The sequence below is a fragment of the Emys orbicularis genome, chromosome 3 (assembly GCF_028017835.1).
Source record: "Emys orbicularis isolate rEmyOrb1 chromosome 3, rEmyOrb1.hap1, whole genome shotgun sequence".
Lineage (NCBI taxonomy): Eukaryota > Metazoa > Chordata > Testudines > Emydidae > Emys > Emys orbicularis.
Window position 1 is genome coordinate 96,753,770 of NC_088685.1, and position 576,716 is coordinate 97,330,485.

General features: G+C 41.4%; 1 protein-coding gene across 1 annotated transcript; it reads right to left on the reverse strand.

Annotated features, from left to right (window-relative positions):
* Positions 1 to 42,281: 42,281 nt before the first annotated feature.
* On the reverse strand, positions 42,282 to 303,312 carry TRDN (triadin). Its single transcript, XM_065401998.1, has 48 exons — positions 303,108 to 303,312; positions 287,500 to 287,637; positions 285,591 to 285,620; positions 278,305 to 278,334; positions 261,301 to 261,357; positions 251,550 to 251,609; positions 246,102 to 246,161; positions 240,468 to 240,524; positions 236,035 to 236,094; positions 233,011 to 233,205; positions 227,874 to 227,933; positions 201,747 to 201,824; positions 190,059 to 190,094; positions 188,593 to 188,655; positions 187,814 to 187,873; positions 163,501 to 163,545; positions 156,715 to 156,768; positions 155,034 to 155,069; positions 148,311 to 148,343; positions 148,160 to 148,207; positions 147,009 to 147,035; positions 138,737 to 138,784; positions 136,115 to 136,162; positions 133,582 to 133,605; positions 128,413 to 128,463; positions 127,860 to 127,910; positions 121,992 to 122,042; positions 120,326 to 120,376; positions 119,618 to 119,668; positions 118,708 to 118,758; positions 106,372 to 106,410; positions 105,258 to 105,287; positions 93,720 to 93,758; positions 89,503 to 89,562; positions 86,683 to 86,709; positions 84,852 to 84,878; positions 84,497 to 84,544; positions 79,356 to 79,400; positions 78,315 to 78,332; positions 75,041 to 75,088; positions 74,132 to 74,152; positions 69,291 to 69,317; positions 68,167 to 68,205; positions 67,908 to 67,949; positions 66,831 to 66,878; positions 57,244 to 57,273; positions 43,671 to 43,709; positions 42,282 to 42,427 (listed from the first exon to the last, which is right to left on the reverse strand). Exons 1-48 carry the CDS (start codon positions 303,310 to 303,312, stop codon positions 42,282 to 42,284), a joined length of 2,631 nt encoding a protein of 876 aa, XP_065258070.1.
* Between the last annotated feature and the right edge of the window lie 273,404 nt (positions 303,313 to 576,716).

Genomic DNA, 576,716 nt, shown 5'->3' on the forward strand with positions numbered 1-576,716 from the left:
AGACATGGGTGCTCCTGGCAGACCTTGGTGAGGTCTGTCGGGGCGCCTGGACATAAATGGGAGTGACTTCAGGTCATTCTCTTTTTAAGTTTAGTCTCCTGGAGATTCAGTCCTGCCTGCAATCATACTGCACCATCTTCTGGCAAGCAGCCAGGAGACGGCGATGGCTAGCAGTCGTACTGCACTGTCTGCTGCCAGCCTAAGATGTATAAGAGAGATGGAGTGGATCAAAACAAGAAAGAGACCAGATTTGTTTTGTATTCATTTGTATTCATTTGCTCCCCCCTCCCTCCCTCCCTCCGTGAAATCAATGGCCGACAATCGTTTCGGTGATGTCTGTCAGGGGCACCTTGAAAAGTTTAAGGGAGATTCAGTCCTGTCTGGAATAGCGGGGGGAGGGATAGCTCAGTGGTTTGAGCATTGGCCTGCTAAACCCAGGGTTTTGAGTTCAATCCTTGAGGGGGCCATTCTGTGTGACAGTTGTGTGTGTTTCTCCTTGATGCAAACCCACCCCCTTTGTTGATTTTAATGCCCTGTAAGCCATGTCGTCAGTCGCCCCTCCCTCCGTCAGAGCAACGACAGACAATCGTTTTGCATCTTTTTTCAGCGAAGACGCCATAGCACGGCAAGCATGGAGCCCGCTCAGATCTTCCCGGCAATTATGAGCACTGTAAACAGCACGCGCATTATCCTGCAGTATATGCAGAACCAGAACCTGCAAAAGCAAAACCAGGCGAGGAGGCGACGGCAGGGCGGTGACAAGAGTGATGAGGACATGGACACAGGCTTCTCTCAAAGTACGGAGAATGTGGACATCATGGTGTTAATGGGGCAAGTTCAAGCCGTGGAATGCCGATTCTGGGCCCGGGAAACAAGCACAGACTGGTGGGACCGCATAGTGTTGCATGTCTGGGATGATTCCCAGTGGCTGCGAAACTTTCGCATACGTAAGGGCACTTTCTTGGAACTTTGTGACTTGCTTTCCCTTGCCCTGAAGCGCAAGAATACCAAGATGAGAGCAGCGCTCACAGTTCACAAATGAGTGGTGATAGCCCTGTGGAAGCTTGCAACGCCAGACAGCTACCAGTCAGTCGGGCATCAATTTGGAGTGGGCAAATCTACTGTGGGGGCTGCTGTGATCCAAGTAGCCAACGCAATCAAAGAGCTGCTGATATCAAGGGTAGTGACTCTGGGAAATGTGCAGGTCATAGTGGATGGCTTTGCTGCAATGGGATTCCCTAAGTGGTGGGGCGATAGATGGAACCCATATCCCTATCTTGGCACAGGAGCACGAAGGCAGAGAGTACATAAACCGCAAGGGGTACTTTTCAATGGTGCTGCAAGCACTGGTGGATCACAAGGGATGGTTCACCAACACCAACGTGGGATGGCCGGGAAAGGTACATGACGCTTGCATCTTCAGGAACTCTGGTCTGTTTCAAAAGCTGCAGCAAGGGACTTTCTTCCCAGACCCGAAAATAACCGTTGGGGATGTTGAAATGCCTATAGTTATCCTTGGGGACCCAGCCTACCCTTAATGCCATAGCTCATGAAGCCCTATACAGGCAGCCTGGACAGTAGTCAGGAGCTGTTCAGCTATAGGCTGAGCAAGTGCAGAATGGTGGTAGAATGTGCATTTGGATGTTTAAAAGTGCGCTGGCACAGTTTACTGACTCGTATAGACCTCAGCGAAACCAATATTCCCATTGTTATTACTGCTTGCTGTGTGCTCCACAATATCTGTGAGAGTAAGGGGGAGATGTTTATGGCAGGTTGGGAGGTTGAGGCAAATCGCCTGGCCTCTGATTATGCGCAGCCAAACACCAGGGCAGTTAGAAGAGTACAGGAGGGTGTGGTGCACATCAGAGAAGCTTTGAAAACCGGTTTCATGACTGGCCAGGCTACGGTGTGAAAGTTCTGTTTGTTTCTCCTTGATGAACCCCACCCCCCGCTTGGTTCATTCTACTTCCCTGTAAGCTAACCACCCTCCCCTCCCCCCTTCGCTCACCGCTTGCAGAGGCAATAAAGTCATTGTTGCTTCACATTCATGCATTCTTTATTAATTCATCACACAAATAGGGGGATAACTGCCAATGTAGCCTGGGAGGGGGGGGGGAGGAGGGAAGCACTGGGCGGGGTGGGGTGGGGAAGGAGGGAAGGACAAGGCCACACTGCACTTTAAAACTTATTGAATGCCAGCTTTCTGTTGCTTGGGCAGTCCTCTAGGGTGGAGTGGTTGGGTGCCCGGAGCCCCCCCCACCACGTTCTTGGGCGTCTGGGTGAGGAGGCTATGGAACTTGGGGAGGAGGGCGGTTGGTTACACAGGGGTTGTAGCGGCGGTCTGTCCTCATGCTACCTTTCCTGAACCTCAACCATACGCCAGAGCATATCAGTTTGTTCCTCCAGTAGCCTCACCATTGCCTCTTGCCTTCTGTTAGCAAGCTGACGCCACCTATCATCTTCAGCCCGCCACTTATTATCTTCAGCCCGCCACCTGTCCTTGCGTTCATATTGTGCTTTCCTGCACTCTGACATTGTCTGCCGCCACGCATTCTGCTGTGCTCTTTCAGTGTGGGAGGATTGCATGAGCTCAGAGAACATTTCATCGCAAATGTGGTTTTTTTTGCCTTCTAATCTTTGCTAGCCTCTGGGAAGGAGAAGATAGTGTGAGCGTTGAAACGTTTGCAGCTGGTGAAGGAAAAAAAGGGAGAGTGGTAGTTAAAAAGACACATTTTAGAGAACAATGAGTAGACTCTTTCACGGTAAACTTTGCTGTTAACATTACATAGCACATGTGCTTTCGATACAAGGTCGCATTTTGCCTCTTATTGAGGGTATGCCGGTTTGGTGTGAGAGATCACTCACGCAGGGCCGGGCAACAGAATTCGGCTTGCAGGCAGCCATGGTAAGACACAGTCTTTTGGCTTCTTTAACCTTCATAACATGTGGGAATGGTTTCAAACAGTAGCGCTCTCATTTCCCATACCAAGCAGCCGTTGGGTTGGCCATTTAAAATGGGTTGGCAATTTAAAAGGAGGGGCTGCGGTTTTCGAGTTAACATGCAGCACAAACCCAACTAACCCCCCCCACACACACACCCAATTCTCTGGGATGATCGCTTCACCCCTTCCCCCACTGCGTGGCTAACAGCGGGGAACATTTCTGTTCAGCCACAAGCAAACAGCCGAGCAGGAACGGGCACCTCTGAATGTCCCCTTAATAAAATCACCCTATTTCAACCAGGTGACCATGAATGATATCACTCTCCTGAGGATAACACAGAGCGATAAAGAATGGATGTTGTTTGAATGCCAGCAAACACCAGGACCATATGCTGTGTTATGCAATGATTCCAGACTATGTGCTACTGGCCTGGTGTGGTAAAATGTCCTACCATGGAGGACGGAATAAGGCTGCCCTCCCCAGAAACCTTTTGCAAAGGCTTTGGGAGTACATCCAGGAGAGCTTTATGGAGATGTCCCTGGAGGATTCCCGCTCCATCCCCAGACACATTAACAGACTTTTCCAGTAGCTGTACTGGCCGCGAATGCCAGGACAAATTAATCATTAAACACGCTTGTTTTTAAACCATGTATAATATTTACAAAGGTACACTCACCAGAGGTCCCTTCTCTGCCTGGCGGGTCCGGGAGGCAGCCTTGGGTGGGTTTGGGGAGTACTGGCTCCAGGTCCAGGGTGAGAAACAGTTCCTGGCTGTCGGGGAAAATGGTTTCTCCACTTGCTTGCTGTGAGCTATCTTCAACCTCTTCCTTGTCATCTTCCTCGTCCCCCAAACCCATATCCCTGTTGCATGCTACTCCATTGACGGAGTCAAAGCACAGGGTGGCTGCACCTCCTAGAATGACATGCAGCTCATCATAGAATTGGCATGTCTGGGGGTCTGACCCGGAGCAGCCATTTGCCTCTCTGGTTTTTTTGGTAGGCTTGCCTGAGCTCCTTAAGTTTCATGTGGCACTGCTGCGGGTCCCTGTTATAGCCTCTGTCCTTCATGCCCTTGGAGATTTTTTCAAATGTTTGGGCATTTCGTCTTTTGGAACGGAGTTCTGATAGCATGGATTCATCTCCCCATACAGCGATCAGATCCCATACCTCCCGTTCGGTCCAAGCTGGGGCTCTTTTGTGATTCTGGGACTCCATCAGGGTCACCTCTGCTGATGAGATCTGCACTCACCTGCAGATTGCCACTCTGGCCAAACAGGAAATGAGATTCAAAAGTTTACAGGCCTTTTCCTGTCTACCTGGCCAGTGCATCTGAGTTGAGAGTGCTGTCCAGAGCGGTCACAATGGAGCACTCTGGGATAGCTCCCGGAGGCCAATACCATCGAATTGTGACCACACTACCCCCACACTACCCCAAATTCAACCCGGCAAGGTTGATTTCAGCGCTAATCTCCTTGTTGGGGGAAGAATACAGAAATTGATTTTAAGAGCCCTTTAAGTTGAAAAAACCCGGCTTCGTCGTGTGGACGGGTGCAGGGTTAAATCAATGTAACGCTGCTAAATTCGACCTAAACTCGTAGTGTAGACCAGGGCTCTGTCAGTTTTTAACTTTCATTCATCTAGGAAGTAAGAGTTTAAATTAAGACATTAGGCAATAGGAAAAAGGAAAATTTAAATGTACTTCTATATGGGTCCAATCCTACTCCTGTTGAAGTCAATATTAAAACTTCTATTGATTTCAGTAATGTGGGATCAGATGCTATAACAACAAATCAGCAACAGCATAGTACAAGGATCTAACACCATTGTGTAAACTGGTGACAAACCACAAAAGCAGAACTTGTGTCTTCAGACCATCAAAATAGCATTTGCTTGTAATAGCATTGTTAGATATTTGTTATATCTTTATAATAAACAATTATATAAAGGGACAGAGGAATGCATGCATCGAGACCTATACCTTTCATCCGAGAGAGATTAAAATGTTTGTTAGAAATGTCTCCATTCCATACTCCAAGAAAATCGTGTCGGTTTTTAACAAGAGTTTATTATAACAATACTAATACAGTACAGCCTTTAATGTTGTTGTTTCTTCTAGGAGAATTTTAAGAAGCTCTAATACAATGTAAATGTCCAGAAAACTTCCCAATGGAAGCAGGTTGAGGGGCCCTAAGCCTGTTGTAATAGACTAGCTGTACAAACCCTGAAACCAATGGCTTTACATGGCTTTGATACGAAACCAAGCAAAACCTTTGCACTAGTGTTTCACTTTGAATTTTTAAACCTAGAATCTGAATAAAGCTGGAAAACCAGTGTTAATCCTGCACAAATTGAAAAACAAACCAAAACACATGTTCATACTACCTTGTGAACTGAAACTGCTGCCTTATGCAGCACTCTGCTTGCTATCTTTAAGACCTTGCTGCTTGAACTAAGTTATTTTATGATTATAGTATGATTTTTGTGTAATGATATTTTGTCATTATGATATATTGGCCCAGAATATTTCTGGGTCTGTTTTAATGTCCTGCAAGGTAATGGACAGTAAAATTCAAGACTGTACCTTGTGGGAAAAAAGTGATAATGGAGAAAGTGAGTCCTGGACCTTAATTTTATTTCATGAACCATATTTATTTGTATTGTCCGGTGCATAGTATATCTGTCTATCAAGCTATGAGATTCTGCATATTGTTTAACTGCTGCTTCTGCCCACCTTTCACCTTTATGTTGCAAACTTCTCTCCCAGATCTCCAACTCCCAGATCTATTCAGTTCAGGCCTTTATGGAACAGCTAAAATTTTGAAAGGATAGCCATAGTTATCCCACAGGCTTGTACTAAATGTACACAATGGAACCTTAGGCAATAGGACCCTGATTCAAAGTCCCCTGTTTGTCACAGCTAATGAGGAGCAAACTGATCTGTAGGTAATGGTGAGACATTTTTCAGAGCTGCACTGAGTGAGCGCCTACAAAATATTATACAGTCAAAGAAGATTATAGTTAGAATGTCAAATTCTGCTATACTACATGTGTACTACTCTATTAACCTCAGGGGGCTGTACATATATAATTCATGGAAGAAACTAATCCATGGCATTTATTTTACAATAAAAGAGGTCAAAACCCAATAGAGGAAAATGCAAATAGAAGTGAATTATACAGAAAAAAATCTTACTAAAAACTAACTAAAGACTTTTAGTAAGGCAGGCAGAAAACCTAGAAAGAGTCTGTACCTAGTAAAGCTAACATTCTGTATACCAAAGCATTTCTCCTAAAATGTCCCACCATTGCCACTAGTTCAGTTCCAATCATGGTATCAATGGCAGAATCCCAAAAGGCTGGAGGATCTTTTGTGATGGGAGGGGAAAGAGTATTTTACCCAGGGAATGTCACATGTATCACACACTGCACTGGAAAAAAGTTTTGAGGAGGTCCTTTGTCCAGTGCATCACTGGACAAAATTATTTCCCCCCTCTCAGTAGAAAACAGAATAAGATACTATATCTGAGGCTACATCTACACTACGGGGGGGGTCGATTTAAGATACGCAAATTCAGCTACGCGAATAGCGTAGCTGAATTCGACGTATCAGATCCGACTTACCCTGTTGTGAGGACGGCGGCAAAATCGACTGCCGCGGCTCCCAGTCGACGGCGCTTACTCCCACCTCCGCTGGTGGAGTAAGCGCGTCGATTCGGGGATCGATTGTCGCGTCCTGACGAGACGCGATAAGTCGATCCCCAAGAGATCGATTTCTACCCGCCGATTCAGGCGGGTAGTGTAGACCTAGCCTCAGTAGATCTCTTCCTTTTCCCCCTGCAGTTTGAATTACTCCTCATTATGTAGTATCTGGGCTTTCTTTCTTTTTTTTCTTTTCACAGGTAAGGTTGGAACAAAGGGCTTGAAGAAACAGTGACACCAATTTTCAACTGAGATAGGCTTTGCACTAAGAACCTTTATAGCAACCTGTGAAGTGCACGGGTGAGACTAGATAATATTATAACATAATATATAATATAATGACTTAAATTAATCTACCTACCTTCCTTTCTGAATAGATTTAGCAATTTTTACTGGATCACTTAAATGAAATAGATTTTACTATCAGGTATCTCACTCTCTTTTCATTCTCTAAGTGTATTTTCAGTAAGATATGTATTCCTTCTCTTTTAAAATGTTCCTCTGGTTCTGGAAAGCAGAGAGAGAGACAGGTTCATATTTCACAGAAAATGTAACCGGTTTGGATTCCATTATGGTTAATCATGGAGTAATAGATGTTAGGAAAGGTGTCCTACATATCCTCTCCTGGGAAATGGACTTGAATGATGTGACATAGGTGAAATAAAGTCTTTGCCAGCAATTTATCTCTGTGATCGAATTGCCTTGCCCCTAGGAGCCGAAACCATAATCCCAGACACATCTTTTGGGGTAATTTTCCAAAAAACAATAGATGGGGATTGACCAAGAACTGTTTTTAAGGTACAGGATCTGGGAGAAATTTTAGCTGCTATTATCATTTTTGACCCAAAGCAAGAAAGTGTTCCAGTGAGACTGCTAAATATTTCAGGAAAAAACACACATTTTAGGGAAAGGAACTGCAGTGTCACAATAGGAATCTAGTAGCGGAACCTTTCTTTTCCATGAGAGGAGCAGGGTGTGGTTAAGGAAATTATTTTAGTGTTTGTTTTCCATTTTGCTTCCTTGTCTGGTGGGAGATGCAAGGGCTGGAGAGGGAGGGACGGGTGCTTGGATTCCAGGGAGGAAATCACCTCATCTATCCAATATACAGAACAGCATTAATGGGGCTTTAGCCATCAGGGGAGTGAAGTTCTGGAACACCTTCAAAGGGGAGCAGTGGGAGCAAAAAAACAAATTTGTTTTAAGAGTGAACTTGATAAATTTATGGAGGGGATGGTATGATGAGATTGCCTACTATGGCGTATGGCACATCGGTGACTGCTAGTAGCAAATATCTACAATGGCCAGAGGTGCAACACTAGACAAGCGGGGCTCTGAGTTACTGCATAGAATTCTTTCTCAGTTGTCTGGCAGGTGGGTCTCGCCCACATATTCAGCGTGTAACTGATTGCCATATATGGTTTCGGGAAGGAATTTTCACCCAGGTCAGATTGGCAGAGACCCTGGGTTTCTTTGCCTTCCTCTGTAGCATGGGTCATGGGTCACTTGCTGATTTGAACTAGAGTAAATGGTGGAGTCTCTGTAACTTGAAGTCTTTAAATCAAGAGTGGGTCAGTGATGTTCTGTGGCCCATGATATGCAGGAAGTCAGACTAGATGATGATGATGGTCCCTTCTGGCTGAAAAGCCTATGAGTTTATGAGATGGGTCCTTCTTCATTGAAGCAAAGTTCACCATAGATAGCAGTAATGGGCAGAAAAATGGAGGATTCCAAAGGACACTTCCTAATGCTGCTTCAAGTTAAAAATCCACTTCAGAGAAACTAAATGTGACCAATGACTGCTCATTTGAGTTTGACATCTCTCCCCCTCTCTCCAACTCCATCTGCTTTCACAGATCTCCTCTTGGATGCCTGTCTACCATTTCAAATGCAATCCCTAAAAAACAAAACTTGATATCTTTCACTCCTGATCCCTCTCCACCACTTCTGTTATCTACTGCTGTGAACAAATGTGTGATACTTCCTTTCTCCCAGACTTGAAACCTTGCCTAATTTCAACTCTTCTTCTTCTTCCCAATATTAAATTAATTCATTAACACTGATTTACAAAAAGTGCACCTCTCCAATACTCTTTATCAGAGGCTATCACCCTGACAGGGTCACAAATATATCTTGAGGGTGTGACTGCCATCTCTTTCTTTTTTAGTTAAAAAAATCCTGAAACTTTTTGCAACATGGGATCATGGTATAGAAAAAGTTGAGAGCCACTGATCTAGGAGAAAACAATCCAATTAGTGAATGACACATATGAACAAATATAGATTGACCAAATGTTAACATCTTCCCCTTTCACTGTTTTGTGACATTCCCCACCTACTCAAATTAAATGTGTTCATTAGTTTCCTATCTCTCATTGCAACAAATTCAAGTTCCCCATTTTCATCATCAAGACCCAAATAATCTTTCCTACACCTTCATCTCTGCTCCCATTTCCTCTTTTTCCATCCCTCGGTTTCTACTCTGTTTGACTGCTCCCTTTGACTGTTGGCTTCACACATTCTATCATACTTTCCTCTTTTTGTTTGGCAACGATCTTTTTTTCTCCCTCATCTCCCTTCTTAAAACTGATTCTTTCAGACAATTCTTCCTACTTTGCTTTTCATCAGCAAATGTTCTCCATGAATTCCCTTTCTTGGCCTACATGTCTGTGTCCTATTTTGAATTTATCTTCAAATATGAACTCTTCCAAGCAGGGAACAGGTCTTACTATATGTTGAGTGCTGTGCACTCCAAAGAGTGCGATTTAGCAGCTGCAAAGTTAGAATACACATTTGTGACTGCTCTCGTTTTAGTTCACTCCATGCTTCATGGGTATTTTATTATTTTGGTTTGTTTGAGGGTTTTCTGAGGTTGAGGGGGCTGCTAAAAACTCTATTTTAGGCAGATCCCATGGTTTTTGAAGATTTCCCACTCTGAACATGGAGAACATGCAGACTGATTGTACCAGAAAATTAGGAGTTTTTGTTGCTTAACTTACCACACATCTTGTAGATTTGGGTCCTAATTCCTCTCTTGCTCGCAGTGGTATGAGTAGGGAATAAGGCAATGGAATAACACCAATATGAAATTGTGGTACAATGAAGGTGATTCTCCTCCCCCTTGCAGTAAGTCAGTGGGGCACTGATTCCCCATTGACTTGAATGGAGTCACACCATTACCAAACCGGTATAATGGAGTGGAGAATCAGGCCCCAAATTTGGCATCTATAATCACGATAACTGATTATTCTGATATGGAGAATTAAATCTGATATCTACAGGTTATTATATGAATGATGGTTTGTGCTATTGAACAACCTAACAGTACTGAAAATTATGTGTTTTGATTAGTCCATTAAAATAATTTGACAATTGAGATCACAGTAATCCCATGTCCTTTACATTTCCCCAAGCCTATGTTTTCCCATTCTCTTAATTCAATAAAAACATAGTTTCTTTATTCAGGAGTAATTTTCTAGGGAACTTACATAAGGAGAGCCATACTGGTTCAGACCAAAGGTCCATCTAGCTCAGTATCCTGTCTCTGATAGTGACCAATGCCAGATGCTTCAGAGGGAATTAACAGAACAGAGATCGAGTGCTCCATCCCATTGCCCAGTCCCAACTTCTGAAAATTCAGGTACACCTGGAGCAGGTGGTTGTGCCCTGACCATCTTGGCTCAGAGCCACTAATGGTCCCATCCCCCATTAACTTATCTAATTCTTTTTTGAACTCTGTTCTACTTTTGGCTTCCACAACATCCCCTGGCAATGAGTTCCACAGGTTGACTGTGCTTTGTGGGAAGAAGTATTTCCTTTTGTTTATTTTAAACTTGCTGCCTATTAATTTCATCAGGTGGCTCCTACATCTTCTGTTATGCAAAGGGGTAAATAACAATTCCTTATTCACTTTCTCCACACCATTCCTGATTTTACAGATCTCTATCATATCCCCTTAATTAGTCATCTCTTTTCTAAGCTGAACAGTCTCAGTATTTTTAATCTCTCCTTCTATGGAAGCTATTCCATACCCCTACTCTTTTTCATTTCCTTTTCCTATTCTAATATATCTTTGTTGAGGTGGGTCGACCAGAACTTCAGTCAGTATTCAATGTGTGGGCATACTATGGATTTATGTAGTGGCATTATGATATTTTCTGACTTATCTCTCCCTTTCTTGATGGTTCCTAACATTCTGTAAGCTTTTTTGCCTTCCGCTGCACATTGAGCAAATGTTTTCAGAGAACTATCCATGATGACACCAAGATCCCTTTCTTGAGCTAAATTTAGATCCCATCACAGACCCCTTGACAGTTCAATATATATTTCTGTTGCGGGTTTTTTTTTTTTTTTTGCTTGTTGACATCCTCATTTTGTGATATGTTGAATCCAGAAGGATTCTTTTGTATTGGATTTTAATTTCAATCTTGGAGTCACTTTAAAATGGAAAGCCACGGTGTGTGTGTGTGTGAGAGAGAGAGAGAGAGAGAGAAGGAGGCTACCATCAACTGAAAGAAAGTGTTACGAGAGAACTGGATTTGACATAACCTGCAGCTATCTTGTGCACTTAGCCACCATAAGCTGAAAGCGAGACACAACATAGCGAGGAAGAATTTGGTCTTGTTTAGACAGACAAAAACAGCTGCACAGCTGCAGTGTTACAAACAAGGATAAGTATCAGAGGGGTAGCCGTGTTAGTCTGAATCTGTAAAAAGCAACAGAGGGTCCTGTGGCACCTTTAAGACTAACAGAAGTATTGGGAGCATAAGCTTTCGTGGGTAAGAACCTCACTTCTTCAGATGCAAGTAATGGAAATTTCCATTACTTGCATCTGAAGAAGTGAGGTTCTTACCCACGAAAGCTTATGCTCCCAATACTTCTGTTAGTCTTAAAGGTGCCACAGGACCCTCTGTTGCTTTTAACAAGGATAGTTGACCTTGAGTCTGGGTGTCTGTAATTATAAGTTTCTTACTTGAGTTGCTTTACTGGTAAGTAGAAATTATGAGTTCTTTACTGTTGCTAGGGAAATGATCAGTTTATTAGAAGTTACTTTGAGTTATTATTTGTTTTGAGTTACTTATTAAAAGATTAATTAGAAAGAGTTTGGATTTTCTATGAGCAAGATGACGTGACAATCTCCCCAGCAGCTCAGAGGAAGGCTCACCACCAGAAATCTGCTGCCGCCACTTGACACCACCTCAGACTTTCGGTATCTATATTCTGTGGTTCTCTAGACTATTGCTATTTTAGATGTGTGCTTTGAACTCAATAAAAACAAGAATTTTGGGGTGGAAGCACTCTTGTGTGTACCAATCATTTATCAGATAGAGGTGCTGTGTCCCCCACTGATTTATTTTCTGACACAACCTGGAAAACAGAGACTAGTTACCAGATAACCCTGGGTAACAAAGGAATCTTCTGAATATAATGAAAGCATCAACTCTCAGTTAGGACTGAAGACAATAAGATGAGGAAGGGGAAGACCATAGGAACTAATACTTATTCCGCACTTGGCTTAAGGCTGCCATCAGTAATTTACTGAAGAATACAACTCACCACTTAGGTCTGGTTTACACTAGGAAATTAGGTTGTTATAACTATATCTCTTGAGGTGTGAAAAATCCACACCCCTGAATGATGTAGTTAAGTTGACCTATCCCCCAGCGTAGACAGAATTCTCGCATTGACCTAACTACTGCCTCTTGGGGAGGTGGAGTACGGACGCTGAGGGAGACCTCCCTTTGGTGTAGGTCATGTCTTCACTGAAGTGCTACAGCAGCACAGCTGCAGCGGTGCAGTGTTTTAAGTGTAGACAAGCCATTAGTTATGAATCACATGAAGTCCACTTTGGGCCATTTTACCATAAGTGTTTCAATAGACGTGTCACATCTTGGCTCATAAATAATTTTGTTTCTCTTGTTCTTAGGCTGCTAGAACTGCAAAGCCTGGCAGTTCAGTTGTAAATTAAACAAATCCCAACTATTGGAGAGAACATACTGGATGGCAAAGAAAAGTCTGCCTCATGGCCCACACAGAACGAATGCTCATTAGTTAGCTCTATTAGAATGATTTATAAAGCTTCTGAGAGTGAAGGTGGCCTCGCTTAAGACTTTTTGGCTGCTTTGTCAATTTAGGTCAACAGCTCTGCTAGTAAGGCTAATAGCAGTATGTCTCCAGGCGTTGTCAGTCTGGCACTTTGATCTTGCCAGAGCAGCTGAACAATATTCAAGAAAAAAGGGGTGTTGGGAGGGTGATGGGAAATCTCTGTTGAAAGGCAGCAGTCAAAAGACATTGTCTCAAGAAAATTTCTCAGTTGCAAGAAACCTAGCACAGCTTGCACCTTTTTTCCTGAATGATTTAACTGGTGAAAAATACATTGAAAAACCCCTTTAATAGAAAAGTTAGAGTGTAGGTGATGTGTATGTTCAACAGAATTAGGTAATTGGAGGTTTATTTGCCAAATGCCCTAAATAATAAGCAGGAAACCAAAGAAGAAGGAGGTTACAGTGTAATAGCTTAAGGGAAAGATTAAAGGGATCTGGATGGCCCCACATTGAAGAGTGGAAAAAATAAACCATTTTGATGAAAAACTGATGCCATGTCATGGCTCAGACTGAGTGAGTAGATTTGAACCTACCAAATAATGACTTCATTACAGATCATGATAATCAGACTCTAACCAAGTGCTGTGCCCATGAGACCCATAACATTAAAATAATTGAATGATTGACGGTATCATGTTATGTCTGCAAAACTATCCAGATTTACAAAGGATCATTACTGAACCACTATGCTGGAATAGATTTAGTGGTGCGGGCTGGGAAACCTACTTTAGCTGTCTAACAGATATCTATTGTCTGGACTGAGAAACAGAGTGATCCAGTGGACAGGGTATTTCACTGGGAGTCAGGATACCCGTTTTTTTTAAATTCTTGATTCTGCCACTGCCCTGCTGTATGACCTCAGGCAAATCACTTCATCTTTCTGTGCCTTAATTTCCCACCTGTGAAATCATGCTTTCTTTTGAAAAGCACTGAGTTCTACAGATAAAAATTGTTCTCAATGAATTATGAACTCCTTGGAAATATGATCAAGGGAAGAATAATTAAAGATATTTACAAGTGTGTAAAGGTGACATTGGCACAGTTTAGGATTGGAAATCTTATATGAAACCTAAATCATTTGTATGTCACTGGGCTATTTTTAAAAGAGTATGCTTGTAAGAATCTTATGAAACAATCCACTTTGCGATAATGTATATTCTTAAAGCTTTCATGCATACAGAAAATGATGGCTATTGCAGAGCAACCTGAATTGTTCAAGTACTTGAAAGAACATAAGCAGCTGATGAAAGAACTGAATGTAGGGATAGAAGGTGGGTGACGTAATAGCTTTTATTGGACGAACTTCTGTTGGAGAGAGAGAGAGAGAAGCCTTCAAGACACAAAATGCTCTTCTTCAGGTCTGTATAGGGGTATCAGGCATCAGATGTAGGTATAAAACTCAAAGGAAACCAGCCTTGAATAACAGTATTCAATTAACCATACTGGTGAATGCATCATTGTTACTGTTTTTACAAAACTTGTGACAGGTTTGCTTTATTCTCCCTGCCCCTCACGGGCCACCTTTTAAAATTAGACACAGAGAGCTAGGTTGCAACTGGCTTTAATGAAGTTGTACAGGTGGGAAAAGAGGTACAGGTGCCCGCCAACCTCCCTGCAAAGCCTATCCAGATTGCTATTGTGTGGTTGGAGTGGGAAACAGGCTCAACAGGGCTGCTTCTTCCCCACTCTCCCTGTAGGTGGGTGGGAAACAGGAGAGGAAGGGAGTGCCTTAGCTCCACTCACCAATACATTTAACAGCGGAGCTGGTTCAGAGTGGAGGGAAGTGAGCATGTTGCCCCCTGTGAAAAGGCAACAGGAACTCCCTCCCGCAGAACAGGGAAGCTAGGGAAGGAATGGTAACTCTGAAAGTCACGTTCTTTCTTCGGGCTATTCCTGGGGCAGTGCAGCTACATACTAGTCCTCAGACAGGGTGAGATGTGGGATGTTAAGTCTCAGACAAGCCCAGTGAGAGGTGGAAACATCATTAGGTCATCTCATCCATCCCTCAAGGGCCAATGCAGGAGTGTCTCCTACAATTATTCTATCCATCCTTACATGTGTCAAGCAATGAGGCTTCTATTACTTTGGGGGAGACTGTTGCATTGTCTGATAAATCTCACCATTAGGTATTTTCCCTTCATACTCACTTTACACTTTTACTATATTCTAACAGTGAACCAGAGAAGGGATATGGCATGTGTAAACAAAAGTGAGTGATTGCAGTCTGATATGCCCTTGGGTGCTGGAACTCAAGATCTCCCAATAGCAAGGTCAAATGCAAAATGTTTTAGTTCTTCATTTAAAGACATCCCAACTGCTGCATAAGGGGATAAATATGAAGACTTTCCACTCTGTCTGAGAACATCAAGATGAATCAGAAGCCAGACTCGTTTGACCTTGGAGGCTGCTCAAGAAGGTACATCCTTCATACAAATGAGCAATCTTTTCCTGGCAGTATGACATCGTTGTCTGTTTCACATGATATGCTGGTTTCCTATGTCATGTTTAAGTGCCTTCAAAAAGTTATAGTAGTGCTAGTGTGGCTTTGATATTTGTACAGTAACTGGCTGTGTCACTTCTGTTAATACTCTCTCATGAAGCCAAATAAATGGTGCCAAAGAATAGTCAGAATTTGCTATAGTATATTTCATTATATGTTTGTAAAATAATGTAATAAATAAAACAAAAGTGTCAATGTCAACACAAGGAATGGATAAGAGGAAATATACCTATGACTATTCAAATATCTTCTCTATCTGTACAGGATTCTTGCTAATAAATACTCCAAAAGAGATGAGTTACCTGTTACTATGACAGTTACCTGCCTGTAGATCAGAAATGGCCCTGAATTAACCCTCTGGATCTGAACATCCCCAGACTTTAGAAAAATATGAATCTGTACCCCGGGTCAAATTTTGCAAGAGAGCCATAGCTTTATAATACGATAAATCAACCAGCTAATTCAAACAATCTAATCCAAATCCAGATAGGTATATGTATTTTTTCACTTGAGCCTGTCTCTAATCTGGAGGTGTGACTTCCTGCTTCAAGAGTAAAAAGAGTAGTGGTGCATCAAAAGAAGCACTACCATTACAGTGGTGCAGCAGTGCCACTCTAGCTAAGATTATAATAATAGAATTGTAGGACTGAAAAGGACCTCGAGAGTCTTCTAGGCCAGTCCCCTGCACTCATGGCAGGACTAAGTATTATCTAGACCATCTCTGACAGGTTTTTCTAACCTGCTCTTAAAAATCTCCAATGATGGCTATTCCACAACCTCCCTAGGCAATTTATTCCAGTGCTTAACCACCCTGACAGGAAGTTTTTCCTAATGTCCAACCTAAATTGCCCTTGCTGCAATTTAAGCCCATTGCTTCTTGTCCTATCCTCAGAGGTTAAAGAGAACAATTTTTCTCCTCCTTGTAATACACTTTTATATACTTGAAAACTGTTACCATGCCTCATCTACTCTTCTCCCCCCTAAAGAAACCCATTTTTTTCAATCTTCCTGCATAGGTCATGTTTTCTAGACCATTAATCATTTGTGTTGCTCTTCTCTGGACTTTCATCCACATCTTTCCTGAAATGTGGTGCCCAGAACTAGACACAATATTCCAGTTGAGGCCTAATCGGCGTGGAGAAGAGTGGAAGAATTACTTCTTGTGTCTTGTGTACAACACTCCTTCAAATACATCCCAGAATTATGTTTGCTTTTTTTTGCATCAGTGTTACACTATTGACTTATATTTAGCTTGTGATCCACTATGACCCCCAGATCCCTTTCTGCAGTGCTCCTTCCTAGGCAGTCATTTCCCGTTTTGTACATGTGCAACTGATTGTTCCTTCCTAAGTGGAGTACTTCTATTTAAAGATTGACCATTCTAAATTCTCTAAAATCAACATGTTTAGTTGACTTCCTTTGAAATTTGGTGTGCCTCAGGAGAATGCAGGGTAGGGATAGTGACCCAGATTTTGGATCCTTTGAGCTGGAGGTTGCAGAGATATAAGCCCTGAAAAAAAAAGAAGCCATTTTTCAAAATGTTTCAAAGTGGGTTTCTTTTTGCCCAGAGCTAGAGACTATTGCAGGTCAAAGTGGTCTCACTCAATCTGTCAAGTTTTATCCAAAGTAGTGCATGGCACCCACTAAATCTTTGGGGTACTCAAACTGAGAATGGTATTTAAGAAAATGTACATTTATTTACAGTGAGCATGGGCCAATAAGGAAAATGGCTAGAGGGTTTCAAATCCCTCCAGTTTATATGCTTTAAATAAGTGGTTCTTAACCTATTTATCATTGTGGGCTCTCCACAGACCCCTATGCCCAATACCCCTCCACAGAGTGGGGCCAGGAGTGGAGCCTTGGATGAGGGAACAGATGGCGGGGACCTGGGACCCCGCTGGGCGGGGCTGGGCGGGAGCCCCGACGCTGGATCTGGCTGCATGTGGCCTGGTGGCAGCCCAGACCCTGACCCCACAGGGCTGGCTGGCAGACCCGACCCTAGATCCTGCAGGGCCGGTCCGCAGCTGTGTGCTAATTGGACCACAGGCGGCCCATGGGCCGCGAGTTCAGAACCATTGCTTTAAACCTTGACTCTTGTAAGTGCTCTAAAAACTGAATGCTTACTCAGATTGCTTTGAAATTTGGTGTCTGCTTCTGCCTCCTCGCTGTTGTAAAAATCACAGTATTTGGCTAATTTAACAATATCTATTCGATCCATGAAATTATGATTCATACGAGTCCTCACTCATGGATGGCAATTTTATTTTGGGGGAAATATAAGCAAAGTATTGGGGAGAAATGGACAGGTGAATGCTTTCTGAGAGGGGAGCAGAGGAGCAGTGGAAGAGGGGTTAGGGGCTGCAGTGAGTGGAAGGGGTTATCAGGAGGGGAGAGGAGGGGAGAGAGGCTGTGTGTGCTCTGATGACAGAGGCAAGGGGGTTAGGGGAGTAGAGAGGTGGGAAACAGGGAAGGAGGACATGGGGTTGAGAGGCAGGGGAACTGAGGGAGAACAGAGGCAGAGGCACCTGTCAGACGCACATTCTCCCCTCTGATGTGTGTGCCCAGCTCTTGGGGCCCCTTGCTCCCCTGGGTGTGTCTGAGACTCTCTTGCTGCCCCGAATGTGTGTCCCAGGATCTGGGGAACCTGTGCCCATTTACAGGAGTTGGTCCCCCTCCTTACTCCTCTCATGTGAGCTGGGGTATGGGAGAGACATGCCCTTTTGGGAGAGTCTGAGGCTCCCCTACCAGCCCTTCATATGAGTCAAGATATCACGAAGTCCTGCCCCCTGGGTGGGGGAGCTGAGAATGGGCATACTTCATGCTTGTCACAGGCTCTAAAGCACTCAGGAGGGGGATGGGAACACCCACTGAGATGAATGGAGCAGTTCTCACATCTCAGAGCTATTGTTTCATGCAGTATTCATCCCCATGGGTGTTCTTCCCCATGGGGTTGTTAGGAAAAACTATTTCACTAGGAGGGTGGTGAAGCACTGGAATGGGTTACCTAGGGAGGTGGTGGAATCTCCATCCTTAGAGGTTTTTGACCCGGCTTGACAAAGGGCATGGCTACACTTGCAGATGTAGAGCGCTGTGAGTTAAAGCAGCCCTTGGAGTCCGCAGTACGGAAAGAGCTGCAGTTTGTCCACACTGTCAGATTCAAGCACACTGGCGTGGCCACATTAGCAGCTCTTGGCCACAGAGAGCAGTGCATTGTGGTAGCTATCCCAGCATGCAAGTGGCTGCAACGTGCTTTTGAAATGGGGAGGGGGTGTAGTGTGACAGGGAGTGTGTATGTGGGGGGAGAAAGAGTGGGTTTTGGGGGGGCTGAAAGCATGTCAGCATGCTGTCTTGTAAGTTCAGACAGCAGCAGACTCCCCCTCCCCCCTCTTCTCTCTCTCCCATACAACATACCACAGTAACGGTTTGCTTTGTCCCAGAGCAGATAAGCATGCCGGCTGTCAGAAACGGAGTTTTGAAAAGGCATATCCACATTCCTGCAGCAATTCCAAAACAATGACAAGAGTGACCACTTGACATAAGGGGAATATGGGACGACCAGAGCGCAGTAATGCAACACCTCGTTCACACTGACGCCCGGGCGTTTTGGCCAAGGCGCAGCAAGCGTTATACTTCTTGTGGAGGTGGATTACCAGGAGCACTCCAGCTGCAGAGTCCACGCGCTCTAAGTGCCTTGCCAGTGTGGACGGGTCGTGAGTTAGGGCGCTGCTTTAATGCGCTCTAACTCGCAATTGTAGCCAAGCCCAAAGCCCTGGCTGGGATGATTTACTTGGGGTTGGTAATGTTTTCCGCAGGGGGTTAGACTAGTTGACTTCCTGAGGTCTCTTCCAATTCTAATCTTCTATGATTCTCATTCAGCTGAGAACTTCTCATTGAGATGAATGGGCCACTTCACACCTTTCAGGGCCTCTGATGCTGCAGATGGATGGATAGAGGAGCCCTTTCCCTCCATCGTCCCGCTATCCTTCCTATTTAAAGGATGACGCATCCAAGCATAGATGACTGGTGCCTCCTGATACTGGGGGGACACAATGTAAAGAGGGGGACATGTGAACCACCCACCTCACCTCTGGGAGGAACTTCCAGCCTCACCTTCCTGGGCCAGGACAGCCAATCCCGCTGGCTCCTGGCATGTTTCCCTCTCCCTCCCAGCACATTTATGGCTTGTTCAGCCCCTCTTCCCAGCAGCCAGGTCCAGGTGGGGAGCAGAGGGGGCAGGCCGCTGCCACCTCCCCAGCCGGGTTCTTGCCGGTAACCACCGCACTGCACAGAGCAGCAACCCAGAGCAGCCACCTTCAGCCAGCATGAGAAGCAGCTGGTCCCACCCTTTCCCCTCCCCATCCCAGACCTGTTTGCCAGGGACAGGGGCTGAACATGCCGGGGGGTGCAGGCATGGCAGGAGAAGGACAGAGCCCCTCTCCCTGCCCCCACCCCGCAGGCCGAGCAGAAATCTGGAGGGTCACTTAACCCTGCATGCCCCCCCTACACTTCACTTATGCTGCCAAGGGCTCTAAAATCCACATGCTTACACAGGGCTTTAGTTCAAATTTGCTATCCTCATGGGAATGCAGAGTAGGATTAGTGAGGTCATTTGAGCCAGAGGTTCCAGAGACATAAGCCACAAGGTCCCCGTTCCCCTACAGAGATAGAGATCAAATTGTTGCTGGTCAAAATTATTTCAATTAGTCAGTTTTTATCCAAGGTATCGCATGACACCCGCTAAGTCTTTGGGGGACCCAAACTGTGAACAGTATTTAAGAACACGTTCACTTCTTCACTGGCATATATGTGCAGTCTGGAAAGATGACAGTGCGCATGTGCTAATAAAGAAAAAAAACATGAGAGGGGTCCTACGCAGCTAATTTATGCTTGCCTGCGTAATTCAAGGAAATGTGCCAATGCCATTGCCCTGGTGACACCCTGCCACTGACATGTCTAGTCTGAACCTTCCTACACCTATGCAAAAAAAAAAGTTGCTTACTACAAATTGTCTCTGTTATAACGTGTTGTTATTTTTATGGGGATGTTATTGTGAGCTGAATAGTCAGCAGCTGGTCTAACCAACATTTTTGTTATATTGGGTGGGAAGGAGAAAGAGGACTTTGTGTGTGAGGGTGGGATTGGGACAGAGAGATAGGGCAGCAGCCAAGGAGGAGGTAGGAAATGAGAACAGGTTGTTCAAGAAAAATCTGTATTTTACTAGACCGAGGGTGGGAGGAGGGCAAAGAGTCCACTTCCTGATCTTTGGGCACATTACTGTGGTGTTTCCAAAGACACATAGCCTGGAGGTTTGGAAGTGACAGTGCAGGTACCTGGACCACTGAGGGAAAAGAAATACGTGGGGTTTCTGGGTGACTCCTGGATCACAAGGTTGCAGGAGTTTTTGGGAGAGCATGGAGTATACTATGACATGGGGACTGGTTTTTGCCCACTCTTCGGTGTCTAACTGGTGACTTAAGAGGCTGTGATCTACTGGACATTGTGGTGATTCATTTGGGGGGAAATGATCTCGGCCTTATTCCTGATGTACACCTCATATAATGTATGACATCAGATTTGGATTACATCAGAGATCTGTGTTCAGGCTGTGATAGTTTTCACTGATTTGGTTGAGCATCTGACTAATCACTACAGCGGCAATATGAAAACTAATAATAAGTATTGAAAGTACATTAATTGGGAAATTGGAGGGTTCCTGGATGACTGGAAAAAGTGTACCATGTGGCATTCCCTCCTCCTCTCCCCTCCCCGCCCCCTGCTTTTTTTTTTTCCCTTTAATTGTATTAGGTGGAATTCTGTGGGTGAGTGTGAATTAGTTGTAAAAGGAGGTGAAGTGCTTGTACATTTAAGCAACTATGGGGTTGGCAGAGTATGTGTGTATTAATGGGGCATATAGGGGCATTGCTGAAAGAGGGCAGAGTTAAGGTTGCATGGGCAACATTAGCTGTGCATTACCTGGTTTTCAGAAGTTTGCGTTTTGCTTGACTTCATATTCTGCAAGGGGACAACATACCACCAAGCAACTTAATTCTGCATTAGTGTAGTTTTTGCCAATGAATATAAACAAGCACAAGTCACTGAGACAAGCTGCAAGCCAAAGTAGGCACTGAGATGACAAATTTAGAAATGAAATAATAGAGGAAGCAACAATGCACCAATTGGATTTTGAGGTTGCCTAACAAAAGCTAAGGAATAGTGTTACCAGTGATCTCAGGATAGTTATACCAGGATAACCTCCCATGTGGACACTCTCATTCTGATATAAAAGTGGCTTGTTTTAGCTCTGCTTAAACCCCTTCCCAAACGACATATGCTAAACTGATTAAAGTCCCTTTTATACCGGAATAAGAGTGTTACGTGGAGGGGGGCTAAATAGCAGTATAATTATCTCAGTTTAAATCACAGCTTATATTGGGAGGGGATGGGAAGTGTTAAAAGAAAAAAAACCAACGACCTAGAGAACATGGAGCTCATCCTTGAGGCTGAAAAACACCAACATAGGGAAATAAAATGAAGCCAAGCATCAGATCTATATGAGCCAAGGCAGGCGCTGAAGCACCAACAAAAACTAGACACTGAAGCACTAGCTGAAAACAGGTATCAAAGAGGCTTTTAGGAGCACTTAAAGCTAAAACTTCAGGGATTTCGGACTCTGGCCCATACCTGACTGGAAGGCATGGTGGGAACCAAGCTAGGACACCTGATCAGTGTCATTAGAATGCTGAGAAAACCTTCTAGAGCAGTAGCCACTGTATTGCATCTGCTGCCAGGGAGCTTCTTCACCAACTGTGGTCAAGAAATAACTGACTGGGAGCGGGAGCATAGATGACTGGTGCCTCCTGATACTGGGGGGACACAATGTAAAGAGGGGGACATGTGAACCACCCACCTCACCTCTGGGAGGAACTTCCAGCCTCACCTTCCTGGGCCAGGACAGCCAATCCCGCTGGCTCCTGGCATGTTTCCCTCCCCTTTATCAGCAGGAGTGGTGCCTGATAATCCGTACAAGGCTTGGTGTGTGCTGTACCCTTCTCCACCCCACTTAGGGTGCCAGATGTCCTGATTTTATAGGGACAGTCCCGATTTTTGGGTCTCTTTCTTATATGGGCCCCTATTATCCCCCACCCCCTTGTCCCGATTTTTCACACTTGCTGTCTGGTCGCCCTATCCCCACTGCCCCCACCATTGCTTTCCAAGATCAAAATGCCTTGAGAACTAGGGAAGTTCCACCAATCTTGCAGTTAGAACCCAGGAGTCAGAATCCTGCACAAATGATATCCTTAGGGAAAGAAACACTCAGTAGAGGGAGGAAAAAATGTGTGTGTTTTTTGTGTGCAATGAGCAGAAGAATTCATTTCAATACTTCACCTGTGGCATGGTCATCAATCCTGTTACTCAGTGAAGTATAGGAGCGCGAGCTACATTTAAAAGAACTTTGATCAAGCTTAAACATCTTCAACCCAGTCATTAACAGCATGGACGATGTTGTGGCTAATTACAAATTGACGGGGTAATTAAAATGAATCATTCGGGGATGCAAAGGTCTGCCTAAACATGATGAAACTATGATGATAAATTAAAATGAGGGCTGTCGATTAATTGCAGTTAACTCATGCGATTAACTCAAAAAATTAATTGCGATTAAAAAAATTAATCACGATTAATTCTGGTTTTAATCGCACTGTTAAACAATAGAATACCAATTGAAATTTATTAAATACTTTGTATTCTGTGTTTTAATTGAAATCAATATATTTGAAAATGTAGGAAAACATCCAAAGTGTACAGTAATCACTTTATGTTACTTTTGATTACAAATATTTGTACTGTAAAAATGACAATCAAAAGAAATAGTATTTTTCAATTCACCTCATACTAATACTGTAGTGCAATCTCTTTATCATTGAAGTGCAACTTACAAATGTAGATTTTTGTTGTTGTTACATAACTGCACTCAAAAACAAAACAATGCAAAACTTTAGAGCCTACTCAGTGCTACTTCGCTAAGAGAAACAAGTTTGTTTACATTTACGGGAGATAATGCTGCCCGCTTCTTATTTACAATGTCACCTGAAAGTGAGAACAGGCATTCGCATGGCACTTTTGTAGCCAGCATTGCAAGGTATTTATGTGCTAGATATGCTAAACATTCATATGCCTCTTCATGCTTCGGCCACCGTTCCAGAGGACATGCTTCCATGCTGATGATCTTGATAAAAAAATATGTTAATTAAATTAGCGACCGAACTCCTTGGAGGAGAATTGTATATCTCCTGTTCCATGGTTTTACCCGCATTCTGCCATATATTTTGTGTTATGGTTGTCTCGGATGACGACACAGCATATGTTGTTTGATTTAAGAACACTTTTGCTGCAGATTTGACAAAACACAAAGAAGGTTCCAATATCAGATTTCTAAAAATAGCTACAGCACTCGACCCAAGGTTTAAGAATCTGAAGTGCCTTCCCAAATCTGGGGTGGGCAAGGTGTGGAGCATGCTTTCAGAAGTCTTAAAAGAGCAACACTCGGATGTGGAAACTACAGAACCTGAACCACCAAAAAAGAAAATTAACCTTCTGCTGGTGCCATCTGAGTCAGATAATGAAAATGAACATGCATTGGACCACACTGCTTTGGATCGTTATCTGAGCAGAATACGTCATTAGCATGGACACATGTCCTCTGGAATAGTGGTTAAAGCATGAAGGGACATATGAATCTTTAGCACATCTGGCACGTAAATATCTTGCAACGCTGGTGTGACCTTGTGCAGTCTATATGGTTTTATAAAAACTTGATAATAAGTCAATATAATGTAACTGGGATAGTTTTAGAGAAAATACGGTAATAAGTGAATGTAACGTAACTGGGATATGCTTCATGCAAAAGGTCTCTTGTAAGGTATCATTACAAAGCTTATAATCTACTGAGTATGATCAGCTGATTTGTATAAATGTACCACTCTTGTATCTAAAACTAGAAATATAAAATGTAACTCTGAGGGCCTATTGTAATTATGTAAAGTGTGGGCCATTAATGATGGTTTGGAATCTTGATGACTCCCATTGTCTGCAGATGGCTGTTTACCTGTGAGTCTCCCTGTATATGTGTGTGCTGGCAAGTGAGTAATGAAGTCTTGCAGTGACATGTGATCATGTCACCTGAACTGGAATCCATCTTTAACCTGGCGCTTTTCCAGTGGGGGGGGGTGGAAACCCAGAGGGACAATGGGTTCCTGCCTTATGCAAAAGATATATAAAGGGGTGGAACAGAACAAAGGGGAGAGAGGAGCCATCATGAGGAATCCCCTAGCTACCACCTGAGCTGGAACAAGAGCTGTACCAGGGGAAAGAATTGTGCCCAGGCCTGGAAGGTGTCCAGTCTGAGAAAAACTTACTGAAGCATCTCTGAGGGTGAGATTATCTGTATTCAGTTTGATTAGGCATAGATTTGCGCATTTTATTTTATTTTGCTTGGTGACTTACTTTGTTCTGTCTGTTACTACTTGGAACCACTTAAATCCTACTGTCTGTATTTAATAAAATCACTTTTTATTTAGTAATTTACTCAGAGTATGTATTAATACCTGGGGGAGCAAACAACTGTGCATATCTCTCTATCAGTGTTATAGAGGGCGAACAATTTATGAGTTTACTCTGCATAAGCTTTATGCAGGGTAAAACGGATTTATCTGGGTTTAGACCCCATTGGGAGTTGGGCATCTGAGTGCTAAAGACAAGCACACTACTGTGAGCTGTTTTCAGGTAAACTTGCAGCTTTGGGACAAGTGATTCAGACCCTGGGTCTTTGTTGGAGCAGATGGGCATGATGTCTGGCTCAGCAAGACAGGGTGCTGGAGTCCTGAGCTGGCAGGGAAAACAGGAGCAGAAGTAGTCTTGGTACATTGGGTGGCAGCTCCCAAGGGGGTTTCTGTGATCCAACCCGTCACAGCTGGCTAAAACAGTGCCATGCAAATGCCTGCTTTCACTTTCAGGTGACATTGTAAATAAGAAGCAGGCAGCATTATCTCCGGCAAATGTAAACAAACTTGTTTGTCTGAGCGATTGGCTGAACAAGAAGTAGGACTGAGAAGACTTGTAGGCTCTAAAGTTTTACATTGTTTTATTTTTGAATGCAGCTTTTTTGTACATAATTCTACATTTGTAAGTTCAACTTTCATGATAAAGAGATTGCACTACAGTACTTGTATTAGGTGAATTGAAAAATACTATTTATTTTGTTTTTTACAGTGCAGATACTTGTAATCAAAAATAAATATAAAGTGAGCACTGTGAACTTTGTATTCTGTGTTGTAATTGAAATCAATATATTTGAAAATGTAGAAAACATCCAAAAATATTTAAATGAATGGTATTCTATTATTGTTTAACAGCGTGATTAATCACGATTAATTTTTTTAATCGCTTGACAGCCCTAATTAAAACCAAATAGGAGTGTTCTTTACTCTCTCAGCTCTTCATTAACAATTTAAACAATTTTAAGATAAAATAAAGTTCAACCAGGGTGCTGTGGGGTTTTTTTGAGTTTAAAATTCTCGTATGGGAAAGACATATGAAGAGAATATTAATGTTACTTTAGTCTTTAAAAATGAATCACAACAATCTTTTTAAGCTCTGGAGATCATTAAAGCAGTGCACATACACATAAAGGGCTCTGCTCTGTAGCTTTTCTATGCCCAGTATTCCTATTCAAATCAACAGGACTTCCATCTGTGGAGCGGCTACAGAACTGGAGCCAAGTGATGTTAGATTTAGCCATGCTTTAATTAAATATCATATGCCTAACACAACACTGTTCCTATAAATTCAGTCTTATCTCTCTAGCAAGAACAGTCTGGTGTTCTTTTCAATGGTACCAGTTTGATAGCTCTTGAGATACTACAAAACAAGTATAATTTGAGTCAGGGCTTTTCTTGAAGCAATTCAAGGGAAGCATCAATAGTGGTACAAAAACATACTACAATGACAATGCAAGTTTCCCATATTAGCTCACCAGTGCAATTCATGCCAGATCCCAGAGGAATCACTGACAGGATAGTTCAGCCTCTTTGCCTGTTTAGTCTTTGGCTTTGCTGCTGAGACTGTGGTAATGTGATGTTGGACTTCATTCCACCGAAGCCAAACTGAGAAAACAATTCATTTCACACTGGCCACTAAGCAGCAGCCAGATGGAACTAATGTTCAGTCACTGTCAGCCAGACCTGGATTTAAACCAGTGACCTGAAAGTCATTACCACTCCTCTGAAACCTACAGGCTGTTCAACTACAAGGTCCTAAATAAGATCCCTACTCAACTAACAATATTTGTTCTGGCTTCCATGGTGTGGAAGCTCAATAATTTGAATCTTAACCAGCCAATTGATTCATAAATACATCCACTGGCCCGGGGAAAACAATAATGCATTGTTTAAATTGTTCTTCTATACTTGTTACAGGTTACTTTGCCTGTGTACTTAGCTGTTAGTGAGTTACTTCAGCATCCACTGGCGTGTCTCTGTGCTGCCACACAGTGGGCCCTTTCTACCTCATCTCTCAAACGTTCACTGGCTTAGCAGGGAAAATTCTCCATATATTGAAGGGCCTAATGGAAGCTAGAGCTCTCAATCTTTATAAAAATGTATAATTGTTATCACTAACTCCCCAGGCTAACGGACAGCTACCTTCCATGGACATCTGGAGGTCCAATTCTGAAGATATAAGAATGGCCCTACTGGATCAGACCAATGGTCCATCTAGCCCAGTATCCTGTCTTCCGACAGTGGCCATTGCCAGGTGCTTCAGTGGAAGAAGAATATAGATCAATTTCTTCCTGTATCAAAGAAGTAGTGGGTTATATCTAAGGTATGCAGCACTACCAGGGGGATCTCAGTGGTAGTCATGTCATCTGGACAGAGACGAGACAACGCTTCCATGTTAAATCCTCATAGGGTTTTTAATGACCAGTAGTTGTTCAATACTATTCAGGTAAGATAGGAACACAAGGTAATATAAAATGTTTAATGCATAAACACAGAGGAGGGTAATATTATGATACCTTAACAGATATTTCTTCTGAAACATGTTTTGGTTTCATGGATGTTAAATGGCCTATTAGCTGTTTATTTTTATTCTTTTTCCCTATATATCCCACAGGGAGTTGCTTCACCAGAGGCTGCTGGGGCATCTTTTCAGGTGAGACCTCTTTGCCGGTGTTGCTTCAGCGAGCTTCTGGGGAAGCATAAATGAGGCCAGTGCAGGTCTGGAGTATTGTGCCGAATATTAAATGGTGAGGAGGGCTGGGTACTCATGGAATTTGATCCTGCATTAATAAGAGTTCTGCTTAACAGGCACCTTGTAGCAACAATAAGGTCTCAGAGGGAAACATAGCTAAGTGTTTTATTCTCCTGATTGTGTGGACCACTATTGCACCATTGTGCGGACCACTATTGCACCTTATAGTACTTAGTTATAATCAAATGCCAGCATTGAACATTGTAATGGTTATGTACTTTAATAGAGAAGTAACTACATTTTAGTGTTTATGCCATGGTACGTATGCCCATTTCAGTGCCATCCTCATGGCGATGTGCAAATACATGCTGGATGTTAATTAGCATCTAGTAGGAAAACAACTGTAAAATGACAGAGTCCGTTCATGTAATAACACTCAAATGACTGCTGTAGGCTCCTTTTCAATTTTTAAACCAGTTCCTGTATGCCAGTCCAATTACTCACAAACATATTAGCTCAGAGACAATGTTATTAGAGTACTTTTCATATTCAGTTTCCAAGGAAAGAATTTCCTAGGTGGATGGGTCAGCATGGAAGTAGGCAAGAAGATGAGACTGGTAGAGAACATGAAGTGAATGTTAATTAAATGGCTGCGCTAGAGTGAATGGAGGCGTGAAAACAATGGGAGTGGAATTGTGCAGAGCCTGAAAAAGGTAGATAAGGATCTTAAATGTGATGCATTAAGCTAGGTGACTCCAATGGCGGGATCTAAAGAGGGACTAGATGTGGTCAGAGCAGCAAGCAGGGTGGATGATATTGCTTCAGCATTTTGGATGGCTGGGACACAGGGGGGTGAGGTGAGTGTCCAGGAGGCAGGGGAGAAAAAGGTTGCACCTCAAGGTTAGAAATGATTAAGTGATGACAAGAGATTTTGTGGTAGAAATGTAGAGGAACCCATGGATTTTGAAGACACAGAGATAAAATGCTGTGGTGACAACATAGATATTGCAGTGGAAGGAGACAGAAGAGTCAAAGATGACACCAAGACCCTCATTCAACAAATACATATAATTTTAAGCATGTGTTTTTCTGAATATGGATGGACAGAAGCACAAGCTTGAGGGCTTTACTGAACTGAGCCCAAATTTGCAAGTCTAGGAGAAGTAATGCAGATATAGGTTTTCAAAGGGACAAATGGGTGCCTAACTCCCACTGAAATGCAGTGGGTGGCAATGTGTTTAATGGGCAGGTGTCTACTGTTGTTGTTTTCCCAGTCTCAGAAAGGATGTCCATCATTTAAATTTCCTTACATTTCCTGTGTCCCCTCTCTGTTCCCCTTTCTTTAATGATGAATTTGGACATGGCCTTGGAGACTTCCTGACTAATTCTATATAAAAATTCACACAAAATGAACAAAATAAATAAAACTGGGGAGACAGAATGATGAAAAATTCTAGTCCTGAACATCCTCGCCTGAGGGCCAGAAGCTTGCATGTGTCACATCAATACTCTTAGCAATGCTTAAATTGACTTTGTTGCAACACAAATCACATAACACCTCCTCACATATATGTTCCTCAGAACCCTCTCTCCCCCTTTTTATATGTAAAATGGATGATCATAGCCAGTCTACAAGCTAATAGATCTCTTTTACTTTCTTCATGATAAATGCAGAGGCCCAAAAAACATTACAGTCTGCTTTACAGTTTTCTGTTCATCGGTGAGTCACTGACTGAAAGATAATTTCATCACACATTCCTTATTTTCATTGCATAAATCCTAGCCTTTGCTAAATCGCCAATACAAAATGTCTTCTTATTTATTAGAGAGAATATTCTTGGCAGCATGATTTTGACTATAGGTTTTTGTTTAAATAATCATTTCATTAGATTTATCAACAAGTTCAAACCCTTAAAAATCACTTAGTAATGGAAATCTTTTCCCAGATGTCATTAAAGAGATCGTCACTGTGTTTTAAACATTTGGAAAAGGTGCATTCAAAAAACACATTAAAACCACAAATGCATTAAATTAACTACTATAGTGACACTGTGTTCTGTATTTTCAATATAAGTCTCTATTTTAAGAGGTTTTTGACTGCCATAAAATTGGTTCCATGTTGAAAACTTACAGGCACACAGGAAATCGAGTTAGCTCAGTCAGAGGAAATCAAATATTTGTATGTTAAACCACTCTGGTTTGTAGAACCACATCTTTTTCCATTTCTGAAGCTGGATAAGTCCATCACTGGCCTTTCTACCTGTGCCAAAGTATACAAAACTCCAATTTGACACACACATGCTAAAGAAATTTCCATTTTAATCACTAATAGTTAAGGGCCAGATCTTGGTACCCTTGGATTTAGTTCATTTATATTGTGGGAGCACCTAGCGACCAATCATATCAGGGACCAATTGTGCAACAAATACATAGCACATATATATAGTAAACAACAGTCCCTGCCCCAAAGAGCTCACAATCTAAAAGGAAGAGGCACATGGTGTTCCTTATGTTCATGGCAATCTAAAAGCCTGATCCTGTGAGATGCTGACCATGAGGGAAGGGGACAACTTCAGTTCCCAATGGAAGGAACAGTCCTTCAGCACCGCATAGAATCATGTACTCTCTGTCTAGTAGCTACGGCATCAGCATTTATCAGGTTTCTTCTTCTTCTTTGCTTTCCTAAAATGCATTGGGAACAGCCAGCACAGAGAGAGAGAGAGAGAGAGAGAGAGCTCATCTTTTTCTGGAGAAAATAAAAGTCCTAGGAAAAACGTGTAAATGGGACTCAGCACTTGAGTTGCCAACTGAATTAATTAACAACTATCTCAGTAGGACATCTTTTTTTTTTTTTTACTAGCTTCCACTTTAAGGAGGCTGATTTTAATCAATAACCAAGTTTAACCAATCCTCACACTGAACATAGAAAATCGTTTCCTTTAAAGTGGTTGGAAGCATGGATGAATGTTTTCTGAGTTGGTATCAATTTTGTCTACTAAGTACACAGTGGCTGGAGTGTAATTGAATGCGCTTGCTAATTTAATTTTAGGAAACTTTTCATCTGCCTTATCATTAACATAATAGTTCCCTCTTTGCTCTATAGTGATTAGACCAAACTGAAAGAAACTCTTTTCCCCTAGTTAGCGGGGCATCTGAGACAATGGATTCTTGGAAGGGTTTAGGGATTACAAGTGAATTGAAATGACCTTTAAAAAAAACGTATGTAATAGCCGGTCTGAGCCAGCCAATTGATGCAGTACTTTGTGGAAAAGTCTGTCTATCAGTATGACAGCAGTGCAGAGTGGAGGGAGCAGGAAAGAAAAAGAGAATGTTAATTTTTAAGAAGAGCAGCAGCCTCTAGTACCATACCGGCAGATTTATTCTGGGCTCGTCAATGGATTTGGTGAAGGGCTGATGTCCATCAAAGCTATTTTACTTAAAAACAAAAAACAAGAAAACAAAAGTAGATTCCGGTCTGACAGCTGCTTCCAAGAGTAGTGGAGTGGATACCCAAATAGAAGCCTTGGACAGCAGCACTGTGAGTCCAGCAGCAGCCACTGGGCTGAACTTTCTGAGGGGAATCAGGAGGAAGAGTTTTGGAAGATGTGACCCAGGGACTTCTTGATGCCAACTGGCAGAGGGCACAGGGGATGCATAGAGTTTTACAGGGGTCCCCTGGATCATATATATGCACAATAATTCACCAAAGGGTGGCATGTAAGATCTCTACTGAGAGCCAGTAGCCCACTGGCCATCATAATCAAGGTGAAATGTATGTATGGATAATATTTAAGAAGTTATGTATCTATGCTGGAATTTATGTTCTTAAAACCTTGACGTTAATTGCACATTATGAGGAGGTGTGGTGCCTTGGACTGGTTCCTTTCAGGCGGCGGGGGGCGGGGGGAGGAGGTGGGTAGTAGATGCTTCTCTCTGTGTCTGGTCATTGTGTAATGTAAGTCTTTTAGGGTACTGAGCCACTAGTTAATCAAGATTCTGAAACTGACGAGATTGTGAAATCTACACAAAGGAACACACAGCAGGAGCGTGTCCAGTTTATGAATAAAGAGCAAAGGACTGTTTTAATATATCTGGGGTTGCAGAGAGACACCCAGGATCCTTTACCTAGGGGGCAAGCTAGTAGAGTGTTTTATCTCATGAAAAAAGGATCACAGTCAGGCCTGGCTGAAAAACGCTGGAAGGACTTCGGGGTGAGCTTTGCTGTATGTGACATGAAAGTATCTAGTTAAATAAGTCTAGCTTCTAGAATGTGTGTTCTGATTTTATTTTATGTATAACCATTTGTTTCCAATACTTCTACTTGCTATCACATGAATCTTTTCTGTTTGTTAAATAATTTTTGCTTGTTTTCCCTACAATCATATCTAAGTGCTGTGTGTTAAGTGGAGTGGTGATCTGAGGCGAAGCTGGGGTGTACTGCTTCTTGGGAAGCAGCACATCTGTGAATGTCCAGCGGAACAGGGTCTGTACAGGAAGACACCTGGAGGGCTTGGGGGTTGGAACGTGCCTATCGCTATCTTGAAGAGGGACAGTGGAGCCTGCATGGGCAGAGAAGGGAGTGCTGGTGTTGCTTGTGGCTAGTGGAGTTGGGGAGCTGACCCACAGCAGGTACAGACAAGGGTTCCTCATGCTAAGGGCAGGTGGTAGCAAGGTGCCTCACTATCCCCAAGAAGCATCACAGAAAACTTTATTTTAAAGGACTGTCCAATCCCTTGACCAGCGCACACAGGCCAAAGCTGAGATCTGGTAATGGAGCCTATATCTCATTATTCTAAAATTAAACACTTCTGCAGCCATCCCACTTTCCTTTCCCCTAAAAGAGCTCACACGAATGAGCCACCTTCTGTTCTTTATCTCTCCAGAGCCATCACATAAGGTGAAATCCAGATTTGGGAACGTATACACATAGCTGGGATTCTTGGCCTGGAGCCTCAGCCGGTGTAAACTGGTATAACTCCACTAAAATCAATGGAAATACGCTATTTACACCAGCTGAGGATCTGGCCCACTAGCAGATGTACTGAGCTCTGGAGATTGACATCCCTCATTTAGCCAGAAAATATGGACAGCAAGGCAGGAGAAAAGCAGACGACTCTAAAAATATCTCACAGGCTGGCCCTACAGGCACTTCTGCAAGTTATTCTTTAGCCACACACAAGATATTGGGCTCAGTCTAGATGTAACTGGCTGAAATTTAATGGCTTGTGATATATAGGAGATCATGCTAGTTCATCTAATGGTCCCTTCTGGCCTTATTCACTATGACTATATGAATGAAGTGAGAGAGTAATTTGTTCTCTATGCAAATGCCCCTGGGACTGCATACAAAGTAGCTAGTCAGGACAAATCAGACCCAAAATGTCTGTTTTTTGTTTTTTGTCTTTTTTAAACTCACTTTGCATGGACAGCCTTGTTTTTCTAACAAAATAACATTTTCAATTCCTCCAAAATACTCCAGGTCTCTGGCCCACATTCTTCTTATAGAAGAAAAGAATCAAATGAAAATGAAGAGGTTTCATAGAATCAGAGGGTTAGAAGGGACCACAAGGGTCACCTAGTCTAACCACCCTGCTAAGATTCAGGATTTGTTGTGTCTAACGATCCAAGACAGATGGCTCTATCCAGCCTCCTTTTGAAAACCTCCAGTGAAAGAGCTTCCACAACCTCCTCAGGAAGTTTGTTCCATTGTCCTACTGTTCTTATGGTCAGGAAGTTTTTCCTGAGATTTAATCTAAATCTGCTGTGCTCTCTTATATGCATTGTCTCTTATCCTGCCCTCTGTGACAAAAGAGAACAACTTTTCTCCATATTGTTGATGGCAGCTTTTCAAGTAGCTGAAGACTGCTATCATATCCCCCCTTAATCTCCTCTTTTCCAAACTAAACATACCCTGTTCCTTCAGCCTTTTCTCATAGAGCTGGCATTCCATCCCTTTGCTCACCTCTGGATCCTTTCCAGTTACTCTATATCCTTTCTAGACATCGGTGACCAAAATTGGACACAGTACTCCAGCTGAGGCCTAACCAGCGCTGAGTAGAGCAGTACTAGCACTTCCTGTGACTTACCTGCTATGCTTCTGTTCATGCCACCTAAAATTGCATTTGCTTTTTTTGCAACAGCATCACATTGCTGACTCATTGTTCACAACTGCCAGATCCATCTCACCAGTGCTGCTGTCAAGCAAGTTTCCCCCCATTTTGCATTTGGTTTTTCTTTCCTAAGTGTAGCACCTTACATTTGTCTTTGTTGAATTTCATTTTGTTGTCTATAGCCCAATTCTCCAAGTTATCAAGATCCCGTTGAATTTTAGTTCTATCCTCCAAAGTATTCACACCATCCCCAGTTTTGTGTCATCTGCAAACTTGATCAGTATGTTTTCTATACCGACATCTAGGTCATTAATAAGGATGTTAAACAACACCAGCCCCAGAACAGATCCCTGTGGAACCCCACTTGAGACCTCCCTCCAATCTGACAGTATTTCATTAATAGTTACTCTTTGTGGTTGTTTAACCAATGATGTAGCCACTTAATGGTAATTCTGCCAAGCCCACATTTCTCCAGCTTACTTATCAGAATGTCATGTGGGACTGTGTCAAAAGCCTTGCTGAAGTCCAGGTATATTATGTCCACCGCATTCCCCCTACCCAAACCAGTTACCCTGTCAAAGAAGGAAATCAAGCTGGTTTGGCATGATTTGTTCTTGGGAAATCCATGTTGCTGCTAATGATTTACCTCTTCATCCTCCAGGTATTCGCAAATTGAATGTTTTATACATTGCTCTAGTAGCTTCCCACATATTGAAATCAGGCTGACTGGTCTATAGATCCCTGGCTCCTCCTTTCCACCCTTTTTAAAAATGGGCACTACATTAGCCCTTCTCCAGTTGTATAGGACCTCTCCATTTTGAATTTTGAATTACAATGACTTAGCATTATTATCACATCTCTCCAATTGAGGCTACAGGATACCAACAGCCTGCTCTAAACCTGCTTTAACTAGCTGGTCTTAAATCACGGTTTTACAGCATTTCCAAGCAGAATTAAATGTACCCAAGAGGCATTGTTTGCTGAGGTCTAAAGCACACTAGCATTTAATTTTCTGTGACATTTAGCATTTGGTAACTTCATTGTCGATGTTCACTAATTTGCGGAGTGCTTTTTATTTTAACTTTGAGAACAAAGTTGTTAAAAAAACAAAACAAAAAACCCAGAATTCCTCTCAGGTGCTCTGGCACCCCCTCCTTTTTATAGCAGCTTCCCAAAATTATTAGTGAAATAATTTAATAATAATTATAATAATTTAAAAAAGAAAAGTGCATCTAGGACATGAGCCAAATGCATAGGTGCTGGATGTAGGGGTGCTGCTGCACCCCTGGTTTGAAGTGGTTCCCATCATATCCAGAGTTTACAGTTTGGTTCAATGGTTCAGCAACCCCAGTGTACAAATTGTTCCAGCACCCCTGACCCAATGCCCCCTTGAAGTCAATAGAAGTCCCCTGACTCCAATGGACCCTGGATTGGACCCAGGAGATTATACCCACACCTCTTCTGTGGTATAGTCTGAAAAAACAGGCTTGACAATTACAAGGAAGAGGATTTGTTAGTACTAATCAAGAAGCTATAATATTTTTAACATTACAAACAAACCCAGACATTTTCTTAGAGTTTTTCTAATTCTGCTGCCTTAAAATCATTTCTATATTTTGCTACTTTGTTTAAAAGAACGACTCTGCTAAATTAATTTGAATGACAATTTTACAGTTTCCTTGCTCTGCTTTACAAACTTCCTGGATATCTCATTATGCCAAGGTGGGTACCATCATTCTCACTGGCTGACCTTTGGTTATATATGTGTGTATGGCATCAGAACATACTGTTAACAACCACATGCTTTAAAATCTCTCATGCAGCAATGGCTCATTCAGACCTTCTCATTGGAAATCGAGACTCATCACAGTGGCCAAAGAAAGACACATCCATCACTCATCATTCCCTCCTCTGCCCCCAAAAAACAATCCATTGGTTTAAGAAAGGGTGACTATATCAACTCTGACAAGACAAGCTAGTTAGAGAGAGAGAGAGAAAGCTCTCATAATTTTGGCTTGATGATGGGTTGTTTTTTTGTTTTTGTTGGTTTGCTTCTTGTTTGAATGCTACAGCCTGGCTCTAATATAACAGCATGGAGTACTGGGCTTCTACCGTGCCTTGTTCCTCTTCTGAAAGGAAAAGCATGGAAGATGGCTGCTATAATTAATGTGCAGTTCCATCTCCATAGGCCCATCACCCTGTATAAATATTTTAAAATAGAGGTGTGTAAAGATCTCTACTTTGTTCTCCTTTTAATTGGCCTGATTAATGCTACAGGCCATCACTGTGTGGTGCCTCTCCATTAAAAAAGCAAGAAACAAATGGGATTGTTTCATTTTATCCTCCACACCAGCTGCAATTATTCAATTTGGGGGTTTGATTTCAAAAGGATTTTTCTTTTTCTTTTTCTTGTCCTGTTGCATGTCACTTTGCTTACAATAGCTGGAACAAATGTACTTCCAATTAGGAACAAACTGTGAGATAGTTTTAGGATTGCAACAATGAGCTATATCACACATCAGGAAAGGTCACTCTCTTTGTTGCTAATCCTGTCCAATAATTTGTCAGTCCAGATTGAAGGTAATACAACCTCCTGTCACTAGCTGGATACATGCTATAGAAATATCTAGTGCAATAACCAACATACGGCAGGCACTGCGACATGAGCAGGGATGTGGATGTGGCTCTCCAGGAAGAGACCTTCACAGGCCTCCACACACCAAGCCAGTTGTTAAGGCAGGAAGTGTACAAGGATAGTCATATATTTGCCTTATCTAATTCACGGTATGAGGCGTCTCTTGAGTGAACTCTGATGGCTAAGGGAGGCTTTTTGCCCATAGCTGAATAATCTGCTTCTTCGCCTATGTGACTGTAGAAAGGTTTTCCAGCTCTTTTGGAGCCCTCCATGCAGGATGAACAGATGGTCTGATCCCCTGATGTCTTGTGTCCTTGTCAGGTATATGGATAACACTTGCCTCATATTTAGGAATCTTTTCTCTTTTTTGCCTCTGGAAAATGGATAAAAAGACAGACCACCTCCTGAGCTGGGTTGAAGTTGGAAGGCCCCTTTGGAAGGATGTAAAGGGCTCTTTTGCTCACTGCTTTGTCCTAGTGACAAACAGCTGCCATATCAGAAGCTTGTAGGATGGGATTTTTCAAATGTAGCTAAGTGATTAGGAGCACCAGTTCCATTGACTTTCAATGGGACTTATGCTCTGAAGTGAGTTTGGCACTTTTGCAATTCCCCCACCCCTTTGGCAAAAGGGGCCTGTAACTCCGTCATGATCCTGGCTGAGATTTCACCAGGAACATTTTCTTTAAAATGAGAAACTTATTTGATGCTTTATTCCAGGGTTTGGAGGGATAACAAGTAAGGGTCCTATGGACTGTTTACCTGAATGTATAGGGCTAGTTTATTACGGATCGCCAGTGATCTGACCAGAAAATATAGCAAGCTAGCAGGCTAGCCTCATGACAAGGTTACAGTTTGGGTTGCCTACTGAAGTCTGGAACCTCAACTTAATTTTGTTAACTGCTGAAGGACTCTGGCTACTTCCAGGTTATCGGTGCTAAGACATACAGTGACTGTTCAGCCTTTCCTTGCCTAACGCTAACAACTAAATCTGGTACCATAACAAATTTGCAGTCAGTCCTTGTCCAGGAGAAAGTGCAAAAAGTCAGTAAAGAAGCCAAGGGGACTCACCTGTCTTTCTCTGGATAGGCCCTGAAATCAAGAATGCTCTTGTAGCAGAGAATATAGACTTCTGCATGTACACAGTGTTGTGGTTACCACCTGCTCCAAGGGACCAGTTTCTCTTCCCAGCCACTCAAGAGTCAAGCTGGCAAATACAGGTGACCAGGGTGGGTATTCATGGAGAACTGCTTGTTGAGAAAAGAGATGAGTTTTGGAGTTCCAGGAGCCAAGGCCCAGGGCTACCAAATTGACCATGGATTTGGACAGCACTATTACCTTGAGAACTTTGCTCTTCAGGCAGAAGGTCATGGAAGGCAGGTGTCAGGTCTAACCACTATAGGTGAAGGTAGAGCAGCTCCTGCTGCTAGATAGTCTTAGACCTAGCAGAAGGATGGAATTTTCTATATGTAAATTAGGGATAGTGATATTTGTACAGTGCTTTGAGATCCTTGAATAAATGGTTCTATGAAAACCATTTTTATTCTTGTTCACTGTAGTGATCATTTGCGGCATCCCCCACTTCTGAAATATTAGGATGAACTCTAAATGTGGCATCTTCATTGTTTTGGTGGAGCTGATCAGAATTCAGCCACTATGCACTGTAGTTCAGTGCTCACACACTACTGATGGGGTGACCATAGTGCTTTTGGCTTAGAAGACTACACAGGAGGCCTCACTGACTATGCCTCTGCCCGTTGTGTTCCCTTGGTTATATACAAATGACTGTGGTCACACTGTTAATCTCAGTTCTCCCCACCCTGCCCGTCAGGTCACAACTAAAAAGTAAGAGGGTATTATTGGCTCTGGTGTCTAGGTAATTGATTAGCATCATACTCTCTGCTTGACAATAACATTTTTTTGTGCCACCATCTAACCAAGCTGAGTTTCTCAGACAAAAAGGCCAGCCTACATGGTGATATTTTTGGACAAAAATACTTCATTAGCAATAGGGTAAACTAACCCCAGTGGAACTTGCATGGCCCCCACCAAAGCAATTGTTCATTCCAGGTCCTAATGAGGCAAGAGGTCAGTGGCAGTGGGAGAATCCTGCTCAGCAGGAAGAGGTGATGACCTATGGCACACCTCCCCCGCCCCCCCAAAAGCAAAATCTCATGCCTGAGAAAGGGGTGCCCAAAGGTAATCCCATCATTTTGCAACTTCTAGTTTCAGGTCTGGTGGAGGAGACAGAAAGGCTGAGTGCAGCCCTAGTTGGGATAAGGGTACCTGTGCAAGTGAGCATAGGGGATCACCAATGGTACAGGCTGCACAGAGCCCACCACTTGGAGTATAGCTAGCCTGTAATTATGGCCAGTGGCACAAGCTGAGCTTTCAAACTCCAGGACATATGGCTCTGCCAATAAGACGGACTTGCCTGCCCAGTCCTGAACTGAACATTCAGATAAACCAGCTCTTGAAGAGCAGACAACAAGCTTTAAGTATTGGTGATTATCTAGTTTTGAGCTGTCAATAGGGACTCAATCTGCTGGATGGAGACAAAGACTCATAGACCCTGGAGAAGACTAGTGTATAACCATGAACACCACCTGTATCTAATCTGTTCTTCTGCAGAGGTGCCTGCTTTAAAAGTTCTCTAAACCAGTTTGAAAGTGGACTAATTTTTGTGGCCTGTTTGTTGAGGATAATAACCACGCCTGAGGAGCAGGAGACTCAGATCAGCAGCCCACTCTGTATGGAGCTCTCACAGAGATCCCTCATGGCCTGATTTCAGAAATGCTGTGCACCAATAGCTCCAACTAACCTCAGCAGGCGCTCTGGGGACTGAGACCTCTCAAAATAAAGGTCTAATCTTATCAACAAGAAAAAGAGAGTAGCAGAAAATATATATTATATCTGGTCAATAACAATATTGCCAAGCTAGAAAATAATAGACAAAATCCTCCTCAGTGGAAGCTTCTACCTAGTCAACTGGATTGCTGCATTGATACAGTTCCCTTCATAAGGGCAGATGTCACAAAGTTTTGTTATCCTTGTCTCTCTCTCTCTGTCTGCTAGTAAGAGGCCATACTGCCCATTGTGTGGACTACTGACTAGTCACTGGAAAGAACATGTGGTTTAATATGTTTTATATAAACATTTTAATAATACTTTTAATTTATTTGTATGATTCTTATGTAGACCTAGGAATCTAGGAGTGATGTATGGTAGAATGGATTCATCTTGCTATGCCTTGTGATGCTGATTTAGTTGGTGTTGGTCCTGCTTTGAGCAGGGGCTTGGACTAGATGACCTCCTGAGGTCGCTTCCAACTCTAATCTTCTATGATTCTAAAAGGAAAATCCCCCTCAAGCACATCCCCCATGCAGAAAGATACTCTCTCCTGAATTCAGAAGGCTTGTGTGTACCCACAACATGGGTGAACCAAGTTACCTTTACAAATCACTTTTCCCCATTCTTGGATTCATAAAAAAACATCCAATAGCCAGAGGCAGATATGTTTTATTTTCCAAAACTGATGAGAATAAGCATACATTTTAATAACATTTCAGTCTGATTTAAGTAAAGCCATGCAATTCAAGTAATGCATTGTTAAGGTTTCAGATAAATTCAGTTTATGAAGGCCCAAGGAAAAGGACTGCCATTTTGACCGAGGAGTGTCCAGTAGTTTTCATATCAGTGGCCAAGATTAGGAAGTGACTGTCTATGGTCAGATTTACATCACTTGTCCATTGAAGCAAAGATCAAATGTTTTACTTCTTCAGAGCCAATCTGATATCTAATTGAAATGCTAGAGGAACGGGCTCTTAAAAAACATTCTTGTCCTTTCCCAAATCAAATCGCAATGGGAGAAACAGCCAAGTCATCATGAGCAAAAAGAGAAATTAAGTGTCAAAAAAAGCTAAAAAACCACAACAGCTTGTGAATATATAAAAAATTAAATGTCGTGCTGATCATTTGAATTGGATAAAGCTATGAATTAAATGAGCTGACCTTCTGAAAGTTATAATCCCTTCATTAAGACAGCCTTAGTAGGAAAATCATAGGACAGCAACCTGTGTAACGACACACTGAAATACAGACAATTTGTGTTGAGACACAAAAGACACATTGAGGGGATGGGGACCCCTATGGGGGAGGGGGAAGTCCTGCTGAAAACCCCCCGGGAGTTCCAGGTTTACAGCTCAGTTTACTGCAGAGTCAGAGCACTCTACAACCACATCCCCAATGTGTCCCCTTCCTGATTGGGAAGAACAAGCCCTAGACACAAGATGGTAATTGAGTTTCTAAATGGCTGTCAAGGCCGTCTAGTGGGATGGTAGATTTTGAGAGGCAGGTACATGCATAACACAGAGTGTGCTAAGACCAAGAACTCATTTCATATAGGCCACTGAACATCAATCAGAAAGTAACAACTTTCAGCCATTACCAATCTGACCCAGTGACCTAGAGGTAAAAAACTCCACATCCCATTATAAATTGCCTGAGTCCTTCTGGGACATAGTTATCTGAAACCTATGTAAGTCAATCTTCCTATCGAGATAAGCATCAGTGTTATGGTGATGTTATCTTGAGCTATACTAAAAAAAAAAAGCTATATATGATTTACAGGTGTGAGCAGATTTATTTCATGAATTATCATGTTAAAATTCATGGTATTTCAAATGGTAACTATGAAACTGGGATCACAGCTGTGTGGTTCACAGATTAAATTCATAAATATAGTAAGGAAGAAAAATAGCAGCTTGCAAAAATGCATTATTATTTACATTGCTAGACATGTACAGACAATCACAACACTGATTTACAATCAGACACCTTCACATAGGTCAAGTACCAGCGCATCCCTTTTCTTTAACATAGCTAATCCACACTATCTGAAGAAATAAACAAGATGGTTGAGGACTGGCATGTTTACTTGCTGCACCCATCCTAAAAGTAACTGACAATACAGTGCACTTTGATAGAGGCCCAGCTAATAGCTTATGAGGCCTTCCATCTTATCTAGCAAAATTAACTATCAAGATTTCTTGCACATACCCTGTTTTTGCTGATTGCTCCAAGATTGTATCATGTTGGCATTTTTACTTGCAAATTTGGTTTTGTTTCACAAGTAGTGTCTGAAGATATAGCTTCCTGTCTGACTTTTTCTAACAAATGATTGGCCAGCATGATCTATCTGCAGTCTGTGCTGACTTGATAATGACTTTGTCCAAGAAGAGACAGAGGAAGTAAAAGAATTTCTTTCCCACTCATGAGATCTTCACAGTATACCTCCTTGCTTCACCTCTCTTTTGGCAGGCCCACCTTGGCTCACTTCCCCAGATCTCAAAATGAAAGGGAAAATGAGGTGTTATGATTTTACATATACTTAAGGGGCAAATATAGCAAGTTTTTATTACTTGCCTTCAACTTAAATGTAAATACTCATCATTAACTGTTTGGATAGTGAACCTTTCTATAGTATACTGAGCAGCTTAAAGGTAAGATGTGAGCTTCATTCTAAACTGGTCAATTATACATAAAAATAGCACCAGTCATGGAGCACATTTTCAGATTTACTGAGGTTTTTTCCATATCAGAGATCTGATTGAACATTGACAGGATATGATTTAGGATTCCAGGTAATCTTGCAAAATAATCTTATTGAAATAATCCTTGCATTTATATTTTTTGCTCTTTAAAAATTACTACATGGAAAATAGACGTACTTGAATTCAGAACAGGTAGGGGAAAAATAAGAAGAGCAGAAGAGGCAGGAAAATGCACATGCACAAACAAACTGCACAATCTGACAAACACTATTTCAACACCACAGCCTTTCCTCAAGAACAATATTAGTATTGTTTGGATGAACAGTGTTCATCCACCACCTCTTTTCCCTCAGCACCAGACAGTAAAAAACGTTTCCAGGTGCATGAGATCTACTGGATCACATTTCTACAGTAACAAGTACCACTGTAGTTACTGTGGACCTCAGTAGAAGGGATAAAGTGCGAAGTCTCAAAAATACACAGATAACATGTCTCTCTACTGTCCTGGTGTCTTTGACTTCCGCCCTGAAGTCTTTGAATGACCAGGTCTCTTTTCATGGCTGGGAGCTGGAGTAATGGGGAATTGTAATCCATATCCATTGTATCCATCTAGGAAGACACATTGGAAGAAGCGGACTGGAGCTAGGGAAACACAGAAGACAAACAATTTGTTAATATGTACAGTTTCCAGATGGTGAGCCTGACTCACCACTGTATTACTCCAGTTTAATTCTCGTGTAACTCCATTAACTTTAACTGTGTTAACGGTGGCATAAAATTGGAGTAATATGGTAAGAAACTAGACTCTAAGTCATCAAGAGGAAAAGCTGAATGGGATTTTTAGCTAAAGTCAATATGTTCTGAACACTCTGAGACCTTTATAGCATAACTGAGAGTGGTCCATATTATATTCAACATTCCCACATAAATCTATTATTTCCCTTAGATATACTCTGTCTAGCTGTCCTAATATTTGTTCCCTGGAATGGCTTCACTGTATGTGTTTAAAGGCCCTTCAACCCAAGCATCCATTTCATGACTCTGTATTTCAATGACCCATTCTGAATGCTCTGAAGAATTCTATCAACTGTTCATGGTTGGAGATACGCAAATAATTGTTCCAAATGACCAGTCCTATCATTCCTTCAGAACTTTAGCATCATACATGGAAGTATCTTTTTCCCAGGGTTTTAATATGTAGGGAATTTTTGCTACCTTTGTGCCACTTGAAACTCAGCCTTTTATAGTCATACTTTTTTTCCATTACCCTCTCAGCTCTTTTAAAGGATCAGAAGAATATGGTCTTTCAGCTCAAAGTCAAAAGATAAAATGCCTAATTTGTCAGGAAGGTTGAATTTTGTAACTGCATTTGAATGTTAATTACACTCTGGAATTAAAGTTTTTCATGGAATGACTATTACATGTTTGGGGAAATGAAAGGAGAAATGCTGGCACTAGATAGAAATTAGTTCTCATGCAATTGGTTTTCTGATGCCTATATCTTATTCTTTCCTGTTCATTCAATATAAGAAAGTTTAGCTCTTCAGTCTAACATGAAACAGACTGCAGGGCTTCCCGGTAATAGAAACTCAGATGCAAGGTCTGTTTATTGACTGCCAAATCCCATCAAATGGAGGAGCACTGCACGGTTTGTCACAAATGCCAGTGTATTCACTCGAGCAATTTCTCCCTCTCTGGTCTTTTTGCCTGATGCACAGGAAGGTTAGTTCTTTGTCCAGCTCAATATCACACTTCATAACTGTGCTAGATACATTTGATGCTTCTGAAAATGACTAGATGGCCTATCTAACAAAATATCCAGTTGACACTCATTGTTATAAAGAAAAATAATTTACAGCAAGGAAGTCACCAATTACAAACTCACCTTTGTCTTTTTTAATGGCAATTATTTCTGCATATTCTTCTAATGGATATAAAAATAAGAAAGTAAGTCAATAGCTGGTTCTTTTTGTTTTACCAAGCAGGCAACAAGGGTGGCATGTACTTGCTAGTTGCAAATAAATATTATATTTAAAGCTATTTAAAGGGACAAAGTACCCAACATGCTATAAATACTGGAATTTTAACTCTCTTGCATTGTGCATGTTTCCAGGTGCAAGCCTGGTCTATCCCAGGGTTGGCCAAACAGTGGCTCGTGAGTCGAATGCGGCTCTTTTACAGGTAAACAGTTAAAGTGCAGCTCAGAGTCTCTCATGCTCCCCGCCCCATTCTCCATCTATCACACTTGGTGGGTAGCTCAGGACTTCTGTCTTGCAGCAGGGTGGTGGGGTAGGGGCTTCTGCCAGCAGGAAAGGGGGTCTCAGGGCTTCAGCAGGCGTGGGACTGAAGCCCTGAGCTCCAGCAGGTGCCTCTCACGGGGCAGAAGCCCCAGACCCCACCAGGCGTGTCCCGGCTCTCGAACTTCTGAATATTGTCCTACGTGGCTCAGAGGGTCAGGACGTTTGGCCACCCCGGTCTATGATAAGAGTAATTTTAAACAAAGCTCTTGTAGGAGCAGAGAAAATACGACAGAATTTTCTGGTAAAATTATACTAAACCTGATCATTCTACAATCATCAGCTCTTCTGATTTATAAGATCATTTCACTTAAAAGTCTGATTTACAAGCTACTGTTAGTAGCCACAAAATTATTGGGGAGTGGGGGGGACATTTAGATAATTTGGCCTTTAGGAAGAGGTTATATAGGGTGTGCCTTGGTGCTAAACATGGAAAGTAGCAGCTGAAAAAAAAAGTGGTAAAAATCTCAAATTGCTTGGAAGAACTGTCACATATTTAGAATCATTCTGAATCAAATAGTATCATACAGCATGACAATGGCCTAGATTCTGTTATTCCTGAGTTCCTTGTTAAGTTGGTTTCTTCTGTTTAGTAGTTTATGCTACTCAACTTCAAAATGTTGTATATTTTGACCAGAGGTCAGGTGATCTGTTATTTATTGTGTTTAAAAAGCTTCAACAAATTTTAGTCTAGTTAAGGAACACATTGCATATAAAGGACCAGTTCTTGTTCCTCTAAGTCAGGTATGGCTAGAGTGCCCTCCTCCCTAGCTGTGCAGAAGATTAGGTGGGTTAAGATCCTTCTTCTGTGACTGTAAAAAGCACCAGATTGTGCCTCTGCATGTGGAAGGGAGAGCAGAAGTTTCTATGCCTGACACTCCCTTCACAAGAAAATGGTTGGAGCCAGGGCTCCCTTTCTTTCTCCACATGCCAGACAGACAGCAGAAGTGGCTGGCTATAATAGGAGGAGGAGCATGCTGCACCCTGTGAAGTGCTCTGCAGACTACTCTCTTCCCCACTAGTATGAGAGGTTCTCTGGAGGAATTGTGCTTCTGAGTGGCTGGCACAATGCTTTGTGGGGCTTCCCCTTGAGCAGCACACTGCCTCTTGCTCAGAGGGTAAAGTCAGCAGGAGTAAATTAAGCAGATTTGACCCCTAGAAGAAAATACATACATTCTGGTGCAAATACAGTAAGCCGTTTCACACCTTAAAGGAGACTTAGTAGATATTTTTATCAGTGTACATGGTTTAATAAACCAGTAAGCTATACAAATGAATTAATATACTGCAATATGAGGATATTTCCATTGGAACTTCCAGAGGAACTTTTTTCCCCTCCAACATGCCTTTCTGGGGCTGGCCCTTTAAACTTGACCAAGCCAATCAGCAGCAGCCCTAAAGTAGTCATTTTGCAAATGACTGCTATCTCTCTTCCTCTCCCTCCTTGCTGGTAAGTATCTGGAATGACTTCTGTTTTGTTTTCCTTTTTCCATTGCTGAGAAAATGGCAAATTCTCTCGGTTTTCAATCAATGAAAAATTGAGTTATCTGCCTTTGCACACAGCGCCATCTTTCATATTTGTTAGGCAAGCAAAGCAAGCATGGATAAGCTTTAAGGCTCAGATTCTCAAAGGTATTTAGGTGCTTAATCCTCACTGAATTCAGCTGGAGTTAGGCCCCTAAATACCTTTAAGGATCTGGGCCTTATAGTAGGAACAGTACTCCTGAAAACAGGATGGGGGGGGGAAGTGGTTTTCAGAATTATCCTTTTTGCTGGGTGTATTGTTTTACTGTTTCTTTTTTTTTTTCTAGACAATATTATAAGCTACAGAATATGTATTACCTATTATACTAGAAATGAGATCATGGCAACAGTCTACATTTGTGCCAGGTGCTGCTGTATCCATGATATTGCTACTAACTCCTAATATCCTGGTGTGCTCTGCTCACAGGAGCAGCACATCCATTTTCCATTTCTATATTAGTATTCGTACTCCAGTACATGAGCCCGGGTGCTCCATCCACATGTGATATTCTGTTCCTGACCCTCCATGTTAGCTTTTGATTTTTTATTGGTAGTCAGAAATAACTAAAACTAAACCTACCATTAAGAAAACAAAAGCAATCAACACCGTAACAAATTAAATGAATACATGGAGGCTAGAATCACAGAGAGACTTAGGTGTCTAACTGCCACTTTAGACACCTAAATGCCAAATCAGACCGCTGTGTTTACCAAGAGATCTAGATTGCTCTGTATCAGAGAACCTCCCCTCTTCATTATTTACCATTCCCCCGATTTTTGTGTAATCTACAAACTTTACCAGTGGGGAATTAATGTTTTCTAGATTCCCTAGGCACCTTTGTTTCCACCTCCAGGCATGTGCACTGCTGCCTTCAGAAGAAGAGCTCTACGTAAGATCAAAAGCTTGTCTCTCCCACCAACACAAGTTATATATAAATGATATTACTTCATCCAACTGTCTCTCTAATGTCTGGGACTAACACAGTTACAACAACACTGCATACTAGATATAAGGTCTCAGTTCTGGATCCTCAAAAGTATCTAGGCTCCTAATTCCCACTGGACCAATGGGTATTAGGGGCCTAAATACCTTTAAGGATCTGGGCCATCCTGCTAATTCATTGTAATTTTAAAGAACATCAATTTAACTCTATACTTTTATCCTTCTGGGACATACTAAATTTGCAAAATAAAAGATGCCTAGTGTAGCGGGGTGATCACCCCGCTCCGGTCCTGGAAGGATAAAAGCAGCCCTGGAGAGGGCTGCAGCTCTGAAAGCTGGGCTGATTGGGAAAGCAGACACAGCTGTAGCTGGCTTAATAAGGGCCCAGTTGGACCTTATAAGAGGGCAGTGGGCCAGGAGCTGGCAGAGACTCTCTCTAGCTTTGAGAGGGAGGGACCTGGCTGCAGGGAGCTGAGAGAAGGTACCTGGACTGAAGCAGGGCTGGGGGAAGGCCAAGGGAGCTGGGGAGCTCCGGCCTGGAAACCCCCCAGGCTGCGGCCTAGTGGAAGGTCAATTAGGTACTAGGGTTGCAGGGGGCAGCCCACGGGTAGGCAGAGGCAGCAGATCCAAACCCCCCTTGCCTATGATGAGTGACTGTTACACTGCAGTCTGCCCTAGTGAGCGAGGGCTAGATGGTGACTGGCAGTAGCCTACGACTGAGGCAAGGCGGGGATAGAGGGTTGGGGGGTTCCCCTGGATGGGGAGACCCTGAGACTGTGGGGGTATTGCCAGGGGGCAGCACCCCAAAGACAAGGGGCACTGGGTCCTGGAAGGGACATGGGGGCCAGCGGCAGCAGGACACCGGCCTGCAGAGGGCGCTCCTGAGGCTGGACGAGCTAATTCCCTGAGACGACCAGCAGGAGGCGCTGCAGGGTCTCGCACCATCACACCTAGATAATACTTAGTCCTGCCATGAGTGCACGGGACAGGACTAGATGACCTCTCGAGGTGCCTTCCAGTCCTATGATTCCATGAACTTTAATTCTACAGCTCTACCATTGAAGTCCTTACTCAGGTAAGGAATGAGAGCTTTGTCTGTGTAAGGGCTACAGGAGAGGTGCTGTGTAATTACAGTGGAATAAAACAACCTGATTTTTTCTTCATGGTCTGTTCAGTTTTCGGTTGATTCAGGAAGAAAAGACAAGCATCCCTAATCCTAAACTGAAGAAATGTTTGTTGCTTTGATACAAAGACTAGACCTCTCGAGGTCCCTTCCAGGCCTACTTTTCTATGATTCCAGTCCCGTTTCTTTACAAATAAGAACACTGCGTGAGAATGAGAAGCAGGTCATGTAGGAGATATATTCTATTAAAGAGAAGTAGCTTTGTTCAGAGGAAATGGTGGTAGGCTTGTCAGAAAAAAAAATTAGACTGTGTGACGGAAACAATCATTAGTAGTTTTTGTTACTAGAGCCTTGACGTTTGAACCAAATTATTTCATTAAGTGGTTTCCCTAATAACATTAAACAATTCAACAAAGCACAAATGCATGGCATTATAGAAATCATAGCATTAGAAGCAACTAATTAGTAAGCAATTAGGAATATGAGGGAAGAAGAGACAATTTCACTGGTTTCTTACTGATCATTTTCCATTTATTATGAATACAAATACTGTATTTTGATTAAACAATCAAAACTGAAACATGCAGAGAAAATAATTACGGCATGTTCAAATTAATGGTTCTTCTAAGGTACTGATTTGGCTACCCAGTGGAGGGGGGAGGATGGGGGGAGATTTGCCTCCGTTTTGCTACTTTGCCTATTTGGGCTCTCTCTAACACCTCAATGAAAATATACGACAGGCTGATCACAGAAAACATTGTAGGAGGTGGATACCTAAAGTGGTCAGGAATCCTCTTTGAACAGCATGAACTTCACCACCTGCTTTCTCATATATCTGCCAAAGTGTGTACACGTGCGTATTAACCGTAAAGGATAGCTTTATAACTGTCAATTAAATTTGATCTTGAATGCCAAAAGCTAAATGTTAAGGGCTCCTGCAGTAGCAGAAATGTTGTTCCCTTCAAATCAGCATACGGTGGATATTTAGACACTGGCTTCTCAATTTAACAAAATGGAATTTTTTAAATAACATTTGACATATGAGTTCACCATTTTCTTCAATAACAAGAGTGCTCTTCTTAGAGCATTCACCCCCTTAGTTCTTATTGCTCAATGATACCATAAAAAACAATCTCAGTCTGGCCTCCAGGAAACAACCAACATGCTTTAATGGGGGTGGGGGAACATCACACACATCAGCAGGAAAGGTCAGAAGCTTTCCAAATCAGTTCATGCATCCACTCTAAAATGACATTTTTCATCACTATAATGTTGTATCAGAGACAGCAGCAGAAAAACTATCCCTCATGAGGATATTTCTTCCACATCTCATTTTCTGTCTTGGCTACACAATAAAAGAAAATGCAGGCTGTACCTGAATGCACATCCTGAAAATAAACTGATGCCTTGTAACAGACTGTATGACAATTAATGCTGGAACTTTCCCTATATGCTCTCTCTCTTGGCAAACACTGTACTATAGTTCACATATCCCATTTAGTAGATGCTATTAAAATTGGTATTTGGGCTGGCCTAGTGATCGAATAGGGGCAATGTTATCACATGGAGTATGAGAGCTCACATCATATGTTCATGTTCAGTGACTCTCTCCTCCAAACCGCATGGGCTGAAGCACCGCAGAAGCAGTACATTCTCTTCTGAGGGGGGGAAGCAACTTGTGTCAGTGTTTGGTACCCACTCTGGTCAATTCCAAGACAACAATAATGGTCTGTAGAGGGAACTAGAGTCTAAGACCCTCTACTCAAGGGAATTTCACTGTGACATGAGAATTTGAAGGTAGCAACGGAAGAAAAATGGAATGGAACCAAGACGACAACTACAAGCCTTATTCATCAATATAGGAGGTGAGAGATGAGCAGGTGGGCGGGACCCATAAAATTACCATTCACTGAAGCTCTCTCAAATCTTCACAGAACCTCACTATCAGGTGCAGTGTTTTTATGCCTATGACTCCAAGAACCAATTACCAAGTCCCACAATTCTGAGCTAGCTCTCTGTTGCATAATTCTGTTGGACCACATGTAACATAGCAGCCTACAGATTGTATTTTAGCTTTCACATCTTGTGTTCTTTTTCAACTTAGCAATTTACAGCTATGAAGACCAGGCAACTCTCTGGAGAGCACCATACAGAGAAAATCCACACCCAAAATAAAAATGATAAATAGAAGAGTGAGACAAAGTGGGTGAGGTTATATATTTTATTGGACCAACTTCTGCGGGTGAAAGAGTTTTTAACTTATACAGACACCTGAAGAAGATATGTGTAAACTGAAAACTTTCACCCACTGAAGTTGGTCCAATAAAAGACATTACCTCACCCACCTTGTCCCTCTAATATCCTGGGATCCATGTGGCTACATCAACACTGAAAATAAAACAAAATTGTAGGCTAGAAAAGTGTCTAATGGAATACATGGCAAAAGTACAGCACTGTCCTTCAAGCTATACAAGAAAAGGAAGGAAAGTCTCAAAGCAGGTCACATTTGGAATCTTTACACATGTGAGGTTTATGCAATAGGGTTTGATTAGCATATGTAAAAAAAACCCTGAATGCTTGCCCTATAAATGTTGAGGCTTATAACTATATACATCTCGAGGCTGGCAACAAACACTGTTCAAAGTCACCACTGAAAGAAGGAAGTAATATGAGCATTTTGCAAAAAAAATAATCATGGTGGAGACAACCATTTCAATAAAGTCTTCTCAAATATCATGTTCTGGTAGCAAAAGACACAAGTTTTAGCATTCTTAAGAATTTAAAGGGTTTGCAGTCCTAGCTCACCTCATATAGTTTCTAGACTGAGCTGAAGAAATAAACTTTGGAGTTTGAGTAAGGTTGGGACAACAAAATACTAGCAATACAGTTATCAATAAAGTACACCTGGGCCAGGAATTTAAAGGGGACGACCACTTTTTTAATCTCCAAAAAATGATGTAAAGCAGATCAATCAGCAAAGCCTGAAGGCAGATTTACCAGCGCATACACATACACTCATATACATGTAACTCCCAGTAATACTGTACTTGAGTTTACAAGAAACAAGTGCTTCAAAAGGGGCTGTCAGTTTAATTAGGACAAAGGCAATGTTCTTTGCAAACAGCTGCTTTGTTTAAAGAGCAAAGGAGATGTTCAATGGGATATTAATTCTAACAGCACCGATGGCTGGAGACTGCAAAAATCAACTAATTACTCTTTACTAAAGCTGCACTGCAGCAAGTGCTAAGTGGACATCAAAGAAAGTGATATGAGAATCCAGCTCAGCCAATAAGATTACGAGCCAGATCCACCAATGAGATGTAGAAGTTCTGTGATGCACTGGCTGGAAGATTCTAGTTGTAAAGCTGCTTTAGCCAATCATGGTGGGATTACCCTGGTATTGTCCCAGTAGGAAAAAGCTCCTTCATCACCCCCTATTGCTGTTGGCATAGGTAGTGTAGCCACAAGAGAGGAGACAGACAGGATGCCCCTATACTGCATCAATCCACAGATGCAGTTTGGGCCCCATGGAGCCTTTAGTAGGTGCTGTAATTTAGAGCAGCCCTCATGCTGCTCTAAATTGGTCCTCAGACCCAGCCTGGTACTTTGTGGCATGAGAATCAGGGAGCCTTAATGGAGGCTTACAGTCCCCTTTCCCCCTGGTTCCCACAGAGTTCACCATGTCCAGATAAAAAGAGGGCTAGGATCTGGCCCAAGATGTCTGTCTACAAATCACATCCACAAATTTGGTAATTAAAATCTAAATTCTACCACAGGTACCTCTAGTTGATTGAGGGAGCAAAATTGAAGGCTTGGTTTGAGAATGCTTTCATAATGTATTTATAACTATTGTAATTTAAAAATATATAACAGTTATTTATAATTAATACTGTATTATTATGAACTGTAGAAAGCAATTCAAACTGAGAGCAAATACATTTTTTACATCTGCAGATCTTATGTCACCACAGAGAGGGGAATCCCTAATTGATTAACAGCCATAATGCTGAACATGACATGTAGTATCTAAAATGTTGTGCTGGGGACTAAAAAATTCTACAGCTTGCTAACTGGCTCTGGAACCATTTCATATGAAGGTTTAACTCAGAGGATGCATGTGTAGAGAAATGTATTTCATCCTACAATTTCTTATAATCAGCCAGACAGCTACCATGTGTGTGAATGAACCAAAAGTGCAACACTCCCCCCAAACTAATTAAACATTTCTTCCTGTTAGATAATAAACCATGCAAGACATAATAATGCAACACCTAACTTATGAAAATAGACACCTTTCAACAAAGCATACAAATTATCAGAGTACACAGTCTGAAACTGAGTGCTACAGTACGATTGCTAACATCAAACTTGCAAAAAGCTTCTTCAAGAGTGGCAACACACTGCCATCAGACACGTTTCATTTGTGAAACCAAAGAATAAATTAGTTAACTCATTCATGGAATTATTTCCCCACAGAACAGAAGTAAATTTAGGTCCCAAACAAAACCCTTGGAAGTCAGTGGGAGTTTTTCCATTAACTGTGGCAGTCTTGCAGTGCTGTTGATTTCATTAGTATTCGTTCCCCACAAGAAGAGCTATAGTGATTTGATAGCACAAGCTGTGCACTGATCATGTACTTTAGACATGTTGATGTGACAGGTCTCTGCAGACTGATTCCTAGGGCCAGCATGATCAGCTAATGTTTTATATTAACATCATCTTTTCTGAAAAGCTACACTGAACGATTAAATATTTTTTTTTTTGCAACATGAAAATCAAACAGTAAATATCCCATCAAGGTGACAGTAATAGATATCAACTAAATGGAAGTTAATACTATATATATTGTTGACCAGTGTAAAACAAAACCCTACACTTTTAACTTTCTAATGCAGGTGAATTACTCCTCCCACAATAACACCACTTCTCTTTGAAGGTATAGGTAAGTTTAAGAAACAGTGCTGGAATTATGCCAAGGATAAGACCTGGTAGTTTCAAAAAGGAACTTCTTATAAGGAAAGAAGAGACTGAATTAAAATGCCCTCCTCACCCTCAGTTCTCACTGTAGAATTCTAACAATAGGAATAGTAGGATAAGTACTGTGAAGTCTAATTTAAATAATTTAAAAATAGTCTACACTACCTCCAATACCGTTTGTGGTCATTACTGGAACAGAGCTGGTCCCATTGACTTGGGTTGCATGGTGTAACTGAAATGGCTCCAATTGGTTCAACTTCCACTAATCAGAACTTTGGAAACATAAGATCGGTCCTGCTTCACTAGGTCTATGTAATTTTTTATGAATTTTTAGAGACACAAGATTTATGATAAGAAATTTTTCAGATTGTCATTCTGGCCTCCAAACAAGTTATGTTATTAGACGAGATGGAATAAAACACTGGAAGAGTTACATTTCAGAGATGGCAGAGGGATTGTTCTCATGGACATTCACCCGAAGGAAAGATAAGTAATCTCTGGCATTAGTTTATGTGCCTAGAAATCTGTTGGAGGAGAACAACATTTTATACACAGTGTCTTTTCCAGTAGGTGCATCATAGCAATGTCACAATGCATGCATTCATACTTTTCTTCCCTTCTATTTAGCAATGTGATTTAAGAAGATTAATCAGCCAAACAAAGGGGTAAGAACTAACTGTGTAATAAAGAACATGAAGACACTTGTTATTGTTTGCTTTTGTAGCAGAAGCATTCAACTCTAGAGATATTTTTAAATAGTTACTTTGATTTTTATCTTCTGATCTCCCACAAATTCTGCATATTTATTAAATACATACAGCCAATCAGTTTTGTTTCTGAGAAATGTTTTTGACCTAGTTATAGAGGGGGGAAATTAATTCACTGTCCAATAGGCATAAATAACACAACTATTCAAATTCTTTCTGCAAAATTAAGCAAATCAGAATCTCATTATTGGATCTAAAACTGCATGTTAAATAAGTCTATTCAGGTTCTCTGTGCAGCATTAAATCTATGACTTGCATACAATGTTTAGTTATAAAACTGATCAGTTTATCCCTAGAGTTATAGTAAATGTGGAGAGACATTCATTTTTATATTTAACATTCTAAGTAATGCTTAGTATCACTACTAGTATGAATAAATCATTGAAAACAACCTTTGTCCCCATCTCAACTTTACTTTTTCTCATGCTGTGCTATATGCGTGGAAAACCCTCTTCTTCCAAACGACCTCTCTTTCTCCTCCTTCAGATCTCTACCCATGGGCCTGATTTTCTATTGCATTCACTCTCATTCACTAGCATTTTATACCCATTTCACATTCATTTTGCAGTAGTGTAAATGACTATACAAGATTCAGGACTTCGGATTATCAGGCCATATGCCTTTAACACAGGCTTCCACTGCTGATAAACTTCAAATGCCTGCTCCCCTCCTTATGATTTATCTTGAATTAAACACTGTGGAGCAGGGTCTAACCACGTGCTTTGTAAAGCACATTCGCAGCAGTGGTACTGTGTAGGTATTGCAAAATAATCTGAATAAACTAATAATTAAAGGAAGTAACTAATATGTACTTTCATGACTGGAGGATTGAACAAGTAAGGTGTAAGAGCTATTACAGAATAGCAGACTCTGAGATCCTGTAGAGGAGTACAGTAAGTCTTCTGTTGACTCACCCTAGGCTATGCTAAAACCCTAGGTTAAAATTCCAAGTGGTCACTACAGAGTTGTGCTGACAGACTGGTTCAATTAACTCCAACCATGATATAAAGCAGGGTGGGAGTACCTTTTTGGGACAGAAGGAACTATGGAGCTAGGAGAGAGAAGATCCTTAAGAGAACTCTAGGAACAACCAAGCTGAGGGTGTGGTTGATGCTGTGTTATTGCTTTTGTTTTACCAGTAGATCAGAGTGAAAATCTTTAGCTGATTTTTTTGTTTGTTTGTTTTTGGCTGAAAAATGTTGATTAGGTTGATGGAAACATTTAGTGAATTTGTCAATTTCAGTGAATTGTTTTGGGTAAAATGAAAAAGGGAAAAAACCTTCAGAAATATCAGACAATCATTTGGACATTATCAAAATGAAATATTTCAATTGTTCTGGCTAGAGTCACAAGGGGATTCAGGAGCTATTCACAAGACAGAGGAAGATGAGGACTTTCTGCCTAGTAGCTCCATGGTAAGGACACTCACCTAGGATGTAGGAGACCCAGGTTTGAATACCTACCCTATATCAGGGACTTGAAGTCAGGCTGCCCCTACCCCCGATGAATGCCATAACCACAAGACAATTGGCTATTCTATAGTGAGTCTCAATGAATCTCTCCTGTTGAGGCAAAATACTTGAATAGTCATTGGGCTTGAGGGAAAGAGTGGAAATGACTAATAGTTACGGCACACCCCTGGGAAGGGGAACACCTGTGTTTCATCTTGGCTTCAATTACAATTTAAAGATTTATGCAAAGTGTAAAAGCATTAGCACAAGAGTTTGAGAGAGCCCTACCTTAGAATAGCCAATAGCCTAGTGGTTAGAGCACTCACCTGGAAAATGGGAGACTTGGGTTCAAGACCCTGTTTCCAAAGGGGGGATTCAAACCTGGGCCTCATTGCAGTTGGAGCTAATTACACTATAACAAGGTTCAAAAAAGAACTAGATAAATTCATGGAGGATAGGTCCATCAATGGCTATTAGCCAGGATGGGCAGGGATAGTGTCCCTGGCCTCTGTTTGCCAGAAGCTGGGAATGGGCAACGGGATGGATCACTGGATTACCTGTTCTGTTCATTCCCTCTGGGGCACTTGGCATTGGCCACTGTCGGAAGACAGGATACTGGGCTAGATGGACCTTTGGTCTGACCTAGTATGGCCATTCTTATGTTCTTACACCAATCGGCCTGCACAACTCTGCAGTGACCACCCTGAAGTTTAACATAGGGGTTTAGCACAGTCTAGGGTGAGTCAACAGAAGAGCTCTGCATTTATATACTGGCTCACAGAGTATGTCTAGACTTCAACTGAAAATCTGTGACTGGCTGGCTGATTTGGGCTCGCATGGCTCAGGCTAAAGAGCTATTTAACTGTAGTGTAGATATTTGGGTTGCAGTGGGTTTTTAATTGCAGTGTAGACATACCCTTAGAGTCTGCTATTCCAGAATAGATCTTAACCTGGGCAGCTCATGGGGAATGCCCTAATCGTTGGGCTATTTGGTATAATAAGGACTCCTCAGTTTTGTGAATCTAGCCTTTCATTCCTCTTGCTTTTATTAAAAAAGGTCAAAATACCCAACACAAAACATTTCATTTCAGGTTGAACAAAGCATTTAGTTCATCCTGAAACAATTTTTTCCCAACTTTTTTCAGTTCACCAAAACGTCAAAAAGAACTCGTTTCAGTTCAAATCAAACCAGTCCTCCCCACCTCACCCCCTATATTTTGGCTGCCTTCCAAAATTTATTAAGGTCCTAAGGCTATCAATTTCCTTATAATTAAACCAGGCATTGACCTTTTGTTTTTAATCTTTGGTATGTGTGTTCATTTTGAGTCTAATCCAAAACTCACTGAAGTGGGAGACTTTCTAGTGGCTTCAATGAGCTTTGAATCTGGCCCTAAATCTTTCATTTTATCTACATATCTCACAGAGATTGTTAGTTTCTCAAGATGGTTTCATAGAGGATAATCTCAGAAAAATGGAATTACTAACACAAAGTTACTGGTATTCACAGGTCAGATGAAGTACTAAATATTAAAACAGCCAAAGATTCAGTCAGATAAGATCTGTACCACCCATATAACATAAGTATAAAACCCATGACATACTCAGAGTATGAGCTCATTCCATTACTTTTTAGGAAATGGTGTGAACTCTCAAGGTCCAAGAAGTGAAAAATAATATTAGTGATTAAATGATGAATTTTGGTGAGAAAAAAAACAACAACTAGGGAATCTTTAATATACATTTTTTTGAGTTTATCATTTCTCTGAGTCTCAACTATTACTGATAATGTTCCTTTTCGTTATCCTCATTTCCTTTTTTTGAGGCGGTCTCGTTTTTTCTCCTCAATATTTTTGCTAACCTTCAATGAACTATAATCAAGTCGCAGTCAAGTTACCAAATTCAGACGTTTGACCCCAACAACTGATATTTTTAAATTAAAAAAGGGGTGGAGCTGTGAGAAGAAACTATTGCCAAGATACAAAATTCACCACAAATTTGCAATATACAAACAGTCTGACATACAATAGGTAAGAAAGAGAGTGGAAGATGTAACACTGAATTTTCAGTAGTTGAACTTTCACAGTTGAGAACTATTTATCCTGGGGTTTGTGTCCCTCTCTCAGCTAGTTTAAGTTTCCTTTTATGGCAGTTACCTCTTCTCTGTTGTAGAAATGTACAATCTTAAATTTAATGAAGTATGTAACATCCCTCCCAATCCTCTAATGGTTTCAGGGGAGGAAAAAAGACTCATTCCTTGCCAGTGTGTCAGAATAAATAACTTTTGAAAAATCTTATCTGCTCCAGCATTAACAAGTATATGTCACCTGAACATCAAAGACGGTCTCACAAATGGCTATAACACTAAATAGAACGTACTTGCTGTTTTTGCAGCTTTAGAAATCTTCTCTGTAAGGGAAAAATATATGACATGTAGACACTAAATGCAAGACAATAAAATAACTTAATAGTAACTGTCAATCTCTACATGTTAATACAGACTCATAATGAATTCATCTGCTGGAATTGCTGAGTTTTTCAAGTGGTGATTGCAATGTGCCCTCTAATATCTTCTGGTGATAATGTGATTGGATAATCCTTTTTATACAGGAAAACATCTGAGAAATTACTGCAATCTACCACTGTAGGAGCAAAGAATAAATCTATTTGAAAAATGCTTCCTTCGATAGAGATGGTAGTATAATTTGTTTGTATAAAGGATTTTTCTATCATGCTTAGTGATAATTTAAGTTTTCTCTGAGATGCGACTTCGACTGGGCAGCAAGCATAAATTTCTTTGACATGAGGACCTTTAAGACCTCACAAAATTGTAAAACACAGATACAAGACTTGTTATTCTACTCCTGAAATTAAGGCTGCTTGTGAAGCTACCTTTCTATTGCTAAATATATTTGTTTACCTAGAAAAGAATCACTCTGCCCATTAGTCTGAACATTGTACCAGCTTAACAAAAACATATGTTATATGTAGCTATTATCATAGTTTATGGTCTTATTGTTGTAATCTCACCCTCCGCTTCTCCCTCACTGTATTGTTGCATTATTTGTAAATAATTAGAGTAAAATAATTATAATATAACAACGACCTATACAGTTGTTTAGCTTTTCAAACTCAATTGTAAATGTTAACACCTACAGGACAGTCTTATAAAATAAATGAAATAGTCCCAGTGACAAACTGGGACTTGGACAGTCCTGAGTTTTGGGTAGTATTTGGCTCTAGATGTGTGTCTGAACTTCCCTGCTTGTGCCTATTTCTGTTTTAGACTGAGCAAAAACTACAGAGCCAAATATTCCTGAACTTTATGGAAGGGTCATCTTTGACATTTAGACAGGTCCATATCTAGTGATATAATTTTTTAAAAAATAATTGGTGGACAGTTTTACTAAGGAATACAAGTTATTGTCTACTGCGAGTATCAATATTGCTTTTGCTTGGTAGGGTTCTGCTTAAATCCTTGTATATGTGAATGTTCTAAAATTCAAGATATATACAGATTTTAAAATTGCTTATTGCTCTTTATCTGATTGCTTTATAATATCAAGAAACAGATGAAGGTTCAAATCCAAATCTAAGAACATGAAACTACTCTATTCAAGCTTTAGAAGCCAAGAGAAGATTTTTTATTTAATATTTTAGATGATATCAGAATTCTTAAATACTTTTCAGCTTTGATTATTCCAGTACAAAGTATTAGTATTTAATACACTGTGCTTAATGTATCAGCCTGAAATGGAAATACATAGGAAGCAGAACGGAAGCTCAAACTCATTATAGTATCTTAGATTTGGCCTCAGATTTTAAATTCTTAGAGTTCAGCTAATACTGAAATATAGAATTGACTATAATTCACTTTGATGTTATTTATAAAACCTTTATTTGTTGCCTACAAATACGCCAACAAATATTTTTGTTCATAAAAACACTGGAAAGAGACAACGTAAAATACGTTTGTGATTATCTGTTTGCATTTATGGAAATATATTTGCACAGCCATCCTGAGACCTCTTTAAGGGCTAGGATTATCGAATCAGGGAGCAACAATATCATGCGACTAAACTGACCTATCACGTAATGTAAAGAAAGTGGTTACTAGAAGAAATAATCAGGGTAAATCATGGTAAGCTGAATTAACATTGCACAGTCAATTTTAATTGTAGCCTAAGTTCCCTCTAAACTGTGTGGCTGCGCAGCAGCCTATTAAGTGCCACACAGGCACCCAGGGCTGCAGCAGGGAGAGATGCCTCTCCCCCAGCCCCAGACTTGCCACGGTGGGGAGAGGTGCCCCTTCCCTGGCCCCAACCCAGCCCAGCCCCGGAGCTGCAGCAACGGGGAGAGGCGCCTCTCCCTCCCAGCCCAGTTGCTGCTGCAGGGAGAGAGAGCTGGGGGGAGAGTCCTCTCTCCCCACCGCAGCCCCGGGGCAGCCTGCACTCCAAACCCCTCATCCTCAGCCCCACCCCAGAGCCCGCAGCCTCAGCCAGAGCCCGCACCCCCCACACCCAAGCCTCTGCCCCAGCCCTGAGCCCCCTCCCACACTCTGAACCCCTTGGTCCCACCCCCACCACATTAATTTTGTTATGTGCACCAATATGCATAATATGCACACATCACCTCCATATTGGTGCACATAAAATTAATTCCACACACGCATGGGAAAAATTAGAGGGAACACTGATTCTAGCATTTCCTATCTTTTACATACTCCACATTGCAGCCTTAATAATGTTCTTGTAACCGATTTTTGGGGGGGAGGTGTAATTTCCTAGGTTTTTAAAAAAGCATACTGAAGAAAAATCCTACCACGTGACACCCACAGGAGTCATCGTCAGTGTTGGAACCTTTATATCCACCAAACAGACCTCTGCCATTTGAGCTAACAGAGTAAGTGATAGCAGTAATAGGGTGTCATACTCTGTGTGATCCAGCACTATAGGGGGAGGAGACTCATACTTTGCCAGTGGCTTTCACAGATATTTGTTGGCAGCAGAAGAATGGGGAGACTCGGGAATCTCGGCTCCATTCCAGGCTGTGGAAGGGATTGCACTCTACTGGTCATGAACCCTTCTCAGGGCCGGCTCCAGGCACCAGCATTCCAAGCAGGTGCTTGGGGCGGCAAACTGCAAGGGGCGGCAGTCCGTGTGTTTTTGCCGCCCCAAGCAGCGCGCCGAATTGCCACCGTGGACGGTGGGGGCAGTCTGTGTGCCGTTAGGGCGGCACGCGCGTTTCCGCGGCGGCGGCAATTCGGCGGCAGCTTCTATGTTCAGCTGCCCGCGGCGGCAATTCGGCAGCTTCTGTCTTCCGGCTGAAGACAGAAGCTGCTGCTGCATTGCTGCCGCCGCGGAAACGCGTGTGCCACCCTAACGGCACACGGACTGCCCCCGCCATCCGCGCCAGCAATTCAGCGCGCTGCTTGGGGCGGCAAAAACAGTAGAGCCGGCCCTGACCCTTCTGCCCCATTCCTTCCAACTTGTTCCAGTCTCAGTCCTAGCTCTTTTCCAACAATGGCTCCTCTTCCCACTGACATTCTCCTTCACCTGTCTGGTCCCAGTCTCTGCTCCTCAGACTTCTCAACCCAGTCCTTGCACAGGGAGTCCTATTTATACTCCTCTGGACTCTCCATCCCAGTTCCCCACCTGTCCCAGTCTCCCAGCTTCGCCAGTGTCAGTTTCTCCACCTATCTCCTCATCCCATCTGTCTCAGCTCCCCCCTACCCCAGCCATTTCATCATCTTCATTGGCTCCCTGGTCCCAATCTCTCTCCCTGGGATCCTTGTCTACACTGTGCCGCAGTGCGGACTACAGGGGTGTGAATTGCAGAATGAACTGAACGGCTGTGTTTTAATTGCCCTGTGTGGACACTGCTAGTGCCAGCTAAAAGATACCTAGTTCATGTTAATGTAGTCTTCTTTCAAACGGGACTACAATGTGTACTAGGTACCTTTTAGTTTGGGACCGTCACCTTGTTGTGGTGAAGGGGTTTGCGTGTTCCAATGATCCTCAGAGCTAAGTTGTCGGGAGCTTCATGTTCCTGGTAGGGTCTCCCAAGGTGAACAGGTCTGAGGGAAGGTGCCAGACAAAGCACGGTCCAATCTCCCAGGTGGGCAGGTGGAAGAGGGTCCTCGGATCTCAACAACTGTGAAAGTGGATGAAGGCTGCAGCAAGTGGAGATCTCCAGTCATCTGGGACTTTCCCTGCCACTGGGTCCCAGACCTTCAACGTGTCATGATCGTGTGGTTGCTGTAAGCGCACCAGCTTCCCCACATTAAAAGAAATCATGCGCAGGCTTCTACCATGGGAAACAACATCTTTCCAACCTTCCAAGCCCTGTGGTGATGGACTAGTGGTGACGGGGACAGGATTAGTGAATCTGGCAGTCCCTAGCCACGAATCTGCACATAGGCAGTGGTAGTTAGATGGTTGTCTGGCACCTGGACTGATACAGGGGTGCAATTCAGCAGCTACTATTGTGACTGAGCAGTCCTCTTTAGGATCCCCTCTGCTCACCCCACATGGGGAGAGGGCTATAAAAGGTGCCCTAAACCTAGGCTGTCTCATACACTCTGGGCAGGATTACTGCATCCAGTGGGATCATTCTGCCTGCGCTCGAAGCTATAAAAAGAAGGTTCGCACCCTGATGGATAACAAAGATAATATACGGCCGGAAAGAAGAATTGCTATCGTTGCCAGGGATCTTGCAAGATATAACATCGATGTCGCTTCCCTAAGTGAGACAAGGTGCCCAAGTGAAGGTCAACTGAGAGGACAAGGTGGAGGCTACACCTTTTTCTGGAAAGGAAAATCTGCAGAGGACAGGCGCATTCATGGTGTCAGTTTTGCAATTAGGAATAAGTTTGTCAGTCAGCTTACAGAATTTCCTGTAGGAATCAATGAACGTTATGACTCTTCATCTTGTGCTCAGCAACAACCAGTCTACTACAGTCATCAGTACGTATGCCCCAATGCTTGATTCTATTGAGGATACCAAGGAACAATTCTATACAGATCTTAACCAACATTCCCAAGGAGGACAAGATCATTCTCTTTGGAGATTTTAATGCTAGAGTCAGGTGGGAGTCAGATCTCTGGAAAAGAAGGAGTAGGAAAGGCTAACTCCAACGGCATCCTCCTCCTGAGTAAATGCGTAGAACATAGCGTGATCATAATGAAACCACCCCCTTTAGACAAAGTGAGAAGTATAAAGCAACAAGGAGTCCTGTGGCACCTTATAGACTAACAGATGTATTGGAGCATAAGCTTTCGTGGGTGAAGTGGGTATTCACCCACGAAAGCTTATACTCCAATACATCTGTTAGTCTATAAGGTGCCACAGGACTCCTTGTTGCTTTATATAGATCCAGACTAACACGGCTACCCCTCTGATACTTGAGAAGTATAAGATCACCTGGAGACACCCTCACTCCAGGCATTGGCACGCACCCTTTTGACTATGTTATTTTTAGAGCTCAAGATTGGAAGGATGTCCGCATCACGAGGGCCATGCATGGAACTGATGACCGTTGGACAGACCATCGCCTTGTTAGATCGATCATGAATTTCCAGATCACCTCAACGCATCACAATCAGGAAAAATAGTATGAAAGAAATTCAACATCAAGTCCCTTGAAGATATAGTGTTCAGGAGAAACTTCAGCAGTATCTCCAAGAGAAGTTTGCCACTGTGCCTACAGCTGATGATGATAATGAAAATTTCTGGAAGGGATTAAACACTGCCATTCTCTCGGCATATGCGGAGTCCATTGGCTATGTCACCTGCCATCACCAAGATTGGTTTGATGAGAACAATGCTGAGATTCAGGGCCTGCTTGACCAGAAAAGAAAAGCTCATCACATGTGGCAAAATGACATATAACACCAGCAGAAGAAAGAGTCATACAAGCAACTCAAGACTGAAGCCCAAAGAAAAATCAGTGACATCAAAAGATAAGTGGTGGAGAGAAAAGGCCAAGGAGATTGAGCTTTATGCTGATAAACATGACATGAGGAGTTTCTTTCAGGCAATAAGGGCCATTTATGGCCCATGTTCCCATGGACCCACACCACTCCGAGTCCAAGATGGGTCAATGTATTTTAAGGACATCAAAGCCATCAAAACCAGATGGAAGGAGCATTTTGAGTTACTCCTAAGCCGTAAGTCAACAGTCTCGGATACCACTATCAAATCTATACCTCAACAACATGAAAGAGAATCTCTTGCTGACCCCCCCACCCTCGAAGAAGTAACACGAGCCGTTATGGAAAGTAAGAACAAGGCAGCAGCAGGGCCAGATGGCATACCAGCTGAAGTCTACAAGTTTGGAGATGGAGAACTGTTAGGGAAGCTCCAAAAACTTTTTCTTCATATCTGATACAACGAGAAGATACCAGAGGACTTGAGAAATGCTAACATTGTTACAATCTTTAAGAAAGGAGATAAGTCGGAGTGTGGAAACTATCGTGGCATTCCCTTGCTATCTACATCAGGGAAAATTCTTGCCCATATCCTCTTAAACCGATTACTTCCCCTTGCTGAGGAAATATTGCCGGAATTTCAGTGTGGTTTTAGACCATCACACAGGACAACCAACATGATCTTCATTGCCTGCCAAATGCAGGAAAAGTCTTGGGAGCAAAATCAGGACCTGTACGTGGGTTTCATCAATTTGACAAAGGCCTTTGACTCTATCAATCACAAAGCCCTGTTGAAGGTGCTGGCCAGATTTGGCTGCCTTCCAAAATTTATTAAGGTCCTAAGGCTTCTTCATGATCAGATGACTGCCATGGTTCTCTGTAATGGCCTTGAGATGGAACCTTTCATCATCAAAACTGGGGTTAAGGAAGGATGTGTTATTGCCCCAACCCTGTTTTCCATCTATTTAGCAGTCATTTTGGTCCTAGTTAAAGATCACCTCCCCAATGGAGCTGACATTCAATATAGAGCGGTTCTTTAATCTTTGACGTCTCCGCTAGAAATCTAAAGTCTTCAGGGCGTCCATTACTGATCTTCAGTATGCTGATGATTGTGTCATCCTTGTGCACACTGAGAAGGACCTTCAGTCCAGACTGGATTTTCTTGCACAAGCTTACCGAAGCCTAGGACTCTCATTCAATATTGAGAAGACTAAAGTGCTCTATCAACCTGCTTCAGGCCTTGCACATGACCCACAACAAATCACCATAGAGGGACAGACTTTGGAGATAGTCGAGCACTTTTGCTACCTCAGTAGTCAACTTTCTTAAAATGAAAAAATCAACAGTGAGATCCAGCACAAGTGCTTCCTTTGGGAAATTTCTCTGACACATTTTCACAGACCATGACCTACAGCAGGACACCAAGATCCAGGTCTATAAGACAATTGTTGTTCCTATGGATGCGAAGCCTGGATGACCTATCGACAGCACCGCAAATGTTTGGAGAGATATCACCGATGCCTCCAGAAGATCCTTCGCATCAAGTGGCAAGATCGCCGCACTAATGTCAGCATCCTCGCTGAAGCCAATGTCACCAGCATTGAAGCTATGATCCTCATGCATCAACTTTGCTGGGCTGGACCTGGTGTGCGGATGTCAGACTTTCGCCTCCCATAACAAGCCCTCTACTCTCAGATCACACATGGTCAGAGATCATGTGGTGATCAGAGGAAATGCTACAAAAACACACTGAAAGCATATCTTAAGAAAACTGATGTGAACATCACAAGCTGGGAAGAGCAAGCCACCAACCAACCCCATATCCTCCATCAGGCAGTGGCCCGCTTTGAGGAGAAGCACCTTGCCCTCAAAGCTGAAAAGAGAGAGAGGAGCAAGGAGAAAAAAAAAAAACAAAAAAACAAAAACAAAAAAAAACTTTCTCCCAGTAGGCCGCTGGCCTGCCACAAAATGTCTGTACCTACTGCAGGTGGATTTGCAGTTCCAGGATCAGACCCCTGAGGCATCTCAGGACCCATATGTAAATCTGTGGTAGAGATCATCCTCAAATTGAGGGATTGCCAATCAGTCAGTTTACACCAGCAGTTTCCATATGGGGCAGCTAGAATGCAGCACGTTAGTGTGCTCGCAATTCATACACTCGTAGTCTGAACTGCGGGGCCCTGTAGACAAGCCATCATTGTTTTTCACCACCCCTTCCTTGGCTCCTTCTCCTAGTCTTTGCCTAGTTAATCCCAGTTCTTCATCAAATCTCAGTATTCCCTCTCTCCCACCAACTGGCTCCCAGGCCCTCTTGTCCAACTCCCACTCCCAGTTTCCTTGCCAAGGGTCCGAGTCTCCCCCATCCCAATTCCTAGTCTCAGTTTCTGGATCCAGCACAGCCCACAGCAGAGCCCAGAGCTGCAATTGTAAGGAAGTCCTTCTGAGCTCCAAGCGAAAGAATGCCCAGTGTGGACAGAATCTTCAGGGAATTTAGTTTCTAACATTCAAGAAGTTTCTGTTGAGCTGTGTGAACAGCTTATAACTTGGCCAAATTTGGGTGGATGTTCACATAGATAGCAAAAGACATCCCTGACAAGAAACTAACTCCCTGCTAAATTTCAAGTCCCTGCTTGAAAGTGTGGGGATACAAGTGCTTTTCAAAGAATTCAACATGGGCAAAACAGTGTATTTCCCTAGCCACATTCTCAGAAATGGCTGAACCATTTTGGCTGAAGTTTTCCAGAAAAATTTAGCCTGAATCAGGCATAGGGCATTAAAATTTTAAACCCAAATGGTTAAAGTTTGGCAAAGTTCTAAGCAACTGAAAACAGGGTCTTATAATGGGAAGTGTCAGGCAATGTTAATACCTGGCAGCACTATGAGCACTCCCTATCTTTACGTGTTGAGCTCCAAAAGTTAGCATAAAATAATGAGGCCTGTTTTGCAACACAGATTCTATCTCCTGAATTTCTGCATCTCTTATTCGACTACAGAATTAGCAGGAGTTACAATCTATTTGCTGAGCCCAGGACTCACCATTCCCAGTGAAAGAAGAGCAGATATCTTCTTATGTGAAAGCCGATCAGTCCTGATACAGCAAAGCATTTATACATGTGCTTAATTTTAAGCGTGTGAGTAGTCACCTGGAAGTGGGCCAACTTTCTGTGTCCCTGCTTTAGTTTGTTTTGTTTTTCCTTATTGTTCATTTTGTGTATACTTGTCTTGCACATTTTGTTATAATTAAAAATATTTGAGCTCAATTAGACACACCATAGGGTGTTTTAAACAGCTTGGGCCAAACGCTGTTGGCAGTTATAGTGGAGCAACCTCTTTGAAGTCCACAAAGCACAACTCAAAGTGGATTTGACTCCATAGTCTCTACTACAGACAGCTATTACTCTCTAGTGAGATTAAAGGCTTATATCCTCAACTGACATGAATCAGTGTAACTCCACTAAACTCACATGCACTGATTTACAGCAGTCAAGGATCTGGCCATAAGTAGAACCAGTTTGATGATTTGTATTATCATAGCACTTGTGAACCACAGCCATGGTCCAGGTTTGTACTAGGTGCTGTACAAACTAAGAATAAAAAGCTGGTCCCTGCCCCAAAGAGCTTATGTGACAAGACACTGTAGGCAGACTTCGTACTGAAATATCCCACCCTCCTTTATGCTGTTTGTTTTACAGGGATAGCTCCCCGTCCTGAGAGACAAGGTGAATTGGAGAGATTTTTGCTCATTTATTTGTGCTATCGAACAGATTTCCCAGGAGGAACGTATGTTTGTTCTAAATCAGACATCTCCAACGCCATGACAGACCACTTGGTCTAAAAGGTAACTGGCTGAAAATATGTTTGGGTTTAGGACAGAGATACAGTCCAAATACAACAGTCTACAAATACATAAATATGGGCCTGATTCTGTCAGCTCTCCCCTTGTGAAGCTCCCATTGACTTTAATGAGAGTTGTGCACATAAAGAGCTTGCAGGCTAGGGCTCTCTTTAAAAATATAAGACTGAGGAAATATTGATTACCTGTTGTCAGGTTGTGCTGTCTTAGAATTTCTTTTACTGTTGGCACTGCTAAAGAAACACATTAGATACCAAGTAATGAAATTTTAGCATTTAAGTAAAAACACACAATTGATAGGTTTTGAACTGGTTAACACTTTACAGTTCATAGAAACAAAACAGATCAAAGTGGATTTTGCAAACAAACTTTTTAAAAAGGGAAATTTCAGAACAAGGAAAACTGTGCCTAACAAACCTGCTTTATTAAAATATTACTAATAGCTGTCTTCAGACTGACCATTAGAATCCTCAAAAAAGTATGCCTGATCATTTTGTGTGGACAGATGTCTCTGATTTTTGTGGATCGGTGTGTGAAGGTCTGGCTCTAGATGGGCCTTCCAGATCTGCACTTCTATGAAAAATGATCTCTGTTTAACTAGCACGAATATCCATAAATTGGTCTCCATATATGTGGTTTCATGCCTTTCAGTACCTTAGTCTGTCTGTCCAATGCTACTAATTATTTTACTGGGCATTACATAAACCATCATAGCAACTGCAAAGGACTGTAGTGTTTGGCTGAACAAAGCAGTGTTTGGTTGAAACTGTGGAGCCCAAACAGCTTAGCCAGCATGTATGTGACCAGGAAATGTTTTACACAAATGATAATTATCTCGAATTGTGAATGCAGTCATCACAAAATATACAGGTCAGCAATTCAAAATATCCCACACACTGGGGAGATGGAACCCACGCTAGCTCCAAATATGCTGTCCCAGCACACAGCATTATGGCAGACCAGGAAGGGGCCACTACACTCCTATGTAGATACAGTGGCTGGGAATCCTGCAGACAGGCTAATGTACCAGCTGTGGAAGGGGCCACATTGCAGCCTACCTCCAGGTTCGAGGTGTTGATTTCATCCCTCCACCTCATACACAGAGAGCTCTATATGCTGAATTACTTTGGCTTCATGTGCAACTCCAGGGTTTCCCCCTACACACATTAGAAAGACTAATAAAGCTCTCCATTCTAATCCCTGTAAAACCTGATGTTCTCATTTTAAATTACTGCTTGCAGAGCTTCTCTTCCCTTTATTACCTTTGGCTTTTCCCTCTTTGGGATGTTTCTTCTCTGTTTTTGCTACAAAGGAGAAAGGAATATAACAGTTTAGGGAAGGGACAATTTAACTTTGTAACAATCAGATTATCAAGGTCAGTCTTCAGTTGAAACTGGGGCAAACCATTCCGAGATTGTTTCAAACAACAATAATAAGAGTTGTAATGTTCACAGCAAGGACAATGAGATTACTACTATGGTGATCTTACACACACAGACTTCTCAAATAGTCGGCTTTTACCTTCTCTTTCCTTTGCAGCCTTTTCTGTTTTTTTCTTCGCTAGAAAGATTTGCAAGGAAATATCATTAACTAAGAGGCCTTTATTGGGAATTCTATTTTGGACACCTAGAGCAAATTGATCCCTGGTGTAACTATTAATGTTCCTAAATTTACAGCAGGGATAAATCTTGCCCATTTCAACGGACTGTAGGTCTACAGCACTATATTCTTTTTATTAAGCTTTACACCAAACAAACATACTTGTCTTAGCATGACATATGTGTATGCCCTTTTTCAGCCTTCCTTTTCCAACCCCCCAGAATACAGCTAGTCAGCTAAGGCTATTCTCAGCTAAGCACACTGAAATTAACTAAGGTGGATAACTGCAGGCGTCTGCACCATTCCAATATTCCCTGTTGAGTACAGCAGAGATCTGGCAGTATGCCTTAGAACTGTTCATTTTCACTCCATATGATACAACCAGCTGTAATAAGGATTCAGTGTCTCTTGGTGCATTTGCTATCTGATTAGCGTTAAGCCAGCTTGCGTTAATCACCTCTGTCTAGCTCACACACACACTTAAAAATAAATAAATACAGTGACTACAAAAGAATCAGTTCATCAGGCCAGATTCTCAACAGCTGTAAATTGGCGTAGCACTCATGATTTCAGTGGAGCTATGCCAGATTACACCAGCCAAGGATTTGGTTAATCGTGTTTAGAGAGGTTGTGTTTCACTGCTTTACTTAGCTAGATGCTAAAAAAACATGCCCTTAATGAAGACACTGGATTTATGGCTTATTATAACAATCTGTAACACACTAACCCCCTTATTTCCCTATGACTACAGAGGAGTTAATGGGCCACTTCACCTTGAAGGGTCCCTTAGAATCTGTGCTAACTACTTATGCTAAACTATCTGTTCAATATTGTATTTGGCTGTGACATGCTTAGTACCTTTCCCAGACCTGAAGAAGAGCTCTGTGTGGCTTGAAAGCTTGTCTCTCCCACCAACAGAAGTTGGTCCAATAAAAGATATTACCTCACCCACCTTGTCTCTAATATCCTGGGATGAACAAGGCTACAACAACACTGTATACAACTGGTCCTTTCTGTTAGACATTTAAGAGAAGTATAAAATTTACCTGCTACTGTCATTTCAGATGCTGGTTCTTCAGGAAAACAATCAGAAATAAATAAATAAATAAAAATGAAGACATTCAGGCTTGATGTTATTTTATTTTTAGAAGTTGACAGTTTTGATAGATCTTAACTTTCAACTGCAGCTATCCCCACAGGATATTAATTTGGAAATAAATGAGTCCATGCAATGGACATGTAAACAGAAATTAAACAGTGAAAGCTGCGAATCCTACCCTTTGAAGTGCTGTAATCCAACATGCAGCTACTGTGCCAATGAAAGCTTTTCAGATCAGTAAGTATTTAAATAGGGTTCTTTTCAGATAAGCACTCAAGGTTATAGCTACCTAACATATTTTTTTCTGTAAAGCGGGTTTAAGTTTAAGTTTTCACCTCTGCTGTCCTACCAGCCATGTACCCTAATTAAGGGCTCTGACACTGACTTGCTGTCTGACCTAGGACAAGTGACTCCACCTCTCTGTACCTTTTGTTCCCCCAAACCATCTGCCTTGTCTTTTTAGACTGTAAGCTATTTGGAGCAGGAACAGTCTCTTGCTATGTGTTTGTACAGCACCTTGCACAATCATTTGTGGTCCCTAGGAACTGATGCAAAAAATACACAACAGATACAACAGGCCAGCTCCTTAGCTGGTGTAATTTTAACATAGCTCCAGTGAAGGATCTGCATCAATTTACACAGGGCCAGATTAATTTGTTGTGAGTCTCCCGTAGGGTGACCAGATAGCAAGTGTGAAAAATCAGGTCCGAGGGTGGGAGGTAATAGGTGCCTATATAAGAAAAAGCTCCAAATATTAGGACTGTCCCTATAAAATCGGGACATCTGGTCACCCTAGCCCCCCACCCTCTGCTCCACCCCAAGACTCTGCCCCTGCTCAGCCTCTTCCCCATAAGGCCCCATCCATGCTTCACCCCAAAACCCCACTCCCTATCAGCCTCTTCCCCCCTGAGGCCCCACCTGCTGCTCACACGGGGGGGAGGGGCGCGGAGAGGAGTGAACAGGGGGAGGGGGAAGAGAGGAGCGAGTGGCGGGGTGGGGAAGGGGCCGCGGTCCAGGCGCTGGGGCCCCTTCTGAGGGAGGACCCGACACCATGGCACCATTGTAAACCCAGTACTGAATTTACATGGTTTGAGACCTGGTGACTGGAAAATGAAACCGTCTCTTTCCCCCTGTTTCATTAATGTTCGTTTTATCCTATGGATTTTAAGATAAGAAAAGACAGAAACCCTGCATGCCAGACAGAAATGTAATCCCTTTTAACTAGAACAGTACAGAATTGGATGGGTTCAGTTTGCAGGGATATATATAAACTTTTCTTGACTTTGGGTGGACTATCACCTTTCGCTTCAGCTGAAAATGGTGCGTTTCATCTGGTGGCTTCTCTATCAAACAGGGTTGGCCAAAAGTTTTCCATCAAAACTTTTTTTTTTTGGATGGAAAGTTGCATCTTCAACTAAACAAACTTTTTACAAAAGATGTCCATTTTCTTTGGAAAATGTAGACTTTGTTTAAAAACTGAACATCCAATAATAATAATTATTATAATAATAAATTTGAAAATGCTGCATGGTGCCCCATGGGAGTTGTAGTTTGGGCACCTCATGCCCCAATTATAATCTATTGTCCATTTTCTGCCACCAGACTACCTCTCCCCTTTGGCTGTTGAACAGGAAACTGTCTGACTCCATGGTTGGCCTAGGTTGGTGGGTGAGGGGAGGCATAAAGAAGACTTAGAGTCACCTTTGTCTTCTCCCCCCTCATCTGCACCAAGACCAAAAAGCTGGGGATTAAAACCAGTGTTAAAATGTTGAGAGAAATTGTACCCCAAGGTTGGGAATTTTACTACTGAATTCTGCAGAGGCAGTGAAGGGCCAATGTTGAGATCTTCTGAAAATTCCACACTAAATGTTTCTCCCACTATATGTTAGCATTTCATATAATTAAACAATTACTTCTTATTTAAGAAAAAAATACCACAAGCTTTGTCCTCTGTTCAAGGTAACCAGTCATAATTTGATAGCCTTTAAAGTAATCAGTATGCAGGAACTGTGTTTTTGATTTAATTAAAGCCTCTGATTTGATAAATGACCAATTGCCAACACAGACACTGTTTCACACTAAACTGGAGATAATGAAAATAGGATGGTTTACTAATTATTTTAATGAAGAAATGCTAATTAATGTTGGTGATTACTATTAAAATTTACAGAGATAATTTGGGAGTACTTCAGACTTAGATTTTTATTTCTGTTTATGACCTGCCTTTCACATAATGAGCCAAATTCTTCGCTGATTTATGCCCAATCCATTGATTCTAATGGGAGAGCATAGGGTACAAATTGGAAAGAAATTTGACTCAAAATATCCGTATACATTTAGCATATAGCTGTGCTACACAAACCCTTAAGACCATTGATTACTCAGTATCCATGGCTTTACAGTGCTACAATGTACATATAAATTAATTAGAAATATTTGCAGTGAAGCCACAGTTAGTACTAGGATTGGGCAGCCCCTAATCAGAATAGATGCTCTTCCTTGAGTGAAAAGATCAGTTAAAACCAAGAGATATTCATGTAAATGAGGATGCTCTATAAAGCTGATCCAGAAAGTCTTTTAACTAGAGCTACACAGGGATGACTGGATCAGGGTATAAACTGTAGATAAAAATATTTAGGTACACAGTTGGCTGTTTGCTGACATTAAATAATGTAAATATCCTATCTCTTAGAACTGGAAGGGAAAGGTCATTGAGTCCAGCCCCCTGCCTTCACTAGCAGGACCAAGTACTGTTTTTGCCCCAGATCCCTAAGTGGCCCCCTCAAGGATTGAGCTCACAACCCTGGGTTTAGCAGACGAATACTCAAACCACTGAGCTATCCCTCCCTCTTTCCCTCCCATGTTCTTAATGTCCTGAACTGGAGAGAGTCCAGAGGAACTCTTTTTCAATTACTGAAGAAGAAAGTTAAAACAAAAACTACTCACAGAAGAGAACAGAGTTATCAGCTACCCAAACTACAAGTCCCCCAGGACACCGTAGTAGCTCAGAAGGATGTGGTCTACTGTCAAACTGAGCAAAAATGAAACATTTTGATTCAGTTCCACACACCAAAATTAAAGGCTTGCATTTCTGAATTGAAATTTGTCTGTTTTCTGCTAAAACTTCTAGGCTTTGGGTGATTTTTTAAAATTAAAAGTTGTAATTTTTCCACAGAAAGCAGATCCTTTCCCCTAAGAGTTCTGTTTTGTTGACACCATTTTTTGTTACAAAACAGTTTCAAAGGTACATTTTCTACCAGCCCTAGTGCTGAGGGGTTGCTGCCACCTGCTGACTTCACTGGGAGTTGAAGGTGGTCAAGACCTCTCAGGATTTGGCTTTATAATTTTCATTCATACATATTTGTATCACACTAGCACCAAGAGGCCAGGGCCCCATTGTGCTAGGCACTGTACAAACACATAACAACTGCCTCAAAGACCTTTCTGATCATTTATATGCCAAGGTATGTACTTTAGTTATTTTCTCAGTACCCAAGCACTCATCTTTTTACAGGTTTTCCTTCTCTTCTGCTGACAGACACGTCCCTGCAAACAAACTATATTATTGTAGTTCACAAGTTGTACCACAAGCTTTTTCTCTTAGAAAGACATGAACAAAGTTGTATTAATGGTGGTTTATTTATTTATTTTACATGAAAACTTGTTTCAGAATCACTCCTAAGGTGGTAACTAGTTTTTCCATGTTCTCTGTCCTCAGTCTGTTTTAATTAAGTTCAAATATTACTTTATCTGAATATTTCTTTAAAGTATTGCTAAATTATTTCATTAGTGCAGCTTTCTGTAAAGAATATATATCTGTATTGCCTACGTTAGAAAATAATGGACATTAGTGCATGTGATCTGAAATGACTCTCAGATTCCAAGAGATATCATACAATAATGTCAATAGATTATTTTAGTTTGAAGGATTAACCTCCACATATTGTATGGGCCAAATCCTCCCTTTGACCTCAATGGGCTTTGGCTTTCAATTGACTTAAATGGGCTTTGAATCAGACCTTCTATGAACTACATCTATGTATTAATTCTATTAATTAATTAGCACATTTCATTAGGATAAACACTGATCTTTATTAAAAGTATTATAGTCGTTAACACAATGTGCAGTATGTAACATCTAATTTCACAATGTAATTGACACTAATCCAATCCTTCTTTACATAACCAAAACTCCCATAGTTCTCAACAAGGGGAATTTCTGGAATGCAAGGAAGACTCATTCTGTGTGTGTTGTCTAATTTCTCTTCTAACTCACTTAAACATCATGATCTTTCATTCTCTTCTTCATTTTAATTGGGTATTTTATTCTGTTAGATGTAAAAAATACAGGCTATTGAAAAAGCTAGCAAACATGCCTGGTTAATTCTCTATTTCCCAAACAGTACAAATACATTATATAACATTTTCTTCTAATTCTGTTATGTTTTAATTATTCAAATTAATCTATAATTTATCAAAAATTGATCTGACCACACCTACCTAAAACCACACTAATCTAAATTATCCTACTAGGATCATTTACTTTACTTATATAAAAAGTAATCACAAACTAGCTTATATGACTATTGCAGCTTCACAATATTAGATCACCAGTAGCTTTGGCTCACTTGCTTTTTAAGCAGAATGAATAAAATCCACAATACATCACTTTTAGAAAAGAAAATAGCATTCTCTAGCATGACAAAGTTGCAAAAATAAATCCCAATCCAAGGCATCATGCATCTAAAGGCAGGTTTATATTCAGTAGAAAATGTTTATGGCACATACTTGCAGTTACTTTTGATCTGGCTGAGATGTAAAAGAGGGAAGAATAATATTCAGAATAGAGATGTATGGAGAAGGCTGGCATAATATTTTTCCAGCCCAGGCTTACTTGATTTATTAATAGTCACATATAATTAGGCATTGTTTTTAGTGAAGTTACTATTGTAACTAACATTATAACTAAAACAATAATGGTAATCACTTTGAGCTAGATAAAATGTGCTATATAAGAATGAAATATAAATTATTAACAATAGCCACGTTACATCTACACAGCTTCTTTCACTCTGGAGTCCAGAGCAGAATCTCTCTTTTATAGGGGTGGTCATCACTTTATAGTGAAATTGAACTGTACTGCTTCATACTGCTGCAGTAACTACATTGCACAGAGATACTTCATACTAATGATAATATCCAAAAGTCATTTAACAAAATGAAAATGGATAGTCCAATGTGATGGATTGAAGAAGCTAGTATATAAAATGCTAGTATAGGGAGATAACTATCCTTGAGGAAAATGGCAACTGTACCTGGTCCTGAGAATTTGAACCATGAAGGAGTTCAATGAAATCCAAATGAACAGCAGAATGATACCAAAATTATTTTGTAGGTGAGAGTATTCAAAACAAACACTTTTCAGACAATGGGTCAAACTCTGCTGACATAACTCTCTTGACAGAGTGGAGTCAAGGAAGCAGGAAATTGTCTTTATATAGCTGAAGAAACGGACATAAGAATTCTAGTGACATGTAATGGCTATTTGCCACACTTCAAGGCCACAGTATGCTGCAAAAAGTTCAACAGTGTCATGCACTTGTACATTTTGGCATTTGTCATATCCAGTTCTATTGTGACTTTTATCTACACAGCAGTTTCAAATGTAGGGATAACTGAACATACAGTAAAGCCTACCTGATTTTGTTTGTGGAACTTCTTTTTCGTGTCTGACAGCTTCATTCTCTATACAAAAGCAGCACCATGAAAAAGCTAAGTCAGTCATACCTTTTTTTAAAGTAAGTAAGAGCCACGTGCATGTATTCTTCAAGAGTAAACATTGATCTTATATTGTGCATGCTGTTATTGTGGAAGAAAGCCAAATGACTAGCCTCTAGCAGTCTATTCATTATGAAGTCTGCAGCAAAGTAGCAATAAGTAATATTGCATCTAGGTGTCAAGTCTCCTTGTGATGCACATGTGTAAGTGCTATTAATGTTACCAGGAGTTATGCACGTACATCAAGGGATGAAAAACTCTGCAAGATGGAGATTCAAAGCATATGCCGCAAAACCAACAAGGGGGTAATTTTTTAATAGTATAAATTCAGTACTTATGGATATAGTCTACCCTCAAATCAGTAGCACAGATCACAAATAGGTGGATCATTGAAGTATTTTGGGGACTAATACCCATCACTGGGGATCAATGGGAACTCACCTTCCAAACAGTGCTTCCTATCAGCTCTGTAATTATTCTATTGAAAGTTCTGAATTCTCAAAAAAGGGAAGTGCTGTGCAAATTTACCACCCTTTCACCAAGCATTTATGTTTGCAAGTCAGATACTTAAGCTGAACTCCAAAAGTCCAGAATACATCCCAGTTAGGGTTGACAACCTTCCCGGTTTGGCAGGGAGTCTCCCAGAATCAGGCTTTATCTCCCAGAGCTACTGAAGCTAAACCAGAGGATTTTAGGCACTAAAAGTCAGGCGGGCTAAGGCAGGCTCCCTACCTGCCCTGGCCCCACACCACTCCTGGAAGTGGCCAGAACATCCCTGTGGCCCCTGGGGGAGTGAGAGGGTCTCCGCGTGCTGCCCTCACCCTGAGCAGTGCCTCTGCAGCTCCCATTGGCCAGGAACTGGGAGCTGCGGGGGTGGGCCCTGCCCCCCGAGGGGCCGCAGGGATATGCTGACCACTTCCAGGAGTGACGTGTGGAGAGGGCAGCGCATGGTGACCCCTAGCCCCCCCAGAGGCCACAGGGTCATGCCAGCCACTTCCAGGAGTTGTGCAGGGCTAGGGCAGGCAGGGAGCCTGCCTTAGCCCCGCTGCATCGCCAACTGGGAGCCGCCAGAGATAAGCACCACCTGACCGGAGCCCGCACCCCTCATCCTCACCCCACTGCAACCCCCTTCCCCAGTCCTGAGCCCCTCCCGCACCCAAACTCCCTCCCAGAGCTCACACCCCCTTCTACACCCCAACCCCCTGCCCCAGCCCGGAGCCCCCTCCTGCACCCACAGTCCCTCCAGGAGCCTGCACCCCATATCCCCACCTGCACTACAACCCTCTGCCCCAGCCCTGAGCCCCCTCCAGCACCCAAGCTCCCTCCCAGAGCTTGCACCCCGCACCCTCTCCTGCACCCCAACCCCCTGCTCCAGGCTCATCCCAGAGCCCCCTCCCACACTCTGAACCCCTCGGCTCCAGCCCAGAGCCTGCACCCCCTCCCGAACCCCAACCCCCTGCCCCAGCCAAGTGAAAGTGAGTGAGGGTTGGGGGAGAGCAAGAGATGGAGGGAGGGGGGATGAAGTGAGCGGGGCGGGGCCTCGGAGAAGGTGCAGAGTAGGGGGTGAGGCAAGGTTTTGGGTTTATGTGATTAGACAGTTGGCAACCCTAATCCCACTGCATATGAGTAGAATATATGTCACTATGGAAAAATAAATGGAAAAAATCTGCTTCAGCAGCAACGCATGTTTCAATTTTTTTGTTCACTTTCACAATAATTTCTAACAATTTGAAAGTTGCATGGCATTTTGAAGGCAAAAGAAGAGAAGACTGAAGAGAAACACTCATTTAAGAACAGAAGACTAGCACTGCATAATTTATAGGAAATGAACACACCTGCTTAAATGAAAACTGCAGCAACCCTAAACTCTCATAGCACAATAGTAGCTAGGTCAACTGCACGCAACTAGGGGCCAGAGCAATTTTTAGAGCAGAAGGATCAGGTGAGTGCTATGTTCAGGGGCGGCTCCAGGCACCAGTGCAGCAAGCGCGTGCCTGGGGCGGCAAGCTTGGGGGGCAGCCTGCCGGTCTCTGTGAGGGCGGCAGTCAGGCAGCCTTCGGCAGCATGCCTGCGGGAGGTCTGCCAGTCCCGCGGTTTCAGCAGCAATTCGGCGGCGGGTACGCCGAAGCAGTGGGACCGGCAAATCACCCACAGAAATGCCGCTGAATCTGCGTAACTGCGGACCGCCACCAAAGGCCGCCTGACTGCCGTGCTTGGGGCGGCAAAAAACATAGAGCCGCCCCTGGCTATGTTGGCCATTGTTTCCTTCTCTGATGCCCCTGACATTGTCAGAAAACAGATAGTAGCAAGACATACTTAAAGGTGAACTGCAAAGCTAAAAAAAAATTAATTAATCCTAGAAATCACTGCTAAATGCCTCTATCGCATCCCCGTTAAGATTATCAGGAGTTCCATGATTAACTGTGATTCCACAGAATGAGGCACTCTGGGAAATGTCTAGAAAACCAGGAAGTGCCAGGGATTTCACAAAGGAGACGATGAATATAAAACAATGAGTTAAAACTTAATTTTGTGCTGACTGACCCCTCCTTCCACATACACAGGGCCTTTTGGGTTGGGAGTACTTTTGTGCTCAATTCAAATTTTCACTTCACCTTTGCAGTCCACCTGTACGTCTTGAAGAAAAGAAGGGCATAGAAAGTCAACAAACTTACCATACTTTAAGCCCATTTATTCAGACACTGGCTAAGTGTTCTGACATTTTTTTAAAATTCATCTTACAGTTACTGGGACACATTCCATACTCAGTTACACCCTCCCAATCCCATTTGAGGGTGAGCTGAATTTTGCATAATGTGTTTTTTCCCATTGTTGTTTACTTGAACAGCAGTGGTCATTCAGCCCCAAGTGATGGTTAACAATGACTCTTTAAAAGTCTGCTACTCCTTTATTCATTTCTTTATTGAAAAATGTGATATGGGAGGGAACATGATGAATACTGTGCTAATGCAGTTGGTTATGGAAAACTGAATGGGCTGCCAATTAGGAATGATAAACAAGTATGTTAAATCAAAGCAATAGCCGAGATTAGGATTGCTGGGATAGAGAGAATGTAGCTTTAAGCAAAAAACTAATAAATTACCAATACAAAGTTTTTATTTGTTAAAAGTAAAATAGCCACACATCCAACTATATTAAAGGATTTATCCTTATCAAGGTATATACCACATACTTGCTGGCTTTGACTTGACTACAGAGGATAAAAGAAGGTAAAAATGTCATATTTAGGGATAAAGAACAAAGAAATACATTGTAAACATTTTGCCTACTTACTTTGTTCCCTCCCTTTTGTATATTCCCTCCTCACTCATTCTTAGCTGAACCCTCTCATTCCCTTCACATGTAAAGATGTATAAGTAACGTTACTATGGGCCAGATTTACAAAGGTATTTAAAAAAAGTTTGAATTTAGTTGTAGAAAAGGCTGAAGATACACGGATGCTATTGTTTTCCTTCCCTAAGTTAGTTTTCTCAACCTTGATAGCTAACTCATTTAACAGTACTTGTAGATATGATTTGAGGGTCCCAATATTCCATATAAAAATACCGCAATATAGTATTTTGTATTTTCCCCAAAGCTATTAATACACCGATATAAAAGTTAAACTGTTTTGGACTTTACTATGGAAATCTGCAGTAGTATATTTGTATAATGAATATCAAAACAATATTTTTATTAGCTAGGCAGGCCTGATGTTATGTATCATCACTTTGTGTTAAAATACCATTGTTGTGCAAATTCCTAGACAGTGCAACATAAAGACAAACAATATAATTAACAATTACTCTTTAAATAAAGCAACTGTTTTCAAATATGCACTATATCAATGGGTATCTAATTTGCAAGATAGGTCATGCACCAAATAAGAAGTATATTCAAAGTAACACACAGGAATTATGCAATAAAAATACCCACAAAACACTTTATTTGGATAATTTATTTTTACTACTATTATTTGACTAGAAGCCCCAATCATGGACCAGTACCCTAAAGAGCTTACAATCTAAATTACTATTATACTTGATCAACTCTGAGGTACATAGCATCTTCCTAAAGAAGTATGCTCATGGGGACTGTCTGGATCTAAATGCCATCAGTTACATATTTCAAAATTATTCTGAGTAATAACTACAATGTAAGTTTAGTACATAAGTGTGAATTCTGAACAGTATTGAAAAAAGCATAAATCTAGAAAGGATGACACCTCCCTTACCTGATTTTTCAGTGGGAGCTGTCTTTTCTTGTTTGATTTTTTCCTCTGTATTAAGAAAAGGGTATAAAAGATAGAAATTCATGTGATGTTAACACAGGTGCATAACTAGCAATAGATTTATAAATCCAGCATATTTTACACAAATCACCATGACAAAATAAACACATTCTTTTAGCATCACGTTTATTGTAGCACTGTAAAATATGTATTCTGACTGCCTGGTGAGATATTTCATTGCAGGACAAATGATTAGGCCCCAAGCTTTAGCAATGGGAAAATCAATAACACTCTTGATCGTGTCTTCCAATTAGCCACTCAAAATGAAATTGTTTTTCCACCTAGCTCGTGATAACAATTTTGGGAACCCCACTCCCAAATCTGTGGTGAGCATTTGCTTCCAAAGAACTAAATTCTCAGGTGCTCTGGGCATGTTCATCCCTAGCATTGGCTTGCCAAATCCTCTTTGTTTCATCAGTTTCTTTTTGGATAGCCCTTAGAGGCCACAAAGAAGTGAGCAAGATTTGCCCCTAAATATATACAATAAAATAACTGGTTTATTTCAAAGGGAATTAACACTGATGGAATAAAATCTAGCTAAGAAAAATCTTTATTGTATACTGAAAACAAAGAAGATACAGAACTGAATGGTGAAACCTTTCAGCTGTCACAAAGTAGTTGGTAATTTCTGTTCATTTACATGCAATTTAGTTTTTATTACTGAACTATATTTTTTTCTTTGCAATGTGATTGTCAGGTGAATATGAGCGCTGTGCACTGAAACTGACTCGGCTCCATCTCACAGCTACCTCTGAAACTGACAGGACCATTTGGGCACAGCCAGAAATTTGAAGCAGCAGCTATTTTAGATAAAGCAGCTCTTTTCCACATCTCAGCTAAATTTTAACTCCAATGCATTTCCATTCATCTAGGGTTTGTATATTAACAGTTTCATATACTGATACAGTAGGGAAAGGTCTAGATGACTTTAAAGTGGGCACTATACCATCCAAATGGATTAGTGATGACTGAACCTCAGAAGGTTTGGAGTTTCCATTGCTTTGGTTAAGCACCAAAGTCTCAGTGCTTATGTGAGCCTTAAACTGACTGGTTTTTGCTTTCCCTAGTTATGATGGAAGTCTCACAAGAACATTTTCTCCATGAATCTTTCACTATATCCTGCCTCTTAAAGTAAGAATACAGGGAGGACAGCTTTTTTAATAAATTTGCATGTTGGGATTTTCTGAGGTTAGCGCAGCATTCGATTATAGTAAGACTATGGCTGTGACAATGCTGTGTATTCAGGTGCTTTTGCAATATGTGCAATGAAGTCAGTTTAAGCCAAAGGGCACAAATATGTAAATTTCCAGCTTTCTCTCCTAATACAGGAGAGCAGAACACCATGTCTGAACCCTGTTTGGCATATTGACATCAAATACTCCTGCTGAATTAAGCGTTCATTAGACAGGCATGTGAAATAAAACCTTAGTGTAAACTATTCTTGCAAAAACAACAATTGAGTATCCACAAATCAAACCATTATTATTTGTATTACTGTAGTGCCTAAGAAACCCAGTCATGGACAAGGACCCCATTTTGCTAGGCACTGTACAAACAGAACAAAACAACAGTCCTTGCCCCAAATAGTTTACACTATAAGTATAAGACAAGAGACAACCGATATAGATAAACAAGCAAACAATGAGACAACAGACAAATCTTTGTGTAGGTTTGAACATGATTTGTTAAGAGTAAGGACCCCTCTCCTATATTCAATCAACTACCAGATGTCCTTAACCTAGTCTTCCTCAGCTTATGGATTTGCTCATACTCCTGGTGGCAGATCTCCCTGTTATGGATGCAGCCCTCCTTCTCACGTCCAGTCAGATCTTCAAAAGGTGGCTGGATAACCCTTTTACCTGCCTCTCTAAGCACTGAGTGAAACCAGGTAGGAAGATAGAGGGACTGGGTTAGGGAAGTCTTTGAATATCTGGTCCTTACCTAAACCCAATACATCCCCCAAACTTTTGAGTAGAGATAGTTGGAAAAACTTTGATGGAACCACTTTCTATCAGGGAATGTAATACCATTGAAATCAAAACACTTCATGAAGTCCTGCTGAGTTAGTAAAAATTCCATTTTGGGGAAATAGTTCTGAGTTTCAAAGTGTCCCGTTTTAACATTTTTTGGAAGGAAACATTTTGATTTTTCATTTTGAAATTACTTTTTCCCCACTTTTTCAACATTCTGTATTGTATTGATATACAGTATAACAACACATTAAAAAAGATTGTCAAAACAAAACATTTTGATTGATAAATAAAAGAACCTTTCACAGAATGATTTTCAAATGTTCACATTTCATTCTGCTTAGGAATGAAGTCAAATTTCAAAGTGTTGAAATTCGACATGAAACAGAATTTCCTTCCTTCAAACATTACTTGTTTTGATGTTTCCCATCATTAATATTCTTTCTTGTACTGATATAGTTTTAAATGTGAAAACAAAGTCACAAATTGATTCTTGTATGTTTCCCCTGATTCCAACAGAGTTTCACCAGGGATGAATTTGGTTCTCTTGCTTTGGCTGGTCACAAATATATCTGAATTTAAATTTTTCCCTTTTTGGGTCAATATGTTTTCGTACATCTGTTGATTTCTCAGTCTTGTAATACCTCTGAATTTGGTGGCACGAATGATAGGAATTACATTATGAAGCTGCTGTGAATCAAAGTGAAAAAAGAGGCAGCTCCCCTTGAGGTTTTTTTTATCATTCAGTCCGCAAGAGCACTCACTGGCACCAGGCCCCCTGATGGGGGGGGCAAAGGGGGCAATTGCCCAGGGGCCCAAGTGATTTAAAAGGGCCCAGGGGCCCCTGGCTGCTGCCACCGGGAGCCCTGGCCCCTTTAAAGTTGCCCAGGCAGGCCACAGGGATCCTAGGTGCGTGTGTGGGGTGGTGACCGCTCCGGGGCTTGCGCTTTCGGGGGCCCCACTGCCCGGCATGATTGGCCAGTGCGGTCAGTCCCGAAAGTGATGGATTCGTCACTTCCACACCAGGCCCCGCAGCTCCCTAAGGATGGCCCCGGGGCCCAGAATTGCTGTCAGTGGGTCTGACTGGCACACAGCAGGAAGAAGAACAACTAATGCTTTAAAATAATATCTTCCAGTCACCAGCAAACTGCCACTCTTCTCCAAAGCAACCATGAATCACCCGAGAAAAAATCTCTTATACAAAAACAAATTAAACAATCCAATGTTCTCATTAAGGGTTTAAATTCCAGGGGCTCTAGTCTAGTTTGTAGTTGTGCAAGCTTCTGACCACCCCAACGCAACAGCTTTGCAACTAGATGGTTGTATTGGCTGCGTGATATTCAAGAACCATCGCATTCAGAAATTGAACTATATACTGATATCTGGAGGAGATATGGCTAACCATTCAGTCAGTGCTGACTTCACTGTGCTCACAGGGCAAGTATTAGTGCTGACTGGATGTGTTACATGCAACTAAGCAGCCAAGAAAAAGCCTCCAACCCTCCATCAGTGTGCGGTGAACTGGAACTGGATGGTTTTCATTGCCAAGGGCAGAAGACTGCCTCAGCAGGGGCCACTTATGCTGACATGCTAATTCAACTATCCCAAATTGTTGCTGTCTTCTTAGGACAGACTCAGCTCAGGATCTATGCTGGAGTCCAACCATATAGACCCTGATGGAGGCCCCTACAGGTGAAAATTCTGTCAAAGGGGAAGGTTGCAACAGCGGAATGTGGCAGCAACCACCTCACTTCCAGGAGGCCTGCAGGGGTCAGCACTACTTACCAAGTGAGTGGCTGGTTAATTCAAGAGGGAATCTTAAAGCTGCCCATCCATGAGAGGATGGTGGTACCATTGCATGTCCTCTCTTGGGATAAATCCTCCCATAGGATTCAGGACCAGACTGGTGAAGGAAAAGGTCTTTTACACCTCCTTAAACCAGCTTCACTAAATGTGGCCCATTGTATCCAGTATCAGTAAACAAATAATGGACAATGAGGCAAAAAACAGATTCTGGATGTTCAAAGACTGGGATGAAGAGCATTGCCTGCCTGCCCCTCCCTCCAAGAAGGCAGCAATAGAAGACCTCTAAATATCACCAGTTGCTCTATGCAGTGGAATGTTGCAGGGAGATCCTACACATATCTATGACATTCTACGTCTACTAGCATGCGCCACTGTTATACAAAGGAGATGGGGAAACTAACATACAAAGAATGAGGATTCCCAATGAAACTATCACAATCACAACAAAAATGTTTGTTCAGACAAATAGGTGAGAAAGAAAGACCTGTCTGCCTGATACTGAAGGAATGCATGTTTGTAAGAAGTATATTAGTGAGCTGATTCAAGAAGAGTTTATTTTTATGCAAAGCTAGTCCCCATGATAACAGCAGCGCTGTCAAACAAGATCAATGAGACTCAAATATCTGCTGTTTCAGTGCCTATTACATATAATAAGGCTATTCAGGAGCAGCTTAAACTGAGCACCAAATAGCTGAGTTTTCTATCAGTCATTTTACCATGGGTTTCTCCTATTGGGCCAGATTGTGAATCCCCTTGCTGTCTCAGTGGGAATATTCATGCAAGTAACTGCAGTCAGAGGGAAGGGATTCACAATCTGGCCCATGGTGGTCCTCACAATGGGTGAAATTCACCCCTGTGCACAGGATCAACACAAGGCCTACTAATCGCTGAACTCCCTGTCCGTAAGTGATTCATAGACTGTATGCTGGTGTTATCTCCCATCCTCTTTTGGACTTTGACCATTTTAGGTAACAAAAGATTGTGTTAGGGAAAAGCTTAAATGGGGAATTCCAAATATTTACCTTGGCTCATTGAGGGCCAGGTTATAAACACCTTACTCCCACTGGTGAGGAGATTCCTATAAATTGTTCCATTGAAGCCAATTGTTCCTACTTGTGTGAACAGCAGCTCACCATCAGGACAAAGATATTCACAATCTGGCCCCATGGGATATACATTTTCCGCTCCCCTGAAGCAAAACAAACCCCTTTCCTGAACCAACAGAAAATCCCCCAGTTCTGTATAGTACATAAAACCTATTAGAACAGGCCCCTTATATGAACCTTGAAACTGAACACAAAAGACTACCTGGTTTGGCATGGGAAACAGCTTTTTCTTGTTTAATAGATTCATGCTCTGCAAATAAGAAAAACCATAGGATAGAGATTACATGTTAGCCGAGATTACAGTATTTCAATTTAAAACTGAAATGCTCCTTCCATGAACAGACATACCAGTCCAAAAATCAGATGAAAATGTGTAACTGATGGTGCCATAATTGCCATGCTAGATTCTGACTGCAGTTACACGAATATAAATCTAGAAGAACTCCTTAGGCTTCCATCCCACTCATTTCCTACACTTATAACCCTGCTCTGACAAGGAACATGTGAAGATGCCTTCCTCATTCAAATGTAACTTTCTCCATCGATATTATACTTACTGTGTTCATGAGGTTTCACTACTGTAGCTAGAAAAAAAGAGAAAGAAAAGTATATTTTTAATATGTCTGTCACTACAGTGTATGTTTTAGTGAGTTTGTTCTATTTGGGTCAATAACACAAAGCTTTGATAATCTATAAAACAGCCAGCATACTGTGTACAAATATGATGAACATTTGCAAAAACAGAACAGGAGAGCACTGTCATAACCAAATAGCTCCTGACAACTCATTTTAGGCCAAATATGAAGTGATGTGTAAGGCAGTCTAAATTAGGCTCCTGTAAAATTTCCCTAGAACTAATTACACCCACTCTAGCAGCCCATGAACAATTCTAAATTGGTGGCATTTTAGAATGGGGCAAATTTTTTCACACAAACCTTTCTTTGTGGGGGGGGAGGGGAGGGGGAGGAAATGCAGATTTGGCAAAACCAAAACATTTCATGAATTCACGTCAATTTTGCCTGAATGAAACCAAAACCAAAATTCTGAAAAAATCAAAATGTTTTGACTCAGGATTTTCAAAATGGATAATTTCAGGGTTTTTTAAATTTTGAAATGACTTTTCATTTTGAAATGTCCTTTCATTTGGTTTTTAAAAAAAAACAAAACACTTTAAAATGGTCAAAATCTAAACAAAAAAATTTCAACTCTTTGATTTGCCAAAAATTTCAAAATTATTTGTTTTTGCTTCAACTCTTTTTTTTTTTTTTTTTGAATTGCCAATGAATCCAAAAATCCATTATTCACCCAGCTCTATGCCAATTACACTGCTGGCTAGCTATGTGTGGGGGTGGGGTGTGTGTGCGTGGGAGGGGGAGTAAATTTCTTTCCACAAAGGGGTGTAGCAATGGCTGCAGGGGATTCATTCTGCCTCCTTGTGTTCACTCTGAATCACTGAGACTCTGCACTCCCCATCACTAAATTGCAAAAATGTTTCCCTAAGTGCTGTACTGCTCCAGTTCATTAGAGAAGAACAAGGTCATAGGGTCATCAGATGTCTGCCTATGGTTCAAGAGAGCTCTAGGAAAGGTTGCTGGTGAATACATTGGTCCACACATCACATCCTAATGGGGACATAGTCAACCATGTAAGGTTTTAGCCTCCCCGCTGGTTAGGCTATATGCTGCAGTGCACAGCAACAAGTAGGCAGGGGGGAAACAGTGTTCCTCTTAAGTAGCTCTGCAGCTTGCTTTGCTGGTCAAGTCTTAACCAGGAGTCTAATGTAACATGCTCCTTAGCTGGTGTGAATGGAGCTACTTCAATTTAAACTAACTGAGGACGTGGCCCCTTATCATGATTGGTAGGATACCAGGCAGGACTCAGCGTAGTTTTTCCACATGGGGGGAGAAATACATGTTTTCAGTGTGAAAAATTCTCTGCAGTTCTTTTGCACCTTCAGAGTGAAATACTAAAAGAAATCCAAGATGGCTGGGCTTATTTCACAGTGAAGCAGAAATGTGTCTTCCTTCACAGAGCAGCTATGCTACAATCACCCATTCCCCACTTGTGCCTGCTCTTGTTACCCCAGATTAAAAGAGACAGCAACGGGAGCCAACACTCAGATCACAACAGAAATAATGGAGCATTTTGTGCTAAGAGGGAATGTAGGATAAGAACTCTAAGTGGTGGCAAGCATGGAATCAGCAATGTGAAGGAACTTAACATGGTGATAGAAGCTATCAGTACTCCTAGGGCCCCATTTGTCATGGCTGTGGAATTCACATACCAAAACATTGGACCCCTGCCGTGTTAAGCTACAGTCTTTTTACAACAATCTTTGAAGATGCTTGCTGCACATCTCTTATTCTGTTATGTACATTAGCAACATACTTGGTAGTTTGGCCTCGACTTTTTTGCCTAAAAATACAAAAAGAATCAGTTTTCAGTTCAAAATACACTTTAGATAAATTCTACTGTATTACAAGATTATAGATGACACATTTGAACTCTGAAGGTGGAACTCAGACTGTATGATGCAAAAAACCTCAAACTAACAGAAAATAAATTCCTTCTCAGCTATGAATTTTAACTGAGCAAATTAAATTCAGAGCAAGTGTCAGTTTAGAATATTAATTTATGGAGCTGAAATAATGGCTGGTGCAACCATAACACGATAGCATTTATAACACTAAGTACTATAATTAACAAATAATAAAAAAATGTTACAGCTAGGCAAATGAAACACAAATATTGATTTAAAAACTCTTGAAATTCATCAAATAATTTGATGGACATTATTTGACCATGTCTATAATCTCAATAATAATGGTTTATTACAGCACAGTCTATCCAAGGTTCTCAAATTATTTTCAGACATTAAGAATTCAGCCTTAACATTCCTGTGAAGAAAATATTATTTCCATTTTACATGATGGAGGATGGAGCTAGGCTGTGCTCAGTGGTGGCAGATGACAGAACAAGAAGCAACGGTCTCAAGTTGCAGTGGGGAGGTCTAGGTTGGATACTAGGAAAAACTATTTCACTAGCAGGGTGGTGAAGCACTAGAATGGGTTACCTAGGGAAGTGGTAGAATCTCCATCCTTAGAGGTTTTTAAGGCCCGGACTGACAAAGCCCTGGCTGGAATGATTTAGTTGGGGTTGGTCCTGCTTTGAGCAGGGGGTTGGACTAGATGACCTCCTGAGGTCTCTTCCAACCCTGATATTCTATGATTCTATGTGGAAAAACTGAGACACAGAGAGGTTAAGTGACTTGCCTTAATTCACATAGGATTTGCATGTCAGGATCAGGAATAGAACTTGTGTCTCCTGAGTGAGGTAGGTAACTGTGTCCTAATCCACATTTTACAGATGGATTTGTTTACATTGCAAGTGAAGAATAAATTAAGGTTTTTTGTTGTGAAGTCACTTTCCCTAAAAAGGCAATGCCACTTGCCCAAAGCCAGAGGGAGTCAGTGAGAGCATGGAAGTTGAATTTTTAAATTCCTGATTCCCGGACTTATGCTTTAACCTTTGGTTCATGCCTTTCTCTAATCAAATACACCAAATAATAATTAGATTGGTCAGGAATTTTCCATCTAAATGTTATTTGACAGAAAATGCAGTTTCTGCAAAGTTGAAATTGTACACAAGAAAATTCTGATTTTGCTGAAGTGTTTCAATTTTCTGTTGGGAAAAATAAAAACAAAATATTTAGTTTTGGGTCAAGTTTACCTGACTCAAAACAGTTTGGTTTGTCAAACCTAATCAAAATGACATGGGCCAGTTGGACATTAGCCTATGTCTGCCAAAGCTGCCATGGTGACTCAAGGAAGTTGTAATTCAGATACCTCACACCGACATTCTCCTCTATAGGCCATCCTCTTTGGCCAGACGACACTACCATGATGCACTATAGTTTTCTGTCTGGCTGAACTGCCATTGTGCATCATAGGAGTCTCATGGCCAAGGTGCATCATGGGAGATGTAGTCCAACTGTGCAACCTGGCCTACAGTGAGGCCTGGGGGCAATGAAGCAACTGTACTACACTCATGATGCACTTCAGCAGCTCAGGTGGTCACTGATTAATGTCAAACCAAACTGAAATGAAGCATTTTGACATCTCTGAATTGAAAATGTTCAAAACTTTCCATTCCATAAAAACATTTATATTTTGACTTTTCCTCCTGATTTTGGCAGATTATACCTCTCTAGTGATCCCTTAGAGAAAGGCTGGGCACTGCTTCTGTCCCAGAGTCTAGGCCACAACCCTCCAACTGTGCTGTTCAGGCCATCTGCCCTTTGCAGGGTGAAGTTAAATCAGTCCAAACAAAAAGTCAGTATGCTTCTGCAGGCCACAAAATTAATCTTAGTAACCAGACTTGGTAGTTTCACCCGTTACTATTTTTACATTCAGTTCGAATTATGTTTGAATCTTGCCTGCTCTTCTGAGTGCCAGAAAGGTATTAATTATATACGGAATATTCCTGTAAATTAGCTTCAGATAAGGATTGAGAAGAAAAATCCTTCAGTTTATTGAACCATAAATTGGTAAGGCTAAAAGCAGAACATGCTTACTGATTACTGTCATCTAGATGGAAAACTTGACATGTTGTTTACTATTCAGATAGCGAACATATTTTTGTGTTTGTGTGTGAGCAAGTGAGAACGTGAACATGCATTTTAAGAAAAGAATTCATTATTAAGTGAAATGGATGTAATTCTAGAACCATTTATTGTACTAAGTGATAACAAAATAATATTGATGTTTTATAGCTAGAGAAATGTATTCTTTGATTGCACAGTTAAATGCATATTATAAACAAAAAAGTTACCCAACAAAGACTTTACTGGGATTTGGACTGGACCCTAAATTCACACTACCATGACATTTATCTGTAACTACATTACAAGTAAAGGACCAAAAGGGAAACTGAGATCAACAGAAGTCTCTTTGGATGTCACAAAGGCAGAACTTGTTCCCTAGAATTTGCACCTCATGCCTCGACACACAAAAGGACCAAATTATGACACTCTTACACATGTTATGTAGCACTTACTCCACAAGAAGTCCTGTCGACTTCAGTGGGGCTATTTAGAGAGTAAGGTACTATTCAGCATGAGTAAGAATGTCAGAAGCTGTCCTCAAGTGTTTAAATAGATTCGCTCTTTAAAATGTGACCGAAACTTTAAAACAAAAAATGAAGATATACCTTCAGCAGCAGGATGAAGGACTACTTTAGCATCTTTCACCTTTTTGGCTTCTAAAAACACTGTAAACGAATAAATAATATCAAATGAAGATGTAATACAAAGAAAAATCCCTCTCCAAATAAAATATGATGTTTGAGACTATGCAGAATCCCAAAATAAAGTGAGAAAAGTAAAAAGACGTGGAATTTTTAATGCCTTTCTCTCTGATGTCCCTATTAGGAAAACATGTAAGCATTTGCTTAAATCCATCCCTCTCCACAAAAGCACATGCCTAGAGTTAATCATGTATTCAAGTCTCAGTGCCTTGAAAGGAATTTAAGCACCTACTTAAGGGCTTTCTTGAATTAGGGTCTAAAAGCTTCTCTCCCATATGAATGCGCTTTGCTCCTTTTAAAATTCCCAAGGAACATACTTCAGGGAACAGTATGAGTTAACATGTGTCACATGATTCTGCGTAATCTTCAATGCAGTTTTAATTTAAGGTTCAATGAAACAGCTTTATCCTTGTTGGTACAAGGTGCTTCAGATTGTGAAATACATGTGTAATCAACAAACCGGCAGAAAAATTAGATTAATTATATTTGGACAGTTTCAATATATCTCAGACTAAATAGATTTGAAAAAAAGCTTTAGAATGGAATTCATCAGGATTTATCACCCTATCCTAGAGCAGTTTACCCACTCTTGTAAAGTTATTGCCTCCTGATTCCAGGGGGGCAGCACAATGTGCCATTTTCCCCCTGTTTTCAACGTTAGTGGACCTGATCCATCACAATAAATTGTTCTCTTCTGAGCCCTGGCAGGCCTTAGAAAAGTAGATGCCGGTTACTCAGCAGGGTGACTGATTCTGCAGAAAGGCCTGCCTGCTGTGCAAGCAGCTAAATTATAATCCTCCAAAGTAGATCAAAAGCAGCAAGTTGATTTGAAAGAAAAGAGGTTGTGCCCTCCTTGCCCTGCTCTTCACTATACTAGTAGAGGGCAGGTCTACACTTACTTCCTGGTCCGGCCGTAAGCAATCGATCTTCTGGGATCGATCCCGGAAGTGCTCGCCGTCGACGCCGGTACTCCAGCTCGGCGAGAGGAGTACGCGGCATTGACAGGGGAGCCTGCCTGCCGCGTCTGGACCCGCGGTAAGTTCGAACTAAGGTACTTCGAATTCAGCTACGTTATTAACGTAGCTGAATTTGCGTACCTTAGTTCGAAGTGGGGGGTTAGTGTGGACCAGGCCTAAGATTGCTCCAATAACCCTCGGGCAATAGTAACTCAACTGAAGGGACCCAGGTAAGAGAGAAAGGGAGTGGTGGTTGGTAGGGTAGACAAAATAAAACCTGTGGACTGAATTTAAAAAAAACAAGATTAGCCAATAAAACAGCTCTCCTGAACACAGAATGGCCTTTCAACCTTCCTCACAACTCTTATCTATTTTAGGTACTCATATGGTTCCCATTAATACAGTATCTCAACACTTCACAGTTTTCAAGGTAACAATCGTCACAGCATCCCTGTGAGTGAAGGAATTATTTATCTTGTATTAAAATGGGGAATGCAGGCACATGCCTAAAGTCACTTAGAGTCTGTGGTGAAGCAGGAAATTGAACCTAGATCTCCCAAGTCCCAGGCTAGCCTTGTAACCACTAGGCCATTCCTCCTCTTACTTCCTGTTTATTCTGGTAGGCCTGTGTGAAGCTAGAAAGCTCCATGGAGCAGAATTTCACCACTGTTCTTCTGATGAACCATGATGACATGGTGCAGTGATAAAGGCAAATCTCCTTAAAGAAGATCTGCTTTACCATTATAATTAATAATTGGCCAATGCTATTAGGTTCTACAGGGCATTAAATTACAATAAATCCATCCTTATACTGTAGCTCTCCATCAAAAAACAGAGTGCTCAAATGAAAGCCATAGTTTTTTCTATCCTACAACTAGAGTAGAGGAGCAGCAAAGCCAATTCTGATATATCTGACTTCATATAATTTCTATTTCTGTGCCATCTCCATTTGGATTGCCTTACATATACACTCCAAATAGCCTACGCATTTGAGATTAAAGAATGAATTGACCTTCGTTTTTTGGTGGGGGTTAGGCTGTATTCTCAAGTTTCAGCTCAGGAGCACTTTGTAGCACAGGAATACGAAGGAAAACAGGTTTCAGAGTAGCAGCCGTGTTAGTCTGTATCCGCAAAAATAACAGGAGTACTTGTGGCACCTTAGAGACTAACAAATTTATTAGAGCATAAGCTTTCGTGGGCTACAACCCACTTCTACGAAGGAAAACAGAAACTTTCTGCTACTTCTTGGTATGAGTGTAACAATAGGGGTAGAGAAGAGGTATAGGCTACTTAGGGATATTTTATGATAGGACCCACTTCAGTCTGAATCTGAGCTGCATGCCTATGGGGAACGGCAATAATGGCCCAAATCTTCCCTTGTTTCCTATACTCAAGTTTGTCAGATGAACAATAGAAGTGCACTGGGAAATGCAGATCTTGTTGAAACAGAATAATCTCATATGAAGGCATTAAAAGTTAATGGCTTTAAAGTACTGTAAATCTCAAACTCCCAGGAGGACAAATCTTCCATAGAAGGAACTGGAGAGAATGAAATTACAGCTAAAGGCAGATTAAGTATGTGCACTGTATTCGCTACTTAGGCACGTGTGTTGAAATGCCTGAAGAACACTCTTTCAATACAATTATTAAAGCCTGACCTTTATGCAATTTTCCTGATGTTATATAACAGGCAACATACAACCCACATAGAACATACCTAAAGTATATTAAAAACAGTTTTCAGGGAAATCATGTAAATCATTGGGGTCAAAGGCATCATTCTTCTACAGGGTGCCCATGCATGTGTGCAAGCACTGTTATTGTTTAGAGATGAGCTCAAACCAAACCCCCCAAATTAAATATATTTTTCAAGGCACATTTCACAGCTGACAGTTATCTCTATAATGCACCAAATCAAAATCTGACACCCAAGCCCCATGGGAAAAGTTTAGATCTGGTTCTGAATTTCACTGTTCAGACTAACTCTCTATTACTGACTAATTTCAATTAAGTGTAAAAAAACCCACCTTTGTGCATATGCTTCAATATGCTATTTAATTAGTGTGGAATAGAGGCTTTTAAAATGTGGAGAATGCATAAATTTATGGAAATTAAGAACATACTGATGGACTTCAGGGGAAAAATATATGCATATGATATCATTTGAAACACTGACATTTAGTTAACTTTTGACAATGCTCATGGGATTTTTTTCCATATTGCTAGCCAAATTAATTGTGAGGTAAGATACAGGGATAATGACTGGTCTATAATGCCACTGACTATTTTTTTCAGCATTAGTTACAAGCTTTCAAAAGCACATTTCAGAAAATTATGATCACACAGTTAAAGTAGGGATTTTTTTAAAGTGTCAAACCCAAGACTCATTAATTTTGGAATGGTATTTGAATATTCAGTCCTCCTCAAAGCATTTACTTGCAGTATTCTCTGCATGTTGGAATATGGTAATAGTTTCCCCGGTGCGGGAATTTGTTTGGCCAACTAACCATGTGTTGTAAGCACATCAAAGTCTTTCAATATGTTGTGCTGATTGACAGTTAAGCAGAATAATGATGAAAATGCTGACATTATGCCAGTGCACATACATTACAGCTACCAAACAGTAAAAATATAGTTCTATATAGTTGGTGGCCTCTTATTTTAGCAATCACAGCTATTGCATCATCATTGAAACACAAGCTTACCTATGTCTGTAACTAGGACTGAATAAATTACTACATATTGTAATAATAATAGTAACTAAAATGATGTACATATAAAATAGATGTAAAATACTTTAAAGAGGGGTTACTAAATAAATACATTTTTTCTTTAATTTAAAAGTATGCCCTCAATTTTCATTTGAGTGGGGTTACAAAAACGTAACCAATGGCAAGGTTTGGGCTAAGTCCCGGTGAAAGTCATTTTGAATAAAAATTTCAAAAGCTCCTAAGTAACTTAAAAACATAAACCCCATTGAAAGTGGGTCCTGTGCTCCTCAATCACTAAGGCAATTTTGAACATTCACCTTGATGCTTAAATATGGATTTAGGAGCCTAACTTTAGGCACACAGGACTGAAAATTTTGGCTTTGGCCCCTAATTTAGGATCTGGTGAGAGTAGATATTCTGTATCTATCACCCATTGAAGTGTATAAACTATTACCTGGTTTTGCTGGCTTTTCTTCTTTTTTGACTTCAGGTTCTGAGAAAAATATTAATACAAATATTTTTAGAAGTTAAAATTACAAAAACAAAAAATAATTCATTTCAATTTGTGTTCTATTCTTATTACTCAGTTTTTATACCATCTCTCAGCTAAAAAAGTCTGTTAGAACTGACAGTCCTGCAGTACTTCGAGTAAGATAATTATAATTAATAGTAATACATACTCCATTGTAATAATTTTATGTACTTAACAATTGACTTATCTGAGGATATCAACAGTACTTTACAGTTATTAATTCATTACGTCTCTCACAATTCTGGAAAATGGGTATTTATTTGTACCCATATTACAGATAGAGTAAAGTACAGAAAGATTAATTAGAACTTGCTACTGAGGGCTATAAAGTATTCAGTAAATTTCCCATATTCATTGCAAATTCTACATATATACAACTAGAACTAGGCAGGAAATGGTTTTTCTGTCCTGCAATATTTGTTTGTTTGTTTGTTTGTTTTGCTATTATGAAAGTTTTCCACTTTTGCACTGGGATGAAATTGAAACCTGTCAACAACAAAAATCCAGGGAGAGACCTTCCCATGGAATATCCACTCTCCTGGGAGAATCACACAGAGCAGAATGAGATGAGTTACCTCAGAACCTGCCTAAACTGGAGTTACCTTTGAGCCTTTGACTGCTTAAGCCTGATCAGTCGTGCCTAAACCAGACAGTGTGAGGAGTCATCAGAGGCAATTACCTGCAGGTCTTGTGATAAGCCCCACACCATTCTGCCAGGGGTCAGCCAATCCACAGGCAAGGTCCCACCCAGGTGATCCACAGCAGGTATCTAGGCTCCTAAGGGAAGCAGTTTCTCCACTCTACTCACAGTCACTACCTGGCTGGGAACTCTCCCCTATTGCCAATAGTTCCAACAGACTGCTCTTGCTGCTGCTCAAGCCCATGCCTGTTTCCATGCTGACCAGCTGCTGCTCCAGCCTGCATCTGTTCCTGAGTCAGCTGGCACCTGGGATTTTGACACTTTTTGTGTTTCTCAGGTCCCTCTGAACATTTGGTAGAAACTAACCCTTTCGCAGGAAAAGTTTCAGTTTCAATGAACTGGCACTTCCTGGTGAAAAACTTCTCAGAAAACTTCCTAATCCAAGTGCGGTAGCTGACAGGATCAGGGAGAGCAGGGTCAGACAGGGTCTCAGTAGCAACTAGAAAGCAATGGCTTATTACTCAAACAAGGCTAGAAAGGAAGCAGGAAGTTTATATATGGTCACCAGTCAATGAGGGTCAAGATCATGTGGCCAATCAGGATACAGGGTGCAGAACCCAGGTAGCTGGCCCACCCACTGTGAATTCCTAGATAACTGCCTGAGTCAGTTTGGTGTGACGGCCTAGACTGCTTCCCAAGAATCCAATGGAGTTAGGTTCAAGACTGGGCTTTCAGACCTGCTCTCCATACAACATTTATTGAAAACAGCTGTTACACTAATAAAATAATACCAACAGGATCTTATAAGAGGGATAAGGCAAAAATGACACGTTTATTGTAAATACAGAGAGCAGTTTGGCCTTGCATGTTTCTCACAGAGAGGGAGAGACACAGAAATGAAAAAGCAAGAGGCCTGTTCTGTTACCAATATCTTGAATTTTAAGCTGTGGGGAATTCAATCTTACCCCTTGTCTCTCTTGGCCTCGGACTTGTTATACACATACACTTTATGGTTCTAATACAGAAATTCCCTGATATGGTCCAACACAGCTATGTTTTGATCTTTCAGCATGGAAAAGCACTGATTTTTGCATTTTCTGAGTACATAAGAAATGGTTCTAATACAGAAATTCCCTGATATGGTCCAACACAGCTATGTTTTGATCTTTCAGCATGGAAAAGCACTGATTTTTGCATTTTCTGAGTACATAAGAAAAGCCACCTATTAAATGAAATAACTCTTTTGGCATGAGTAGATTTGTAGAAAGAGAAATAATCCTGTTCCAGTAACTGGAATTTCCTTGCCAATAGTCTAGATTTCCTGGAAAATGTCCTCTTATAGAACAGACATAGAGTTACTGTGCTTTTTCTCTGACTTAGCTAGAATGACTACCTTAACATTCAGTTCATGTAACCATACGAGTTCCATCTGGTGGCTAATTTAATGCCTGTTTTTTATTTTTTATATTTAAACAAAGTAATATGCTGTGTATATTTTAAGAGAGGAATCCCAGAAAGTTTAATTTGATGTTTAAAAGAATACACATTTTCTCTTAAGAGCATGTGTAATACATGTCTCGGTAGTATATTTAGGTATTCCACTTTGTAGCCCAGTGGGCTAGCTTGCCTTTATTATATTTGCTGCTTTGCAGTAATGTAAGGAACCTACAGGCCTGTATCCTGTAAGACATTAGCTTCAGCAAGTTAGCGTAAGGCTTGAGGCCTATGACTTTTGAACAGATAAACTTTGACAGATAAACGGCCAATGGAAACAAGTATTGGGGAGCCAAAAATAGAGTGTTTAAGGGGAAGTTCTGATGACAGGTACATGATCCAACCACAAGAATGTCATGGCAATGAGTTGATGTATATACCAGGTACATGAGCTACCTAACCACAAGAGGGCCATGGTAACGAATCAACGTATATGATAATAAGTTGAGATCACTGAGATACTAACCTAAAGAAGAAAGACACGCCAACATTAATAAGGTGAGGAAATACAAATAAAGAAAAGGGGCAAATCCCTTACTAAATATGCATCAAATATGGTGGCATCAGCGTATTATATTATAAAAGAGGTATCCCAGCCTAGGGGCAGTAGGAGAAGGAGATGTAGTCCTTGAGAGATGCCAGAATGATGGCCACTGGTGATGAGAACATAAGAACTTAAGAACAGCCATACTGGGTCAGACCAAAGGTCCATCTAGCCCAGTATCCTGTCTTCTGACAGTGGCCAATGCAGAGTGCCCCAGAGGGAATGAACAGAACAGGTAATCATCAAGTGATCCATCCCCCGTTGCCCATTCCCAGCTTCTGGCAAACAGAGGCTAGGGGCACCATCCCAGTTCATCCTAGCTAATAGCTATCCTCCATGAATTTATCAAGATCTTTTTTGAACCCTGTTATAGCCTTGGCCTTCACAACATCCTCTGGCAAGGAGTTCCACAGGTTGACTGTATGTTGTATGAAAAAATACTTCCTTTTGTTTGTTTTAAACCTGCTGCCTATTAATTTCATTTGGTGACCCCTAGTTCTTGTGTTATGAGAAGGAGTAAATAACACGTCCTTATTTACTTTCTCCACACCACTCATGATTTTATAGACCTCTATCATATCCCTCCTTAGTCTCCTCTTTTCCAAGCTGAAAAGTCTCTGTCTTATTAATCTTTCCTCATATGGCAGCCGTTCCATAACCCTAAACATTTTTGTTGCCCTTTTCTAAACCTTTTCCAATTCCAATATATCTTTTTTGCAATGGGGCAACCACATCTGCACGCAGTATTCAAGGTGTGGGTGTACCATGGATTTATATAGAGACAATATGATATTTTCTGTCTTATTATCTGTCCCTTTCTTGATGATTCCCAACATTCTATTCGCTTTTTTTGACTGCCAAGAGACTAAACTAGTATGTGCATATTGAGTGGATAGTTTCAGAGAACTATCCACAGTGACTCCAAGATCTATCTCTTGAGTGGCAACAGCCTATTTAGACCCCATCATTGTATATGTATAGTTGGGATTATGTTTTCCAATGTGCATTACTTGGCATTTATCAACATTGAATTTAATCTGCCATTTTGTTGTCCAGTCACCCCGTTTTGAGAGATCCTTTTGTAGCTCTTTGCAGACTGCCTGGGACTTAACTATGTAGAGCAATTTTGTATCATCTGCAAATTTTGCCACCTCACTCTTTACCCCTTTTCCAGATCATTTATGAATATATTGAATAGACTGGTCCCAGGACAGACCCCTGGGGGACACCACTATTTAACTCTCTCCATTCTGAAAACTGACCATTTATTCCTACCCTTTGTTTCCTAACTTTTAACCAGTTACCAATCCATGAGAGGACCTTCCCTCTTATCCCATGACTGCTTACTTTGCTTAAGAGCCTTTGGTGAGGGACCTTGTCAAAGGCTTTCTGAAAATCTAAGTACACTATATCCACTGGATCCCCCTTGTCCACATGTTTGTTGACCCCCTCAAAGAATTCTAGTAGATTGGTGAGACATGATTTCCCTTTACAAAAAACATGTTGACTCTTCCCCAACAAATTACGTTCATCTATGTATCTGACAATTTTGTTCTTTACTATAGTTTCAACCACTTTGCCCAGTACTGAAGTCAGGCTTATTGGCCTGTAATTGCTGGGGTCACCTGTGGAGCCTTTTTGAAAAATTGGCGTCACATTAGCTATCCTCCAGTTATTTGGTACAGAAGCTGAGGGAGAAGGTAATGGTGATGAGGAAGATGATGGGCTAGCATTTCAGGTTGTTCTGCAAGGGATGGTGTATATGGATGTGCAGATGTACGTTCTATAGTATCTTTATCTACTTTACTGAGTTGGGGTATTTGTGGCTGCGCTAAAATTAGGCTTGAATAAAGACTGGGAGTGGATGGGTCATTACACAAAGTAGAATTATTCCCCCTACTGTTACTCACACCTTCTTGTCAATTGTTGGAAATGGGCCATCCTCATTATCACTACAAAAGTTTTTTTTTTTCTAGCTGACAATAGCCCACCTTAACTGATTACACTAGTTATAGCTGGTATGACAACACCCATTTTTTCATGTTCTCTCTGTGTGTATATATATATCTTCCTACTGTATTTTCCACTGCATGCATCCGATGAAGTGGGTTTTAGCCCACAAAAGCTTATGCTTAAATAAATTTGTTAGTCTCTAAGGTGCCACAAGTACTCCTTGTTCTTTTTGCTGATACAGACTAACACAGCTACCACTGAAACCTGTAAATACAGAGGAGTTCCTGTAGTGTAAGTAGTGCAACTGTGCACATCGGGGTTCCCAACTATATAATAATTTTAATAATACTGTGCCTGATCTTAGGATAAGAACCTGTCAACTCTCAAAGTGATTACTGAGGATTCTTAAGTAATCAATATATACATAATCTATAGATCGGGCTACAACTTCCTACCTATCACTTTTTTAGAGCAGTATGGCATGTTAGGTAAATACAGATATAGTAATCTATATACAATGGAGACTTAAGTCATATTACTAAACTGGCATGTTCAACTATACTGTATCCATACTGTCATGGCCAGCTGCTTCAATAACAGGAAGACTTCCTTTCAATTTATCTAGTCAGCATGGGACCTAAGCAGTCCTAAATCCATTACTGTCTGGGTCGTCTTCAGTTTGTGGAATATCTTGATTTTTCCACATAAGTAGAGGGGATGGTGTCTAACCAATATATATTTGGTGTCTAACCAATATATATTTATCAGTGTGCACCACTAATCTTGAGTAATTGCCAAAGGATAAAAGCCACTAGTAGTAATTGGTAGAGATTGTCTTTTAGCTCATGTGGCAGAGGCTTGCATTTTGGAGCTGGAGTGTCTGTGTTCTATTCCCCATACTTCACTTGTGTGATATTGGCTAACACATTTCTGCAGATTTACTATGCCATCACATATTCATTATAACAGGATCATAGAATCATAGAATATCAGGGTTGGAAGGGACCTCAGGAGATCATCTAGTCCAACCCCCTGCTCAAAGCAGGACCAATTCCCAACTAAATCATCCCAGCCAGGGCTTTGTCAAGCCGGGCCTTAAAAACCTCCAAGGAAGGAGATTCCACCACCTCCCTAGGTAACCCATTCCAGTGCTTCACCACCCTCCTAGTGAAATAGTGTTTCCTAATATCCAACCTAGACCTCCCCCACTGCAACTTGAGACCATTGCTCCTTGTTCTGTCATCTGCCACCACTGAGAACAGTCTAGATCCATCCTCTTTGGAACCTCCCTTCAGGGAGTTGAAAGCAGCTATCAAATCCCCCCTCATTCTTCTCTTCTGCAGACTAAACAATCCCAGTTCTCTCAGCCTCTCCTCATAAGTCATGTGCTCCAGTCCCCTAATCATTTTTGTTGCCCTCCGCTGGACTCTTTCCAATTTTTCCACATCCTTCTTGTAGTGTGGGGCCCAAAACTGGACACAGTACTCCAGATGAGGCCTCACCAATCTCGAATAAAGGGGAACGATCACGTTCCTCGATCTGCTGGCAATGTCCCTACTTATACAGCCCAAAATGCCGTTAGCCTTCTTGGCAACAAGAGCACACTGTTGACTCATATCCAGCTTCATATCCACTATGACCCCTAGGTCCTTTTCTGCAGAACTGCTACCTAGCCATTCGGTCCCTAGTCTGTAGCAGTGCATAGGATTCTTCCGTCCTAAGTGCAGGACTCTGCACTTGTCCTTGTTGAACCTCATCAGGTTTTTTTTGGCACAATCCTCTAATTTGTCTAGGTCTCTCTGTATCCGATCCCTACCCTCCAGTGTATCTACCACACCTCCCAGTTTAGTGTCATCTGCAAACTTGCTGAGAGTGCAGTCCACACCATCCTCCAGATCATTAATAAAGATATTAAACAAAACCGGTCCCAGGACCGACCCTTGGGGCACTCCGCTTGAAACCAGCTGCCAACTAGACATGGAGCCATTGATCACTACCCGTTGAGCCCGACGATCTAGACAGCTTTCTATCCATCAAAATTACATCCCACATATTTTCCTATTGCTTCATCTTCTGTGTTACGTATAAGCTGGGCTTATTTATTAATTCTCTTAACTATTTTTAAATGAATTTAGTGTTGGTGGAAGATGCTAGACCAATAGCACTGAAGAGTGAAGTCCTCTTTTTGTTCACAAGGGGCTAGATTCTGCAACCATTACTCATGTTGTTTTGCATTTACACAGTTAAATTCCTCCTTACAAGGCCTGTGCACCACTTGTGTCCTATTTAGGTGTTCCAATATGGCTCCACTGGGGATCACAGGGCTTGTGCAAGCCCTGTGTACACTGGGATACATTTCACTTACAAGTCGTCCTATTGACTTTAATGGGACTACTCATGTAAGCGCTCACCAACAATGTGTATATGGGTTACACAATCTAGCCCCAGTGCAGCGCAGACTGTCAATGCCAGACTTCCTAAAATGCCCTGATATTGTGCCCTAACAAAGACCCGGAAAGACAACATTGTGAATGTGTCACGGTGATTCAGCTGCCATTCCTATTCAGTCCTGAATACTGTCAACAAATGTATGAGTGATGGGGGTGATATAAAATGGACTGAGATTAGAGCTGTGCGAAGGTTGGAAGGTCTGTTGTGTGAAGGATTAAAAATTTGGATTAGTTCTGAATGGGAATGAAAACTGAAAATTTGGAAATTCTCCATGAAGGACATTTTTTGAAATTGTCTGAATTTCAGATCATTTGAAACCATTTGTTTGGATTTCAGTTTTCTTTAAAGAAATTGTATATTATAATATGTAATAGTAATAATTCAATATGTTCAGAATGAAACATTTTGATTTTTTGTTTTGAAAGAACTTCACATTTTTGTAATAATATATATAATTTAATACAAAATTTAAAACAAAGTCACTTAAAAAGAAAAATCAAAACCTTTCATTCTGAACGTTTTTGACGTTGTTGGAATATTTTCTCTTTGGTTTTCTTCCAAAACTAAATGTTGGCCAAACGGACCCAATTTCATGAAGCATTTCAGTTCTGATGGAACTGCATATTCCAGGGGTAGGCAACCTATGGCACGCGTGCCAAAGGCGGCACGCGAGCTGATTTTCAGTGACACTCACACTGCCCGGGTCCTGGCCACCGGTCCGGGGGCTCTGCATTTTAATTTAATTTTAAATGAAGCTTCTTAAACATTTTATAAACCTTATTTACTTTACATACAACAATAGTTTCGTTATATATTATAGACTTATAGAAAGAGACCTTCTAAAAACGTTAATGTATTACTGGCACGCAAAACCTTATATTAGAGTGAATAAATGAAGACTCGGCACACCACTCCTGAAAGGTTGCCAACCACTGGCATATTGCAACAAAATATTGTTCTATCAAAGTTTCTCCAGTCAGATCTAACAGAGATTGGTGGTCTGTGTGAAGTGAGTTGCTAAAGACTTGCTGTATTTGGAGAGGTGCCCAAAAGAGGAAGGGCTCTATATCCCATCACCAATCTACTGGACTGTCCCAGTTCCCCTGAACTGCAACTTCCAATGCACTGAGATTTGAATGTTGGGCTTGTCTTCACTCCTGCATCAATGTAGTGGCATTGAATTAGCGTGTCTGGTGAAGACGCACTATGCTGACAGGAGAGCACTCCCCCATCGCATAATTACTCCACCTTAATGAGAGGCAGAAGCTATGTCAACAGGAGAGCATCTCCCGCTGACATAGCGCGGTGTAGACAGCACTTTAAGTTGATGTAAGTTACATTGCTTGTGAGGGGAGTAGGGTGTTCACACCTCAGAGGAAAGTAAATTACTTTGACTTAATTTCTCCACTTTGTCCATGCTATGGCTTAAGAAATTCTTTCATATGAAGGGTTTGAATGATGTATTCCCTCATTCCCTTTAGAAACTGACACATTTAAACTCTCATCTCACTGATCCAGGAACTCTCTTTCACTAAAATAAGTCACAAAGTGCACAGCTGAAGCTGAGTCTATTTTCCAGGGCTCAGGTCACACAGGTCTAAGATAGCCCTTCTTTTTGAACTGAAGAGGCTAGAACATCATTCACATGCAAAAACTGTGCCTCAGAATTCCATGTAAGTATTACTCACACTTGGAAGCACAGATTAATTACGTTAGCTTTCACCTGCCTAATTCTGCTCTTTTTTTATCTTTCATATTCCTTCATATTTGATATATGCTATACACATTATGTACCATCATTAGAAAGTGTCACTCCATCTTCACCCCTTCATTTTTTATGACTACTTGTCTCTCTGTATGTCTCATTATTCTTGCTTTCCTAGATGAAGAGTGTATATTTAAATAAGAAAGGAATAATTGGAGAAGGCTGCATATACAGTATGGTTTATGTTTGCAATGTGACGTGCATGCAAGATGATATAGTCCTAATTGAACTCAAGTGTGTAGGTAGCCAGATACATTTTAGGTAATGAGCCAGTCAATTTTAGATCAGATGCTACGCACATCTATTATTTTTACAGCTGTGGAAAAAAAATATTCTTAAGCAAAACTAGCAAAATGTTCCTGAATGTTATTGCTAGTCAGAGAAACACATTTTTAGCCTTGGGCAAATTTTGGAGAATGATAGAATAAGCAAAAAGGTGGTAATAGGTGGGAGGTTGCCACTAAAACACAATGTTCTCCATGTATGCATCACAGAGCAGTTGAAATTAAAGTATGACAAGAGCCAGGTTGTTTCTTTCAAGCCACACAGATAAGTAGATACCTGTTGGAGGTAACATCTCCCGCTTCCTTAGGTTGCAAATTTTGTTTGGTACTGGCAGTTGTATCAACAGCCTGTCTGTACTCCCTACTGCTGTTTCTCCCCCAGCTGCCCTAGGTGTTTGACATTCTAAAACTGAGGAGAGACTTAATGGTGGGGTCCAAAAATATCTAAAGCAAAAACAATATTTAAAAGACAAAGGTGAGCCTTTCCTTCAACTTGACCCTCCATACTGGTGAAAGGTAGGTCAGTGGAAAGAGCTGTGCATTAAATACAGCTTGCTCTTGCTCAGATACCTATCTGAGAGTTTCTCCATGTGCCCTTGCTGCAAAAATTATCTCAGTGAAGGAGAAGATATGAGGACAGAGTAGAAGAGAAAATAATCAACAGAAACAGTATATAAAAATTACAAAGGTAAATGAAATGTGAAAGCATTTTATTTGACTTAAGAATAGTCTGTAAAAAATGCATATTTTCTTATTTCTGTGGGGAGAGACCATGGCAGGGGAGAGAAAAATAATTATGGAAAAAGAGGGGAAAATATTAATCTCTTTGAAATGGGATCCTAAATAGCAAATTCCCCTAACATTTCTTTCTAAATGATAGATCCATAACCAGGGGCAAGTCTTACAGCATTAGCATCCTACCTCACAAGGCAATTACCTTATTCCTTCCTGTCTTTCAGTTCAGGATCTAGCAATGAATGTGATAAGTTCAAGAGTGTGATCACAGCAAGTGGTCTGATGGCTTAAAACCAAGTGCTGTAAGTGCTTCTGCCACTGCTCTGACTCTCCCTCCCTTGAGCTACTTTCCGTGCCTCGATTGTTGCAAATTAGTCCATGGATAAACCACTGCACTGGATACTTATTTAGCACTGTTATTTTGCATAACCAGAAGGAACAACAGCATTCAGTTAAACTCATGGAGTGAAATCCTGGCCCCACTGAAGTTAATGGGAGTTTTGCCATCAACTTCAATGGAGCCAAGATTTCACCCGTGAGCCATTAAAGCTGATGAGAACTACATTTTTTTCATTTAATTTATAACTGTATATACATATAACATAAAAATAAATAGCAAGATTAAAAATCACTTGCTGAATAGTAGAAACTGATTCCATTTTTCAGCAATATGACTGAGTGCCAAGCCCTTTCTTTTGAAAGCATCATTTAAAAATTTGCCAAAGTGTTTCAGAAATAATAATAGTGCAGCACCAAATTCTGCTGTCCGTTACACATGTTTAAATCCCAAATTACTCAGTTAAAATCAACAGAATTATTCCAGGTTTACCCTAGGGTAACAAAGCAAAATCAGATCCAAAAGGGTTATTTTATTTTTAATATATATCTCCCCAATAAGATTATCACTGAAATTTTATATAGCCAAATATTTTAAATAAAATACTAATTTAAATGTCCAAAGTACTTTTTCCGCCAAAGGCTCTGTTTGTAACTGAAATAAGGTAGTTTGGGTGCAGTCTAGTACACTTTATGTTGTTACATAAAGGTTCATTTGAGAGATGACATTAAAGAGAGCACTTAGAGTCACATGATGTTTTAAGGTCTGATCCAATGGGAGTCTTTCCATTGATTTCAATGTGCTTTGGATCAGGCCCTTACAGCTCAAATATCAAATGTAATGCCAACAGTGGCATGCATTCATGTTACATATAGATCCAAAAGGGGGAAATGAAACAAACATAGGAGAGCACATTTTGTGAAGAAGAAACAATCAAACCAGTATACACAGTGCATAGAAAGTTTTTTTCTCTCTCATGTATTATAACATGATAACAAGAGCCTTTCATTTTCTTCCTAGTCAGAAAAATTGAAGTGTCTGATATTGGGTTGTGGGCTGTCTTGGCCTGTAGTAAAAATGAACCAACAGAACTGGAAATGACAATTGTGTTATCACAGTAGGACTGAATAAAGCTGTTTTATGGTAGCACATGAGGTGATGTGCATCATCTCAAATGTGTCATTGTATGAAAGAAACATTTCTTACTGCAATCAAAAGCTGAAATGAACTTCAGTAAAGAGAAAATAATTGATTTACCTTTCTTCTCACCTTCACTTTTCACTGGAGCTGAAATAGGGGGAAAAATGCCATTCTTCATGTCTAAAATTAATGATAAATAATACCAACAGCATTTTTAACCTAAGTTATACAGAATGCCTGCCATGGATGGATCGCAAAACTCTTTACAAAGATTCACCCTCAGGGGAGGTATGTCTAATATTATATAAATACACCTCTACCCCGATATAACGCGACCCGATATAACACGAATTTGGATATAATGCGGTAAAGCAGCGCTCTGGGGGGGCGGGGCTGCGCGTTTCGGCAGATCAAAGCAAGTTCAATATAACGCGGTAAGATTTTTTGGCTCCTGAGAACAGCGTTATATCAGGGTAGAGGTGTATTAATATTTACAGATGCGGAAATTGAGATTCAGATTAAATGACTTGTCCAAAGGCATACAGCAGATCAGTGACAAGGATGGGAATAAAACTCAGGCCTACAGACTCTGACTGTAGAGGTTTAACCACAAGACAATCTTTCCTCCCTCTCATTTATATGCTGAGATAGACACACAGGATGAAGCCTTCAGAATAATCACTTCAGAAGGAAGATAAAATGGGGAAAGAAGATGGGGAAGTCTTTGAAGCATAGTCTGTGTTCCCTGTTTTACGAAATTCTGTGGTCTGTACTGTTATATTTTAACACTAGCAAAAAGTGCTTAACATATTGTAATAATAGTAACTAAAGTGATGTACAAGTAACAAAGTAAATACTTTAAAGTGGTGTTACTAAATAAATATATATATTTTCTTTAATTTAAAAGTATGCCCTCAATTTTCATTTTTGAGTGGGGTTACAAAACCGTAACCAATGGCAAGGTTTGGGCTAAGTCCCGGGGAAAGTCATTTTGGGTAAAAATTTCAAAAGCTCCTAAGTAACTTAAAAACATAAGCCCCATTGAAAGTGGGTCCTGTGCTCCTCAATCCCTAAGGCAGTTTTGAACATTCAGCCTAGGTGCTTAAATATGGATTTAGTAGCCTAACTTTAGGCACACAGGGCTGAAAATATTGGCTTTGGCTCCTAATTTACGATCTGGTGCGAGTAGCTATTCTGTATCTATCACCCATTGAAGTGTATAAACTGTTACCTGGTTTTGCTGGTTTTTCTTCTTTTTTGACTTCAGGTTCTGAGAAAAATATTAAGAAAAATATTTTTAGAAGTTAAAATTACAAAAACAAAAATTCATCCATTTCAATTTGTGTCTTATTTTTGTTACTCAGTTTTTATACCATCTCTCAGCTAAAAAAGTCTGTTAGAATTGACAGTCCTGCAGTACTTCGAGTAAGATAATTAATAGTAATACATACTCCACTGTAATAATTTTATGTACTTATCAGTTGACTTATCTGAGGATGTCAACAATGCTTTACAGTAATTAATTCATTAAATCTCACACAATTCTGTAAAATGGATATTATTTATTTGTACCCATATTACAGATAGATAAAGTACACAGAAGTTAATTAGAACTTGCTACTGAGGGTTTTCAGTAAATTTCCCATATTCATTGCAAATTCTATGTACCTACAACTAGAATTAGGGAAGAAATGGTTTTTCTGTCCTGCAATGTTATTCACTATTTTTAAAGTTTTCCAATTCTGAATTGGGATGAAATTGAAACCTGTCAACAAAAAAATAAATGGAGAGCCCTTCCCACAGAATAACCATTCTTCCCCTCCCCCCCCCCCTTTTTTTTTTTTTTTTTTTGGTTGGCAAATATTTTTGTGATTTTTGACTTTTCATTCTGATTCAAGATGGGAAAACATTTCAAAATCTCAAAACGATTTATAGGACGGAAAACCATTTTCTATGCAGCTCTAAATTAAAGTTCTCTTAAGAATCTGGTAGGATCCTCTCATCAATCTAACTACCTTAATCTTCAGGGGGAGTTATTCTTCCACAGACATTAGTTCATATATTTAGAGTATTACATTTGGTATTACCTATCATCCATTTTACCCACTGTTTTTAACCAGAAACTGTTTACTCTCTTGAGGCATGAACCTATAAAGCAGATCCTCAGCACAGCTACGCAGAAGGCAATGGAGTAATGCTAATTTACAGCAGCTGGGAATCTGTCCTATAGTGCAGATGGGTGAATCAGATCAGAGAAGGAAGGGAGGAAGAGAAAAAGCAAACACCACTGTCCAAAGACTGAAGTGAACTAAATAACACACTTTTAAGCTCAACACCAGTGCAGATAAATACCCTCTAACCAATCTTCAACATCCAACAACCTATGCTGAGACCCTGAAGTCTACTTTGGGTTTCCAAGCAGGCATTAATGTCTCTGCTAGGCTGGCAGCTACCTTCAAATCTCTTTGGGCTGGACTTAGGTGGCTAGAGAAGCATGATGTATCTTGTAATGCCACTGATCAGCTGAAACTCCATAATATATGATATATGAAAAGAGCAGCCAGCCCTAGATTATTAGATATGCCAAGACCCTGGAGCAGACTGTGTGGTATATCTGAAAAAATATCCTGTTAATCTGTTGGCTACTGGGTGGGAAGCTGGGCAAAAACTGAGAAACAGCAGGAGTTACTAGGCCAGGCTGGAGGATTAGCCAGTGATCACTATGTTTGGAGGTGGAATGGTGGCAAGGGTTCTTGAAGCTGAGGTCACTACCAAGTCAGAATAAACTTATTGACCAGGTTCAAGGCTGGGGAGAGTCAGACGACTGAGAGCTTTGGTTCAATCTGTGAGCACAATGACCTTTGTAGATATGTGATCTTATATCCATTCCTATTGTGTATTATACTCACCTACTTTGTTTTAAGATTATAATTCCTTTAGGAGTAAGACCAGCCTAGCAGACTCTGGTCCTGATTCTGATTTGGGCCTCTAGTAATACAAATAAGTGCTAATGAATTAATGGAGAACATGGTTGAATTGAAGTGGAAGCGAGAAGAATGGAAGGAGGAGGGATGGATGTGTTGAGGTAGAAGAGAAATGACCTCTAAATGTTTGCATAAATTCAAATTAATTTCAGATAAACATCTGAAGTTTGGAGGATATTTCTGAATTGAATCTCTGAATCTTCTGAGTTGGGGTCTGGCTGGCTATGCATTTAATGTATTGCATGCATTCACACCAGTGCAAAACTAATGCAAAATTGGTGTACAATCTTTTACTTCCACTAGACCAGGCCCATGAGTCTGGCTGAGCAGCACTCAGGACAGGGCTAGAGGGGAAGGGACAGAATTGGCTATATGCCACTTTTGCACTCCATTCCCAATATCTGTGGCTGGGAGATGATTCAAAACTCAATCAGTCTTTGGCCCAATTTAGTGCAGCCTTAGGGTGTCTCTAAGCTATGTCACCAGGTAATGTCCCTCTGTCCCAAGGGGCCATTATTACAGCCAGACACATCCCAAACTTAGAAGATATAAGCTACCTGAATATTCCTCTGTACCAGACGAATCTTTGTGTAGCAGGGAAAGCTGGTTATAGGGCTGCTTAGTGCTGCTTGTGTTGTGTAAAGTAGCCTTATGGAGGGTGGCAGGGTGTGGTCCATTTTCTACTCACTTTGCTTGAATGTAACTGACTGCACAAATTTTGAAGCACCGGAGAATCAGGCTCTTGCCTTTCAGAAAATAGTCATTACAGTTGATTTTATTCCCTCTCCCCCACCCCCGCAAAGATGGGGTATCATATAGTAAAAACCTTGTTTGTTATCACAATTACCACAGATATTTCCTATTCAAAATATATAGTGAAAAATTGTTGTACTATCACTATATGGTATCTATTTGCAAATCCTGTATTTTACCAGTGACCAGTATATAAGGGAATCAACTTTTTTTTTTTCCTGATGACACGTACTGTAAATGCTCTACAAATCTCATGAGGCAGAAGAGACATCATGCTGACTACCATTGCCAATAGCATTTCTCTGATCAAATGCTCTGACTTAAACTTATAATGACAAGGAATAATGACCGAGTGCACAAAGACCATAATTCCAGGAGCTGAGCAATGAGTTTGTATCTTTTAAAAATGGATGGCTTATCTAGGGAATTTGGTCTACACTGGATAAAAGCCAGCTTAATTTCTGAGAGCAAATGTGGGGTAATACATCTTTGCTGGACATGAAATTAGGGCAGGGGAGGGCATTAAATAAAGCAGAATGATGAATTGGGCAATACAAAACCTTTACCAGAAATGCTGTTGCCTGTTTTTATTCTTCCTTGATAAGACCATTTTGAGGGAAAAAATCCTGAGTTTAACTATCTAGCAAGCCCCATATTATATGTCAGACAGGAGTAAGTAGAGATGGGGTAAGTAATCTTTTAATCCTAGCATCTCCAGCTGATCACCAGTCATTCAGTCCTCTTCCAAAACCATACAACTTGCTTATCATTCCTCCATTGATGGAAATACAAACATTACCAGTTAATTTAGACTGGATACAAAAGAAGGTAAACTTTAAATAAGAGCACACCTTCCATTCTCAAGGCTCCCTAATCTAAGTTTGCATGTCTAGTAGGTACCACTCAGGAGCAAAAAACATAGGAATCCCCTCCTGTAGTTCTTAGGAACATGGGAATTTTCATAGTGGATCAGATTCAAGGTCTATCTAGTCCTGTATCCTGTCAGTACCAGAGATTTCAGAGGAAAGTATAAGAAATCCACAGTAGGTAGATGTGGGATAATTTACCTCTACCTCTAACATAAATCCCATCTTGATCTCTGATATTTAGAGATTGGCTTAAGCCGTGAAGCATAAAGTTCAATAATCTTCCAAAAATTTGTTTTAATTAATTATGGAAATTTTTGATATTCTTGATATCTGCGTAAGTATCCAATCCCTTTGTGAATATTTTTAAGTTCTTGGTTTCCTGTAGTAATGAGTTCTAAGGTTTACTTACATGTTTCGTAAAAAAGTATCAGTTTTGAATTTCCCAACTTTTACTTTCATTGAATATCCCCTTGTTCTCATGTTATGAGACATGAAGAACAGAAGTTCCTGATCTCAATTCTCTATAATATTCATTATTTTATATACTTTGACCATGCTCCCTCTTATTCATTTCCTTTCTAAGGTAAACAATATCAATCATTTCATTCTGTCTTCACAGGAAGGTTTCTTCCTCTCACTCTCTCTGAACCCTATTTAGGTCAGCACTATCCTTTATGAGATGCAGTAATGAGTACTGCATACAGTATTCCAGATGAGGCTGCACTATTGGATTTATTCAAAGACATTATTATACACATTATAGTATTTGCCATTCCATCCCCTATTCATCCTAACATCTTGTTAGCCTTTTGACTGCCTTTTCACCAGGCTGTCTACAATGACGCATGGGTCCCTTTCTTCAATTGATAGAGTTAGAACCCTGCATATGAATAGTTTAATATAGCATGCTGTAGTATGGCCTAGAGGATAGTGCCTAGGACTAGGGATCTGGGTTCTGTCAAAGGCCTGCTGAGTGATCTTGGGCAAGTCACTTTTCCCACTGTTTTCAGTGGTAGCCATGTTAGTTTGTATCAGCAAAAAAAAAAAAAAAAAAAAACAAGGAATCTTTGTGGCACCTTAGAGACTAACAAATTTATTTGGGCATAAGCTTTTGTGGGCGAAAACCAGTAGGAGAACACTTCAATCTCTCTAGTCACTCAATAACAGACCTCAAGGTGGCAATTCTTCAACAACAAAAAATCTTCAAAAACAGACTCCAACCTGAAGCTGCAGAACTGGAATTAATTTGCAAACTAGATACCATCAGATTAGGCCTGAATAAAGACTTTAAGTGGTTGGGTCATTACAAAACCTAATTTCCCCTATACTAATTTCTCCCTACTGTTACTCACATCTTCTTGTCAACTGTCTGTAATAGGCCACTCTCTTACCACTTCAAAAGTTATTTTTTCTCTCTTGGTATCCTACTGTTAATTGATTTATCTCGTTAGATTGACCTAACACTTGGTGAAGCACCCCCATCCTTTCATGTATTTATACCTGCTCCTGTATTTTTTACTTCATACATCCGATGAAGTGGGCTGTAGCCCACAAAAGCTTATGCCCAAATAAATTTGTTAATCTCTAAGGTGCCACAAGGACTCCTCGTTTTTTTCCCCACTGTGTGTTTCAGCTTCCCTATCTGTAAAATAGGGATGATGAGACCTCTTTTTGGAAAGCACTTTGAAATCTACTGCTGAAAAGTGCTGTGTAAGAGCCAGTTATTACTCCAATGTGCATTAGGATGAATTTCATTTGCCATCATGTTGCCCATTCATGTAGCTTGTTTACATCTCTCTGAAGTTCCCCAAAGTCCGTTCTGGTGCTGACTAACCTAAATAACTTTCATCAGCTACATTATTACTCATGCCCATTTCAGATCATTAATATTAATCAACATGGGATTTAGTACAGAATCAAGGAGCACCCTGCAGTTAACCTTTGGCTATGATAAAAACTGACCATTTACTCCTACTCTTTGCTTTCTGTCTCTGAACCTGGTTTTGATCTATGACAATGCATTTTATGGCTAAGGAAGACATTGTGGTGCATTACATAACCTGACTGTCCTATTTTGATAATTTATAAGATCCAGCTGCCACTGCCAGATATACAGAGCTAAACACCGGAGTAGAACATGAAAAGAAATGAGCCTGTACACCTGCAAAACACTAATGATAAATGATAATTGCATGGGCATTAGATTTATAATCAGTAACACCTAATACAAATGCACTGCAGATCCAAATGAAAAAGCTAAGGTAAGTATGTGACCCTGGAGCTGTAAGCATCTAGATAATAATGGAAGTGTGCCAATAATTCTTCAATTTAGGAAACACATTTTGCTCCCAAATTGATGGTTACATTAGGGGCATTAAAGTCAACTGAAAGAATTTGACTGACTTCAGTGAGCTCTAGATCAAGCTTTAGAAGACGGAGAGGTCACTGGGAACTTTTCTTTTCATTGCTTCTGCAGAGCAGCCAGCCATAGTGGTCAGCATTCCTTGAGCACTGGCAAGTGGCACTAACACCACTTGCTGCATTCACTACATCAGAGGTGGCATATCTGTAAAGTGGAGGCCTGGCCAAGGCACCGACGCCCAATCTTCACACTGGACACCACCTGGAACGCTGTGCTGGAGGACCACATGCCGCAATTTTTCAAAAGATTTAGCAAGGGCTACTAATGAGCACCTTTGCTCCAGAGCTCCTGGAGGCATGATGCTTGCATCTACTCTGTGCAGATATGAAGTCTCCAGCTGTGCACCTCAAACAAATGTTTAGACAATGTTTTTACAGTATCTACCCTGTTCTACAGAGAATTTTAATGCTCTCTCTCTCAAGTTCCTATCTGATAAGCCAAAACTTCACAGGTCTCATATAATGTGAATCTATCACAATCTTATAATTCTGAGTGCTTTTTTCCCTATTCTAGTATTATTACATACTGTCACCACAGTAAGTTCTATGTCATGCTAACAATAATGTGGGAACACACATTATTTAACAAGAGTTAAGAGTGAGTGAGTGTATACATATACTATATGCACACAAACACATGAGTTTTTGTTTGTTTTGAATCCTTTTTTTTTTTTTTTTTTTTGCAGAGGAGAGTAAGAGAAGATCAAATGACATGTACTAATATACAATTTGTAGTTCACATATTCTTTGCCTTTCTTTTTTTACTTGTGTGAGCCAACACTTTTTTGGAACTTAAAAATTCAATATGCTCCCTTTTTTCTTTTTCCAGATTATTATATTCTCCAGCTATATAAAGGGATGTTTTCTATTCTTGTTCTTTTTCTTTCCTTCTTTAAAGATATATTCAAAGTTTCTCACAGCTGGATGTTGACTGCAATAATGGGAATTTTACACCTTTGAATATATTTCTCTCTATCTAGGTACTTATATGGACCTCATCACTTTAATATCTGAGCACTGAAGCAGCTGCTGTTTCCGCAAAGCATCTGGTATGGGCAGCTGTCAGACAGGCTGCTGGATTTGATGGACCAATGGTCTGATCTGGTGTGGCAATTTCTGTGTACCAAACACATCTGTCTTACTGTAATATCTGGTAATGTTTTATTATTCTGGATTACATAATGCAGTTTAATATGATATTTGAATTCAACCACCATATTGCAAACATTAGTTTAATTTAGCAAAGGTATGCGTATTGCAGTCACTTACATCTAATGTGATTAACACTGAACTAGATATCTTCTATATAATGTGACATAATGCTACACAAACCATGATGTTCCTTTGGTTGTAATTACATTATCTATTAAAGAAGCTCCCTGTTTATTGTATACTGTCATTTTGGCGGAAAGAACATCAGTAGGAGTAAATGGAAACTTCTCTTCCTGGTTTCCCACAGGGCAATGGAACAATTTTGTCTTACGAAGACACTGGAACAATTTTGTCTTACGAAGACTTTTCTCAAACCCTGTTTGTATGTTCTATGTGACATGTCACTTTTCATTGTGAAGAAAGAAAGAGCTAATGATGCACAGCATTGCACATGGATGCTTAAAGCCACTTTACACATTGAGGTTACACTTTTCTGACAAAATGTCAATGTCCTGCCATACACATTCAGCATCACTGGGTTAGTTCCATTTGCTTTTGAAAGCACTGTTTATATGTGAATTCCAGAGGATAAAAATGATTTATGAAGATCTGTCACATAGAACAGCAAAAACAGAAGCAACTTTTAAGAACCTGAAGCAATTGAACTGAATCCCAATCTTTAAAGACATTGTGAATAAGATTTACCTTGTCATAAACTTGGGTGGCTGGAACATAACTGATTTTCATCTCATCTGTTAGGGTTGCTTCACTGCATAACATATACGACCTGAGCCTGTTCCCAATGAAGTCAAATGGGAGGTGTGCAATTGCCTTCAACAGCAGAAGGACTAGCCCCAAAGAGAGGGTTTATACATATGCAGCTCTGCCCTACTTTTTTTTAAAAGTTGCTTTTATTTTATTTTTTTAAATGCAGCGCTCTATAGTAATGATCCAAAACACGCATGCTTCTGCAATGGTAAATGGGAATCTTTCTGGCCCAAGTGTACAGAATGTTATTGCACTTCATTTGTTTCTGTTAAAGATGATGTTTGGTTTGCAAGTCTGGCAGACTTGAAATGTGGCTATTCCTTTTTTGGTACATTGTGTCAAATTCACTATTCAGCATTCACTAACAAGACTTAAGTTGGTGTAAGACAAAGGAAGTTTCTGTTAAAATAACAAAAGCAGCTAATAACTCCCAGCAAATCAGTAAAAGACAAGTAACATATTGCCCTATAATAAAGAGAACAAAAACAAGAGTGAAAGTGTTACTTTTTGTGAAATTGAGTCTACTGTTGCTTAATTACTGCTTTTCCAATAGAAAAAAGGGGGACAGTTTTAAAAAAGGGGAGGAGCCATAAATATTTTAAATTCCAAACTTTGTGATTAAAAATGGCATTTGAAGTCAAAATTAAAATGAAAATGTTTATTTCACTTAGGAAATTCTAATTTTTCATTCAATAAATTTCAAAATGATTTTTTACAGCAGGAATTTCCCTAATTCCCTTTTCCAACTAGCTCTTATTATATAGTTTATTATATATAAATATAGTATTAACACATAGCTGTAGGGGAAATGCTGTATTTATTATATTAGCATAAGCAAATAATCACTAACATACCAAATCAGACCAGCAGTGCACCTTGTCATGTATGTCTAACAGTGACCAGCAGTAGATGCTTCAGAGGATGGTGCAAGAAAGCCCATAATTGGCAATCATAGATTAATCTTCCCATAGAGGAAGTTTCTCCCTATTCTTAGGCCAGGTCTACACTAAGAAACATTTGTTAGTACACTAATGTCTGGTAGAGTATGTGATTACTTTGATGACTATTTTTCACACTGGCAAAAGCCCTAACGTAGAAGCAGTTATACCGGCATACGTACTCTTGCCAGCATAGCTTATTTCACTCAGAGAATTGGTATAAGCAACACTAGCAAAAGCATACTCTTGCCAGTATAAACTGCATCTGTACTAGGATGGTTTGGCGGTTCAGCAATACTGGTACAGCTATATTGACATATTTTCTAGTTTAGACCTTGCCTAAGGCAGTTAGTGGTTGAGCTGTGTCCTGAAACATGAGGATTTGTATGTTCCATTTTTTCATCTTTTCTAATGCAACTATAAATGTGCTTATTGACAATGTATTTCATGCTTTTTTTTTTTTTTTTTTTTTTTTTTGGAATCCTACTAAGATCGTAACCCTTCTCTCTTGTGGAAGAGGAGTTTCAGAGATTAAAGATAATACTTTTGATGTAATGCATAAATAATCAGTTTCATAAGCTGCCTTTCAATTTAATTATAGGTGTTCTCTTGTTCTTGTATTATAGGAAAGGGTTAGTAACAGCACCCAATTTATTTTTACTGTACCACTGATTTCATGTTTCTCATTTCTCCACTTACTTGTCTTCTTTTTAAATAATCTTGCACTTCCACATGGCAGTCTTTACAAGCCTCTGATCATTAGTTGACCACCTTTGTGCCCTTTTAAATCTGCTATATCGTCTTCTAGGACATATGGTGATCAGAACTGAACACATTAATCAAGGGAATACTTATACTATGATATTTTAATAATATGTAACATTTTCAGCAATATTTTCTGTCCTATTGTGGTAACATTTTGTTTTCAATGTTGCTTGCCATTGCACATTGAACAGGTGTTTTGAAATAGGTGTTTCCTTCATTTTCAGATTTTGCATCCACCAAACTGTAAGTCTCGCATTCATGACTCTTGACTGATTGAAAAATTTGATTTAACAAAAATAGTTCCTCTTTCACCTATCTACTGTGGGGGGGGGGGGGGGGGAGAGAAATCGGAGATTCCAAGGCCATAAGGGATGACTGTGATCTCCTATATAACACTGACCCAGGTAGTAACTAGATCTAGGTTCTGTGAGGGTTCATTGAAGACATAACTGATACTTTCCAATGATATATATTATGGGTGAAATTCTAGCAAAAATTCTATTGACTTCAATGGGGCAAAGATTTTATCCTATGGGTGTAATAGTGTAACCAAATACCTCTGGCTGCTGTGAACTGTGTAGCATGCCATGGATCTGATTTTCAAAGGTGATGAACATAAACAATCCCAGGGAAAGTCAGTGAGATCTGGAGTTTTCAAATGCCCCTTAGTCTGACTTTGAAATAGGCCAAGTAGGCCATGGGTGGTTTGAAGGATCTTTGTTTTGTAAGTGATTCACTGCTAGCTGATGAAATGGAGTTAGTTTATTCCTACTTGAACGTTTGGGATGTTTTACAATGTTAGATTAATTGTCAGGACACCTACAGCTCTGGTATAGGCATTTCCTTTACTATTACTTAAATAGAAAAAAACAAATAAATACCGAAAGATCAGACCCGAAGTACTTATGGAGAGCTGATCACTTGAAGGCAAACATTCTGGGCATGTCAAACACTGCTAGATCCATATAATGGATTCCCACAGCATTCACAGCCTTACAAGAGCAGAAGCAGAAAGTAACAAATTTCTTAGGCACAATATGCTACACCAGACTTGCCTTTTTTTAAAAAAAACAATACATTTTTTAATTCTAACTCACTTCTGTCAAGAGTAGACCAATGGACAGGTGCAATGAAGAACATCCTCCTTTGTTCTTTTCTTGTCATGTATCTGGGGGATGATCATTCAAGACTCTCTCTCTTTGCTAGGTTTTAATTCTGTGTAAAATAGTTTGAGACTATTTAAGCCCTGGTGCCTTTTGTCATTACACATCACTAGGGCCCTACCAAATTCACAGCGATGAAAAACACATCACGGACCATGAAATCTGGTCTTTTGTGTGCTTTTACCATATACTATACAGATTTCACGGGGGAGACCAGCGTTTCTCAAATTCGGAACCCTGAGCCAAAAGGGAGTTGCAAGGGGGTTGGAAGGTTATTTTAGGGGGGTACAGTATTGCCACCCTTACTTCTGCGCTGCCTTCAGAGCTGGGTGGCTACAGAGCAGCACCTGTTGGCCGGATGCCCAGCTCTGAAGGTGGTGCCCCACCAGCAGCAGCGCAGAAGTAAGGGTGGCAATACCATACTATGCAACCCTTATTTCTGCGCTGCTGGTGGTGGTGTCTCTGCCTTGAGAGCTGGGCGCTCAACCAGCAGCCACTGCTCTCCAGTTGCCCAGCTCTGAAGGGAGCACTGCTGCCAGCAGCAGCGCAGAAGTAATGGTATCAGTACTGCAACCCCCTACAATAACCTTGTAACCCCCCCTTTCCCCGCACTCCTTTATTGGGTCAGAACCACTACAATTACAACACCGTAAAATTTCATATTTAAATAGCTGAAATAATGAAATTTACCATTTTTTAAATCCTATGACTTTTAAATTGACCAAAATGGACCATGAATTTGGTAGGCCCTACTCATCACCTAACTTTCATGTTGTTTTTTAATGACATCGGAATCAGTGTGTGCAGTAATAGCTTGCTCTACTATTATTCTAAGTATTACCTACACATATTATGTAGAACGGTTGCCCTTAAAAATGTACATATCTTGCCTTTCATAAACTTTGCCAGAGAAAACATTACCTCATAATTTGCAGTATCCCCTAGAGAGTACCCAGTGATTAGGAGGGAATGCTATTTAGTTTTCTGAAGCAGCGTTAAGGCAATTGGCAGTTTCAAAGAATGACCTCTGTATCTTTGTTTCAATTGACTGTTATTGCATTGCTAAGCTATTACTTATTATCTGCTCTAAAAGTATTTACCCATTTAATCTGAGATACTGCTTCTTTAATAAGTGATGTTTAATCAACATGTACCTAGTGTCTAAATGTAAATCTACTTCTTGCCTGAACTAGTTTAATATGAATACATAAACTTGAGAATACTCAATTAGTTATAATTACTATTATCACTGCCTACCAAATCCCTTTTATTTATTTTTTTATTTAGAGGATGTGTATACCTTAAGTACTCTTTATTTGAAGGTAAATCCTGATCATTATATGTAAGGCACAGTACATGACAGTGGCATGGTGCTTATATTGGGTAAGTTATATGTAATATGAAATGGCAAATGCAACTAGGAACATGGGATAAAATGAAGAAAGGGGAAATGATGAGCAATAACAACTTTCTGGCTGCGAGATCTACTTAGTAGTAGTAGGTACCCCATGAAAGTGCATGTCACTTAATAGACAAATAAGAAACAGCATCCTTGCACCAAAGAGCACACAACTTAAGGGTCCGTGGCCCAGATCCATAAAGGTATTGAGATGCTTAGCGCCCATTGATTTCAATGGGAGATAGGAACCTAAATACCTTTGAAGGTCGGGGCTCTTGTGTCTTCACAGAGGGAGGAGGATCTGATTTCAGGATCAGGGCCTCAGTTATGGCATAACTTGACAAATAATTTTTACCTTTTTCTTTGACGACAACTGGAGGCTTCACTGCTTGTTTTCTTGTGGCCCCTGAAAAAGTTACAATTTTGTATACATTCATGGGAAGAGAAGGCATGGAGGACCAGGTACAGCAATAATTTCATGCAGTAGCTTTGGTTGATGTTTCATGTATCAAAAGCTCATAGGCTTTTGTGGGCTTTTTAAAATCTTTTATTCTATGTGACACTGTTCTTTAAAGGGAAACACTAGGGTTTATAGGGTTTGTGGAAGGAGGATTTTTTTAAAGAGGGATTTGAAGGAGAAGCTGCACAGGTGGAAATATGATTAAAGGGGATCAAGGCATAGAGGAGTGTAGGATCTCCAATCACAGGTAAGGAGGCACAGACAATAGTGGGAAAAGGAAATAAAGGGAGTATCGAAATGTGCACATTACATGATGTAGTAAAGGGAACAGGAGGGAAGAGAAAAAACAAAACAAGAGTAGACTGTTAGGCCTTCTTTAAGATACTGGCAAACATGCCGGGGGGGGGGGGGGAGTAAGAATTTTAAAGGAAAAAGTCCGCTGTAAACAAGATCTTTTACTGTGGAATAATCTCAGAAGGGAAGCAGTGGAAGCTTCATTGCCCGAGACATTTAAACTGAACAAAACTCGAACTAAGATGACTTCATGGATCTTTTCCATCTAGGACTCCGTGATTATTATTTCTGCCCTTTAAAGCAGACTGCAGGTTATATGGCAATCACTTTAGGACCAACTAAGTATCATTTCCAGAAGCATGTGATTAATTAATCTAGGGTGAGATTTTGAAAAGCCCAGAATGAGTTGAGCACCAAATTCTCCAGGTGCTTTAGAAAATCCCATCTCTAAATATGGACTCTTAGTAATTTAGAACTTCTATTTTTCTATTACCTATTATTCTATTTTTACCTCTTTCTTTGACAAGAACTGGAGGCTTCACTTCTTTTTCTTTTGTAGGCTCTGAAAAAATTATCAGCAAAAATTGAAGCAGGGAGGTATTTATATTATCATGCCTTTATACAGTATCTAGAGCTGTGCAACAGTTTCACAAAAAATATACCAAACTAGACAAGAGTTGATTAGCATGGGGTTTTGTTAAGAATCCAAAACTCAGTTTAGTTCAGCAAGGGTTCAGTCTGGGATCTGAAAGGCAAACTATGCGCTTTCCTACCAGACATTTTAACCATGAAAAGATTCTATAGGCCAAACTATGCCCTTAATACAACTGAGCTCCCCCATTGTCTTCCATGGGCTTGCACAGGAGTCAATTAATTTAGCCAATAACTGGAATGTAGTTAACAATCTGTTAGTGACTGATGCATAAGAAGCAGCAGACACCAGCTCTCTCTCCAATAGGTGCACTGGCTCTGCAGATCAGACAAGAGTCAAAAATAGAAAACCTTATTTTTATTTCTTAATTACATGTGACTTCAGAAACACAAAGGGATCAGATCTAATGAATAAGACGGTGCCGGTTTTTGTAACTTTTCACAGAAGATCTGTAATTTAAGGTTAACAGGAATTGTGTGCACTAAGGCAACGATGCACTCGTTAGTGTGAACAACTGTATATTTAATAAGGGAATAGGTGTTTTTACATGTGACTATGAGCCATTACCCTTTTCCTTTAAGGCTGCTGGAGGCTTCACTTCTTTTCTTTTAACAGGCTCTGGAAAGAAACATTTAACATTTATCAGAAGTCAGGTTAGAGAAAAAAGATGACACATGAGAAGGAAGTGAGTCATATATTTTGATATGGAAAGAGAAAAGAAGACAGATGTGATAATCAAGTGGCTTTAATAGCATGGAAGTAAGCAGGACAATACAAAGATGTAATTAACTGAGCCTTTTAGACTTAGTTTGATAAGTAAAATAACAAACCTATAATATGCCATTAGTTCTTTTGTATTCAGAGAACTTGTTAGGTTGTCTCTCAAATAGAAAATGAATAATGATTTATGAAGAGGAAAGTAATTTTATACATTGGTTGGCATCAGCAATGGATTTTTCCATGACTGAACTGAAATACAAAATGAGCACACACTGATACAGTTAGTGTTAGAATTAAAAGCCAGAAGATGCCAAAGAAGGCTAAGGAGAGGTTCTTTTTATCTGGGACTGACAAAAGATATGGAACTAGAGCTGGGCAATTTTTTTTTCAACAAATAGTTTATTCATCAAAAAAAGCCATTTCTGTCAACCCAAAACTATTCTCAACTTCATACTGAGTTCACCAAATAGTTTTGACTAAAACCAAAAAATTGAAGTGTTTTGGGAATGTTGAAACTAAACTGTTTGTTTTGACATTACTGAAACATGTAGATTTTTTGGGCTAGTCTGACATGACGAGAGGAGGAAGTGATAGTGCCACCCTCCTTATCACTTTAGCCCAGTGGTTAGGCCACTCACCTCAGATGAGGAGACCCACGTTGAGTTCTCCCCTCTGCCTGATATAGAGAGAGGATTAGACCTCGGATCTCCCACATTGCAGGAGAGTGTCCAAATCACAGGGCAATGGAATATTCTGGTGCCAGGCTCCCTCAGTCTCTCCCATTAAAGCCGTTTTATGTTTGTATAAATAGATAGTCATTGGAACAAGGACTTGGACTTGAATCTCACACATCCGAAGTGAGGGCCCTAACTAGCAGGCTTTACAGCCATTCTCACTTTTTTTTGCATGGCCCAATAACTATTCATTATCATTCACAGTGGCAATTCAGAGTTTTTCAATTTCAACCAGAGGGAAAGGTGACAGGAATTGTAGCCTGGCCAAGGAGCCTGGTCCCGAGAAAAAAATGAGGACTGAACTACTACTCCCCTGAGCCAGCAGCTCAGGTGGATGCAATTCAACTGTGAACCAAAATGAAATGTCGTAACATTTTGATTCAAAATTTTTCAGAACTTTACATGCTGTGAGAAATTTTGATATTTCAATTTTTCCATCCCAATTTGAGACTAAACACATTTTGAAATATCAGAATTTCACACAGCATGCAGATTCCAATTTTCGACCAGCTATGCCTTCTAATTTCAGTTTTGATGACCCTGTTGGTAGGAGAAGTCTGTTTGGGCATTTAATTTTGTTATTTGACACTGAACCTACAGTATATCTTGTATGTGTGCTTTAAGATAACCTGAGTGTTATCAAGTAGTGAATTTAGATCTCAAGAGAGATTACTAATAATACCCACGTATCTCCATTTGAGACTCTTTTCCAATATTGCATAGCTGTTCAGATATTTAGTTATTAAATCTATGAATTTATATTTAACTTGTGCCATTACCTTTGTCCTTTGGAACTTCTGGAGTCTTCACAGTTTTTTCTTTTACATGCTCTATAGGAAAGTACAGTGGATTTCAGTTTTAATGACTAAAAATAATAGATGTACACATGATGCATTTAAAAAGAACTATCAAGTAACATATGGTAAAAGCTAAACCGATATAACCCTTGATCTCTCTTTACACTTTCTGGCATTTTGTCTGCAATCACCTCTCACATTCTGTCAAATTAAGTCCCTGATTCTTTAGCACAGACTGCTGGCCCCACACAGAGCCCTACTGAAGTACATAAGAACATAAGAATGACCCTACTGGGTCAGACCAAAGGTCCATCTAGCCCAGTATCCTGTCTTCCAATGGTAGCCAGTGTCAGGTGCCCCAGAGGGAATGAACAGAACAGGTAATCATCAAGTGATCCATCGCCAGTTGCTCATTCCCAGTTTCTGGCAAACAGAGGCTAGGGACACCTAGAACTTTGCATGGATGCAGAGATCCATGTAAGTGGATCTGAATACAGGACCAGATTCTTAGGGCCTCAGCCAAAGCCTGTTGGAGGTTAGCAGGAATCTTTCCATTGACTCTAAGTGGGCTTTCAGTCAGGCCCTTCAATTCAATACCTTAGGCGGGGAATATGTATTTTATCTCAGTAAGAGTACTGAGCACCCTTATTACATCGTATCATTAATATTATATGGAACACATCTTATTAATAGCCATTTCCTACTGGTGCTAATCTGTTGGCCTCTGAAGTGTACAGGTCAGTGAGCATTTGCAGGGATTAGATAGGAAATGATGTTTTCAAAGGGAGGAAACAATTTTGGACCTTTTTGAATGTCACTTGGTTGAAGTGAAAGAATGTTACCATTTGTAGGAATGCTAATTAGAGTCAGTCATAATCCTTCTGAGCTGATATGGCACTTAAATGCCTAGCAGAACTACATCTCCTTGCAAGGATTACTGTAGGCTCTGTATAAACCAATGTTAGCTAAATTCACTGTAATAACAGTGTTGAGCCAACAGAAGATTCTCTCTAAACTAGATTTAAAACTAGTTTCCAACTCTCAACAGCTGCAGGCCCTCCACACTACCAGGACTGGATCCCAAGAATCTGTCTTAATCTACCACTAAACTCAACCTGACTTTAGACATGGGCTTTGCTAATACAAGTTCATTTCCAGTGGGGACAGAGCCTTAAATTACCTGCATGCATCTGATCTGGGAGACTTAGCAGACACTATCAGCAACACCAGAGGTTAGAGGGAGGGTGCTAGATGATCCTTCTCCCAACATGGAGTGGGGGGACACAGCCCAACAGTCCATCCCTCCCTGCTGCAGGGGACCTCCATGAAATTTCCTAGGTGGAGTGGCCCTTGAAAAAGCTCCCAGCATTGTCTAGCAATTAGGGACTAAGCAGCAGAAGCAACAACTAACAGCAGCACCAGGGGGGTATCCAAGGTGTTCTTATCCCCTATGTTCGTGAGCCAGAGCTTTAGAGACACATGGCCCCAAGAGCTCCCCTCTCTTTCCATCAGCCACAGGGAGCAGTGATTTTATATCATCAAACGGTCTGAATGATGTCAACCTTCAAGCTGCTCTGACTTGTCAGGGACTGACCTGGTCCATGATGGCCCCAGGATTAGGGGAACATAAAAATAGCTTAAAACCACCTGTCCCCTCTTTGCCCCACACTGCTCCTTTATCAAGCACAGATTAATTGCAGATGAGAAGCTGTGACCATATGATTTTAGGATAGGAACAAGCAGCAGGAGTAAATAAATTAATCAGAACAAAGATCTTGTTGTTACACAAATATTCATACTCTAGCAATAAAACAGAAGAAGAAAAGAAATAGGACATATAGTCTGAAAAAGTCATCACTTTCTGATTCATTTTATTAGGCATCAGAGGACATTTAAATTTACACACCATAAGTTTCCATTTTGAAAGGAAAATACTTGCTATAAAAGAAAATACTCCACTGAATGCTACAAACAGGATTTTTTTAAAACTTCAAATGAACTACACACAATGCATAGCAAGTGCGATAAAGGACCAAAGAGCAGCAAACAATACACATTTGTTTCTTTAAATAACATGTAGTATAAGTACTGTGCAAGGGATACAAACCGCTGACTTTTTTCCTTGTGTAGAAACATAAAAATAAATAGAGCACATAACTGGATAACAATAAAATATATGCACAGGAACCTATGCATCCCGAGTTTCTTTGGCCTCAGACTAAATCCAGCAAATCAAAATTAAACCAACCTGAAATTGTTGAAGGGGCTTTCTTATTTCAGCAAAGAGCTGAAGATTTAGTGTTATATTTATAAATAAGTCTCAGATTTTACCCCTAATAGGACGATATTTCTTCCGTAGAAGAAAGTAAGTTTCTTTAGTATTCTCCTTAACTGGAATTTATTAAACTAGAAGTGGACCTGACCATAAGGTTCAGGGACATTTGATTCAGCCTTTTAACTAGACAGAGAGCCACTGTTACGTTCAGACTGGCAGAATATCCACATCTGAAATTCCTCCACCTTAAACAAAAAAATGCTTAATGCTAAAGCTGGCCTGAGTCAATGCTCCTCTTCACTCTTTCCTGCCTTTCTACTGGCAGTAGTAATAATTCACACATACTGACTCAGTTTCATAGCAAGAGCTTTGATTCAGAGAATCTTCATCTTTCTCTTGTTATCCCAAAACTCACCCTGTTGCCCAAAAGAGTCTGAATTAGATACCATGATCCCTCTTTTCTTGCAGGGATTGTATTGATCACAAAAATGTTTAAATAGCTCATCCAAAACTAAAATCAATACCTTTATTCCATTTTCCAAGAACACCAACATTGAGCTCACAAGCTCCATAACAGGGATTAGTAGTACTTGGCCTGAAGTCCCCAAATCCAGCCATTTGGGTACATATGATTGAAACCGGGATTTTGTGCAGTAGTTTCCTTTTTTGAAATCATGGCCTTCAAATGCTGATTTGATAAGAGCTATATCGGTTCTCTCCTTTGCTTTCTCTTAAGTTGATTTTCATTAGCATGCCAAATCCCTACATAGCATCTGCCTTTTTCTTTCCAAAAGAGATTCAACAAACTTTTCACTATCCCATCAAAGACTGGTTGGATGGAAAGTACAGGGATATTTTTGGTTCATAATGTTTAAACTTATATATACAAGCTAGTATTTACATAAAATGAATGTTTATCTATTAATTGAGATTTTTTTCACAATTTTACCTTGTATTTCTTTTACTTGTTAATTTATATAATAAAAAATAAAACACGTAGGTGTTTATCCTGCAAACATTTACGCACATACTTAACTTCAAGTAGGTATGTGGCCTGACTGACTGGAAAGAACAGTTACTTATCCTATTGAATGCACCTACTGAATGCATCTCATGCACATAAACTCTGATTCAGAGCTGGTGCAACACACACAGCAAGAACACACACGCAGCCAACAACCGACAGCACTGAATAGGAAAAAAGAGAATACAGTGGGGAAGCAAAATGTTATCCCTGAAGGGCTGCTGTGCTCCAGTGAAACTGAGTGGGTATGGGACTTGTGCATGCTGCATGCATTTGGTTTTTTGGATAGTAAGTTTAATAAAGCCCCAGTTTTAAAATCATCCCTAGTCTGGGAGTGTAACATGGCCTTTTGGAGAAAGGAGCAACAGATAGATGCTCTGTCAGGGACATGCCTATCTCCAAGGCAAAAAAGGCACCTCCCATCATTAGGCAAAATAGCTGCATTACAACATGGGCACGTTTTAAATGCTGGGGAGTTTGTTTCAGGCACAGCAGTTAAATCCCAGTACCTGACAAGTCCCTAAACACACACGTCCCTAAACACACACACACACACGCACACACACACACACACAAACACACACAAATCTAATGTCAATGGACATGAAAAAAACCCTACATTAATTATATGATCTAATATATTTACAAGTCTAAGAGAAAAATACAGCGTACAGAGAAGCAGATTTCTGTCTTGCTGTTAGGGATGAGGAGAAGAAACTGAAGGACAATTGGACCCCGCTGTGCCCTTTGTGCCCTTGGATGGGAGGGAATGAGGGATCCAGGGAGCAGGTGTGGCCCCAATGGACACTGCTTGCTGAAATAATCCAATCTCATCCAATGGGGTGCATGCACACTAGAAGTGGAATTCACGTGGACAATCACTTGAAGAGCGGGACTATTCATGTGTGAATGTGTTTGTCGGATAGGGGCCCTTATCATAAAGAAGTGGTAAATCAGCATGATTACCAGGGCTTGGGTATATATCTAGCAATTCAATTGCTGTCTCTTTCTCTACAGGTCACTAATTTACATGGGGTGTTATTCTACATAAAGAAAATAAACTAATTTCCTCAGTTACTCCGGTTTGAAATAATACAAAATAATTACTGTTATCTAATATAAGATATTATTATATTTACAAATGTGGTGATACTTCTTATCCTGAAGAACAAAGCACTTTTTAAACTATGTACATACACATATTGCTTCACCCTTGAAATGCAAGTAACTCTGGAGTGGAGGATAGCAATAAGGGGGATGAAGGGGGCACAGCATGCTGAAAAACAGTGACTCAAGGGAAATTTTAGTTGAGTTAACCATCTATACATGCAAAAAATGCCATAAGAAATTTTAAACTTACATGAGAAAGAAAGGGAGAGAAGAAATAGACAGACTTGCACTTCTAAAGACTCAGGTGGTTGAATGGTTGAAGCAGTGAGCTTTTAACCTCAGCCTTTACAAAGCCCTGAAGGCATGTCACTATCTATCACACTTTCATACCATTTCATATGCTACTGTTTTACTTTATTCATGTTACATCCACAGGTTTATACAAGCAGTTCAATTCAGAACTTTCCAACTGCCTCTAGAAGACACTAACAGTTCTTTATCTTGATGAGGTTATAGATCTTAATCACTGATGAAGATAGTTTTCATAATGAACTAGCATTTGTATTGTGACAGACCCAGACCAGTGGGGTACAGGAGTCTGGTAGAGGGCAAATATACTGGTCACTGGATGAGTAGTTTTCTGTTCCCTGAGTGACCAGAGTAGGGGCTGCACTAGAGTAATCAGGAACCTGCTAGAACCAGTTAAGGCAGGCAGGCTAATTAGGACACCTGGAGCCAATTAAGAAGAAGCTGCTAGAATCAATTAAGGCAGGCTAATCAGGTCACCTGGGTTTTAAACAGGAGCTCACTTCAGGTTGTGGTGTGAGTGTGAGGAGCTGGGAGCAAGAGTTGCAAGGAGCTGAGAGGGTATGCTGCTGGAGGACTGAGGAGCACAAGCGTTATCAGACATCCGGAGGAAGGTCCTGTTGTGAGAATAAGGAAGGTGTTTGGAGGAGGCCATGGGGAAGTAGCCCAGGTAGTTGTAGCTGTCATGCAGCTGTTACAGGAGGCACTATAGACAGCTGCAGTCTACAGGGCCCTGGGCTGGAACCTGGAGTAGAGGGTGGGCCTGGGTTCCCCCCAAACCTCCCAATTGACCTGGACTGTGGGTTCTCCCAGAGGGGAAGGTCTCTGGGCTGTTCCCCAACCCACATGGTAAATCTCTGAGGCAAGAAAATCTGCCAATAATCGCAGGACCCACCAAGATAGAGGAGGAACTTTGTCACAGTATATTAATAGTTCTGTGGCTTCTACACACTAGTTAGATAACACTGTTTGACTCTCCTTTCATCACATATATGGTAAACAAGATTTTGACAATTTTAATATTCAGATTATTTTTAAAGATAGAGGAAAGCCCCTCCTAGATTTAGTTATAATTATAATAAAGTTAGTTATGATAATTTTAAACCAACAAACATTCTATAATGTGTATAATTACCTTTATCTTTTAAAGCTGCAGGATGCTTTACTTCCTTTTCTTTGACATGCTCTGTAAAAATATGTATTAGTTTAATTATCAAACCAAAGGGCTAAAGGCTAAAATCTGATGACTCCGTGACAATGCTTGATCAGACAACTGATTGTTTGAAACAGTCCCCAAAACCATTTCAAAATTCAGTCAAAAACACTGATTTTGACCATATTTAATATGCTTACAAAATAAAACAACATATTTTATGTAATTACAACGTGAGAACAAAGATCACTTAAAACTTGTGCCATATTTTCTGAAATCCTTTGCAAACTTTATCAAATGCTTCGAGATTCTGAGGCTGTAATTCTGAGTTTCACTGCAAAAATTTTGCATTGCCTCAGCTTTGTTCTTCACCTACAATTCAGGCAGTCTGAATATTTCTTAAACTCTGAAAATGTATTTTCCTCACCAATCCAAAACTATGTTGTATGTTACAAATAAAGACATCCATATATAATGGGGATTAAAAAAAAATCAAATCCTCTGGCACTTGTAGTATTTTATGCTGCTATATTACCTTTATCCTTTGTTGCAGCTGGAGGTTTCACTTCTTTCTCTTTTACAGGTTCTGTAAAGAAATATTTAGCACAGATACAGTGACATTCACAAGCAAAAGCCTGGTTTGTGAAATACAGAGACTGAATCGTATGAGATAAAGAACCAGTTAGACAGTATGAGAGACTCTAGCTATACAATGGCACAAATGGCAAGAGATGAACTGATTAGAAGAGTTGTGTGAAACCTGCCTGTTTCAGTTCACAGTATGTGTTTTGTTGATTTCATTATGAAACTTGCAAGATTTACTAAAGTTTAAACAAGCAGCCTCCCACAGGTCCAGGATACTCTTTTAATTTTAGTTGCCATCTGAAGGGAGCAAACTGACCCATTTCCAACTCTCCTCTCCTCAGATAATGTTTCGGTGACCCACTTTCGCCATCTTCATTTTTCAAGGAGTCAGCAAAATAAGCTGGATGCTTTTTAATCCTTCCAGTATCTCCTTGGGGATAGATAGTCTGTCCACCCTCCTCCATTCTTTTTTAACAGGTCAGGAAAGATGCCTCTGCTCCTACTAGTCATTTAATGCTTTGAGGTGCCTCAACCCCTTAGTGAAAGTGCATTACATGGCCAGCAGAAATAAGAGACGGGCTAACAATCAAAAAAGAACCCTACAAAAAGTGGAAACGGACGAATTGATCAGGAGGCGAACAAAAGAATAGCACAAGCATGTAGGAACAAATATGAAAGGTTAAGGGACAAAATGAGTTACCCTAGCAATGAACATAAAAGGCAATAAAAAAAGATTCTTTGAAAACATTGTAAACTAGAGAAAGATGAAGAAATGTAGGCCCTCTATTTAGTGGGGAAGGAGAGGTAATAACTGAAAGAAAGCAGAGATGTTTAATGCCTATTTTGCTTCAGTCTTCACTAAAAAAGTTAATGGTGACCAGATACTCAACGCAAGTAATATTAACAACAGGAAAGAAGGAATGCCAGCCAAAATAGGGAAAGAACAGGTTGGAGAATATTTAGATGTTAGTTGTATTCAAGTGGGCAGGGGCAGATGAAATTCATCGTAGGGTACTTAAGGAAGCAGCTGAAGCAAACTCAGAACTATTAGTAACTATCTTTGAGAATACCTGGACTATCCGTGAAGTTCCAGAACACTGGAGAAGAGCAAACATAGTGCCTTTCTTTAAAAAGGGGAACAAAGAGGATCCAGGGACTTAAAGACCAATCAGCTTAACTTTGATACCTGGAAAGATACTGGAACGAATTATTAATCAACTTGTAAGCAGCTGGAGGATAATAGGTTCATAAGGAATAGCCAGTATGGATTTGTCAAGAACAAATCATGGCAAACCAACCTAATTTCCTTCTCTGTCAGGTTTATTGGCCTGGTGGATAGATAGGAAGCAGTAAATATGATATATCTTGATTATAGTAAGGCTTTTAACACAGGCCCTCATGACATTCTCATAAGCAAATTAAGGAAATATGTTCTAGATGGAATTACTATAAAGTGGGTACACAGCTTGTTGAAAGATGGTACTCAAAGAATAATTATCAATGATTCTCTATCAAACTGCAATAGAATATCTAGTGGGGTTCTTCACCGGTCAGTCTTGGGTCCTGTATTATTCAATATTTTCATTTGTGACTTGGATAATGGAGTAAAGAATATGCTTATGACATTTGACGATGACACCAAGCTGGGAGGGGCTGCAAGCACTTTGGAAGACAGGATTAGAAATAAAAAAAACTTGACAAATCAGAGAATTGGTCTCAAATCAACAAGATTAAAGCAATAAAGAAAAGCACAAAGTACTTGACTTAGCAAAGAAAAATCAAAAGTACAACTACAAAATAGAGAGTAATGGGCTAGGTGGTAGTACTCCTGAAAAGGGGGTGGGAGGGTTGAATGGATCACAAATTGAACTGGAGTTAACAATGATGCAGCTGTGAAGCAGGCTAAGAATATCCTGGCATGCATTAATTGGAGTGTTATATATAAGACATTGTAAGTAATTGTCCCACTCTGCTTGGCACTGGTCAGGCCTCAGATGATGTACTGTGCCCAATTCTGGGTGCCACACTTTAGGCAGGATGTGGACAAACTGGAGAGAGTACAGAGGAGAGCAACAAAAATGATAAAAGGTTTAGAAAACCTGACCTATGAGGAAAGGTTTAAAAACTGGGCACGTTTAGTCTTGAGAAAAGAAGACTGAGGGAGAACCCGATAACAGTGTTCAAATATATTCAGGACTGTTATTAAGACGATGGTGATCACTTGTTCTCCATGTGTACTGAAAGTAGGCCATGAAGTAATAAGCCTGTGAAAGGGCGCTACCAGCAGCACCCTGATCACTGACATTGCTGCAGCCTGAGGAAGGCTGAGGGCAATTATACAATTTCTGATGGGGGATTGTGAGCACCTGGGTGACAATCATTGGGCTAACAAGGTAACAGGGGATAATAAAAGGGGAGGAAACAGGAAGCAAGGGAAGTTCAGGAGATGGCTCTGGGGGTGAGAGCTACAGAAAAGCCTATCCTTGCTGTAAGCCTATATTGCATGGTATTATTATGTAAGAGAGGAATAAACACACACCTTGGTGAAAAACAACCAGTCCAGTGTGTTTGTGATCGTGAAACCATCTGAACTGCCCAGGCAATGCAGTTCACTGGGTAGGAACAAAGGTGCCCTGTGACAGGCCTTAACCTGCAGCAAGGGAGATTTAGGTTAGATATTAGGGAAAAAAACTTTCTAACTCTAATGTTAGCTAAGCTCTGGAATAAGCTTCCAAGAGAAGTTGTGGAGTACCCATTATTGGAGGTTTTTTAAAACAGGTTGGACAAACACCTGGTCTATGTTTATTTGGTCCCACCTCAGTGTAGGGAGATGGAATTGATGACTTCCTGAGGTTCCTGCCAACCCTACACTTCTATGATTCTATGACTTTTTTTGTTATGTGTTTTGTACAGCACCTAGACTAATGTGGTTCTGGTCCATGACTGCGGCTTCTTGCTGCTATAATAATTTGCAGACAAATAGTGGTGGCGGAAGGTAGGCAGGCCACCAACAGAAGACAAAATATTTAGGAAAAGCAGGCCTACCTTTCTCTCTGCCACCTTTCCCCTCCCCAGCTCTCCTAGGAAAGTGTGAGAAAGATCAGGTCATCTGGCCTTCCTCTAAAGAGCTAGGAGTGGGCCAAGAGTCCAGTGCTTGAAGATGCTGGAGAGCATTGTGGTAGAAGACAGCCTAGCTTTCCCTGCAGAAAATAACAGGCCTGGGCCTAAATTCTGCTGGGAATAGGAGTGCAGGTCTGAAACTTGCCAAAGTTTGCTGAAAGGCATAAATAACCTCAGTGACTTTTATTGGCAGACTGAAATCACACTCCACTTTTTCTCATCATAGCTTTCTAAAATGTGGCATACATCCAATGTTTAGAGATTTATCAGTGCAACAATGAAGCTTTTTGTTTCTGTTTTAGTACCGTGCTCTTTGTAGAACAAGTCTAGTACCTGGAAATCTGCATATAGGGAATTCGGTTATAATGAGACTTCGCTTATAGCAAAGTTGACCAAAAGCTGATAAAACCTCATTTCTGGTTATAGTAAAGCTCTAATCTGTAGAATAAATTAGTTCAATGGAAGTGTGTTACATTGTATTCATGATCATACAGAGAAAGAGCCTTTTTCTTTCAAATAGTTACATTTACAAAAGAAAAGGTCAGAAGAAAGTTTGTTAAATGAGGGTTGGCGGGGGGGGGGGGGAGGAATCATTTTGTTGGGATAGATTTTTTTTTTTTTTTAATCCTTAAAAAGATACAAATTGTCTGTCTCCCTTCTATTTTCAAATGGAGTCAGTGTTTCAGCCATCTGATGCTCAAAATATAGAAAAGAAACAATTCAATGCCAATGTTGTGAAACAGTGTTACCCATCTAATATTACTATCAAAAAGTCAAATACTAAATAGACTCAATATTAAATATTCATATATAATATAAATGTTACCATGAATGAAATGTAGAGCTAAGGCTGAAAATTATTAACTACACCTTTGTGCCTCTATATTGTAGGAGTCACCCAACGGCAGTCCTGTATACCATGCCACATCCTGCAACACCCCAAAGCAACAAATGAGTGGGCAAAAGATGGAGTTTCTGTCTTCAGAATCAGTGTCCTTATTTCTGAACGCTTATGTCCAGACCCCTTATGTGATTTGAATGCAGCTTTTGTGGTCAATTCCAGCAATGACAATACATTTAATTATATTAGCAAAATAAGCCAGCCAGCATCACACACTGCTAAACCCATTAAGTTCAGAAGCCTGCTTATAAGAACTCAGGCAATGTGCATCTCCATTACTAACAGCACCATTATTGCATTATTTCAAAAGATGTCACACCAATGATTTGATTTCAAGAGATCAAACACTTGTGAACTCAAAGCCTGAATCATTACTGACTAGGCCTTATGTTCCAAGTGATCCAAAAAACCAGAAAGTCATTCAGAAAATGCTGCCAAGATTAATGCCATCTCCAGGAAAAGCTTAGCTTTTGGGATGGTGCTGGATCTGATACAGATGTCATTCAAGAATTAAAAGAAAGCTTGGAAATATTAGCTTAAATTATAAATAGATATAGGACATATTGTGACTAGATGAGCAGTCTGAGATCTATCATATAGTTGCCATTGAAATACTATATTATAATTATGGCAAAATTATAGTCTAGTATGCAGGATAGCACCACTAATTCACACCAAGGCCCTCTGTTATTTATTCTGCACTGGTTCTCAGCATTAAACTTCTACTGACATGAGAATATGCAGCTGAGATACTTACTGAGGCTAACGGAGTCTCAGTGACAATCGGAGAGAAGAATTTTGTCCATAAAATAATTTTTTTGTAATCTAGGTTTTTCTCAGCAGTGTTACAAAGAGGTGAGAAATCTCCTCATGGCCAAAAGAAGTAGAGCGGAAACAGTAAAGAGACCCTAATCCTCTGCTCTAAACTAGAAAAGAATTTCTTAGCATTTCCATATGAATACCTTTTTTACTTGATCCTATTCTATCTAATCAACCATTCATCCATTCACCCGTCCCATAATAATAAATAATCATACTTGGCTCTCATATACTTCTTTTCATCTGTAGAGTTTAGGGAAAATGTATGATAAAACTTACTTGTTTCTTTCGGCTTTGGTTTATCTAAACAAAAAACAAAAAACCTCTTTAGAGTAACCGTTGTTTCTTGTGGGAGCAAAAATGTAATGCTAACAAAAAATGGGTTGTAATAGAAGAAACCCATAAAAACATCTTTAGTCAACAAACAAGAGAAATTAATCTTAACTGCTAAGGATTAGAATGAAAGTCATTACCATTTTATGGCTGCTTGACAGCATATGTGAAATGAGTTCATGGACTCAGTCCAATTTGTAGTGGACATGTAACCAGACCACACACAAAAAATATCAAAACAACCTGTACAATTTTCTACTAATTAGCAACCTTTGTAGCAGTGTCCAGTAACCCAGGGAGTATTGTGACTTAGGGGTACATCTACACATCCAACTGCAGGGCTAATTTCCAGCTTGAGTAGATGTACACACACTAGCTCTAATCTAGCTAGCATGCTAAAAATAGTACTGTAGCCCTGGCAGTGCGAGCAGCCAGACGGGCTAGTTGCCCAAGTACATACCTAGGGTCCTGAACAGGATTTTATTTGGGATGGCCAACCCATCCTGCTGTGCTCGCTCCACTTCTATTTTTAGCATGCTAGCTCCATCAAAACTAGAATGCACATATGTACTCAAGATGTAAATTACCCCTCCAGCTCAAAGTGCAGACCGACCAGGAGCAAAGAGGAAATAGAGTAAGTAGTAATTCACTGCTAGCCTCTACTAATAACTTAATATCCTGCCCCTCTCCCCTGCTCCCCATTTGCTCAGCTACTTTTGGCCGCTCAATAGGGGGATGGAGTTAAAGCTCTGCCTGTTCCCTGAAGCTCTCCAACCACCCTGCTCTTCCTACTCTCCTTTAAACATTTTGCAAAGGTTGCACCAATCTCTACATTTCTACTAATATAAAAGCTGGTAAATATTATCAATAATAATTTTCCTACCACTATTTTGCCCAGTTCTATATATGAGCGATTTAAAATCAAAGGCAAAACAGTTTTAATACCTGAACATTTTATTTTGAAACACTAGAATTCTTGCTAGGGTTGTTAAATTAGCAATACTGCTAACTCATGATTTTATTATAACTTTCAGTATTTTGTGTTGCTCTTAAAGCCCCAGCCCCTAGAATCAGACAAGTAGGTGAGAATTTTAAAATTAAAACTGTATTTTTAACCCTCATGTTTGTGGAGAAAAGCTTGAATACATGACCTAAGTAAACTCTTTAGGCTCAAAAACCAGAAGGCAAATAAACAGAACCCCAAATGATGATTTAAAAAAAAAAATCTCATGATTTTTAACTCATCTCATGATTTTGGGGCCCCAATTCCTGAATGTTTGGGGTTGGCAATACTGAACTAGCATTACAGTAGGATGGAGATTCTTCCTTTCCTTGGCTTACTGAACAGTGGACTCTGACAACTAATCTCACAAGTGCTGTCACTGCTCAGTTTTAGAGGCATGTCCATGTGTGGGATGGTGCAGTGAGTGAGCTGCTAGATCTACTACATCATAGTCCAGTGTAGGATGCCTGCAGCAGGCCTCAAGCAGACTGCTCAAGAGGTCTTTGGCCCATCTCTAGGGTGAGAGGTAAAAGGATATCTCCTAGCACCCAATGCAAAGCCCTTTTACTGAAGTTTTTCAAAAAAAGACCAGAATTTTACTCAATGGGTTTACACGCGTGTAAGGCTACATCTACCGTTGGAGCTGGGGGTGTGATTCCCAGCATGCACGGATGTACTCACAATAGCTCTCATCAAGCGAACACTAAAAATAGTAGTGTAGCCAGGGTAGCATGGGCAGAGGCAAGTGGCAACACAGGCAAGCCACCCCTAGTACAAACTGCCTGGACCCCACGCGGGTACTCAGGGTGGCTAACCCATGCTGCTGCTTGCGTTGCCCATGCTACCTTGGCTACACTACTAATTTTAGCATGCTAGCTCAATGAGAGCTAGTACAAGTATGTCTACGTGAGCTGGTAGCCCCCTCCCCCAGTTCCACTTGTAGACGTAGCCTAAGACGGGCCATCAGCCTTCCAGTTTTTCTTAGGATGCAATGCAATCTCCAGATCTTTGTAGAGACATAGCGCTAGATCCTCAGTGGTGTAAGCTGGCACAGCTCTGTTGATTTCACTGGAGCTACGTTCATTTATCCCAACTGAGAATCTGATCCACACATGGCTGAAGCTCCACTTGTCCAACCACATGATTGTCTCTCTTTTTTTTAAACGGGGACCCCATGTTGCTGAATGAAAGTCACCCTGCAGGACAGGAAATCCCCTATGGGACAGGTGAAATGTTAAGACTCCAGAATGGTTTGTTCACTTGAAGCGTCTGTGTGTGTTTTGTATTACGTAAGCGAGAGACCGAGCCAGAATCCTATCTGAAATTCTCTCTTCTCTGGCAAACTGAACAGATCAATGGCACAGACTGATAGAGTAATGAATTTAAAGGTTATTGTCATGAAGCTGACTGTTTTTTCCCTTGTGCCATTGTCTTTCTAAAGCAGATAATGTCAAAATATTTCAAGTTTCTCTTTACCTTGCTCCACAGCCTTCGCTGTTTTTTCTTCCTTCTTTTCAGGTACCGCTGCAAAACAAAGATAAGGTTTAAGTAAGACTTCCAGTCAGAAATGCTGCCCCCCACACAAAGCCTTTCTGAAGTAATTAAATGTCTACAGATTTCTTTGAAGGAAATGATTTCAAAGTCTTGTGACCACAAGATAACCTCCCTTCCTCACAATAAACTGGTAACATATTTTTTGACCTGTCTTATAAAGAAAAGGAATAAAGTGAAAGGGGATACTTCATTTCTTTCAAAAATGAATAATACAACATTTCCTTCTTTGTCTTGAAAGAAACCTCAGGCCAGGTTGTGATGAGCCTGGCATGACTGCACAGAGAGCCACACCAGACGCTTTGCTTTGCACAGTCATGCAAGGGCCTCCCTCAATAGCAGTCCCTATACTGCATACTAATGATGAGTGCCTGTACAAAACCCTAAGACAAGTGGCTTGCTGAATCAGGGCCTACGCACATGCTTCACTTGAAGTATGTGAATAGTCCTACTGACATCAGTGGGACTAGATCACTGAAATACTTATTTAATTCCTTTGCAGGAATGGTGTGATAGAGAGAGATTATTTGGTCCCTGTGGTTATTCAGCAAATTAGCTAACAGGTGGATGTCCAGGAAGTGGGGCCACACAAGAAGGTCACAGTCCCTCCTGGCACACGCCCAAATAGAGGCCTTCATATTTTCTGACATTTAACATGACACAATTGGGAATATGTAAGATCCCCAGGAGATCAGTAAGTGTATTTAATAGAATGTGTAAGTTCTTGTTATTTAGGGAAGAAAAATTTGCAAACATCTGTGTTTAGTGATAAAGTGTAGTGCCAGCTTAAATCTGGTCCAACATTTAACATCTATAAAATGCAGTTCTTACAAATCCTTAGGCCAAATGAAATTTCCTGCAGTGTTTGAAACACAAAATCTGTGGCACTAAGAAACTGAAAGGAAAAAATGTCTCAATTGAATTTCATTGAACAAGTTGAGAGAAATGCAAAAAGTAAACAAAGGATAAATTGCAAGAGGTAAACTGTGTTCAGAAAATTATTTTACTTTCAACAATCTAAGTCATTTTTGATAACATAGGTAGGGCCCAACCAAATTCATAATCCATTTTGGTCAATTTCATAGTCATGGGATTTAAAAAATCATAAATTTAATGATTTCAGCTATTTAAATCTGAAATGTCATGGTGTTGTAATTGTAGGGGTCCTGAGCCAGAAAGGAGTTGTGGGGGGGGGGTGGAGGGGGGTGGCAAGGTTACTGTAGGGCTGCTGCGGTACTGCTACCTTTACTTCTGCACTGCTGTTGGTGGCAGCGCTGCCTTCAGAGCTGAGCAACTGGAGAGCGGCAGCTGCTGGCAAGGAGCCCAGCTCTGAAGGCAGAGCCACCGCCAGCAGCAGCGCAGAAGTAAGGATGGCATGGTACGGTATTGTCACCCTTACTTCTGCGTTGCTGCTGGCAGGGTGCTGCCTTCAAAGCTGGGCGCCCAGCCAACAGCCACCACTCTCTGGCTGCCCCGCTCTGAAGTCAGCAAAGAAGCAAGGGTGGCAATACCATGACCCCCCTGCAACTCCCCTTTGGGTCAGGACCCCCAATTTGAGAAATGCCAGTCTCCCCCCTGAAATCTGTATAGTATAGGGTAAAAGTACACAAAAGACCAGATTTCATGGTGGGAGACCAGATTTCATAGTCCGTGGCACGTTTTTCATGGCTGTGAATTTCGTAGGGCCCTAAACATAGGGAAATAAATTTCTTTGTTTGTATTGATAGAGTTTTCATTGATAGCAGCATCCTTTTCATTTGTTTTTTTCAACCTGGCACAAGAAAACATTCAGTATAAAACTTTATGCTACAGTCCATTGCAAAAAAAATACATTCAAGGATTTTGCTTTTAAAACTAATGTAAATACTAATGGCTACAGTCTGCCATGTTTACTCACATTGAGTAGTCCCTGTTGAAATCAATGGGGCTATTTACAAGGGTCTTGATCCAGCAACATGCTGAGGACTCTGACCCCGCTTCACCAAAACATGCCAGCAAATGCTCAACTTTAAGGGCTTGTCTACACTACAGAGAATATAATGTCGTAGCTACGGCATTGTAGCTATGCTGGCACAGGAGTAGTGTAGATTCACCCTACAGCATTGGAAAGGTTTTTTTCCTGTTAATGTAGGAAAACCACTTCCCTTGAGCGATGGTAGCTAGGGCAACAGAAGCATTCTTCCATCATCCTAACTGCATCTACACTTGAGGTTAGATCAGCAAAGCTACAGGGCAGGTTGTAGATTTTTCACACCCATGAGCACCGTAGCTATGTTGATTTAAATTCTAAATGTAGGCCAGGCCTAAGAATGTGAGTAGTCACATTGACTTCTATGGAACTTAAGCACTTAGCAAAAATTAAGCACGTGCTTATGTGCTTTATTGGTTTAGTAGGATTGAGCCCATTGTAAGGTGCCACTCACTGTGAACAAGAGCAATGGAATCTGGTACTAAATGCATTTCAAAATGTACATATAGCCACAAAACTACTATGATAAGGACCAAATGAATTTTTAAGCATGCTTGTTTTCTCCAAACTACATTTACCTTTCTTAGCTGAAACCGCAACAACTTGCTCTTTGGCTTGTCCGGTTTCTGAAAATTCAGAACATTGATGGAATGAAAAACAGTCTGCAGAAATACTTCAAAGATACCAGATAGCAATCCAAAACAGCATTTGCTATGAGCAAGATTAAAAGAGCAAAGGACAGCAAAGCTAGCCGTAGAACATACTGCAATATAAAGTGCTTGTCTGTTAATGAAAACAATTTTTCTGATGATCTTGTATTTATTGAATCAGGGGAAAGACATGGCAAAGAGAAAAAAATGATGAGAAAGCATAAAAATGAAAAAAATATAGGTGAGGTCATTCTAATATATATAATCTGCACATGAAGGCCAGAGAACCAAGAAGCTGATAGTAAAATAAATCTACTGAAAATAAATGGACTTGACTAACTCAATTCACTCAGCAGGCATATAACAGGCTAGACACAGGGTTAAGTTTCCTCAAAAACATTCTAAATCTATGAAGAAGAAACTTTTGACACTTTGATACTTTGTCAGAGAAATCCTAAAGGAGCTGGATAGCAAGTGCCAGAACTTTTCAAGTGTTAAGAAAAAGATGAGCCTGACTTACAAAATTCAGATCCAGATTTCCAGGCTCCAAACATTCGAGGGCATTTGGATTCAAGGTTTTGGCTAAATCCATTAAAATGATAGAGGCCAATCATGAAATTTGATCCAGATGCCAAACCTTACTTCCCCACATTCTGTCCCCACCATGCAAAAAAGATTTGGTGGTATCTAGACTCAGGGGGTTTGGTTTGGTCCTTTCTTGGTTTAAGAGATTAGCTTTTCTCCATCACTGAACAACAAAGCTTAAAATTAAAAACAGTAATAAACTTCCCTACTAGGTCATAATTTTCACTTTAAGATTCTTTGCCCACAGGGAAATCTCTTCAAGATTACCACATACCACTCAGAGCTAATGAATTTTCAAAGCTGCTGCATTGTCATTTCTATACTAAATGGGTATAAAACAGTTTTTATTCCAGAACATAGATAAAGTTCATGCTGAAATTAAAAGTGTCCCACTGAATGTAGATCAAAGTAAGAAATCCTTGTAAACATTCTACTAAAGGTATGGAGATATTTTGATCTATGAAACACCAACATGGCTGCACTCCTCAGGGACATTGCAGATCAAAAAGCCCAAGTCAAATCATGTGACATCTGGAAATAAAGTATTCTCAGTCACCTCCTGCCTCATAACCGCCTCCCCCCCATCTCACCCCAAACAAAATCAATTTTTAAAAAGTAAACTAAAAATGTTAAAAGTCAAAACACCCCTCTATTCCAAGTAGAGTTTTGACCACAAAAAGGGAGGGTGGCAGAGACTCCATGAAACCTACTAGAGATGTTGCCATTCCTATAGATTTTATTTGGAAGATGCCCAGATACTACAGTGGTGGGAAGCTGTATAAAACTCTAAGATAGGTAAATGACTTGACAGACACAGACATTACTGATGCTCAGAGAGTAGTGTTGCATAAAATTCCCTGGGTTTGCTGCATTCATTTTGGTTTGGTTATAACAGAATTTTTATAAAAATGTGTTACATTCAGGCCAAGATCATACATGTCTAGAATAATAGCAATGTAGGGCTGGAAGGGACATCCTGGTCTGAGGCAGGACCAAGTAAATCTAGACCAGGGGTCAGCAACCTCTGGCACGTGGCTCGCCAGGGTAAGCACCCTGGCGGGCCGGGCCAGTTTATTTACCTGCTGACATGGCAGGTTCGGCTGATCGCGGTCCCCACTGGCCGCGGTTCACTGTCCCAGGCCAATGGGGGCGGCGGGAACCCGCGGCCAGCACATCCCTCGCCAGCGCCGCTTCTCGCTGCCCCTATTGGCCTGGGACGGCAAATCGCGGCCAGTGGGGGCCGCGATTGGCCGAACCTGCCATGTCAGCAGTAAATAAATTGGCCTGGCCCGCCAGGGTGCTTACCCTGGCGAGCCGTGTGCCAGAGGTTGCCGTCCCCTGATCTAGACCATCCCTGACAGGTGTTTGTCCAGCCTGTTCTTGAAAACCTCCAATGACAGGAATCCCACCTCTCTTGGAAGCAAAGCTGAACTACCCTAATAATTAGAAAGCTTTTCTTAATATCTAACCTAAATCTCCCTTGCTGCAGATTAAGCTCATTACTTCTTGTCCTACCTTCACTAGACATGGAGAACAACTGATCACCATCCTCTTTATAACAGTATTTGAAGACCATTATCAGCCTCCCCCTCCTCCCCCAGTCTTATGATATCAAAACAAAACGTGCCCAGTTCCTCATTGGTGAAGTTTTCTAAACCTTTATAATATGTGTTGCTCTCCTCTGGACTCTCCAATTTGTCCACGTCTTTCCTAAAGTATGGTGCCCAGAACTGAATTCAGTACTCCAGCTGAGGCCTCACCAGTGCTGAGTAGAGTGGGACAATTACCTCCCGTGTCTTACATAGGACACTCCTGTTAATATACCTCAAAATGATATTAGCCTTTTTTGCAACCGAATCACATTGTTGTCTTATATTCAATTTGTGATCCATTCTAACCCCCAGACTGTTTTCAGCAGTACTACCACCAATATTCCCTATTTTTTAGTTACGCATTTGGTTTTTCTCCCTCCTAACTACAGTACTTTGCACTTGTCTTTATTGTATTCCATCTTGTTGATTTCAGACCAATTCTCTGATTTGTCAAGGGCATTTTGAATCCTAATTCTGTCCTCTCCTCACAGATTGGTCTCATCTCCAAATTTGATGAGCATACTCTCCACCCCATTATCAAAGTCATTAATGAAAATATTGACTAGTACTGGTCCCAGGACTGACTTTAGTGTGACCCCTCTGGATACACCCTCCCAGTCTGAGAGCAAACCATCAATAACTACTCTTTGAGTTGTGCACCTACCTCACAGTAATTTCATCTGGACTACATTTCCCTAGTTTGCTTATGAGAATGTCATGTGGGCCTGTGTCAAAAGCCTTACTAAAAATCAAGATATATCATCCCTACTGCCTCCCTGCTATCCTCTAGGCCAGTAACCCTGTCAAAGAAGGAAATTAGGTTGGTTTGGCATGATTTGTGCATGACAAATCCATGCTGGCTATTCCTTATACCCTATTATCCTCCAGGTACTTACAAACCAATTATTTATTAATTTGTTTCAGTATCCTTCCAGGTATCAAAGTTAGGTAGACTGGTCTCCCTCTGATAACTCATCAGAAAGATACTAAAATAGTAAAGACTAAACATGCCCAGGTTTTTGAACCTTTCTTCATAGGTCAAGTTTTCTATTCCTTTTATCATTTGTGTTGCTCCCATCTTAGAAAAGAGACAACTAAGGGGCAATATGATAGAAGTCTATAAAATCATGAACGATATGAAAAAAGGGAATAAGGAAGTGTTATTTACCCCTTCACATAATACAAGAACTGTGAGTCACTCAATGAAGTTAATAGGCAGCAGGTTTACTACAACCATAAGGAAGAAGTTCTTCACACAACGCACAGTTAACCTGTGGATCTCATTGCTGGGTGATGTTGTGAAGGCCAAAAATGTAACTGGTTCAACAAAGAATTAGATAAGTTCATGGAGGATAAGTCCATCAATGGCTACTTGCCAAAATGGTCGGGGACACAACCCCAGCTCCGTAAGTCACAAAACCTCTGACGTCCAGAAGCTGGGACTGGACAACAGGGAATGGATCACTCGATAATTCTCCTGTTCTATTAATTCCATCCCAAGCATTTGGCTCCAGCCACATGCTGAACAGGATACTGGGCTAGATTGACATTGGTCTGACCCAGTATGGCTGTTCTTAATGTCCTGAACTGGAGAGAGTCCAGAGGAACTGGAGAAGAAAGTTAAAACAAAAACTCCGCTTGTAATCACACCATGATTGTTCCCCTCACTGAACATGCTTCAGAATGTTCAGGCTTCAGCAGCAGTTACTGAGTTTGGTAGCCAAACTGCATCCTGACAGAAGCTAAGCCTGAACTGTTTTCACAATGGGAAGATGCTAAGTAAGCGGATGAAGAGCAGCAATGGGCAAATAAATAGATATAAAAGACAAGGGCCCTATTTAGTCCTAGTTTAAGGTGTAACTACTTCAGCCTACAATACAAAGATTTGGTCCATACAGTACAAAAGAATTCCACCTTTGAGTCTTGCTGAGCAGTGTAGGAAACAGTAGCAATATTTTAATCATTACAGTCTTTTCATTATGAAACAAACCATGTGGGAGTTTCAAAATTAGGATTAAATTCATACTAGGTGTTAATAAGTGAAACTCCACTGAAATGTATAGTTATCCCAGGGTGGATTTTTGCTAATTTAATCTAATATAGATTGTTTACTGACTACAACAAAGAAAATGTAAAAGGGAACTTTTCTACCTTCTCTATGTGTCTTGTAAGAAATTAGAAGGTTCATTTGTGTCTTATCAACTGGGTGGGTTCTTGCTCTGTATAGATAACAGGGCAAAACAAACCAGACTCATGTGTAACTTATTACCCAGGTGAAGACCTCCCTAGTAAAACTGAATAGGGAGGATAGAAATTTATTAACAGAATTAGCCAACCAGCAATTCCAAGGCCAGAAGACGCGGATAAGTAAGAACATAAGAATGGCTCGACTGGGTCAGACCAAAGGTCCATCCAGCCCAGCATCCCGTCTTCCAACAATGGCCAGTGCCAGGTGCCCCAGAGGGAATGAAGAGAACAGGTAATCAGCAAGTGATCCATCCCCTGTTGCTCATTCCCAGCTTCTGGCAAACAGAGGCTAGGGACACCATTCCTGCCCATCCTGGCTAATAGCCATTGATGGACCCATCCTCCATGAATTTATCTAGTTCTTTTTTGAACCCTGTTATGGTTTTGGCCTTCACAACATCCTCTGGCAAGGAGTTCCACAGATTGACTGTGCGTTGTGTGAAGAAATACTTCCTTTTATTTGTCTTAAACCTGCTGCCTATTAATTTTATTTGGTGACCCCTAGTTCTTGTGTTATGAGAAGTAGTAAATAACACTTCCTTATCTACTTTCTCTACACCAGTCATGATTTTATAGACCTCAATCATATCTCCCCTTAGCCATCTCTTTTCCAAGTTGAAAAGTCCCAGTTTTATTAATCTCTCCTCATAGGGAAGCCTTTCCATACCCCTAATCATTTTTGTTGCCCTTTTCTGAACCTTTTCCAATTACAATATATCTTTTTTGAGATGGGCGACCACATCTGCACACAGTATTCAAGATGTGGGCGTACCATGGATTTATATAGCAGCAACATGATATTTTCTGTCCTATTATTTATCCCTTTCTTAATTATTCCCAGCATTCTGTTCACTTTTTTGACTGCCGCTGCACATTGAGAGGATGTTTTCAGAGAACTACCCACAATGACTCCAAGATCTGTTTTTTGAGTGGTAACAACTACTTTAGACCACATCATTTTATATGTATAGTTGGGATTATGCTTTCCAATGTGCATTACTTTGCATTTATCAACATTAAATTTCATCTGCCATTTTGGTGCCCAGTCACCCAGTTTTGGGAGATCCTTTTGCTCTTCACAGTCTGCCTGGGTCTTAACTATCTTTAGTAATTTTGTATCATCTGCAAATTTTGCCACTTCACTGTTTACCCCTTTTTCCAGATCATTTATGAATATGTTGAATAGTACTGGTCCCAGAACAGACCCCTGGGGGACACCACTGTTTACCTCTCTCCATTCTGAAAACTGACCATTTATTCCTACCCTTTGTTTCCTATCTTTTAACCAGTTACCAATCCATGAGACCACCTTCCCTCTTATCCCGTGGCAGCTTACTTTGCTTAAGAGCCTTTGGTGAGGGACCTTTTTTGGTGTGACAATTGTTGTAAGAAATAATGGAATACATGAAAGCAATGAAAATACAGCTGGATTGAATAAGAAGGAGGATAGTAATGGCTAAAAAAAATAGTTAAGGAGGTATGAATTAGAGTTTTAACATGATATGTAAAAATGTATCAGTTAAGAGGATTTCGGATTAGTATATATGAAAATATGCTTAGAATAGAATGTTTATAGATGAGGTAGTTTTAATAATCTTCACCTGTGTAATGTTATGAAACAAGGTATAGAGGATGTGTTTAATAAAGGGGGATGGAGCAAGGTAGCATTTACACCAGCTCGGACCAGCATGGATCTGCTGATGACAAAAACAGCCTACCTGCACCCCGGACTCGGTAACTGATGATTATGCTATCCTCATATTTGCTTTACTTAAGATTTATGCTTGATCAAGATGGTAATATATTGTCCTAAAATGTTCCTACTAAAGCTTTAAATTAGTTAAGCTTAATAATTGGTATGGACTGCACTTTTTCACCCAACAATGTAGATGCACATCTCAAGCTAGATGTTAATTTTTCAGACCTACTTAAAAGTGCAATGGCTGGAATCAAACTAATGTATGAGTCACTAAATTGTTTGATTGCTGGATTTCTCTTTTCATAGCAGAAATGACACAAATATTGGTGACCGACATAATACAAAAAAATCAGGCAATAATATTTTCTACACCGAGCCATGAATCTGCTGTAGAAAGTGTCTTCCGCTACAATTTATAGATGCATAGATTTTTAAAGCCAGAAATGACGACTGTGATCATCTAGTTTCAGTGACACTCATACATTAGACCTCCTCTCCAAAGTCAATGTTAAAAGCAGTTTTCGTGAACAGACCAACGGTTATTATCTATACTTGCAGCACAGAGTTCACTGGAGGATTTTGTACCCAGACTTGGAACACTCTTCAGAACAGTAAAGTACTGCACCAAGAGCTCTGCTATTTCAAAAGCTGTGCTCTTTCTGGATGCCAACTGATCAGCTTTCCATATAACCCAAATTAAGAAACCAGTAAGAAAAGGAAAGACATATGCAGGGGTCTGAACTCGATGACCTCTTGAAGTCCCTTCCAGTCCTAGGATTCTAAGATTCTATATGATATGATTCTATGAGCTGTGATTACAGCACTTCATAAAGAGTCCAAGAGAACATTTTCTGAAAGTCGTCAGAAGAAAACCTCATGTCCAATCCTAAAAGGTGCAGATGCTGCACTCTTTCAACTCCCATTGACGCTGATGGGTGCTGAAGACGTTCAGAACCTGGCAGGTCTGGGCCCAAAGATTTTGGCATGATTCACATAAAAATGACCTCCCAAAGATGACATATAGTACAGCATCACAGGAGCAATAATCATGTATAAAAAAGGATTCGCTCAACAGCTCCTATCAAGGAGGAAAACAGCTTTTTCGATTGCCCATAGTTACAAAATGATATTTATTTCTCACTTCAACTTTCTAGAATTTGCCAGAATGCAAAGGCTTTATTTAACATACTTGTTTTCATTAGGTTCTCTAGTTTGGCTGTTGGAGGCATAAAGAGAGTAACATCTAAATTAGTCTAGTTTCTGTTTTGTTTAACTGCAAAATGATAGTAGTATTATGAATTTACCCTTTGAACCAGAAACCTTAAATATGCCTGATACAGAGAATTCGGTCAGCTTTGATTTTCTTTACACTCCTGACAGAGGGTCTGATTCTGCAACACGTCCTCACAGTGGAGAGCACTCAAGTGGAGGAGCAAAGCCACAGAGAAAGCTCCAGTGGATCTAAGCCTTTTTACCCACCTACCTACAGTATTTATGCAGAGTTAATAGCAATAATAATTGGAAGACAAAGCTGCTAAATAGGATGCCCCCTTTCTCGCTCTGTACAAAACCTTGTCCTGCTCTGTAAAGAAAACAACCATATAGTCAATAGGTCATGAAAAAAGTAGGCAGGAAAATTAGAGACGTGTTTCCCTTTTCACAATATCCTATGTCTATGTAAGGAGTTGGGTGGAGCCACTTCCTGCCCTCCTTAAGATCCTTGGCCCAGATCCACAAAGGGACTTGGGCATTGGGCTTTAGGCACTTAAGTCCCTTTGTGGATCTAGCCCTTTATGGATTTAAGCTGGGTAGGCAATAGCTCCTGAATCTGAAAGACTGAGGAATCTGCCACCAGGAACTCTACGGAGTCTTCAGGGAAAAGACAACTGGCTCTCGGAGCAGCTTGTTAGGTGGAGAAAGTCGAGACATTGCTATTCTTTCAAAAAAAATCCATATGGCTCTAATCAAGTCAAATCTTTATATATCTCTAATGACAGTGATGCAGTACTTTTGTATTAATAACAATATAAATATACATTTTTTCATTTTTATTTTAAAAACACATGCAGTTACTTACCTTTTACCTTATGACTTTCCACAGATACTGTAAAATAAATGAATATATTCTAAGAAACAAATTTACAATGTGTACAAACAACATTTGTCCCTTGCTAAGATATTCTCGTTGTACATGGTTAAAATCTACAGAAAGCCAGGCTAGCCAGTAAGGTATATATGGAGCTTGAAAAGTTCCACTTATTTCAGCAAGCATGTACAGTACGCATGGAAAACTGGCTTACTCTAACTGGCGGTTAGTAGCATTTCTCAGTTCAGCTGAAAAATTTATGTGCAGCAGATGAAAAATAGCATTCTAATACTGACAAACACAATGAAGTCTAGATACAAAAGTAGTATTGAAAATATCACGTATTCAGTCTAATTTACGTACCAGTGTTTGATATTTAATTATTGGATGATATTTCTTTCTAAAGCATCATTGATCAAAAAATCAGAATTCTCATTTCCTCATTATTAAGTTCTTCATATTTATTGACGACTGGGATGGGTTTACATGCCTCACCCTATGGTAGGGAGAAGGTAATATTTCCCTAAGTAGGCTAGCTAGCACAGGTGTTAGTGCTAATTGGAAAGATTGCCAGGAAACCTCATCTAGAGACACTGGATTCACCTAGAAAATGGGCCATCAAGCAGGTCTATAAGAAGAGTTAAGGCAGTGTTTTGGTGGATCTGAGAAATGGATCTAGCCTGAAATCAGAGGAGAGTCTGGCTGCAAGAAGCCTTTTTGTCTTCTCTATTTAAATGAAGTCTGGTTGGAGGAAATAATTTGGTATGGATGTTTGAAGGAAGAAGGGGAAAAAACCCTGATACACTGTATCTTCTTCTTCCAGTCTCAATGTATTTGAATCCCAGAGCCAGACTTCCTTCCTCCCTTGGAGAAAAAAAAGTGAGGAAGCTGAAATCAAAATCTAACATTCAAAAGAATAATGGTGTCCTGCTTAGCTTCACATAGTTGGCTCTCAAGTACAACAGAATGGCTAGGTTATCATGCTCCATAGCCATTCTAATAAATTTGAGTAAATTGGCAAATTTGTTCTCTTCTAGTACAGTGCAGTTCCCATCCTTTCCCCTAATGGTGACTTGAGTTAAATTAGGTTTAAGTTTAAATTAAGGAAATGAGACTCTAAAATAGACTTTTACAGGTTTTACCAGGTACTTTTAGAGCTACTGCAGGTATTTCCTTCTTCAGTGGTTTGGCTGGAACAAATAAGAAAAGGTTGGTGATTACAATGTGGGAGTTGTCACTAAAACATTCAGTAGCTCAGATGAAAAATAAAACTAAAAAATGGGAGCTATTTACCAGTTTCCACCAGCTTTTCCTTCTTGGGTGATTCTGAAAATTAAAAAAGAAAAATATTTTGGCTCTACTTTTGGTAATGCTGTTAAGTACACTCCTCCTAAAACATATTTTTCAGCAGTGATCAGACACTGCTGAGCTAATGGAGTTAGATTAAATGCTAATACCGGATAGCTAAAAGATAATTCCACAGTCATATTGTTAGGTGATGAAAGGAAATGTTAATAGCAATTAAACAGCAAACATGTTTAGACTTACTCTGGATCATCTGACAATCTAAGACCATGGTTCCCAACCTTTTCCACACTAAGATTCTCCCAGAACACCACTCCGACAACCTCCTCCTCAGAACCACTTATAGCCACTCTGCAAAGATTCAAGGCAGTGGGGCATAGCCAACCAGGGAGAGGGGAAAGAGATGGAAATGTCTAATTGAAATGGTAAATTCCCTATTATCATTGGCTAAAATTCATAATAAATAAGAAAAGGGATGAGTTAATGCTGATTGCAAATAAAGTAAATATTTCACAAGACAAGCAAACCAAACTCTCTCTTTCTTTCTTTCTTTTTTTGGAAGGGGGGCTGGAGGGGATGAAGGAAAAAGGAAGAATGGAGACTGGAAGACAGTTACTTTGGCTGATTTAACCACTCATCTCAGTAACATCTGCAACATTGCAGCACGTTCATGTTTTATATAGCATAAGTGCTCCTCCAGAGTTCATTTATATATATATAAACACATTTTGTAAACCTTTTTTTTCCCGCTTATGCTTGCTTCTCTGAAACTGAAGAATATCTAATAATGGTTTCTTTGACTCCAGGGGCATCTGACTGCTTCCTGTTTTTCCACAGTCTCCCAACCCTTAGACAAGGGATGCAGGGGTAGAACTTGTGTGACACTACCAACTTTCACTTTAAGCACTTTTGTACGACCTAAAATTAAATTTTCATTAAGCAAATTCAACAAGGTTCTTCCAGAAACATATGAAATCCAATTTACAACTATCTTCAACTTTCCACAGGGAAGTTTTTATTCAATAATTAACAGAAATAGTTAGGAAATTTGGATCAGAATCTGAATTTATGGCTGACTTACATCTACTCTGTTATCATAATGGGGTACACCAAAACCTTAGATCCCAACAACCACAAGCTTTGAGAAAATTCAGATCTGGATCTTGCCTTTATGGCTCAGGCCACTTCCACTAATTTAGAAGAATTATCTTCTATTAATTAATGGTCAATCTGACACAACAGAGGATTTTGTCCTACTGTACAATATACATGTTAGACACTTGCCATAGCCTTTGTAAGACTTTTAACAGTAAGAGTTGTGCATGTATTCATAAGAATTTATTAATTTATTAGCCAGGCCAAAAATATCTTTATCCAGGGCACAGCCTGTGGCTGAGAACAAATAAATATTCTATCATATGTGCAATTGAGATTTTTTTCAAGTCTGAAATTTCACCATATGCTACACACTCTGAAGTTTTCACAAAAACATTTTTTGCCTTTGTGAAAACTAGTAAAATATTTATTAATTGTTCATGAAACCACCTAAATGCAATTTTTGTTTTGCTGATAGTGATGCTGATTGTGATGCAATCACTGAGGAGATGGGAGACAGAAGAGAATCTCTGAGGTTATTTTTTATGCCACTCCATTTCTTAATCTGCAAGTGGTGCTGAAAAGCATTGAAGCTGGCATATTCCTACAGTGTACCTTAGATCTTCCCCAGCAGCAAGGTAATTCTCAAACCGTGACCTTCTCTCACCTGCTATCTTTGGAACAGTCACATGTTTCCATTTTGATTCTCTGTCTCTCTCTCATGACATATAGGACTTTCAATTAATTCAGATGAAGTATTCTAATCTTAAAGCAGTAGTGTGAGTAAGTGAAATTCATGTGAAACCAGTGAGAAAGTTGAACTTCCATTAAATTGCCTATCGTTTCCACTGTGTTCACTGTTCTATAATATAAACTATAGTATAATCAATGTCATTAGGTTATATTCATTACAGTTAAGGGAAATAGATTTCTGTACTAGAATCCTCAATTTCTGATACAAGGATTTTAATAAATCCTATTTTACATTCACTAAAACACAGAACTGCCAAATCCTGTGCAGTATGTCGAACACTGCAAATCCTTAGGTTGGGAAGCTAATAGTGTTGCATCTTTTTGTTTGTTTGCCTGCAATCTTCCTATTGGCTTGTTCAAGTTATAGAGAGGTTCATTACAAGAATTTGTTACCCCATATTTCTTCAATTTCTAAAGATCATGAATATAGGATGCTGATTCCTTTGTTTTCTGAAATAAGAAACTCAGGGTGGGGAAAAATCTCCTCCCCTACTAAGGTTTTGGCACCAACTTTATAGCTTCCTGTTTGTAAATGAAAGCTGACTTTCATTCGTAGCAGTTTCTCTTCAGAACGATCACTGAAAAGAGATGGAGAAGGAAGAATGGGTTTTGGCATATCCTAAGACTGGAAACACATGCCTATGATTAGCAATCTCCAGGATTCATTAATCTGAAGAGATTTCCTGCCATGCCTGAAATAATTGCGGCACAGATTCTTCAGAGGAATACAGATGCTAACAAAACTGTTTCAAGGTCCTTTGGCAAGCTTACAAAACTCCTGCTTTGCCTGGCCTGCAGGAAATGATGGCCACACATCTGGTCTGGTCTACATGATAGAATCATAGAATCATAGAATATTAGGGCTGGAAGAGACCTCAGGAGGTCATCTAGTCCAAACCCCTGCTCAAAGCTGCTGCCCTGCTCATCACTGTAAGGTTTATCAGGATGACTGGATTTGAATCCCTCAATGAAATGGAACCGACCCCCCCAGCCCGCACTGCCCCAAGAAAAAAGCTAATACTGACCCGTCTGATATCAAAAGCACGAATGCTTCTGCTAAAAAAAAAAGGGGACGGCTTAAACCTAGAGAAGAAGTGGTGATCTGGGCACCTTCAACTTCTCTGAGGTCTCATCAGTTCTTGAGTGGACAAGGTCAGTTACCTCAAATGGCAGGCCAAGTACCTATGCCTTCTGATTCTTCCCATATAGCTCTATGTCAACTCTAAGACAGAATTTCATAAGGAAAAGTGTCCATTTACCAAAGACTGGGATGCTGCAAAATCCATGTCATAACAGGCACTTGAGGAGCATTTTGCAACCCCTTCATTTTCTTTTTAGGAGGAGCTGCAGAGGGATCTGTGGTGTATTTCCAGCCCTTTGAGGCCCTGACTTAGAACTCTTCAGATGCAATCATTTCTATTGCTGCCTTGATGGGCTTGGGGACAATTTATTGGATTTAGAAAAATCTTCCAGCGCTGTAGCCACCTGTTTTGAACCCACAATGTCTTCTGGAAGACAGCTTTGCTTAGGTCCATGTGGCTTATAAAACCTTTCATATAGGATTTATTACAAGGAAGGCTTAGATTCTACAGAATCTTTCAGGTCATGGTGTAAACGCTGCGCAAGCAGCACACCTCTTTGACATGTGAGTAGTGACCTTTACCTCAGGAACTTTAAACACTGGTCTGAAAAAGAGATTTCTGTGGGACGAGGAAGTCCCTCTTAAACCCTGGTTTCTGCACATCATCTGCCATGTGAAGACACGATGAGCAGATTAACTATCAATTCTACAGGAAAAACAATCATAAAAAGTAATGATTAAAGCTGCTTCAGAAAAAAATACATTTGAAAATTAACAAATGTAACAAGAAACCTAGCATTAAACCCTCACAGAGGAGGGCTTACCACTCAGGCCAGCAGAAAGAGAAGGAATGAGGAACAGTAAGGGTTAGAGACTGTTATTAGAGCTGGATGGGAAATCATTTTCCTGTCCCATGAGAATTTTCAAGATATTAATTTTTTTCTCCAATCTGATTCAAGCTGAAAAGTCAAAATCTCAAAAATTTGAGAGCCAATCATCCAATTTTTATTTTCAGATTTTGATGATTTCAAAACATTATGTTTCAATTTCAACCTTTAATTAAAAAATAGAGTTATTGAATCAGAGAAAAGTTGGGCTGGAAGAGACCTCAATAGGTCATCTAGTCCATCCCTCTGCACAGAGGCAGGACTATCCTTGATAGAGGTTTGTCTAATCTGTTCTTAAAAACAATTATGATGATTCCACAACCCGCCTAGATAACCTGTTCCCGTGCTTAATGGTCATCAAAACTCACCCTCTCTCATGAACAGGTTTGGTTACAATGAATCTGCATTTTCTGATGAAAAAAGGTTTTGTTGGAAAATTCCTGATCAGTTCTAGTTTTTTAATACTTTGGTTCATTGGCTCCAGACCACTAGATTCAAAGGGCATGTACATGATCTCCTAATGGTTAAATACGCAGAGAGGGTTCTGTAGCTGCATAGCAGGGCACACAACTCCTACAGAATTTCTTAGCAAGGGCAAAGACATGAAGGACACTATCAAACCAACAAAAAGCATCAGGAGAAGTGTGTAGCTCTGACAGTCAAAAAAATGCTGGAAGCATTCTAGTATGTGCAACAAAATACAGCATGTCAGCAACAGCTATTTCTGAATATTTAAAGCTCTCAACTTGGGCATTCAAAAATTATGCAGGAACTGTTATGTAAGAGCAAAATGCTGTGCATTATTTGTGGGCACCTTGAAAGAGAAGAAGATAGATTTTGCACAGTATATTTCAAAGAACTTGTTTGGTACATATGTCATTGGGCTCAACTTTAAAACCAAAAGTTAAACTCTTAATATATAAAAGTAAGGGATTTGACATTAAAAGAGCACTGAAGTATGATGAACTGATGAAAGTAAAGTTTAAATAATGTCACAAAGCAAGGGAAACACACAAACACACAAAATGAGATTTGCTACAAACTGGCTCAAAAAAATCTATCAGCTACTAGAAATCATAATAAATTCAACATGTGCATTCTGTAATTTCTTATAGAAAAATCTACTGCATCCCCGCCACTTTTGACCCCATTTCTGCTCCTGCTCCCATTTAAGTCAAATGAAATTTTGCTAGTGATCTTAACAGTGCATGATTGGACCCATTTATTCCTCTGCAAACTGCTTATTCAATTTAATACAAGCTCAGCACAGGTAGCATTAACAGCAGATGCACTGCCTGAGACGTCAGTCACACAGTAGGTATGCCTTATGGCCCCGATTCAGCAAAATACTTAACACATCCTTAAATGCTTTGCCGAAGAGGGATGCACTTAAACATGTTCCTAAGTGTTTTGCTGAACTGGCCCCCAAAACATTACAAATCAACAATTAATTGTGAATATTTGCAGTGCTTTTATAGTTTGTCAGCTACTAGGCAAGCCCCTTAAAAAGCCTCTCACATAAAGAGCAGACATTTTTAAAAGTCATTTAAATCAAACTCCCAATTAACTATCATTTAGCTTAGATATAGTTCTCTCATCACTGTGGCTAGCAAAGATAAAAGCCCGACTTCTCTGTTTAACAGTTAGCATGCTCCCCCTGCCTTGTTCTTGAAGGAATGTCATAATCCAGTATTAGTAACACAACAATACTTCCAATGTATTGAATAGTTATGTCAAATGCTAGACTAGGACAGGCATGCAAGAATCAGTGGTATTTATAAAGGGGTAAGATTCTATTTTAGTATAGATATCTTCACAATCAGAAATAGCGCAATAGGAATTATTGAAAATTAATTTTAAAAATGAATTTTGTTGAAATATATTTTAAAGTATGGGTGAATATGGTGGTACCTTGCTTCAGAATAAGCCATAACATGCTAAGTGGATGAGTGTTTCAGAATCCTAGCAAAAGTGATTAAATGTCTTGAATTATATTTTTTTAAAGAAGTCTATCATAAGTTAGAAGAATAAGAATTGTATGTCACATTAGCGAACTAAATTGCTCTGAGAAAAATCATTTTACATGTCATTAAAAAACCCTATGTTTAAAGATTTTAAGGTTCTAAAGTGAAGCATTCAAAACTTGGAAGATGAAAAAAAATTGCCTTTGCAACCTTAATTCTGCCCCCTTGTGTGTATACATTATGATACAGATCACACACTAATTTTTCCTTTCCTATTCAGAGTCAGATCATGGCCCACCATACATCAGCCCACAGAGGCATAAGGGGATTGAGAGCTAAGCTTCTGCAGAGCCTTCCAGACCTACTCCTCCTCCCAAGAGCAGTTAGGTAGGGACTGGGCAGAGCCTTGACTCCACCCCCCAATATGTCAGTCAGCACAGTTTCTTCCATGTGCTGCTTCAAGCGTGCTGTAGCTACACAAGAAGGCGATAAGGTCCTGCACAAGAGATGTAGCGATGTTGACTGAGTAAAAAAAAAAAAAAAAAAAGACAGCTCTTGGAAGTGTTATGGTAAGAAATGGTAAGATTAGAATACAGTCTTAACAGGTGGCTCTATAGCGCCACCTGCTGATGGTTGACCTGAAAAATCACTGAAATATTTGTACCTCTCATACATACACTTACATTATTCCTGTGATTTAAAAAAGAAATAGATCTTAACATTTAATGGTAGTCATGTTTTATCAATGCTTTTAAGCATTTCCCATACCTCTTAATAATTTCCTACAGCAGAACATATTTGTTAGCGCTCAGATATTTAAAGAACATTTTTTCCCTTCAAAGCATATTTTGTAGTCCCATAAACTTTGTTTATTTGTTACATTTCTTCCCTTTTACAGGTGAAAATGACTTGCAAAGATATCTTTTCTTACCTTCTGCTGTTTTAGCTGCTGCTGGTGTCTTGGAAACTAAAAAGAAAATAATTATGTAGCTATAATCAGTCAACAGTTGAGCTTTGGACAACAATCACTTCTACAACTGCTAGAAGAGGGCCTCACCCTCCCTGATTGAACTAACCTCGTTATCTCCAGACTGATTCTTGCCTGCATATTTATACCTGCCTCTGGAAATTTCCATTACATGCATCTGATGAAGTGGGTATTCACTCACAAATTGGGTGAGATAATTAAAGTGAAGTAGTTAAAATTCAAAGGAATATTTTGGTTTTCATACTTCTTGCAGTTTTCACTTGAAAATCCCCATGTCGTTGTTGTTATAATGTAACTCAAAAAAGTGAATACTGAAAAAATACCTGGTTTGGTGGTAGTTTTATTAGGTTTTAATAATTTAAACTGAAACCCCAAACTCCAGGTGTAGTATTTAGAAATGGGCATGAAATAAAACCTAAGCATTCAAAATGTGTGGGTTTTTAACATCCAGCCTGGATTCTGTGGAAGCAGAGAAAGAACTGACAGGAAGGGGATTGCAATGCATGACAGTTTGTTAGCTAGAGTCAGGCTAACTGTAACCCTAATAATGCGAGATTTGTAGAAGCGAGGATGTGTGAGGCGAGTGGGAAAGAACTGTGTGAGAAGTTGTTTCAACCTCGTGGAGATAATGTGTAGATAATGTGTAAACAATATGGAATGCAGACTGAGAGTCTACATTAGTGAGAAAAACAAGATATCATCAGAATGACCTATGTATAAACAAAATGCTGCGGTTGCTTTTCATTGTCTGTATCAAAAGGTATAAATGCTTGCTGTAATTGTTTACCTGAGAAGAGACCTGCCTAGGAGGGGGAGACCCTGTGTCTTAGTGCACTCTCTTCCCTTACACAGCTGTTAAAGAGAATAAAGTATCTGACTTTGCTGTACCCAAAGAGTGAGAACTGTGTTATTCTCCGACAATTCAGATATGAATTTTGTCCAAAATTTTAAAAGCTGGGTGCCTAACTTTGGGTTCCTAAATTCATATTTAGGCACCTAAATAAATGAATTGGTTTTCAACAAGTTCTGAGCACCCAGCAGCTCCTGTTGCTGTTTGTGGCAACTGTTGGTGATGAGCACTTTTTAAAAATTAGACTACACTTTTAGGTGCTTAAACATGGATTCAGGAGCCCAACTTTTTGAGCCTATTGTTCAAAGTAGCTTTTCAAGTAGCCTTTATTTTATGATGAATTGCTCCAAAAACCTGAATTCACTATCTCTGGTCTTTGGCTTTTCACATCCTATATTCTGATCCAGATCTACTTTCTAGGCTTCTGCCCATTTCTCTAATGCTGCTAAAAATACATCCTTGCAATTTTGTAGCTGCCATGAGAAACTCAAGATATTCTTGCAAGTTTCAGAGCACTGCTGAAGTAGGTATCAAAGGCCATTAGATCTTAGTGTCTTAGGGAACCTGACCTATGCAAAATACCCTGTTCTCTTTAGAGAATTCACATACATAGTGTCACAGCAACAACATACGGTAATATCTTTTAGATAAAACAGACTACATCAGTGACCTTTTGTATAATCCAGTAGATGGTGCTATGATGCAATAAACAAGCTTTACAAATATGTGAAATACACTGAAAATAGAGAGAGAAGGTTATTCTTTATCCTTTACCTGGTGCTGCTACTCTTATAGTGGCTGGTTTGACTGCAGGAGCTTTTGCTGTCTCTTAAAGAGAGCAAATTAAATAAATTACTGTGAAGTGTTATAGCATGAAAATACAGAAGTATAAAGGAAGTCTACAAATGAAAAATATAGCCCTGGGTATATTTCTTAGTGAAGAATGAAGAAAAGAGATTATCAGAACAATAGAAGTGCCCAGACACACTCCACCAATTCAAAGGCATGAAAACAATCATCAAAAATGTTTTTTTAGAGTAACCTGTCAATTACTATCATGAGCCAGTGGCTTCTTTCTTCCCACGCTGAAGAGTGATCCTGGAGCCACTGCTTGGTTGCTACTGCATTAGACTCTGCAGCTGCTGAGTCTCTCTACACAGAGGAGCAAGGCCAGTCAATCCATGTAACTGCAGTTCCCCTGGTCTTGTTCCTCTCATAGCATACGGACAAACTCTCTCTGGGCTGGGGCAAAGGAACCCCCCATGGAGCATAGTTCAAAGTTGTGAAAGGAAAGGGAACCTCTAGAGGAGTTCCAATAATCTTGTCCAAACTCTGCATAAAAGAACCATACTGAGTCCACTGGGTTCATCCACTGTGTACTAGAGTTTAGCTAATCCTTTGCATCCTTAGCAGCTGCTAGAACAGACTGTGCTAAACCAAGATAATTTAACAAATAGTCATAAGCCAAAGTGTACTGGTTTTCCTAACAGAATTTGGTTTGTCAACTAAAACAATATATATATATTCTCTGATTTGCAATTCACATTTTCATATTGCAAAAGGAAATAATTAATTTTAATCATAATCTGAATTACAGAATGCCAACAAAATGTTAGTTAATCCTTCACATCTGTCACAATGTTATTAAAAAGAAAAAAAAACTACTGCTAAATCAGAAATTTAATTTCCAGTTCTTCCCCTCTAGTATATTGAGAAGTTCATGAAAGATGCATCAGAATGTCTTGTAAAACATAATGAAAACAAAATATAAAGTTTAACATGTGTGGGATTGGTTTGTTTGTATCCATTTGAAACTATGCAGTAAATTAGTACTAGAAGAGCACTATAATTACTCTGGGGGACTCATTCCTCCTTTATTAAGAATTATAGGAGGAGACCTTGTAATACGGTTTTCTTAGCATTTCTACCTGGGTCCCCACCCCTGCAAAAGAAGAGGAGGTTCAATCCACAAACCCTACAGATCTCCGGGATTCACTAGAATTATAGGGCCTCCCCATGGGCTCTGATGACGTCTTTGCTCTCCCTCCAATTCTCAGGCAATACAGCTCCATTGGTGCCTGGCTGCCAAGACATCCCATACCGGCAGCTGCCTCTGGAACGACTCGTTAAGTTGATTCCCAAGTCAGAGGGACTATGTGCTGTAGCAAGGCACCTCCTCCATCTCACCAGGCTCAGCGCTTCCCCCTCTGGCAGCGAGGGCCTCCCATGCCAGATGGTGTTTATTTTTCCACTTGGGGTTTATTTCCCAATATTTTATAGGAAGGCCTTGGAGCCAGCCCAGGAGCACTCCTCCGCCAAACAAAAAGAAGCAAATTCACAACATAAAACAAAGGGAGATACTTTTTCCTACCTCTTCCCTGGGGGCATGTGCAAAGGTGCTGGAACTAGGGCTGCTGGGGACACCGCAGCATCCCATGGCTTGAAGTGGTTTCCATCATATACAGGGTTTACAGTTTTGTTCAATGGCTCTCAGCCCCCCCACCATAGAAATTGTTCCAACGTCAGTAGGCATGTGGCCTGGTTATTGGCCTCAGGGTGCCAGTCCTCCCCCTAAACAGGCAGTGAGTTATGTAACTTCCCCTATAGGGAGGAGAGCAGCCTTCCACCCTGGAGAAGCCTTTCTTCCAGCTGACACTAGCCCTGCATAGTAGCGTAGCTGGGGGGGAACAGGGAGAGCGCCTGCTCCCCCGAGCCCAGAATTCCCCAAGTGGTGCCTTTTCCAGCGCCGCTCCGTCTTTCGGTGGCCCTGCACATGCACCGCTCCATCTTTCGGCGGCATTTCAGCCTTTTTTCTCCGCCGCTCCTCCTCGGCAGCCTTTTTTCTCTGCCGCTCCTCCTTGGCAGCAACCCTGGCTACGCCACTGGCCCTGCAGCAACTTGTCTCTTCTCCGCCACCTCTCTCACTGGAGTTGGGGTTTTAAAGGTATCAGGCAGCCCTTAATTGGACTCAGGTGTCCCTAGTTGACCTGAGGTAACCTCTTTTCAGCTTATAGGGAAAAGAACCTTTATCGTTCTAGAGCTAATATACCTCCCTTCCACCACTGTCTTACAGCTGTCCAGCCTGATTTCGTTACAGTGAAAAAAGTAATACAGCAAATAGGCACATGAGTAGTTTTACTCCTGTGAGTCATCTCATTGATTCAATAGGATAATTCGTATGAGTAACGTTACCCACATGCCTTGCTATTTGTAGGATTGGACTCTTGGTTTATATTATCTGATCAGTTTTCATGCCAGGCTTGGGCGGGATGATGATGCATAGGCCCTTCTCAAAGCATGGATCTTGAATCCCAATGGAGATACTTCCATAAGGTGCTGGGAAGATGGGAGAATCTTGCTGCAGAGATGGTTGAAACCCCTTCAAAATAGCCCAGAAAAGATCAGGCATGGATCTGAGAGACTGGTCAGCATCCCCAAAACCGTGGGTATCCATGAAATTTTTACTCATAGGTAGCATTTGAGCCAAGGGTGATCCTTCAGAGATTAACATATTCCATAATCTTTAAAAATATACCACACATTCAACACAAAGAATTTGATCACTTGAAGTCTGACCTCTATAATGATGTATGGTAAGTGTGTTAACTATGGGGGAGCACTACTGGTTACAAGCATGTAGAAATAAAGGTTCCCGGGCTACTGAGTTGACCATGCTGTTTTCTTGAAAATATTGTTTTGAGATCATTGCGCACTCAGAAATCCTTCTGTGGGACTTTTAGGTACACAAGGAATGCAAGGTTATGATCTATGGGGTTGTGAACAGGCACCATTTACTTGGCAATTTGAGAGTACTTGGGCATTTCTCCGGAAACCTATCAGCACATAAGCCTTCTCAGCCCTTCTACCAAGCTCACAGCCACTGAGAACACATTACAAATGAGATTATTTTTTACATTTCCTTCAATGTGAAAACCTGTACTATTTTAGACATGTGATTTAAAAAAATGGGGGAGGCCAAACTGTCAGTCGCAAGGAAGAGCGTGGAATTAGAAATAGTGTGTGACTGGGTTTAGAAGGGAGGAGGCAGCTAAAGTTTAAACATGTAATTTTTCAATTATAAATGGTGAAGCTACTTTCTTCTTTGCATCTTCAACAATTTTAATAACCATTAATTGGGGACACTGAAACATGTTTAAAACAGCTTTATATGGGAAAAAAATATCAAATCATGTAAGAGATTCTTACTTTTAGATTCTTTGGACATGACAGGTTCTTTCTTACCTTTAAAGTATTTTTTTTAAATTATAGTATATGCACACAAATAGACAGACAGACAGACAGATAATTACAATAGAAGTGGCTGCCGTGGGGTTGAGTTGTTTGGATGTGCATTGAGTTGAGTTACTTAGGGCCCTTTTCACAAGGAAGTTGCACTGGTTTAACGTCAGATGTAAATTTAAACTAAACCAGTGCAAAAAGTGGTGTGAACACAGTTATTTTTGGTTTAATTTAAGAACATGAATCTATTTAAGAGTAGGTAAAACCTGTTACTGATTTACTTAAACGAAATCAAAATAAGCCTGACCATGCAGTTTTTTGCACTAGTTTAACTAAACCTTAAGTTTGTCATACCTTTAGTTAAACTGGTGTAACTCTGCACATAGATAAGATTTTATTCATGATGAGTGAGTAAAGGGAAGGTGTTGTGGGTTGATCTTTATGGTGTGTGAGAGAGCTGGGCAGAGAGGTATTTGGTGATAGGTGGACTGATGGTTATAATTAACTTAACTACCTGCTTTCAGGATTTTTATTTGGGCACCCAGCTGTGGCAGTTACGTCCCATTGGCCACCTTATTGGTAACACTTAAATACCCTCTCTGCTACTTTAATTGGCACGGGCATCAAGCTGTGACATATGAAACATGAAGAAACTGCTAGAGTGACAATGGGAAAATAGAGTGAACTAGTATTTAGATTCTTAACATAAATAAATTATATAATATTAATTGCTTCCTTAAACACTAACACTAGAAATATTATTCCAGCATGAAAGCCATCAAAATAGAGTGAACTTCAAGCTGCAAAACAGGACTAGACCATTACTAACAACAATACAGAGTTGCTTGAGTTTAAATTGATGTCTCAATTGTCATCAGAAGGTTGATATGAGATAAGCTAACATCAATGACTGCCAAGCATTCTAATAAAATGTCTGAAAAATTCCAGGAGAAACACATTTATATTTGGGTGATATGCTGCTCTGAACCAAAATGTTTCTGGGTTAATCCTCTGCTTCCACTAACTTTCTTTGAAAATGTGTTTTGCAGGCATTACTTCAAAGCATGATAATTACCACATTTAGTTGAAATTAATCATGAAGCAGCTTACAGCCATGTTATCTAGCTAAGGGGTCTACTGAAGCCTTTCAGAAGTGCCTAGTAGTTGCCAGATATGGAAATTTTAAAAGGTGTATATTGCAGTGATATGAATCATTTATCATAATAATCTGCCATTGCTATAGGTTATAAAAAAATAAACAAACTGGAAGCATCATTTACAACAACAGACGCGATCTAAATAAACCTCCAAGCTCTCTCTTTCATTTTTTCCATATAAGTCGTCATTTACTAGGCCAACATTCCTTAATATATTTTAGAGCAGCAAGTTACAGTTAAAGGCATTAATGTGTTTTTCCCCTCATCTTAAGTATGTAACAAATAGTAAAATTTAAGCTAATATCTAAATTGTTTTTCCATTCAGAAAATGTCACAATTTGTTCTTATTTTTAAGAGCAGAAAAATTCACGATGGCTGATTTTAACAACATATAGCAATATAGAAACAATACTGAAGCCAAGATTTTCAAACCAGGTAGCTTGAAGTTACACTCCTAAATCCATATTCAGGCACTTGGGTTGGGATTTTGAAAGTTAACGTGAGTTGGAGGCAAAATTCTCAAAAGGGATTTAGGCTCCTAAATCACATAGCTGCTTTTGAAAATTTTACTCTAGGAACCTAACTCCTGAAAATCCCAGTCCTAACTAAGTGGCCTAATTTTGCAAAGTGCTGAACACCCTACAGTTCCCACAGAAGTTTCTGAAAGTGCTCAGCAGTTTTGAAAATCAGGTCACTTATTCAGGTGCCTAAATATGTATTTTTTGGCCTCGCTTTAGAAATCCATTTTTTGGAAAGCTTGTCTCAATTGTTTCTTAAGCAAGTATAATTCTCCTATATGACCGCAAATGTCAGGATGAATGGACTCTGAAACTCTTAAGGAGAATGGAAAACAGATGACTAATAAATCAGGTAAAATCCTGGTGCAATTGAAGTAAATGAGAGTTTTCTCACTCTCTTTAACGTGTCCAGGAGTTAGCTTTTAGAGTATTGTAATATTCACTTATAGAAATCAAAACATTTATTGGGACGCAGCAAGTAACAATTCCAGCACACAGGAGCAGGACTTAACTTCCTCCTAACCCTTCCATCCCTGTATCCAGACAACACGCAATATCAAAACAGGACAACAGTATAACACTAAAATAAAGATACAGCACAACCTATTGATGGAGATGTTGTCAGCCCTGATCATGACAGTATTTTGTTGCAGGGGGAAAATAGCCTTTCATTATTTCTGGCCCTCACAAACCTAATTGCCATTTTTTCCTAATAGATTTTTTTGCTGATCTTCCCTGGCTGACTGATTCTCTTTCAGGTGTGCATAGAAAAAATTAGCTTATCCTTCTCCCCATCAATACTAGGTGATGTATAGGTGTTATTCTATATTCCTCTCCTTTACTGGATCTCTTTGCCTATCATCCCAGAAAGAGCTATTTAGAGAACTTTCACATTTGGTTCCTTTAAATCTTTCCTTATAAATGTGTTTTCCTTACATCAGAAGGAAAGGCATGCACATATCATAAAATGGTTGAGTATGCTTCCTGGAAGCCATATAATAGGATCAGGAACCATGGCCATCAGGCTGCCACAGAGTAGGAATACTGTTCTAGATGCCTATTGGACATTCCTTGACCAGCAGAGAGACTTAGCAATAAGCAAACTGTCTTTGATGTTAGCTGTAGAGACTTATTGATCTCCAGCAATAATGAAAATAGTTTTTGTTTCTTTTAAAAATGATTATTTTCAAAAAAGATGGTCCACTGATACTTTACCTTAAGCAATAAAGTGGAAATCGTGGTAGAATTTTGTGCAGCAGTTAAAATATAGAGCAAGATTTTCAAAAGTAATTGGTGCTTTTTCATTTTTTGTTGCCCAACTTGAGATACCTTAAAAGGGCCTTTATCAGAAAGTGCTGAGGACACCTTTGGTAACCCGGCCCCTTCTTTTCAGCCACCCAAATACTAATGCACCCAAAATCCCTAGTTACTTCCAACAATCTTGGCCATAGCCTTTCCTATAAAGACCCCTTAAAACTTTTACAATCAATAAACCACTGCTAACAGAATCGCTTGTCAGCTTTGGAGGCTTGTGAAACATCTCCACTGTAATTTTACGGTAGTTATTAGTGAATATTTAAAGGCAGACATATTCCAGTATGGGTTACCAATATACCAGCATATTGTAGAGTAAGGCGACAATTTACCTTCTTTCTTTATAGGTGGAAGTGAAGGCTTTTCTTTCACTGACTCTTGAAAAGAATTAAAGTACAATTAAACACATTTTTATTTAAAAAAAAACAAATATTTTAACAAATATGATCTGGCTTTATTCTTATCTGTACTGGCTAAAGGGATCAATTTTGAATTCAAACTAGAAATAAGCATCTGGCAGCTAGCATATGTGTATCTCAGTGAAACAGCTAAGCAGTGCTTTATTCTTTTACCCCTTTCTAGTATGGGTAGCTCGAGCTTTTCCTAAGGCCTCGATCAACATTCTTTTGAAGTAAACTAGAAGTACACAATAGCTGCAAATAACAGCTAAACTTCACACAGTGTGATAAAAAACCTTAAGCTTATATAATGCCTTTCATGCAACTGTATCCCTAGGAGGTTTATAATAAACCAGTATACAAGAATGTCCCAATATTCTCTTTCAGAGTATGGTAAGTTTGAGCTTAAGTTAATTGACTAAATATTTCAAACCTTGGTCTGGAATGAATTCTACATTCAGAGTTCATGATAACGTTGCACAGCTTCTCCATAGATTTTTAGCATAATGTATATTTTAGAATAGCTTACAGGTCGACTTCAGATATGCTGAACAATCTGTAAATTTATACACAGGCAGCAATTCAGGTAAATACATAGGTTTCAAATTGTTGATTATTTTCTCCCAGGAGGATGCTCTATGAAATTAACAGACTTATAGATTCAAACTGCAATGGGAACTAGGCATGTATATCAAGGAGTAAAAAGATCCCCAAAGCAAAGCGGCTTTCAACTCAACTCAGTGGAAAGGTAATATACTGCAGTTCTAATGCTAATGCTGCACTGACATGTCAAGTCCACCTGGAGTCAATTCTATTTCTGGAGGCATCATTTTATAAACTGGAGATAATGCAACCTTTTCTTGGGAAGGCCATAAAACAAAAAATTACTATAATTTAACCTAGAGGTTACAAACATAGACTATAGTCTCAGCATCTGTGGGTAACCATGTTGTCTGAATTCTACCTCTATATGATAGATGATATGCTGACCACATATCACGTCAATCCAATGACAGAGTTTAAGGACGCCAAAGTATAGGACATATATTGTGATCCGCTAACTAGGTTGGACTTAAACCAGCAGGACCCACTATAATCTTTAGATGCTTCAACAGGACTCTTGATTCACATTGCCAAAAATTTAAGATAAAAAGTTACCGAAGTAGATGCTTCCCACTGTAAACTCAGATGAACACTAATCATATATCTTATCTCTCACTTAGCTGGTGGCCAGATGCTAGCGTGGACTTAACCAGTTCCCATGGCTGTACTATGCTGTGTATGGGTCTTGTACAGAAACACAGCAGAACCAAAGGTCTCATACAACATGAGCAGAAGCTCTAACAGGTAAGCCAAATAAGAACCCTTCCTTCTGTCCAAGCCACACAGAAATTTGCAAACCTTGCCTCAGATGGAAGTTGCTGTTTGTATATCTTATAATTTCTTCTTACTTTAGCTTCCAATTAGCTTTTTTAATAAAGAGCAAGAGTGAGAGAAAAGATGAACAGAAATGTCAGATATCAGAAAGCTGCATACTGAAAGTGGTCATTAGATGTTTTTTTCAGTATTTTACATTCAGAATGGTTCTTGATCAGCAGAAGAGGAACTACTGACCATGCTATTATTGACCAAAATGAAATTGAGAACAGCATTTGGCTGCTTGACTTGGGCCTTGCACATTTGACACAGCAACAGGACTTTTAAGCCAATGTGTCTTGTATGGATGGCAATTAAAGTCCCACTTGCTGCCCATCGCAAGGGTTCAAAGGAGTGGAAATAGAGGAGGTGGCAGGTGGCATCTGATGTGTGAGAATTTCCATCATCAGAACAAAAAACATAATTAAAGTCACTGAGAGACCAATCTCCGTATAGTCTGCTGTCACGCTAGCAGATGTACCAGATTTTAAAAACAATTAGTTGAGTGGGGATATTTGCTTGCTAATGTGAATTAGTATGGTAGAAGAGTAAGACACCATAGACAGTTGAGCAATATGAAGTTATGAATGAGTGTATATTTCATTGTGATTAAACAAACATTCCCTGTCTTCTTCCAGCACAAACAATTTTTAAGTAAAACAATTAGGTTTCCAGTATATTTCACAGATTAATTTTGCAAACCCTCCCCCAATCGTCTGTATAATCATGTGCCAATCACGGGCAGAGATTTGGAGAGGAAGCAGCAAAATATTGTTTTACTAAGGCCGGAGCTGCCTGTTCACTTCTTTCTCATGGAGCAGCAAGGGAAACAGCCTCCTTACAAGTGCCTCTAGGTGTGCATAAGGAATGTACCAGATAGTCCTAGCAGTCCCCTCCCACCCCATTAGTCACTCTAACAACACACAAGGAGAAGGCAAGGACCAAGCTGCTGCTTCACTGAGTTAAGTCCCAAAGACACTGGAACCTGCCTTTCTCCCTGTCAGTGACTGCCTACATAGCCCTAGCCCAGAGTTTAAAGAGCTTCAATTTGGAGTATGTCTGCACTTCTTTTCCTTCACCTACCAATCCAGGCCACCATCATTGCTCCCTCGTTCCAGCCAATCAACGAGGGGAACCTCCAGCACTCAGGGAGACCTGATCGCCACATAAACTAAAGGGGATCTAAGTGACCAACCACCCACCGCCTAGAATTCCTGGATAACTTACTTGGACCAGTGCTACTGCTGTGATGAAACTGATAGAGGAGGGCTCTAGAGGGGCTTCAGTGAGGTTACACCATGACTGGTCAGGAAGTATTAGACTGAGTGGCACGGGAAAGACTTGCTAGCGTGGGGATGTATGGAGCTGATAGGATTTCTGGGAAAGAAAGAGAATATAATGAATGTGGGGGGGGTGGTTTAGGATTGTGGGGTAGTACGTTAACCAGGGAATATCACATGCATCATTGACGAAGGCGGAATTTTTTTGATGGAGCCTTGATAACATTTTGAGAGCACATCACTGATCTAAACATTTCGATTGCAAGTTGTTGGGGCAGGGAGCATATCTGTCTGAGATGTCTCAATATATCACCAACAATAATAATTCCCTGACTCGAAACAACTGCAAATAGCTCTCCAATCTTACTGGCTGTTCTTGTTGATTAAGAATGGCAACACATTCTCTTAGGGTATGTCTACACTACGAGAGTAGTTCGATTTTACTTAAATCGAATATGTGGAATCGATATTGCAAAGTCGAACGTGTATGTCCACACTAAGGACAGTAATTCGACTTTGTGAGTCCACACTAACGGGGCAAGCGTCGACATTGGAAGCGGTGCACTGTGGGCAGCTATCCCACAGTTCCCGCAGTCCCTGCTGCCCATTGGAATTCTGGGTCGAGCCCCCAATGCCTTCTGGGGAAAAAAATGTGTCGAGGGTGGTTTTGGGTAACTGTCGTCATCCAACCATCACTCCCGCCCTCCCTCCCTGAAAGCGCCGGCGGGAAATCAGTTCGCGCACTTTTCTGGTCAGTGACAGCGCGGACGCCACAGCACTGCGAGCATGGAGCCCGCTGCGACCATCGCTGCAGTTGTGGCCGTTGTCAACGCCTCGCAGCTTATCATCCACCTTTCCCAGAGGCAGATGCAGAGAAATCAGGCGAGGAGGCTACGGCACCGCGGTGAGGGCCTGAAGTCTGAGAGTAGCACAGACCTGTCAGAAAGCACGGGACCCAGCGCCGAGGACATCACGGTGGCAATGGGTCATGTGGATGTTGTGGAACGGCGATTCTGGGCCCGGGAAACAAGCACGGACTGGTGGGACCGCATAGTGCTGCAGGTCTGGGATGAATCCCAGTGGCTGCGAAACTTTCGCATGCGGAAGGGGACTTTCCTTGAACTTTGTGAGTTGCTGTCCCCTGCCCTGAAGCGCAAGGACACCCGGATGCGAGCAGCCCTGACTGTCCAGAAGCAAGTGGCCATAGCCCTCTGGAAGCTTGCAACGCCAGACAGCTACCGGTCAGTCGCGAACCACTTTGGCGTGGGCAAATCTACCGTGGGGGTTGTTGTGATGCAAGTAGCCAACGCAATCGTTGAGGTACTGCTCTCAAAGGTAGTGACCCTGGGAAACACGCAGGCCATCATAGATGGCTTCGCCGCGATGGGATTCCCAAACTGCGGTGGGGCTATAGATGGAACTCACATCCCTATCCTGGGACCGGACCACCAGGCCAGCCAGTACATCAACCGAAAGGGCTACTTTTCAATGGTGCTGCAAGCACTGGTGGACCATAGGGGACGTTTTACAAACATCAACGTCGGATGGCCGGGCAAGGTTCATGACGCTCGTGTTTTCAGGAACTCTGGTCTGTTTAGACGGCTGCAGGAAGGTATTTACTTCCCGGACCACAAAATAACTCTTGGGGATGTGGAGATGCCTATAGTCATCCTCGGGGACCCAGCCTACCCGCTAATGCCCTGGCTCATGAAGCCCTATACTGGCGCCCTGGACACTGAAAAAGAACTCTTCAACTACCGGCTGAGCAAGTGCAGAATGGTGGTGGAGTGTGCTTTTGGCCGTCTCAAGGGGAGATGGAGAAGCTTACTGACTCGCTGTGATCTCAGCGAAACCAATATCCCCATTGTTATTGCAGCTTGCTGTGTGCTCCACAATCTCTGTGAGAACAAGGGGGAGACCTTTATGGCGGGGTGGGAGGTTGAGGCAAGTAGCCTGGCTTCTGATTACGCCCAGCCAGACAGCCGGGCGATTAGAAGAGCCCAGCGGGACGCGCTGTGCATCCGGGAGGCTTTGAAAGCTAGGTTCCTGAGTGAGCAGGGTAACCAGTGACTTTTCAGTTTGTGTACAGAGAAGCTGAACCTGCCCCCGTTTCTTTACCCACTAAATGTTCAGTATCCTCTCCAGTTACATACCCCGTTCCCCCCCTTCCAACACACGTTTAAAAATAAAATCACTTGAATTTTGTTAATGAACACCGTTTTCTTTATTACTGTTTTCGTGGGAAAGTGTTGAACCTGGGACGCAGACTGTGGTGGGGAGCGGGTGTAGTGTAGTGATGCAAATGACGCTTCCAAACTCCAGGAATGACAGGCTCCGCAGTGGTGGACTGGTGGTTTCAACGTACCCTGCCACCCCTCCTGTTCGGGACTCTGTGTGTGGGGGGGCTATGTGACTTTGTGGCAGGGGGAGGACGGTTACAGATCCCCTGCTGCGTGGCTCTGTGATCCAGGATAAGGACTGCTGCATAAGATCTGTAACTGCCCTCCCCCGCCACAAAGTCACAGAGCACCCCCGCCCCCCACAGAACACTAAAACCACCTCCCAGAATGACCAGGGTAACTAGTGACTGCAATGTGTGTGTGCCCTGCTGCTGAACCTGCCCCCGCCTCTGTACCCTGGTAAAGGTGACTGTTCTGTCCAATTACCAACCCCCTTCCCCCCCTTCAGACAGACTCTCCTCTAAAGAACATGATGGAAACAGTAATTAACAGAAACGTATTTTTTATTAGCAACTACACATGAAACTGGGGGGTGAAACTTGGACAGGGGCTTGGGTGAGGCGGGAAGGAAAGGACTTGTCAAATTTTGGGGAATGAGAGCCTTCTAGTAGTAGAGCAGTCTGCAGGGGTGGAGTGAGAGTTTTCATGGACTCTGCCGCCCCTCCTTCTTTGGACTTTGGGTGAGGGGGGTATGGGACTTGGTGGCGGGGGAGGGCAGTTACGGATAGACTGCAGCGGGGCTCTGTCCTCCTGCCTCCGGTCCTGCAGAACATCCACAAGGCGCCGGAGCGTGTCCGTTTGCTCCCTCATTAGTCCAAGCAGCGTTTGAGTCGCCTGCTGGTGTTCCTGCCGCCACCTCTCCTCCCGTTCCATGTGTGAACGGTGCATTTGGGACAAGTTCTCCCTCCACTGGGTCTGCTGTGCTGCCTGGGCTCGGGAGCAGCCCATAAGTTCCGAGAACACGTCCTCCCGTGTCCTCTTCTTCCTACGCCTAATCTGCGCTAGCCTCTGGGAGTGTGATGCCAGGCTGGGTTGGGAGACAGTCGCAGCTGTGGGAATGGGAAAAAGGGAGTGAATTCCTCAGAAAGATAAATTTAGTTGTGAACAAAGAACATAGTCTTTCTCTGTAAAGAAGACCATGCACAGCACCTATCACATGCGCACTCAGGACAAGGTCGAATTTTCGGCCTTCGCATTCAGTGCCTGGGGTCTTGCAGTGCAGATCAGAGAAGCGGGGCAGGACACCGGAATTTGTGTAGCAGGCCGACATGGTAAGCCGTAGACTTGTGGCTGCTTAAAACTTTAATAGTTGCACTGGCCTCCTTTCACATTGAAAGCAATGCCAGTCCCTGCTGCCAGCAATCCGGCAAGCATGAGCTCTGCCCCTGTCCCACCCCCTCGCGGCTGTCCCAGGGAAAGATCCCTGTATGCTGCCCCTCTCCTGCCTCCACCGCGTGGCTGTAAACCGCCGGTTACAGTTCTGTAAAGGAACGGGCAAGCAGTCCCAATACTAACATTCCCCTACCTAATTCAAAGCAGGTCACCATAAGCGACATCACCCTGATGAGGATCTCAGACACGGAAAAAGAAAGAATGCTTCGGGAAAGCCTGCAAAGACCAGGGCCGTAGGCCGCCATGCTCTGCAGGGCAATGATCCCGGAGTACTTGCTTGTCTCCTGGCGTGGAAATGTCTGCTATTACAGAGGACCCAATAAGGCCGCTCTCCCCAGGAACCTGATGCAAAGGCTTTCCAATTACCTCCAGGAGAGCTTCGTGGAGATGTCCATTGAGGATTTCAGCTCTATCCCCGGACATATAGACCGCATTTTACTGTAGCTGCACTGGCAGGGACTAAACAGTAGAGCGGCTTGGGCAGAACAATCATGCAAAACCGGACATTGTTAGATTTTTTTTCAATAGTTGCACTGCCCAGGACTGAAACGTTAAGCGCCTAGGGCACACTAATCATGAGAAACCCATTGTTGTTATTGTTAATATTCCTGTTCTGTGAAAAATAAATGTTTAGATGTTTAAAACACTTACTGACTGATCCTTCCCCTGATTCTGTGTCCGGGTTAACGGCTGGGGACGGTTGGTAGGGGATCTCTGTAAGGGTGATGAAGAGATCCTGGCTGTCGGGGAAATCAGCATTGTAAGCGCTGTCGACTGCCTTGTCCTCCTCATCTCCTTCCTCATCTTCCCCGTCCGCTAACATGTCCGAGGAACCGGCCGTTGACAATATCCCATCCTCAGAGTCCACGGTCAGTGGTGGGGTAGTGGTGGCGGCCGCACCTAGGATGGAATGCAGAGCCTCGTAGAAACGGGATGTCTGTGGCTGGGATCCGGAGCGTCCGTTTGCCACTTTGGTCTTCTGGTAGCCTTGTCTCAGCTCCTTGATTTTCACGCGGCACTGCGTTGCATCCCGGCTGTATCCTCTCTCTGCCATGGCTTTAGAGATCTTCTCGTAGATCTTTGCATTCCGTCTTTTGGAGCGCAGCTCGGAAAGCACGGACTCATCGCCCCACACAGCGATCAGATCCAAGACTTCCCGATCAGTCCATGCTGGGGCCCTCTTTCTATTCTGAGATTGCACGGCCATCTCTGCTGGAGAGCTCTGCATCGTTGCCAGTGCTGCTGAGCTCGCCACGATGTCCAAACAGGAAATGAGATTCAAACTGCCCAGACAGGAAAAGGAATTCAAATTTTCCCGGGGCTTTTCCTGTGTGGCTGGTCAGAGCATCCGAGCTCGGACTGCTGTCCAGAGCGTCAAGAGAGTGGTGCACTGTGGGATAGCTCCCGGAGCTATTAGCGTCGATTTCCATCCACACCTAGCCTAATTCGACATGGCCATGTCGAATTTAGCGCTACTCCCCTTGTTGGGGAGGAGTACAGAAGTCGAATTTAAGAGACCTCTATGTCGAACTAAATAGCTTCGTGGTGTGGACGGGTGCAGGGTTAATTCGATGTAACGGCGCTAAATTCGACATAAACACCTAGTGTAGACCAGGCCTTAGGGCCTGAATTTCAGGTCTATATCAGTGCCCACCATGGGGTCAATCCACTGGGAACAAAGGGAAATGGACTAAATAACCTAATGGGGATGAGCTAGATAACTGTATAGTTTTTTCTGTCTTTAGCTACTACAATAATTATCAGCTGAGCAGCATTCAACAGGAGTTTTAAATACAATAAATAAAGACTTCAATGAATCAGAGGATTTGAGTGGCTGAAATTCTAAGCCATCTTGAACCATCTTTTCAGTTTCCACTTGTAAATGAGCTCTACATTTTAGTGAACAAGCATGAAGCCTGTCTGTCCTGATCAGCACCATGCCAGAGGAGGATAATAGCCTTAAGCCTGTAGAACACTTCAAACGGAAGCAGAGTGAAATGTTTATGAATGCATCCAATCTACAGTAAATGCTACTTCAAAGAAAGCAGATGCCCCGTGAGAATTCAAAAAAGTTCCACCGTACGAGTCAAGTGTAAAACAAGTAAGAGAGAGAAATGATCAGGCAGGTGATTCACCTACATGTATAGGTGAACTTTGGGAATGTCCAGTTGAAAATATACCAGTGACTCATGTTTTCATTTTCTTTAATGCTTAATTCTTTTCCACTTAGGAATTATTAAAATGAAATCAGCTTCTCCCACTAACAGCATGTTCCACGGCCATTTGTGGCCATTAGGGATGTTAACAAATAGATTAAGGGTTTCATTATGAGATTATAATCATACAGGCATCAGAACAACATATATTTACACAGGCTATAGTCAGTTGGGGGAAGGAAGAAAAGGTATTTTGTAAGATGTGTGATCAGGGGTTCCCAAATGTACTACCGGTGTTACGTGAGCTATATGGTCTAGCCATTCATTTTGCAACAATTTTTTTAAGGTGATGGTATGTGAACCAATGAAGTTTGGGAGCTACTGGTGTAGATAACAACACTACTCCTTAAAATAAACCACCACAGGCCAGATCATCTATGCTATAAATTGTTCCACTGATGTCAATAGACTTCAATTGAGATATTTACAACAGGCCCTATATTTTCAAACATTGGAGAATTTGTGAATTCTCCTAAGAAGGGGGGAATCCATATTTCTTTTGAGCAAGCTGAGCACAAATACATTCCAAATTATATATTTGCAATGGGTTCAGCAGTTTTGTGGTGAAACTTTGGCTGTAAAAACTTATGGGGAATGAATAAAGTCTGGTGCAAACTTAAAAATGGCTGAAGCCATTACAGAAAAGGGGCCTGAGATAAAAATTATATTCCAAACTGCCTCATGAAACTGACATAAATGCTTTGAGCATGAAAAATCAGACTGTTTACTCTGTGCTGCAAGTTGTGCATGATGTCCCTTTAAATACTCCTTACTACATTTCCCTTACTTCCCTTTGCTGTAGGGTCAGATATATATAGATATATAAAGACTTTAAACTGAAGTTTGCTCAGATGTACATTTTAGTTGTATTTCTGAACATGTACATAGTCAGCATTCTCACTCTGTGTGAAAAGGGAAATCTGAATAATGCAATGTCCATCCACTCATCTTTATAGGTGACATACAGTACTCTAATTACACCCTAAAAAGTGCAGCAAAAATCTATGAGGAAGCAACTCACACAGAACCTAGTGCAATCAAGATAAAAATCAATGCATTTGTAACCATGACTATGTATGGCTGTTCCTCTCAAGAACATCTGCCCATTCTATTATCCTAATCATTTAACCATATTTCTCTCTGAGTTATGTATAACAAAGCCACAAAGCTGACACTGCATATTAAAAACCAGAGCAAGAATGGCCATTAGGTATATTTTATTAAAAAGTTAAACAATCATAACTAAGAGGTCTAGATTATGTCCAATTTGTTTCCAACAGCAACCGTGACCTCTATGAACCTCTCGAGGAGAAAGACAGCCAGGAAATTCTGCAGTGTAGCTGGATGCATGATAAACAGGACTAGACTGAGGAAGTGCTCGTTATGGACTAATAAAAGATTTAAGGCCGTTTTCTGAGGTCAAGGGCCTAGAAAATGAGCCTACCCTACTCATGTAAGTGGACTCTTACCAGCATTTTGTGCAAGGTCTCAAAAAGTAACAGAGCTTCAAATCAACTCAGACCTATGGGATTTACCAATACTAGGCTCACCTTACCTTTTTGCCTGTGAAGAAGGTAAAAGGAGCTATGTTGAGTATGGATGTTTCATATATTGTGTATCTATCAGTGACTTGAAAAATTATTACAGGTACTGAATGGGTCTATACCAAGAGATATGTGAAGTGATTGTACTGTATGTGCTCATGCTAGTAATTACACTTTAAAATGTTAAACCTTTAATAAAAACACAATGTAATTACTTCTGGCATTGTATGGATTTTAATAATGATCATTTCTTTTATGTATTCTTACCTGATTTTTTTTTAAATATCGATTTAAATGTAGTTGAGTTAAGAATGGCAATTGTAGCAGGTCCTGAAATCTATGGAAATTCTTAGTCTGCCTTAAGAGTGATTTTAATATACATACATACACACCTATACATACAAACACATATATTCACCTATAGAAACACACACACACACACATGCATATATATACATACACACACACAAACATATTCTTCAGTGTTGTATTGTGTAATGGAATATTGTTAATGCCATTTGTTGAACAGTAAAAGCTGTGTTATCCAACACTTTACCAACTGGAAAGCTCAAGAAACTGGCATTTTGGGGTGCTGGATCCAGGCGGCTCCCTGCAAGCAGCAACATATCCCTGCTGCTCCTAGGTGGAGGAATGGACACGGGGGCTCCGTGCGCTGCTCCCACCCCACCCCACCCTGAGCACTGGCTACACAGCTCCCATTGGCTGGGGACTGTGGCCAATGGGAGCTGCGGGGGCAGTGCCTATGGGCAGAGGCAGCATGCAGAGCCACCTGGCCATGCCTCTGCCTAGGAGCAGCAGGGACATGTCGCCATTTGCGGAGAGCCACCCGAGGTGAGCGCCACCCGGATCTGGCACCCCGAAACCCCTCTTGCATCCCAACCCCCTGCCTGAGCCCACTCCTGCACCCAAACTCCCTCCCAGAGCCCATGCTCTGCACCCCCTCAACCCCAGCCTTGAGCCCCCTCCCGCACCCAAACTCCCTCCCTCCATTGGTTAACTAACTCTTAGTTAACCAGAATTTTTGACTGACCGGCAACCCCCATCCCCCCAACATTCTGGATAACAAAGCTTTTACTGTACAATGTATCAAATTTGAAATTCAATAAAAAAAAACCTAGAACCCAGAAGTAATTCAATGTGTCACTTATGGTACAGTATTCTAAAATAATCAGGAACTGCTGAATGATCATCTTTGCATTGTCATAGGAACTTTCAGGGAAAATGACATAGTCAAGGACAAATTTTAGGAATGAGAAAAAATTTTCATGGAACAAGTTAAGGATTTCATATGGAGTCTGATCCAAAGACCTCTGAAGTCAATGGAAATACTCCCACTGTCTTCAATTGGGTCAGGTCTGCAGTTTGTCCATACAATGGCAGCAGAAAATATATAACACTGACTAATGTACCATTTTAACTTGGCTGATATGCATTGATGTTTAGCATATAGTAATTATTTTAAATATCAGTCCTGGTGATTCAGAAGTGCATATTATTTTGAGGGAACAATATTGTTTCCCTTCATAAAAATATCAACTTTGCATTGCTTGAGTCATAGGCATATACAACTAATCCTGTTATTTCTGAATGTGACTAGACAAATAAGCATTGCATTAATCTACAGACCAACACAAACAGTGTAGAAGCAATCAGATTAGAATAATTAATTAAAGATAGGCCAACCAGCTGGTAAGAAAGTGCCGGTAAGTCACTCAACACTTTTGAAGGGCAAGAGGCAAAGTGAGTATATAGTTACCTGCATAGTCATTACATTCAGTTTGTACTAACTCCAGGCTTGTTCATTCCCAGTTTGCCATTCCCCAAAGGGGTTTTTAAAAGAATGATAATGTAGCTTCAAAACAGACTGACTATCAGACACTGTCATGTCATTCTAAAACAACTGTACTATGCTCTGTTTGGGCAGATTCCCCAATTATCAAATAGTGCCTGGGTATTTCAAATCCAGCCCATCTCAATCTTCCATTTATTCTTAAAACCTTGGCATTCCTGGTTCTTGTCTGAAATGATGAACACTGAGCCCAAGAGCACTTGTTTTGTTTTGAATTTGACTTGATGGGAACCAAATCATCCCACAAGAGATTCAGCTGTGGAAACAAAAGCGCTATGTGCATCACCCTGTTTGTCCTCTCCCCTCCCTCCCACCTCTGCATGTTCAGGGATTAATTTACAAGAAAGGATTAAAGAAATTAACTATACATAGCTAAAATAGGCAATGCTTAAAAGGTAACAGAACAATACTGTCATCTTGATAAAAAGTTCAGTTGCTCTTGAAAGGTTCAACAACAGGTAGGCCACTGCTCCATTAGGAGAGCAGATTAAAAGTTCTTCCTCTGCTGAACTGACTAAAACCAGCCAATCAATCAGTCACTGAGAGGCTGCTCACGCTGCCAGAGAGCAACCGCCTTCCTTTTTTAGAGAAGCTTTATTTCCACAATACCAACTGCAATGGAGAAGCAGCCATATGCTGAGCCAATTGTTACTGCAAAGTGAGTAAGTGAGCTAGGGGGTGGAGGGGAAAAGGCAGAGGCCCTTGAATTGAGTAGCTTCTCACATAAATGATATCACCATTTCTACCCTCAGAACCTATTATTATTATATAGAGATATACCTATCTCATAGAACTGGAAGGGACCTTGAAAGGTCATTGAGTTGAGTCCAGTCCCCTGCCTTCACAGCAGGACCAAGTACCATCCCTGACAGATTTTTTGCCCCAGAACCCTAAATGGCCCCCTCCAGGATTGAACTCACAACCCTGGGTTTAGCAGGCCAATGCTCAAACCAGTGAGCTATCCCTCCCACCCATTCATTAGACAGTCGGGATAAAATTTTCAACAGTGACTTAGGAGCCTACGTGCTCATGTCAAAAGTTACATAGGCACTTTGGAGATAAGTCTCATTGAAAATCAATGGGAGTCATATGCATAACCATTTTAGATGCTTTTGCACAGAGGCGTAGCGAGTGCCCTCCGTACCCTCCAACCGGAGGGGGCCCCGCAAGGAAGGGGGCCCCTAAAAGTGGCAAAATAAATACCACATTCCAGTTTCTGCATTGTAAGGGGCCCCGCCCGGACATATGTTCGGAGGGGGCCACCGTTCGGAGGGGGCCACGTTCTTTGTTGCTACGGCCCTGCTTTTGCAAATCCCAATCTGCATCTGTAGATGCCTAAAAACCTTTGAAATTTGGGCCTAAGATACTTTTGAAACACCAGAAGGAACCATTTTGATAATCTAGTCTGACCCCCTGTATAATACAGGCCATAGAACTTCCCCAAAATAATTCCTAAAGAAAACCTTGTAGGAAAAACATTGAATCGTGATATACAAATTGCCAGTGATGGGGAATCTACCACAACCTTTGGTAAATTGTTCCATTGGCTAATTACTATCAATGTTAAAAATGTACACCTTATTTCTGGTCTGAATTTGTCTAACTTTAACTTCCATCAACTGGATCATGTTATACCTTTCTCTGTTAGATTGAAGAGCCAATTATCAAATATTTTTCTCCACATAGGTACTTGTACTTATGGACTGTAATCAAGTCATTCAACCTTCTCTTTGTTAAGCTAAATAGATTGAGCTCCTTGAGTCTATCTCTATAATGCATGCTTTCTAACCCTTTAATCATTCTCGTCTCTGAACCTCGCCAATTTATCAACATCCTTTTTGCATTGTGGACACCAGAATTGGACACAGTATTCCAGCTGCAATAGTTACCCCAGTGCCAAATGCTATTTGCATCTGCTCAGATACGTATAACCTTATTTTTACTATAAGACCAAATTTGACTATGTTTGTCTCTTGCTGAGTTGGGAAGCATCAGTAAGGTGAGTAGGCTTGTTTTTCATTTTCTTAGAGTATAGGAAGCAAGTATCTAGGTAGGGGCCTACAGTATTTAGTTTGCAAACGTATGTGCAAAGTAAAACCAAAAAGAATATTCTTATATCCCATAAATCCACTATTTATTACAGTCCAAGACACCTAGCACCAAGAGCCTGATTCTCCATTGCCTTCTGCTGTACATTGTCATATAGACACCTGTACAAAGTGAGTATGAAATGCTACCAAATCAAATTCTCCATTCACCTACCCCAGTTTTACATCTACTTTGCACAAATAAGTATAAATGGCAATACGAGGAGCAAGGCAATAGGGAACTGGGCTCAGGGGGTAAATTGGGATGTCACATGGGGCTATAACTGTAAGTAACAGGGAAAATTAAGCAAAGGAAAATTTAGGTGGAATTTAATAAAAATGTTCTTAACTTTGAAATCTATTAAGACTGAGAATAATCTTCTAAAGAGGTTCAGACATTTAAAACTAAGCTAGATAAAGAACTTGGAGAGATACTGTATGGAATCATTGCATTGTGAGAAGGATGAATTAGATGACCTAATAGGTCATCTCCATCTCCACTTTCTATGATTTTATTATACAAAACCCCACAAACAGGAAATCGTTAGCAACGTTGAAAGATAGAGGAAAACCAGCACATAACATCACCAGCTGGCAACAATGTAAATCTTAACTCAGACTTTCTATGGGTTAATAAACATAGCCCAGTCCTCACAGTAGCCTGCATAGCTTGTGTCTGAAGTGAAAAGTAGCTATTAGTGGAGAATGCCAGGAAACAGCAGGTGAGTCATAAACAGAACCCAGGGGAGGATAGAAAAAGAAGTAAGGATGGGTCTGAGATGCTAATAATGCCAGGAGCAAGTTATTAGCTAGGAATGAATCAGTCTGCAACACAGGCGATGAAGCCTAGAGCTCCAGTAAACCAGACAGGGAACCCAGATGTTCAAAATGAAAATGGTGGGTTTTGCTCCATGGATAATAAAATAATAATAATGATGATGATGATGATGATGATATAAGACCACAAGCAGAAGCAGAGCCCTTTTTTGCTGAGGGCTGTACAAACACACAGGACATCCTGGCCCTGCTCCAATATGCATAGGGTATAGAGACAAGACACAAGTGAGTGTAACAAACAATCGGAGGCAAGCTGTTGAGGGAGTACCAGGGTAAAAGCAATAAGCAACTGCAAGTGCATACTCTTACAATCCGTACAACTCAATGTTTCTGACTCACATTTTTTTTTGGTTTTAAAATTATAATTTTAAAAATTCCCTATCAATTCATAGTCTTCTGTCCTCCCTTAACTTTTGCCCTACACATATAAATCTCTGAATAAGGCAACCCTAGGCAGCTCACTGCCGATTCTCTTTTTGTTATTTTATTTATATATTTGTTTCCCCCATTTCTCTCTCTCCTAAGCTATCCCGAATGAGCCCAGCTCCTCCAGCATTATTAGTTTACTCCTGTAGTGGGGCGGCTGCCCCACTCCATGAGAAAAAGGGCTGGAACAGGCCAGAGAGGCGGCACAGACCAGCAGCCAATCAGCAAAGGCCCGTGGAGAGCCAATCAGGGCAAAGAAAGAGGCAGCCAATCAGGGCCAGGCTGGGCCCTATATAAAGGCTGCCTAGCAAAGGAGAGGGAGTCTCTCCCTGACTAGCAAGGGAGGAGGACTGGCACCTGAGGTAAGGAGGTAGCACCTTGGACAGAGCAGTGCTGGGCAGGCTCGGGGAGCAGAGGAGAGCTCCGGCCCAGTTACCTGCCAGGCTGCAGTCCCTGCTAAAAAGGGTCAAGAAGGTGCATGAGGCCAAAGGGGAAGTGGCCCAGGGAAGATAGGCGGACAAGAGGGGAGAGAAGGAGGGCAGAGAGAGGCTGCCGCTAGAGGGTCCTTGGGTTGGGACCCAGAGTAGCGGGTGGGCCTGGGTCTCCCCCCTTGCACTGCAACTGGCCACAGAGGAGTGTGGCTGAGACAGACTGAAACTTGCCCTGAGGTGAGGGGCTAGACTTTGGGGTTGTGGTTGGCCACAGAGGCAGGTGCAAGCCGAAGGACTGTCGTTACCCCACCCCCCCGAAAGGGGGTGAGAATGGAGTCGTGGACACTGCCAAGTGGGGAGCAACGCAGTTCCCAAATCAGCAGAGCAGACAACGGGTGAGACACCACGTGCATAGGGCGCTCTACAGCTGACAAGAGCTAATTCCCGGAGCAACCAACAGGAGGTACCAGTGGTAGTGAGTCCTGACCCCGTTAAGCCTCCATATACAACTACCACCCACCTCCTGGGGAAGACTCACTCATAAAAACCCTATAAAGCCAAATTTGAGGAAATGCCCAATTAAGCTATCCTTCTTTAACACACCTTCACCTCCACAATCATATTTCATCAATTTCACAGATAGAGTTTGCTGCTCTACAAATAGGTCCCATGCACCTTCAAAATGTACAGTAACACATGTACACCCCACATTCTTCACAGTCCCACTATCACAAAAAACAGCCTAACTCTGGCCTCAGTACTATCAATATACAGGCCTGTTAAGCATACAGGGATCAGTGAATGGTCTGAGGTGTTGTTTTCTGGTGGGACAGTATGACATTGGCATTTAGTGGCATCTCTCCTTTCAACTGTGCACAAGGTTTTTTCTGCTTATTTTCTTTTCAGTTGATCTGGGACCAAAAGCCCCTGCCCCCCATTCAAGCCTCTTGTCATAGTGTGCTGTGTCTTGGCTACATTGATGGGTATGCCAAGAGTGTTTCTATCAAGTACAATATTATGCCATTCAAACCATGGTTAGTTCGCTGCTATTTGCTGGCTCTACTGGAAGTACTGCCCAGGAAGGTGATACTTCCGAGAAGGGTTTCATGTTTGGCTGGCATTTTAGCATTGTTCCAGGGTGTACCACCTTGCAGGAGTGACCATTGCAGCATGGTTGGCTGGGAGAGGAACAGACATAAATAAGAGCTACAAATCTCTAATTCATTCTTTTAAGAAGGAACACTTACATATGGTAATCAAGTATCAGAGGGGTAGCCGTGTTAGTCTGAATCTGTAAAAAGCAACAGAGGGTCCTGTGGCACCTTTAAGATTAACAGAAGTATTGGGAGCATAAGCTTTCGTGGGTAAGAACCTCACTTCTTCAGATGCAAGTGAGGTTTACTTGCATCTGAAGAAGTGAGGTTCTTACCCACGAAAGCTTATGCTCCCAATACTTCTGTTAGTCTTAAAGGTGCCACAGGACCCTCTGTTGCTTTTTACATATGGTAATGTTCAGTAGCAGAAAAAGCAGGCAGAGAAAAGAAAAGAATAGATAATTGGCCACCAGATGTCACCACTATTTCTCTTATCGGTAGAAAACAACTATATAACACGAGGAATGCACCAGGTAAATGTGGGCAGGGAAGCCATACAAATGAAGGGTTTTGTGCAGATCAGGAATTTAAAAACTGGTCATAGGGATTTCTTTGTCTGCCTCTATAAAGCAGAGTAGCAAAGGCCAAACTGTGGGAGAATAGAATGGCCTTTTCTCCTCATTTCCCATGTATCTGTGCCCTTTTGCAAGTTGCGAAGACTGGCATTAAACAGCACAGAGTGAAGAACAATATGCCTGCCATCAGACCATGCAAAAAAAGCAACAGAGAGGCCCTGTCCCCTCATCCCTGAGCACCTCAGTTCTGCTCCCTGCAAGGCTATTATAACATCCCTCCTCCAAACACAGAGGACACAGCCATTCCTCCCAGTAGAGTGCCTCACTGAACCCGCATAGGTGAATATTCCAGATACATGACAGTATCAAGGTAATAATTTTAATCTTTACATTTGAGGGCAAATGCAGCCTCATTGTTTAAATGTCCCCAAAGAAGGTTCACTTGAATACAACAAAGGCAGGGTTAAAAGACATTGGTATTCTGAGAGCAGGCAGCGCACCGGATTATCCCTGTCCAGCACAGGAATAATCTCCATGGTGGGAGTGCAGAGGGGCCGCTGCCTTGTCAGGGCTGTCCGAGTACAAATAGGCACATCACACACACTGATCTATGATAAGCAGCTTGTTGCACTGAGGACCTCCCTTGTTCCATTCTGGGTTGTTGTTTTTTTGGTGGGCACCTGTGCATGACACTCACAAAGGATTTGTCTGCACAGGCCAGATTCTGAGAGATTCTAAGCCTCTTCCTGAGCAGATCAGTCCCTATATTTGTAAGCAGTAGCTGTTTTTGCTAAATGCCATTTGTACGTTCTGTGTAACAGGCTCTCTTCCAAGAGGATGGATTTTCACGAAGTACTGAACACCTACCTTCCAAAGGATAAAAATAAACAAGCAGGCTCCTTTCTCAATCACATTTCAAGTTGGACACCCCAAAATTGAGGGACTTAAAATCACAGCTCACTTTTGAAAATCTTGGCCATTGTTCTTGTTACCCCATCCAGACTGCTTCTCAGCAAGACTCCTTCATGAATGTGCACAGATATGGCTCTATATTTGTCCAGTCTAGCGGAGAAGGGGTTTTTAAATAGGATTGTGCCAGGGCCTTATTTCTGCCAATTATGTTTGTTTAAGCGAGACCTCTGAGTTTATAACAACAGAATTATCTGTTTTTCAGAACAATTAGCACAATGTTTTTGTACTAACGGAAGGTCAGAGGATTAATGTGTTTTATCTCCAATACACTTTTAAAAGCTAATTAAGAATCCTCCAATTCATTTTGTACTGAGCACATTCAATATTAGTCTACTCTGCAGCAGAGAGAGAGAAAGAGAGATGACACGAGGGGATTAAGAAAGGGAGAGAATTTGCCTGCAAACAAACAAATACACCTTAGCGCAGGGTTCGGCAACCTGTGGCACACGTCCCATCAGGGAAATCCGCTGGCAGTCCGGGACGATTTGTTTACCTGCAGCAACCGCAGGTTCAGCCGATCGCGGCTCCCACTGGCTGCGGTTCACCGCTCCAGGCCAATGGGGGCTGTGGGAAGCGGTGCGGGCTGAGGGATGTGCTGGCCACCACTTCCCGCAGCCCCCATTGGCCTCGAACGGCAAACCATGGCCAGTGGGAGCTGCGATCGGTCAAACCTGCGGACGCTGCAGGTAAACAAACCATCCCGGCCCACCAGCAGATTTCCCTGATGGGCCACGTACCAAAGGTTAACGATCCCTGCCTTAGAGAGACAGTTAGCTGGGGTGCTTCAATTAGGGGTGCTGGGGATGCAGCAGGGTTTAAGGTTTTGTTCACTGGCCTTTCAGCATCCCTGCTAAAAAATTGTTCCAACGCCACTGGCAGTTAGTACAGAGATGTGCAAAAGTACATTCATGTAATGCAAGGGGTAAAATTGCAACATGGACAAAATAACAACAACCCTGTCGTTTTCTAATTTGCACTAATTTAAAACATTAATCAGAAAATATAAAGGATATGCTGTGAAGTGTAAAATGTTGCCCTTTAGCTGGGGAAAAGGTGGGTGGCAGGGGCAGAGTTGCCCTCAAAGCATTATTTTGAGGCTCTTATTATTTATATAGAATCTCTCTCTGCCTCTCAGTCTCAACCACACACACAGTCCATCATTTCACTGTAGGAAGAGACTGCGTTAACAGGCCTTGTGGAAGCTGTGAGTTTTATGGAGGGATTTGAATGACAGGATGAAGCCCATTTGGGGGGATAGGGTTTCAGGAAGTACGTTCCAGGTATAAACGGGCCATGCAGCACAGACAGTGCAGAAACAAGCATGAAAGGCACAAACGGAAATGAAAGAGTTGATGGGAAGCAGAGAGAGACAAAAGCAGAGAAGTAGACAGTAGAGAGGTAAAGCAGGGCTTTGAAGGCCTGGGCAAGGAGCTTGTTTTTAATGCAATAGACACTGCCTGTCCTTTTAATTGGAAAAGGTAAAAATAATAAAATAGGAAACCATCCCCATCATCCTGCTTTTGGTTTGCTTATTCAGACTGAAAGTTCAAGCCTTCCAAGGTTCACCATTCAGCAAACTCTGTTGTATCTGCCCAAAGCATGTAAATAGAACCACACGCTGAGATTGCTCATTTTTAAACTTTGGGCTATACGTACTATCCTGTTGATCAAATGTGGCAATTATTGCAGGTTTAAAACCTTCTGGGGATAACAATAGATGCTGCCACTCAATGCTGAAAAAGAGAACATGAATTCAAAGAGCAAGTCCAATGACAAATAACAGCGACATGTGTAACTAGAATATATTATGGATTACCATCTTCTAACACAAAGGCTAGAAAAGTCTTCAAAAATGCAGCAAATTAGGGAGCTAAAAAAAGGGACAGAAATGTGGGACTGTCTTGCATTGTTTAATTTCTCTCTCTCCAGCATCGTTAAGATGACTCACAAGGTTCAGTAACGGCTTCTGAAGATGAACATGTTAATAACTTTATACTGCAGTTTGACGATAAAATGTAATCTTTTAAAATTCAATAATCTCACATGAAAAGCAAGTTTGGAGCCAGAATAAAGTTATAAGGGTCATTTTGAATTGCCATCTCAAGTTATGATATTTTATTTTTAATTCTATATTTATACATTTAAAGATACAATTTAACTTTATACTTCAGCAAACTATGGAATATATATCCTCCCAGTTTATGATTTAATTTAACATGAGATCTGAATAATTAGAAAGCATAGCTCATGCCAGGAATACCTGAGTTGTAGGCCTGGCTCTGATAATGCTTCCTCTGATCCTGGTTTTAACCCTTTCATTGTGGTGTTAGGCTCTGTTCCATTCTATTCTTATACTGTGATCATCACCATGGCATCTAAGTGCCCATTAACTGTTATTACAATTGTGAGTACTCAACACCTCTCAAAAAAAATAATCAAACCTTGGTATCACAAGATGGGCATTCATAAATGCTTTTTTTCTGAGCTACTCTTCATAAGGTTTTTCATGAATAGATCAGCCCTATTTGTATACATGACTAATAGAGATGTTATTGTAAGTTCTACTATTGTCTTTTGAGTGGATATATCTTCTTTAAGAATTAGTATAAAAGTCCCTGTCTTTGTTACTTTAATCCTTTGCATTTTGGAGTTCAGCAGCCTTATCAGTAACCTCCTTCCTATTGTATCACATGAGCTTACATCCACAAACTGCAAAGCATTAAAGATCCTTATGTGTACACTAGAACAATACTGCTAGAGTTAGTTGCCCCAGGTGTTAAAAAATCATAAGGCAGACCCCAAAAAGTCATGAGATTAGCTCGAAAATTACAATAATGTTAAAACAATAAATTGTGGGTTCTTTTTATTTGCCTTCTGTGGTTGTGGGCCTTTAGGGTTTCTGTTTTCAAGCCTTTCTCCCTAATCATGAGAGTAGACAAGTACTTTTTTTTTTAAATAAAAAGCTGAGATACTCCCTTAATCACACGACTCCAGCAGATGGGGCTTTAAGAAAAACACCAAATAATGCATGATGTGTGATAAAAATAATGAGAGTTGGCAACACTGTAAATTGTAATTTGTCTCCTCCATTATGATTTCCTGCTTTTAGGGGTTCAAAAGGAGATAGCATCAAAACCAGATGTTTCACTTCTGAATTACATGGCATGTAATGTAGTTTCCTTCTCCGTGGACTATGCCTTGATATGGTGGGACAGCTTGCATGGTCCCATGACCCTGAGAGCTATGCTAGTGGTAATATAACTGGTAAGGCCACCCAGGCCAGGTTGAAGACTAGAAACCAGACCAAAGGCAGTCCACCAATCTACCTGGTAGGGCCTGGCTGGGAGTGGGCTAACAACTGCTCCCATAAAAAACCAAAGCTGTTATGGAAACCTACACTACTGCTCAGCTCAACAAACTGAGCCTAATTCAACTCAACTCAGTTAGACCTAGAAGAAAGATGATGATGCAAAGTGACCAAACCTAAAAGGAAGCTACTCCTCTGACGAATCTGCTCCATCCTAAATCCGTACCAAAATCGGTATGTGGAACATGCAGACACTATATAAGTCTAGTAAAACAGCCCAAGTAACAAAAGAAATGGACAAATATAAACTAGATATAGTAGGCCTAAGTGAAGTGAGATGGGTAACATCATGACAAATAACTGTCACCTGGACACATTCTACTATATTCTGGGCTACTGAATGCCAATGTCCTGAACCGGGATGTGGGTGGTCAGGCCTAGCACAGACATGGTCAGAGCTGGAGTTCCAAGCCAAGAACCAGGAATCAGGGACCAAGCAAGGCTGGAGCAGACTGGAAGGACAGTAGCAAGGTTGGGAACAAGCCAGGATCAGGGCTGGAGTAAGGTTAGGAACAGGCGAGACAAGGAGAGGTTGCAGCTGTGGGTGTGTGTATTGAGAAGCCACAGATCAGTTGTTGCTGTTAGGCTTAAGAGCAGGCTTGCTGACTTTCTCAACCAATGAGGCGGAGTAGTCAATCAGGCAGTCCTGGTGTGGCTCAGCTGTGCTCATAGGCTCCCGAGAGACTGGGCAGGTACAGCGGCAAGTCCTCATTCCTGGCAGCGGGTAATGTACATAGAGATGGCATAATATGATACTGTAAAGGAGGGGAGCTAAAAGCCTGACAGGATTATAACAGCACAATTTACATCAAAGTTTCAGAAAGTAGCATTCAGTGCTACTCTCTAACAAATCAAGTTAGCCAACGGGAACAAGAAAACTTCTGTGAACAGAAGTAGCCAAGGTCCTGAAAAGGGATGTCCTCCTGGTAATTGGAGACATGAACACTAAAGGGGGGGAGCAACAATACAGGCAGGGAAGTAATTATGGGGAAACAAGGCCTTTGTTAAATGAACAAAAATGGGGAAATATTTGCTGATTTTTGTGGAATGAATGATCTGATCATTGGAGGAACTATTTCCCCTCACTATACTAGTGAGATAACTGGCAGGTAGCCAGACCACAGAACAGGGAACAAAATTGATCACATTGCAATTCAGCGCAAATGGATAAGAACTTTAGAGGTTGTACGTAACAAGAATGGAGCAGAGACAGTAACACATCATCAACCTGATGACCCACGGAGAAAAGTAAGCTAATACAAATTATCTGGAGACCTATGCACAATTAGTAGGGCTGAAAATCAACACAGAGAAAATGAAAACCATGAGAATCAACACCCAACAAGAAACACCAATAACACTTTATGAGATTGGCATAGAAGAGGTCCGACACTTCACAATTCTTGACAGCGCTATGAGCAAAAAAGATGGAACCGACAGAAAACCAGACATGCCTCTGCAACCCCAAAGCCAATCTAGGGAAACAGAATCTTTGCCCTCCTAACTAAGCTTTGACTATTTAACACCATTGTAAAGTCTATCTTAGTGAATGGTACTGAAATCTGGAGACTTATCAAGACCTTATTATCTAAACTTCAAGTTTCTCTAAACAGCTGCCTTAGACAAATCCTCAACATTAGATGGCCAGAAAAAAAATGACAAATGAAGAGCTTTGGAGAAGGAAGAAATAGAAATTGATAGGACAGGAAATTATGAAACAAAAATAAAGATGGCTAGAACATACATGAAGGAAAGAATCAAACAACGTAAGACAAGCACTGGACAGGAATTCCCAGGGCACGATGGGGTGAGATAGACCAAGGAAAACTTGGAAATGCACAATAAAAGCAGAAATGAAAGATATTAAAATGACATGGGAAGAAGCTTCATTTGAATTTTAAACATGCTTGAATATGTGTCAACACTAAATCATTACAACAATGATTGCAAATTCTAGTGTAGACAGGACATAAACATTTGTTCCTAGTTATCACTTTAAAAAAAAACAACTCTGCTTTTGTCTACACTAAGTAGTATTTAACATGTTAAAGCACGTTTGTTAATATTATTTTTAACACAACTCATTTCTCCCAGCATAAAGCCTCTTAGACAACTAACTGCCTATTTTCTCTGCTACTTGTTACCATTTGCACCTACAATTATTTGAATATGAAAAAACTATCCCTGAAAAATTTAAGGCCATAGCTGAATCCCCCTTTACATATACTACTTTTTTTTTAAATCAAGCATCCATTAGCTATACCAAACATTGACTACATTGAGTGGTGTTACTTATGCCACAGCTTAATTTGGTGTTAGAAGTGGGGAGAGGATGACTTATTTCTGTCCAAATCTCAAATCCACAGAATAAGAGGGAACCCTGCAGTCTTAAGTAATGGGAATTTACATATTAACCTATTTTAAATGTTTAAAAACTGAAAATACATATATTAAATAATCAAATGTCTATTGAAAAACCTGACAAATTTCAATTTCTTACCTGCTTTTTTTATTTCAGGGACAGCCTTCTCAGGGGATTTCTTTTTTTCCTCTTCTTTTTCTAACATTTAATTAGAGAAAGTCATTTGATATGCTAGAACTATGAATCACACATTCAAATATGCAGTCACCCAAGCCCTGGTGGGCACATGCTGAAAAAATGTGACTTATTTTTGAGTTTAGATCAGATGATTCCCATCTAGACATTGCACACACCTAGTTACAAAGCAATCAGATAAAAAATGAAAATTAATCGGTAAGCATCAACTTTGGATATTCTGGACCCTTAATAATTCATGAAAGGCCAGGCGAGACTCATCAGTGCAGGAATGTCGTACCTTTTAATTTAAGTTACCAGTGGTAGCTGCAAATCTTATTCATTACTATCAAAACAACATGGTACTGATGTCATTGGAACTGGCATGCAGAGTACAAAGCTACATGTCCCACCATTTTCACATATGGCAATATAGCCATGTCCTGTTATATCAGGGACAACCATTAAAATTGCCATGGACAGCCTCACAACCGGGGGGCTAAACCACCATGTTTGCCATTGGTTCTCTGGCTTGTCAACCAGGAAAAGCTTTAAAATATTGATACAAACTGAAAAAGTAGTAAAACATGGGATGGTGATGTTAAGGTATGGGAAAATCATCCAATAGGAGAGCATTGTGGTACTGCAAGTTTAGAGTTTGATCTGCCGCAATTGAAGTTAATGGGAATTTAGCCGTTGATTTCAATGGGATCAGTCTCTCAACAAACTTTCCAATTCCATACCTTTCTTTTTAGTTTCAGGAATAGCTCTCTTCTCTTGGGTTATCCTCTTTTCCTCTTCTGTTCCTAAGAAAAGATTTAAAAGAAATTCAGTTGATTTTTTTTATATCTTACTAAAGAACGATGATCCACATTTTATAAAACAATAAGGTAAGAGACCCGAACAAGGCCCGATACTTAAACAGAGAGTAAGGCAAAAGACAGCATAGCTGTGGGAGGACTTATCTACCCAGATGTGTCTTATCTCTATGGCCTCCACGTTGGTAAACCATGACGACTTGTGACAGATGACTACACTTGTATTGGGCCAAACTGTGCCATTGGGTAGATCAACCTGTTTCAGATGGTACACATTCCCTCTGTGCTGTGTTTTATTAAATCTGCCTGGTTTTGGCCAACTGAAGTATGCTTTGGAAGATTTGCCATCACAATGCGGAAAACGTACATCTGCATGCAATGTCCATGCAATGGAGAAGACATGCAAATCTAGACCAATTAGTCGCTTATTAAAAACGCTACTGTCATCCCCTCAAATATATAAACATACTCTATATTCCAGTGAGTCCACACAAAGCTGAGGATAGAATTGGAGCCAGTGTGTGCACCAGTAATTATTTAAGAAATAGGCACTTATTCAATCAATTATACCCATTGACCTACTATAAATACAATTTTTGAAGCGATACAGTAACCCTGCATTTGTTCTGACTTAGTGCTTCCCTTATAAAACCTGAATGACAATAGAAAAACTTGCAAGAGATACTCAGCAATAAGTGCAGAATCCCATCAAAAGCCTATATAAATAATATACCCTCATAACATTTTTATGAATAGGACCTTTAAAACTGTCATTACAAGATATCTGCTATTCATGGTGAATTGCAGTTAAACCATTGTCTACTAAAGAACATGATAATCTTTTAAATTCATTTCTCTCTATTTTATGGATTCACTGGGCAACAGTGGAAATTAGCTTTTTGCTCTATGAAGGCCACAACAATTTAATTACTTATTGCGTGCGTGTTATTAATCGGTAGAATAGAATTAGGTATGAGACATCAGGAAACTCATTTCCTATCGTCTTTCTCTCTCTTTGTTAGGGAATGAATTCCCACTAAATGCTAGTAAATAACAGCAAACATATGCCCTTTGTACTGCCCACCCCATAGCCATCCAGGTTTGCCTCTTCAAGTTGTGTATTATGGGTATCAGCTGAGTTAGCAGAGCTATAGTTTTTTATTTTGTGATGCTTTGCTATTATGAATATGTACAAGAAGCCAGCCTATATTGTTATATAGAATAGCACATACAAAATATCATGAGTCCATAAAGTCAGAGCTCTTTCTTTCCTTGAAAATTGTTCCGGGGTAGAAGAAGCTTTTCTGAAGCTAGCAGATCCAAGAAACAAATATACTATTAGCCCTTGCATAAATTAACATCAAGAGAAAGAAAAAAATTAAGTTACTTACTTTTCACTTCCTTAGCTATCGCAAGAGGCTTTTCTTCTGCATGAAAATATATAAAAAAGAACATTCTTAAAACAGGGAATGCAAAAAAGTCCATTACAAATACTGCACTGCATACTTTCAGAAATTAAAGAAGCAAAGAAAAATATGTGACTGATACAAAAATAGACATTTTCTTAGAAGTTATAAACCCCTTGGTCTTTGTCAACTGGTTTCACAAATAAGAGAACATTGCATAAAATAGGGGGACTTGTTTATCAACATGAAGGAATCTTACTGAACCAAATTGGTTCTGACTTTCTAGCAGACATGATAAATCCCTGGTTAAATGTTGAGCACTTTCTCAAGATTTAATCCATTTTAAATATATTTGGTCATTTTCACCCTTTTTTATTGACTTGGGAAAACCAAAGATGAGTCCCTTGTGATTCTTCTACAAACTGTTTCACCCAGCTGCTTGTGTGTGTCTCATGTTCCCCCATTTAGTCCCCAGTTAATCATGATCAAGTTTAAACTGACCATTGGTTAGAAATGAAGTAATGATTTGCTTATACGTACGCATATGGTTAACAAGGGCACTGATCAAGCAATGCAAAGTTCAAAAATTTTGTGCAATAAGCAATATGGGCATTATTAGAGGTAAAGAAAATATACATAACAACATAAAAAATGTGAGCATATGACTTTTGATGTTGAGCCACGTTCTCATCTATTCCCAGCTTCCACTGATCCTGGGACTGGTTCTCTACTAGTCCCTTTCCCTCTGCTCTAAAACAGGGGCAAGTGGGAACCTTGGCTAGGGAAACTCAGTTGCTTTCTGTCTAATTTCAGCCACCAGAATGATCCAATGGGGATCAGGCTGCTTCTCAGGATCTGACCCATTATCGAAACCACTGATGTTCAATTTGGAAGAACTAGAAAGTGACTTAGCACTACATGAAGTGAGAAAATACTAAAAAAAAAATAATGTTCAGCCATTGTGTTAATGTTTCCTTTGTGAGATGACAGTGTGGCTGCAACTCAGGTTCACCACATATCAATGCATCAGACAGCACAAAATCCCGTCATTGGTGCTCTGTTCACTGTTCCTGAGGGCAGGAAGAGTAAGCGGAGCACCAATCAGATCTGCCATGTTCAGAGATTCCTGTAGTGCTCTGAAAAGGCAACCTGTGCCTTGACAGACAGGAAACACAATCTAGCTCTAACTGCAGATCCCAATTCTAGAATTCTTACCAAATCAAACCTAAATGCAAATGTGTTCCTGTGACAGGGTGCAGGGTACCTGCTCCACAATGAAAAAGGAGTTAACTCCAGCTCAGCTTTCCTTTCCCCTTGCACAGGTGCTCAGAGGAAGGGCCCTTAGAATATCTGCATTAAAAAGGGAGGGAAATGCCTTTGGGAAGTCCGATTTCACAAGGGGGGCCTGTAGGACTGGGAGAAATCCCATACTGAACACAACTGTTTTCTTTCAAAGTCATTCAACAAATGTATTCTACTAGAATAAATTGCCACTGCCACCCTTCTCCAGTGTACCACATGCTGAGGGATGTCATTCATTGTAGCCCCAAAATTATCTAGGGTTTTACACACATTCGATGTCCCTTACTATTATTGTTGCAAATTATAAGGAATCATTAAACTGAGGTTATAGAAAGAGTTATTTACAGTAAAAGAAGGAATCCCACCTAATTTTAAGTGTCCTGCATGAATACATTTTCTGTATCCTTCATACTGGGTCTTTTTTGTGCACCACGTTCCACATTTGGACCATGACAAGTTAAGAGGTACGTCTAATGCCAACAGAAAACTTGCTACATCTGAAGCATAGAATGTGGTGAGCTTCTTCCAAGCATAAACATAACTAAATGGAACATGAAGAGCTAAATGCCAAGCGAGGGTATATGAATCAACAGGTAGCTTTTGGTACATGGGCCAGAAAATAGAGATATAGGGAATTGTGAGAATGGCAATGGAGGACTAACTAAACTTGAGCCCAGGTACCTGCACCTTTACTACCTCCACACTGTGAAGTGGGGGGTAAGGGATGGGTCACAGCACAGCTCAGTGTGCACTCTGACCCATTCCTCCAGTATGCCAGCTTGGGTTCGCTGTGTGTCTAAGGGCTTTGAGTGTGGATAATAAGGGATGTTGGGCAAAAACACATGGTAAGACATGTGGAAAGTCTTCCATGTAGACATACCCTAACATAGCAGGCAGAGGAAATAAATGAAACTAGCCAACCCTGTTCAAGCTGCATGCAGGGTTTGAACTCATGGCCTTTAGCACTAAAATAATGAATCCCTTCTGTTAATCTAAAGGATTAATTCCTATAACTAGAAGCTATAGCAGATTTATAAACCTCTGTGGACCAACCACTTATATGGGGATATGTAATACACACTGAACAGCGAGTTACACAACCAAATTCAGAAGGATTTTGATCATTCAGAAGCTTACTCTAGCTGCCCTCAAATATAATTCAATACAGACAAATAAAAATAATTAGTTGGAAAATCAGGAGTCCACCTAGGGAATTTATGCTATAAGAAACAATCATCCAGGAGATTGATCAAGAAAAATGACTTATGCATTATCATTTTCTAAACAGTAGTTCAGCACTACTCTACCGAAGACAGACAATAGATTTTCTCAGAGAGATGAAGTTCAGAATTTATTTTATAGAGTATTTTTTAGACCCCATCTGGAATGTCATCTGCAGCACTAGCCACCATACCACTAAATGGGAAACACAGGCAAAACTATTACACATGAAGGATAAACAACATGCGGAATAGGTTACTGGAAAATTGCTTGACAAAAATTGCTTGACACAAAGAAAAATTCAGTACTAGTTTCGATTTATTTCTGAAGGAGGAAGGGGATTGAAAGATTTGCTGAAAAAGCAAGAAGGTGGATTTAATACAAACAAAACAAGATATAATAGTTTGAATTTCCTTCATCTGCTTCTACAGCTTCTCTTGTTCTCTACCTGTGATGTCAAGTACCTCTTGAAAGGCAGGGGGAGGAGAGGTTACAGTATTATTAACATGCAAAAAATGTACCACTTCAAACTAGGTTTGGGTGTAACAACAGCCTGTTGCTGTGCCAATGCTAGGGAGATCTAAATTTAGGAATGCACTTGAGTTACAAGGCATGGTGTTACACAAGTGATACAGCCTGTCTGGAGGAGGAAGACATTGTGAGAGTCTCTTATCCACACAGACCTTCCCAGATGCTGCAAACAGTCACATTAGTGCTGACTCTGAAAGAACTTGTCTGCTCATCCATCACCTCTAAGAAGAGGAGGTAAGGAAAGTGCCAAAATACTGCCATCAATATTGTGTGTTGTGGAGAGGAATACACAGAAGTAAAAATAACTAGTGGGGGTGAATGTCAAAAGGTTTGGAAATGGTTTGGTTCAGATAATGTGCCTAAAGTTCGGATGATTATACAAAGCTTATCTGCACTTATCAAAACCCCTGCTGTCTGGAAATCCCAGGAAAAGAGCTTTCATGGGAGACTTGATATTGTCTGGTTTTGTGAAATATTACAGCAGCCTTTCTTACCTAATGATTCTGGTCTTGGCAGAGACAAGGAAGTACACAGAGATGTACAGAAAAAAAAAAAAAAAGGAAAGCCAACCTGACTAAAACAAAAGTTAATTTAGTTATCAGAACCTCAGAGAAAATTTCATTCAGGTTCAGCATAAGTTTTGGGTAAAAGTCTGTACTTAATTTTATGCAAACCAACTTGCACCCCTTAAACTCACATAATTTATATTTTTCAAGAGATATGATAAACCAAAAATTATATTTAAAAATAAAGCTAATTTCCTTATCTGTTAAGAACTCTTTTCTTTAAACCAGAGTGAAATCCTGGCCCTCGTAAAGTCAATCAGAATTTTGCAATTGACTTTAGTGTGGGCCAAGATTTCACTCTAAATGTTAAGACTAATTATATTTTTGCTCTTTATGCTGTTCCATTCCTTTTTTGCATTTCTCTTAGCATGGAGAATAAAATTAGACTGGTCAGTTGAACTTTGGGTTCTAGTCATTTTCATATGCATTAGCAAAATGCTGCAGTGTTGGGTTGAAACACTGAAGGGGAATTAAAAGAATCTTCATGGTAACATTGCTATTGATATTAAGTTTCATGGACACTTAGAGGTTTTTTAAATGAAATCTAAATTTGGGGTCAAATTTGACTTGAAAAGCCCCTTTAAAAAGCCATTTCTTAAATGAGTTTGTCTTTTTTGATCCAATTATTTTTTTCTGAGGGAAGTAACACTGTCTGTGTTGATCAAGTTACTGAAAAGTCCATAAAGATCATGAAAATCCAAATCAAATTGATCTGATGTTTGCAGAACTGCTACTTTTCACATGTAAGCCTTTTTGTTTGGCTTACCTGGGCATGTCTGGGGCAAAATTAAGTACAGTAACCACTGCAAATCTTTTTTACACTGTACTTTTTCATTTCAGTCGACCAGTACAATATAATGTTTTCTTAGACTAAGCAAGTGAAGGAATAATGAGGCACAGAGGTCACTGGTGACACAGTAAAACTTGAGCTCCTGGTGAATCTGTACTGCCTGATTTTGTCTTTGAAGCTATTTTACTGTGTTCAAACCTGAATCTCAAATATTATTTGGAAGCTTTGAAGATTGCTACATGTAGACATTTGCTAGAGCTGTGGAAAGTATGCAAGTAGCACTATCACATCTGAAATTCCTGGTGCTTTCATGTGACCCACACAAGAGTTCATGATTTCCCCGTGGAGTGATTACAGACTTTCCATTTCATGGCTGTGTTGAATTAAGCACAAAAACTGTTTGTTAATAACATGGGGCCATATGCTCCCCTCACTAAACAACACAGAGGGGAGCAAAAGAACACAAATACCAGTTTAATGAAGCCAGGAAGTACACGCAGGGGAAAAAGATAGGTGGCATGCTAGCCTCTGCTATGTAGCCAAGAACAGCCCCTTTTCTTGGACAATGGGAAATCAGGGTGTGTGGCTGGTGGGGACAAGAGCCAGAGAGGAGCCACTGTGTGTGGCATGATCACCTGAAAAAGGGTCATAAAGTACACAGAAAATTGCTGCAGTGGCTAATGCTGATTGGGTTTGCATTCACCCGTTTGTGGCTACAACTCCTACTCAGGAGGGGTAGGAGCGCACAGCCAAGTAGGTGAGGCAACATCAACACTGGCGGTGCTGTCTGCATTCGGGCAGCACAGGGGACAGGCTGGGAAGGGTATGGAATGACACCTTGGAGGGTGTAAACATCTGACCAGGAATCTCTGTGGTTTGGGAAAAGGAGATGCCTAGCCAATAGAAGAATTGTAGGTCTTGACGCCTGCTCCTTCTGAAGCAGTGCTATCCTTGCCTCTGTAAGGGAATATGGCATAATTGTATCTCAAAGAGCAACACATCTTTATCCAAGTAAGTTTTCCCAGTCATGGTGTTTTTACATGGAAGGGGCTGCTAATTACATGTGTCGATTTGGAAAACTAAAAAAATAAAAAAAAACCCACTTATTTGAAATACTTGGTTTGGTTTTGTTAGGTAAATTTTGGTGAATGCTTATTTTTAATGTAGTTTCTCTGTTGTGCTAATTTGAACAAAAATAATGTTAAATGATTAAAATCTGCATAATGAAACCCTATGCAAATATATATGTATTTAAATCCAGTGTTCTAAAATTTAGTAGGTTCTTTCCAATGACTGGTTAATTTTTTCCTCTCATCATTAAAATAATAGAATTGCAGAAGTGCCTCATTTCATTAGATAAAATGTCAAGGGCTTTCTGAAACAGTGAAGAGTTAGACTTTTCCTCATCATAGCTAAATCATTAGTGTTTATAGCTAAAACTTGTAATCTAAACCAACCAGTTTATTGCTTTGAAACCTTGTTCATATCATCTCAAATTTTTTGCTATCTTTAAAGTGGATTCAGGGAGTTACTAAAATAACTTGTTTTACATACTCTAAAAACCCCAAATGTACTTTTTAAAAAATCACATTTATTTAATAAAAGATATTTCTACAGGATATCTAGTTAAAGATTTCTAGATTATACCCAACAGATTCCTTGTGAAAGGTGGGTTAAAGCATAACACACTGCATTATGGTATTTCCAACAGAGACATTGGTCTATTTTCCTTTCACACTATCTCTTGGCCTGGAACATTTAAGATAGAGGTTAGACTCATTTGCTGTCTTCTGTGCCACATAATAGAGAGGAAAATATGAACCACAACAAAAACTAGCTGATATGAGCACACATTGCATACAGTATATTGATTTGGAATGCTTTCTGTTGTATTTAAACTGTTGGTTCACTTGCATTAGAATTCACTTGTTTTAAACTTAAATGATTTCATTGTACAAAAGGGAAAAAAATGATGTACTGTATTATGAAATACCATGTGTCTGAAGGAAAAAAAGGTCACTGATAAATGGTGCCCAGATACCAGCACAGTGACTTATACAAGAGAATCACACTTCCATATATCAGGGAAGATTTATCAAAGTTTGTATTGGCTTTACTAATTTAGATACCGTTGGTTATTTCCGCCAGTGTTATATTCATGAACTGAGGCTGTAAACTGGAATTTCTCCTTGAGCCAGTCAGATGCCATATGTCATATACAGCATGTTAGCTAGATGCACATTTCTAACAAAAGCCAATTTAGCCTCCACCATGAGTTTCAGCATGAGAATCTGATGAGATTCAACAAGGATAAGTGCACAGTCCTGCACTTAGGATGGAAGAATCCCATGCACTGCTACAGGCTGGGGAGCGACTGGCTAAGTGGCAGTTCTGCCAAAAAGGACCTGGGGATTACAGTGGATGAGAAACTGGATATGAGTCAACAGTGTGTCTTTGTTGCCAAGAAGGTTAACGGCATATTGGGCTGCATTAGTAGGAGTGTTGCCAGCAGATCAATGGAAGTGATCATTCCCCTCTATTCGGCGTTGGTGAGGCCACATCTGGAGTTTTGGGCCCCCCACTACAAAAATGATGTGGACAAATTGTAGAGAGTCCAGTTTGGGGCCCCCCACTACAGAAATGATGTGGACAAATTGTAGAGAGTCCAGCGGAGGGCAACAAAAATGATTTGGGGGCTGGGGCACATGACTTACGAGGAGAGCTGAGGGAACTGGGCTTATTTAGTCTGCAGAAGAGAAGAGTGAGAGGGGATTTGATAGCAGCCTTCGACTACCTGAAGGGGGATTCCAAAGAGGATGGAGCTAGGCTGTTCTCTGTGGTGGCAGATGACAGAACAAGGAGCAATGGTCTCAAGTTGCAGTGGGGGAGGCCTAGGTTGGATATTAGGAAAAACTATTTCACTAGGAGGGTGGTGAAGCACTGGAATGGGTTACCTAGGTTGAATCTCCATCCTTAGAGGTTTTTAAGGTCAAGTTTGACAAAGCCCTGGCTGGGATGATTTAGTTGGTGTTGGTCCGGCTTTGAGCAGTGAGTTGGACTAGATGTCCTCCTGAGGTCTCTTCCAACCCTAATGATTCTATGAAATGTGATTTGTGGGAAGAAAACAAAGCAAACTGGTGAGCAGAAACAAGAAAACCACACACAGAACAGCAGGGAACTGAACACACGTGGCAGAACTTCTAGTTCTAATGAGGAAAGTAATGCAACAGAGTTAGAGGAAGTGGGCGAGAACACAGAGACAAGAGCATATTAAGGTCAGAGCGAACAGGGCCAGGGAAATTGGGCCTGTTCAAAGCACAACCAGTGCCCCTACTTTCCCTAGATGGCAATACATGGAGATGAGAGCAATGCTTCCAAATCCATATGAAAATTCCAAAGGCAGATAAAATACAGGATTTAAAAGGGGCTATGTCCCTTCATGCCATGGCTGAGGAAGCTCTTGAAGTACATAACACTTGTTGAACTATGTACCTACCAAGACCTTCATATTTACTGATTTTTTTTTTAAACTCAGTGTTGTTGTTTTTTGCTCCTCAGTCCTTGTTGCGCCACTGCCTTTGTAAAACTGGCCTGAAACTGGCAATTTCAAAATCCCCCATTGCACTTTGGGGAGTATAATCCAGAATAGAATTAATTTTTTTAAAAGAGCCAGCCAAATCAGCAGAGTAATTATTTGGTCTTTCCCTTCCAGATTGGGTGAGCAGCCTGGTCAGTTGCACCCAGAAGTTAATATCAGAGGGGATTGCAAAGCCCACCCTTGAAGAACATATAAGGGTTTGCAATGCCTAGCCTTATTTCCCCCACATCTGAGACTTGCAACAACAGGTTAGATTAGAGGTGGCAGTGACAGGTGGGGATGGATGGAATTTAATACATAATGATACTTAGTAATTATCCAAGGTCCACTGAAGAAAGTGGTCAGTCTTTTCTAATGGACACTGGATCTGGCTGAGACAGAGATTTTCATCTGAAAATATCAAAATACTTCACAAAGAGGTGTAGCTACGTCCATTTTTTCCGATGAGGTACCTGAAGTACAGAGGTTGAGACCGGGGCGAGATCACATACTATTGTCAGTGGCAGAACTGGGGACAGTACATAGATATATATACTGACCACCCCAATCTAGGGAATTCATAAACCATATTCCTTTCCATCAACTGTTGGATTGCCCCATGCCCCTCTTCTGGTGCTGTCCTTATCCTAACAATGACATTTCAAGCTTCTTTTTATGGACACCCAGCCAGACAGAGAGCTATAAAATTCCTCTTAGTAGCTATTCTCTACTTGCTTTACCTGTAAAGGGTTAACAAGCCCACAGGTAAAAGGAAAGGAGTGGGCACCTGACCAAAAGAGCCAATGGGAGGGCTGGAACTCCGGTGTGGGTCTCCAGGAAAGAGGGGAAAAGGGAGCAGTTATGCTAGTGAGAAGCTGAAGGCCAGATATGAAAATCATCAGATCATATCTAGAACTACCTATTTAGATATGTAAGTAGATTAGGAATGTTTAGAAAGATGTGATTAGGTTTATTTCTATTTATTTCTTATTGGCTTGTGGAGTCCTCTGTGCTAACCCCAAATGCTTTGGTTTTGCTTGTAACCTTTAAGCTGGACCTCAAGAAGGTTATTATTGATGTTTAAAGTTTGTAAGTGTTTTTTTAAATCTAGCAAAAGCATAAGTTCGAGATGTATTTTCTTTCTTTTTGATTTTAATAAAATTTACCTTTTTTAAGAACAGGATTGGATTTTTGGTGTCCTAAGAGATTTGTGCATATGTTGTTTAATTAGCTGGTGGCAACAGCTGGTTTCCTTTCTTTCCTTTCTTAGCTCTTCCCCGCGGGGGGGGGGGGAGGGGTGAAATGGCTTAAGGGTACCCCACAGGGAGGAATTCCCAAGTGCTCCTTCCTGGGTCCAAAGGGGTTTTTTGCACTTGGAAGGTGGCAGCATCTATCCATCCAAGGTCAGAGAGAAGCTGTAACCTTGGGAGTTTAATACAAGCCTGGAGTGGCCAGTATTAATTTTTAAAATCCTTGCAGGTCCCCACCTTCTGCACTCGAAGTGCCAGAGGGGGAATCAGCCTTGACAGAAGTATTCCTCTACTTCTACTCTTTTTCTTTGTTGTCAACCAGTTTTTAATCCATAGAAGGGCTGTATTCCTGCTAACTGGCTAACAAATTTCCTAATCTGCTTCCTGTGTGTGATTTTATCAGAAGTCCTACATTAAATAAATGATGCACTAATTCTTGTTTATGCCAACAATTTAGTTAACACTTGATTTCAAAGAATTAATTATCATTTGCAAAGGCCTCTCTGGTCTTTCCTTATCATATAACACTCATTAATTGGTTAGTGCTTGTTCAAGTGCTTTGTGCTAGTGATTCTTACTTTCACCTAGGTCAGTGGTTTATTACTCAACTATTTCCGCCCAGTTCTGGAATAAGACTTCATGGACTACAGTCCCTCTGAGCACCAATGAGCTCCTTTCTCAAACATACATATCATACTGGTGGCAAAATATCAGCTATTTATATCAGACTTTTGTTAGTAGCTCTTCCTTCTTCATTTCCTTCAAAATTCTTGAATGAATACCATTCAGTCCTGGTGACCAGACCCTGAGCCTTAAAAAGAAATTAGTTGTGCAATTCTGTGCATACAATATGTCCCCAATTTGTGTTTGCCAAATGGGTGCCTAATTTGCACTCACAGTTACTGTAATTGCATGCATAAATGATCTAATGACACACACAAATGACCAGTGAGACACATAAATGATCATTTCCATGTACAATCTCAGTAATTGCTCATAATTTTGAAAATCAGGAACTTAATATTAATTTGATACTAGTTCGTATTGTACAACAGTTATATTTAAAGATTTCCCTTATCACACAACAAATGGCGCAGTCTTTTTCCATTATGTCTTTTTTCCATTATGGTTAATTGGTGGATAACAGCATTTAGTGCTTAACACAGTAGGAACCTCTTTTTGCTGATAAGCAGGGTTCAAATGTTTTGCCTCAAGTAGGCAGGACTGCAATCTATTTATAGACTATAATGTGTCTCACAATAACCACAGATTTATACTCTTGTCAAACAAGGGAACAGTGTATTTATAGAGAAATATTCATCCAACTTCATTTGGGGCAATGAGATAACAAGTCACCTGACTATTTTTGGCCAATTATTTTGACTGTGACTAATCATAAGATTACACATATCTGTCTAATCAAGTTTAACTCTTTGTTCTAGCCATAAATTCCACAGAAACCATTCCCTAGCTTTCTATTTACTAAATTTAGGTAAATTTTAATATGATGTTGTAGTTGTTTTAAGTCATGAGGCTTCAGTCCCATCTATTTTTCTCTTACACTGTGAAACTTCTAGATAGTATAAAAGTAAATCCCCTATGAGAGATTATCAGGAAGTGCCATGGTGTGACTGAATGACTGCACAGTATTTTTGAATGCTGTTATGGTCTTGCTGCCTTGTCCATTCTCGCATGCTATTTCAGGCAACAGAAGAGAATGACATGGAGTTTACTGGTTTCAGAGGCTTTAGACAATAATTAGAAGGGGAGACAGAGAAATGGTATAGAACCAGAAATGCAAGCTACAGTAATATTTTCAAAGTGATTGAATATAGTCCTATTTTAATAACAGAATTAGTATTACATCAATTTTACTAACATTATTATTAGGTGAGTAAATTACAAAATGCCATGACAGAACAATTAAATATGATCTTTTTTAGGGGGGGTGACTGTTTATCTTTTACTTACTTAGCTGATGTCTAAGTCTGTAAATTTAATAAACATAGAGCAAGATATATTGTTCACAACTACAATGAATTATATAGTAACATTCCTAAATAGCAATTGCTGAAATAGTAATCCATCATTGTCATTTAATAATAATTATGCTCGTTTACATTTATGTAGCACCTTACATCCTGAAACACCCCAATGCACTTTAGAAATTTAGTCCTAATCCTGCAATCTGATTCAGGCAGGAAGACCCTGGTGCCCTCCCGTAGACCCATTGAAGTCAATGATCCTCCACACAGGTCCCTGGGCCAGTCCATGCAGCTCTGATTACACACAGTCAGAGTCTTAGGTCTCGATCCTGAAAACACTTAATCCCTGGAGTGATTTTGGTATATATGCTTGATCCTGCTCCATCAAAGTCAATGGGAAAGTAGAATCAAGACCAGTGAATGAATTGATGAAGAAAAGAATCAAACTTGCCTTCAATAGCTAGTGCTGCAGGCTTCTTCCTTGGATTTTGTTCTACAAGTAGATGAGGAGGCACTGTTTCCTTTTGTCCTGCGCATGAAGGGGTACGAGTTAAACAGTGTAGAAAATGAATCAAAACATTATTTTATATTATTTAGCATCTGGGTCTTTAATCACCGTGTTTCCCCTCACAACGTGTATTATTCATAACTTGGGGTACAAGCTGACATTTTAACAGAGTCACTAGCAGACTAATTTCTCTTCAGAACTGTTCCTATCTAAAATATTGCATTTTGCATAAAAACTGTGCATACCCAACAGACATAATTGAAGGAAAAAGCATATCTTAACAAACACAATCTATTGAAAGAGACATTCTAAGTGTCTGAGGATGATGTCATTCTAGCTGAGTGCAATCCTATATTTTGCAATATTTACAGTTCAATTCTTCTTCATTAGACTAAAAAAACCCAAAAGATTAATACTTTAATGAAAAGGTCACATATTCAGAACCTTGTGTCTATAGTAAAAGCATATTTTCTTATACAAAACAAATGATCCTCAGTTGTTCCCTCACGTCCACTTGTTATGAAAACTGTTTGAAACACTGTTCAAAATATTGTGTATTTTATTCTCAAGGAGTCGCCTTAATTAACCAACATCAGGTGGGTCATGCAGTGTAAACATTATCTAGCTTTTGATCCTTACTGCCTACTGAAAAGCCTTCGCTAGCTGGTAGGCATAGGACTAAGAGTAAGTCTACTTTATTGTGTGCAGATAGTGTTCTTTCAAAGCTTTCCTCAAACCTAACTTATTTTCAACAAGCATTAGCAACCAAACACAATTTTCCTCCCCTTATTATTACTTATATTGTATCTTTTGTTTTGCAATGTTTGTTTGCAAAATGCTTTTTACCCCATTGTTGCTTTTTCCAGGTAAGTATTTCTATAACTGTTTTTATTGTACTGGTTTATAATAATTGTGAAAACCCCTTTGGTTTTGTGTTGTGCAAAATAAATAAATATATTATAATACTTATATGGGCACATCCGCCTTCAACTAGCACACCAGGAGCCATTCATTAATAAGATGCCCAGCCTTATAGAGCTGTAACCTTAGCACTTCCTTTTGGACAGGGTGTCTCAGGGCATTGCTAATGAGCTATAAAGTATGAATCCAGTCCAGCTCAGTAGGGATTAAAAGTTGTTTCTTCTATTGGATACTTGTTGGCCCCTTAGGAAAGATGAGTTGGGTGGGTCTCCATTCCAGCTCCCACATGACAAACTCACAGCCACTCGTTGCACTAATTGATAAACTCAGAAGAGAAGCCAAGAACTGCATAGGACGTGGAGACTTTGGGCTTATTTGCACAGTGCATTAGTGCATGCCAGCTGAGGTGTAAATTCTAGTGTGCACCAGAGTGTTACGCACTAAAAGTTCCCTAACGCATGTTGATGTAGTACCATTTCAAAGGCCTGGTCCCCACTAAGCCCCCACTTCGGACTAAGGTACGCAAATTCAGCTACGTTAATAACGTAGCTGAATTCGAAGTACCTTAGTCCGAACTTACCGCGGGTCCAGACGCGGCAGGCAGGCTCCCCTGTCGATGCCGCGTACTCCTCTCGCCGAGCTGGAGTACCGGCGTCGACGGCGAGCACTTCCGGGATCGATCCGGGATCGATTTATCGCGTCTAAACCAGATGCGATAAATCGATCCCAGAACATCGATTGCCTGCCGCCGGACCCTCCGGTAAGTGTAGACGTACCCAAAGAGTACTACGTCAACGTTCACCAGGGAACTTTTAGTGTATGCTAGCAGTCAGTGCACAATATGCTGGTGCACACTAGAATTTACACCCCCAGCTGGTGTGCATTGATGCACCAGGTAGAGACGCCCTGAACTACTGCTGCTCAAGATGAAGTCCCCTCCACTGATCAAAGTTGTGGCATACGGGGAGTGTAGTGTGTGTGAGAAACTTGCCCTGCTGCTGACCTAAAGGTAAACAGTGGGATTTTTGCCCTAGAGTTTTCAAGTCAATGCCTTGCATCAGCACTAAATCCACACTATTCTTTAAAAAGATGAAGTTTACAATGATATGCAAATTATCTGTAAACATGCAGTTTAGCTCAGGGGTTCCAAAACTGTGGTACATGTAACATTGATGGTACACATGAATTTAATCACTTCACATCAATTTTTTTAAAAAGGTGGTATATGAACCAATAAGTTTTGGGAACCTCTAATAGCACATCAAATAGCATAAAATGTCACACACAGAGCTGCCCAAAATTTGGCAGTAATGCCTGAACCATTAAAACAAATGCTGAAATCTCAGGTTTCATCAAGAATGCTGTAATTTTAGCAAAAAAACAACAAGAGGATTATTAAAGCTCATACATAGAATCACTTTAGTTTCATGTCAGTGAATTAAGGAAGGGCAAATTTTAGGAATTCAGATGTTCTCAACAGTTTTCCAAACCTCTTCGGTCTAATAATCAGGCTTGAAATCAGCAGGAAGAAATCTAATAAGATGCCTAGTACATCCTGTTTCCAGCCAGGTCAGAAATACCATGAGACTAGCCTCTCTTAGTACAGGATTTCATTGCTTCATGTCTAGTTCAAGGTGAAAGCAGAAAGTGTAGAGCAGTGTGAAAATTAACAAAGAATAGAGGAGGGAGGAGGAGAATCCAAATTTTTTCTACTTTCAAAAAAGTTTTGGTGCCAGTTTTGGGCTAAAGTTCAAGTTAGCATTTTTTTTTAATTCTAACTAGTTTGCCCATCTCTAAGCGGAAAAAAAGACAAATTATACAATTAGAACTAACTGCTTTTTGTGAGGGATGATAAAGGGCAGCCACTCAGAATGTTGAGTAGGTTAGTAATTAAGAAGGATAGCTGGTCATTTGGACTGCACTGTGCACTTTCTGCACTCTAATGGAAAGTACCGCTTGGGAGAGAGTTTTAGCTCCTATCGGTCGATGTACAGGACAGCAGTGGCGGATTTAGAGTTAGTGGGGCCCTGTGCGCAGCTTCATTTTCGCCCTCCTCCCCCTGCACAGGAACCAGCCAAGAAAAAGAACATTCTCTCTTATCTCCCCCCCCCCCCCCCCCGCGTTTTTCATTCTTTTTTTCTTCATTCTTCTCCCATATTATAAGTAATAGGAAGTAAATGAAAATAAAGTGAGGTACCTTGATTGGGGGTTGGGGTGCAGGAGAGGGTGCGGGGGTCAGGCTCTGGGAGGGAGTTTGGGTGCTGGGTGCAGGTTCTGGGCTGGGGCAGGGGGTTGGGGTGCAGGGGTCGGGCACTGGGAGGGAGTTTGCATGCAGGCTCTGGGCTCAGGTGTGCAGGCTCTGGGAGGAAATTTGGGTGTGGGCTCTGGGCTGGGGCAGGGGGTTGGGAGGGGGAAAGGGGGAGGAGTGCAGGCTCTGGGAGGAAGTTTGGCTGCAGTTCCTGGCCAATGGGAACTGCAGAGTTGGAGCTTAGGGCGGGGGCAATGCGCAGACACACCCACCCAGGGGCCGCAGGGATATGCCGGCCACTTCCGGGAGCAGCATGGAGGGAGGGAGGCAGCACGGGCAGGGAACCTCCTTAGCCATGCTGTGCTGCTGCTGGCATGTCTCTGCACGCCCCTTGGGGGGATGGGGCAGCGGGTCTCCGTGTGCTGCCTGGGGCGGGGTAGTGCATGGAGCCGCCTCCCCCCCACCAGGGGCAAGCAGAGACGTGCCAGCAGCCAGCTGCTTTTGGGAGCGGCGTGGGGCCACTGGCCACGGAATGCAGGCAGCCTGCTGGCCTGAGCCCTGCTGCGCCGCTGGCCGGGACTCAGGGGCAGGTTGTCAGATGAGATTTGTCCTGCATTTTCAGGGGCCCCCTTTCATTGGGGGCCCCGTGCCACCGCACTTTTTGTTTCATGGTAAATCCACCTCTGTGGGACAGTCCTATTACTTCACTGTTCCTTGTTTTACCAAAAGTTCTAATGACTGCACCAATGTTAGTTAGTATAATCCCAATGTTATACCATTTACCACTAATGACTTGTCAAGTTCTTTTTTATAGTTTTACACAAGTTTTAAGCAAATCAATTATTAAAATTGACCACCTGACCTACGTATGAGGATGTTTAAAACACCAAAGCTTCAACTCCACAGATCAAAAAGTCTCCCTTAGGCCAGAATGTTTGTTCTGAGCAGGTTTCCATATATCCTGATAAAAAGCTACTTTAATGTTTCCATGTGATATTAAATGTCTATTCACTTTGATGGGAAGGCAAACGACAGTAGCCAAATAAATATTTCATCCATTCTTTTGATGAAATATGTTAAAGAGAAATCTAAGTCAAATTCCTTCTTTTCTCTCTCTCTGTGGCAAGTCATAAAACAGAAAGTATTTTGCTACGGCACAGAGAACTCAGAAACAGCAATGCAGAATTGGTCATATCTGATTAGACCATCCAGCCTCCTGATTTCAGCAGTGGCTAGAACTGGACAACAATTCATGCTGTAAATGAGGGGAAGGCAGGTTTTGTTTTTTTTAACTGACCACTGGAGGTGATCAGAATAGCTCATGAAGTAGCAGAATTTATCAAATCTTTAACAACCATTGCTATTGGTTATACAATTATCTAACCCCTTTTTCAAATGCAGCCACAGCCCTGAATTTGAACTTGTATGGCAGTGAATTTTAAAAGCTGATTAGAAGTGTAAGAACATTTTATTTTAAATATGTTAACTACTATATTCATTTCAAGGGAGCCCTTTTTATTCTACTAGGGGAGAGGGCAAAATGGAAGGACTGTCTAATTTATTTTTTGTATTCAGGGCCTGCTTTTCCTAAGAGTCAGACATGCAATTACATGCACAAAAATGTGTGCACATTTGCATGCCCAATTTGCAAATGTGCTTATCATGATCATATCCACAACTGGCTAGTTAGATGGGGAGCTAGCCATTTGTACTCAAATATCTGACTTGTACATAAAATCACAGCTATTGAACTTATTTTTCTGCATTTAACTTTTTTTTTTAAATCATTTTCTCAAGGACCAGTTAAAGTTGGTGGAAACCAGAGTAGGGTGAAGGGTTCTAACTTTCTGCATGCAGCGGAGTTCCTGTAAACTCACATAAAACTCACCTATCAGAAACATTGTTATTTAGCAAGAACATCAAGACATTAGAATAGCCTTCTCCACTGACTGAAAGGAAGAAATACTGCTGCAAATGTAATTAGAGATATCAAGATGCTAACATGGGTGGATCAGTCAGATTAAGCCGAGTCCTGTATTCTGCAGCTCAAGCACCCACTTTATCAACGTTTATAAAGACTTTTAAGGTAAAAAAAAAAAAGGATAAAAAAAGATATCTGGTGATTGGATTTATGACTATTTCTAATTTTAAATAATGAATACAAGACATACTTTAATTATACTAATTTCCTTAATCTAGAGAACAGCTTTCTAGATGTGTGAAACATTTCATGTCCAGAGCAATGATGCTGAACTTTACCTCTTATGATAGTAGCAAAATTTGTTTTTTGCCTACCCCTATTCTTGTGTGAAGCCAGTCCCTTTCCATCACAGGGACCCTAGCTGGCACAGAATGCAGCCTCCAGAAGTACTACCTAATTCAAAATATAATTAACCAAAGAAACCATTCTCCTACGTTCAGGCAACAACAGACAGCATTGCTAGAGAATCCATCACTCCCAAAAGCTGATACTGGCACCAATAATGCCACAAGTAAAGCAGCATTGAAAAACACCTCTCCTACTCCTGCCCTGCCATCTCTCTCTCACACTCAGACAAATGCTTGGCTGAACAGATGCAACCTTGCAGTGTGCCCCTACAGGTCACCAAATCAGGGCTTTGGCACAAAATCACTTTAAAAGCCTGGTAAAAAGTTTTTAAATATATCTGTGTTTTGCCCACTGGGGACATTTTACATTTAACACTGTGGAAACAGGTGATTCAGTTTAACTAACATAAGCATTCACCTCATACCATCATGCATTATTGGAGCAAAACTCACAACAAATGTTTGCCGATGGTTGAAATTAGACATGCTATAACACACATTCTTTGAGAGCAATGAAATCTTGATGGAATCCTGCTGTTCTCACTGGATTTCTAGTTTTGACACACAAGTTTCTTAAATGTAAAGTCAGCCTCTCTTCATAAGGCTAGTATTTTCTCCTTGAACATTAGAAGTGTCACTGTTCTGAAGAATGGTTTCTCTGTTCAGCACATGTGTGCATTGGGAAAAGTGGCTGGGGCAATCTGGATCAGCCTTAGGAAAGTACAAGCAAGTAGGAGTCTCTAAAAGTATGTAATTACTTAGAAAATCTATAGATTTGGGGGGAGGAGGGGACAGGAGGGAGGGGAGCCAATGAAACAAAATAAGAGGTCCACCGAATAGCCACACTTCTGTTAACAGGCAAGGCTTTAACTGGCACTAAAATTACACTAAAAAGAAAATGCAACAGTTTACATCACATTTTTAATGAGTGACCATAATACACCATGAGCTTGATTTTGCACAATGTTGCATGGAATGACAACACTGTAAAACTGGAGTGATGGGTTAGAGAATGAAATCCCGTATTTATGGCTGACTCCTCAGAGATGCTGAGCACATATGACCCCCTCTTGCAGCCATTAGGAGTCCAATTTTTCAATACCACTCAGGATCAGGCTCTTAATTAAATAGGTAATTGCCCAACAGCCAGTGAGCCTCTAATGTAGTATGAGGTCAATGTTTCTGGAGGATAAACACTGTCATAGGCTCAGCAATTATCAGCAGTAATATAATTAATACTTTAAATTTCATAATGTTTCATTGGCTATCTACCAAACAGAACTATTATGATGTGTCAAAAGAGTGATTATACGTTCAATATCAAATCTAAATGTTCAGTATATTCCACTTTAGTTTAAAATTCTTTAAAACACCACACTCAGCTTTGGGACTCTGGATAGAGTCCAGCAGATATCTTTTACTTAAAGCATGCTACCAAGATTTAAAAAAAAAATGCAAATATAAATAATATAACAGCCTTGGGAGGTCATCCATCTATTAAGCTAAAAACAAAGGGCAGTGGGTTAACAGTGATGGTATGGAAAAGACGTGTGCAGTTTTGGAAATGTGATATGCTGAATGCTTTTTAGGGGAGGGGAAAACCTCAGTGATCATCTCCTTTATAGTCACTTCACAATATGCTGGGAGTAGAAAGGAGTAGCAATACGGCCAGCTTCTAGTTTTGATATTGTACAATTTTTGTTTTCAAATATGTTTTTAATGCAAGCATACTGAATTCTGTTAAACAGAAATACTTCCTTGGAAAACCCCCGCCCACCACCACCACCATGCTGCAATCAGTCAACTGGAATCTGAATGGGCATAAGTTTCCACCCTCCCAGAGATCTCACTTGGCCTTTATGTGCACAATAGATGGTCCAGGTCAATGCACTATCCTTTCACCTAGCCACAAATACTGATTAAAGTTACAATTGGGAATTAGTTTGGTGGTTTCATCCTACTCTCCAATGGACATTTATCCCACACAGTTTGGCAGACTCTGCAAACGCAAGGTTCAGGGTATTTAAGCAAGACAGACTTAAGATGCATTGGCAGAGCTTCAGATGAACCTTTCACCAGGCCTGCCTTTAGCTAGTGCCATCAGTCATGACCATAAAAATATCTAATCAGTACAGCATTGTGCAGCTAAATCTCCTTAGGTCAGTATATTCTTAGAGCTATTTTTTTCCTGAGGTTTTTACCACCGAGCTTCCAAAGTGCTTCCTTGGCTCAAATCAAATTTTGTGAAAGCTGTAGGAGGTTTTGTTGTTCAAAAGAGTGCAGAATTCTGAGGAGGGCTTTTGTCAAGATATCTGAGTATCAAATTATACGTCCTTCCTTGACCTTAAAAAAAAATAAGGCCAAACTGCTGAGAGACGTACACATTTTAGCATCTTGTGGGCCCAGTTCTGTCTCCATTACTCAAGCTGAATATGACTGTTCCACAAATAATTCTTTTGTACTGATTTCAACCTAGCTACTTACCAAGTAAGGTATTACTCAGCATGAGTCAGGGTGACAGAACTGGTCCTATATGAGGATTTTGATACAGACATCCGGAAAAAGGTTCTCAGAAATTGACTAACAAGGTCAAGGTATCACTTTTAAAGGAAAAGTACACGTTTCTGTGACAGGTGTTGCATTGGGTTAGCATCTCTCTTGTTGAGATATTGTATTCCAATCTTCATTCATAGCACACAAGTTACAATTAATTTGGTTGTCTTATCCCAGTTACCATATCACAAAACCATTGCACAATTTAGCAGATCTTAGGAGAGAGTCTTACAAATTATGTTTAGCAATGCATTTGCAGTTAGATCTTGGAGAAATGAAAAACATGGAAAATGAAAACTCTGTGCTTGTACAATTACAGTCATTATGATGTGTTGGACCGAGGGGAGGAACACACAAAAACTCCCACAGTGATTGGTAAATGGAAAGTTACCTTTGCCCAGTGCAGGACGTTTGAGGATTTGGCATCATACAATAAGCCATTGTATAAAACACAAGAAATTCAACATTTTGCACATATACATACTTTTCATTATATGACATCTAGCACTCACTATCAGCAGTCAAATAAGTAAAGCAGAAATAACAGACAGACTTGAAATACTTGCTAGTAAAAAATAAACAGAATAGAGGAGACCCAAGCCTTGCTATCATGAGGTACAACATACATCAACTGATGTCATGCAAAATCACCTCCCTAACAATTAATGGGTTGTTTGCATTTGAGTTTGCCTTCCACATATTGTTAGTTAATAACATAGTTCATTAGTCCAGTCACAACTCAGAAACAGCTTAATGCTAAACAGATGCACCAAATCCAGTATTACCCCAGGAACTCTTAAGCCTTACCTCACCCCGAAGAAAGAGTTTGTCTACAAATTCCTGATGGACAATGACAGCTTGGCACTATCAAAGCCAAGTGATGCACACCAAATCCTGACTGGTACCGCCAAACAATGGAGAAATATTTAGTGGTAATAAGCAACATTTGCTCAAATCACAAGAAGTTAATTTGAATCCATATGATTCTGATTATGTCAAGAATTTCTATTTTTAAAACTGTTCACATGGTTTATACATCTCTGACCAAGTTTAGTTGCCAGAAGCAAGAGAGGAATCAAAAGACAATGGCAATTATGTCACCTAGTCTGTCCATATTTTAAAACTACCTGAGAGACTGAATCTATAATCTGAATAATTTCCTGAAATTAGCATTTCAAAAATGTCAGTTTTGAGTTAAATAGCAATGATCTGATTCAGTAAGCATTCTTTTGCTTCTGAAAGAGCTGGGGTTGTAGTATTATTGGAAATCATCAGGTGGCAGTGTTACAGACAATCCTACAAGTTCTGTTTAAGTACAGTGTGGGAGTTAGCTTATGGAAAAAATGCTGCGGTGCTAGTTGTGACGCAGTTCTTTTTAGAAGCGATTGCAGAAGTAGAATGTGTTCTCCCTGAATCTTTCAGGCTGGAATAATTTCATACATGCATTGCTGCTGCCTACAGGATATATACCCACCCATAAAAAAGCAAAAGTTGTACTCTGAATGGTAGGGATGGTAAGGAGAAATATAAAGGCACAGAAATAGCTGTTTGAGGATATAAATGGTACTTGATTGCAACAGAGTTTATAGTAATTTCTCCATGTGCTCCTAAACTTCCCCAGAAGATCTCTCCTTTTTACAAGGGCCCATCTCTAGGGAGGATGGTTCAGTGGTTAGGGCACAGCATGGGATTCAGGAGATTGGAATTCAGTTCCTTGCTCAGCCAAACACTGACGATGTGACCTTAAGAAACTCAGTTAGCCTCTCTGTGCTTCAGTTTCCCATTGGTTAAAAGCAGCACTTTCCTAACTCACAGCCTTGTTGCAAGGATAATGCATTAAAGATTGTGATGAGCTCAAATAATATAAAGATGGGGGCCATGTAAGTTCCCAAGATGGAAGAAACCATTCTGAATCTTGATTTGCTTTGAACCTCTTTAATTTGGGCATGACTACCCAATAAAGTGGGAAAGTCCTCTAGATGTATTAAAGGACCTTATCTCACCACACACCTGCTACATCCTCTCACCATTTTAACATTTTCCTTTGGCTGAACATGATTTTAAACATACTTCTTGGGTGTGACCATTACTACACTTCATCTAAATAAATGAATACCAGTACTGGAAATATGGCCTCATTCTTTGGCCCTACCCAAAAACATTATGTGGTGTCAAAATATTACAGGAGTAAACTCTGAGGGGCATGGATCATTTTTGCACAGTATAACTGCTGCCTAGCACCACAGTGCATATAAAAATCCCTAGCAACTACATGAATGAAAAGCATTTGGAAGGACACAGAAGGACTCTGCTGTCAAGCATAAGTCAAACAGACAAGCATTGTGTAGGTCTAATGTGATGTGTGGGTGTAAGGAACTTTTGAACTGTGCATGATGCTAACTGTGTGTAGTAATATTGAGTGTTTTACAGGAAGAGGAAGGACACTGAAGTACTGAGGAGGAGGACAGCATTTGGTGAAGAAGATGAAATTAAACTTGACATTTTTTGGATAGGTATCAAGCTGTAGTGACTTTCATTTCAAGAGGCTGATGTAAGTATGTGTGCTAGAGAGTAGCTGGGCATCTCTTAAAACGTGAATGGAAGAGGGAGTGGGCGACAGATAGCAAACAATAATAAAGCCTGCAGGACAGATGTAGGAGGAAAAGACCTTTACAACAAAGACAAAGGCGACAGAAGACAAGGCAGTGAAAGAATGTGTTACTTGGGCAGAGTAATTTTTCTAACTCATTTTCTTTGGCTAGCATGTGACCACAGGATAAGAGGGGAGGAATTTCTGTACAAAGAGAAAATGTTTTAAGAAGCACAAAAGATGATATTTGGTTTGGCAAAACCATATGTCAGATTCTTTTTTCAGGATTTCCCCCCTTCAATGAACCCCTTGGGTTAACCACATGTACTATACCTCTCCCTTTTTGTGTGTGTGTGTGTGAACAGAGACCATATTCTGTGCTGTTCCTTCTGGGCCTGATCCTACACCACCAAGGAAAATGTAAGCCTTGCCATTGACTTAAACAGGTAAAGAATCAGGCTCTTTATGCAGTAATGAAAATATAGGATGTGCCTGTGTAAACTGAGGTTATGAACAAGGCCAAAGGGAAATTATAAGCAGGTAGCTGTGCAGTCTACATTTTTCATGCTGCCCCACAATATTCTGGCTTTGGAAGACATGCTATAAAGGTAAATTTGCCTAGATCCTAGCAATCTTCCTCCTTATTCAACTTGAGGGAGACCTTGTGTCATCAGGAAGCTGAACTTCCTTAAGTCAATTTCAGCATGAAGTCGCACAGTTTATGGATTGGATTTGTCATGACTCACCTACATTTTGAGGCAAGATTTGCCTGTATTTTCTTCTCAGTTTCTGGATACATTTCTTCTCTCTGCATTATTCTTCTAGAGAACGATCTAAATTCTGTAATTTTCCATACACTTTTTTCCCCACAAATTCCTAATGACTAATATTCTTCAGAGAATACTGTATGGATATACATGTATGTAACCCACTGGTGAGTGTGTCTTATGTGCCTCTCTATATTGATCCACAGAGGATATGAGTTGAAAATGTTTTAAGAAACACAAAAGATGATATTTGGTTTGGGAAAACCATATATCAGATTCTTTTTTCAGGATTTCCCCCCTTCAATGAACCCCTTGGTTCACCTATGGAGCTTTAGCAGCTCATAGAAGTCCCCAGTTCAATTTCTAGTGCACTGGCCAAGATGGCAGCTGTCACAAACATACACAAAACGTAGTTGTGAAATGGTGTAGGTTGTTACACGCTAACATACCTACCACAAAACAAGGACATAAAAAGTTAACCTTCCTGAATGTACATATGTCCTCTGCCCACAAGCACATACCTTATAACTATCAAAATTGATTTAACAACCTGCGGGCAGATGCTTCCAATGGGTGGGATTTTTATGGATGAGTTCTCCAAAACACTTCCTACTTCTTACCAGCATCATCTCAACTTCAGTTAGCTGCTCTTAATTTAATTATTGACCTCAGAAAGCCATTCAGAAAGCATGAATATGATCTAAAGTCCACAGAGCCAGAGCCAGGAAGATCACTTCTTTCAGCAATCCTAGATGCCACTGTGGGCCTTTGAGACCAATGGCAGTTGGTGTAAATTAAAGCAACCCTCAGGCTGCTCTCATTCACACAAAGTGACCAGCCTGGTATACAGCCATTTCAGAATTGCTTATATGAGCACAGCCACTATCTAGACCACTCACTATAAAGCCAATACATTAGAGAGAATCCAAAATAGCTGAAAAATTAAAAGGGTTAGAAATAGCAAGAAAAATTAAAAGGTTTAGAAACAAAGGTGGACTACTCTAAGATGTACATTGGTGTTTCAGTTAAAGACAATATGTTCCTTCATAGAAAAGTTGAATTATTAAGATTTTTTTCTAAGATAAATAACATGCAGTTGCTGGGTTTTCCTGACGATTTCTGAGGGGGAAGTTTGGTATAAATATATTACATTCAAAGAACTGTGTTAAAAGAATATGGTTATGGTTGCAAAGTCAATAATTCAAAAGTTAGTAAATGTCAGAATTAAGGTTGCCTGTGCAACTTTACTTCAGCCCCCTTGGGGGGTATACATTATGATACAGTCTTTCATGTTCACAAATTATTTTTTCCACAAAACCCTTGCTTCGTTTAGTGCATAGGACATACAGTGTTCAGTTCCTGAGCAGCTAGTTAATATTTTGTTTTATCCTCATATTTCAATGTGTGGCCCCAAGCCTTACTGAACACTATTCAAACCCTGCTATGAACACAGAATTATTAATTTCCTCGTGGGCTTTTCCCTGGCGCTCATCACTTTAGTATCTGAATGCTTCACAAACATAAATTTATTTATTTTCACAACACCCCAGTGAGATGAGAGGATGGGATTATCCTCAATTTACAGATAAGGAGCCGACACACAGAGAGAGAATAAGGTCAAAAGTATCCACTAATTTCGGGGCAGGGGAGGCAATTTGGGACACCTAAGACCTGTTTTTTCAGAGTACAGTAACTCCTCACTTAACGTTGTAGTTATGTTCCTGAAAAATGCGACTTTAAGCGAAACAATGTTAAGCAAATCCAATTTCCCCATAAGAATTAATGTAAATGGGGGGGTTAGCTTCCAGGGAAATTTTTTTCACCAGACAAAAAACTATATATTATATAGATATACACATAGTATACGTTTTAAACAAACAATTTAATACTGTTCACAGCTATGATGATTGTGAAGCTTGGTTGAGGTGGTGAAGTTAGAGGATGGAAGAAGGAGGGATATTTCCCAGGGAATGTCTTGCTGCTAAATGATGAACTAGCACTTGGCTGAACCCTCAAGGGTTAACACATTGTTGTTAATGTAGCCTCTCACACAAGGCAGCATGAACACGAGGGAGGGGAAACAGCATAGCAGACAGAGACAGACACACACCGTGTGTGGGAGAGAGAGAGAGAGAGAGAGATGCACACTGCCCCTTTAAGTAAGCTGACCCACTCTTAAATGCATTGCCTTTTTAAGTGGATCAGGAAGTTGAGACAGCAGCTGCTGCCCCAAGTTCTCTCAGTCTCTCTCCCTCCGTGTCCCCTCCCTGCTCTATATGGAGAAGGGGTAAGTGGGGTGCAGGAGCAGGGGGGAAGGGGACACCCTGACATTATCCCCACTCCTTCCCCCCCTACACAGCAAGTAGGAGTCTCTGGGAGCAGCTCCAAGGCAGAGGGCAGGAGCGGCACATGACAGTGGGGGGAGGGACAGCTGAACTGCCGATTGCTAGCCTGCTGGGTGGCTGCAGCACAGGGAACGTAGGGGAGCGGGGAGCTGATAGGGGGAGCCGATGGGGGGCTGCTGGTCCACCCTGGTTACAAGCCCCCACCAGCTAGCTCCAACGGGCTGCTCTTCTTGCAAGCAGTGGACAAAGCAGGCGGCTGCCAAATGACGTTAGAAGGGAGCATTGCACAACTTTAAACGAGCATGTTCCCTAATTGATCAGCAACGTAACAATTAAAAAAACATTAACCGGGACGCCTTTAAGTGAGGAGTTACTGTACTTAGCATTATATAGCAGTGTATATAATGAAGCAGAGCTCCCATTGACTTCAGTTGCAATTGTGAGTGCTTAACACTTCTGCAAATCAGATCCCAGGGAGGTCTCAAGTCAGCCACCCAAAAAACGAGGAGCAGACAATTAGTGATCATCTGTGAAAAGAATGGCTTAAGTGACTTGCTTAGCATTACATAGAAACTCTGTGGCAGAGGCAAAGACAGAATTGAGTTTTCCAGGGTAGTATTCAGCTGTCTTAATCATCCATTCTCTTCCTGCAATTCTCTGCCTCATTCATCACACACCTTCCAACCCTTTAGTTATGGGCAGGCCTAGACCCACCTGTCCTGGTACTCCTAATAGTACACACCTTCCAATTTCCAACAAATGAAGCAGGAATCGACAGGCAACAGCCTCCTTTACTACATTACTACATCCCCAGAGTAGATGAATCCAGTGCACAGAATGAGGCAGGGCTCCTATGGAAATATTAGTATGTGAGCATGTAATTACAGACTATCATAATGCATACACATAAGGGGTCAAATTAAAGTATTACAGACAACCATAATTCTGGCATTTTCTAATATTCGACTGTTTGACTTAATAAACTTAATGCTCTTCTAATTTTTTTGTATGTAATTTCCGAGGTTTTAAAAAAAGCATCCACCTCCCTCCCCCCGAAATTCCATCATGTAGCTTCGTATTGACATCCATAAGGTTCATTGGCCGGTTTGGAACCTTTAGCTCCATCACATGGACCTCTGCCGGTTGAGTTAACAGAGTACCTGATAACAGTAGTAGGCTGTCATCCTCTAAGTAGTCCAGTACTAGAGGAGGACAATACACATACTTTCACAGGCATTTGCTGTGAAGAGGCATGGTGAGACTCAGAAATTGTGGGTTCCATTCCAGGGTCTAGAAGGGAGTGTGCATAGTGGATGCAGATTCTTTTACCAGTTTTCCCTAAACTGGATCTCTTTGGCCCATCCCATCCAACTTGTCCCAGTCCTGTCTCTTTCCCACCTCTGGCTCCTTGTTCCAGTCCCATTCTCCTTGTCTACCCATTCCTAGTCTCCATGACTTAGGCTACACCTCCCAGTCCCCATCTTCTTGCCCAGCCAGTTTCCCCTCTCTGGGCTTGTTGTCTGAGTCCCAATCTCCCACCCAACTCCTAGTCTCACCCTCTCTACACCTGGCCCCAATCTCCTTGCCCAGCCATACCCAATTCTTTCTACTCCCTACTGAACTCCTTGTCCCCAGTCTTCCTGCCCACCCAGGCCCAGTTCCCACTTCCCATTCAATCTGCCTCTCCCCCCACCCCACTTTGTCTCCCAGTCCCAATCTCCTTTCCCAGTTTCCTCACCCAATTTCAATCTCCCTCCACCTGTTCCCTGGCCCAATCTCCTTGCCCAGCTAGTCCCAGTTTGCCCTCCATAGCCTTACATTTTATCAAATCTCTCTCTCCTTCCCCCACCCCACCCCACCCCTTCACTGGTTCCCTGTCCTAGTCTCCTTCCTCAACCGATCTGAGTTTGCCCGTCTTTGTCCCCAGTCTTAGTCTTGTCCAACCAGTCTTAGTCTCCCCCTCCAATGTCATCAGTTTCTGCTCTGCCGTACAGTTTCACTCAACTCCTTGTCCCATCTCATTCATATCAGATGGCTTCCTCCTCCATATTGCCTGGGCACCTAGGTAGGGAGTCATTGAGAGCACAGGAAAGACAGGATCCCTACTGTGAATCTTGTGCTTGGCTTCACCCTGACCTGGAACAGCTGGGAGGAGCCCTTCTGAGCCCCCGGTTGGAATTGTGCTTAGTTGCTCTGAAAATATATATATATAGAGAGAGATACCTATCTCATAGAACTGGAAGGGATCTTGAAACGTCATCAAGTCCAGTCCCCTGCCGTCACTAGCAGGACCAAGTACTGTTCCTGATAGTGTGTGTGTGTGTGTGTGCGCGCGCGCGCGCGCGCCCCAGATCCCTAAATGACCCCCTCAAGGATTGAACTCACAACCCTGGGTTTAGCAGGCCAATGCTCAAACCACTGAGCTATCCCTCCCCCCAACTTGGCTCAGTGGGAATGGTACTTGCACAGTCTGGTCAGCACTAGGAGCTGTGAGCAGATTGATCATGCTCAACGAGGACAGACTCTTCAGAGATTTTAGCTGCTTCTCAAGCAAGTCTCTACTGAGCATGTGCAACTGTGATTTTTCAAAGGCTTATAGCTTGGCCAGATTTGTGTGGGTTTTAACATGAATGGCAAAGGACACATCCCCGACACAAAGGCCTGCCAAATTGCAAGTCCTACCACCATGCTTGGGAGCACTACAACATTTCAAAGAAAAGGCCTCAAGAATTTTTGTAACACAGGAAAAAGTAAAAAAAAATTTTCATTAGCCTTATTCTCAGAACTAGCTGGACCATTTTGACTGAAACTTTAAAAAAAAAAAATCAGCCTGAAGCAAATACTTGGCATGGAAAATTTCAGCCCAACTTGCTAAAGTTTGGTACAGTTATAAGTAACTAAAAATAGGACCTTATACTGGAACATATCTGGCAACTTTAATAATAGATGGTGATACCAGCCCAGCCAATAATGCCCAATTTAAATTCTATTGGTGACCGTGCTCCATTCCTACAAATATCAAAACTTTTGTGTTCCAAATAAGGATACTGGCAGCAAAATGCATCACAACACAACTATTGATGTTGGGTTTTTTTGGCAATCTACTAATCCTGAAATATTACCAGATTTGGGATAGAAAAAGAGGTAATATTTCTTTTGAAGGGTCGTATGTTTCCTATGACCGTTCTTATGTTCCTAAATTATCTACTTTAAAGACCACTCAGGTTTGTGAAAGAAATGTATGATCTTAAGTGAAATTTCTATTTTATGGTTTTACGGCCTCAATTTTGTTTCTTTGAAAACTCTGCCTGAGTGAATATGGAGAAAAATAACTTTTTAAAAAATCTGATGAAGCTACAGCTATTTTCGGTAGTCAATTAATCTGTCAAGATAATACTGAGTCAGGTATTGAAGCCAAGCAATTTAGCTCATTGGTGCCCCCATTTGATTGATTTTTTAATCCATTTGAAATACTATTATTATTGGTATTAATATTTCTTGCCAGAAAGCAGTACTTAGAATGAATAACTATTTAAATTTAACAGTGACTTCACATGGCTATTGTTAAGGATTATTTAATCTCTTTAATGTAAACATAGAAATTGTTTATTTCTGGGGTTTTATGGTTTCTTTGGTTTTGGTTTATATATATATTTTATTATATATTTATATATATATATATGCTTGTTCTCCTTTTACCCTCCTCCTCCTCCTCCCCTTCTTTCTAAAGAAGCTGGGACTGGATGACACGATGGATCATCACTTGACAATTGCCCTGTTCTGTTCATTCCCTCTGAAGCATCAGGCACTGACCACTGTCAGAAGACAGGATACTGGGCTAGATGCACCATTGGTCTGATCCAGTATGACCGTTCTTATGTTCCTAAATTATCTACTTTAAAGACCAAGATTTTTGAGGGCTTTCATATTTTGTTCACAATGTTTTGTTATCTATGCCATTGTTAATTAATCTTACCTGAAATGTGACCCTGGATTTCAATATTCCTTATTGGGTGATTTATCATATCATATATATACATATATGATTTATTTAATAAGTTATGCTTATTTTGGTATGTATCCCACACTTACGTAAATTGTTGTAGGTCCATTGACTTCAATAGAGCTGCAACAATTTATACCAACAAGGACTTTCTCTCTCTGACTGCTAACTCATAAACAGAAAGCTCTGAACTTCTCAGAGTGAAGTATTAAAGCAAGAGATCAGTTCTCATCTATGGAAGCAGGATGTGAAAGATTCCCTGGGTAGTTGCTTCTGAAACAGTGAAAGTAATTTGGAGAATTTTGGCATCGTTACACAGCAGTGCCATGGGAGTGTTGATAGTTATGGCCTAGCGTGCTAGCATCTGGCTTGGATTCAAGATGGAATGACATAAGCAGGGAATAATGGGTGTCTGTTTTGTCTCTGTGGGATGGTGTGGGGATCATGCACTGATAATGTTCCATTAAGAGATCTATGTCATAGGAGAGCCCTCCCAAGCAGACACAGCCTTTGCAGGGCGTCAGAGAGAAGAACCCAGTTTAAATAGCTTCTCTAGGTTTTTGCATAATTAAAACAGAAATTTAAAGAGAGAATATTTGGTTCTGACAGCTGAAATTATTGCAAGAATGGCTCATTAATAAATAACACCTAATTAGCCAGAAATTATTCAATGATTAAGCCTTAATTTTCCGTGCTTCTCATGTAGGTATTTAAATTACTCTTTATTATTTCTTCCCTTTCAGACTATTTTAGAATGTGTTCAGAATTATCCCAGCAGGTTCCTAGAGGAGTAAAAGACAGCTTTGTGTCATCAAATCATCCCCAATTATGCCATCAGCAAGAGCAAATACATCAACAAGTGCTCCATCAATCCAGCGTTCTTTGGAAATTGATTTACAGCTACCTACTTATTCAAAGAGATGAGTCTAGTGAGGCCTTTGCAAATTAGGGGCACACTATTGTTCCCTGCAAGACAAGATTTGGAAGTTCTTAATGATCATTCACATTTTCAAAATAAAAATGTGGGGAGGAAGTTTGCTGTACATTGTATAGGTCTTAGCCTCCCTCATTAACTCCTGCTCCCGGTCAGCCATCTGCCAGGCCCCACATCTGCTTTAGTCACTGTCTAATATGATGCATGGGGGAAGTGGATAGGAAACAATATAGTGTACATTTGAATAGAAGAAAAATATTGTCTCTGGCGTTCTCAATGAAACATGAAAGCCACGTAAAACTGGAGGTAGTTTCATCATGCTCAATTTCACTGACCAAGAATCACAATAATATGGAAGTTGTAGGATTTTGGTTTATTGCATGGCATCAAGTATCCCCCAGAGTAACTGCTCTGGTATCAAAGATGTTATCCCAGTAAAAACCCAATTTAATTAGGTGGTGAATCAGGCCCACTGCTTCTGGGCAATCACAACACACAGTAATCTTTAATTAAGTACAATCAGCACATATCAAAAAAGTTCAAAGGCTGTTAGAAGAGTCTGTTATCTGGACATCAGGCAGCAAGAGCAGAACTGGAACTCTGTAGGCCCTACAGATGGAAGTTAGGAAGCTGCCCTTATACCAGGAGCGGGCAAACTTTTTGGCCTGAGGGCCGCATTGGGTTTCGTAAATTGTATGTAGGGCCAGTTGGGGAGGTGTCGTGGCCTGGCCTCCACCTCCTATCTGCCCCCCCTCAGGACTCCTGCCCCATCCAACCCCCCCTTTTCCCTGACAGCCCCCCCCCGGGACCCCTGACCAGCCCCAGACCCCTGCCGCCCCATCCAACCCCTCCTTTCATTCCTGATGGCCCCCCCGGGACCTCTGCCCCATCCAACCACCCTTTCTTCCTGTCCCTGACTGCCCCAGGAACCCCTGCCCCTGACTGCCCCCCGCTGCCCCATCCAACCCCCCCTCCTTCCTGACTGCCCCCCCCAGGACCCCTGCCCCCATTCAACCCCCTGTTCCCCCCACGACCACCCTGACTCCTATCCACACCCCCACCCCCTGACCACCCCCCGAATTCCCCTGCCCTCTATCCAACCCCTCTGCTCCGTGCCCCCTTATCGCACTGCCTGGAGCACCGGTGGCTGGCGGCGCTACAGCCACGCCACCCGGCTGGAGCCGGGCCACGCTGCCGCCGCTGCCATCACGCAGCACAGAGACCGGGTCAGGCCGGGCTCTGCAGCTGCGCTGCCTCAGGAGCTCACAGCCCCGCCGCCCAGAGCATTGTGCCGGCGGAGAAGCGAGCGAGCTGAGGCTGCGGCGGAGGAGGGACAGCAGGGGAGGGGCCAGGGGCTAGCCTGATGTGGCCCACGGGCCATAGTTTGCCCGCCTCTGCCTTATACCCACAATTCTTAAACTTATACACAGTTCCTTAAATATCTAAGTATCTAACATGCCAATACAACATGCACCTGAACTTGACATTACTGACCCATTTTCTAGCAGGTTCCACCATTTTGGAACCTGCTAGTAGATAAAATATTATGGGACATACATAATATGCCACAGCCAGCCAGTCATTTTGGCACCACAGATTATAGTTATACAATGACAGTAACCTCCGCTGTCCCACTGCACTTGAAAACATAGCCAAGCTGGGAGTTATGTGAGATATGGTGATGGTGGAAAAGGAAACAATTCTTATCACATAGTGGTCAGTCAAGGCACTTGACCTGGCACTCCTTCCTGGGAGGGAACTGCTGGCACAGTGCTCTCTATGGAGCCCGCTGGTCTAGAATTTTTTTTCCGTCCTTTTTCTGACCAATCCTGGATCTCTTAATATTCCAGACATCTTTCCACATAAGCATTTGGGGAGTGGCTGGATTGAGGGATGGAGAGAGTCTATGGAGGGATTTTTACAATGTCTTACCTCTAATTCTGAAGTGTGCTCTGACCCCTTTATGCCACTCTTGCACTGTAACGATGCTGGAAATTGCCTGGCAATTCTCCCAGTGCAAGGCAATTTTCTGGCAGCATAAGGCTAGAAAGATGGATCTACACAAGGCTAGCTTTTAGCCCCTGGTGCAGGGACATGCAAAAGACAGGAGGGGGCGTGTTGGTGGACGAAAAGGGTGTGGCCCGAATCTACTGCCCTTCAGTGATCCTTGGAGATCATTGCAACTCCTGGGATTGTGCCAGTTTACACCAAGAGCCAAACAGGACCTTGCAGCCTGAAGCTGCAAAAGGTGGCAAAAAGGCACATTTGCTCTCTCCCCCTGCCTCCCCTTCCAGGCTCTGCCTACTGAGAGGTGCAGCTCAGAATCAGAACCACTGTATTTATTAGTAGGTAATTATCTAAATGTGAAGACCAGTCCCTTACATAGGCCCATGCTACTGTGATATGGAAGTTCTGTAAAGCATGGCGAGGGCACATAATGGAAATATACACAAGTAACTGGAATAATTTTAGGACTGGGAGAAGTGGGGAAGCCTGGTTGAGACTGAACAGCCAATTGAGAAATACCACTTTCACCTCAGCAGTGCACAACTTAGACAGCTCTATTTCAAACAGGAATTAATTCAGGGAAATTCTATGACCTCTGCTAAACAGGAGGTCAGAATAGATAACCACAGTGATCCCTGGTGGCCCTAGAATCTATGACATACATTGCCATGGGCATGCAGAGCCAGAGGGGTGTACAATAAGCCCCTCCCCTTGGGTGACTGCACAAAGGCATTTCATTATAGCAAACCTTGTTCTCCTTGCACTCTGCAGAGCACATGACATGTCCATTGGTGCATCCCCATGGGGAACAAGCTGTCAAAAAAGAGGTGAGGATGAAGTGAGGACATGGCACCAGACAGAGCAGAGCAGAAGGGGAGCAATCCGCTCCTTTTTAAATAGAGTAATCTATTAGACTACATGTGTGCGCAAGTGCCCATCCACATGAGTGAGGATTTCACCCTCCGTAAGGACATAAAAGTAAAAGGGAATCAAATCCAAGTGAAGCTACTAACCCTGAACCGATGTGATATAAAACTCTGAGTAAGTAATAGCAAAGGTGTTATTCAGAACAAAACTTCATTAATATAAAAGTAATTTCAAGTGCATCAGATGTCCTGTAGGTAACCCACACTTTGACAGTCAGTGGGACCCCGATCCCATGAGGACTACATTGTGCCTGATAGGCACTGGCCTGAATGGAATCTGGTACAGAGAGAAACAATAAGAACTGATGTTGCTCAGCATCTCTGAAAATACAACCACATATTTAGCTACCTAGCTTCAGACGCACCTGAGTTTGAAACTTTTGGCCTTAATTGTCACGTGCTACTCACGTTTAGACATCTACTATAAGTAAATAGTTATCCACTCTACACTAGCAATTTATTGAAGACCAACTGATGGACCTGTATTTATGCTAAATAACACCTTATTCTACAATAGTCCAACCAGGATCAATGGGATATTCTTGGAGGAAAAGGCTACTCAGTATGAATAAATTCAGTTAAATCCAGTCCAGTAGTAAACAGTGACCCACTATACACATATGACATTGACAATGACAAGGACTCACACGTTTCATGGAGTAAGCTCATCAACTAAGGTCAGGAAGGAATTTCCCCCTGTGATACAGTAGCGCACAATGGGATAGATGTGTAGATCTCAAATTTTCTCAGAAATATTTAGTCTAGACCATTTTTGGATACAAGGTACTGCATAAGATGGACCATTGGTCTCATCCAATGTAGCTACTATATAGATCTGATCCAGCTCCAATTTAAATTAATGGCTAAACTCCCATAGATTTCAGCTGTGCTGGACTGAGTGCTATGTTCCTATCTATGGCATTTTTTTTTAATTCAGCACAAACTAAAAACTGGTTAGAGCAGCTATACATGAAAGCCTCAGTTACTAACTGACAGCAGTGCAATTCTTGAAGTAGAATCAGAATTAGGACCTAACTCAGTGACTGACTAGGGCAACAACTGACCACTTTCGGGGTATAACCATACTACAATAGAAACACAGGGAAGCCAGCTAAGGCACAGGGGGAGCAGCCAGGGGGGGTGGGGGTGTGGAATGTATCTTGGCAAAATATTTTAGTTTCACCAAAAACAGAAGTGTCAGTTTCACACACTTTCTAAGCCTCCAATTGCAAAGTCTACAGGAAATTGACAAAAGGGACCATACACCTCTACCCCGATATAACGCTGTCCTCGGGAGCCAAAAAATCTTGCCATGTTATAGATGAAACCACGTTATATCGAACTTGCTTTGATCTGCCAGAGTGTGCAGCCCTGCCCCCCCCCCCCGGAGCGCTGCTTTACCGCGTTATATCCGAATTCGTGTTATATCGGGTCACGTTATATAGGGGTAGAGGTGTATTTCTTTCTCATTACAAAAATGCCACCTTACAAACTTCAGGGAGATTGCACAGATGTAAAAAAGGGCATAATTTTGTCCAATATATCTTCAGATACCCAGTCAGGAGGTTAAATTCAAGACTTAGTATTATTTAATTTTTATTTATTTGTCACACTGTCAAACTATGTTGAAGGGTACATTTTTTGCTGTTCACTCTAGTATAAAACTTTAAGAAAACAGAAATCATTTTATATTGCCAGTACCTAACATATTTGCCACCTAACCAGGTATATTAAATAAACTATATATTTTTCCTGTACATAAAAATGTTCCATTATAATAAAAATAGACCATTTTGGGAACACCATTGGTATGAATGAAGTCCTCTAAAGCAGCAACAAATATTATTAAACAATAATAATGTTTACTATTATTATGAATCCATGTAGTCCCCATAATATCTAAGGATAGTACTCTGCTCACACTAAACCTAAGTAGATGGAAGTTCACATTCAGCAGCCATGGAACTTCCATCATATAAATACTCAACACATTATTTTTCTCTTCTATAAACATAAATATTGGATTTGACAGAAATTAGTTTGGGGCTGAGAGGGCTGCTATGCTGGGTGGAGTTGCAGTTGAACTCCTTAGTCTAACTGTGCTGAGATCTCCTGGTTAGGATAACACATCTGCTATTCAGTGTTCTAAAACATGAGCTCATGTGGAGATTAATTAAAATAGGTTTTAAGGTTAATTAGATAAGAAGGACATTAAAGTTACTGATAATGTGATGCTGTTATCATTCTATATTTGTATACAAGAAAAGGAGTGTAAAAGACGGGTACAGCTAAGGATCATTGTGAACTGAACATGTTGGCTTAGGAAGAGACTATTTGAGCTGCAGCTGGGAATGCCACTCTGAATGCTTTTTATGAAGAGTACAGAACTGAGCATATCTGACCTTTACCTGGCATCACCTCATTAGAAAGAAGTGAAGTATGTGCTGGATGTTTCAGTGTTTTTCTTCACTGGGAATGGAATATGGCTTATTTTATGGGAAATGCTTTATTTTACTATTCACAGATATAATTCAAGTTACTTAATAACTACAATTCACTGGGTTGTACTTGAGGTGGTAAATAGATTTAGCAGGACTAAAAGTAATTGCCACACAACCAGTTGTGAGGGATAGAGTACAGAACGAATCCCCTTTTAGACACCCTTTAATAAGGCAATAGTCAACCTTAAAGAGATGTAGAATAACTTCATGAATAAGAGTCACAGAGAAGCTCTAAGTGTATAGCTACCTGACTCCCCGCCCCATGTGTTTACACTGTGATGCTGCATCAACATGACTGTATCATGATATTTTGAGACAATGCCATGAGGCAAACATGGCATAGTAACATCATGCCACATTCTGGGGATTTTCAAAAATTCTTTTTGATGCAGCCTCCCTCTCCTCTGCCCCCATCCCTAACCCTTCCAACTTCCTGGCTGTTGGGAAGGTCAAAACAAATTTACCTCAACAACCCTGGTTCCTTTAAAGGGCAACCCTGCTCTACCTCAGGGGTGTGTCAAACAACCTGGGGAGAGCTTCTGTGAAGGATGCTTGGCTTGAAGAGGAGCAGGCAAAGCAAAAGGCGCTGCAATCATCCTTGCAAATGCCAGGAGAGCCACTAGTGAGATTTTGAAGAACCCCATGAAGCTATCTTAACCCTCATCATGGTCTCTGAAAGGATGATCAAGTTTTGCTAACCTTTTTGTCAATCTGATCGCAGTTCCAGACCAATGCCCTCACTTGGATTTGCTTTCCCTGACAGGACCTGGGTCAATGTAATATTTTCCTGTCTTCTAATGGGAACAGGCTCTCTTTCCAGCTAGCCTTCTCCCCTATCTTCATTTTTTTTTTGGAGAGGGGGAGGGAGCCACAGGGAAAGGAGGAATGGGAAATAACAAAACAGACCCTCTCCCCATTTCTCCAAAATCCTATGATCTTTGCAGGGAAGTGAACAACCTGCCCCTTCTCTTTCCCTAGTATGAGGCAGGGCAACCTGCACATATTCCTCCAATTCTGCTGCTGCCCCATCACTGCCAGTTGCCTCCTTCTGGGGCAGCTCAGGAGAGCACCTGTGTCAGGAAGATTCCTCAGAGCAAATAACAAAACAACAGGGACAATGCATAAAACACTAACTGATAAATCTAGGTCCAAAATGGATGTGTAACCTCTTGAGCAAATAAGTTGTTACACAAGGCTTGACTGAATTCATATCCCTGGATATTCAAACTTTGACTGTTCCCATAAAAACTTCAGCAAATTTTGTTTCTTTTAAAGTGTATGTGTTCTCTCTCGGAGATTATGTCCGCTCTGAAATAGTGTCACTTCTATTGTACACTTGGCACCATGATTCTAGAAAAAAAATATCAGTTAAATAAGATTAGGACAGTTGAACTGACTTAATATCATGGGACCAACTCAGTTCTCAGTCATCAACAATGGTTCTCACTTCATTTTGCTACGTGTTTGAAGAAATGTGTGTGTGTGTCAGAGGGGAGATAAAGCAAAAAGCAAAAAAAAAATGATAGATCAGATGAGAGATTTCATACATTAAAAGCAATGAAGGTTTTCAATGCAGTTTCAGTTCTTGTTAAAATTAAGTATCCTGGAGTTATTGTTTGTGGAAAAACATATTAAGATATTACTCCATTCTCCTGCACCTTTCTTGGCACAAAGGGATTATGATATATTTTAGCATTTTCTATACTTTCCCATTGACTTCACTTTTAAATTACCCTTAATTTTAATTCATGCAATTGCAGAAAGAAAAGTTAAAAGCTCTAATAGTACAGCCATTAGTTCTCATGCTTTATTTAAAAATTCTATTTGCACACTTTTGCCATTTTGCTGCCTTTTAAAAATACAAAACAAACTTTAGTGCATAAAAAAGCAGAACTTCTCAGAAAAACAAAGACTAGTAGAACAGACTTCAACGATGTATGAAAGTACCTGTATAAAAATCCCCTTGCGCAAACATGTCAATCACATAGCGACAGAACGCATATTGATCTAACAGAGCAGAAAGGAAAAAGAGCAATGAGGGAACCAGGTTTAAAGGCCTTTTTTTCCATGCAGCAGTGAAGATAAAGCTTAGCAGTGACAAAACACATTTTTGGCTATTTTTGTGATGTTTTCTCTTGGTATATTTTTCCAGCCTTAAAGTAATTCTCTCTCTCTCTCTCTCTCTCTCTCTCTCTCTCTCTCACACACACACACACACACACACACACACAAACTGTTCAGTTAAAGTTCAGGGTCTTATTTCAGGCCACCATGTCATAGACTTCAGAGTTAGAGCTGGAACTCAGTCTTTAACTCCTCATTCTGTGTTCAGGTATTGAAGTACAGTTAGGGGTGATATTCACCTGCATAAAGTTTGCGTATGAAGGTTCTAAGTGGGGGAGGTTAGGGAAGTGGAATTCACCACTAACCCAGCACCAGCTGAACATCTCCCCATGCTGCTATTCCTGCCTTTGAACTGGAACAGCAGTCATAACCCTTCAGTGCTGGTTGCATGCGGTACTGAGGCCAAATGGATTTGTATGAACCTGGAATTGTGGGTCCTTTGCTGGCCTACCACTAAGTCATTCCCAGCCCACCCACAACGTGACCTACACTGAGTACATGCAGGGAGCAGTTCTGCAGAGTGCAAGACATGAACTGGCACTCCTGCTTAGCCTTCTGACCCCCCAACATAACCCCTATGCAGGACATAAGCAATAAAGAGTGACATGCATATGCCCGCTTCACTAGGGGTGAACTTCACCCAAAATTCATAAAATCACCCACTGTTCGGCAACATACAGCCAGGTGAACGAGGATCAAGTTTCAACTTTAGGGCCCAATCCTGCAAACACTACCAAGTGTTATGCTTGTGAACCAGAGTTGTGCTTATGAACCAGAGTTGTTCCATTAAAGTCAACGAGACTACTCACAGTAAAAAGGTAATGGCAGGACCACACTCTTAGTTCTGAATTTCCTCACTTCAGTGGATTTAAGACAGAACCTTTATATCAGGTCAATTTCAATTTCTGAACATGGCTTAGTGAGTCATTTAAATTTTTTAGTCACTGGTTACTTTTAAACAGAAGAATCCAAAGTTCTCTCTCACAGAGAGAAAATGTGTATGAAAGTTCAATCCACCTATAAACTGAGGAGCTGATTTTGCCGATAGACCCAATGGCTTCCTTAGACCCCCATAATATTCCATGCTAAATTTTCTCAGTCAATAACATTTTATAACAGAGTATTTTGATAATATGATTTTAGGAGCTTTTCAAAGTCCAATGAGAGAGAGAGTTTACTAAACAGGAATATAAACAGGGCCCTGCAATTCAGCAACTGTGGAAGTTGCCACAGAATCATGTTCCAGATGCTAAGATTTAATTTTTTTTAAATGACAGCTAAGAAGTTCAGGATACCTGGCATTAGGCTTCTCAGGGTATATCTCAGGGTGGTGAAGCACTGGAATGGGTTACCTAGAGAGGTGGTGGAATCTCCATCCTGAGAGGTTTTTAAGGCCCGGCTTGACAAAGCCCTGTCTGGGATGATTTAATTGGTGTTGGTCCTGCTTTGACCAGGGGGTTGGACTAGATGACCTCCTGAGGTCTCTTCCAACCCTAATATTCTATGATTCTATGATCCACAAATTAAGGAGTGATTGCAGTGCAGATTGGCATACCCACGTTAGCCTTAAGCTAGCTGGTGTGGGTAATAGCGGTAGTAAGGCCGTGGTGGCATATGCTTTAGTGAGGGTTAGCTATCCTAGTATGAGTCCACCAGGGGCTCTGGGTACATATGTGTTTGCTGGCCTGTGCCAGGTTCCATGCCACTGTTTCTTCACTCATACTGTCTAGTGCTTGCTAGATTAAATGTATCATACCTTCATTTGTGGTGTAGATGTACGTTAAGTCTAAAAAGTGACCAAGAAATGCTGGGCACCAATTCATTTCAACTTTAGGCACCCATTGTGAAAAACCTTGGTCAAAGTTTCGAACATTTTCAGTTGTGAAGAAAATCGTTCAGTTGTGGACTGAGTGCAAACCAATTGTAGGGATGTTTGCGTAAGTATGCAGTTAGCTAGAAACAATATCTCTAATGGAAAGGTAAACTGCCCCATTCATCTCAAAGATATATTAATTTTGAAAGCTAATGATGACCATTTAAATGTCAACATTGTTTAACCATTGATCATTTTAGGATTAACATCCAGTTAGCGTACTTCTCCAATAATCCCAAAAACTGCCTCCAAACCTTCCTAGCCTAGGAGACAAAACAAAACAAAAAAAGCCCATTTATCCCCTACTCACCTACCAAAGCAAGCAGCTTTGACAACTTCTGTGATGTAATTATGTGTTTTCCAAAAAAAAATAAAGATTATGCAGGCTATTGAAAATTAAAAATGTAGAACCAACATAAATTCAATTAGAAAATTACATAACAGAAATTATACAGTGCTGATTGTATTGTTCATGTTCATACTTAATTCCCCAAAATCTCAATATTTAATTTATCTGAAGCTGCTGAAGGATTTCCCTACACTGCCCTGGAGTACTGCAGAATCCCAGTCCCTTCCTGTAGAATTCAGGTCAAGCTTCCCATGGAGTACAAAGATCCTTGACTATAAAGAGTTCTTGTGAAGCCTTTAAAGTCTATTGTATCACTCTGTAAAGGACCGCAAAAAATAAACATTTATCTGATAAATCCAAAAGTGGCTAGAAAAACTATTTTCTTAAAAAAATTCTAAATATGAATTTATAAAGCTATAGTTTTGATTGAAAACACTAATAATCCATTCAGATTGGGTACAGTCTATCAGTCACCAAACAGTTAGGGACTTTAAGATATTTGGCACTAAAATAAAAATATTCTCTGAAACAAGAAAAGGACACGTATAAGAAAAATGAATCCTCTCAAAGGGCCCATCCAAAGCCCACTGAAGGCAATGGACGGGCTCCCATTGACTTCAATGGGTTTGAGATCAGGGCCTAAAGGCATTAGTCCATTATTGACTAGAAGCCTGAAACATTTCATGTATATGAAAGACCATTTTTTAATCTTAGGAATGCAAAAACAGATCTGAACTAGTTTCTTTCCCATTTATGTTACTGTAATTTTAAAACAGTCAAAAAAATTTAATTATTCCTGTGTAGAGATATTTGATGCTAAATTTCAGCCCTTGGAATTTTTTCTGAGTTACCTAAGCCCTGAAAATAATGCTTTGTAATGGAAATGCAGTCCTGATATTGAATTGCCATAGCACAAATAACACTACTGTTGTATACGAAACAGTAAGATGATCATGTTCCCATTTATGTCAATGGGAAATTTTTGTCAATGATATCAATGCAAGAAACATGCCCTCAGGATTTCAAATAAAGATGCAATTTTCCAGTTGATTCTTGATAGTTCAGAGCTAAAGATTCATTTTAAGTGAAGGTTTCCTTTTGAAAGAAGAATTTACTTCAGGGTTTCCACCTTGTAACAACATCGCACTGGAGGTGAATTGATTTGGAAACATCTGATATTCACCAGTGTTCTTAGAGATGCTTCAGTCACTTTGAATCTGAACCATTTTCTCAGAGCCTGATCCTGAAACAGTGTTAAGTGCATCCTGCAACGTGCCGAGCTCCTAACACAGTGAATAGGAGCTGAGGTGACTGACGCCTTGCAGGAAGGGCACAGCACCTTCGTGGATCAGCCCACTGGTCAAAACAAGCAGAGTGCAGGAAGCTGCTTTAATCTCCTAATGTTCCATTATGCCTAAAAGGCTCCAGTGTTTCATGTGAAAACTAAATTTATCTGGAATGTAAATAAATGTAAAGAACACTAACTCAACAGATAATAAGTGTCAGGAAAGGAGCCATATTTTTCCTAGGCCTCCAAATCTTCTAATAATTATTTTCAGATGTCTAAAAATTTATATTTTAGGTAAAATGGCACAACCCTTCAGAGAGTGCATGATCATGGCCCAGAAATTATAGGTGGATCTGCTTGGGCAGATTCCTGCACCCAAGCAGTGTCCCACTGACTTCAAAGGGGCTCTGCACAGGCACAAGGGTATGTCCACAGGTATCAGTTGTAGGCTCAAGCAATTTTGCCTCATGATGTACCTCTGCCTCTGGTTATATCATAATAAACCCCAGCCTGTAGCGTGGCTGGATTATAGCAGGCCAGATTCTGCCAACCTTATTCAAGATGAGTTGTACCTTATTCCATAAGTAGTCCCAGTGTAATCAACGTACAGATCAATGTGAACAGAGAGTGGCAGAATCCCACCTCACTGTTGCAGAGATGCGCCTGTACTGAATACCCACACGTTATGCATGTCCTCATTTTTGGATGTAATTCATTTGCTTCCTCTTATGAGAATGACATTTCTTTCACTTTCAATTGAAATCTGGAACCTAGTCATGTGTCAGGACTGCATCAAGTCATGTGAGGCATTGCCATGTCATTGTGTTATACAAAGCATGGCAGGGTCTCACGTAGCCTGATGTAATACAAATCATACATTCCATTCTATCAACCATCATTTTTGTAATTGTTAAGCAGAAAATATGCACAGTTAAAGAAGGAAAGTATACTTCCTGATAGGTCACTGGGTAACTCATATTTAACCAAATTAATGTCACTATTAATTCAACACGTCACATTCTCTTTTTTTTTTAATTCATTAAAACTTAGAACTATCTGATGATATCAGTTAAAGGGCAATTTAAAATACTTTTTTTAAAAATCCATCTGAAGTTAAAGATCTGAAAACCTTATTATTCAAATCTTCTGCTCCAAAATATTCAGTAATTGTGAACACTGGTCCTTGTTTTCTCAATGAAACATTCACATGCAAAATGAATCTTTTGCTGTGTCAGTACCAGTTGTCATGTTGGTGGCTTAGCTTAAGCATCTTTGTTTGTTTCATTTCCATTTAATGATCTGAGACCCAATGGGGATTGGAAGATACTACTATTTTTTTTTCCATGTGTGGCATTTGAGTTTGGTCTCTGCCAGCTTTAACTTCACTGTCTCTGTTTCTTTCCCACTAGTCTTTTAGGATCTTCAGCTGTTTCCTCCTGGTTTTGTTTACCTTTCTTTTCTGATTTTGTTTCAGCCTTCACTGCTTTCTCCTCCTTCACTTTCGGTTTGGCCTTTATTAACCCAATGTCCTCTACTTTTGCTTCTGTCTGCTTGCCTTTTTCGGCTGTCTTTGATTCAGCTTTTCCATCTTTCACTTCCTTTTTAACTTTTTCTTCAACTTTGGTGCTCTTCGCTTTCTTCTCTTCTGCACGAAATAAAGAAATGTGTCAAAATCAGTCTTTCCTGAATAAATAACATCAAGCACTTTTAAATTCAAATTATCATAATGTATTATTTCTTTAGTGCTAACAATTTACACAACAACAACAAGATGCAGGTAGTCCCTGCCCTGAACGGCTTACAATCTAATCAAGATGGACACAGAGAACAAGATAGAATGGGAAGCCCAAAGGAACAAAGGCATATAAATCACTCTAATCAAACGAGTGGATAAAATACTCAACAATTCTATTCCTTTTATAAAGTGTAGTAATGTCATACAGTGCCTTTAATTATGAGGAGGGGAAGAATGTTCTTCCTGCCATAGCATAGAGCTGGGAGTCAAGTGACTCATTCCTGGTGATGCTGTGAGCTTGTTCTGTTAAAATGGGCAACTCACAACCAGTTTCTGCCTCAGTTGCCCTACATGTAACATTGGAGATTATGACAGTGCTCTGCCTTGCTGGTATATTACATGGCTTTGTTCATTAAGGTTTTTTAAGTTCTTTGAGATCATCAGATGCAAGACGCTACACAAGTGAAATGTTTTCACTGTATCTGGTAGCACTTAGAGCTGAGCAGGAAATGACTTTCCCATCTCATGAGAATTTTTGAGATATTGAAAATTTGTTACATTCTGAATTGGGACAAAAAGACAAAAATCTCAAAAAAAATTGCAAACTGAAAAGCTGAAAAAAATTTCAGCTAGGTTAATCGACACATTTCATTTTGATAATTTTAATATTCATTTTGACTGACTTTTTTCAACTTTTTAATTTTTTTTTTAACTATCAATTAGTTTACATTTCAACATGAAAAGTCAATTTTTCAAACTTTTTCCCCAAATCAACCCTTTCCCACAGAAAGTTTCATTTTTGATGAATCAGCGTTTTCTGATTTAAAAAATTTCCATGGAAAATTTTCTGACCAAGTAATGAATTAAGCTTCACAACACCTGCCTGGTTGGGAATTAGAAAATTATTATACTTCTTTCAAATATGTGTAAAAGGGGGAACACACAATGATTAAAGACCCTATCAATCACCCATTAAAGTCAATGGAGAGATTCCCATTATTTTCAGTGGAGCCGGATCAGGATCTCCATGACTTGCCCATGGTCAGAGTAGCCAGTCAGTGACACAGTCAGAAATATAACGTAGCAGTCCCGACTGTTCGTTCACTGTACTTTCCACTGGGCACACTGGCCCTGATTCAGCCCTGCAAAACTGGAGTAATGTCATGGTGGATCAGGTCTACTGGATCCAAGCTTTGCAATCCAAGCATATATGTAGCCAGTCATTAATAGGAAAGCATCTCTAAGAACTGCAATATGGTACAATTTCTAGTTTAGTTGCATCACGCTGGGTAACACCTACAATACAAAAGCTGCAGTTTTCTACAACATCTTCTCTTAATAAAATCATTGTGATTATTAATAATATCTAGCCTGATCTGGTGAAGAACAGATTTTCAGAGTCCTTTTTTATTCTTACATGGCTCCCTCTAATTAAGAGCACCTGTAGTACACTTCTGCCAGTCCATAAGTAACCTTGCCAACCTATGATACCTTGAATCTGGAGAGTGAGCCCAAGTTTGGTAATAATGAATCATCCATGATTTTGTCTGGCAATGTTGTGATGGCTTGAATTTTGTATCATAGCCTCACTAACTAGCATCATCAACTGATATTCCCACTGCAGACTGTATCAGATTGGCCTCTAGGCAATTACACATTAAAGATTGTGGAAGCTATTGAAAACAGTTTTCAGATGTAGTCATTCAGGGGTCAATCTGATACACAGTCTGCAGTGGGAATGTCAGGCACTTTACAGGATGGGGCACCAAATAGGGAACATGTCTAATCAAGACACATGCAGTTGTAGCCGGGTCAGTCCCAGGATATTAGAGAGATGAGGTAGGTGAGATAATATCTTTTATTAGAGCAACTTCTGTTGGTGAGAGAGAAGAGCTTTCGAACTACACAGAGCTCTTCTTCAGGTCTGGAAAACTAATCAAGCCATAAGCAGACACTTCAAGCTACATCAGGAGCATTATAAGTAGTGTGCACTAAGTAACTTGGTTTTTCAGAATCCAAGCTCCAAATTCTGTTTATGTGAAGTTGATGGGAGCTGAGGGCATGTGCCTGAGGGTAGAACTTAGCCCTCTCCAAGTGTGCTACTTCTGAAACTCTCAAGTTTATTTAACCTTGAGGCAGAACTCTGGAAGTTGCTGCAAAACTCATGTCTCCCATAATGTGGTGGCACAGAAATTCCCGCTAAACCACTGGGCCTATTAAACTGATTTTAACAATATGGAAACTGAAATTACCGATGACACCAGAAAACTACTGTTTATACAACAGCCAATTCCTAACTCCAAACAAAGTCACAACACTATTAAAATTCATAGGTGCTGGAACCGGGATACTGGCAGTGCTGCCACACCCCTTGGCTTGAAGTGGTTTCCAATATATACAGGGCTTACAGTTTGGTTCAATAGCTCTCAGTACCCACACTATAAAAATTGTTCCAACACCCCTGCTAAAATTCCTGGTTGATCTTGTAAGTGACACTTAATAAGTCTGCTCTCGACTTTCTCTGTGATACAGTAGCACATGGTTTTATTTTGATTATCTTAAACAATCTATTTTTTGTGCTATCTTAAAGAAGATACAACAAGTATATTTTATTTAATCAAAATTGCCAGTATATAGCCTACTTTCAGATACATTAACTCTCTGCTTACTCAAAATAAAGGTTAAACTTTTCAGCATAAACTGTTTTAAAATCAAAATGTAATGAAAAGGAATAGTTACCTTTAGGAGGAGCTTTCTTTTCAACTTTTTCCTCTCTTTCAGGTTTGTCTTTTTGAATCACTAAAAATCAATAAAAATTATACTTTTCTTTACAAAAATTGCTGTGAAAACTGAAGAAAAAGAGTTGCCAAAACACAGCATCACAGGATCATGACACATCTCACGAACCTGTGTCTATTTCATGTATTTACAGTTTACTTCATATTTCCCTCTTTTAAAAAAAGGCTCTGGGTTGTATGAGTCAGTTACACACATATAAATTGGTGACGTTTTAGCAGCTATCAAACAGAACTCCAAGGTGGCATGCAGATTTAAATCACTTTTCCATGAGGTTTCATTCTGCAGCACAGAAGCAGATCAATATTCTACTCTGATACTTCTCTCCTTCCTCTCCCTGATTACCATTAAGCCATATTTTACAGGAACAAAACGGCCCTGAAAGTTATCTTCACTTCATTCAAGTGGCAGCTAAATAACAGCAACATTCTCTTTTAACACATTCCACTCTGGAATGGACATTCAATATTATGGTCTTTTGGGTGTATGCTTCTTAGCTGACGTGTTTAGATGGTGTTCTTGCCAATATAAGTTCTTGGGCCCCTTTATCTGGGGAAAAAAGCTACCCTGAAGTCTGCTTACTCAGCCTTCAGAGGATCTCCTATGAGTAGGGGGAAATTTAAATGGTTTAGAACCATCATAATGGCTCCTACACCACAATCTCTCCCTGCAGCTGGCATTACATGCATTGCCTGGGCATTCCCATGCCCCTGTGATCCCCAGCTGCTGGAATGACCCTTAGCACTACTGGCAACTGACATGACATAGAACAAACCTCAGATAAGATGAGAAGTGGCCTGACACACACTGATGCAGGAAATGTGTTTGAGGGAGGGGCAGCTCAAATTAATGAGATGTGCACTAAGCAGATCCACAGGAACTGTTGATGCACAGAATCCTCCCCCAGAATTTAGACCTGGTCTATACTAGAAAATTAGGTTGATTTAATTAAGTTGGTGAGGGGTGTGAAAAATCCACACCCGAGTGGCGTAGCTAAACCAACCTAAGTCCCCATGTAGACAGCGCTAGGTGGACGGAAGAATCCTTCCATGAACCTAGCTACCACCCCTCGGGGAGGTGAATTACCTATGCTGACGGAAGAATCCCTCCCATCAATGTAGATCATGTCTACATTGCTACAGCTGAAGTGGCACAGCTGTGCCGCTGCAGCGTTTTAAGTGTAGGCAAGCTCTTAGAGAGAAATGGAATGGAATGTCTCCCTAGCTACTAATACAGCCAAAGTGCCAACAGTTAACCAAGCAGAACTCTTCACAAAATATGTTGGCCAGTCACGGGCACATTTAATACATCAAAAAATAGATGGATAGACAGGCAGAGCATACATTAGGGATGTCTGAACCTCATGGAGTTTGGGGTGGAGAGAGTTGGGTTTTTTTGCATTCTCAAGACTAAATTGAATTTGTGAATTTTTATTTTCTATGAAGACCACCCCTGGTTTACTTCAGGGTGATTCAATTTTAAAAAACATACTTTTCTAGCTAAGGAAAGTTTGTGCTACACATTTAAGATAGAAGAACCGCTGCATCCCCTCCTTCAAAGAGATACTGGATAGTGGCTGCCTTTTATTATTATATTCATGTTTTCATTCCAATTTTTCCGCACTCCCACTTCCTTTTTCCACAACTTTCCTTAGCAGAATGCGAACCCAATAAAGTCTGATTCAAACATTCCAATCCACTGTGTCACTGTCTTTGAACAGCTTCAAAATCAAGCAAAATTAATTCCTGAGAGCCTATTTTCACTCCACTAGCATATAAATGGTTCCAGATCTAATCCTAGTCTGACTAAAAAATAAGGAAGAGACAAAGATTAGAGACTAAGGTTACATCTTCATTACAGAGTCAACCTGGGTGATCAGCACCCAAGTCTAAGCACCTAGGTTAACTTAGCATGGGTGTGAGCATCTGCACTAAAAAGCCCTACCCACGTTATCATGTCCTCACTCATTCTGCACTCACTTGTGTGTGTCTGGGGCATATCCCATGGTTCTTTGGATACACTCTAGGATTCATTTCCACTCAGTTGTGCCAACTGCAGGAGACGATGTCTGTCCTTTGGGGGGAATTTTGGGAAGGACATTGCAGGACAATCAGCACTTGACTGATTTTGCCTGAGTCATCACAGCGAAATAAGTGGGTACCAGCCAGAGTTAAATCAGAGCCCAGGCTCAGTCTAACTGATATTCCCAGCCAAGTCATATAGCCCTGGATTAATGCACGTCCAACCCAAATCAGCTGTTTTTCTGTGTGGGTGGAAAGGGGGAGGAGTTGTGGCTAAAACCCAGTTATGAGCCCAGCTTGTCTAGGCAGTGAAGATGTACCCTAACCCAACCCAGTAAAGCAGAATCTGATCCCCCAAAAAGCAAAGTCTTTAAGACAAAAGTAAATATGTAAAAAGCAACAGAGGGTCCTGTGGCACCTTTAAGACTAACAGAAGTATTGGGAGCATAAGCTTTCGTGGGTAAGAACCTCACTTCTTCAGATGCAAGACAAATAAATATGTAGGAACCCACAGTCAATCAAAGAATTATAAATGCTATGGTGAACAAAATGAATTGGTGGAGCAGGCTAAATTGATTAGGAAAGTCTCCTCTCCGAAATATATTTAAAGATAGGATTTTCAGTTGAAAGAATACTAGAAACCCACCCCCTCATGCCATGTTGCCCCAGAATATGTGTGGTAATTGGAAGATTCATACATTTTTATCCAAGGCATATTTGCCTTGCTAGAGAGGAAAAGTGCAATTTCTATCAGTGAAAAACTGCACAGATCACATGCTAGAACAAAAAGGTTGTTGCAATAAATAAAAGCAAGAAAATTAACAGCTATTTTTGGATATAAGAGAAGACACAAAGCAAGAGATGGTAAACACCATCTCAGAAAAGTCCCCACTAAATTGAAAACTGATACAAGAGAGAAAGCCTTTGTTATAGTCAAATCCCTGAATCCAATTTTGGAGAAGTGGACAACAAGAAACAAAAACACAATACTCAGTTGCTCATTACTCTAGCTATGCAAGAATGGTTCATGGAATGGTTTGTTACAAAACAAGAGAACTAAGCAAGAAATATGTTGTACAAAACTTAAGACAGGAACTGCTCAAGGCCTTTAGCCAAATATAGGGTTGCCAAATTTCTAATCACACAAAACCGAACATCCTAGCTCTGCCCCTTCTCCAAGGCCCCGTCCCCTTTCCCATCCCTTCCCCAAGGCCCCGCCCCTGCTCACTACATTCCCCCTCCCTCAGTGGCTCGCTCTCCCCCATCCTCACTCACTTTCAATGGGCTGGGACAGGGGGTTGGGGTGTGGGCAGGGGTGAGAGCTCCGACTGGGGGTGCAGGCTCTGGGGTGAGGCTGGGGATGAAGGATTTGGGTGCAAGAGGGGGCTCCAGGCTGAGGGATTCGGAATGTGGGAGAGGGCTGCGGGTTGAGGCAGGGGGTTGGAGTGCAGGAAGGGGTACGGGCTCTGGGCTGGGGGTGTAGGCTCTGGGGTGGGGCTGGAGATGAGGGGTTTGGGTATGGGAGGGGGCTCCAGGCTGGGGGGTGGGGATGAGGGATTCAGAGTGCAGGAGGGGGCTGCAGATTGAGGCAGGGGGTTGGGGTGCAGGAGTGGGTATGGGCTCTGGGCTCAGGGTGCGGGCTTTGGGGTGGGGCCGGGGATGAGAGGTTCAGGGTGTGGGAGGGGTCTCTGGACTGGGACAGGGGGTTGGGGTGCGAGGGGGGGGTGAGGGCCATGGCTGGGGATGCAGGCATCTGGAGTGGGGCCGGGGATGAGGGGTTACCTCGGGCGGCTCCTGGCCAGTGGTGCTGCAGGTCTAAAGCAGGCTCCCTGCCTGTCCTGGCTCCACGCTGCGCCCCGGAAGCGTCCAGCAGGTCCGGCTCCTAGGCAGGGGAGGGGGGGGGCAGGAGGCTCTGCACGCTGCTCTCGCCCGCAGGCACCATCCCCACATCTCCCATTTGCTGCGGTTCCCAGCCAATGGGAGTGCAGAGCCAGTGCTGGGGGTGAGGGGCAGTGGGCGGAGCCCTGTGGCCTACCTGCCTAGGAGCCAGACCTGCTGGCCGCTTCTGGGGCGCAGCACGGTGCCAGGACAGATAGAGACTAGCCTGCTTTAGACCCGCATCACTGCCGACTAGACTTTTAACGGCCCGGTCGGTGGTGCTGACCGGAGCCACCAGGGTCCATTTTCGACCCGGCGTTCCGGTCAAAAACTGGACACCTGGCAACCCTAGCCAAATAGGGAAAGATTAGTTTATCATCAGAGAAGTCATGCTGAAACAACTACACACTCTAAACAGACCTCCATACCCAAAAAAGAAAAAAACAAAACCCAAATCTAAAACTAATCAATAATTACCTTTTGGAGGTGCTTTTTCAGCTTTCTCCTGTTTTTCAGGTTTGGTTTTGTGAGCAACTAGAAATAAACAGACACGATATTGTACTTATTTAAAAAGACAAAGAGTTCAGATGAAATGAGTAAGGAAAAAACTATTTCAATTGACACCTGGATGCTAGGGCCTGATTGTATGAAGGAGGAACTGGGCACATTCAGCTATAATTCACTTCAACTCACAAGACAGTTCCCAAATTACAGATCTCACATTTTGTGACATTTATGGATGTAGTTCATCAGAGTTCTCATTTAAAGCTCTAGTCAGGAGGAAAATTATGTTTCACTGACATTGCATGATCCTTTGCAAGAGGGCACACTGAAGGCAGCCTTGGAATAGAGTTCCACAGCCTGAAACACCTCACAACTGAGAGTTACATTCAGGGCTTGTCTTCACTACCGGGGTAAGTCGACTTAAGTTATGCTACTTCAGCTATGTGAATAACATGGCTGGAGTCGACATAGCTTAGGTTGACTTACCCCAGTGTCTTCACTGTGCTGCGTCAATGGGAGACGCTCTCTGGTCGATTTACCCTACTCTTTTTGGGGAGCTAGAGTACCGGGGTCGACCAGAGAGCACTCTGCCATTGATTTAGAGCAGGGGTGGGCAAACTTTTTGGCCCGAGGGCCACACTGAGGTTGCATAACTGTATGGAGGGCCAGGTAGGGAAGGCTGTGCCTCCCCAAACAGTCTGGACCCCGCCCCCTATCTGCCCCCTCCCACTTCCCACCCCCTGACTGCCCCCCTCAGAACCCCCAACCCATCCAATCCCCCCTGCTCCTTGTCCCCTGACCGCCCCCTCCCGGGACCCCCGCCCCCATCCAACCCCCCTGCTCCCTGTCCCCGACTGCCCTGACCCTTATCCACACCCCCACCCCCTGACAGGCCCCCCGGGACTCCCACTCCCAACCCTCCCTGTTCCCCATCCCCTGACCGCCCCCCCAGAACCTCCACCTCATCCAACCGCCCCCTCCTCCCTGACTGCTCCCCAGGAGCCCCCCCTCCCTTACCCAACCCTCCCACTCCCTGCTCCCTTACCAGCAGCAGGAGCTCACAGCCGCGACACCCAGCCAGAGCCAGCTGTGCTCCCCATGCTGCCCAGCGGGAGCAGCGGGCCAGAGCGCGGCCTGCGCGGCGGTGTGGCTGCGGGGGAGGTGGAACAGCGAGGGAGGGGCCCGACCGGGAGCTCAGGGGCCGGGCAGAACAGCCCCGTGGGCCGGATGTGGCCCACGGGCCGCAGTTTGCCCACGTCTGATTTAGCGGGTCTTCACTAGACTCACTAAATCGACACCCGCTATAGGTGTGTAAGTTAAGACAAGCCCTCATTTTGGTTGGAAGTAGTGTAAAGTAACAACAGTCATATAATCCATCATTAATATATGGAGATGGAGAGAAAACTAGCCAGGAAGAGGCCAGGCACTACATGGACTTCTCTTTTTTTTTTTTTTTTTTTAAGCCAGTAGCCCAAGTCACATTCTGTAGCCCAAAGGTGGTTGTAGAGTTAGAAATTCCAGTGTGGTTCCTCTCTCTACCAGCAGCCAAAAAAACAGTGGCAGTTTTAGAGACTTTCACTTTAATGTCCATTTACATTATAAGGTTCTTAGGGAAGGACTGAGTTTTCTCCCAGTATTGAACAGCACTGATCACACCAATGGCTTAACAAAAAAAATAAAAAGTAAAAGGATTTACTAAGGAAAAGGATTTATTGATATCATTGTAAGTGATACATTGGACCAGTAAAAATAACAGGAGTACTTGTGGCACCTTAGAGACTAACAAATTTATTAGAGCATAAGCTTTCGTGGGCTACAACCCACTTCTTCGGATGCATATAGAGTGAACCATATATTGAGGAGATATATATACACACACATACAGAGAGCATGAACAGGTGGGAGTTGTCTTACCAACTCTGAGAGGCCAATTAAGTAAGAGAAAAAAAAAAAAAAAAAAAAACTTTTGAAGTGATAATCAAGATGGTTCAGTACAGACAGTTTGATAAGAAGCAAGTGTGAAAATACTTACAAGGGGAGATAGATTCAATGTTTGTAATGGCTCAGCCATTCCCAATCCCTATTTAGCCCTGAGTTGATTGTGTCTAGTTTGCATATCAATTCCAGCTCAGCAGTCTCTCGTTGGAGTCTGTTTTTGAAGTTTGACAGAGCCAGACGAGTACCCAGAAGTCACCTCCTACAAGACAGGGCCAACAAAGAAAATAACAGAACACCACTAGCTGTCACCTTCAGCCCCCAACTAAAACCTCTCCAGCGCATCATCAGAGATCTACAACCTATCCTGAAAGATGATCCTTTACTCTCACAGATCTTGGGAGACAGACCTGTCCTCGCTTACAGACAACCCCCCAACCTAAAGCAAATACTCACCAGCAACCACACATCACTGAACAAAAACACTGACCCAGGAACCTATCCTTGTAACAAAGCCCGATGCCAACTCTGTCCACATATCTATTCAAGTGACACCATCATAGGGCCTAATCACATCAGCTATACCATCAGTGGCTCGTTCACCTGCACATCTACCAATGTGATATATGCCATCATGTGCCAGCAATGCCCCTCTGCCATGTACATTGGCCAAACCGGACAGTCTCTACGCAAAAGAATTAATGGACACAAATCTGACATCAGGAATCATAATACTCAAAAACCAGTGGGAGAACACTTTAACCTGTCTGGCCATTCTTTGACAGACCTGCGGGTGGCTATCTTAAAACAGAAAAACTTCAAAAACAGACTCCAACGAGAGACTGCTGAGCTGGAATTGATATGCAAACTAGACACAATCAACTCAGGGCTAAATAGGGATTGGGAATGGCTGAGCCATTACAAACATTGAATCTATCTCCCCTTGTAAGTATTTTCACACTTGCTTCTTATCAAACTGTCTGTACTGAACCATCTTGATTATCACTTCAAAAGTTTTTTTTTTTTTTTTTTTTTCTCTTACTTAATTGGCCTCTCAGAGTTGGTAAGACAACTCCCACCTGTTCATGCTCTCTGTATGTGTGTGTATATATATCTCCTCAATATATGGTTCACTCTATATGCATCCGAAGAAGTGGGTTGTAGCCCACGAAAGCTTATGCTCTAATAAATTTGTTAGTCTCTAAGGTGCCACAAGTACTCCTGTTATTTTTGCGGATACAGACTAACACGGCTGCTACTCTGAAATTGGACCAGTAGATGTTTGTAGGACAGAACCATTAGACTGTAAGCTCTCTACAGACACACAATACAGGCCCCTGCCCTAAAAGCACCAAGCACAGTTTGGAGCACAAAATAAATGAGTAGTTCTACCTCAACTAGAAGTTATGGGCCTGATGCAGGAAATTCTGAGTGAAATTCTATGCCCTATCTTATGCAGGAGGCCAGACTAGATAATCATAATGGTCCCTTCCGGCCTTAAAATATATTACAATCTTAGATCTGCTCCAATAGTAATAATAGTAAGAATGCAAACACTGAAGTTCCTGCAAAGTTTGACAAATTCACAAATTGTGCCCAGATTGCAATTTTGCCGGTCTTACCACTGCATAGATACTTTCGCAATAAAAATATTGGGGAAATTAACACATTCACCTCATGACAGCATTTTGCTATTTTCAATATGTAAACCCATGTTAAATGAAGATAATAGCAAAGCTCTGTCTCAGGCTGACTTGTTTTTAGAGGGTGAAAAAAACAAAAAGTGGAGGTGAAATAAAAGAGTGTTTAGTTTTCACAAGTCACGCCAAAACCAAAGATGTGATTCTACTAAATGCCAGCTTCACTGCTGGTGAGACTTGTTGACTCTCGCTAAGCTTTGTTTATGTGTTCAAATTATTTCAGCCAAAAGCTGTTTTGTCAATAGCACATCCATAGCTGGTTAACCTCCAGGTTAAGACCTTTAAGAACTGAAGGTCCATGAAATCACTGAAATCTAATTATACTGGAAGGTATCTATAAATTTTTATATGGAAAAAACAGAATAATCCAGACATACAAATATTACCTTCCCACTCACCTCAGGCAAGTTCTTTTTTTTTTTTTTTTTGATTGTCAGGTATAATAATGATAGGGGTTTTATTATTATAACTCATCAACATAAAGGGCATGTGAGTAGATTTTGTGCTTTGGATGTATTTTAATGGCATTTTCATAGAACAGTCATCTACTGGAGTTAAAAGGTACCAATGAAGTAGTTCATATGAAAGTGGGCATTTGGAGAGGTCACTGAGCACTCAAGATGTCAAAACGTATGCAACATGAGATTAGAGTCTGTAAACAGATGTACGCACCATCTCTAAGGTTTCCCATGTCTGTTTTCATTTCCCAACCCTACCGAAATACAATGTGCCTTGATGACACAACAGTGGTACCATGAGAGTAGCTAATCAAGAAGAGTCAAGCTAACAGAGTTGACAAGTTGAACAACTGCCCTAAGAATGCTGCAATCAGGTAATTTTGTTGTTGTTTGTTTTTTTTAATTATGCAGTTGCTTCTGAAGCCTGGATAAAAAAAAACAACAACAATTTTTATTGGCTACTAATGATAAAACCACCCTCTGTTTAATTACACATGTAATTGTGAGGGCATATTAACTACCGCACTTTATTTTATTTTAAGCTTCCATTTCACAAATAAAAATAAAGCACATTCTTGTGAATGGGTTTCTGTCTCTCACTTCTTAACGCACCCAGATCAGGCAATAATCCCTCCACAATGCACCCACTGGAATATTTTACAGTGTGGGTTCCAATGTTTCGAAGTTAGGTATGCGCAATTGCACCCATGCATTTGTGCATGCTTACTTGACACATACAAATACCCAACATGTACATGCAAATCTGACATCTGTAGGTGCACATGACTAATTGCATACCAAACTGGGTATGTGTATGTGAAAACACTTGTACACATCTGGTATGGGGGGCATATCATTATTCAGGCATACAGAAATGTATGCATGCACTTGTGTGCCTACAAGACAGTACACACACACCTGTATTTTCAAAACCTGTTATTTTTTACTGATGTTCAAAAGAATATAATGGTTTACATTTATTTAGCACTGATCCATCTTCAAAGTGTTTTTCAAACTAATTAATTAGTCCTATTCTCTAATACTTATGTTGCAGATCTGCTTATTCCTTATCTAATCTTAAACATTTTTTCATGTTTCCCACCTCACTAACTTTATTTAAATTTTATCTTTGAAAATAATCAGAGAATATGCCATGTTTTACCTGAATACCCATATTTAATATACTTTATACTTGCAGGTTAGTGTGTCATTCAAACATACTGGACCTGATTCTCCACTCCCTTGCATCTGATGCAGGCATCGTCACCTGTGCAACATGCATGTAAAATGCAACCAAATTAGAATACTTGGGCCAGATATTCAGCTAGTGTAAACTGGCATAGCTCCACTGATTTCGATGGAAATACACTGCTTCACACCAGCTGAGGATCTGGCCCACAGTGTTTATGCTGACTTTTCACAGGTTTAAAGGACTATATGATATGCAAAGCAGTGGAGAATCAGGCCTGGTGTACCCTGAAAAGTATTGAGAGATCATGAAGAGAAATAATTACCTATGGGTTTTTCTTTCTTTTCAGGTTTTTCTGGTCTTTCAGATTTGTCTTTGTACATCACTATGAAGAAATAAACATTTATATTTTTAATAACAGATTTCACAAACTCAGAAATTAAAATAATTCTACAGTAAGACACAAAACCAAACAGTGACTCTGAGCTGCTAATTTGTACTATACCTGTCTGAATACTCACCATAACACATCCTCAGAAAACTGACAAGTGCAGGACTCAAACTCACAGTAAAGGGGTGCTGTGTGGCTCCAATGACCACAACATATCACCTTCAGCCCCCTTCTTATTCTGAGGGCAGGCTGCCTACGCATGTGCAGATGACTTTCTATGATTTACCAGCTCAGCTCGAGCCACATGGTAGATCCAACTTTTTCTTGGAGTACCTTTTAAAATATTCCTCCCTCAAAGGGGCAGTGGGTTCTGGAAACTAGTTGAGATCAATTCTGAGCAGATGATATCAGTTTGAGGAAGATCAGAGAAATAGTTACACACACACACACAATGTGCGCAAAATAAGCACTGTAACATTTTGGCATTGCATGATTTTTTAAGATGGCTGTATCCCAGAAACCCCTTGCTCAGATGACCTCAGACTAGGACCACAAACCTTACCTAGGACCTCTGTGCAGCAAAGTAATTTTCAAGACAATCTGAGTAAGCATATAGATTTTGGAGCACTTAGAAAAGTCAGTTGTAAACCAGTAACCTAGTCTCAAGCTTAACTCTAGTGGAGCTACCGCCTGAATATGGTAAAGCTCCTTTGTCAAACAAGAGGAAACAGACGAGATCTGTTATGGAATGTTAATTCCATATATAACTGGAAACAAAAATAAGAAAGCAGGGAGTATTGAGCCTCTTGCTTCCTTCAACAATAGGCTGATTGCTGCAGAATACGGGAGAATGCGAACTCCTGCTCTAACTAAATGACAAAACATTTATGTGGGTGGCTAATTATTTCCCACATCTATTCTATCTTTCCCCCACCCCCTCATTAAACATTTTCTTGATCTTCATAATGGAAGATAATTAGAAATTAGAATACAATATTGTGTATTTGCCACAGATTCAAATCTCGCAAATGAAATATATTTAAATATATAATCATGGACACAGTGGAACTCACAGGGATCTCAGATATGCCACAGTGAAACTGTGTTTAGAGTGAAGTATACTAGCAGTCCAGAATTGTTTGAATGTATTGCAATGTGAAAACAGCTATTTTAAAAACAGTGAACCTCCATTTACAGAGAAGTTGTTCATTAAAAAACAAACAACAGAATGACTTCACAGTAAATATGTGGCATAGCTACCGCTATAGCTCCCTAGCTAGACTATTTATTTGGGGCTAAACTGTAATTTGGACTACAGGTGCAGGGAAGTAAGGAGTCAGAATCCCCATTGTACTGCTGTGTGAGCTACCTAGCCCTTGGCTCCAGCTGCACAGCACCCACTTACTTCCCGCCCAGCAGTAGATGGAGCTTTGGTTCTGATTCCCAACATACTAGAGACCACGGGAAGTTCTGTAATTTGCTGTTGGCACAGACCACATAGGTGCTGAAACTAGGGGAATGGGGGTGCTGCCACACCCCTTGGCTTGAAGTGGATTCCATCATAACCTATCCTCCATGAATTTATCTAGTTCTTTTTTGAATCCTGTTATAGGCTTGGCTTTCACAACAGACTGGCAAAGAGTTCCACAGGTTGACTGTGCATTGCGTCAAAAAATACTTCCTTTTGTTTGTTTTAAACCTGCTGCCTATTATTTTCATTGGGTGATGCTTAGTTCTTGTGTTATGAGAAGGAGTAAATAACACTTCCTTATTTACTTTCTCCACACCAGCCATGATTTTATATACCTCTCTCATATCCCTCCTTAGTCATCTCTTTTTCAAGCCGAAAAGTCCCAGTCTTATTATTCTCTCCTGATATGGAAGTTGTTCTATGCCCCCAATAATTTTTGTTGCCCTTTTCTGAACCTTTTCCAATTCCAATATATCTTTTTTGAGATGGGGCAACCACATCTGCATGCATTATTCAAGATGTGGGCATACCATGGATGTATATAGAGGCAATATGATATTTTCTGTCTTATTATCTATCCCTCTCTTAATGATGCTCAACATTCTGTTTGCTTTTTTGACTGCTGCTGCACATTCAGTGATGTTTTCAAAGAACTATCCACAATGACTCTAAGATCTCTTTCTTGAGTGGTAACAGCTAATTTAGACCCCATAATTGTATATGTATACTTGGGATTATGTTTTCCAGTGTGCATTACTTTGAATGTATCAACACTGAATTTCATCTGCCATTGTGTTGTCCAGTCATCCAGTTTTTTAGAGATCCCTTTGTAACTCTTCACAGTCTGCTTTGGACTTCACTATCTTGAGTAGTTTTGTATCATCTGCAAATTTTTCTACCACATTGTTTACCCCTTTTTCCAGACCATTTATGAATATGTTGAATAGTACCGGTCCCAGTACAGACCCCTGGGGTACACCACTATTTACTTCTCTCCATTCTGAAAACTGACCATTTATTCCCACCCTTTTAACCAGTTACTGATCCATGAGAGGACCTTCCCTCTTATCCCATGACTGCTTACTTTGCTTAAGAGCCTTTGGTGAGGGACCTTGTCAAAGGCTTTCTGAAAATCTAAGTACACTATATCCACTGGATCCCCCTTGTCCACATGCTTGTTGACCCCTCAAAGAATTCTAATAGATTGGTGAGGCATAATTTCCCTTTACAAAAACCATGTTGACTCTTCCCCAACAAATCATGTTCATCTATGTGTCTGATAATTCTGTTCTTAAGCCCGATACCGAAGTTAGGCTTACTGGCCTGTAATTGCCAGGATCACCTCTGGAGCCTTTTTTTTTTTTTTAAATTGGCATCACATTGGCTATCCTCCAGTCATCTGGTACAGAAGCTGATTTAAATGATAGGTTACATACCACAGTTAGTAGTTCTGCAATTTTGCATTTGAGTTCCTTCAGAACTCTTGGGCAGGAGCGGCAGGTTTATAGAAATTTTGGTGGTGCCAGAACGCCCAGAGCCTGCCCCCCAAAACTCCGCCCCCCAACTCCACCCCCTACCTGCCTAAGGCTCTGGGAGGGAGTTTGGGTGGGGGGAGGGGATTGGGGTGCAGGAGGGGTGCAGGGTGCAGGCTCAAGGAGGGAGTTTGGGTGCAGAAGGGGTGAGAGGTTGGGCTCTGGGAGGGAGTTTGGGTGGGGGAGGGGGTCTGGGGTGCAGGCTCTGGGATGGAGTTTGGGTGCTGGGTGCAGGCTCCGGGCTGGGGCAGGGGTTGGGAGTGCAGGAAGGGGTGAGGGGTGCAGACTCTGGGAGGGAGTTTGGGGATGGGAGGGTTGTGGAGGGCTGGGGTGCAGGCTCTGGGAGGGAGTTTGGGGGCAGGAGGGTGTGTGTGGGAAGGGAGTGGTGGTGCAGGCTCCGGGAGGGAGTTTGGGGGCGGGAGGGGCTGCGGAGGGAGGGAGTGCAGGCTCTGGAGGGAGTTTGGGGACAGGAAGGGGTGTGTGGGAAGGGGGAGGGGGTGCAGGCTTTGGGAGGGGGGTGGGTGGTGCGGTGCTTACCTGGGGCTTCTAGGCAGGGCAGGCCGGGGAGCATCCGCGCGCTGCTACCCCCAGGCACCGCCCCCGCAGCTTCCTATTGGCTGCAGGGGTACTTGGGGCAGGAGCAGCACACGTAGACACAGACCCACGCCGCCCAGGGGCCGCAAGAAGGGGCCGGCAGCTATGTGGAGTGAGCAGGCAGGAAGCTGCTCAGCTCCGCTGCACTGCCGGTGGTGGATGGGGGCCCCGGGCCATTTTAAATCGCCCGGGAGACGCGCGGGGAGGGAGCGCCCGGGGCGGAAGGCAGGGCCGAGGGAGAGACACAGCCTCAAACATTGCTGGAGCCGGGCCAGGAATATTCCTGGTGCTCAGTCACCACGGGCCCATAAAAATCGCCGTCTATCCTCTTGGGTGAATACCATCTGATCCTGGTGACTTATTACTGTTTAAGTTATCAATTTATTTCAAAACCTCCTCTAATGACACCTCAGTCTAGGACAGTGCCTCAGATTTGCCACCTAAAAAGAATGGCTCAGGTTTGGGAATCTCCCTCACATCCTCAGCCATGAAGACCGATGCAAAGAATTCATTTAGTTTCTCCACAATGGCTTTATCATCCTTCAGTGCTCCTTTAGCACCTCGATCGTCTGGTGGCCCCACTGGTTGTTTAGCAGGCTTTCTGCTTTTGCTGTACTTAAAAAAAAATTTGCTATTACTTTTTTGAGTCTTTGGCTAGCTGTTCTTCAAATTCTTTTTTGGCCTTCCTAATTATATTTTTACACTTCATTTGCCAGAGTTAATGCTCCTTTCTATTTTCCTCACTAGGATTTAATTTCCACTTTTTAAAGGATGCCTTTTTGCCTCTCACTGCTTCTTTTACTTTGTTGTTTAGCCACAGTGGCACTTTTTTGGTTCTCTTACTATGTTTTTTTAATTTGGGGTATACATTTAAGTTGAGCCTCTATTGTGGTGTCTTTAAAAAGTTTCCATGCAGGTTGCAGGGATTTCACTTTTGGCACTGTACCTTTTAATTTCTGTTTCACTAACTTCCTCATTTCCACATAGTTCCCCTTTCTGAAATTAAATGCTACTGTGGTGGGCTGCAGTGGTGTTTTCCCCACCGCAGGGATGTTAAATTTAATTATATTATGGTCACTATTATCAAGTGGTTCAGCTACATTCACTCTTGAACCAGATCCTGTGCTCCACTTAGGACTAAATTAAGAATTGCCTCTCCCCTTGTGGGTTCCAGGACAAGCTGCTTCAAGAAACAGTTATTTAAGGTGTCAAGAAACTTTATCTCTACATCCCGTCCTGAGGTGACATGTACCCAACCAATATGGAGACAGTTGAAATCCCCCATTATTATTCAGTTTTTTATTTTTATAGCCTCTCTAATCTCCCTGAGCATTTCACAGTCACTATCACCATCCTGGTCAGGTGGTCGGTAGTATATCCCTACTGCTATATTCTATAAGGTTAAAAAAACAACATAAAGCATCCAGCAATCCATCAGCGTTCATGTTGCACTCCCCATCAGTACCCAGTCTGGGCTGGGGAAGCTAATGATCCAACCAGTGGACCAAATTCAGTGATGAGTCCTGGTCACGTGCCACCTGAGAAATGTTGCACATATGCTAAGAAGAAGATCTTAGCCTTTATGTTCAATAAAGCCATACAGATAGTTGATGTATCCAAAAGTCCTTTAAAATCTCCCCTCTCCATACAGTCATCCTTCATTATACTTCCTCCCTCCATGAAAATAAATGGACTTTGCAGCATGCCCTGAACATCAACAGATGAGGCTATTTTGGACCAAAGAGGAGTCAGAATGAATGCCAATCTCAAGCACTGGACACTTACCTTTTGGTTGTTCTTTCCGTTCAATCTTTTCTTGTTTTTCAGGTTTCTCTTTGTGAATTACTAGAAATACATAATAGTGACATAGTCATCTCTGTTACATACTCCACAAATCTAACTATTCCTTCAAAATGATAAAGGGGAAGTATTTGCAAGATACAGTAATGGATTTCAGCTTTGAATCACAGATGCCAGTTTCTCATATATAACAGCAATCTTTCTTAAATTTTTCTATTTGATTACATGTACAACAGAAATATGGACCATTTTTTCTAACAAATGAGTCTGTTTATGCTTGTGAAAACTGTTGGATCGTGTATCTGCACTGTAGCTAACTACTCAGCCACCTTAATCTCATTTGCAGGATTTGTTTTTGGCCCATCGCATAAGCATGTTGCTCTTGGATCCCAATGTGGGAAACTATTTTGACAGCAGCACTTTCTATTCTTAACAGAAAATAGCTCACACATTGCCTTCCAAGCTGTTTTTTATTTTTGGATGTTACTTCAACCAAAAAGACGGATTAGCAAGGGTACATGTCTGTAATAAGAACATAACATCAGAAGAATAGCTGTTTAAAACACAGATAGCTGCACATCCTGCCTTTAGCAGAGAGACTTGATGCCTGTAGATAGCCAGCTGCTGACCCACATTCCTGCATAAGAGTTTGGAATCACAGTATCCCAGCTCATAAAGAACTGCATGTAAAAATGCCTACCACCACTACAAGACACCCCAATGAAGGACTAAGTTGGTGGTGTTTCATGGAATAAGGAAGAGACATTTTCTCTCCTCACCTCAATTTTCTGGCAAAAACTAAAATACAATTATGCCAAGTGGGTGACTTGTCACTTTTGCACGCATATACAGAACATTCCTGCCCTGCTCTACTCACAATTATTTTTTTAGCAAATTTTACTTTATCAAAAGAAGCACAAATGACGTGATTTTCTTGTTTAAATATTTCTTCCTAAAATCATGACTTGGTGCGTATTTCATTAAACCAAATGTTTGTTGCAAATGTTCCCTAATTTCATCATTTCCTCACAAGTGAAAATGTTAGCAAATAAAATTTCAGTAACAACAAGCAAACAATTTTTATTACTACTCACTAGTGTAATGGGAAGAGGTAGAGAGGCTGGGACTTTTCAAAGCCACCTAAAGGATTTGGATACCCAATTTACACTGTAATGAATGGGAACTGAGGATGGGATTCAACTTTTAGGTGCCCAGAAAAATCACAGGAACAATATCACGATCCACAAAACGAAGTTAGGCACCTAGGCTCCCTACACAATGAATGGGGAAAGATAAGTGCCTTAGAATGAATCCACAAAAGCCCACACACTAGATGGGGAGCCTTCTAAGCTAACGAATGGGAGCAGCTGTCAATAAGGGTGTGTCCTAAATCCTACTCCTCTTTGGGAGACAGCCCCTAAATTTGGGCTGCAGACAAGTGTCTATCTCTGCTTAGTGACAGGAACCTCCTGGACTCAGGCAGCTTAGGAGCCTCTTGCAGGAATGAGGAGAAGTGGTGGTGATGATGCAGCTGCTGCCATCCACCTTATAACTTTTAGCCCAGTGACTAGAGCACTTGCTTGGGATGTGGAAGCTCCAGGTTCAACTCCTCCCTCTGCCAGAGGTGGGAGATCACTGTTTAAATCTTAAGGAGAGTTCTCTAACCACTGAGCTACAAGGAGGCCCCACAGCAGACTGTCCCAATCTTTTGTGCTGAAGCTGTTCCACTGTGGATGTGTATAAATAATGAAAGTGATTGCAGCAGGGAGACTGGACCCTAGGTCTTCCACCTCCCAGGTGGATGCCTAACCCCTGAGTCATTCTCACTCTCTCTCCAGCCCAATAACTATTTAAGTATTTATCCATAGTGAAACAGTCATTTGGCCCAGAGAGAGAGAACAAGTGAAAGAATGACTCTGTAGTCCAATGGTTAGGGGAAAAGCTTTCACAAGGGAGATGGAGGGATTCCCCACATCAGACTATCCAATAGTTCACTGTTAGAGCACTCTTCTGAGATGTGGGAATTAAACCCAAGTCTATCACATCCCAATGGGACCCAATCAGTAGGCAGCCTCTGAGCACAGCTACCAGATTGGGCCCTGTATGTGACTTAGGCAGACTATTGTCCATCTTCCTCCAGAGGGGGAATCACTCTGAGGCTTAGTGAGGAGATATACATCCAGACACATAGAGGGAGGCAGCAGGGCACATGCCTAGAGGCAAAAACATAGGTGTCTAGGGAACTTTTATCCTAAAAACTTAGGTGCCAATCGAGTTTAGGTGCCTATTGGGTTTGGCAAGAGTTTTGTGGAAGGCAGTGGAGCCAAAACTGGGACTTAGATGCCTAAGTCTGGGGTTTAGGTGCTAAAGTTTTTTGATGGATCTGGGCCGGGGTGTCCAAATCTCTTACGTGGCTTTGAAAACCACAGAAGTAATGTACTCTTGCAGGCTTTGGGGATTCAGTGTCTGTTTTAGGATGCTTAGTCATGTAACAAGGAAAAGTAAGGGGGTGTCACCTGTCCTTACTCCTTTTGGCAGGGTAAGGATGTTAAAGCAGTAACAGGACTACATGCTCTTGCATGATGGTTGCATGTAAAAAAGCAGCAAATTCAATTAGGGTGCACAACTTTTCATAGAGCTGTGCTGCCAGCTTTTGAGAGAAAGTCAGCACAATTCTGCAACTGACAGCTTTCCTATTGGTTGTTCATCCTCTGTGATGCATGAGCTTTTTTACATTTGATGACAGTCCTTGTAAATGCTAGAAAGAATAGCTGAACTATGCAGAACAGGGTGATGACCATTCATGTGCTTTTTTAGCCATCAATTAAATGGCTGCACATGACGTATTAAGACTACTTAAGGTGTCATACATGTATATAGGAGACAAATCTTCCTTCACAAAGGCCCCTTTCACTCCACTTCCCTACGGCATCTCCCTATTTCATGTTTTGGCATCAGAGACCAAAATGAACCTTGAAAGAGACATGCTGAGTACAAAGACACAAATTATGCAGAGAGGGCCTGATTCTCATTTACACTAAGGTCCATGTACACCCTCATGATAGGCTGCATGAAGGGTCCTTAAAGTAGTTATGAATGTAATTTATGCCCATTTTAAGGTCCTTTTGCATTACCAGAGTTATATAAAGTGACCTTAGCATAAATGAAATATATGTATGCTTCTATAGGCCGCAAGGTAAATGCAGGGAGCGCAGACAAATTGTCTCCTTCGTAAGGGATTAAAAGTAGTTTGATGAAGCTGGGCACGTAGCCTGGAATGTGGATAAGTATTGTGGAAGGCTGGCATAAGCATAAAATATATATTTTTTACAATAGGCTGAAGGAGTGCTCTAATTAGTCTGAGAACCCTATCCTGCATGTTGGTATCACAGTAGCCTCAGAATATGCTAATCTCAGATTGTAGAGTTTAGCACTACCTCATATGGAGATGGTCAGAGCTATGACTTCAGGCAACAAATTTATCTGGGAAGGGCAGGTGTTGCCAAAATTAAAGTGATCACATTCCAGGGCTGAGGTGATGAGGCACTTTTGATTCCTCAATCACAATGAAGGTCTGCAGCAGTCAGGCCACCTGACTCCACTGAGGCCTTTTGATCTAATAAATTTAAATGTCACATTTTCATAAATTAAACTAATTAAAATAAACTCATTGCTTTTTCTGGAATCTCTCCATGTTCAACTTTAGAAGGGAGCCTCAAAGCCATATCACCAGGGCCGGCTCCAGGCACCAGCCCATCAAGCATGTGCTTGGGGCGGCACCTGGAGGGGGGCGGCGCGGCACGGCGCTCCGGCCCGAGAGCGGGGCCGCGACTGGGCTCGCCGCCCTCCCCCGGGCGCTCTGGCCGCCGGGGAGAGCGGAGCCCCGGCCGGGCTCTCCGCCCTCCCCCCAGCGCTTTGGCCGCCGGGGAGAGCAGAGCCCCGGCCGGGCTCTCCGCCCTCCCCCCGGCGCTCTGGCCACCGGGGAGAGCGGAGCCCCGGCCGGGCTCTCCGCCCTCCTCCCGGGGCTCTGGCCGCCGGGGAGAGCGGGGCCCCGGCCAGGCTCGCCGCCCTCCCCCCAGCGCTCCGGCCGGTCGGGGATAGCGGGGCCGCGGCCGGGCTCGGCGCCCTCCCCTGCCGCGCTCCGGGGGGAGGGGGGGAGTGGAGGTGGGCGGCGGGAGGCTTTTTTGCCTGGGGCGGCAAAAAAGCCAGAGCCGGCCCTGCATATCACATACAATACCTCAATTTCTACGAACCTGGAGGCCTGGATGGGTAGGCCCCACATTTTTTCCACCACTAGCAGGAGTCAGACTAGAATAATATGAGTATCCTTCTCTTCCGAGAGTGCGTAAATCATTCACTTAACAAAGCTCTCAGTCTCAGTCTGACCAGGGCCGGACAGGTCCTAAAATAAAGATGGAGTCTTTGCATAGCAATGCTGTTATGCTACTGGGAGACACATCTGGATTTATATACAGCACATCTGTATATAAAATTGGGAAATGCCAGGTTTAAGGTTGTCGGTGCAACCTTAATTTGGCCCGCTTGGGTTTAGGCATTATGATATAGCCCTGCATCTAAAAAGGGACTTAGGTATTGTGTGACATGTAGCACCTAGAAAAATGACTGGACTTCACAAAGCTTGAGTTAAGTGCCCAGGCTCCATATAGAACGCATTGGGAGATCTAGGCATTTAAGAATGGGATCCACAAAGACCAGTGTGCTAGGCAGCTTCCTGCCTATGCTATCCAATAGAAGATGCCGATGAGAGGGGTGTGTCCTAAACTCTGCCCTCTCTGGGAGTAAGGCACCAAAATCCAAACTGCAAGGAGGTGCCTAACTATGCTTGGGATCCACAACTAGGACCCCCCTCCTAGATTTACACAGCTATGCCATTTTTTGCAAGAAAGACCAGAGGAAGAGGTGGTGATGGTACTACAGCTTCCCTCATAGCTTTTAGTCCAGTGGTTAGAGCACTCAACTGAGATGTGTGAGATCCAGGTTTAATTCTCCTTACGTCTGACAGGGAGAAAAGATTTAAAGAGGGTTCTCCCACTTGTCAGGGACATGCTCTAACCACTGGGCTATGGGATAGTCTCGTATAAGTAAAAAGAACAGGAGTACTTGTGGCACCTTAGAGACTAACAAATTTATTTGAGCATAAGCTTTCGTGGGCTACGAATTTGTTAGTCTCTAAGGTGCCACAAGTACTCCTGTTCTTTTTGCAGATACAGACTAACACGGCTGCTACTCTGAATCTTGTATAAGTGTCTCTCAATCTCTCGTGTTGAATCTGTTCCACTTTTGATAAATAATTAAACAGTCCAAAGAGAGAGACTGACTCTGTAGCCTGGGGGTTTGGGCACCCACATAGAAGAGCCAGGGTCCAATTCCTCTGCTCCAATGACTATTTAAGTTTTTATCCAGACTGGATCAACTTCAACTTGAGAAAGAGAGAGTTTACTAAGCTCTGTGAGATTCAACACCATTGTTTTTCTTCTTGCTGTTTCCTGACTCTCTCGCCTTCCAACTTCTGCCACAAAGGAGGTCCTACAGACAGTCTCCTTCACTACACATCCCTGATTCATTCCCTGAGCACCATCTGTCCTGTATACTGAATTCTTGACTTTGTGATCTTAACATTCCTTTAATGTAGTGTTTGGGTGACCAGGGTGACCAGACAGCAAGTGTGAAAAATCGGGACGGGGGTGGGGGGGTAATAGGAGCCTATATAAGAAAAAGTCCCAAAAATCGGAACTGTCCCTATAAAATCGGGACATCTGGTCATCCTATATGTAATAGCCTATAAACATTAGATATGGGCCCAAAACAGAAACACTGAGCAGGTCCCACAAAACTTTGGGAAGATACTGATCCAGATATGAAAGTCAGCATTCAGGATCATCTCTATAATAAACTCATATTAGAACCCCCAAATCTAAACACTTCTGCCAAGGAATGTGCTGCCTCACTGGGGAAGTAGGTGGGCTGCCACAGAGCTGTGGAACCTGGAAGCCCAGGGAGCCCTGTTTCTCAAGCTCCCCACCAGCCTGGCTGCTGAGAAGTTGCAGAGCTCAGGGAGCAGGGCCGGCTCTAGGCACCAGCTTAACAAGCAGGTGCTTGGGGCGGCCAAGGGAGAGGGGCGGCACCTGCGGCAATTCGGGGGCGGCAGGTCCCTCACTCCCTCTAGGAGCGAAGGACCTGCCGCTGAACTGCCGCCGCTGATCGCGGCTTTTTTTTTTTTTTTTGCTGGGGGCGGCAGAAATGCTGGAGCTGGCCCTGTCAGGGAGGCAAGTGGATGAGCTGCGAGGAAACCAGGCTGTCTGGCCAGCCGGCCTGTCTGGTTTCCATGAAATGTTTTTCAAAAGATTTTCGATCAACGCTAACATTAAGGTAGCAAAGTCAAACCCTCAAAAGTTAAGAAAAGGCAGCATTAAGGCTTACTGTACAACCTTAATTCAACTCCTTTGTACATGTGCATTACGATATGGTCTTCAATTATATGATCACATCCTTTTGGGGGGATAGGGGGAGGAGGAGAGGACAAGATCCCTAACTCATCCAGTGCACAATACATTCAGAAAATTAAGAAGCAAAAGCAAAACTAGTTCTGCTGCATTTGCACAAATTGTGATTTCCCATAGTTTGGGCAAATCTGGCTGATTTCCATGTGAATAGAAAAAAGCACTTATTTTAGTTTCCTCCTGCCAAATTTCAACTCCCAAACCATGAAGATGCTAGAACTGTTGAGAAAAACGCTGGAATGTGTTTTAAATAATACTGACAAAATTTCCTCTGTCACTAGCCTCATTTTTTGAAATTGCTTAACCATTTTTGATTAAACTTTAAAAGAAAATTTAGACTGGAGCAGAAAGCAAGCATGGAAAATTTCATCCAGAGTGTGGCAAACTTATAAGAAATTGAACACAGCGGCTTATAATGGAAAGTGTTAAGACTCCTTAACTATATACTATTCTAGGCGTTGCTACCCACTTTACCTACAATAAAAAACAGATGTGAGGGGCACATTTCTGATATTTTCCAAAACACTAGTCGTCTGATAGTATATTTAATCTGCACCAAATGAAAAAAAAAGTGCAGGGGAGTCAAATTTAGTCTGCTCAGTTAAAAAGTTGGAGAGAGTGTTGGGTAACATTTCTGTGCCCAGAATGAGCAAGGGCAAAAAGAGATTAAGGAGGCATTAATTCCATACCTTAGCGAAGTAAAAATAGTTCTCAGCTCAGTAAGACTTACGGTGATGAGTGTCGTACAGATGAAGAAGAGAATGTTTGCTCCAATTAACTGAATAAGGGCTTGTCTACACAGGGACATCAAGGAAATGCTGAATTAACTAAAGCTGTGAAATTAAAACACATTAAACGTCTGTGTGGACACTCCCATTCAGAAGTAAAGCAGCCTTAGTTCATTATAGCTTCCTTCTTCAAGGAAGATTACAATATAGTGAACTAAGGCCACTATACTTCTGAATGAGAAGGTGCACACAAGGGTTTAATGTGCTTTAATTTACATGCTTTAACTTCAACACCTTTGGTTAATTCATTTTAACATTCCTGAGTGTGTCCGTGTTGACAAGCCCTCCAATGAAGCTTAAAATTAGATTTGTGTGAAGGTCACATTGAATGTGAAATCCACTTCAACTGAGTTTTGGGCTTGAGGACAGATTCATTTATGAACCTCAGTGTATTCTTAACAAAAGTTTATGAATTTACATAGTTTTGAATATTGTAGCTGTGCATACAACTTCAGAACTCCATCTCGCCTCCCTTTTTAAATTAAAGTGAGACCCCTCTTGCTCCTTTCCCTTGGGATACCTCCAACAGGTGTTCAAGTGGAGCTGGTTGCCAACTCCTAGCATGTTATTATTCAGAGGGTTGCCAAGTTATGGCTGATGTCTTCCCCTCACCCTCAGTCCTAACATATCATCTTATGAGGAGGGTAAAAATTCCACTGTCATTATAGGAAGTGAGAATAAAGATAGACCCCCTTCTCGCAATTGGCTTTACTTGAGGTAGCCCCATAATCCTTAGCATAATTTCTAGGTAACAAGCAAACATGACCAATGCCTAATATTGTGGCTATGAGCTTCCATGCTAAGGATTATTGAGGTTCTTTCAATCCCACCCAAGTAGAGCCTGCTGGCAGTGAGAGCAGGAGTGGTCACTGTGCTCCAGCTTCTCTGCTTTGGGAGGGAAATGGCAACAGCCCATTCTGGTGGCTCCTCAAAAAAGCTGATGAGGGAGAGAAAAGCCCTGGGTCCCTTAAAGTTCTTAGGAGATGGGAATGGGACATCAAGTCCCAGGAAGAAGGTACGGGAGGGTGAGAAATAAGAACATAGAGGGTCCTTTAAGACTAACAGAAGTATCGGGAGCATAAGCTTTCGTGGGTAAGAACCTCACTTCTTCAGATGCAAGTAATGGAAATCTCCAGAGGCAGGTATAAATCAGTATGGAGATAACGAGGTTAGTTCAGTCAGGGAGGGTGAGGTGCTCTGCTAGCAGTTGAGGTGTGAACACCAAGGGAGGAGAAACTGCTTCTGTAGTTGGATAGCCATTCACAGTCTTTGTTTAATCCTGATCTGATGGTGTCAAATTTGCATAGAATCATAGGACTGGAAGGGACCTCAAGAGATCATCTAGTCCAGTCCCCTGCACTCATGGCAGGACTAAGTATTAGCTAGACCATTCCTGACAGGTGTTTGTCTAACCTGCTCTTAAAAATCGCCAATGATGGAGATTCCACAACCTCCCTAGGCAATTTATTCCAGTGCTTAACCACCCTGACAGTTAGGAAGTTTTTCCTAATGTCCAACCTAAACCTCCCTTGCTGTAATTTAAGCAGATAAGAACATAAAAACATTTGTTTCCTAAAATAAGGACAGGTTTAGCCTGTGATGTTATCTGACCTATCTGCATTTGCTATAAAAGCATACTACTACTCTGTGTTCTGCAAAAGAATTCCTCGCTATGAGCCAGGTGTTACCAGGGCACTTATCCGGCTTCTGAGTTTGATGAATTTGAAATTTAGTGAGTTTCCTGTCCATGTCATATAATAAGATCTTCAGTTTTTATACACCCATTATTTCATCACAACTCCAAATCAGAATTGGATTGAATTATTTTAGTAAAGTCAGAATGGTCTTGTAAAGGAAAGCTCTATATGGATGCTCTGAGCCTTCTGATTACACAGGCTATCTCTGACCTATCCACAATCTCTGATATTTTGAGTTATACCATTCCTAGGGAGTTTGTCCCAAAACCTGGGTATATTCCATAGGACAACACAAGCTAATGCTAATTAATAAATACTATGACATCATTTTTAAATCACTGTGTTTTTACGGCATTATTGTCAGAATAAGTGCTTTGTTAGATCTGTTCTCAGATTATTTCCTTTCCTTAAAATACATTTTTCTAACAAGTACAGTAACTGTATTTTACTTTGCAATTAGTAGTTTGATTGGGACCTATTGGGGTCAAGACAATGTCTTTATATGTGGCCATACAATGCATAGTTCAGTAAGGCCCTGTTCCTGATTAGAAACTTCCTGAATGCTACGCACTCCGGTGGATCAAAGCAAGTTCGATATAACGCGGTTTCACCTATAACATGGTAAGATTTTTTGGCTCCCGAGGACAGCGTTATATTGAGGTAGAGGTGTAATATAATTTGAATAAATATATTATTTATTGCACACACATATATAAATAGTAATAATTACCTTTTGGTGCTGTTTTTTCAAGTTTTTCTTGTCTATCAGGCTTGCCTTTATGAATTTCTGGAAAGAACACAATTAATAGTTTATTTATTGGGAGGGGAAAAAACTCAAATAGCAATAAAGGAAATAAATTATAAAGATATATTAAAGGTTCATGGATCTTTAAGCTGTATATACGTGACAAAATTCTGGCCATATACAAAGCATTATTCTCGATGTGTGTTATTGTTTCTATAATTCATAGCTTTTTATTCATTCCTAAGTGTAGGAAAAAAAGTATATCCTTGTTTTAATAAAGATGTACCTGTCATTAACTATTAACTATTATGGATTCTACACATCAATTGTTTTGTTTATGTGTAAACCTATATAAAAATACATAAAGAGTTATTGAATTTCATTAAAAATGTTCTTACTAAGCATTTGTGATTATATTTACTAAACATCAAATAATTACTGATACTAAATGCACCTCTTGGATTTATCAAGGCGGATATTTCATGTTAAATATGAATTCCATTCACTTAGGTGTATATTTAAAATTCAAGTTTCTTTGGGGAGAGAATTTTTTTTTCTATATTTTTGATAGGCCCTGCACACCGTTAACATTGGAACAATAGGTAATAATGCTTAGATTTTATAACATATAATAGATATAAGTTTCCAGAATTAAGGGTCAGAGCCCGTAGCAATGACTCCTCCTATAATATTATACCATAATTGGTAAGCTTTACTAATGAATTTAATTAACTGATTGCTTGAGAATTTTTTTGATAGAAAGAGTGAAATGAAGTGATAGGAAATTCGAAGAGTGCAGATGTATCAACATTTTCAACTGGCCTGTCTTCAAGTAACTTTTAAAAACTGCAATTAATGCTGAATGTTTGGTTATGGTATTCTAATTTATACATCCCAATCAGGACAGGCTACATTACATTTTTTACATCACTTTTCTATAATAATTCAATGTACAGCTCCTACAACTATTCAAACACTATCAAAACTTAAAAATTATGGGCATCTTGTTATTGTACTTGTATTGCCCACAGGAAAATAAACACAAATTCAGATATACCACATAACATTACCTTTTATGTGCTTTCCAGTATTTACACTAGAATATCTTCTTCCCAAAAATTGGCATCTTCCACTTTTTTGGAGGACTTGTATTTGAAACGGGCATATTTCTACATGAACTCAAATATCAAAGCACAGCCCTGTTCCACAGTCTATATCATAGGTGCTGGACTCTGTATGTGCTCCAGGGCTCAAGCACCCACAGAAAAAAATAGGGCATGCTCAGCAACCACCAGCCACAGGTGTTCAGCAGGGCCCTGGGGCTGGCCGCCAATCAGCTGTTCAGTGGCCAAAGGGAGGCATTTTGGGGAGGGCGGAGAGGAACCAGTGGGGGGGGGGGCTTGTGGGAGGGGGCTGAGAGAGCAAGCAAAGGGCGGGCAGGGGGAGTCTGGGGGAGGGGGCAGAGCAGGGCGAGAAGAGGCGGAGAGAGGGCGGAGCCACCGGGAAGGGGTGGAGTGGAGCGGGGCCTCGGGGCAGAGCCAAGATAGAGCACCCATCAGGAAAAATAAGAGTCAGCGCCTATGGTCTACATCAGGGATCGGCAACCTTTGGCACGCGGCCATAAGGGAAATCCGCTGGTGGGCCGGGATGGTTTGTTTACCTGCAGCATCTGCAGGTTCGGCTGATCACAGCTTCCACTGGCCGCAGTTTGCCGTTCCAGGCCAATGGGGGCTGCGGGAAACGGTGGCCAGCGCATCTCTTGGCCCGCGCCACTTCCTGCAGCCCCCATTGGCCTGGAACAGCGAACTGCAGCCAGTGGGAGCTGCAATCAGCCAAACCTGCAGACATTGCAGGTAAACAAACCGTCCCGGCCCGCCAGTGGAGTTCCCTGACGGGCTGTGCCAATCCCTGGTCTACATCATTTAGAAGTTAACTTATTTAAGAACTGGACTGGAGAATGCTTGTGTAACACCGACAGACCCTGGTAGTCGGCAGGCGGGATTGAACCTGGAACCTCAGTGCATGAGCCTCTACTGCATGAGCTAAAAGCCATTTGGCTCTTAGCAAAGGCTGTAGAGCAGACTCATTAATCGTTCTCTCTCTCAATGCCACTAGCTGGGACAGAACACCACACCCAGGAGGTGTGTGGATTACACTTGCTTGTTTTAATGTTTTAGCAATTGTCTGCTCTCCTTTCAGCCCACAAAATACTGTGCCATCTCTTCTGTTGAAAATTTCATCGGTGACTTTGGCACTATTACCAGTGCCATAGGCCTTATACTTGATTTCATCTCATGTATCAAAAATACAGTAATGGCAAACAAAGAAAATTTATATTATATAGACTTTAAAAAACCCCGTCCCCACAAAAATCAAGGTTCCGGTTGCTAACACTTGGGGGAAAATAACAAGTGATATCATAGTGGACATCTGGTAAACCCATTAAGACTATGTAGAGTGTCTGCATTAGTGTAATATGAGCACACCTCCTGGAATGTGAAACTGATATCGGACACTAGACCAAATTAATCCCTGATGTGAGCAGGTGCAGCTCCTACTTAAGTCAATGGGAGGTGCATCCCCTTACTTAAGAGCTAGGTCTGGCTTTCCTGTTTCCAATTACAAGATCACTCACCACCAAATTAATCCAATAGAGATAGAGGAAAACATACTGCATCTACTGGACAGTAAGGGCCCAACCTACGGCTCTCTGAAGTCAGTGGGAGTCTTCCCAATGACTTCAATAGACACTGGTTCAGGACATAAAAGCATGTGCATTGCTTAATAGGGTAAATGGGAAAGATAAATTTCTATATTCCATTAACAGATTGATTGACTTCACAGATTTGTCCACAGACTGCTGAGAATCAATACCTATCAGTCAATTTCAAGCAGTATTTGCCATCTAAAATACACGTTTAGAAGAAAAGCATCATCATGATATATCACCAGTCTCTACTGCATTCAAATCAGCACTCATTCTTTCAGCAAAGAGGTAAAAATACCTATTAAAGAGTAGCAGAGGCCTAGATATGTATCATTACCAGTCATCTATGCAGAGTAAGAAGATAAACTGGCCATAAGATCCCAATGAGCCATTTCTGACCCTGTACTTCCCGTCTTCATATGTATAGCATTTTTGTTGTTCTATAGGCCTCCAAATTCAGACTACAAAGAAATCACCCAATTTAAAGACTCCTGTTACAACTGAGTTTGGTTTGTTTTCTTCCTGTGACTATATCAGTATTTTTCTCCCAGTCACTGCTAGTGTCCACAAATTTTACACATGGCTTCTAGTGCATTCTAACATATGCTTTTTTTGCTCCGTTTTTACAGTTCTTTTGATAATTTAATGTACATGTAAGATGTTAATGGACACCATTAGAGACATTAAATCTTTGGATCTATCCACAAATTAAGGACAACAGGGACAGAAGATATTTAAATCTCTCCACACAGTCTCATCACTGTCCCTCAGTCCTCACATGGAGGGACTATCTCTAGTCATGAGAGGATACAAAGGATGAACTACCCCATCATGTTTACAGAAGAAAAAAATTATAAGTTAAAGTAACATCCACCCTAATTTAACTTACATCTTCTTGCTTTTGTGATTGCTCCTCAGCATGTTAGACCAAGTGAGACTTCCTTACGCGTACAGGATTGTCTACACTGGACATTTTTTCATCAAGTTAACAAGAAGTAGGTAACACACTGATAAAAGCTAGTGCGGACAATTCCCCAAAAGTTTATTCCAAGTCTAGTGTAGATATACTAAGGGAGAGCAATCTGGATCCACACAGAGACTTAGGCATTGCAGTGCTTAGAAAATTGCTGGAACACCACTGGGATCGACAAACCTGACTTAGGTGCCTAGTCTCCCTATAAAATCCACCTACACCAGCCAGGAGCAGAGGTAATGACACCCTTATAACTGTTAGCCTAATGGTTAGGGTATTCAATCTGGACATGGAAGACCCCAGTTTAAGTCCCTTCTCTGGCTGATAAAGAGAAGGAATGTGAACAGAAACCTCCCACCTTTCAGGTGAGTGCTCTAACCACTAGACCAGTGTTTCTCAGCCTGGGGGATCACAAAAGGGCTTTGCAAGTGCATGGCCGGCATGACCCCATGCCACAGAGGGCCCCATGAAGCTAATTTACATGTTTGAGCCCCCCTCAGTGGGGCTTGGGACTGTCAGTCCCAGATAGCCTGGCTATGAGCCCCTCAGTGGCCGAGCTCTGGGCTGTGAACTCTGGTCAGCAGGGCTCAGGCTCGAGCTGTCAGCCCTGCAGTGGGGTTCAGGCTGTCAGCCCCCATGAGGCGAGGCGAGGCTTGAGCTACAGCTCAAACCCCCCATGGTAGGGCTCAGGCTTCAGTCCCAGGTGGTCGGGCTCAGGCTTCAGTCCCGGCAGCAGGACTTTGGCTTCAGGCAGCAGGGGCTTAGGGAGGAAGCACCACCTCCACCCCGACTCACCTCAGGATGCCACCCAGCCTGTGGGTCAATACACCTCGGCGCCCAATGTTGGGTCCGTCTCCGAAGATCTTCACATGTGCCTTCTGTGAGGCCTTCAGAGAGTTGAAGGCTGGCCTTGCTTTAGGCAAGCATGTGACTTCACAGAACCACGTGAGCTCACTGCTGCTTCCTGTCCAGACAACGTTGTTGTTCTTCACGGCTAGCAAGTAGTACTATATGCACACTTTTCAAAGAGGCCTTCTTGTGCAATGGATACATTTTTAAAGAGAGCTCAACCAAGTACTGCACAGAATGAAGGAGTGAAGAAGATGAAGTGCAGAAAATCCGATTCCAGCTATTCAATGTACGGTTTTACAGCAATCAAAAATAAACCTTATTGTGTTGTGGGTGGTGAAGTGCTAAGTGCCGAAAGCATGAAACCTTCTAAATTAATTCGGTATTTGGAAAGTAAACATCCATAATTAAAGAACAAGCCTCTTGAGTCCTTTAAGGGAAAACTGAACATCTTGAAAAGACAGCAAACACTGATTTGGAATACAAGTAATGTCAGTAAGAATGCTCTTGAAGCTTCATATCTCGTGTCACTTCTTGTATTACCCAAACATGTAAGGCACATACAATAGCTGAGAATCTCATACTTCCTGTGGCATTAGACATGCTTACCAGCATGCTTGGCCATGAAGAGGAAAATAAGCTTAAAGCTATTCCTTTATCAAAGATACTGTTTCGAGGCATGTTAATGAAATGGCTGATGACATTCATGAGCAGTTGAAAGAAAAGTTAAAATGGTGTTCAGTTTGGTGAATCAACAGGTGTTTCAGCCTTAGCACGGTTCTTAGCTTTCTTTTGATATAATTCAGATGCTACCGTTGAGGAAAACATACTCTTCTGTAAAGCGCTGCCTAGCCACACAACTGGTAAATGTCTATTTAACCTGTTTGTTGAAGCTACAGAATATATTGAAATAGATTGGGAAAAACATATTGCTCTATGCAGTGATGGTGCCAAATCAATGACTGGCAAGAACAGTGGGCTTGTTGCAAGATGAAAAACCATTATGCCTCATGCCATTTTGACCCATTGCTTCTTACATTGGCAAGCACTCACTGCACAAAGAATGCCTTCTGAGTTGTGTCAGGTGCTCGATGAGTCTGTAAAAGTTGTGAATTTCATAAAAAGCCGGCCTCTATCAGCTCGCCTGTTTGCAGTTTTATGTGTGAAATAGGTGCACTTCATAAAATTCTTCTCTTGCACACTGAAGGGAGAGGGCTTTCATGGGGGAAAGTGTTAAACAGCCTTTTTGAATTGCGAGCTGAAGTACTTGGGTTCCTACAGGATCACAGGTCTCCTTTTGCTAAATTGTTCAGTGACCCACCATGGCTTCTTCAGTCGACTTACTTAGCAGATGTCTGCAGTCATGTGAATGAGTTGAATAGGAGTGTTCCAGGCCCACACAAACACATCATTGGGTTGGGAGACAAGGAAAGACGCTTCTTTGGAAAGAAATTTGGAGCCTGGTCTGCTCAGCTTCAGAGTGAAAACTTCAAGTCATTTCCGCTGAGGTGCGAGTACATGAAACTGATTCCTGATGACAAGAGTGTGGACATTAAACAATTAAAAACATTATGATTGAACATATATTTAAACTTAATAAGCAGCTCCAGGATTACTTCCCGCCTGATGACGAAGAACTTGGCAGGAGGTGCATAATTAATCCGTTCAACAGAAGAGTAGTTGAGTCGGTCGAACTCACATGGAGCCTGCAAGATAACTGAGCTTTCATCTGATAAAATGCTTCAGTGTTCATTTCCTCCAAAAGACATGTGCATGTTTTGAATGGCACAGAAGCATGAGTTTCCCAAACTTGTAACTGAAGCTTTGAACGTTTTAATCCTGTTCACAACATCATATTTATGTGAATTGGGATTCCCATCGACAGTTGCGATAAAGCCAAAGCAACTAAATAAATAATCTGTGGAGAATGACCTGCTGCTGAGTGTGTCTTCAATTCAACCCACCATAAAGCTGGTACAAAACAAGCACAAGTGTTTCATTGAAGGACTCTGTAAGTCTTGTAATTTGTAAAAAGTGAACTTATAGTTTCTTTCTATGTAAAAATAAACTTTGATCTGGCACATAAATTTGTTTTCTTACCTTCAATTATTTGCATAGGTTTTAAATATTAGTTTATTAACACTAGTGCCCCAGTATTATTCATAATTTACTTAATGATATTTAAGGTATGGGGTCACAATTTTTTCAAGTCTTAGTATGGGGGGCGTCCCAATTTTTTTTTAAGTCCAAAGGGGATCGCCAGCACAAAAAAGTTGAGAAACACTGCACTACACTATGGGATACTCTGATGTGGACCTCTGTCTCTCTTCTTGAAGCTTCTCCACTTGAATTAAATATTAATTGGGCCACAGAAAGTGTGAGAACACTTTGTAGCCCACTGGCTAAGGCACTCACCTGAGAGGCGGTAGACCCTATCCAAATCCTTTCTTCTCATCACGAAAAAGGAGGAATTGAACCAGGTCTCCACATCCCAGGTGAGTACCCTAACCCAGTGTTTCCCAAAGGTCAGGCCCGAACCTACCAATGGGTCACAGGAAAGTTCTAGAAGGGTTGCTGGATTAACCCATAATTGTTCAAACATACACGTCTCCCAGCCCAGTGCAGAGGGGAGGCCCTGGGGCAAGGGGAGGCAGTTGGAGAGCAAACCCACCCTGCTGTGGCAGTAGGGTTGCCAACCTTCCTGGTTTCACCGGGAGTCTCCCAGAATCAGGCTCTATCTCCCGGAAGCTGCTGAAGCCAAACCGGGAGATTTTAGGCGCCAAAATTCCGGCGGTGCAGCGGAGCTAAGGCAGGCTCCCTGCTTGTTCTGGCTCCATGCCACTCCTGGAAGCGGCTGGCACATTCCTGCAGCCCCTAGCAGAGGCCAGGAGGCTCCACACACTACCCCCACCCCGAACGCCAACTCTACAGCTCCCATTGGCCGGGAACTGTGGATTATGGAAGCTGCGGGGGCGGTGCCTGCAGGCAGGGGCAGTGCTGGGACATGCCAGCTGTTTCCGGGAGCGGCACGGGCCTGCCTTAGCCCCACTGCGCTGCCAGCTGGGAGCCGCCCGAGGTAAGCGTCACACATCTGGAGCCCGCACCCCTTCCCCCCCTCCCACACCCCAACCCCATGCCCCAGCCTAGAACTCCCTCCTGCACCCAAACTTCCTCCCAGAGCCCACATCCCCTCTTGCACTCCAACCCCCTGCCCCAGCCCGGAGCCCCCTCCTGCATCCAAACTCCCTCCCACAGCCTGCACCCCTCACCCTCTCCTGCACCCCAATCCCCTGCCCCAGCCCTGAGCCTCCTCCCGGAGCCCGCACCCCCTCCCACACCCCAATCCTCTGCCCCAGGCTCAGCCCGGAGCCCCCTCCCACACTCCAAACCCCTCAGCCCCAGCCCAGAGCCCGTACCCACTCCTACATCCCACCCCCCTGCCCCAGCCCGGTGAAAGTGAGTGAGGGTGAGGGAGAGCAAGCAATGGAGGGAGGGGGAATGGAATGAGCAGGGCAGGGCCTCAGAGAAGGGGAAGGGCAGGGGGCAGGGCAGGGGTGTTTGTGTGATTAGACAGTTGGCAACCCTAAGCGGTGGCTTCTGAACTACAGGGGTGGGCCCAGCTCCACACACTAAGAATTGTGACCTGGTGCACAAGGCCGCAGTACCACTCAGGTTTAGCCCAGCCAATCCCTCTATCGTGAGGAAGAGGTGGCCAAGCCAAATCTGAGTGCCACTGTAACCCTGTATGCCAGGTCTCAATGCCTGGAATGGGGAGCCAGGCCCAGTCGTGCAGGACAGGAAGCACCACTGTGGGGTAAGTGCTAGTCAGGCTCGCTCTCCAACTCCTCCCTCTCGCCCCTCCACTCAGGGCCTCCCCTCCACACCAGGATAGGATTAGGGTTGTAAAGGATGCATATATGTAATGGTGGTTCACAAAAAGAGATGAAACCCAGTTGGCGGGTCAGCCTTAGTAAAAAGTTTATGAACCACTGCCCTAACCACTAGGCTAGAAGTTAAGGGAGGTCCCCTCCTCTCCCTGGTCATTTTGTGTGGAGTGAGGCAACCTCTGAGCATGACTACCCAACGGGGCCCTGAAGGGAAGATAGGCATTCCTCCACCTATCTCCCCCCAGTTTGTGGTTGCTCTGGGGTTTAGGCTTGAGATTGGAATTTGGATCCCTAGAGTGAGGCACCAGTGCACACGCCCAGAGTCAGGAAGTTATATGCCCAGGGCAGATTTACAGCACAAATTTAGGTGCCAATGACCACATCGCACCTTTAAGTGGGGGGTAGGGGGATTTGGCTGGCTGGCCGAATGAAGGGAACAGTGCTTTATGGCTGGGTGCGGGAGAGTGGTCAAACTGATTCAAAAGGGGACAAGAGGCCAGCGTAGCAACACTGACTCATCTCCTGGAAACTGGATGGGCAGAAGGGTTTAAAAGGGCAGCCCTGTGCAGAGAAGCCCCGTTTTACACAGAGCAGGCGGAGGCAGCACTCACCCTCCCTCCCCTTTAGGTGGTAAAATATCAGGTTTAGTCAAGACCTACTGTGGGCATTGCGCTAGCCATCCCTTTTTTAGGGGGGCTGGGAAGGGATTTTTCCCTTACCACCAGATTGACCAGATTGACCTTCTCCATAGTGGGTTAGGGAGGGCTTTGTTGACATGAGGCATGAAGGGTGGTAGACTGCATGTTGCAACTCATGATGTAAGTGTAGGGCAGATGTCCAGTGCAGGTACTCCATAGGGAAGGGATACAGTGACCAGATAAATGGCTTGGTTAAGGACTTAAAAAGGAGCTGTTGGTTAAAGGAACGGAACTGAGGAGCAATGGGGCTCTCCCCTTTCTTAACCCTTAACCCTTAGCCCACCTTAACCCTCCTACAAGGGGGGTGGATGGTAAGGTCCCAACAATGGGTTGGCTGGGGGACCTGGATGGAAAAAGTGGGCGGTGGTGGAAGTGGTTATTGAATGAACTTGGAGTTACCTGTACAGTGCACTTTTATCTGCCAGGTAGTCCCATCTAATGATAAAGTCACAACCTGATTAAAGCCACATCAAAAGTGAGTTTAGACACCTACAGAGTTAGGTGGCAGCTGAGTGGGGCAGTTGTGGATTACAGTGGTGCCTAAAACTGGGCCATACAAGCCTAAATCCCTTTGTAGATCTGAGCCAGCATGTGTATGTAGCTCTAGAGGAGTGTAAGAAGAGCATATCTTACGTAGCTTCACATATCATTTCTGAATCTGGCCCATAGACTGATAAATTGTATGCTATTAGCAGAATCATGCACACAGGTTCAAACATTTGGGGACTGTTAGGAGATCCTCAGTTGGTGTAAACTATCATAGCTCCACTGACTTCAAATTATTCAAATACACAGCTTGCCTCTCCACTCTGACCCTGTCAAAATCCAAGGAAATCCTTGTGTTCAGATACAGTCTATGTTTGTTTGCTTGTTTGTTTGTTTTTCCCCTTGTAATGGTTTTAGTGGATCACATAGTAATTTAGTTCAAAAATGTTCATATACCCAATGGAAGGCTGGTAAATACAGCAGATAACCTAAACTGACCCCATGACATATCGGGGCAGATCCAATTTGACATGAGTATTTCTGAACAAACTATATAACTCAGAAATAACAGGACTAACAAATTTATTAGAGCATAAGCTTTCGTGGGCTACAACCCACTTCTTCGGATGCATATAGAGTGAAACATATATGTTTATTAGAGCATAAGCTTTCGTGGGCTACAACCCACTTCTTCGGATGCATATAGAGTGAAACATATATGTTTTATAACATATATGTTTCACTCTATATGCATCCGAAGAAGTGAGTTGTAGCCCACGAAAGCTTATGCTCTAATAAATTTGTTAGTCTCTAAGGTGCCACAAGTACTCCTGTTATTTTTGCGGATACAGACTAACACGGCTGCTACTCTGAAACCTGTCATTATATAACTCAGATAACTCCCCACCAGAAAGATTCAAGATTTCTGAGTGGTTTATTTAACCTACAGCAACACTTATGACACAACACATCATGCAAAGTCCTTAAAGAAATTGAATATATAAAATACACTCTGAACTTGCAAACTTTGCCTTCACTAGGATTTTTTCCCAAATCTCTGTAAGCAGTTGGAGCCAGCAGAAAATACGACACTCTAGAATACATTATTTCTGCACATTACAAGTTAAATGTTACCAGCAGAAACAAGTATACATTTCTATGTTGATTGAATTTGATTAATTTACAAGCCATAAAATGGTAACAACTAACTAACCCCAAATATTTAAAATAGGGAAACATCAGATTTTTCTATTGAGGATTTTTCCTCTGCAGTTTTGATACTCTGTGTCTTACGCTTTATGACAAATAGCTTTAATTTTCTAGTAATCACATCATATCTTATTTCTGAGTTGACAAAGCAGCTGTAATATCATAGAAGACTTACATGGCCAGTTTAAAGCACACAATTTATCTCTATCAATGTGACATACTGTTAATAAATCCTCAATATTATGAATTCATGTTTAGAAAAATGACAGAATCAAGCAGCAGCAAGGATAATCTTTGTCACCAAGGCAACCATCCTGATTCTTGATGAGATGGCAGCACAGTTTATTAAATTATTGCAAAGGAATATGTATTTTAAAAGATGTATTTCATTGTTAGGGTTTTCTAGTTATCAAGCAGGCTTTAAAAATTATCATTTTCACCAGTGTTGCTGGTTTTTAGAAGGGACAAAGAGTTTATTTCCTAAAATGTGGGCACTGCTTGACTTATCTAGTGTTCTGAGAATATACAGAACATGCAGTATAATTGTTTTAAATGCCTCCAAGAAGAAAAGCTAGCAGCCTGCTCACCAACCATTTTCAAACTCTGACAGGAGATATATTCACTGACTATATTGTTAGCAGGTCTGCACAGCTGTATGTTGTTGACCCAAAAAAAAGCTGATAGTCTGATGACAGTCAGATTTACATGAGCTAAATCTGCAGCTTGATTGAAAATCCCTGCTGAACAAGCAGTTTTGGAAGCTCTTCTTCTATCCCCTCTTCTCTCCCTCCCCCACCCCCCCCACCCCCCAGCCTTTACCATGTTAATTTTCTTTATCAAGAGTTTACAGTGTCTGCTAACAGCCCTGCTCTCCCTGTGCACTACAAAGACCAAGCATTAGTAAGAGGAGGGATGGGGAAAGAGAAGTAAATTATAGTTTCCTGAAGCACTTTATACTACAGGTGCCCTCTCAGCACAGTTCAGCCTCACATTAGCATGAATAAAGACCCATAGCCCCTTCATGATGAGGCAGGAGGAGGTTTTTACTCTTTCATCAACAAATACAGTGGTTAATTTCCAGTCTATTTATATTACTGTGCTCTTGTTTGGCTGCTCACTGTTAATAAGTACTCAGTTGTAATAACATGCATTATGGTAGCTAAAGGAGCAAACTGAGGACACCGTGTTAGGCACTGTACATGCACATAGTGAGAGACTGTCCCTTCTCCAAAGAGTTTACAAAGTAAACCAAAAAAACAAAAACAAAGAAGAAGAATATGGTAGAAAGGAAATATTATTGTTCCCATTTCCTAAATAGGGAGCTTTATGATTAAATGACTTACCTGTGGTCACACAGGAAACCAACATCAGAGCTGGTGACTGAACCCTGATCCTCTGAAGCCTAGTCTGGTCCCTTAATCACCATCTCTCTGCTTTAGTATTAGCCAGTCACTCTGAGGGTGAATTGGGGTTTTAATATCAACAATTGTTTTAAATTTCATCAGTTGTGATTGGATTGATTTTGAAGGGGTTATATTTTTATGTATCTTTTGCTGAGTAAACCATACCAACTGATCCTAGTTTCAGGCTGTGTTTGTTCTTCACTCTTCCTCCCTCCCTCCCTCCCTCCTTCTCCCCCCCCCCCCCTTTTGCTATACAAACCAAATATGACTTCGACAGGCAGTGAGGCTAAACATTTTGGCCCAGAACTACAAAGGTGTTTAGGCTCCTAACTTCCACCGAAATAAATGGAAGTTAGGAGCCTAAACATCTTTGTGGATCTGGACCTTTGAGTGTTTAAAACCTTCACTTTCTCAAAAATGTCATATGTGTAAAAGGGAATGGACCCGACCCAAAGGGCCTGCCAAGATTAGGGTTAATAACTCTGCTTCCAGTGGCCGGAAGCCCTATAGCTGCTGCCCACAACTAAGCTGGACTATATCCCTGCTGGTTTATCCAGCCTACCTAGCAACAGGTGCATGATTATCCTGGAAAGTTGGTGGGGGTGTAAACAAACCACAAAGTGAGAGCTGGAATAAGCTGGGTTAGGAGCTTCAGAGGGCTCATTTTTAACTTGCTCTTAGACATTGTCTTTATAGAGAATTTTAGTCAATTCTCCCCTTGTTAGTCTCCTTAGCAGACATTCGAAACTGTACAGCTGTGGTCTAGCTCTACTGTAGGTGGAAGAGGTGGTTAGGATGATAGCTATTTTAATTGGGGTGGGAGGGGTAGTGGGAAAGGAATCTGTACAAAAGACCCATTCCCAACAAAATGTTAACATTTCATGGAGCCACAGTCTATGCAGTTTTTATAGCAGCCACAATACGAACAAATAAATGGCAAATATTTCTGACTGTGAGAATTAACTCTGGGGTTGCGTCTACCCTATGGGCCTAGCCTTTGGAACTGGCCAAAGAGTTGATGGTGTAGACTTTAAAAGAAGCTATATCTTCTATGCTCCCCTGATCCTTGGAGCTGCCAGGATTAAGTTGAAGTTGCCTCACACATGCTCTAATTTATGGCCAAAGACAATAACTCCTGGAGGGCTTTTATGGCAGCTGGAGATAGCCAGAATGCAGTAGTGATCGAGCTATGCCTCCTTTCCTTGATATAGTCCCCTCCACTGAATGGTGTAAGGCCAGACAGAGAGGCTTTGTGCTATTCTACACCTTAAGCGATTCTTCAGATGGCCACTGAAACCAGAATTAGGCCTGCTTTGTGCTGCAGAAACAGTGCAAAACAAATTAAGCATGGATTAGGAGCTGACCCCATAAATTTTAAGTAATCTCTTAGCATTGGTGGAGCTCCAGCCAAGCTATGAATGGTAAAAACATTAGCATAGACTGACCAGCAGCATCCCCATCACCAACCCCATAAATGTTTTGATCATGGGGTGATATTTTGATAATAGCCAAATTGTCCAGCTTCTGGAAAGAGAAACATAATGTATCCCCATTCCCCCACAACCTCCTCCTCACCTACACAGAAACTAAAGCTAAATTTTATATAACCATCTCTGTTTATATGCTACTACTTTGGGATCAATGAAATATATGCCTTTTTCCATCTGCCATGATTCAAATCATATTCTTTCTGCTACAAAATAAAATGCTTTTGTTCTTGGGTCTCAAGAAGAGATGGGGCAATAAAGCAATACATTTGCTGTTTTTATTCATTAAAGGAGAATTTTATTATTAAGTCATAGAACATTGGCATTGATCTTTTACCATGGTAACAATGTGCCTGGGCATTTTAATATATATAGTAGGTCAGTCAAAAATGTTCCACTGTAAACGGTTTCCATGAAACATATGGGTTTTGAGTATATACAATTTTTCTAAGTGTCTACTTTCCATGGAAAATATTAGATTCAGCTATACCGCTCCGGTGTCTCATGGAAATTGTGGTTCATCATGATGCACCGCCTCCCCGCATCAAGAAGTGAGACCGTGGTGCATCATTGGATATTTAGGCCAACTAGGGAGCCTGGCCTAGAGAGGGGATGCAGCTTGAGGCACCACCGTAGCATTTCCAAAGCTATTTTGTTTTTTGGCCAAAATATTTCAATTTTTGATTTTTCAACAGGAAAAAAACTCTTTTGATCAGCTCTAATATACAGGCCAAGTTTTCATCTAAGGGAAGGCAGCATTTTACATTGTCTCTGAATTGAGTAATCCCTTCTGGCACCTGTTATTTTTATGGAAAGCAAGACATTTCTTCATGTCTTCTCTTAACTCTCACCCACCAAGTCTGATTTTCAGGCTCTCTTCATTCCAGCTGTGGCACAATGGACCCTCAACCAGAAAAGAGATCAGACTCACATCCTTCTCTTCCCTCTTTAACAGCAACAAGCTTCTACTATAGCAGGAGCACAAATTAAAAGAGCTCAGTAGCGTCATACACCCTACGCTGGAGGGAAGCTAAACTCTCTGAAACCCCAAGTGCTACTACACTTCTATCCAAAGGATCTTTAATGACACATGGAGTCAGGAACTCTTTTTTTGCATCTTTCACAAGAAAGCAGTACATTTTGGATTGGAATGCCCTGTGACATCAACCCAAATTAAAAACCTCTCTTCCCACAGCCACAAAAACAAAAAAGAAAAAAACAAAAAAACAAAAAAGAAAGAAAAGAAAACCCTGGAATTGAAAATTCACTCTTGCCTAAGGGTAGGTAGTTGTGTTTTCTTTAGATAATCTGAAAAATATTTTCTTCATATTCTAAAGTGTTCCCCTTATAGTGGATATGCTATTGCTGTTTTGATCAGTATAAAAAGCAAGATGGGATTGTCAAGAGAACATTAATAATAGAAATTGATGGTAACAAAAATCAAATAAAAACTATCTGGGGAAGTAGTTTTGTGTGTGTTTTTGGCATTCTCTCAGTTCTGAAGATATTTTTTAAACACATTGCTCCTTACACAAAAATTCACAAAACACTTTATAGTGAGAAGAAGCTTAAAGAGAAATAGAGAACACTTTACAGAGCTGGGAAACAAGAACTCTTATGCAGAAAAAAGGAATATTGCCATATGGAGATATAAAAGAAAAGTCAGCTGATCTCTGAAAACACTAAAGATGCAAATAAGTATATACTCTAGGGATGAGTGCATAGAATAATTAATTTCCCAAATCACAAACATCAGCCATATAGGCAAATTCAATAAGGGGCCATGCTTTTCAGGTTGCATTCATGCTACTCAAATATTTGCTTTCCCAGCCTATTTGCAGCTTGAAGGAAGAAATTTGGGTTTAGAAATATTTTTATTTTCTGGTCTAAATATTTATGAAACATGAATATCATCCAAAGGAGTCTTGCCCATCCTCAATATTCTTCAAGATGAGCTATTGGATAACATTTTTAAAAGTGACTATATGACTTAAGAGCGTAGGGTCCTAATCTCAAAAGTCTATACTAGAAAAGTTATACCATGATAAGTAAGTTGGTTAGCAGTGTGAATTTTTACCAATATAAACTCTGATGTGAATGAACTTATATTGGCATAAAGGTACCTTATAGTGGTCTACATTGTTTTGCTTCCTGAACTGGAATAAGCTATATTGATATATATTGATTGCATATAAATGAGTCTACAATGCGGGAGGGGATTGCCACTTTAAGCATTATAGTTAAAGCAGCAAATCTTTTTTTTTTTTTTTTTTTTTTACGTTGATAAGCTCTTAGAAGAGGGAAAGACAAAAGAGCATGGTTAACTATCAGTTATAGCTATGTGAAAATTTTGGGGAAAAAATTGAAATATGCAAAATGTCTGCTTTCAAATCTTGATATGAAAACTAACTGGTCACAACAATCTAATGACGTAATGGTTTCACTCACCTACTGGTATTTATACATTGAACTTTTGGCCCTGATCTTGCAATTCATAGTGTGTGGGCAGGCAGACTGTACCCATATAGCACATCATTACTAGGAGAGTTCTCTAGTATGTTTTTAGTCTCCTTTAGTCCTTCTGTCCCACCCCCCAAAAAAGCATATTATTTCATTAACTCATTTGAATTTGGAGAATTCCGACTAAGCTGGTTGTCAAAGAGCTTTATTTATCTGTATAATTAGGCTAGTTTCTCCCAATTTGCAGTAGAAAGTTCTGATGTTTCTTGCTTCACTACTGTGAAAAAGCAACACGTCTAGGAAACAGGGAGGGTGGAAATCCCTATACAATATCTTTTCTTCTTCTCCAGATAAATCACTGCCTAGAATTTGTGGTTCTACTAACTGGGAAATCACATGATTATCACATCCCGAAGACTAATATGAAACAGAAAGGTACTGCCATTTTCCTCTATTTGTTATCTACAATTTCTACTTTGTAATGTATAGGTGGAATGTGATTTAATTTTAAAAAGACAGAGTTAATGTTTGTGTCTGCATAAAAACAATAGGATCAGGCCCTTGCATTCATGTATCTGCCTAGGTATATATGTAGCCTCCATCACCACGGTATGCCTGAGTGCTTCTGTGTGTTTCAGAAATCTCAAGTTTCTTCTGTTTTTATGTATATCAACATCTGATACACCAATAAAAGTCTACTAAATAATATTCAGCCAGTGTCCAGCATCTACTGCCATGTCAATGCTTTACTTGCATAGTTATTTCTAACTTAACTTATTATTAAGCTCCTTCTTTTTGATTAAACTAAGATTGCTTTAAAATTCACTCACCTTTTTTTTTGGTCACAGGATGAATTTCAACTAAAACAAAGGAAGAATGTTAAGTTAAAAAACAAAGTTTGAACAAGCCTGAACTGTGAAATATAAAATAAACCCTGATCTAAGACCTATTGATTTCAATGACCTTTGGTCATATCCTAAATTCAAAAGATTGAGAATAACTTCCATATATACAAATATTAATTTGTACATAATATCACTAATCTATATATTAGAAAATTAACTTTAAATTAGCCTTATGTAAACTATTGTTCTATTCTACAGTTCCAAAATGCTGTAGAGTAATAACATTGCTAGTAGTAAGTTTTGATTACTGCCATAGGCCTGGCGCTAAAACTTCTGCGCTTTTAATTTGGAGTCATTTCTAATAAAATGTTACTTCTAATTTTTGGGACGTTTTCTCCCCCATCCCAAAGATTCAAAAAGATTATCAGTCTCATTTTGCTTCTATCAATAAATATCCTCATAGAAACAGACATCGGGCTTAGACTGCAGAGGCAAAAGCATATAAGATGTGATGAATAAAACTCTCCTATTATAACAAGAAATTTTAATAAAAGAATCATACAAAAAACTAAACATACAGTTGTCAAATAAATTGATTTGTCCATAAATGTTTTACTAACCCTGAAACATAAATCAACATTATCAATTCTAACCACTGATTTAGAAAAATGAAAGCTAAAACATATTAAGTCTGTTAGAAACCATTATTAGATTTTTGAATAGTTTTCATGGAAACGCTGAGCAATTTTAGCATGCACTGAGTACACATTGTTAAACATTGCAAAGCTCTTTACAGAATACTTTTTCACCATGTCCCCTGATAGTTATAATTTTTTTTTCTGCACAATATAAAATGTTCAGTCTTTTCCAGTGACTAAATATAAATATCGGTGATAATGCTGGGGATGAAGAAATTAATTTTGGTAAAGAATGTACTATGATAAGCATTTTCATCCTTTCTAGAGGCTACTGACACCAATATTAGCCCTGTTACATGTACCACCTTCATTGTCATTATTTGTATCCCTATTATCTTTGCCTGCAATTTGCATCTGTGTCAAGGTTATCTTTGCTTTCTTCAGGCTCATAATTATCATTATTATTCTTCCTTTCTTCTTCTTTCCTTATCATTACTGTGATGTCCTTACTATTCCCTTGAACATTTTCTCAGTAAATAACTTTACTGTGGTATCAACTAACTTTTAGTGTGTTTGCAATTATGGTACTTCCAAGATACTGAGAATTTTGTGCAGACTGTTAGTGCACAGAAAATATGTTCTGATTGATAGACCTGAGAACTGAAGAATATTCAAGGAGCTCACTGAGGAGATATGTGAGCCGTTAGAGAGTATCTTTGAAAACTCATGGAAGACGGGAGAGATTCCAGAGGAGTGGAAGAGGGCAAACATAGTTCCAATCTATTAAAAAGGGTAATAAGGACAACCCCTGGAATTACAGATCAGTCAGCTTAACTTCAGTACCCAGAAAGATAATGGAGCAAATAATCAAGCAAGAATTTCCAAACACCTAGAAGATAATGTGATAAGTAAAAGTGAACATGGATTTGTCATGAACAAATCATGTCAAATGACCCTAATAGCTTTCTTTGACAGGGTAACAAGCTTTGCGGATGTGGGGAAGTGGTATATGTGGTATGTCTTGACTTTAGTAAGGCTTTTGATACGGTCTCGCATGACCTTTCCATAAACAAACTAGGGAAATATAACCTAGATGGAGTTACTATAAGAAGGGAGCATAACTGGTTGGAAAATGGTTCCCAGAGAGTAGTTATCAGTGGTTCACGGTCAAGCTGGAAGGGCATATCGAGTGGGTTCCCATAGGGTTCGGTTCTGGATCTGGTTCTGTTTAATATCTTCATAAATGATTTAGATAATGGCATAGAGAGTACACTTATAAAGTTTGTGGATGATACCAAGCTGAGAGGAGCTGCAAGTGCTTTGTAGAATAGATTTAAAATTCAAAAGGATCTGGAGAAACTGGAAAAATGGTCTGAACTAAATAAGATGAAATTCAATAACGACAAATGCAAAGTACTTCACTTAGGAAGGAACAATAAATTGCACACATACAAAATGGGACATAAGTAGGAAGGAGTACTCCGGAAAGGGATCTGGATTATAGTGGATCACAAATTTGTAAGTGTAACACTGTTGCAAAAAAAGCAAACATCATTCTGGGATGTATCAGCAGGAGTGGTGTAAGCAAGTCACGAGAAGTAATTCTTCCACTCTACTCCATGCTGATAAGGCTTCAGCTGGAGTATTGTATCAGAAAAGATGTGGACAAATTGGAGAGAGTCCAGAGGAGAGCAACAAAAATGATTAAAGGTTTAGAAAACAGGACCTATGAGGAAAGATTGAAAAAATTGGGTTTGTTTAGTCTGGAGAAGAGAAGACTGAGGGGGGACATGTGTGTGCTGGGCAGTGTTTTGTTTTGGTAGAGTTTGGGGATTTTGTACATGCTATTATGTGTTTATGTTAGAGAAAGCAGGTCAAAGAAGCGCATCTTGCACTTGCAGCAGATGGCAAGTAGGTTTCTGATGGTCCTTAGTTCCTGGGGGATTTCATTTCATAGTCTCGGACCAGCCCCCAAGAATGTTTTGTCTCCTGTTCAGATGAGCTTTATAGCTATGATAAAAAGTTCTATTATGCCCAAGGAGCAGAGTTGTCTGCCATTGTCTTCATCCCAGAGCTTTCCGGCAAATCTTTCAGAAATGCTGGGCCCAGGTAATTGAGCAACTTGAAGATAAGGATCAAAACCTTTAACTTGACTCCATATTACATGAGAAGGCAGTGTAGACACCAGAGACAGGTATAATGTACTGTTAGTAGACTATGTTGCTGAGGAGATGTGCTGCAGCATTCTGCACTGGTTGGAGTTTAAGGGCTTGTGGCTTTGGGCCAGGTATATTATATTGCTGTAGTCCACACGGGAAGTGACAAAGGGGTATGTAATGAAGGCCAGGTCAACATCCACCTGGGACAAAGTCTCCTAGCCAGCTGGAGATGGTAGAAAATATTGTTTGTGGATGCTGCTAGCTGAAAGCTTAGTGTCAGTGAAAACAACAAGGAGTCTGGTGGCACCTTAAAGACTAACGGATTTATTTGGGCATAAGCTTTCGTGGGTAAAAACCTCACTTCTTCAGATGGTTTTTACACACGAAAGCTTAGGCCCAAATAAATCTGTTAGTCTTTAAGGTGCCACCAGACTCCTTGTTGTTTTTGTAGATACAGACTAACACGGCTACCCCCTGATAGTGTCAGTGAGCAATTCAGGAGCACTCCTAAACTATGGACTGAATTAACTAATTGTGAATATGTCCCCTTCAGCCAAAGCAGACTGCATGATGGGGTGCTAATGCTTCACAATGCTTTTCTGCACCCACCAGCATTACCTCTGTCTTGCTGGGGTTCAGCTTCAATTAGCTGTTCTTCATCAAAGGCAACGGCAGTAGTGCTATAGTCATATCAGTTGAAGGATAAGTAGTGCTGTGCGTCAGTGGCCTAACTGCTTCAACTGAAATCAATGGAATACTTCCCACTGGTTTCAATGGGAACTGAGTTAGTCCAATGCTGAAAAATCCCACCCATAAATCATAGATAACAGGAGAGCAAGTTTTCCCACACTGTCTACCAGTTTGCCACAATTTTGACATGAAGGGATCAGGGCCGGCTCTAGGTTTTTTGCCGCCCCAAGCAAAAAAAATGTTGGCTGCCCCCCACCCCAGCCCTGGGCTCCCACCTCCCACCCGCACCCTCTGCCACCCCAGCACTGGGCTCCCCCCACCAAACGTGACCTCCTCGTTCACCACAGCAATCCCCGTTTACACTTGCAGTGGGGATCAAACCGTTTCTCCTATTTTTATTTCACTTTCGTATAAATCTCGCCCCCGCTCCCCGCAACCCCATCTTTAGTGCTCCAAATGCACATGGAAGGCATAGGGACTAACCCTCAAACCTTGTACCCAGCAAGGGATGGGGATCAAGTAAAGAGGGTTCAGGCAGAGGAGCGGGTGTGGGGGTGCTTGGGGGCTCTACACTGGCAGAGAAGCGGGATGTGATGTACTCGCGGAGGAGGATGGAGGAGGAGAGGGGGTATCAGGAGGGTTGCGGGGGAAAGGGGAGGTGCGGGAGGAGAGGGCTGGGGGAGGGTACAAGGGGAGAGATGCGGGTGAAGGGAGAGTACAAGGGGAAGGGGTTCCGTGAAGGAGCAATGGGGGGAGGTACAAGTGGAGGGGCTGCGAGCGGGATGGGGGGTGCAAGGGCTGAGAGGGGCAGGCGCTGCCAGCTGCTTCCCCAGCCCCGTGCAGGCAGAGCCGAGAGGACAGACACTGACCCCCAGGTGCCCGAGCCATGGGGGTCGCCCGGCAGGGCAATAACCCCTGCTGCCCCGCTTGGAGCTTACCAGAGCTCCAAGCGGGGAGCTCTTTGGTAATACATGCCTCTCCCCGCCCGGGGCAGGCAGCGCGGGGCTGAGGCGGGAGAGGTGTGCGGCGGGCTGGGTCCGGGGGCAGGAGGGGGCAGTTCCCTGGCAGCTCGGGCTGCCCAGCCACTCGCCCTATCAGCGCGCGAGCCGGGATCCGTGCCCCCTGCCCAGCCCGGTGGGGAAGAGACCGATTGAGATCTGTGGGTGGAGCGGGGAATCCAGGGAGATACTCTGAGTCGCCGCTATTCCAGCGGCAGCTCTGGCTCCATCCGATCCACCGCCATCAAGGCTACTTTGGGAACAGATCTCCGCTTGCTCTGGCGTACCTGGCTCGGTCCTTCCCTGATTTATTCCCGATTGCGGAGGCGGCAGGCGCGGGGGTATTGGAGTGGGGTGAGTTGTGGGAAGCAGCAGAGACTGGGAGATTTCTCCTTTGCTTCTCTGCTAGGAGCAAGAAGAAAAGGGAGCTGGGGAAAGTCACAGCGGGGGATGGTGTTAGATGAGTCTCGGCGAGCCCTATGGGGAGCCGCTTTCGATACAAGGAATAGGAGGAACTCCCAAAGTCAGCATCTGATCTCCCGAGCTTGGGGGGTGGCGGAGGGGGAGATGGTGCCTAGCCCCTGCCCCCAGCCAGCCACATACTAGAAAGCCCTGCACAAGGCAGCCTCACAGGCCAGGCTCCGAACCGGCCCAGGTTTGCACTTTGTGTTTTGTTTTATTGACTGGCCCTGTGCTGGAGCCGAGGCAGCCTGCGAACTGGAGCACAGAATCAAGCGAGATTCTGGCTCGCCGCCTGGTTCAAAAGCCTCTCCGGGCTTGTCGCTAGCGGCCCCCGGGCATGAGCATCTGGGTCTCTGCACCTCCCGGGCAGCCCCCCGGCATGAGCGTCTGGGTCTCTGCACCTCCCAGGCAGCCCCCGGGCATGAGCGGCTGGGTCTCTGCATCTCCCGGGCGGCCCCCTGGGCATGAGCGTCAAGGTCTCTGCACCTCCCGGGCAGCCCCCCAGCATGAGCGTCTGGGTCTCTGCACCTCCCGGGCAGCCCCCGGGCATGAGCGGCTGGGTCTCTGCACCTCCCGGGCAGCCCCCCGGCATGAGCGTCTGGGTCTCTGCACCTCCCGGGCAGGCCCCCGAGCATGAGCGGCTGGGATTTCTGCACCTCCCGGGCGGCCCCCTGGCATGAGCGTCTGGGTCTCTGCACCTCCCGGGCGGCCCCCGGGCATGAGCGGCTGGGTCTCTGCACCTCCCGGGCAGCCCCCCGGCATGAGCGGCTTGGTCTCTGCACCTCCCAGGCAGGCCCCCGAGCATGAGCGTCTGGGTCTCTGCACCTCCCAGGCGGCCCCCCGAGCATGAGCGGCTGGGTCTCTGCACCTCCCGGGCGGCCCCCCGGGCATGAGCGGCTGGGTCTCTGCACCTCCTGGGCGGCCCCCTGGGCATGTGTGGCTGGGTCTCTGCACCTCCCAGGCAGCCCCCTGGGTCTGATTCTCTCCAGGCAGCCCCTGGAGCCGAGCCCGGGCTGCAGAAGCGAGAGGGGCTCCCTGAGTGTGTGAGGAGCCGGGGAGGGAGGGAAGTGGGGCCTGGGATGCAGGGAGGAAGGAGGGGTCCTGCTGCTGCTCCGAGTCTCCCCAGGGTGGCGAGGCATCTCCCTGCCCGAGTGGGCTGTGCAGGGCGCCGCCAGGCTGGGCAGGGGGCGCGGATCCCGCTTGCGCGCTGACAGGGTGAGGGGCTCTGGCCAGGGCTGGCTCCGGCTTTTTGCCGCCCCAACCAAAAAAAAAAGGGGGGGGGCCGGAGTGCTGCCCCTTGGAAAGTGCTGCCCCAAGCACATGCTTGGAGGGCTGGTGCCTAGAGCCGGCCCTGGAAGGGATCGCTCATAAGGAAGAGTAGATGGTACTGTTCTCCATGCCCATTCAGTTCTTGACCTTTCTGCTGAGACTGCCAAAAAAGGTGCTATTAAGAGCTCAATACAACTCGGGGTAATTCAGAGAAAGCTGGATTGCGCCCTTAATGTGACAGTGATAGTTTCTGTGATATGGACATTTATCTATTGGAAATTTGATAGATGTTAAACTCTTATCATGTAGATCACTGAAACGTCAACAGGTGGTAACGACTTTTGTTATTATTACCAGACTGTGCTCAGTTTGAACAGTAAACTAGAAATGAGGGACTCTATATCCTATTAACAATATCCTGGGTCTTCCAGTACATTTTCCTTTTGAGTTAACAGAAGCTGAACTTAAGTTTTGTGTTTCTGCATGGCAATATTTAGAAAGATTTGTATCACAATTCTACTTGCTTAATCTTTGTTTTCTATAAAAATCCAATGGTAACTATGTAAGTTATTTTCAGAAGTATACAGATAGTCCTTACTTTAAGCTTTTACTATAAACCTGGGCAAGAGGTGAATACTTTTATATTCCACAGCTGCTTCCTGACAGGTGTCTATTCTTTCCCAGGCATGTATTTAACACAAATTGACATTAATATAAGTCAATAGGTAGATAATACATATAAAATAATACTGTAGTAGTGCTGCTGGTTTTTTATGATATTTTTTAGATGCACAGCATAATGAAACAATTAAGACTTCTCCTAAACACACTGCACAGCAACAAACAACACTTCAAACCTTATTATTATTTGACATTCCTAACAATTTCAATTTACATACAGCATACACAGTTAGTAGAATAACAAAAGCAATTAGTGACAGAACCAGTGGCATAGAGACAGTAGGGTTCTTACTAATTTAATAATTTAATAACAAAAGTATCTAAAAACATTTAATACATCAAAGCATGTGTTATTTATAACAATGAAAACCAACCTTTTTTTTTCAACGGAGGTTCCACTTCACCTAAGCCAAGATGGAAAAAACACAACAATCAGATAACTGGTAGCAATGCCACTATTTTTTTCCATGCAAGTTTATTTTCATTTTTAAATGCATTCAAACTTTATGCCGAACATGTTGAGTATCAAGAACTCTATTCTGAGATTTTAGACTTACACCCACACTTCTGCTTCCATGTAGGCTTTCTAAGAGGAAGGACAGATATGTTAAATGTATTGTAGGCACCAAAAAAAGTTCTAGAACTTATAGTTAAATATGTGACCAGATACTGGCATGTGAGTGGAATTTGTTTAGTTATAAACCTGAATCCATATTTTAAAAATGGGCACAGGGATTCCATTTTCATTGGCTACAAAGAAAGCATTCCAGATGACATTTCTTGCAAAGTTCAGAACAAAAGAAACCTAATAATGCTTTCAATGATGTCAATGGCAAAAGTCCCATTGACTTCAGTGGGAGCAGGAACAGTCAGTTGCCAAAGTCTGATGCTGTGCCTCCACTTCTGACATGGCTTTAAGCATTACAAAGAAGCGGACCCATACACTAGACTCTTAGGGCCTAATACTGTGAGATGCTGAGTCCCTCCTGTGATTCTTGGGAGGTGCTGACTGTTCTCCACTCTGAGTACAGTCAATGCAGTTGGGGTTGCTGAGGACCTCCCAGGAGGCATTCAGAACCTTGCAATTTAAATGATTTAATTTTCTATATAGGAATTGGTATAGGCTAGCTCATTTTATGATCCTTTCAAACCCTCATGTAGGTTTGTCCACTCTGCCTCCATCCATTCTTGTACTCAAAAATGTTCCTCATTGCATGGTTTTTGACCACCAGCATAATTTCAAAAATTTAGACAAGGAAACCACATTGCACCCTTTTTATTTCTAAACAACACCAAGAACTGGCCTTACGGTGGTTGTAAATCACATCTTAGACTAGGGTCCCCAAGTCATAAAGCTACATATAATAGCATATCTGTTAGTATTAGTACACAAAACTAATATGAAAGCCCATGCAGACATCTTGCAGTGGCAGAAGTTAGGTGATACTTCTAGTTTATGAATACAGTAGGTGAAAGATTCAGTTTAAGTTCCTGTTGGGTTTTAATCAGTTTTGTTATAATGGAATGCTACACAAAGCAATAGGAATATGGTATGACACTGCTATGATCCTCATGCCTAACTGCATATACGCGTACAGGACGATAAACATAACATGTAGTACTTGTGCATCTATTATCACACCACATGCTACTGAACTGATTATCTATTAATAAAAAGATGGTTCTTTCAAAAACTATAAAAATAGATTAACTGTTGGCTGTTTGGTTTAACGTATCTGACAGCTCCATGAGATGATGCATATTAATAGCAGTTCCATGGCCATACTGTTAAATTATTGATGTTTGTTATCCAATCTTCCCTTCAGTCCAGTTACAGTGTTTTTCCACCAATACTACCCCCTACTGTTCAAATATCAAATAAAAGTGTTGTCTTAGATTTTTCAAGTTTTGACTGTACATTTAATTCTTTCATTTTCTAGACCCTTCCATTCTTATAGGGTAGAGAGAAACAATGTAGAATAGCTGCTGCCATTCTCTGAAACATCAACTCATCCTAAATTAGCCCTCTTTACTTGGAAACACCACTAGTAACATTTAATTCTGACATATTTTCTGTAATTGCCTATGAAATGGAAGATGAAAGCTAACAAAGACATCAGTTTTCTAACGCTAGTAGCCAGCTGATTCATTATTAGCAAAGGTGTTCACTTCTATTCGCTTTCCCTGACTTCTTTGACAGTGAGGTTAAAAATTAAGTAAGTCAACATAATGCATGTAAAACATGAGTTAGCGCAGTTACACAAGTCTGTATATCGCAAATACCTTCATCACTGTCATCATCATCAGTCGATACGATGTCAGACAGTAAAGAAATAAAACCATAAAGCCAATCAGTGGATTCTTCCATGGTCTGATGTATGATTCTCAGTGGCTCCTTGCTGAGCTTGTTAACAGAGCTTCCTGAGTGCATAGGTTAAAACAGAAAACATTTGAAAAGATATTTTTCTGGGGGTTAAGGTTATTCTGCTTTATTTCTTCACATACAGTACTAATTATGCCAATTTATTCACCAAAAACAAAGCTTGTGAATGTTAATTTTGTATTGCTCAAGAGCTTAAAGCATAGCTCTCTTTCCTCTGAAGAATTATGTTCTAAACACTTTCAGACCAATACTTGCAATTATCGAGTGGCTCAGAGCCAGGAGGATAAGTCAAATTTCATATGTCCTTCTCGTGCTTGTGTGGATTAGATTACATTTAGATCCGGATCTACCAAATGTTTGCCCCTCAGACTGTATCTTCCAATGCCTCACCCCGACAAAGACATCCCTCCATACCATACAAGATTTTTGTTTCCTTCTCATTCCCAAGTCCATAACCTGCCTCTACAGTGTGGAAATGCATCACTAATTAGCAGTCTGCTAATCAACAGCAATCAGTTGTGTGCTGTGCTTCCACCTGCTACTCTGCCTGACTCAATTCTCCATCTGTCTCCACTTCTTCCTCCATACATCACCACAAGGATCCTGCACTACTGGCCCAGGAAATTGCTGTGCCTTGGTGGCAGTGCAGACTGGTTACATCATTCTTGTGGAGTACACGGAGAGGACTCAAAGAAGAAAGGATGTACATAACTGGGATGAAAAAATGGAGATCACAATGAAGAGGAGAGTGAAAGCCCCAAATGCCTCTGGCACATACATACATACACATACACACACTCTTAATGTCACTTTATGAAGATGTAAAGTACTCCCCTTTGCCATATGCACTAGTATGCAGGGAATCACACATGGATAATAAGAATATTTTAAAAATGTTCATCCAATTAAGCTTTCACCAGCTTTCTTTTTCTTTACCCACAATTGTCCTTTTGATCTATTTCAGGAGAACTTTTCAACCTCTTATAGATCATTCCACCTTCTTAGTCTCTCCAGCAAACCTGCATTATCCTCAGATCTATATCAAAGTATTGTTTAAGAAAGAGAAAGAAAGAAGTGTTTTATGCTAAAACATACTTTTCCATTAGGAGTGTGACAACAGTTCAATTAAGATGAACAGAAATCCAGTCCAAGCTATTGTCCTCTTTACTTCAAATTAACTGATAGACTGAAAGATTCCCCTTATCTGCCTGGCACTAGTGGAGACTATGTAATATATTTTACCTAAGACAGTCAAAGTTAAATCATGAACAGGATTGTTATGCACATTTAAAATGGATTTGTATAATAGGATCCTGCTCCTATTGAGTTCAACAGAAGTATTGCAATTGACTCCTATTGTAAAAAGACTAGGCACCATAGCCTTGGTTACCATCACCTGTTTTTTTAACAGAATTATAATGTTATTACGTAAATATTTTCGTAAGTCAAATTAAATTTAATACAACTCTGTTTACCACCATTTCTAACTACAGTGTTTGTTTTTCAAGCACAAACCTTACCAGCAATCAGAAGCAGACTTACATGAAAATTTCAGTTACAAACGGTAGGCAAAGTGCAGGCTTTAAGCAACCTCATTGTTGGCAACAATCTGAACAATGTTCTATAAGTGCTACAAATAAAATGTACGAGGAAAATAATTATTTGATGTATAAATAAGATAGCTTTTTCCTCCTTATTATATTTATCTTATTACCAATGAATTAATCTAAAAACACGCTATACCACATAAAAGACCAGGATAGATTTCTATAATTTTGAGTTTGCCTGTGAACAATGTGTAAAAAAGGCTTTTGGGTTTAAGCAGTATTTAGATTAAGATATATCTAAGTTCCATTATATCACTCACATCATACTATAAATTCAACATGTCACATTGGCATGGTATCATTGCACAGAAATGTGCAACATTTTTTCACTTTTGCCCTATACTGATTTATACCGTGGGGCAATATAAAAGATTTAAGAAAGAATTTTAGGGGTATAAAGTACCACAAAGTATTTACTTTGCTTACAAAAATTTCTTGCAACTGTCCCATCCACCAAGGTCCAGAGATTTTTCAAATGAATCATCACACACATCCCTCCCAATAGTTTAACACTTCTATTAGACAATCAAAAAATAAACACCAACCTGCCTCCAAATAAAGTAGCCACTGAAATGTAATTAAACTTCTGGGGCTTATTGTCATTTACATTGAGACTACTTTGTACCAGCCTGGCAGTATACAAGAGACTTCAAGTAAGTAAACAATTTACACTGCCAGAGTGGTGTAAAGAGGTTAGAGCATAACTGAGAATCAGAATTAAGCACATTTTCATAGAAAACCTTTGTATAATGCTGTGAAAATGGATTAAAAATTTTTAAAAAACAGGAGTACTTGTGGCACCTTAGAGACTAACAAATTTATTAGAGCATAAGCTTTCATGGGCTACAACCCACTTCTTCGTGGGTTGTAGCCCACGAAAGCTTATGCTCTAATAAATTTGTTAGTCTCTAAGGTGCCACAAGTACTCCTGTTCTTTTTGCGGATACAGACTAACACGGCTGCTACTCTGAAACCTAAAAATTTTAAGAGACCAAAGGCAAAATTCCCCATTCTCATCTCCACTAGGAGGCACATGTTGCAAATCCTCCTTACATTAAGTGTGCAAAAAAAAAAAATCAATTTGGGTTTGCAAAGATGTTCCTTCAGTGACATTTGCAAAAACCTGAAATTGGGGTGGGGGGGGCGGGGGGGGACGAACCACTGCAAGTTTCGCTAATATCCCTTGCAGTGTGATGCTCTTTACACAATTGTGCCAACTAGCCTCCTCTACACCTTTTGTTATGCTCTCTGTAATTTAAAAAAACAGTTTTAGAGGTAATTTTGGATCTTAATATGCTTAAAATCCCATGCCAGATATGCATGAAGTGTAAAGAAATTACTGATCAAATCCTTGCTCTCAGCTTTCCCCAGTACTTTGCCAATATCAGGTTGGTGTTTTCCTATTAGAATAAAATACATATGAAATAAGGAAAGGAAGAGCAATCCAGGGTGAATTAAACAGAGCGGGAGATGCTGTTTGCCTCAAGAACATACAAAGAATTATGTCTGTTTTCAGTGGATTAGTGTGTTCCTTGCATTCCTGAGCGTGACTGACAAAATGCAAGCTCGCAAAACAGCTTAAGCTTGTTATTTTGATATTATTTAGAATAGTCTATCTTTTTTAGGTCTAGCGAGAGAGAATATGTTGATAGTTTATTAGAATGCATCTGAAACCAAGTACACTCAAACTGGAATAATTACCCCCTGCATATCACTTGGGGACTTTTCTCTCTTTGGCCACACACAGAATATACTCGTGCTTTAAACCTATGCTACACAGCACACTACATAATACATAATGTCCAGTGACCTCAATGGGAGCTGCTAGGTGCTCAGCACTTTTGAAAAATCGGGCCATGTATTTAAATGGCTAACTAGGGCTTTAGAAGCTTAACTTCAGGCATCCAGGTTGTTTTTTTTAAAAAAAAACTGGCCAATATCATTAGGCAGCTTGAACATTTCTCCATTCTATTTCACATGGTCACACTCTTGGTTATCTCAGATAGGGACCAAATCATGGGCCTCTCTTATCCCCTAAAGGAAGCCAATTTAATAGCTGAGTGGGTGGCAGAGTGAATTTGAAGGTGTCATCCTCTAGATTCAGGTCAGTTGCTAGACTTACCATGATTTGAGTACTGAGAATAGCCAGTGTGAGTGCCCTGAATTTAATCTGCATGGTGTCTTTACAGGATTGGAAGGTTGCTCAGGGAGAGGCATACTTTGAAATGTGGCATTTTGTTGAGCTGATGAACACTTTACAAACTGAGCCAAAAAAAATCTAACTTTTTTCTCTAAGACAATTTAATACTGGAACAACTTTTTTCCAACTGTTTTGCTGAGCGGAAAACAAACCCTGTACTGTAGCTGAACTTCGTCTGAAAAGCACATGCAATTAGTTGTGTAGAGGCTTGTTTTTATTGATATCTGCTGCTGTTTTAATAAGTAAAACACACACACACACATACCTTAGTGACTTTTGTTTTACATTAAATTATCTTTTAGTCCTTGTCCTGTTAGGTCCTGATCCTGCAACACTTACACCTTTGAGTAACTTTACACATGAGTAATCAGAGCTCAATATGACTATTCACATGTGTAAATTACTCTCATACATTAGTGGCTGTTAAGATTGGGACCTCAAATAGAAGCAAACCACAGCATTTGTCCATTTATTGTTTGCTACTGTATAAAGGCTCTTTCAGTTCATTGAAAGCTTAGTGCTGCTGGTATCTGCATCTCCATTGCTATGAGAATAATAGCCCATTTCACCTAGCTTCTCTCAATCTGATCCTAATCAGGCAGTTTCTCACTTGCAAAATTGTTTTGCAGATGTTTAAAGCTGGATGACTTCCAGATGACTGAAGCTAAATCCCAGTCAAATGGGAGGATTTTATACATTACTTAGCAGTAAAACCTTATCTAACCAAAACCCAACTGAATTCTCTAGGAGGGTCTTTGATACCCGTTTTATACATCTACAAGAAATTTGGGAACTTGCTTGGATTTTCTTTGATAAACACATTTAAAATGTGGTTAAAATAGCTTGTTTTATCCTCTAAGAAGTGTTGCAAGGATTAAATCCTGCTGAGTCCCCCATAGATTTGGAAACTGGTTTTCATGCTTATTGCATCCAAACTGGATTACTATAATTCTTTGTTTGTAGCCTTCCAGCATCAGTGTTGCTGGAATTGCAATTTGGTCCAAAACGCAAGAACAAGAATTATCGCTTTTACCCATAGGAATCAACAGCTTTACCTAAGTCTGAATTCTCTTTGGCTTACAATTTCTGCTCCCATTGATTTGAAAATTGTGCTTGTGTCTTTTAAGGTAATTAATAGCTCATGCCTGAACTATATGACAAAACTTCCATGATGATACTTTTAAGTTGATGAAAAATCTTTTGCTCTCTGAAATCAACCCGATGCTGGACTTTTACAAGTTCCTCAAAATCTTTTCTTTGGTCATAAAATGCTGTACCTGAAAGTGTTGAAGTAATTTCAACTGTGTCAAAAATTTTAGACAAGCTTTTGAGAATAGATAAAACCTTATTTCTTATCTGAACTAATACTAAGCTCTGTAATAGTGATTTTTCAGTATACGAATGAAGTGTATGATATGATTTGCAGTAGTGATTTGAGCATATTTGTTTAGATTTTATGGTTGGTGTTACTATTTATTGCTGTAATGCACACAAAAGGTACTAATTGACTTGTCTGTGCAGGTTGCTAAACTACTTCCTACTTCAGTTGTTTGTCTAGTTCAGGGGTCGGCAACCTCTGAGGCTTTTATATATTATCAAACATGACAGAAATTCTAAGTTTTCACATCCTGTACCTTGTCATTATCAATGAATTGGATATCTCATAAATAAATAAATCTTTACACCAGATAATTACCCTTATTTGTACAGTGATTTCAAATTATATTCAGTATATTGTTGTCATCACATGTAATTGAATTAAATACACAATTGGTAAACAAATCCATTAAATAGGTTAAAATATGACTGGTACAACTACTTGATAGCAAAAGGACTGACGACAGGCCTTGTTATTAGCATTGTTATTAAAACTAGACCAGGGGTCGGCAACCTCTGGCATGCGGCTCGCCAGGGTAAGCACCCTGGCGGGCCGGGCCAGTTTGTTTACCTGCCGCGTTGGCAGGTTCGGCCGATCGCAGCTCCCACTGGCCGCGGTTCACCGTCCCAGGCCAATGGGGACTGCGGGAAGCCGCGGCCAGCACATCCCTCGCCCGCGCCGCTTCCCGCAGCCCCCATTGGCCAGAAGCGGCGAACCGTGGCCAGTGGGAGCCGCAATTGGCCAAACCTGCCGACGCGGCAGGTAAACAAACTGGCCCGGCCCGCCAGGGTGCTTACTCTGGCGAGCCGCATGCCAGAGGTTGCCGACCCCTGGTCTAGTTTTAATAACAATGCTAATAACAAGGCCTGTCGTCAGTCCTTTTGCTATCAAGTAGTTGTACCAGTCATATTTTAACCTATTTAATGGATTTGTTTACCAATTGTGTATTTAATTCAATTACATGTGATGACAACAATATACTGAATATAATTTGAAATCACTGTACAAATAAGGGTAATTATCTGGTGTAAAGATTTATTTATTTATGAGATATCCAATTCATTGATAATGACAAGGTACAGGATGTGAAAACTTAGAATTTCTGTCATGTTTGATAATATATAAAAGCCTCACACTAGTTTAAATGCTCATAAAACATATCCTAGTTTGAATAAAACATATGTACATGTCAGAAAGTACTGTACTTTGACTTCAGAGTTTGCATATTGCCTAAGGATCTCCAGACTGCTAGTTGTCTTTGAAGGGAACTTTAACTTCAGTTGCTACTACACACTTCTATTGCTTCTGAAGACTAAAAGAAAATATATCAAATAAACTCTTTTCATATAGCAGATTAGACATACACCTTGTCTCCCAACACTAACACCAGAATCCGTTCAACTCAGGATTCTTTATGGATCACCTTGGTATTTGAAAGCCCTGATTTTCCTCACACTTACTCAAGTGTGAGTCAGGATAAACTCTGGTATGTATCAATGATTTACACTGATATAAAGCTGCTGGGAGAGAAAACTCAGACCCTCCATTTCCCTTACATGCCAATTTATAGATATTTAAAATGTAAATATGCAGTTAACAGTCTACAGTATAAAACCTTCTCTGCTTAAATGATTTGCCTTTCCTACCACCCAGTAATAATAAACAGGTTCAGCTCAAGTATAAAGCTAAAACCTCAACTGAATGTAGAAAGAGGTATTTTCATCCAAAATGAACTGTGGGCAAAAAATAGTTATATTACAGTAAAATACACTTAATTTCCCTACTAAATAGTATGTCTGCTTAATTGGGATACTTGCCAGAAATTGAAAATAGAGTAAAAATAATCCTACAAAGTGCTACGCAACTTCAACTACCACAGGCTTGGCTCACACTGGAACAACTATAGATATATGTATAGCCTTGACTCTACAAACATAGTTAAATGACTCTAGGGGACTTAGACTTCCATTGACTTCACTTGGATTGAGTCGGGTTCTAATTGTACAAAGTTTGCTTGAATGTCATGTCATGTATTAGCCACATTGTAGTGAATCAGAGTGGCATCCCTCCAAGCCTGAGACAGAGGGACCACTACACTCTTTTTGGTGGGTGGAGCCAAGCTGACCCCCCTCCCCTGCACCAGAAGCAGAGGGGAGGGACAGGAAGTATAAGAGGCAGGCCCTTCAGCTCAGTTGGGCCGGAGCTAGCAAAGGAGGCACATGTCTCTAGCCCACTGCAGAACTCTGGATCAGACCCTGAGCCATGCAGTGCCCTGCCCCTGGAGGAGACTGAGACTGAGAGGAACTGCTGGAGCTGCTGTCCACCACTTACCCTGAGGACCAGCAGATTATGGAGCCACACCAATGGACTGGAGTAGGAAATAGCCCAGGGGAACCAGGCATTAGTCAGGTTGTGCTATCACCTTACCAGACAATGTGTTTTGGCAGGATCCTCATTGACCCATAGGCGGGATCCCCTAGCACTGTTAGCACCCTGGGCTGGGACCCAGTGAAGTAGGGTGAGTCCAGGTCCTCCTATTGCCAACCCCAACCCTCGGGTGGCAGCCTATTTACCCTAGGTCAAAAGGCTTAGTTTGTGGCTTGCCCCCTGCCAGAAGACTGCAAGCACATAGTCTGTGTGTGCTGTCTGCCTTAGCCAGGAGGCTAGGCTACAGACTACTTAATTGCTTATTGCTCTGCCCTGCCCACAGGGTTAGAGCCACTGACTGTGTTTACTGCCTGCCTTAGCCAGGAGGCTTGAGCCCAAAGATTGCTTATTGCTGTGCCCCGCCCAGGAGGTCATAGCCCAGACTGTGATTACTGTCTGCCCTAGCCAGGAGGCTTGTGCCCGAAACCGCTAATTAACTTCTATTTATTGCCTGACACAGCGAGTCAGACAATGGACAAGCCTGATATGGAGGGACCAATACACACGTGTTTTTGCATAATACTTTAAAGTTATCCGCTGATCATAAAGTTCTTCCTATATGGACTTTCTTGTTCAACTTCATGTTTTCCATGTCTGCAGTGGCTGATATGGACATTGATCTTACCTTAGTATTAAAATGCTTTAAAATGCTGCTAATGATATGTACAAAGCTTCTTTTTTGAAGCCATTCATGAAGCAAAAGTGAAGATTTCCCAGCATATCAGAGCCTCCTGAGAATCTGTTGATTGGGACAATATCTTAAACTGACAAATCTGCTTTGACCGGATGCTACTGTAATTAACTTTACTCATTATAGTCGGCTAGATTTAGATGTTAGCAAGCAAGTGGCGTTAGCGCTTGCTGGCGGTCAGCGATTGCCCATGCTTTGTTATCTTAGTTAAGCAGGCCACACACAGACACACACATTTATTTAGAATACTGCAGGCAAATGTCTTTACCAGGTGGTAAACAGGGATCATCACAATGTTGTGAATAGGTGGCTATAGGGGATGACAACAAGATAAACCAAGGAATGGTCAATAAAAAAAAAAGGGAAGAAACATTATTAGCAATAATGAACATTATAGGATGGCACTTGACTAAATAAAGCAGCTATGGTGTGAAGTGAGGATTGATTTCATCCCTGCGTTATGAAGTAGAAACTGGATTTCAGTAAACAGAAAAAAAATACACTGTAAGGTAATACAGCAAGAACCAACCAGTGTAAAGCTACAATTAAATAATGCTGTACAGAATTATTCACAAAGGTTACAAAAATGTAAACATTCTTTTGCTCAAAAGAAACAATTACTTTTGATTAATCCTACTGAATTATTCTTCGTTCCCTCACCATCAAAAGACCAAAAAAATTATATCACTGATGATACCTTGTGCAGTTGTTACCAGTGTGACTTATCATTATTTGTTTAAAATTAGAAAGTTCATAAGCATCATCAAGGGCCTGAAATTTGGTTGGCATTTCATATTAATCTGAAACACTTAAGCATGCAAGACTCGCTTCTCTTCTTAGAGCCTTCTCTATTAATCCAAGTCAGTTTCTGAAATTTCATGTTTTCAACTTCATGAGGTCTGTCACAATTTATCATATTGTACACCAGACCCACTGAGATTATAGCAATACTAGCTAGCACCACAGTACTTCATGGTCTTGTCATTGTTTCCAATATAAACTCCATTTTACAGGGGCTTATAACTCAGCTGTAAAATTTGCTGCAGGGTGAAACATGGCAAATAACACATCAGCTGGGCAGCCCTTTTTTAAACCTGAATTTGGTTTAAATCCGTTTGACTGATTTAAGATTTATAGAAGGGGGGGTGTATTTTTGTGGATTTAGGGGACATTTGTTGAGTTCCAATATAACTCAAAACTGTTTCAGTTTAGAACTTGGATATTTGTAGGCTGTTCATTCATGATGTGGACTGGTGACATTGGGTACAGTAAAAATGGTCTTTCAATAGGCCATGATACTGAGATTTAAAGTTACTACACACAAATAAGGCCAAACCCTACTGTTCTAACTCAATCCTCACTCAGGAAAATTTGTCCAAGGCCTTCTCTACATGGCAAAGTTTTTTTTTTTTTTTTTTTTTTTTAAACAGTTTTTCCAGTGTAGTTATAACAGTGTAACTCCCTGTGTGAACCCTCTTATTGCAGTATAAATGTGACTTTTTCCAGTTTCCTATGTTACTTGGGAAGAGGTTTAATCTAAACCAAAAAAAAAAAAGTCATTTCTACCAGAATAAGAGTGTGTACAAGCAGTGTTATATCAGTATAACTATAAATTCACATCTTAGTTTATACAAGTAAAACCTTCTCATGTAGACAAGCCCAATGCAATGATTGCAGGCTTTGCCCCCAAAGGAAGCCCATTCCATGCACATAAAAATGCACAATTTGACAATCATACTTACCAAAGAAAAATACTCATTTTATTTACTGCTGAATTCAACATATCTTGATATTAAAGGACACTTTATGGAAAGCAGCTCCTACATGTTGTCCTGTTATAAGCACATGCAAACTGAGGATTCCACAATTCTTAGTCTTTCGGCAATTTTTGTTGTTTTTTTGCGGAATATATGCTTTGGTTAGAAAAAGCTAGATTTGTTTCTTTTTTTCTCCCCTCATTGCCTCATCCACTGTCTTGATTAAGCCAAGCCTGCAGAAAACTGTCTATGGCTAAACAGCAGCACCAGAGGCGATTGTGAACTAATTTAGGAAGTTAACTGCAAAGTGGTTAGAGTCAGCAGCTGACAGCTGCTATCCTATAGCAGCACAGCCAGGATTCAGCTGTTTTGCCATTGTACCGTGGGAAGCACAAAAGAGTCCCCTCTATGACTGGCTGGGACGCTGGGTGTTTCCCATGGTTCCCCGACATTCTGATGCCCTTTCCTGGCTCCACCCACAGCCCACTCTTCACCCATGCCAGTCACACAGACACAGGAGGACTGGAGAGAATGAACCTGTGCTACAGTAGCTGTAGTTTTCTTAAGAGCCTCTTCATGCATTTGTACCAGAAAAGAATGAATAATTCACTGTGAATAATTTATTAAACAAATATAGGCTATTTTTCTGGTCATGAAACAACCAAAAGAAGATTGAAACCTCTTCACATTTTTTGCTTCTTGAAATTACTCAGATTATTTTGTGAGGTTTTTTTTTTCCAGTTATTTGTTTTCTTTATGGATGGCTGAATCACTACCAATTCACTGTGAATATGACACTCAGGAGTTGAAATCAGAGCTGTGTTGGTTAGCCGTGATTGGTCACATACATTGTTATTGTTATTATTAGGAATGTTGAAAATATTCAAACATGTTGTAAGTAGTCCATTTATAAATTTGGATCCTTGGCCAATTCATCTTTGTGAAGGTTAAAACAAACTTAAATTATCTGGTCAACTGGACCAATAAAAACCATAACCAATTATTTTGTTTCATAATGTGTAATACACATTAATGACTTGTAAAGCAAGTCAGCAAACTGCACTTAAAAAGACTGCAAAAATCAAGCAGGACAATGCTGCAAGGCTCAGATCAAACCAAAAATGAATAATCTTTTTTACATTTTTGAAGATACAAGTATGAAAGGCGATTCCTAATACAGTATGCTATTCACTTATTCATATCATAGTCACACACTACATAATGCATGAAATTTGCAGTGTCTTATCTCAGACTCTTGTAGCACGTCAGCTTCATATTGCATTAGAAATTTTTCAGTCATGTTTATAACTGTACGATAAAATGTAATAGGAATACAAGCTTTCTTTTTTTTCCCCTTCACATGAATCAGTGTAAGAAATGAATCAGAAAGACTGAAAAAATTGAATTCCATACCTTTGGAAAGAAGTACTTGGAAGAAAGAATTCACCATTGATCTAAATTCTTGGGTCATCACGGGATTCTCAAATCACATAGCCAAACATAGCTGACTAGAAGGTGGCTCTTATTTTCCAGCCCCTCCGCAAGCCCACTGGTACACATGCACTAAAAGGGTAAGCAATTCCATTCATACATATTGCAATATTGGCCCCCATTAAGGCTATGTCTACACTACGAACGAAGGGTGTGATTCCTCTGTTTGTGTACACTTTTGTACTAGCTCTCATTCAGCTAGCGCAAATATCAATAGCAGTGTAGCCTCAGGAGCATGGGTAGCCAGGCTCACCGGTTTCAGGTGGGTTTATACTCGGCACAGCTAAGCTGTGCCTTTGCTGCAGCTACCCAAGATACCGTGGTGACACTATTTATACTCATGCTAGCTCTCATTCAGCTAGCGCAGGTATGTGTACACAAGCAGGGGACCCATACCCTTACCTCGTAATGTAGATGTAGCCTAAAATAGTTTTCATCCAAACCACCGGGTTCAGACTTTGTAGAATTTACAACAAAATTGGTCTTTCTGGATAGATATACAATTACAATATACACATATATATACACACACCCCTGATCCTCTCCATGCGATATGTGTTGGACTTATGTAATGAGTTTCAAAAAAGCAAAAACTTGCTAGTTTGTTCCTGAAATCAAGGATCCGAGACCATGTTAACCATGAACAGAGATCTATGGGTGGGCACTCTCTCTGGAGAGTTGCAACAAAGATTTTGTTAGAAAAGTGAATGAAAACAATGTTATTAAAATGAATGCACTGACATTTTCAGAATCTCACTGTTATTTTTCTTCCAGGTACTAAAAAATATCATGAAAGCAAAATTCAAGTTAATCTTTCAAATAAGAAGTCATATTAGTTCAAATTTAAACTGCCTGCTACTCCTTTGAGGCTAGATTCTCTTATGCTTCTGTTAGTCCCATTAAAGCAAATATATCATCCCACTGAAACTAACAGAACTGCTCATAATGTACTACACAATGGGTGAAATCCTGGCCTCATTAAAATCAACAATAAAACTCCCATTGACTTCAATGGGGCCAGTTTTTTCACTCAGTGATGTTTAATGGTGGGAGAATCTGGCCCTTAATGATTTTTGTGCTTCTACTGAGACCTCTGGACGAGAGACTCATAAAGACATTATAAGGGCTTTGATAGGGCTTTTGCTTCAAAGAGATAGTTTAAACCATCTTTTGGGATACATGCTGTATATTTGTAAGCTGTGCACAACTCCCAAAGGCAATCTTCAAGTGGATAAGGAAATAAATTGGAGGGAAAAATCTATAAAACACAAAAGGTACTAAGGAAAAGAGACAGGCAATAGTAGAATTAACTCAATTTTCTACTCGACATTTCATATGTAAGAGGTAGCAAATTAATGTAGGTCATGTTTGCAAAGGTAAAGCAACAATACTGAAAATAACAATTCCCATTTTATACCCATGCCTGGATGCTTCAGGCAGAGCCTCAAACTAAAGGGAAAATATCAGTGATTTTCACTTATTCTGAACACAAGCACTATAGTGCGTGTTCCTTAAGAAGTCTGTCAATGGTGCCAAATTATGAGCCATATCACAGTAAATAATCCCACTGAAGTCAAGGGGCCAGATCCTCAGTGGGGTAAGTCATTTCAGCTCTGTTAAGGCAAGCAGGCTGGACTATGTGACACCCTTTTTACTATTACGCACAGAACTCAGATCAAGCAGCATGATTCACTTAGAAAACCAGGCTAAATAGGAGTCTAGTAGTTGAAAGCCCCAGCTCCTGCTAAGGAGAAATATGTACTCATTGTTACATTTGTGTAAATAAAGAAACCTGGTTAATAAATCCATGAGAAGAAGCAAAGGAAGGAGAGGATTCCTCTTCCTAATAGTGCACCATCTGACATCCAGTTTAAAAACTTGTGTTGCTAATGAGACACCAAGTCTCTTCTGGGGAAAGAAAATGACTCATCAACTGGAAACACTAAGGTACCATTTTTCACAGAATTGCACAAAATATACGCAGTCACCTTTCAAATAAAATTTTACATTATTTTATTCCAACTGCCTGAAAATGTCATTTTCCATTAATCCATTGGGAGCAGCTCACTTAACCAGTGCAGCAGGAGTGTCAGATTTCCATCTGACTGTTTCAGCTTCCAGTATGAACACAGTTATCCATGTCTCAATGTTTCTTCAACCAATCTCCCTCCCTGCCCTCACCCACTCCACCCCCAGTAGGCACAAGCTGACAGCTAAATCCTTCAGTTCAGTCCTTCGACCTTACTCGAGAGCCTTGCCTGAGACATGCCCAAGGACTGCAGGATCGGGACTGCTAACTGCTAACAACTAGGTATATTTGATTGATGGTTTATGCAAAAGAAAATAAAACATTTTAAAATACTGCTTTATGGAAAATACTGGTTTATAGGTTTAGATTAAATTAAATATAGAGACAATCAAATTGTTATGTATCCTTTAGAGAAATCACTCAAAAAAGGTAACAATACTTGTTGGGACTGAGGTTGCCATTGTTTCCATCTGGAAACCAAGGAGGCCAGATCACAGTCAAGGGATTCCAAAGAGCAAATTACAGTTTCTCTACATTCTAAGCTTATTTGCCATCCATTAATCCAACATTGGAAGGTTTGTGTCAGGCTCAATCTATGGCACAAAACCTTTAGGTCAGTACATCAATATTGATATTTAGCAGGGCAACATCTATATATCTGTCAGTAAACCAATAAGCTCTGGGAAGTTAACGTTGAATCCTAACTCAATTTGTTCTGAATAAAAAGGCTCAAGTTTGAATTTTAACTCCTAGTTAAAGAGAGATGTTGTAACATTAGAACTGGAGTTATCACTGAAGAAAAATAATTCTTTCACCTTTATTGTTTTTTCTTTATTTACTCTTATGTTTCCCAACCACACCAGTGTATTTACCCCTAAATGGCTTATTTCTGTAGTAGCTTACTTATCCCGGGGACTCTTTAGAACATAAAAAAATTGTACTTTGTTAACAACATATTACAGGAGTTGTCTGTATAACTTTAATGCATTAAATTGCTAAGCTCAAACCATAAACAGCAGGAAGTAATGAGTTCAGTAATTCAATATCTCTTCTAGACTTCACTTCCTCTTCTCAACCTCAATTACCATTCTTCCCTCAGAGGTCATGTATCCCCACCCTCATCTTGTACAACCAGCTGGTACTCTTGAGCTTGGACCATATTTACTGCTTATTGGCCAGATCCTGAACTGGTGTAAATCAATGTTGCTACATAGAAAACCATGTAGCTACTCCAATTTATGCCAACCAAGGATCTGGTTCTATATGTTAAAGTATTACAGTTTACATGGCTTGCATAAATTATACTTCATATGTGTGTTTTTTATTGGTGTCCATAAGTGTCAGATTGCATGTGATTGCTATATTATGTTTTCTGTAATATTTAGGAAAATGTATGTGAATGAATGATCTGTTAGTGATTGTTCTATGTTTAGTAGTAATCTTTATGTAGACATTCGCGGAACTGTAATCTGAATGTGTTGCATTTATGCTCAGAGTTAAGGCTACACACTGTTTCATAGTTCAGATATATCCATGCTCATCCTGAAGAACCAGAGAGGTCTGGGTCCTGCTTTAAATGCAAATATCAATGCAGATTTAACACTAGCATCGCTACCGAAGCCTCCATAAAAACAAGGTTTACAAATGCCCATATGATGAGCACTTTAGCATAAATTAGATGGCTAATAGAATGACAAGACTTCTAAAGAGTACAATTATTTTTTAAAATTTAAAAATGCAAAGCTGTATGAATATAAACTGATATATTCTAGTATTTCTTGCATGATCAGGACTTTCTCTTTTCACCTGACTGGTTCAAAGAAGCTGGGGTGCATCCAAGTGTATATAATATACAATGTACATAAAATATAACAACACATTTTGGTCATAAATATATGAGACGTTAAACAGAATTTGAGGGGCCTTACCTGCAAAGGTTTTGTAATCCACCAGGTCAAACATTATAATAGCTACTGCTGACCAGGTAACAATCAGAGCAACAACAAGAAGCCATGCTGCTGGCGAGCTGAATGTTGTCATTATGTCCTCTGTAACTGACTTCTTTCCCACTTTCACTGGTGGCGTGAGAACTGATCCATTGTTGTTGTCCATCACTGTGGTGGTGGTTGACATATGTCCTAGTCAAACATTAAAAAAAAAAGAGAGCAAATACATATATTAAGCTAGGTACCTATCAGTCTAAGATAAAGAACATATATGTAGCGTCTGGTCTGTTACAGTCGTTATAGCTGTCAAGTTTTCTAACAACATAGGCCCTGATTCAGGAATGCACCTCTATTCAGAACAGTACTTAAACATGTACTTTAGTTTGCTTACATGCTAACCTGAACAGGGATGGAGTTAAATACATTGAATCCAAAAATAGGGCTTGTTTACACAAACATTTAGTTCGCAACAAGCTGAGGGGGTGAATCCAACCTGCACTAGCCTGCCAGACTGTTTGTGTGGATCCTGATGAGCTCATCCTCTTTGAAACAGGACAACATCAAAGCACATTAACTGTTAATGCACATTAGCAGGGCCCACAGGGACAGCTGGTCCATGGCAGGATAGTGCAGGGTAGATTCACACCCAAGCATGCCTCAACCGATTGTTTAAACAAGCCCCTATATTGCTTTCCTTTTTATAATTAATCACTTAAACATATTCTTAAATCCATACTTATTCAGTACAATATTTAAGCAAGTGGTTAACACTGACTTCAATGGGACTTAAGTCTGTTCTTTCATTTAAGCACTTGCTTTTAACTGGATAAAAATGCCTTCCTGAACTGAGGCCACAATCAAAATAAGTTAGGAGAAAACATATAATAACCACAGAAAAAAAACAATGTATAGCTTCATTGCTCACCACAGGCCACTTGCTGTGACTAGCTACACACCTAAAACAGTGGCTGATGGAAGCATAAAATATTATAATAACCCTCTAAAAGACTGACTTGTTATGGACTGTGATGGGGTGTCTGTCCCACACTGGTGGAGAAAGGGTTAAAAGCAGCCCTGGGGAGACTGTGCAGCAATCAGAGAGGGGCTGCAATGAGCAGCCAATCAGGGCAGAGCAGGCCCATATATAAAGAGAGCTGCGGGGAAAAGAAGGTAGTGCCCTCTTGGGAGCCCAGGGAGAAAGGACTGGGTCCCTGAAGGGCTGAGGGAACCACCAGTACCCTGGATAGAGCAGTGCTGGGCTGGGTCAGGGGAGTGAGAGGGAGCTCCAGCCTGACTGGCTGAAAGACTGAAGCCCTGATACAGGGGTGGAGAAGGTGCTAGGGCTACGGGGAAGTGGCCCAGGGAAAATAGATGGCAGTGGTTGAAGGAGATGCAACACGTGGCTACCGCCTAGAGGGTCCCTGTGTTGGGACCTGGAGTAGTGGGCAGGCCTGGGTTTCCCCCATCCCTCACCCGCACTTGCCACTGAGGGGAGTGGCCAGTGAAGGGCTGCAGTTTGCCATTGAGGGGAGTGGCTAGAACTTTGGGCTGCAGTCGGCCACGGAGGCGAGTGGCTGGACAGAGGACTACTGTTCCCCTGGAAAGGGGGGAGAACAGAATGGGGCATGGCTGGAGGGCTGTGTCTTGAAGAGGATGCCACGATCTTTGAGACAATGTGGATCCAGAACAGAAGTGACAGCAGTCAGACACCACTGGAGGAGGGCTCCCTGTGAAAAGACTGAACTAATTCCCAGAACGACCAGCAGGAGGCACCACAGTGGTGAGTCCCACCCTGTTACATGGACACTGTGCCAGATCCACAGTAAAACAGCCTACATCCATGGAGCTATGTCAGTTTACACCAGCTGAGTATTAGCTTTGAATTCTGCTGTCAAGGACACATGACAATGAGTGTGTTTATACTCTATTCCATCTCACCAGTCAATAGCAGTAGAAATGTTCTATAGCTGTGCCATGTCTTTTCTATACAATGTCATTACAATTTGTGAAGAGTCATATTTTTGTAAACAAATTTGTTTTGAGCATTTTCACTTTCATGAGATGGCCTACTAAAAGCCAGTCTTTTCTCCCAAGAGTTGCAGTGTCAAATGGGCTTAACACTGAAAGCTAAAGACTCTTTAGTAGAAAACAGAGAGCAAGATGAACGCCTATGTCAATTCCCATTCAGCAGATATCACCTGTTTACTGGTGAATAACTGCATTTTTAAATACAAACTATTTAACTTACTTCCCTGTGGCTGTTAAAGAACATCTTACACTGCACACAGCTCAAAACAGCTTTTAGAAGCTTACAGTTTCATTATATCATGTTTCAAATTGCTGAAATTTAAAACTTGAAAATTTCTGAGAAATTCTTGAACTCAAACAAGTAATAAATGCAATAATTGCTTTCATTTGATATCCAGATATGAAGCTGCAAAAAATCAAATAATTCACTCCTCCCTCGTCAGCAAGAGTCAAATGGCACTGTTACACACTGAGCTCGCTCTTTTGGGAGACACTAGGCTGCAGTATTGGAACTAACCCTTGCATCCCACATACTTTTAATCCTACGGGGACTCAGTTTGTATCCAGACACTGTTTCAAAGTCGAGCCTTTCTGACACATTCCTGAGGTACCGTCCTCCTGTCTAGCATCACTTTCTTGGGAAGTGGGACCCTATGTTCTCCCCTATACTGAAGTCCACCAGAGCTCCACCCTTGTGGGAACTTTGGTTTATTGTTTAACCACTCAAGAAACTCGTGACAGTTAAACCAGGGGAACACACAGACTTTGCCAAGGAACCTCTACACCAGACACTACTCAGACCAAGAGTTACAGATCTAGGCAAAAATAACAAACAGCTGCATGGAAAACCCCTCCCTTCAGTGTCTTCACTGCTCCAAGATCCTTTTGGGTTTTGATTAGTGACCTTTCGGGGTCCCAGGACCCCACCTGCACTCCACTCTTCCTATTGTAAGCTGATGGATGGCTGGTGAGAGAATCCCGGCTCAAGAAAATCTGGGACTTAAATAGATTCTGGCCTTCTCTGTCAGGTGCCCCCTGCCAGAGCAGCTTCAACCCTCTCCCCCTCACCCCATCAGATCAGTTGCTCGGCTCCTGCTCTCCCACCCAGCCATGTTCCCAACTGGGAAAACTAGTTTTCCTGGACTACAGCCAGCCTGTTCTAGGGTGTACTCATTTGAACGATGGACCATCAAGCCTGAGGCATGTTGATGGTTTTGCCATTGTTAGCTCCTCTGCTAGGTGTCAGGATTTCATCTAACACCTCCTAGGTGTCCAGCTCAAGATGGAGGCCACAGTGCAAAAGTGAAGGGCACAAGACAGTTCAGAAAAGTGTTTCAGATTGATATAGATGTACACAGATGTATACTAATCTGTACCTGTGACATCATGTTTGAGGTAACTTCTCTAGCAGCTAAACTGATGCATTATTTATAGTGGTCACCAAAAAAAAAAAAAAAAAAAATCTAAACACATGTTACATATTTACATAGTTTGGTTAAATTCATCCTGATCCAATTCTTATTAAAGGCTCCCCATTGAGTTCAGGGGGGCATTGGATCAGGCCTTGTATGAGTCTGAATTTCCAAAGAATCCCTTTTATTGCTAAAAGAATTAAAGAGCAATATGAGTGTGAACTTGTACTCACTCCTTATTTATCACCAAAGCAAGAGCAAGGTGAATTTTATAGCAGAGTGCAGTAGTGCTGCCTCTGTCTGGGTCTTCTCATGCTGATGCTCATGATAGCCACTTCTGATGCTATAAAATTGCTGCCTTTCCGTTTGGGTCACTGAACATTCAGGTAAGAGAGAAAGGGTCATGTGATGAAGCTTTAACTAAACTGAGGCTACGTCCTCACTACGGGGGGGGGGGAGTCGATTTAAGATACGCAAATTCAGCTATGCGAATAGCATAGCTGAATTCGACGTACCCGAGCCGACTTACTGTGAGGACAGCGGCAAATTGACCTCCGCGGCTCCCCCGTCGACGGCGCTTACTCCTACCTGCACTGGTGGAGTACAAGTGTCGATTCGGGGATCGATTGTCGCGTCCCGACGAGACGCGATAATTCGATCCCCGAGAGATCGATTTCTACCCGCCGATTCAGGCGGGTAGTGAAGACGTAGCCAAAGATAAGCAAACTCAGTCTGTTTCTCATATCCAAAATGACAAATATTGATCTGGACCCTCTACCATTAGATACAGGTTACAAGAATCTTGAAGAGAGAGTTTAAGAACCCCAGACGTTAGTGCACACTGTGTGTAGCTCTTATTTCAGAGTCTATCTTGAGATACCTACAGAAATGATAAATACGTAGGCTGTGGTGAACGAGACCCTTTGTTTTGTCCATCAATGTATATCTTTTTAAAATTAGAAAAACGAGATGGAGCACAAACTCTCACAAGCCTGAGACTGATAAAAACTCTTTTGTTCCCTGTATAATGGAAAATCAGTCCAAGAGTGATGTGATAATGAAATCATCATTACATGTCTTGCAATAATTTGTAATGTGAACAAGGTCAGTGTCAGCTTCAGCGGTGATATGATTTACACTCAAACACCATACATTAGAACAGAAACTAATATAATTCACACCCTTGACTGTTCTACATTTTTCATTCATTGTGATTATATATAATTTTCCTTATTTTTGTCCCCTTTTTAGATTGCATTCACTCCAAACATCCCTATACTGATCAAGTGTCTCGTTTCAAGCCCTAGAAACCTGCATTGTTAAATAGTAATGTTGTATAAGCAGCACAAAATTGGCATGTTACATGATTTTTGTAACTTACATGAAATTTGGTTTAATTTATGGATAATGTATTCACTTAATGAACAATGTCTTATCTGTTAAGATGCAAGTTACACACTTTTCTATTTTAAAAACATCACTGCTTCCATTTCCCTGAACATAAATATTGGATCAAACATCACACTGCAGGAGAGAAAAATCAAGTGACAAAGATCAGCTTCCTAAAGTCAAATTCCAAATCAATAGCATTATTTTATGTAACATTCAAATTCATTCATACAAAAATAAACTAACATGTGCATGCAACAGGTCATAAATGACACATTATACATTTTCTTTCCTCTGAGGAGACCAGTAGAGTTTATGATGTAAGGGAGAGAACAGAAAGGTACTATCTTATCTTGATAAGTCTGATTGGCATCATAACATATATCTCAAATGACATACTAATGAAAGACATTTGCACAGTAAAAGCAAAGGCAATTAAAACTACATTGTAATACCAGCCCTGAAAAGATTAAGGAAGCTGAGAAAAAGTGAGTTAGGCCACACATGAGGGGACTAGGCTGGAGAAGCAACCCCTGATTGGAAGATGAAGCTCTGCTGAGCAGGTATGGGCTGGTCTAGTATAAAGCCAGGAAGCTTGCAACAGAAAGTGTGGCAGTGATGAAGTCTGCAGTCATCCTCCGCCTTGGAGAGGGAATTAGAGAATCCAGAGAAAGAGTAGAACGCTGGGAGCCTGGCCCCGAGGGAAGGGTGTACCCAGAAGGGTGGATAAGAAAGGCCATGGGAGATGGAGTAGGAAGTACTCCAAAAAGCACTCAGGGAGATGGAGTAGGAAGTACTCCAGGGAAAAAGCACTCAGGTTTGGGACTGCGCAGACCTTGGCTGTGTGTTGTAAGATCCCGGGGCTGGACCCTGGAAGAGTGGGTGGGCCTGGGTTCCTCAACCAGCTACTGACAACAGGTCCAGTGAGACACTACCCTGGAAGGGGAAACCACATAGTGACCTGGCCAGAGGCCTGAGTCACGGAGAGGAAGCTGCAGCTCCTGGAGTGAGAGGAGCCCTGGAGTAAGAGAGAGAACAATGGGTTAAGATATTGCAAGGAGAGGTTTCTGACCTGGAAAAGAGCTAATCCCCAGAATAGCGCACAATATTATTCTATACATATAGTATATAATTACTATTTAATGCGCTGTTTTACTGGGGAAATTGACCATGTAAAAATAGCACCTTTTAAATTCAATAAATCTACACCTTTTGTATCTGAATCATATCTGTTTACTTTAATGACAAAATAGGTTCCCAAAACTTATCAGTCTAGTGGGCCTTCCAGAGCTAGTACAGCTACAGTTGTTATTACAAAAGGGCCTAATGGTTACATTAAGTCTCACTGGTCATTGTTTCTACCCACTGTAAGAACCCACATAGAAAGCAGAGATGTCATACCTCATCTGGGTTTACCTCACAGCCATGCACTGCAAGCTAAGGTACATGGGTTTCCCAGAAGATTCCAGACACAGGCACTAGTTGTTAGAAGCTTCTTCTTGGATACATGGCTGGCTGGGAGGGGGCGCTTGGGATTTCTGAGTCAGGAAACTGCCTGTGTGGTTTTTGCCCCCGTGGGGGTTCACCTAGAATCCATCCTAGGAATGTGAGAACAGTGCTGCTGGGAATAGTGGCAATAAATCAATTTTCCTACTATATATAGGAAGGTGCCTGAAAGTGGTGAAAATCTCATGGAAGCAAGTGGGGTTGGCTGACAGCTGGAGGACACGATGGAGGACATTGAAGAAGCTTGAGCCTCTCTGGACAAGCCTTGAACTTCCACTAAAAATATCTAATAGCAAGATGATAGGTAACACTATCTAAAATAGTCAAGTACTATATTATCTGTATTGTGTGGGCCCTAAATGAACATTGGGCAAGATGTATTGATTGCTTTAATTCGTATATTATCTTAACACATCTTAAAATGATTAATCTATCCATATTTTAAAGTTAAAGTTATTTGAATATGGTGTATATACTTGAACCTCTTTCTTGCATTAAAAAGCATATATAGCATTCTCTTGACTGGTACTTTGCTTTACAAGCTATCAGTGCAACCTCGCGATTGCAATTTCTTCGGCAATCTGTGCACGTCGCCACCCACAACACAGCTTCTCCACAAAGACTTGTGCTTCTCTCTGACTTCTGCCATAGCCACCTCTACAGCTGCAGTTCTCAAAAGCTTGACAGCTTCTAATTTCCACAAACACTGTCTGCTCAGTTAGGTCAGTTATGGGCCCCAATCAATATTAAGCTTTCCTAGAGTCAGCATAACCAATAACTGGTAGATTTTTCCCCAGTATAGCTGAATCCTTACGTGGTACAAAGCCACCCTCACTCCTGGCCTCCATCTTAGGAGGTTTGGTGAGAGCTTCCTTAGTCCAGGCTGATTTCCCCAACTTGCTGGTATGGCTTTTTGAGGCTGTTGTCAGCTGGAGAAAATTAGAAAGTAGGTACAGCTCACATAGTGATTAAAAATTACATGGGGATAAAAAGACTGGCAGTTGCCAATGCCTTGTCTTCATTAGTGCTCCCACTGATACTACCACCAGTGGAGCTGCACAAGGATGGGAAATCTTAGGGGGAAATACCTAGTATAGACAAGGAACAGGGAAGAGAAATGACTAGTGTATTGAGAGTGCTGACCAGATCTCCTCCCTAGGCTAAAACATTGTGACTTCTTTTCCCTTGTGTGTCAGAGGTGCATATATCACATTTGGATCTCACTACCTATGCTGTACATAGCACATAGGCTGAAAATGAAGGAAAGGGAACAATCTAGGATGGAAAGGCTCAAAGTATATTGGAAATTTCAGGCCTGTTCTGGAACTGTCAAAAAATATAGCAATACTGGGGTGTTCTACTCACAGTTTAACAAAAGCTCCAAGAGAAAAATCCCCCAACACCTGAAATGTTTATTAGCAGAGAAAGTGACATAAAAACAGCTACATAAATATTAAAATAATAGAAAGAGGTGATGGGATTGCTTGTGAGGGAATGGATTACAGACTTATCAGTGACTGACAGTTATAAACATGTAAAATTCATTATGAAGAGACCATTTCTAAATAACAAAAGAAATAGAATCAAGATTATAGAACATGGAAGAAGATGATGCATGAAAATTAAATGAACTGAATACCAAAAGAGCAGTGACAACTGTGTAGTGTATTGTATACTCAATTTCCTATTTTTTTATTATTCCCGCACTGGTTTTATTTTTGATCAATATAAAGTATATAATGGTCTAAAAACTGTATTGTTTATCTTGTCCATTCAGACTCAGAGATAATGTACATTAGTTTTTAAAAACATCACATTGATTTCAATGGGAGTTTGTGGAATAAAAGTGACATCTTTCCTAAACATTCCATTAAGATGTTATCCAGTTCAAAGGAAATGGGGAACCAGGTACAATGTCAATAGCAGAGCTACATGTACTGTATGTTATGAATTGGTACAGTTATTAATGCAAGTTCCTTTAAAGATGTGTATTTAAGGATCCCAACAATGGTGATGCTTCCCACAAAGTAGCAATGACTATTCCTGCAAAGTCATTACATAATCAATCACTTAATGTGGGGCACAGGGGAAGAAACAAAAAAATTCTCTCAAAAATAATTGTTTATACTATTATTAATTAAAAACCCATACAAAAACGTAGGTTAAAAAAAAGCATTTCACTGACCCAAAAAGCACTTCCTAATAGTTTATGGTCCGATTGTGACACCTTTCCTTACATTGAGTAAGTACATTATTACACAAGTAACCCCATTGATTTCAACAGGACAGCTCATGGTTTAAGACACTGTTCAGTGTGATTAATGATATCACAATTTGACCCATAGCAAAAATTCTGAAAGTTTTTTTACATACTTTATATTCAGTATTGCTTCTCTCTTATACTTTATTTTTAAACACATTTGCATGGAAACAGTGTCTTTCTTCTTTAAGAGTTCATCAACTCCTGCTGTTTATACCCCACCTGGAGTCATAATCCTTCTTTTGTGATATCACAATGATTTCCACATCAATCTATTGTGAAGATTATGATGACTTCAAATGAGGAAGAAGCAGCAAGAGAAGATGAACTCTTAAGAAACAAATATACTATTTTCATGCAAATGGTCTTCATAATAAAAAGAAAAATAAAATATATGGGTGGCATTTTTCTAAAAAGAATATTTTTCAAAGACTTCATTGAAATGTCAGGTGCTGTTTAAAATAAAAGCAATAAAATTCAGGGAGAAGGCTCACAACTTTTTTTTTTTTTCACTCAGACTCACATTCTAGCCAGCGAGTTCTTATGTAAATTAATTTTATCATTGATATGAACTTTCTGAATTATTTAAACACAAGAAAAGCAGTTGTTATTGGCCTCCATTCACAGACTGTCAAGACAAATAAAATACAACTCAAACTTGAATATTCCATCTGTCTGCATCTCCATATGGGTTTTTTGGGGGGGGAGGGGGTCATTGTTCAGGGCAACTGCACCTGTATTTCCCTCTCATGGTCCAGCAAGATCACTCTCGCTCAGGCTTTCAGCTCCCCAGCTGTTGCCTCTCTTGGTCATAGCCATGTGAGTCTCCCTCCTGACTGGGGTATTTCCAGGCTGCAAAGTTCCCTGCTTACCCCATGAATCCCGCTGCAAAGTCAGACTGCCTAAGCAGGGCTGCTTTACTTTTCTCCTCAGAGATATTAAATGGAGCAATTGCCATAGTTAAGTTGCCACCCAGCTCTTTCTTAGTAAGTCCATTTATTAAGGTAAAATGATTACAAAGAAAACATAAAACAATCAAAGAACCTTCATGCTTGCTAATAAGCTTACCAGAGATCTCCTCAACTCCAGCAAGGGCTCTGGCATATGAACAGTCCTTCAGACCCTACCAAGGAGTTTTTCTATGGTTCCAAGTTCAACACAGCTGTTAGCTCAGCACCAGCACCCAAGTCCTGGCCAACTCCTTCCAGCCATTCCCATGAAGAATTGGGGGGCCCTGATTGAACAGAAGGTCCTGTCCACTGGTTGCAGCAGAAAAGGCCTGGAGCCAGTTTTAACTAAAGCTATTTAACCAAAAGTCCTTTTTTTTCCGTCTGTTGGTTTCTGGAGAATCCAGTTTGAATAAGTGTATGCAAGTTTCTCTCCAGGTGCACGTGTTACAGCCTGAGTTAATTTGCCTAACCACTGCCCACTGTTCTGAGTTCCTGGAGCACTGTGGTCCCTCTTCCCCATGGAATTACACACAGTCCCTGGCCACAATGATACATACATTTAATTCAATAAGGTTTGCTCAGAATATTGCATAAAAATGTCATATCTGTCACAGGGGCATATACAGAATGGGTGAGTGTCACAGAGTGGACTAGCCCTTTAAGGCATTTGGCTTCAGCCCCACTTGTGCTTTGGCATGTTGTCCCAGGCCATTGGTTTGCACCAGTGGCTGAGGTCAAGTAATCTGGAAGCATATAATGGTAGCCCAGATAGGAGACTTCGAGCCAGCTCCATCACAAAGGAGAAAACAAAGAGCTAGAATGTTGTTAGGGGGAAGGTTTCTCCAGAGAAGTCCAAAGTGGATCTGGCTGAGATCCCCTGCTTAAAACCAGACCTTGTATTTTTGGAAAAATATGTTACCAGAATAGGTGCTGGAACTAGCGTTGCTGGGGGTGCTGCCACACCCCTGGCTTGAAGTCGTTTCCATCATATCAGGGTTTACAGGTTGGTTCAATGGCTCTCAGCACTCGCACTACACAAATTGTTCCAGCACCCCAGTTACCAGCCAGAAGCTGAAGAAACTGTGAAGCTGGGGAAAGACTAGTTTTGGTTTAAAACAAAACTTAAACTGTGTTATCTAATAGACCAGACCCAAAGAAGAGTCTTGGGGCAGTTTGAGAAACCCAAATTGGCATCAGTTTCCCATGGGAAGATGTCTCTACAGAGAGATTTTTCAAGAGTACTCAGCATGAACTAACTCAGGTCCCACTGAATTAACAGGAGTTTTAGAATTTATTTAAATGAAAGCAGAGTTAAATCAATGCTGAGTAGTTTTGAAAATCCCATCCTACATCTACATTGTGGCTTCACAGCTGATCAAGTACAGATTAAAGTTTCAAACGTGTGTGTGATTTAGGAAATCCCCCTGAAAGTCAATTCTTGAAAATTGGACAGGTTTCTAACATTTTGAAAATTCTGCCCTATATCACCACTCCTTCTTGCCTAGTAGCATCTTATATTCCCAATAGATCACCAATCCAGCGTATATTTATAATTCCTTAAAACCCTGATATGTTTATTTGTTGGAAATTAGGGCATACATATTAACATAGAGAAATGATTTACGAGGCTGTCTCAACTTAAACTACGGGAAAAGAAGCCTTGTGTATCTTGCAAGTGACCGTTAAAAAAAAAAAAAAAAAAAACTACCCTCACTTTATTCTGAATTTGTTTGTAAAGACCATTACGCCTTCAAGACATTTAGCCTTCTCCTTGTGTGGTTGTTTCTATTGTGCATAATTTTTAAAAAAGCTTTTATGTGATTCAGCTTATTCAAGCATTATAACTAAGGAAAGGATTACCATTGAAAAGTCTTCAGGCGATATTGTTGATCCTGTCAAAATAAGTCGTGTGTGATTGAGATTGCATTGTAATATCCTACACAGTAATTTATACCTTAAGTCACTGCAGAAAGAAGGAAACTGGGGAAAGTTGTAAAGGTCAGCTTTCAAATTCTTACAGAAAAAGGTAGTGGGTTTTAATGGGATATTTTATATAGCATATTAAATCAACAGCCATATCCCTTTGTGCAATAATTTTCTGAGAATTCAAAAGACGAGCAATATTAACAATGAGAACATAAGAATGGTCATACTGGGTCAGACCAATGGTCCGTTTAGGCCAGCATTCAGTCTTCTGATAGTGGCTGATGCCAGATGGTTCAGTGAGAATGAACAGAAGAGCACAATTTATCATGTAATCCAATCCCAACTTCTGGCAGTCATAGGTTTAGGGACACTCAGAGCATGGGATTGCATCCCTGACCACCTTGGCTAATAGCCATTGATGGACCTATCCTCCATGAATTTATCAAATTCTTTTTTGAACCCAATTATACTTTTGGCCTTCACAATATCCCCTGGCAATGAGTTCCATAGGTTGACTATGCATTGTGTGAAGTAGTATTTTCGGATGTTTATTTCAAATGTATTACCTATAAATTTCAGTGGGTGACCGCTGGTTCTTGTGTTATGTTGTAGTTATAAGCATGACAATGTGAGAGATAAATAACACTTTCTCCACACTTTCATGATTTTATAGATCTCTATCGTATCTCCTTAGTCATCTCTTTTACAAGCTGAACAGTCCCAATCTTTTTAATCTTTCCTCATATGGAGGTTGTTCCATGCCCCTATTTATTTTTGTTCCCCTTCTTTGTGCTTTTTCCAATTCTAGTATCTTTTTTGAGATGAGGTGACCAGAACTGCATGCAGTATTCAAGGTGTAGGCATATCATGGATTTAGAGAGGGACATTAAGATATTTTCTGTCTTATCTTTCCCTTTCTGACTGGTTCTAAGATTGGTAGCTCTTTTGACTGTTGCTGCATATTGAGCAGATGTCTTCAGAGAACTATCCACAATGATTCCAAGATCTCTTTCTTGAGTGATAAAGCTAATTTAGACCACATGATATTCTATATATAGTTGGGATTATGTTTTCCAATGTGCATTACTTTGCATTTATCAACACTGAATTTTATCTACCATTTTCTTGCCCAGTCACCCAGTTTTGTGAGATCCCTTTGCAAATCTTCACAGTCTGCTTTGGACTTAACTATCTTGCCTAATTTTGTATTGTCTGCAAAGTTGCCACCTCACTGTTAACCATTTTTTCCAGATCATTTATGAATATGTTGAACAGCACTGGTCCCAGTACAGATCCTTGGGGAACCCTGCTATTTACCTCTCTCCACTGTAAAAACTGACCATATATTCCTACCCTCTAACCAGTTACTGATCCATGAGAGGACCTTGCCTCTTATCCAATGCCTGCTTACTTTCCTTAAGAGCCTTTGGTGAAGGACCTTGTCAAATACTTTCTGAAAGTCCAAGTACTCTATATCCACTAGATCACCCTTGTCCACTTGTTTGTTTGACCACCTCAGAGAATTCTAATAGATTAGTGAGGCGTGATTTCAGTTTACAAAAGCTGTGTTGACTCCTCCCCAACATAGCATGTTCATCTGTGTGTCTGATAATTTTGTTCTTTACTATAGTTTCAACCAATTTACCTGGTACTGAAGTTAGACTTACCAGCCTGTAATTGCCAGGATCACCTCCAAGCTTATTTAAGCAATATGTTACATACACCAGCGAGTAGTTCTACAATTTCATATTTTAGTTCCCTCCGAACTCTTGGTTGACCAATATAGAATATGAGACCTCCAAAGAATATCAATATTAGAACTGCGTGAAGTTTTTAAGCCAAAACTCTTCCAACAAAAAAGTGCAGATTCAGGTTGCCCAAAACATTTTGCAAATTTATGTTGAATGCACCACCAATATTGTGGTAGGAAAAAATTCCAGAAAAGTCAAAGTTTCATTTTTACATTTTCTAAATGAAACACTGATTTAAAATGACTTTTCCTTTTGAAAATTGCTTCAATTTTATTTTAAGTTAAAACTCAAAAACAAAACATTTAGTTTGACCCAAACCACATTTTTGCATTTGTTTGGATCAGCTAGTGAACTAAAAAAAAATATAAATCAGTTATTCACACTGCTCCAGTCAAAACAAAAGAAGTAGTCAATACATAAGGAGAGACTTCCTAAGAAAAGGCCAGGTGTTGCAGGAAGTGAGGTTGATTATACTGAGTAAGAAGGGTGCCACTTGCTGCAAGTACTGAACTGCCCAAGTATGGTGCTAGGTGGCACTGTGCTGCTGGAGGTGTTCTTCCTGTTAAGTTAGCAAACTCCAGCCTTGACCAATTTTTTTTTTTTTCATTTAAGATCTCAAGAATGGAGTTTATAGCTTCCATATCCTGGACAAATTCCAATGTGCATTATTGCATTGTCTGTCTAAATTCCCTCTATAGCTAAACTATATTAAACAGCTTTTCATACCAGGCCAGACATGGCTGCACTTCACCGATGGATGAAGTGATCCCTGCATATGTTCTGTAAAGCAGTTTGAGCTGATCAAAATGAGAAGTGCTATGTACCTGTTAGATGCAAATGGATGAGCACTTTGCGGCAGGAAATATGTATGTGACCTTTGATCATTGTACTTTATTTCATTTTTGTGCACCTGCATTCTTTATATTTTCTATACCGATACTTTACCTTCTTTCGTGTTTTGAAATAGTAACAGGAATACTCTCTCCTAATGCAGATCTTAGATATCTGACATTTCTGAAGAAGCCAAAGGGATATTCAGATGTATTTGTGAGATGATACAAAGTCAGATACATCTTATCTTTTGAAATGTCAAACTGAATGTTGGAGGAAAGTGGATTTCATTCATCTTTAAATAGCATGAAATCTTTTGCAACAGGGTACTGTATTTATTCCCAATGTTACTAATGTGTGTTTGGAAACTAAACTCTATATAACTCCTAAAGTCTATATAATGGTTTGGAGTGCAAATATTTACTTAAAATGAGTCAGAATAAATAGTAGTTAAAAATATCACTCTCCACATTTCAGCAACAGTCTGGACAAGTAGATAGGGCATAATACAAAGCCAAAGGGTAAAAAAACATTGAGATTTTCAAAGACAAGGATCCTCTGCTGGAACTATTCTGCCACCAATCCCCAGACATACAAATGTAGGGACTGACAACAGGGTCCGGTCACTTGATTTCCACTATTCAGGAAGCAAATGGGGAGAGATGCGGCCTTCCAAGAAACTAGGATCCAAACTACTGTATATGTCTTTAAAGATCAATAGTGACACCTTGAATTACATCCAAAAGTAATTGAGTGCAGTGTAACGTCTGCTGATGTAATAGACTCTCCATATCAGATACCACTAAGCAGTTGGGCTAACATACTATGTACCTGCTGAGGCTTCCATATGGAGTTTTCATGCGAAGCCCCATGTAAAATGTGTTATAGCACTTAATTTTGGAGGTCACAGATGTATGGATAACTGTGGAAACTACATATTTGAGAGAAATGGTAATAAATTATTACACTAGGTACAGATGAAAAAAGCCCTTCTGACCCAGTGTGATGCTGTATGATTGCAACAAATCTTGTACAAATGGTCATGTAAGGTGTCCCTGGAAAAGTTATGCTTTGCTAAGTGTGTTTATATGCATGTATCATCTTTGTGTCTAATCTTATGAATATTGGCCCTGGACCTGTATCTTATACATGTGTTGTATTTTTGGGTAACACCCACCAGTTAAGATTTGCATCAAGGCCAGACAGTTATGTGTTGATGGCCCATTAAGGACACTTCACTCTAAATATGGCCATAGAGGAAACTTATCCCACCTGCTAAGCCTTCCTGTGGATGCCTCAGCAAGAATATGGGCAATGGTTGCCCCTGTGACTCATTAAAGCATGTAAGGACATGTGATATATTCATGTGACCCTAGAGTCCATCTTGGGCCAGTATCTTGTTAACCAGTGTGGTGAGAACAAGTTCATTTTTGTTACTGGCTTGGTATAATCTAATGACAGAATAACCACCAGTCTGGGGTAAGTCTGCCCTATGTCTCAGCAGTTTGTATTGAATTTGGCATTTTCAGCTGTGACCCACTGAGGCACGGTGACACTCAGGGAGACATTAGTGCCAACAGACAGAGTACCCAGGGGTGCCCAGAGTTTTACAGGGATCCTCTGGGTCAGATAGCTGCATAATAGTTAAAAGAGTGGTTTTTACTGAGTCAGTAGAACCACTGGTCATCAATCATTGCAAAAGGTATGTACAGCTAATATTTAAGGAGTTATGTGTATATATATATTGAAAAATATGGTTGTAAGGTCTTGGAGTTAATGCAAGTTGCCTTAACATTTAAGGAGTTATATGTGTATATATATTGAAAATTATGGTTGTAAATTCTTGGAGTTAAGGCAAGTTGCCAGGAAGTGGCATACCTCAAAGATTTTCCCTTCAGGCAGGAGGTAACTGACACCCATCTCCCTGTCTGGCCATTTGTGTATTGCATGCCTTATTGCATACTGACCCAGGTGTGAATGGAATGGCTGAGAAATCTAAAAGAGTGGAAATCTGCAGGAAGAAATAAACAGTGGGGCTGTCTTGTTTATGAATAAACACAAAGGATTGGGTTGGTATATCCTGGAGTGCAATGGGTCACTGAATTCTTCACCTAGGAGGCAAACTGACAGCATGCTTGCCTCATGAAAGGAGGGTCGCAGCCAGCCTGGCTGTAAAGCACTGCAAGGATTTGGGGTGAGCAATATTCTACAAGATATGAGTATCTTGTTAAGTCTAGGCTCTAGAATGGCTGTTATGATTTTATTTTATATGTAACCATTTGTTTCCAGTACTGCTGCTTGCTACTACTTGAATCTCTAGGCTTTGTTAACTAAACTTATACTTGATTTCACTATAAGCATCTAAGTGTTGTGTGTTTAATCGGAGTGGTGATCTGAGGTTGAACTGGTAAGCTGGTGTGTACTACTTCTTTGGAAGCAGTGACTCCGTGAATACTGAGTGTGTCCACTGGACCAGGAGTGCTCAAGGGTTGGGTTGTGCCAATTGCTAACCTGTAAGTGACAGTGGGGCCTGAGAGGCTTAACAAAAAGTGCTCGAGTTGCTGTAGATGGAGGAGTTGGGGATTTGACCCATGGCAGGCACAGACCAAAGCTACCTAACGCTAAAGGCAGGTGGTAGTGAAGTGCCTCACAACCCTGGGTATCCCTGGGAAGTGTAATAGAACTCTTGGGCAACAAAACTATATGAGACGGCAGCAACAATCAAGGATAACATACTAACTATATTACAAACCAAGGATGTCAAAACCTCTCAGCAGTAGGGGCACAGCCACCACCCCACTACTCTCCCTAGAACCATCCCTGAATCAATCAGTATCAATTCAGTCTTCCCTACACTGTGCCTCAGCACATCTCACTCAAGACTTGATCTGGGCCACACACTGGAAAAAGAGAAACACTGGACAATCCAGGTTTGATGGGGAAAAAAGACCATTGCATACCACGCAGGTACAGTGCCACACAGTCCAAAACATCTCACTTTCTTCCCCAGATACCTAGATTCACCTGCACATTGAAAAGAAAGGATAATAAATAAATGCTTCAGAATGCCAAACAAGAACACCTTTAAGTGAGATGAGCAATTGCGAGCAGGACCCTATGGGATCCCTCTGATGGGGGAAATAAAGCATAATCATTCAAAAAAAATAACATCCACCCCGGGTAACAGTCCAAATCAACAAAACCTCATCAGCAATAGAGGGCTGTGAACAGATTTAAGGAATCACCATGGACATCTGACCTTTGTCCGTTGCTAAGAGATCATCAGCAAATGAGACTACCAGGCCATGTGTGTCCTATTCAAGCCTGAAACCTAAGGATTTCAGATATTGCGAGAGTTGCATCACGTTCTCAATAAACTTATCCAAAGGATCTGTTAGTGCAATAGTTACCAAAAACCAATGGCCTCAAGAACCCTCATTTCAGGGTTGCTGTTACCTGTGTCCCACCCCCAAATATTTCCTCGCTTGATTTTACTGGGGCATAGGTCCTGCTCCGTTAGCAATCTGAAGTTCCTCCAACACATTTAACATCCCAGTAAATTCAATTGGAGAAAACAAAAAGATGCCCTAGTGCGGTGATACTCAGATTGCAGCTCATGAGCCACAAGGGGCTCTTTAATGTGTCTCCAGCAGCTCTTTGCAGCTCATAATATTAAAACACTGTGATTTAACCAATTTCCTAAAATGTGGTGCTCAGAATTGGACACAGTACTACAACTGAGGCCTCACCAGTGGGACAATTACCTCTTGTGTCTTACATATGAGACTCCTGTTAATAAACCCCAGGGTGGTATTAGCCTTTTTCTCAACTGCATCACATCATTGATTCATTCAGTTTGTGATCCACTATAACCCCCAGATCCTTTTTAGCAATACTGCCACCAAACCAGTTATTTCCCATTTTGTAGTTGTCCATTTGATTTTTCCTTTCTAAGTGAAATACTTTGCATTTCTCTATGTTAAATTTAGACCAATTCTCCAATTTGCCAAGGTTATTTTGAATTCTAATTTTGAACTCCAAAAGTGCTTGCAACCCCTCCCAGCTTGGTGTCATCCACAAATGTAACTCATGGCACCAGCACTGCCTCTCAAAGCAGTAGGAACTTTGGATTAGCAGATGTACAAGTGCAAATATGTAACTCTGCACATCTACTTCATGGACTACCCGTTAGAAGTAACTGTAAAAGCCATATTACTCCTTTCAGGTTCAGCTGCATCATGTGCATGCAAAAAAAAAAAAAAAAAAGGGCATGAAGGGTCATAATTTGATAGATGACATTTGGAGAAGTCCAACTTTTTTCCTGGTTTTAGTTCTGAAACTACTGATTTAGAAGGGTTACACAAATGGAGTTTTATAGTGAGGCCAACTTGATTGAGAACATGTGAAATATAACCTGTGAAAATATGTGTGGGAGATGCCATTTTATGAGGAATCATTAGAAATCAGCTTCTTGCCTGAGATTCACAGTAGAATTTGGTCCATAATACATACATAAAAAGGCACAGAGATGTTTCATCTGACTCTTTCATGTTGTACAGTAATTTTAATGTAGAACATGTTTTGAGCTACACTACACCAAGTCCTTTGGATCTATAGAGAACATGACTAAGGTCCTAGACACAGAGCCATATTCATGCCTGGTGTAACTCAGTGGAGTTACACCAGGCATGAATTTGACCCAATTTATATTGCCGCTTGCTGTTTCATAGCTCTGTCAGAGTACATTCAAATTTAAAAATAATGTGTTTTTCTTTACAAGTCTCTGTCACGAGACATTATATGCACATATTCTACTCAAGAAATAATAGAATGCCAAAGTTATAAAGCAACACTTCTGAACTACCAATGGATTACTAAGAACTATAATTTTTTTCACTAACATCTTCACTTTCTCAAAAAGTCTTGACTCATTGAATCATAGAAAGTAAACAATGTATGTTTTTTTCTCCAAAATATAGTTAAACATTTATCTATTTAAAAGGTGTGTTACCTTAGGAAGAAGTTTTCATTACAGGACTCAGTGCTTTGAAAGGAAAGAAAGATTATGATCCAGTTTAATTGTAGGGGTGATTCAGAAAAGAGTGACATTTTAATCTTGAAAGAGATTAATCTGGAAGATGTATTGGTAGGATAACAAAGCTTTAAACACATTCAGTGAAAGGTAAGATAAAAATCCTTTGAATTCAAATATGTCTAAAATAGAAGATGGTTTATTTTGAATATCTTAATGATTATATCATATCTAAAATACCACTTTCTAATACAGTACTTGCATTAAGATTTATACCCCAATCTAAGAAAGTTCTCAACATACATGGTATAGTAAATAATGCCAAATATATGGCATCCTCACGTAATAGTGTTCATATGGTAAGAGTAACTGATTTACTTAAAAATTTGAAAACATCCAAACCTTACATAATTATGCAGAGCACAGAGCTTACCAAATAATTATTATTTTATTATTTCACTTCATCATGTGTGTATCTAACATGCCCTAGCATGCATATGAGACTATCCTGCTTAAAACAACTCCTGGCTGTAATTGCCCTATTCACAAATGGGGGCATCCACCTACTTACACTTTAGTTACATTCATTTTTCTGAAATCCGTAGCCTCCCTAGATTCCATTACCTGAATAAAAAAATACGACTCTGGACAAAATAGATTGGCATTCTACATGAGCCCAAAAGACTGAATAGCTACTGAATGGACTTCAGCAAAGTGGTTTGCAAACCTAACTCAGATAAAAAAAAATAATGCTTGATTGCCTTCTAAATTTAAGAAACTCAGTCAGTCTGAAAGGCAGTTGCAATGTTAGGTCTTGTCTACTGTGATATACCCAGGGTACAATCTAGACCAGGGATTGGCAACCTTTGGCACGCAGCCCATCAGGGAAATCTGCCTGCGGGCAGGGACAGTTTGTTTACCTGCAGCGTCCGCAGGTTCGGCCGATCGCAGCACCCACTGGCCGCGATTCGCCATTCCTGGCCAATGGGGGCTGCGGGAAATGGCGCGGGCTGAGGGATGTGCTGGCCGCCACTTCCTGCAGCCCCCATTGGCCTGGAACCGCAAATCGTGGCCAGTGGGAGTTGCGATCGGCCGAACCTGCGGACAGTGGCATAGCCAGGTGGAGGGAACAGGGGGAGCAATAAAAAAAAAAGGCTCCACCCGCTGCGGCGCTTTTACTCACCCGGCGGCGCTCCGGGTTTTCGGCGATGGGCCTTTCACTCGCTCCGGGTGTCTTCGGCGGCACTGAAGGTCCCGCCATCAAAATGCCGCCGAAGACCCGGAGTGAGTGAAGGTCCCGTCGCCGAAGTGCTGCCGAAGACCCGGAGTGAGTGAAGGTCCCGTCGCCAAAGTGTCGCCGAAGACCCGGAGTGCGTGAAGATCCCGTCGCCGAAGTGTCGCCGAAGACCCGGAGTGAGTGAAGGTCCCGTCGCCGAAGTGCTGCCGAAGACCCGGAGTGAGTGAAGGTCCCGTCGCCGAAGTGCTGCCGAAGACCCGGAGTGAGTGAAGGTCCCGTCGCCGAAGTGTCGCCGAAGACCCAGAGTGAGTGAAGGTCCCGTCGCCGAAGTGTCGCCGAAGACCCAGAGTGAGTGAAGGTCCCGTCGCCAAAGTGTCGCCGAAGACCCGGAGTGCGTGAAGATCCCGTCGCCGAAGTGTCGCCGAAGACCCGGAGTGAGTGAAGGTCCCGTCGCCGAAGTGTCGCCGAAGACCCGGAGTGAGTGAAGGTCCCGTCGCCAAAGTGTCGCCGAAGACCCAGAGTGAGTGAAGGTCCCGTCGCCGAAGTGCTGCCGAAGACCCGGAGTGAGTGAAGGTCCCGTCGCCAAAGTGTCGCCGAAGACCCAGAGTGAGTGAAGGTCCCGTCGCCGAAGTGCTGCCGAAGACCCGGAGTGAGTGAAGGTCCCGTCACCGAAGTGTCGCCGAAGACCCGGAGTGAGTGAAGGTCCCGTCGCCGAAGTGTCACCGAAGACCCGGAGTGAGTGAAGGTCCCGTCACCGAAGTGTCGCCGAAGACCCGGAGTGCCACCGACTGAGTAAAATAAAAGCGCCGCAGCAGGTGGCGCCTTTTTTTTTTAATCGCTCCCCTGGATGAGTAAAAAGGCGCCAAGAAATTGACAAGGCACCTCTTGTGCTCAGTAGGGGAGCGGCCACTCCCCTGCTCCGCCCCTAGCTACGCTACTGCCTGCGGACGCTGCAGGTAAACAAATTGTCCCGGCCCGCCAGCAGATTTCCCTGATGGGCCACGTGCCAAAGGTTGCCGATCCCTGATCTTGACTAATGAGTAAGGCTACGTTTTAGTCACAGGTATTGTTAGTAGAAATCATAAACAGGTTACGGGCAGTAAACAAAAATTCACAGCCCATGACCTGTCCATGACTTTTACTATATATCCCTAACTAAAACTAGGGCCAGGAGGACCGCAGGTGCTTGCGTGAGGGTGTTGGTCTCAGGGCACCACGGGTGCTGGGGATGGTGGTGGGCAGCAGCGCACGGCCTGGGACACCCGCTGGTGCTGGGGGGGAGGGTTGGCAGGGCTCCCAGGCTCCCTACCCAGCTCCGCATGTCCCTGTAGTTCCTAGGGGGAGGGGCGGCCAGGGTGGGCTCCGTGTGCTGCTCCTGCCACAAGCAGCTCCCATTGGCTGGGAACTGCAGCCAATGGGAGCTTTAGGGGCGTCGCCTGTGGGCGCCGGCAGCGTGCGGAGCCCCCTGGCCCCTCCGCCTATGAGCTGCAGGGACATGCCTGTGGGAGCCCCCCCTCAGGTAAGCACCGCCCCGCACCTCAACACCTTGCCTCTGCCCTGAGCCCCCTCCCACATCCAAACTGATGCTGGTGGCCTAGGGGATGCCCCTGAGCCAGCACTGGCCACTGCAGAAGTCACGGAGGTCACAAAAAGTCACAGAATCCATGACCTCCGTGACAGACATACAGACTTACTAATGAATAGCTCTGCCATCCCTGCCATCCGATCTGGGACTGGGTGTGACCTGCATGCTGGAGGTTGTTTTGAGAGCAGTCCTGACTGGAGGCTACAGCAGCAAAGCAGTATAAAGGGCACCCCAGATTAGAGGGAGGGGGTGGCACAGCTACTCACTAGTCTAGATTGTACCCTTGGTATGTCACATCTACACCTCCACCGAAGTGCTACAGCAGTGCAGCTGCAAAGACGCTACCTATGCTGACAGGAGGGCATCTCCTGTCCACTTCCTTAAGAGGCAATAGCTGGATTGATGGGAGAATTTTCCTCTCGACCTAGCGCTGGCTACACCAAGCTCAGGTCAGTTTAACTGCATCACTCCCTGGTGTGGATTTTTCACACCCCTGAGCAATGTAGTTATACCAATCTATGTTCCTAGTGTAGGCCAAGACTTAAAGTCTTGTAAGAGTAGCTAGTTTGAAGATGGTTTATCTTGATGAAAAGGCCTGTTCCTCCATCTTCCTCATATCACTGACTACAGGACAAATCTTAGCCTCAGAGCTGTGAAAACGACAATGCCATGGGGGATGGAAAATAAATCCTCTCCTTCAGGCCAAAAATTAGCTGCTGCAGAGCCACTCTGCTGCTACTGATGTAGCCTCAAGGATGCAGTATCTTGTGTGTGCTGTAATGGTGGATCTGTGCACTGGCAGATCGACTAATCTCAGATCCACACCAACAAGCCCTTCTAAGTGCTTTCCAGGCTTGAGAGCTCTTGTCAGTGATGCAGAAGGGGAACCCCACTATGAGCCCTCTGGCATGCAGCACCCCTGTTTTGAATGACAACACCAATTCTGCTGTGTTCAAGACCACTGGTTTCCAACGAGGAAAGGAAAGAGGGCAGGATATGCATATGTATATTTGTACTATAAGGCTACTTTTCCTACCCTTCTTCAAACATGCTGATTTTGTAAAAGATCTTTTGCAAAATTGTCTTAATTCCCTCAACCCCCGTCCCCTCAATTTTTCCCTCATTCCTTAATTCACTTTGTACCACATCGGTGGAATACAAATGACACGAAATGAAAGAAGCAGTTTTCAGTCTAAATACTAATCTCAGAGCCCTACATGCCACATTATGCAAATCTTCTGGTGATCCTCAAGCATACCACATACAGACAATGTGTTCTATTTAATGACCTCCCATATAATCTCAAATTCATATTCAAACTGTGCAATTCTGTTTCTATTTTAGGTTCTTATATGTCTCCCATTATCATAGTATTGGAGTGCCCTATAATTTTTAATATATTTATCCTCACAACACCTAGGTGAGGTAAGGAACTACTATTACCCCCACGTTATAGATGGGGAACCAAGGCACAAAAAGGCTAAGATTTTGTCTACGCAGGGACACTTTGGAAAGTTTATCCAAACTAACTACAGGCATGAACTAAAAGTGGATTAAACTGCATTAAACCTTTGTATGCGCATACTCATTCAGAATTAAAATGAACTGAATTAAGGCTATTTTAAAATTAAGCTAAACAGAATGAAGGCCGCTTTAATTCTAAATAAGAGTCCACACAGGAGTTTAATGCAGTTTAACTAATCTGCTTTTAATTCACACCTTTAGATAATTAACTTACCAGAGTGTCCCCATGTGGACAAGCCCTAAGTCAGTGGCTCTCAACCTTTCCAGACTACTGTACCCCTTTCAGGAGTCTGATTTGTCTTGTGTACCCCAAGTTTCACCTCACTTAAAAACTACTTGCTAACAAAATCACACATAAAAATACACAAGTGTTACAGCACTTTATTACTGAAAAAATGCTTACTTTCTCATTTTTACCATTTTCAGTGTAGCAGTATTTCAGTGTAGCAGTATAAGCCAGTCACTGACTGTATGAAATTTTAGTTTGTATTGACTTTGCTAGTGTTTTTTTGTGAAACCTTTTGTAAAAGTAGGCAAATATCTAGATAAGTTGATGTACCCCCTGTAAGTACTCCTGGTTGAGAACCACTGCCCTAATTGACTTGCCCAAGGTCACAAAGGAAGGTTATCATTATCCCCCCGCATCTCAAACCATTTGTACCTCCCCCATTTTCTTTACTAATATACATAGAAGCAATCCTTAAACTTTCTATCTTTAGAATTTTAAAATATCAAAGATACTGGCATGTATTCTTCATTGTTTCAGCAAAGTTTGAAGCAGTTCTCTGAAGTTTCCTTAATATTCATATAGCAGTCTCAGGCTCATAACTTTGCCAGTGTAATGAAAACAGATAGATATGTCCTCTGCAGATTTAGAAGTTGATAGTCCTTTCTGAATTTTCAAGAAAGCTTCAGAGAGATACTAAGTTATTCGATGTACATCTCTAAAAGATTTCACAGCCTGTTATATTCTGGTCAAGGGACTATTCATCATCTGACCTTTCTGTATTCATTTCCTTTTCTATTATATAAACAGAGTGCAGTTTCAATGGTAATTAGGTAAGTGCTAATAACAAATAAAAATGCATGCTTCCACATTTGTTGAAGCGGAGCATTTACACTACAGTTGTTATTGCAGCTTTTCTTACATTGACTATAACCATACAGTTACATCACTGACAATTTCTCTCACTAATACAATTCTTCACCACTGCTCCTAAAAAGATAAACAATTGGGAACTAACAAACATACCAGATACATGAGTCTTACAGTGTCTGCATGGAATATACAAGTGTGAAGCAAAAGTACTGAGTGACTAAAGATCTGTAATAGGTTCAGTGTAAAATAACTAAAGAGGTGGGGATTTATTTCCCAAGCCATTGTGTTATATTTTATCAATTAATCCTAGCACAATTACAATCAAAATAAAAACACAAATAACAACTAGCATGCAGGGAAGATTTTGATATAGAAGTAATCAAGAGATCTGAGTATAGCAAACCGTAATAGAGTGATCTGTATATCTGCCACCATTTGTAATTTATATTTACATATTTTAAGAAAGTCTGGGGATATCAACATTAATAAAGATGTAGGGCTTTGGCAAGTATATTTTAGATGATTTTTAATTAACTGATTTGCTGAGTTCTGCACAGAAAGCAGTAGCACATAATTATTCAACGCCTTTAAAGAACTATTCCTAGATTCTTTATAGTAGTAGAATATTACCTGCTGAATGCTGGCTACTGCAGACTCATTCAGCACAATTGCATTGGATCAGTTTACTCTGATAGCTGTGCCTTTTTAAGGTCTTTGTTCTGTCTGGCCCATTGGATTTTTCTCTCTCATTTTCAAGGGTGTTACATCTATTTTCCCTCCTTCAAAGTCTTGTTCTGTGGTTGTTTATTACAATGAGGTCTGCAAGCACATGTGAGCTAGCTGTGAATCTGTAACTTCTCTTATCCCACGACTTAGCAGGGTATTTCTGTTGTTTTGTTTGTTTGTTTTTTTAATTTGATCATATCGTATCTTAACACCCAGATAAGAATAAGTTATTGATTAAAGTCTTTAAAATGTTTAAGATATATTCTAATATCTGTCCATTTTTAGAACTTAGGTGTAAATTAAGAGTACATAAAAATGTACTAGTATTTTATTTAAACTGAATTCAGAATGAAAGGTACAAAATTGAAAGCACATTAGACTGAAGTCTTCTGTGTCAGTGACAGTCCAACCTTCCCTATGCTTCCTCTTAAATGTGCTTAACTGTGACTACAGAAGCAGTGTTTCCAAGGATGAGAGGATAAATTCAGTTTCTACATCCATTTGGCCCTTGTTCTCTCCGCTGAGATTGCAGACAAGATAGCCAATTCATGGTTTGAGATGTGGAAACCTGTCCATAGGAATGTGAATGAGAATCAATACATTTCACAAAGTGATTTTCAAACATCTAGATGGATACAATTTACTATCAAAGAAATTTGAGCCACATACAAACCAGTTCCCAACAGCTAAAAGCTGTTACATTCTCTATCAATGTCTTCACATGTATTTTTACTACAATGGGAGAAAAATGATATTTGTTCATCTGACTTACTATACAATATTATGGGGGGAAAAACATAATTTGGTGGCCTCTTCTTATCAATGTGTTTGCAAAAACACATCTTAGGTTTATGTTCCACACAGTGGTCATCAAAGAAACAGGAACACTTGTTCTAACTATCATTGAAGAACTGCCAATCAGTCCAAATCCAACTTCTTAGTAGTCAAAGCCAAGACATTAAAAACAATTAATTGTAATATTTTTGAACAAAAAAGCCACCTAATGGCTCAGAAAGGAATAATTTTTTTTATTAAACCTTCCAAAAATATCTTTGCTGGAGAGGATAAGCTTTTCTTGTGCTTTTACACTGCCATTACTGAAATACATGTGACGTGAACACTGGTTTTTTAATGCCCCAAAGATCTTAGTGCAAGATATACCTCCACTGACTAATCACAAACTCTCAGCATTAAGACTACTGCTAGTAGTAACCAGCAGCATATCTGTAGAACTGGAAACAGGGTGCATGCTAAAAAGGTTAAACTCAACACAAAATGTATAGGTGCCACATTTCTTATAAGTTAGTAGGCAGTGGCTCCCATCCTGTTTACTCTCAGGGCTTGTCTACATTACCCGCTGGATCAACGGGCAGCGGGTAATGCTGTAAATCGATACATCAACCGCCAAGCGCTCTCCCATCAACTCCGGTACTCCACCAGGGCGAAAGGGGCAAGCGGAGTCAACGGGAGAGCGTGAGCCATCAACTTACCACAGTGAAGACACCACGGTAAGTAGATCTAAGTACATCAACTTCAGCTACGTTATTCACATAGCTGAAGTTGCGTAACTTTAGGGTTACCATCCGTCCGTATTTCCCCGGACATGTCCAGCTTTTGTGTCTCTAAATAGCCGTCCGGGAGGAATTGGTAACAAGGTTAAAATGTCCGGGGTTTTTTTCTCCCTCCCTCCCTTCCATGCAGAGTGCAGCTGCTGATTGGGCGGCTGGGCTGATTGAGCCGCTCCCTTTGGCCTCCAGAAGCCAGAGCCCTCCCCGCTCCCCCCTCCCTCTGTCTGCAGCCCTGTGTAACACACAAACCGACCCACCAGGCAGCGTGTTTTGCAAACACGTGGAGCCAGAATGGTAAGGGGAGTCCCGGGGGGCAGTCAGGGAGCGGGGGACTGTTGGATGGGTCCCCGGCCTCCACCTGCCACTCCCCCTCTGCGTGTGTCCCCCCGTATTCCCCCCCTCCCTGCCTGCCTCTCCCTTGCCTGCTTGTGCTGCCAGAGCCAGCAGCAACTGCTGTCTGCTGCCCCCGGGTCCTAGTGCCCCCCATCCACTAATGGGAAGACAGGCTGCCCTTACCCTGCCCTTCCACCCTAGCCCTGAGCCTCTCCAACGCCCCAAACCCCTCAGCCCCAGCCCTCATCCCCCCGCACCCTAATCCTCTGCCCCAGCCCTGAGCCCCCTCCTGTATCATGAACCCCTCATCCCCAACCCTCATCCCCCTGCACCCTAATCCTCTGCCCCAGCCCTGAGCCTCCTCCTGCATCATGAACCCCTCATCCCCAGCCCCAATCCTCATCCCCGCGCACCCTAATCCTCTGCCCCAGCCCTGAGCCCCCTCCTGTATCATGAACCCCTCATCCCCAACCCTCATCCCCCCGCACCCTAATCCTCTGCCCCAGCCCTGAGCCCCCTCCTGCATCATGAACCCCTCATCCCCAACCCTCATCCCCCAGCACCTTAATCCTCTGCCCCAGCCCTGAGCCTCCTCCTGCATCATGAACCCCTCATCCCCAGCCCCAGCCAGAGCCCTCATCCCCCCACACCCTAATCCTCTGCTCCATCCCTGAGCCCCCTCCTGCATCATGAACCCCTCATCCTCAGACCCACAGCCCTCACCGCTGCATCCCCTCCTATCCCCAAACTCCCTCCCAAACCCCCTCCCCCCTTCCCACACACCCCCTCCTGCCCTCAAACTCCCTCCCAAAGCCTGCACCCCCTCCCTTTGCACCGCCTCCCACCCCCAAACTCCATCCCAGAGCCTGCACCCCTCACCCCCTCCTGCACACCCACCCCCTGCCCCAGCCCGGAGCCTGCACCCAGCACCCAAACTCTATCCCAGAGCCTGCACCCTGCACCCCTCCTGCACCCTAATCCCCAGCCCAGGACCTGCACCCCAGACCTCCTCCCCCCACCCAACCTCCGTCTCAAAGCCTTAGGCAGGTGTGTGGGGGGGTTCTGGGCACCACCAAAATTTCTACAACCCTGCCACCCATGCGAGTGGATAAGGGTCGGGGCAGTCAGGGGACAAGAAGCAGGGGGGATTGGGGTTCTGAGGGGGGCAGTCAGGGAGTGGGAAGTGGGAGGGAGTGGATGGGGGCGGGGGCGGGGCTAGGGGGGGCTTCCCCCCCCAAGTGTCCTCTTTTTTGATTGTGGAAATATGGTAACCCTACGTAACTTAGATCGATCTGTCCCCCACCCCCAGTGTAGACCAGACCTCAGTTTCATTCATGTACAGACAAGGGCCAATTGCAGAGGCTGAGAATTAAAACCAACCACACTCAATTGCAGTAATCAGTACTGTTTACACTTTATTAAGTTACTTCTTGTTAGCTAAACAAATAAATTCTCCTGGATCATGCCATAGAAAATCAGGGTTGGAAGGGACCTCAGGGGTCATTTAGTCCAACCCCCTGCTCAAAGAAGGGCCAAGCCCCAGACAGATTTTTGATCCAGATCCCTAAATGTCCCCTTTGAGGATTGAACTCACAACCCTGGGTTTAGGAGGCTAATGCTCAAACCACTGAGCTCTCCCTCTGTCCCCAGACATCACTGAAATTGCACAGGATTTTTTTTCCCACTGAAATATATGTGACTCTGGAATTACTTAGTGAAACCCAAGTACGTCTATCTTCAGGGCAAGCTGCAAGTCCTATCTGCCTGTCTCCGGCTTTTTTAAGGGAGAGAAAGAGCACTTGGGATAAGGAAATATTACATTGTTTGCATTTATTAATAAGCAAACTTGTATTTTCATTGTGAACTTGCCTAGATACTGAGAAAAGCAAATTAAAATAATATGATGAAAATGTAAAGAGCAGATTTAAGTGGCTAAGGCCAAATATGGAATAACTGGAAAACAGATGATGACTCAGTCCCGGGAAAATTTGCTATTAAAGCTGAAATTATGCCTTTCATATACCCTATGGTGGTTCTATTTTACAGGGCAACACGGGTTACCTTAGATTGCAGATGTCATACAAAACTGTTATGTCTATGAACAACAGGGCACAGCATGAAAGAAGTTTTAGGCCTTAATCCTGTAAAAATGTATGCATATCCTTAACTATAAGCACATGAGTAATCCCACTGGTTAATTATTTGCAGGATCAGGGCCAAAGTTTCTAAATTCTAATTAAAGACGAACAAAAGAGCATTTCAGGAAGATCTTGGTGCAGCAGGAAGAACAAAGTGATTGCATTAGGATATGGAGATTTTTGAAATTTAAGATTGGCGTAAAAATGACATTAACTACTGGAATTGAAGCACCTGGTGATAACCATACGTGCACACTTTTCCTCTGCAAGAAGGATTGACTTCCCAATGGCAGGACTGACAAATACATGAAATTATTATTTTTATTGTTAGTGGCAGGTTTTTTATTAATAGGATCTGATGCAGCAGACGTTACCTGCAGCTTTCTAGGTTATTTAACCATTACAAGATTAATAATTTTGGGTTGATTTACAGTTAGCATAAATCCTCAGGAACTGAAACCACGTCCCCGTTCTTGAATTGACATGCCACCTCTTCTCATTATATTTCCAGGTCTGCTGAAATCAGGGAGCAGTAGAAACGGATAAAAGTCTGATCTCCTGTGGTTTACACACTGAGGGCCAGTTTATGCTCCCATTGAAATAAAACAAAACTCCCTTTGATTTCAATGAGAACAGGAGCTAGACCCAGGAAGTTGATAGGACACATGTCTGAATCTTTTGAAGTTCATAAGTAATAAAGCGGTTATTAACAGCAGTTCTGCCAAGTCATGTCATTTTATCAGGACTAACAAATATTGTTATATATTATTATTTTTGTTAAAGACTCAGACCCTAGAGTTCTGTGATTATATGAGCATCTCAGCTTTCACAATAAGTTTCTAGGCCTCACTGTTGCATAAAAATTGAAAATGTGAACTTTATAGGCTCAAACACCTGGTAGGGGGAGAGGGCAGAGAAGAGACACAGAATTTATTATTTGTTAAAATATCACAATTTTTAAGCTAATTTCATTATTTGGGGGAAGGGAGGGCTGCCCCATGATATCTGAACACTTGGGTGGGCAATACGATGATTAAAAACAAAAAAATCACAATGGAATTTGAGTGAGCCTGACACTACATCTTTGAGAACTCTGATGTACCCCAACATAGCAGCATTTTGATTACATCTGAGGAAACCATTAATAAAAATTTGAGGAATTTTGCCTCTGTTCAAAAATAGCAAAATTCTCAAATTTAATCACTACTAAAAGCTGTATGTAGGATCTTTTGCTTGCCTCATCATCCAAAACAGTTCATTATGAACATTTAAAAATTGTGCATTACTAGTTAGTTCTATGTCACATGATATTGTCTTTGTTTGGATGATATATGCAAAATCATCTAATCAGCAGACAGTAAGAGTAACACAACATATATAAAACTAGCAACAGCTCAAATCACAAATATCAGATTCAATTATAAAATTTACAATTTACAATTTGCACTGTGGGCTAGTTCTGCAATTCAGAGTTTGCTGTCACAGAATATTCAGGCTTAAAATTCACCTTTCCCAAGAGTATGCACGTACAGAGTTTATTCATTGGGATACCGAGGGAAAAAATTAAATACAAGAGGGATGCAAACACAGTTAAAGTAAATTTGTGCAAAATTTTGAATGAATACTCATAGTGAAGTTTGGTTTTGTTAGTACTACCATAGTTATTAATTATGATGCCCTATATGGCCATGGCCTGTTTTAGGATCTCTGAAGTGTGGTATTTATTAACAAGTTGAATACATTTTAAGCTCTTTAGGGCAGAGCCTGTCTTTGTTATATATCTGTGCAGTGCCCACCACAACAGAGTTCTGGACTCTAGGCACCAACATAAAGACAAATAATATATACTAATAATTTTGAAATAGATCAAGTAGTTTTTGTACTCTTGGCAATTTCTGCCAGGCAATGTTATTTCTACTTATTTTTTTAAATTGAATATAGAATACGGATGAGTGGGTGGAAATGGAGAAGTGCAATTAACTGAATCAGTTAGACTGTTTATATCTTTATATGCACATGCCTTCAGCACTTCTCAGTGTGAGATGCATTAACCTACACAAGATGATAAATACAGTATAGCAAATGTAATTTACGAGGAAAGTTTTTTTCCAATTTAATGAGAAAAAAACTAATCCACATCACTTCTTTGTTCATTAAAATTAAAATTATCTTTAAAAATATCATCAGAAGAAAATCATATATTTTCTTAGCCTGAATTTAGTTCAGCTAAAAATCTGGTGCTCATTTGGGCCAGAGTAAGGAAAGCACTTAAAAACTTAGTCCCTATTGGCAGCATGTGCTTAAAGTTAAGCATATTTTAAGTGCCCTTCCAAAATACAGATGTTTTCCTGAAGTAAGGTCTGATTTATTGGTGGTTCTTTTCTTACAGGGATTTTCAAAGTCAATACGGTCCCTATTTGACTGAATTGTTTTTTGTTTTTTAAATAGTTGTTTGCAAAATCTTCCTAGTCCTATATTTATAAACTTATCCTTTTTAGCAAACTTCTCTGCTCTTTAAAAGAAAACAAAAATAATCACACCAGCTGCCTAGGTTTCCTGAGCAATTCAACAACAAAATAATGTATGGAGGGGGAAAAAAGGAATCTTTTTCACTTCAAGCACAGAAAAGGTTATGAAATAACAAAAGAAAATATGAAAATCCTTTTGCTTTATGCCCTTTTACATGTTTACTCAGGTAGGAAATGATATGTTGAAAAAATATGCTTGTCATTTATTACATCTTTGGCCCTAGCACAGTATATTGCCACCTTTGCAGTATAGATGAGTGGCATACAATGTCTATAGCAATCAGTTAGCCAGTAGCTCTCACATTTAGGATTAAAATCATACCACCTCATCCCCATAAATCCTTGCTGAAAGAGATGGTCAAGTGGAGTATAATGTGGTGTCCAATTTCAGGCTGCTTAAAAGTCTATGTATTTCATACTGCAGCTAACACTCTGAAAGGTGTAAAGGGTCTGGTGAGATCTGGTGTAAAAGGTACATTTTAGCATATATGCTTATGGACCTTGAGCCAGCAAGCACCTATCTCACATGGATTGTGTCTGTTTTGGGATCTGGTTGCAGGGTCACAGTAGCCAGGACATGAGTCCATAAAAATAATGCTTTTGTGGTGTTAGTATATTCCACGTAGGCTACAAAACAAAGAATTCCTGAATTTGGTTCATGAATACCTTTTGCTACAAAAACCTATACTAGGTTTACAAAAATTCTATATTAAGATTACTCTCTCCTTACAAGACAATCTCTACCAACAAAAGGGTACTTCTCCATTGGCCCTCAGCAGGTAGCGTAAACTGTGGCATAGTGGTCTATCAATACATCACATTAGGAAATTTCCACTGGGATTAGGATTACAATACTGTTTAGAAGACAAAACAACAACATAAACAGTAAAATGCATGAGTGATGTTCTGTAGGTGTGGCTTTGCTTTTGCACTGTAGAAATCCATAGTTATACATATTTTTGGCTGCTATTGTGAAGTACACAAAATCTCTAAGAAGAGCATGATTTTTTTACTTTCACTTTTTTCTTAAAAACAGATACATTAATATGTATGTTAATGTAGCACTATGGTTGCAGTTTTAAACATTCCATTTGACTTACCAAAGGTGTGTAACCTATGCTCACATTGTATCATATATGTGGTCTTTTAAATTACTAGTTATACTGTTAAATCTACAGCTTTAAGTCCCATTCTGCCTTCAGATATGCTTGCATAGCAGCTGTAGCAGGAATTGACAGGTGAGTCTAAAGGCGAAACTGAGTCCTATATGTAAAACAAGTTACAGGCCATATGAGCACTGTAACTTGATATATAGATATAAAATTAAATCTAGAAAACAAGAATGGAATATTTATGAGAAAACATTATGATAGATTTCTCACAATCAACGTAACTATTAGCAAGGATTGCAACCAGACTCAGCTGTTCTGAAGTGCATAGAAAACCACAGCTTAAGCCTACCTAGTGGAATATAGGAAAGATATTTCATTTACATACCAAAGGATCCAACAAAGGCATAGATTCATTGTGCCTTTGACAATTTGACTCCAGGCAAAGGTATGGGGATACTTTTGATGTTGAGAGAACACACGCATGTACAGGGAGTAGCCAGTCTTCATTCATTACACATATGCAAAGGATTTCTTTAAACTATCCTTGAAGATAGAAAGCAGAGGCTTCTCCGGATAGAGGGTTTGTCTACATTTCCATTACTTTATATTCTCTCTCTTTTTTTTTTTTTTTTTTTTGGAAAATGGGTTCGAGTAGCAGTAAATGGAACTTTAAATCTAGAGACAAACTCATACTGAGCTCTCGAGCTGACTTCACGAAGGCAAACCACAGGACTGAACTAGGGCTAATTCTTTCATTGCCAGGCCCAGTTGGGGTTTAAACCAAGAGTACAAGAGACTTCCTGTAACCTAGTTTCTAAGGGCCAAATCCAGCACTAGTTGTAAACCCAAGCAACTCCACTTGAATGGAGCTGTGCCGAGGCTGAATTTGGCCCTAAATGGGTTTTACCAGATTAGATAGTTTGATGTAGACAAAGGCTATGTAATTGCCAGTGTGGGTAGACATACATGTGCCAGCTCCGCTTAAGCCAGCATGCTAAAAATAGCCCTCCCAACTGCTGTGTAGATATACCCAATGAATGAGTATATCAGCCGTCCCTCACCCCACAGAGAAGGGTCTCACTCCTTGTGTTAGCTCACCTCTATTCCTCAGAATTTTTAATGAGTTTGAAGAATTATTCAATTGACTAGCACTTGCCCAACCATATTTCCCTGATAATCCCTGTACTTACACATGCAGCTGTGGTCTTTCCTCTGTTTAGGGAGTTGCGCTTCTCCCTGTCAAATCCTGGTTGGCGGCTCTAGATTACAGAGCAAAAAATGGGAGAATCTTCTATAAAAGAGATCAGAGGAAAAGGAAAAATATAGGGCCAGACCCTCCACTGGTGTAAATCTTTCTACCTCCACCAACTACCATGAAGCTATACTGATTGGCTGAGGATTTGTCTCAGTGTCCAGAAGAAATTTAGGACATAATCGGACATTATGTTCTAGTTCTGCTGATGCTTGCATGTAACTTCTGTTACGTCCTTAGATCAAATTCCACCCTTAGAAGCACATGTGCATAAAAGGGGGGGTGTTAAACCCGCACAAATGTGAATGAATGCACTGAGGCAAGTTACTGGGTGCAAACATTTACTGATTCATCCTCTTGCCTAATGGGTGAATACATAATATTGAAATAATCATGATCCCTAATACAAATATTTAGAGCAGGTCAAGGACCATGAATATGGGATAAAACAAAGGAAGAATATAACTGACTGATGATAGTTTCCAGCTAAGTCTTTAGATGCACATGACTCCACAGTTCATATATGCTTACTCACTTCATGTTCTCTGCTACCAGTTTGATGGGTCAATGTAAAGCCAACAACAACAACTAAAAAAGGATAAAGAACATTAGGCTTGTTCTCCTCTGTTAGATTTCGTTGACCAGACTTTTTAATTGATTTCAAATTAGTAAAATACCAAAGAGCTCATCATTCTAAAGTCTTTAGGGCATGGAACCACTGATGCTGTTGCTCATCCATCTCTGCATCCGCCTCAATTTTAAAAGACTGCTGAAGACACCTCTGAATCACAGATCTGGCCCACCTTCATACACTTCTCTAATGGTGCTACTTTTTGGTTTTACCATTTGATCATGTATTTTATGCTATTTGAACTTATCAAACCACGAAATCCTCAGAACAACTCAACCGGGATGTTGGCAGGGTGAAGGGTTTCTAAATAAAAGTTATCACTATGACTATTTCCTAGCAATTAACTTTCTGTATTTAGACCATGAGTTTTAATCATAGAACAACAATGAATAAACAACAAAATATAAAGGAGGAGTGAAATTCTGGTCCTACTGAGGTCCATGGAAGCTTACCTTTACTTTCACTGGGGCCAGGACTTAACCTGGAGTGCTTAAAAAGCATTTAGCTGATAAAGTTAACATTGTCCACTTGTTCAATCTGCTTAAATAGAGCAGAAACTAGGCAACATGAGCCTCAAAAAGAAAGAGACAGCTTCTTTCCCACTGTAAGCAGCTGACCTGCCTCAGCTAGAGCAACTCTGGTTTCTCTGACTTTGATGCAACCTGGACTGAAGCCAGCCCTGTGTTATGAAACCTGCTTTAAAACAGAACTGATTTTTTTACTTTCCCAGAGTGAAGTTCAGGTTTTAGCTCTCAACGTTGTCACTAAAGCAGCATGGGTCAGCTTCAATCTCAAACCAGTTTATGCTAGGGGCAATAGGTAATCATTTTCAAAAAATTCCTAACGGACAAATGCTTAAAGGTATTTAAGCACCAAGAGATTCCGGTAGGCACCTAGTGGGGTTTCCAAAAGAGCCCATGCACTATGTTCCACTGACTTTCAGTTAGTCTCCTCAGCTCCTAAGGTAAAATGTTCAAAATCACCTAAGTTACTTATCGGGGGTAGCTGTGTTAGTCTGTATCCACAAAAACAGCAAGGAGTCCAGTGGCACCTTAAAGACTAACAGATTTATTTGGGCATAAGATTTCATGGGTAAAAAACCCACTTCTTCAGATGCAAATAAAAAGTGTGATCCCTAACTGATATAGCCATGCCAGCAGGCGACCCCACTTTTACCAGTATTATTTCACTAAGGGAGACAGGAGGAGTTTTACTACACCAGTACAAAATACAACTTTGCTGGTAAAGCTGCATCCACAGTAGAAGCATTTTGTAGCAGGGCTTTGGAGCGGAGCCCGGAGCTGGAGCACGGAGCAGCTCCGGAGCAGTAGAGCTGCAGGTTTTTGCCTGGAGCTGGAGCGGTGCCAGAGCACAGCTCCAAAGCCCTGTTTTGTAGGGACAGTATATTGGTATTTCTATACCAGTAAAGCGCTCCTAGTGTAGACATGGTTTCAGGTTCTGGAGTCACTTAGGTGCTTTTGAACATATTCACCCACTGTGTTTAAAGTAATACTGGCACCTGGGAGTATTACAGCCAGTTGGTGGTGGAACTTTTTTTTAGTGTCCTTAGTGTAAGGCAATGCCTTAAAAAACAAGCTGGATACATCCTCAGTATGTTTCTACCCAGAAAGGGTAGATGTAGGGTTGGATAAAGTTTTTAGCTTTTAACATTTGGGGAAAGGAATTTTTTTTAAAAGCTAGTTATTTTTGATTACAGTACTACTCTGAATTTAACAGTAAGGACAATTTTATAGCGCATAAATGCATTGCTGGTATATAGACAGAACACGGAAAGCTTTAGGATCTAAAGAGCTCTAAGAACTCTAGGGATTTTCAATTAATTTTAAACTAAAATATAAAATTTGAAAACACTAGGCCAGATGTGGAAACATTGTCATATGTGTGTCTGTCTGTCCACAAAATGCAGATTCAAGTTCGCAGCTACAATTAGTTTGTAAGCATTATTAGGTGCATGGAAGGAAGTTAATTGTTCCTTCACAAAAAGGGAGCAGATTCAGGTGGGTATCAGAATCAGGCCCAATATATTATTCAGTAATATACATGTTACAATCTGATTAGTCAGACACAGGAATATCTGCTTCATCCCTTTGCAAGGGCAGGATATGCCATTTGCTTCCTGATCAAGGATATATCAGGTAAGTTGAAAATTTTATTAAAGCTAATGTTAAAAAAATTACATCATACATAGGTTGAGAAAAGAGTGTCTGTACATCTGGGTATAGTGCTTAGTGCAAAGTTTGTTTTTAAAGTCATAAGATACATATAGTGCATAATCAGCAATAACCCAAATTTAGGTGAATGAATTTAAGAATACAGTTTAGATATTTAGCATCCATGCATTCGGGTACATTACTCATGAAAAAAGTTATACAGAGAGTTGGTGGCGGAAAGCAAAATATATCAATGAGTGAAGATTGTCCCTCAGTAATTGAGAATTTAGGATAATTTAGAGAAAAAACAGTCCTTCAGGAAAGTATCTGAGTTACTTTCCCAACTGCGCTTCTTGTGATCTTAGCCGAATGAATAAGGAAGTCATTCTTTCATGTTATAAAATATTGTTAAACTTGTTTGTTTGAACTGAGAACATTTAGTAATGTCTTTTATGCCTTTAACACTTCTGAGTGAGCAGTCATTTGATTATCCTGTATGTGAACTTCTGGGCTATTGAAGGTTATGTGTAGCTTCTGGCGTAAGCACACCCAAAGCATGTGTTGCACATCTCTATGACTCTATACTCTGGTCCCTCGTGTTATTTCTCATGCATCACTGTGATGCCCTACATTATTTTTAAAGTGCGCAAACCTTGTTAAACGTGCCTTTTCAAATGCTTTATGACTATATAACTTTTCTTACTTGTCTACTGAACTAAGCACAAGACAAAAATCCAGGAACTAATCCTGATTTTGTCACTGATAAGCTGTGGAGCCTCTAGTAAATCACTTAAGGCTAAACTGGCTCGTTGCAATCTGCCCTGACTAATGGGCAATGTATAGATGCATAGCTACCAGGAGCAAACTAGAGACTGAACTATGACTGAGCATTTGCGCATCTAGCGTCTCAGACAGGTACATACCCGGGGCAGCTAGTGCCTCAGCCGCCGCAGTTACACTCAATTTTTAGTGTGTTAGCTAGATCAGAGCTAGTGCGGGTATGTCTCCTCCAGCTGGGAATTACACTTCCAACTCTAAGTGCAGACATACCCTCAGAGAGACAGTTCAGATACGGTTTCTTCCTAGCTCTGTGGCATGCCTACCCCTGGCATAGACTATTTCCCCTCTGTGTTGGATCAGCTGTGCTAGCCAGTGCATTGCAAGACCAGAACAAAGGCTCTCTCTTCATTCTTTAACCATCTGGGGAGGTAGGGAGCAAGCTGGTGGCAGCTTCTCTCCCTCCCATTTTATGACTTTTAATGCCACAGTAGCCAGCACACCGGAGTACGGTTCCCTTTATCCCTGAACATGCTGGCTCACAACTGCGCCCCAAACCTTTCAGTATATTTGCCCATTTGGAAATGTAAGGTTTACCGAGCGCACAGATGTGTTGTGAGGATGAAATAGTTAATGTTCGTACTGAGCTTTGAATCATACCTAGGAATGCTACTTATTGCTCAATAATAGATTTTATAAAGTGCATTTCTGTTTCTAATATTGTAGATAAATGTTATTAGGAATGTGAGAAGACCCAGTTTAATCCTTTGGATTCATTTCAAAAGCATTCATTGGACTAGAGTACTAGATATTTGGCATATATATGCAAGTTTTCTAAGGGTTTATGTAGACATCCTGTGAAGACAGTAACTCATTTTGTCATTTTTTTTTTATCCAATTATGTTTCGTTGCTGTGATCTTGCCATGCAACTTTTTAATTGAGCTAAAATGTCATCCCAGGTAGTATATGTAGGGCCTGGTGTTAGAAGTTATTATAGGGCTGGATCTTTACAGCGTTGTTCCATCTTTAATTCCAATTAATTTCAACAGCATTACATTTCTGGGGTAAAACTGAAGTTATGTAGTGATGAATCATGCCCTAAACATCCTTCATAATTAACACTAAGAAGGGCATTATCTTGAAATGGAGTGTCACAAACAAGATGTCTAGATATTTGCATCAAGATGACATGACCCCAACCCACCAGATCTAGAGAACTTTTCCTTAGTTCAGCAGGCAAAATGGCAAAGGTAGCATTAAGGCCTCCTCTTCAGTCAGAGAACATATGGTTCCACACTCTCTGGTTGCCATGCAATGCTGTCTAACATTTATGTATGATATTCCATGAGGCAAATTCTGACTGACAGCCTGGATGATGTGGGACTGTCAGTATAACAAAGATAAAAGGAACAGTACGTTTAATACTATTAAGGGCAGGAAGTCACTAGCAGTTCATGCACTGGAAAGTTGTAAGATTTTGTTGCACTGTGGATTTAAACTTGCTAGCTCCCTCATTTGCAACAGTAACAACTCAGGAGAGATACTCCACCATGAAACTTAATTATACCCTTAAATTCAAAATACAGTATGCTGCCATGGATTAAAACTTTATACCACCTAATGAACCAGCTGTAAAAAATCAGATGATCAGTATAACCCTCCTCCACACACAAGGGAAAAGATGGCTTCCACAGCCCTATCAGCGACCTATCTACTGAAGATCAGACTGCTGTGGAATTGACGTCCATTACCACCTGAAGCTGCCACTGCCTTACACAGGGCCAAAAGATACACATTAGTATGGCTAAATAGAGCTTTTAAGTTTGACAGGGATGTTTAGAGTCTTCTTAACAGTACTAGGTATGATTTTTTTTTAGAAGAACTTTTCATTTCAATTACCAGATGCCAGATTCAGCAACACAGAAACGCTATATAGCTGTGTAATACCACTAAATAACATACGCTGTTGAAAAGCCTTGTGTATTTCATATTAATTTTAAGCCAGTCTGCATTAGAGATTGTCAGTTAGGAATATCTACCATAAACAAGGAACTTTCCACAAGAACAAAAAACAAAGTAAAAGCACTCAACCAGACCTAAGCATATTCTGCCCTCAGATTCATGCATACAAGTCCCTTTAACATCTGTGGTACTACCCAGCACATATCTGAGGACAAATATAATTCTCCAGATAGCAAATACAAAATGAGCAGTGTTTTCACCAAATTTGGATAAGAATTTCTACATGAACTAATCCCAGCATTTGTGAAAGAGCTTTCTGGCTGTGTCACCTGTTTTAGTACTATTTGCTGCCAGGAGCAAATTATATACACTCATCCAACCACTGATGATAAAACAACAACAACAAAAGGCCACATGCACCTCACCTGCATCAGCCTTATGTTTGCTATTGCTAACATCAAGCAAGAACACTGCAAATTCTGACACTGCTAATTTTGCAACCTATGGGAAATAGATTCCTTCACCAATAGTGAATAATGCCAATCCTCTCAAACAGAATGGTTCAGATTGAAGGATGAAAAGTACAAGTTTAATATACTGAAACACTATCACAAGCAAAATAAAAATAAACTTTCAGAAGACTGTCAAAAAGCCCATTTTTTTAAAAAAGTCATTATTAAACTTGAAGATGATCAGTAGAATGATCCACAATGGATGAAATTCCTCTAAAAATATTCAATATTTGAGTAAAAAAGGTGGAATTTTAAACAGCTTCCTTCTTGCGCTGTTGTTGATAAAATATTGTTAGGCATCTAAAAGGTATTTAAATATGAATGGCCAGGAAATATTAAAGTATATGAAATATTCATGTGTTAGGATAAATGTTTTGTGGTTTATATGATTACTTCTCATTCTTTGGGCCTAGTCCTGGAGTAGTTATCCAAGGAACGCTCTCATGGGCTTCCATGGGAGCTTTACCTGGATAAGGCTTGCAGGATCAGTACTGTTTACTTCAATTAACATTAAAATATAGGTTACAAATTTAGACTCTGGTCCTGCAAGTGTACCCCTGTGCCTCCACTGAGCCAGATGCAGGATCAGCACCACAGAGCTGATTTCTGATGTTCAGACATGGGTGAAACTCTGACAGAGTTCAATGCCAATTTTGCAGATGGGAGGTTTGTCTGCGTAAGGAGTTCAGGACTGGACCTATTGGTATTAAATCCAATAGCTCCAGTTCAGTATGCATTCCCTTCTTGTATCACTTTAGGGTCACTGTCTAAGCTATGGTTGCTCAGGTTACATGACCAATGCTATTTTTAGAGGTGTGTGGTGATCTAGCTTCACTAACTAGCAGTGGAGTCTCCAGCTGCCAGACAAACACTTCTCACACAAAAACCCACCCTTCAGGAAAACTTGCTATTCCCAAAAAAGCAATAAATCACACTGACGTGCTGACTCAATCACACTGTCAAAGTACAAATTGTTTTCAATTAATTATATTTGAAAATAGTTACAGTACCTTCTGTTGTAATCTCAGCCATAGCAGCGATCGTAAGAGATATTCTAAACAGGTCAAGTTATACCGGCAGCTTAGATAATACTTCTGGGTCACTGACTCTATCAGGAAATGCAGAAATAAAAGGTGGGAGGTCCTCCTCTTTTCCTATTCTGTTTCTTCTTTTGGTGCCTCTCTGAACTTGTCTTCTCTGTAGAGTCCTGGCCCCCCAGAACAATCTAAGCCTTTCCCAAGGCAATGCCTGCAGCTCAGACTAAAGTATCAGCTTCTAACAAAAATAGCCATGCCTCACAGTGCATCTTCAGCACGAGAACCACACACCCTATAAATAAAAATAAAAATTCCCAGATCCAAAGGGGACAGCAGAGCAGGGAAAGGCAGAAAAAAGCAAAGGAACTGGAAAGAACTGTTTAAAGCCCCTGCAGCTTCTCTAATATAATTACAGTTCTTTGGAGGAGGGGCGGGGGAGGTCAGAAAACATGAAATATAGAGTTCAAAGTAACCTTATCCCCATCCTAGCTCAAATTTATTCTTAGCACACTTAATGCTTGGCACATTCTTACTGGCCTTATTAGGACTGGGGAGGGTCCTATGACGTCTACCAGTCAACAGCAGAGGGGGTAAATGTATGTAATTTTCTCCACTTTGATTCCCAATCCCAGTTACTGAGACACAACCAGTAAAGTCATTTTAGATCACACCACCCATTAAAAACTTTACCTTCTCTTTTGTTCTATTACTTCACACACCTCCAAAATTAGTTGAAGCATTACAGAATGTTTGTAAATAAAATACTTGGATTAAAAGATACAGATTATATCCATTAACCTCCACAGTTATTAAGCAGATCAGATTTTCTTTCCCAGGCCTAATTCAAGGATCTCTAGCAAGTCAAATTTGGTGCAAAATGTGTTTAGAAACAAACAAACTTTTACAAAACTCAATATCAATAGATTTTTTTAAAAAAATCTAGTGGATTTATTAAAAAAACAAATAAACTATCCACTGTAGTGCTTGAAATGCCAAAACTGGAGGGTTATACTAGTGGGCAATAACATGAAGTTGACAAAAAATTGTCCTTGAACCAGCATTCCTCAGCATGTAGAGACAGAGTCACATGAAATCAGAAACTGACTCTATTAGCCTTGTGACTGGTGAACCTACAGTCAGGTCATCTCTATTGCAAGGGCTGGCATTTGCACTTCTCTTCTCCCCTGCACCTGAAGTAAGCACCTAGTTATATGGTAAGGTGCAAGGAAAGAAGTCTGGCATGGTGGGTGAGAAGCAGAAGGGAAGGCAAATGATTCAGAATGAGTAAGTGAGGACTCAAAAGAGGAGTCAAGCTGTCCCAGCCTCATACCAGCTTACTTCTCCTAGAACGGCACTGGCCAGCATGTGAGAGAGAGACAGGGTAACAAAGTCAGAGCTCTGCACACTGTCCACCCCTTGCATTGGAGGGGAAGTAGCAGTCCAACAGAAGCGAGTAAGGGATACATTTGCACAGGGGAGAAAGGAGGCACTCTATGGCCCCAGGGCCCCTGCATGACCACATACTGCAGATCACAATTTCGCTGTAAGCGAGATTCTGAGCAGCAAGTTGTAACAAACCAAGGTAGGTTCTTCATTTGGAAAATGAAGGGCTTTTAGTATTTGACAAGCTTTAGTATTAATTCCTATTTCAGATGACAAATTGTATTGCTCATATAGTCAAATTACTAGTAAACATCTTTCAGGGGCTGATTTCCAAGTTGTCATGACAATAATGCTGAGGGAGGAGGTGGAGGCAGAAAATAACTCAGATTATATTCGTAGGAAGTTGGAGAAAGGAGAAGAGACTTTCATACTAATTAAAGGAAACATCTGAAGAGCCAACCAAGTCCGTTTTTGTTAACAAGGAAATACAGAATAGGGTTTTAGATTGTCTGCTAACAAATTACACATTTGGAGATTTTCCCGAGTTTTTTCCCCCTTCATTCTCTTCCTCAAGTTATAATCCTGTATTTATGATATCACAATTTCCACAGTATTTTATTGTGATGTCACACAGGATTAGGCCTTTCTATAAACAAGCAACAGGAGTGGATGAATTCTTAAAACCCAATCCTACAAAATGAAGCTAAGGTCAAGCAAAGCATGTTGTGATGCAGTAAATGCACAGAAACGCAGTAGGGTCAGAGAGAAAAGCCTTAGCCCCAGCTCATGCTTCCCAACATTGCACTATGGGAGAACTTGCAGAACTGATGTAACTTGATGGACCTTGGGACTATATTATCAAAGTCTTACTGCACGCTTGGTCAAGGATGTATACAAATCAGTATATGTTCACTCTGAACACAAAAGGGAAGTAAAACTAGGGTTAGGTGGGTGATGCACATTGGGAGGGACACTAGTAAGTGGTAAATGCATATACAGCAGTAAGAAACTGATTAGATGCCTTAACTCCTCATTTCCTGACTTTCTAACATTTGGGTTTTCTAGAAGGTCTAGAAAAAAAATACTGATTTGAGGAATTAGCTGGATTTCAGTGATATAGGCTTTCAACCTTAAAAACCTAGTGTGTATGTGTGAGAGGTTTTGTTTTGTTTTTTTGCTAGAAGCACTGCTACAAATAGAGAAGATTTTCCTTTAGCTCCGGGTCCTGGGCTTTTCAGCTGTAGGATCAGAATTCTGTCCCTGCTTATACCCATGATTGGTCACAATTAGGTTTTTTGTGATCCTTTTGTAGTCCGTGGTGTCACAGATCCTTTACATGGTACTCAAAAGTTTATCCTTCATTCTGGGCTGAAATATTGTAAATAAAGCTTCTGAGATTTTGGAATCTCATATCTAAACATTAACCCTGCTTTGGATGTGAACCCAAGTCTGAAACTAGATCCAAACACAGCCTCTGATCTAGATGGGCATCACTTAGGACTCCTAGAGACATTTTCATACACTTAGATTTGATGTTTCAATCTCAGTCTCTCTCATAAGCCCATTATTTGTCCTTTAAAGGAGAGAACCAGTCACACTGTATGAAAGCTCAGCATTACTCTGTCAACAATTCTTATTGGATATAGAATAAAATTAAGAAAGAACTATATGAAAATATAAATCCCGTCTCTCTAGAGGCAGACTGAGCTGGATTCAGATCAACCCCTCCAGCCAAGGATAGCTGACATGGGTCCTGTCACCTTGCCACTTTAAAATAATTAAGGGACATTTGATCTGCTAGGTTTGAAGACAGGAAATTACTCCACAGCTTGATGGTGGGATGTTAGTAGATATAGAGAAAAATATCTACTGTACAGACAGTAGACTATTCCACTTCCCCCTAGATGGTACAGCTGATTAGACTGTACATTGCAGAACTGCTGATATAACCTAAACCGGCATGCCTAATATGACAAGGAATCCTGTTGCATTTTTTACATCAAAAAGGGTCACAGATTATCAAGGATTGGAATCCCAGGGAAAAGGAGGAAGGATGATGTTATGAGATATCTGAATCCATATTCCTGATGGACTGACTGCATAAAACTAAAATCTGTATTGGACACAATTCCTATCCTTTAATCTGGTGGTTCTAAACCTGGAGGTATGCAGAGGTCTTCCAGGGGGTAAATCAACTCATCTAGATATTTGCCTAGATAACAGACTACATAAAAAGCACTAGCGAAGTCAGTACAAACTAAAATTTCATACAACTTGTTTAGACTGAAACTTGTTTACATTTCAGTGTATATACTATACACTGAAATGTAAATACAATATTTATATTCCAATTCATTTATTTTATAATTATGATAAAAATGAGAAAGTAAGCAATTTTTCAGTTATAGTGTGCTGTGACACTTGTGTATTTTATGTCTGATTTTGTAAGCAAGTAGTTTAAGTGAGATGAAACTTGGGGGTACGCAACACAAATCAGATCCTAAAAAGGGTACAATAGTCTGGAAAGATTGAGAGCCACTGCTTTATTCTGATTTACTCTATTTAAAATAAATTGTTTATTACAGCTCCCGTGGTTTTAGACTATTTGACATAGACTGTCCTGAAGATGTGAAACAACCTTCAGCTTCTAAAAGATAGAAGAGACGTATCTGGAACCTACCTGTCTTGGGATTCTGAAACAAAAGTGTAGACTAAAGAATCCTCTCCCCTAAAGTCACTTGTCTGCAAGGCTGCAATCCTAATGATATACAGGAAATGCCAAATGACCAAGGAAGAGAATTGAGTTTAAAGGGTCTGAGGTGACATACTGGCCCCAAATTGTCTCTGCCAAAGATTAGAAATATATCAGTCAAGATTTGGTGATAATATTGTTATGCTAGCCAACATTTTCTCTCTCTCTCTCTCTCTCTAACAAGTTCTAATATCCAAGACTATGTAGATGTGTCAGGGAATCAGGTTGAGGGCAGTCTGGCCTCCTGGTCAGAGCAAGGGTCAGCACCCATAATCAGAGTCAGAACCAAGGCCGATGGCCAGAACCTAGTATCAAGGAAGGCAGGAGCAAGGCTGAGACAGGACTGGAACAAGGCTTGGTTCAATGCAGGGTCTAGGCTGGAGCAAAAAGCAAGACCGAAGCAGGACCTGGAACAAGGCGAACACAGGAAAGCAGAGAATCTGCAGGCATGTTCATTGAGAAGCCAGCAAGCTGTTGCTGCTGCTGGGTTTAAGAACAGGTCTGCTAGCTTCCTCAGATAGGCAGGTGGCCTTGCTGATGTGACCCAGCTGTGCTCATTAGGCTGTCAGGAGAATGAGCAGGTGCAGCTGCAGGGCCTCATTCCTGACAAGATGTTTTCCTGAACAGACCTTTTCTACTACATTTGCCTACATGGGAATAGCACTGCAAAAAGCTCATTGCTTTTTGAAGTGCTTTGGGTGAGTTTGAGTAAAAAAAATACAGTTTAAAACCAAATTCTATGCTCAAAGCACATGCTTCTGAAATATTTCACCTTAACATTCGGTAGCAAAATGATTAAGAGTTGATCCTGTGCTGCAAAGTTCAGATCTGGTTCCAACTTTCCCCAAATGGATTCAAGTTCAACTTTGGGCTTATCTCTTTAAAAAAAATAGCAGTAGAAAATCTCTGCCCATGTAAGATAGTAGGAGCATAGGGCCAGATTTTTAAAGTTATTTAGGTGCCTAAAGCTGCAGATAGGTGCCTGTGAAAATCCCTATCAGCCTAACTCCCATTGATTTCCTAAAAAATCTCATTAGGTACCTAGATACCTTTAAAACTCTGGCCCATACTCCATAACAGAATATGTTGCTCAAAAAAACCACCAAAAAGTAGTGTTTCAAAACCAACCTTATGTATTAAAAGAAATCTGTCTGTACCTGTCTTACCAAAGCTGAAAGTATCAAACAGCACACAGAGAAATATATTCTCATGCCAAATGCTTTTGAAAAAATATAGGTTCAAACCAGTGCTCACAATGCCATCACTAATGAAAACCCTCTTTATGAGACCATGGAAACTATCTGATGAGTCTGACCTTCATAACCCAGGGCAGGCCTAGCCTTTTTCCACTCTCTGATTCATTCTCTTGATGAGATATTTTATATGTCATCTATAGTTTATCCTTCTTGGTTCAGACTCTCTGCATATACAAACCCAGGGCCAGGTTGTGATTCCCACATTACATTTAGCGAATAACTGCGCACACTAATAGTCCCATTAACTAAGTGGAACTGCTCACTAATTTGAGAGGAAGTTACAATCAGGCCCATACAGTATATGTGATATTTCATATTTGCACATTTCTCATATGAGTAATAATTTTCCTATAATCATGCCATTTACACATCTCGAAGAAACATATGTATTGCTAGAGATAAAATATACAGTATCTATCATTTTCTATAATAGCAGATGCTAACATTCTACCATTGCTTATTTACCTGTGCTACATGCATTCAATTCAATAAGGAAAGTTTTTGGCCTATGGTATTGAAGTAAATGAACCTTAGCTCGTCAAACTTCAATAACATGCACAGAGAAAAATTAAACAGAAAAGGAAAAAGAAATAAAGCGTGAAAATAATTTCAGTGGTTATTAATTAGGGAAGAAAGTCACTTTTTAAACAGTTTTGATAGCAACAGAATTTCTGAAAAGGTACATTTTAAAAACAAGACAATAGTATTTTCCCCCCATTATAATTATTATTTTTCCTGGTCTGAATGCAAGCAACACTCCTGAACCAATCAAGGTTAGAATTGTAGCTGTCAGAGCCAACAATACTTCTCCATTTTCAGTTTTCTTACTGAAAAATCTAAATGGATAGCTTTTTCATTAGACAATCTAGTTTCTTCATAGAGTATGAATGGAAGATATGAATTAGTAGATTGAGAGCCAGAGATGACAGCTGCAACTGCTCTGAAAAAGAAAGAATAAAAAATAAAGGATTTTTTTTAAAGAAAAAAGGTTGGAGCATTAATGGCTTTGCCACTCAGCACAGTTGATATATTAGTTTCCCTGAATGGTATGTCACCACTTGTCTGTGTCAATCACATTAAATTCCTATCCATGTTCCAACATATGTCCAGACAAAGTCAACTTTCTAATGCAGACCAAAAAGGTATTTTGCTGTATATGCAGCAGTTACAGACTCCCTGCCCTTTCCGTGCTCTCCTCCCCACCTCCCTAAAAATGGGTGACATGGAATGCAATGACCCTAAAGGGCAAATCTCAACATTTTCACTTTTTAATTAACAATTTAAATAAACCAACTAAATGAGCAGCCAGGAGAACACAGCCAAATCCTCAACTATGCTCGAGGATCACACAGCGTGCAAAGCAGGGAGATAGGGGGAGAGTGCAAAATGGTGCAAAGTTCCCAGGTTCTGAGAATACTCAGTGATTGGTACACTGGTACAAACGACAGCTGCAAAAGATGCTGACTACTTATGGCCCTAAGGCAGTGAGGTCTAGTGAACAGGTCACTGGACTGGTGATCAGAAGACCTCAGTTCTATTTTCGCCACTTCCACTGACCTCTATGTCACCTTGGGCAAGTCTGTCTTTCTCCTTCCCCTCTCACCTTTTCTCTATTTAGATTTTAAGCTCTGAAAGTGCAGGTAGTGTTTCTTGCTATGTGTTTGCAAACTACTTAGCACAATGGGGACCTGACCTTGGTTAGGACCTATAGGTGCTACTGCAATACAAATAATAGTGGGACAGAAATGGTAGAGGGATCAACACAATGTTATGGTGTCACAACCAGACCCACTACACCAGCAGTTGGAAACATAGTGGTGCAGGCACTCCAACACCCCCCCCTTGCCCTGGGGGGGTGATCCTTCTGGGGCTAGGTATGACAGACACACAGCCAGAACCAGAACCAACTGTGTGGTGCAAGGCATCCACACTGCACAGAAGGCTCTGGCCAAGAATGTACTCAAATTTATGACAGGCCAGAGCCACAAAATCCAGATCTGGATATGAACTTTCACTATATTTTCAGGTGTATAGATCTGGGTGTTCTGGTTTGGGATCATCTTTAGCTCACATATGGGGGTCTCTCCATGTATTGCATCTGCGCTCCATAAACTGCACTGGTTTTAAATTCCTGGAACCTATTCAAAGTGCGGGTTTTGATCTGTAAATCTCTTTTTGGATCCCAGGTAACAGAGACTGCACCACTCTTAGTGTTTAGGGTAACAGTTTAGATGAGCTGACCACTCAAGCTGACATATCTGAGGGCACAGTATTCTCAGTGAAAGCCCTTAACCTCTGGTATTTGTTTTCCACAAGGTCCAACAGAGTCACTTTTTGGTGACTTTCTGAGCACATTAAAAGCCATGTTTATTCATTTTCTTAACAGACAGGTGGTTGAGATGGGAAGGTTTTATAAATGGAATGAGGGGGATATTAAAATTTTGAATTGGGATCTATGGAATGCAGGTGTGATACACAGTCATAAACCCAACAATGTAAGTGTCAAAAGAGAACAAAACTTAGCTCTCTACAGTGCAAATAAGAAACAGCGCATGCCAATTAAAGATCTTCCCTTGGGTTCAGCTGCATTAATAGCAGCAGCAATGCAGCATCAAGACTACACAAACCCAAGACTAGAAGCACACACGGCCATACGTGCACTTTTCACACATCACCAAATGCATACTAAAATTGAGGATCAGATATATAATAGTTCATTGTTTTCTGTTCTGGGTAAAAATGTAGAGCAGAAGGACAGCTGCTTCTTTGTCCTCATGGTGTACTGCACATGGTGAGGAAAAGAGTATATTGACCCAGAAACCTATTATTAATAATCAAGTATATTTCCATTTGAAACTGGGCCAGTTAAGTTGGATTTATGATTGTTTTGTGCCATTGCATAGGAGAAAATTAAGGCTTTTACCTTTGACAATGCAGGACCCAATCTTGCAAGGTGCTGAGCAGCCATCAACTTCAATTTGAGTCAAAGAGAACTCAAAGGATGCTCAGCAACTTGAAGGATCAGGTACTTAAAAATTGTTTTTCCTGAAGTCAAATCATGACTGGAATAATCTGTGATTCAGGAAGATTAATTTAAATACAACTGTCACTCCTAGGTACAAGAAAGTTATGGGATATTAATAGTCTCTTGAATTATTTAAGAGATATGACTAATGTTTCATGTACCATAAGACTGTTATCTGCAAAAATAACATCTGTGTCTTTGTTCGGCAGAGCTACAATTTATCAGTATTTCTGAACCATGGATGAAAAGGATTCCATCAGGTTATGAGTTCTTCATCTCCAGATGTAAAACCCAACTTGTAGATACTTTCACTTTATTCTTTTTGATCTGCGATGACTCAGACAAAGGTTCTTTCCTGTTTGGAAACTCATAAGTTCAAAAACATTTCAGAAAAATGTCTAATAAACTATTCATTTCAACTCTCAAAGAGTACGGCCCACTTAAGTTAGAGATCATGGTTTAAATCTCCTCTTAAGAAGGCAGAAATTGATCCTACAAAATGTTCAACTGAGGGCCCAAGACAAGTAATAGCCAATGCAATATCTCAGAGAACTGAGGTGAATCCATTCCTGGAAGGCACCAGCTGCAAAAAAGACCTTTCATAGGTTATATTGGAGAACTTCAATTGATGGCAGTTGTAATTTAGCTCTGAATGTTGCCAGGTACTAATGGATGTTATGTGTTATTAGTACACAAACAGTAAATCAGTAGCCATGATGTCTGAGAAAAGGACACTATAAGATTTAGAAAATCTAATTCCTATTTCTTTTAGTTCTGGCAACATCTACCTGGTTTCCAGAAGGAACAATAGCTACTAACCCTATCATATTTTTGCTCCATGTAGAGTACCCATCAATGGGAATTATCAGTGTTGTATCAGAGGCAATCATCCCTTGGTCTTCAGGAAACAATTCACAAAGGAGATGTCACAGCCTCCAACACCACACTGCCAACACAGCATTCCTTTCAAATTCTGACAATCTTTGCACCCAATTAAACAAAATGTGTGAATGTACATGAAATAGCCTGACTTAGGGCATGTCTGCACTTGGAGCTGGAAATGTAATTCCAAGCTCAAGAAGACACCCTAGTGCCAGCCGTCATCCAGCTGGTGTGCTAAAAACAGAGTGTAGCCATGGCAATGTGAGCAGCAGGACAGGCTAGCAGTCCTGAGTATATAGCCACCAGAGACCCTAGGCACATATTCAAGGCAGCTACTCCATACCACCATTCATGCTGGCATGGCCACACACTATTTTTAGCAGGCTAGCTGGATGCGAGCTAGCACAAGTATGTCTCCAAGTTGCAGGTCACACCCCCCAGCTCCAAGTGTAGTGAGGCCAAATGATCTTACAGAGGATATCATCCCTGCTCTTCCACTATATGGATGGAAAAGGCTCCTTATTACCCATTATCTACTTAGTGGTCCCATGCGCCAGAGGACAGGATTTGGCATTTTAATTGGTTAAGTCTTGATCATAAAGCACAACCAGTTAGAGCCGAATTGTCAGAGAGGCTGAAAATAAACCTCCTCAGCTGAAGCAAATGGGAGCAGCTCAGTATTCAGCACTTTTGAAAATCAGGCCTCTTATTTGGGTGACTAAATGTGGTCTTAAGAATCTAACTATAGGCATATATAAATTTTTAGAAATCTTGGCCATGATTTCTTCAATACTCAGATATACTTGGGTGCACCTCATCATTTATCTTTTAGACATAGCCGTGTTGCTTGTGTATCCAATGGCAATAGCCATCTCTTCAAGCTAGACTGCAATATGTGTCCAAAGCCTTGAAGCCCTTCGGTTTTTAAATGTATCTTTCATTTAATGTACCTCTCTAAACACTACAGCATTGAAATTGGAGTCTCCCACTGGAACAAGAGGCACCTGAAATCTACGGCTGAAATGTAACTCCTCAAGAACTGAAATTCACACTATCATCTTGTAAACCTTCGGAAGAATCTGGGACCCAATTTCAGAATTTTACACCTGTGATCACCCACTGTGTCTGTTGCTCAACACTAAAATAACATAGGCAGTATTCATCTGTCAGTATTAAAAAAACCAGGATTATTAGAAAGGAAGCTCACTATGATAATTTTAAATACTTTCATACATTTTTATAAAAACACTTAAAAGCTATTTTTCAAGTGATTAATGTTGATTAATTCACCACTAAAGTGATTATTTGCATAATTTTTGGAATGTATAAATAACCCAGTGATTTGTATGAACACTTTGGTCCCCAAAGTGTTTTTTTTTAAAGGTTTTCCTTTCAAATCAAGCTACTATTTTTACTCTGTGCCCCACAGAACAAGATTAAACAGGTGTATATATAGATTGTTCTTTTGTACTGTCCATATTTATTATATGCAGAGAGTAAGAGTACATTTACAGACCCCTGTTAATAGTAGCCACTGATAAGACTACTTTTCTAGGTATTAGACAGCTATATACTGTAATGCAATTGAGACGGATGAACTCTCCAGGCAACTGCAATGTTACTGGCTGTTAGGATTGCTGCTGACCATTAGCACATAAATGATTCAGAGGTAAACCTAGTATTTAGCTGTTCCTAGTTGTTAGTTTAGCTAAACCTCTTGTAGGCTGACTGAGAACTAACATAGTAAGGGAAGGATGGCAGGCGTAGTGAGTGTGTGAAGAATCCCTCTAGGAAATTTTTATTACACCTATGTAGTTTCCTTTTATGTCAGTAATCCACTCTGCCACCTTGTGGGCACCCCCTGGGGTCTAGAGGCAGCATTGCATGGGGTCATCATCAATGGCACCCGTTGGTGCATGCTTCCTTGGCCCCGCAATGGCCTGTCTGTGTCTGGGTCTTCCATGGCCACTTAAAAGTTCAATCCCCTTCTGCGATAACAAAAGATCCCATTGTAAGTCCAAAATAAATCTCAAATAACTTTTTCTGCCCTCTCAGACCACGCTGAAGTCCTCTGCTCCTGGGCCATACAGAGTTCCTCCTCGGCTGCTTCTTCCGCAGCAGGATACCCCATGCCACCTCCCTTCCCCAAGGAAATTTACCTCGGGGATCTCCCTGCCATTTACAAGCCCTATGTCAGGACCCCTCCTCCCCAACTAACCTAGTCTCTTCCAGACTGACTTTCCCAAACCTTCCCCGAGAGAGACACCTTCTTGTTTTTATCTTCTGGGTTACCTCCCTCTGACCGAACTTAAGTTATCCTCCACAACTTGGACCAACACACACAATCTCACCCAGCTGGGTCCACTAATTGCACCTAAGTGGCTGGATCATGCTCAAGACTGAGGGGCAACTTCTAGGTTACAGGCAAGGTGGAGCCCAGCTTGCCTTAAAGGGCCAGCCAGTCTGTGACACACCCCAATCACTAGACAAGGGGAAGCTATCATCATGATTCACCCCAAAGTCTCCTGGACCCTGCCAAATTTCACAACTGACTAGTGGAGTGCTCTTCTCACCCCAGGGAGAATTAAAGAAGCAATACAATCACATGCAATAGATACTTTGGCATCAAAGCACTCCCTTCTACCACATGCCCACACACATCCCCTTGGCTCTCTGACCAGCTGTGACAAAATAAGCAGGAAGGAAGAGAACTGGAAAAAAACTGCAGTCTGACACTGAAAAATCCAGACACAAAGATATCTCCCTCCAAATTTATGCTCCTGTTCTACTAGAAGCTAAAATAGCTTATTTCTCATCAGCCATAGAGGCAGAAATGTCTTGCCTTTCAGAGCTCTTCTGAATGGTAAACCACTCTGTAAACTCAGAAGGCCTCCACTCAATCCCAGAATATAAACCCTCCTGTTTTCTTACCTGCATTCAAGACCACCTCACAGATTTCCACACGCAAATAAAGCCCAGGACTGGGGACACCGTGCTGCCTTTCCTGTCCATTCATACATGATGTGATAATCCTGGATTTCGTCAGTGTTTCTGTCACCTGCAAATCTGATCCTTGCCCTTTCTGTCTGAAGGAAAGAGATTAGGGAACACCCAGGACCAATGCTAATAGATATCATCAACAACTCCTTTTAAGCAGGTTGCCTAACCTCCGGTGATGAAATAACTGATTTTATCCATTACCAAAGAAGCCATCACTTCATGCCAGCAACCTTGCAAAGCACCCCTCACTTTTTCAACCTTCCATTTCTAAGCAAGCTAATCACAAAGTTAGCTAAATATAATTTTCAAAACCACATTTCTGCAGCCACCATCCTGGAGCTGGCTTCAGGCAAAGACGGGGACAGCACTGATCACCCTGGTGCCTGACTTCCCTCTGTCCACTGACAGGGAAAATATATTCATACTAATCCTGCTGGACTTTTCAAGTGATACAATGGATCTCCTAGCTCTCCTGCACCAATTCCAAGAGGAAGCAGCAGTTAACAGAAATGCCCCACTGTGACTCAAGCCTTTCCTTTCAGACCAAACCCAAAAGGTCACCATATGAAGCTGCTCCCTTTCCTCCAGACCCCTTATATGCAAGGCTCTCTGTTCTCTCCCCTTCCTTTTTCAACGTCTGCATGAATCCACTGAGAGAGCTAATGAGACAGGATGGGCTGACGTCTCATCATACACAGACAACAACCAATTCTACATCTCCTTTATGTCAACTGAAAACAACACCTACTCCAAGCTTTCTGACTGCCTTTTTGAGATCAGCACTTGAATGAAGAGCAGATGACTGAAACTGAAACTGGACAAGACTTAGGTGATGCTAGTAGGAAGAAGGGGAAAACTGCCTTGGGGACTTCCCTTTCTTATCTATTCCATCCATTATAGACATTTACCATTAAATGTAGATGTCTATAATGCCAAATTGGTTCACTGTCTTTGGTATCCTCTTCGGACTTGTCTATACTTGAAAGTCAATTTTGATTAAGGTATGGTGTGAATTTAAAGCACAAGAGCTACTCCAGAACAGCTCTCCATGTGGACACTCTTATTACGGAATAAGTTTCCACACAGGGAGCTATTCTGCAATAACTATTCTGGTTAATTTCCCCATATGCACAATCCCTTGTACTCTGCAATATACACCTCTACCTCGATATAACGCTGTCCTCGGGAGCCAAAAAATCTTACCGCGTTATAGGTGAAACCGCGTTATATCGAACTTGCTTTGATCCGCTGGAGTGCGCAGCACCCCCCCCCTCCCCCCGGAGCACTGCTTTATCACGTTATATCAGAATTTGTGTTATATCGGGTCGAGTTATATCGGGATAGAGGTGTACTTGGACACTCAAGTAGCTACAGTTGCCGAAAAACTCTGTGGCTGGCCTGATCCTAATGAACAAAGATATGGCCACAGTAATCCATGTATGTGTAGACTGGAAAACTGCAGTTCTCTATAGCGAGGAAGAAAGCCCTCAGCAAGTTCCAGCTTATTCAGATTGCAGCAGCCCAACAGCTCATCAATGAAGATCAAATCACCCCAACATTCTGCTCTCTGCACTGGCTCCCCACTGAATACAGAATGTTGTTGGAGGTGGCTTTCCGGTGACCATGACCTGTCACAACAGCTGTGTTCCACTGGAAAAATATAACCATCAACCCACAGATGAAGACTCATGAGACCATGGGAGGCAAAACCTTCACAGGACTTGAACCATGATTATAATCAGCTTAGTTTAGGACATATTGTTTGTGCATTGCATTCAGCTATTTAGAAAGTGCAAAGGCTTTAAAATAAAATTGGATTAAAAAAACAGAAAATGACAGTATTGCATAGGGAGCTCTGTTATTTCTTCCTTCTCAATACTGACCCTGAGTCTTTGTCTCTCAGTAATGGTACAGAACCTGGGGAAGAACATTATATTTTTCCCTTTATAAGTTGTAGCGCTAGTACTTTGACCCCATCTGAGAAGCATAAAGTGCAAGGCGTGTGTATATATAAGGCAATGTAAAGCATACCTTTGGACTCCTTCAATTGTAGGGCTGCTGCACGCAGAGCTGGTGCCTCAGCATAAGTGAGAACAGCCTTAAGGATTTACTTAAAATGCTAATAGGCCCAAGAGGCAAAGCTGCAGCATCGGATCAGCACAACTTAGGGGAGAGCTGGCTATGCCCTGTTTCCTCTGGCCATGTCAGCAGAGGAAGGAGGGTAGCAAAAAAAGCTCTACATCACTACAATTTCCTCTACATTGAGGTGATCTTTCCAGGGCAAGATACACCAGCTGTATAGCTAGATTCTACCAGCACAAAGTGGCTGCATGGCACTTTAAAATCTGTCCCATAGATTTAATGTGGCTAAATTAAAAACCTTCTTTTCTCAAAATATCAATAATTCTATTACAACTAGTCCCGGTGATTTGTCAGCAGGAGATATTGGTAACAGGCTCTTTTTAATTCAAAGACAGGCTCAGAGGTCCTTTATTGCTAAGTTACTTATAAATGGCAGCACATCTTTTCCTTTCTCCCTGTAAGTTTTTCTTCTGACCGTTGTGCCCCCTTGCATCAGGATATTGCATTGCATGCGCTCCCTGCTTCTGTTTACATGCGAGGCAGCCAGTCTGGAGGAACACAGCCCACGTGAGCTCCCTAATCTCTTTCGGGTCCCTCGATAAGGGGGCGGGGCTAACTTCAGAAGAACAGGGCTTTAAAAAGCCAGCTTCTAAGCAACCAGAGGAGCTAGCGAACAGGGTGGTTTTGCAAGGGAGTTTACTGAGGAAGTATGAGAGCCAGATACACCTAACAAACATTCTCCAAACTTAGACCAATGAACCCCACCCACCCCCTCAAAAACAAAGAACAAACAAAAAACCATGCAAGAGTAAAAATAATACAGTCAGAAGTCCATCAGCAGACTGGGGGCTATCCAGTTTATTGCACTGAGTGCAGCACGTGTTATTACCTCCCTTGTGGGCAGGTGGCATGTGTTTATTTGGTGCAAGCACCTTATGACCCTCAGAAACCAAGTATGGGCTCTTCAGACCAGAGTGGCTGAACTGGAAGAGCTAAGCAAGACAGGGGTACATAGATGAGACCCTCCTTCCAGATGATGTCATGGTATCCTCTCACATTGAGGATACCCCTCCAGGATAGGGCACATAGCTAGAGACAGGTAATGCTAATGAGGGATTTGATTATTAGAAATATAGATTGTTGGGTTAGTGATGACTGGGAGAACCACATGGTGAATTGTCTGCCAGATGCGAAGGTGGTGGGCCTCTCGAGACATCTAGACAGACTTAAGTGGAGTTCTGGGGAGGAGCCCATGGTCGTGGTACATATAGGTACTGGGGACATAGTGAAAGGTAAGAGAGAGGTCCTGGAGGCCAAATTTAGATATTTAGGTAAGAGATTAAAGTCCATGACCTCCGTGGTAACATTCTCTGAAATGCTTCCAATTCCACACACAGGGCCAGTTAGACAGGCAGAACTGCAGGGTCTCAATGCCTGGACAAGATGATGGTGTTGGGAGGAGGGATTTAGGTTTATTAGGAACTAGGGAACCTTTGGGGAAAGAGGAGGCGATACAGGAAGGATGGACTCCACCTAAACCAAAACAGAACCAGACTGGTGGCATGTAAATTTAGAAAGATCATAGAGGAGTTTTTAACTAAGGGCTGGGAGAAAGCCGATAGGTCTGGACAGAGTTCAGACAGAGACATCACTTAGGTGTAGGGTGACCAGGTTGACCAGATGTCCCGATTTTATAGGGACAGTCCTGATTTTGGGGGCTTTTTCTTATATAGGCACCTATTACCCCCCACCCCCGTCCTGATTTTTTATGCTTGCTTTCTGGTCACCCTACTTAGGTAAGGATTTATTAAAAGAGGATTCTCAATGTTCCAGTAAAGAAGAGAGAATAGAAGTTGATAAAGTACAGCAAAGAAATGAAGAGAAACAGTCAAATGAAATAGAGTCCAGTTCAACCACATCACATGAAGGCAGACAATATTCTTTTTAAACACATATTTTTATATGTGCTTGTATACAAATTCTAGAAGTCTAAATACTAAGATGGATGAATTTGAGTGCCTGGTTAAATGAGGATATTGATATAATAGGCATCACAGAAACTTGGTGGAACGATGATCATCAATGGGACATGGTAATACCAGGATACAAAATATACAGGAATGACTGAGTAGATTGCATTGGTTGAGGAGTGAAGAAAGCATACAGTCAAATATAGTAAAAATCTTAAATGAATCAAACTGCACCATAGAATTTCTATGGATAGAAATTGCATGCTCAGATAAAAAGAGTATAGCAGTAGGAATACATTACAGACCACTTGATCAGGATGATGACAGTGATTGTGAAATGCTCAGAAAGATTAAAGAGGCGACAAAAACAGGAAACTCAAAATAATGGGGGATTTCAACTATCCCCATATTGACTGGTTTCATGTCATGGATGGGATGCAGAGATTAAATTTCTAGACACCAATAATGACTGCTTCTCAGAGCAGCTAATCCTCAAACCCACAAGGACAGAGGCAATTTTTAATTTAGTCCTAAGTGGAACACAGGATCTGTTCCAAGAGGTGAATATAGCTGAACCGCTCAGTAATAGCTATCATAATGTAATTAAATTTAACATCCTTGTGGGAGGGGAAATATCAAAGAAACCAACCACAGCAGCATTTAACTTCAAAAAGGGGAACTACACAACAATGAGGAAACCAGTTAAACAGAAATGAAAAGGAACAATCACAAGAGTGACATGCCTGAAAGATGCATGGAAACTTCTTAAAAACTCCATAACAGTGGCTCAGAGTAAATGTACACTGAAAATTTTTAAAAAACATCAATAAAAGGACCAAAGAAATGCTCCCTTGGTTAAACAACAGAGTAAAAGAGGTGATTAGAGACAAAAGACATCCCTTAAAAATCGGAAGTCAAATCTTACTGAGAAAAATAGAAAGGAACAAACTCTGGCAAGTCAAATGTAAAAGTATAATTAGACAGGCCAAAAAAAGAATTTAAAGAGCAACTAGCAAAAGACACAAAAACTAACAGAATTTTTTTTAAGTACATCAGAAGCAGGTCGAAGGCCAAACAGCAGGCCTACTGGTTGATCAAGGTGCTAAAGGTGCACTCAAGGACGATGACAAGGCAGTTGCAGAGAAACTAAATTAATTCTTTGCATCAGTCTTCACTGCAGAGGATGTGAGGGAGATTCCCACACCTTAGCCAGGCTTTTTAGCTGTCAAATCTGAGGAACTGTCACAGACTGAGGTGTCAGTAGAGGAGGTTTTGGAACAAATGGATAAATGAAACAGTAATAAATCACCAGGACCAAATGGTATTCAACCAAGAATTCTGAAGGAACTCAGTTATGAAATTCAAAACTGTGGTATGTAACCTGTCACTTAAATCAGCCTCTGTACCAAATGAGTGGAGGGTAGTGAATGTAACGCTGATTTTTTTAAAAGGCTCCCGAAGCAATCCTGCAAATTACAGGCCAGTAAACCTAACTTCAGTACCAGGCAAATTGGTTATAATTATAGTAAAATTATATATATATATATATACAAATATATATATATATATATATATGTCAGAAACCTAGATGAACACAGCATGGCTTTTGTAAACAGAAATCATGCCTCGCCAATCTATTACAATTCTCTGAGTGGGTCAACAGACATGCTGACGTAGGGATACAGTGGATATAGTGTACTTGGACTTTCAGAAAGCCCTTGACAAGGTCCCACACCAAAGGCCCTTAAGCAAAGAAAGTCGTCATGGGATAAGAGGCAAGGTCATGGATCAGTAACTGGTTAAAAGATAGGAAACAAAGGGCAGCAGTTTTTACAATAGAGAGAGGTAAATAGCAGGATCCCCCAACGATCTGTACTGGGATTTGTGCTGTTCAACATAGTCATAAATGATCTGGAAAAAGGGATAAACAGTGAGGTGGCAAAGTTTGCAAACAATACAAAATTACTCAAGATAATTAAATCCAAAACTTACAAAGGGATCTCACAAAGCTGGGTGACTGGACAACAAAATGGCAGATGAAATTCAATGTTGATAAATGCAAAGTAATGGACATTGGAAAACATAATCCCAACTATACATATAAAATGACGGGCTCTAAAGTAGCTGTTACCACTCAAGAAAGAGATCTTGGAGTCATCATGGATAGTTCCCTGAAAATATCTGCTCAATGCGCAGCAGCAATCAAAAAAGATAACAATGTTAGGAACCGTTAGGATAGAGATAGATAAGACAAAATATCATAATGTCATTATATAAATCCATGGTACACTCACACCTTGAATATCGCATGCAGTTCTGGTTGCCTCATCTCAAAAAAGATATATTAGAACTGGAAAAGGAACAGAGAAGAGCAACAAAAATTATTAGGCGTATGGAACAGCTTCCATATGAGGAGAGATTAAAAAGACTGGGACTGCTCATCTTGGAGAAAGGATGACTAAGTGGGAAGATATGAAGGAGATGTATAAAATCATGATTGGTGTGGAGAAAGTGAATAAGCAACAGTTATTTACCCCTTCACAAAACACAAAAACAAGGGGTCACCCAATGAAGTGAATAGGCAGCAGGTTTAAAACAAACGAAAGGAAGTACTTCTTCACACAATGCAGAGTCAACCTATGGAAATCCTTGCCAGAGGATGTTGTAAAGGCCAAACGTAAATCTGGGTTCAAAAAAGAATTCGATAATTTCATGGAGGACAGGTCCATCAATGGCTATTAGCCAAGATCATCAAGGACACAACCAAATGCTTTGGGTGTCCCTAAGCCTCTGACTGCCAGAAGCTGGGACAGGATGACAGCGGATCGATCACTCAATAAATTGCACTGTTCTGTTTATTTCCTCTGAAGCATCTGGCACCAGCTACTGTCAGAAGACAATATATTGGGCTAGATGTACCATTGGTTTGGTCCAGTATGGGCATTCTCAAGCTTTGGCATAGTCATTAGACAGTTAAGTAATAATCAACTCAGAATCCAGAAGTCTGCGCCTTTAGATAAACAATCAAATGTAAAAGCAGGCGTCTGATTGCAGCGCTTTAAACCCAGGACCCAACCTGGCTTTAGGATTCTGGATTAACGCTGGGAGCACCTCTTCTGTCCCAGTCTCATCCACCACTCCCCTCAGAAGAAAGAGGCAAGTTGACAGTGTTGACAGGTTTTTCAAGAATGACAAGATCTACTGGTTCTTGAAGCAAGCCCAAAACAAGCAGCAGAGAAGCACAACATAATTATGTTTAAAACACAAGCTTTGACACGTCTCATCTCATAGCGGGGGGGGGGGGGGCATATATGGACATGGGGAAATTGGGTGTATACGGCCATATATGGGAAACTGAGGGCAGGGGATCATAGATGGAACATGGACAGTGGGTGTAGGACAAGGGTGACGTATGAAACTGTGTTCCTTGGGGCTGCAACTAGTCAGTGGCCCTCAGCACAGCATGCCCAGGCCAGCCCAGCCAGCCCCCACACTCTGCCTAGCACCAAGATAGGCCCCTCACCTGCCTGATGTATGGGGAAGGGGTGCATAAAGGCTGCCAGCCCTGGTATTTCAGTGATGGAGTCTCCATCTTCAAACAGCACAATGAGGGGTCAGACGAGCCACCAACTTCAGACAGCCACCTCTGCCACATGGTCACTGACTGACAACCACACAGTGCCTACCTGCCTAACAGCTGACAGTGTTGTTGTAGCTGTGTTGGTCCCAGGATATTAGAGTGACAAGGTGGGTCAAAATATCTTTTATTGGGCCAACTTCTGTTGGTGAAAGAGACAAGTTTCCAGCTACACAGCAGAACTCTTTTGCCAACAGAAGTTGGTCCAATAAAAGATATTATCACTCCCACCTTATCTTTTTAACACTTGTCAGGCCATCCTACCTCAAAAGCCTTCTTAATTGGCCTCCTATTGGTCTGTATCACCTCCTGGCCCTTCCAGGACTAAATCTTGCCGGTAGTCCAGCCGAAGCTGGTTTTCCTCAAGCAGGGACAGGCAGAGTGGTGATGCCTCCAGCAGGTCTGTGATGACCTGACCTATACTGCTCCTTAGGAAGACTCACCATTCTCAAATTTAGTCTTGCTTAGTCTCCCAGATCTTCAAACATCTCCTGAATCATTACACTGTCACATGAATTTCTATTCATTTGAGTTTGAGCAGTACTTTGTCACCTCAATGCTCCCATGTTGATATTCCACCTCAGAAATTTTCTCTTAGAAATCCAGTATACCTAGTATACCAGACCAAGCTTCTGGTCCTAATCAGAGCTGAAAAGATATCTTGGACCCAGAAGCCAGAGAAAACACTATAGGATTATATGCTAGTAAAAGTCAATGGCATCAAACACATCCAAACTGACAAAAAATATTTCCATAGATGATAATCAAAATTTACAAATAGTCAAAGCAAGAAAAGTGCTGCTTAAGAGCTTATTAGCGTTTGATTTAAGGTTATTTACTTTGTATATTTTGACATCTGATACTGACAATTTGTATTTTAACAGTTATAAAGCAACAACTTTTAAATCTCAATGTTTACTGTTACTAAATATTTATTGTCTGAGCCCTTCGTTGCCTGACCTCCCCCCATAATTTCCCACAACCGTGAAAAATTAAACTGATAAAATTAAAAAAGTTGTTTAAAAATAAACATTGACTTTATCATTGAAATTTTACAAAAATAAAAATCAAACTCTGCCTAGTCTAACTATAAATATTACTCAGTGCTAATTCATCTTTTTTTATTAGCAGTAACCAAGGAGCTTCTTCAAGGTAAAGATGGGAAGCCCAGTTTACCAACATGAGTGTCTAATTAGGACATTTGAAAACTCAAATCAACATTTAAGTTTGCTAGAAAGGGAAAATTACTTACCTGTAACTCTGCTTCTCTGGAGGTACTGTAACTGACCCCATAGGTGGCTGTGAGTGCTGTGGCACACCCTTGAAATCTCGTATTATGCACCACACTCTCGGAGGCAAGTGCTGTGGGTGTTCCTAGCACTAGGCCCTTCAGGCTCTGCCCCTTGGTGGGTTCCCACAAACACTCACAGATGCTAATGAACAGCAAATGGTTGTTTTCCTAGGGCTGCCAGGAATAAACAGTGCAATTACCCTAGACATGACTGCTTAAACAAAAGATGACAAACAGCACACAATGGGTCCCAATCCAAACTCCAAAGACAGCTCACGTGGGGACTATGAATGTTGGGCTCCTCAAACCTACTGCCAGGGATACGCACTCTAGACTAGTCATCTCCCTGAGGTAATCGTGCACTGCCCTGCAGATACACCAGTCTTTTCGCTCAGCACCTGCAGTCTCAGTAAAACCTATCTACACAGCCCCTGTGACTGCAGGATACTCCTGGCTATTTACCTGCCATAGCTACTGCTAGCCCCTGGCCTTCTCTCCACGGCCAGCTCCTCCATTGCTCCCTCCAACCTAACTTTGCTGCTCACATGCATTGCAGCCTTCAGCTCCCTCTTGAGCCAATCTCCCTTGAACTGTGGGCAATACAGCACTTTCTTTTCCTTTTCAACCACATCTCTTATGAATGTTGGCCCCGAGAGTACAGCAGTGGCATAGAACATGAGCGAGGCTGCAGATAAATACCATTCCCTCAGCCTCCCCAAGCTGTTGGAAAAAAGAGCTTCTGGTGTCACAATCAGTAGTGTAGGTAAGGGTAAACTCTTACCCACTTCTCATGTGGAGAATATAAAGTTTAGTTTAGGTTAGTTTCTTTCTTTACCTCTAAACCATTGATGACAAACTCCTCCAGGACTACTAATTTTTTATTATCTTCTCACATTAACCCATTTCCAGTCAGTTTAGTAGGTTGCCTAATTTAGGAGGCAGTGGCCTCGGTATTTCTGTACTTTTTACATTGCTGATTCAGCACACCTCAGTCCCTTCTGGTCAAAAAATATCTTTAGAGAAAGCACATTTTATTTACCTCATTGCTGATCTAAACACAAAAATGAAAGATTTGTACAGCCTCATGTTTCAAAATTGAGTCTAAAATGGAAAAATAAAGAAACAAAAAAAACCCTTTCAGAATAAACAAAAATTACTTTAAGATTAAAGATCTGCCATGTATCTGGGGTAGTGGCCAACGTATATTACTACAGAGGAAGGTGATCTCTGCACTCCTTGTAATAACGATAGCCAACTGTGCAAAGCTATACTAATTCCTCCATTTCATTATCTGACTGCATTTTATTCTTTGCTATGTACAACACTTTGCATGCCCATTTAACTGCACTTCCCCAAAGGGACCTATTAACCTGCTGCTGTTCTTGATTTGGAGTGCTAAAAATAACTCTTCGAACTCTAACCGTTAATGTGGATGAGTAATGTCAATAGTTTACCTTTACCACTCTTATGGTGCAGTCAGTCATTTGATTAGAAGGAATGAAACAAGCTTTCATGAGGAATTTTGTTGATGGAAAGATTTCCTTCAAATCATATTCATGAGTTTGTCCCTCTTCATGTAGAATCTTCTTCTCTGAGTTGCCTGCTTCATCACTGTTTACCAATAACTCAAATTATGACAATTAATGGAAAATACTGAAAAATCTAATCTTGACAAGGTGCCTATTTGAATGCTTATAGTATTTTATTAGATATTTTGGTAGCTTTTCCCTATCATTGCTGAATGAATAGGTGTTTTTGACCTGACAAGTATTCATTTCCACTGATTTGGAATGCTTTTGTAAGCCAAATTTACTTTGACAGCATCTTTCTAAAACAAAAATTTACAGCTCCTCTCTATTTTCCCTCTTAAACTCTCACAAAGATCATTTGACCAAAATAACTTGAGATATTTCAGAATCTAATTACAAATATTTTCTTAATTCTCACTGGTACAATTCATAGGGCCACATCATAGGATCCTGCTGACCCATGTATAGAGGGACCACTGTGCACAGCTCTCTCACTCCTCCTATGCAGAAATTGGGGTGCAGTTACCTCTGTAACACTGTTCCCACACCCCCACTTAAGACCCCACAGAGGGTTTGAGAATCATGTAGAGGGAGGGAACAGAAGCTAAATTGGGTGAGGGAGAGAATGGGAGGTCTCACAATTGGTGGAAAAGAGGCTAGAGAAATATACATCATCCTCCATGTGTCTGTATTAAGATTACCCAGAAAATATACATCCTGGGGGCTGTATTTCCTTTCCTCAGGAGCACTGTCCATGGTGGAAATCCCATTTGAGGATGAGGTCCCTGGGCAGGGGCACCCCCAGGAAGTTGGGCTACACTGGAGCCAGGCTGGCATGGAGTTGCCATTAGGGGTACAGAAATGGTGAAAGGATATCGTACTTCCTCACAGAAGGCCAAGGTATCTTTCAGCTCCTACATTTGGGGCCTAGTGAGGGAAAACCACAACACTCCTTATACCCCCAGTGGAATGACTGCAGGGAACTCTGTGAGGCTGTAATGGAAATGTCCTCCCATGGGTGTTACCATGGCAGGGGATAATCTGGCCACTAGTTGTTAGGAGGTCAATTCACTACTAACTGCTCAGACTTATCTCAAATTAGCACTAACAGGAATTAGGTACACATCAAAAGGAAAATACACTTCCCTGAACCCCTATGAATATTTTAAAATAACAGTTATATGATTCTCAAGTATTTTAAAAGTGGACAGTTGTGTGTTTAAAAGCAGTACTGAGGTAAAGTGGGGCAACATAAATTATTTCAGTGTATCAGTAATTACACAGCTGACATCACACACAGAAAGTGTACATTTAGAAAACAGTGGGCAGTATCAATGGGAAATGCAACAACCAGAAAGCAATGAGAGTTCAATTTGGAAGAAAGGTGCTGTATCCTCCATCTGTACTTCCATTAGAGGAAGCCCATTTTAAGATTGTTTACCAAAAATAACTCATGCCTGCAAATTTTGAAAATATACACTGGAGCAGGATGGTCAGACACTTGTTAGGGTGGATCTAAGGTGAAGATTTTACTGCTAATCACATATTTTGTGAGGTTACAGGTGTTTCCAAAGTGAATCCTTTTACATCATGAATTACATTACAAATTATGTTCTTCCACCAGGCATTTTGGTGATAGTTTTCAATTTTCCAGTAAAAAATGTTTACAGTTTGTGTAATGAGAAATTAATTTCTCATTTGCTAGTGGCTACCAGATTTTCAGATGTAACTGAAGAAACAAGACGATACAATGGCATGAGTTAAAAAACTTACACAAATCCTTAATACCCTTGATTTTGTTGCTTTGCATGAAGATCAATATTTCTTTGACTGTTGTATTTCTTAGACAACAAAAATAGAAAACATTTTATAAAGCATATGTAAGGGTGCAATAGAACTATATCTGGATCAAGGGCGGCTCCAGGCACAAGCGCACCACGCGCGTGCCTGGGGCGGCAAGCCGCGGGGGGCAGCCTGCTGGTCGCCGTGAGGGCGGCAGTGAGGCAGCCTTTGGCGGCATGCCTGCAGGAGGTCCGCCGGTCCCGTGGTTTTGGCGGCAATTCGGCGGCGGGTACGCCGAAGGCGCGGAACCGGCGGACCTCCTGCAGGCATGCCGCTGAATCCACATTACCAGAGAACCTCCCACAGGCATGCCGCTGAAGCCTGCCCCACTGCTGTGCTTGGGGCGGCAAAATACAGAGAGCCGCCCCGATCTAGATACTGAAATCCCATTTGCTATTGAAAAACACAGAATTCCTATTATCCTTTTTCAATTATATTAAATAACTTGTCAGCACTATCTTCCTTTGCTAATTCTAGCTACAAAACGTTTGGCCATTAAAATCCTGTATGCAAGAATCATGTAATTAAAGGCCTGATTCTGCCCTCAGATACAAAGTCTAAGAAATCAGGTGACTAAAAGAAAAGGTAAAAAGTGAAGAATATAAAACAATATTCTGTATATATGACCTCTTTCTTGCTGATGATTTCAGAGCTCTAAATTCTAAACATATTTCAGTATTATATGTACTATCTTAAATCTAATGCGAAAGAAACATTTATCTTCTGAAGGTTTCATTCAGAGTTAGAACAGAAGAGTTCCCAAGAGCTCTGAGTAAGGATCAGTATATAGTTATGCTGTCCCAGGACCAGACCAAGGACCAAATTATGACTTTGACACTCAGTCACTGCTTTCCCACTGTGCAAGTTCAACTGCAAAGGTAGGCAAGGAGCGGGCAAGGCCTTGGCTAAATCCCTTCAACATGCCAACCAATGCTGCTGAGCTGTCACAGAGAAGAAGCAGTGACTGATCGTCACAATCTAGTAGGAAGGGGAGTATTGGATGGAGACTATTAGGCCTCAGCAGCTGTCCCCTCCTGCACACAGTCTAGCAATGCAGATAAACCACTTAAGGGACCAGGGGCTGCTTTATGCCTCCTAACTAAATAACTCTTGATGGTCATATGCAGATTCCTCTGTTGTATGGGAATCCCTGGGTGGTGTAAATCCAGCAGAGGTAGCTCTATGCCACCTGCTCTCTCTACTCCCAGCTGAGGATGTAGCTAGAATGTATTGGGCTCTGGTGGGTCCCAACCAACAGAGTGGTCCCTAGGGAACCACTTCTGTTGGCATAATTTAAAACAGCACTTGGTGAGCCCCATGACTGGGGGATTTGGATCTATGTAATAATAGAATTATACAACCCTTTTGGAGAGATAATTACTCCCTCCCATTTGGAATAGGTATCAGCATCTGTCACAGGATGGTCCCCTGAGCATATTTTCTCACCGCAAGTACAGACCACATCCATTCCAGGCCACCTCCACCACCATGCTTTATTATAGCATTCTATCAGACCATTGCCTGTAATACTATTAATATATTTACAAGTCCCAGCCAGTTCCTCCTCTTACTTCTGGGGAGAAAGGGAATGGTATTAGCAACCAGGTCTGCCTTCCCTTGGGCTCTTTTTTCCCCCTTTCCTGCCCCCCTCCTCTGCATTTATCAGCTCCCAGCAGCTGGGGTTGCTTCCCCTCACTAATTAGACATTCAGCTGAGGCCCTACTTGTTAGTTGAGTCTCTATTTAGGTTCAGATTAACCTATATTGGTGGGGATTTGAGTGACAGGATTCTGAGTCAGTGCCTGGCTCAGATCCCCTCTCACAGCATCCATGTTCATGAAGATGGTGCAAGCTGTTTAGCGGAGAGTAATTTGAGCTGCATAGAGCTCTTATGATAAAAAAAAAAAAACCCAACAGTGCTAGTAGTAAAGGTTCTGAAATACTGTTCTATGTCTAATTCAGTCACCTGAAATGCCTGTTGCTGCCGTGGCCCAGCTTCTGGGGAGGCTACCTTTGCACCCGGCAAATTCTGGGTTGTGATGGGACCTGAAATAGGCACTGGTATAACTTAGGCAGCCCTGGAAGGTGGCCTAAATTATGGCAGCCAATCCCCACCAATCCCCAAAGCATGTAATGCCATTGCCCCAACATGGCCAATACACACCTCATGCCCCTCCCATTCACACTGGCACTTGCATGGGAGTCCTTGAAATATCTCTGTCTTCGTCAGTTACTGCCCCACAGAAATTCTTCCCCTGCAGGATCTGAGGCTTTTAGAGCCCTTTTATACGCTGCAGCCCCAATGCCCTGAGTAAAGGAAGAGTGGAGGTGTGAAATTCACCCCAAATGTCTAAACATCTATTTTTTCCTGTCTGTTTTGCTTGGCTGAATTTTATTTTCTCTTGTTGCATGAAAGGAGTACTGTTCATAGCATTGAAATATACACCCAAAAACTGGCTTTCATAGTAATTAAGTAGCTTAGCTTTGCTGTGGCACAGTATCACATATATTTATGTATTGACCCACACATTGTCAGGCACCATTAATATTAACTCTTAATCAAGAAAAAATAAACATTCAAATGTAGGGAAATCTGGAAGGCTAGGGGAAATATCTGAAGTTTGGATGTAAAAAAAAAGACAAGAAAATGAGAATGCAAAAAACCCTTGGAGAAATACATTTGCTTTAAATATCAAAAAGGGAAAAATAATTAAGCAATAAAACACAACAGGGAGTGCAATTATCACATGATAATAATTCCCTTAGGCTTTTGCAAATGGTCTTTAATCCAGGCTATAAATAGCATAATAGTAAGTGCTAAAGACTGATTTTAACATTCATTTTCAGTGTTATCACTGTGCAGTTCTTAAGGGATGCAATCCTGATAATGTCCATGATGCCCTTCTGCAAAATGAGCAGGATTACAGACACAAGGACTGAACAATAGATTTTACAGAGAATGACTGAGAAAATCCATGTTTTTAACCAGTCTTGAAATAGGTTTTTAGAATTGGTCTTGCAGAATATCACATCAATTTCTTCATACGCAAAGTGGAAGAAATGCCTTCTCTCTTAGGGTATGTCTACACCCAGCCGCTAATTCGGCAGCTGGGAATCGAAATTCTGGGTTCGACTTATCGCGTCTTGTGTGGACGCGATAAGTCGAACCAGGAAGTGATCGCCGTCGACTGCGGTACTCCAGCTAGACGAGAGGAGTACCGCGGCGTCGACGGGGGAACCGCGGCGTCGACGGGGGAGCCTGCCTGCCGCGTGTGGACCGAGGTAAGTTCGAACTAAGGTACTTCGAACTTCAGCTACGTTATTCACGTAGCTGAAGTTGCGTACCTTAGTTCGAATTGGGGGTAAGTGTAGACCAAGCCTTAGTTATGTTTATCAGAACAGCTAGTGGAGAGCAAACTAGCCTGGGACTTAGGAGACCTCAGTTCTATCCCTGGCTCTACCACTGGACTGCTAAATGACCTCCTGCAAGTCACTTCACTGCTCTGTGCCATGCCTCACAATATCTATCTGTCTGCAAAATAGAGATAATGATGCTTACCAGTTTTGTAAAACAAGTGGGATCTACTGCTAAAATGTGTTAGCTATGAGATGTGTTGTTATTATTATAGGAACAATGCATAGCGCTGCTAAGTAAGATGTGTGAGATTTCAAATGATTTAGACAATGTGGTGGGGTAGGTAAAGGAGTTTGGCAACTGCATATGTTGGAGGTGCTTGTCATTAGAGAGATGTAGGGGGGTTGTTGCTAGCAAGTAGGTTCATGGTGCTTGTTTCCGATGTATGTTTGGACTGCCAAACTCAACTTTTAGGGTAAGGAGATCATACATACAAGCTGGGAGGAGGTGATGACAAAATGGGACCCCTCAACAGTATGGTGCTCTGTGTAAGGGGGCACGGGCATGCTGAGGCAAAGTTATGTACAACTTCATTGCATTTCCCTTCTTCTTCTAGCTTAGCTTAACTCTTTGCTGAAGCACAGACCAGACTTATGTCTTTTCAGGACTCAACTTCAGGCCTATTGTACATAAGACCCTAATAAATAAGTGTTAATAGTTACCAGTCAATTTAAAAGACAGAGTGCCATATCGTTTTTTAATAAAACAAACACATAATGCTTCCAGAACAGTAAAAAAAAATCTCTGTAAACTGTATTTGGAATATTATGGATGACTCTTAAACAAATGTTCTTAGATAGTAATCTACTGCTGTTCTTCATGCAGATTCCCCCACTTTGTAACTGTAACATACATTCAAATATAAGGTTTCAACATAACATTCTATACTTGGATACTTTAGCACACACACAGGCATGGATTCTGACCCTAGGACATGAGAAACCAAATCTGGTAAGGCCTCTAGAAAAGGATAGTTCCCCCTTGGAACAGGAAGTGACCTCTGTCACTGCTGAGAAGCAGAGCCAGGCTCATTATGCTTGTGAAGTTTTTTAGATATATTAACTATCTGTGGACATCTAAATAACTCATTCCCCTCTGATCTTCTCTCAGAGATGATTTCCCTGTCTTTATTAGTGTGGCCATAGACTGTTGTGCATGCTACCTGGATTCTTCAGAACTTAAGAAAGGCAGTATCAGTTACATGGTCCCTGTGGGGAAGATGGCTGCTTAGTCCTGAACCTCCTCGCTCCACACATATTAATTCATCTCTATAGTTACTTTCCTAGCAAAATGGCAATAAGTTTCTGTCATCAAAGTTTAAATTAATCCCCTGGATAAACTTCAAACTGTTGAATATGGATTCCAATTAAAAAATGAGAGGCAACAAAAGACCTAAGCCTGAATCACCCAAACAGCTGAAGGAAACTGCAAGGCCACAGCAGAACCTAGTCCAGGGTATTACGGCATGGAAAGAATTTCTCACAGACCAATTGGATTCCATCTCAAAAGATATTCCTGGCCTCTCTAAAGATGTACATGATGTCAAATCCTGAATGGCTCACTTGGAAAATGAGCTGCAAAAGACTGCCCTTGAAACCAGTGAAATTAAAGAAGAAACTGCCTTCTTAAAGCTTAGACTAGACAAACTGAAAGAAAAAACAGATCTCGGAGGAACAACCTTCGCCTCCTGGGCGTTGTTGAGGGTCTAGAGGAAAAAGATATTATGAGCTTTATTCATAAGCTGCTCCCTGACATATTTAAATTGGATCCCATATCTGCCCCCATTAGATATTGAAAGGGCTCACTGAATGCCTGGTACTAGAAAGTGGGAGTCTGACAAGCCCAGACTCATCATCTTCAAGCTGCTGAAGTATAATAATAAAGTAATGTTAATGAATGCTGCTAGAAAAACTGAAACCGTTTTGTACAAAGGCCATGCAGAGACACAGAGTATTCCAACTAAAATCCCAGTCTCCTCCTCCTTCCCTCTGCTTGTCTCCCTTTCTTTGGGCCAAACAAAGTCAAATGTTGCAATATAAAGCATGTGGTTTACATATGGTCTTGCTTTACGTATGTCTAAGTGCATATTATCAGGGACAGTCTTTATTTCCTCAAGACACCATACTACTATGACAGGGTTCAGTAATCCTGGAGTTATCTTCCTACTTAGATTTGATGCATGCAGTGACCACTTACCTTCTGGAAAGTTCCCCGTCAAACAAATTACAGGGAGCTCATTCATGAGGAGAGTTGTGTCAGATTAATGAAGGATACTTCTCCCTATTCTAATGTTCCACTTTGGTTGCAGAAGAGAAGGTCATCCCAAAACTATCTTTCACATATTGTTTCAAGTCTGGCTGCAATGTAACTGTTACCCTTCTGCCAGGTTTTGTCAGCACCAAAAAGGGCCAGGTTCCATTTTTAGGAGATTCTTTAAAGACTTAAGTAGCATCAGCTCCAGCCCCCAACCAGATACCTGGAAAACTAGATACACCACCCTCGGCGCCTCTTGCAAGCACTGAGTGTGGGGTTACAACAAAGATAACTTTGTTGTGGGGGAGAAGGAAGACAACATAATGAATTTGGAAAACCAGCAATTAACAAATTCTATGATGTAAGACTCCCACCCCCCACCCTCCAAGGTGTCTTATCAGTAGTCCCAACCTCAGTACTTCTTCGGCCACTGAGAGTGGCTGGTGTGTTCTGGCCACTTCCTTACTCACCAGCTCCCCACTCACAGTTAGCTGTCATGCGTTGGAGCAGTCCAATGATTCTAGCAGGTCAGTGCTACCTGGACCTCTGGGTGCTCTACTACCTAACCCAGCTGGAGTGATTTTAGCTTTAATTGCTGGGTTAGGTAGTCCAGACCAGAGTCTCTTGGGTAGGCTGCTCCTCTCAAGTTCTGCCATTGCTCTGCACCATCCATTTCCTTGAAGATGCTGCTGCCACTCTGCATTGTCCATAACCTGGAAGAAGCTGCTGCTGCTACTGCCACCATTCCACACTGTCCGTCACCTTGGAGCTGCTACCACTACTACTACTATCTTCCAGACCTCGCTCTCTCTGAACAGATAGCGACATGTACACACCAACCCCAAGTCCTCAGAGTATTCCCCAGAGCTTCCAGCCCCTTATCCACTGAACACTCACAGAATTATCAGGCCTGTTATTCCCAAAGGAACAGTACACATGAGCTTGTAAGCTTCACCTCAGGACCAGCACTTCGCTTAACATCACAGCACTTACATATATTTGTAGTGAAAACAGGAATGACCTTATTATCAAAGAACAGAGATTCAAGTGACAGTGAATAAGACTATTGGAAACAAATGGTCACATGTAAAACAAAGTCATAACACCCTTTCTAGTGACTGAACTTAACTAACAGGTTAACCTCCTCCCTAAAGAAGTTTATCTCACCCAAAGTTCTCTTCAGCACTTTCAGCCAAGCATAGCTGAGGCTACATTTTCATGAAGTAAAAGCAATGTCCTTTTTCTTCCTCATGGAAGGATGCCAGGGTGTTTTCTTTGCCTTCAAAATATAGTGGAGCAAACCTTTCATGTTTACCTTCAGATAGGTTTTTTTGTTTCATTTTGAAATTATTTTCAGTATATATCTAGATACAGAGAGAGAGAGAGAGAGAGAGAGATGGGTAGAGAGAGAGATGGAGAGCGAGAGATGGAGAGAAAGAGAGAGAGGAGGGGTAGGAAGTTAGAGAGAGAGAGAGAGAGAGAGGGAGAGGTAGGTAGGTAGAGAGAGAGAGAGGTAGAGAGAGAGTGAGAGAGAGAGATGTATATACAACTCCTTACATACTATCAGTACATACATTTCACAATGATATTGATGACCAATGTGACACCAGCTTTTATCCGAGACCTCACATGGCATTCTTTCATAAACCAGAATGTACATACCAGAATCGGGAGATTCCTGTAGTACCTCTGCATCCCCTTTTCGGTTGCATTAAGAGGTTCTTGGGTCACATTCTCCCATTTCATGAACAGGTGACAATGTGTGCCCTTCTCTCTGAGGCTTCAGGCCACAGAACTCACATAGCTATTATTATGAGGAAACCTGGGATACTTAGGATACTTGGTTAAGAAAAAGTGATCAGCTGCAAAAAATGTGTGAGTAGCATCTTATTTTATTTCAAGTAACAGAAAATAAACATAACAAGGATAATGCCTAGCTCTTATATAGATCAGTATATCTCAAAGCATTTTATAAAGGAGGTCAGTATCACCATCTCCATTTTACAGATAGTGAAACTGAGGCACAGACAGGTTACGTGATTTGCCAAAGGACAACCTGTGCCAGAGATGGGAATAAAAACCAGACTCCTGAGTCCTAGTCCAGAGCTCTCTCCAGTAAGCCACACTTCTTCTTTCAACTATCTTCTCAATTTTTATTAAATATTTTGAAGAAACTCATACAGGGTTTTCTCCTTTAGGGTGTTAAGCCCCTTCACCTGCCCAATTCTCACTGATGCCAATGGGAATTGAGGTTGTTTAACACCTCGCAGGGCCAAATCCACATTCAGGTGATTTCCATTTCTACTTTCTTTAATGCACATATTCAGTTGCTCTTCTAATTTGCAAAGGAAAACAATTCAACAATAATCTGAAAAATAAATGTAAATAATCACAGGATGTTAGGGGTTGAACATAATTTCCTGTCACAAACACACCCACTTAACTTCAATCAGTCTTTCATTGTTTTGCACCACCCCAAAAATTAATTTGTTGAAAACCCATCAGGCAGTCCCATTGCTGCTTGAATTAAATGATTAAGAGAGCCGTTATCTCATTAGTGGACCATTTTACTAAACTGTAGCTACACAAATTGGTAGTTTGTAATATGGGCACCAGTGGTTTTCTACAAAAATTGAGCAAAGTGGTTCCAGCTCAGGCAACACACTTACTGCCCTTCAACCTGCAAGAATGCCAGTAGACTTAATAAAATAGCTTAGCAGTTCTTTTCCACTTCCACAGAAAGGGTCATTCATCATTTTCACCATAGAACAACAAATTTCCTTTTAGCTTCCTCCTGTTCCCAAAAATATGTTTTAAAAAAATTAGAAGAGATGGTCTCCTGGCAGTGAGATATTTTCCTCTTATCCTTAGGAGCTTGTTGACACTAGGAAAATGACCTGTTATTGATAATTTGTCCAACCTGGCTCCTCTATAAGTGGTATTGAAACCGATTTGACTGCAAGGAAGCACTGCTCCATTTTCAGTGTCCTCTATAGCAATGGCTCTCAACCTTTCCAGACTACTGTACCCTTTTCGGGAGTCTGATTAGTCTTGTGTGCCCCCAACTTTCATCTCACTTAAGAACTACTTTCTTACAAAATCAGACATAAAAATACAAAAGTGTCACAGCACAGCATTACTGAAAAATTGCTTCCTTTCTCAGTTTTACCATATAATTATAAAACAAATCAATTTGAATATAAATATTGTACTTACATTTCAATGTATAGTGTATAGAGCAGTATAAACAAGTCACTGTCTGTATTAAATTTTAGTTTGTACTGACTTTGCTAGTGCTTTTTTTATGTAGCCTGTTGTAAAACTAGGCAACTATCTAGATGAGTTGATGTACCCCCTGGAAGACCTCTGCATACCCGCCTCAGGGGTACGTGTACCCCTGGTTGAGAATCACTGTTTTATAGCATGTGTGCTAGACTCTCCGCTGATGGAATATGCTGTGTAGAATATTTTCTGTAGTGAGTGCTGAAAACAGTTTAACTCCACCAATGCTAAGTCATAGAATCATAGAAAATCAGGGTTGGAAGGGACCTCAAGAGGTCATCTAGTCCAACCCCCTGCTCAAACCAGGACCAATCCCCAACTAAATCATCCCAGCCAGGGCTTTGTCAAGCCTGACCTTAAAAACCTCTAAGGAAGGAGATTCCACCACCTCCCTAGGTAATCCATTCCAGTGCTTCATCACCCTACTAATGAAAAAGTTTTTTCCTACTATCCAACCTAAACCTCCCCCACTGCAACTTGAGACCATTACTCCTTGTTCTGTCATCTGCTACCGCTGAGAACAGTCTAGATCCATCCTCTTTGGAACCCCCTTTGAGGTAGTTGAAAGCAGCTATCAAATCCCCCCTCATTCTTCTCTTCTGCAGACTAAACAATCCCAGTTCCCTCACCCTCTCCTCGTAAGTCATGTGCTCCAGCCCCCAATCATTTTTGTTGCCCTCTGCTGGACTCTTTCCAATTTTTCCACATCCTTCTTGTAGTGTGGAGCCCAAAACTGGACACAGTACTCCAGATGAGGCCTCACCAATTTCGAATAGAGGGGAATGATCACATCCCTCGATGTGCTGGCAATGCCCCTACTTATACAGCCCAAAATGCTGTTAGCCTTCTTGGCAACAAGGGCACACTGTTGATTCATATCCAGCTTCTCGTCCACTGTAACCCCTAGGTCCTTTTCTGCAGCACTGCTGCCGAGCCATTCAGTCCCTAGTCCATAGCAGTGCATGGGATTCTCCCGTCCTAAGTGCAGGACTCTGCACTTGTTCTTGTTGAACCTCATCAAATTTCTTTTGGCTCAATCCTCTAATTTGTCTAGGTCCCTCTGTTTCCTATCCCTACCCTCCAGTGTATCTACCATTCCTCCCAGTTTAGTGTCATCTGCAAACTTGCTGAGGGTGCAGTCCACGCCATCCTCCAGATCATTAATGAAGATATTGAACAAAACTGGCCCCAGGACCGACACTTGGGGCACTCCGCTTGATACCAGCTGCCAACTTGACATGGAGCCATTGATCACTACCCATTGAGCCCAACAATCTAGCCAGCTTTCTATCCACCTTATAGTCCATTCATCCAGCCCATACTTCTTTAACTTGCCGGCAAGAATACTGTGGGAGACCGTATCAAAAGCTTTGCTAAAGTCAAGGAATAACACGTCCACTGCTTTCCCCTCATCCACAGAGCCAGTTATCTCGTCATAGAAGGCAATTAGGTTAGTCAGGCATGACTTGCCCTTGGTGAATCCATGCTGACTGTTCCTGATCACTTTCCTCTCCTCTAAGTGCTTCAGAATTGATTCCTTGAGGACTTACTCCATGATTTTCCAGAGACTGAGGTGAGACTTAATCTATGGGAACCTATTGTTGACAGCAATTCATTTTCTTAATATATTTGTGGACAGAATATGTATATTAACCATGGATCTCTATCCTCCTTTTTTATAAAATGATGGGGAAAATGTAAAGCTTCCAATGAGAAGTACAAAGACATATCTTATAAGATCATATCCTCCAGCAGATACCAAGATGTACCAAGGTATCGTAGATAGAATACTATAAAATATTATTTATTTTCCTAGGACACTTTTTAGTTTCAGAAAATATCAATATAAACTACACCTGGTGGAAAAGTTATTTAGATGTCCACATGTAGTTATTATGCTCATGAAGTTTTTTTGGCTATATTGAGCCTGGCTCTGGTACTCAGCAGTAACAGAGGTCAGTTTCTGTTCCAAGGGAGGAATAACCTTTTCTAGAGGCCTTACCAGATTCCGTCTCTCGTGTCCTAGGGTCAGATTCCGTGCCTGTGTTCCACCTCATTTTTATCTATGGCAACTAGGATCATAAGAATGATACTGAGTGAATAAACATGAATTCTCTGACATCCTGATGTTGGAGTGAATAGATTCTCACCCAGTTGTCCAAAGAGTTTTAGGAGCTCAGAGAGGGCTCTTTATGGCTGTTTCAGAGCTCAGCTTGCTACAATGAGAAAGTATGTCAACTGAGATTTCCACATACTCCATATAACCTATTCCGAGGAGTTCTGCAACTCCCTTCCCTGGAGGGGGTGGCCTTTTTATTTTTTTCTGGTGGGAGGAGCTTCTGTCTCAGGCCAACATTTCTGCTGGGCTGGTCCCAGAATTTATAAGATAGTCAGTCTGCTAAGAAAAAAAGATTTGTTTAAAAAAGAATTGCTTTCAAGTAGCATTTGACATCTTATTATTACAGTTTAATTGTTACAAACATTCTCAGTGACCTAAAGGGCATGCCATTAAGTTCTGCTGGCAAGTTCATTGTGATGTAAGATGTACAGAAATATAGGGTATGAAATAACGATAGTAAAATTAAATTACCGTAGCATACATCCTAGCTTTGCAAAAATAATAGGAACATGTGGCACTGTGTAATTTACAGGTAATCAAAGCTTGTTCTGCTTTCACCAATGTCATAAAAGGAGATTTTTTATTAAAGCTTCGTTTTTAATGAACTGGAATAAGTATGTTCTGCTGCCTTACAGATTACACAAATAACTGCACAAAAGCCAAAATAATGAGACGCATTAAAAAAAATTACATTGGTTGTATAACTCCTCCTCCCTCCCCAACAAATATGGAGATAGCCTGCATTTTATTATAGGTTTCATCAGTAGATTCAGATCCAGAGCTGTGATTAGGGTCTCAAAGTCTTGGGCTGAAACTGAAAGATGCACTTCAGCTGCAAATATGTAGCAATTATCATGAAATGAAGTTCATTCCACATTTTAGCAAATCACCATGGAAACCTGCATTCATTGGATTCTAATTGGAAACATTGCAGACTTTGAAAACATTTTAGGTTTAGGACTGAATAATTTCTTATTTGAGCAATCATACTATTATTTTCAGGATGTAACCATACAGCATGGTGGGGATTTTTTGACAATAATCTTTGCAAAAATATACTCCTCTAATTACACTCAGGACCTCATCTTGCAGTCTTTATTCACACTTCAGTGGGAGTTTTGCCAGAATAAGGATTGCTGGATCAGGCCATTGGCATGCTAACACACACACACTCACTCACTCACCATGAGAGGAGGTGGTATTGATTGCTATCTAGCAGCTTTGACTTAAAGTTAAAAATTGATTGTCTGGATATTTCCTTTTTTTTTTTTAAATATGATATTAAATTGCCTTCAGACACAAAACATTATGCATATAGTATATTCTCCTCCTGAAAACAGGAGGAAGTTCCTCCACATTCTGTACAATAAAAAGAACAGGAGTACTTGTGGCACCTTAGAGACTAACAAATTTATTTGAGCATAAGCTTTCATGGACTACAGCACTTCATCGGATGCATAGAATGGAACATATAGTGAGGAGATATATATACACATACAGAGAACATGAAAAGGTGGGAGTTGTCCTACCAACTCTAAGAGACTAATTAATTAAGAGAAAAAACTTTTGTAGTGATAATCAAGATAGCCCATTACAGACAGTTTGACAAGTGAGAATACTTAACATGGGGAAATAGATTCAATGTGTGTAATGGCTCAACCATTCCCAGTCTCTATTCAAGCCTAAATTGATAGTGTCTAATTTGCATATTAATTCAAGTTCAGCAGTTTCTCGTTGGAGTCTGTTTTTGAAGTTTTTCTGTTGCAAAATTGCCACCTTTAGGTCTGTTACTGAGTGGCGAAGTGTTCTCCTACTGGTTTTTGAATGTTATGATTCCTGATGTCAGATTTGTGTCCATTTATTCTTTTGCATAGAGACTGTCCGGTTTGGCCAATGTACATGGCAGAGGGGCATTGCTGACACATGATGGCATATATCACATTGGTAGATGTGCAGGTGAACGAGCCCCTGATGGCGTGGCTGATGTGATTAGGTCCTATGATGATGTCACTTGAATAGATATGTGGACAGAGTTGGCATCGGGCTTTGTTGCAAGGATAGTTTCCTGGGTTAGTGTTTTTGTTCAGTGGTGTGTGGTTGCTGGTGAGTATTTGCTTCAGGTTGGGGGGCTGTCTGTAAGCGAGGACAGGTCTGTCTCCCAAGATCTGTGAGAGTGAGGGATCATCTTTCAGGATAAGTTGTAGATCTGTGATGATGCGCTGGAGAGGTTTTAGTTGGGGGCTGAAGGTGACAGCTAGTGGCGTTCTGTTATTTTCTTTGTTGGGCCTGTCTTGTAGTAGGTGACTTCTGGGTATCCTTCTGGCTCTGTCAATCTGTTTTTTCACTTCAGCAGGTGGGTATTGTAGTTTTAAGAATGCTTGATAGAGATCTTGTAGGTGCTTGTCTCTGTCTGAGGGATTGGAGCAAATGCGGTTGTATCTTAGGGCTTGGCTGTAGACACTGGAGCATGTGGTGTGTCCTGGATGGAAGCTGGAGGCATGTAGGTAAGTATAGTGGTCAGTAGGTTTCTGGTATAGGGTGGTATTTATGTGACCATCACTTACTAGCACGGTAGTGTCCAGGAAATGGACCGCTTGTGTGGATTGGTCTAGGCTGAGGTTGATGGTGGGATAGAAATTGTTGAAATCATGGTGGAATTCCCCAAGGGTTTCTTTTCCTTTGGTCCAGATGATGAAGATGTCATCAATGTAGCACAAGTAGAGTAGGGGCATTAGGGCACAAGAGCTAAGGAAGCGTTGTTCTAAGTCAGCCATAAAAATGTTGGCATACTGTGGGGCCATGCGGGTACCCATAGCAGTGCCGCTGACTTGAAGGTATATATTGTCCCCAAATGTGAAATAGTTGTGGGTGAGGACAAAGTCACAAAGTTCAGCCACCAGGTTAGCTGTGACATTATCGGGGATACTGTTCCTGATAGCTTGTAGTCCATCTTTGTGTGGAATGTTGGTGTAGAGGGCTTCTACATCCATAGTGGCCAGGATAGTGTTTACTGAAAGATTACCGATGGATTGTAGTTTCCTCAGGAAATCAGTGGTGTCTCAAAGCTAGCTGGGAGTGCTGGTAGCGTAGTGTTCAGTATCATTATTCAGTGTCATGGACCTACAAAATTTTATATATTTATGAGATATGATCTATTTCAACCACAAACTATTGGGCTGCATAGTGTTCATTACATAGTAGGAAAGAATAATTCCCTCCTCGGAGTTACTGAGCAAAATGCAGTGGTCTGTGTTATGCAGAAGGTCAGATTAGATTAACATAGAACACAGTGGGCTCTCCTAGCCTTAAAATCAATGAACCTGTATAACTATATCTATCCCTTCATTTAACCCTGCGTGTATATATAATGAGTGTGTATAAAAGTAGTACAGAACAAGATTCTGTAAGTACATAGTGCCAGATAATGTTATTTAATACTGTATGCGTTTATAACTATGGATATTATACACACACCTGATGCCTTCAAGAGCCCACACTGTTATACTTTTATCCAACTCTTTTAATGAATTAGCCCAAAATTTTCAGACTTAAACATCTACGGTAGGATTTTTAAAAGTATCTAAAATGACTTAAGAACACAAGTCCCATTGCCTTTCACTGGGACTTGTGCTCCTAAATCAGGTAGAAGGAAAATCACACCGCTTAAGCCATATATAGGCACCTAAACAAGTAGCCTTATATTCAGAGGTGCTGAACACCTGTAGCTTCCATTGACATTAGTGGGAGCTGTGTGTGCTCAGCTTCTCTGAAAATCAAGTCATTTTGTTAGCCCAATTCCTTTTTATGCCTTATTTTCTATTGTCCATTTCACCTCCACTTTCCTAAATAATTGGCCAGATTTCAAAAAATGTTGAGCACTTGCAGATCTCACCAACATCCTATGTACATCATATATATGACATATGACTCAAAAGATACAAACACAAAAGGATCCCAAAGCCTAAATTAATCAGACACATAGGAGTTTTTTAGCTATAATGACAAGACTGTATCTAGCAATAGATCCTTTCAGTGGTAGACTTTTAACTAAAGATTCTTTGGTGACTGTTTTCTCTTTTTTAGGCTCTTCATTGAAGTTTCCTGGATTTCATTAAGTGAGTAGTTCTCTTCACCTTTTTAAAATTAGAGTTTATAGTTTCAGCTAAGAATTGTTCTTACTGAAAAAAACTCTGACTAGATTTGGGGGCCCAGGGCTTCCAGGCTCCCAGCTCAGGCTCAAGCTCAGGGCTTCCAGACTTTCTGCAGCAGAGCAGGGAGCATAGAAGCCCTGAGATGCCTGTCTCAACCGAGGGCTTCCAGGCTCTCAACTCCATAGCAGGGAGCCTGGAAGCCCTAAGAGCCCCAGCTTACACTAGGGTGGTCAGGGTTTCCTGGTGCTAGGGCTCCCAGGGCTTCCAGGGTCCAGCCTCCATGGCAGGGAGCCTGGAAATCCTGGGGTCCTGGGAAGTTCACATGGTGGTCTGCCCTGCAGCCCTGGACCCTAGAAGCCTGGGATCCCTAGCACCAGGAAACCCTGACCACCCTAGTGTAACATCTGCCAACATTTGCCATTTAGTTATCACAAAGTTGTAACTGTAAAGAAGCAATGTGGTATCTTAGGCCATGTCTACACTACAGAGTTAAGTTGACTTAAGTTATGTTGACAATCATAAGCCACTTTAATTACATAGGTTGTGCACATCCACACAACACTTCTTGTGTCAGCAGAGCGTGTCCACAGTTGGTGCTCTTGCATCAACAGAGAGAACTTTGCATAGTGGATAGCTATCCCACTGTGCAAGTCGCCACCCTCTGCCACCCTCTGCCACTGGGAGCTCTTGATATGGGTCATGGTGCATCATGGGGGCATGCCCACCATCCCATGTAGCAGTTCTTTCCATCCCACCATTCCATGGGATTCTGACTTTGTTTCACGCCGTTTTTCAACAGCCCTTCTTAACTGCACCTGCCATCTTCTCCTGAAAACATGGATCCTGAACTGCTGACCAGTCTGGTGATGAGCGTTATGAACACAACACAGCTGGTCCTGCAGTATTTCAACAGTTCCAGTGTACTCCATGGAGGAGCACATCCACTGCAGAAAGCGAGCACGATCAGCTGGGAAGATGCTGTGTGAACTGTCCACGCTGAGCAAACAGGAAGAGGAATTTCAAAAATTCCTGGGCCTTTAAACGGGGGAGGGGTATGTGCCTGTGTACTTCAGGGCAATGGAGTTCAAACTGCTGACCAGAACAGTCATGATGGGCATTGTGGTACACCTCTTGGAGGCCAATTTGAGTGACATAAGCAAGTGCAGTGTCTACACTGACACTCATCAATCTAACTTTTTTTAAAAAAAAGCTCTATGCCTCTCATTAAGGTGGTTTTATTTTGTTGGCATAGCAGGAGAGTTAAATCGGTGGGAGGAGCAGTGTAGTGTGTACACCTTCACTGTTTTGTTGATAAAAGCTGACTTTTGTTGACAAAACTGTGTAGCATAGACAAGGCCTTAGATACCATGAATCTCAGTCAAACAGTCACACAGGTTCCAGATGATTATTTTCTAGTCAGACGTACTCCAGCTGCATGCTGAAGGGTTGTCTGCCACCAAGCGAGAGTTTATTAGTGTTCTGGCAAAGGAAGTTCTAGCTGGCACTATTTGTCTACAAGAAACTCACATCACACTGAATGAAGCTCATCAGTTTAAGTTCACTGGTTTCACTCTATTAAGTCACAATCTTTATGTGAAACATGGCTGAGCCAGGTACATCTGTAGTGATATATCAGACACCATATTGAATCGTCACCCTTTTGCAACATGATTGAAGTTGGTGGGTTTCAAATCGCAAATGTATATAAGCCACCAGGTGAAACACTGGGTCCACAAGTTCTCCCAAGGCTTAAGCATCTGGCAGTGTATGTTGGCGACTTTAATTAGTCATCATAGAGAGTGGAGTTATGTGACTGCAGACCCAACCAGTGAACAACTGTTGGAGTGGGCAACAAATACTGATCTCGCACTGGTCTCTGACCCTAAGCAGCATGGTACCTTGCATTCAGCACATTGGAATAGGGACTACTGCCCAGACCTGTGCTGGGTCAGGTCGTTTGCTCACTGAAATCTACTCCTTTACCGTGGTTACCAGTTCTCTGCAATATTGTTTCACCCAGTGTTTACAGAGAGGAAAGTGTAGCAAAGCTTGTGACAGAATTGTGTGATATACCACATCTACCGTTAAAGACTTGATTAATCCATCACTTGGTCATCTGCTGTCATGGCACCCATTGTGGATAAGTTTACTGGGTGAGGGTTTTATGGAAGAGGATGTGTGGTGAGCTTCATGGTCCTCAAAGAAAGTGACAAATAGTTATCTTGTCTTGGATCCCACGCAACATCAACACAGGTTTGATTTACCACAAAGGCAATGGAGCCTTCGGAACCGGTTTCGTACCGGACATGGAATTTGTGCTGCAGCAAGAGGCGGCTCTAGCTTTTTTGCTGCCCCAAGCATGGCAGTCATGCAGCCTTCAGTGGCATGCCTGCGGGAAGTCCCCAGTTCCGCAGCTTCGGCGTCCCCGCCACCAAATTGCCGCCAAAGCCGCAGGACCGGTGGACCTCCTGCAGGCATGCCGCCGAAGGCAGCCTGAGTGCCGCCCTCGCAGGGACCAGCAGGGCGCCCCCCGCGGCTTGCCGCACCAGGCACGTGCTTGGAGCGCTGGTGCCTGGAGCCTCCACTGGCTGCAGCAGAATTTCAGTGGTATTTTAGAGACAGTTCACTATGTCAATGTGGGCAGCCACAAACCATGACACACATTGTTGAAGACTGCAAAATGACTCAACTTCCTGGAGGTCTTCGTGCCTTGAACATTGTTAATAAGAACCCTGTGGCTTGGCTTGACCAGATTGCATCCACCAAATAAATAACCATTCCCATCAGCAGGCAGGGTGGTACTGCAGGGCTCTAGATTTTAAACCTTTCCTCTGTTTTGTAGATCACTTGTCTTTCCACCTCTGTCTTCTATATTTTTCACTTATATCTTGCTGAGTGTATTCTTGTGTTTACTTTGTTAACTGCTGGTCTCAGAGAATCTCATTGTTGCCTAGTTATTTGTGGCATGGATTTCAGTCTCTAGTTTTACACTAGATGTTATCTCAAGTAGCTAAGCTACTTCACTTGTTCCTATTCACTTCAGGGTTTTATTTTACATGGTGGTAAAAGGCAGAAAAAATACTTCTTTCCTATCTGACCTTGTAGCAATGCAGTTGTATGCTACCAACCATTCCAGTCAGCTAGTATAAACTTTAAAGGAACATAGGCCTTTTATAAATCTTTTGCATTAACTTTAATAGAATTTGCAGATGTTAGGAACCATACTTGCAAAACATCTCTGCCCAGAATATCAGTCTAGCTGACTATGGTATGTGCCTCTGAGTACACTCTTAGGCCTGGATCCATATAGGACTTAGGTGTTGCAATGCTCAGCAACACAACACCTAACTTTTGGGCACCTAGAAAATCATAGGAACAACACTGCAATCCACAAAGCCCAAATTAGTTGCCTAGGCTCCCTGCAGTGAATGAGACCAGATGGGCACTTTACAATGCAATTCATAAAGCCAGCATGCTAGAAAGGGAGAAATCTAAGCTAGCCAATGGGAGGCCACAGTTGCCAGGTGTCCAGTTTTCAACCCAACACCCAATCGAAAAGGGACCCTCCCCAGCCCGGTGAAAATGAACGAGTGAGGGTGCGGGAGAGTGAGCGACAGAAGGAGAGGGGATGGAGTGAGCAGGGCAGGGCCTTGGAGAAGGGGCGGGGCAAGGGTGTTCAGTTTTGTTCAGTCAGAAAGTTGGCAAGGGAGCTTTGGATGAGAGGGGTGTGTCCTAAGTCCTGCCCCTATCATACAGGTAGGCACCCAGGTCCAGGCTTCAGGGAGACATATATCTCTGCTTGTGGTCCACAAACCAGAGGAAGATCCTCCGCCTAACTCACCTGCGGGGACTGTTCTGGTAGGCGTGCACAGAGGCTGCCTAGATCCGCATAAAACAGCCAGGATGAGGGAAGGAGGAGAACATCCCTTATAACCTTTTGCCCTGTCATTAGAGCACTCATCTAGGATGTGGGAAACCACTGGTTCAAGTTCCCCATTTGCCTCATGAGGAGGAGTGATTTGAACAGGGATCTGCCACCTCTCACGTGCGTGTTCTAACCACTGAGCTATAGGATATTGATTCTGAGGTGGGCCTCTTCAATCTCTCCTATTGAAGTTGTTCCCCTTAATTAAATATTTGAATTAAATATTAATTGGGCAAGAAAAATAAAGAGAATGACTTAATAGCCCAATTCTACTTCTTTCATGCAAACATTTGGTAGACCTTAAACATTTTGTCTTAGTCTTACATTTAATTGTGCTTGATAAGAGTTGATACCAGTAGACCCTAAATGTTATCACTATTCCCCAGCTTCTTTGTTTCCCTAAAGATAATCACTTTATTTCCATTAAAGTCCTTACTTCAGAAATGAATGTGATGGCCTTTTCTGGTTGCTTTACAAAAGGAAAATATAGCCCAATTTTATGTCTATGAACGCAGTCAGTGGATGTTTTAGATTCTAATTCTCTGACATCCACTCACATGCATGAAACTCCAGAAATAAGTAAAGTGATATTACCAAGCATTTCTTGTTAGAAATCTTATTGTTCACCTGATAGTTATGTATATAATGTATAATTAATACCATAATCATTGTGCTTACCTGAGTTTGGTAATTATTTGACTTAGACTAAGCACTGCTTCCTCCAAATCCTGAAACTTTACGGAAAATCAGCCTTTTACAATTTTATAGATTAAAATGATGGCATGTGGAATACATATGCTGCATCTAGCTATACTAAAACCTTTTCCTGCTCTTGTGGACAGAGGCCTGTAGAAAGAGGTGTTATAATTCTGATATACTTAAAAAAGCAAATGTAACTAAAAACTTTGCAAGGAAGAGATAAGAGAAAACACATATCAGTAGGATTACTAAAACAGTGAGGTACTGCAGTTTGAAAACCTTTATATACACATTTTATAAGATTAATTCATATACAGCACATTATTAAAGTTATTCAATGTCACTTTTTTCTTACAAAGAACTTTTAGGAGCTCAGATACTACAGTGGTGGGTGCCAATGTAAGAGGCTAGATAGATAGAAACCCTGGTGCTAAGATTAAAAAAAAGCCCCTCCAAACCGCTTGATAAAATCGGCTTGACAATTGTCTATATGGTAGTGATGTAACAATATCTGTTTAATGAATGTTCATAATGTCACAGTGTTTGCATAGTAAACTAATTGGGATCGTTACAGTGGCAACTGAAACCACTAATACGAGAACTTGTGTTTAGAGATAATAATTAATTGAATGCCTTTATTTCTAGTGAGATTTTTTTTTGTAAAAGTAAATAGTTCTAATGGCATGTGAGATGGGCAGCAAGGCTGGTAATTCAATTTAAATTCTATGGCTCAAAATCATTATTCTTCACAGATCCAAAGGGAATGGTATCAAAGGTTGCATAATGTTGACTCCTCTACCCTTGAGACTGTGGTGATTGTCTTATCATTAGTGAAGCAACAGCTAGCCAGTCAGTTAGTGTCAATCAAAGCTTGTGAGGCATTTTACAGATTAGTCCTTATTGATATATAATGATATATGACTCAAAAGCAAGAGATGGAGCAATTTGTCATTGTAACAGCCAGGTTTCCAATTAGCCTTTTTAGCTATTTTTGTTGGATATGCCATGCGTTTTTATTGTTCTGTGCATTTTAATTGCATAACACAAACGCTTGAAGGAGTTGACATTAATCCAAAATCTTTGTTTTATAATCTAGTCAAGGGAAAGCACATGTGGGGAAGAAGGAGGAGGGTAGATTTTCTTATTTTATGCCTTACCTCATCTAACCTATTTTATTTACTTCTGAATTCTTGACACACTGAGGAGCTTAAATTATAAGCAAAACCCATGAGATTCTGGCAGCATTTCAGGATTGATTTCTGCTACAAGGAAAGTAACAGAGAATTCTGTGGCAAGGGTAAACTAGTAACATGGAGCTGGATTCTGATCTCAGTCATGGTGGTGTAAATCTAGTGTAACTCTGTAGATTAAAGTGGAGTTACTCTAGTTTTACACCATTGTATTTGAGATCAGGGGCTGCTCATTCCCTCCCCCGCCCCTCTGAGCCCCTGGGGAGCAGGAAGCTACTCAAGGAATGAGGAAGGACAAGGAGCAGGTAGGGTCATGGCGTCGCCCCCTCCTCATTATACTACAGCATGGTTCTCTATTCACTGGACAGAGAACACTTACACCAAAGAGAATCAGTTCAGCAGTGGCTGATAAGCCATGCAAAGGAGATTTGGTGCAATGTCAGGAGATGATCTTCTATAGTTAAAAAAGGATAGCAGTACTTTAATTACCCTGTGTCTTCCAGGATTATAACCAGTAGAATAGCAGACTATTTTGTTCTTCTCTTTTTAATTTATAAAATGTAGCTTTTGGGGGTTATTATATTCCTTATTGTATCAGGCCAGTAATCCTGCTAAAATTATTCTTGAGTTGGTATTGTCATTATAAATTCCAGTTTTTAGGTTTCAGATCTCAGCTATTCAAAATCACACGGATCTGCCATTTGGCTGGCAGCTTGATTCAGAAACTATTGTAGCTCCATTAAGTGACTTTTAGAGGATTCTATATTTTAAGGCAACATAATGGCAACACGGAATAAGATGCTTTTCTCAGAATAAGAACAAAGACAACTTTTAAAAAAATAAATGTAAGCTATGGATTTCACATAATTAAATCAAATATTAACACAAATCTACTAGGATATGAAAGAATAATCACAAGTAGACAAGGAAATGGTGACAGAAATTCTGTTCATAAAGACCTAGGCTCTGAAGAAAGATTCTTTCAGGTGTGGACCATGTCTTTATCAGCTTGGGTGGGTTTTTCAGAACTTAAGAGAGTTAAGTGCCCAACCTCCTGTCAGAGTTCAGGGCAGCTGCACCTGTATCCCCCCTCTATGGTCCAGCAAGGACACCTGCTCTTAGGCTTCTGGCTCCCCAGCCGTGTCTCTCTCCCTCCTGACTAGGTTATTTCCAGGCTGCAGAGCTCCCTGTCTTTGCTATGAATTTCCCTGGCAAAATCAGACTGCCTCAGCAGGCCTTCTTTACTTTTCTCCTGAGCAATGGTTAATAGTGCAATTCCCCGCAGTTTAAATTATCACGCACCTAGTTCTAAGCAAACCCATTTATTCTTAAGGTAAAGCATTATAGGGGAAACCTATTGAAACCATTAAAAGAACCTACACACATACTAATAAGCTTACCAGAGATCACCCCAACTCCAAAAAGGGCTCTGGCTGTTGAACAGTCCTTCAAACCACACTCTGGGGGTTTCTTGTGGTTACAAATTCATAACTCCTTTGGCTCAGAACAAGAAATCCTAGGAATCTATGAGATACTCCTTTGTGCCATTTGGGCCTTTTGATCCTGGGAACAGGTAATTCATAGACAAAGGTCCCCTTACCAAAGTGAAGGTTCTAAAGATCAGATCCAGAAATGGGCATTTGCATCCCCTCCACTCACATATTTCCTAGGAAACTAACAAATCATTCTTGTCCCATTGTTTAAAAGAGTTGAAGCTCATAACACTTCCCAAGGTTTACATTGGTCACGTCTCCTACCCAAGTTACATATAATCCCACAACAACACATAGGCATTTGCATTTTTAATACAGTGAGCTCCTAAGATGCTTAAATGATCAATCTTAAATCAATATGATTTAACTTAATTCAATAAGGTTTGTCCTGGATATTGCGGGAACTTGCCATAGCTGTCACACTCTCATTAAAACTCAAAGGAATTGGGACATCTATTTGTGTCTTTGAAAATCCACCCAAAGAAAATAGACTGTAATGCATTCTACATAGGGATACGTCTGGAGAACACTTGGAAGCTGAAGTGGTTGCAGAATAATGTGGCCTGCATATTGACCTTGATCCCGCAAAGTCCTTATATGTGTGCTTAACTTTTAGCACATGCATAGTCCCCAGTTTTTATTATGCCAATCATGGAAGCCTTTATTGCTTGTTAGTCAAGTTTTCCCTCCTACACCTTTGCTCCTTGTAAAAATCCACAGTCACCACATTATTTTCCTTCAAATCCCTCCTTCAAGTTCTCCTCTTTCATGATGCTTATGAAGCATCGTCAGCCACTGTGCTGTTTATTGCACTAATCATAATCATCTCACTGTTACCTTGTCCTGTTTTATCTCATAATATACTTAGACTTTAATTTCTTTGGGACAGTGACTGTCTTGATTATATATGTGTGTACAGTACATAGCCCAGTGAGGCCCGGATCCAAACACAGCTACTGGATACAAAGCATAATAAATAAGATTAGGTGTGGAGGAAGAGTATTTTTAGGGGAAAGGCTAAAACATGGCACTCTCTTCCAAACATAACTTTTATTCACATCTGGTGGGGTTATGTAAGTGTAGGAGAAACATGGCCAGGCTAAAAGCAAGTCTGTTGGAGCAAATGGTCTCTGAGTAGGGAGAAAAAGAAGGTGGAGTAATCTTTTGGAAGGGTGGGAGTGAAGTTGCTGAAAATAATTTTATTCCCTTTCAGCTCATGAAGTTACTTACAACAGTACAGATTTGTGTAAAAACCATCTAGTAAGCCATTTTGCACTGATGCATTGTAAATGACTACATTAGATGTAAGTCAGCAAGGAATCAAGCTCTAGATCTACATAAATCATTAGGCATAATAGAAATAAATGCACTTACATAAAACTATATTACAGGAAAGGTATCTTCCTTGAAAAATGTGTGTGTGCCTTCAGTATTTATTTTTCATAAATGTCTTAGCATTCATGTAGACGAAAGAGACCATTATCCTGTGACAATGTTCTCTTCAATTCATATTATCTCTTAATTAAATTAATGTATGCTGTATTGCAGACACTTATTAAACTAATCGCTTGCATAAAGCAGGGATATAATAAATATAAACATTCCAGTCACTGTTTCCTTATGAATCAGAGATCATTGTTAATGGCTTGCTAGAGTAAAAATCTGGATTTGGTTTAAATTCGGTTATAATATGAGAATGAATATATATTAATATTATAATATTAATAGTATAATATACTATTATAATTTTAGACTGTATTGGGCCTAACTCTCCATGCCATTACACCACCTTTATATCAGGTTAGTTCCATTGACTTCAATGGAATTTCCCCAGTGTAAAATGGCATAACAGAGTGGAGAATCAAGCCCTAGAATTTAAGAGTTTGTCTAACATTACAAAAATTTGCACCTGCGTAACTGTATTAATGGAGTTACAGTGATGCAACCACCTAATGTAGACATGCTAACCTGGTGTAGAGTGGTGCTTACACTGGTGTAACTTCATTTGGCAAGTTATTCTCGAGGGGAAGTTTTCTGAAGGCACGAAGGATAGGAAGTTGGACACCTATCTGCCCTTTTTGTCTTGGAGAATGGCCCCTTTATTCTTTCAATTGTCCCAATATACAGCTGGGCATTTTATGGTTTGTAGCATTTATGTTTATATTAGTTCTACTAAGAAATTTAGAGAAACAAACTTGTTTATTCACATATTAGGGTTATTTTCCCCCAACAGTTTTCATGTATTACTCGATATTAATTGTAATAAGTCTCATAACTGGTGCAAGGTTTTTAACTGTAAAACCCTGCCAAATTATATTTTACTTAAGAGATCAATTTTTTTTTGCCTTGTGCATTACCTCAAGAATCTACAGTATATATTAATTATGAGCCAAATTTGCTCTTTGAATGAATGCATTCTGCTCTCACTGAAGTGAATGAGAGTCAGATGGATTCATGAGTAGACTTTGCCATTTCTAATTTCCCTGGCAACTGCATCAAAATTCCTTCAGTGAATTTAGGCCTAGATCCTCAAAGGTATTTATGCACCTAACTACCATTTACTTAAGTGAGAGTTAAGTACCTACGTACCTTTGAGGATCTGGACTTTAGTCTTTTCCTCTAAATTAGAGATGGGCCTGAACCAAAACCTTACACCAGAACATCCTAGACACGAACTTCACAGGTAGCCTTATTATAAAGGTTGACCCAAAACCCACCCTCAAATTTTGGGCAAGTTTGGATCTGGAATCAAATTTTGAGATTCATATCCACCTATACCCTATAAAAAGCATTATTCACTATAAACTTTTATACTCATGTTGGGGAAGGGTTTTTCAGTAGCTAAATACCAAGGAGTTAGGCACTTTAGGAATAATGAAGATAGGTGATTATCTATCTTTCTGTAACTGGTATAATTTACCCTGATGTGTTTCCAGAAGGCTTAAAGATTTTGCAGAATGCCAAACCATCTTTGAAAAATATAGCAGAAAAGAATAGGCTTGCGTGTAAATTGTGGAGTAGGCTGCCAACCCAGCAAGGGATTGGTTGCCATGGCTGCTGGTTGTAAAAGCAGATAGCTTCTTGAGCATCTGATTATTGTAATATATTAGGTAGCAATCTACATGTATGAGAAAGTAAAAATGATGTAAAATAAAATCTGCATAAGCAGCATTATGAACAACATGATGTACTGAGTCTTTTGTGTCTATCTGTGTAAGATTTCAGGTATTGGTCACAGCAGACATGGGATTTTGGATTTGATGGACAAGTGAGCTGATTCAGTATGCTAAATTCTCTGCTCCTACATCTGACAAATGCAGGCTGATGCTATGATATTTATCTTCACTTGTCAGGATGGGTGGGATAATTCATTCATGTCTACACTGCTTAATTATTTCTTTTCCTTCTCATCATGAAATTGAAAGGAAAGGGGAGAGAGAAGGATACATCTGTATTCGAGCTTCATGTAGCCATGATTTTCACACAAATAAAGATTTGCCTATCATTAGGATATCTTTAAGGATTCTTTTTGTATACCATTGTAAAACAGCAAAGCCAATTTTTCTTTTGGTAATTTTATGTGTCATTGAATTAGCTGAAAATAAAAATGAAAAAATAAAAATAAAACACACTTACAAACTTCTAATTCATAATTCAGTTACTCCAAGCCTTTTATTTTTATTTTTCCTTGTTCTTAGAATGTAAGTACAGGTGTTTGTTTCTTTGGTACACAAGTCATTATTGATGCTTGTGTGATGTCAATTTGCTATAGTATAACAAGAATTTTCATGTTCAGCTACAATGACTTTCAGAGGGAATCAGTTGTTTCCAAGGCTTAAGCTGCAATTGGAAAAGTTCCAAATCATTACCTAAATTTACATTCCAAAGATGTTCAGAAATGTATCTTTTATAACTAAGGGCTATGTCCTACTCCCATTAAAGTCAATGGGAGTTTTGCCACTGACTTCAATTTGAGCAGACTCAGGTCCTAGCTTTTTAGGAATAAACAAAACAGTTCTGTTCTACCAATATTGTTGATATATTGTATGTTTTTGTATTGAAACAAAAGAGTGGCATGAAGTCTGGTAAAGAACTGGATCCTTTGTAGAGAATGGATGATTATGGGAATAGCAGTAACATCCTTGCAGATAAATATATTTATATACACTACATGTATTGCTGAAACTTATTTCTTATCCTTTAAGGTGTAATGTAGCAGCTTGTACCAGAATGTAAAAGCTCTGAGAAGGGAGTTTTGCAAGACAGGTGGGTAAGGCTCTTATTTACCTTAATCATCAGTTTAAAATCCCTATGATGAGACAACCTGGCTGCTAATTATGGAAGGGAAGGATGGGAAATAGGAAGGCTTCACCAGTTACAAGAACAGGGATATATTGACGTACAGGGCTATAATGATATTGACTTCCATGGAGTTTTAACATTTCCCTTGTTGATACAGGTTAGGCAAAATATAAGAAAGTATTTGAATTTGGAAATAAAACATGCTGAAAACTCACCTGTATAATGTCCCAGCCCAGCAAAGAATTTAGGCACCTGGGACTACTCACATGCTTAATGTTAATCATGTGCTTTGCTAGATTGGGGCCTAAGTGAGATCAGATCCTGCAGTCCTAACTTGGTCCTTACTTGGGCAAAACTCACATTATTCAGTTGAAGGATTAAATGAGGTTTGAAGGATTTAACGGATTGGTTGTGTAAATGTGAAAGAATGAGGAATGTGTGAGTCTTCCTTCTTTTTGTGATAAGTCACATTATATCTTTCCTACCAAGATTCATAGATTATAAGGCCAGCAGGGATCTCTGTGATCATCTAGTGTGACCTCCTGTTTAAAAGTGCTAGCCCCAGAAGCAGAAATAGGCAAACAAAGACAAGGTGGTGTTTTGGGCAAATTTACTGTGTGTTTGGCTACACAGAAAGGCAAATACATACAGCAACTTAAAAGTTTTCCCTGCAGTAGGAATTCAGTAGCCCAAAACTGCCTGCCAAAACACAGCCTAATTGGCCATTGGAACATTTTACCAACATTTGTGGTAGAGTCTCCATCACTGACAATTTTTGTCAAGGTTGCATGTTTTCTAAAAGATCTGCTCTAGGAATTGTTTTGGGGAAGTTCTATGGCCTGTGTTGTACAGGAGGTCAGATTTAGAGTGACCCAAAGTAAAAATTTCCCTAAGTAAAAACTGGACACTGTGTGGGGCTGGCGTCACCTGGTGTCATCACTTGCCAGAGCCCCACCGCCTGGCACCTCCCATCACCCCTGCCCCCCCAAATGTTCTTCCACATACCCCTTAGGGGGTGCAACCCAGTTTTTTTGGCAAAACTGGGCATTTGTTCCATTTGCTCTTGCCAACTAATGATCAACTGGCAAGAGCAAATGGGACAAATACCCATTTTTACCGAAAAAGTCAGGATGTCTGGAACAGGGCTTAAAAAGGGGACTGTCCTGGCCAAAATGGGAAGTTTGGTCACCCTAGTCAGACTAGATGATCATAGCGGTCCCTTCTGGCTCTGGAATCAATGAAATACCATGCTATACAAACCTAATTTGTCTGGGGAACTCTCAGACATTATGGGAAGTGTTATTAAAATTAGATGATAGATAAGTTTTACAGTCCAGGAGTGCTTGTTGGCCAGTTCAAGGCATCTCTTATTGAACTGAGTTCTTTAAAAGCAATACTGTAGCAAATGTTGTCTGAAGACAAAAGCTATAATACATCACAGTGGGCTTCCTCTGAACTCTTCTATAATCCTGTCAGGAAGAAACACTTCATTCTTTTGTTCTTTGATAAATGTGCATCCCTGAAGCAATAGCCACATGAGGTCACTGTTGTTCATACATGAATTATAAATTTAAACCTTGATGGTTTGAGTTGACTGATGCCAAGATGTGAGGCTGAGAAAAAGCAAAGTGCTATGCACTATACACTGATAAAAAGTATAACTCAAGAATTAACAGGCACTAGTGATATTTATTTTAAATAAAAACTGTAACTCTGAAATATAAGAATATTATCAATTGTAAATCAATTCTTTAGTTAAGGTTTTAAAAATGATCTGAAAAGTTTTTCATATTGGCCAAAAAACTAATGACATTATGAAACATATGGTATTGTTACATTCACTTTGGGGCTATTACCACATATATCTGAGTTATATTTTAATTGATGGGCTGTGTTGGCACATGAATACCAGCAGAGCCCTGAGAATGAATTATAGCCTTATATTCTCTGTGATTACTTTGTGTTTTTCATAAGACAGGTTTTTTTGTTTTTGTATTTAAAGTTCCATGTCTGGAGAGGTGTGACATTCCACAATGCAGCATTTTCTCTCCCACTCCCCCAAATGCTGTGTTCATGGTAAGAGGGTCTGCATTAGAGGAAAGATTATCACGGACTGTACTATGCACTGATTTGATGACTGTGATGTGAAAGCAGCCTAACTGTAAATCTACTTATTGGATTCTTTTCCTTAGACTCTTATGAAAAAAATTCTACCTCTTCTCTATTAGGCTGATATAATTTATGTGATTGGCTCCTCTCTTACACAAAAAACTGCCTTCATGTAATATTGATAAGTGAATTGCACAAAAGTCAAGAATTTTTCCTCTTATTTATGTGCATTAGACTGATCTTTCATTAAAATACCAGACAGTATATATGCAGTAATACAAAGTGCATTATGAGTGCACCTGACATTACAGAAAAGGTGCATTTACTTTCCATTATATTGTATTAATTAGAGAATAATATTTCACAGTGTTCATTGTGGCATGGTCATGTAATGAAAGACCTTATTGTAATGATACAATCAAGAGGACAGAATTAACTTGGCAATTGAGAATCTCAACTCTGAATTTCTAGAATGTATATGATTTATTTATATGATTAAATATATATTCATATGATTAAAATCTTCACTTCTAACATGGAATCAAATTCATTATTACATTATTTCAAGAAATATTGCTTATTGTAGTTGTGTTCATCAATGCACATTTAAACACAAAACATGATTTGCACCATTCCTAAAATAACCAGTCAGTGTATACAAAATAAATTAATTTTACAGCATATTTCATAAAATAATTTATTTATGTATATAAACCTCAAAGTGTTTTACAGGATTATAAACAAACTCTATATAACATACCAAAAAAAATGAAGAATGTTAAAATGGCAAAGTCAAGCATTCAGCAGAAGTAAGGAAATGCTAAAATAAAAGTCATGCATGTATCCTTAACTCTATTCCAGACATAAGCACTGAAATACATTCTTTATTTAGAATGCAATATAATATTTTTCAGATGACAATTATTTAATCAAGTTTAGACTAACATGTAGGACAGTGGAGCACTGTGCACTAATGTCAGAAGGTAAACAGAAATAAAACATATACATCACTGATACGAAATATACACAATACAATAATAAAACTTAAAGGATATAGCGCAGATGCAGTATAATAAAATGGGTAAATAGTAGGTTAACAGGGGACAGCATTGTCAATTTCCATCTATAGTATATTGGCTTAGAAGAATTACATAAAATGAACTATTTCCATAATTACATAACCATGAGCTATAATTCTATAGTATATCTTACTGTTCTCGCTGTGCCTCAGTGTTCTGTTACTATAAACATTACTATGTAATAGAATTAACTATACTAATACAGGTAGGCCACACTAACGTTTGAATGGCAATGTAAAGAACATGCCATATTTTTCAGTTTAGTTTGTGACTGTGAGGGAAGTCAAGATGATGGATCTTGAAGGAGAAACAGTTTACTCTCTCACTGAGGTTCAGTTTCTTTCTTTCTTCCTTTCTTAACATAAGACAAGAAAATATATGCCCTTGATCTTGCAAATACTTAAGCACCTGTGTAACTTTACGCACGTGAATGGTCCCATAGACTTGATGGGACTACTCACCTGAGGGAAATTATGAATATCTTTAACTGCTTGCAGGTTTGGGGCCGAGACAGAAAGTATATTTTTTGCTGTTAGTGGAAGAAAACCAAAGCATTGCAGACTTAAATTATCTAACATGCTCTTTCCATGTGAGTATTTTGCAGCTCTTTATAGATGTTAATGAATTAAGCTTAAAACAAAACACATGGGCCAAGATTTTTCAAAATATGTAGGTGTTGCTGCATTCAATGCCTAAGTTTCATTTTCCAAAGGGATTTAGGCACTTAGGAGCCTATATCCCATATGTGTCAATGGGATTTTGACTCCTCAGTGCTTAAATCCCAATTGAAAATGAGATTTAAGCTTCTAAATTAGCTGAGCATTGCAACACTGAGGATAGCAACACCTAAATACCTTTAAAAATCTGGGCCTTAAACATAGGCTTAACTTTACTCCCAGGGAAAGGGACATTAAGGAGACCACTCATGAATGTAAGGTTAAGCTTGGTTTGAGTGCTTTGCTGGATCAGGGCCTTGATCCTCTCAACACCCTTCTGAGGTAGATACTTATTTTTCTCCAGTTGTTACAGTGGAGGATACTGATGCATAAAGAGATTATGTGGCTTTCTCAAGGTTCCACAAAAAGTGTACAACAAAGCCAGGAATAAAACTCAAATCTACTGCTTTCAGTACTGTGCTTTAACAGCAGCATTTTGTCATACTTCAAGACAAAAAAATACCTGTGTGGAAGAGCAGGTCGCTGAAGGGTGTGGACTGATCCAGACTTCCTGACCCCTGACGCAGACTTGTTTCCTTTGAACATTACATTGATGTATGGTAGTCCTGTGCTGGAGGGCAATTCCAGAAGATCCATGTTAAAATGTCTCCACCAATTTGAAGGGAAGATTTGGATGAATGCCCTACCTCATATTGAGTCATTCCCTCTCTGGATACTAAGTCATTCCTGCCAGAGAGCTCATAAAAATACTTAAGAAAAGCAAAATATTTTATCTTTGGAATGGACCAGATTGCACCCAATGACTGGTATTTTAAAAATAAAAAAGTCTCCATGAAGGATAACTCCAGACTTCTCTACAGTGTTTTCACTGCATGCCCTGCCCTTCCAAATTATACAAGATGAACACAATGGTATTAAATCAATATATTAGGTATATTTTCTGGATCAAACCTTATGGTAAACATTTTCAGTTTAGTACAGCTTAATCTGTTTGTTTATGGAGTAGTGTTGTCTCTTTCTTTTGTTATTCTTGTAAGAAAATATTTCTGAGTGAGAAAACAAACTGTTTTCCCCCCCAGTCTCTTACCTTTCTTTGTTAAAAAAACAAGCACCTCTGGTGCAAAAAGTTTATTGCAGGGTAAGGAAGAAATTTTTTTTTGAATCCCCTTATCTTGGCAGCACATTACTGCAGCCCTGGGAGTGGTTTCCATCCTCTTTACTGAGAAAATGTGCCTTATTGGAGCCAGCCACTACTATTCTATGAGATCAGCAACCCAATAAAATGCTTTTGATACCTATGGTCACTGGGCATTGCTGCCCAAGTGTATCAACCAGCTAGATGTGGTTGAAATTGCTGGAGGGGAATTCTATTAATGTCTTCAGGTAACTTTAAATCAGTGGCAATGTCTAATTACTTCTTACCTTTCTTCATGGAATTCCACAGGCATCTCTCAATGTTGTTCAATGTGTATGTGAAACCACTTGGAGAACTGATAAGTCAACATGATCTTTTGTATCACCTGTATGATGACCAGATCTATACTGCTGTCTGATCTAATCACAGTGCTTCAATCTCAGAGTTAATTTTATCAGTAGTAGTTAAACCTTTAGAAATTTCAGGAGTGGTCTATTTGAGGGACCCATGTGATTCTATGTGCAGGGAGGTTAAAAATCGGTGGGGTTGGAAATTCTCGCTGTTATCCAGTTAGGACAAAACTCTGGATTGCTCTCCCCTTGGATCCATTACATCTGTGGTGTCATTCAGGGCAAGGCTCAGAACTGTTTAGTTTCCATTTTGATGACTTGGGTTATGGTAAGGGAATATAGGGTGGCACGTGGGGTTTTTGTTCACTGGCTCTTGGATTCTTTACAGAACTTTCACCCTATGTGATGGCAATTTTCCTTTTATGGCCAGATTCAAACACCCATTAAACTCGGTAGAAAGATACACACTGATTTGAATGGGTGTTGAGTCCGTATTTTAAGGCATTTAGCGGTCATTAGGCATGGATATCACAGAATTTAATATAATAATAATAATAATAATAATAAATGTTGGTCTTTAAATTGTGCATTTCAATAAATGAATGTATTGTTGTGTGTACAATAAGGACAATTCTCTGGATTATGAAGACATATTTTCACTCCTGAGCAAGAAACATTCTCTTGATTCATTTCAATTATCAGTACAAGTTACAGCCAAATATAAAAATCTGAATGGACATAAATTATGGCATCTAAATAATCTGATAGTTTACTATTAAGTAAATTCTGCAAACTGGCCTTTCAGTTCACATTCAAACATAAATGTTTCCCCTGATATCTTCTTATATATTTTGTTGGGATATATAATCAATAGTGATAAAAACCGATTTAGGCACGAAGAAATTGCTTTTATTGAATTTGATAGTTTTAGGGCATTCTTTTTCAAAACCATGGTATTCCTCTCCCCCACCCATCTATAAAAAGAAAGCCAATTAGGTTTACTGAAAGAGTTGAAGGTACTTTAAACAAAAAGCCCCCTTTCTCTCTCTCTCTCTCTCTCTCTCACTCACACACACACACACTTATTTCAACCTCTTCTAACAAAAGTATCATATTATGAGATGGACACTGTATGTGACATTTCGAGAGCACATCAGTTGCCCTTCACTACATTTTGTATCAGCTTAACAAGTCAATGCTAACCTGGTTGACATCTAATTTAGACACTGCTAATGAGGCTGTAAAAATTGGGGTCTCTAGGGACACTTGATTACTGACATATACTGCTCTTTTTATCCAAGAATTATATAGCTGTCTGTCTTTGGTCATTAGACAGGAGAAACATCGCTGAGTGAAAAAGTTTCAATATTCTTAAATAGGTTTTCAAGAGCACAGCTTTCTGTTGTAAGTAGAAAACAAATGTACTTAATCATGCAGTTTTCAGCAAATCTTGGCGCATTATACTTTTGTATTCATACAGAAAGAAAATGTGCATGATGTAGTTGCTGTAGCATTATAATGGCTTAATAGAACCAATATTAGGCATATTCAAATAACAGAATATAAACAAATGTATGTGCTGTCATTCTGAAAGCTTTCATATGGTAGCAATTTTCAAATTAGCAAACTGAAAGTTATCTAAAAGGCAACATATTGTTATATTCTAATGGCCCATTATGGCATAACTTATTTACTTCTGTAGTTATCTGCTCAAGCTTAAATTCAATTTCTGCAGTTTTGGACACAGATGCCCCACAGGGCTTTTACAATTTGGCTGCTGTTGAGCCTAATCCTGATTCAAGAACCAGACATTTTTCTGGATTATTCCAGTGGAGCTAACACTTCAGTGTTTGGCAATGCATCTATCTAAAATAATGTAATTCTGTCTAGGCATTTGTACTCTGTTCATTAGCCCTAAATAGTACAGTGCAAAGAATCACGTGTGCTAACATCCCCTCACATACAATGCTGAAACAAGACTGTCCTGAGAATATTTAGAAAGACTAACTTTTATCAATGGTGAGAGGTTGAGTGAAGCCAGATTGCAGCCAATTGACCTGAAAGGAAAACATCCAAGGTTCTATATATTGGTTCTATTGCTCTACTGACTGACAGGCATTTAAATACTCTCATTCATGATCGTTTCCCTTGACTTTTCCTTTTGCTTAGCTCTCAAGCAGAGAACATGAATAAAGTCTGCTTTTCTTTCCCTATCCCTAACACATACTGCTGCTGTCCTCTCAGGTTCAGCCTCTTAACTTGGCTGTCAACTCTCTAGGGCAATTACACAACTGGTCTCTTAGCCTGTCTCATAATCTCTCATTTCCCATTAAGTTCAACCTGTAGTATTGTCACAGAAACATTGTAGGAATTAAATATGGAAAATACTTTGAACATTTTGTCTATCCCTCCTGCCTCTAAAGGATTGTTCCTTTAAATGAGCCAGATCCATAGATGGTCTAAATCCAAGTAGCTTCATTGAAGTCATCAAGCTATGCTAATTTACATTATTGAGGATCTGGCCAATATATTTGTGCTATTTTAAATGTTTGACCTGTGCTATTTTAAATGTTTCAAGCTTCCACAGCCCAGTATGTTTACTATTGGGATTTCTTTTCTAATATTCAACCTAAATTTTGCATTTTTCTGTTTCTACATTATTCCTCTCCATCCTGATCCAAAACCCACTGAAGTCAGTGGAAAAACCCACACTGAATTCAATAGGCTTTGAATCAGGACCAGGTTAGGTTCCCTCTCTAGGTCCTCAGTTAGCCATGCTAATCGTATTCAGGATAGGATTTTCAAACCTGCCTGAGGAATGTGGATGCCCTGTTCCCATAGGCATAGTATACAGGCACCTTTAATTTTTTTCTCATGGACCAGTTCCTCCACTAATTTTATAATTCTATCACAAAAGCAATCAACTTTGTCTGGAATGAAATTTAAACCCATTGTACTTGTTGCTCATTGTTAGAACATGGCCTCCTTTGGAAAAAAATTTATCACAGAAGCAAAAACAGCACACAGGACACTCAATGAGTTACAACTCTCAATTCCCAACTTGTCACCCCCTTCTTGCAATTGGTGGAAGAGACAAACTGTTTTCCAGCCAGTGGAAGCAACCAGCGGTGAGAGTATAAACTCTTTGAAGAACCGGGAATGTTTATATAAAAGATTCTATTTTAAAAATTAAAAAGAAAAACAATGGCCAAACACAAATATAAGGTAGATCTCATTTTCAAAAGGGATTTAGACATTTAAGAGCCAAAATATCATTGACAGTTGATGTGATTTAGGCTCATAAAAGAGTTAGGCATTGTAGCACAGAGCGCAGCAACACCTAAATATCTTTAAAAATCTGGCCTTATGTCCTAATTTAAAACACTAAAAAGACTAATTCTTCTGATCCCATGTTACCTTTGTAGCCTTCTTTGGGTCTTTATACCACCAAAAACAATTAATTCCCAAACAACCTCCTCTTTCCACTCCCAAAGAACCTTCCTTCCTTCCCCTCAAAAAAAACAGTTAACTCCACATGATGAAAATGGATCAGGTAAACCTCTGCCCTCATTAATACAAGAAATCCTATAGTATTTATTTAATGTAACTAAACACAACCAACAATGCTGGCAAAAATGGCTACCAAGTTACTAAACTACATTTCCCAAAAGGCATACACAGTCTAAAGGCAAATTTCATATTAGCCTCCCAGATCTAAGAAGCCAGTGGTCACATCTCCATTTCAATGAGCATCACACTTTGAGGGAAGACACATAGGGTAAGTAGCATCTTCACATTCCAATGGCCATATAACTGCCTGGGAAAATACACAACATATTAACCACAAGATAAAGTACTCCAAAAATATATAAATCATTAATGACATCCTATCACTCTCAGGTTTGCATAATCTAACATTCATTTTATAATCAGCTGCATGTTTGTTTTCACATTCCTCACCAGAAAGAACTCCTGAACACAGAAGTCCTCTCAAAGATTCTTTTAAATACGTCTTTTGCCCAACTGGGCTGAATTAAAATATAAAACAAATAAACAAACAAAAAACAAAAACCCAAACCCTGAATCTTTTACAAAATCTTTTGGCCTATCTGAATCACGTACAATGCTACATAGGGTATTTTACTGAAATTTCCCTCAGCAGCTACACAGAAGTAACCAAAACAAGCTTCTGCTACCCATGTGTTTTCTGACTTTTGATTGAATAGTTTGGAATGGTGAAAAAGCCTGTTTCATAGAAGAAAGGCTGCGTAACCACTGATGGAAAAGAGACATTAAAGCATAATTTTCTGAGATGTTCTGAATTGTTGCATTACTGTTATTAGGCTACAAATAGAAAAACTGGTCTTCAAGAAAAATTTAATGGCTACAGACATTTAAATGGCATGTGAAGTGGAAAAAATATTCTGGTTTTTTTAAAATAATGATTACTTCTTATAACTAAATTTTATAGCACTGCATATTTACAAAGCTTTGGACAGACACATTGAAATAGTCATTACTAAAGAAGGATTCTCCTTTCATTCGGTCTCTCTTCTTCCACATAAAAGAACATATTGCAAATGTAAACACACTTCAAGTGAATATGTACACATTTTTTAAAATTATAATTTTTCAGGTAGATGACGAGGTCTTACATCAAAAAATAATTTGTAAAAGTTGTTGTATTCACATTTACTGATACTCTTGTTTCTGATATGTGTACTGCCTGCCTAGAAATGCAGGCCCAATATCTTTATGTATTATTGACCATCTACATCTTAGAACAATGTCAATTGGATGTCTGATAATGCAAAAGTCAGTTACAGACGCCCCCCGGATTATGCAAACCCGATTTACGCAAATCCGCATTTATGGAAAAAGTTCCGTAAATTAGAAATAGGAGTGGGTGTGCGGGGAGGGGGGGGGAGTTGCGTGTAATTGTCGGGTATACGTTTCTGAGTTACGCAAAATTCGAGCTAAGCAAGGCGTTCCGGAACGGAATGCTTGCGTAAGTTGGGAAGCATCTGTATATGGAATGTCTATGACTCTAAATGCTGCAACCTAAATTAACTCAGTGACATTATTAAAAGCTACATACATAAAAGCCTGTTTGTTTCTATACTTCAGCTTGTATCTGCATACTGTATTGGTGTTAACAAAAAGGGAAGAACATACTCAAAACTAGGCTGAAAACTAGCATGTAGAAGTGAGATTATGACTATTGGCACAGACCTGACCAAGATAAACCACAGTAAACCAGCAACAGCCCCAGGAAATATTGTACGTCAGAGACACCCCTCTGAGTCAAAATTCCTTCCCTGCTTCCTCTTTCCACCAGGAGAAATGGGTTAGAAATTTACTGCTGGCCAATAAATTGCTACACAATCTTTCCCCATTCCTTGATAAAATAAGAGTCCTGTGGCACCTTATAGATTAACAGACATATTGGAGCATAAGCTTTCATGGGTGAATACCCACTTCATCAGCTGTATGCATTACTATTTTAATATTATGCCATTACAAACTTGTTTGCACCTTTACTAAATATTAAGATATAGCTACAAGTATGTTTTAGCCAGAATGCTTGAAACATAACAATATCTATGTATAACAGGAGTACTTGTGGCACCTTAGAGACTAACAAATTTATTAGAGCATAAGCTTTCGTGGGCTACAACCCACTTCTTCGGATGCATATAGAGTGAAACATATATTGAGGAGATATATATACACACATACAGAGAGCATGAACAGGTGGGAGTTGTCTTACCAAGTCTGAGAGGCCAATTAATACATATCTATGTATGTTATAGTTAGTTACGATATAAAAGATTCAGGATGGTTATGAAAATTGCAGGAGGCTTCTGTTTTGCATCATACAAAGACAAGCCAAATGTCAGGAAGACCCTTCTTAGCCATGAAACCATGTTTATCACCCCTAAGAGTGTCTTATCTAGACCAGGACATCTCCTTATGTATAAAATACCAGTTTGGTACAAATGTAATCCTTATCTCAAGAAAACAAAGCATGTAAAACATTTATGTTTTAGAAAAAGACCCAACTGTGAAAAAGAATGTACAGTTGTATTATCAGAGCAATAAATCTATGTATTAAGTGGGTTTTTCACCCTCCTGAGAAAAACTTAAGTAAACCTACACAAACAATTCTAGAAATATCCTTGTTGAAATGAATTTTCTAATTACTCTAAAAACTTCCTTCAAAAAGCCTCTGGGAAAAACGTGTAGTTGGAAATGTTTTAAACTTTTGTTTATTTATTAAAATTACAAATTATTTCTACTGGCATAGTTGCAAGTATTGTTTAAATGCAAATTAGATAAGATTTGATGCTCTTGTACTGTGTGACACATGAGTGTTTCCACCTCAGTCTGTCTAGCATCACTTTTCTTGATTCATCAGAGTCTGTTTCCATGATAGCGGCATCTTCTCAGTAGTTTTCTAATATGTCATCTGCTATTCCATCTTCCACCAGGTGGTATCCTGTCAAGGGCTTGTCCAGGAATATGAATTTTTGACATCCATACAACATACCACTTCAGCCTTCTTTCTTAATATATTGTCTCTAAGTGACCAGTCCTTTGTAACACATCAGTGGCAAGCACCTAACATAATTTCCTAATGTCATTTCTATGTAAATAGTAAAATGTTATATGCAACAATATGGAATCTAATGATCTTGCTAAACTAATGCCTAATGTAAGAAAACATTTAAGTGTAGAATATTTGTATTAATGGGGTTAATTCAGTACAGGTAGTGCTCAAGCAACTCCCACACCCAACTCAGAAAGACAAGATTCATCATGTCTCCAAATATTAGTATAAAGAATCAACAACTTCTTTAATAATTCTTTAAGCTTAAGAGTTATTTAATTGACAGAGACTTCTGAGAACTAAAAACTTTTATATAAAAGAACAGGAGCATTTGAACTTTTGAAAATTTTAGTAGTTATCAGTAGTTCACAGTCAAGCTGGAAGGGCATATTGAGTGGGGTCCCGCAGGATTCAGTTCTGGGTCAAGTTCTGTTCAATATCTTCATCAATGATTTAGATAATGGCATAGAGAGTACATTTATAACATTTGCAGATGATACCAAGCTGGGAGGGGTTGCAAGTGCTTTGGAGGATAGGATTAAAATTCAGATGGACAAACTGGAGAAATGGTCTGAAGAAAATAGGATGAAATTCAATAAGGACAAATGCAAAATACTCCACTTAGGAAGGAACAATCAGTTGCACACATACAAAATGGGAAATGACTGCCTAGGAAGGAGTACTGCAGAAAGGGATCTGGGGGTCATAGTGGATCACAAGCTAAATATGAGACAACAGCATAACACTGTTGCAAAAAAAGCAAACATTCTGGGATGTATTTGCTTGTTGTAAGCAAGACACAAGAAGTAATTCTTCCTCTCTACTCTGCACTGATTAAGACTCAACTGGAGTATTGTGTTCAGTTCTGGGGGCCCACATTTCAGGAAAGATGTGAACAAATTGGAGAAAGTCCAGAGAAGAGCAACAAAAATGATTAAAGGTCTAGAAAACATGATCTCTAAGGGAGGATTGAAAAAAAAATTGGGTTTGTTTAGGCTGCAGAAGAGAAGACTGAGAGGGGACATGATAACAGTTTTCAAGCACATAAAAGGTTGTTACAAGAAGGAGGAAGACAAATTGTTCTCCTTAACCTCTGAGGCTAAGAGAAGAAGCAATGGGTTTAAATTTCAGACAGGGCGGTTTAGGTTGCACAGTATGAAAAAGTTCCTGTCAGGGTGGTTAAGCACTGGAATAAATTGTCTAGGGATGTTGTAGAATCTCCATAATTGGAGATTTTAAAGAGCAAGTTAGACAAACACCTGTGAGGGATGGTCTCAATAATACTTAGTCCTGCCATGAGTGCAGGGGACTGGACTAGATGACGTCTTGAGGTCCCTTCCAGTCCTACGATTCTATGAAAATAGAATTAATTTTCCCATTGAATTCTAATAAAATTGAAGGAATTCAATAAAAAGAAGACATTATTCACTAACTTTAGAATGTTTTCTGGGATTTTCCTGACACAAGAACAAAGCCAGTTAGAAATGTTGTATATTCATTAAACAGACTGCATATTCAGAAGCTGAAGGTGTTACCTTAAACCAACTCACAACAGCTTGGAGCCAATGAAGGATGACAGCAAACATCTTTGAATCTAAACAAGCTTGAAAAAGATTCCTGATTTCATGAAAATAGGAAGGAGAAGTATATAAAACTCTTATGTGAGCAGCCCTCTCACTCTCACACTCTCCCTGCTATCTTGTTTAAACAGCAAGCACTCCAAAACTCATCCTGTCCATCTTTATAAGCAAGCTACCACAGACAGTTAAGAAAAACAGAGAAGACTGAAGAAGAAACCAACCCAAGGAAAACTTTCCCAATGCTTCAACATGGATTGGTAAAAGGCAATTAACTAAGACACTGCCAAGGGATTAGTTTTAAAACTCTTGTAATGATTTTATTGGCATATGGAAATACTGTTGGAAACTAAGATACTAACAGTTTCTCCTGTTAATCACCAAATGAGTAGACTATGTATTCCTAGAGAGGAGACAGGGGCTAAACATTGGCAAACAGAAATAGTGAGCTTTAATTGAATTTAAGTTTCTTAATATTTACAATTGGCCTGTCTCAAGGCAGCTCCTTAAATGGCTTCTTTTAAGTAAATGATTTAAATGTTTTCTTCAATTTCATAGGACTTAATTAAGATTGGTTACTTTGCCCAATTATGAACTGTTTAGGTTATCAATGATATACCAAACAGGACCTACCTGCTCTTCAATTGATTCTTTTGCCCAATTATAATCGGTTTCAGTATCTATGATATACTAAAATGACTCTCAATAGATTTGGGAAACACTATACTCTGGTCTTAACTTACCAAACGAAAGAATGCCCCCAAAGGCAGTCCACTCTCAGAGGTGTAATCTCTGGTGAAAGCTCACCACAGAGACATACAGATGAGATTGTAATGGAAATAACCTGTTTATCAGTTGTATTCTGTCATTTCTATTGTTTTGTTTAATGTTTTCTTTTTCTTTCTTTAATAAAATAGCTCTGGTTAATAATTGTGATTATTTTGCTTGCTTTTAATTATGGTGTCCCCTCAGGTTTGTAAAACAACCCCTGTGACTAAAATAGTGGGAGTCACATTCCTGAGTTAGCAGTTAGAGAAACAATCAGTTAGAGCTAACCTATCATATCTTATTTCTCTAAACTAACTATTTTTAGTATTTTTTAAAATAAAATTTGGGACAGGTCCTCACGCAGAGAGGAGACTAATGAGCTCCTCTGGGCCAGCTCAACACCAACGAGGGCACCTGCAAGACTTGTTCTGGCTGGGGTAAGGGGAGCTTAAAAAGAAACTGCCACAGGGAGGAGCAGTGAATAGGAAGAAGGTTGCCCCACCTCAAACATATGAGAGAAGCTTGCTGTGAGTGAGACTGCAATAAGTCTCACTGTTCCCCAAACTGAAAAATTCAGCCTCAGAGCAGTATGCCCAACATGGAGGGGCTGGAGGTAGACCCCATTTTAGACTAAGCCCAAAGGGCTGACCCAGCAAGACTGTCTGAGATCCAGGTCACCCTTCCTTCTCTTTGTTTTCTTATGGGCTCCCCTCTCCTGTAAGGGAAGAAAGAGGAGAGAGGACTTTTGTTTGTCAGGTTAACATGTGTGTCAGGAAAGGGAAAAATCTGAAGAAAGAAAAAGCAAAAGAATAAACCAAATGAAACTAATAGAATGAGAGAAGAACCCCCTTGTGCATCTGCTGGGGGGTGGGGGAGAGAAAGACATTATGAAGGACCTGAATTGTGGATGGAGATAAAGAGGAATGCATACAATCAATTCCATTCAAGTAGGTGTTATCCTATTCCTTTATCTAGTATGATTTGCATTATACTCATCAGATGTGTCCATTCCTAGACTCTTGCTTGATGTCATAAAAGTAGGTTTAATGTTACAGTTTATGGAGGGCATAGAGAACAAGTGTGTTTGTTCTTAAATTATAACCTTATTATTCATGGAATATTTATAAGAAATCTTCCTTGCTATAAGTAGGGAAAATGAAGATTTTACAAACTTCTTATATTTAATTTATTGTATTTAAATTTCACTTCCCATATGATTTTTAAATTCCTTTTTAAAAATATACAAATAAAATCAACTACATGATCTAAGAAGCACTTAGCGTTGGAGATTTTGGCAATGTAAAAAACTGCATGGTCAGAGCATCTTCATTTCATGATTGTACTTTCCTGTATCATATGTTTTATAGATAAATGGCAGGAATAGATAACCAACCTTTTAAATTCAGAAGAGTGCTTATAATATATCTATTGGCATCCTCTTAAGACAGCTGACTTCCCCTGAAGGGTCAAGATAGATCATCACAATTTTAAAATGACAGCAAAATCATGAAAAAGAAAACCCTTAAAAGCTTCAAAGTGCTTAGATCAGGGAAACTGGGCAACATTTAGTCCAGAGGGTTGAAAGGAAAATAATGTAAGATATTTCTTGTTGGTTACAATTATGGTCTTAATATTATGACATTGTAAGTAAAGATTTTAATAATAGTCAGCTTTTATGGAGCCAAATCCTCAATAGTCTTCAGTGGTAATTCGATCAGATCCTTAGTAGTTACCCAAAGTCACATAGTGGGCAAATAGTCAAAATGAGACTAGAACCCTGGGTTCCTGACTCTTAACCCTATGCTTTATCCCCTAAACATGTGTAGGATACACTGGAGTGAATCTTTTCTCACAGTTGTGTTTGAACAGCAACCAGAATCTTTTGAATTATGTCTGTGGGCTAGGAAAATAAATAACTGTAATTGAAATTAAGGGAATAAGGACTGCAGGAGTTAATTGAGAGTGAGCTGGAGAATTCCCAAAAAAATTGGGGAATAGAATGGATTTTAGCAAGTGGGGAGAAGCAAAGTGAAGGAAGTCCAACAACAGCAGCAGGTTCTACAAGTAGTGAGCATTAAAGGAAACAGGTTAACATGTGTGTCAGGAAAGGGAAAAATCTGAAGAAAGAAAAAGCAAAAGCATAAACCAAGTGAAACTAATAGAATGAGAGAAAGTTCCACCAAGTGAGGGGTAGAGGCTGCCCAGAGGCAGACCCTTTCTTACATGGGTGCATCAAATCTGTTCTGACATTGGACTCTTGGCCCGTCAAGCCTTTGCAGCTGCATAGGAACGGACCAAATGGTGAGCGATCGCTCCGGATGACCATTCGGCTAAGCATAGAAGAAGAAGAAGAGAAAGTGGTGTTACTAAGGATTACCTGATGAAATGGAATCTTCTTCTTTAGTCAAAGAGCACACCAGGCTTTGAGAAAATAATTCCAGGGTCCAGACTGAATGAAAATTCTGTGGTGAACACAAGACGATATTAGAAATAGTATTGCGCCTTTCATCCTTACCCATCAATAATCTCTTCTCTAGCCTTTGCCATTAACATCAGTTACCTCAACAGGCCTTTAAAGTGTATTAATTATTATTATTTACTTTAAAGGCTGAGGCTATCTTAAATATTTCAGGGGTATTATAATGGCAAATACTGGTGAAATTAAAATTACTGATATCCCTTCCTGGCTAAATTCGTCTGAAGTCTCTTCAAGGCAGTGACAGCACCTAGCATACTGAGGCACTAATATAATAATATTCCATACAGTACATGTGAAGAATATAATATAGCTAGCTCTCTGAATCCTGGAATGGGAAAGTCTGGCTAGAGTATTTAAAGTCTCTCCCCTGCTAATAGGGGCTACTCTGCTATGCACTCATGCATCTTGATATAGTTATGGAAAATGGATTCTGAGGCTACTAAAAATGAGACATCCTCACCGGAGGATGGCTGTCTCTAGAGAGGATAGCAATTGGGGATGCATACACTGGAACGTCAGTAAAATTTGTATCAAGAGAAGGGAAGGCGCGATAAAGGAAGTGCTAAAGAATCTTAAAGAAATTGTGTCAAAGTCCCATGGAATTATTGATAACTAGGTAGAAACTACTCTAATAAAGGCTCTGCTCTGGTGCCTGCAGGAATTGACAAACCTTTCTAGTTCAAATCTAACCTTACAGCAGAACATGAAAAATTGGAACGAGTATTAATTGCAGCAGATCAGACAGTGCCAACACCTGCCACCACTGAAGAAAAATGCACATAAAATCACTTTGAAAGAATCTGTGAATATTAAAAAGTAACCAAAAAACCTGTAATAAATGTTAATGAAGGACTGAAAAAAGGCAAAGGCAGTATCAAGTGTTTATTCAGTGTAGGCTTGTATACAGCGTAATGGTTCAAGAGGAGGGAGTTATACTTGCATCTTGTCAGAAATTAGTTTGGAGGAGTGATTTGAATGAAGAGAGACTAAAATTAAGAGGTTAAAGCAGGTATCCCATGGATGGAGAGGCGAATGGGGATATGAGAAGACTCATGCCACAGTTCAAATATTCCATGAGTCTCCAAAGTCAAGATAGCTGGTCTCAACAGATCTGATCATTTTGACATTAGAGGAGTCTATTCTTATAAAGAGAAAATAATCATGATGAGGGATCAAAGCTTACTGTGATTTCAAGGCTCACTGGGGAGTTAGTGTTACCAGTAGAGAAGTTTACTTCACAGGTATTATGAGAAGGTGGTAGCCAGCCTCTCCAAAGTTATGATTGCAACCAGCTTCTATTATAAGAACTTATTTTTGCCTCTCCCCTGAAATTTTGACCTGGTAAATTGTTTGACTTGAACATTCCTGTATTTTACTCTTAAAGAAAAGGAGAACGGTTCTGCAAAGACTGAAGAAAATTCATCAAACTGTTTTTCGAGTTATAGGTCACTAAAAATTACTGATCTGAAATTTCTTTCTCTAACATTTTTGTCTGTCTCTAGCTCACAAATGGCTTCTTACTACTATATCTATATTTAAATCCTGTATGCCAGATACCTATGAAGAAAATCAAAATCCAAGGAAGACAGATAATCCTTTTGGGAGATTCTATACTAAGAAGAATGGACAAAGTATGGTGTGCTGTCTTTCTGAAGCTAACACACAAGATGTGACTAAAATGGTTTCTGAAATCAGTGGACAAGAATCCACTGGTGATGGTGCATAATGGCCCTAATAATGCTGCTTCACAGGACATGCACAGAAGCAACTCACTGGCTCACACCCCTTTGTGGCTGGGTACTGGGTCTTCCCCCAGTCACCTCCTCCTGTTGGTTACCTCTGTCTGGGTCTTCTGTGGCCTTGCCCTCCAGCCACGCCACTTGAAAGTTCAATCCCTGGCTGGGGTATCCAGGTCCAGTTGCAACCAGTCAGGACCCAAGCTGGCTTCTCGCAGCTGGCATCTTCAAAGTCCCTTCACTCTGGGGAGGGACCCTACGACAACTTGGTACCAAACGTGGGATTATGAGACAGGGCTGTGCAGTTCAGATGACCTGCATCTCAGCAGAAGAGAAACCAGTCTTCTAGGAGACAGGCTGGCTACACTAGTCAGAGTGTTTAAACTAGTCTTGCCAGCTGGCTGGATTTTAACTGGCCTGGCCAGTTTTTATAGTGCTTTGCTGCTTGCAAGTTGCTGGTGAAAATGTGCCTGTCTTTTTCCCACAGCACCAACATTCCCTCTTGAGCTATGTGCATGCATGGCAGCGGCCGCACAGCGATCTTGTAACTACCAGCACATTCATGTCACATGGTGAGAGGGGAGCATAGCCGGAGAAGCACCCCAATCCCATTGCATGTGCCGGGCCCTCAATCTGCTGAAGCTGTGGCAGCACCTCTTGGCACTGGGGAGCGGGATGGACCCAAGGCTAACCAGCAGGGAGGGGAAAGTAGTGAGGACCAAGATGGGGGAGTCAAGAGCTTCTAGAGGGGATGGTAGCAGGGGCTTCCTCAAGGGCTGAGGCTCCTGGGAGGGGGTGGGTATAGGCCGGTCATAGGAAGGTAAGAGAAAAGAAGACTTGAACCACCATTTGTGCCCAGCCTCCACCTGCACTGCTGCCTTCATGAGGGGTGCAGAGGGGGTTTCAATCTGCTAGTGTAGGGGCACCTGAGAGGGGAAGAAGAGGGTCAGGCAGTGGGGGGAGGGGCAGTGTCTCGCTCTTTCTGTGTCTCAGTGGCAACCTTCTGTTAAACTAATGAGGAGGGTGAAAAGGGGGAACTAATGAGCACTTGGTTAGCACAAAAAACAAGAAGCTCAGAACAAAATTAATCAAAGCTCCAAAGGATGAAATTCTTTAATTGCCTGTACACCAATGCTAGGAGCCTAGGTAATGAAAGAGTAATTGGAATTGTTCATTTATGAGAATAAATTCAACCTATTTGGTGATACTGAAACTTGGTGGGAAGTATTGCATGAATGGAATGTTAAAATCAGTGGTCTCGACCTATTTAGGAAAAAGGTTTGATTGGTCAAAAGGGGAGAGGGAGTGGCACACTAGGTCAACAATGACATTACCTATTTCCAAGCCACTGACAACTCAGACTTAGCAATTGATTTTGAATGCTTATGGATCAATGTCCTAACATATAAAACACAAACACATGTCTGCTACAGACCACCAAATCATACTAGAGAACAGTATGACCATCTCCTTAAGCTCCTATGGGGGGAAGGAAGCTGTGTTATCGTGGTGGACTTCAATCTGAGTGACATATACTAGAGGTCTCGAGCTGCCATTACTAAAATATCCTCAGCATTCCTAACAATTATAAATGACAAATTTCTAACTCAAAAAGTGTTGCGTCCAGTTCTATAATAGACTGGATCTTGACAGACAAAAAGGAATTGATCACAGAACTAAAACTTAGTGGTTGCTTAGGTGCAAGTGAATATGACACATCTGTTATGTGCAAATTGAATAAGGTCCAAATCTGTAATATGTATACTTGGGCTTTAAAATGGTCATCTTTGCAACGCTGAAAACAATTATGAACTAAATCATGTGGGAGAAAGAATTTAAACAAAAATGTGAATGAAAATTGAGAACTGTTTAGGAACATTGTACTAGATACCCAAATAACCACAGTTAGAAAGGCTACACTGGTTTAAAAATGTTTGGCTTAGAGGGGAAGTGAAAGTAGCTATACAACCTTTTAAAAGATATATAACAAATGATGGGGCGAGGGAGGTTGATACCAATTAATATAAAGTAGAGGCTAGGAATTATAGAAAATTGATAAAGGAAGCAAAAGGACACAAGGAGGAATCTATAGCCAGTAGAATGAAGAACAATAGAGTTTATTAAATATACTAGGAACAAAAGGAATCGTAACAATGGCATTTGTCCACTGCTACACAGAAATGGTGGAATTTACAATAATAATACAGAAAAGGCAGAAGCGATTAATAAATATTTCTGTTTTACATTTGGGAAAAAGTCAGATGGTATAGTCAATCATCTGATGATGAAGAAATTCTTTCCATTCCAATACTAACTCAGGAGGATGTTGAACAGCATCTACCAAAGTCAGACATTTTCAAAGCAGCATGTCCAGATAACTTGCATCCAAGAGTTTTAAAAGAACAGACCAAAGAGCTATCTGGACCATTCATGTTTTTTTTTTTTCAGTAAGTCTTTGAACTCTGGGGAAGTTCCAGGGGACTGGAAGAAAGTGAATGTTGTGCCACCATTAAAATGGGATAAACCAGGTAATTATAGACCTGGCAGCCTGACATCAATCCTGAGCTAAATAATGGAACAGCTGGTACAAGACTTAACTGATAAAGAATTAAAACAGTATAATATAATTCATAGATTATAAATCCAGAAGGGACCATTGTGACCATCTAGTCTGGCCTTCTGTGGAAGGGACAGACGATAGGACTTCCCTGAACTAGCTGGTATTTGAACTAGATCATATATTTTAGAATTCATTGGTCTTCCATTCTGATAATGGCCCTTACCAAGAAAGCTGCTAAAACCGAATCAGTATATGGCTGGCAATCACTTGAGTGGCAAATGCTTTGGTGGCATAAGCTTGCTAGCGATGGGCATAAACTGAAAATCCAGCCAGTCCTCCTTGAGATCTAGGTGGCACTCAATCTGCAAGGAGGACACATCCCTTTGGGATTTTTCCATGATGATGGTTATTGTAGCGGGGTGAACACCCGCTCCAGCCCTGAAGGGGTTGGAAAAGCCCTGCAGAGGGCTGGGGCTGTGTAAAGGAGCAAAACCCCAGCTGATTGGGGAAGTGGCTGCAGCTGGGGCCATGCCCCAAACTGAGCCACTCAGCCTTATAAGAAAGCCAGGGCAGCCAGAAGCTGAGGAGTCTCCTTCTGACTGCAGAGAGAGACAGGCCTGGCTGTTGGGAGCTCACCAGGGGACCTAGAGTGAGGCAGGGCTGGGAAGCCCTAGGCCAGCAACTCCCCAGGCCTAGGCCCATATAGGTATTGTGGTTGCAGAGGGGCAGCCTGAGGGTGGGTAAAGGCAGCCAGTCCAAACCCCTTGTTGCCTGTGATGATTGGCTGATAGACTGCAGTCTGACCCAGGGCATGGGGGCTAGATGGTGACTGGCAATAGCCATAACTGAGGCCACATTGGGATAGGAGGTGGGGGTTCCCCTGGGTGGGGAGACCCAGAGAGAGAGTGGGGTACTGCCAGGGGGGCAGCACCTAAGCCAAGGGCACAGGTGTCTGGGAGGGACATGGGGGCCAAAGACAGGTGGGACACCTGGCCTGCAGAGGGTGCTCTGGATGCTGGTGAGCTAATTCCCGAGACAACCAGCAGGAGGCGCTGCAGGGGTGAGTCTGCGCTTGTTTAGTTATATATATTTTAGAAAACATCCAATATTGATTTAAAATTTTCCAGTGATGGAGAATCAACCACAACCCTAGGTCAGGTGTTCCAATGGTTAAGTGACTGTTTAAAAAGTGTGGCTTATTTCCAGTCTGAACTTGTCTAGCTTCAAATTCCAGGCTTTGGATCTTGTGAGACCTTTGCCTGCCAGATGAAGAGTCCTTTATTACTGGGGGGGAGGGAGGTTGTTCCACATACAGGTATTTATAGACTGTGATCAGGTTAGCCTTTAACCTTCTCTTGTTAAGATAAACAGATTGAGCTCTTCTCAAAAGGCATTTTTTCCAATCTTTTAATTATTCTTGTGGCTTTTCTCTGAACTCTCTCTGATTTATCAATATTCTTGAATTGTGGACAGCGGGTTACAGTAAGCCAGTAGCAGTCTTGTTAGATACAGAGGAAATATTATCAAATACAGGGGTAAGATAACCTCCCTACTCCTTCTCAAGATTCCCCTATTTATACAACCAAGGATCGCATTAGCCCTTTTGGCCACAGTGTTGCACTGGGAACTCATGTTCAGCTGATTATCTGCCACAACCTCCGAGTCCTATTCAGAGTCACTGCTTCCCAGACTACAGTTCCCCATCCAGTAATTATGGCCTGCATTCTTTGTTCCTAGATGTAGGACTTTACATTTGGCCATACTGAAACACACATTGTTTGCTTGTGTCTACATGATGAAGTGATCTAGATTGCTCTGTGTCAATGACTTATCCTCTTCCTTATTTACCCCAATCTTTTAGTTATCTACAAATTTTATCATTAATTCACATTTTTATCAATTAAATGGAAGAAAAAATAAATAGCTTAGAGCCAAAAACCAGTCCCTGTGGAACTCCTCCAGATGCACACCTGCTCAGTAATGGTTCCCTGTTCACAATTACATTTTCAGACCTATCAGTTAGCCAGTTTTTTAATGCATTTAATGTGTGCAATGTTAATTTTGTATCATTCCAGTTTCTTAATCAAAATGTTGTATTGTACCAAGTAAAATACCTTACAGAAGTTTAAGTATATTACAGCAACACTGTTAACTTTATCAACCAAACTTGTAATCTGATCGGAAAAGGTATCAATCTATTCATGCCACGTTTTATGGAAAACAGATCATGTCATACTAACCTACTATCTTTTTTATGAGGTAACTGAGAACCAGAATGTTTAAATGACTTGCCAAAGGCTATAGAGGAGGTTTATAGCAGACCTAGTAACAAAACACATCTTGAATCCTTTAAATGACTCCTATTTTACTCACTAGACCAAAGTGTCTCTCATACAAATTGCTTCAAATCTCTGCACCTAGATGAGGTGAAACGGGACCAATAATGCTCACCCATCTTTGTATAATGCTTTAAGAGCTACAAATGGAAAAGACCTAGTTTAATGGAAAGCATTATTATTTGCCATATCTTTCAAATGTGCTAACTAAGGCACAGACAGGCTTAGGGCTTGTCTACACTACAAAATTAGGTCGGATTTATAGAAGCCGGTTTTATGCAGCCGACTGTGTGTGTCCCCACATAAAATGCTCTAAGTGCATGAAGTCGGCGGACCGCGTCCACAGTACCGAGGCTAGCGTCGATTTCCGGCGCATTGCACTATGGGTGCCTATGGGTACCTATCCCACAGTTCCCGGAGTCTCCGGCGCCCATTGGAATTATGGGTTGAGATCGCAATGCCCGAATGATGCAAAGCAGTGCCGCGGGGGGTTCTGGGTACATTGCGTCACGCCCCTCCCCCGCCGTCACAGCAACGGCAGACAATAGATTCGCGCCTTTTTACCTGGGTTACCTGTGCAGACAACATACCACGCCAAGCATGGAGCCCGCTCAGCTCAGCTCACCGTCACCATATGTCTTCCGGGTGCCGGCAAACGTGGGACTGCATTGCTAAACAGCAGCAGCAGCTTACTGCCTTTTGGCAGTAGACGGTGCAGCATGAGTAGTAGCCTTCATCGGCGCTCGGGATGCTGGTAGCTGTGGGGCTGGCAGCCGTAGGGCTGCATTGCACCAGCCCCTTGCCTTTTGGCAGTAGATGGTTTATTACGACTGGTAACCGTCCTGTCAGTATTGTCTGCTGAGCATCCAGAAGAGGCCGAGGGCGATCTGGGTGCTCAGCAGATCTGAAAGAAGAGCTTTCCTCAGGTCTGAAAGCAAGTAAATTTACAGGTTGCCTGAAATGCTCATAGATGTCCTCGTTGGACAATGATGGTTACCAGTCGTAGTATACTATTTGCTGCCAAGTATTGGCTGCCAAGCACCCAGAAAATGCCGAGGGCTATCAGTCATGCTGCACTGTCGTCTTAAGATGTAAAAAATAGATTTGTTCTGTATTCATTTCCTTCCCCCCTCCCTCCGTCAAATCAACGGCCCGCTAAACCCAGGCTTAGGAGTTCAATCTCTGGGGGGGGGGCATTCTGTGTGACAGTTGTTTGTATTTCTCCCTGATGCACAGCCACCTTTCTTGATTTTAATTCCCTGTACCTGTACGCCATGTCGTCAGTCGCCCGCCCCTCCCTCCCTCCCTCCCTTCTTCCCCTGGTCTTTAGATACTAGTTTCGCGCCTTTTTTCAGACCAGACGCCATAGCTAGCACTGGGACCATGGAGCCCGCTCAGATCACCGCGGCAATTAGGAGCACTATGAACACCACGCGCATTGTCCTGGAGTATATGCAGAGCCTGGACATGCCAAAGCAAAACCAGGAGGACCAGCTGAGGAGGAGGAGGCGATTGCAGCGCGGCGACGATAGTGATGAGGAAATTGACATGGACCTCTCACAAGGCACAGGCCCCAGCAATGTGGAAATCATGGTGTTACTGGGGCAGGTTCATGCCATGGAACGCCGATTCTGGGCCCGGGAAACAAGCACAGACTGGTGGGACCGCATCGTGTTGCAGGTCTGGGACGATTCCCAGTGGCTGCGAAACTTTCGCATGCGTAAGGGCACTTTCATGGAACTTTGTGACTTGCTTTCCCCTGCCCTGAAGCGCCAGAATACCAGGATGAGAGCAGCCCTCACAGTTGAGAAGCGAGTGGCGATAGCCCTGTGGAAGCTTGCAACGCCAGACAGCTACCGGTCAGTCGGGAATCAATTTGGAGTGGGCAAATCTACTGTGGGGGCTGCTGTGATCCAAGTTGCCAGGGCAATGAGAGGCCTGGTGATATCAAGGGTAGTGACTCTGGGAAACGTGCAGGACATAGTGGATGGCTTTGCTGCAATGGGATTCCCAAACTGTGGTGGGGCGATAGACGGAACCCATATCCCTATCTTGGCACCGGCGCACCAAGCCACCGAGTACATAAACCGCAAGGGGTACTTTTCAATGCTGCTGCAAGCCCTGGTGGATCACAAGGGACGTTTCACCGACATCAACGTGGGCTGGCCGGGAAGGGTACATGATGCTCGCGTCTTCAGGCACTCTCTTCTGTTTCGAAAGCTGGAGGAAGGGACTTTCTTCCCGGACCAGAAAATAACCATTGGGGATGTTGAAATGCCTATCGTGATCCTTGGGGACCCAGCCTACCCCTTAATGCCATGGCTCATGAAGCCATACACAGGCAGCCTGGACAGGAGTCAGGACCTGTTCAACTACAGGCTGAGCAAGTGCCGAATGGTGGTGGAATGTGCATTTGGGCATTTAAAAGCGCGCTGGCGCAGCTTACTGACTCGCTGTGACCTCAGCGAAAAGAATATCCCCATTGTTATTGCTACTTGCTGTGCGCTCCACAATATCTGTGAGAGTAAGGGGGAGACATTTATGGCGGGGTGGGAGGTAGAGGCAAATCGCCTGGCCGCTGATTACGCGCAGCCAGACACCAGGTCGGTTAGAGCAGCACAGCAGGGCGCGGTGCGCATCAGAGAGGCTTTGAAAACTAGTTTTGTGACTGGGCAGGATTTGGTGTGAAACTTCTGTTTGTTTCTCCTTGATGAAATCGCAGCCCCCCCCACGCACCCGGTTAACTCTACTACCCTGTAAACCAAGCACCCCAACCTCCCCTACCCTCCCCTCTTCAAGCACCACTTGCAGAGGCAATAAAGTCATTGTTACTTCACATTCATGCATTCTTTATTAATTGAGCACACAACTAGGGGGATAATTGCAAAGGTAGCCCGGGATGGGTGGGGGAGGAGGGAAGCAGCACACAACTAGGGGGATAATTGCAAAGGTAGCCCGGGATGGGTGGGGGAGGAGGGAAGGAAAAGGACACACTGCACTTTAAAACGTATTGCTGTGGAAATCATCTAGGGTGGAGTGATTGGGTGGCCGGAGGCCCCCCCACCGTGTTCTTGGGCGTCTGGGTGAGGAGGCAATGGGACTTGGGGAGGAGGGCTGGTGGTTACAGAGGGGCTGTAGCGGCGGTCTCTGCTCCTGCTGGTGGTTACAGAGGGGCTGTAGCGGCGGTCTCTGCTCCTGCTGTTGGTTACAGAGGGGCTGTAGCGGCGGTCTCTGCTCCTGCTGCCTTTCCTGCAGCTCAACCATACGCAGGAGCATATCAGTTTGATGCTCCAGCAGCCGGAGCATCGACTCTTGCTTTCTGAGTACAAGCTGACGCCACTTCTCCTCTTCAGCCCGCGTTTCAGCATGCACCCTCTGCTCTTCAGCCAGCGATTCAGCTCGCCACCTCTCCTCTCGCTCATATTGGGCTTTTCTAAAATCAGTCATTGACTGCCTCCACGCATTCTGCTGTGCTCTGTCAGCGTGGGAGGCAGTCTGTAGTTCAGTGAACATTTCGTCACGCGTCCTTCGCTTCCTTCTTCTAATATTCACTAGCCTCTGTGAAGGTGAAACATTTGCAGCTGGTGGAGGAGAAGGGAGAGTTGTTTAAAAAAGATACATTTTTGAGAACAATGGGTACACTCTTTCACTTTAGATTTTGCTGTTCACATCACACAGCACATGTGCTTTCGTTACAAGGTCGCATTTTTCCTCTTATATTGAGGGCCTGCCTGTTTGGTGTGAGAGATCACTCACGCAGTTCCAGGCCACAGATTTCAGCTTGCAGGCAGCCATGGTAAGACATAGTCTTTTGGCTTTTTTAACCTTGTTAACAAGTGGGGATGGTTTAAAACAGTACTGCTCTCATTAACCATACCAAGCACCCGTTGGGTTGGCCATTTAAAATGGGTTTGCAATGTAAAAGGAGGGGCTGCGGTTTCAGGTTTAACATGCAGCACAAACCCAACTAACTCCCCTCCCCCACACACCCAATTCTCTGGGATGGTCACTTCACCCCTCCCCCCCACCGCGTGGTTAGCAGCGGGGAATATTTCTGTTCAGCAGAGCAGGAAGGGGCACCTCTGAATGTCCCCTTAATAAAATCGCCCCATTTCAACCAGGTGACCGTGAATGATATCACTCTCCTGAGGATAACAAAGAGCGATAAGGAATGGATGTTGTCTGCATGCCAGCAAACACCGGGACCATACGCTGCCATGCTTTGTTATGCAATGATTCCAGACTACGTGCTACTGGCCTGGCGTGGTAAAGTGTCCTACCATGGCGGACGGGATAAGGCAGCCCTCCCCAGAAACCTTTTGCAAAGGCTTTGGGAGTACATGAAGGAGAGCTTTCTGGAGATGTCCCTGGAGGATTTCCGCTCCATCCCCATACACGTTAACAGACTTTTCCAGTAGCTGTACTGGCCGCGATTGCCAGGGCAAATTAATCATTAAACACGCTTGTTTTTAAACCATGTGTAATATTTACAAAGGTACACTCACCAGAGGTCCCCTGTGTGCCCACAGGGTCTTGGGTGAGTTCGGGGGTTACTGGTTCCAGGTCCAGGGTGACAAACATATCCTGGCTGTTGGGGAAACTGGTTTCTCCGCTTCCTTGCTGCTGTGAGCTATCTATGATGTTCTCTCCATCCTCATCTTCCTCGTCCGCCGAACCCGCTTCCCTGTCTCCAGAGAGGGACTGATAGCACACGCTTGGGCTACTGGTGGCTGCACCCCCTAGAATGGCATGCAGCTCCTCGTAGTAGCGGCATGTTTGCGGCTCAGCCCCGGACCTTCCGTTTGCGTCTCTGGCTTTGTGGTAGGCTTGCCTTAGCTCCTTAATTTTCACGCGGCACTGCTGTGCGTCCCTGTTATGGCCTCTGTCCTTCATGGCCTTGGAGATCTTTTCTAATGTTTTGCCATTTCTTTTACTGTTTCGGAGTTCGGCCAGCACTGCTTCATCTCCCCAGATGGCGATCAGATCCCGTACCTCCCGTTCGGTCCAGGCTGGAGCTCTTTTGCGATCCTGGGACTGGGACTGGGACTCCATCACGGTTACCTGTGCTGATGAGCTCTGCGTGGTCACCTGTGCTCTCCACGCTGAGCAAACAGGAAATGAAATTCAAACGTTCGCGGGGCTTTTCCTGTCTACCTGGCCAGTGCATCTGAGATGAGAGTGCTGTCCAGAGCGGTCACAATGAAGCACTGTGGGATAGCTCCCGGAGGCCACTAATGTCGAATTCCGTCCTCACTACCCAATTCCGACCCCCATAAGGCCGATTTTATCGCTAATCCCCTCGTCGAGGTGGTGTAAAGAAACCGGTTTAAAGGGCCCTTTAAGTCGAAAGAAAGGGCTTCGTCGTGTAAACGTGTCCAGGCTTAAGTCGACTTAACGCAGCTAAAGTCGACCTAAACTCGTAGTGTAGACCAGGCCTCAGTGACGTGCTTTGAGGCACAGCGGTCTAATAATGTATGCATTAAGGGGCCTGCTCCAAAGCCCATTGAACTCAGTAGGAGTTTTTCCATTGACTCCAATGGACTTTGGATCAGGCCCTAGCTGTAATACCAAACAGACAAGGCTCTAGAGGTGGGTCTAGCAGTTAACTTACTGTGACTCTTTGCCAGCATTCTGAATGTTGGTAGGCTGTGTGGTGCAGGCATACATGGTCGAGTTACCTACCTAGTAAACATATGTAGGTTGCCAGGTGTGCATTGAGGTCTCCATAGGAGCCTTTAACTTCTTGGGCAGCACCACTCACTCCTTCAATATAATCTTCTAATCTCATGCTCTATCCCATTCCATTTCCTTACCATTTTGAAACCTGTATTAACAGTTACCGCACAGAAGAAAAATGTGTGTTTAAAACGCCCTATACTTGGGAAATTCCCACAACAAAAAAGTTTTTTCAGAAACCAGTTAAGATTGCTAAGCAACAACAATGTAGTTTACCTATCACATCACTTACAAAAGCCTGATTGCTCAAAATCAAGAAAATGAATAGGTAAGGATGTCACATGTTAAACACACTATTCTTATTACTATAAAGAACTTGATATATATATATATATATATATATATATATATATATATATATATATATATATATATATATATATATCAAACTGCAGGTTGGGCGAGAGGTGGTTTAATAGAAAATCCCCATTACGTTAGCCAGAAGGTAGGTGTAAGGCCAGAGTGGTGGAACCCTACTCCCAATAGGCAAATGGTACTAGGTGGCATAGGAAAGAAAGCTCATTTTTCCTCCCAGCAGACAGTGTGGTATGAGGAGACTTTAAATTCTCTGTCATATGCTGATGGGATTCCCCAAAGGTGGTCTAGTGACAGGCAGCAAACACCTTCCTCTCTGCAACAGAGCACTGTCTCTTTATTTCACTGATGGAATGATCCCACTCATCCTTTGCATTGGTGACCTCCCAGAAAACACCATCCTTGCCACCATGGATGTAGAGGCTCTCTACACAAACATCCCACACACAGATGGAATACAAGCTGTCAGGAACAGTATCCCTGATGATGAGACAGCACAACTTGTTGCTGAGCTCTGTGACTTCATCCTCACGCACCATTATTTCAAATTTGGTGACAATATATACCTCCAGACCAGTGGCACCGCCATGGGCACCCGCATGGCCCCACAATATGCCAACATTTTTATGGCTGACCTGGAACAACGCTTCCTCAGCTCTCGTCCACTCACGCCCCTTCTCTACCTACGCTACATTGATGACATCTTCATCATCTGGACCCATGGGAAGGAGACCCTGGGAGAATTCCACCATGATTTCAACAGCTTCCACCCCACCATCAACCTCAGCCTGGACCAATCTACACGGGAGGTCCACTTCCTAGACACCACAGTACAAATAAGTGATGGCCACATTAACACCACCCTATACCGAAAACCCACCGACCGCTACGCCTACCTTCATGCCTCCAGCTTCCACCCCGGACACACCACACGATCCATCGTCTACAGCCAAGCGCTGAGGTACAACCGCATCTGCTCCAATCCCTCAGACAGAGACCAACACCTACAAGATCTTCACCAAGCATTCTCTAAACTACGATACCCACACAAGGAAATAAAGAAACAAATAAACAGAGCCAGACGTGTACCTAGAAGCCTCCTGCTACAAGACAGGCCCAAAAAAGAAACCAACAGAACTCCACTGGCCATCACCTACAGTCCTCAGCTTAAACCTCTCCAACGCATCATCAGTGATCTACAACCCATCCTGGACAATGACCCCTCACTTTCACAGACCTTGGGAGGCAGGCCAGTCCTCGCCCACAGACAACCTGCCAACCTTAAGCATATTCTCACCAGCAACCACGCACCGCACCATAACAACTCTAACTCAGGAACCAACCCATGCAACAAACCTCGATGCCAACTCTGCCCACATATCTACACCAGCAACACCATCACAGGACCTAACCAGATCAGCTACAACATCACCGGCTCATTCACCTGCACGTCCACCAATGTTATATATGCCATCATGTGCCAGCAATGCCCCTCTGCTATGTACATTGGCCAAACTGGACAGTCACTACGCAAGAGGATAAATGGACACAAGTCAGATATCAGGAATGGCAATATACAAAAACCTGTAGGAGAACACTTCAACCTCCCTGGCCATACAATAGCAGATGTAAAGGTAGCCATCTTACAGCAAAAAAACTTCAGGACCAGACTCCAAAGAGAAACTGCTGAGCTCCAGTTCATTTGCAAATTTGACACCCTCAGATCAGGATTAAACAAAGACTGTGAATGGCTATCCAACTACAGAAGCAGTTTCTCCTCCCTTGGTGTTCACACCTCAACTGGTAGCAGAGCACCTCACCCTCCCTGATTGAACTAACCTCGTTATCTCCTCACTGACTTATACCTGCCTCTGGAAATTTCCATTACTTTCGTCTGATGAAGTGGGCATTCACCCACGAAAGCTTACGCTCCAATACTTCTGTTAGTCTCAAAGGTGCCACAGGACCCTCTGCTTTTTACTCATCCTTTGGATCAGCATCTGGCTAGTTAGTTTGATGACTTTTACAAGCCTTGATTCCATGCATAGGTTGATAATATTGCTCTTGCCATTTAGCTAAAACAGAGCTTTGCTTAAGAAACTTACATATTTAAATCCATTTCAGTGCTCTGAATATCATTAATTTCAATAGAAACTGCTTCTTAGTGAAATGGATTTCAGGCATCAGACTGTTATATGACAGATGATTTTGTCACTATGCAAAATGTGAAACCTGTAATCAACTTGTTATGGCATTTCAAAAAAGTATGTGACAGTAAAATAAGTAAATTGTCATTTGGGCAATCAAGTCTTGAAATCCTGCAGGAGGGGGAAAAAAGTACTTGACATTCAATCTTCATGGTAGGGGATGAGGTTCAAAAAACAGTTTAAGATTACTACAGCCTTTCAGGTTTCAATAGAGCTCTTGGTGAAAGGTATTTAAGCTTACAATAATTTTCTGTTATGTATAACATTTGTTTTTTCTCCTCATTGATTTTTCCCCATCCCCTAGTAATACATAAAAGGTCTATGATTTTAACAAGTATGTTAGTTAAACTGAAATGACATTTCCTTCTCCCACCACCACCACCGCTGCATTTTACATTTTGCCAAAACTAGTTTGAAACTAGGACAGGTATAGTGGACAGGTATCTATATTGATTTGCCTAGACTTGTGTCCGATTGTATTGACATGATGTTAAAGGATGGGCATGCTTAGATATGGATGGAATATTGTGTACATATGCAAAATTGCTTGTGATATACACTTACGGGCATATTACTAAGGAAAATAGTAAACAATGTAAGGTAGCAAAATACTGTTTCCATTCATTCACCTAGAAGCTTCACCATTTGGGCTGACATCTCCCCAGCTTGGTCTTTGCTAGGGCTGTCAAGCGATTAATCGCACGATTAAAAAAATTAATCACGCTGTTAAACAACAATAGAATACCATTTATTTCAAATATTTTTGGATGATTACTCATTTTAAAATTTCAATTACAACACAGAATACAAAGTGTACAGTGCTCACTTTATATTTTTTATTACAGATATTTGCACTGTAAAAAACAAAACTAATTTCAATTTACCTCATACAAGTACTGTAGTGCAATCTCTTTATCATAAAAGTTGAACTTACAAATGTAAAAGTATGTACCAAAAAAACTGCATTCAAATATAAAACTTTAGAGCCTGCAAGTCCACTCAGTCCTACTTCTTGGTCAGCCAATCACTCAGACAAACAAGGTTGGTTACAATTTGCAAGAGATAATGCTGCCTGCTTCTTGTTTACAATGTTACCTGAAAGTGAGAACAGGCGTGCACCTGGCACTGTTGTAGCTTGCATTGCAAGATATTTACGTGCCAGATACTCTAAAGATTCATATGTCCCTTCATGCTTCAACCAGAGGACATTCCAGAGGACATGCTTCCATGCTGATGATGGGTTCTAGTTGATAACGATCCAAAGCAGTGCAGACTGACACATGTTCATTTTCATCATCTGAGTCAGATGCCACCAGCAGAAGGTTGATTTTCTTTTTTGGTGTTCTGTAGTTTCTGCATCAAAGTGTTGCTCTTTTAAGACTTCTAAAAGCATGTTCCACACTTCATCCCTCTCAGATTTTGGACAGCACTTCAGATTTTTAAACCTTGGGTCGAGTGCTGTAGCTATTTTTAGAAATCTCATATTGGTACCTTCTTTGCGTTTTGTCAAATCTGCTGTGAAAGCGTTCCTAAAACAAACATGTGCTGGGTCATCATCCGAGACTGCTATAACATGAAATATATGGCAGAATGCGGGTAAAACAGAGCAGGAGACATACAATTCTCACCACAATGAGTACAGTCACAAATTTAATTGACACTTTTTTTAACAAGCATCATCAGCATGGAAGCATATCCTCTGGAATGGTGGCCGAAGCATGAAGGGGCATACGAATGTTTAGTATGTCTGTCATGTAAATGCCTTGCAACACGGGCTACAAAAGTGCTCTGCGAATGCCTGTTCTCACTTTCAGGTGACGTTGTAAATAAGAAGCAGGCAGCAATATCTCCCATCAATGTCCACAAACTTGTTTGTCTTAGCGATTGGCAGAATAAGAAGTAGGACTGAGTGGACTTGTAGGCTCTAAAGTTTTACACATTTTTGTTTTTGAGTACAGTTATGTAACCAAAAAAAATCTGTATTTGTAAGTTACACTTTCACTATAAAGCACTTCAGTACTTGTATGAGGTGAATTGAAAAATACTACTTCTTTTATCATTTTTACAGTGCATATATTTGTAATCAAAATAATGATATAAAGTGAGCACTGTGCACTTTGTATTCTGTGTTGTAATTGAAATCAATATTGAAAATGTAGGAAAACATCAAAAATATTTAATAAATTTCAATTGGTATTCTATTGTTATAAGTGCAATTAATCATGATTGATTTTTTAATCACGATTAATTTTTTTGAGTTAATCGCATGAGTTAACTGTGATTAATTGACAGCCCTACTCTTTGCCCATGACCAAAGCTGATTTGGGGGAATATGAGTATAATCAGGTAAGCTATTTCTTAGAGCAAGGAGAGTGGGGAAAGAACACATTCCTCCCTCCTCCTTATGATCATTTTTATGTTACTAACCTTTTGGTGGAATCGCTGATGTCTGAAAGTTAACATTTTGTGTAGTACAATCTTCAGTGAGAAGCAGTCTCCAGCCTAGTTTCCAAGGAAATCAGTTTTGATCTGAGCATTTGAAAACTGCTTGCTGAACACACACACAACAGATCCTAAGTTAATTATGTTTGAACCAAAGAAACACATACACTGTACATATGTGCACAGCTGACTTTTCTGCACACCGAACTACATGGGCCACAGAATGGATCCTTACTGACCTGGGGAAAGACCAGAGTGTCTGCCCTACAGCTCTTTCAGACTAGCTCCACCCTGGCTGATGTAAAGTGCACAGAAGTGAGCCTCACAATGGTGGATATGGAGATGGGGGCAAGAGTATAGTCTGCCCTCACTCCATAAAGTTCATCAGAGCATAAGCTTCTTTATTTTTTGAAATAATATTTTATGATTGTAAAGAGAACCTTCCAGAGATGAAACAGCAAACCTATGCTGTGCTGGCGAATCTGTTACAGACCATATAGCTAAATGAGAGGTGTGAACTCTTCACAACCATCTCAGTGAGGGTTAACAGACTCCCTCTGGAGGACAAGTTAAAGGTCAACATTGTTAACAATATTTGACTGGCATTGGTTAGGAGGGAGGGACATGAGCCTAGCTCTTCTCATGCAAGCTGGGATTTGAACAGGAATCCCCATGGTGTTTGCAGAAAACTAGAGAGATTCTGTAATAAATACTTAGGTCATGTGAACTTCTCCTGACCTTAACTTCTCATCTGACTGCATCGCAGTGCCCCAAGGATTCAAGAATACTCACAAGAGGAGACAGACATAAGGATTTCAAGCAAGTCATCCAAAGCTAAGACATACAGTTGAACTGGCATATTTATATTCCTTTTTTCTGCTCTGCTAGCTGATTTTCTTTCCTCCTCAGTGTAACTGCTGGTGGAGAGCAGCTGGGGCAAGAATGGAGGGGAATGGTTGCAGAGGTAGAGAGCAGGATCTAGTATTGTGGGGCAGGGAGCTACAGAGCTCCTGGGGAAGAAGCAGGCTACAGAGGGATGTGGAGAAGGCAGGAAGGAGAATGGTCCAAGGGAGTTAAATAGCATGGAAAGAAACACAAAGGATTAACATGGAAGGGATAGAACAAGATAAGGGGGTGAGGAAGAAGAGGTGGAAGAAAAGGGGAAGTGGGAAAACAGAGCAAGGGAGACGGATGGAAACAGAAGAACCAGGGGAAGGAGGGAACTGTAATAAAGGAGGGGAAGTGGAAGGTACAGAGCTCCATGAAGGACTGTACCGTGTCTGGGCTCTTATCATTTTCATTGTAAAAAGTTTACAGTGTAATAAATGTGTAACACACAGGAGTGCTAGTAAGAGGTAACTGCCCCCCAGTCATCTGTCTTGGGCTAGGGTCACAAAGGTTACTACCCCGTCACATGACAGTGGTCAGTCTCCAGCAATTCTAGGAGCTACTGTTGCATTGTCTCTATTAAAAAGAAAATCAAACATATGAACCAAAATAACAAGTACAAATCAATGACATCAGTTAATAAAACACACACACGGAGATGTCAAGGGTGGTACTCAAGGTAGACAACCAGCATTCTCTGGTAGATGAGAACTATTCTGCTGCTTGCTGGGCATTTGTAACAACTGTCTCTGAATCTCCATGGCTTTCTGATCACATGGCCTCTTCTTGTTCTCCAAATAACTCCCGCAGTGACTTCCTCAGCTGCGGAGATGGATTTACAACCTGGAGCCTGTTTGCTGTTCTCCCTGTCTTTTATCAGTGACTGGGCAAGCATGTGTTTACTTCCGTCAGCACCATCAATAGCATGCTGGATGTCCTCAAGAACCAGTCTGACTTTTTTGGTTTTGTCTTCTGTGTCCCCTCCCCCCCCACCCCCCATGGCTGATTCTCAGTAGCAGTTACACCAATTTTGTGTTCTGAATTGGACAGGGTCTAATGGGAGTAACAGTTTGAGCTTCTTGTTGAAATGTTTCTTCTGTTTTAGTTTCTTGCCCTATAGTGCTTCTGTTGACTTGGTTTGGGGTTAAAAAGGTTATGAGCCCTGTTACATGACAAGTGACTGGACATGGAACACTGGGTAGGGCTGGTCAGAGCTCTGGGCATTCCCTTTCTCGGGTGCTTGGCTGGCTGGTTCTTGCTCATATGCTCAGGGTCCAACTGATTGTCAAAAGTGGGGTTGAGAAGGAATTTCCCCCCACATCAGATTGGCAGTGACCGTGGGGGTGGTTGCCTTCCTTTGCAGTGTGCGGGTACAGGTCTGTGATGGGGGAGTTCACATGACAGCACCCCTGAAGAAGTTAAAATGGCTCAGAAGGGGGCTACTTGACAGGACTAGCTGCACATGAGTGAAGTATAGGCTGGATATACAGCCCTAACTGAACCTGAAGCCCAGCTGGGTAGGAAAAGACTAGGCTTGTATAAAGCCAGAGAGCAGAAAGAGGCTGCAGGCGGAATGAGTTAGCAGTCACTGTTGAGATTGAGAAAGAAGCAGGAAAAAGTCTAGGGAGAACTGCAGCATTGGTGAGACCACAGGGGCCTTAGCTGCTGATTGTAGGCAGGGCCAATCGGGGGGGGGGGGGGGGAGCAGGAGGGCCATTTGGCCTGGGCCTCAAGCTTAAAAGGGGCCTCAAATTTAGACACTTGTTAATTTTTTGGCAAATAAGAGATGTGATTTGGTAAAAGACAATTTTTTTGCACAGAAAAGGGTTAGAAAAGCATTTGTTAAATAAAAAAAAATTCACATTCACTCCTTTTTTGTTTTGTTTTGTTTTGTTTTCATGTCGTCATTTTTTATTTTTATGGATAGGGGCCTCAAAAGCTGGAAGTGGCCAGGCCTCTCTGGACCTCTGAGAGGACCTGATTGTAGGGTCCCTAGACTGAAAACCATTGTAGAGGGCGGACCTGGGTTCCTCTACCAGCCACTGGGAGTGGCATGGATAGGGCAGTGGACTTTGAAGACTGCCTGAGGCAGTTTGGAGAGACTTTGATACCCCAGAAGTGGGGAGACTACAGTGATCTGGCTGGAAGGCCAAGCCACAAAGAGTAAGCACTGCAGCTCACAGAGAGTAAGAGAGGCTGCCGAGTGAGATTGGGACAAGGGGTCTGGAGAACTGCAAGAGGAGATGAAAAACCACTGGTGAGCTAATCCCCAGATGAGCCACAAGGAGGTGCCACAGCGGTGAGTGGAGTGAACCCTGTGACAGGGTTACTTGCCAGGATTATCTGGATATATCTCACTTAATAATTTCCCCGCCATTGCAGGGGCCTTGAGCACTGGTGCACCTCGGTCCTTCCTATTCTCTGTCTACGGCACATAACAGTCTAGAGACTCTTGTGGGTCTCATTTACTTTGGTCTCATTTCTGTTGTTCGGTTTAGTGTGCACCTGCTGGGTGGTGGCCTATAATATACAGGAGGTCAGACTAGATCTAGTGATCCCCTCTGGCCTTAAGCTCTATGACTGAATGAGGTGTCAGGACTCACTCAGGCTTACTATTACAGACACACATGATCTCAGCAGGCTTGTGGGTTCAGGCTTTGATAGCGCTCATGCACTGAGTGGTTGGTTTTCTTGAGTGAGGCATTCATTCACAGTAAGTATCCAGTGGCACTGCATATCCATTGTGTAAGTCATTGTCTAAATTTGATTAGTAAATCTAGTGAGATTCCTGCAATTCATAATTGTTGATATAATTGCTAAAACAGCATTAATCAGTAACTCAGCCAAAAGAGTGACCTTCCTGGAACATTGTGTCAAGTGCTTCTGATGACACAGCAGGTAAATGGCTTTGCACGCTTAGAGATACTGGATGGTTTAAATGACATAATGTTGTCATTTCCCCCACTTTACCCACATATTTTGGACACCTTCGAAATCAAAAAGACTGTAACACACCAGCCAATGCAAATATTTTCCATAGTGCTTTACAAGACACTGAATTTATCTCTTCCAACATTCTTGAAGCAATTTTGAGTGACATCAGAAGTTGTATGCAGTGTTGTTATAGCTGTATCAGTTCCAGGATACTGGAGAGACAAGGTGGGTGAGGTAGTCTATCTTATTAGACCAACTTCTGTTGGTGAAAAAGAGAAATCTTTGAGCTACACTGAGCTCTTCTCCAGGTCTGGGAAAGGTACTCAGTGTCATAGCTAAATAAAAGATTGAACAGATTCTTTACCATAAGCACATATTCTAAGGGACCATTCAAGGTGAAGTGGCTTGTTAACACCCCTCCGGTCATAGGACAAAAAAGGGGTTAGTTGGTTACAGATTGTTGTAATAAACCATAAATCCAGTGTCTTTATTAAGATGATGGCTTTTAGTGTCTAGCAAAGTTATGAATTTAAACTCCCAGTCTCATCTTTTGAAAGGGTTGTGCAGATTTCCTTTGAGGATGAGGACTGACAGGTCAGATATGGAATGATCACTTTGTGAAAAGTTTTCACTAAGGGACGGTGTTTTTGTTTATTGTTTTCCCGTGAGTTCATTTGAGAGCGTAGTGATTGTCTGGTTTCATCCACACAGTTGCTACTGGGGCTACATCACATGTTGTGATAGGCATGTGTAGGAATCCATGGAGCTTGAAAGGTCTGTTGTGTGGGGAGGTGTTGATCACTGCAGATTCTACATCTGTTCTGGCAGGATCTGGTGCTGCTTTCAGTTGATGTCCCCTGGTCTGTGTGAAGCTTGCTTCTGATGATGAGCCTGGTGAGGTGGGGGGGTGTCTGTTTGTTTGAAGTGTGTGTGAGGGAGGTTCAGGAAAGATTTTCCATCCTTTTGCTCCCTCCACCAGATCTGCCCCAAGCCACTCCCAATTTCCCAAGCCCCTTTCCTCTTTCCAACACTCCCACTCCCCCCCCCCCCACACGCACAATTCTCTGAGCCCTTCCAGCCAATCTGCCTCTCCATGCCCTTAGGCTTCCCACCGCTCATTCCTTCCATCCCCCGTTTGCCCTTCTATCGCTTTTGAGCAAGGAGAGCTGGGGGGCCCAAGGGCAGCAGCTTCTCTTAACAGCCACGTGCAGGGACCTGGGACGCGCTCCCCGGAGCCGCCGCTCCAGCTGGCGTGGGGCGGAGGCGCTAAGTTCACAGTCCCAGGCAGGCCCCCCGGTGGCACTGCCCGCGTTCCCCGCCGTTCCTCCCGCAGTGCCCCGGCAGGCGGCAGCAGAGAGCTCCTCCCGCGCCCCGACCCTCTCTGAGCAGCCGCCACCGCCTCCCCTTCCAAAAATGGGAGCGGGGGCGGGGGCCTCAAATGCCCCCGCGGCTCCCGAAGAGGAGCCGTGTCCCCGCCGCAGCCGCCACCTCCGCCCGCCCCGGTACCTGACCCAAAGAGCGTCCCCCCGAGCAAGCTCCGTGCGAGCATCTGCCGCCGGAGCGTGTGGCAGCCACAGCAGCTCCCGCCGCCGCCCATCGCCAAGGCCGCCCGGCTGCGCGGGAAGAGGGGCGGGGAGGGAGCTCGGGGAAGTGAAGATTTCACCGCTAGTGGGGGGGGGACCCCCAGGGGAGGAGGTGGGGGGGGGCAGCAAAGTCTGTTGCAGAGCGCGAGCCCTAAGGAGTGGGAACCCCTCCTCCCCTCCCCTCAGCCGGGCTGCGCTGGAGCAGCAGCAGCCCCCACGTTTCGAGCCAGCCCCGTGCCATGCCGCTGAGCAGCCGCCGCCAGCTCCGTGCCACGCTCTCCTCCCGCTGCTGCTGCTGCGCTGGGAGCCCGGCCGGCGCCGCATGGAGCAGCTGAAGCCTTCGCCCAGGGGACTGGGGAGACTCGGCTAAGCCTCCCGGCAGAGGGGCGGCCGCTGCTGGCGCTGCCCGAGACCCGGCTGGGGAAGAGGAGGAGGAAGGGGGCGCGCTGCTGCCTCGCGGAGCCCCTCGCCCAGCATGAACTGAGCTCGGCCCCGCCGCCTCCCCGCACAGCAACGCCGCCGCCCCGGAGATTTTGAAGCCCAGATGCCTCTGGGGCTTCCCAGCACAGTGCGGCTGCTCCTGCTGGCACTTGGCGCAACATTGCCCCCCGCGCTGCCGCCGACGCGCTCGCTGGAGGCTCGCTCCGTGGTGCACGGGGAGAGCGAAGGTAGCTGCGGCTGCTAACCCGGCGCAGCGGGTCCTAATGCCTGTCACTTCCCGGGACGCGCTGGCGGCGGCGGCGGCAGCAGGCGAAAGCCCCCGGAGCCCCGCGCAGGTTTGCCTGGCCTCTCCCGCAATCTGATTGGATCAAATTGGGCTCTACGTGGCGAGGGCTCTTGGAAACCATGGGTTATTGCAGCGGCAGGTGCACGCTGATCTTTGTCTGTGGCATGCAACTGGTAAGTGACACGGCGCTGTGTGCGGTGCCTTGGCAATAGCGGCAAAGAAGTGCAGGGCAGAGGGTGACACATGGGCTGCAAGGGGGAGGTGGAAGGTTTTTAAAAAAAAAAACAAAAAACACTTTTCAGTGGATCATTGACACAAGGTATCATTCGTCACTTGGAGCTACTGTCCCAGCTGTCTTAAAATAAACCCCCCAAACGAGGGAGACTCCCTGAAATGGGAGAGGTCTGGTACCTTTGATATGCATTGGGGAAAAAAGGGTCCGTTACAGGTGTTGCTTAGACAGCTATAGAGTTTTGTACATACAGTAAAGTTGTTAAAAAAACACAAGAACCTCAGGACAGTTTTGACAGGCATTGGCTAAACTTGGTGTCTGGTTTCTTTCAGCAAACTGATTTAGTTAGCACTTAGTTTGAGGATGCCGTTGTTGTTGTTAGTCATGAACAGCTTGCCACACAGGTGTGAGTGAATTTACATCTGACTTTTTCTGCAGATATGTTTCTTCTTTCAGGATTAGTGGCTGATGTTTAACTGCATTGTTACAGAAGTGAAAAAAAATGTGAGAATGCATTGCAGATATTGTATTCATAGCCATCAGACATAGAAACTGTATTGAGTTTACAAAATATGCAAGAGAGGTACAATAACTTACAAAAGGCTTTTAATTAACTTTTAATTAACTGCTAACAAGCTAAAGAAAGGAAATGGATTTTTCTGTATTATATATGAGAATTTCCAGCTGGATTATTGTCTGATTTGAGAGGATGGTGGAATTTGTAGAATTCAGATTAAATGTGATGCAAGTACATATCACTAAGGACCCAGCCACAAAAAATGCCACCTCTCTGAATTTCAATGGCCCAAGTGTGGAACATGTGGTAGAGGACTTCTTTAAGCAGTTAACCTTGATCAGGAATGAAATAATTCACATTACCCACTCCCCTCTATCTCTTATTGTATAGTCTTGCTGGAAAAGCCTGAACTGGTATCAATGGCAACCAGCATTACCACCAATTCTTCCAATGGAGACAGGTACTAAGAAGACTGCAGAAGAAGAGGAAAACAGTGGATTTCAGAGACCTAAATCAGTACATAAAAAGTAGATTTATCAGTAGAACTGAAGCACTGTGGTCTTTATATATGTTGTGATTAATCCTTCATCCTTTTGTGTTGTGGGAAGCCTTCTATTTGTACAAATGGTGTTCTCCTCAGAAGTTATCTGATCCTTTGCATTTGGTGTGTCTTAGTAGATTTGATTTATTCATATGCAGTCTAAAAAGAAAAACTTGAATAGAAGTCTGTAGTACATTAGGAATGTAACCTTTTCCCAGCAATTTGGAAACATAAAATACATCATTGAAGTTTTCCAGATCTATTTAAGTTTCAGACGCATGCTTTTCATTTTCTGTGAAAAGGCAACAAAATGTTTAAAACGTACTTTATATGGACAAAAGATCCTTTTGAACAAATATTAGCTTGAGTGAATTAGCTTGTGAAGGTGCAGAAATGTAAAAACTTTCCTGTTCTTTGGGTCTGTACATTTGCTAACTCATTGTGTGTGTGAGATCTATAGATATAGATAAACAAATCAAAACACCCCACAGGGATATATGAATGAGTGAGTGGGTGAAATAATGCAGGATCTTGTTTCATATTATTTTACTTTTTTATCTTGACTTGGTAGGGCTCTAGAATAAGTAAAATATAATCTAAGTACTATATTCCACCATTGCTTATAAAACCTTTGAGAATCAATATATTTCAAATAGACTGCAAGGCATTACTGTTCCCCTTTTTGATCTGAGCAGCTACTCAAAAAATGTGCGTTTAGTTGGTTGGTCCAGTTAGGAGGAGAAAGTGGTAATAGTCAGGTACTTCTCTGATGTTTATTTACAAGGATTGTACAGAGTCCTGTGTCTCTGAATGCAGAAGGAATCAAATAGCAGAAAACAGCTTCTTTTGCTCACAGCACCGAGAGTACTTTTAGCCTGCACCCCTAACCCAAAAACATCTCCCCATATATCTTCCAGGGTCAACCTCTGTCAGCTGTTTCTTCAGGCACTCTCTCTATCTCCCATCCCTATCTCTTTTTGTTCTTTTTGTTCTGCCTTCTCCCTACCCCCAACCCTATCTAAAACAATATTCAACAAAAGCTCCTGGGTGAGTTCACATACTCCTTGTCTTAAGTGGGAGCTTTTATTTACAGTTATGCTAATTGAAAGGTGTCAATCTTCATGGGGTTTTTAACTTAACCCATAACAAGGTTTCAGTTAGCTCATACCAGTACATAGTGTCCTGACAAACCTGAAAGCTTTAATTTCTTTACTGCACAAGAGGGGGCACATTACTAATAAAACAAAACACCTGAATCATACTGCATCTGTGTAGTGACATTTCAGCAGGTGAAAAATATAGTTGGTCATACAAGAATACTCTTCTCACTTTATAAAAATCGTGTCTCCCCCCCCCCCCCGCCCTTTATGTGCGGTGCATTGACGTAGGTCGTGAGCCTTCAAACCCTTTCTCATATGAGTGCTTCCATTGATTGATTGGTGTGACTGCATAAGGACTGCTTATGCATCAGCCCTGGTCTACACTAAAAAATTAATTTGGCTTAACTGCATTGCTTAGGGATGTGAAAAATCCACACCCCTGAGCTGCGTAGTTAAGCCAACCTAACATTTGTGTAGACCAGGGGTGGCCAACCTGTGGCTCCGGAGCCACGTGCGGCTCTTCAGAAGTTAATATGCGGCTCCTTGTATAGGCACCGACTCCGGGGCTGGAACTACAGGCGCCAACTTTCCAATGTGCCGAGGGGTGCTCACTGCTCAACTCCTGGCTCTGCCACAGGCCCTGCCCCCACTCCACCCCTTCCCAGCCCCTCCCCTCAGCCTGCCGTGCCCTTGCTCCTTCTTCCCCCCCCCCCCGAGCCTCAAAACAGCTGATCGTGAGGTGTGGGGAGGGAGGGGGAGGCGCTGATGGGTGGGGCTGCTGGTGGGTGGGAGGTGCTGGGGGGGGGAAATTGATGGGGGGGCTGTTGACGTATTACTGTGGCTCTTTGGCAATGTACATTGGTAAATTCTGGCTCCTTCTCAGGCTCAGGTTTGCCACCCCTGGTGTAGACAGTGCTAGGTCGATGGAAGACTGCTTCTGTTGACCTACCTACTGCCTCTCAGGTAGGTGGATTACCTACGCCAAGAGGAAAACTGCACTGAAGAGCTAGAGTGGTGCAGGTGCAGGGGAGTAGCTGTGCCACTGTAGCATTTTGAGTGTAGACAAGTCCCTAGCTACCATCGCTTGGGGAGATGGTGTTCCTACTGTGATGGAAAAACTTCTTCCGTTGCTGTAGGCTGTATCTATATACACGTCTGTGCTGGCATAGTTATGGCTCCAGCGCTATGCCACTGTAATCTCTATAGAGTAGAATGGCCTAAATTTTCAGGATTCAGCCCATAATTAGCAGCCATGTTAATGCAGATGAAGACGATTTTAAAAAAAATGAAGTCAGCTGGCATGATATTGTGAACAGCATTACTTGACTGTTAATTTTTTTTTAATCCACATTTTTAACAGAGAACCTTTTTTTTTTTTTTATTGAAACAACAATGGTTTAATTTTTAAAACCATTATAAAACATACACTTTTAAGGAAAAAAGTTTCAGATTTTAAGGAAGGAAAGGGGTTTTGCACCTGTGTTCTGTTAGAAGAATTTTTGCATATTTGCTTAGTATAGATGTGGTGATTTAGTTAGTCTTGGCAGGATTGGCAAAATATGTAATACAATGGTATACTGTTGAACATTAGAAAAGTTGCTGCAGGCTTATCTGTACAGTGTATGGCCAATCTCCGAAATGGACCATAAAGGCTAAATTTTCAAAGAATGCATCAGGAATGCAGTTAGATGCACTTGAGAGCACCTGCTCAAACACAGAATTATTTTCATAAATGCAATTTAAACACCTGCTGCTTGTGCAATGTATTGTATCATCAATTATCAAAATACTCAAGGAATAGTTTGCTTCCAACTGCACACTGATCAGTGCTCCCTTGATTAACATACATAGTCCCTCCTATTTGTGCTCTCACTTGTATTATGCAAAGCAGCTTCTGACAGTTCATTTTCTTCTGCGTTTGTTAACCAATAAGAAAAATTAATGTTGCTGAGACTGCTGCTGGAATGCTGTGGCCAGTTCTGGTTCTCAGAATTCAAGAAGGATGTTGATAAATTGGAGAGGTTTCAGAGAAGAGCTATGAGAATGATTAAAGGATTAGAAAACATGCCAAATAGTTATAGATTGAGCTCCTTGAGTCCATTTAGTTTAACAAAGAGAAAATTAAGGGGTGACTTGATTGCAGTCTATAAGTACCTACATGAGGGAGGAACAAATATTTAATAATGGTCTCTTCAGTCCAACAGAGAAAGATACAAGATGATCCAATGGCTGGAAGCTGAAGCTTGACAAATTCAGATTGGAAAAAAGGCAAAGTTTTAACAGTGAGAGTCATTAATCACTGGAACAATGTACAAAGAGTTATGGTGGATTCTCCATCACTGACCATTTTAAAATCAACATTGGATGTTTTTTCAAAGGATCTGCTCCAGGAATTTACTTTGGGGAAGTTCTATGACCTGTATTATACAGGAGGTCAGACTAGATGATTACAATGTTTTCTTCTGGCCTTAGAATCTGTGAATCTATAGCAGGTAAGAGTTAATTTTGCTCATGTCCGGTCCAAACTCTTAATTAATTTAGTATATGAAAATAACCTCAGTATACCTCTTAATTCTTCAAAGATATTAAACTGATTCTTTGTAAATTTCTCTCCTCCTCCGCAAGAGGCCACCAAGCATGGATGTGTGTGAGTTGGGGTCTCTGTTTCTTTCACTTCTCACCCAGATTCCATGTTGTTTTGAGAGGAAGTCTCCACTATTCTACCTCTTCCCCAACCTTTTTTTCTTTTGGGTCTCCTTTCCCATTAATAGCCTATGCTGTTGCTTACAGTCTTCTCAACCAGCAGAAAAATGAAACTGACAGCCTTATTGTCAGTTTCAGTGCTGTCCATAAAGTTCTGAAGAGCAGTAATGAAACTGGCCAGAGCCTTTTCAGTTTCCCTCTGTTACTGTGAGGGAAAACTATGAACAATGGCAGAAGCATTGAGCTGGTCAGCAGGAAATTCAGGAAGACAGTACTTCATTTTGTCAAACTTGGAAGTTATCGTCATAAGCAAAGGCTAGAAATTTTAAAGTGGAACTTAAAATTCTTCAGAAATTAATAGCTTATCACTCCACTTCCTTTCATTGGGGAAAGGGTCTCACTTCCCAGAGGCAAGTAGATGAATGGTATTCTCCATCTCATGCAATATTTTATACTATTTCTATATGTCACCATTTACATTTTTCTTTGTGTTCTATACTGTCATGGGGTCCATTCACTGCTAGGGCACCTCCTCCTGGCTGGTTTGGGGATTAGCTCCTTCCAATGCCCCTTTCTTCACTTCGTGGTGCCTCTCTCAATCTGGGACTCAGATACCCCTTCTTAGAGACTCAGTCCTCCAGCCAGGTCACTAGGTCCTCCCCTTCTAGGGTAGCAAAGTCCTTGGATGACAATCCCAGGCAGTCTTCTGCTCCATGTCCCAGTCTGTGCCTCTTCAGCGGTTGGTAGAGGAACCCAGCCCCATCCTCTACTCTAAGTTCCAGTCCAGGGCCCCTGTGTCTAGCAACTGTGATCTGATTGCATCCAGAGCCTGTTGCTGTTTCCGCTGGACTCCTTCCTACTTCTCTGCTCTTATCTTCTGCACACACACACTCTTCCCCCACTCTGGATTTATCAACCCACGCTCTCTTCAGACTCCCTAAATCTGTAGTCTTAAACACACCTTCCTTCTCCCAAGGAGTGACTGCAAACTACTTCCCCTGTAGCCCTTTTCTGCTGCCAAATTCCTGGCTTTATACCAACCCCGCCTGTGCCTTCCCAGCTGGACTCCATTCTCCATCAGCCTTTCTCCCCTAGGTGCAGCATCTCAGGTTAATTAACCTAATTTAACCTGCTCTCCCTTGTGTGGGGTGGACACCCCATCACATATACCTGGTTGGTTATAATAAATTGTGCTCACGAATTTATTTTTTTTTTAAAGGCGCATAGCCCCATCATTTAATTTGCAGAAAATTTACAGATACACTTTACAAATAGGCATCAAGTTTTTGAAATGTTACTAGTGATTGTGGGTACCTCAATTTTTGGATGCTCAACTTCAGTTGCTTTAAAGGGGTCTGATTTTTCACAGGGTATTTACTCAGGACTTTCTGAAAGTTAAGACACCCCCAAAAAATTGATACAGCAAAAATCACTAGTCATTTTTGAAAATGTAGGCCAGGCATGGGGAACCTTTTTTTGTATCAGGGGCCATTGACCCACCGAAAAAATCAATGGCGGGCCCTGCACGTTCAACTCACGTGCCCGGGGGGGAACGCAGAGGCTCAGCACTTCCTCCTGCAGCGGGACAAGCCGGCGCTTGCATCTCCAGCCCGACGGTAGGGGGTACCACAAGCACTGGCTCACCCCACTGCAGGCGGGAAGCCCTGAGCATCGGCACCCCCCCACCTTCCAGGGCTGGAACCACAAGTGCTGGCTCGCCCCCTACAGGGCTGGAGCCACAAGTGCCGGCTTGTCCCGCTGTGGAAGGAAGCGCTGAGTTTCCATGCCCCCTTGGGAAGGTGAGTTGATCGTGTGCGGCCCAGGGGCCGGATGAAAATGAGCAAGGTGTCCAGATCCGGCCTCCCGGCTGTAGGTTCCCCATCCCTGATGTAGGCTTTAATTCTTACCTGTGCTTTATGCTGTTTAAAGCAGTGATCAGACACTTAATGGATTCTGACAGCTTGCTTCAAAAACTCACTTGAGTTTCATGCCCGTGCACAAGTTATTAACATGAGTGTAAAGAAATCTCAAACAATTTATTTCAGAAACACCACCAATTGGGGTAATTTCTATATTTATCTGTGATATTGATGTACTGTATGTGAACCCATACTTCGTTACACTGTTGCACCTGTATGCACATATTTGTTCTGCTGGAAATAAAGTCCTGTAAACTTTCAAATGGAGGAAATGAATTACATAGAATCAGAAAGTAATATCTGCAGTATGCCTTTCATGGTCAGTGGTACAACTAATCTACAGTACACACAGTGCTAGCCTTCATACTTACACCATTTTCTCTTCCAATTATTGCATAAACTGTAAAACAATGATATATTTAACCACTCAGAACAGAGCTTTATTCTTTGGAGAACAAGTGTGCCTTAGTGATCATTTTTTGTAAAAGTAAGAAATATAACATCAAATTTTTGGCTTGAACAGCAAGCAATCTTTATGCTCACTTTTATCTGTCATGAACAGAATATTTTAAATCATCGTTACTGGGAAACTTGTAGATTCTCTCATGCTTTGTGGTTGTAGGCTTTTCATGTCAGAAACTGAGGTTGAATGCAAGCTTAATGTCTGAAATGAGAATGGTGATTTCAGGTCCATAGCAGTTTATATCACAATTCTATCCCACTTGATTTGGCACAGTTTTGTATCATTAGTATCCTTATTTTAAGAGAAGTACTTGTCTGAATAGCTTGCAGACTGAATTATCTGCAGTCCTCCAGGGAGCTATAGCTATCCAGGTTAGAGCTGAGGTCACTTACAGAGCTTTATCAGAAAACTCACAGGGTTGTGCCTAAGCAATATTTACCTGGTAATTTTACAGAATAATTAATGTTCCATTCTAGATATGTTCTTACACCATGCTCTTCACCATAGTATCTGACTGCCTTCCAGCAGTGCATTAAGTGATGTAACTGACATCATGTTTGCCTTTGTTCTTTCATCCTCTCTCCAGCTGAGAAGTGTGTACAGGGGAGTGTTTTTTGTTTTGTTTTTGTTTTTGTTTTTTAATTCTTTTGATAATGACACATATGATGCTATATTTTTATGTTAGAGGAGCCATGTCAGAGAAATGTGCCTTGCACTTAGAGCGGAAGGTGGTAGGTTTGTGTGGTCCTTAGTTCCCAGATCCATAGGCTTTTAACAAGAACAAAAATTATTTTTGCTTCTGGAACTAGGTCTCTAGATGCCTTCAAAATTGTGTATGGGTTAAAAACAAGTTGTTTCTTCTTCAAAATTCTTCGTAGTTTTGTTTTAATTTTGTTGGGAAAAAAATTGAATGGATGTAGATGAGCACCCTAGCCTCTTTCTGTCCCAAAACTTTCTGATGCCACTAACTATACAAAGGAAGTAAACACAGATTTACCTGCAGCAGACATTCAACAGATGTATATTTTTGAAAGCTGCTATGTAATGCTGCAGACTGCATTTGAGGAGTTGTCAGGATTATATAAGTCAAGGACTTGAGCTAGAATTCAAAGAACTAATATCTTTTGTTGCAATGAAGAAAATATGTAGCAAACCTTTTAGGTGAGTAAAAACTTGAGGGGGTGGGGGATGCACAGTATATTTCTGTGCTGTTATTCAGATGAAATACTCCAAATTGATAACTAAGATCTTTATTTCTTAAGATTTTTTTGGGTTATGCATGGAAGTTCTGTACCTAAGATGTTATGTAATTGGATTGTAATGAGTTGACTTCCAATATGAATGATGCAATGTTATTTTTTATAGAAAGGTGATTAAATTATATATGCTCAGATGTACAGTACAAATGGATTTTTTTTTTTAATTACAGGGTTGAGAACCTCAAATGGCTATTAAAAATCGAATCCAATGTTGATAGAAAGCCTCCCATTGAGTTCAGCGGACATTGATTATGGCCCTAAGTTCAAATGCTCAGACACTGTGATGATAGGTGGGAGGTAGAATACCCAAAACTGCCTTTTGGGACACATAATGGCCAGGAGCAGGTTTTCAAGGTGGAGCAGTGCTAAACATAGATACCTATTCTAATGAAATCTTGTTTGATAAAATGTGTTGATGGATTTTTCCCGAAGTTGTTTACATGTTTTCTTGGTTTAATGGTGTTTTTCTGAGATGAAAATAGTGTGATTAGTTTGACATTTACGGTGTGACAACAGCCGTTGCTGTCTCTTCTACCGCTTCACTGCTAAAAAACAGACAAAAATCATCCAGGGCTTGCTTTGTTATGCCTTGTATTCAGACCATTTTCTATTCACTGGTTTCATGTAGTAGTGAGTTTGCAGAGAAATTCCGTGAAAGTACAAAAGTTTTTAACCATCAAAGATGTTTTATTCTTGTTCTAATGAAGTGTTGTTGTTGGTTTTAAATATGGATAGACTAACATTGCTCTTCTAGAGGAAAATAATACTGCTTTCAATATCTGGTGAGTCAGAAGATGGAAGATCTAGTTCCTTATAACTTGTAAAGTGATAAAGAGAGAGAGTGGCTTGAATGACCCCTCCTTGCCAGAGCCAACAAGTAGTCCCAAACCACTACCCAATTTATTTAAAAAAAACAAAAAAAAGATGCAATATACCATTGTCTTGATGATGTCTGAAAATATTTCACGTTCTATAACTCTCTGGAAATGATATCTAGAGGGGGAAACTACTGATCTCTGTGTTTACTAAAAAGTAAACATGCATATCTAATAGTTCTATTCAACACACCTCATACTTATGCATTTTTAATTTCAAATATTGCTTTGAATTCATAAATAACTTATGAGAAATGTTTCAGTTTAAGACTATTTGTTGATTCCTACTAAAATTTGCACATCATATACTATACCTCATAAGTGTCCTTCATTTTAAACTCATATTTTACCTTTCATGCACAAACCTGCTGCTCTCCTATATATGTAATTGTACGTTATTTAAGTGAGAAATACTGGAGTGGGAAACTAAAAGTCAGAAGAATGTTACTGATGTTGAAGAAAATGACTCTTACACTGTTTTATGTTTCTTACACTGATAGCTTTCTGGTGGCTTTCTAGTGCTGCTCTTTTTAGGCCATTTTACCTACACATGGTTTGATTCTGCTTTTATTGAAGGAACTGAATAAATTACCAATGACATCAGTGGGAGAAGGATTGGATTCATCATATCCCTTATTAGGTTAAGGTTCAGGGTGTCCCCCCCCCCCCATCAAAAAGGTCTTGATGGTAGAGTTTAGCGGAGAAGACACCAATGTGAAGTTAATGATATCACTTCTAAGGGAAACTCAGTGTTTCTTCCAATATAACAACACCTACCACCTTTATATTTTGTGAGAGAGAGAGGGGGGGGGGGAAAAAAAAAAAAAAAAAAAACAACACACACGAACACACAATGCCCTGACCTGGAACTCAGAAGAGCAGGATTCTATCCACAGCTCTGTCCGTGGCCTTCTGCGATGACCTTGGGCAAGTCATTTCACTTCTCTGAGCTTCAGTTTCCATATCTGTAAAATGGGGATTTGATGATACATACTTCCTTGGTAAAATACTTTCAGATCTACTGATGAAAATGCTATAAAAGAGGTAGGTTTTCATCTTCTTTCAGAAAACATTACTGCAAAATCCTTTGCAGACTCTGCCTCTATAAGGATCACATTACTTTCTTCTTAAATCCAGCCACTTCTGGTGGTAGCATTGTCACAGCTGCTTCTTAACAGCACAGCAGAGTAGGACAGAAGTGAACAATAATTTCTCTTATTAAACTACAATGGAAATTGAGACAGAACAGAATATAGAACTATTAATTGGAATGTAGCTGACATAAGCATAAACAGTACATGCGATTTCATCTGTCCTATATTTAAGCAATGTTGCAGACCTAACAAAAGGGCCAGATTCTGGAATAGTATGTTACACCTTCCCAAATTCTCACACAGAAAACAGTTTATAGAATAAGATACTATTCACTAAGAGGAAGGATAGTGAATCTGGCTTAGAGACAAATGTTGGCTAATATTTGTATCTGAAATCTTAACTGCTTTCTGAACTAAAGTAATTCTTTCTCAGGTGACTCATGCTATGGTTCACTTTACTAATTAAAAATTCTTTTAGAATTCTCCACAGAAGGGCCTACTAATTGGCTCTCAACAATTATTTTCCTTTTAACTTTAAGATAAAAAGCTATAGTGCAAAAAGGAAGATAGAGACTATGATGTCTCTTTAGAACAATGCATGGGGGTATGAAAAGTAGTTAACCAATAATTCATAACAAAATGTGAAGCTTACAGACGTTGGCCATGACCAACAATGGCCCTGAGTTTTCCTTTATTCTCTGGTCACAGATTGAACAGACTATCATAAAGCATTGAAACAAAGGAGAGGAAAAAGCTGGTGTATATCATTGCTGCTTTCACAAATAACATATTTGTGGTTTATGTCTAAGAAGACACCGTTCAATGTTCATTAGAACCACCAATGGCATGAGTTTTTATGAATAACACTAGTTACTGGCCAGTCATGTGTCATTGCACCATTATTCAAGTTGGCAGTGCAAAAGACAAGAAAACATCAGCCTCTTCCTCTTTAGGAGTTAAGGGAATGCTAATCTGGAAAATAATTTTAAATACAGATGCTGTATTTCTTGGTAATGATGTTGTAAAGCTTTTAAAAACAAGGTGCACAACCACTCCCATCCCTTGTATTTTTGGCCAATCATATTTTTAGTTTCTTTGACATTAGCAGTTACTTGTCATGACAGCCACTCGTGATAAGCCAGGTGATGGCAGTAGTAGCGTTGATTTTAAGACTCTGTCTCAAATTAACTGTATACTGAAAAGAGAGTTCATTGTGTTGTGTTTTCCATGCTAAGCAAAGCTTTCCTGATAACTGGCAGTAAAAGTGGGACTTGCAAAGAGAAACCACAACAAACTTCAGCTGGATGTAGCATCCAGGAACACACCTAGTAATGTTTTATTTCAATTTTTGGCAGCCTCTAAGAATAGTTAGGGGCTCTGCCATCTAGTGCAATGCATTTACTTGTAATGAACGCCGTACCCCATAGTTGGGGCTATAATAGTAGGTAAAGAAAAAGTTGTTGGTCTGAAAGAGACGTTGTGCTGTATAATGCTCAATTGTTCCTTTTCAGATTCAGAGTAAGAAAGTTATTTATGCACACTGAAAAAGTGGTATTTGTTGTGTAAAATCAGATAGGCATATGAACAGTACCAAAAGGCAGCTAGTTTAGTGAGCCCTATTCACTGCACAAATGTGCTGTTCTCATGAATTTGAATAAAAATGCTTTTTGTGGTTGCTGATACTTGCAATCATTCTTATTTTGTAGTATGCATAAAAATATCATGTGGGTCCCATGTCAGTATTCTATCTGCCATGACTAGCTCCCAGTTAGGGGTCAGCTATTCCTCTCCATACAAAACATGCATATAACTCCCACAGATAATAAAGTTCTGAGTGTAATTCACTACAGCATTATACTAATTTATGCTTGTATAACTCTATTGGTTTCAATTAAACACTGATATAAAACAGGAGTAGTACAATTCTGAATCAAATCAATGCATATTATTCAGTGGAGACTAGACCATTATTTGTATAGTTAGTGTGTTTCTAGTGCTGATGTTAGAGAATAAAAGGCCAGTGGTAACATACGCTGGATAAGACTACTTGATCTTGGCTTTAATACAGGGAACCCTTATAGAAAGCATGTGCTGGAAAATAGAGTATATATGTGGACATCGAAATCATATTAATTGCCTGCACTAGAAAAGAAGGGTCAGATTCTTAGGTGCTCCATCAGCACAAAGTAGCTGGGAAGCTGATTTAACTGGCTCCCTGAGGATTCTCCTTGTGTAAGGGAAATCTGAGTTGTATAGAGCCAGCATAGCAGCTCTACACTGACACTCACCATAAGGGGCATTCCTGGGATCAAGGAGTTGTGGCTGGGGCATTCCTATGATCCAGAGATCCGAAGCTGCCAGGGGCATCGGACCTGGATGGAGCTAATCCCCAGACCCGCCAGGAGGAGGTGCCCAGGAATATATTCTTGAGAGCCATCTACTGACACCGTATCTATTAATAACTGTTTACACATGCAGACATAGAACTCTTTTAAAAATGTGCCCCCCTAATGCTGCCCAGAATGAAGCTCAGTCAGACTAGAGCACTTAGCCATATGTAGTCCCGTGTTTATGTAAGCATCTTTTTATTTTAACCGGATGTGACGGGTTGGATCACAGAAACCCCCGTGGGAACTGCCAACTGATGTGCCAAGACTACTTCTGCCCCTGCTTTCCCTGCCAGCTCGGGACCCCAGCACCCTGTCATGCTGAGCCAAACACGCCCGTCTCCTCCAACACAGACCCAGGGTCTGAATTACTTGCCCCAAAGCTGCAGACTTAACTGAAAGCAGCTTACAGAAGTGTTCTTGTCTTTAACACTCAGATGCCCAACTCCCAATGGGGTCTAAACCCAAATAAATCCGTTTTACCCTGTATAAAGCTTATACAGGGTAAACTCATAAACTGTTCGCCCTCTATAACACTGATAGAGAGAGATGCACAGCTGTTTGCCTCCCCCGCCCCCAGGTCTTAACACATACTCTGAGTTAATAAGTAAAAGTGATTTTATTAAATACAGAAAGTAGGATTTAAGTGGTTTCAAGTAGTAACAGACAGAACAAAGTGAGTTACCAAGCAAAATAAAACATGCAAATCTAAGCCTAATACAGTAATACGACTGAGTACAGATAAAATCTCACCCTGACAGATGTTTCAATAAGTCTCTTTCACAGACTGGACGCTTTCCTAGTCTGGGCACAATCCTTTCCCCTGGTACGTCCCTTGTCCAGCTCAGGTGATAGCTAGGGGATTCCTCATGATGGCTGCCTCCTTTTCTCTGTTCCACCCACTTATATATCTTTTGCATAAGGCAGGAATCCTTTGTCCCTCAGGGTCCCCCCTTCCCCTCTGGATTCCAGTTCAGGTGACATGATCACATGTCACTGTAAGACTTCATTACCCATTTGCCAGCACACAGGTATACAGGAAGACTTACAGGTAAAACAGAGCCATCTGCAGTCAATTGTCCTGGTTAATGGGAGTCATCAAGATTCCAAACCACCATTAATGGCCCACACTTTGCATAATTACAATAGGTCCTCAGTTATATTTCATATTTATAGTTTCAGATACAAGAGTAGTACATATATACAAGTAGGATGATCATACTTAGTAAATTATAAGCTTTGTAATGATACCTTATAAGAGACCTTTTGCATAAAGCATATTCCAGTTACATTAGCATATTTTCATAAAATCATATAGAGTGCAACATCACACCGGAGAGCCTGGGTTTAGGATAGAGATCCTATTGCCATAAGTTTTTTGGCCGCTGGAGGAAGAATGGATGGAAGAATTGAAGGCCCCAGCAGCATTGATCAGTCAGCACTACTATAAACAGATTCAATAGCAATGAGCCTAGGGAAAGGGGACACTTGCCCGCTCTCTCAGTAAGACAGCTAAGGTGATCAGGTGATCAGATAAAAATACAGCTAGTGGAAAGCTCCAAAGAAAAGTCACTTTTAAAAGAAATCAGTGCCTCGCAAAAGTAAAAATTTATAATGCTGGCAAGAATCAGGCAGAGGCCATGCAACCTGCCTCAAAGAGTTGTACTAATGTACCTAGAGCTTGAGTGTAGAACGCTGGCATCACATTGCTGCGTCTGCCTTTGAACAGACACGCGTTACTTTAGCTTAGGTGACATGGCCCCAACCCCACATCCTGGATCTTAGTATTTTCAAACTTTGGGAAAGTTTGATGCCAAACTTTGCATCCAGGCCCATTCCTACAATTTAGGACTCAATTTTGACTAGTCATATGATGGCAGGACAAGAGAGTAAAGCCCCATCCCCGTCTGTGCTCACAGTAGGACAACTCAGATTTTGGCTGGGGCTTGGGGTAGACCGGGGCTACACACCCAATATTCTCCCTTTGAGCATGTGGATGGCGGGAGGGAACGAGGGTGGAGCCAAGACTGCATCACCCTTACTTCTTGCAATGGCCAGCAGAGCTGGCCTGACCCAATGGAGGGGAATTAGCTGTAGCCTAAAAAGGTGAAGTAACCTATTTCCTCTTTGCCGCAGGGCAAGAAGGAGAAGAGGGGAGGAATTGTGACTTCTTTCCTGGAGTGGTCATCCTTACATTTGACCCCTTATTTAAAGGATCAATCTAGTCCTCAGTGATGGGGATGAATATTAGGTTGATTTCTACTAAAACTGTTCTATCTGTCACCAAAGCTATACTAAAACCCAAATGGAGACAAGTATAAGGTCAGTTTATTAACATGCAGCCACCTGAATCCTCAGGAATGTCAAAGTTGATCAAGATAAAGCATGGTTCATGAATTGTATTTTTAAAAGGTCAAGAAGTGAAGATGATTTATTTATTTCAATTGAAATTCACTGGGCCTGGGGTTAGGGTGAAGGGAAAAGGAATTAAAACTTGAGCTATTTATATGTTTAGATCAACAATTGTATCAGCCCCAGCTGTTTGTGAATATTGTCCAAGTCTACATAAATATTTTTGGATAGTAGTTCATTTCAAAACAATGATGTGTGCAAGGCACGCTTTCTGCGTTTTGGCATTGAATTAGTGTTCCAGGAACATTGAAAGTCTTACTTTTTCCATAGATAATTTTCTGACCAACTTAATTTGTGTTCCCACAATGTTAGAAAGAAAATATTCTGCATGCTGTTTGTTTGACAAACATCATAAGGAGGAAATAGCATGGTGAATTTTGAAGGTAGAATCTTTTCCCATTGGGGTTAAATATCTTTGAGATATACCCCCCAAAAGTTGTCTTGAAATACTGTAATACTCTAACATGTCATTAAGATTACTCAGAAAGAGCTTCCCAAAGACACATGTCTACAAAGTTATTTATTTAGTGCCAAACAAAACAAAATCTTCACACCTGGGGTACGGTGAATTCAGTACTACTGTGTATTTTCTTACTTTGTCTTATAAGCCTAACAGGAGAGAGGTGGTTATACAATCTCTCCACTCTTTAGAAGCACTACAAATCCTTTGACTAGCCAGCTAGTATAATCTTATAATAATTTTTTCTCATGGAGTTAGTCAGAACTTTTACTACTGGAGTCCTACATTATTTACCTGTATCCCTGACTTTATCCACTAGCGGCTGCTTTTCCCACCACACTTGCTCTTTACTGTCTTAATCAGAGCAGGTTCAATTCCTCAGAACCTAATTTTTGCAATAATTTGCTTGCATTTTGTGCTACAGTTGAAATTACATTCCCTAATGACCCCTTAGTTATAGTGAATTTTGCATCTAATAGGCAAACTTTAAAATGTATATTTTAAGATAAATTTAGCAAAAATAAAAAGGTTTTTCCTCAAAGGTCCTAGTACTCTCTTGAGCCCTGAAGCAGTCCTATCACCACAGGTACACAAATAAATAAATAATAAGTAGTCCTTTGACCACTGATAGAATAAAAATAATAATTAATAATAAAGTGGCTTTGTTATAGAAATCACTCCATTGATGCAAAAGGGCTGGGTAGTGAGGTATTGGCCTACACTGGCTTTACACCATCTGTTGTGATGGAGTGGGAGCATGAGGGAATCCCTTGAGTCCTGGCTGGCACTGTGTCATTTACTGCAGTTCCTAAGCTGCTCTGTGCTGTGCCAGGCTGTTTTGGTCCCCAGTCAGGGTGAGGCTTAGGGAGGAAGAAATTTTAGAGTAAACTTCTTCCCCCATCCTCCTTCTCTGGGTCCTGTGGTGAGTACAGCTCAGCCAGACCCAGGGTTCTGGTCCAGAGTTGTTAAATTAGAGCATTTCTTTTACAGTGCCATTAAAGACAGAAACAAATCCACAAAATACCCAAAACACCATCACCACTGATGCCACTGGGTGATCAAGATGCTAAAGGAGCACTCAAGGAAGACAAGGCCGTTACAGAGAAGTTAAATGAATTCTTTGCATCTGTCATCACTGCAGAGGATGTGAGGGAGATTGTCACCTAAAATGAATGTCTCAGGTGTGGCAAAGCTGAGGAACTGTCCCAGTAGAGGAGGTTTTGGAGCAAATTGATAAATTAAACAGTAATAAGTCACCAGACCCAGATGGCATTCACCCAAATATGAAATTGCAGAACTACTAACTGTTGCATGTAACTATGACTTAAATCAGCCTCTGTACCAGATGATTGTAATGCCAATTTTTAAAAAAGGCTCCAGAGGCAATCCTGGCAATTACAGGCCAGTAATCCTAACTTCAGAACAGGCAAATTGGTTGAAACTATAGTAAAGAACAGAATTATCAGACCCATAGATGAACATAATTTACTCAGAAAGAGGGAACACAGCTTTTGTAAAGGGAAATCATGCCTCACCTATCTATTAGAATTCAACAAACAGGTGGACAAGGGTGATCAAGTGGTTATAGTGTACTTGGACTATCAGAAAGCCTTTGACAAGGTCCCTCATCAAAGGCTCTTAAGCAAACTAAGCAGTCATGGTATAAGAGGGAAGGTCCTCTCATGGGTCAGTAACTGGATAAAAGACAGGAAATAAAGGGTAGGAATAAATGGCCAGTTTTCACAGTGGAGAGAGGTAAATGGAGGGGTCCCCCAAGGATCTGTACTGGTACCAGTGCTATTCAACATATTCATAAATGATCTGGAAAAAGGGATAAACAGTGAGGTGGCAAAATTTGCAGATGGTACAAAATTACACAAGTTAGTTAAGTCCAAAGCTGACTGCAAAGAGTTACAAAGGGATTTTGCAAAACTGGGTGATTGGGTAACAAAATGGCAGATGAAATTCAGTGTTGATAAATGCATATTGGAAAAGATTATCCCAGCCATACATACAACATGATGGGGTTTAAATAAGCTGTTATCACTCAAGAAAGAGATCTTGGAGTATTGTGGATAGTTCTTTGAGAACATCTGGTCAATGTGCAGTAGCAGTCAAAAAAGCTAACAGACTATCAGGAACCATTAGGAAAGGGATAGATAATAAGACAGAAAATATCATGATGCCACAATATAAATAATTGGTACACCCACACTTTGAGTACTGCGTGCAGTTCTGGTCACCTCATCTCAAAAAAGATAGAATTGGAAAAAGTACAGAGAAGGGCAACAATCTTCCCATCTTTAAAAAAGGGAAGAAGAAGAACCTGAGGAACAACAGACCGATCAGCCTCACCTCAGTCCCTGGAAAAATCATGGAGCAGGTCCTCAAGGAAACCATTCTGAAGCATGTGGAGGAGAGGAAGGTGATCAGGAACAATCAACATGGATTCACCAAGGGCAAGTCATGCCTGACCAACCTGATTGCCTTCTATGATGAGATAACTGGCTCTGTAGATATGGGGAAAGCAGTGGATGTGATATATCTTGACTTTAGCAAAGCTTTTGATACGGTCTCCTACAGTATTCTTGCCAGCAAGTTAAAGAAGTATGGATTGGATGAATGGACTATAAGGTGGATAGAAAGCTGTCTTGATTGTTGGGCTCAATGGGTAGTGATCAACGGCTCAATGTCTGGTTGACAGCCAGTATCAAGCGGAGTGCCCCAAGGGTCAGTTTTGTTCAACATCTTTATTAATGTTCTGGATGATGGGATAGATTGCACCCTCAGCAAGTTCATGGATGACACTAAGCTGGGGGGAGAGGTAGATACGCTGGAGGGTAGGGATAGGGTCCAGAGTGACCTAGACAAATTAGAGGATGGGGCCAAAAGAAATCTGATGAGGTTCAACAAGGACAAGTGCAGAGTCCTGCACTTAGGAAGGAAGAATCCCATGCACCGCTACAGGCTGGAGACCGACTGGCTAAGCAGCAGTGCTGCAGAAAAGTACCTGGGAATTACAGTGGATGAGAAGCTGGATATGAGTCAGCAGTGTGCCCTTGTTGCCAAGAAGGCTAACAGCATATTGGGCTGCATTAGTAGGAACATTGCCAGCAGATTGAGGGAAGTGATTATTCCCCTCTATTTGGCACTGGTGAGGCCACATCTGGAGTATTGCGTCCACTTTTGGGCCCCCCACTACGGAAAGGATGTGGACAAATTGGAGAGAGTCCAGCGGGGGGCAACGGAAATGATCAGGTGGCTGGGGCACATGACTTATGAGGAGAGGCTGAGGGAACTGGGCTTGTTTAGTCTGCAGAAGAGAAGAGTGAGAGGGGATTTGATAGCAGCCTTCAACTACTGTACCTGAAGGGAGGTTCCAAAGAGGATGGAGTTCAGCGGTTCTCAGTGGTGGCAGATGACAGGACAAGGAGCAATGGTCTCAAGTTGCAGTGGGGGATATCTAGGTTGGATATTAGGAAACACTATTTCACTAGGAGGGTGGTGAAGCACTGGAATGGGTTACCTAGGGAGGTGGTGGAAGCGCTATCCTTAGAGGTTTTTCAGGCCCGGCTTGACAAAATCCTGGCTGGGATGATTTAGTTGGTGTGGTCCGGCTTTGAGCAGAGGATTGGATTAGATGACCTCCTGAGGTCTCTTCCAACCCTAATCTTCTATGATTGTATGATTCTTCTATGAACAAAACTGATTGGGGTGTGGAACAGCTTCCATATGAAGAAAGATTAGAAAGACTGGGACTGTTCAGCTTAGAAAAGTGACAACTAAGATAGAGGTCTATACAATCATGAATGGTGTGGAGAAAGTGAATAAGGAAGTGTTATTTACCCCTTCATGTAACATAGAAACCAGGGGTCACCCAATGAAATTAATAGGCAGCAGGTTTAAAACAAACATGAGGAAGTACTTCTTCACACAACACAGTGAACCTTTGGAACTCATTGGTGTGGGAATGTTGTGAAGGTCAAAAGTATAACAGGGTTAAAAAAAGAATTACAGTAGAATCTCAGAGTTACGAACATTTCGGGAATGGAGGTTGTTTGTAACTCTGAAATGTTTGTAACTCTGATCAAAATTCTGAAGAAAACGGTTTGGTTGTTCTTTCAAAAGTTTATAACTGAACATTGACTTAATATAGCTTTGAAACTTTACTATGCAGAAAAAAAATGCTGCTTTTAACCATCTTAATTTAAATAAAACAAGCACAGAAACAGTTTCCTTACCTTGTCCATTTTTTTTAAACGTTCCCTTTGTTTTTAGTAGTTTACGTTTAACACAGTATTATATGGTAGAGTATTTGCTTTTTTTGTCTCTGCTGCCTGATTGTATACTTCTGGTTACAAATGAGGTGTGTGGTTGACCGGTCAGTTTGTAACTCTGGTGTTCATAACTTTGAGGTTCGACTATAGGTAACTTCTTGGAGGATAGGTCCATCAATGGCTATTAGCCAAGATGGACAGGGATTCAACTCCGTGCTCTGGGTTTCCCAAAACGTCTGACTTTTAGAAGCTGGGACTGGATGACGGGGAACGGATCACTTGATAAATCGCCCTGTTCTGTTCATTTCCTGAAGCATCTAGCACTGGCCACTGCTGGAAGGCAGAATACTGGGCTAGATGGATGATTGGTGTGACCCAGTATGGCCATTCTTATGTCATCCACAAAAAAATAAATAAAACGTACAAACCAAACAACAAAAACCAAAAATACATGCAGGAGAATGTATTAAAAAAAACAAAACAAAATAAGATAGGCTGTTTCTCCAGGCTCACTTATTAAAGAAGATGGATATAATTGTAAATAGGAAAGCTGTGAAATATAGTTAATAAAATCCATCCTTACAAGGATTATTTACGCTTATAATGGTGACTGAGTTCCTGTTTTTCAAGAGCTGACAGGCAGTGATGGAGTATGTGCCAGTGTTTTTCTTTCATAGCCTCACTTCTGCCACCCTCCATATCTTTTAACTACTTAGGGCTTATGTGCACTGCTTCCTTAAGACTTAGTGGGAACAAAAAGGTAGATAGATTCTAAGCAATGGCTCAATCTCATTGGCTACATATATGGTAACAGATTGTCTCCTGAAGTTGAAGTAAGGGGCCAAACTTAAATAGCCATCTGCTTTTGGGATTGCATCCACTTATAACGGATGCCTCAGCTAGCTGAAAATATATGTAGGGCCTTTGTAGTTACAACCTAGAGAGAAACTCATATCTCTGGGTCAAGTCTTAGTCATGAAGTGTTACTGAAAATTATTAAGATTCCTTAAATCAGTAACTCATCTAGTCATGAGATCATCTGTACTCTCTTCCCAAATAACCACTCATATTTTAGACATTGCAATGGCCAATGTTTTCATTTCTCCTTTAAGACGAGAGTTAAAAATACAAGGGAATGTCATATAATGACACAGACACACTGGATCCTGCCGCAGCAGAACAGAACAAAAAGTAGCAGAGAAATACAATGTAATTTTGCACACTTTAGGGGAAAATTTAAATCTAGCTATTGATTTAAGTGGCTAGAATTACACTAGGGATTATTAATTTGAAGAAGTGCAGTTGTGGAAAGAAGAGCTGGATTGCTGAAATGTTAAGAGAGCATTATAATAGGATTTTTTTGGCAGGGGCGGGCAGACGAGAATGGAACTGATCTTGCGTTTATGGAACTTTGGCATCACAAAGGATTTTTTCCCCCTTGTACCTCACTTTTTTCCTCCATCCTGTGGTTTTGAAAGCCAACAATGCAAAATGAATGATGGAGTCAAAGGGGCTTTCTGTAAGTAAAGAATACACAGCACACATACTACTGCAGTGCTGCCAACTTTCGTGACTTTTTTGGAGAGATGGGGTTTCACAGGGGGCTGGAGCACATCTGGTGATGAAAGTTCAACCCTGCCAGAAGCTGGCAGATTTCTCTGCCCTCTGCTTGCTGTTTTCACAGGAGGGGAGAGGGAAGAAGCAAGCAAAGAGCCCCGCACTCAACACAGTTCTGCCTTTTCCTCCCTCCTCCTCTGCTGTGAGCAACAGGGATGGGACATCTGGTCATCCCCCCTGCAGAACCTGGCCTGGAAAGGGGCAGAGAGGGGTGAAGAGCCCCTGGAGATGCACCCCCTCAGCCTGGATGGGAGACAGTGGACCCTCTGCAGCCCATCCCCCTACACCTGAAGAACCTCAGGAGGAGCAGATGTGAGAGTTGGAGGGACTGAACTGAGGTGGGTGATGGGGAGGGATTGAACTGATGGAGAGGGCTGGATGGGGACACAACTAATGGGTAGAGCCCTGCGCAGATACACAAATGTGTATCCACATCCGGTCCACGATCCACAAAAATTATCTGCAGATTCCGCGGATTTGCAGGGCTCTACATCGGGGCTGGACTGAGACTCCAAGGCACCCTTCCTCCAGAGCCCGGTCAGGAAGAGACGCACTGGCAGCTGTGGGGAGCCGCAGCAGACCCTCCACCTGCTCTGGATGGGGGGGCCCGAGCAGCTCCCTATCCAGTGTCCCAGACCCCCACCCAGGGCAGGTGGAGGGACCCAGGCTCCCCACAGCTGCCAGTGCGGCTCTCCCCAGCCAGGGGGCAGCTTGGAGCCGCAGCCCGTTCACGGTAAGAGCTGGGCGAGCAGCTGGGCGGTGCCAAGGGGGACCCTCCACCTGCCCTGGGTGGGGGGCCGATCAGCCCCTGTTCTTACACCCCAGGCCCCCCAATCAGGGCAGGTGGAGGATCCGTGCCATGGTTCTTCACAGCTGCCCACCTGCTTTTACTGTCAGAGCCCTACGCGGATACAAAATTTGTATCCGCATCCATGCTGGTGGTATCCACAGAAATGGTCCACAGATATAAAGCGGATACCTGTGGATTTAAAGGGCTGTATTGATGGGAAACTGGGGGACAGGATTAGCTGCTGGGCAGAGGACATTCAGCTGTGAGGGTGGCAGCTCCTTCAGCAGGGGACAAAATCACCTTACCCAATACATTTGGGAGCACTGGTAACATTAATAGTCACACACATGTACTAGGGATGGGAAAGGGAAGTTCAAAAATCAAGACAGGCCAAAAAAATACAATATAATCTTTTTTTTTTTTTTTTTTTTTAAATCTCATGATGTATGATCTCTTGAGGTTGTCAGTACCATTAATGGTATATCAAAGAGCATGTGCGACAAACATAATCTTTGCTGACATTCTAAGGATTGGATAGGGACCTCCAGAGCTAAACCATGTGAGTCTCTACAGACTGAGCTAAAGAGCCATTTTTTTCAAGCTGAAAGCTGTAACAGAGCCATGTCCTCTGTGAATCAGGCACAGTTAGGGACATGTAACACACTGACTGGTAGGTTACAGATGCATTTTAGGCAAAATATTGTAACAGTCAAAGTGGAAACTGAGGTCAAAGACTGTGCTTGAATGAGTTCACATCTGTTATGGATTTATTAGTGTATTTCTAGTTAGAGTCAGGTTCTCCCACAGAGTGTAGGTGGTGCTCAAAGCTTTAAGAGAACGAACAGTAAATCTGTTTTTGATGAAAGTATATTGCTGTAACCTTTAGGAATAGATCTGAGTTTACTTTAAAGCATGTGTTGTTAGTGAACTCATCATTAGCAGTCTATTATGGACAGAATAAGTGATAAATGTTTCATACTTTATCTGCTCAATCAAATTAAAAGAATAGCGATAATTTCACATTACCACTTTGCAATGCTACGATTAGACCATTAATTAAAAAAATAAAAGTTAGTGTAAGTGGTATGTAGCAGGGTTCCAGGATGCTGGGTAAGAATGCAAGACTCCTTTCCTGAGTCACTATAAACACAGGTGCTTGAACACTGAATACAAATGGAGAGCATTCATTGCTGACTCTTGATTGTAAATGAACCTTGTTGGCTCCAACCATGCTGTAAGAGGGATTGGAATGTCTCCCTTGGCCAGAGGGAGGCCTGTAGGGAAATGGGGAACAGTGAAACTAGGAGAGAAAATTTATGCTGAGCTTTGTTTTGTTGTCTGAATCACCAATAAAGCCAAACCCCAGGAAGGGGGTAAATTTGGACTATGTATGGCATATGGAGACACTGTTGAAGGCATGGTGGGCCTTTCATCTGCTTATAGACTTCAAATGTATAGTGGCCTTGCATAAAAGACTGCAGACACTGTACTGTATGTATGTATCTGTGATGGGGTCCCCAGGGTGCAACCTGACGGTGGGGCTGCTAAGTCCCCCAAACCCACCAACCTGGGTTTCCTCTCACACTGTGATGCTGTTGTCATGCCATAAACCTCTGACAGGTACTGCACCTAGACAGACACCCACGGTCAGGGACAGACCCAACTAAGTTACATGAATGATCTCCCAGCCACTCATGAACTATCAATAGGGAGGCTCCATCCAATTCCCCTCAGCTCCCCAGCCTTGCACCCCAGAACTGTACTATCTTGCACTGGTCAGAAGCCTGGTCAGTGTCAGGTCACTATCCTTTGTAAACTGAGCTGAGATTTCCCAAGCACTTCAACCAAAACACACTGTTTTAGGTAAAATATAAAACAGAAATATTAACTACAGAAAGATTTTAAGTGATTATAAGTAGCAAGCGTAGAGATCAGTCTGAGTTCTACAAATTTAAACGGGATTTGAATCAAGCAGTGTCTCACCCAAACAGGTCACAAATTCTCAATACACAGGATGGAACTGCTTTCCAGCCCAGGACCACCCTTCCTCAGCTCAAAGTCTTTGTCCTCCAGATGTTCCTCCAGGTGTTGAGTTGAGTTGGGGTGGGGTGGGGGCAGAAAGGCCAAGCGATGATGTCACTTCCCCTCTTTTATAGTTTCTTCCAGCTTGCTGGAAAAATCTTTTGCAGTGACCTGGGGATCAGGGAGTCCCCAGTGGTCAAGCAGTCTCCATTGTCCACGTGTTCTCTCTGAGAAGTCTCCATTGTATACAGTTTCTGGGATAGTGGATTCTTTCCATGATGGGTGTTGATGAGCCATTAACTGCTGTCTAAGCTACTCCATTGTACCTGAAAGGCTGGTTGTGAGTGTTCCTAGTTTCCCAATATATTTCAATAACACACACCTAGCAAAACTCCATAACTTCACACACACTGATAGCACATACAATCTAGCAGGATATTAATGTTCAACAGATCAAGACTTTTAAAATGATACCTTGCAAAGCATATTTTGTACAAAACATATCATAATTATACAACCGTGGTGAATATGGGAGTTTCAGGGTGCTGCTTTGAGGTAGAGTATCACAGTATAGCAGGTTCTTTCCCACCTTCATAGCTTTCTCAAACTGATGTCTTCTTTTGGGCTGTTTCACCTAAGGCTTGAGATGAATGTTTTAGGAATGTCTGAGCAAAATCAATTGAACCATTTAAGTCATGAGGACATGAAAAAATACTCCATGTTATCTTCCAACCACAAACATATGCATAACCGAAACATAGCTGTGTGTGTGCACTTCAAACCTGATTTATTTTGTAGGTATTATTCATAATTAATGAATAATCCTAGTTTGGATAAGCTTGGCCCAGTAATCATAAAGCCATGAGAAATAATTTTTTTAGAAATATGTGTACGTAGCCACTAGAATTTTGTTATCCATATTATTTTTAATCTGTTTATAGCTAACGAGAGCAGATAACTGTGGTGGGGAGTTTATTATTGTTTATATAACAATAGCCCATAAAGGCCCTCACTGAGACTAGGCCCGCATTGTGTTTGGGTGCTGTATGTACAAAGAGTAAGAAACAATCCCGTCTCAAAAATTTTATAATCTAAAGAGACAATACTGACAAGGAGGAGAAAGGAAGTATTATTTTTCCCTTTTTACAGATGGGGCACAGAGACATGAAGGCCTCGATTCAGAGCCATAGAAGATAAAAGACTTGCTTAAGGTCACACTGGAAGTCTGGCAGAAATGGGAACTGAAACCATAATTCCTGAATCCAGCACCTTAACCAAAAGACCACACTGGCTCTCAGTTTCTGGAGTGATTGAACTTTGATCTTTAGTAAGCTTCTGGCCCATTGTTTAAAAGCCTTGGTCAAGAAACAAGCTGCAACTTGGGTTCCAGATCATCTCAGTCGACAGCAAACCGGATTCAGGAAGCCCCAGGACAAATACCTGCATATCAAATAACTTAAAAGTGCCATGGGCAATTGCATTTTTTAAAATAAAAAAAATATATATAAGAAAATTCCATACAAAAGGAAAATGCAGCATTAGGATTCAAAGTTCAAGTGTAATTCTGATTCCTTTTGCTTGTGTCTTAAAGTATGTTCTCTCTTTTATATCATCATAAATAAAATGAATAACTCAAAATGGAATTTCTTTAAATACATTTCTCATACTAAGTCACTGTTCATGGCTTGATTTGCATCCAGTGAGATTTTTAAAACAAGCCCAGGTTTGAAAAAAAAATTAAAATATTCAGTATCTGCTAGAAATATCAAATAAGGCTGCATCCTGCTTTGTGGCTGTTGTCATAAAAGATCATCCTTTTTGTATTCGTTTTTTAATCTTCTTCATCTTTTCATCATCTTCATTCTGATAGAGTGCAACAATTTGTGGCTCATTGCTGATACCACCTTTAAGACCTTAGAATCAACGCCAGAAACTGAATCTCAAGCATCAGTAACTCAGGGGCAGTGCATATAAGCTTCATTACATTTGCTGCCTTTAGTCTTTGAGGACAATCCAAAATATTCCTATGCAGCCCAGTATTTCTTACTTGGCCTTTGAATGGCTTGTTCAGGTAGTTGTCAGACTTGTTGCAGTTACTCTGTAATCCAAGTTTGGCTCTTTCACCATCCTTTTTATACCATCAGTTAAATGTGCCTGCAACATACAGTAACTCCTCATTTAACGTTGTCCCACTTAGCGTTGTTTCAATGTTACGTCCCTGCTCAATTAGGGAACATGCTCATTTAAAGTTGTGCAATGCTCCCTTATAACATCGTTTGGCTGCCTGCTTGTAAGATTCTGTGGAAGAGCAGCGACTTTACAAGGGAGCATTGCACAAGCCCGGCATCTCCACTCCTCCCAGAAAATCCTAAGCGCCGCTAAACAGCTGTTTGGCAGCGCTTAGGACTTTCTGGGAGGGAGGGGCAGGAGTGGGGAAGCGCCGTTTCTCTGCTCCTCCCCTTCCCTCCCAGAAAGTCCTAAGCGCGCCAAACAGCTGTTTGGTGGCGCTTAGGACTTTGGGGGGGGGGGGGTTTGGCGTGCTCCGAAGAGGAGGTGGAGTGGGGGTGGGAAGAGGTGGGCCTGGAGTGGAGCGGGGACAGGAAGAGGCGGGCCTGGCAAAATCCGAGCCTGTTCTCCAGGGAAGCTGCTGCTGCTGCTGCAAAGGTGCTTCCTAGCATACTTGCCTGCCTGCAGTACTGTACAGTATACAGTATAATGCCTTTTGTCTGCCCCAAAAATATTTTCTTGGAACCTAACCCCCACATTTACATTAAATCTTATGGGACAATTGGATTCATTTAACATTGTTTCACTTAAAGTTGCATTTTTCAGGAACATAATTACAACGTTAAGTGAGGAGTTACTGTATCTTATACAAGTGTAGAGCTTTTGCACAGCACTGTTCCAGGTCTTTTGTGCCATTTTTATCCAATCCTTATCCATCCACCCTTTTGGCGGTTTACTGCACAAAGAATCCAGAAGAGAATTTTGTGGGTTCTGATAATATTTTGATTATTATTGCTGTAAGCTTATTGCCATGTGCCAGGCTTGACAAAAGCATAGCAAAATGTGACCTTTTGTCATCTTCACAAATACTGTACACAGGGCCGGCTCCAGGCACCAGGCAACCAAGCTGGTGCTTGGGGCGGCACCTGGAGGGGGGCAGCGCGGCGCTCGGGCCGCCGGGGAGAGCGGGGCCACAGCCGGGCTCGCCGCCCTCCCCCCGGCGCTCTGGCCGCCCTCCCCCCCGCGCCTCCCCCGGGAGAGCGGCGAGCCCGCCCTGCGCTCTGGCCGCCGGGGGGAGAGCCGAGCCCCAGGCGGGGCTCGCCGCCCTCTCGCCGCCCTGCCCCCGGCGCTCTGGCCGCCGGGGGGAGAGCCGAGCCCCCGCCGGGGGGAGAGCCGAGCCCCCACCGGGGCTCGCCGCCCTGCCCCCGCCGGGGCTCGCCACCCTCCTCCCAGGGCTCCGGCCGCCCTCCCCTCCGGCGCCCTCCCCCCGGCCGCCGGGGGGAGAGCGGAGCCCCCGCCGGGGCTCGCCACCCTCGCCCCGGGGCTCCGGCCGCCCTCCCCCCGGCGGGAGAGCGGAGCCCCTGCCGGGGCTCGCCCCCCCCCCCCGGGCTCCGCCCCCCCTCCCCCCGCGGGGGGGGGGGGGGCGGGGTGGCGGAGGCTTTTTTGCCTGGGGCGGCAAAAAAGCCAGAGCCGGCCCTGACTGTACAGTTTTTATACTACTAGAAGGATGGTCTGATTTTCTGTCTTATCAAAGTTCATTGGTGTCACATCCCTGTTACAAGTCTGCTGCAATACATACGCATGTTTTTAGTATAGCCTGATTTTGAACTTGTGAAAACTGTCTGCTTTAAGGCTGAGATTTTCAAAGGTGCAAATGGGATTTAGACAACCAGTTCCCATTAAAATTAAAATGGGAACTGGGCAACTAAATCTTCTTGGCAGTTTTGAAAATCTCAGCCTTAAGCTTTTGGAAGCTTTTTTGCAATCTTTGCCCTAATAACTTAACAGTCCATGAAATCTGTACTGTATTTCACCTGCTTGACTGTCTGAGTAGTCAATTTCTTCCCCACCCCATGTTGCTCTAAAATATTGACATATTTTCTTGGCCTATACACAAATATAAATGGCATTTCAACATGGAATACAATACTGGGAACTAGCTAGTGCTTTTCTAGTTTGGGTAACTAAAAGTACTACTTGTCAGGTCCCCCCACCCCAAGAGCATTTAAAGCATGTGAATTTAAAGTATACACTTTTTTTCTGTAAAAGGTGATGAAATAATTGTATGTAAAGCATACTATATGGAATCAGACAAACATCTAAACAAATAACTTATTGGGCCAAAGTCATAGTGAACAAATAACTTCTGAACATCAAATAACTTCCTATGATACCTCTATAGCTGTTAGATGCACCCATAATATAAATGTCTATTAGTCCCTGCAGTTATTCCACATTTAAGAACAACTGATGACCAAGAATAGTTGCTATAACAACTTCCATTTGAAGGCAACTAAGAAAAAAAATCTGTAAGCCTGAAGTATTTGTTTATATTTAATCCATGTTTTCTTTCCCTTCTGTCTGTGCAAATACAAAACCTGTTGATGTTAACACCAGAGCTGGCTTGGCGCATACCTGCACTTGACATTGATGCAGGGGGGAAAATGAAAAAATTAAGTTATAGTGTATTTTGGGAGGAGAAATTATGCTAATGATGAAACAATCAGAACATGACAGATCTTCCGTCACTGATATATATCATTATTGTCATTTTTATGGCTGTATCACACCGTCAGAATTAGAGCTTAGTTGTGCAATGCACTATATAAACATATCAGATAACAGTTTCCTGCTCAAAAGAGCTTACAGTCCAATGCTGGTTATGATGGCATACATCCTTGGATAAGATATCAAGGGTCATATAATTTTCCAAAGTCCTCAGCCACTTGAGGAGATATAGAACAGATATGATTGATCTTGTGAGCATAAGGAAACCGCTAATCTCCATTAAATTCACTAGAGCTATGTTGATTTATAACAGCTGAGAATCTGGTCCAAAATGTCAAGAGCTTCCAGATGTAAAGAATTGGTTGGAGAACACACACACTCTTACTTTGTTTGCACTAGTGTTGTCTTGTTTTGGAGCCTTGGATGAGAAATAAACAGGACTGGGCCCAAACTATAAATACTGAGGATCTGTTTTTTCACACTGCAGAGAGCAGGGGTGGCTCTAGCTTTTTTGCCGCCCCAAGCACGGCAGGCAGGCTGCCTTTGGCGGCGCGCCTGCGGGAGGTCCGCCGGTCCCGCTGCTTCGGCGTACCCGCCACCGAATTGCCGCTGAATCCGCGAGACCGGCGGACCTCCCGCAGGCATGCTGCCGAAGGCGGCCTGACTGCCACCCCCACAGGGACCGGCAGGGTGCCCTCCGCGGCTTGCCGCCCCAGGCACGCGCTTGGAGCGCTGGTGCCTGGAGCCGCCGCTGGCAGAGAGGTTTCTAAAGAGAATTGGTGCTGCCAATGATAATGCCTGCAGAGATGGAAGTTCAGATCCTAGCATTAAACATATTGAAATTAAAGTTAAGAAGGTGACTGGGATTTAACACTGTGATCCTTTGAAGTAAAGCTCCAGTGCGCAACCAGTCATCCTGCCAGTCCTTCTACATGGATATTTTTCTCTAGAAATGTGTGGAAGGGTCCCAGCTTATTATCTCTAATCTTAGAGTGAATTTTAAATGCTTTTGATTTATTACTGCATACATAATATTTCTGCTGACCTGTGGTGTTTAACAGTGACCCCCCATTGCTGATTAGGAAAATTAAAGATTTCAACTGCTCACCTGGCTCTTCCTATATTGGTTAAGGAAGCATTATATCAGTTTTCCGCTTTCTGTGTCCTAATAGAACATAGTGTGGTGCATCTTCAAACTGCTTTACAAATATTAACTGAATTTCTTTGCAACCTTGCGAGGTAGATATCATCTCTGATTTTTGCAATCAAAAAACTGAGATTGCTACTCTGCCATTGATAAAATAGTAATAAATCTGCCGAATTCTGCCTTCAGTTACATGTTTGCAAGTTCATTGATTTCAGCATCCAACAGGTTTCCACTGAGAAAACAGTTTACTTGTTGGTGCATGTTTAATTTGATTTCGTATGCAGTCTTCAAATCTTGATATTGTTAACAGAGGCAAAGTGAAGAACTATATGCCCACAATTTTTAAAAGAAATCTGGAAACTCTGATGAAATCACTATGACTTTGGCCCAATATGTTAAATTTTTGCAAACAGAATTTTATACCAGCAGCACACACATTTGACTATCAGTCATAGGAATCAAACTCAGGAGCAGGAATAGCATTTTGGAATAACAACTTTATTTAGAACTGTTCTCAATCCATCTTTTTTGAAGAGCGCTTGCTGTCTAAAAGAATATAAAGATGAAATTGCCAGTATGTAGAATATTGGGTTTTTCCTGGGTTTTAATTAAAATTGAAAGTTTACAGTAGGTAGAGTGAATTTTATTAGATACTTTATCTTGTTCAATCAAATGTATGTGTTTATTTTTGAATGTTTTTCCTTAATATTTTCATTCTTTCTTCAATTTATCCTAGAAGATTTAATAACATGCTGCAAGAATTGTAATTGACTAATGTTGTGTTCTTTTTTAATTACAGTTATTCTTTAAATACTACTTAGACAAGTATTGGTATTCTTACCATATGATTATATACTGTTCTTAAAATATTTACTTTTTGAACCGTAAGAGTTGTATTTAGTAAAAATTTACATATAAATTACATCTCTTGCTTCAAAAAATTGCAGAACAAACAGCAAAAAACACCCCAAACCCAGATCCACAGATTTGCCATGCAATCAGAGCCAGTTTTGGAAGCTTACAAAATTGCTGTTGCAAGCATACCTCTCAAGTGTTCCACATTGTCAGAAATGTTCTGCATTTCAGATTCAAAATATATGTTTGTTCCGCGTGCTGTTGGAAAAAATGAGCCCACCTATGTTCCAGAAGGTGAGGTTCCCTTAGAATTTTGTGCACACTACGTTGAAAATTGCTTTTGATATGTTCTGATCACTTTATTCATTTATTTGGTGAGAAATCAATCTAGTCCTATTATTAGGTATTATTCTCTATTATTCTCTGCTCTACATTAGTGACCTGTGTTCCACATCAGCAGAAGTGAAAGATAAAACAAAGAGACAATTCAGAGAAAAGACTCCTTACCTTTTAGTTTTACTATTAGCATAAAGGCCCCAATCCTGTACTGAAACCCTGCAAGCGTACCCTGCACTCACACATTGGCTTCAATGGGACTGCCCATGGATGCAGTTCTCAGTGCAGGATCAAAGTACTATTTTGCTTTAAGTGTACCAGTTAAATGCAAGGTTCTACAGACTTAAATCCAGTGAGTTCCTCTAAGTTACGTTTGTCATGCAAAGACATATTTTTTCTAATAAGTTTTTGATTTAAAGTAGGCAGAGCCTTTGACATTCCAGAATGCAGTAATAATGGGTCCCATGGCATCCTGAAGCAGTGGCGCAGAATCCTCCCTCCATCACAAGGTATACATGCTGTCTGAGATACAGAGTACATAAGTAAAGTGCACAATGCTAGATGATATGAACTTTTGTAATTTGTTTAGAACGGTGTAAAGAAAACACAAGTGCCCACAAGTAAGGCAATTGTTTCTGCTTTTAATTTTGTGGGTGCACAATTTTTACATCTCTGTATTGTTTATGCCTTTTGAAATATATAGCAAAATACTATTTGATCATATAGTTAAAGACTGTCCTAATACATAGAATCATAGAATGTCAGGGTTGGAAGGGACCTCAGAAGGTCATCTAGTCCAACCCCCTGCTCAAACCAAGACCAATCCCCAACTAAATCATCCCAGCCAGGGCTTTGTCAAGCCTGACCTTAAAAACCTCTAAGGAAGGAGATTCAACCACCTCCCTAGGTAACCCATTCCAGTGCTTCACCACCCTCCTAGTGAAAAAGTTTTTCCTAATATCCAACCTAAACCTCCTCCATTGCAATTTGAGACCATTACTCCTTGTTCTGTCATCTGGTACCACCGAGAACAGTCTAGATCCATCCTCTTTGGAACCCCCTTTCAGGTAGTTGAAAGCAGCTATCAAATCCCCCCTCATTCTTCTCTTCTGCAGACTAAACAATCCCAGTTCCCTCACCCTCTCCTCATAAGTCATGTGCTCCAGCCCCCTAATCATTTTTGTTGCCCTCTGCTGGACTCTTTCCAATTTTTCCACATCCTTCTTGTAGTGTGGGGCCCAAAACTGGACACAGTACTCCAGATGAGGCCTCATCAATGTCGAATAGAGGGAATGATCACGTCCCTCGATCTGTTGGCAATGGCCCTACTTATACAGCCCAAAATGCTGTTAGCCTTCTTGGCAACAAGGGCACACTGCTGACTCATATCCAGCTTCTTGTCCACTGTAACCCCTGCATAACTGCTGCCTAGCCAGTCGGTCCCTAGTCTGTAGCAGTGCATAGGATTCTTCCGTCCTAAGTGCAGGACTCTGCACTTGTCCTTGTTGAACCTCATCAGGTTTTTTTTGCCCAATCCTCTAATTTGTCTAGGTCCCTCTGTATCCTATCCCTACCCTCCAGCGTATCTACCACTCCTCCCAGTTTAGTGTCATCTGCAAACTTGCTGAGAGTGCAGTCCACGCCATCCTCCAGATCATTAATGAAGATATTGAACAAAACCGGCCCCAGGACCGACCCTTGGGGCACTCCGCTTGATACCGCCTGCCAGCTAGACATGGAGCCATTGATCACTACCCGTTGAGCCCAACAAGCTAGTCAGCTTTCTATCCACCTTTTAGTCCATTCATCAAGCCCATACTTCTTTAACTTGCTGGCAAGAATACTGATACCATACTTTTTTGGTAGTTTCTGTGTCCATTATACTGGCAGTGTTAGTGAATTCACTGTATGTTATTTTTACATAGTACTGCTTTAACTAGGGTAACATAGTTTTTCGTAAATGCTCTATTCTTATTCAAATTGAAAATAAGGCGTTATAATTTACTCTACGTTATCACATTTCTTTAAAGTTTGTGCAATTTTTCCTGGCTATTAGTTGTCACAGTAGCATCTGTTGTCATTATGCCCATGTGCCACTGCCTTTTAGTGGACTGGAATGTCAGACCTACTGAATATTTGTAATTGTTGCCCTGCAGTATCAGTCTCACAAGGTAAATGCCTTAATACTACTGTGGCCAATAGAGGGTTTCATTGATACTTGAGTCTACTTGCTGAGTCATCAGGCCCTGTGCTTTGGGAAAGAAAGATCATGAGTTTAAATTCAGTTAACAACCATGAAACCTGTGGCCACAATATATCATAACTGACTATAATTTACTGGCAAATGAGTCACTAATGTGTTGGCCAAAAGCAGCATTTCTTGCCCATCACAGAAGAAAACACAACTTTCACACTTCTATCACACAATTTGTTTTGTTAGATCATACCTGACATATGGGTGCTTCTTTGTCAATAAGACGTTTACACTGAGCCGAAGTTCAATTCTGAAGAGAGTCTTCATTTGCTAGTATGTTGAACCACTGCAAAGCTGATTGACTGAGTGAAGCAAAGTCTTATGCTGAACTCAATGTCATTTTTGTGTCTGTCTGTAACATAAGTGGTATTTTTTTAACCCTGCTTCCAATCAATTCCAAAATTTCAAGGCGTGTTCTACGCGTCAATGGGCAGAACCCTGTTAATTTTGATGATGAAACTTAGAAGGGGGAAAGGGAGGATACATGGAGCACCTTGCATCTGAAAGAAAGAAAAGAAGTAAGAATGGTGTGTGTGTGTGTGGCCGGCTCCAGCTTTTTTGCCGCCCCAAGCGGTGAAGCAGAAAAAAAAAAAAAAAAGCCGATCGGCGGCACTTCAGCGGCAGCTCAATCGCGCCGCTTCATTCTTCTGCGGCAATTCGGCGGCGGGTCCTTCGCGCCCTCTCTTCCTCTTCAGCGGCAGTTTGGCGGCAGCTCAAAGAGGAGGAGAGGGACCCGCTGCCGAAAAGCCACCGAAGACCCAGATGTGCCGCCCCCCTTTCCATTGGCCGCCCCAAGCACCTGCTTGGTTCGCTGGTGCCTGGAGCCGGCCCTGGTGTGTGTGTTGGAATGGGGGAGAGCTTTGGCTAAGCATGCACAGTTTCCATGGCTGCACTTGGAATTTTGGGTGAAAATCAGCTACAAGTTTATTTCAGATTGGACCCTCAGAATCAGTGGCCACTACTAAGAGACTTGGATAATGCCATTGTGGCACAGATTGGGGGAAAAGCTAGATCTCTAGACTTCAGTCCCTGTGCTTTCACCACAAGCCATCCAGAACTTACCATGTATTAAATAAAAAAAAAATAGTAGCAGTATTGGTAGCATAGTAGTTTACTACATCAGCAGTTTGTAGCAAGATTCTGAGTCTGTGGTGTGTGTGTGTGTGTGTGTGTGTGTACACACATATACTTCATATAGTCTAGGAAAGTGGTTCTCAAACTTTTTTTTCCGCAGAGCACTTGAAAATTGCTGAGGGTCTTGGCAGACCACTTAATGATCTTTCCAAATGTTGTTTGTACCATTAGCTAACTATTGTAAAGTGCTTTGGATAAAAGCACTATATATAAAAAAAACCTTAATAATAAATAACTTTTTTTGATCTACAAATAAAAGCACACAACTCATATTTTAATATCAGTAGTCTTACCTTTCTAATGCGAATAGATGTGACCTCTCTCCACCACTGCCGCAGCCCCCGAGCTGGGGCTGGGAAGGAGGGGAGGTCTCATCCAACCCTTCTTCTCACCTGATTGCCCCCTACCACCTACCCTCTAGTCCCCCCAAGGCCACCACCTCACCTTACATGTGTGTCTTCTCCAGGGTCCAGGCACCTAATTAGTGGAGCCACGCCTGCGCAGCTCCACTAATTAGGTGGGTGGCCCTTCATTCTCTTGTGTGCAGCCGCCCAGGCACGCACCTTACAAAGAACTTTCCGCGGACCACCTGAATGGAGCTCACGGACCATGGATCAGTTTGAGAACCTCTGGTCTAGGAAGTGGGAAAAGAATTACAGCTCTGCAGGTTTCAACAAGAATCATTGGTGACTTATTGTAAACAGGGTAAAAATTCACTCTTAACTGAAAGCCTCTGGCTAACTCAACCTTTTCTCTTACAGTGGGAATAAAATCAAAACAATGGGTGGCACGAGGTGTGTTGAACAAAGGAATTAAAAATACAAGAAAGTCAGTTAGAACTGTGCCTTAACATATCAACTGGAAAACATTTAAATAGCAATTGAAAGAGGCTGTTCTTGGGTATTATCTTTCCACCTGTTATGTATTTGACAGACAAATAGATAAAATAAGGGGCCAGATCCTGGAGCTACATTGAATTACACTGGCTGAGGATCTGGTCTATGTTTTTTTCTTTATTGTTGGGGAGTAGGTTTTGCTGCTGCTCTCAGAAAATCAGCTTACACTGGACACAAATGGCAGCACCCATGAATCTGGCAAATATTTGGTGGTAATACTGTGGTTCAATACCTTTTCTGTCTCTTTGTGATGGCTCATGGAATTCTGCCATTGGCCCGTCATCTCTCAGTTGTGCAAAAGTACTCTCTTCTACCATTCATGCATGTACTCAGCGTGAAGTTATCCACTCCACTAAAAAGGAGAATGCTACAAAGCAGCGTGTTCCCTTTCCCCTCCCTCCCTCCCTCCCTCTCTGACCGTCAAAATCTATGGAGTCCTGTCTTCATAGAGCTCTAGAAGAAGGGTTTTCACAGGATTTAAGGGGTGACAGTGTGGTAGCTTCAGCACCCTTCTCCTCTGTGCCTTCTTGGGTAGAATCCAGAAGCAGAGATGGAGGGAAGTGGAAGGGACAGTTGGGCCCTTAGCTAGTGACATCCCTTTCACAGCTTTGTATTATTATATCTTTAGCAATTATGGATTCAGTTAAGTGTTTTTAAATAGCCTGCTCACTTTATTATACTATATGTATTCATTTCAAATGCAGAATAAACAATGTAAAATCATACTGCAAGAACAAAAAAAACAGTTGAGTAGCTGGAGACATACTGTTAGTAGGCTGTCAGCTTTACACTATTCTTAACTTATCTTAGATCCTGAAATATGCAGGACAGCCAATTTTCAACCAAATGACCCAGAAAGGAATCTATTTTATCTGAAAGTCAGTTTATTTGCTGAGAAGTATACTAGCACAGTGGTCGGCCACATATTGCTGACCTTTGATAGTTCACTGGGCCACTCTGCCACACTCTATAAACAAACTGAATAGTTATAGCTAAGATGCACAATTAAGGTAATGATTTCACTGTGAAATGTTTAATTGACTCATAACTTTTTGGTCTTATTCATATGCATATTTATGTGTAAGGTTCAATAAAGTTTTATCTCTGTTTTCTACTTAATTTATAAATCAACAGTGCAAGTACAACAACACTTTCAGTGTACAAGTGAGCTACCTGGATTACAGATCTCAAATCCCACCTTATAAAGATTGCTAAATACTAAATGAATGAGGCAGAGCTCCTATGAACAAAATAACGGGCTCATGTAATTAAAGACTGTATCATAATGCATATGCACAAGAGGGCCAAATTAAGGTTTCAAAGGCATTTCCTAACTTTTGAGTTCTGGACTTAATGTTCTTTTAACAGAGTTTTTTGTGTGTAATTTCCTAGGCTTTTAAAAAAGCAAACAAAAAACCAAGAAATTCTATAATGTGAAACCATATTGACACCCCCATGGGTTATGAGTAGGTTTGAAAATTGTATCTGCACAGCACAAACCTCTGCCACTTGAGCTGATGGAGTAACTGTATGTGGGCCAGCCATTAGAGGCACACGCTTTGCTAGCAGGTTTTACAGTTATTAGAATGCAGAACATAGGGTCCAGGAATCCTAGGTGCTCTTTCAGGTTCTGAGGGGAGTGGGTCTAGTGGTTGCAGATCCTTCTGCCCCTTGACCCCTTAGCTTGTCATGAAGCTATTGGATTTGAAGCAGGTATTATTTCAAGGAAGACCTATGGCCTGTGATATGCAGGAGGTCAGACTAGATGAACACAATGGTCCCTTATGGCCTTAAAATCCATGAATTCTTTTCCTCCCCACTGTCTTGATGCCAGCAGGGGAAGCATTGACAGCACAGAAGAGACACTTTCCTCATTCTTTGTTCCAGAGCCAGTGTGTCACAGTGGCCTGCAGCAACTGGGAGCAGCAGTTCAAGGAAAAATCCTGCTCAGCCCCTGCAGCTCTGGGCTGAAGCATGCTCAGTATAGCTGGAACCTTCTGATAATTTAGCTGATAAACTCTAATATATCTCTACTGAGCATGCACAAACTGAGATTTTTCATAGTCTTGTAACTTGACCAAAGTTGGATGGATTTTCACAGGGACAGCAAAAGGCACAGCCCTGATACCAAGACAAAGTCTTTGCCATATTTCAAGTCCCTGCTCCAAAGTATGGAGGCACCAGAGCTTCTCAAAAAACAGTTGTAAGATTATTTTTTTTAACATGAGCAAAACAACTTTTTTTCTCCTAATGTCTTTCTCAGAAATTGCTGAACCATTTTTGCTGAAACTTTAAAAAAAAACAAAAAACAAAAACAAAAAACAGCCTGAAGCAGACACACAATATGGAAAATTTTCACTTGAATAGTTAAAATTTGCAAAATTATAAGCAACTGAAAATAAGATCTTAAATTGAGAAATGTTAGGCAACCTTTTCTATGAGCACTGTGTATAATGATTTAGAGCTGATACTATCATTAGATCTTTGCAGTAATTGCATTTCAAAAGAGACACTGAAACAAAGGATTAAGTTGGGAAGAATATCAATTTCCTGGTTGTTTTATAACAAGATTAGGGAAAAGGAAGGGGTAGGTCAGCCTAAATACTCAAGCTAATGACTGTATCAGATACAGTGTTAGTGGGGTAGAAAACAATGGGGAGAGAGGGAATTAAACAGCAAAGCAGCACATTCCAGTTATTTGAATTGGTTATCAAGCTATTCAATTTATCAAGCTATTCAGTTTTTGGATAGCATCCACGTGAAGTTCGATTACTAAAGGCGACTTATTTTCCTTCTAATATAAAGCTTGAGCGTAGGAAATTATTCTGCAAAACTGTGTTTCACTTTTGTCTCGGTTAGTTCTGCATCTCTACAATTTTCGAATGTGCATTATATCCAATAACAGGCTGCTTACCCATGCTAGTGCCAAACTGACATTCCCTTATCTCCTTCCTATTGAAAGGCGGGGTTATTACATGAGTCATACGTATTAAAGGAAACTGAATGACACAAAGCTGATGGTAGAATGAATGAACTGGAGAAGTTCATTAGAGAGAATATAGAAAGAAGCTAAGAATGAAAATCATGGGATCATCAAGAGAGACTGTAAACAGGGAGGATAAAATAAGAAGGGTGGGGAGGAGAGAGAAGGGGTGTGGTGATGAAAATGGAGTGTTTTGTTGGCTAGGGGTGATTAAGAGCTCAGTCCTGCACTACTGAAGCCAGTAAAAGTTTTGCCATTGACTTTCAGTGGGAGCTAGATCAATCTCTGGGGAGACTGGGCACTTTTCAGGAGTTATCAGAACATAGTATTGCTAGCAAGTTAAAGAAGTATGAGCTGGATGAATGGACTAAAAGGTGGATAGAAAGCTGACTAGATCGTCGGGCTCAACAGGTAGTGATCAATGGCTCCATGTCTAGTTGGCAGCGGTATCAAGTGGAGTGCCCCAAGGGTTGGTCCTGGGGCCGGTTTTGTTCAATATCTTCATTAATGATCTGGAGGATGGTGTGGACTGCACCCTCAGCAAGTTTGCAGATGACACTAAACTGGGAGGAGTGGTAGATACGCTGGAGGGTAGGGATAGGATACAGAGGGACCTAGACAAATTAGAGGATTGGGCCAAAAGAAATCTGATGAGGTTCAACAAGGACAAGTGCAGAGTCCTGCACTTAGGACGGAAGAATCCCATACACTGCTACGGACTAGGGACCGAATGGTTCTGCAGAAAAGGACCTAGGGGTTACAGTGGACGAGAAGCTGGATATGAGTCAACAGTGTGCCCTTGTTGCCAAGAAGGCTAACAGCATTTTGGGCTGTATAAGTAGGGGCATTGCCAGCAGATCGAAGGATGTGATCATTCCCCCTCTATTCGACATTGATGAGGCCTCATCTGAAGTACTGTGTCCAGTTTTGGGCCCCACAATACAAGAAGGATGTGGAAAAATTGGAAAGAGTCCAGCGGAGAGCAACAAAAATGATTAGGGGGCTGGAGCACATGACTTATGAGGAGAGGGTGAGGGAACTGGGATTGTTTAGGCTACAGAAGAGAAGAATGAGGGGGGATTTGATAGCTGCTTTCAACTACCTGAAAGTGGGTTCCAAAGAGGATGGATCTAGACTGTTCTCGGTGGTACCAGATGACAGAACAAGGAGTAATGGTCTCAAATTGCAATGGAGGAGGTTTAGGTTGGATATTAGGAAAAACTTTTTCACTAGGAGGGTGGTGAAGCACTGGAATGGGTTACCTAGGGAGGTGGTTGAATCTCCTTCCTTAGAGGTTTTTAAGGTCAGGCTTGACAAAGCCCTGGCTGGGATGATTTAGTTGGGGATTGGTCTTGGTTTGAGCAGGGGGTTGGACTAGATGACCTCTTGAGGTCCCTTCCAACCCTGATATTCTATGATTCTATGATAGTTTGTTTTGAATATTGACATGTTCTGTTTCATGTGCATTTTTTATATTTCTGGTACATTTGAAAATTGCTTTGAATTTTGGTCCTTGGTTACACATTTATGAGGTTAGTGCCACATATTAAAGGTAAAATTTTCAAAGCACTCGGTGTTGGCCTAACTGCTGTTGATGTCCGTGGGAAAGCTTCTATTAACTTAAATGTTTACTCTTCTCCTGATAGTGTTTTTGAACTAAACTTGTTTTCATAGAGTGTTTTCCCCACTCCAGTTATCCCACTGCACTTTACAAGGCAAATGGAAACGAAAGTCATGAGAATCATATATTAAATTTTATAGTTTTAAGTTTAGCGCTGTTTTTTCTTACTTAACATTAATCTTGGCCATCCATAAATTGTTATTCGCATTCTCAGCCACTAAGGCAGATACATTTATTTAAGTAAGAGAGAAAACAATTATGTATGGTGCTTTCTTGTCCAATATATGCTCCCGGCATAGTACGTAAGGAAAGCAAATCAGTTGACCTCAAACCACCTATCGAAACCTAATTTCAGTAATGTTGTTATTAGCTGTTCAAAACATCTATAAGGATAACTTCACTGCAGGCTATTTTAATGAAGCCTTGTTTGTTTAAGGCTAATTTTGAACAGGAGAGAGACATATATTTTACAAAATAAGAAGGTGTAAGGCATAATTACTTGCTATCTTGGGTGTTACTTATTCTTCAATTTTGTTCTGTCACTTTCTCCATATATATATATCCTGTTTCCTTTAGCTTGGTGTTCCAGAAAGAAAAGGTAAATTCTTTACGTGAGTGGAATAATTTTTTTTTTCAAGAGGACAGCAACTCTGCTAACATGGAAAATAATGAAAACTGCACTTCAGCTTTCTTCTTGTGTACTGGTACTATATGCACAGGCATTTAATTGGTAAGAAAGGCTGTGCAAATAAAGACACAGTAAAGGAAAATATTCTCATTCATTATAAAAGTGACATTTGAAAAATGGGTGTTATATAAAAAAATAATTCTGCCAAGGTAAGAAGACGTGTTACACCCATGCTAGACACTGATTTAAACAGCAAATATAGTTGAATTGCATTTTGATACCAATGTAATTTCTTTCCTCCTACTCTATATTTTTACCCAGCAGTGGTGTATGACTAACAGTACTGTTCAACATTGGATAATTCTATTGTTCAGCATCGACATATTGGTTAGAATTCAACTTTACCATCCATCTTTGTTGTCAGACTATTATAGATTATCCATGGTTCCTATAGTGTTTCTGTCACGGAGTGGCATGTGCTATATATGACATGTCTGATCTGACTGAATTTAGACATGCATTTGTGTTTCTGCATTAAATGCTGCTACAGCCTGACAACTTAGCTATTCGTGTATCTAACATGTAAATGTTATTTGACAATATCTAAATTCATGTGAACCTACCCTAAGTAGATGTTCATATAAATGCATAGTTATGACAAAACTATTACAATTACTGTAATGTTTTAGAGAAGCAGTAAGATTCATTTATTACTTTTACCCTGAAGAGTGTAAATGTATGTTTAAGAAATTACAAAAGATATATAGTCTGGAAGTTTAGATATAAGTATATTGTGCTCCCTCATATACACCTCTCACCTGATATAACGCTGTCCTCGGGAGCCAAAAAATCTTACTGTGTTATAGGTGATACCGCGTTATATCGAACTTGCTTTGATCCACCGGAGTGCGCAGCTCCCCCGGAGCACTGCTTTACCACGTGATATCCGAATTCGTGTTATCTCGGGTCACGTTATATCGGGGTAGAGGTATAGCTTGAGATTTTACTATAATATAAAAGTGCCAAGTGACCCGTAACTTAAATTCACCAAATCAGAAAAGATATAACCATTACAACTTCACGTTGAGACATTCTGAATGAGTCTTCAATTTCTTTAACCTAGCTAGTTTGACAGATTTTTTTTAATGAGTTGTCAAATTTCTGTCATAAGTATTGAGCCAAACCCTGAAGTGATATTTTCCCCCACATTCAGAATGTGATAGCAGGACCAAAAGTGTAAGGAGTGCATGTTATTCCCATGCTGTACAAGAAAACCTTTTTGATCACTAAGCCACAACTGCCCTTCCTGTACCACCCAAAAATATTTCCCTGATTTCTTCCTGAGATTTTTGGGCATATTCCTAGAAAAATTAATAGTAAATAAAGCTTTAAGTAGGTTTGTGAAGCAAGTTGTTGTTGTTGCTTGTTATTGTAAGAACATGAACAAATCACAACCTTAACATGGTCTAAATTGAATATAAATGATGGTGAAGAGAACTGAAATAAATCATATTTTTCCACTTGCTTAGGATGATTCCTAGCTCAGAATATTCTTCTACTTTTAAGAGATTTGATTGTGTTTAGTACACATTGCCTTCGGTGGAGCTATGATGATTTACACCAGCTGAGGATCAGTCTTTTGTGAGTGAAAAACACACAATTTTCCTCATTCACCGTGGTAGCTGTTGTATTACTACACATAGACACAGTTATGTCGAAGTAGTATTCAAGATAGCCAATGTTTTAATTTGTCTTACTATATTGCCATCCGTACTTGAGGTATTCTAAAGAGCTCTATAAAGCCAAAGGCGGCATCTGTTATGTGCTCAGGATTGCTCACCCACAGTTTTCGGCATTGGAGTATATTTTGCTAAGAGAGAATAGGTTTACCAACCTCCAGGATTGGCCTGGAGTCTCCTGGAATCGGCATCAATCTCCCGTTGACTATTGACTATTCTGGGAGATTTTAATAGGCTATTTTAAGAAAATGACATTACATCATGTTGGGGGGGGGAAAAATCTCCCAGAATAGCTACAGTCAGAGTTGGCAATGCTAAGAGAGAATGATGGCCAGGACATCAGGGTTAAGCCCCTTTCTTTTCTAACTTAAACTTTGTACCTCTTAGAATGCAGCGATTGGATTCCCCCCACCAACTAAGCACTAAGGCTTCAGTTCAGCAAAGCATTTTAGCATATACCTAATATGTTTCTTAACTGGGGTCTAAAGTGAAGTATCAGCATTTGGTATGAGCCTGAGCCCTGGTGTGACTTACCTCTCAGTTTCCTCTCTGCTGGAAGATTTCAGTCTGACCCTTACTATTAATGTAACATATTTTGGGTGTAAGTCTCATTTTGTTTTCACTGCAAATAAATGCGTTCCATAACTATGGGCTTGTCTGCCTGTGCGTTTTTTAGTTAATAGTCTATAATGGCTCCAAAGGAGCTGTAATCATGTAAAAAAATGTAATTATAGAATTTTTTAAAAAATACATGTAATTTTTTTAGATAGCCCATAATGGCTGCAATGTGTAAACATGTAATTATGGAGTTTTTCTAAACAGTTACTATTTACTCAGTAGGCCGTAAGAGCTCCAGAAGGAGTTCTTTATTACTTTGCAGATCATTGAACCTATAGACTGTATAATAGCTCCTTTGAAGCCAATGTGTGCTATTTAACGTGGGTGCTGTGCAGAAGTCTACATGCCTAGAATTCCATTTTTAAAAGAGAATGGTAGAATTATCTTTTGTTCATAATAGCAAAGCAGATGTTCCTTATTATGGGAAGCATCAAAATGTTAAACAAAAGTTCTTTGGGAATGTTAGAGATTTAGGATGTTTTTTATTTTAATTTTATGATTATTTTGTTAAGTAACTTTTATTTGTTTCAGGGCTAAGATTGTGCATGCTAAGAATTGATCCAGATTTATTTTTTGTTGCATCTCCATTGGAAATCTCTAGATATAGAGATCTGCCTATAGAACCTTATAATGGAAATACTGATATGTTTTAAGATTAGGCTAATAATTCTAGTAACAATCATACTTTAAGCAACCTGCTGTTAAGAGCTTTTCAAGGGCTAAGCAGGGCCTACCATGCTAGGTTTCAGGGAGATTCCCAGGATCAGGGCAAGAGTTTTGCCTGAAGTATATTCCTTCCCACCCCACCTTCCCACTGCTGGAAATCTTCAGTGATGTGTTTCCCCCCCATGACCAATTTAGCAAGTTCTGTCCTAGACCTAATCATTATGTGCCTGATCCATAGCCCACAGAAGTCAATGGAAAGACACCTGTGGACTTCAATAGACTTTGGTTTGTGCCCTAGGCCGGAAGCCAGCAGGCAGAGGCAGGTGAGGGAGGGAACTGATGTGGAGATAGAACGGGCTGGAGGGGCAAGAAATCATCTTCATGAAGACAGATCAAGTTTGGGATACTTTCCAGAATAGGAAGATGGCAGGAATCTTGAATTATGGGAGAGATTTGAGTATGTTGAGGGAGAAGTAAATGAAAAATCAGCTACTGGGTGGTGGTCTGATTGCTTTAATTTTTTTAAAAATAAGCTTAAAATCTGCTTTTACAGCTTGTGTTCAGTTTATGCTACATGAAAATCTTGTAGTAGTTCTACACAAAAGACAGCCAAGATTAAGTTTATACAAACAATCATTTCAGTTAAGTCTTCAGCATGAGATACAGTCTCTTTGTCCAGTATATTGTACTTTTCTACCAGTAAAAATAAACAGTGGAACAACACATATCAAACGATGCATTCAAACAAGAGTCTTCCAGCCATTCAGGCTACACGAGACAGTCCATTACTTTGAAGAAATAAAAACGGCAAGTTAAAAAAAAACATAAAACCCTCCTGATTTCATTACGTGATGGGTCATTTGGAGTTGCATACATTTTCAGAGCCACTGGGGGCTGAAAAAGATCCAGGTGCTGCCTAAGTTCTCCAGACACTTGCCTGTGCTCTCAAAGGAGCTGTACTGGACTAGAAGAATGCGAATACTCTGATTTTATCTAAGTTAGTCTCAGGACTGCAGCTGCATGTAGGAAACAAGGAATGGTTAAGGCATAAGGGTTCTAGTCATGTTGGATTGGAGAAGAAATTAATCAGTTCTCAGAGAAACTCCTTTTATACTTCTCCTTGCTCTGAGCTGAGGGTAAATATCAATTTTTTAAACTAACCATTTCCATAGTGAAAGGGAGGGGGGAGAATACAGAATTGTGAAGACTTATGTTGTATTCCTGTGCAGTATTTTAGGGCCAGGAGATCAAAGCTTTCATTTTCATAATGTCATTGAACCTCTCTAAAATGTAGTCAGCTGTACCCATATGTTGGAGCAATTGTATATGAAGAGTGAAAGTGACAGAGATTGTGGGCATGAAAAGCTAACTAGGTAAAAGCAGATGCATCATATTTAACTGATGACTGAGAAGGGGATATATTTCTGTTTCTTTTTTCATGTGAGCCAGAGTCTATTCAGCTGCTCAAAACAAAAACAAATTTACTCCCTCCCCATCGCTCAACAACTATTCATTTTATGCAGGGGAAGGGCACAGGTCCCTTCAACAAGTGTAATGAAACTAAATAATTATGTTCACAAACAGGAAGAAAAGAAATCACCTTAAACTAGTCAAGAATGAATTTGAAAAATAGTTGTGATTAAGAATAAATATTAGAATTCAAGATGGAGAGTTTAATTAAGATAACAAACTGCAGCAATCTGTTAGCATATCTGCGACAAGGGTCTAATCGGAATGAGGAGTTGACTGTAACGTCAACATGTATGTTGAAGTTGGATACAACACCATAAATTAGGAATAGCTAACACTGTCAAATCTTAAGTATGTCTTCAGTTTTGATTTTATGATGTAGTGTAATAATGTGTCATTATCTGACTAATTTGTTGGTCTGATACTGTGTACAAAGGGGCCATTAGAAACACCCAATATAAAACATTTCCTGTCTGTTATTCACAGAAGCACTTATGAAAAGTAACATTGTGAATTGGATTGGGGCTTTGAACCAGTTACTAGTAGGTAATGAAAAATACCATTACCAAAGGCACTAGTTGGCAGTCTCAGTAGAAATATAATGTTCTCTCCACTGAATGGACATGGAGTCTGAACTGCTTAGCCAACAGCTTACAGCGGCAAGCCTCTTTAGCCAGCAGACCCAAAAGCACTCTCTAGAGCTTTTTTCAGGGTTACACTGTGCTCAACAGCTACTGCTTGACTTTCTTGCTTTTGCCTCTGCCTCTCTCTCTCTGTTCCAGTCTTGTTCTCAGTTTCTGTGTGTTCTGCCTACACACACACACACACAGACATACACATACACCTCAGCAAAAGCCCTCCTCCCATTCAGTCCAAAACTCCTGGGTGGGTCCATATAACCCTTTTGTCTTAGGTATGGACTTGTTATTAATTTATTTTTACAGTTATGTTAATTGAAGGGTGAGTTCACACCCATCAATCTCAGTGAGGTTTTAACCTGACTCATAACAAAGTTTCACCTAGCTCATAGCAATAACCCGCAACTCAGTTTCGGCCATTGTCCCAATGAGGCCTAAAATGGTGAAACCCAATAGTTAATCCCAAACAGAAAAAGACTAAACAGTTCAACAATTTACAAATGATACAAGGTTAACAATTTTGTACATCTTCCACTCAAAATGTTTTCACATCACCAACCCAAATTGATTTTTATTGCCACCCAAACCCCTGTGGGATTTTCGCTCCCTGATGGACTTTCTTTCAACCAGCAGCAAGTGGCCCTTTCAGTCAGCCCCTCAGGAATGCCTAGTGTTTCTGTGGAATTTCCTGGCTGAGGCAGACCCTGCCCATTCTGTTACAATGGGGATTCACCTCAACTTTTCTAGTTTCAAATTCCACAGCTACGTTCTCAGATTTGAGGGGGAAGGGGGCAGCCAAGCTGAAGTTCTGTCCCTCAGATGGTAAGCACTAGCATCTAGCATTAGCATCTGTGTCCAATATGAAAAGGGTTTTGAAACATGGATACGACAGGAGCAGTCCCAGGAGCCCTTTTCAACTGTGAAAATGCTAAATCACACCCTCCTGACCACTGAAATGGTTTCCTTTCTTGATTATTTGCTGCTTGTCAGAAACATTCAGCAAATGAACAGGGATCATTTCTTGTATCAGATCCACAAGAGCTTTAGTAGCTAAGAGCCCCCCGAGACCCTGGATCTCAAAACAGGTGTCAACAACTCCCCGTCTTTCCCTTGCTGGAAAGGTACCACAACATGTAGCAGTTATAATGGTTTCTGACAACTTGTTCATTGCAAACCAGTTGTCTACAAACCATTTGTCTCACCTTGGCCTTATCTTTAAAGGGAATTTCCACAGACTGAATTTGTAAAGACATTTACTTTCTTGACATTGATTACAGGGTTATTAGCCATAATGAAATCCAAGCCAATTAGTAGCTCTTTCACTATTTTAGCCACCCAGACTTCTTGTTCTAATTCCAGAGGTCCAATCCTCAAGCCCAATTTCCCCAGTTTTTGGATGGGTGCCCTTGCCCCAATCACTATCTCCATTTGAGACCAGTTAGGTGGTTTAGTTTTGGATTTCCTATTCCCTAGCCTTTTTATTGTGTCTGGTCTAATAACTATTATGTTGGAGCCTGTGTTAATCGCTGCTGTGCTTTTTACAGATCCTATTATGAACTCAATAGCCAAACTCCCATTATTGTTGTTAAATTGCCCAGATGTAAACAAAAACTGTGGGGCTGATCCTTGTACCTCCACCAAGCTTTGCCCCCTCAGCTTGACGTTCCCCTGTTTTGTGAACTGGGTGAGGGGCTTTTACTAGACATTTCTGAGATGCTGTCTTGGCCTGCATTAAACTAACTCTCCTTTCTGTGGCCAATTTTGTCGCAGTACCGGCATTTAACTGAACTGTTTCCTTTGCTTTAATTTTAGCATTTTTGCCAATTTCCCTTCCAATTTTATCAGTTTTTCTAATCAGTAAGCTCATGAACCAGATTAGAATCCTCTTTTCCCTTATACATATTGGACACAGAGCTGTACTTATAGAACTCATGGTGATCAACTGCCGTCTTCCTTACTAGTGGCTGCTTCCTCTTCTGGTGCATTGCTGCAAAGGAAGATGCAGGATTCACAGCCTCTGACTGTCTTTGGCCTCCGTCTGCTGATCTTGAACTGCAAATTCAAGTCAGCTAAATACCTATAAATTGGTCCATTGCCAGTCTATCCTGGAAGGCCTTGGTGATATCTGGGTATGGCAGGAACACGTCTCCACAGGTCTCTGCCACTTCAGATGGCATTTCTTCATTCTATCTCCTTCTAGCTCTTAGCTGTGCCATGACCAGTTCAGACTGATGGCTAGATCCAAAACATTTGTACCAGGTCTGGATAACTCAGTCTCTTTCCTGGGGGTAAGTTCTTCAGCACCATCACAGCTGGGCCATCCAAATTCACTGCAGTAACACCCCCTTTCTGTTCATCCTGTCAGCCATTAATTTGAGCTATAATGCTGAATTGAGCCACGTAAGCCTCCCACTGGGCTTTTGCATCACTTGAGTTGGGACAGCCCAACCTCTCCCCTCTGGGTCTCTGTGGTTTACAGTCAGATTGTTGGTCACCTCATCAGTCTGTTTTACCATTCCAGTCTGGGTGTATTGCAACTGAGTTTCCCAATCTGTATGGTACTTCATAGTTGCTGCTCCAACAGGGATCTCATCTCAGCCCTCACATCATCTCTGAGCCCTTTCTGGGAAAGCTCCAGTTTTTGTTTAGGGTTTTGTCTTAATTTCTTTTGCCAAGTCTCTAGCTCCTGTTTTAGGTCTTGTTTTAGATCCTGCTAGCCAGTCTTGAATTCTGCAAGCACTTCCATTATTTGTTCCATATTGATTTAACTGGTATACCAGCTCATAATATCTCTCCTTGGAAACTGGATCCCATCCCTTACAGCAGTGTTACCCCTTCCTGACCTGAGTGGCTAGTCAGCATTCAGGGCCCTGGAGATGTTCCAGTTGGAAGTAGAAATAGATGGAATCTGGTATTTTCTTTGATGCAATCTTGTTTATTTACAGGTGTGTACAAAGTCCTGCTTCTCCAAACACAGGAGGTACCAAGAACAAAAGGAGCAGTTTCTTAGCATGCATCCTAAAGCCTGTAGCCAACAGATCCAAAAGTGCTCTCTCTAGCTTTTTCCAGGAACACACTATGCTCACTGGCTATTGCTTGATTTTCACCTCTGCTTCTCTCTCCTCTCCCCCCCCCCCCATACCTCTCTCTGTGATTTGTGTGTTCCCAGTTTCTCATACCGACATCCCCAACCCCCAAAACAGCACTCATCATAAGCGCTCCACTCACTCACTCCAATCTCCTGGGTGAGTTTGTTGCCCGCCCAAGGGGCTCGAGGGGACAACAATGGTCCGTGGCCCGGTGTGCTTGGCACCAATAAAGACACCGAGGGGAGAAAGCAAGCCAAGTTTATTTCAGAGCTCTGAAATGGCACTAGGAGACCAGCATGTCTCAAATCCAGTGCAACAAATACAAACAACTTTTACCTTTTATACTCCAAACTGTTTGCATACATCTCTTTGTCTGGCTGTTCCCCCTTACCCCTCCCTTCCAGACAACTGTTACAATAAGTTCTACATAAGCTTGTGAGAAAACTTTCCCAGTCTTTGCGACCTTGAGTTAGACATCTGCAAACTAACTACCCCTCCTTCCCTCCTCCTTATCTCTATTATTTCTGCTAGTGTGAGTGAAACTGCAGCCATCTGCTAGAAATGCTGACCAATACATTTCTGCTTCAGCATGTAAGCAGTTAGCATAGAAGTAGGTGAGAGTTCACAAGATGGGGTCTGGGGGTTCAGATAGGCCCAGAACAAAAGAGTTTCATCGGCACTTTTGGCCTTCCGCTCTCCCGAGTTACCTGGTAGCTATGCCTAGTGGACCCCAACAAGTTCACAACTCCCTTTTGTGTTCCATAGGGCTAGTGGCTAATTTATCCCTACATTTATGTTAATAAGTGCACACCCATCAATCTTAGTGAGGTAACTTGACCCATAACAAGGTTTCACCCAGCTCATAACAATATGCATGGAGTAGATAGGGAATAAAAGGGCAGGCCCTCAACTCAGTCCCTGCCTGCCATCCCAGAGGAGCTAGATGCTTGCTTCTGTAAAAGGGATCAGCAATGAAGTAGTTAATAATGTTGATATTTAAATTGCCATAATTCAGTCTGAAGGTCTATATCTCATTGAGATGAATGGGGAATTTCATACCTCTTGAGACTAAATGTTGTGTCTTTTCAGAGCTCTAGTACACAGACTTTGCCAAGAGGGTCTGAGAAGAGACTGGATATGCCCTTTCCCACAGCCTAGCAGCTTGGTGTACAGTGGACGTGTAGCTAATCCACTGCCTCTATGAGTACCCGTGTGTGTCCCTATATGCAAGGTTTAGCTCTTGGATCTACGTAACAGGCATTGGGCTGTATTTTTTGTTGTTTCGACTTGAGTTCTTTATGTGAACAAAACCAAATCCTAGGAAGAGGTTAATTTTTTTTACTCACTACAGTATAACATATGTTCACTGTGTTTGGAGCGGGGCAGGGAAATTGCCTGTGCACAGTGCCATTGAAGATAATAAGAATTTTGCCAGCATAGGATCTCCAAACTTGGGCCCACTGTAGTCAATGGAAGGAGACTTCTCCCAATGCATCATTTATTAAACACAAGCCTCAGAAAGCTTGGTGATCTCATGTCCAGCTCTTTTTTTAGTAATGAATAATGTAACGGTTTATAGGCAAAGAAAGAAAACCATTGTATGTTCAACATAAAGCTGTATTTAATACCATGATTCAAAATGCCTTTCCAAAATACACTACCGTTGAAATTATAGGTAAAACCTTTTATCCTAGCAACTAACATTTTGCTAATCTGCTGTTTATTTCCAGTTCCTGAGTCTTCACTGAACTATATGGATAAAATCAGACCCCTTCCTCTCTACCAACTCATTTAATCCCCACCCCCATTTTTTGGAAACAGAGCCAATAAAAGAGATATAGTTCCATTTCAGATGTCATTTGTGTCAATCTGTGTGAACACTGCTGTTTAGGGACTCCATGAAATCATCTACAGTAAAATTGCACTAAAAGTCCTCAAGCAGTTGTTGGTTTTAAAATATTCCTTTTTGTAGTATGTTGCCATTAATGGATAGAATTCCTTTAGGCATACAATTTGCATTTTCTCAGTATCAGCCTGCACATAATGACAGGTAAAAAAGCTTTTGAAACAAACATTGTAATAAAATATTTGATGGAATGGAAAAGTACAGAAATTATGAGAAAGCTCTAGTTTACAAAGAAAAGCTTAACATAACATGCAAATTCCTCTGGCACAGAGAGATTAATTACTTTGTACAGTAGCAAGATGATAAAATTTTCACCAAGAGTGAAATTCACACATCATAGTAATGAGCCACAGAAAGCCACCAATGAGTTGTAGAAGGTGTTTCATTAACTATAAGTGATGCAAAGGCAGACAAAGTTGTTGGAAAGAGATCTTTATGATATTATATTATTTATTAAGCTATATAAAAACTAGATATTATTAAGTATGATCAGAAAGGCTAAAGCACAAAATGTGCTACACCTAGCAAGGGACATAAAAAGCAATAGGAAGAAGTTCTTTAAATACATTAGGAGAAAGATGAAGGAAAGTGTAGGCAGGCCCTCTGTTTAGTGGGGAAGGAGAGCTAATAACCGATGACCTCAAGAAAGCTGAGGTGTGTAATCCCTGTTTTGCTTCACTCTTCACTCAAAAGGCTAATGGTGACCAGACACTCAACACAAGTAATATTAACAACCAGGGGGAAGGAATGCAAGCCAAAATAGGGAAACAGTCTAAGGACTATTTAGACAAGTTAGATGTATTCAAGTTGGCGGGGCCTGATGAAATTCACCCTAAGGTACTTAAGGAACTAGCTGAAGCAATCTTGGAACTGTTAGCCATTATCTTTGAGAACTCATGGAGGACAGATGAGCTGCTAGAAGACTAAACATAGTATCTGTCTTTAAAAACGGAAGCAAAGGGACCTGGGGAATTATAGACAAGTCATCCTAACTTTGATACTTGGAAAGATACTGGAAGAAAAGATTGAACAACCAATTTGTAAACCCTTGGAGGATAATATGATTATAAGGAATAGCTGTCGTGGACTTGTCAAGAACAAATCATGCCAAACCAACCTAATTTCCTTCATTGACCGGGTTATTGGCCTCGTGGATGTGGGGGAGCAGTAGATGTGCTATATCTTGATTTTAGTAAGGCTTTTGATACAGTTCCACGTGACATTCTCATAAGCAAACTAGGGAAATGTGGTCTAGATGAAATGACTATAGGGTGGATGCACAACTAGTTGAAAGACCATACTCAAAGGGTTGTTATCAATGGTTGGCTGTCAAACCGGGAGGGTGTATCTAGTGGCATCCCGCGTGGGTCAGTCCTAAGTAAGTACTATTCAATATTTTCATTAATGACTTGGATAATGGAGTGGAGAGTATACTTACAAAATTTGCAGATGACACCAAGCTGGGAGGGGTTGCAAGTGCTTTGGAGAATAGAATTAGAATTCAAAATGGCCTTGACAAATTGGAGAATTGGTCTGAATTCAACAAGATAAAATTCAATAAAGACAAATGCAAAGTACTTCACTTAGGAAGGAAACATGAAATGCACAACTACAAAATGGGGAATAACTGGTTAGGTGGTAGTACTGCTGAAAAGGATCTGGGGTTTATAGTGGATTACAAATTGAATAGGAGTCAATAACGTGATGCAGTTGTGATATCATTAAACATGGGAGGTAATTGTGCTTTACTCAGCACTGGTGAGGCCTCAGCTGGAGTACTGTGTCCAGTTCTGAGCACCACACTTTAGAAAATATATGGACAAATTGAAAAGCGTCTAGAGGAGAGCAACAGAAATGATAAAAGATTTAGAAAACCTGACCTATGAGGAAAGGTTAAAAAAACTGGGCATGTTTAGTCTTGAGAAAAGAATACTAAGCAGGGACCTGATAATATCTTCAAATATGTTAAGGGCTTTTATAAAGAGAACAGTGATCAACTGTTCTTTCTGTGTACTGAAGGTAGGACAAGAAGTAATGGGCTTAATCTGCAGCAAGGGAGATTTAGGTTGAATATTAACAAAAACTTTCTCATTATAAGGATAGTTAAGATCTGGAATAGGCTTACAAGGAGGTTGTGGAATCCCCATCATTGGAGGTTTTTAAGAACAGGTTGCACAAACACCTCTCAGGGAAAGTCTAGGTTGACTTTTGTCCTGTGACAGCACAGGAGGCTGTATTTGATGACTTCCCAAGATCCCTTTCAGCCCTACATTTGTATGCTTAGTGGTCAGTGTTACATGGTGGGCTCCAGTGTCTTGACAGTTCACAGTTTGGACTCTTCTTGCATTCCTATGCCCCTGAGGCCATTCCAAACTAGTTCCCTCCTGAAACCCAGCCCTGTTTCTCCAGTTCTACTTATACTGCAGAGTTGTGATTAGAGGATGGACCAGGGAAGGGCATATGGCCAGTCAGTTCATAGACTGAGCGGCCTAAAACCTGGGTGCAGGCAATATTCCAACTAATGGGCTGGAGTAATAGCTGTGGAGAAGAGACTGAGCTTTCTTGCAGTCTGCCTAAAGGTTCAGGTGAGGAGTCTGTCTTCTTTCCTTCCTCACGCCCAGACTTTCAGACTTCCCTGCACAAAGACTCTTCAGTCAGACTATTCTCCGGAGTTGAGAGCTCCTCAGTAAAGGGAGCGAGTTATGGCTCTATGATTCTCACGGTACAGCTGCACCATCCCTGGCAATTCTGAAAATTACAGGAGCACAGTGTGCTCCAGCCACCAGGGCCGGCTCCAGGGTTTTGGCCGCCCCAAGCAGCCAACCCCCCCCCCCCCCCCCCCAAAAAAAAGCCTTGATCGCGATCTAAAAAAAAGCCGCGATCGCGATCTGCGGCGACAATTCGGCGGGAGGTCCTTCACTCCCAGGCGGAGTGAGGGACCGTCCCCCGAATTGCCGCCGAATACCTGGACCTGCTGCCCCTCTCCGGAGCGGCCGCCCCAAGCACCTGCTTGAGAAGCTGGTGCCTGGAGCCGGCCCTGCCAGCCACCCCCAAATACATTCTCTGTCGCTCCTGACCATCCCCTATGCAGGTACTGGGTTGGGGGATGGTACAGGGGCTGGCAATGCCAGCTCTATAGCACCTGATAGTTTTCCTAAATTTGGGGAATTCTCAGCAGGGGAGATCTACTTATTTACTGGCTTCCTTGCACCTATTAATCACAAATCAAAGAATCTGGACTTGCCGTAGGATAAGGGAATTAACTCCACAGCCAAGTGGATAATAGCAAATTGTGGCCAACCTTCCTAACCATTTCTCTGTGTAGTTGATAATATGAATCTTCAGAGATTAAGAATATGGAATCATTTTTTAAACACGTTTTAAAGATATTGGCCTCCCAATCACATCCTCCTCAACTGGCAGTTTTGCATTGATGGGTTTCTTGATCAGTTGCAGAACTAACAACGAAGTTTTTGCTGCATTGGAAAAAAAATGATGAATAAGGCGTTGTACGATGTGTTATCGCTGTTGTGAAATGAAATTGTCAGAGTACAGAAGCTGGAATAAGAAGTGTCAGATTTGCAAATATGGCTGTTTTTAAACATGGGCCACCTACGTGAGCATTTTCAAGACTGGAAAATGTGTGCCTCAGATTACATAAAGATCGCTGGAGGCGGGTTGCCAGTGGGTTGCCACAGGGATTCATGTCAACCCAAGTTTTAATTTAATGGGCCAGATTCTCTGATGCATTCTCTGGCACAAAGGGGCTGGAAAGCAGCAGAATCGGGCCAGCTATGAATTCCCACAATGTACCTGACCTTCAATGCTACTCCCAACACACACCCAGAGTAGGGAGTATTTTGAGAGTGTGACAAGAGCATAGTTGGTAGACTGTCACTTGGAAACATGGCTGGAGGAGGAATGGGGTGGGCTTCAGACCCTGAGCTTCAGCTGAACTGCAACTTCAAAGCACTGTCTCTACAGCTAGTTTTAGAGTACTAGTGCGAGCGCCACTAACCTGAGTATGTAGACCTGGGCTGCAAAATGCTGCGTAGACATACCCTTACAGGCTCACTGACAGCCCTCCCTCTCTGCTGCAACAAGCAGAAACGTAGGCAGTAAGATTGTGTGAGCCAGCATCTTTATTAATGACCTAGAATGGGTAAGCAGCTTGTTAATTACATTTTCAGACTATATGAGACTGGGAGGTGTTGTGAACACCAGCAAGGAGGGAAAAATAATACAAACAACGAGGTTAGCAATATGCAAAAGAAATGAGAATCAATCTGGGAAAAGCTAAGCAATAATGGTAATAAGAAGAAGAATAAACTGAAATAGCTATCCAGTGGGAGGGCACTCCAAAGAAAGCAGCAAGACCAAAATATACCTAAGGGTGATGGTGGACAGGAAATAAGCTATGGGGTTGCAATTCAATTTGATAGGAGAAATGCAATGTGTTTTTGAGCTATGTATGTAGAAGTGTTGTCATGCCATGGACCAGGAAGATGACAGCTCATCCCTATGTGGAATGTTGTGATAGGGAAGGAATTGATGGAGACTCTTTATTTTAATAGTGTATTTTTATAAGATTGCCAAGGGCTCCCAGAACCAGGGTTGGGGCTGTTTTGTTTTTTGTTTGTTGTTGTTGTTGTTTTGGCAGCATAGTGCAATTTGATATACATAAACAGAGAACACTGAGGCCAGATACAGAATTCCAGGTTCAGTTTGTGGCACCTAAGAAGGGGAAATTTGTCAACATACTGGAAAGAATTCAGAGAAGAGCAAATTTTAAGAGAAGGTTAAGGGGCTGGAGGAATTGATGTCTGAGGACAGAGTTAAAGATTCTGAGCTGATGTAAATAGGTGTAGCTCCCTTGAAGTCAATGGAGCTACACTGATTTATACCAGCTGAGACTCTTGCCTTTGTGTACTACTTGGCTAAACAATGACAAAGCAGCCATATGTTGGTTATCTAAAATGTAATGGTCACTATAAAAGATGAGCATTTACCAACAGTTATCACTTCATACTGGGCTTAGCTGCTTTCTATGGCAATAAAGTGGGGTGGGTTATTTTCCCTTTTTCAAAGGGCTCAAGGGGGATTTATGTAGTGCATAGGCCTTGACCTGGCCCGATACATGAGGTGAATTTCACCTTAAGTGTAGGAAAGAAAAGGGGTAAGTTAGTAGTTTGATGACATAGTTAGTAGCACATGGCAGTGCCACTCAGAGTCCTGCCTCTTGTATTCCTGCTGCTCAGGCTGGCGCAGATGAGGATCATTGCTGAAAGGATATTGCTAGTCCTGTTGAGGAGGGTTTGCTTGTGTAGTCACTATAAAAAACAACAACAGATGGCTAACCAAGATGGGATGAGCGTTTGCCCTTTCTTCACTCTAAAGTCCACAAAAATAAAATGTGTGAGGAAATCCATCCCCTGTTTTATCTGGGCATTCTAACATCAAACATAAAACTGCAGGCCAAGCCAATTAAAAAAGCAAAACACTAAACCTCAAGACAGCTCCTAATTCCAGTGGCAGATTGTAATTTTCACTGTTCTCTGTAATTTACAAGTTTTTGCTCCTTTCAGTTGTAAGATCTTTGGCCCTTTCACATCTTTTGGAGTTTGACCATGGAAACATTTACCTAGGGGTAGGGGAGAATACACTTAAACTGCTTTCTGTGCCATAAAACTTAACCGGAAGGTGCCATTAAGCTGACCTGAGCTCATTCTTTAATAGACTTCAGTTGACCAATCCTATCTGAAAGACATTAGCATGCCGTGTCCAGAAATACAATATTCTGCTTTTAGTGAGGTTATTGCACCAGTCATTAGGTATTTTCTGTTGAAGAAAGGGTCACAGTTTTAATCTTTCAGTCTAAACAAACTGTCAGTAATCAGAGAGGAGTTTTGCCCTCTTTGACAACTTTACATCTGTGTGATCAGGACTGGGTTGAAAGCTAAATTATTGTCTGTGGCACTCACATTAAATCTGGGGTTCAATTAAAACAGAAGGAATAAAATGTAATAATCCTACCCTTGCCATTAAGCCTCATCTGTACTAATAGCAGAGTTCACAGCCAACAGAAGCACTAGTTAAGTCACTTTGAATGAGATTTCAGAGAAGTTCTTGAGCAATATAAAATGGCTTTGTGATTTCTGAGCTTTCTGCTGGGATGGAAATTAAGGCAGCAAACTGCCAGAACAATCCATAATCCTGGATAGTATGGTTCAAGTCTTTACTGCCATAGAATTGTAGGACTGGAAGGGACCTGGAGAGGACATCTAGTCCAGTCCCCTTCACTAATGGCAGGACTAAGTATTATCTAGACCATCCCTGACATGTGTTTGTCTTACCTGCTCTTAAAAATTCCAGTGATGGAGATTCCACAACCTCCCTAGGCAAATTATTCCAGTGCTTAACTACTTTGACAGTAAGTTTTTCCTAATGTCCAACCTAGGCTTAGCCCTTGCTGGAATTTAAGCCTGTTGCTTCTTGTCCTATCCTCAGGCGTTAATTAGAACAATTTCCCTCCCTCCTCCTTGTAACAACTTTTTATGTACTTGTAAACTGTTATCATGTCCCCTCTCAGTCTTCTCTTATCCAAACTAAACAAACCTAATGTTTTCAATCTTCCCTCATAGGTCATATTTTCTAGAGCTTTAATCATTTTTGTTGCTCTGGACTTTCTCCAATTTGTCCACATGTTTCCTGAAATGTGGCACCCAGAAATGAAAACAATACTTCAGTTGAGGCCCAATCAGCACCGAGTAGAGCGGAAGAATTACTTCTGGTATCTTGCTTACAACACTCCTGATAATACATCTGAGAATGATGTTTGCCTTTTTTTGCAACAGTGTTACACTGTTCACTCACTGTGATCCATTATGACCCCCAGATCCCTTTCCACAGTACTCCTTCCTAGCCAGTCATTTTCCATTTTGTATGAGTGAAGCTGATTGTTCCTTCCTAAGTGCATACCCTAGTGGCTGTAGATAGCACAGTCCTTTAGAGAAATTGACCTCACTGGTAACATGAGTGCACTTTCTGAGGAAAGGGTAATGTTTCATGAACAAGTTGTTGGTACTCACTTTAGAAGAGATTTATTTTCATTTATGGCTACCTTACTCTAGAACAGAAATCTCTAGCATGGTTTTGTATAAAAATTCACATTTCAAACACAAGTTGCAGTCATCCTGTGCATATCTGCATCTGATTTGCCAGGATCATGTGTTCCAACAGCCTACTTCAGGATGGTGTTATTCGAAGGCCAATACGTAGCTGAATTGCTGTTAAGTCATTTAAAAGGTTTTATTTTACTTAGACTTAAACACATTATTAGAAAATATTGGACTGGTGTGTGAGCAATAGCAGAAGGTACTTTAAACTGCAATGTCAACTCAAAGCTAAAAAATAATATATGTAATATTTCAATAAAGTTTCATAAAATCTCATTTGGTATAGCTACTAACTCTTATTATACATATGTATAAGCTGCCCATCAACCAAGTATCTGGATACAGTTTACAAACACAAGTATCCACAAATGGAAGGAAAGACTATCCTGTTACCTTTTTCAAAAAACACTTACTGTACTTGGACCAAAACCAGGTGGGGACCAAAAACTCTGCAATGCAATTTAGAGGAAAGTTGCAATTAAGAGGCGTGGGGATAAACATTAGTTAACATTGGGCATTGCATTGAAGTTGTAAAGTGCTGAAAGAGTAAGTGATAACGATAATTACTGTGAGGTTCTGCAGCCAGAATAAGGTGTTTAAAAAAACCTCAAATCTTATCTAGATCAGGACAATCAGAAAGATGACACTTGATACAATTATGCATACAGTTAACCATCCCCATCCAAGTAAAATGGATTAAAGAAATGCTGTGTAAAGCTTTACTGCATAGACATCAAGATGTTTCACATGCCAGAGAGTTCTCCTTTTTTTAAGAGGCAATTCCTCCTTCACCCACAGGGCTATTTTTGTGCCACACAAGGGACTAAGATAGAATTGAATCCATGATCCATATAAAGAAAACAAAAAAGCAATTCTATTGATTAAGGCTACATTTCCTTTCCTCTTCACAGACTTGAAGTAATTGCCTGTAATGGATTTTTTTGAGAGCTCAATAAATTAAATACAAAAAACTACATCTAAGTAACATGAAATCTGTGACAAAACAATAAAAATAGGAAATCTGCAGTGAAAAATAGCTCTCATCCAACTGACTAAACAAGGCATAGGGTTGGGAGGTAAGGTAGAGATGTATGTTAATGTCAAACTCCTTCCAAGAATACTTTCATTAGATTCCATATTACTTACAGTATGTAACGTATAAATTTTTAAAGGCATGCCATTGGATAGATGGAAAACATCCATCAACTTTTTTTTTTTGGCTTGCAGACAATTAAAATGTGTTTTCAAAGGGAGTTAAGGGATAGCCAATTCCCATTGGGATTCCCAGGGAATTTCATTAGGAATTGTGCATCCAACATCTTAGAGTTTGTCAACACTGCAGTTAAAATCCCATGGCTGGCCCATACCAGCTGACTTGACTCATGGGACTCGGGCTAAGGGATGTTTAATTGTGGTGTTGACGTTCGGACTCGGGCTGGACTCTAGAACCCTGCAAGGTGGGAGGGTCCCAGAGCTTGGGCGACAGTATGAGACCAAATGTCTATACCACAATTAAACAGTCCCTTAGCCCAAGCCCCAGGAGCCTGAGTCAGATGGTATGGGCCAGACACGGGTTTATAATTGCAGTGTAGACATACCCTTAGAAAATCTCAGCTTTAGCATGCTTCACTATATTTGCTAAATGTTCCTGCAAAAAATCTTTTGTAAGACATTTATTGCACATTTAAGCATTACATTTTCTCTGTGAAGCCTGTACATACCAAGGCTTTTTTGTTTGGTTTGCTTTTTCTGCAGTCACAATGTTAGTGATATTAATGCAGCACCTGGACTAGGTATATTGGTTAATTGGTGCTGTAAAATGGGCAAATGAAACTCAAGAGCATAAAACATTTATGTGCTTTTTACAGAAAGACTATTTTATAATAGCTTTATTTTTTTAGTAACAGAAAGGTAGATATTTTTTAAAAAGAGTCTGATAGTCACTCTCTCTACAGCCCATCAGTAGAGTTACCATCCTCTAATCAGAAACATTTTAGTCACTATTTAAAAAGCCAACCTTTTACCTATAATTACCATAACATTTCTGAATGGGCAGAGTCCACACACCAGTCTGAACACAGAACATTCACACTGTGTAAATTCCCTAAATTCACTTCCTTGCTTTTGGTTTTCATGTAGTCTAATCTTTAAAAAAATCACCTAAATCCTTAGTCTGAGAATCTTACTGAGCTGGCTGTCTCTTGGTGTTTTCTCTGTGAGATATTTTATCTTATACTCTAGAAATTCTCCAGCTTTCATCCTACAGAACTGGTGCTAGTAGGACTCATCTGTTCTACCTACCAAGCTGAGTCAGCAGAATAGCCCTGTATCTTAATGCAGATTCCTAGAACCTGACGTTGTCTCAAAGTTTCCTGACACTTAGCCCAGGATATAAGTAGTGTTTTGGATAGTGTTGCATGGTAACTGTTGGTAAATACACTCTTTTAAATGGGAACCCTTATGTAATAATATAAAAAAGATATAGCAGAAGCAGTTTTTTTGCAGTGCCCAGTGTGACTGATTGACTTTATTTTTGTGGGCTGTGAATTTCTCTACCTTTTGGTGATCATACGGAAAGGTAATAACTTCACACAGATGTATGCACAGAAATCAATCTCCAATGTTAATTTTTCTCTCAGTTTCGGCTTTCACCTGTTTTAACCATGTCATGTGAAATTAAGGGGTTGACTCTGATATAATTTTGCTCATAACACACATTAGGAATCCATTAGCCTTAATCATTTGTTTCACCAAAAATGGCTTTCCATTAGTACTCTTTGTAGAATCAAGAATGGGTAAATGATTTGCTTGTGAAAGGGAGGGAAGCAGAAATTCAGAGAGATGAGTGCTTTCCTGATCTGTTTATCTTTGTGGTCAGCCAGCTGGAAAATAGTACTAAAATAAGCATGGCCATTAAAATAACAGGACTGGAAAAACTACTCATGCTATTTTTCCACAGGGCTATGCACAGGTTTCTCCATTTAATTCCAAAATGAGTTCTCATACAATCATGGAAATTAGAGACGGGAAAAGATACTATTCAGTCACCAAGTCCATCCCTCTATTCCAACCCTCTGTCAGTGTAGGATTGTTCCCTACAACACATTTTCAGGTGATTTGTTAAGTTTTAGAGGATCCAAGCAATGGGTCTTCAGTCATTTCTTGTAGGCCAGGGATTCTCCAACTTTTCAGTGGGGGGGGGAGGGGGTTTGAACCTTTTCTTTTCTATTGTCTCATTTTTCAGATACAATGGTTGTAGGCATCAATATAATAACCTAAAGGATAGATGGAGGCCACCTCCCCTTCTCTTTATTACTTTGCAAATGGATCATCTTCCATCCCATTCATAGTCACACAGCAGCATTGGGCAACTGGAACAATTGCTTACATGGAACAGTAATATTAGGCAATTTATGCATTGTTGCTGTCTTTTAATGTCATTTGGTATCAAGAAGTAAGAAGGAAAATCAGCACCATGTGACCAACCAGCTCTTCATGGACCACCAGAAAGTGGTCCACAGACCACAGATAGAAAACTTCTGCCTTAGGCTATTCCATAGTGTAATAGTTCTTATTACTAAGATTTTTTATATCTAATCTTTTTCTTTGTGTAATTTCATCACAGTGTTCCTATTTAAATACCCAGGTACTACCCTATATAGTCATCCTCCCTCTGGGGAACAAATTTGTCCTCAGACAAGCTCACACAATACCCACTGAGGTGGTTTCATATTACCCTTAGTTGTGTACCATGAAGTATATATATTTAGTTATTTTAATCATCTCTTCAACCTCTTATGTACTGTCTGTTTTTTTCTCTTTATTCTTATTAATCTATTGCAGTATTCTCTACCCAAAATATACCGTATATACTCATTCATTAGCCCGTACATTTATAAGCTGACCCCCCCCAAAATGGCTAGATAAAAATAGCAAAAACTGTATGACCCTTTCATAAGCCGACCCTATATTTCAGGGGTTGGAAAACTTTGGCTCCCGGCCCATCAGGGTAAGCCGCTGGCGGGTCAGGATGTTTTGTTTACTTGGAGCGTCTGCAGGCATGGAGCCCCTCAGCTCCCTGTGGCTGCAGTTTGCCACTTCCCGCAGCTCCCATTGGATGGGAACGCCGAACCGCGGCCACAGGGAGCTGAGGGGCTCCATGCCTGCAGACGCTCCAGGTAAACAAAACTACAATGTATTAGATCAGGGATCGGCAACCTTTGGCACACCGCCCGCCAGGGTAAGCACTCTGGTGGGCCAGGCTGGTTTGTTTACCTGCCGCGTCCGCAGGTTCGGCCGATCGCGGCTCTCACTGGCCGCTGTTCACCGCTCCAGGCCAATGGGGGCGGCAGGAAGCAGCGGCCAGCATATCCCTCGGCCCGCACCACTTCCCGCCGCCCCCATTGGCCTGGAGTGGCAAACCGCGGCCAGTGGGAGCCGCGATCAGCCAAACCTGCGGACGTGGCAAGTAAGGGTGTTTACCGTGGCGGGCCGCGTGCCAAAGGTTGCCGATCCCTGTATTAGATATTCAATTCAATGATTCTATAGAGTTTTACATCATTAAATGTTGGTGTAGACTCATTTATAAGCCGACCCCCGCTCTTTGATGCGTCACTTTTTTACCAAAAATATTCGGCTTATGAATGAGTATATACGGTATGCCAGAACTGAACACAGTATTCTGGATTTATCAACATCTGTAGAGAAATAAATCTTTGGATCATGTATCACGTAATGTTTTATTAGGTAGCCCAAAATCATTCTGGTTCCTCCTATCTCTCCTTCTTCCTCTGTACGGTGTTACTAACTCATATCTAATTTGATTTCCACTATTGCCCCTAATTCTCTCTTAGAAGCAGTGTCAATAGGGCACAGAACTGAGACTCAAGAGACCTGGGTTCTAGTCCCAACTGTGCCACTGGCCTGCTTGATGATCTCAGGCAAGTCATTTTACTTCTCTGGAGCTCAGTTTCTGCATCTTTAATATGTGGGTATTGATACTTATCCTTATTTGTAAAATGCTTTGAGCTGTATGGATTAGAAGTGCTGGCTAAGAACTTGGCATTATAGTTATGACTGATTTCCAAGTGCCTGCACAATAAATATTTTCTTTTTCTAAAGTCCTCTCTAAAATAACTATTTCCCTAATCCTTGAGTTTAGAAATAATTATAAAAATAAGCCAGAGGGTCCAAGATACTTGTTATGCAGTTGTACTGTTTTAGTCTTGTTCTGTTAAGCTGTTCATTTGTCTGCCTCCGTTGGTGCTTATGTCATCAACATAAGTAGTTAAGGATTGTGTGTTATCAAAGGTGATGTATTTACTGTGTTCAAATAAGAAAGCTGCAAAGGAGCCGCACACATGGTCTGCTATTAATAATATTCTAGTGGAAAATTATGGATACATTTTTGTAAGAAATGAAAGAGGATACTCCCTTTAATTCTGGTCAATATGCTGTGCTTTTATTTCCCTGTTACCTCTTACTGGAAAAAGTATTTTGATTTCCCACCAGGAAAGAGGTTTGGAATAAGCTAAGAAAGCTAAGTAACTTTCTTTTAATATATTATTTTTAACCTGTAGCAGATTGTATCTCATTTTAGCTGCACCCTTACACTCTAGTCTAGTGTTCTGTGGAAGCCTCAGAAATGCTGCAAATTAAACTTGTATTAATCAGTGCAAAGTCTCTATTGGTCTTGGTCTTTGCTCTTTGTGGTCCTCAGTCTATTTCTAAAGATCTTCCATTTTTTCAGGGAGGCTTGTTTACCCTAAATGGCATCCCTTAAAACAAGTTCCGCTGCCTGTCTCCTCACACACCTTTGCCTATGTGGAGAAGGCGGAGCTGGGTGAAAATGTCAAGTAAGCCAGCCTGTGCTAAGGTAGAAGAGCTTGAGCTGGCAGAAACAAAAGCAACTTTCTTGGGGAGAAATTACTGGCCCTGAAATAACATTTCAGCAATGAAACATAAAAGCTATACACAGTGGGAGATCATTAAAAAGTATCCTATCACTTCCATAAGACCATGGATTGTAATGCAGATTACATTGATTTGCTGCCAATTTCTGTGTGAAAATGGAGTTTCCTCCAAGTGAGCACAGGTAGTAAATCTCTTTGAGTTACAGTGGTGAGAAGCAGGGTAGCTGGTGGGATGCCTCTCTTACCAAAAACTTGAGATCAGAAGGTTATTAGCAGGAGGTTTCCAGACTTTCTGAAGGTTTAATAAATTATTAACTAATTGTATCCACACTGTTTGCTGTATCATCAGTGGACAGTTTAGGAAGAAAGAAAAAAGAAAGATCATGCAGTGCTGTGCTGTGCCTTTATATTGGTTGTAAAGAAGGATATTATTCTTGTTGTTCGTTTCAAAGATTAAGAGACGTTATCTCTGGTGGAAGTAAGTTACACTTTCCCAAGATCTAAATTCAAATCTTACATGTCATGGTTCCCTGCAGTTACCAAGGCTTTGAGAAAATTCCTCATTGGTGCCTTTTTAAAATGCTATAACTTTATCAGTTTTACCTTTCACAGACACTTTAGCCCCTGCCCTCATGGGAGACAACTGCACAGGAAATAGGAAAAGCCACTACAAACAGCCATATCAGGGCTATAGAAGAGGATGCTAGACTTATCCTCTCAAATGATTGCCTGTGACATTTCAAACCCTCAAATGTGATAGTAAAATTCTGTGAGTTAAGCTGAGCTGCCAAAATCATGCAGAATAGAGGTTTATTACCATTTTAGTACCATGTACTCACATTGAGCCACTCACAGCTGGACTTCAATGGAGTCCCAGAATAATGGCTCCCTGCTCCCATCATGATTCTAAAGCGGTACTATGGGAACTTGCACAATGGTTAATGAGTTACTCTTGGTGTCTGAGGACAAATGACTGAGTAAATCTACCTCTGTAGAAGGCCAAAGACAATGGCCTGTTTCAGTTACTCTAGGTCTCTTTATGTTACTCTGGCACCTTGAAGAACTTGGAATCAGCCCACTGCAAATACTTGCTGGACAAGAAGCTTTCCCAGCCACTGTAGACCTAGCATTAGGGTTCTACACCAACCTTGCTTGCAGCCCCTGGAGTAGAAGACGTGACAATTGCAGTGTGGGTGTGGGGAATGAGTCAGTAGAGGGATGTGGTGGGTCAGGAGAAGGAGAGCAGCCCGAGGCTGCTCTAATTTGCACTGCGGATCAGGCATGCCACTAGCTATCCCAGAATACTAGCAGTGCAAAGCAAAGGTGGTTTAGAGTCACTTTCCTCACACTGTTTTTGCATCTAGTGCAAGAATTGAGTAAAAGAACTGGGGCTAGGGAATGGGAATCAGATCATGAAGCTGTGGGTGATACCTTCAAGATTCATAACTCAGAGGCTGAGAACTACTGTAGATTTTCTTCACTTTTCAAAGAAACAGCACTCACTGTGTTTGTGTCCCCTTAGTGTATCATATCAGATCTGTCAGTTTTTGTTTCACAGTAGAACTAGCTTTAAAATATTATTTTACCATTTCTTTCCCTGAACGGCTTTCCAGCTGAAGTGGAGGAGTGCGCTGTGATTTATTTTTCAGCTTGGTTTACCATTTTGGAGCAGTTTTCCATAGTTAATGTACTGTATGTACATACTACTACTTGTTGCTGAATTTAGCCCTGGGGGAAGTTTAGCTCTGGTGAGAGGTGTCAGCCTAGTAGCCCCGGAGACTGAGCTCCTCAGTGTAACATGGGCATTGGCATTAATAATTTCCCTCACACCACTCCATTAATATGCTCAAACTGGATGTGAAGTCGACCACAGTAATCATCAATCCCATTGGTACATTCCATCTTGGCATCTCTGCTGAGATGTCAAAGGTGCCAATTGCGGAGGTGGCATTGTCTCTTTTCTGCTATGGCAACTTGTCCATTGGGAGCTGGGCTGAGTTTGCTACCTTATGTCATGCAGGCTGCCACACATGTTTTTTGCAACAACAGTAAGACGAGTATGAAACTTTCTACAGGCAGGTCCAGCCAGCCCACAGCTTTAGGGGCAAGTTATTTTCAGTTCTTCTTTTGTAATTTTAGAATTAGTTATTGCTGGCTTGGGAGTTTTCACTATATTAATTACTGGAAAGGTAAGCATTCTGTACTGTAAAATGCCATAAAAATGGCCTAGCTGGATCCATATGTTGGGCCAGATCCTCAACTGGAGCTCTGTAGATTTATACCAATCTGGGGATCTGATCCAACTTGCTGATTTCCTAATTTTTCTCAGGACACAGGATAGGCCTGTCAGCCATTTGATATTGATAAATTGTTGGTTTCAATACAGGTTATTGAACATTGGCTATAAGGAAGTTTGAAAAATATGGTTCAGGGCTACAGGAAACAAACACAAATTTAAGACCTAAAAATAGCAGGTCAGAATCTCAGCTGTTGTACACTGGTGTAGATTTATTGACCTCAATGGAGTTATGCCAATTTACACCTGCTGAGGATTTTATCCAATGAGAATATTCCAGTTCCTGGAAATGTTAGGATGGCAGAAACTGAGACTTTTTGCAATGGGCATTCATAATTTTGACTTCTCTTTGTAATGCTATGGCAGGAGTTGAAACTGCTCCCTGTTTATTTCATAATCATTTTCTTTCCTGACATTATTCAAAATCCTCTGCTGCAGGATTTTCTAGATCTTGGCTACAAGAAGTAGATCAGTAGCTGCACCAAATGTTAGATTTTAAGCAAACTACAGCATCACGCCAAAAATAAACTCTGTTCTTTTCAGGGTTTGAAGACTGAATGAGCCATAACTTTATTTGTCATTGGCCTATTTGGCTAATTATGAATACATTTTTAATTTCCCAGTGGTGGCTTTGGATTATGGTTAAATTCAGGCAAAGAACAAGGAAGAGAGTTAATTGGCAAGAGAAGTCAATGAAGTAATCAGTCTGAATTACAGGATACTAGGGATTATTCAATGTGAAGTTCATGTACATCATGATTGTGAGTGCCGATAGAACAAACTGCATTAGGGACTTGTGTTCAATAAGTCTCTGGTGCATAAAAAAAATCAAGCTTGAGTTGCACAGGATAAGATATAAAGTCAATTCCACAATCAAAATATTTATTGCAAAATCTAGTCTTGAAAGTGCTAGACCATTGTGAGGGATGGGTCCTCATTTTAGAACCAAATTTACAGTATCTTATCCCTACCTATTGAAGTCATGTTGGCTTCCTTAGGCATTCTCTGGCTGCTGGTTTTCTCTCACAGATAATCACTGAAATTTCTTTCTTTCTGAGGTGCTGAATCATGGAATTGTTTTACTGATTATTGTGTTGTCTCTGATCTTTACAGGGCAAAGATTTCTAAACCTGCTAAAACTTCTCTATTATATATATAAAAAGTTTAAAAATCAATGAACCTGGCATCAGAGCTCTTCCTCTCTAGGTATTTGAGTGTATCCTTCATTTGGGGTAATGTGCTATTATGTTCCAGGAGACTGAGAAGTGGTAAGCTCACGTAGCCACACTTCCCTTGTGCATGGCTGTACCATTTTGCTGCAGGAAGAAAATATTAATAAAAGGATGGCCCCAGAATGCTTTTGGCCCAGTACTAAATCTGAAAGAGTGGAATGTGTGGGGGAGTGGGGATTGGGGCTGGGGGGACGGAGAGCGAGCCTGCACAATTTGGAAGACCCCATAATAACAATAAGTCAGTGTGGTCACAGGAGAGTGGTTTATCTAACTTATTAATAGCACTCCAATAAAAGATTCTGGTAGAGAGTTTGTTTAGAATTCATTGTTCTTTTTGTTTAGAGTGTTAAGTGGCAAAGCCTGTGGAGATAAGGACCTTTACAAAATGGTTTTGTTCTCAACAGAAGTTCAGCTCCAGTGATGGCCTTCAGTTCTAAAAGGGATGTTTGTAATTAACAGAGTGAAGGACACAATTTATCAGCTGATAAGACAGGTGCTGAAGCTGCCTTATAAAGAGGAAGTCTGTATTAAGAAGGAATTAAGCCGCTTAGTATCTCCACTACACTTGTACATATTTGGGAAAAGATAAGACAGGAGAACTACAGAGACCTTGAATACCTTTACTAATGGATTTTGACAGTTAAAATTACTTGATCCAGAGAATGCCAGCGTACTTATTTTTTCTCTACTCAGGCTTAAGATACCCTGCTACTTCAGACTCATAAAGTAAGTCTGCATATTGTTAGATAACTAAGCTTACATAGCAGATTCTGGCATGTGCTCTATAGAAAAAAACCCAGCATTAGAAATTTGGTTATAGTTGGAAAGTTGACTGTAAAAATGACTTTCCATATACATTTTTTTCTAAGTATCAGAGGAGTAGCCGTGTAAGTCTGTATCCATAAAAACAATGAGGAGTCCGGTGGCACCTTAAAGACTAATGGATTTCTTTGGGCATAAGCTTTCGTGGGTAAAAAACCCACTTCTTCAGATGCATGGAGTGAAAATTACAGATACAGGCATAAATATATGTTGGCACATGAAGAGAAGGGAGTTACTTTACAAGTGGAGAACTAATGTTGAAGGCCAATGTAGTCAGTCAATAATTGATGAGGAGGTATCATCATGAACAGGTCGGATTATGAACAGGAGGATGCCAGACAACTCTCCAACACCACATTCTACAGGCCACTATCCTCTGATCCCACTGAGGAGTACCAAAAGAAACTACACTATCATGCTCAAGAAACTCCCTATAGCAAGAAACTACAGCATGGGAACAAATCTACACAGACACACCCCTAGAGCCCCAACCAGGGGTATTCTATCTGCTACCAAGATCCATAAACCTGGAAACCCTGGACTCCCCGTCATCTCAGGCATTGGCACTCTTACAGCAGGATTATCTGGCTATTTGGACTCTCTCCTCAGACCCTATGCTACCAGCACTCCTAGCTACCACTGACTTCCTGAGGAAACTACAGTGCATTGATGATCTTCCTGAAAACACCATCCTGGCCACCATGGATGTAGAAGCCCTTTACACCAATATTCCACGTGAGGATGGACTTCAAGCTGTCAGGAACAGTATCCCTGATGTAGCCACGGCACACCTGGTGGCTGAGCTTTGTGACTTTGTCCTCACCCACAACCATTTCAGATTTGGGGACAACCTATACCTACAGCGGCACTGCTATGGGTACCCCCATGGCCCCACAGTATGCCAACGTTTTTATGGCTGACTTAGAACAATGCTTCCTCAGCTCTCGTTTCCTAGCGCCCCTCCTCTACTTGCGCTACATTGATGACATCTTCATCATATGGACCCATGGAAAGGAGGCCCTTGAAGAATTCCACCAGGATTTCAACAATTTCCACCGCACCATCAACCTCAGCCTGGAGCAGTCCACACAAGAGATCCACTTCCTGGACACTACAGTGCAAATAAGTGATGCTCACATAAACACCACCCAATACCGGAAATCTACTGACCACTATACTTACGTACATGCCTCCAGCTTCCATCCAGGACACATCACACGATCCATTGTCTACAGCCAAACCCTAAGATACAACCACATTTGCTCCAATCCCTCAAACAGAGACAAACACGTACAAGATCTCTATCAAGCATTCTTAAAACTACAATACCTACCTGGGGAAATGAAGAAACAGATTGACAGAGCCAGAAGGGTACCCAGAAGTCACCTACTACAAGACAGGCCCAACAAAGAAAATAACAGAACACCACTGGCCATCATGTACAGCCCTCAGCTAAAACCTCTCCAGCGCATCATCAATGATCTACAACCTATCCCAGAAAACAATCCTCACAAGCCTTGGGAGGCAGGTCAATCCTCACTTACAGACAGCCCCCCAACCTGAAGCAAATACTCACCAGCAACTACATACCACACCACAGAAACACTAACCTAGGAAGCAATCCCTGTAACAAACCCCGTTGCTTTCTCTGTCCCCATAATTACTCTAGCGACACCATCATAGGACCCAGCCACACCATCAGAGACTCATTCATTTGCGCATCTACTAATGTGATATATGCCATCATATACCAGCAATGCCCTTCTGCCATGTACATTGGCCAAACCGGACAGTCTCTACGTAAAAGGATAAATGGACACAAATCAGAGATCAGGAATGGTAACGTACAAAAGCCAGTAGGAGAACACTTCAGTCTCCCTGGACACTCAAAAACAGATTTAAAAGTAGCCATACTTCAACAAAAAAAACTTCAAAAACAGACTTCAAAGAGAAACTGCTGAGCTACAATTCATTTGCAAACTTAACACCATCAATTTGGGCTTGAATAGGGACTGGGAGTGGCTGGCTCACTACAAAAGCAATTTCCCCTCTCTTGGTATTGATACCTCCTCATCAATTATTGGGAGTGGACTACATCCACCCTGACTAAATTGGCCTTCAACATTAGTTCTCCACTTGTAAGGTGCCAATATATATTTATGCCTGTATCTGTAATTTTCACTCAATACATCTGAAGAAGTGGGTTATTTTACCCACGAAAGCTTATGCCCAAATAAATCTGTTAGTCTTTAAGGTTCCCCCGGGGTCCTCATTATTTTTTTCTAATGACTTTAATATCACATTTGTTCAGTTTTCATACAGGTCACAGTTATATCTTTTTAATAAACAGTCATCAGTACATTGTCCATTATTCAGGCTTTATTGAAGGGTTACAATCTAGCCCAGAGTTACACATCTAGCCATAGAAGGCTAGAAGTGTAACTGAATGCATCTAGGCTCAAGTAATGAAAACAAGGAAAAGGGGCTAAATCCTGAAGAAGGGACTAGAAACTATGACTGCATTAAAGAGGCAAGAAGAAAAGCAACAGGGCAGCCTACTGAATATCTTCAGTGTCTGTATACCAATGCAAAGAGTATGGGGAACAAGCAGGATGAACTACAAGTCATTGTATATGAAGAAAATTATGACTTAATTGGCTTTACTGAGACTTGGTGGGACAATGCCCATGGTTGGAGTACCAGCACTAGGGCTATACCTTGTTCTGGAAGGATAGATATGGGAAAAAAGGAGGAGGTGTTGCGCTGTACATCAAGAATGTATACACTTGCTCCAAGGTTCAAGAGGAAGTGAGTGGCAGATCTACTGAGAGTCTCTGGGTGAGGCTAAAAAGGGAAAAGAATAGTAGCAATGTTAGGGTGGTGGTCTATTATAGACCACCAAATCAGGGAAAGGAGGTGGATGAGGCATTCTACAAGCAGGTAACAAGATTAACTAACACACTAGCTAATATTAATGGGGGTTTTTAACTTCCCTGATATCTGCTGGAAGACTATTTCAACAAAGCATAATATGTCCTGCAAGTTCCTAGCATGTGTAGGTGGCAACTTTCTGATCCAGAAGGATAAGGAAACAACTAGGAGGTCATCCATTTTGGATCTGGTTTTGACCAACGGGGATGAATTAGTTGTGAATGCTAAGGTGGTCAAGAAATATGGAGGAAGTGATCATGATCTGATAGAATTCAAGATCCTAAAGAAAGGAGGACACGAGAACAACAAAACAAGGACACTGGACTTCAGAAAGGCAGATTTCAACCAACTCACAGAAATAATAGGCAAGGTCCCAGGGAAAGACCAATTAGGAATAAAAGGAGTCAAAGGGGACTGGCAGTTCCTAAAATATGTAATACTCGAGGCTCAACATCAAGCTATTCTAATTCAGAGGAAAGATAAGAAGAGCCACAGGAGGCCAATGTGGCTGCACAAGGAGCTTTTTAGCTATCTTAAAAAACCCATAGGGATACATACAGGAAATGGAAGGAGGGGCATGTCACCAAGGAAGTATACATGGGAATAGCATGAGTGTGTAGGGACAAAATCAGGAAAGCCAAGGCAAAGAACGAGTTACAGCAGTTACTACTTTGCTTCAGTCATCTCACAAAAAATAACATGCAACCGGATGACTAGCAAAGTTACCATAGACAATAAAGGGGAAGGGATGCAACTCAGGATAAGTAAAAAACATGTCAGAGATGTTCTGACCAATTTGAATGAATTGAAGTCATTGGGGTCTGATGCTATAAACCCCAGGGTGTTAAAGGAATTAGCTGAAGAAATCTCAAAGCCACTGGCAATAATATTTGCAAACTCATGGATGACAGGAGATATCCCAGAAGACTGGAGAAGGGCTAACATAGTGCCCATTTTTAAAAAGGGGAGAAAGCAGGAGCTGGCGAACTATAGACCAGTCAGCCTGATGTTGATATGTGCAAAGCTACTAGAGCAATTTATAAAACATTCAATTTACGACAACCTGGAAGATGAAGAGAATCACTAGCAGCCAGCACGTATTTACTAAGAACAAATCATGCCAAACCAGCTTGAAACAAATCATGCCAAATCATGCCAACAGGAAAATTGGTTTGGTGGGTAGGGAGAATGCACTGGACATAATATACCTGGACTTCAGCAAGGCTATTGACATAGGCCCACATGACATTCTGAAAAGTACACCAGAGAAAAGCGGGCTCGGCGGAACTACCATTAAGTGGATACATAATTGGTTAAACAACCGCAAACAAAGAGTAATTATTAATGGAATGGTGTCAGATTGGAGGGAGGTTGCAAGTGGGGTTCCACAGGGATCTGTTCTGGCCCAGTGTTGTTTAATATCTTTATTAATGACCAGGATGTAGGAATAAAGAGCATACTGCTCAGATTTGCAGATGACACAAAGCCGGGGGAAGGAGGGGAGGTTGCCAACACATTGGAGGATAGAGCTAAAATTCAAAGGGATCTTGATAAATTGGAGAACTCGGCTGTAGACAACAAAATGAAATTCAACACAGACAAATGTAAGGTGCTACGCTTAGGGAGGAAAAACCAAATGTACAAATATAGAATGGGGAATAACTGGCTTGGCAGCAGCATTGCTGAGAAGGATGTGGGAGTTGTGGTGGATCACAACCTCAACATGAGTCAATAGTGTGATGCTGTTACAAAATAAGCAAATGCATTTTTAGTTTGCATTAACAGAGGTCTAGCATGGGAGGTGATAGTACTGCTCTACTCTGTGCTGGTTAGGCCTCAGCTGGAGTACTGTGTCCAATTTTGGTCACCATTGTATAGAAAGGATGTAAAGAAGCGAGCAACAAAGATGATCAAAGGGATTGGGAATGCAGGCCATATGAGCAAAGACTGAAAGAACTGGGTATGTTTCGTTTGGAAAAGAGGAGATTAGGTGGGACATGACAGTGGTTGTCAAATACTTGTAAGGCTGCCATAAAAAAAAAGAGAGGAAAAATTGTTCTCTCTTGCCACAGAGGGCAGGACAAGAGGGAATGGGTTCAAACTACAGCACAGCAGATTTAGAATAAAACTCAGGAAAAAAATACCTAATTGTAAGAAGAGAAAACAATGGAACAGACTGATTTGGGAGGTTGTGGAAGCTCCTTCACTAGAGGTTTTCAAAAGGAGGCTGGATAGCCATCTGTCTTGAATGATTTAGACACAACAAATCCTGCATCTTGGCACGGTCTAAATGACCCTTGCAATCCCTTAACTCTATAGTTCTATGATTCTATAACCAAGGAATGATTCTCAAACTTGTACATAATACACCATTTTTAAGGTTAACTAGGTCTTCTCATGGACCACTTGCTGTCCCAATCCTAAATGCACACCTTCCCTGTGGCAACTATAGACCTTGTTAAAGTGTTATTTGATCTCCATAAATGAGACAAGATGAAAATACATATGCTTTAATGTGAAGGATGAGATGGAATGATTACATTTCTGCCCCTCACTACACATACACCAACACACTTATTGTGCATCTGTGATGTAGGAATTCATGTTTATTAGTCCTAGAGATGGTCAGAAAATGTGTGAGTTTTTCCATCTCCGTGGAAATTTGCTGTGAAATTTTTTTGTCTTTTTGACAATAAAATCAAAATCGGACCTTTTTTTAAAGTTTCTGTCAAGAAACCAAAATTTTCAGTGTGGGATAAGTTGAAATTTTCCAAGAAAGCAGTCGCTTTTCACAAAAAAAAATAAAAACACATTGAGTTGAAAACCTAAGTCCTGTCATAAACCAGTTTCCATGGAAAATTTTTAACCAGACCTAATCAGTTCCAAGTCTCCCCTTATTGTCCATAGCCATGCTGCTTTATTTTCTTCTGATGCTTTGCAGTCTGGTTTTGTCCTCCCCTGTGTTTGTCCTCCCTTGCGCTGAATTTTGGTGTCATCATCGATTCTGATCTTGGTTGAAATTACACCAAAGTAACTGGAGACAAAAAAAAATTCCTGGGTAGCAAAGTAAACAGGTAGAGACATACAAAGGAGCTCCGCATGAAAACTGATACACGTTGAATTGAAATTTTCTGACAGGGCAGGACTGCCTCTTGTTTGGTAGCTCTTGTTTTACCATTGCGATGTGTGTGACTGGTGTAGAGAAAGTAGATAAGGAAGTGTTGTTTACTACTTCTCATAACACAAGAACTAGGGCTCACCAAATGAAATTAATAGGAAGCAGGTTTAAAACAAATAAAAGGAAGTATTTCTTCATATAACGCACAGTCAACCTGTGGAAATCCTTGCCAGAGGATGTTGTGAAGACCAAGACCATAACAGGGTTCAAAAAAGAACTAGATAAATTCATGGAAGATAGGTCCATCAAAGGCTATTATCCAGGATGGGCAGGAATGGTGTCCCTAGCCTCTGTTTGCCAGAAGCTGGGAATGAGCAACGGGATGGATCACTTGATGATTACCTGTTCTGTTCATTCCCTCTGGCGCACCTGGCACTGGCCACTGTCGGAAGACAGGATACTGGGCTAGATGGACCTTTGGTCTGACCCAGTAGGGCCGCTCTTATATGTAACTTACCCTGCCATTTACATCACCCCTTAATTTAGCCCCAAAACTATTCTTGTTGTGCCCTGGTCTGTCTTAGTATTGTAGCACAGACAGCAGATTGTGCAGTAGTTGGAGATGACTTGAGGCAGGAGGATAGAGGGAGTTTCAGATGTCATTTTAAACTGCCTCATTTTTATGTAATGCTTCTACTATAAAAGAGTTAGTGTATAACAATCAGTTTATTCAGAGGGGAAATATCTGCTTCCTATGCACTCTTCTGTGGCATTCAGAAAACAGCTGTCAGACAAAATAAAAATACATGATAAAACCAACTCATCTTTTTAATTGATTTTAATCTAGCTGCATCCAGCCATAAAAAGCTCCCCATTGATGGTATGGCAAATAATGTGAATGCAATTAGTTAGCAATTCAGTGTGCCTGCAGAAAACATTTTCAAAATCTCCTGCAAAAAACTTTCTGGTATTTTAACCAGCAAGTTGATGTTATGAGCTGTATCAAATAAACTGGTTGTTAGCCCTACTGCTTGCCAATGGAATTCATAAATGCAGTCCAGGTCAAGGGAACACCAACTTTTTTTCTTTTATATTACAATTTTATTTTAATTGACACAAAACTGTAGTAATATAAATATCTTACATTAAATAGACAAAATACAAAGGGATAGATCCTTAGCTAATAAGAACATTAGAACGGCCATACTGGGTAAGACCAATAGTCCATAGAATCATAGAATATCAGGGTTAGAAGGGACCTCAGGAGGTCATTTAGTCCAACCCCCTGCTCAAAGCAGGACCAATCCCCAACTAAAATCATCCCAGCCAGGGCTTTGTCAAGCCTGACCTTAAAAACCTCTAAGGCCCAGTATCCTGTCTTCTGACAGTGGCCAATGGCAGATGCTTCAGAGGGAGTGAACTGAACAGGGCAATTTATTAAGTGATCCATCCCCTGTCATTCAGTTCCAGCTCCTAGCAGCCAGAAGTTTAGGGATGTCCAGAGAATTGGGTTGCGTTCCTGACCATCTTGGCTCATAGCCATTGATGGACATATCCTCCATGAACTTATCTAATTCTTTTTTGAACCCAGTTATACTTTTGGCCTTTGCAACATCCCCTAGCAACAAATTCCACAGGTTGATTGTACGTTGTTTGAAGAAGTGCTTAGTTTTGTTTGTTTTAAACCTGCTGCCTATTAATATCATTGGGTGACCCCTGGTTTGGTGTTGTGTGAAGGGGTTATTCACTTTCTCCACACCATTCATGATTTCATAGACCTTGATCACATCCATCATTAATCATCTCTTTCTAAGCTGAACAGTCCCAGCCTTTTCAATCTCTCCTCATATGGAAGCTGTTCTGTACCCCTAATCATTTTTTTGTTCCCCTTTTCTGTAACTTTTTCAAATCTAATATTTATTTTTTGAGATGGGGTGACCAGAACTTCACACAGTATTCAAGATGCAGGCATACCATGGATTCACATAGTGACATGATATTTTATATCTTCTTATCTATTCCTTTCCTAATGGTTTGTAACATTCTGGTAGCTTCTTTGACTGATGCTGCACATTGAGCAGATGTTTTCAGAGAACTATATATGGTGACTTCAAGATTTTTTTCTTGAGTTGTAACAGCAAATTTAGAACCCCCATCATTTTGTATGTATAGTTGGGATTATGTTTTCCAATGTGCATTACTTTGCATTTATTAACATTGAATTTCATCTGCCACTTTCTTTCCAGTCACTGAGTTTTGAGATCCCTTTGCAAATCTTTGCAGTCAGCTTTTGTCTTAACTATCTTGTGTAATTTTGTATTGTCTCCAAACTTTGCCACCTCACTATTTACCCTTTTATTCCAGATGATTTATGAATATGTTGAACAGCACTGGTCCAAGGAAAGATCCTCAGATGACACCGATATTTACCTCTCTCCACTGTGAAAACTGACTATGTATTCTTACCCTTTCCCCCATGTCTTTTAACCCATTACTGTTCCATGAAAGAGTCTTCCCTCTTATCTCATGACTGCTTAGTTTGCTTAAAAGCATTTGGTGAAGGACCTTGTCAAAGGCTTTCTGAAAGTCCAAGTACACTATATTCACTGGGATTGGCCTTGTCCACATATTCGTTGAAGTTCTCAATTAATCCTAATAGAGTGGTGAGGCATGATTTCCCTTTACAAAAGCCATGCTGACTCTTCCCCAACATATGTTTATGTATGTGTCTGATAATTCTGGTTTTTGCTGTAGTTTCAACCAATTTGCCTGGTACTGAAGTTCAGCTTACTGACCAGTAATTGCTATGATCACCTCTCGAGCCTTATTTAAAATCCATGTCACATTAGCTATCCACTAGTCATGTGGTACAGAGGCTGATTTAAGCAATAGTTACATACCAGAGTTAGTAGTTCTGCAATTTCATATTTAAAGTTCCTTCAGAACTCTTGGGTGAATATCATTTGACCCTGGTCACTTATTACTGTTTAATTTATCAGTTTGTTCCAAAACCTCTACTACTGACACCTCAATCTGAGACAGTTGCTCAAATTTGTCACCTAAAAAGAATGGCTCAGGTGTGGGAATCTCCTTCACATCCTCTGCAGTGAAGATCAATGTAAAGAATTAATTTAGCTTCTATGGAATGGCCCTGTCTTCCCTGAATGCTCTTGTAGCACTTCAGTTGTCCAGTGGCTCCATTGATATTTTGGCAGGCTTCCTTCTTCTGATGTACCTAAAAAAATTTGTTGCTGTTAATTTATGTGTTCTTTGCTAGTTGCTCTTCAAATCCTTTCTGGCCTGCTTAATTATACTTTTACACTTGACTTGTCAGAGTTTATGCTCCTTTCTGTTTGACTTCCAATTTTTAAAGATTGCATTTTTGTCTCTAACTGCCTCTCTTATGCTGTTGTTTAGCCATGGTGGCATTTTTGTGTGTGTGTCCTCTTACTGTAGCTTCATTGAGTTCAGTAGAGTTGAGCTGATTTTCACGACACTGGCCCAAAGAGAATAACATTGTGTGCTTCTCAAATGAAACCCACCAGCTCATCCGAACATAAAATTACCAGGATACCACACATTCTCACTTGCAATTCAGTTCTGTAATTTGCTCATTTGCTTCATATACAGTAGTTTAAAGGTCAGGTTAAAAAAGAGAGATATTCTTTTTTTTTTTAAAGATGAAATGATCAGAAACACTATATGTAGTGGCTCTTGAACTTTAATAGTTATATTGGCAATTACTGCATTTGAGGATTATAAATATTTTTAGTCAATGCGTATGTGTTAATTTGCTATAAATATAGAAATCTGTTGCTCAACATTATTTAAATCTATCCATTGAATTTAAAATAATATTTATTAATACAATGCCTTAGATCTCAAATCATTTTATATCTATTAATTAGTTCTCACCATATCCTGTTGGAAGTAGGTGCCACTTTATAGATTAGTAAACTGAAGGCCAAATAGGTTAAAGTCAGTGTCCAAGATCATGCAGTAGATCCATGGCAGAGTTGGGGAGAAATGCAGAACCTGATTAAACAGTGTTCAGCAACACTAGGGAAAAAGTGTTTTTTGGGGGTGGGTGGAGTGGATATAGGTAGCCAGAATGTAATTATCCAAACTGAATTTGACCAAGACACTGAGGTCAACACCGCTATTCTTGCAAAATATGCTACTGGCTCCTTAATGACCACAAAATGGTCAGCACAATACCTCAGTTTTACATCTCCTATGGAAGATAGCACCTCCAGAATCACAGTGCCTCCCTTGAACCAGGCTGGGACATTTGATTCAATACTATCTTGGAAGAATCGTACTAGCTACCTATTTTACGCCGTTTCCTATGATACCTATGAGTCACCAATCCAAATTCAAAACCAGCCTATTACTCTGTGCAGCCTTTGATGTCTGCCTAGTACAGCATGTTAATCTTTACATGCTGAGAATTGGCCACTGATTGCCACCCTTTGCTTCCTGTCTAGGGTGACCAGATCACCACGCTAAAATATCGGGACACATTGGGGTGCCATCAGCCCTGCCCACAGTCCACCTCTGCTCCTCCCAGGCTGTGCCCCAGGTCCCGCCCCCTCCCCGCTATGCCCCCCCACTGCGCCCTTCCTCATCCCCCGGCCTGCTGCTGGCTTGCTACGTCCCTCCTCAGTCTCCCGCTCACCTCCCCGCCCGCTCGCTCGCCCGCCCGCTGCTCGCCTCTTCACCCCCCTGCCCGCCACTCACCCCTACAGCGCAGACTTCCCCTCTGCCAGGTGGGTGGTAGCCCACCCCCCACCTCTTCCCGTCCCTGCACCGCCCTCGCTCCACCCCCATTCCGCCACCTTCCCCCAAGTCCCTGCCCCTGCCCTGCCTCTTCTCCACCTCCTCCCCTGAGCACGCTGCGTACCTGCTCCACCCTCCCTCATGGAAATCGCTAAGCGCCACCAAACAGCTGTTAGGCAACGGGAAGCACTGGATGGGGGGAGGAGTGGGGACGCGGCGCGCTGGGGGGAGAGGTGAAGAAGGAGGCGAGGAGGGGGGAGCTTGGCTGCAATTTTTCCCCGTGGGTGCTCCAGCCCTGAAGCACGCACGGGGTCAGCACCTCCCTCCCACTTGCCTCCTTACCTGAATATCGGGACAAATGGCATCCCGATCATACATTGATCGGGACAAAGGGTTAAACATCAGGACAGTCCCACGTTTATCGGGACATCTGGTCACCCTATTCCTGTCTCTTAACTGATTTTAATCCAGGACAGCCCTTTATTGCTCACTTTGCAGTTTCCCCTCTAGTCTTTTGTTGTTTTGTTTGTGTTAATGCCTAGTTAATCTGCAAAGGCTAATATGGTGAAGGAGCAATCTAATTGAAAGATTGTTGCTCTCTCTATGAACTGTATGTCCTGAGTCACTCTTCCTTGGAGTGAGTTTAACTCTGCAGCACTAACAAGGTGTTCTTGGGTATGTCTACACTGCAATTGGAGGTGTGATTGCAGCTGGGGAAGGCATAATCATGCTAGCTTTAATTTAGCTAGCCCAACTAAAATAATAGTGAAGAAGTAGTGACACTGGCTTCGGCGTGAGATGTGCTAGCCCACCTGGTCCCCCTGGGTACATACTCTCATTGCTAGCTCATGCTGCCATCACACCTCTGATTGCAGTGTAGCCATATCCTGGGAGCCAACACATCTGGCACCTACTCTCTCTGGCAGTCTGTTAGACCATAAGCTTGGCAAGCTTCAAGGTATGTTACAAGACATACCTCTATGTTCAAGCTTTTGAATGACCTCCAGACCATTAAATCCAGAATGCACAGATTTTAAGTCACTTTAGACCCATATTTTGTGAATTTCATATTTAGTTTTAATTACCATGAGGAACACAGGTGCTGAGGCAAAGGATGCAATTTTCAAACAGGTAAATAAATAATATACGCACCATATATATGTATAGGTATATATATACATACAGGTATATATCATACCTGCAGGCAGGCTCCTTGACATTATCCAGCAAGTGAAAGGGTGAGGAGGGTAGAGGAGTGAGCAATGGGGGAGGGCCTTGGGGAAAGAGGCAGAGAAGGGGATAAGGCCTTGGGGAAGAGGCAGAGAAGGGGCGGGGCCTCAAAGGAAGAGGCAGAGAAGGGCAGGGCCTTTGGGGCAGGGGCAGGGCTTAGACAATTGGCAATCCTATATATGTAGCATGTAGAAATCTTTCTAGTCAACATCATTAGTTCACGTCATATAAACCTCCAGAGAAAGAGCAATGACAGAACTGTAATAGGCTAGTCTCTTCGGTACCAGTATAATGTAAACAGAAATGCAATACAATGCAGTTATAATACTGTGCCCTTAACATCCACAAATCCTGGCAAATGTGCTCTATCAAAGACTTAGTAAAACATGCACTGAAGAACAATAATGATTCTATTCACATCAGTACTAAAGGCACATTTGGCACAATTTAAATGTAAAATGTTACCTATATTTATATTTTTGTGTGCTGCTATCAAAAGGAACCAATGTATTTGTTAAAAATTAAAATACATTGATAAAAACAAGGAAACTTGAATTAAGGCGACTCTCTCTCAGCTTTGACAATAGTGTCTTTGAATGATCTGTAGTACTTAAGTGCAACTGGACAAACTCTTTAGAGTTAAAGCCTTAACTGAATTTCTTGGCTTCTGATATTCAGAGTAAGGGCTTGTCTACACAGTGAGGTAGTGCGCAATATGTGGGTGTGATTTCTAAAGTGCATTAATGTGTTGTGCTGTAGTTGGTCCTTGTAGACCCTGCTTCTGTGTACTAAATGTTCCCTACTGTGCTTTAATGTAGTGCTGTTTCAGACATTTAGCATGTACCAGCAGGGTCTACATTGGCAAATTAATGTACAGCATATCATTGTGCTTTTGAAATCACACCCCTCATAGTGTGCATCACCGTACCATGTAGACAAGCCCTAAGATCAAACTGGTTCTACAGGGAATACTCCTATCTTAAGTATTAGCTTTGATCATTGGTGACCTGCTCCTAAACTCTCCCTATATGACAAGTGATCACTTTCCCTCAACTCTTTTTAAACTGTCATTTGCATTTAGAATTAGTGTTCTAGCCAGTGGTATCACTAAGGACTTCTGCTCCCAGGCTGGTGAATCTGGGATCTCAGAGGAAACCAGAAGGATACCATGGCCAATGGTATCTACTCCTCTTTTTCATCTAGGTCACCTTGTGCCTGTAACTAGTATTGTCCGTGTATAATACATAGCCTCTTACTTGAAGGCCACAGCAGTTAACTTTCTATGGATCTTCCTTTGATAATGGTTGTCTAAAAAGTTAGATCCCAATGAGGGAGAAGTGAACAGCACCATGAAGACATTAGAAATTAATGAGAATTAGGCACCCAAGTCCCCTAGGTGGCCTTAAAATTCTCACCTTATAAGTCTCATAACTGTCAGCTCAGTATATTCAGTCTAGTAGCTTGTGGAATGAACCTATTTCATTTTCCCTTTGGTTAGCACATCCTATTTTTAAGATTCCTTGTGCTCACGACCTGTGTCACCTCATTTTTCCATCTAGAGTAAACTAACAAAATTCTCCCCTAAACACTGCTGTGTAATTCCCATTGATCCCAACAGAAGTTACACGTGCATGGCAAGGGCAGATTAGACTCCTAAGTTATCTTTATGAGAAAGAGGAGTGAATTACTTTTTGTACTGCTATCATATTGCACATTTTTCCTCTGCAAGAAGTTTCTTTGAAAATATACCTATAGGCACAATATTTTATGACTCTAAGCATAATCAAATATCACTTTAAGAGAGAATTATTTTCTTAGTTGTCATCTAATGATCCCCACTTTTATTTTAAGTACTCTCTATGGGATAACATGAGACCATTTCTGCCTGCAGGGTAACTTTATTAGGTACATGGAAAATACCGATAATTTATAAAAGCTAGCTTGCTATCTTCTCTTCTTATTAATGATTTTTGCCTATAGTGGTTTTATTACCTTTATATTTCTTGAATGTATTGATTCATTGGACATCCTCTGGAACTCTGTACTGCATTGATATATAATTCAAAATTTTTATTGTAAGTCTTCACTTAATGGAATATGAGATTTTAAAATTTTAACAAAGATACAGTGCATTCACTTTAAAAGGTTCTACCACACTGAGAGATATTACTGGTTCTACTAGTGTTCCACATTTGAAGTATGGGAAGTGTTTTTTCAAACTGGTAGGCTCTTTCAAAGGGCAAGAAATGTTTAGAGTATGATCACTGTATGGCTGCACAACTTCAGTGGGAATAGACAAGTATACCTACATGCCTCCAGCTTCCATCCAGGACACACTACACGATCCATTGTCTACAGCCAAGCTCTAAGATACAACCACATTTGCTCCAATACCTCAGACAGAGACAAGCACCTACAAGATCTCTATCAAGCATTCTTAACACTACAATACCCACCTGCTGAGGTGAAAAAAACAGATTGACAGAGCCAGAAGAGTACCCAGAAGTCACCCACTACAGGACAGGCCCAACAAAGAAAATAACAGTACGCCACTAGCTGTCACCTTCAGCCCCCAACTAAAACCTCTCCAGCGCATCATCAGAGATCTACAACCTATCCTGAAAGATGATCCTTTACTCTCACAGATCTTGGGAGACAGACCTGTCCTCGCTTACAGACAGCCCCCCAACCTGAAGCAAATACTCACCAGCAACCACACCACTGAACAAAAACACTAACCCAGGAACCTATCCTTGCAACAAAGCCCGATGCCAACTCTGTCCCCATATCTATTCAAGGGACACCATCATAGGACCCAACCACACCAGTCACACCATCAGAGGCTCATTCACTTGCACATGTACTAATGTGATATATGCCATCATGTGCCAGCAATGCCCCTCTGCCATGTACATTGGCCAAACCGGACAGTCTCTATGCAACAGAATAAACTGACACAAATCGACATCAGGAATCATAACATTCAAATACCAGTAGGAGAACACTTCAACCTCTCTGGTCACTCAGTAACAGACTTAAAGGTGGCAATTTTGCGACAGAAAAGCTTTAAAAACAGACTCCAACGAGAAAGTGATGAACTTGAATTAATATGCAAACTAGATACCATCAATTTAGGCTTGAATAGAGACTGGGAATGGCTGAGCCATTACACACATTGAATCTATTTCCCCATGTTAAGTATCCTCACACCTTCTTGTCAAACTGTCTGAAATGGGCTATCTTGATTATCACTACAAAAGTTCTTTCTCTTGATCAATTAGCCTCTTAGAGTTGGTAGGGCAAGTCCCACCTTCTCATGTTCTCTGTATGTCTATATACACCTCTACCCTGATATAACACAACCCAATATAACGCGGAAAAGCAGTGCTCCTGGGGGGGGGAGTGGGGCTGCACACTCCTGTGGATCAAAGCAAGTTCGATATAATGTGGTTTCACCTATAACGCGGTAAGATTTTTTGGCTCCCGAGGACAGCGTTATATCGAGGTAGAGGTGTATATCTCCTTACTATATGTTCCATTCTATGCATCCGATGAAGTGGGCTGTAGCCCATGAAAGCTTATGCTCAAATAAATTTGTTAGTCTCTAAGGTGCCACAAGTACTCCTGTTGTGTCAGCAGAATTTGATTCATGGTTTTTGAACAGATAGTCCAAACAACGATGAGCCCCATTACATCTTTATGCCATGCAATGCTTTTAGGTGGATCATCGGCACTGAGGAGTACAACAAGGACCTCTGGATCTAAAAGCATCAGCCTCTACTGCCTTAGCTAAAAGATCCTGTCTTGTTAGCTCCAAGCGAGTAGCACACTTGTCAATCTGCATTTGTGGCCCAGAGAGACGTACTGTGTAAGTGAAGGTTACATTTAAAAAAATCAGAAGATTATGCCAAGCTCTAATGCAGGTTTTTAAACTTTTTTTTTTTTTTTTTTTTTTTGCATTCATTCATTTGGGTATTTGTGATTTTTCTACAGCAATATGAAAATTGAGAAATAAACTATCATATGATAATCATGAATAATGATGGCAAGCCACTGTAGGAAAAACGGTGCCATAATGTCCACTCGTTGACTGTCTTTGCGTGACTTGAATTGACTAAGAATATGATGAGAAAGGTAAATCAATATAAGATATAGTTTATAAGAACTAGTCTTCCCCTGGAATCTGCTGATGATGATTTTGTAAGTTACACAGAGGAAAAATTTGTCTTTGTGAGGGCAAATGGAAAGGAACTCTGAGTGAACTGGTTTCCAATTGGCTGAAGCATAGGTGCAGTTTGTCCTCTAAACAATAATACATCTGTTCAAAAATAGTACTGTATTTAAATGTAGCAAAATCCACAATACTAAATTATGGCATCTGAATCATTTGACATGAATGAAATAGTCATTGGAATAAATCATTGTCACAGGGTCTGTCATAACTATAAAGGGAAGGGTAACAGCTCTCCTGTGTACAGTACTATAAAATCCCTCCTGGCCAGAGACTCCAAAATCCTTTTACCTGTAAAGGGTTAAGAAGCTCGGGTAACCTGGCTGACACCTGACCCAAAGGACCAATAAGGGGACAAGATACTTTCAAATCTGGGGGGGCGGGGGAGGCTTTTGTTTGTGCTCTTTGTTTTGGGGGTTGTTTGCTCTTGGGACTGAGAGGGACCAGACATCAATCCAGGTTCTCCACATCTTTCTGAACAACTCTCTCATATTTCAAACTTGTAAGTAGACAGCCAGGCAAGGCGTGTTAGTTTACCTTTGTTTTCTCAACTTGTAAATGTACCTTTTACTAGAGTGTTTATCTCTGTTTGCTGTACTTTGAACCTGAGGCTAGAGGGGGGTCCTCTGAGCTCTTTAAGTTTGATTACCCTGTAAAGTTATTTTCCATCCTGATTTTACAGAGATGATTTTTACCTTTTTCTTTAATTAAAAGCCTTCTTTTTAAGAACCTGATTGATTTTTCCTTGTTTTTAGATCCAAGGGGGTTGGATCTATATTCACCAGGAGTTGATGGGAGGAAGGAGGGGGGATGGTTAATTTCTCCTTGTTTTAAGATCCAAGGGGGTTGGAACTGTATTCACCAGGAGTTGGTGGGAGGAAGGAGGGGGGATGGTTAATTTCTCCTTGTTTTAAGATCCAAGGGGGTTGGATCTGTATTCACCAGGGAATTGGTGAAGGTCTCTCAAGGCTACCCAGGGAAGGGAATTAGCTTTGGGATGGTGGCAGTGGACCAGATCTAAGCTGGTAGTTAAGCTTAAAAGTTTTCATGCAGGCCCCCACATTTGTACCCTAAAGTTCAAAGTGGGGAAGCAGCCTTGACAGGGTCAATATCTCTTTCTTTGAAAACAAATGGTTGTGTCTTTGCCTGAGCATTTATTTTTGCTCAATACCTTGTCTCCAGCTCTGTATATAGCTACAATACCAGCTGAATAACATGTAGTGGAAAAAATCATGTATACCACAATAATTTTACAGACCAAACCAGAGATGGGTTTCCACTAAATAACCAGAACCAATATTTGAGTCCACTGGTCATTTTTAAAACACTTGATAGTTTGGGCATTGCGATTAGATAATATTATTGAAACATTAACATTTCACAGTAATGTTAATTATTGCAAAGGCAAAATTTTGATGATTTTAACTGTGCCCTCTATACATGCATTGCGCCTTACAGTAGTGAAAAAAAGATGGAATGAAAGATGTTTGATTTCCTTTTGCTATATTCTTATTTGATTTCTTTACAAACAAATTGTCTGAAACTTGCTTTAGATGTATAGATGGCAGTGTTTAACATAAAGCACTTTCTAATAGTGGCTAAGTGACGGGCATCTTGTTGAGCATATGCTTCAATGATTGTTGTTTGTGCTGCTACATTGCTTTCTAAAAACCAAATGAAAATAATGTGAGAGAGAATGAGGCACCTAACCAGATAGCCCAAGCTGTAATTCAGCTCAAGAACAAGAAACTTCATAATTTTATGGAGAAGTCAAAATCCCTGCTTTTAAAGGACTTGTTTTAAAATGTAAAACCTTGTTCCAGGTGGATGTCACCAATGAAGAGCTTATTTCACAGAAGGCTGGCTGTTAATTCTAGGGCACTACATCAAATTCCAGAAGATAAATTAACAAGGAACAAATTTGTACTGGCTCTGTCAATAACTAATCTGACTCTAGAGCTGTAGTTCATAGACAAAAGGAGCTTTGATAATCAGACGAGATGACTAAAGGCCCTTTCTTTCTGTTCTTATTCAAATGTTAAACATCTATCAGCACGAGCACTGCTATTAATTAAAAAAATAAACTGCTGATGTTTGCTTCTTTTCCAGAACACACACACACACACACACACACACACACACACACACACACACACACACACACACACACACACACACACACACACACACACACACACACACACACACACTTTTTTACTGAGACCTTTACAAGCTGCTGGTGGCTAGCCCATACGCTCCTGAGGCTGTTCACCCTTTCTGCAGAAAACAAAAATAGCAACTTATGCCATGACATTTCGTGACATTTCCAGATAGAACATCTGGGAAGTTTACTGTGACAGTGACAGCCAAGCTGACAGTGATGCTGACTAGTTTTGTTGCATATAGCCTGGGCATCTGCAATCATTGCCTCCCCTTTCCACCTCCTCACCCCCCCCCAAAAAAAAACTCGGTACAGCCCATCTCTATTTTGGCTTTGAAGATAGAATAATATCCCACATTTACTTCGAAGCTGTACACAAGATTGTATATCACGTGTATCACAAAGCAAGCCGTTCAGAGAAAAAAGAGACGAGCACTATAGCAAGCGAGAGGAAGCGCAGCTGTAGAACGTGGTCTAATTGCAGACATTGGGTGGATTTGATAATCAGATGTCTACTCTGCATAAAATGGAAGTTAAACAGCTAAACATTAATTACTCCTATTATTGCTTTTATATATTGAGATGTGGGATAAGATGAAAGAAGAAAAACATCTTGGGAATAGAGCCAAGGAAGGGGAGACGGGAAAAAACATTTGCATTTAAAATCTAAAATTACTGTTGCAGGCAATGAAAAGCTGTACTGGCCAAAAAGAAGGCACTTTAAAAAAATGAATCGAGTTGCTCCATCAATATGAATATTTAATACACTTATGTAAATGAATTCAAAATATACCCAGAGTTTTGGGAAACATCATTAAAAATATCTTCTTATGCTGTCATTTATAAACATTATAGTGAGGGACCAAAGCAGAGAGAGAGAGAGAGGGAGAGCTCTGTGCCTGATATGAGTGTTTATGTTGGAGTCAGGCTCTGAATGTGAGAACCTCTGTAAAGGTGTGATGCATCTGGGAGAAATTTGCAATGTTCTTAAATAGAGATTTGCTGTTACCTAATGGTGTGTATAATAAACACATACTAAACATGATTTTATGTTGGCTTCATTTCCAGCTACACTATTTCTTTACTCTTCCTAGCTTTCTCCTGAAGGTGCACTTTGCAAGGAATGGCCCTTCTGTTATGACTGAAACCCAGTGAGAAAATGTTACACAACGTTACTGGTGTGTTCCTATTTTGACTGAACGAGTGACCTATCAAAGGATCAAGCCTTTCAAATACACTGTGGTTTTTAAAAGTAGTTTCAATGAGAAATGACTTGAAGAGAAATACCCCACTATCTTAAAAAATATTCATGTGGAACATTTAATACCCATCTTTGTAAAGCACTTTGAGAGCCTCTCTTGTCAGATGCTCAGTACAGGGAAAATATATTTAAATATAATTATTTTTGTTTACAATTAATTTGGGCAGACAGTACTATATTTCAGGAACTGATGGATGTGGTTAGAGATATAGTACTTGAATCTTTGCGTGTTTGTTACACACATCTTCATCACAAACAGTGACCTTAGTAATTTTGTAGGGTTCTAGAAGTACCTTTAAAAAGTGTAGAGAAAAAGGGTATAATATATAGCAAAAAGGAAACAACAGTTCTCCATTGGATGAACAGAACTCTTCAAATCAGCTTTCCAGTGAGAAAACTCATATTTATTCATTCAGAATTTGCTTCCATAAGAACACAGGAATAGCTGTACCAGACTGGCCCTGTGATCCAGCGACTTACTATCCCATCTCCAGTAGTGGCCAATACCAGATACTTCAGACAAAGGTGCAAGACACCTTGAAATAGGCATTTGTGCAATAACCTGCCCACAAGAAAAAAGTTTCTTCCTAGCCTCCTTTAATTAAAGGTTTTCTTATGCCCTGAAGCATGAGGCTTTATATCCATTCCAAAATTCTTGCTTTTGATTTTCACTTAAAAAATTGTACTGAAAATACCTGCTAATAAACACATTTAATAGATTTCAGAGGGGTAGCCATGTTAGTCTCTATCAGCAAAAACAAAGAGGAGTCCTTGTGGCATCTTAGAGACTAATACATTTATTTTGGCATAAGCTTTCGTGGGCTATAACCCCCTTTATCAGATGCATGGAGTAGAAAATTCAGTAAGCAGGTATAAATATACAGCACATGAAAAGATGGGAGTTGCCTTACGAAGTGGAGGGTCAGTGCTAACGAGGCCAATTCAATCAGGGTGAATGTGGCCCATTCCCAACGGTTGACAAGAACATGTGAGTATCAACAGAGGAAAAATTATTTTTTGTAGTGACTCAGCCACTCCCAGTCTTTATTCAGGCCTAATTTGATGGTGTCAAGTTTGCACATTACAGGTAATGCCAGTTCTGCAGTTTCTCGTGTAAGTCTGTTTTTTAAGTTTTTGTTGTTGAAGAATTGCCACTTTTAAGTCTGTTATTGAGTGTCCAGGGAGACTGACGTATTCTCCTACTGGTTTTTTAATGTTACAATTCTTGATGTCTGATTTGTGTACATTTATTCTTTTGCGTAGAGACTGTCCAGTTTGGCCAGTGTACATGGCAGAGGGGCATTGCTGGCACATGATGGCATATATCACATTAGTACATGTGCAAGTGAATGAGCCTCTGATGGTGTGGCTGGTGTGGTTGGGTCCTATGATGGTGTCCCTTGAATAGATATGGGGACAGAGTTGGCAACAGGGTTTGTTGCAGGGGTTGGTTCCTGGGTTGGTGTTTCTGTGGTATGGTGTGTAGTTGCTGGTGAGTATTTGCTTCAGGATGGGGGGCTGTCTGTAAGCGAGGACAGGAATTAATTTGCAAACTTGACACCATCAAATTAGGCCTGAGTAAAGACTGGGAGTGGCTGAGTCACTACAAAAAATAATTTTCCCTCTGTTGATACTCACCCCTTCTTGTCAACTGTTGGGAATGGGCCACATCCTCCCTAACTGAATTGGCCTCGTTAGCACTGACTCCCCCACTTGGTAAGCCAACTTTTTGGTATGGCAACATCTTTTCATGTACTGTATATTTATACCTGCCTACTGAATTTTTCACTCTGTGCAGCCTATGAAGTGGATTATAGCTCATGAAAACTAATGCCCAAATAAATTTGTTAGTCTCGAAGGTGCCAGAAGGACTCCTCGTTGTTTTTCCATTTAGTAGAATATTCACAGAAAGCAAAGACTAGATGGGTACAATGATACCGTGCAGAGGTCCTACCCTTTCCCAGGCAAATGAAGAATTAATAACAACTGAGGCTCATATAGGTGCTCCAGGGAGCGATCATGAAAGCAGTTGCTCCCGGAAGAGGAAGAAAGACTGTCTGAAAGAATGCAGGGCTGTGGGTCTGAGGAATTGTTTATGTGTTATATTCTGATGGGTGTTCTCTGGTTTTCTGTGACCAAGAGATAATAATGTAGCTCTGTGCTTTTTAAATTCTACCTTCAGCTGGACTCCCTCTCATTTATGTATCATAGTCAACATGGTCTGACAAATTTTTTGATGGTGTATTAGGGCTCCTTAGTGATCATTTCAGCCTAAAAGAATTCTGAGAGCTCTGATCTAACTTCCCAACACAGGACATGGGTCAGTATATTACAACAAATCAAACAATCCCTTTCTAAAGTGGAAGTGACATGATGAATTGTGCTTGAGTAGTCCCCACTAACCCCACACACTGGCTTTGTGCTTATTTCAAAATATCTTTCAAATTCTCTCTTCTAGTTTCAAGGTTTCTGGCTCTTGCATTTCATTGTTTTCTATTCTCCGTTCTGTTTCTTAAAACCTAAATTGAGGCCCATAGAGCAATGCCAAGATTCAATGTCCCAGGATTAAAGGAGACTATCCTAGTTGCCAGTGTGCAGCAGAGCAGTATTTGCTGTTTCACAGCGTGAGGAGTGTGGCAAATATGACCAGCTGTTCCATGGAGTTTTGGCACACTGGAGCTTTTCTGTGCACCCAGGCTGGCCATGCCCCAAACTTTCCCACTCCTGGGCTCTCTGCAGAGCTCTGTTGGTCGGGGACACAAAGTCCCCCTATGCATCTTCTCTACAATTTGGGGTACATGTGTGTTGTGACGTTGTGTAGTCTATATGGTTTTATAAAAACATAATAAGTGAATATAATGTAACTGGAATAGTTTTATAAAAATATGATAAGTGAAAATAATGTAACTGGAATATGCTTCATGCAAAAGGTCTCTTGTAAGGTATCATTACAAAGCTTATAATCTACAGAGTGTGATCATCCTATTTGTATAAATGTACCACTCTTGTATCTGAAACTAGAAATATGAAATATAACTCTGAGGGCCTATTGTAATTATGCAAAGTGTGGGCCATTAATAGTGGTTTGGAATCTTGATGACTCCCATTAACCAGGACCATTGTCTGCAGATGGCTGGGTTTACCTGTTAGTCTTCCTGTATATGTGTGTGCTGGCAAGTGGGTAATGAAGTCTTGCAGTGACATGTGATCATGTCACCTGACCTGGAATCCATCTTTAACCTGGGTGCTTTTCCAGTGAGGGGGGGTGGAAACCCAGAGGGACAAAGGGTTCCCGCCTTATGCAAAAGATATATAAAGGGGTGGAAGAGAACAGAGGGGGAGAGGAGCCATCATGAAGAATCCCATAGCTATCACCTGAGCTGGAACAAGAGCTGTACCAGAGGAAAGAATTGTGCCCAGGCCTGGAAGGTGTTCAGTCTGAGAAAAAGCTTACTGAAGCATCTCTGAGGGTGAGATTATCTGTATTCAGTTTGATTAGACATAGATTTGCGCATTTTATTTTATTTTGTTTGGTGACTTACTTTGTTCTGTCTGTTACTACTTGGAACCACTTAAATCCTATTTTCTGTATTTAATAAAATCACTTTTTTCCTTATTAATTAACTTAGAGTATGTATTAATACTGGGGGGGCAAACAGCTGTGCATATCTCTCTATCAGTGTTATAGAGGACGAACAATTTATGAGTTTACCCTGTATAAGCTTTATACAGGGTAAAACGGATTTATTTGGGTTTAGACCCCATTGGGAACTGGGCATCTGAGTGCTAAAGACAAGCACACTTCTGTGAGCTGTTTTCAGGTAAACTTGCAGCTTTGGGGCAAGTAATTCAGACCCTGGGTCTGTGTTGGAGCAGATGGGAGTGTCTGGCTCAGCAAGACAGGGTGCTGGAGTCCTGAGCTGGCAGGGAAAACAGGAGCAGAGGTAGTCTTGGTACATCGGGTGGCAGCTCCCAAGGGGGTTCCTGTGATCCAACCCGTCCCATGTGTAACCCACACACTTCCTGGGTGTGGTGTTCTGTCCTCTCTAGTGGCACTGAGACCACTTAGAAAGAGAGCTTAATGAGTCTGCTCTACAGCTTTAGCTAAGAGGCATATGGCTTTTAGCTCATGCAGTAGAGGCTCATGCACTAAATTCCAGAGGCCCCAGGTTCAATCCCCGTGACCAGGGTCTGTCGGTGTTACATGTGCAGCAGAAATAGTCTATTGCTTTTGGCCCTAGTACACCAATGTTAGCAGACACAAGATTTTTTGTGTCTTCCTCCTCCCTTCCTACACTGAGCAGTAGATGATTGTTTCATAATATTTCTATCCGAAACACCTATCCTGTCTCTTCTGCTGAGTGAATCCCCATTCACCCTGGCCTTTGACTCCTAACCTTCTTTCTAGTATAACAATCAAATCCTGCTAATTGAGGATCCTAGTTTTCCATGCCTAGCCATTTCTCCTGAAATGTTTCCTTTGTGCTTTGCCATCTACCCTACAACATCAATAGAGGCTACAGCACCTGTAGTATGTTTTTTAATCTACTTCCTCTATTATAGTTGTATGTCCATTGTGACTCTAATTAGGTCTGAAATAATTTGTGATACTAGTATATGAATGATGCTATGCAAACAAAAATGAACTGTATACACGGAGCTATTGTCTAGTTTAGATCTAGTTTCCTGGCTAAGTTAAAGGGTCTAGTTTCCTGGATAACTTTCTACAGGATTATCCTTAGTTATGCACATAAATTGAGGGGCGATCCAAGAACCCGAGGCAGTGAGTCTCACCTCTTTTACAGTCCCTGTGTGCTACTGTAGTGATGTGTAGGTACTGTAGGAGTCCCTCAACTAGGTGTGGCAAAATTCCACTGCCACCAGCACCATTTAAGACCGCTCAAGGCTGTCTGCACAGGCCCCCTTGCAAGTCCCAGTGTGAGTGTAGGGGAAGTGCTGGGGATAGATTTAGGGAGGGGGCCTATAGCACATAGTGTTATAAGTATTCTATGTGGCGATGCCACACATAGCCAGCCTAAAACAGGATGCAGTAATTTAGAGAAACCACCTGAGATACCTAATCTGTGGACTGTTTCAGTCCCGGGAACAGCCTGCAGGGTTCAAAGGTGGCATAAAGTGACCATTGTCTCTCTTTCCCCTGGGCTGTGAGTCCTTTGCTGTGCCAGCAAGAGATGCAGCACAGAATTTTACCCAGAGTTTAACCTTTTACATAGTGTCTTCTACATCACTTATGAAATTTCATAGCTGGGCACTCCCTTAGGCTCCTATGAATAGCATTGGTGTCATTCTCTGTGAAGAAAAGTTATATATAGCTATCCATTTTGCAAAAACTAGGATCCGCATTATAGTACTTATAATGGATGGTGAAGATTATATTTAGCTATCTCTATTCAGTATCTTGGACATAGCAGTTTTACACAGGATGTAAACAACTCAAAAATGCATCATTTGGAAGATATAGTAATATAAAAAAATAACTGAGGAGGATAAAATTGGGAAAATATCGGCTATGCAATTTTAAGACTGTGATATGAGTAACAACTGTTAGCTTGGGATTGTGTGCCTGTCCAGCCAATCCATTTATTAGGGCTTTTAGCACTATTAATGAGATGCAGTTTTGGGATTGCACACACTAAGTTAGATTTTTGATTTTCACTTGGACTACAAGGCTAGCTTTCACCCTGAAGCTTAGTATTATTTTGTGCCATGTGTTAATTTCTTGCATGAATGCCTTATTTACCTTCATTTAGACTATGCTGCAGGTGGAAACAGAACAGTACTTATTGGCAATGTTTCTGGTGGTAAAAACTGAAGGACAGTTCAGGGTCTTGCATAGCTCTAGGGTGTCACTACTGTGAAAGCAATTTTGAGGTGTGGTTTGTCATTTAGGAGGAAGACTGGTCTGTTAAATACTGGTGCTATCTAGTACTAATTACAGGAATAAAGTCTTCTCAATATCTTCAAAGCAATCAGACCTTACTCTTACAGAGCCTGAGCCAAACCCCATTAGAGTCAATGAGAATCTTTCCTTTGACTTTACTGTGTTTTTAATCAGGACCTCAAAACATTTCTTTTTTGTTCAAGAGTACATGGTAACCATAGCTGAGCTCTGTGCTCTAACAGTACAGATCTATGTAATAAATGAGTCAGTTTCTGTTACTAAATCATTATTAGATTTCAGCGGCTATTCTGGTTACTATTTTCTTTTAAGACATACTATTTATTGCATATTGTTCTCTTTTATGTGCATTGTATAAGTTGTATCAATAGAGTTTATAGTAGGTTTCCTTTAATTCAGACTTCAGTAGTTGTAATTATAACAGATATTCCACAAGGATAGCTGGATATGAATATAAATGAAGACACTATTGCAGCTAGCTTTGCAGATTCTAGTTGTCTTTTATGGTTTATGCATCCTTATTCACCCTCCCTCATCAGTTTTCTTTTTTCTTAGTTACTTTGGTAGTTTTTGATTTTCAAAGGTGTCTTCCAGAAGGTTGCTCACCAAATACGTTGATTCAAAGATGTTTCCATTATCCTGGAATTTTTGTGCCAGTTTCATACTGCAATCATTTGGTCCAACATTAATTCAAATGCATTCCAAAATGTGAAAAGACCAACTCAGCTGTTATTGTATATACATATAATAAAATATGTTATAGGTTTGGTTAAAGTCCATTCCTGCATTCCTAACTCAGGTAAGCCTCCACTTAAACTAATGGGAGTTTTGTGGGAATAAGTAGTGCCCGACTACATCCATAATAATAAAGGATGAGTGACATTGTTCAGGTAAAATAAGAAAAGCCCTTGTCCTTCACCCACTTTCAAACCAGAACCAAACCTTGAACTGGTTTCCAAAGTTCAGATCACTTGTGAACCATTCCTTCTGCCATTTTCTCCCTCTCCATATTTTGTAGTAACTGAAAGACTAATAGTCCCTTTAAAGTTAGAAGCTTAAACAGCAGAGATAAGAAGATATGTTTCAGATCTGCAGTGACACTTATTGGTGGTACACTCAAAAGTGTAAGTGACTATAGCAGAGGATTGACCTGTAGGCTGAACAAAAATGAATTCAGCCTAAGAACCTGCCTAATGCTTCAACTGTCAAGTGTTTACATTTAACATTTGGTTGTTTTTTTCGTGTGGAGGATGTTTTATAGAAATTAAGAATGGAGGCAGATGATATTTATACAATGCTATATATATGACCTGTTAGAGCAACAGCATATTTTACCTGCCTCGCATATTATCCAATTGTACCATTGAGAAGTGTGTCTAGTCTGGAATTCTGCTTTCACAAACACTGATTGAATAAATAATATGAGTGTAAGAATTCACATCATCAGAGCTGAGAGTACAGAGTCTCTAAAAATAGCCCAGTGTTTATGAGGCAGAAAAACCTCACATAGAGGAGAAATGGGTATTATGGCGTTTGTGTTACAACTTTGATTTTCCATTCTGATCTCAATCCTTGGTGGTTTTGAGGTGGTTTCTGGCTCTGTTATTTCTGGTTTCAGAGTAGCAGCCGTGTTAGTCTGTATCCGCAAAAATAACAGGAGTACTTGTGGCACCTTAGAGACTAAGTCTCTAAGGTGCCACAAGTACTCCTGTTATTTCTGTTATTTCTGTCATTGTTTTGAATGTGTATACATCTTGCTTGACAGTACGATGGGTAAAAATTTTGTTTTCTCATCCCTGGGAACTGTTTGTTGTTTTACATACAGAGGAGCAGGCAGAGCCAGCAATATGTAAATTAATTGTTTGTCTTGCCCCAAAGAAACAGGCTCTAGACAAAGAAGAATTCTAAGTGAAGTGTGAATGTACTGCCTAGTGCTGTGGTGCACGAGTGGGGGAAGTTAAATTGTATAATCTTCAGTGCCTGTTGGAAGCTCTGGGCGAAGAATTAACATTTTATGGCTTATCACTCTAGCAAAGACGTTGGAAAGAAAAGGAAGTTTTGATTGGTTAATATATGCACATCCTGAGAATTTTAGATTGTTGAGTGTAATACACCACACTGGCTGAGCAGGTGAATCAAATACTGGGTAGCTACAGGAGCAATCCAAACCCAGGCCACCAGGGGTTTCTGAAAAACCTCTGCAGCTATTCTTTTATAATACTCCAATGCAATGTGGCTCCATATAAAACACCTGTACAAGCTGGTTGGCAGTAGCTCATGCTTGTTGTTAAAATGACGAAAGTTTTACTCATTTTTAAAACTACATTTCTCATTATTAGTAACAGCTTCATAGAAATGTAAGTAATTACAACACGTTTGAACAGATAGAACCCCACATATTCACCTGTGCCAAATTTCTGCTCAACGTGGCAGAGAGTGGAGGCCATCAGGGAACCTGTGATGATATGCACTAGCCCCTACCCCAGCACAGGCTAGAGCAGCAAGGGGGCTGTACACCAACTGGGCATAGCTGGAATGTAGCAGGTTCCAGCTGTTCCTCTAAAGTGCTCCCTACACTGTGGCTGATTGGTGGATAGTGCAGGAGCCGGGAATGCCAGATATGTGCCAGCTGAAAGCTTACCCCTCATACTGGGTGGATTCTCAGCTGGCCAGATTCGGCTGCCTTCCAGTCTGTAGACCGCAAGAGTGACAAAAAAGGGGCCAGAATGCCCCAAAGTATTTGGCCCATAATGTGAAAATGGTTGGTCAATTTTTAGGCCTGCCAACCATCCTTTTAAAGTTATTTCATGATTAAAGGAGTGTTTCAAAGAGCTGACAATTTTTATTGTGTTATTTTACATAATGTACAATAATTTTAACAGTCCAGTTTGGCAGTAACCCAGTCACCGTCATAAAGGTTCTTGACATGAATTTATGCTTGAGTAAACTAGCTGAGATTTTTAAAATTGTATGTTTCTATTAAACTCCAATATAAAATACCAGGTAAAAACAGGATAATAACTGTTAGTCACCTTCAGACTGGAATTTGTATTGCCTGGTGGTTTAAATAAAACAGGAATATACTTTGTATTTTATGCAAATTGAATATTACTTTGGAAAAAAATCAGACTCCTTAAAATACATGAATGAAAAGTGATACATCCATAAATTATCAAGTTACTGGTTCATTGCATTGTTTTCACATCTTATCCTGCTGCACTTTTCAGTGGTTAACGTTGTCATTCTAAGAAGGCCAAAACTGAGAGTTCTTTCTAGCTTAAAAACTCTTAAGTGGGAATATAGCTGATCAGAAGCGCAGTGTCTGAGAACAGGACAGCTTGTTCCAAGGCTTTCCTCACGAGAGATGACTGTACAGCGGAGAATCTCATCCAGCAGCTGTAGATCAGGAACTGACCATCCAAGACAATTGAGATAAAATACCTGCTTCCACAGGGATGTAAAGTCAAGATCATTTGGAATGGAGTCAGAAATGAATCAGCTTTCAAGTGAGGTTCATATTTCAAAAAGAAAAGAGGCTATGTGGAAGGCTGTAACCTTGCTGGAGCATCTTTTCAAAGCAATACAAATGTATTAAATGCACAGGGACTGATGTCTTAAGAAGTGTGAAGCTAGATATATGCGAGTTTCTCCTCTTCACAGTTCTATGGCCCAGGCTGCAGTTGTCACTATCAGCAATTGAAAATTCATATTGGCAGTTGTAAATCTGTAAGATACATTCTAGTAAGGAAAGACAATGCAGTACAAACATAGTGCCATAAATGTACTGACTTCCCTCCAGTGTCCCATTTTCTTCAACAAAGGGAAATATTTCTTAAAACTGTACATAAAGCTTTTCTTGTCGTATATTGCTATTATTTTTGATCCATTAAACACTTTCACTTCTATAATCAAACTTATGGGAGAATAGCCATAGAACAAATGTGAAAAATCAAAGCACAATTGCTTGTGCATTATTATTGCTATTAATCAGCATCATGGGATTTCTACAGTAGTGCAGTGTGTCTGCAGTACATTTTACACGTTCATAAGCACTCACTGTTCTGCTTAAAGGATTGCAGACAGAATATACAATAAAGGAATCTAGGTGTACCCTCATGGGCAATTACAGAATGGTGGTACTGTGGTGGGGTAAAGGGACAGGTCTTTGGTGGCTTGGCAGCAAGAGATTCCTCCAAGGTTCAAGAATCAATAGGCCACCACAATCACAGCCCTGAGCCTCTCTGGTAGTAAGAGATTTTTCAGGGGCCAATAGTCACGAGGCAACTGTAGCTCAAGCCCCAGTAGTGGCAGCATCAGTACAGGAGTAGGGAATCTCTTTAGGGAAACTACATCCTCTCCCCTAAGCCAAGTCAAAAAGCCACCAGGTCACTGCAGCACCAGCCCTAAGCCTCAGGGGCAGCAGCAGAAGTGGGAGTTAATCATGTAAAAGGAACACCGTTCCCACCCAGATACGTTAGGGTGATTTGGATAATGGTTTGGTAGGATGCCAGGGGATTGTTTGGGGTTTTTTTATGATTGACAAGTATTGCTCTGTGGGTGTGGGTTATAACCTTGTGCTCCTTTTGTACAGTCTTTGTGGCAGTGAGACCATGTGGTGGGCAAAGTTGAAGAGAGTGAGAAGCTTGAGAGGGTGATATATTGACTTGATTTGAGTTCCTTGATTGGTTTGGGAGATTCATAGGACTTGAAGGGACCTCAAGAGGTCATCTAATCCAGTCCCCTGCACTCAAGGCAGAACTAAGTATTATCTAGACCATTCCTGGCAGGTGTTTTTCTAACATGCTCTTTAAAATCTCCAATGATGGAGATTCCACAACCTCCCTGGCCAATTTATTTCAGAACTTAACTACCCTGTCAAGAAGCTTTTCCTAATGTCCAACCTAAACCTCCCTTGCTGCAGTTTAAGACCATTGCTTCTTGTCCAATCCTCAGAGGTTAACAAGAACAATTTTTCTCCCTCCTCCTTGTAACAACCTTTTATGTACTTGAAAACTGTTATCATGTCCCCTCTCAGTCTTCTCTTCTCCAGACTCGTTGGATAATTAGCCTTGGTGATCAGCCTCTACCTGAGATACTGCATCAGTTACACCATGGATCAGCAACCTTCGGCCCGCAGCCCGCCAGGGTAAGCACCCTAGCAGGCCGGGCCAGTTTGTTTACCTGCCAGGTCCACAGGTTCGGCCGATTGTGGCTTCCACTGGCCGCGGTTCGCCGCTCCAGGCCAATGGAGGCTGCGGGAAGCGGCGTGGGCCGAGGGATGTGCTGGCCCCCGCTTCCTGCAGCCCCCATTGGCCTGGAGCGGCGAATCGCAGCCAGTGGGAGCCGCGATCGGCCGAACCTGTGGACGCAGCAGGTGCTTACCCTGGCAGGTCGCATGCCAAAGGTTGCCGATCCCTGAGTTACGCCCTTAATCATAAGACTCAGCCCTTCAAGAGAACTTCTTTTGGGAATACAATCCTTTTACCTTAGGAGCTTCTTGCAGACAGACACCTCCCCAGTGCCCAGCTACAAGCCAGCCTCCTGTGGCAGAAGCAATGCACTAACTCTGAACATCTGACCCCAGCGGCCACTGCAGGCGCTCACTCACAGTACACACACCTATTCTTAAAGGGGCAGTCCCCATTTCTCTTCTTCTATAATTTTATATTATTAAGAAAAACAGCAACAAAGAAATATTCCAGATTGTTACTAAATAGAAACAGTATGAACCTATCTCTATAACCTCTATTTGAGAAACATCAGACATCCTCACTGATGCTGCCCTCCCCCATGTTTGTTGCTAGGACTTCTTGGGGCATATCCCATGGTTCTTTGTGCTGCAATGTGCTGAGTGTCTGTCCTTCTGCATACAGGAGTGGGCAGAGAAGGAGGGATTGTGGGAATGTATCGGAGGACTGTCTGCACGTGAGTGTTTTAGCCTGTTACCAGTCTGAGTGAAAGTGGAAACTGTGCTCTAACCCACTCCCGCATCTGTGCCAGCTAGCTTGGGTTGAAAGCACTGCCAATCTCAGGTGTGAGGGTTTTGTGTGTGGATCAGTGTGGGCTTAGGGGCAACACTTGGATAAAAACCCTGGTTAACTCTGCAGTGCAGACATAGCCTATGCAGAAGCGCCACCAGCTTTTCTGCCGCCCTAGGCGGTGGAAGGTCCTGCCCCAAAATGCCGCCCCCCACAGAGGCGGCGGAAGGTCCCGCCGCCGAAATACTGCCGCGGTTGCCGCCCCCCAAATTGTAGCGCCCTAGGCGACCACCTAGGTCGCCTAATGGGTTGCACTGGCCCTGACCCTATGTGTTGAGGCAGGTCTGAGTGGCAGAGGGTTTGAGAAAAGATTGTGAGTATTCATCACCTCTAGTAAAGGTTTGCCTAGGTGGGTGGCTTTCATTAAATTGGATCAGCTTCTATTTTGAGTTATTCTTCCTTCCCTCAACCCTCTCTTACCCCTTCAGGGCCCTTGCTTCTAACCCTGTGTAAGAGGATGGTTGGGTTAAGATCACCATAGATAATTTTCCTGTATGAGTGTGGGGGGCTGACAGAAGGGCCTGGTGTTTATGTTATTTTGGAGGGGGTGGGAGTTGAAGTGTATCAGAAAGGGATGGGGTAGTGAGCCCTAAGGAGGGGAGTACAGGGTTAAGAATTTCTGTTGTTTGTATTTTCCTACTCCCTTTCCCCTAGGTTTTTGTCTAACGGGCTAATTTGACAAGGGGGATTGTACAAAGTGTATTGTAATTGGCTGAAGAGAGTGGGGTGTGGAGGAATAAGAAAGATCTTGGTTGGATGGTGGAGGTTATGTTATTAGAACAGACTTTGTAGCCTGCCCTGAAGATTCCTGTTTGAGTGTCCACGGTGGGAGCTGCATCTCTTTGATGGCAACTTTAGGGTGGCATATAGATGGAACAATATTCCTATGGACTGGAGGTTGGGGGACCCTGGAGACAGTATGTCTGTATAGTGCCTAAAACAATGGGGCCCTGATTTTTGGCTGGATACTACTGCATGACATATGATAGATCATGATATTAGCAGTTTGAGTTACAAAGGCTTGAGCCTTCAATCCCTGTGGTAGCAGGTAGGGAGAAATATCATGCAAGGAGTGAACCTGAATTGAGGTGTTTGATGCTTAATCAGTATGTAGTTAGTATGAAAAGATGGGAAAAAAAACAACTCTGTTACAGGTGTATCCACAATTGTAGATTTGTATTGTGAACAGAATGTGGGGAAGTAATTAAATATTGTGTCATAGGGCAGGCACACCAGGGAGAGTATTATGATCACATGCAAAACCTTAGTATAGTGGGGTGCAATCCTGGCCCCATTTTAGTCAGTGGCAAAACTCTCATTGACTTCAATTATCAGAGGGGTAGCCGTGTTAGTCTGTATCCACAAAAACAACAAGGAGTCTGGTGGCACCTTAAAAACTAACAGATTTATTTGGGCATAAGCTTTCGTCGGTAAAAAACCCACTTCTTCATGCATCTGAAGAAGTGGGTTTTTTACCCACGAAAGCTTATGCCCAAATAAATCTGTTAGTCTTTAAGGTGCGAATGGACTCCTTGTTGTTTTTATTGATTTCAATGGAGATAGGATTTCACCCAGTATTTCCTGACTTTTGAGTGCTTAAACCTTCACGTTCTCCATACAGAAATTTTTGTATGGGATTTTAGTGCAGATGTGAAAACAAGATCTGAAGAGAAGGTTTGTTTCCAAACAGTTAGGTGTATAGTTTGGATGGCATAATGTTGTCAAGCAACAAGTATATGATTTAGTCTTACAAGCGACGCATGACTCTCATGGCAAGATTGTCTCTGTTATGAGTCATGTCATAATGTGCTGTGGATCTCTCATAAAAAATAAACCAGATGTGTTTTGCTGGCTCAAGCAATTTCTGCCCATAAAAAGCCTTTAAGAGTGTAAATATAAAATATTTTAACAAATATCCCAACTGTTTTAACCTCCCCAGCTTTTGATGTGCTTTTAAAAAATATTTGCATTTGCAGACAGTTTACTATAAATTTCCCTCAGCTTTTTTAATATAAACTTATAAAATTCCCCTTCACTGTAAGTGATCCAGTGGAAGGGGACCGGATTTCAGATGCCTTTGAGGTAATTTTATACTGTGTCTTCGTGTCTGAGTGAACCATGGAGCAGTTTTAGGTGCAGGGGAGGGGGGAAATGTATAACTGGACCAAAGGGATTTCACTTAGGAACAATCAGACTTGAGCAGGATCAATGGGAGAGAAATTCCAGCTAAGGAGTTCTAGTCTTTGGAAGACATGACCCCAATGGCAATTATTTGAAGATGATGGTGTAATTTTTTTCATCTTAAGAACCACAACTGAAGACATGGTGTAATGCTGTAGTTAAGAGAACAGCTTTTATTACTGGGTGAAATTTTTTGGTTATGTTATTCAGGAGGTCATACTAGATCGGGGTGGGCAAACTACGGCCCACGGGCTGGATCCGGCCTGTGAGCGCTTTAAGCCGGTCTGTGAGCCACACCACGCGGCTTGGCCCCGCTCCGGCCGGGGCACTGGGTTGGGGGCCGGACCACGCGGCTTGGCCCTGCTCCGGCCGGGGCGCTGGGTCGAGGCCGCACCAGCGACTCGGCTCCGCTCTGGCGCTCCAGCTGGGGCGCTGGGTCGGGGCCGCACCACATGGCTCCCAGAAGCCACGGCATAGCCCAGCTTGAGCTCCTAAGCGCTCCAATGGGAGCTGCAGGGGCAGTGCCTGTGGATGGGGCAGCTTGCAGAGCTGCCTGGCCGTGCCTCTGCGTAGGAGCCAGAGAAGGGACATGCCGCTGCTTCCAGGAGCCGCTTGAGGTAAGCGCCGCTCGGAACCTGCACCCCATGAGCCTCTCCCCACGCCCCAACCCTCTGCCCCAGCCCTGATCCCCCTCCTGCTCTCCAAACCCCTTGATCCCAGCCCAGAGCACTCTCCTGCACCCCAAACCTCTCATCTCCAGCCCAACCCCAGAGCCCGCACCCCCAGCCGGAACCTGCACCCCTTCCTGCACCCCTGCCCCAGCCCTTATCCTCTACCGCCCTCCGAACCCCTTGGTCCCAGCCCAGAGCCCGCACCCCAACCCCAATTTTGTGAGCATTCATGGCCCGCCATACAATTTCTATTCCCTGATGTGGCCCTCGAGCCAAAAAGTTTGCTCACCCCTGTACTAGATTATCATAATGATCTCTTAAATCTACAAAATCAAGGTCTCTCTCTCATGGGTTCAGGCTGCTAAGTTTCTGTTTGAGTGTTCAGAGGTCAAGCACTTGTACACAGTCATATTGTATTTATCATAATGTAAAACAAGATTTGTCTCTGTGACTTAGTCAGAATAGAACATGTCTTAAATGACCACAGGCCATCTGCTTCCCTCCATTGTATGTCATATCAGGGAGTAAAATTATGAAAATCCCAACATAATGCAGGATAGGGAGCTATGAGGAGGGAAAGCCAAGTACAATGCATGTAATTTTCTTCCACTTCTACACACCTTGTAGGGTCTCTAGCCCCTGAGCAATCAAAATTGCAAGGTTACAGATTAATGACCTCAGAGGTAGGGCAGGGTGGAATTGAGGAATGGACATATGCTTAATAATCTCCAACTGTAAGATTGTGCTGCAAATTCACTTTACACTCCACAGGGTGGGAATGTGCACTCTGCAGCCACGAGGCCAGGTAGTGTCAGAGTAGCAGAGAACATGGTCATGTTGCCTGTGCTGTATGGGCCTGGGAGCAGCACAGAATGTCTGAGAGGAGTGAGAGCTGTATCTGTAGTATCTGGGTGTCCTGGGGTTCCACAGGGGCTTGTTGTCACACATTTCCTGGCCATACCACTCTGGTAGGAACTCTGGTGGAATGTGGGGTTACTAAAGGGCATAGGTCTTTGCAAGACAGTCTCTTCTGCATGTTTTTTGCATAGAAAGGGGAGAATGTGGGATTCAGCACTTAAATTATGCTCAGATCATAGAATCATCGTGGCACAACAGAGCATCCACCTTTAGAAACCCATGTGGAGGGCAGAGCTGATTGGAAAATGTTCTATGAGAAATTTCAAAAGAAAAAACATTTTCAATTTTTTCAAGATTCTTGTGGGGAATTTTCCAGTTTTATGATAAAAAAAACATTTAAAAAAAACAAACAAGAAATGAACATTTTTTCCATGGAAATGTTCATTTAAATAAAAAGGCAATTTTTCATTTGAAAGAATAAGTCAACCAAAGAATTTCAACCAGTCTAATGGAGAATGCAGAATTATTTTGCTGATTTTCTCCATTTACAAGACCAGGAGGGTTTTATTACAACCAAGTCAGCTAGATAAATAGTAGGATTGGTGCCCTGAAGTAGGAGAGCATTAGAAAGTGAAAGGGGCGGCAAGTGACCCAGGGAGAAGCCCTTGGAATAGGCCAACTTGGGAGGACATTTGAGCAAGGGTCCTCGTTGAGCTATTTGTAAATATAGTCCTGCCACAGAGCTTTGTCACTTGAATCCCATTTATAAAGCTGCAGAATAAAAGGGGGGAATTTGGGGTAGGATCATACATGTTTATCTCTGAAAAATGAAAAACAAAAGTCACATGCAGCAAATATACAATACATGGGGCCTGATTCTGGACTCAGTTACTCTAGTTTCACAGTAATGTGACTTTGTTGATTTCAGTTGAGCTGCACTGGAGTAATGCAGTGATGACTCAGGCCCTATATGTTTACTTGTAAGATTAGATGACTGCGTTTTCTGTTTCTATGTCATTGAAATGTCGCATTATTTGTTTAGAACGCTATAGCTGCAACTTTATACCCCTTTGCATGGCTTTGGAACTAACGTCCTCAATTTAAAAGATATATTGCACCCAAGAGGCATTTTTTTTAAAAAGGTTATTTTGAAGAAGTAAATTGCTATTGTGTGGTTTAAAACTGCAACTGTGTTTACAATATAAAAGAAAAACCTTTATTTTAGAATATTGGAGAGCAAAGATTTGAATGGTGTCATAATGATGCATAATCTGAGATAAAATTTTACTTTTACAGCTGAATTCCTAGTAGGAGAGAGATAACTCTCTCCAAATTAATATTTCAACTAAAGAATAAGTATATGAGGCAGGAACAGAATGCTTTGGAAAATTAGGGTGATTAACTAAATTCATGTTTGTGTATATGTATGTGCGTCTGTATGTCTATAGAATCATAGACGTGCAGGGCTGAAAGGGACCTTGAGAAATCATCTAGTTCAGCCTCCTGTGCTGTGGCAGGACAAAAATACATAGTCATCCCTGACAGGTGTTTGTCCAACTCCTTCTTAAAAACATTCAGTGATGGGGGATTCCTCCATTGGAAGCCTATTCCTGTGCTTAACTATTTTTATAGTCAGAATTTTTTTCCTAATATTTAACCTAAATCTCCCTTGCTGCAGATTAAGCCCATTACTTTTTGTTCTACCATCAGTCGACATGAGAACAATTCACCACCAACCTCTCTATAACCATGCTTAACATATTCAAAGACTGTTATCAGGTCCTCCTCAGTCTTCTTTTCTCAACACTAAACATGCCCAGTTCTTTTCAAACTTTCCTCATAGGTCAGGTTTCCTAAACCTTTTAGAATTTTTGTTCCTGTCCTCTGGACTTTCTCCAATTTGTCCACAACTTTCTTAAAGTGTGGCACCCAGAACTGGACACAATACTCCATCTGAAGCCTCACCAGTGCTGAGTAGAGCAGGGCAGTTACCTGCCATATCTTACCTACAACACTCCTGTTCATATACCCCATAATGATATTAGCCTTTTCCACAACTACATTACGTTATTGGCTCATATACAGTTTGTGATCCACTATTACCCCCACATCCTTTTCAGTAGTACTACCACTTTGCCAGTTAGTCCCCATTTTGTAATTGTGCATTTGATTTTTCTTTCCTAAGTGCAGTACTTTGTATTAAATTTCATCATGTTGATTTCAGATCAATTCTCCAATTTATCAGGGTCATTTTGAATTCTAATCGTGTCTTCCAAAGTTCTAGCAACCCCACCTCTCTTGGCATCATCCGCAAATTTTATAAACATACTCTCCATACTCTCCACTCCATTATCCAATTCATTAATGAAAATGTTGAATAGTACTGGACCCAGGGCAGACCCCTGCAGAATCCCACTAGATATATCCTCCCAGTCTGATAGTGAACCACTGATAACAACTCTATGGAATGATCAGAAATATAAATATAGATATATATTTAAATAGACCAAGGATATATACACCTTCCTGTGGTGTCAAACCTACAAATCCTCCTTCTCTAATATTTATTAACTGAAAATAATAACAGATTAACTATAGCTGAAGATAGTATTGACTCCAGGCAAATTAAAAGAAGGGTATTAGCATGGCTGTTTATATACATTTATATACATTATATACATATATACATTTGATGTGAAACGTTGTCTACTGCCAAACATTACAACTTCATTACTCTTTTTATCCCCCTAGTCACTTGATCATGTTGATAAACTGGCTGTGTGATTAACAAAATAGCATGCTTTATTTTTCCCATTATGGAACAGTACAGTACATGGAGAAGAGATCCACTTACTCTTTGGTTTTCACCTGCTGTTTCAGAATGAAAATAGTAAATCAAGTGTTGTTGTTTTCTTGAAATGTTGTGCAAGAAATAGTTTATTTGAATGCTCTATTCCTTATCTCAAACCGTTAACATTTTTGCCTGTCTATACATTTGTGTTATATAATGGGACTATATGCGCTCCCTCTGGTGGCTAAAATGTGAAAATTCTTAGTTGATGAATTACTTAAGACCAAGTGGGATTTTCAAAAGCAACTACATAATTTATTATCTATTATTTATATTACTGTAACACCTAGGATTCCCAGTGATAGACCAAGGCTGCATTGTGCTAGGCGCTGGTTTAGAAGACCTGTTCCTTATCTTACATTCCACTGTGTGTGTGAGGAGCGCAGAAAGGCCCAGAAAAGTGTATCTTCCTCATGATCGAAAGGGGAGTTCATAATTCATTTGGCCTTGATCTAAACATACGGTAGTTATATCCTGACATTAATAGAATACGTTTCTGAATTTGGATCACTGAGCAAAATACTATCAGGACTCTGTGTGTGTGTGGTGGTAATTTGAGTGGTCCCATATTTAAGCAGCAGAAGGGGGTCCATGAGTCTCCAAGAAAAAAAATGGCAAATTTCAAAAGTCATTTTTCAACAGATGGACACAAAATTAGGAAGGTGACAGCAGGCGGTCAGCAGGTGGAGGAAGCAGGAAAGCAATATCACTTGCTGCAATGCTTGACATTAATTACACCTGTCTGAATTCTGCACGCCTTTTGGCTCCAAATGCTTGCTACAGTTAATCACTATGGAGAAAAAATAATACAAGATTAGAACACAATAAAAGTGCAAAATGATTAACTGGATTTAGTGAAAGAGCATAGGAAAACAGAGCATCCAAAAGCACCACAATCAGCCTGAATTTCCAAAATTTTCTTCAACTGTGATGTGTTTACTTGGGGGAGGGTGTGAAGGGCAAGAGGATGGTTAGGAAACTGTCATTGTTCATTTAAGAAATATGTTAAGGGCCAGAAACCTTTCCAGCAATATTCTTCTTAGTTGCTTGAAGTGCAGTCACGGGCATCGTGAGCTTGTGGAGGGGGAAAAGGTTAAGTTTTTCCTCCCCAAAAATTTTACAAGTCATTTTCCATCAGTGAACTCAGTGCTGTCTCTGCTGTGTACATAACCTGTAGTGTTCCCCTATATTAATGCAGGTAGAAGAGTGAAACAGAGTAGGATCTGCTGGCTTTGTCATAGGAATGGATAAAGCGTAGTATTACCAGTGAGGGAGGGAGAGGAGACAATTCCATGCTTAGAATGTACAATATTTTAAAGAAAATAAAACATTTTCTGTGTGTTGTCCTGATTCAGCAAAGCACATGTGTAACTTTGAGCACATGAGGCGTGCCATTCACATCTGTTGACCTCATACATTTGCTTAAGTTGGATCATTAAAAGAAGTTTTTGTTCTGATTCCCACCCAGAAGTTAAAAATGTGAAGTTCCCTTTTGTGTCAAGTATCAGAGGGGTGGCCATGTTAGTCTGTATCCACAAAAACATCTGTAATTTTCACTCTATGCATCTGAAGAAGTGGGTTTTTTACCCACGAAAGCTTATGCCCAAATACATCTGTTAGTCTTTAAGGTGCCACAGACTCCTTGTTGTTTTTGAAGTTCCCTTTGTTTCTTTTACTGGTATTATGCTGGTATTATCCTAAAAAATGTAACCTGTCTTTTGTCTGATATTCAGGAGTTCTTATCACCTTGTTTTGGATGAGGCTGAGAGTGAGTGCATCAAATGGAGTTAGCAAAACAATGGAAAACATTTCAGCAACAAATCTGAACATATTCTGCTCAGCTCTGGCATCAACTTTTAATTGTTGTCTTTCACTAAAATAAATACCTTGTTGGCAGATGAAAGCAAGATAACGTCTCTCATGTACAGCAAAATTATTTCCCAGCCTTTTGCTTCAACAAGGAGCCCTGTCCCTTGTTCCCCCCGGGCTGTTGTAAAATCGCAGATGAGCAGATGGACAAAACACGGATGGCCAGAATGACTTAAAGCAAACCCTCACTGAGTAGGGTGCAACTTGATGTCTTGTCTAGACAGTGAGCTCCGCATACAGGACTCTGATATAAAGAGAAGGAGCTGGACTGGGAGTGAAGGAAGATCATCTATGGTGAATGGCAACATACAGAGTGGAGTGAAATTATTCCTTAGAACCAGATATAGACGATGTAGCCCAGGAGACAGATATACAAAATGCCAAGGAACCCTCATATCCTCTGTCAAGGTTCCCTCCCCACTCTGAACTTTAGGGTACAGATGTGGGGACCTGCATGAAAGACCCCCTAAGCTTATTTCTACCAGCTTAGGTTAATTTTAAGCTGCCACCACCATGTGTTCCAAATATTTAGAGAGAGCCACTTGGAACTCTGCCTTTCCCCAAATATCTTTCAAGTCTCTAACCCTCCTTTTCCTGGGCAGATTTGAGAATAATCCCCCCCCCCCCAGTCCATTCACCCCTTTTCCTGGGTAGGCTCGAGAGAATCCCCATACCAATTAGTCCTGGTGAACACAGATCCAAAACCTTGGATCTTAAAACAATGAAAAATCAATCAGGTTCTTAAAAGAAGAATTTTATTAAAAGAAAAGGTAAAAATCATCTCTGTAAAATCAGGATGGAAAATAACTTTACAGGGTAATCAGATTCAAAGAGTCCAGAGGAACCCCCTCTAGCCTTAGGTTCAAAGTTACAGCAAACAGAGGTAAACCCTCTAGCAAAAGGAACATTTACAAGTTGAGAAAACAAAGATAAAACTAACACGCCTTGCCTGGCTGTTACTTACAAGTTGGAAATATGAGAGACTTGTGCAGAAAGATTTGGAGAACATGGATTGATGTCCGGTCCCTCTTAGTCCCAAGAGCGAACAAACTCAAAAACAAAGAGCACACAAACAAAAGCCTTACCCCCCACCCCCCAAGATTTGAAAGTATCTTTTCCCCTTATTGGTCCTTTGGGTCAGGTGTCAGCCAGGTTACCTGAGCTTCTTAACCCTTTATAGGTAAAAGGATTTTGGTGCCTCTGGCCAGGAGGGATTTTATAGTATTGTATACAGGAGGGTTGTTACCCTTCCCTTTATAGTTATGACATCCTCATTTACTCAGCACATGCCTCACAGTTAACAAATACTCAGAGGCTTTTAAATGGTTTCCACCTAAGATGTTAAGGTAGATCTTTATGACCTGAGGAAAAATACAGGGTTCCTTCTTGGAACAAGGACATAACTAATGGCTTCTCAAGCTTCTGGGCAGAATGTGCCTAACCAACAATAAAGAATCTAGTCAAGTCTTTATAAATGCAGTTAAAGAAGTGATTGATGCAAAGGGATAGCCTTTCCTTCTCCTCCACCTCTCGAGAACTAGAAATAGAAAATATATCTAAGAAATAAAAAAGGAAAAAAGTTACTAAGAAACAAACCAAGGCTTAGGTATTCACCTTCTTCCTCAAAGAGCTCTGTCTTTACAGAAGAGGTATTGGAGTCTGACCTAGAGCACTTATAGGAAGAAACTCAGGACAGATTTTTCCCAAAGGATTTCTTTGATACTGTGGTCAAAAGAGTCATAAAAACTTTAGAGCTTCAGCTGAAACAGGACAAAAGGAAAAAGCCAAAGGGGAAATACAGATAGTAAAAAAGGAGTCTGATACTTGCCCCTGAGGACAAGACTTGTAGATGGATTCAGAGGGCCTTGAGAAGAAACTTTAAAACATCAGCAGTGGCAGTATAGGCCCATTCATTGCTTTCTTTCAAGCATTGCTCTTATGACCTAACCCATTAAAGGATAAACCAAAAGATAAGCAGTTTATCAGTATTGTGCTAGATTTTCCTAGCAGCAATTCCCCATTTCATATTCTTCTCTAGTCAGAATTAAGATCTCATCTAGGGCTGCGGTATCAAATGCCATTTTCAGGAGGCTGCCTTTGTGGAAAGCTAACACCCCTGGACAGATAAAGCTGCCTCAGAACATGTAGAAAACAAACTAAGGCAAATATGAGGGGGTTTAGAAAGTGATCTTCATTTTTCCCTATCAGTCCAATCACTCACGGGAAGATTACAGCTACATGTCAGGCAGGTATTAGCCCTAGGGAGCAAAACAGCAAGAGAAATCCAGATAATCATTTCCTTGGTGAATAGGCTATTTATATGGTCTGCACATGTACTCTTTAATTGAGAGAGACTTTCCAACAGTTGAAAGACTGCCTTTCTTGAAGTCAATATGGATAGTGACAATTACAGACAATTGGGTGGTTGCAGTTATATGAGAATGCTATGCTCTAGGCAAGATTAAACTAAGGGCTGGGTGAAAGCCGACAGGTGCGGAGGAGCATGTGGTTCAGACAGAGACATCCCTTAGGGGAGGATCTATTAATAGAGATTCTGTATGTCCTAGTAAGGAGGAGAGGATGGAAGATGATAAACTACGGGTAGGATCTGATGAGAAACAGTCAACTGTAAAAAAAAGTCCCATTCAATTACATCATGTAATGCAAGACAGCTAAAAAGTTTAAAGTTTTTAAAGTGCGTATATACCAATGCTAGAAGTCTAAATAATAAAACAGGGGAACTAGAGTGCCTCGTATTAAATGAGGATATTGATACATTAGGCATCACAGAAACTTGGTGGAATGAAGATAATCAATGGGACACAGTAATACCAGGGTACAAAATATATCAGAAGGACAGAACAGGTTGTGTTGGTGGGGGAGTGGCACAATATGTGAAAGCAAGCATAGGATCAAATGAAGTAAAAATCATAAATGAAAGAAACTGTACCATAGAATCTCTATGGATAGTAATTCAATGCTGTAATAATAATATAGCAGTAGGGATATAATACCGACCACCTGACCAGTGATAGTGACTGTGAAATGCTCAGAGAGATTAGAGAGACTATTAAAATAAAAAACTAAATAATAATGGGGGATTTCAACTATCCCCATATTGACTGGGTACATGTCACCTCAGGACGGGATGTAGAAAGAGTTTCTTGATGCCTTAAATGACTACTTCTGGGAGCAGCTAGTCCTGGAACCCACAAGAGGAGAGGCAATTCTTGATTTAGTCCTAAGTGGAGCACAGGATCTGGTCCAAGAGGTGAATATAGCTGGACTGCTTGGTAATAGTGACCATAATATAATTACATTTAACATCCCTGTGGCAGGGAAAACACCACAGCAGCCCAACATTGTAGTATTTAATTTCAGAAAGGGAGACTACACAAAAATGAGATTAGTTAAACAGAAATTAAAAGGTACAGTGACAAAAGTGAAATCTCTGCAAGCTGCATGGAAACTTTTTAATGATACCATAGTAGAGGCTCAACTTAAATGTATACCGCAAATTAAAAAACAGTAAGAGAACCAAAAAAGTGCCACTGTGGCTAAACAACAAAATAAAAGAAACAGTGAGAACCAAAAAAGCATCCTTTAAAAAGTGGAAGTTAAATCCTAGTGAGGAAAATAGAAAGGAGCATAAACTCTGGCAAATGAAGTGTAAAACTATAATTAGGAAGGCCAAAAAAGAATGTGAAGAACAAAAGACTCAAAAAAGTAATAGCAATTTTTTTAAAAGTAAATCAGAAGCAGGAAGCCTGCTAAACAACCAGTGAGGCAACTGGACAATCAAGGTGCTAAAGGAACACTCAAGGATGATAAGGCCATTGCGGAAAAACTAAATGAATTCTTTGCATCGGTCTTCACGGCTGAGGATGTGAGGGAGATTCCCAAACCTGAGCCATTCTTTTTAGGTGACAAATCATAGAATCATAGAATATCAGGGTTGGAAGGGACCTCAGGAGGTCATCTAGTCCAACCCCCTGCTCAAAGCAGGACCAATTCCCAACTAAATCATCCCAGCCAGGGCTTTGTCAAGCCGGGCCTTAAAAACCTCCAAGGAAGGAGATTCCACCACCTCCCTAGGTAAAGCATTCCAGTGCTTCACCACCCTCCTAGTGAAATAGTGTTTCCTAATATCCAACCTAGACCTCCCCCACTGCAACTTGAGACCATTGCTCCTTGTTCTGTCATCTGCCACCACTGAGAACAGCCGAGCTCCATCCTCTTTGGAACCCCCCCTCAGGTAGTTGAAAGCAACTATCAAATCCCCCCTCATTCTTCTCTTCTGGAGACTAAACAATCCCAGTTCCCTCAGCCTCTTCTCATAAGTCATGTGCTCCAGCCCCCTAATCATTTTTGTTGCCCTCCGCTGGACTCTTTCCAATATTTCCACATCCTTCTTGTAGTGTGGGGCCCAAAACTGGACACAGTACTCCAGATGAGGCCTCACCAATGTCGAATAAAGGGGAACGGTCACGTTCCTCGATCTGCTGGCAATGCCCCTACTTATACAGCCCAAAATGCCGTTAGCCTTCTTGGCAACAAGAGCACACTGTTGACTCATATCCAGCTTCTCGTCCACTGTGACCCCTAGGTCCTTTTCTGCAGAACTGCTACCTGGCCATTCGGTCCCTAGTCTGTAGCAGTGCATAGGATTCTTCCATCCTAAGTGCAGGACTCTGCACTTGTCCTTGTTGAACCTCATCAGGTTTTTTTTGGCCCAATCCTCTAATTTGTCTAGGTCCCTCTGTATCTGATCCCTACCCTCCAGCGTATCTACCACGCCTCCCAGTTTAGTGTCATCTGCAAACTTGCTGAGAGTGCAGTCCACACCATCCTCCAGATCATTAATAAAGATATTAAACAAAACCGGCCCCAGGACCGACCCTTGGGGCACTCCGCTTGAAACCGGCTGCCAACTAGACATGGAGCCATTGATCACTACCCGTTGAGCCCGACGATCTAGCCAGCTTTCTATCCACCTTACAGTCCATTCACCCAGCCCATACTTCTTTAACTTGGCTGCAAGAATACTGTGGGAGACCGTATCAAAAGATTTGCTAAAGTCAAGGAATAACACATCCACTGCTTCCTCTCATCCACAGACCCAGTTATCTCATCATAGAAGGCAATTAGGTTAGTCAGGCACGACTTCCCCTTGGTGAATCCATGCTGACTTTTCCTGATCACTTTCCTCTCCTCTAAGTGTTTCATAATTGATTCCTTGAGGACCTGCTCCATGATTTTTCCAGGGACTGAGGTGAGGCTGACTGGCCTGTAATTCCCCGGATCCTCCTTATTCCCTTTTTTAAAGATGGGCACTACATTAGCCTTTTTCCAGTCATCCAGGACCTCCCCCGATCGCCATGAGTTTTCAAAGATGATGGCCAATGGCTCTGCAATCACATCCGCCAACTCCTTTAGCACCCTCGGATGCAGCGCATCCGGCCCCATGGATGCTCATCCAGTTTTTCTAAATAGTCCCGAACCACTTCTTTCTCCATGGAGGGCTGGTCACCTCCTCCCCATACTGTGCTGCCCAGTCCAGCAGTCTGGGATCTGACCTTGTTTGTGAAGACAGAGGCAAAAAAAGCATTGAGTACATTAGCTTTTTCCACATCCTCTGTCACTAGGTTGCCTCCCTCATTCAGTAAGGGGCCCACACTTTCCTTGACTTTCTTCTTGTTGCTAACATACCTGAAGAAACCCTTCTTGTTACTCTTAACATCTCTTGCTAGCTGCAACTCCAAGTGCGATTTGGCCTTCCTGATTTCACTCTTGCATGCCTGAGCGATATTTTTATACTCCTCCCTGGTCATTTGTCCAATCTTCCACTTCTTGTAAGCTTCTTTTTTGCGTTTAAGGTCAGCAAGGATTTCACTGTTAAGCCAAGCTGGTCGCCTGCCATATTTACTATTCTTTCTACACGTCGGGATGGTTTGTTCCTGCAACCGCAATAAGGATTCTTTAAAGGAATTGTCCCAGATTGAAGTGTCATTCGAGGAGGTATTGGAACAAATTGATAAACTAAACAGCAATAAGTAACCAGAACCAGATGGTATTCACCCGAGAGTTCTGCAAGAACACAAACGTGAAATTGCAGAACTACTAACTGTAGTCTGTAACCTATCATTTAAATCAGCTTCTGTACCAAATGACTGAAGGATAGCTAATGTGATGCCAATTTTTATAAATGGCTCCAGAGGTGATCCCGGCTATTACAGGTCTGTAAGCCTGACTTCAGCATCAGGAAAACTGGTTGAAACTATAGTAAAGAACAAAATTGTCAGACACATAGATGAACATAATTTGTTGGGGAAGAGTCAACATGGTTTTTGTAAAGGGAAATAATGCCTCACCAATCTATTAGAATTCTCTGAGGGGGTGAACAAGCATGTGGACAAGGGGGAACCAGTGGATGTAGTGTACTTAGATTTTCAGAAAGTTTTTGACAAGGTCCCTCACCAAAGGCTCTTTAACAAAGTAATCTGTTATGGAATAACAGAGAAGGTCCTCTCATGGATTGGTAACTGGTTAAAAGATAGGAAAAAAAGGGTAGGAATAAATGGTCAGTTTTCAGAATGGAGAGAGGTAAATAGTGGTGTCCCCCAGGAGTCTGTACTGGAACCAGTCCTATTCAACATATTCATAAATGATCTTGAAAAAGGGGTAAACAGTGAGGTGGCAACATTTGCAGATGATACAAAACTATTCAAGATAGTTAAGTCCCAGGCAGACTGTGAAGAGCTACAAAGGAATCTCTCAAAACTGGGTGATTGGGCAAGAAAATGGCAGATGAAATTCAATGTTGATAAATGCAAAGTAATGCACATTGGAAAACATAATCCCAACTATATGTATAAAATGATGGGGTCTAAATTAGCTGTTACCACTCAGGAAAGAGATCTTGGAGTCATTGTGGATAGTTCTCTTAAAACATCCAGTCAACATGCAGCAGCAGTCAAAAAAGCGAACAGAATGCTGGGAATAATTAAGAAAGGACTATATAATAGGACAGAAAATATCATGTTGCCTCTATATAAACCCATGATATGCCCACATCTTGCATACTGTATGCTGATGTGGTCGCCCCATGTGAAAAAAAGATATATTGGAACTGGAAAAGGTCAACAAAAATTATTAGAGGTATGGAACGGCTTCCGTATTAGGAGAGATTAATAACACGGGGACTTTTCAGTTTGGAAAAGAGATGACTAAGGGGGGATATGATAGAGGTCTATAAAATCATGACTTGTATGGAGAAAGTAAATAAGGAAGTGTTGTTTACTCCTTCTCATAACACAAGAATTAGGGGTCACCAAATGAAATTAATAGGCAGCAGGTTTAAAAGAAACAAAAGGAAGTATTTCTTCACACAACTCACAGTCAACCTGTGGAACTCTTTGCCAGAGGATGTTGTGAAGGCCAAGACTATAACAGAGTTCAAAAAAGAACTAGATAAAATTCATGGAGGATAGGTCCATCAATGGCTATTAGCTAGGATGGGCGCAGGGATGGTGTCCCTAACCTCTGTTTGACAGAAGCTGGGAATGGGAGACAGGGAATGGATCACTTGATGATTACCTGTTCTGTTCATTCCCTCTGGGGCACCTGGCATTGGCCACTGTCGGAAGACAGGATACTGGGCTAGATGGACCTTTGGTCTGACCCTCTATGGCCATTCTTATGTTCTTATGTTTCAGGCAGGAATTCTTGAATTCCCCTACCTTTCAATGGGCTTGCAATCAAAGTAACATGGACAAGGACATATATATTGTGAAAGAAATCCTGGCCTCAGTGAAGTCAAAGGCATAACTCAGTGAGGCCAGGATTTCACCCTGTGCCCCTAGAAAACATAAGAGGCACCATGCACCTTCAGTAAACTAAGTAACGTTAACTGAATAAGAAGGAATAGTTAAACAAAGGAGCCTCCTGTTACAGCTGCTGCCCTGGGTTCAGTCCCAGAAGTCTTCTTACTGACCAGTTTTGACCTTTGCCACTTAAGCTCTGCAACTCAAAGGCTCTGTACCGGTAAAGTGATCACAGTTATCGACATCACATAAAACACCATCTTTTGAATGTAGCAGCCACGGGAAAAAACCTGACGGAGGTAGTTCTGAAAGAAACAGCAGGATGAGTAGGAAAAGAAGAATGGTAAGATAGATTTCCCCTTCCCTCCACTTTAACAAAATACAAAGAAGAGGCTGGAGAGGAAACAGATAATAGGCAAGGTAAGAAGAAGAAAGTTGTAAAATGTATGTTGCATGGTTTGGAGGATGTCCAGAATTATTGGTACCCAGCTGGTGGATATTCTTGAAGTCCTTGTCATGGAGGTCATTGTTGAGATGGGTGCAAGACAATGTCAAATGGACAACAAAGATGAGTGCAGACCGAAGATATTGGCTTATATGCAGGCTAGGGTCAGAAAATGAAGCAGTTTAGAAAATTTTTGTACATAAGGCACTATATTTATTGCTATAGGCTAAAAGTGAAAGCATTGGCATCTGGTTAATGCACTAGACTACAATTCAGAAGATCTGGGTTCAGTTCCTAGCTTAGTTACATATTTTCTGTGTGAGCCTGGACAGGTCAATTAATCTCTTTGGGGTAGATTCACAAAGGCGTAGTGATGCTCAGCATTGCAACACCTAAATTTTAGGAGCCTAGAAATTCACAGGAACAACACTGTGATTCACAAAGCCTGAGTTAGTTGCCTAGGCTCCCTATACAATGACTGGAGAAAGAGAGAGGCGCGTTAGACTGTGATTCACAAAAGCCAGCACATTAGGTGGGTTTCAGAGTAGCAGCCGTGTTAGTCTGTATCCGCAAAAAGAACAGGAGTACTTGTGGCACCTTAGAGACTAACAAATTTATTAGAGCATAAGCTTTCGTGGGCTAGCCCACGAAAGCTTATGCTCTAATAAATTTGTTAGTCTCTAAGGTGCCACAAGTACTCCTGTTCTTTTTGCACATTAGGTGGGGAGCTGCCTAATCTAGTCAATGGGAGATGCTGACCACAGGAGTATGTGCTAAGCCCTGGCTCTCCCATGGAGATAGGCTCCAAAGTCCATGCTGTGGGAAGGCACCCAGCTCTGCAAGTGATTCTCAGCTGTGAACCCTCTTTGGAGTTAAGCACCTAAGGCATTTTTGCAAGAAACTGGGGAAGAAGGTCTCCCTCCTGACTTTTAGCCCAGTGATGAGGGTACTCAGCTGAGATGTGGGAGACTACTAGTTCAGGTCCCCCCTCCACCTGAGGGAAAGAAGGGGTTTGAACAGGGCTCTACTACTTCTCAGGTGAGAATATGGAATATTCTGATGTGAGTCACCCTCAGTGTCTCCTGTTGAAACTGTTCCACTGTGGATAAATAATTAGAGTTGTTTGGGCTAGAGAAGAAGAGCACAAGCATGGGTTTGACTCTGTAGCTTGGTGGTTAGATCACTCACCCAGGAGGTGGGAGACACAGGATCTTGCCCCCCTGCTCAGGAGACACAGGAAAATCTCCCCTCCCCCATCATAATATCCCATAGCCCAGTGGTTAAAGCTTATCCCTGGGAGGTGGCAGATTGCTGTTCAGATCCCCTTTCCTCATCAGGGGAGGACAGACTTGAACCAGGGGTCTCCCACATCCCATGTGAGTACCCTAACCATTGTGTTAAAGGTTATGAGGGAAGGCCTTAATTTGTGCAAACCCACCTGAGACCCTCACATGAGTTGGATGGCTGAACGAGGGATACTTTGAGCATTGGCCTGCTAAACCCAGGGTTGTGAGTTCAATCCTTGAGGGGGCCACTTAGGGATCTGGGGCAAAATCAGTACTTGGTCCTGATAGTGAAGGCAGGGGGCTGGACTTGATGACCCTTTGGGGTCCCTTCCAGTTCTATGAGATAGGTATATCTCCATATAATGACTGTCTTTTCCCGGTTTGTGAATTGCTCTGGGCCTTAGGTAGGAGATAGGCATCTGGAGGCAGATAGCAGTGCACATACCCAGAGGCTGAAACATAAGCACCTAGGCAACTTTTTACTGAATAAATTTAGGCACCAAGTTTCAGTGCCTACAGGTTCAATGGGAGTTTGGGAATTGAAGTGGAGCCTAAAACTGGGATTTAGGCACCTAAGTGCTTTTCTTAATCTAGGCCTTTGTGCCTTAGTTTCTTCACTTGTAAAATTGAGATAATACTAATTCCTCCTCTTCCCTGCTACCATGTTTGTTTGTTTTTATTTAGACCCTCCGCTCTTTGGAGCAAGGATTGTCTCTGAGTAGGTTTGTACACTGCCTAGCATAATGGGGCCCTGATCTTAATTGAGATCTCTATTTGTATTTGTATTATAAATAATAATATGATTATACAAAAGTTAAATAATAATGAGTTTTGATCAAGTACAACAAACTAGAAAATATAGTTAATAAAATGTATATATGCATTGCTGATGGCTAATCTTCTAATATAGAAGTTCTAGTAAAGAAGCTTTCACATTTTCAGTGTGAGCATTCACATCAAACATATGTAATAATTTACAGGGCTTTGAAATAGTAAACGAACCCACATTCTCATTTTTCTTGACAGCTCTGGGTGTTATGTATCCTATAATTTCCCTCTGGATTCTGCTTAAATTACACAAAATTCCCCATGATTCTCTGGTGAAAACCTTCATTGCTGAGAAACATTAAAGATATAATGATAGGATTTCTGTATTTTAATTTTTTGCCATTTCATTCATACTCTTGTCTTCCCTATGCAGGTTTAATTTCTCTTCAGCTTCAGGAATTGCTCTCCCTGGATTCCCGTTGATAAAAACTTCAAGCCTGAGAGACCTGCAGCATTTAATGTATACTGTACATTGTTTTATTCACATTAGCCTACAATTTGAATCTGTAGATGTTGTCTCATACAGCTTGACAAATACAATATATCTTTTCAGTTAATTGCAAGCCTCATGAGTCTTTCACCATACCACTCTTAAGACAGAACTCTTTCACTACAGGAAAGAGAGCTAATGGGATCTAGGACCTGAGTTTTGGATTGAGCAATTCTTGAGTTCTTATCTAATCTGAGCTTTACTACTCCCTTGCTTAGTGGCCTCAGACAGGTAATTTCTGTCCGTCTGTTTCCCCTCTTGGAACATGGGGATAATACTTACCAGCCTCACTCTCACCTGGGGGATTAATTAGTGACTTTTTGTACAGTGCTTTGACTATATGAAGCAGTGGTGGGCCGCAAGTTGCCCACCACTGGTATAAAATGATATAAAAAGGATAATCTTTATCATTTGTATTATACTTTCAGTACGTTCCATGGACTTTTAGCCACAGACTCCCACTTCCTTTAATGGGAGTTGTGCAGTTAAAAATCTCATGCAATTCTCTGGCAATGTGGTAAGAGTTTAGTGGCTCGTGCTCTAATTGTTAGACTGCACACCCTTCTTCCTATTCTTCATTATTTTTATTGCACTAGTGCCTAGAATCAGAGCCCCACATGCTAGGTGATGTGTATCTGCATATTACGAGAAAGTTCCTGCCTCTAAGAGCTTGCAATGTAAGGCCCTGGTCCTGCAAATACTTACACATTTTGGACTACTCACATGTTTGAAGTTAAGTATGTGCATACATCAGTGTTTGCAGGTACAGAACCTGAGCAGGCAAGACCAAGTGAGCACTCTTATCCCGATTTTACAAAAGCAGGGCTGAGACACAGAGATTAAGTGACATGCCCACGGTCACACAACAAGCCTGTAGTAGAACTGGGAATTGAACCCAAATCTCTTGAGTCCCAAGCCAGTGCCTTAACAAGGCCATCTTTCATCTTAATAGGCCCAACTACCTGAATTTGTGTACATTTTGCTTGCTCTGGTTAGCAAAGCTCCTTTTACCAGCTTGTTTTTCTGGTTGAGTCTGGTTGAATCTTCATACTATTTTACTTACACAATGGTACTCTTTCATCCATAATATGTACTGATCCATTTGAGAAAATTGTTTTATTCTGGGATTCACATAATAACAACGCTGCTGCCAGTCTCTAAGTATTACAACTGTGTTTTTCTTCAGCAGATGTTTGTGTGTGGAAATATACAATTTGCAGTTGTTCTATCAAATCATGTTTCTTTTGCACAATAACATGTACAAGTGTGCTAATGCAGTGGGAAATGAGTCAACACTAACACAAAGAAATTGAAATTGTGCTTCAGCAGATAGCATTATTGCTCTCATACAGAACTTAGTATAATATTTGTCAGATAACAATGTGACTTGACACTTACATTATAAACTCACTGGGGCAAGGACCCTGTCTACTGTTATGTTTACACAGAGCTCAGTACATTATGGGACCTACAAGAAACAAATAATGACATTTTTATCCCAGTACTTCAGACTGCTTTACAAGTATTATAAGCATGTGTTTGCTCAGGGGTGTCTTCCCCTCAGAGACATTGTTTTGCATTCCTGCTTGTTTACAAACAAGCCTGTTCATTTAACCCAGTATAGTCATACAGTAAACATCCCAATATTTAACCTAAAACAGCCATATGGTAAACACCCAATAATAACATCAATATATAGTATTCATAAATTAGTACAGAGCAGCTCTATGCTTGTCACAATGACTAAATTGACTTTGAATGATGAGTTCACTTTAAGCAATGGTCTGTACTGTAATATCTTACGATTCATCCTGCAATGTTCTATGCAGGAAAATTCTTTAAATCCTAAATTTAGGACACTGAAATTGTGCAAATCATAATTAGTTGTCCAATCTACTGATACTTTCTTCACAGATATGTGTGTAATTATGTAGGTGAAGCATGTCCTTTGCCTGCACAAACATTTTTATTTGCTAAAATATAATCAGTTATTGGTCAATGAATTCCTTTTTACACTGTATTTTCCTAGGAAGAGTGACTTTAAGAGGTAATTCTAATATGCTCTCTAATATAAATACATGATTTGTATGTCTTCACTTCAAGGCCTTTCATGGCCTATCCCCACCTTACCTATAATATCTCATTCAGAATCAAAAGGTCAACTCCCAACTCCTGTCAGCCCATGATGTCCTCCTGCATCACCCACTTGTTCGATTTTCAAACAAGCGCCTTCGTGCTTTCTCCCATGCTGCCCCTCATGCTTGGTAGAAGCTCCCTGGTAACATCTGCAAAACTAACTCATTATCCTCCTTCAAAACCCTCCTTAAAACTCTCCTTTGCCATGATGCCAACAAAAAATTTCACAACGGTTAGACTACTGGTGTGCTGAGATCACTGCCTATCATGCTGACCAATAATGTCTCTTTATTTCCTTGTATTCCCCATCTGACTGTATCCATCTGGTGTCTCTTGTCTTATACTTAGATTGTAAGCTTTTTGGGGAAGGGACTGTCTTTTTGTTCTGTGTTTGTACGACACCTAGCACAATGGGGTCCATGACTGGGCTCCTAGGCACTATGCTAATACAAATAATATATTAATATATTATAAGCAGGATCACATGCAATAGCTATCGTCAAAGTTGTCTCAATTATATTTCCATTCCATTCTGTACTGTATATCCATTCCAAACCCCTGATTTCTACCATTCAAAGTTTTTACCTTTCATGCTGTGTTTTCCAGGTTTGTTTTCTGCCTGACGGTGAATTTTTGTGTTGTTGCTGAAAGTCTGAGATTCTGCCATTTTTGAACACTTAAAAAAGTGAAAAAATACATTCTCCTCCCCAAATTCTTTTGATCTGTATTTGAACAGCTCTGTATGCAAAATAGCTGGAGGTGGAAAGTTCAAATTGGCTATAAAAATTGCCCCTATTGAGAAGTTCCTTGCAATGTCCTGGTGACTTTGACTTGACCAAATTGTAAGCCTTTCAAAATGGCATGCTCATCCTGGACCAGCTTTAGTGAATCTGGTCTAAAGTTTAATATATGGAGTTTTGCATACACATAGAGTGTATTACATGTACTAAGGAATAGACATGCTATGCACTCAGGAAACCATATACGGTACTCAGTTTTTTATTTACTCTGTATATTTCAGAATCATTTTAACATTAATATATTGCAAAATAAAAACTAAATAACCACAGATATTAACCAAGGACTTCACAATGAAAAAACTGTCCATTTTATATAACAAAAACTGTAAATTCTGAGCAATAATTTTCTTAGAATGTCTTCATATGAATTTTACCAGTGTCAAAGAGATCACTACATTTTCAGTGTGGAGGCTGAAAAAAATCAATTTAAACTATTCTGTGCAAAAAGAAAAGATAATATTTGATACATTGTTATGTCTAATTTTCATGGAAGCTTGTATTTATATAGATCTTTTTATGAACTACAAAGCACTCTTTTTGTTGAAACTTTATAGACGTCATATTCAATTTTCAAAAATATGGAAGCCTTTTAGTGGCCTAAACAATACTTCTAAATCCCCATGAGTGTTAATTGATAGAGAGAATGACTGCATCATATTTGAAATGTTGTGAATTCAAATCCTAATAGGATGGTGCTTTCACTCTTTTCCATCAATGCAATTACAGTTTAATTCTTAAATTATTACTAATGCAAAAAAAAAGTGATCTAAAGGTAAACATAACACGGCATAAAAAAACAGGTAAGAAAAATTATAGTACATCAGTGTATGCAGCCATGTTAAGAAAAGGGTTAGCCCTTCAAAATTATCAAAATTACCCTTAAATAGGACACACTTAAGGCCAATGTATGATTCGTCTTTCTGCGGTAAATCATAGGTCTCAATCTAGCATCCTATTTGCTTTGGTGGATAGTGGCACAAGCACAGAATTGAGGAAAGACTGCCCAGTTAGCCCTAATAGTGTTTTGGGTTTTTTTTAAACCTCTCTCTGTCATGAGGTTTTCTGTAGTGCCCATAACGGTAATAGTTCTTTTTTTAACATGACTGTTTTTGTACATATCGTATGCAGTGATGTCATTTCTAGGCTGGCTCTTTTACAAATGAAGGATCAGGTCCTTAAGTCCTTTCTTGATTGCCTAAATAAGGACTAAGTACAAACTTCTTCTGAGGTCTAGAAAATTGACTCAAAATGTTGCACATCAGATGGAGGTCTATGTCATTAACAAGGAAAAACACACCACTGATTATTTACAATAGAATATTTGTAGCTCATTAATTTCAAAGGGAAATGAAGACAGTTCCAGATGCCATCAGAAATAAAGAATATGAATTGGCTGGTGCAGTATTTTAAAGAATAGAGTCCAAAGCTGTTAATGAGACGTAGTAACTGCCTTTTGTAAGAAAGACAAGTTGTTTTAATCAAAAAGGTCATGCATGTCAGATAGCGTTATTGTTTTCTGTGTTAGCTTGACTCTATCTCCGTCTGTGGGAATTAAGATTTCAATGTACATTACTCATAGTTAAGACATATCTGGGGATGTGGAGGTATCTGTATTCTGCTCCGCTGAAACTCTGTTTTTGATTTATTGGCATCACTGTTAAATACTATTTAAATACAAGCAGCCAATGTATGTCACTGAAGCCCTAGAATCATGCAAGTGTTAAATTTACAACACAGAAAATAGCTCAGGGATCAGAGGAGCACAGCTAGATTCTAACTCACGCATGAATGCTAAGAACACCCTCTTCATCTCCAAAAGGTTCAAGCAGTGTAGTCTTCTGTGGCTAATAGTTATCAGGAGCACCACAGAAAACCCTCAACACAAATTCATGGATGCACATCCCACACAGGGCCGGCTCACAACATTTTGGCACCTGAGGCAGGGAGCTCAAATGACGCTGTGACGTTGTGCAGTCTATATGGTTTCATAAAACATAATAAAGTGAATATAATGTAACTGGGATAGTTTTAGAAAAATATGGTAATAAGTGAATATAATGTAACTGGAATATGCTTCATGCAAAAGGTCTCTTGTAAGGTATCATTACAAAGCTTATAATCTACTGAGTATGATCATCTGATTTGTATAAATGTACCACTCTTGTATCTAAAACTAGAAATATGAAATATAACTCTGAGGGCCTATTGTAATTATGTAAAGTGTGGGCCATTAATGATGGTTTGGAATCTTGATGACTCCCATTAACAAGGACCATTGTCCGCAGATGGCTGTGTTTACCTGTTAGTCTTCCTGTATATGTGTGTGCTGGCAAGGGCAATGAAGTCTTGCAGTGACATGTGATCATGTCACCTGAACTGGAATCCATCTTCTTTAACCTGGTGCTTTTCCAGTGTGGGGGGGGGGGGAGTGGAAACCCAGAGAGACAAAGGGTTCCCGCCTTATGCAAAAAATATAAAAAGGGGTGGAAGAGAACCGAGGAGAGGGAGGAGCCATCATGAAGAATCCCCTAGCTACCACCTGAGCTGGAACAAGAGCTGTACCAGGGGAAAGAATTGTGCCCAGGCCTGGAAGGTGTCCAGTCTGAGAAAAAACTTACTGAAGCATCTCTGAGGGTGAGATTATCTGTATTCAGTTTGATTAGGCATAGATTTGCGCATTTTATTTTATTTTGCTTGGTGACTTACTTTGTTCTGTCTGTTACTATTTGGAATCACTTAAATCCTACTGTCTGTATTTAATAAAATCACTTTTTATTTAGTAATTTACTCAGAGTATGTATTAATACCTGGGGGAGCAAACAACTGTGCATATCTCTCTATCAGTGTTATAGAGGACGAACAATTTATGAGTTTGCCCTGCATAAGCTTTATGCGGGGTAAAACGGATTTATCTGGGTTTAGACCCCATTGGGATATGGGCATCTGAGTGCTAAGGACAAGCACACTTCTGTGAGCTGTTTTCAGGTAAACTTGCAGCTTTGGGACAAGTGATTCAGACCCTGGGTCTGTGTTGGAGCCAGACGGGAGTGTCTGGCTCAGCAAGACAGGGTGCTGGAGTCCTGAGCTGGCAGGGAAAACAGAAGCAGGGGTAGTCTTTGCACATCGGGTGGCAGCTCCCAAGGGGGTTTCTGTGATCCAACCCATCACAGACACCCCCATGCCCCCTCGCTTGGGCCAAAACTTTGAAAGGTCTCAATTCTGCCTTCTTCCTGTTCTACTCCTCTTATGGTACTGCTCTGCTATCTATCCCAATAAAGGAGAACTAACAACTTAAAAAGCCTTCTTCAAAAATTTTAAGTAACACTTAACTTTCAAATGCCTGAACAGCAAATGTAACTTTTCTTATTTGCATAGTAAACACTGGCATTTTTGTCTGTTTGAATAATCAAAGTGGTGCTTTCCGTGCCTTCTTGGTTGCAAAGATTTGAACTGCTTCCTGAAGGTCCGCAGTCTGGGCTAGCTCATGCTCTATTGAGATGGTTGCAAGGCCAACCAGCCTCTCCTGTGTCATTGTGGAGCCTAGATGTGTTTTTATTAACTTCAGCTTGGAGAAGCTGCATTCTCCACTGGCAACTGTTACAGGAAGTGTTAGAAGTATGCGCAGAGCAACAAAAGCATTTGGAAAGAGGGTGGTCATCTTATTTGTGCACATATATTCCTGAACAGTCTTTGGAGTTGATCCTGCTGAAATGTATCTTGAAAGGGCTTTCAGTTCATCACCTACATCACTCGCATCAATATCGCGCATGTCATCATGTGTCAACATTGTCTCTAGTGCCTTGCATTGCTGGTGTAGGTCTTCTTCAGGTATAGTGAGGAGTTTTGGAATATCATACAACATCCCAAATATACTGCTGTGTTCCTTGAGCTGCATGAAACGTTCTTCAACTGACTGTATTGCACAATCTAGCACCTGGTTAAAGAATTCAACTTTGAATTGTTGTTTGGGGTCTCATGGGATTATCCCATGCCTCGTAATCAAAATGTCTTCTTCTTTGGTGACTCTTGTATTCTTAAATGGGTGGGAAAATAGCTTCAGTGTGAAGTTCCTCTGCCAACTTCTCTGCACTCTTCAGAACGTTTTGAATTCCCTCATCTGACCGGTAAGACTTTAGGTATCACTTTGCTTTGTCCAGTTGTTCCATTGCTCCAGATATACCAAGGTCAACACCTTGGAATCTCTTGCTTACAACATTTATTTCAAACAGTATGTCATGCCACAACACTAAGCCACACAGAAATTTGAAATTATGTATGTTTCTGGTGATTCCATTTCCCTCTGCCACTGTTCTCCCACAAACAGTCCCTGTCATAGCATTATCCTCCATAATGGCAACTATGGCATCATCTATCTTCCCAATTTGGTGTTTGATAGGCTTTATCACCTCCATTCGACTTTCCCATCGTGTGGCACTCAGTGATTTCAGTGTCAGAGAGGATGTTCTCAGATGTTGCTTCAAAATTTGCCATCGATGAGTTGATGCAGAGAAAAATACATAGATGCTTTGAATTACATTAAAAAATTCAGCAGCCTCACTAGAAGCTGATGCTGCATCACTGACCACCAAATTCAATGAATGAGAACTGCATGGGACAAAAAAAGCTCGAGGGTTTAACTCTCGGATCCGTGTCTGCACTCCTCTGTTCTTTCCTCTCACATTGGCACCATTATCATAGCCCTGACCTCTCATATCAGCTATCGCAATTCCCGTATTTTCCAGCTTTTTAAGAAGCACATTTGTCATACCAGCTCCTGTAGTATCATCAGTGTCAATAAATTCTAGAAAATGCTCTCTGACAGTCACCATTGCAGGGACATTTTCACTAGGTTCTGTTATTGTTACAAAATGCACCATTAAAGTAATTTGTTCTGTACGGCTGATGTCAGGTGTGCAGTCCAGAATAACAGAGTAATATCTTGCTGACTTCAGATCTGGCACAATCTTCTGTTTGACTTTTGTTGCCAGTAACTGTATGATCTCCTTTTGAATTGTTTTTCCAAGGTAGTGGTGTGTGTACATTTTTTGGGTAGCAACTCTTCTTAGATGCTCCTGGAGTACAGCATCAAACTCAGCCATCAGCTCCACAATTTTAAGGAAGTTTCCATTGTTTGGCACATACAGCTGATCTGAAGTGCCACACAGTGCTAGGTTTTGGGTAGCAAGCATTCTCACAATGGCAATGAGCCTTTTCAGAATATTTTGCCAGTAAAGAGACTCTGATGCAATCTTCTCTTGATGCTGATCATCTATGGCGGCCTTTAACCTTAGTCTCATCTCAAGCTCTTTCCTCCTATGGAATGCTCTCTGGTGATTTGCTGCCTTCTCATGGCATGCCAGATTTCTAGCCAGATTTTTTCAGTCCTTTGTTCCTGTAGAAGCCAATGTGGCTGGAACATTAGACTGGAAGAGTTTGCAACAATAACAGTATTCAGCATTCTGGGTTTTTGAGTACATAAGCCATGGCCTCTCCACTTTATCACCATTGGGGATTTCACGCCAGTAATGTGCTGGATGGAAACTTCTATTTTCATTGTCTTTGGGGAACATGACGTTTTTTACTTGCTATGGCCCATGCAGTACAAGGAAGTCCCTCAGGGTACTGCTCAAGTGGGTCCACAGTCCTGGATCATCTAGACTTAAGGAACTAAACTCAGCAGCAGCTGTTTCTTGCACCTCCACCACACTCTTCTCTGATCTACACTTTTCTTCAGGAATGTGCATGGTTACATCTATTTGAGATTGTTAGCCAATCCGGCTCGTTTCCCCCTGGAGCTTGTTCAATTACCCCAAGGAGGCACGGAGACAAGGATACGGGCACCAAGTCTTTTATTTTCGATCAGCTGACGGGTGCTCTATCATGGCCAGTGCCAGAGGAAAGAGACACACCTTACTGGCTCAGAATACCCTCTTATATACTAGTGTACAAACATGTTTACGTGCGACGGTATACATTTCTTAAATTCCCTTTTGGACATGCTAGGGGTCTGTTTAACATCTTTCCCCTAGGTATTTTTGTGTACGTGTATCTAAGAGAGATTACATACATGCAGAGATCAACTGGGATAATAAACAGAGGGTATGGATTAACTGGGGTGATAAGCAAAGGAATGTCATGAGTTAATTAACTGGGGTGATAAGCAAAGGAATGCCCCGAGCGAATAGCTGTCTTTAACTATTGCTCTAACAGTTATCCCCCCTTAAAAGCATTTTGAGAGCTTCTAGACCCCCCAGTCCTCCGTTTTTACTGGTTGATATAGTGCCATCATTCGTTGATATACAATCTGATTAGTCATGCGTTTGACTAATGCAACTAAACAAGGAGCAAAGCAAGCTAGGGTTAATAGGGTTGCGATACAAAATACAACAAAGAGGAAACCCTTTCGGAGCCATCCTATTTGTGGTAGCCAGGAGGTAAACCAGTCTGTGTCCCACCCACCCCAAGTTTGGACTGGGACATGGGTTAACTTTCTCATTTCCTTTGTTAGCTGTTTTACCACCTTTCCATTATCATCTATTTGTAAACAGCAATTAGACTCGTTTAATTTTGCACAGACTCCTCCTTCTTCTGCCAGCAAATAATCAAGGACCATGTGGTGCTGATAAATTGCATTTCTCATTTGAGTTGACTGATCAGCCAAAAGGTCGAGTGCTGTGGCTGTCTGGTTAGTGACTATTTCCAGAACAGCCTGCAATCTAATTATCCGGTTTAGGTTATAAATAGGCTCCCTGGCCCCAGATACTAACTCGCTAGGGTTCCAAGTGGCTGGTCCATAATGTTCTATAATTCTTTCAGGAGGCCACTCCTGAGCTCCCCACTTTTGGGAACTCCCGGCGGTTAAAGAGGAGTCCACGAACCGCTTTTCTCTAACTAGGTCATCATATACTTTGACTCCCAACTTATTTCCCAGTGTTTGGGGTAGCAAAAAGAACAGGGGCCTAATATACCCAACATAACATACGCCCGTCCAATTTGGAGGCAACCTTCTGTAAGCATATTGCCCGCAGATCCAATAATGACCTTTTAGGGCCCAAGTCCCTTTAGCAAAGGGACCATCCCAGGTTTCAGAATCCACTGTTGTGTCAAAATATAAAGAATTACCAGCTCGGACAGGCGCTCCCGTGATGGTAGGGGTTCACCTTCTGAGTCACAGTAGTGGCATTTCCAAGCTCCGGCCCCCGCCTTCCAGATACAATTACAGCCTAGTCTGGGCTTATCGGTGCTAGACCAAAAATAATTGAAGAGGGTCCGGGTCCCATTATGGTGCTGCCATGCCCACTGATACCACCGTACCACATGATCTTTACTAGTGGTATTGTCTCGCTGGCAACTTAGAACGAGAGCATCAAAGAACCCGTCTAATCCTACTGCCTCACAACCTTTGCCCCTGGGACGCTGATAGGAACATTTTACCCAGCTACTATTAGTAAGTTTCACATGGGTACGGTTCCATCGTCCTTGGTACCTGGAACAATCATACGTGTTACAGTTGGAATCATAGCAATCGTATCCTAGGGATAAAGTCCAATCACATTTACTTTCTCCTAAGTACACTCCCCCTTGCCTCGTCCGGTTAAGGCAAAAGGTTCCTATTCCGGAAGAATAGAGTCGCCAGGGACTACTATCCTCAGTCCATATTCCCGTTCCTTCGTGTACTATGCTTAAGTTACTGACCCACCATTTGGGTTGCACCGGCTGAGCTACCCAAGGCCATTCATTTAAACCTCCTGGACCCCCACATACCCAACATTTACTAAGATTAAAAGAGCTTGCTACTGTTTCCCCTAATTGTAAAAACCTATTTTCCCAACCATAGCAATAATGGGAATACATAAACAGAAATATTATAAATGACTTCATTGCTTCTTTCTTTTAAACAGTCCCTTTAGTCCGTCTAATCCTTGGTACTCCCAGATGGAGTCTTCGCCTGTGCCACCCCGGGCTTCCGGTGCCAGGGTGGGCAGAGGGCTGGTGTCCTCTTCTGTTGGCTCGTTCTCCTGACTTTCCTGGTTAGGGTTTAGAAAACGTTTTACCCGTGTATGGTGTGTCCACTTGTCGCTTCCAAGGATCTTAACTGCAGTCTGGCTGATGAGCGAGACAATATACGGGCCGTCCCAACGTGGAGTGAGGGGATCACGCTTCCACCTCCTGATAAGGACTTGATCCCCAATCTGGAACGGATGCACGGGCTGATCCAAGGGGAGGGCCTGGAAAGATGCCGCGTATCGATGTAGCTGTAACAAAACAGATTGCAGCCAAGATACCTGTTTCCATAAAGAATCGTTCCCCACTTCCCAGTTTACATCTTCCCGGAATCCTGGGATAAGTACTCGGGGGGGAAACCCAAAGACCAGTTCAAAGGGTGAACGTTTAAGACCCTTACGTGGGGCCCTTCGAACGCGAGTCAGGGCAAGTGGTAGAGCATCGAGCCACTTTAAACTGGACTCTGTACATATTTTAGTAAGAGTGTCCTTGAGAGTTCTGTTCATTCTTTCTACCTGTCCTGAGCTTTGCGGCCTCCAGGGTGTATGCAATTTCCATTGTATACCGAGGGCCCGAGAAACCTGCTGAACCACTTGTGAAGTAAAGTGGCTCCCCTGGTCAGACTCAATTACCTCGGGGAGATGGAAACGAGGAAGTATTTCATGTAACAAAGCCTTAGTGACAGCTCGGGCTTGACAATGTCGAGTGGGATAACATTCTACCCATCCAGTGAGCTGATCCACAAACACGAGTATGTATTTATAGCCCCTACAAGGAGGCATTTCAGCAAAATCAACCTGCCATCTTTGAAAAGGGAAAGCAGCCCAGGGCCGTCCTCCCATTGGGGCAGGAGGGCCGCACCCTTTTTGGTTTGTTCGCTGACAAACAGGACAATTACTGACAATTCTTTGAGCTTCCATGTGCATGCCCAGCCCCTTAAGGGATCGGGTAGCTAAATCAACCATGGCTCCCGACCCCATGTGTCCCTCTCCATGCAAAAGCCGAAGAATTTCCTGAAGCACTGGTCGAGGGACAAAGATTTCTCCCCCTGGTAATTTCCACCATCCAGAGGAAATCTGCCTGGCTCCTGCAGCCTTCGCATGGCAAATTTCCTCAGCTGTATATTGGGGAGGAGGAGCCTCAGCCTGTGTCTTGGACCATCAGAAGCCAAGAGGCCCCGTCTTGGGCGGCCTCCTTCGCAGCCTGATCAGCTAGGTGATTATACCTACGCTGCTCGGCCTCAGGGGCTTTTCCATGGGCGCGCACATGTATCACGGCAACCCGAAGGGGAAGCATCAGTGCCTCAAGAAGCACTTTAATGAGACTTCCGTGTGCAATCTTTTGGCCTGAAGCTGTAATAAACCCTCTTTCCTTCCATAGGGTTCCGTGCGCATGCACCACCATGTAGGCATAACGACTGTCAGTGTACAGGTTAAGAGTTTTCCCGGTTCCCATTCGGAGAGCTTCTATAAGGGCCACTAGTTCTGCTGCTTGAGCGGATAGATTAGGGCTGAGTTTAAATTTGTGCACTCCCTTGCCCTTAATCACTACCGCTGCCCCAGTAAACCGCTTGCCGTTCACTACATAGCTAGATCCATCAACATACCCCTCGATATCGGGATTGGGCCAAGGCAAGTCCGAAAGGTCAGGGCGGGGTTTGGTTTCCTGTTGCAAGACTTCAACACAGTCATGAGTGGGGCTAGCCCCACGGGAAGTCTGGGGATCAGGTAGCAAGGTAGCTGGGTTAAGGGAGCTAACGGTCTTAAAAGTTAAGTTAGGGGCCAGCAAAAGCCCTACCTCATACCTAGTATGTCGGCTGGGATTTAAATGTTTTTCTCCTGCGCCTGTTCCCAGTATTTGAGGCACCCCGTGGGGGACCACAACCTCAGTGTCCCCACCCAGGGTCAATTTTTCGGCTTCCTGGACAAGGAGGGCAGTGGCCGCAACAGCCCGTAGACAGGCAGGCCACCCCTTGGCGACAGCGTCCAACACCTTTGAATAATATCCAATAGGTTGCCATGTTGGTCCCGACCTTTGGCATAGGACTCCAGCTGCTACCCCCCCTCTTTCATGAACATACAAGGTGAAGGGTTTCCGGGGATCTGGGAGGGCTAGAGCTGGAGGCTGAACCAAAGCTTCTTTAAGCTCTCGAAATGCTTTTCCCATTTCCCTACTCCATGTCCAGTGAAGCAGACCCTCCTTAGTCAAGGATTCATATAATGGTTTAGCCTTTCCCCATAATCAGGGATCCAGAGCCGACAAAAGCCAGTCAATCCCAGGAAAGCCCTTAACTCACGGGGATTCCGGGGTTCAGGGCTGTCAAGTATAACCTGGATTCTTTCCTTGCCCAAACTACGTTTCCCTTGGCATATATGATATCCGAGAAAGGTAACCTGTTGTTTAACCAATTGAGCTTTTTCCTTTGAAACCTTATACCCCTGTGCCCCGAGGTAGTTAAGGAGTTTTACTGTCTGTTCTTTACAGGCTGCTTCTGTTTCAGTGCTTAAAAGCAGATCATCGCAGTACTGAACTATATTGCATGAGGGGTGGTTAGCCAGAAACGGAGCCAGGTCCCTTTTCAACTGGCTGCCAAAAATCTCGGGTGCACAAGTAAGTCCCTGGGGGACCACAGTCCAAAGATACTGAGCCTTGTAGTGAGTATCTGGGTCCTCCCATTCAAAGGCAAACAGCCTTTGAGATTCCTCATCAAGGGGTATAGAAAAGAAAGCATCTTTTAAATCTATCACAGAGAACCAGCTATGGTTCTTAGGGACCTGTCCCAAGATAGTATGAGGGTTTGGGACTACTGGATAGGGGGCCTCTATTAGTTTGTTAACCTGCCTTAGATCTTGAACCAATCGGTATTGCCCATTAGGTTTAGGGACTCCTATTATCGGGGTGTTATATGGGGACGTACCTTCCGTGAGCCACCCATACTGCAGAAACTTTTGAATAAGAGGCTTTAACCCAATCCGAGTGGTTAGCTTAAGGGGGTATTGTCGAATTTGAACCGGGCTGCTCCCTTCCTTAAGAGGGATATGCACCGGTAAGGCATTTCTGGCACGGGCTACGCCTCCCTCCTCTGCCCATACTTCTGAATGGACCCCTTGCAGCTGGTTCTCATCCCTCCCCCGACCCTCCGGAGAGAGGTTTCTAGCACTCACAAGTGCCATCTGGTAGTTAGAGGCTTGTTGCTTAGGAAGCCTGACCTCCATAGTTCCATTATCAAATGAAATTTCTGCCTGTAACTTAGTGAGGATGTCTCGTCCAAGAAGTGCTATGGGACAGGAGGGGCTACAAACGAACTGATGGGAAATCTGATGGTCCCCTATCTTTACGAGGAGAGGCAAAGTCTTTTCCAAAGCTGTAGTTCGTCCCTCAATCCCCTGTACCATTGCACATCCCTGAGCCCTACCTCGGGGAGCCTTATTAAGGGGGAGCAAACTAAGGGTGGCCCCAGTATCAATAAGGGCTTCAATTGGGCGGCCCTCTATTCTGATTTTTACCGTGGGATCCAGGCTGGCGGCTTGTGCTGCCAGGAGGGGCCGCTGGGTCCCCCGGCCTCCCTATGGGGAGGATTCTTTCCCCGGGAGTCCTGTATTGTAGTAGAAGATAGGGAGGGGCGGAATTCTATCCTTACACTCCTTTCCTGTAACCTGTCGTTGGGGGCATTCATTTTTCCAGTGCCCTTCTTCCTTACAGATGGCACACTGATTCCGACCCAGACGGGGGCCTTTTCCCTTTCCCAGTGGCCCTGTCCGTCCCTTACTTTTGCCCCCCTTTTCCTCATATCCTCCTCTCAGGGCCATGGCCAAGGCACGGGCCCCTTTCTTTCGCTCTTCATCATCCCTTCGATCGTAAACCTTCATGGCAATTACTAACAGTTCCTCTATATTTTTGCCCGCCGCCCCCTCCAGCTTCTGCAGCTTTTTCCTAATGTCCTCATAAGATTGCCCAATAAAGAGGGGAATTAGTACCTGTTTCCCATTAGCACTTTCAGGATCCAAGTCTGTGTATCTTTTACAGGTATTACAGAGCCGCTCATAGAAAGCAGCTGGATTTTCGTTCTTTTCCTGTCTTATGTTATACAGCTTGGACCAATTCGGGGTTTTTTGGATACAACGTTTCATTCCCTGTACTATGGCCGCGGCGTATTCTCTATGTTTAGGCTCGCCAACTTTAGTCTGTGGCCAGTCAGGGGGGTTCTCAGGCAGCAGATCATCCACCTCAGCCGAGGATTTCCCTTGCTCAAGTAACTGTTCGCGAGCTTTTGAGAGAACCAGGCGTCTCTCCCCTGCGGTTAATAGAGTATTAAGCGCAACTCTCATATCGCCCCAGGTAGGATTATGAGCCGTAATTAAGGTCTCAAATACCGCAGTTAGTGGGGCGGGGTCCTCCGAAAACGGGGGATTCTGCTGCTTCCAATTATATAAGTCACTAGTGGTAAAGGGAACATATATCATATTAAGCTCACCACCGTGGTCCAAAACCTCTCGAAGGGGTGCTTGAAATACTGCGTCACCCTTCTTACCCGATGGACTAACAAATTTTATCTTCATTTCCCCAGGTGGATAAGTGGAATCTATGTCCCAGTCCTGGGAGCCAGCCTTGCCCCTTGTGCGACCAGCTACCGGGCTATGCGAGGGGGTTGGGGTGGACTCTTCTTCGGAGGAGTCTTGGCTACTTGACTTATCCCCTGCTTGGTCACTCGGATCCTTTTCAATTTTTACGGGTGAAGGGTCACTTGATTCCTTTCTTATTTTTACAGTTGAAGCGTTACCCTGAGGAGGCGGGGAGGGGCCCCCATTTTGGGGTGGGGAAATGGGAAGGCCAGGGTACAAGGGAGGAGGAGGCATCGGATCGGGGGCCGAAGGAATTACAGCTGGCGGGCAAGATTTCTTAACAGGAGGACAGGGTTTCTTAATAGGGTCACGGGCCAGTAAAGTTTTAATGGTCCTTGCCTTACATTTTTGCAACCATGGGGGAGGGTTAGCCACCAGGTCCCGCCAGATGTCTATATAGGGGTATTGGTCCCAATGCCCATCCCTGATCACAATACTATGTACTGCCTGTACGGTTTCTGGCTTGAGTGTCCCCCCCTCAGGCCATTCTACCCCAAATGTTGTCCATTCAAGAGTACAAAACTTTACAAGATTATCCTTACATAATGCAATTCCATAATCAGTATGGTCTCTAAACTTTTTCCAGTTATTTAGCATACATCTTAAGGGTGTCCCGGAAGAGGTACTCTGTCCGGACCCCATCGTGCTCTTATCCAACTTTCGAGATAAGGAAAAGACAGGGCTCTAGCCCTAATTTAGGGAGACACTTGGTCACGAGGTTCGGCTGACCCCCCTTGCAATCAAGATATCCTGGTCACCGGGTTTCCCCTCGCAGGAGTCTTGGGGCGGCTGAAGTCAGCTTAAGCCTCGGACCTGGTCAGTGTTATTTTACATGAATAAAATCACAGTCTTTTATATTTTTGGTTTCCAGCAGATCATTAAGAGGAAAAACAAGATTACTCCTCCTATGAACAGGAGCACTCCCTGGGGCTTTTCTAAGTCCCAGTAATTATCCAGAATGGCCCACGGACTCGTAGAGTTAGTGGAATTATACATGGGCCATTCCTTATCTACTTAACAACATAATAACAAGGTATACACAGAATACAACAGTGCCAATATACCCTTCCTTACACAGGCTGCCTAGAGGGCATCTACCATCCAACCCACACTTCGGGGGCGTTATTCCTCAAACCCAGGAGGTAAACGCACTTACCGCCCGGAGTGGCCGCGTCCGGCAGTTGGATCTTCCCTTCTTTGGAGCTGTCCTGCTTCCGTGTCTTTTGGAGTTCTCTTTAGAGGGGACACAGCCGCCCCGGCCGATTGTAACAACCTGAGGCCCGAGCAAACCAACGCTCAGGGTGGCCACTCCTCAGAATTGCCTTCGGCCGTCGGTCAGAGTCCCCTACAGGGAGAGAAGTCCCTTTGTGGTCGCCATTTTGTTAGCCAATCCGGCTCGTTTCCCCCTGGAGCTTGTTCAATTACCCCAAGGAGGCACGGAGACAAGGATACGGGCACCAAGTCTTTTATTTTCGATCAGCTGACGGGTGCTCTATCATGGCCAGTGCCAGAGGAAAGAGACACACCTTACTGGCTCAGAATACCCTCTTATATACTAGTGTACAAACATGTTTACGTGCGACGGTATACATTTCTTAAATTCCCTTTTGGACATGCTAGGGGTCTGTTTAACATCTTTCCCCTAGGTATTTTTGTGTACGTGTATCTAAGAGAGATTACATACATGCAGAGATCAACTGGGATAATAAACAGAGGGTATGGATTAACTGGGGTGATAAGCAAAGGAATGTCATGAGTTAATTAACTGGGGTGATAAGCAAAGGAATGCCCCGAGCGAATAGCTGTCTTTAACTATTGCTCTAACAAGATGGAGATATGGATGCTGCAGTAGCTGCCAGGTCACCTGCATTCTGACTAACTGGAAGATCAGGCATCTCCTTACCACTCACATCCTCACTGGGGCCAGAAGGCTCACCGTGAACATTTGTGTCTATGTATCTCAGGAGAGCTCCTTCCTGCTTAGATAGAAAAGCTTCCTTTGCTTTCTTTCTCTCTTTTTCTGAATGCTGCCCCAGAGGGGCGTGTTCTCCTTTCACTCATGACTGCTGTTCTGAGCCAGCTATAGTGGCTCTCAACACTCAATTGAAGGGGACAAATAAGCAGGCTGGTAGCAGGGCCTGAGTGAGGGAAGATATCAGCATCTTAAGGGCCTAACTGGCTCCTACTACTTCAGTTGACTGCCTGTTCTCCTCAAGTGGGTTCAGGGAAGCAGCAGGAAACAGGAAACTCCCTGAGAAGCTGGTGTTAATCAGTCCAGGCTCCTGGGGGTGCTAGAAAGGTACATAAGAGTCTCCTCCTCCTCCTCCTCTCTCTCCCTACAGCTCCTGCTCCTTTCTGTTATTCCCTCTCACCTTTTCTCCTGCCTGCCTGTTATGTCTCTTGTGCCCTCCTTCCTCCAGCACAGCACTCCACCATCTCTGTGCATCTAGAGCAGAGAGAATACATATGCACCAGCGGCAGATACAATTTTCTACACTCTGGGTCCTAGTGGTGCCCCCCCCCCACAGTCTGGCACCTGAGGCGGCCGCCTCATTTCGCCTCGTGGTAAGGCCATCCCTGATCCCACATATGGAGCAGCTTGAGCTGCTTTATTTATATTACAGAAGTGCCCAGAATGTGCTAGGCACTGTACTGACAAGTGAGAAGACATAATCCCTGCCCCAAACAAGTTTACAATTTAAAAGACAAGGGAAGTGTACTCTATTCATGAATCATTCACAAACCATTCCTGTTTTCTACAAATGTATTTATTATCTACACATATTCACTAAATAATTTGTGTGAACAAATTTCAGCCTATATGGTGTTTGCAAGCTGTTCAGTTATTCTTTCAGGCTGTCTGATTTCATCACCTAAAGTCACATAGTATCTGTCAAGCTCCCTGGAGTAGCTCGTGAGTGTGTATATCATCCTCAGTACAGACTGCCAAGAAGCAGGGCACAAACTCCAAACTGATTCTGAGTTCTATACTCAGTTTTCACCAACTAAATAACAAGTAACTTCTCAAGCACCATAGCAGCCTAACGATGGAGTCACAGCCCCCTTGAGTACTCCAGTCCAAGTTTGCCTGAGTGGCAAGATAGCCATTATGATGGGTGGTCCCTTACACCAAAAATCACAATATTATTCAGGTTACTCCCAGTCCCAAAGGATCAGTCACTTAGGCCAGGTCAATTGCACCTTAGACCTCACACCAAAGACAATGCTTGTAGCCAATCCTATAATAAACTAAAGATTTATTAACTAAGAAAAATAAATGAGAGAGTTTGTAACTGGGTTAAAACAGATAAGTATACATATACAAATGAGTTACAGTCTTAGGTGCTAAAAGGTGATATAAACTGCTGTGATACGCAAGCCAAACAGCTTGGAGATCCCTTGCTTATGCTTAGAAATATTGCCCTTTCCAAATTCCAAGCAGCATAGTGATACAATTCCTCCTGGTCAGGGATTTTATTCCCTTTCCCAACTGTTTTCTTCTGTCTTCTCTTCATGGGTATGAGGGGGAATCAACAAAGTCTTGATCCTTTGATGTTTCACAATGATTCATTTGGTTTCAATGGACCTCCTTGTATACAGGACCAGCACTTTACATTAATTAATGCTTCTTGCCTGTTTGGTGAGTTACCCAGTTACACAGTGTAGTGAGGCTGAGTGGCCTCCCTCCGAGCCTGAGGGGGGAGGGACCACTCTCCGCCTGCTAGGGGATGGAGCCAGGCCAGGCTCGCCCCCCCTGAGCCAGAAGCAGAGAGGTGGAACAGTAAGTATAAGAGGAGGGGCCTCCAGCTCAGTTGGGCCAGAGCCAGGGAATGAGTCGGATACTTCTGCCTTGCCACTGGCCCCTGTACTGAATTGCACCAACCCCTGGCCCCACAGGAGGACCCCGAGTAGCTGCTGGGACTGCTGGCTGCGGAGTACCCTGAGGAGATGGAGGATGCTTGGACTATGGTGCCCTGTCCCTGGAATGTGGTAGGAAGTAGCCTAGGGAAACCAGACTTTAGTCTGATTTTGCTGTCAGAACATGAGTCAGCATGTTTCGATGGGCTCCCCACTGACTCAGTGGCGGATCCCTCCGCCACTGTTAGGGCCCTGGGCTGGGACCCGGTGGAGTAGGGTGAGCCTGGGTCCCTCTACCCTCTGCTGCCAACCCCACCCCTGGGGTGGCAGCCTACCCACCTTAGGTTGAATGACGTGTGTTTGTCTGCTGTCTGCCATCTGCCCAGCCAGGCCGTAGACCAGGGGTTCTCAAACTGGGGGTCGTGACCTCTCAGGGGGTCGCGAGGTTATTACATGGGGGGTTGCGAGCTGTCACCCACCCCAAACCCCGCTTTGCCTCCAGCATTTATAATAGTGTTAAATACAAAAAATGTGTTATAATGTATGAGGGGGGTCGCTCTCATAGGTTTGCTGTGTGAAAGGGGTCACCAATACAAAAGTTTGAGAAACACTGCTATAGACTGTTGCTGCTCTGCCCTATCCAAAGGGCTGAGCCTGATTGTTTGTTCTCTGCCCTAGCCAGATGGCAGGGCTAAAGACTGCTCCTTGCTCTGCCCCGCCCGGGGGCTAGAGCAGCCAACTGTGGCTCTAGCCACATATCTAATAATTCCCCACTCCTCGAAGTATGATATTTACAGCAATGGAAGCTTTCAAGCAGCAGATATATGTGTACAGTATAAACAGACTCTCATTACATTTCCTTGGATTGCTAGAGTTGCCTTTTGCTTGTTTGTTTGTTTGTTTCTTTCTTTCTTTTCTTTGACAGTTTTACCATTTTGTGGCTTGTCTCATGTATATGTCAATGTATATAGCTGTGATTATCTTGGAGCAGCTGGCAAAACTGTTTTCATCAAATGTGAAAGCTAATACTACATCACCTAAAAAAAACAACAACATCCTCTCCCTAACAAATATCCAGCCCCACATTTTGGGGCACGTAAAGGAACACTCGTGTTGGGATGAGTGTGGCTCTCCCAAAATTTTCCAGATTCTTCCCACACATGGATGTACTATTCTGGCTCTCCAGTTTTATATGGAAGCTTGTCAATACAGAAAAATAAGCAAGGACCTTAAGTTGCACAGGAATTTCCTTTACTACTGGTCATAGCGCTGTTGCTCTAATGGCAATATTGGTCTGTGTACGCTTTAGTCCGTACAGAGAAAGTCCTGTGACATAGCATGAGAACAGAGAGAAAAATAAATCGTGTTTTTTTTAATT

Bases quoted from the DNA above. Each gene is read 5' to 3' on its own strand.
- TRDN (XM_065401998.1), bottom strand. From the start codon at position 303,312: ATGTCAACCACCACCACAGTGATGGACAACAACAATGGATCAGTTCTC. The intron at 201,825-227,873 runs GTACTTTCATAC...CTTCATGCGCAG, and splicing joins GCAAGGGGATTTTTATACAG to GACAAAAGGAAACAGTGCCT. The intron at 68,206-69,290 runs GTAAATTTTATA...AAATCTTTCTAG, and splicing joins ATCTGAAATGACAGTAGCAG to CGAAGAAAAAAACAGAAAAG.